Genomic DNA, 567274 nt, shown 5'->3' on the forward strand with positions numbered 1-567274 from the left:
AATCTGCCATGCCCCTAAGTCAGGCCAAATTGGTTTGCCTACCTGAGCAAGCAAACGGGTCTCAGATTATACATAGGTACGTATGACAGGAGACTCAGGTAGCACTTAAGCCTGTGCGTTGGAGCTATGCTCGACTAATAGCACATATACTTAGTCTGTTTTTACGAGGGTTTAATAACACTCATTTGTGGTCTAACTTCAAGTTCTGCGCAGCTCCACTGTGGCTAGGAGGCAAGGTCAAGGTCACTCCATTTCAGCCCTAGAAACCCAGATTTACAGTCAAAGGCAGACCACCCTCAACAAGCAGTCATCCAGTTTCTGCTTGGAAACCTCTGATGACACAGAGTTCGCCACCTGCCCAGGAGGTCTCTCCCTTCTTTTGGCTGCAAGCAAGCTCTTGGATCAGGGTCAGGTCAGGAGAGGAACAAAAGAGACCAGAAGAGAGTAGTTTTCAGAAACTACTCTCTCAATCAGGGCAAGCAATAGGAGGAGACAGGGAAAGGACCTATGGGCAGGAAGGGCCTGGAGAAGTGGTTCCTGGGTTCCTACCTCTCCCTCCACACAGCTAAGGCAGGTGTTACTAACCCAAACATCCATAGAAAGTACAGGGAAGGGGGCCTCCCTGGTGGTGCAAGGGGTTGGGTCTCAGCATTGTGGGGCTGTGGGCAGCCCTGCAGCACGGGTTCGATCCCTGGCTGCGGAGCTAGATCTTTCCTGTCTCGCTGGCTGCTCCCCTTAGCAGTGTATTTCAGTAGATCTTCCTGCTCTGCTCCCCACTGTCTCTGGTGAATCCTCTCACCCTCCACACCTCTGGCCTGTACCCCAGTTCTTGTATGCATAAATAAATAAAAATAAATCTTAAAAAAAGAAAGTACAGGGAAGCGCAGGTAGGTTCTGAACAAGCCCCACGAGGACTATTGTCCATGTTGAGGCACACACTTCAGCCCCCTCATCTTGGACTCTGGTAGAAGAAACGGTGCTGGGCTTGGGTCATTTAGTCCAGAGGTGAGTAGATTTAAGGGAACAGGTGATCACCCAGGTTGGGGGCAAAGGGGGGGGGGCTCAGCTATTGTATGTGTGCCCAGAGCAGGTACAGCAGATTCCGCCTCTGTTGGAGTGAGTGAGTCCCATCAGTGGGCTGTGCAATGGGGCAGCAAGCCTGCCCAGAAGGGAGTCTTACAGAGGGGCTGTGCCAGAGTGCCAGAGGTCTTTACCCAGAGAGCCTGGAATTGCAGCCTCACAGACAACTGAGGGGTTGTCCCAGCGCAACCCCACACAAACACAGCTCTTTTGGCACTGTCACCACTCTGGGGTCCAACAAGGAAGAGAAGGAGCCCTAGGACCTGGCTGGAGGGGAAGGGGACGGGGACATCCTACACCACTCCCTAAATCCAGGTGCATACATGGGTCTAGTGCAGGCAAGTCTGCAGCAGCGGGCCCTATCACCTCCAACCCAGGGCTCCCCAAGTCCCAGACCGGCTGGCGGGCAGACTCTGACGGCCCCACCCTGCATGCCCAGGCTGGCTCCACGGGGACCTGGGGGCGTCCCCACCTGCCGTTTCAGCACAGGGAGGCTGAGGCCAGCAGGTCACCCAGCCAGGTGGATTAGACGCCTGACAAGGGTCCCACTGGGCACCAGGCCACAAGAGGGGGCCTGTCAGGATCGATTCACCGCGCCCAGGGCGGGCGGCCCTCACCAGGCCGGTGGGGTGGGCGGTGCAGTCAGTGCCCATCCGGGCCCCCCGTCGTCGGAAGCCTGAACCTTGGGGCGGTCCCCCCCAACAGACTGAGCCCGCTATCCCGACGGAAAACTGAGGCCTGGAGAGGAGCAGTGCTTTGTGCAAGGTCACGCGAAGGGGCTGGAAGAGAGGTCCCCCGCGCCCCGCCGGGTCCCCCGCGGCACGCCAAGCCCCAGCATCCCTCCCGGGGCGCTGCAGCCCGGAGGCGCGGCGCGCACACCTCGCGCAGACCGGGGAGGCACGGCCGGCGGCGCGGGGCCGCCCTACCTTGAGGAGGCCGCGCAGGTGGCAGTGGCGGTGGCGGCGGCGTCCGGCTCCGGCTCAGCTTTCCTCGCCGCCCGCGGAGTCCCCGCGCCCAGCACCGCCGCCTGCTCCCTCCCCGCAGCCTGGCGGGTGGGGCCGGCGGGCGGGGCGGGGCTCTGCGCAAGCCCCGCCCCCGCGCCCCGCGGGTCCCCGCCGGCCGCCCCTTCCCACCCCGCGGCCGCGCTCCTGCCCCCCGGGGCGGGCCTCCCGGCGCGCACGCAGCCTGGGCGCGCACCCCGGAGCGCACACGCCGCGGTGGCTGGCGAGGGCCGCGCGGCGACCATGCTGAAGGCGGGGACGGTCAGCCCCTCCTGGCTTCGCGCCGCGCCGCTCCCCCTCCGCGTGGCTCGGGGCGAGGGCTCGACCTGCCGGACCCTCCGTGTCTCTCTTGGCGAGCTGGAAGCGGGAGCCGTGGCTGTCGCAGAGGAGCTGTTGGAGAAATAGACGGTGGTGAAGTGCGCGCGCAGAGCCCGCCACTGGAGACGCGCTCGGTAAACCTGGGCTGGTGGAGTAATTGCTAAGGGAAGGCTTCCCAGTCCGCCGGGAGCAGCAGAGCTGGGAGCGCCGCCTGAGCACCCCAGGAGTCCCCTCCTTGTCGCGGAAGCCAGAAGGGGGCGCTGCTGCAAGTGTCTCCTGCTTTGGGGTCCGGAGCATGCTAGGCCAGGGCGCCCAGGGTTTTAGTAACACCACCATTTGGCACTGAGCCAGACACTGTTCTAGGCTCCTTAAATGCATTACCTCACTTTACTGTCACACAAACCTAGGTTACACTGTTACCCACCTGTTTCATACATGAGACAGCACAGAGAGCGGTTAAGTGACTTGCTTAAGATCTGCAGCAGTAATTCCATCCCAGGCAGTGTGGCTCCCCAGTCTGAGCCCATAGACACTGCTCCTCACCTCTTTTGAGAAGAGCATCTGTGCAGTGAGCTACCTTGAGTGCCTGGAACAGTGCCTCCCACTCAGTATATGTTGAATAACAGAGCATACTATGTCCTTCACATCTATTTCATTTCACCCTAATAATCCTAGTAGCCATTATTAAAAATCCCATTTTACAGAAAAGAAACTGAGGCTTCGAGTGGCTAAGTACTCTAAGTACTTAGGGGCTCTTGATTATCTTCCTAGAACAGCCAGGGCCAGAGCCTGCCCATGGTGGTCACTGTTCAGAGGACCTGGCTCCAGCCCAGAGCTGGGTGAGCTCACTGCCCAGCCCCTCAGGATGGCTCGCAGAGCCTGCGGCCCTGACCTCATTGTCCTCGGGGTGGACTGCTCTGTCAGCCTGCTGAGTGCATGTGTGGGTATCACTATGGAAGAGTTGGATATCTAATGTCTCAAAAAAAAAAAAAAAAAAAAGGAAAAACCAGATGGTGGTGGGAGTTCCTTGTAATTATGGTTCACTGTTGCCCGTGGTTCACCTGGACATGGGCAGCATAACCTTTCTAAGGCGAAGGCATCCCAGTGCCTTAATTTACCCGGGGCTTGGGTCAATGTCTCCCGTGTGCCCCTTGTACTCATGCCTCTGTGCCTTTGCTCATACTGTCCTCTCCACCAGGAATTCTTTTCCTACATCATCAGCTCCCCCTGTCTAAATGGACTCATCCATCCTCCTGGGCCAGCACCAACACCCCTCCCCAGGGAGCCTTTCCAGACGTCCTGTGGGTGTGCCCTCCTGGCTTCAGATCTGCATCTTGCCACCCTGTGCCACCCTGGTAGGTGGCTGAGGCTGTGTTTGGGGAAAAGCAGTTGGACAGAGACCTCCTTGGCGACTGTGGGGATATGGACCGACAGGCCAGTGGAGGCACTGCCCATCCGGGCAGTTGGGACCCTTCCCAGGATGCTATGTGTCTCCTCCCTCTCTTGCCCCTCCCCCCCCTTTCGAGGCAGGCCACCCCTGACATCCTTGACCTTGTGCACATGGGGAAAGAGTGGGATGACCTGCCTGGGGATCCTTAGCTACAAAACCACAGAATATGTCTGGTCCCAGAGGGCCCATCTACAGCTTCTTCTATGGGTTGTATTGCTGATGGGGGTGGGCCAGGAAACGACCAGGTTAATTATGGCCGTATCCTGGCCCACCCCCTTTCGTTAGTCCTGGTGTGTCCACATGGCCAGCTTTGTTTAACAAATGCCTGGTATGGGACCAGAAGGTGTGAGAGGGTGGCAGGTCCTCCACCCTGTCCAACAGGGCACTTTCCCTGTGATATGGCCCTGGGCACATGGGAGCTTGAGCTGACAATGAAGGGACAGCAGTGAGTGGGAGGGGAGGTTCTGAGTAGGGGGGAGAGTAGCCCCTACACAGGGCTTCTGTAGAAGTGTGTGTGCACCTCCCTCTCTAGGGTGGGTGGGGTCCCTTTATTCTGGGAGATATTGCTGTGGAGAGGTTCCCTGGGTAACTCCTTCCCCCTCCTCTGTGGAATGGAGTGTGGACCAGCTTGCTGGGGGCTGAGGGTCTGAGAGAGGGATGCTTTGAGCAGGAGGTCCCATCCCCTGCGGCTATGAGAGATCAGATCTTCCAGCCCTGCAAGGCAGCAGCCCCTGGGGATGGGGTGACAGCTGTGGTGCAGGGCCAGAAACCTGATACCAGGGGTAGGCCCCAAAGGCCCTTTAGGGAGAGCAGGGGGAGGGTAGGTGGGCTCCCCAGGAGTAGCAGCAGAGACTGCAGGCCCTCTAGGGTGTGACCCCCCATCCCCACCCCCACACACTAGTTCTAGCTACTGCCTCTCATTTTCCAGGAATTATCTCATTAGCCAGGAGACCACTCAGGAGACCATAGACCAGGCCTGCCCTTTCCCCTGGGCCCTTGGGGGAGATGTTCTAGGCGCTAGGGAAGGCGAGGTGTGCTGGGAGGAGCCCTCCTGGTTTGGTAGGGCCTTTAGGTTTGAGCTGATTTAAACTCTCAGCGGCTGTGTGACTTTGGACAAGTTTGTTAAACTCTCTGTAAACTTGGCTTGGGGTGAGTGGGTGCTGTAGGTCAGGTATTTTCCATTTCTGGCTCTGGCTCCCCACTTCAGGAATAGAAGGGCCCCCAATAAGCATTCCTTGCTGGCCTACGGTCCCTGGCCCGCTCAGAGTATAATACCCACTCCCACAACAGGCTTGGAGCCTGGGGACCAGCACCAAAATTTTTCAAAAGCTACTCAGCAACTCTGTGGTGCAAGCAGGTAGGAACCACAAATTTCACAGCGCTGGGGAGGGGGTAAGTGGTGGCAGAAGTTTGAGGAGCGGGGACAAGCAAAAGGGTGAGAAGGGGAGAGGGAGGGAATTGGGCAGGAGGAGGGAATGGGCGAGGGAAGGAAGGAGGGTAGAGTAGAGTAAGGGTAGAGTAAGGGGGAAGGAAGAAGGGAGAGGAGGGAGAGGAGGTGCATTTACCTGGCAGCCCCCATCCATGCCCATGGTCTGATCTGAGATTTTTTATTTCTTGCTGAGGAGGGAATTTGAACTTCCAGGCTGGAACCTGAAGGACCAGTTGCACAGTCTCTCCTGGAGTCTTGGGCCTTTTTTAGGCCTCAGGGCCCTGCTGGTAATGTATTCTTTGCTAAAAAAAAAAAAGTCACTCACTGCTGTGGCTGCGCCTCCTTCTGTGCCATTAGCATCTCCCGAAACCCTGCTGGGAGCTCTCAGAGGCCACACCACTTGTCTCCCTGTCAGCCCTTAGGGTTACAGCAAGTAGCCCGTTGGGGTGCAGCCAGGACACCAGGCCTGAGTAGGGGGGAGAGTAGGCCCTGCACAGGCCACCTCTCCCCCAGGCCACCCTCATAACAATCCCTTTCATGGATACTGAGCAAGTGAAAAAAGGTTAGCAAGCCAGAGAAAGGCTGTCAGCCCTGGTGTGGGGCCTTCAGGGAACCCAGAATCCTTGGTCCAGCTAGTAGCTCATGTGAATGTGGGAGGGAGGCAACCCCGAATGCCCCTCCCTGGGGCCACACGGGGAGCAGTGCTGGGGGCTAGGGCCCACCAACATCTCAAGTTAGCACCTGTGAGTGACAGAGTATGTGTTCCTGGTCCTGAGTCCTGGCCAGAAGCCTCAGATCAGAGTTGGGGGTTTCCATGCAAGATCCCCCCACTCCCAGTCCTTTATACCAAAGAGCCTGCCTCTGGGTTATTATACCTGCTCAGTCACAGGTTTTGCTGACACTATGAGCTGTGTTGCTTTGACCTCCTACTTTGAGGTGGAATAGGGGAAGCCTGTTGCTGAGGAAGGTCTTGGAAGGGCCCAGAACTGAAGCTGAGTTCTTGCAGACTTAGCAACAGGCTGCAGGTGGGTTCCTGTCACTGCCCTTTCCCCGCCCTCCCAAAGACCCACTTGCCAGAGAAGAGATGGCTCTCTTGCCCCAGCCTGTGACGTGGTGGGAGGTGAGAGATCACAGTGCTTGACCCAGGGCTCTATGCAAACCCCACACTAAGATCCGCTTGGTGGTGGGGTGGGGTTTCCCCCGGGAACCTCCCAAAAAGGGCTGTGAGAAGCGGACAGCAAGGAGCGGGGACAATGAACAAGGCCTGGGATGGGCGCTGGGCCTGAACTCAGACCCAAGCAGCACTGGAGGCACTGATGCCCACAGACAGGCCCTGAGTGCAGAGCCTAGGACCTGCAGAGACACACACAGAAACCGCAGAGATGTCCGAGGCTGGACGCTGCCAGAGGAGCAATCACTGAGAATCACTTACATTCCCAAGCCTGCGACGTACTTCCAAATATTTTAATATTTACAGTTTATACAGATAAAACTTAGAAAATGTTCAAGTTGCCCTAAAAACAGCACTCTTGTCTGTGTGCTAAAGTGCTCTGTGGAGGAAGTGAAGGGGGCACCCCTAGTTATGTGTTCTGGAGGAGATAACCCAACTGGCTTCACAGCAGACAGTACTCCAATGGGGAGACTGAGGCCCAGAGAGGAAAAGGTACTGGCCAGGGTCACACGGGCACCTGTCTGCTAAGGGTGAGAAGAGGTTGTGGGGAAAGCAGGGGACCGAGTCAGACCTCCCCCTCATCCTCGCTGGTGTAGCCCTCAAGCACAGCTTGGTCCCGGGATGCCTGAGTCTCCAAGTACTCTGCCTTGAACTGCTCCAGCTCCCGCAGCTCAGCCTCCAGCCGCTCCCGGTGGGTCGTCCGCAGCTGCTGCAGCTGTTTCATAGGAAAAGGGTTCATGTCGTTGAAGGCGATGTTCATCAGCTTCCTAGGGGAAAGAGCACAATCAGTACCCCCTTTTAGCTTGCGCTCATTACACCGATGTGGCTGAGGAGCCTGCTCTCAGGGAACTCACTTTCCAGGTGAACAAGATAATTTCTACCCCAGGTGATATGAGGCAGGCAGAACCTCAGAGCTATGGGAGCTCTAATTCAGTAAGGAAAGGTTGATCAGGGAAGGCTTCCTGGAGGAGGCCACACATAAGCTGAGTTTTGAACAGTGAGAAGTTGGACAAAGATGGTGGTGGTGGAGAAGGCAGCAAGGAGGCATTCTAAACAGAATAAACTGCCAGCCCAAAAGCCCAGAGGTGTCTTAGGAATTCAAATTATTGTTTGGCAAGATTATAGGGCATAGGTACTGGGTGCAAGAAAAGGTAGGCAAGAAATGAAACTGCATAGAGGCCTTGAATGCGGTGGTAGGGAGACACACAGATTGCTGAGGTGCGGGAGGAGGTACATTCCTCAAGATTTTTAAACTATACTGGAGGCTCAGTATCACTGATCTCCACTTGGCAATGAGTCTCTGTGAGTCCCAGGGTATATAGATTTGGTGGTCAAGGGAGCCGAGTCCAGGATGGGGGTGGATGCTCACCTGCTGTTGCAAATGGTCTTGGTGAATAAGCGCATGTACTGGTAGATCTCCAGGCTGTCCTGCAGCCTCAATATCTCCTCCTCATTGTACTTGAAAATGGCCAAGGCATAGCGGAACAACACCTGGGGGCAAAGTGGGGGTTCAGCGGGAGCCTGGGTCAGGGCAGGTAATGCCCGAAGGGGGAACCCACACAGCCAGGATGCAGGAGTCCCTGGACAGGCGGCAGAGGTTGAAGGCTTGGAGGAAATGTGTGGAGGGAGGCCAAGAGGGTGACTGGAAACTCCCAGGGGAGCACAGCCTGAATCCTGGCTCTGCTCTGACTTGTCCCAGGACCCTGGGTGAGGTGCTGCCCCTATTGCACCTAATGGGGATAAGACTGTCTTTATATGAGGTGTCAGCAATCAGAGGTGATGACAGATCTGAGGTGCTTTGTAAACTGTGAGGTGCAGCAGATCATCAACTATCATGTGGAAACTAGGGTGGAGGTGGAGAAGGAGCCCTTCCCACAGCCTCCTAGCAAGGTCAGGAGCAGAGGTGGGACCTGACCCAAGTGCCAACCTCCTGAGTTCAAACAGGAACAAGAGGAGGAGCCCAAGTGACTGGGGGGCCTCCTAACCCATGCTTATGCTTCCCCTCCAGGGAAAGGACATCCCTCCAACTTTAGGATGCATCTTCAGAGGCAGAGGCAAAGCCCTTTAGTTCACAAAGCCCTGTTCTTGGATGTCCTCGACAGTCCTGATAGGTGACCATGGTCTCCCCATTCTCTAGGGACAGAATGGAGACCCAGGGCCCTGCTGTTCAGCCCCAAATGCCCTACCTTGGTGCCCTCATATAGGAAGGCATCCCAGACCCGGAGGAGGATGTTGCTGATAAGACTATCTGCAAAGACCACGAGGAACCAGTTGAAGGTGATGAAGGAGAGGTCCACACGGTGCTGGGCCAGGTGGGCCATCAGCCTGGGTAGCTTCTCCGAGAGTAGATCCTGGAGCACCCGCTGGTCCACCTGCAAGTCGGTCAGAGGGCCCATCAGATGCCACTTCAATGTCAGGGCTGGCTCCCTCCTTGCCAAACCCTTCCTGCCCAGCCGGCCCACACAGTCCTACAGCAGCCCAAGTAGGTCCCACCCTGCCTGGGGGCATAGGGCACCTAGAGTTGCCAGAGCCCTGCCTGGCTGGGAGACAGGTTCAGTGGCCCAGCACTTGCTGATTCCAGAGTGGGCAAGCAGTCCCTGGTGCTAGAACATCAGGCTTCAACTCAGAGCCTGTGGGCTGTTCAGTTCTTGCCAGTGGAGGCCAGTGGAGTTTTGACCCCTTGGCCCACTGAACCTCAAGCCAAGCAGGAACTTAGGCTTGCATCGGCCAGGTTCAGGTATGACTGTTGTACAGAGGGAGGAGTGGGTGCCCGAGAGGTCCTTGGCTTCTGATATTAGTGGGCATGTATAACAATTCGAGAATGCTGACCTGCATGGAGACTAAGTCCTCTCCCTGCCCTACTCACCTGGGACGCTGTCAGCATCTTGCTGTAGTAATCAGCAGGCATGATGGTCTCCACAATGGCCACCAGGCACCAGAAGGCACTTTCCTCCTCATCCAGGACCAGGAGAGCGATGGCCGCCAGCCTGGAGTGGAAGAGGAAGAGGCTTGGAGTGACTCACAAGAGTTGTGGTCAGGCAGCCCGTGGTGGAGTGGCTCCTGGTCCTGGAGGGGTGGGGGGACTCCTGCCCAGCCTGACTCCCTAACCAGGCTGGTATTCTGGCACTTGGGGTGAAATGAACATGCTTCCAGGGAGGATTACATAGGGAGATTTGTAGAGCAATGAGGATCATCTTAGAGTAGGGGCTCTGTAGTCCCACTGCCTGCGAGTGAATCCTTTCCTGTAGCTTCTTAGCTGTGTGACCTTGGGCAAGTTAGTTTACCTCTCTGAGCCTCTGCTGCCTCAGAATAATCACAGAACTGTTGCAAGAATGAGCCAAGCTAACATATCAAATGCCCTGCACAGTGCCTGACACATAGTTATCCTCATCTTTGTATCTATCCCCAGCCTTTGAGACCTGAGCAAGTGCACTAACCTCTCTGAGTGTTAACATTCAACATCAACCAAGTAGGATCAGCTACCTCCTGGGGCGGGGGTGGGGGCAGTTTGAGAGAGAGGACTGTCATATAGAGCTTTGCCCACTGTTTGGTGTACACCAGTTGCTCTATATATGGAATTCTTTTTCTACCTGACATCTCCTCTTCCCCAAAGTTGTCATGAGGCTCTAGTGAGACCATGGATGAAAAAGAATCCCCCACCCCCAACACACACAGTGTTGAGCAGGGATGTCTGCCTGGGGATATAATTTTCTTTAGTTCTCTCATCTTTCCTGGACAGGCTCATCCGGGGCCTGTTGGTAATGTATCTCCCACAATGTGTTGGTGCTAGCATTCCCCCCATATTCAAACATACTTTGGGGAATGCTGTATGTGCTGTCCCCTTTCAGAGGCTTTGATACAGATGATCTTAACAAAGCCTCTGAGGAATCCTGTAGTGAAAAAACCCTGTGTGCCTTTGTAACCCGGGGCTGTCCCAGGGGATGTGGGAGGCTTTAGCACAGTGCACCCACTGAACCCCTCAGGAAATGCTGTGTTACAGCACAGTGAAGCCTCAGACTCTCAATGAGCATTTAAAGTACATTTCATTGTCCCAAAATTTAGGCTTCTCTGGGCTCTTATTAGATTGAATTCATCACCTCTGTCTTCTTCTGAGATTCACACTGTTTTAAAGAAACAGTGTTGATTCTCAAAAGAAAAAAAGACTCCCCTTCTCTCTCCCCAGTAGATTTGGAAGGTATTTCTTTCCACTCTGGGCAAAATATTTGTACAAATCTTCCTGACCCAGAGTTGAGTGGATGGAGAGGAGAATAGTCATAGATTTGGGAAACAGAAAGTTCTCTTCTATCAGTGCTGGGTTGGAGGGGGCAGATTTTAGAGGTTATTTAGTTCAGGAGTAGCAAATGTATGATACATTGGCTACTTCTCTGTCTATGTCCAGAGCAGACATAACTAATCGATTATGACTATTATGACTATTCCCTTCATCTATGTCCGGGGAAGACATAACTAATCGATCATAGTACTCTTTCTCCTTGTGTCTGGAGCTGTTTCAGAAACTCTCACAAGGTTCTTGGCAACTCCTTTCTAGACCAGTAGAAAGATGGTAGAGATGGGAAGACTGAGACCCAGAAAACTTGCTCAATGTCACTTGATGAAAGAGTGGAACTAGGAATAAGGATGTGCTGGACTCCCAAATCTAGCCTCCCATTCCATTGGAGACTAAGCATGTGATCAGGCCAGAAGCTGGCTTCTAACATCAGCTTAAGATTTCTACACACTAAAAGGTCAGTGATGAGAGTTTGCTGCTGACAACTTCTCAGGGCTGCGGCTAGACGGCACTCAGGGCCCAAGTAGGTCTGCAAATGAGGGAGTGTGGTGAAAGGGGAAAGAAAAAAGTACTTTAAAAGCACTCCAATTTTACTTTAAAGGGAAATGACTTTCAATTATTTTCTGTTCTAATAAGCACTATGATGTCTGTTACCCTCCAGTTTGTTGCCTAGAAGCAGGGTCTGTCCTCTTCAGACACCACAATGCAGTTCTAGAGCCTGCCCCTAGATGGCTGCACTCAGACAAGTGAAAGGGGCTTGCAGGGTTTAAGGGCCTTGAAAGAGTGCATGTACATTGCTCTCCATATTTGAACAGGCTCTTTCTAGTACAAACACTTCCTATTTAAAAATATGAACATTTTCTAAATGCCAATAATCGGTAAAAACAGCATCCAGAAAAAGAGGTAAAGAAATGCCTCTGGGTGTCTTCCTCCTTTCTGGTCTCAGTAGTTTCCCCATGGGCCTCTGTGGCCTCTGCTGTCTCTTTCCACGCGGGGAGCTTTTTTCCTTCTAAGAGGCTTATCTCAGGATCCTGCCTGCTAGAGGATTTAGCCCTGCCCTTTCGGCATAGGTCAGACCTCCAAACCCAGACATGGCTACCACATTCCTTAATCTGATCAGGAAAATGCACTGTCTGCCACGGCTCCTGTTATGAGTGAGGGCACATGGTAGGAGGCCCAACATGGTAGGAGGCCCACTCTGGCAGCAGTGCTTGGCCTGCCATCATGCACGGCGAGGCACTGGGCAGGTTCCTTAGCCTCTCACACCCCATCTTGTCTCACATGGGTAAGGGAGGGCATGATGCCTTCTTCACAGGGTTTTCATGAAGATTAGATGATGTCAGGTATGTAAAGCACCTGGCATGCGGGAGAGTGAGAGACCAGGGAACACACAGCCCCACAGAGGTCTGCAGAGCAGCACCTAATGCTATACAATCTCAGGGTGCAGCATTCCAAAGGAATGTGGGGATAATGGTGCCTCCTGGAGGTGTGTGGTGCCCCAGCCTCCAATGACCATCTGGCCCCCAGCCCTGTGTCCTTTTCCTGGCTTTTGTGAGCTTGTAACATTTACATATTCCTTCCATGGGCTCATCTGAGTAGGTTTCAATTAAGCAAATGATCCCTGACCCAGACAGGGGCTGTGTGCAACACAACCCCAGGACTCTCCAGGAGGCTTTCTTCTCTATGCAAGTAGCAATTCTCCTCCCCACACAAATGCCAGGCAAGTGCATGGGATGGGGAACCCTGGGCTCTGACCTACCTCTGTCTTGAACATGTCCTTTCACCAGCTTCTCCCCATCTGAACAGTGGGGATCACCCCTGAGAAGGTAATCTTCCTGGGCACCCCTCTCAGGTACTTAAGTGGGTACTGTCCACATCCACTCTGCCCTCAGGCTACAGTGGCTCACCTGTTCAGGCCTTGGCAGTAGCCAATGGTGGGATTCTGCCAGGAGAAGGCCAGTAGCACTCGGCGGAGCTTGTCAGGGAACGTGGAGGAGGGACAGGTGAAGTGCTTGTTGTTGGGGAAGGTTCGGTTCAGGTCCAGCTCGATCTGGCGGGCAGCGGGGTGCTTGTGGGCCTGGCCCCGACTCAAGAGCTCCTTGTATCGACCAGGAGAATGCAGGTGGTAGACTCGGAGGTGGACCAGCCACCTCCAGACACGTGGCCTGTGCTCTCGGGGCACCCCGGCCCGCAGCAGCTGCTTGACCTCTGTTGAGCGTGTCAGCTCACTCAGGGCAGCCCAGCGCTCCCGCAGCGGCCGCTCCACAGCCTCATGGGCCAGCAGGTGGTGGGAGTGCACCTCCAGGGCCTGGATCTTGGCCAGCAGCTTCAGGTCTTCCACCTCGTAGTTGGGCACCGTCCGGAAGCCATACTCGTCATACTCGCTGCTGGCAGAAGTCCATGTTAGCAATGCCTCCCAGGAGCCCTTCCCCTATAAGCAGCAGCGGGGAGGGGTACACCCATGGGCAAGTTTGCTGCATCCACTGCAAGTTAGAAAAGCAGCCCTGAGCAGGCCACTTCAGTTTTCCCAATCTCAGTTTGCTCATCTGTGCAATGGGCATAGGAACTCTGCGCAGGGAGAGCCTCTGCTGCAGACTGCTGGGGGCCTCAGTGGTACCTGCTACATGGTGAATACTGGAGAGAGACTGACTCATTCTATGCAAATACAGGTGGCCTCTTATTACTCATACAGCCTTAGGTCCTTCCTCTACTGCCAATATGGAACCCGATTTCCACAGCCAGGAAGCCCAAGGATGGATGGGGAATGGACAGCATTAATGACAAGCAGAGATGTGAGAGCTGGGAACCCATTCCAGAGGGACTTTCAGTTTTTCGACATGTATCTGTTCTTACCATGTGCCCTGTGTGTGCTACTTCATTTAACCCTAATGAATCTGAAGAGAAGGAGGTCTTAGCCTGCATCTCTTAGAGGCTGAATACGAGGTTCAAAAGGTAAAGTGACTAGTCCAAGGTGCACAGAACGAGAGCTAAGTCTGGTTCTACAGCCTGAGCTCCTGACACTGGACCACCCGGCCTCAAGAGGCCTTTGACCCTTGTCACAGACCCTCCTGTGACTGTCCATGTCCACTGTGCTTAGTGAGGGCTTGGCTCAGAGGAGGCTGCTGGCTTGTGCCCGCTACACTCCTCTCTGGTTAACACCTGTGGAGGGTGTCCTGGGGAAGTAGAAAAAACAGAGCTCTGGAGGAGTTTTGTGCTAGCCGCACTAATGTGCTATGTGGCTTAGGCAGGGGCTGCCTCCCAAGGTGGGGGTCATCTGAACCACATGCCATTCATCTGAAGCCAAGGGGAGGGAGGGATGTGCAGACTTGGCACATGTCTGCAGTAACCAGCAGCAGGCCAGTTGGGGACCCCAGGTCCTGCAGACCCACCCGCCCCAGCCCCCACTGTCCTCACCTAATGGGGCTCAGCCCCACACTGTCTGCCGAGGCATCGCTGGCTTCCCATTGCAGCGCCTCCTGGATCAGATGCCTCAGCAGCTCCGAGCACTCACTTGCCTCGTCCCCCATGGCCTCCTGCAGCCTCCGTAGTCCCTCCAGGTACTTGCTTTCCACCTGGCAGTTCTTGGCTTGGAGGTAGGCACACTGTGGGAGGGAGAGGTGGCATGTCAGCCCCGGTTGTGCTTGGGCACACCTGAAACTGGAACCAGGTGAGACAGCACTGCCCCTCTCCCATCTCAACCTTTCCAGACCTTCACGTAAGGAAAGGAGATGGGCGTAAAACCCAAGGGTTTGCAGTACGGCAGAAAGGATTCCAGGGAAGGGAGGACTGGGCCCACACTAGACCTGGGTTCAGGGGAAAGTGGGAAGGGGTGGGCCAGGGCAGCACAGAATTTTTGTGACCTGCAGTTCCATCATGCTGCAGCCACTGCTGCGTAGGTGACCTGTGGCTAGTTACTTAAGCTCTCTGCCATAGCTTCTTCATCTGAACAATGAGGAGGACACAGAGTTGGTCTCAGGATTCTGGTGAGGGTCAGATGGGCTGATGTGTGTAAAGCCATTCCCAGGGCATCTGGCTCATAGCAAGCTCTCTGCTGGTGCTATTAAGGCCAGGAAGGTCATGCATCTCTGAACACTGACCTTGTGCCCTCTGCTGCCACCATGTGGGTTCTTGTTGTTCCTCCAATACACTACCTCCCCCACAGCACAGCTTTAGTGCACACTCCCAGTCTGCTTACTCCCGCCCCTTGCCTAGAACTTTTGTGTTTCTACTTATACAAGCTGGGCCGTGCTGGGCAAATCTGGTAACTTCTCTGGAGCTTGTTTTCCTTCTGTGTAAGATGGGGACAGGAAATATCTGCCTTGTAGCATTGCCATAACCTGAGGGCTCCTCATCCTGGGGTGGCAGAGTGGGAGCCTCCTGGCCAAGACGGTCATTCCACAGCACCCCTGTCCAGGTCACTACCAACAAATGTTTGCTGAACAGCAACTCCAAGGAATTCTGCGAGCCTATTTTCCTATCTGTTCCACCAGGGTCCCACCTACACTGCCCTTTACCAGCAAGGCTGCTTCCTGAGTCTGTCACCAATACCCTATGAGCTATATATAAGTTGCTCCCGAACACTTGCACAGCTGCTTCCCATGGGGAAGTGTGTGGGTGATGGGTAGCTGCCATTGTGCTAAGAACTAAAATTAACTCCATTTTACCTTCCAAATTTCCTCTGGAAGTAGCAATAGACTCTAGAGTTCCTAAACAGTCATATCAGAGAGATTCTACCAGTGCATTTGTTGTCTAGGAGGGGAAATATACTCCTGGTCTACCATCTTCCCAGAATCCTCTTGCACCCTCCTTGAGGATAGGAGCTGAACTTAATGGTCTAACACCCCTACCCCATTATTGCCCAGTGAATGCTGCTGAACAGATGCCTGACTGAGTCAGACCAAAGGAATCTGGAGAAGAATCTCATGCAGGTCTTACTCATGAAGGGTCAATCCAGAGGAACCTCAGGAACCTCCTCAGCTAATGTGGAGAGAGATGGGGGGACTGAGAAGGGGAGCCAAGAATGGTGATGGCCAGAAAAGGGCTCCTGCGTCTCACCTTCATCAGGAGGGCTTTCTCCTTCTCAGCCACCTTTCTCCAGATCTTTGTGACTTGGTGAATCTCTGAGTTGAGAAAGCGGTTCTGGATCCGGTATGCTTCCATGTCATCCTGGAAAAGAGAGCAAAGCATTTCATGAGAGGCACCCTAAACATGGCCTTAGTCCTCACCTGCAAATGAGCTTCTAACACTTCCTTTCTTTAGAAATTTCCAATAATGGTAACAAAAAAGAAAGTCTGAATGAATGCTATTACCAATAACACCCTCCTCTAATTTTGATCACAGCTTGATGTGGTAGAGAGAGCTCTAGGCCTGGAAATCAAGTAGTAGCTCTAACTTCCAGGTTGGGAGGCCTCACTAAACCTCTCTGACCCTCTGTTTCCTCATCTATAAAAGAGGCAAATGCCAACTGCCCCACTGGGCTACTGGGAGACTAAGGGCAGCAACATGTTCTGTAATGCTAAATACAAGGACTAAAATACAGCAAACATTTAACTAATGTTGTTTTCAAAATGAACATATTTTGTCATATATTTGCCATGACACTGAGCAGTTTTGGAGCAGAAATATTTTTTACTTAGTGCCACTTTGTAAATATTTCTTCAGGATGTTATGTAAGCTTCCCAACAATCATTTTTAATGTCTAATGGCAATTCTATGGGGTGAATTTACTGTAACTCAAGTTGTTGTCATCTATGCATTTGATTATGAATAATGCTGTGATGTACATCTCTGAGCTTAGAATTTTTCCACTGAAGCTGTTCAGTGGGGGGAGTGAGATGTTCCTGGAGCATGTAAGGAGAGGCTGGCCCAGAGCTAGGAGTTCCAGCAAGAGCCTGAGCTTCAGAAGGAGCAGCCACAGCCGTGACTCTGTCTTCATTCTGCAGGATGGACCCTGCAGAAGCCACCCAGACACACACATGCACACATAGCTGTATCTAGCAATTCCAGGGCATTCATTGGCTGAAACTAAACCCCTTTTCCTCCCACTCAAGAAAATGTACTGGCCTTAGGTGAGTGTGAAAGATGCTATTACAGGGGTGATTTGGGAAGGGCCCTGATATCTGGAAGTGAAGAACATCACACCTAGACTGTCTGGGACTGCTGGCTGCCTTCCCCTTGGAGCCCCATTTTCTTGCCCTTGTGTGTAGGGGACAGGGAGACTGACATAAACCTCATGTCTGCAGTATAAGGACCAACCTCCTGGGAGCTCAGGATTTCTCAGGCCTTGGGAAATCCCCACTCCCATGACAGCCTTACATTTTAATCTCTGGAGATTTTTAGAAAACTCTTGAACACAGGCTGTGTGGGGTCCCTGCACCATCACTCTTGCCTCCCCTCTCCACGCAAACTCTCTCTCTTATGTCCTTCTCCCAGCAGCCCCAGAGGGACACAGATGAGGTCTCAGAGGACCCAGTGTAGAATGTGCAATGCAAGTGTCCCCTCCCTGTCCAAGTTCTTACATCTGAGAGCTGCTCTTCTGATTCCCAAGCTCCCCCTCTGCTTGCTGAGAGAAGACCTCCCACTGCTGCTCTTATAGTCTTCCCAAATGCCTGGGAAAATGCAACAAGTCTCCAGGTAAGGCAGGAAAAGATCTATGGTTACAAAGTTCCTACTGTGTTCCAGGCCCATGTCCCCTCACATACAATATTTGGTGCAGATTAACCTTTACCACAAAGCTGTTGCGTAATGCACTGTCATTCCCATTTACAGATAAGGAAACAAGACAGAGAAGGTGAGCTCTCCTCAGTCACGCAGCTGGTAGGAAAGACAGCCAGATCCCAGCCCAGCTCAGCTGTGTTCACTCACAGTAGGAATCGAAAACTATTGGTGAGTGAAAGCACAGTCAAGTTCGCCCTACACTGCACTTGGTTCTGCCTCCTGGTTGTTGCCCCTCCTTCTTCATTCCAGGAGATGCTCACTGGTGTCAAGGCTTTGGACATGTTGCATGGTACCCCACTTGCACCCACCCCAGACAGAGAGGGCAGGTGTGGGTGCCCCTGGAGCAGCAGTGGCCGTGGGTATCTGGGTAGCACCCTCCCCTTCAATTAGTTGCCCTACCTTGAGTGTTGTTCTTGGCTCAGAACTGTAGGGAGGAAAAAGAGAGACTCAGAGAAGAGAAAAGTCACAGACAGTCAAGGCCAAGTGAAGGAGGAAAATGCCACTGGAGAGAGGGGGCAGGAAGAAGAGCTGTCCACCCGCCTGCCTGCCTTCTCCAGGATCAGGACCCAGTTGCTGTCTTGGGGAAATGCCATGTGGACTGAGGAAGGAATGCCATGTGGTCCTGGGGAAGGCCATGGATTGGTTGTGGGGAGGCAGGGTCTAGTGCAAGCCTGCCATGTGTGCTGTGTGGCTCTTGGCCACCAGCCCACTCCCCCTCTAGGGCCCGCTACCCCAGCCCAAAAAACTAGACCCGACTCCAGCTCTGTCACTCAAGGGGCCAAGGATTCTATTCTCCAACTGACAGTTTCGACAGCAAGGGGGCATTTCCTTCCCGTTGGGTGTCCCAATGATCGGGCAAGCAGGAAATGTGAACATGTTCTGTGACAAAACCTAAAGACAATGGATTTTTGTTGGGTCATCTATTCCCCCCCCCCACCCCCCAGATCAGACATCAAAAGGTTTTTTTTTTTTAACAAATAAGGAGCTCTGGTACATGAATTCCTTTAGCACAGAACACTGGGTCTCTGAGGATTGGCAGCAAATGTATACTTGTTTGAATCACACCCACAGTCTCCTCTTATCTGGGCTCACTGACAAATTAATGTCCTGAGAATGTACATTCAGTGGGCACACTCAGCTCCTAGGGGAGCCCATGCTTCCAGTTAACTGTTCGGGTCACCTGAGTCTACAGCTCTGACCCCCAGGATGTCTATGGGTTTGCCAGGACCCAGCAGGAGGGGCCAGAGAGAAAAGGGAGGCACTTGGCAGGGCGGCAGCAATGGATGGAAGCAATTCTCACTGCTGTGTGAAGGTGGAGAGCTTTCTAGCAACCTAGTGGCATCTGCATTTGAAAGGTTTTGTTTTCACTTTGACTAAATAAAGGAGCAGATTCAGAGGATGGTTCTGTGGTTTTTCTTGCTGAAGAAAGGGGAGGGACTCTGAGTTTCAGGTTCTCTTCTTCTAGCCTTCTAAATACTCTGTGAATAGGAACCGTAAAGTGTTTCCCTGAGAGAGGAGATGACCTGCCCGAGGCAGAGCCAAGATCTAAACCCAGGCTAGCCTGACCTCACAGCCTGGGCAGTGGCCATGCGCCACACTGCCCACAGGTCTCTCAAAAGCTTCTGGATTTCTCTTTATTCCTCCTCCCCTTCACTTTCCCTAACAGCAGTCTTTGGACACAGCAGCAGAGAGTTCTACTGTTAAACGTATGTACGTGTGTGCGGCAATGAGTGGAAGGTTGGGGGCAGGACTGGCCCTGGTTACACGGCTGCCATTAGGGCCAGTGAGCCCGGCTGGGGTCTCTACATGGTCTGACAGCTGCTATCACCAGCCTCCAAGAGGAAGCTGCAGCTCATAGCAGGCATCACTCCTAAAATAAATTTCCTGCCCTCTTTGCTCAAGGGTTCTCTATGAAGAGGCTCCCAGACAGAGCTGCTGCCTGAGCAAGGTGAGGTCAGGGTGGTGGTGAAGAAGCTGAAGACAGCAGAGCAGACAGGCTAGTCAGAGATCTGAGCTTCCAGTTCCCCTGCTTCCTCAATGCACAGCCCTGGGCAAGTTACTGCACCTTTCTCAGCCTCAGCATCTTCATTTGTAAAGTGGGGAGTACACCAGCATGTAAGCGTTGCAGCGACTTCTGTTATCCTGAGTCACAGCCAGCCATGGGTCACCTGTCCAGTTTGTGGAACCGCCAAGGAGAGCTGCCCTGGCACCCCGGGGCTCCCAAGGGCATCAGCATGGCACTGAAGGAGGCTGAGCAGGCCGGCCCCAGACTTAGCTAGTCCAGCACTTTGAGTTCTGACTCTGTCTTCAGCTTGTTCATCTCTAATTTGATAATCAAGAAAACTCTTCACTTTTCAGCATAAGATTGCATTGAAAAGCCAGAGTGCCCTGGGTTTTCTGGTTAAGAAAGTGAAAACTTGTGGAGCCATAATTCCATGAGCATCTATTGCAAATAAGAATATTCCAGAATTAATGGTATTCCCGTTCCATCTAGAAATCTCTTAGGGTCGACAGCAGGGCCCTCCACGGGGGCCCGGGAGCTAGAGAGAGGGGCCCTACCTTCAGATTCTCTATCTTCTCCTGTTGGCTCACGAAGTCCCTGTTGGCAGCATCTGGGGGCGCTGGGGGCTGGTTTTGGGGATGCATGAAGTCCTGAGTGACCTTCTCAGAGAGCTTGCAGATGACCTGCTGTTTGGCCTCGTTCTTGTCCATCAGCAGCTGCACATGCTGCTGCAGCTCCTGCACCTCCTGCTCCCGCAGGCTCGCTGTCTGCATCAGACTCTCCCGCTCCTGCTCCAGGGCCTCCACCTGCCGGCCCAGCTCCGCGATCTGCCGCACTTTGTGCCGCACCAGTTCTAGCCGGTCCTTGTCCTCGGCCGCGGCCAGATAGGCGCTGGATGCCCTCTTCTCCTGCTGGGCATCCTCCAGTGCCTTGTGCAGGATCTTCACCAGCTCCTGGACAGGGAAGAGGAAGTGCTGGTTAGGGGGCAGCGGTAAGGCACATGCTGTACCCAGTTCTAATGGCCCCGAGAGGCGGCTGGTAACCCCCCTAGGATATCTCATCAGTGTCCATTTTCTCTTTTTCTGTTCAAAAGATCCCCCCAGCTAAAGACTATGTTTCCCAGCTAGATGTGTTCTGCCTACTGTTCTGGGAATTGATATGGCTGCTTCCCGGGCAGGCCTATAAAACCACTACAAACATGTTCCCTGGGTCCAGTTCCCTTCCTCTGGCTGGGAAACAGCAAGAACCAGAGCAGCCCCCTGGGAATCACAGCAGGAGCTGCATGTTGAGCATGGCAACGTTGCCCCATCAGAACTGCTCCCTTACCTCTGGATTCTTCTATGTGAGTGAAAAATAAACTTCCAGTTTGCTTCAGTAATTTTTTTTTTTAAGATGTATTTATTTATTTATTTATACAAGCACTGGGTATAGTCAGAAGCGCGGGAGGGTGAGAGAATTCACCAGAGCCAGAGCGGGGAGCAGAGCAGGCAGAAGGACCGAAGTACACTGCTGAGGGGAGCAGCGGGCGGCAGGAGAGGTCTGCGCGCCATGTGGGACCTTCCTCTGGTGGCTTGGGAGCAGCTGGGGATCGAACCGGCGCTGCAGAGGTTGCGGGCAGCTTCGCAACCCAGCGCTCAACCGCTGCGCCACCGGGGAAGCCCTGCTTCAGTATTTTGAGGCTTCTGTGTTATAGCAGCCAAGCCTGAGCCCCGACAAATACATGTCCATTGCAGAGATGAACACACCGAGGCACAGCAGAGTTGAGTGGAATTTAATACCAATTCATCCAAAGCCTAAGCAGGTCAGTAATGAAACTGGGGATAACAGGGAGGGGGGCAGCTGTGTGGCTCAGGGCATGGTTTTCCCTCTTGTTCTTGTGGTAGACCTCATTAATTCATCTCAGTATTCCTTCTGCTAAGCCTAGGCCTCAGTATTCCTTCTGCTAAGCCTGCCTAAGCCTTCTGCTAGGCCTCAGAATCCTTCTAAATAGAGCATCCAAGCAGTCACCACCAATCAAGTTGAGACAGCTTCTGAGAAGAAGCGCATTGGCAAGCCCATGCTAAGTCACACACAAAGAACTTCCTTCACACTATGTGAGCCCAGCCCTCTCTAGAGCCCACGAGGCCTACAAGGCTGGCACATTTGATTCCCAGGGAAACTCAAGGTCTGCTTGGCTCCCTGTGCTTCAAGCCTCCGAACTCCCCAGAAGGTGTCCTGTCCCAGATCAGGAATGTGAATTCAATCAGAGCCAGGATCAGAGCATCAGAAACCAGGTGGCCCAGCAGCCAGCTCCACACGCACTTCCAGCCTGGCAGGTAGGGCTCTTAGGTCACAGTGCTGCGTTCCATGCAGTCTCCTTTGGAAAAACATGGTTTCCTGGAGACATGTTAACTGCATCCATGCCAAAGTATTTAAATAAATGGATTGGCTGGGCAGAGTTTGCTAAGAACAATTACATTTTGGAGGAGAACTATCCTAAATCATGACTTTATTTGAGAAGCTAAAGACCACCAAATTAGCATGCATATATTGAAACATCAGTAGTAGTGACTGTTCTGTCTCTGGTTGTTTCTTTCACCCACGTATGTACCCATCCATCCATCCATCCATCCATTCATCCATCCATCCATCTACCCACCCACCCACCCTTTACTAAGCACCCACTCAGAGCAGGTGCAGGATCCAGAGAAGAGCCAATCACAGATTGTACTTCAAGCACCTCAAAGGCTGGTGGAGTAAAGGTAAACTACTCTGATAGCATATTCACAGTAAGAGAGGGAAACAAAGGTGTCTGTGGGGGCTCAGAGCAGAGAGCAATGATTTCGGCCTGGAATGGATGTAGGGGAGACCATCATATTCCATAGAAAGGAGAGCAGTTTCAACTGATCCTTGAGGAATGGAGGGGGCCAGAGATGTCAAGCAGCAGATGGGAGATGAGGGTGGGGAGGGCTTTCCAGACACAAATAAGCCAACAGTTCCAGTAAAGGCCCAGGTTGTAGAGCTGTGGGGGTCCTAGGGTGTGGCGAGAAGGGGGGGTGAGAGGGGTGGTTGTAAACCAAGCAAGAATGTTTGGAATGAAGTCACTGCCCAGGGCTAGCCTGAGCGAGATTAACATTCCTGTGGCTCAGGATCACTGAGAACTTAGACCATTTTCTGTTTAGCAGAGGTTTGGAGACTACTTTCACCAGGTAACAGCCTGGTGAAATAATTAACAGATGCCATTGTCCAGACTTGCCCAAGACTCAGAACCAGGTGGGTGTCTTCCCCCAAGTTTGGGAGTTTTGAATCTAAAGCACATTTCTTTACATCCAGCTGTATTTTCACATGTAACCCTAAACATCTATGATCAATACATCAACCCAGAAGGCTCTCATCCCACCTCAGAATGAGAGGGAGAAAGGAACTGGGGCTAGGGGAGAGGAATGGAGAAAAGTAGTGGGAGTGGGAATGGACCACAAATTCAGAAAATCTGGAGGCTCCAGCTGCCTTCCTATCACATGGGAAGAATGAAGCCCAAGAAAGGAGAAGAGAGAGGCCAAAGGGATCTGGTGGAGCCCCACAAGTGAGAAAATTATGGTTAGAACAGAGGGTTCCCAATGCCTACTCCAGAATCCTTTACTTTTCCATGATGTACAGTGGATTTTGCACTTGAATGCTGCTTTCAATGTCTTTTTTTTTTTTAAAGATTTATTTTTTATTCAAACAATAGCTGGGGTAAAGGCCAGAGGCGTGGGAAGGTGAGAGGATTCACCAGAGACAGAGCGGGGAGAACAGGCAGACGGACCAAAAGCACTGCTGAGGGGAGCAGCGAGCGCAACAGGAGAGATCTGCCACGCCATGTGGGAATATCCCTGGTCAGCTGGGAATCAAACACACGCTGCAGAGGCTGCGGACAGCTTCACAGCACTGCGCTCAACCCGCTGCACCACCAGGGAGGCCCTCAATTTCTTTAAAAAATCGAAAGAACCTATATTTGTAGCAGTATTATTCACAATACTCAAGAGGCTGAAACAACACAATGACCCAACTGTGTATTAATGAATGGACAAACACTATATGTGTGTAAATATCTATCTAGATATATATATATATTTATATATATCTACCTACATATATACGCCACATTTGTTTATCTATGCATCTATGCATGCATACAATGGAATATTATTCAGCCTTATATATGAAATCCTGTCACATGCTACAAATAGAGGAACCTTGAAGAGATTATGCTAAGTGAAACAAATCAATCATAAAAATACACCTTACATTCACCATACAGAGATATTAGAAACAAAAAGGGAAACTTGCGATTCCTTGCATTTTAAGGCTGCTTTTGTCCTTATGCAATGCCACGGCCCCTCTCTGGTCAGTCTTGAGGAACACCCTCATTTGCATTAGCTCAAGAGTATTCCAGGTATATGGAAACAACCCAAACATCCAAAAATAGATGACTAGATCAAGAAGATATGGTATATATACACAATGGAATGTTATTCAGCAATCAAAAAAGATAAACTCATGCCATTCTCAGCAACGTGGATGGAGCCAGAAGGAATTCTGCTCCATGAAATAAGCCAGAAGGAAAAAAAAAATATCGTATGATTTCACTTATAGCAGGAATATAGGGGAGCCAAATGAGACATCAGTGTAAACAAATGATAACAGTACAAAACACAACAAAGCAAAATCAGACAATTATAAATCAGAGACATACTTCAGGGGAGGAGGAGGGGAGAGGGATCAGAGGGAGGGAGGGAGGAGTACAGAGGACTGTGGTGATGGTGCACAGGTGCCTTGGTGAAGGAAACTCTATGGGGACTACACCTGTGGGGGTGGGAGGAAGCAAATATTGTTTAAAAATGAACAACGATGTAAAAAAACAAAGTTTTTTTTTTTTTTTTTAAAAGAGTATTCCAGGGCCTCCCCGGTGGCGCAGCGGTTGAGCGCTGGGTTGCAAAGCTGCCCACAGCCTCTGCAGCGCTGGTTCGATCCCTGGCTGCTCCCCGGCCACCGGAGGAGGGTCCCACATGTCGTGCAGACCTCTCCTGCCGCCCGCTGCTCCCCTCAGCAGTGTGCTTCGGTCCTTCTGCCTGCTCTGCTCCCTGCTCTGGCTCTGGTGAATTCTCTTACCCTCCCGCGCTTCAGACTGTACCCAGTGCTTGTATAAATAAATAAATAAATAAATAAATAAATCTTAAAAAAAAAATAGAGTATTCCAGGTACAGATGTATGAAGATTCCCTTAACCCCAGCCCCCAAGGATGGACATCTAGGTTGTTTCCAATACCCACAATTAAAAGTAATGCCTTAGGGCCTCCCCGGTGGCGCAGCGGTTGAGTGCTGGGTTGCGAAGCTGCCCGCAACCTCTGCGGCGCCGGTTCGATCCCCGGCTGCTCCCCGGCCACCGGAGGAGGGTCCCACATGGCGCGCAGACCTCTCCTGCAGCCCGCTGCTCCCCTCAGCAGTGTACTTCGGTCCTTCTGCCTGCTCTGCTCCCTGCTCTGGCTCTGGTGAATTCTCTCACCCTCCCGCGCTTCTGACTGTACCCAGTGCATGTATAAACAAAACGAAAACAAACAAATAAATAAATAAATAAAACATGCCTCTATAAAAAAAAAAATAAAAAAAAAAAAAAAGTAATGCCTTAGGCCAATTCTTTAGAAGTAGAAGAGCTGATCAGGTGATACTGTTACTATTTTTTTTTTTTTTAAAGATTTATCTATGTATGCATACAAGAACCGGGGTACAGGCCAGATGCGTGGGAGGTGAAAGGATTAACAAGAGACAGAGTGGGGAACAGAACAGGCAGACTGACGAAATACACTGCTGAGGGGAGCAGCTGGCTAGACAGGAGAGGTCCACCGCGCCATGTGCGACCCTTGCTGGCTGGCTGGGATAGAACCAGTACTGCAAAAGTTGTGGACAGCTTCACAGCGTTGCGCTCAACTGCCTGTGCTGCCAGGGAAGGCCCTGTTACTATTTCTTAATTGAATTGATATTTAACTCATCTCAGACTGTGATAGGTGGTTATACGTTGTCATCTTACTTAAAATTTTAAAAGTCAATAAATAAGCTTTTTAAAAATAGTCCTTTTTCTTAGCATAGAAATGACACTTTCATCACTCACTAAGACCAAGTCGGGTGTGCCCAGCAGGGGCCATGGGAATGAACAGTGGACTGGGAATCCAGGACTTCAGTCACTGGGCTGTAGGGGCTTGGGATCAGCTGGATACAGATGAAGGAGCACTGGCTTTGGAGTTACACAGGCTTCGGCTCCCATATGGTCTATCAGAAAGCTGAAGCTCAACTTTCTTAAATGTAAAATGGAGATAATGATCTTACTCCACCAAGAACTGTTGAAAGGACGAGAAAGTATGGCAAGTGTCACTCTGCAACCAAAACAGCCATGGCCCCTCCCAAGCCTCCCCCCATGACCTTGAGACCTGGGCCTGTACTCTGTAGTCCCGGTACTCTGAAGTCTAGCTCAAGGGAAGTAAAAGAGTCACTTTGTCCCCCTCAAGTTCCCTAAACAAATAATATGCCTTCCAAGTAATCCTGAATGAGGTAAGTTGGCTCCAGAGGCTCCAGGCAGGGCCTGGGCAGGGTTCATCATTCCCTGCAGCCAACAGATGGCCAACATCAGCACAAACAACAGCCTTCCATATGTTAGCACAGACGGCAGCCAGGTGGGGCGCAATTCTGCCAAGTGTGAGAGCCCAAGTCATTGGGCCCAGCAGCCATCTGGTGCAATGTCCTGGAGTCCAAATCTCTTGTGAGGCCAGTTCTGCAGGGGCCTGGGATAGACAATGGCTTAATGGGTATCGGAGTCATCCTAGGGTTTAACATGACTCCAGAGGTGCAGGGAGTACATTTACTTTTTCTGAAAGGTGGTTATGGTGCTTGTGTCTGATACTAGGCCATGGAGGAAGCAGCCAGGCTGTGGTGAGAGTCCTGGACCTGGAGGAGACCAGGGCCCTGGTGCCAGGAATCTGTATACACCTCTCTAGTAAACGCCATTCTAACTCCATTTATAGAGCAGGAAACTGAGGCTTAGTGAGGCTAAGAAACTTGCTTAGGGTCAGAATTTGGGTCTGCACCTTCTTTAAGGGCCTGTACTCTGAAGCACCCACTAGGCTGAAGTGCATTGGTGAGACAGGGGAGAGCACACAAATCTACTCAAACAGCAAGTCAAAGCTAAACCATAAGACTTGTTCTTCTCCCAACTCTCTGTCCCAGGGCAGGGTCAAGGTTTGTTGGAAATCAAATTTCTAAGAAAGTCCATATACTTTAATGTTTACACAACTTCCTCTTGACATTTTCACTCTGACTGCAGGGCAGTTTTCAACAGCCTGGGCAGCCCTTACTCATCTCTAAGAGCTTGCCTTTGTTTCTGGAAGGATGGTGAACTGTCCAGGATTGTGCAGCTATCAGGCCCAAACCTAAATGAAGTCTAGGTCTCCTAGGGCCTCTCAAGTTCATCTCACCATTTATAATGCCTTAGAAAGAAAGGCTGAGTAAAGAGAGGCTGCCCAGATTTCCTAGAAAGAAGAGGAAAAGGTGGGGAAAGGAGAGGTGGTATATACATTCCAGATTTCTTTTCTTTTCCAGGATCTGGTCTGGGACTTAGCTCTTTTGTCCAGGGATCAGGCAGACACTAGAGCTCTGCTTAATACCATCTCCGCTCTCAGAGACATTGTGCAGCCTCACAAAGCAACACAGACAAAATGGGAGGAAATGAGAGTAACTGGCTGCTAAGTGACACCGAGACTTCGCATGCAGCAACAATACATCTGGGTGTGGATTTGCTTCATGTCTGTCTCTGCCCTGAGATCGAGACCTAGCACTTAGAACCCCATGACTCATCTGAATTCCTAGGAATTCAACTTTTTATGGTATTCCCCATAACAGATCCTCAAAAAACCTTTCTGAAAGGCCCACCAGGGGTCTCCCTGGTGGCACAGGCGGTTGAGAGCAGCGCTGTGAAGCTGTTTGCAACCTCTGCAGTGCTGGTTCGATCCCTGCCGGCCTCAAAGCAACCCACATGGCGAGCAGACCTCTCCTGTCTCGCCCGCTGCTCCCCTCAGCAATGTGTTTCGCCAGTCTACCTGTTCTGTTCCCGGCTCTGTCTCTGGTGAATCCTCTCACCCTCCTGCGCATCTGGCCTGTACCCTGGTTCTTGTATCAATAAAATAAATCTTTAAAATAAATAAATAAAATAAATAGAAACAACAGGCATTTATTAAAAAAAAAAAAAGCCTGATGAGTAAACAAATAAGTTGAGAACCTAAGAGTGAATGAGCTGCCTCCTTTGAGAACTCTCATCACCTGTGCCCCACCGAGGACACAACTTCTGCCCTGCCAGGAACAAAGCCTCCACTGGGTCCCCTTATATCTACATAGGGTGAGAAAGGCAGAGGAGGGGCAAAACTAGGTAGGGAGAGCATTTTTCTGAACTGTCTTCTCCAAAAACACAACACAAAGGAAAAAAAAGCAATGTACAAGGGCGATAATATTCCAAAATACAGTATTCCCTTCCCCTCCCCAGGAATTAAGAGTCTGGAAACTCTAGAGCCAGGTATGGAATCAGATGCAGCATTATCCTCTGGGAGGGATGAGAGCATTATTGTTATTGTTATTAATATTATTGTAACTAAAGTGGTCTTCAGGCACCTTGCCCTTGGTGGCATTTGGTCACCTAGTCTGAGTGACAGCATATCCTTGAGTAATCAACAGTGTGCCAATTTGAAGGACCTGCAGTTTGGGCATTAAGGATGACAGACTGGCCTAGCCCAGAGGGCTAGTGCCTCACGACTAGCTCATCCAAAGGCTCTAGGCCCAGAGTGGTATGCTGGAGTCTGGGGCCTCTCTGGGGTCAAAGCTCACCTTCTGAGACTGTAACTCCTGGGTAAGCATCAGAACCTGCTGCTCCAGGGCCAGCGCTTTCTCCTGGGCAGTTCGATTCCGCGTGAGTCCATCAGAGAAGAATGGGAAGGTGTTGTTCTGACGCTTGGCTTTCTGAATGAAATTGGCAGTCAGAGAGGACTTGAGTATAGGCTTTGGAGAACCTGCTGGCTCTTTTCCTGCTCAAAAGGAGAAACGCAGAGGTTATGATGAAGGACATGAGGCGTTCTCAAACTTGAGCTTGCTATGGAAGTACTGGCAGGGCTTGTTAAAATGCAGGCTTTTGAACCCTACTCCAGAGCTTTTCGCAGGGAGGTCTTGAGTATCTGCATTTCTAAAAAGTCCCTGAGGCTGATGCACCTTGTCCAGGGATAATACTTTGAGAGCCACTGGGATATATAAATATTATCTAGACTATGCTAGCCAGGTCATTCAGCCCGTTCTGTAAACTACACTTGGACTCCCACTTGCACGGGCCTTTCATACTACCCACCCCTAGAGTTTGCCAGTAGGTTGCCGCCTCTTATTTGTTGTTTCAGGATCCCACCTCTGCCCTCTGGGTGATTTGCAAAACACTCAGAGCTGTCCATTCAAAGGAGCCCCATAGAGTAACAAACTCTTCTTTTATTCTTATTATAAGCTAAGTTGGGATATATTTTCCACAATGTTCATAATCCTTTCATTTCCTCTAAGGTAGGGTCAGAAACTGCGACAGACCACAAACCAAAGCCAGTCTACACCTGCTTTTGCAAATAAAGTTTTACTGGAACACAGCCACACCCACTTAGGCATGCACTATATGTGCTGCTTTCACTCACAAGGGCAGAGTTGAGTACTTGTGAAAGAGGCCAGATGGTCCGCATGGCTCATATATTCACTATCTGGCTCTTTACAGAAAACATTTGCGACTAGTACTATATTATATTCTTAAATCTAACATCACTGAGTCAATCACCCAGGTGGCCTTATCTGCCCTGCTTTAGTGCTCTGTGCTTTAGTGCTCTGCCACCATCCCATGTGGGGGCATTTCAATGACCCGATTATGTGATAAAAGACCTTGAGAATCTTTTAACGTGGCCCATACACATGATGCTCATGATGGAGCTCCAGTGGGATAAGTTCCCAGTGCCAGAGAAAACTTTGCTTCTTCTGAAGAAACATGTGTTGGCCATATGGACACGGGACATAACCTAACCAGCATTTCCCTTTTTGCCATGGCTGTTCAGAAGCTCAGAGCCACACTGGTTGCCCACCTTTAGTGCTCTGTACGATCTTATCTTGATCTCATCTCAGTCTCCTAACCCCAATTACTCATTTGCTTTCTCCTGATATGTTCTTTAGCAAGCCATTGCAGTCCTCTTGGGATTAAGGTATTAAAAATCAGAACGTGGTATGTAATTCTGGGGGAGGAGAAAGATAGGGCTTGGAGGAGGAGCTGAATGACTTCGCATGTTTCTTCTAGAGATCAGATTGGCCAGTCTTACCAGATAAAAAATTACTCTGGTAATTCTTGACAAGAACCAGAAACTCTGTGGCCTTGTTGACTACAACAACAGAATGGTCTTGTTCCAGATGTAAAAGAAATCTGGCTGCACCAGGCACAGAGCAAAATAAAAATATGTACTTAGGGCACCAAAGGAGCCAAGCCCCTAATGGTGTGGCTCGACCACATTTTGTGGCAGACGTAAGGAGCTATGTCATAGCTCAGTGGCCATGTAGTCACTCGTTCTGCTCATTGGGGAAATCGGATTTCAGTCACTCCAGAAAGGCAATTTTATACCCTCTCCTTAGAAATTAAGCAAGTAAGAGTTTTCCTTATTATCCCAAACAATTGTTAAGCATTTCCAGTTTCAGTTTGGAAAGATGAAGAGTTCTGGAGAGATGGTGAGGATGGCTGTATAACAACGTGCATGTGTTAAAAAAAAAAAAAAAGGTATCATTATTAGACTCACAAAACCCAGAGGGAGAGTCCATTTCGTCTTTTGACACACTACACAAATGCTGGCCCTTGGGAGAGGAGAGAGGGTCTTCACTAGGTCTCTGAAGGGCGCTCAGACTTGGGCAAAGGCTCACCTGGGGCGCTGGGGTCAGGGGGCGAGGGCTGCTCCTTCTGAGGGTCCCCAATTGGGGAAGCATCTTCCTCTGGAGGTCTGTGGCCTGTTCCTTGGGGCTGCCTGTTGCCCCGGAAATTGTACATTGTGTTTCTGAAAGGGAAACAGAGGAGCACAATCAGTTAAATTAAGAGCAGAGAATAAATTAGAACTCAGCACTCCCACCACCTGACCTTGAAATCTGTCCAGTGACTACTCTTGCTCTGGTATTTCTCAGATCCTATTACAAGGAATCCTGACTCCTTGGGTGAGTCACTTCCCCTTTCTAATCCTTACTTTCCCCAACTGAAAACAAAGGTAAAGGTCATATTAAAAAAATAATGATGGCCATGCAGGGCACTATTTACTGAGTGTCACTGTACTGGATCTTATGCTGCGCCCCATTACATAGATCTCACAAACCAGGAGCCACAAGAGGTGGGGAGGTCTCAGGACACATCCCTATAGCTAGAGGCACTGGCTGGGTGGGGTGCCCGTCACTGCTGCCCGCACTTCCCTTTCCCAGCAGCTTCAGCCTTCCCAGAGAGTCTAGGACTCATAAGCATTCATGTCTGGGGTGTGGGAGGGCACAGAACCCAAACTTCAGAGCATCTAAGGGCCTTCCAGGCTTAGCACACACGTCTACTGGGGATGGCTCTACTAACACAGTACCACTGACACAGCCCAGGGTGCCATGACCGAGCTAAACTACTGCTCTTAGAATAGGCATCTCCATTTCACAAATGTATTGACTTTGCTTGGAGTAGTTCAAAGATTATTTTCTGTACAGGTTTAGCTCCAGGTCTGAAAGGCCCACACAACTTAGAGGGTAACTTTGGGCAAGCCATTTACCCTCTCTGAGCCAAGAAGTTTTTTCTCTAGGCTTAGAAGTTTCTTCATGTGCAATGTAGATGGTGAACAGATCCAAGCCAGGGCAGGACTAAGTCAAACACCACATGCATTTGGCTCATTTAATCTCACAACTGCCAGAGGAAAGTAAGTACTATTGATATAATCACCCATTGTAGAGAGAGAACTGAGATTCAGAGAAGAAAGATAATCCAAGCCACAGGGGAAGTAAGTGGTAGGTAAGGTTGAACACCAGACCTGTACATCTAACTCCACGGTCTAAGAAATTAACTGTTTGGATATTGGAGCTGGATCTGTTGTAGAGCAACCCCAATACAAAACGGGGTGCCTGACTGTGGGTCCTCACCAGCGTGCTTAAAAGGACTTATCAATACTCTACTGCAGGCACACGCGAAAGGTTAATAAAGGTTTATTTACAAGGGAAGGGGAAATGAGGAAATGTACAGCTCAGGGAGAAAAGTGGGAGACAAAGTTTTAAATGAGTCCTACCCGATCCGCCAATCAGGAATCCCAAAATGGCACTCTGAGAGCTGACTGCCAGCCAGGAGCCGTGAAGCCAGGAGGCGAGCAATAGCGAGCGACCCCAAGGCCCACGTGTTTGGTTTTTATCTCCAACCTGGCTGCCCAACTCCACCCTCGGGTCCCAGCCACCTTTCCTTTGGTGGTGATGGATTTGTCTTTCCCAATGTCTTGATGGCTTTAGTCTGGAGTGGGGGTGGGGTCCACAAAGTCTGTATGGGATTAGCTCAGGACATCCTTTCCCCCTAACAGATCCCCTACATTTTGCAGCGGATTCTCTTGATGGCCATTGCAAATAAAACTCCTTTATGTAATGACAAGTCTCCTGATTCAGAGCTTGGCTTTCTCTAAGTGTGCAAAACACCTGGTTTGTTGTTTACATACCATCTCACAGATTTGTCCAGACAACCTCAATGACAGCATAAAGCCTAAGCACGGTGCTCTAGAAGCTCCCCTATTCCCATCCCTTGCATGTGACCTGGACGCATGGCAGACCCCAGCAAACCCCAAGGTACTTTTCTTGTGCTGTTGCCTCGAATTTTCTGTGGGTTATTACAAGTGTCAGAGGGAAGTAACTGACTGGTTATCTGAAACTTCCTTCCTTTCTTGGTCTCTGCATGTTCTGTTCCACTTCTGCTGCCGGTGGCCATCACCAGGCATAAACCTGGCTTAATCTTCACAGGGGTGCCCTGGGAACACATTGGTCAATGGCTGCACTCTTTAGGTCCCCTCTCCCCAACAGCAGACTCTCAAAGCACACAGTTTCCCTGATGCCTCTAGAGGAAAGATCCCCTGCAGGGCAATCTCATGGTCTGCTCCTCATGCTGGGAGGTTCAGCCATGCCACATACCCCCTCTCACCTCCTTGCCCCCGGCCCCGTCTCTTTCTCTGTAGCTCAGATCTCTCCTGGGCACCAGGTCCCTCTATCTGAATATAGTGGAGATAGTTCTACCTCCAACCAGCAGCCCCTGAAGGACACTTGTATTTTCTCTAAAACTTGCTTTGATATGCTCGAGTCATAGATCCATGGGCTCTAATCCAATTCCAGTGAGCAATCTATTCTGTTTCTAACAGGTCCCAGTTTGAAGTCTCCACAGAAAATAAGCACCCAAACAGGATCAGCACTGGGTATATTGTTAATTCTCCAAAGCGTCCAGAGCAATGATAACCACAGCACATACTATTTATCAAGTACTTAACAACTGTCAAACACAGATCTAAACCCACTTAACCCCCACCCTGAGCTTATAGGCAAGCACTGATTTATTTACATTTCCTATCAGTTTAAGAGAAGGACAGAGACATTAAATAACTTGCCAAGGGCAGCACAGCTAGTGACTGGTGGAGCCAGGATACAAGTCCAGGCAGGCAGGCTCCAAAGCCCAGACCTCATTGCTATCTGCTTATAAACTTCTCAGAACAAAGACTACCATTGGGAGACTGTATATACAACACATTATTAAATGAAAAAAGTAGCTGAGAGGGACATAGACTAAATTATACATGTAAAAGATGAACCATTTGATGCATTTGACATACATACTAATCATCTGTGAAGCCACATCACATTCAGCTAAATTTTGCATGTATGAATATAGAAAACATGGAGGAAAGAGAACTATCAAATGCCAAGAAGGTTTGTCTGGGTGATGAGGTGATGAGTGACTTAAAAATCTTTACCTTTCTAGATATTTCTTACTTCCTACAAAGAATCATATATTACTTTTAAAATCAGAACAACAAATGAAATATTTTAAAGTAACAACTTCAAAGATTTTCAAGATGACTTGAAAATAAACCTCTAACCACCTCTCCAGACCCACCTCCTCTAGGGAAATCACACCAGACCCTGTATGCTCCCAAGAAGGCAACGCTTTGCTGCTTGGGCTTGGCTGCCCTTCTCCCCACTGGCACTTACTGTATTTCAGTTCCCAGGTGCTTGAGAGAAATATTCTGAAGGGCCAAAGGCAGGGCGGGGGCTGGCTGAAGGGCAGCTGCCTGGCCCACAAGCCCAGTAGGTGTTTTGACGGGGCACAGGAACTCCTCCAGCTCCGCCTCCTCTTGCTCTGGGGGAAAAAGGAAAGGGAAGTCACTCTGTTTGGGAAGACTAGCCAGTGGGGGTGAGGGCCTCGGAGGAGCACGCCCTCCGTGTGGGCTACCAGCAGAAGAGGCAGGTTTTCACTAGTTTGCAGCCAGTGGGATGATGCACTCTGCTTGGACAGCCTTCCTGGAAAGCCCTCACAAATATGCAGAAGTACAGATTATTCCCACAACTGAGAATCCATCCTCAAGAAGTTGTCTAAAATACAAACTAAGCTTAATGAGCCAAGTGGTGGATGCCAGCACTGTTTAGCCTCAACATAGAAATAAAAATAAAATTCTGGGGAAAGTAACATCATGCAGCCTCCAGACAGTGGAATATTAGGCAACCATTTGAAACAAGGCTAATGGGGAATGCTTAACACTATGGGGATCATGGGATGGATATACTATTAGATGAAAAAGTCATAAAAATTGGAGTTTTAGTATGAGCTCAATCGTATAGGTAAAGTCTCAAAGAAATATATTCTGCAGTCCCAACAATGGTTAGAGCTACATGATGGGGTTAGAAGAAGCGAGCAGGCTACTGCCACCACAGTTTACTGTTTTTCCTTAGATTTTCTTCAGTCGGTTGAGAATACTTGTATAAACACAAATACAATATTTATTCACCAAAAGTAGAGGTTTATTAAGAGATTTTACAGAATAGGAAAATTTTAAGGTCAGGGTACTGAGTAGCAAATAGCACAGTATATGTTTTGTATTATTATGTAATCTGAACTATCAATATATTCAAGTAAAAGGTGGGGGAGAGGTCATGACGTAATATTCACACTGGCTGTCTGAAAGCGAGGGGAATACGGGAACTCTTACCCTACTTTTTTGTTTTCCACGTATTCATCTTAATTCTGATAATTAGTGCTTCTGAACCTTTAATGTTAAGGAGGTTTCAAGGTTAAGGACACATTATTTGAGGTCTAAGACAGGGGAGATGAGCTATTTAGAAGTCAGTTTTGGGAGCTGTAAAAAGTGGAAGAGAACGAAGGCCATTTATGGGATGGGATGATGTTGTTTTTTTTTTTTTTTAAAGTTTTATTTATTTATTTATACAAGCACTGGGTACAGTCAGAAGCGCAGGAGGGTGAGAGAGAATTCACCAGAGCCAGAGCAGGGAGCAGAACAGACAGACTGATGAAATACACTGCTGAGCGGAGCAGCAGGCGCAGCAGGAGAGGTCTGCGCACCATGTGGAACCCTTGCCGATGGCCGGAGATCGAACTGGTGCTGCAGAGGCTGCGGGCAGCTTCGCAGCCCAGGGCTCAACCACTGCGCCACTGGGGAGGCCCTGGGATGATCTTGTTTTGGGATCTAAAGGGCAATAGACAAGACACCTTTGACACCTGCAACAGGTGGGAAAAGTAGGCATTGAGGGAATTCATTGTTGCACTAACATGCAAAACGGTATGGGTGCAAAAAATAAATAAATGGTAGGGAGAGGAGTTGTTCAATCTACAAAAAAATAAATTTGTTAATTTCTAATAGGCTCTTTCATTTCTTGCAAGCTGACTAATACTTGGCAATATCAAGTTATTTCTCTAGTTCCTCCAATTCACTCTCTCACCAAACACATTTGGGTGTCTACCCTAAGGTTTCCAGGTGGGGCTGGAGAAATGAGATAATCAAAGGCACAGGAAGCTCCACTTAAAGGAACAGGAAGACCAAGTGGGTGGCAGGTGGAAGGCAGGCCAAAGTGCAGGGGGGGTTCTGGTGTGTGGAGGCAGATTACGGCCAACTCAAGTCAGGGAGGCTTCCTGGAACAAGGGCACTGAAGCTGGGCCCTGGAGACCAGATGATGTAGGGGTGAGGAGGGGCCTTGTATGCAAGTGCAGGCAGCATCTGGGTGTTTTGGACCCAGAGCTGACGCAGGAAGGGAACCAGAGGAAATGGGGCTGGAAAGGGCAGGGCTCCTCTCCAGCTTGGACAAATGTCCTCAGTGAGGTGACCACACAAAGAATTTTCAGCAGCAATGATTTGTAATTCTCCTTCTGCCTGAGCCCTTGAGACTGCTCCATCACAAGCAGGAAGAAGTCATTGCCCAACAGAGGGTCTGGGCCAGTAGGCCACTGCTTCCCCAGAGGGCTCTGGGCACAAGGCTAATTGCCCCTCTGGTGGAGAGGTTAGGGGTATGAGTCTGCACACTAGGGTTCAAATTTTCTTGCCCTGTGACGTTGGACACATCCCCTGGCCTCTTAGAGCCTTAGTCTCCTGTTGTGTAAAGTGGGAGGGAATCACACTAATTCCCTCATAAGAATGTTGTGAGACCATATAACTTGATCATGTACAGTATTTGGACAGTGTCAGTAAACAGCTGGCATATTTCATGATGATGCACATTTATAAAAGTGCTGGTAACCTGTGTCCTGCTTTGGAAACAACAGTAACATCGGTTATTAATATGTCTGTTGGCTTCCCCTTGATCTTTATGAGCTCTTGTGAAGATGGATGTTTAGGTAAAGTATAAAGGTGCAAAGGCTTCTAAGCTATAGAGAGCATGCCTCGCTGATCACTCAAGGGCAATAATAAGACATTTTTTATAAGATGAAGTGTCTGTGATTCAAAGTCAGATGTGAGTCACGAGGTTTTTGCTGTCCTGAAACAGGCGCCTGCTTCCTTCCAGGAAGGGTGGAGACTAGAGAAGTGGAGTTTACTCCAGATGGCAAATCTAGGGTCTGCCAGCTTGCCCAAGACTCCAGAAATGCCCTCTGGCTGGGCTGGAGGAAGGTTTTACAGGGGCCCCGGGTTTGGGAGGGTAAAGGCTTGCAGTGGGAAGAGAAAGCTTCAGGGGAGTAGCCAACATCCCTGCTTCCTGAGTTTCTACCAGCATCATCCTGGGGAGACCAGCATCAAGCCTCTCCCCCCAACCCTCCTGACCAGAGCTGGGACAGACCACGAAGAGGCCTGGTCAAGTATGTAAAACCAAAACCACCGGATTCCAGAACTGGGAAAGGGCCCCACAGATAGAAGGCTATGTGGGATCCCAAAGCCACTCTTTTGTTAACGTGGACATGCAGGAATTCTATTATCAGAGGGTGTCTTGTTGCTGCTAGTCTCAGGCTGGTCTCTGGTAACCATGTCAACTCATGCTGCAGTTTTCTGCGCAGCTGGGGTGCCTGGCTCTCCTGCAGGTGGGAGGTGAGGGTAGAAGTCCAGAAGTAAAGACAAACCAACTCTTTCCCGGAGTCAGCCCTTACAGACATAAGCCACCCAGAAAGTTTCAAATTACTAATTATTAACAATAAAAAGGAGCAGTTAGGCAGCTATTATAATAATAATAATAGCGTACACACACATAAACAAATAATAACATTATCAGGACAGCCACGTTATACTGAGCACGTATATGTGTCTGGCATTACGCTAAGGGCTTCACATTCCCTTCTTCATTTAAGTATAAAGTTCAATGCTTTCACTCACACAGTCACTCAACAAATACCCAATGTGACGAGCAGAGAACCAGGTACTCGGGACTTGGGCGACAAAGACACAGGCCCCACTCTTGAGGGCTAGAACACAAAGACTGACAAGGACACTAGAATACAATGCGACCCAAAGCACTTGGTAGAAGCATCTGAAAATAGTGCTGAGGGCTCATATAGAGTCCACTTGGTCAAGCCCTGGAAGGCTTCTATGAGGAAGTGACAATGGAGCTTGCCACAGAAAACAATTGGGACTGTGCCTGGCAGAGGAAAGAGAGCAGGCTCTTCTGGTGGTGCTGCAGCACAAGATGGCTGCCGGCAAAGCAGGCAGAGGCGAGGTGAGGAAGGAGGAGCCCTGAAGACTGTGCTGAAAAGCTGGGGCTGGGCCTGGTGGGTGGCTATGAGGGACAGGCTCAGGCTTTCAATTTAGAGAGCGCACTCTGGCGTGGTGAGAAGGATGGTCTAAGGCGGCAGCCCAGGACATGGAGAGTGTGAGGAGGCTGCTGTGGCTTTCCAGTTAAGAGCTGAGGCCTGACAGAGGCATCAGCAGTGAGGGGGGCCTGGGTCTGCCATGTCGGCCAGAGCAGACGTGCCAGCAATGGTTGGTGACTGACTAGACTTGTTACCCGAGACAAGGCAAGGGAGGAGGGCAGCTCTCGACTGCAGGAACGACTTTGAGGGAAGGGGACCTGGGAGAGGAGAAGGGTCAAGGGCAGATGAGCTCAGTGAGGGACACATAAACATCTGAGTACAGAAGTTAGACCCGCTAAAGCTTTGTGCTGGGACCTCATTCCTTGTGCTTCTGCAGGGCAACTGTGGGTGGTCTGCCCTGACTCTCAAGCCTGCCAATCATATTCCTTGCTTGGCAAGGACACAAGAGGCAGGACCTCCAGGACTCCTCATCTGGGACATTATAGGATTTTGGATTAAGGAACTTCATTCATGGGCCGCATGGCCAGGATGAAGATTCTGCTTTAGGAAAACACCAGGGATAAAAACCACCGATCTACCCAACTCACAGCACAAAATGTATACAAGTAAGAAATAACAAGACCTCCATTTTCTCATTCACCTTCCTCATGGCAACTCTGTGAAAGTTTGATTTGTTCACACTTTCCTGTAATAGCTGTCATAATATTAGCTGCCATTTGTTGAGCTCTGACAAGGTATGGGCATTGTTCCAACCACATAAGGCATGTGGGTTCATTTAGTCCTCATAATAAGCCTAATATGATGTATTAACCCCATTTTAAAGGGAAGGAAACTAAAGTTCAGAAAGTTTAAGTCACTTGCCTAAGGCCACACAGGATCAGACTTTGAATCCAGGCTGCCTGGCCTCACAGTCATTCCTCCTGGATGCTAGACTGTTGTCCTAACTAATCCTGAGTCCCATCCCAGGCTCTCTGCTGCTACAGTAGAGTTCCTCCCACTCACCCATCAGGAGGGTAAAGGCTAGGTCAGTGGAAGCCCTGAGTGTGTGGGCAGGAGGTGAGCCTGCAGGTACCTAGGTCGAGGCGCAGGGCAGGCCCGTTCTCAGACAGGTTGGCGTCAGGGACGGCAGGAGGCACGGGTGGGCTGTTGTGGAACTCCCAGCGCTTCATCTGCAGCTGCTGCAGCCAGTACAGCATCACTTGCTTGGAGGCGGCCTGAGAAGCACAAGGGTTAGTTGGCAAAGCCCTGTGTCTGCAGGATGGCACTGGGTGCAGGATGTGACAAGGATAGTCCTTCCCAGAAAAAAAAAAATTATCATTGTGGATGGATGCCCCCCTCTGAAATGTCATATGCATCTTGGCCACATACTAGGTAGTCAAAATATGCTGGCTGGATTGGGAGCACTAAGGGAGAGGGAAGAGCTTTGGAATTCTGAGCTGTGTGGGACCTGGTGCCATCACCCTCGTTAAAGTCTTAGTTGCCCTTCTGTGGAATGTGGGGAATCCCTCTGTTTGGGTTTCATTGAAACCATGGGTACCATAGGAGACTGGAAAGTCCTCCATCACACTATGCCAATAAGATGATACCTTCCAGGCACCCCAGAAAGGTAATGGTTAATGCTCTCATTAGTCTCCCAGTACTCCCTGCCCAATTTCCATCTCATACCATTACCTCACTGCACCCTCTAAGAGGGAGCTCAGGCAGGAGTGATCAGACCTGTCTACAGATGGACCTACTCTGAATTGGCCTGGGCTGCTGATGGAGAGCTGATTCCAGAACAGGAGACTCCCAGTTGTAGGTTAGAGTTTTGTCGTGATTTACGGCCAGGAGTCTATGACTTATACAGAGAAGGCACGGGATCAAATGGGCTGTAGAAGTGGGTGGGTGAGCCTTATAGCTGCCTCAAGGCCACGTGGGAAGAGCTGCAGGCTATGAGCAAGCTCCCCATCTCTGGACTTGATGCATGCGTAAGGCCAGGGGGCTACTTGAGAGAGCCCCAGCCTGCCATGGAGGTATCAAATAAGATTAACTGAGGCATGTCAGCCTTCCCTTTCTATGTAATGTCCCTGAGTGGCCGAAGTCCCTTCCAAGGCTTTATCATGGCCGTGTGCCAACAAGTTCCAAACCTCATGCCCCATCTTATTATTTCAATGGACAGGTGTACACTGAGCACCTGCTATCCATTTTGGGGACTGTGGCAGGCACCGGACATACTGTGTGAGTCGATACACAAGGCCCCGGCCCCTGGGAGCTTAAGCATTTACTGAGGGGGCCATAAACCTGGATGCCCATGCATTCCTCATCCTGGGTGCCCTTCTGTCAGTGACTGACCCATCAGACAATCAGCCTGTTACTCAAGGCACATTCTCTGCCTAATATCCCTAGCAACTCCCAGTCTCTGCCCCCCAGCCCAACCCAGCTCTACTCCAAATCACCTCCTGACAGACTCTCTGACCATCAGCCTTGCCTTCTCATTTACTCTCTACCCAATAGCCACACTGAGCTTTCTCAACTAATTTCACAGTGCTTCCTTGAAACTCTCGCCAGCCACTTCCCCACCCTCCACAAGTCAAAGCCTGATCTCTGGCCTAACTCACAAGTGCCTGTCCTTGGGCTTCTGCTGTTCCACTCCATCTTTTGCCCTCTGGGATTTGCCTGGACGTTCTGGGCTGTATCATGTTTTCTTATTTTTACTCACGGGACTCTTTCTCCCCCTTGTCTGCTTACAGAAAACCATTTTCCTCTTTCAAGTCTTAGGGGTGTCCCCTCCTCTATGATGTGCCTTCTGGATGGTCCCTCCTGTCACTCCTTTTCTAGTATAGACTTATCACGGTGTCTCTCTACAAGATTTTATTGTGCACACAGTCTCCTTGTCAGTCTTAGTCAGTCTCTCACTAGCGCTTAAGCTATATGAGCACCAGGGAGCAGGTCTGATTTGGCTCCACACCCCACTGCCTAACACAGAGCCAGGCACACACAGTCAATGGCATAGTTAGAGATGTGAGCTGGGGATTGTGTAGATACCATTAAACCTGCTGAGGAGACACATGACTAGTAAGCCACAAAGTCACATGACCTCTGAAATGCCTGTCTTTCCTGATCTGGAATTCCTAGTTTCCATTATTTTAGCCTTTGGTCATCCATCAGGCCAGGCCAATAGAGGGAGACCAACTGTGGGCCATATTCAGGGATTTTGATAGAGGCCCAGTTAGTTGCCTGGAGGTGGGACAGAAGGGGTGGAAGATAGGGCCAGGTTGGGGACACTGTCGTATAGCACACTGTTCTCTAAGGAGCATGGATGTCAGAACTCTTAGACCAGATCTGTCTCTCTGTGGCATCTCCTTTTGGTGTGAACATTCTGTCCTTGGCCAGTGTGTTCAGTCAGCCAATATTTATTGAGCACCTACTGGAAGCCAGGCTGTATTCTAGGAGCTGGGATTAATTCAACAATTTGTAGATGCTTTTTATGTGCCAGATGCTTACGTACCTAGCTTTAACTCTCACAGACTACCTAGATGCCCATGGTCATATAGCTAGTAAAGCTGACGAATTACTCAAATAAATCCAAGTCTGTCTGATTTCAATGCGCGTGTCCTTTCCACCGTTGCAGGTTTTCTTAATTAAAAAATTGTAATACAAAACCTATCCTTCCTGCTGAAGGGTGCACAGGTACATACATGCCTCAAAAAGCAACATCGGCTGATCATCGAAACCTAAGTGTTTGTCTTTCCAATTCTGTGAACGTTTTCTCTGCAGCCCCTTGAAAGTCACTTCCTCTTTCTGACTCAGTTTTGCCGTCTGTAAAATGGGTCAAACAACCATGCTGCAAGAACCCAGTGAGGAAATGCGTGTGAAGTCACTTCGGAAAGCACAAAACTATGTAAATTTACTGTGGCCACACACCCGCACCCTGTCGTGCCCTGGGAACCCATCCTGTCTGAAAAGGCGAAAAGCGATCCATGTACCTTCAGTGTAATAACTCGGCTGGGTGTCTTGATTTCGAAAGTCCCCTCCTCGGCGTCTGCCTTGCAGTCAAAGACCGCACTGGAGAGGTCGATGCTGTCCAAGGGATTGGCGGCCTGTGCAGTCCGTGAATAATACAGGTGACATTTCCCCTCGTCGTAGTAGAACCAGCGGGATTTCCAGCCACGGATGGGCCCTTTGCCGCCAAACTTACTTAAATATCCACAGAGTTTTTTGGGAGCCACTTCTAGGGACCCGGCGCAGTCCTCCGGCTCCTCGGGGGAGAGCAGCTCCGGATCCCCGGTGGAGCCGGCAGGTTCTTCGAACCCCGGGGCCAAGGAGCTGGACTCTGGGGGCTTCTCCGGGGCGCCCTCCATGCTACCGCAGAGGGAGTGGAGATCCCTATCTTAGCGACCCTGGGGTAACCTCGAAAAGGGAGCTATCTGGGCCGGGCAGAGCCACTGGAGCCCCGACTCCAGGAGACTGCAGAAGGTTGCGCCGGCTAAGGCGTGAACGTCTCAAAGACCGAAAACCCAAGTTAGGGCGTCTGTCCACGCCCCCGCCGCCCTCTGGACCGCCTGTCAGTCAGGCCGCGCCCCCTCCGGCTCCTCCCACTCGCGGCTTCCGGCCCGGCCGCTGCCGCTCCGCCATCTTTACTGAGGGCGGCTGCGGGGCGGGGCGTGGCCTCAGGTAGAAGGCGGGAGTCACCGGTTAGGTGACGTAAAAGACGGTCCTTTCTCACGCCGTACGGGCCGCTCCTCATTTCCTCGCTGGTCAGCTCGGGTCACCATCCGACGGCGCATCGCGAGGCCATTGGTCGAGAGGGACGCTGGCCTTGCGCGTCACTTCCGGCGGCGTGGGACGCGCGGCTCATGGGCTCTACCTTGGCGCAGCTGCGTTATTTCGGCGCCGTGGTGACTGTAGAGCAGGGTACGCGCTCCAGCTCAGGGACGGGTCCACCTCGTCTCCTTTCGACCCCTGTTACATTGCGCGGGACACCCGAGCTTGGCTGCTCCTCCGCGGCAACCTGGTGCCACTCTTGGATTCAACTTCCTGTCTCATTGTAACCTTTGCGCTGTCCCTCTGGGGTGCGTCCCTCGTGGGCTGCGCATCCCATTTCCGCCTGCATGTTCAGGGCTTCACAGTTCAGGCCCCTCTCTCCACCTACCCTCTTGTTTCCTTTTTTTTTTTTTTTTTAAAGATTCACCCATTTATTTATACAAGCACTGGGTGCAGTCAGAAGCACGGGAGGGCGAGAGGACCCACCAGAGCCAGAGCGGGGAACAGAACAGGCAGACCGACGAAGTACACTGCTGAGGGGAGCAGCGGGCGTGGCAGGAGAGGTCTGCGCGCCATGTGGGACCCTCGCCGGCAGCCGGGGATGGAACCGACGCTGCAGAGGCTGCGGGCAGCTTTGCAGCCCAGCGCCCAACCGCTGCGCCACCAGGGGAGGACCCCCCCACCTTTTCTTTTAATTCATTAAATTTATTTGAGGTAGTAAGTACAGAAAAGCATGTGTTGTAAATGTGCAGTTCCATAAATTTTCACCATCTTTCAGTTGGTATAAAGTGTTTGCGAATACTTATTTTTAATCCTTAGAAAACCCATCATAGCTAAAAGACATCTAAAAATGTTTGCTGAATGAACGGTACCAATGAGGCTGAGCTGTCATGAGTCTAGAACTTGTTTGAAGTTCTCTTGCCTTGTCAGAAGGCTGCTATAGGCTCAGATGAAATACATACACCTCGAATACCTGGTAGTTCAGAATCCCATTAACTGCTCCTCATACCTTAACTGAGAAGGAGCTAAGTTTAAAATTAAAGCGGAAACATGAAAACTCTCTTTTTTTTTGGGATGTATTTCCTCTTCTCTCCCTTTTTAGTTAGTTTCCCACCCTCTGCCGCACCCTCGTGCGTGGCCAAAGACTGTAAGGCGAGAAAGGTGAGGTTCTCTGCAGCTCTTTTGCATAATTTTCAGGTTATGACTCAGCAATCTATGGCGATTTATTTAACCCAAGTCTCAGTCTTCTCACCTATAAACTAAGGATAACACTTAGCTGTTGAGGCGGATATATAGTGAAACCACTAAAGCTTACGCTCAGACCGCCAGGATTTGCAGTCTTCCAAATGGGGAGGTTGCTTGGGAATAATTCTTCCAAAAGCCAGAAGCGGTATCTCAATTTGTTATGATTTATTTTCTTGTTCTAAATAAACGTCCATCTTCATATCTACTTCTATGTTTTTAATTGTGTGAAGGGATTTTTTTTGTTTGTTTGTTTGTTTTTGGTATTCCAGGCCCTACGAAGTCTGGATACACACCTATGGGTGCCTCGAGTTGTTTTGGAAATTACAGAAACACAAACAGAATTCGAGGCTCCGGAAATGCTCAACAAATGTTCCTGGTGGCTGAAGCTCAATAAAGTAGACCTCCAGGTAAAAAGGCTGTATACCACAAAGAAGATGGTAGATTATACTGAATTCACATAATTGAAAAGTTAGAAGTTACAATCACAGTGGGAGATTTTAATGCTGCTTTCAGCTTTTGTTAGGTTTGCCAGGAAACAATGACAAAAAAAGATAGGGGAATCAGAATGCTATGGTATAATAAGATTATTAATTAAGTAGAGATCACTTTTAGATAATATTCCATCTTTAAAAAATGGGTTTTGGTTTGCAAAGAGATTTTGTGCCACCAAGTGCTCTGGCCACAGGGCATGAAAATTTGAAAATAGTACCATAAAGTTTGAAATGTATTTTTAAAATAAAAACAAATGTACTAGCTATTGGACAAAAGGGGAAATAGAAACTGCCATTATAAATGATTCCATGTGAGAGGCTCGAAGAGAATAAAAACTTGTACTAATCAGGGCCTTCCTGGTGGCTTAAGGGGTTAAGAGGCAACCTATGAAGCTATCCGCAGCCACTGCAGCATTAACTTGATCCCCAGTCATGAAGCTGCCCACGTGGGGCAGCAGACCTTTCCTGTCTCGCCCACTGCTCCCCTCAGCAGTGTATTTCAGGGGATCTGCCTGTTCTGTTTCCCACACTGTCTCTGGTGAATCCTCTCACTCCCCCCACCTCTGGCCTGTACCCTGGTTCTTGTATGCATAAATAAATCAATCTTTTAAAAAAAGAACAAAAAAACCCAGTACTAATCAAAATTTAGCATTGAGTGCTTAGTCCCTGGGGCCACATGGACATCAATATTAGAATTATAGCACCAATGATTATGTGTCACGGTGGATGCATTATTTAAACTTTTCTGAACTTCAATTTTTCTCATCTATAAAATGGTGGTAATAATACCTACCTCAGAGGCATTGAGGGAGGTCTAAATAAAGCACTTAATCAGTATCTGCCACTTAGAAATCTCTTAGTAAATATTAGCTATGCTATTTTCAGAGGAAAATTAATCAGTGCTGGTATTATATAATAAGAAAACAAAAACAAGTCTTCTACTCAAATATTAGTGGGAGTGGGAAGAAGGAGACTAGAGAAGTAGAAAGGAATTGATGAAGATAAAAGAGAACAAAATCCACACAATTTATAAACAAATTCAAGAGCAGATATGATGGAGAGACTCAGGATGTGTTTCTCTGGCAAATCTAGGCAGGAAATGAAAATGCAGAAAACATACCTGAATACAATATGAGAATAAGAATAAGGACACTATGAAGGTCACTATTACAGCTCTTTGCCGATGAGTTTGAAAAATATTGGGGACATTGCTCTGAAAATATAAACTGTCTTTCAGCATTGTCTTTGAAGTCAAACCTGTAGGTATAATAAAACCATAAAATGGTAACCATATAATAAATTGTCAAAGAACAACCTCAAAATAGGTTCTAAGCCCAAATATTTTGACAGGTAAGTATATCTTTTAGTGACAGGTAATTCCTATACCATTACATGATGATTACATAAATAAAATATTTGCAAATCAGTTCCAGCATTATGGAGAATTATATAGCACATTTAGAAGGAATTCTTTAGGGATGCAGGGATATTTCAATAGGAAAAAAAATTACATCTATAGTGCAAAAAAGTATCTTAGTATTTTCTTAAAAGGTTTTTGATCAAGTTCAACATCTATTTCTACATTAAAAACCCTTAAAATAAATAGTATACCTTGTTGTTCTAGGTTTTATAGCTAAGAAATGATAGATATTTGAAAGAAAAATTATAACAATTTAAAATATATGGTTTATGCTTAAAAATATCAAGGTTTTTCCACTGATGTTCCAGGATCCAATCCAGAAGTCCACATTTAGCCATCAAGTTTCCTTACTCTTTTCTGAACTTAGGCTCAGTTCAATGTTGTCTTATTTTTCATTACCTTGAGAGTTTTGAAGAGTACTGGCCAACAATTTTGTAGAACATTCTCAATTTGCGTTTGTCTGATATTTTCTCATGATAAGGTGGTGGGGGGTCATGGGTTTTGGGGTAACCCAAAACGCAGAGGTAAAGTGACTCTCCAGTCACATGATATCCAGGTCCACAATGTGCACATGGTGGTGATCACCTCCATCGCTTGGTGAAGGTGATATCTACCAGGTTTGTCAGCTATAATATGACCAGCTTTCCTTCACCACTGAACTTGCAGTCTTGACTGCAAGAAACTCCAGCTCCTGCTAGGGTTGATAGAATTTTGTGTAGCTTATTTAAATGACTCTGAAGTTATTTTCAAATAAACAAACAGATGAAACTAGCCAAATTTTTAGAGAAGAGTAATTAACAAGGATTTGGCTTATGAGACCCTTAAATTTGTTGTTTCAACCAGCAAGTATTTAGTGAGCACCTTCAGCCAGGCACCATGCCAACACTGGGGCACAGTGGTCAACAGAGCCAGGCCCCATCTCCCACCAAGCTCTCATTTCAGTCCCATGAGGCAGACCATAGACAGGGAAACAAGTAAACCAACATGGTACTTCAGATTCTCATATCTACTAGGAAGAAAGGGAGCGGAATTATAGGAATAGATTTCAGTGTTTCTGGTATAGGGGCAGGCACATCAGTGGAGCCAAGTTGAAGTTCAGAAAAATGTAAATATTTGTAAGAGTGTAGTACAGGGCAGGGTGTTTCAAACTTTGCTTTCCTTATCACCCTCCAAAGGAGGCTTTTGGTATCTTCATTTATAAAATGAGGATCTTAATTCCTACCCGGCCCATCTCTGAACATTTGTGAAGACCAAGACGTAGTGATGGAAAATTTTCAGGCTGGTGTAACCCTCATCTGTAGTAATATCAATCATACCATCATGTCCAGGAGTGCTGCAGGGAAACAGAAAATGAAGAGGAAAAACAAGATTTAAGTGTTAAGTTTAGGGACACCGAAGGAAACACTGGTGATCAAGATGCATCAATTGCTGTAAGTCTTAATGGATGCAGTGCTAGTTATTACATCAAAATAAGGCCAACACCCCTCCCCACACCTAGGATGGTTAGGTGCAAAGTAAGACATTGTGAGAAAGCGACACCTTGTGGTCTTTGTGGTGTACTTCCCCTGGGTATATTTGGTTTCCTCACACTCTTGTGTTTAAGGGTTTAAGAGGCACCTAACAATACCCTCCCTGACCCTCTTCCCCCATCTATCCCAAATAGGTTTATAATGTGACATAATTTAAAACATATATATTTTAAGTATTCCTCCATCCCAATTATTTGGTGAAGGCAAGAAACAGATTTTCTATCAAGAGAAGTATTTCTCTTTGCTTAATATAAGGGTGTATTATGTACACTGAAGAATATTATTCTTTAAGTTATTTGGAGTTGCCTTCCATGACAAATGTTACATTCTCATACTAAAGGATCATTTTAGTTCTCTTATTAAGGAAGGAATGACTTCCACAGATATGGTTATACAAGTTTATTGAAAAATGTCTTAAAAATTTTAGGTTTGGGGACTCCCTGGTGGCACAACGGGTCAAGATGCAACCTATGAAGCTGTTCGCAATCTCTGCAGCACATGTTCGATCCTCGCCCGGCCAGGAAGCTACCCACGTGGCAGAGCAGGCCTCTCCTGACTCGCCCGCTGCTCCCCTCAGCAGTGTATTTCAGTCAGTCTGCCTGTTCTATTCCCCACTTTTGTCTCTGGTGAATCCTCTCACCCTCCCCAACACCTCTGGCCTGAACCCCAGCTCTTGTATGCATAAATAAATAAATCTTTAAAAAAAATTTAGGCTTAAATTTCTCTGGTCAGTGAAAATTCACCATATGCTTTATAACATATCTACTTTGAGTAATGTTTTCAACTGATAATAAGTCCAAAGAGTTCATGTTTATTTGACACACGATTTTCAAAGACATAATTTTTGAGGGAATTAGTTTCATTTAAATCACAAGTCATTTTTTTTTTAAATGATTTTTTAAAAAGGTTTATTTATTTATTTATACAGCACTGGGTACAGTCAGAAGCATGGGAGGGTGAGAGAATTCACCAGAGCCAGAGCAGGGAACAGAACAGGCAGAGGGATGCAGCAGGAGAGGTCTGTGTGCCATGTGGAACCCTCGCTGGTGGCCGGGGATCAAACCGGCGCTGCAGAGGCTACGGGAATCTTTGCAGCCCAGCGCTCAACTGCTGTGCCACCAGGGGAGGCCCCAAATTACAAGTTATTTGAAAGTAGGATACTCTTCAGCATTTTCTCTATAAAATATTGAATTAATCAGTGTTTCTTAGAAACTGGAGGGGAGAGAAATAATGTTTACTTTTGCATGTATACCTCACAATATGATATTACCTCAGAGACCATATGAGGCTCTCCAGCCACCTGGAAAGATGGTTGTGAGGAACATCCTCTCCCTCAGCCAAATTTTGCATGACTGAACATAATGGAAATTCAGCTTCACACATTATAACACTTCTTACAGTATTTAGTTACAGAATCTTGAAAGAAATGACCAGACACTGCAGGCATTGAAAGCTGGACTAGTTTGCATTCCATTTCAACTTCTGAATGTGAACTGGATTCTCTGAAAAGAACTTTAGTTCAGGGAAATTTGTTTTTTGAGAATTATTTCGTATTTTAAAGTATCAGGTAACATGGTGGGATATTTTCAGTTTAATTTTCACAAATATACAAACCAGAGAAAAATGAAGAAAAAAAAAAACTAGACTACTATGTTTTATACCTCTGGTATGCTTGGCAGGAAATGTAACAACATCATATAAGGGGTGAGGGAGGAAATTCCAAGAGAAGTTAACTATTGAAGCTTAGTGTTGCCTTTATCTCTCTGGATTTGAATTTTGGGCCTGTTATCACTAGAAGTGTGATCTTGGACAAGTTTCTTAACCTCTCTGAGCCTAAGTTTCTTTCTCTGTACACACGAGGATATTGAGTATATAGAGTGTTGTGACTGGACAGTGAGATGAACTACAGAAAGTTCTTAGCACAGTGTCTGGCCCTTAGGAAACATTTAATAATTGCTAGCTACTAATATTAGCATGAATTCTAGGTTCTTTGAGTTAGTAAGTATCTCCCATACATTCATTTGATCCAGGTTATTTTCCCAACTCTCTCCTTTCAATATGAGGCCAGCTGACCAGATATTGCTGGGTTTATTGAGCAAAGCCCATTAAAAATGTACATGGCTGTTGTCCTGAGTAGGTGGTAGAGCTTCTTTATCCACTGGTCATGCATGTAAGGGAGCTACCTTTCTCCTTGGTTCCTGGGAGCCCAGTTCCACGCCGGGCACAGATCATCCTTTGGTGGTTTCCTGAGCTAGTCACTTGCACTGCAAATCTTCATGGAGAGAGGGCCATTGAGAAGAACACCACCTTAGGCCACTGTTTCACATGAAGGTTGAGAGGCATAGAACACAGCCTAAGTGCCCCCTTGAAGTGCCTACAGAGAGAAGGTGGGTCACAGCATGCATGAGTTAAGTGGGCTGGGTGTAAGGAAACCCCCACTGTGCAGGCAGAACCATGAATGTCAGCTGACACTTTGGCGGCCATGTTGGGCTTGTCACTATCCAGTTTACCCGCTTCCATACCTGCCCCTTCAGAAGTGGCATCTGATGGCAGAGCAGCACAGGCAGACACCTTGTGACATGCACCCAAGATGCTAAGCAAAGGGAACATCTGTCCTGCCAAGACATGTCTTCACCCTTTGCCATTTATTTTGGGGAGGTCAGAGTTGGGGGCAAGGATAGATCTCACTTCTGCAGAGTCATGTGAAAGTGGAAGGATTTTATCCAGGAAGGTGTTTCCTTGAAGATGAGGAATGAGGTTCTTAAAGCTAAGGCATCAGTGTTTAACCTGGGACCTTAAGATGCCTTGAGAGCAGCAAGAAGATCTAGAAGCCTGCTCTGGAAGCTCAGCCCTTCCTTCCTCCTCAACCTGCCCCACAGGTGGCCCAACCCTCAGTCTCCCATGAGATGGTCAAACCCTACAACCTTCCTCAGTGTCTATCCAACTCACTGGACACCGCTGTGTCCTGTCAGGCCAGGTTGTGGGAATGCTACTGGCCAGCCTAACCCCTCTCTCTTCAATGGAGCCATCTTTTTCCAGACTTTTCTCCACACCCTAGCAGGATCAGCCCTGTGCTTTGGGCAGCCCAGCACTTCTGAAGTTCTCAGATAAAATGCAGTGCCAGCCCTTTACTCAGTGAAGCAGAGAAGGTTTGGAGGAGTACTTTGGTACCCCTAATCTTACAGAGGGAGGGGAACTAATCCCTGCTCCTCAGGGGATGAGAAAGAGCTGGTCCTGCTCCGTGAAATTGATGTACTCTCCTGCCTCCTCCAGTTTTGCCCAGCACCCTTCTGTCTCTCTAGGTTGTGTGTCCAGAGTTGGTGACTACTGAGTGAAGGTGAATATTGTGGGGGCTCCCTGTGGGCCCTGCATTGAGATCTTAGCCCCACACCTGGAGATTCTTTGATCTCAGAAAGGAGGACCTAAAACCAGATCCAGGAATCCTGATAACAACTTAGTGGGCTCCCTCTACTGAGTGAGGGTTTTCCCCAAGTGGCCTTCTCTACACAGAGGTAAGGTGTGACTTGTTGTTGCTCCCCCTCACCCTGAACTGTTCTCACCCACACAGAGGGCCAGAGCTTTGGGGAGTGTGCATGCGATGCTCCCTGGCTTCCAGATAGAATTGTCGTATGGATTTCCTCTATGGGGTGGTCCACTGCAGCAAGAAATCAGGTGAGAGGAGTGAAACGTGTGGGCTTCTGATATCACCTGCTCCCAGGATTCCCCTCCCTCCCTTCTCCTGCCTTCTTCCCTGTCCCTTCCTTCCTATTTCTTTTTTTTCCCCCAGGCAACTGTCTCATCAATTTATCTCGAGTCTCTTATCACATAAAAATCAGGTTTTTGCTAGTTTTTCTTGAGTCTATAGAGCAGATGAGATTTGACATTTACTTGTTTTCTAGAGGAAATCTTTCCCCAAAGATATTCAGTCCTAGCTTGTATGTTGTTTGTCTTTCTGCTACAGAATCTTTATAGACTCTAAATTGATTTCTCTTCCCTGCCCAGAAAAGGCATATCTTTTTGCGGTCCATACTTCTGATGTGTATGTAGATGTACATGGACATTCTTATACACATGGGTTTTATGAGTATATGCATATATGAGTATGCCTTTATGTATATTTTATATATGTATATATACAAATATATATTTATATAAATATATATACACACAAATATATATATATATATATATATATATATATATCTCCCAAGTGGATAGCTCTATAAATGCTTAGGAAGCAGGCATAGCCCTGTAACCAGTCTCAGCTCCAGAACTCCAGAACATTACCAGCATCCTGAAGCCCCTGCTCATGCCATCCTCCTCACTCCACATGCCATCCTGGCATCTACTAACCATAGGCAGTTTTGCCTGTTTCTAAATGTTCTATCAGTGGGATCCTATAGTACATCTTCTGTGTGTGACGTTTCACTCTACCTTTTCTTGGATTCAACCCTGTTACGTAATTTGTTACATTCTTACACCATCTCCTATCTTCTCCTGTTTTCCTGGTGAGAGAATTTGGGTATTTTCCAGTTTTTGCCAGCCTGGGCATTTCTAAGCAGTGACTATTACCCCCATGGCTGGTATTTCACCCCAGAGGGGTAAGAACTTTCTATCTTGCCCCCTCCACCCTGTGGTGCTGAATCCCTGGATCTTGGAAACCTGAGTGTTCCAAGGTGAGCGGCTGGAGGAGGGGGCCCTGGGCACCTTGGGCAGGATTTTGTCTTTGCAGAGCTTCTGCCAGGTTTCAGGCTGGCCTGGGCTTCCGTGCAGTGTGGGTCCTCCCTGCTCTTTTGGCCCAGGCCAGAGATGCTCAGGCGGGCGGAGAGCCTCAGGCCATGCCGTGGATGATTCTCAGAGGTCTGCAAATCTATAAAGTTGGAGAAGACTTTGTTTTCATTTCAAGATAATAAAGCAAGTTCAATAGGTATGTTCTGGGTCATGTGAATCTAGCGACTTTGGATGAGGCCGTTTATGGAAATGGTCAAGAAGGGTGTGTGGTGGTGTAGGGTTTTCCAGGATTAATTCCTGTTTCCCATTCTGGCCTTGTGAGCCTGAAGGCAGTCATCCCGGTGCCTGAGTGCCTCAGCTGCACAAGGGCAGCAATTACTGCTCCTACCCAGGACCCCCTGTGAGATCTAAGTGAGATCAGGCCTGCCAAGCACTTAGCCCGGCGCTTAATGAACCTCTCAGTGAACCACCACTCCGTTTGTGTGCATTGTCTAGATGGTCCCAAGGCAGGCCATGCTCATAAGGAAAAAAAAAACAACAAAGGGACTTAACAGGGAGGCGAACCAACTTAGAGCTGAGTGAGGACCAAATGACATTATAGTGTGCTGAATAAATGACATTTTCACAGCAGTTTAAATAAAGAAAAGCGGTGTGATCATGGAATACCCCCAGCAGGAGGGCGGAACTCAGAGGTGGCCCCCTGCTGAGCCCCCACAAATTATTCAGCAAAATGTCCACAAGCCCATTGAAATCAATGTTATTAATATGATTTTTATTGGTTTTATCATTTTGTGCACATGTCATTTATAAATATGTTTGGCTTTTATGTGATGGAATTATTTCAAATTTCCCATTCCTCACCTACCTGGCTCTGGAAAAGGCCTGCATGCCTATGACTTTCTGGGGAGCATGTGTGCTCATAGTCCCTTCTGATGCCCTGTTCCTGCAGCGAGCACATCTTCCCCTCTGCATTTGGTGGTTGCTTCTTTTATTCCCAGTTAGGCCTCTGGCCAAGCATAGAATTTGCTTCTTCATTTCCACCAGGACTCACCAAACTTTTGCTTGCATAGTAAGCATTATCGAAGGTTTAAGGATATTTTGGGGAGCGGGGGTAAAGTGCAGGGAGGGTGGTTTACTTTCCAGCAAACAATGATTAAATCAGATGTCTGACATCTCTGTTCTTACATCTTTCGCCTCACCAATGTGCTACTTGAATATTGTTCCCTCCTCTCTCACCTTTTATTTCCAAATTCCAAGTACTTTCTAAAACAATTGTTCTCCGTCTCTTTTGTAGCCTACTCTTCAGAATCTCTCGTTGCCCCCCAACCCAACCTGCTGAGCAGGCCACCCCAGAAAGGTCCTGAGTTTCCCAGAAGAGGAACGTCGTGACCTTATCTGATCCACCTTTTGGGAAGAGTAGGCATTAAAGATGACAGTCTTTTTCATTTATTCATAAAAACAAATTTGCAACAATTTATTAAAAATCGATACCATGCAATAGGGGTACGAGAAAGTCCTCATTTACATTGGATTCTGGCAGTTCCAGTCTAATTTAAAGCATTTGTGCACTAACATCATTGGAAAACGCCTTCAGGCTTATTTCTCTTCGGAAATGTATGGTGTGTTTGCTGCATATAAAAGAACAGAACCGTTAAATAGCTAGAGTCACTTCTGTGGGTCTTGTTATTTTCCAGGAAATTAAATAAAAAATGGGTGAACCTACAGTATCATAAAGACAGAGGATGTACTTTGTGTGTTAACCTAGGAGACGGCACACTCGGGAGTCACGTAAGTCACGATGCACACACTCGCCTCCGACGGTCCAATACTTAAGCTTTTTTTTTTTTCTGCAATGCTGGAATAATATTTCTATGGGTATTTTTCTTGCATGTGTGTGTGCGTGCACGTGTGTGTGCGCGCGTGTGTATACATTATGTACAATGAATTGCCTCTTTCCTTTTGAAAAATTAATGGACTCCTTTAAATTATGTCTGGTTTCGGAGAAATCAAGAGGGCAGATAAATACTGGTGACACACAGGGAGTGACAACACCGGTTTTTAGTGCCTAAACAGAGAATGACTTCAACTTGACCTGTGATGTGTTAACATTTTTTCCCCCCTAAAAGCTACAGTACCTCCATAACCTCTCTTTGGGGGAGGGGAGGGAAGGGAAAGCTATGCTACGTGAAATAGGGTGTTCTGAAATGTTGGCGTTGGTGAGAATCCCGTGGGCCCTTTTGTTGAAGCCTGGTTGGTGACAGCAGTGTGTTCCTGACATCAGTGGTCTGGGAAGAGATTATTGCCTGCCTGTTGAAGCTGCCGTTAGGGTTCTTTAGGGAGGGAGCGACTGCTGGGCTGTGCCGATGTCCTGGACCTTGTCATTCAGGCCTTTCTTCAGCAAAGAATGAACCTGTCTAGGAATGTCACAAAGTCATCGGGAGCCTCTCTGCAGCCTGGAGGCTCTGGTGGCGGGCTGTGCTGGGAGCTCTCTGGCCACCCCTCGGGCTGTCTTGCGGGCTGAAGGTCGTGGTGACACTGATACCTCACAGGTCAGGCCGCTTCACTGTTTGGTACGAAGCTTTCCTGGATAAGATCAAGTTTTGATCCTCAGAGTGACCCTGTGAGGTAGGCAGGACGGGTGTTATTTCAACCCCAGTTTTTTAGGGAGGGGAAACTGAGGCTCAGAGATACACCAGTGACTTGCCCAAGATCACAAAGGGAGTCAGCAGTGGAGGGAGGACTGAGCCCAGGTTCAGTGACTCTTGGGGGTTCAATGAAAAGGGAAAAGTGATCTTATGAGTGAGAATCAGTGTGCTGTCTGCTCACCCCCGTGGTCCTCAAGGGCAGTTCACTGGCTCTGGGGATGGAAGGCTGCCTTCTGGAAGCCAGGGGAAGCCCTTAGCCAGTAACTCTCTTCCTTCTGACGACAGGGATGTCTTTTAGTGGAATGCCCCCAATTCACTTTGGTCAGAAACAAAGTCAGTTGAAAAAAAAACAAAACTAAAACAGAACAAAACCACCCCAGCCAGCCCTTGGGCCCTTATGAGAGAGGTTAAAGTGCACAATCTTTCCATATGGTGTTTGCTGGGAACAGACATTCCGTGATTGGCTCGGGTGGTCCCCCTTGTTACCAGGAACACCTGATACAAACACGAGGACATGGCCAGTGTAGTGGGTGTGTGACCGACTGTCGGTGAACGCTGCAGAGCGAGTCTGCAGTGACATGCCCTAATTCCCCACGGTCCCGGAACGGGTGTTATTGTGTTAATGTGTGGCATTTATCAGAGAATAAGGTTCCACCGGGAGGCATGCGGGGCAGCCTGCTCCGGTGCCCAGCCCTAGTCCGTGGCTGCAGAGCTGTGCCTGGCTGCCCCTCCTGCAGACTCCCTGCTCCAGGAAGGCTGGGCTTGGCTGGACTGGCAGCGGGGGACCTGGCTGCCCTGCTCACCTCCGTCCCCAGAGGGGAGAAGGGCTGGCCTGGGGGGCCACAGCCAGTGATGTGTGTGCAGAGCGGCTGAGGCAGTTTCTCCAGAAGCCCCTCGCCCCTCCCGGGCTGCTTGGTGCCACTCAGTGACTGCTAGCTGGAGTTGTAGTGACTCTTGATTTCCTCTGGATTTTTTTTTTTTTTTGCAAAGTTTGAAATATCCCAGTTCCTCCTGTTTGCAGATATTAAGGAAGAAATCATTTCCATCCCTCTTCTCTGTGAAAGGATAAAAACTTCACAAATAAGGCGCGAGGTCATGTGCCAAGTGCCCCTGTCCTGTCCCCGTGAGTGCCATCTAGCAGTCCCGTCAGGCCAGCGTGGCGCCCAGCTTCTCCGCAGCCAGAGCCGACAGTGTTCCCGTAGCAGATGCCTCTGCTCCGTGTGGTTCTGTCATGGGGGAGGCCCCAGCCCCAGGCCTCCCACCCTTACAGGCCCGAGACCATGACTCGGAAGGAGGGTGGCACGTGTCTGTGGCGGGGGCTGGCGGTGGGGCTGACACAGGGGCTGACACAGCTGGCGTCCACGCCTCCGATGGACGGGAGGTAGGCGTGGTGGAGGATGGGGAGCTGGAGGGACAGCCGGCGCTGGATGCTGCGGCAGGGAGAGAACGAGAGAAGGAGGAGGGTTAGTGAAGGTTCTTGGCCGCTCACCAGAGAGTCCCTTGGACTCGCTTTGGCCGAGAAGCTGATGGAAGGAGCACGCTTTTCTGTGAATCCAAGATGGGTCCATCCTGTTATCCATCATGCAGCCGCCCAGCAGGTACTTCATGCAGCCTACACTCGCCAGCTACTGCCCTGACGTAACACGCTACACAAAGAGGATGTAGATTGGGTGTTCAGCCAGAATTTGGGGGCTGTTACTATAACTGTGCCAGCAGGATTCCTAAAAACAAGGCTCTGAACCTTTCTTGCAGGGCTCTGCTGCAGACGGATCTCATTCTCTACATCTGCAAGCCTTCAAATAGCCTTGGCTTTCAGTTCCATCCCTGAGAGGCTCCGGGGAAGGCCAGACTCTGGCTTCTGTTTAACCACAGTGTTTTGTGGGGGAGGCCAATCAATCCACCCCACTACCTCAAACCAGCAGGATGTGTGCCCAAAGTGTATGTAGGCCATTGATGGAGTCCTGAATGGATGGTGTAGGGGTTCAGAACATGTCACCACCAAATATGCATTTGGGCATATCGAGTATATTGAATTAAGGTACTTGAGAAGCAATCAGCACAAAAGGGATACTCTGAGCTCCTTTGTGCCCTGAAATCTCCCAGGTGAAAGGTGCCTCCTCTGAACCAGGAGAGGAGAAGGCACCTATATGAACAGAGACTGGCAATTTAGGGCCAAGAAGACTCTATAAACCAACCTGATTACTTCATCACTATTTTTCACTATCACCCCAAGCCCAATCCCCTTTGCCGCATCCTTTCTTCAGACTTATTATTTCTTTGTCCAAAAGGCATTGAAGCGTCCTGCTTTCAGGGCTTCTTTGAATCCTGTATCTTTGTGGGGTTCTCATATGTACATATGTGACTACAGAATTAATTTGTTTTCTCTTATTTATCTTAATTATTAGGCCAGTCACAGAACCTGGAAGGGTAGAAGGGAATATTTTTCTTTCCCTACAATGGGGGCAAATGCTTTGCTGCCCCCAATTCCCTATGAGAGTAGAATGTTGGATGTGGGATTTTGAATGAAAATTAAATTTGTGGGCCTCCCCCATGGCGCAGTGGTTGAGCACTGGGCTGCAAAGCTGCCCACAGCCTCTGCAGCCGGTTCCATCCCTGGCTGCTGGCGAGGGTCCCACGTGGCGCTCAGACCTCTCCTGCCACGCCCGCTGCTCCGCTCAGCAGTGTATTTCATCAGTCTGCCTGTTCTGTTCCCCGCTCTGGCTCTGGTGAATCCTCTCACCCTCCCGCGCTTCTGACTGTACCCAGTGCTTGTATAAATAAATAAATCAATCTTAAAAAAAAAAAGAAAATTAAACTTGTGCAATGTCAGCTATGACCTATTCCTTAAGGTAGGGTGGTGCTGACAAAGAGTTCAGGAAAAAGGGGAGCTGACCTGGGAAAATGGTGCGCCGGGAAAGAACCCCAGCCAGGACATTTGTCCTGTGGTTGTCAGAGCCACGACATTCACTGTCTGGTAGGATCCTGTTCACCTTTTCATACATTCAGCAGACACTTGACACAAAGTTACTCAGTGCTGGGACCTGCAGGCCTACTCAGTGCTGGGGACTGTATTCCATCCAGGGGACAAAGGACTCATACCTTACCCTCCAGGTGCTTCCATGCCAGTGGAGGGAACCAACAGACAGACCACTGACGAATGCCACATAACCATCAGCAGTTCTGGATTGTGAGCCAGTGAGGCCTTGGAGCTAATTTGGTTGCTAGGCTATTAATTCTAAATGATCCCAAATGATACTGTAATTGGTGGTTTGATTGTCTTTGCTGATTCCTCACCTGTTTTTGTTACTTCCCAAGGGCCAAGTTTCAGAGTTGAGTTTTCTAATCTCTGCTTCCAATTTGCTATAAACTGGGAAGAACTAAAAATTGCCAGTGGGAACAAAGCTGACTGAGGAGTCCAGGTCCTTATTGAGATGTCACCTTCTCACTGAGTCTTCCCTGACCACCCTATTTAAAGCTATACTCTCTAACTCCTTCCCTGCTTTATTTTTCTCCAAAGTACCTGTCATTTAACATACTATATTTTACTTTTTCAAAGTGAATTATTATCTTCCCAGGTAAAATGTAAGCTCTGTGAAGGGAGAGACTTTTGTCTGTTTTCTTCACTGTGGAATCTGATACACAGTAGTAAGTCTCAGCAAGTTGTTGTTGAATACATGCACTTAGCAAGGTCAGAGTTTACACATAACAAAGACTGTGTGCTACAGTGGAGAACAGGGGATTTGATGTTGGACAGACCCAAGTTCAAATTCTATTTCCAGCACTTAGCAACTGAGTGAGTCTTGTCACTCCCGCCTTGAATGGCAGTTTTTCCCCTCTGTGAAATGAGCACTGTCATGCCACCTGAATCAGGGATTGCCATGGCGTTCCAATGAAACAACACATGTTGGAAATATGCTGCGCATTGGAAACTGTTGTGCAGGAATAATTACTCTTCCGCAATAATCCTCCAGGAGAAGGTACTTACTGTTCTGGGGAGTTTATATCTTCTATAGGATCTTTGCATGTTCGAGAGGGCTCTGTTGTATTCCACTGTAGCTGGGGATTCTGATCGAGGTGATTTTTTAAAATGGCCTTTCCCCCATCTGAATGCAAAACAACAGTACCATTACATTCGGTCACCTTAATTTTTAAAACTCAACAATGCACTATTTTTGGATGCTGCCCAAGGAGAAAGAATGCAAAAGAACCCCTCATCCCTCTGTGTTCTCCAAGCTGTGGCCTCTGTGGGGTCTCCAGGACCAAGGCTGTGAGAAGCCTCCGCCAGGGATAGAAGTGACATGCCTCAGAGGGTATGTATGGCATGCCCTAGGCCTCCTTTTCTCCAAGAAAAAAAGGGGGAAAATTAAGTTGATAAATTTGGAAACGTAACTTAGAAATGAGAGATTCTAATTTTTAAGGCCATTTTCACTGGGGCTGAGGAATGCAATGACAAAGACAAGAAAAAATTCCCTCCAAGTATAGTTTCCTTAAGATTGCCAAGGATTGGACTCCCTCGTGGCCTAAGGGTTAAGTCTCAGTCTATCACCCCTATGGCCTGAGTTCAAATCCCTGGCCAGGTAGATAACTCACATGGTGCCGCAGACCTCTCCTATTTTGCCTGCTGCTCCCCTTAGCAGTGTATTCAGTAAATTCGCCTGTTCTGTTCCACACTCTGTAGCTGGTGAATCCTCTCACTTTTTATACCTCTGGCCTATACCCCAGTTCTTCCATATAAGAAAAAAAAGATTGCCAAGGATTGAAAAAAAAAAAAGTAAATTGTTGGTGGGAGTTATAAATTAGTACAATCTTTTTGAGGGTCCTGCCAATAAGTACCCAACACTAGAGTACATATATTTTACCCAGAAGTTCCACTTCCAGGAACTATCCTAAGGAAATAATTTAAGGATGTGTGTGAACATATATAGAAGATGTTCAAATCAGCATTGTTTATAATATCAAAAAGTTGGAACTAAGTTGAATGTAATGATGAATTAGTTACATACTAAATATATATGTACTAATATATATTCAAAGAAAATATTGGGCTGTTGGAAAATTCATGATGTATTTTTGCGTAGAAAACAGAAAAAACACCTCATGACTTTTCTGACAACCTAATACACACACACACACACACACACACACACTCAAAGAAATACTGTGTAAACACAAAATGATTATATAGGTAAGTAGATGCCTCAGTCTCCTCTGTGCTTCAGAACTACCAGGGGAGATTTAATGAAATATAAAACATGAAAATCTGGCCCCTACCTGAGAGATCTGGGTTCATTTGGTGTGGAAAAGAGCACTGCTTTTATTTCCCCCCGCAGGAGGCAAACCTCACACGTCTGTCATTTTGCACTCATGTGAGTACAGACCTTAGCCATAGATTCTGTATTTATGAACTCGTCTACTCACTAAAATTTATTTGTAACCCCCAAATCAATATTCAGATGCTTTCACTGTCCTTTGCTGACAAAGAGTGTTGAGAAATATGAGTTGCCCAGCATGCACGTTCCCAGATGAGGTCACACAAGGCTTCTTGTGTGAGTTCTCATTCTGTAATTAATTTCTTCTTTTTTGTGATCTATGAAGTGTCACATTTCCCACATTTTTGCATTTTGTACTGATGATTTTGTTGTTCAAGATGCCCCCAAGTGTAGAGCTGTCCAGTGCTCCTAAACTGCGATGTGCCTGATGGAGAAAATAGGAGTGTTCGATAAGGTTAGTTCAGGCGTGAGTTACAGCGCTATTGGCACTGAGTTCAATGTTAATGAATCAATATCTATTAAATAAGGTGTCTTCAACAGAAACACAATAAAACAAAGTTATGTATTGATTGGTTGACAAAAAAGTCAACCCGCAGGAAGGAAAGTTGCAGGAACCTAGCCTTATATTTCCCCTAGGATCAATGGTTCAGTATTCACGAATCCATGGCTCATAGCTAGTTTGCAAAACATAATTACCGTGAATAATGAGTTGACGAAATATCCTTCGGGTAGATTCCAAAAGCCTATTGCTGGGTGAGAACAATTTCGACTCTGAGCAGCATTGTTTGAGAATGTCTATTTCCCTGAACTCTCAGCAACTTTTTGATCTTTGATCTCTGCCAGTCTTACAGGTGAAATGGTATCTTGTTGCAGATTTGATTTATAAGGAATAAGCTTCACTGTCTTCTTATAAGCATAACCAGTTGTATTTACTTTTATGAGAATTCTGTTCATTTTTCTTGTGGATTGTTTTCTTATTAATTTATATATAATTATATATATAATTCACATGTAATTACTTATGATTTGTCCTTACATATGAGGGATAAACATGTTATATCTGAATTATAATACTTTTTGGCTTACTTTGTGGTTTGATTTTTTGACTTCTGATGGCTTTTGCATGGTTCAAAGTTTTCTTTTGTTGTTCAATTTATCAGTCTTTTCTATTGTGGTCTCTGTGTTTTGCATTAAACTGAGAAAGTCTTTCACCTCTCAGAGATTATAAATCAATTCTCTTCTTATGGTTTATTCTAGAACTTTTCTGGTTTCATTTTTTATATTTAAATCTTTTATCCATCTGGAATTTATTTTTGTGTAAGCTGTGAGGTAAGGCTCTAACTTCATTTTTTTCTCAGATGGCTACTCCTTTATCCCATTGAAATGTATTGAATAATTCATTCCCTGCCCCCATTAATTTGAAATGCCCACCAGATACTAATATTACTAGGAATAATTTTTATTTGTTAAATTTCCTTGCTGCTTAACTCAATGTAAGCATTTTTACAATCAATATCCTATATCATAAGAATTTTTACTAGTGCTTTTTAAAGAAAATAATTATTACTCATGTAATAAGAATAAAAAACTAATAATTTTTCATTCACTAAAAATAATTTTACAATCAATTAATGAATATATTCTAGTGACAAAATGCAAATGATAAAGACATATACAAATATGAAAGAATCCCTTCCTACCCAGCCTCCACATATACTGGTCACTTTTACACAGTTGGATACTGTTAATAACTGGGTGTTTGTCCTTCCAAGCCTTTAAAAAATCTATTCGCACATGTACATGTGTATGTGTATTTATGCATATGACAATGCTGGCCTTCACTGTGCTTTTTGATCTTGGAGTTCTTGCCGCATCTGCACAGACAGACCCACCTTGCTTTTTCAGTAGCTGTGCTGTGTGCCTTGTTTGGTGTATCATAATGAATGAAGCCACCCCAAATACGAACATGCAAGTAAATCCAAGTTTTCTTGCCTACAAATAATGAGCTGGGCATCCACAGGTCTACATCTTTGTTGCATGACAGTATTTCCAGGGGGCAGAGCCCTCCTGCTCATGGAATCACTAGGTCAAGAGACTTAACATCAGACATTTGGAAAGGGCCAGACCCACTCCCAAAATGCTGCAGGAGATGCCCATTTCTACACTTTTCACTGACACTGGCATTCTTTTAAAATTCTGCTAAAATAGAGGCAAAATATGGCTTGGTGGTTTCAGCTTGCATTTCTCCAGTGGCTGGCAAAAGTGAGTGTTGTGCTATAGCTCACTAACCATTCCTTTCCTGGACAGTGTGGGTGGGTGAGCATGTGCAGCTGTGAATTGCTGCAGGGAGAAGTGCAGATACACTACTTGCTAAGGACAATGTGCCCCAGCCAGGCCCAGGAATGCCAGCCACATTGCGTGCATGTGCAACTGGAACCCAGGGGTCTGGAAACAGAGGCCCCGGGTGAAGCATGCTCTGTGGCACAGTGGTTAGTGGGTGGTACTTGTGCAGCAGAAACCCCAGGTCTAGGCAGGGTGGGGCTCCAAATGGACTATCAATTGGGGTCAGAGGATGAGGGTCCCAGATGCTCCAACTGTGCCATGTGACTTCTGGCCGGCCCTATCCCCTCTCTGAGCCTCAGTATCTTCATCTGTAAAATGGAAGACAGATGGTGGGCGTCTGATACCCAGGTACCAATACTCTGGGGCCCCCATCTCCTACCTGTGCTCTCGGTGAAGTTCCCCAGGTTGAGGATGTCATTGAGCTCCTGGTAGTGGTTCTGTTTAATGTAAGTGGTCTTTTCTGGAGTGTCCTGAAGCTGCATGGTGACCTCTTCCAAGTCTTTATCCAGCTAGAAGACAAAGGTTGTAGCTGAGCCTAAGTCCTGGCCCAGCCCTAGCCCCACGCCTGGCAGCCAGACCTTGAGGGCCGCTGCCTTCTGGAGGGCATGGAGAGCCAGAGGGTTGTGACATGTTGGGGAAGAGACACAGCTCCCGTTCTGGGACAGGCTCTGGGGACAAGGGAGTGGGCTTGGTAGTGGTGTGTTCAGTGCAGACTTGCCCCTTCATGGAGGAGCCAAGCAAGCCCAGGGAGCAGGCAAGGCCTGGGGGCATCAGAATATAGGCTCTGAAGTTGGACAGACTGAGGAGCAAACCAGGGCTCCCCTCAATGTGTGCTAGTTGGCGAGAATGGTCTTAATTCTTCCATCTGTAGAATGGGATAATAGTCTATCTACTTTGTGGACTTGTGAAGATTTGATGAGTTAATGCATTGAAAGTTTAGCTCAGTGCCTAACACATATAAAGGTAACCTTCTAATATAATAAAATCGCCTTCAGTATTATGATTGGGACCTAGTAAGACCCTTGAGCAGAGGACAGATCTGATCTGCAGGGCTGGTTGGCTGAGTCTCTGTCAGACACTCAGGGCAGAGGGGCCCCCCCCAGAGGAGTTAATCTGGATGGATCCCAGGTGAGCCAGGCTTTAGAAATATCAGATACAGTTACTAGAGAATGTGTGGGTGTTGGGAGGGGTGGTCATTGGGGAGGTTAGTGGGCATCCTATTATAGCGTAAGGGAGATGACTTATAAACTGTAAAGTGCTACTCTGATGTCAGGAGCACAGCCGTTGCACTGGGTAATAGGTTTTCATGAGCAGAAGGGAAGGCAAACTACAAGGCAAGATTGGGACCAAAGGGTGGCGGCAACAGGAGGCCAGATTGTAATTCATTTCCAGGAAGAACAGCCCAGTGTTGGGGGGTTCCTGACAGTGGTTTGTGTTTTGGGTTCCTAAGTAAGTGATGTTTTCATCAGAGAAGTGAGCAAGTGGAAGGTCAATATCCAGGGAATAAAGATGTGGTGTGACCAGTCACAGAGAGGACTGAGACAGAATCAGCAGTGGGTTGGGAGAGACAGAAACCATCCCTAGTTAGCTCCAGCTAAATGGAGGGCCGCCCCAGCCCAAGGCTGTCAGCTTAGACGCACAGACACGCGTAGTGGATCTTGTGGCAGATGGCTGTGAGCCCAGAAGACTTCAGGTCCAGCAAGTAAAAGTACAGAAGGCCCAGTCCCATTTGAATTTCAGAGTTGTTTTGCACTATATATCAAATATTGTATGGGACATATCATACTGAAAATGTACCTGATTGTTTGTCTGATATGCAGATTTCACTGGGTGTCCTGTATTAACCTGACAACTTACGTCTGGCTGCTTCCCTGCGACTGTCTAGCTAGAGACTACTTTTCTCAGTTGCCTCGGTGGCTAAGTGTGGTCATGGAAGTTCCTGCCAGTGTAACTGGAGCAGAAACAAAATGTGTGTAATTTTTGTCTCACTTGCTTGAAAGGCAAGCCCTGTGTGGACTTCCTTTCTCTCGCCTTCCTGAAACAGACACGCCTTCCGGCCAGCTCTAACCTGTGGGCAGTGCAGGCCAGTGTGGAGGAACCTCACCAGCAATGTCCTTGGGGACCACAAGATTCCTTCACTGCCTGCCAACCTGTACCTCTCTCTGCAGGACCATTAGGTGAGAGAAATAAATATATCTTCTTTGGGCCACAATGTTTGGGCCTCTTTGTTACAGCAACTTGGCCAGTATCAGGACTTAACCTAGTTTCTTTTGTTCTTGTCCATTCACTGTTCAGGTTTCCTCCACTAAACATGCAGCCCAAGGACCAGGGGTCTGGCCACATCTCCTGACCCAAAGGGATGGGGTGGTGAAGGGGAAGCTAATTTGGTCTCCTCTTCCTGGTATCAAGAGTTCAGAACTTGAGGTATGGCTTGGGCATAAAGGGGTCTGAGATGCGCTCCTAGGAACACTACCGACCAGTAAGGCCCTTCATTCAGCACGATGTGAGTGGTGGCCGCAGCCTTTCCCATCTGAAAAGTTTCTGTACTTTCTCCTCTCTTGCTGTGTAGATGTGGGTGGTTACTGGGTTGTTTGGGAGAGGGAAAGACTGAATGGTGGTGTGTGTGAGGGGGATGCACACTCAGGAAGTCACGTTAGTCTGAGAGTGCTGAGAACACCTTTTTTTTTTCTGAGGGAGTTTCGAATCTGGGGCATTACTGGACTCCAAGAACCTGGGCCAGATGGGCAACAATCTCCAGTGGAATCTGACAGTGCCTCTGTGTACTGTACATTACCCCCGGTTCTTGCAGCTAGTGCTGCAGCAGATGGGAGCGCATGGCATGATACAGGAACATTCTAGACACTGGGTGGGGGAAGGGGCAGCTCCAAGGCCCCTGTACTCGGTAGAGGGACTCCAGCGGAAGGACAGCCATGGCTGCCGGTGCTGGGAGGTACCTCTGTGATCTTCATTCGCAGGCGGTGGTTTTCTGACTGTAGGCCCTCCAGGCGGGATGTGCTTGCTTGGTTCACGCTGGTGACCGAGGTGGACGTTTTAGAATCTTCTTTTTTCTGATTCTGAGTGAATTGGAATCGCCGGTTCTGAGTTGCTGCATCTGGGTTTGTTCTGAGAGTGATGAGCTGAAAGGAAAAGGGTGGAATTGAAAAGATAGCTTGGGGGTCGCTTCCTTTCCACCATCCACTCTCTCTCAGCAGGTCCTGCATTGAGGCAACATGGGGTTCCAGGAAGGACACAGCCTGGGAGCCAGGAGCTCTGGGCACAGGCTGAGGCAGGCCCCTTCCCCTGAGTCTTGGTTTTCTTCTTTGTCAGTAGAAGTCAGATCCTGACCCTGATTTACCAGCATCTCAACCATCCTGTGCAGCCCACCAGGGCCCCTTAGGCCTGGCACCAGCTGAGGCTCACTCTGTCTCAGGCTTTGCTCCATGTGGAATCAAATAAAACAGTGGTAAGAATAATGGATGGAGAAAAGTGAAAACCTCTGCTTGTTAGCACCATCGATGTAGGGACAGATGGCTGACTAGCTGCCTCAAAGACATTTTTATGTAAGAGAAGAGTTACCATTCAATCTTGATCTTACTCATTTATTTAAATACATCTCTGGTTGGAGGCAGGCTCTGGGCTCACAACTGCAGAGCACGGGCTGAGTGGGCCAGGCCTCCACCCGCTGGAACCTCATTCCGAGGTGAGGAGCTAGGCTCTGTGGTGGGTCTGGAAGATGGTCAGGGTGACAGAATTTCAGGGGGACAAAGTGGCCTGTGCAAATGTGGTGGCCTGGGGCTCAGGGCACTTATGGGGAAGCCAGTTTGGATGCCAGACAGCCTTCTGGGGGAGACTGGAGGAGACCCCAGAGTTCTGAAAGCAAGTGCAGTGTCAGGGGCTTGATCCTGGAGCCAGGAGGGTTGTGGGGAACTATGGAGGTGGAGGAGGCGGGTACCATGATCAGGGCTAAGTTCAAAGAATCAGCTGGTGACTTTGCCAGGCTGGGGAGGAGGCCAGTGTGCAGCGGGAAGTCATGGTGTTGTTTTGGAAACTGTGCAGGTGTTGACAGAGAAGGAGGGAGTGTACACCACAGGTGCACCAGGGAACAATGACATGTTGGTGGACCGACTCGGCCCCAGGTAGATGAGGTGCATGGACAGCCTGTAGGGGACAAAGAACCCCCCCCCCCCTTGAGTGATCTCTTCTGTTCTCCACTTGGGTTGATAACTGCTTCCCAACTCTCAGCTTCCTGCTCTTTCCTTCACTCTGGAGACACAGCCCGCTCAGCCTTTCCTCTACACAGACCAGCCTGCTGCAGGGGGCTGCTAAGTGGTCAGGGTCTCTTGTTTACCTGTCTGCTGCTGGGTAGGATAATGTTTGAAAAATACCTCCTCAGGGGGACCTGAAGTTCTGCTCTTCAGACAAAAGGAAAATATAAATGGCTGCTAAAATGGTTAATATTTTGACTTACTAATATTCCTTCTTGCTACTCTATTTTAAGGGAATAACTAGAAAGAAGAAAAGGGTGTTATATGGGGAAAAAAAACTTCATTTACAGTATAAAAATTCTAGAAAGAGCTGTAATGCTCAACAGCAAGTGGGCAAGCAAATATGGAATGTCCCCTCAATGATGGTTATGAAAGAGGGAAAAAACAAAGGACAGAAAGTTAAGTGGGGAAGAGAACCCCAGATGCTATCACAGCTATGTCCAAAAGCATGTCACTGCTGATGCATCAGACAACAGACTGGGAGAAAAGACATTAGAAATGTTTAGCTTGGGACTCCCTGGTGGCGCAAGGGGTTAAGCACAGCACTATGAAGCTTTCCTCAGCCTTTGCAGCACGAGTTCTAGCCCCGGCAAGGGAGTTACCCACATGGCACGGCAGACCTCTCCTGTCTCGCCCACTGCTCCCCTCTGCGGTGTATTTCAGTCAGTCTGCCTGTTCTGCTCCCGGCTCTGTCTCTGGTGAATCCTCTCATACCTCTGGCCTGTAGCCCAGCTCTTATATGCAAAAATAAATAAATCTTTAAAAAAGAGAAATATTTAGCTTGCATTGAGTTAAATAAGAAAAGAAAACATTCACTGTGATTACTTTTGGGTGATGTGACTATGAGATTTCTAAAAAAACCTGGCTTTAACTTTTCTGCATTTTCCAAGCTTTTTGTGATATGAATTGATTTCATCATCATCACAGAAAAAAAATGTAAGACTTTTGGAAAGCGGAGGAAACCCAGAGATCTCCAGGGCAGTCAGCTGCCAGAGGCCAGGTGCTGAGGGTGAGGCCACTGACTCCTGGCACGTACCTTTGGCACAAATACCAGGCAGAGGGTGATGGTGCTGCAGAAGATGATGACCAGCGCCACGATGCAGAACTGCACATTGGGCTGGTCCCGGGTCAGGAAGGAGACGGCGGCCCCGATGATGCACATGATCCCTACGTTGTAGACGCTCATCCCGATGTACTTGCTGTCGTTGAGCGCGGGGATGCTGACATTGCGCGTTTCCCAAGCTAAGAAACAACCGAACAACTGAAACAGTGAACAGAAAGGGGAGATGATGATTACCAATTGGCGGCACATGCTGCTCCATGTTCTGAAAAACTGCCCGGTGGAGGGTTTCTCAGGAAGCGGGGCGGGGGGTGGGTGGGGGTGAGGGGTGGGGGGAAAGGAGGCTGGGGGCTTTGCTATCTGCCAGATCTTCGGATGTCACCATCTGTCTCCACTCTTGGCATTGGACTGAGTCTGTGGGTACAGACTAGGGATGTTATAGTTGTCTGGTTCGTCTGTGCTCCCACCCGTGGTTCACACACAGACGTGATTTCAACCACCTACCCTCATTCTATAGAGAATGCTGGAAAGGAAAGGAGTAAGAGGAGAGGAGAGAGGAGGAAGGAAGTGGCCTAAGGCCACATAGCAATATGGTGGTAAAAGTGGACTCTAGAAGTCAGTCCAGTCTTTTTTCTTTAAGCCAGAGAGAGCCCCAGTGCCCAGGACTTCCTTACTCCCAATGCACAGAGCCCCTCTGAATGGAGTCTGTGTTTCCTAGCCACCTGGAAACTAGATGTGGTACATGACTAAGTTCTGGAGAACGTCATCTAGGTGGAAGCGGTGTGGCCAAGTTCTGGGAAGTGTCTTCAAAAGGAAAGGGTATTTTCCTCCTTTCTAACTGATGGAGTGGCAGGTGATGGGTGGAGCTCAGGCAACCAGAACAAGGAATGACTGGAACATGAGGCTGGAAGAGGCAAGGACGTGTTCACCCTCAGAACCTTTGGAGGGAGCACGGCCTGCTTTGATTTCATGCTTCTGGTATCTAGAACTATGATAGAATAAATTTCTATTGTTTAAAACCACTAGCTTGTGGCAATGTGTCACTGCAGTCACAGGAAACTGGTATGCTACCCCTGGATGGCCCAGGCCACTTAAAGGGGTACTAAGGGGCCTCCCTGGTGGTGCAGCAGGTTGAACGCCAGGCTGTGAAGCTGTCCGCAGCCTCCACAGCTCCGGTTCTATTCCCGGCCGGCCAGGGAGAATCCCACATGGCGTGGCAGACCTCTCCTTCCTTGCTCGATGCTCCCCTCAGCAGTGCTTTCGGTCTGTCTGCCTGTTCTGCTCCTTGCTCTGTCTGTGGTGAATCCTCTCACCCTCCCGCAACTCTGGCTTGTACCCCAGCTCTTGTATAAATTAAAAAAAGGGGTGCTTAGGCTCCCTGTCATGGAGGTGTGGAACAAGGGAGTTAATGAATATTGGCTGGGGATGCTCGGGGGAGGGGGGTGGAAACGTCTGGCAACAGAGTGGCTCTAGAGGGCCATGCATACTCAGTTCAGTCAGATTCTGTGGTTCTAGAGCAGAAAGGGCCAGGGGGTGGGATTTCAGTCATAACCCCCGGGCTCGGAGTGAATTTGCAGGTTCTTGTGTACACTGGAAATAGTAAAACACTCATGCTGGCAAATACAGCTTTTATTGACGTGATGCAAGTATTTGTTTCACTAGAAGACTATCGTCATCTCCAACCACTTTTGGAAGCAGGTGGGGAAGATAACAGATGGCCAAAGCATTACAGATCAATCCAGTTTAAAGAGTCAATATGATTCACCATAATCTGATTGCACAGTCTTAGGATCAAGGAACTGAGGCTGGAGGAGGGATGCTGGAGAGTTGAGCTTCAGTCTCCACTCACCCAGGGCCGGGGGAGCTCCAGGCATCTCAGTACGCTTCCTAGTCAGGCAGCTCGCGCCTTCCCAGGGTGTCCATGGCCCTGAGGCCTGCCTCCTGCTGACTCTGTCCATTGCTGATGGTTCTGCCCTCAGTCTGTGCCACCAGTCTAAGGCAGTTCTAGTGATATGTCCCCTGTCTCCAAGCCCAGGACCTCTGACCAGTTCTCAAGGTCCCATTTCTACTCTGGGAGCCTCCTGTGGGAACCTCTAGGGTCATTCCCTCATGGGCCCCTGAGGGCCTCCCGCTGGTCCTCAGTTAACCTTGATGGAAACTGCAAAAGAGTCTCAACTATGATGAAGTGGGGGACAATCTTTGTGAAAGAGTCCCTCACACCTGCCCTTCTGCTGTGACCCCTTGAAGGACAAGGCACACTCACTAACAGTTCTCTGAAGCTGCAAGTAAGGCTGCATTTGCGCAGCGCAAGAAACCCTGTTTATTGACCTGGGAGGGGGCTTCAGATCAGTCTTCTGAGGGGAGCCTGGATTTTTCTGTGGAAAAGCCTGAGGAGGGCATAGCAGCCAGCTTCCTCATTGAGGAGTGTAAGTGGAGGCTGGTTTGCACAGGATGTGGACTGAAGATTCAAGGGGGTACCCTAATATAGGGTGGGAAGGGCTGCCCTTTCACAGATCCTTCCTAACTGAAGTTCCACAGTGGCGTGAGGTGGGTTTGACATGAAATCTTAGATCTGAACAAAGGGGTGGAATGGAAAGAGTATTGAGTTTGTAGGGTGGAGGTTCCCAGGTGGTCTTTGGTAAGTCTTTTAAATCTCTAAATCTTCCTCATATGTAAAATGGAGATGATTCCAGTCACCTCCACAGATTTAGAGAGGACCCAATGAAATGTGGGATGTGAATGAATATGCTCTGGATATCCACAGACTGCTGTTGTGGAAACAAGCGGTACAGAGGCCGCTGTGGGGCACACCCATGAGCCCGGGGGTCACTCTCTGGTTAAGAATTTCATGCCACCACTTATTAGCTGGGTGATCTCAGGCATGGAGCCTCAGTGTCCTACATGAGGATGTTATTTATGCCTATCTCGTAGGGTGGTTGTGAGAAATGAGGTAACGCCTGGCAATACCAAGCACAGTGTGGAGTAATGCTTAGTCACAGGGGCTCTGTTTATTTTTATGTTGACGGCGGCCTCTGGGAGTGAAAGCCCTGACAGAACAGCAACCCCCTCACTTACCTCCTGCTCTGCACCTACCATGAGAAGCCCCTTGTAGGCATAAACGATGCCGAGCCAGATTGTCATGTGGGTGTTCTCACAGTGCTCCAGGAGAGGGCGGATGGAGATGTCCCGTCCTGCTGGGTCCGGCTGTGAAAAAGAAAATGGAAACTTAGGGCTAGCACTGGGCACCTTCCTGGTGTAGCAGCCAGGGCTCTGTCTGAGGGCTCTTCTTGCCCCGCTGGGCTATAGCCAGTGCCACTGCCCGGGAGGCCTTTTGGACTCCAGCCTGGGGTTCAGATCTCAATCAGCATTGACTGCCTTCTGTTTGTTGGTAGTGAGTCAGCGCTGCATTCCAGTTGTCTGTGCTCATCATGCCTTTCCAGGGTGAATCAGCACTCCCGAGAGAAGGGAGAGGGTCACTTCTGTGCCCCGAGTACCTAGGATAAGACCTGGCCCACAGCAGGCATCTGTAATGTTTGTTGAAAGGGTGAGTGAGAAGGAGGCACAAAATAGGTCAGGAGGCCTTCAAACATTTCTGGGATGATTCTGGGAAGCTAGAAATAGAGTATCTACTGGCTGGGCCAAACATGGCATCTGCTAAACCCTTTTAAAGAGACCCTCTTATTCACTACCCACGTGGAGGGAGCAATGGTGGCAGCCATGTTACGTACCACACAATCCATCCTAGGCCAGAGCTGACTGGACAAGGGTGGGCAGTTGATCCTAGACAGGTCAGAGATGTATGTGGTTTCCTAGTGCAAAGAGAGGTGGTGGAGAGGACCCTACCCAAGTATGCTCTCTTTCAGCAATTTGAAGTGGGTTTTCTCTTTGGGAGAGAGTCTGCCAGAGGGTAGTAAGAGAAGAAAAAGACTCCCAGGAAATTAAAAAAAAATTTTCTGAACCATGAGAATAAGTTGCAGACATTCTTACCCTTTACTCCTAAATATCTAGCATATATTTCCTAAGAATAAGGAAATTCTCTTACATGACCCCATTACATAACCTCACCAGGAAATTTAACACCGACATAGTATATTATCTGAATATCACCTATGTTCAAATGTCACCAATGGGCCCGATAATGTCCTTTAAGGTAATTGTTTTTCTTTCCTAAGCAAAATTTTATCTACAGCCATGCATTGGTCATACTTGTCATGTCTTTAGTCCCAAATAAGTCCTCAGCCTACTTTGGTCTATCATGTCATTGATAATTCTTAAGAATCCGTTCAGTTATTTTTTATAGAATGTCCCTCAAATAGGTTTATCTAAATGTGTTTTCAGACTAGATGCAGGCTATGCATTTTTGGCAGGAATTCTATGGAGATGATGGTTTTGCCTCCTGGGTGTTTCGCACCAAGGACGCTTGACAGCACTGGGTCCCATTATTGATGATGTTAACTGTGATTATTTGATTTAGGTGATGCCTGCCACATCCCTCCACTTCAGTACCATTTATCTCTAGGAATTAATAAATAATCTGTGAGAGACACTTTGGATATGTGAGTATCCTGTTTCCCCACAAATAGAAGTCCAGTGGTTTTGACATCCTTCAGTGATCCCTAACCAAATCACATTACTTTGGTGGCTGCAAAATGTTGACCTTCAAACTCTGTCATCCTGTTTAAATATTGGCATTCTACTAGAAACAAGATCTTTTCTTTCCTCCCACTTATTTATGTATATTACTTGGATTCATGGGTTCCTTTTGAATTTAGTGTCTTATAATCTATCACCAACATTTTCATGTTGGTGCTCAAACTTTTCCAGATTTGGCCAGTGGAAAGCTCCTTCATGCTGCCTTTCCAAGGGGCCCCTATACTTTTTTGGAGCACATTTTTTTTTTTTTTTTTTACTTCTTGGCACAAAATGTTCCAGGCTTTCCTTTCATTTTTGTTGCCCCAAATCTGGAATTAGCCAGTTCTCTGAGGAATGCTGGATAATGGGATTTAGAAATCAAGATCTGGGTACTAGATGCACTCACTGTTTCTGGGGTATGGTTACTTTTAGGCCTACCTACCTACCTACCTACCTACCTACCTACCTTCATCACCATCCATCCGCCATCCATCCATCCATCCATCCATCCATCCATCCATCCATCATCTATCACCATTCTATCTCCCCATCATCTATCTAGATATAGAGACAATCCAATATCATAGGTTGGATCCTCCTATCTTTTCCCCATTCCACATTTACACCTTCTTTTTCCACAGTGAGATTCATGGTTTCTAAAAACATCAAAATAGTCACTCATTTTCTCAGTTCTATAATAGACACAAAAGAGTTTCAGAATTGCTACATCCATGCACTACCAACAACAAATGTACCAAGTAAACTTGTGAATTTGCTTGCCTTTACAACAGATCCCATGGAGGGAATCTTATCACAGAACTGTATTTAGGATGTTGTGTTCTTCTGGAGCTGCCCTGTGGAGTCCCAGAGTTAAGTAACACCGAGAGTAAAGGATAAGAATCCCTGGGGGCAATCAATAGGAAGAAGGGGTGTGGAAGGCAGTCCTTAGGCAGGTGGGGCACAGTCCAGACCCAGGGGTATGCAAGGCAGTCCTTAGGCAGGTGAGGCACAGAAACCTTGATTCTCTTGGCTCTGCTCACTAGGCCTGGCATTTGAGGCATGCGATGACCTGGGCTCCTGTGAGCTGAGGTCCTTGGGGAATGAAGCTGTTTCTACGTGGAAGCAAGACAAACCAGGAGTGGTGGGTCTGTGTTCTTAGGCTATTTTGTACCCAGATCATCCAGTTGCATGCTCTCTCAAGACTGATTTATATTTCGTTACCCAAACCCTTTGGTTCCATGGTCATCAAGTCCAACATCGGCTGTGTGTTGGAGGGCAGCACGGGGTTCCCGGAGGCCCCTACAGTGGTGGCAGTGGAAAGAAGGAGACACTCCAGGAGAGGTGAACTCAGGAACCACACTCAGAGCTGCCAGGGCTAGAGATTTCCCCTATGCTGATACATAACCAGGAGCTGCTCTGGAGTCTAAGGGTCATGGGGCTTTCAGATATCCTTCCTGTTTAACTTAGGAGACTGAGACAGGACTTGGCCCCAAGGTCAGCAGTGACTCAGTGGGAGAACATGGGTTTCTCTGGTGCAATATGAGGATACGGTGGCCCAGGCCCACTACCAGGTCAAGCATGAGATTGTGTCTATTGTCCTACCATGAAAGGCAACCATTTATAACAGCAGCTCAGCAGCTCAGCAGAGAGGACGGATTCCACCATATGCCATGTTCTGTGAGATGAGGACCCTGTTCATGGGAAGCTGACAATGGTCGGTTGGTTTACATACACCCAGTGACATGGAGCCCCTTATTCCCACACTTGGTCAGACAGTGGCAAAGTTCTTTTATTGCACCAGCACCTTCTCCTGTAGCTCCACTCATTGGTCCCTATCTTTCGCTTGGAGGTCCTAGGAGTAATTCCAAGTTCTCTCCTTGAGTCTGCACACCTTCCTCAGGAGGGCAGGTCTGCAGGGACGGTGCACATCTCCTCCCCCTCAAGTTGACTCTGCTCCTTTCACCTGTCATGTTTTCCACTCACCTGCAGGCCCAGGCTGGTGCTCAATACCCCAGGGGGTGCCCTCTAGCCCCTGTTCTCTTGCCGCAGCTCTCCGTGGCTTTCTAAATTACAGTTCCGCTGGTGATTCACACGTTCCTTTGATCGACTAAGACTCCATCAGGTAGTTTTCATTGAACTGTTAGCTCTGCCTTCCTCCCTGTGCAGCTGACATTTCAGTCTAGTTACCTTTTACTTTGTTAATAGTCTCTTCCCATCCCCTCCATCCTTCCCTCATCCTGGTCTGCTGTGACCTCTTTGTGTTCCAAAGTCTTAATTCTTACATCTGGTCTTTCAGCCCCCACCCATCTCAGTAAATTTAAGCTCGGCCTTGGCTGCAGAGCAGAAAGGCAGCAAAAGCCCAAGGGCCCATCCAGAGCTCTGAGAAGTCAGTGTTCCTGGGGGTGAGTGAGCTGCCTCAACTCCATCGCCTCAGCAAACGCGCACTGATGCAGAAATAAGCCAAACACCTTCTGATCACTGTCCTCAGCCTCACACAGCCCCAGGTCCATGTGCACTGGACACAGACCAGACTGTCAGGGGTTGTGGGTGGACTGAGGTTCATGTACTCATGAGGTAGGGGGAATCTCAAAACCAATTTTAAGAGTCATATCTCTTCTTGTCTGATCTATTCTGATTGTGCTGGGGACTGGAGTTTGGAATGATCTGAGTGGTCACACGCATGGGGAAAGCGGTGTCTGACCTGAAGTGGGGTGGTGGGGTGGGGTGGCTGCCCCACCACCTGAGCATTTACTTCACAGCATCATGCACCAAAGTGCCACTAGAGGGCGCCAAAGACCCACGTGGAAGGTCCGGCCCAGAGGCCATGGATCACCCACTGCTGGGGACACAGTGGTCAAGCGTCACCAACATCCTGTGCTACCCACTGACCTTAAAGGAAGCCAGATTTCTAGACACCATGGAGCACGGGTCCCACTCCTATTCCAGGGCACAAAGGGGCTGCTGGAGAAGGAAATGCCGGAGGGTCCAGAGGGAACTCGGCCACTGCAATCACCTTGCTCCCAGTCTGGGCCAGAGATCACAGGCACTGACCCCTGCACTGCCTGGCATCTCGCATAGGGCCTGAGCTGGGATTTCAGGCTCGCTTCTCCAAATAGCTGTGCATTACAGCATCTCCCCCTGACCTAGGAATGGTTCTCTTGTTCCAAGAGAAATGCTTTTCTCTCTTTATTGTTCTTCCTAACTTGTTTGTTTTCCTGGGCAATTATTTAAGTAATCATCAATCATACATTCATTCAATACATGACTGTCAAGGTTGGTACTGCTGCCTACTGTTCGGGCATGTGGGATACCGGCATAACCAGGACTGACAAGCACCTTGTCCTCGTGGGTCTTCCATTCTAGCAAGATCAGGATGGTTCTGTGAGAGATGGCCACAGAGGGAGAGTGGGATCACCTCACCTGAAAAAAACACCTTAAAGACACCAGGAGCTTCCTTGTCTAAGTGACAATGAGCCAGTTGCTAAGCTGCCAGCCCTATACGTCCTCTTGTTCAAGCTTCATAAGAATCCAACAAGGCATCATAGTCATTTTATAGATGAGGAAACTGAGGCACAGAGAGGTCAAATAACTTGTCCCAGATCTGCAGCTAGTAAATGTCAGAGCTGAGATTCAAACCCAGGGCTGCTGACTGCAAACCAATGTTCCCTCCCGCCTCACCATATGCGCTCCCTCACCTGCCTGCCTCTCACGAGCATGGTGTCAAACTCCAAGGAGACAGTAGGTATAAACCTGCTCTATAAACTCTGAGGTGCTGCTCTCGTGTGGGAGGAATGACTTAATTGCTAAACGTTCAACAGAAGCCCCCCCCCCCACCCCCACCCAGGCCTGGGAGCTCTGTGAAGGCTGTGCTTTGGTGCTGGCAGGCTGGATTCAGATTCAAGCTGATAAGATGCTCTTCCTGCCTTCCAGGCAGGTACTCAGTGGAGACCACACCTCTCTGTGACAGCGCGGGTGGGAGGACTCATGCCTGACTTCTGGCCCTGCCGTGGCTCAGCGGGAGGCACACAGAAGCTGCCCAGGAAAGTCTCTCCCATCTGTGCAGTGAGAAGAGAGCAGCTGGCCTGAGCGTCCCTCTGCATAATGCAATTATTCACTATGTAGGTCAGTGGCCCCTGCAAACATCTGCTTTGCCAGGCCGCACAAACCAACAGGCAGGGGGTCCAGGTGTGGGTAGAAGCGGTGAGGCCCCTAAGTCTTGCCATGTGACTTTGGGCAAGTCCCTGCTCCTTTCTAGACCTCACTTTCCCAATTGCAGATGAGCCCAGCAGTTAATTTACAGCACAGTTACAGCCTGAAAGGTGGCGGGATGAGTGGGTTTGTCCTCCGTGCCCCTCTGAACAATGGACTCAACTGTATTTCCGGGTACTCGGCGCTGGGATCCTGCAGGCCCACAGGCCGCTTGCCTTCTTGGAGAGTGCACCCCATGGAGGGTGCAGAGGGTGTGAGCCTGCCCCTCACAGCTCTGAATGGAGCAGTGGCCAGGGGTCCTACAGGGAACTGCGGGGCACTTGGCTGGGCATGAGCACAGGCCCTATTTGAGGTGAGGTAGTCCAGGAAGGCTTTTCTGAAGTGGTGACATTTAGTCTGAGTCCTGACCGATGGGAAAGACCAACTAAATGGACACCTGGGGACAGAGCATTCCTGGGAAGGAGGACAGCAAGCAGGAAAAACCTGACATCGCCAAGACTTTGGCACATTTTAAGAGTCAGAGGGAGGCCAGTGTGGCTGCAGAGTGGTGAGCTCTGCCCCTTGCATGGTACTGTGCACACAGACCTCCCAGGGAGCACATGAAGGTGCAGAGCTGGCCAGGAGGTGCAGGTGGGGCCAGGGAGGCTGCATCCTAAAGTGGCTCCTGGCTGGTGCAGCTGTTGCAGGGGCAGCCTCTGGGCAGCAAGGCCTTAGAGATCTGCAATGACAGGTCACTCTGGGTCATCTGCTGAGCAGTCCTTTGGCTGAGAATGCAAGTTTCCACTGCCACCCACGTAACCCTGGCATGGAGTGAGAGTTTAGCAGGAGGCAGGACATGACACGACTTCTTGGTGTCTGCAGACCCTAGACGGGGCCCGATGGTGCGGTGCTGGCATGTGAGTCCTGTGTGTGGCTGTCCAGGGCATTGTGGCTGTGTGGGGATTTGAGTTCTGCAGGGCTGGTGGGGAGCCCAGGTGGGCATGTGCCATGTGCCTCACCTCTGACCGTGGGCTCTGGGACCTTTCATGCTGTGCTGTCCTGGGCACACAGTCTCCCGAGCCCCACCTGGCCAGTGCTGCTTTCCAGGAGGGCGTCCTTTCCACCTTCTGATCAGCCCCCAGAAGCTGGCACTTGGAGCTTTCTCCCTGGGCCATCCTCTTTTTATTTTATTTTATAAAAGATTTATTTTATTTATGCATACAAAAATAGGGGTGTAGGCCAGAGGTGCAGGGTGGGGATGTGAGAGGATTCACCAAAGACAGAGTGGGGAGCAGAACTGTCAGATCTATTGAAATACACTGCTGAGGGGAATAGCAGGCGAGACAGGAGAGGACTGCTGTGCCATGTGGGTCAGCTCCCTGGCCAGGAGCTGCAGTGGCTGGTGATTGCTTGATAGTGCTGAGACTAAACCTCTTGAGCCATGAGGCAGGTCCCTCTTTTTTTTTTTTTAATTGAAAAAATTTTTTTCAAAGTTGATTTTTGGAATAAATGGTCAAATTGATAGGTTTTTAAAAGTAAAGGTGAGTAGATATGTGTATATAAATGTGAATTTGAGTGTGTGAGGCGAGAGGGGTCTGACCTCCTGGGATGCATTTAGAGTCTTGATCTGCTTCTTTTCCTTAGGAAGCAGGTGGGCTGAGGTGTCTTTTGGAGAAGATATGTTTGTGTGTGTGTGTGGAGGGGGTCCCATCAGGGAAGTCTGGGCAGGGAGGGGAGAGAAGACTAGGTCCAGCTCCCAAGCCCATCACCGTCTGCTGCGTGACTTAGAACGTGTCTCTAAACCTTTTGGAGCCATGATTTCCTCACCCGTGTCCTCCCAGGCTTGGCCAGACGATGAAGGGAGGTCCGCAGGGCATGGAGCAGGCTGCAGAGACTGGGAATCTGGCTCTTTCTGTATAACCAACATTATCTCCAAGTGCAGAGTCTCAGATCGCCCAGGCTGGGTGGGGGTGGGGGAAACTTCCAGATCCTCAGGGGCTGGACTGCTTATCTCTGCAGCAACAGTCCCAGGTCTCTGAGGCAGCAGAGTCAGATGCTGTCATTTCAAGGTAAGAATTTCTTTTTAGAATGTTTGATTATGAGTTTGGGTGAAGTTTTTTCCTGTCACAGATCTAGAAGCAATCTGAGCGCTCCTCTGCAAAGCATCTCAATGGCGGCATTTTGGGGATTATTTTCTTCAGAAGGGGTTTGATTCTGTGTTGTGAGGAATTGTCCCCTGGATGTCCCGCTCTGGCTCCCCATTTCTAAACACTAAGAGGATTATTTACTAGCCCAATCTCCCTTTTTATAGAAGGAGAAACCAAGGCCCAGGAGAGGACTCAATAAGCGGGTGACTGAGTGAAGACCTGGTCCCACGTCCTGTGCACTGGACTTCCTGCCTGTTAGCATAGAAGCCAGCCTTGCGGCCTACCCACCAGCCAACATGGTTAGCATCTGCCACTCATGGGCATTGCCACATCAGCCCCCACCCCAGAGCTGGCCTGAGGTCCATCTCTGGCCACTGGATGTCTCCAACCTTCTGGATTGTGCACCCCTATTCAGGTGCACCTCAGGTGGCTCCCAGAGTAGCAGGCACAGGCCTGGGACTGCACACTCAATGCCCACTGGCCACCCCCTCATGGAGACCTGCTTTATGGAAGGGAGGTGATGGGGAGTGCCTGGGGCCTAGCTGAGGAGGCAAGAAGCACAAGCTCAACTTCAGGAGCCCAGAGAGCCATCGGGACTCCTGCCAGATCCTGTGCAGAGAGGCATCTGCGTTCAACCTTGGCTTCTAGCAGGGAACTCTGTCCTTGCGGAGGAGTCATAGCAGGGAAAGGACTTGTCTGGGGAAGTGAACAGCTGACAAGTGTGACAATAGGTCCCAGTGTTTCTAGCCCTTTGCCCACAACTCTGTTCATGCTGGGATCCCTCTTTGAATTTGACTTCAGGGCAGCCTGGTGAGGGAGCTGGGAATTGGATACCTATGTTCCAGGGGAGAAAACAGAGGCTCAGAGAGGACAAGAGGCTTGCTCAGGTGACCTGCAAGTCAGAGGCACAGCCAGCGCAGCCTTTTTCCTACTTCTTTTGTCCTCCCCTATAGCCTGGTTCTGTTCCCCTTCCTGGGAAGCTAGGCTTTCAAGGGTACCCCCACTCTCCTGGGGCTGGAGCAGGGTAGGCCTGCAGCAGGAAGAGTTCACAGGGATTACCACTAAGCCCAAATCCAGCAGGTGCATGATAGTGGGGGTCTTTCACGAGGCACACTGTGAATGGGCAGTGGCCCTACTATCCCCGGGAGTGGGCTTTGTGGCCCCCACTCAGCAAGAGGGTGGTAGTGACATCAAACGTTTTTCAGTGAGCCTGACCATGTTGGGTAGTGACTGACACACCTCCCAGGTGAAACCACGACGCAGAGATGACAGGGACAGGCAGCCAACTCTGCACATCCTCAGGACAGGGGCTCGGCTGGGGAATGGCTGGGCACCAGCCTGGAGGTCTGCTCCTTGGCTGAAGAGTGGAGAGAAACTCATGGGGCTTGGGCAGGATGTGGACAAGAAACTCACTGTACTTGACCTAGAGGGTGTTTAAATTTTTTAGGCTTCGCAGTCAGTATTTAAAACTCAGTGATTTCATATGGACACCCAGCTTTCTGGCTTTTTGGAAGGTGCCCCTCACAGCACTCACAAGCGTACCCTTTAGTTCTCGTTCCAGAGTGAAGTGACTGCTTTCAAGAGCTTCTAATTCTTTTTTTTTTTTAAGATTTTTTTTTTTATACAAGAGCTGGGGTACAGGCCAGAGGCACGGGAGGGTGAGAGGATTCACCAGAGACAGAGCGGGAGCAGAACAGGCAGACAGAGCAGTGGGCGAGATAGGAGAGGTCTGCCACACCATGTGGGAATCTCCCTGGCCAGCCGGGAATCGAACCCGTGCTACAGAGGCTGCGGACAGCTTCACAGCACTGCGCTCAACCCGCTGCACCACCAGGGAGGCCCAAGAGCTTCTAATTCTAAGGACGCTTTTGAAGGGAGAGTGGCAATTGATCTTTCCTAAGTTGGTAAAAGAACGGGGAGAGAGAAGCTGGGAGTGAAAACAGTGATGTGAGAGAGGGAAGCACCCAGTTGTTCTCAGTCTTGGGGAACATTCTGCTATCTTAGCAGCTGGATGAGCATCCCCGTCAGAGAGCCAGAGCTCTGGTGAAGGTGCTAGTGCTGGGAAGGTGAGTGCCGAGGGGCAGGGGGTTCAGAGGGGGCACACCCACTGCAGGAGCCAGGAGAGGTGTCTGCTTACTCCCTAGAGGTGGAGGGACAGAAGGGTCAGGAAGGGAGAGGCAGAGAGGAGCTTGTGGGACCACATCCTTCTTCTCTCACAGACATCTGCTCCTTCTGGAAGTTCTACTATCACTCAGGAAATACTTGATGGATGAGCAGGGAAGCTGGTGAACCTGGCAAAGGGGCCTGGGGCCTGCCTGAGGGTAATGGGTGTGTGGAGAGAGAGGTATCTGAGAACCAAGAACTGGACCAAGAGCCTACAAGAAAGGCCAGGAAGGGGCTGAAATCTCTCACAGATTCAGGACTTCCCCAGGGCTTCACCTTGGGGCATATTCTTCCCAGATATCAAGGTCAATGAGCCCCCAGTGACATCGGGATATATAGAAATGTGAGGGAACTACTCACATGGTCCCCTGCATTTTGTAGAAGCTGCATTATTGAGTGGAAAGCTCTGCTGGCCAGCCTTTCTGCAAGCAAACCTCTTCCCCTCTGAGGTCCCTAAGTGCCCACACTTGGTGACCTCCCAGACTTGGCTGCCTGGAGGCTGGCTTGCATCTGCCCTCAGCAGGATCTGGATGCCTGGCATCCTCATGCCCCAGCTTTGCAGTGCCAACACCTGTGTTTCCCAGGGTGTGCATGGGAGTGACTTGGGGCTGAACCTTGCTTTCTCTCTCCCTGCAGGGTGGACACACAGGATCACCCAGCTGGGCATCTGGGCCGTAGGCAGATGGGGAGCGATGGCCCCAAGCTCAGGCCAGACTTTGGGGAGAAGAATGACAGGAGAGCAGAGAGAAAAACAAGGGGGTTGAAGAGAAGGGAAATTTGTGCCCCTCCGATGCTGACATGGTACAGTAAGATTCTGAGATGTTGTAAATTAAACCCTGAGAATAAATACAAACAGGAGCTTAATGAGGGAACAGCCATTTGGTCTGTACCAGAGCACTAACTGGAAAATGAGTGAGGGAAGCAAACAGCCCTAGCTCAGTGGTGCTCTATCCATCACCCCCTCTCTGCTTGCTACTCCCTCTCCTACCCAAACCTCAGCCTAAGACTGCTGCTTGGGCCCAGTTTCTCAAGCTGTTTCCTCCCTTCTCTCAGCCTTCCATGGAGCTTCCTCTCCTCCCCCTGGCCTGGGGGGTGCCTGCTGCAGTGCTCACCCAATCACATCCTGCCCTAGGCCAGCACCCCTTAGGGTAAGTGCCCCTACCTGGGTCAAGATCTGTGGCCCCAGAAGTGAGTGGAGATCCGAGAGAGCTCTGCCCTTGGCTGGGCCGGTATCTTTCCTGGCTAGTCTTTCAGACACCCACCCTGGCCACCAGGCTGGAACGGGGCTTGTGCACCACACCATGCAGATGCGGTATCCCTTGTCCCTTCTCTCGGGGTTCTGCTGTTCACTCAGCATGCACCCTGGCTGGCGGTTCACGGCGAATCCCTGCTGTCAAATCCAAGCCCCACATGGTGTAAACGGGGAGGTGACAGAACTAGGGTGTGAAGATGCTCTAAATCAGGAAGCGGCAGCACGCAGGAGCCTGGACAGAGCTACTGTACCCCTCCACTGCTGTCACGAGCTTACTGTGTTACGTTTTTGAATGTCATAGATCTGCCCAGCACCCCAGGAGTTTATCGGGGCCATCAGCCTCAGTCCCATTTTGCACAGAGAGCACTGAGCCCAGGAATAAGCTGTAAGTCACCCAAGGTCACAAAGCTGGAAATCCCAAGGACATGGCCCTTGAGTCCAGTAGGGCTGACTTCTAGTCCAGGGTCCTTTCTGTTGTCCATGCTCTTCCCTGAAATTCTGGCTAATTCTGGGAGTCCCAGCTTACCAAGGAAAAGGGAAGGGGGCTACCTGGATACACCTTGAGTGTCACCTCCCCTATTTCTACTGCTCCTCTTATTTTACCTTCTGCCCTTGGCTAAAAGGCAGCAAGGGACACCACAGTGTCCTGGTGTCATGGACAACTGCTGGCCTTGCCTCTGGATGAGGGTTCTGGCCCCAGGTCTGTCCTGTGATCACTCTGAGCCTCAGGTCGCCAATGAGAAATGGTGGCTTACCTTTCTGAGGCTTGTCCTGAACACAGAGCAAGAGGATGGTCAAGACAGAGACTACAGGGCCTCGACAATCCCCACCCTCCTGCAACCAGATTAGGTAAGAACAATGGATCCACTGCCCACTGCCATTTAGGAAGCAAGCGTATTGGGAGCCCCCAAAGTGCAATGTTGCAAAGATTGTTCCCAAATAGGATGTTGTAATTGGTGCTGCTGCCACTGCTGATTGTGTGCGGGAATACCAGGGCAGCGAGGGGCCCGGGAGAGTGTACACATCCCTCTGCTCTGCAGGGCTCATTTTCTGTAAACACACACACACACACACACACTCACAATCACATGCACATACACACATACACACACGCACTGAGTTCCTCTGCAATGACACCATCCTAGTTTGTGGAATTATGAAAGTTTTGCATAGAATTACACAAATCTTTTGAGCTTAAAGAGAGTCAGGTGTTTTCTTTTATTTCCTTTCTTTAGTGTGCAATTCCTGCCACTTTTCTTTGCTCACCTCTGGTGGTGAGACACTCACTATCTCTTAAGGAGGCCCAGTTCATTTTCAGATAGGGCAGACTAAAAAACTTCAACATTCTTCATCATCCGAAACTGAAATCTATACCCCCAGAATGTTCCCCACTAGCTCTGCCCCTCCCTACCCCCACCCCAGGGCCCTGCAGGTTGTGGCTCCTCCCTTGGCCCCAGCGCAGCCCCTTCAAAGCTGAGACAGCAATGGTGCCTTTTGAGCCTGCTCTTTGCTGGGTTGACAACAACTCTTCCTCCTGGCTCAGTTTCTTGCTCTTTCCCCATTCTGGCCTCCCTTCATCTCGCCACTATCTCCATAGGGCCTGGGGCCCAGATCAGAAAACAGTTCTGCAGGGAGATCTGAGGAGGGCTGGACCCTTGTTCCCTCCGCAGGCCTAGAGTCGATTCTCCCGGCTCAGCATGGTGCCCAGAGCCAAACCACTCCTTAGAGCTTGGCAGTGCACGTGGGTGCTGTCCACACTGGGGAATTCTGGAGCTTGAAACAGGAGTGTGCACTCACGCACGCACGCACACGCACCTGGTGGAATCGTAAGCCCTGTGATGCAGAACCCTGAGGGTTTCCTCTAGGAGAAATGTGGCCTCCTTGTCACTTTCACCACAATTCAGGTGCTCCTTTTCCATACAGGAGGTGCCTCTGGTGTGCAGCCCCCAAAATAGACCACCCAAAGCCTTTATGAGCTCACTGAAAAATCATTTAGAAGACCCAAATGAGAGAAGGAAGCAAGCAATCCAGAGATGAGATGGGGTTGGGGGAATGAGAATAAGAAGCATATTTAAGGTGGCCAAAGCTGCACATTTGTCCCATGAGCTACAGAATGTTCCATGGCTTTGGCGCAGCAGCAACACAAGCACAGATGCACCTTTAGCTTTAACTTAGCACTGTCTACTTCTATGTCACACGTGCCCCTGTAACAATCCCACAGCAGGCAGGACTGGAAGTAGTAGCCCTAATTTACAGAGGAGGACACTGAGGCTTGGACTGAACAAAAGGACTACAGAAGGGGCAGATCCTGGCACTCTCTGACACCTGCCTGCCTGCCCACAGTTCTCTTCTGCTTTATAATTAGGTGTGGAGGGAGGTTGTCACATGACTAATTCTAGCCAGTGGGTGGAAGTGGCTTTCAACCCTGGTGGGTTGAGCACAGAAATGCTGCTTAGGATGTATGTGCTTGCCTCACTTGGGGCCCTGATCACTGAGCTGTCTCATGGAAGACAGTCACCCTGGAGACCATTTGGATTCATAGGGGGGCTCTCTGTGAATGAGAAAGACCTTTGTAGCATTTAGCTGCTGAGATTTAGTAGTTCTTTATCACTGCAGCCTGGCCCAGGTTATCTTGACTAATATAGAAAAGGAGTTACATTTGCTCTCATGTTGTCACATGTCTGGTGCCGAGCTAAGGATGTTGCACATGCCAAGTCATGCGGTGGATCCTTCTTCCTCTTTAGTATGGGGGGAAGGAAGACCCAGAGCCTCCTGCCTGCCCATGTCACAGGGCCATGGAGGAGCTGGGATGCAAAGCTGGGTCTCTGACTGGGAAGCCTGGACGCGCTCGGATGTGCAGAGACAGATGGCCATTGTGTTCCAACACCCTGTTGGGCTAAATGCTTCTTTTGAAGATGGAAGATTGTACAGATTGCTTTTCTCATTCAGATTTTATGCCTGAGTAAAATCCTTGTGCTATGATTTATTATAGCAACAGTGATTTTCCAATTTTAAGACAACAATGCAGCTTGAAATGAAAAGGAAAGAAAACACTGAAACATTTGAAACCTTTGGTTTAGAGCCTTCTTACGTCTTGCTTCAATGGTTCAGGGCCCGCCTCATTTTCCCATCCTGCCTCCAGTCTCCCTGGTTTCCATCAACTGCCAGAGCCCCCTCACTAAGCCCTCATGCTCAAGGCCCACATGGGCTCCTAAATTGTATCTCTCAGAATATAAACGTAAATGTACTTCATGAGAAAAGGTCCCCTGGCCAAAGAAGTTTTAGAAATGCTAATTAAAATTTTGTATTATAAAAAAATTAGTTAAAAATTATTTTAAAACTGCAGGATTGGGCCTCCCTGGTGGTGCAAGGGGTTAAGCGTCAGCACTATGAAGCTATCCGCAGACACTGCAGCACGAGTTCGGTCCCCAGCCAGGGAGGTGACATACATGGCGCAGCAGACCATGTCTCGCCTGCTGCTCCCCTCAGCAGTGTGTTTCAGTCAATCTGCCTGTTCTGCTCCTCACTCTGTTTCTGGTGAATCTTCTCCCCCTCCACCCCCCCCCCCCGCACCTTTGGCATATACCCCAGTTTTTTTATGCATAAATAAATCAATCTTTAAAAAAATAAATAAAACTGCAGGGCTTTTCAGAGCTATAAAAATGAAGCCTACTGTCCAGTTTTAAGAGGCAGATCTATGGCTTCCAGGGTTTCCAGGAATCCCCCATGCCCTTTTATTTTGGGACACCCAGTGGGGTTAGGATTCTACGCCATCTACGTAGAGAGGATATTGGCTTTTCTTATCAAGTCTCAACTTCTCAGCTTAATAGTCAAGGCCTCCCAGGATCTGGCCCCAGGCCACCCTCCAGTCTCATCATACCGTCCCCTGTCTGGGTCCATTTCAGGGTTATGCTCCTCTCCCTTCTCCTCCCCAGACAGCTTACTGTGTATCATATCACTCAGTGCTAGGTTGTGGGGTTCTCTGAGTTGTCACCTGGAGAGAAAACAAGGGTTGTGGAGCAGTGTCAGGAACTTAGCACGACACAGCCTCCATTGGGGAGAATGTTCAAAACACCCTGGGAAGGACGTGGCTGAGATGAAAATGGAAGTGAGGATTGCACGACTAATTGACAGCCATGTGTTTACCAAGGTTCAAAGAATCCCTTTTAGAAATGGGAACTGTGCATGCCATGGGCCTGTAGGTGCCCATGAACAAGGCAGAATGGGTGCACATCGGAAACAAAAAACACCAAGATGTGCTGGGCAGAACCAAAGATATCAACGTAATTAATAAAGTAATTAACATGCACAGGAAATGCAAAAGCTGCCAGGAGGCTGATAAGAAAGGGTTATTAAAAAAGAATGAGCAATGTAGCAGAGAAGTGAAATTAAGTTTTGTATTTCTTTTTTATCATGGACCCCCCAAATACTTAATGAGTAATAAATAGGCCCTGTCTTACTGCAAAAATACCAATGAGACTGGGGCCAGAATTTGCTGATGATCCTCTCCTTGGCAAAATAAACAGATCAATCCATCAGAAGCCAGCCACTGGGAACGTGGGGAGGTACATTAGGTGGAGGATAGGACCCCACACCCTGCGCTAGACCAGACCCCCTGAGCTTCAGTCCCAGCTCTGCCACTCACAAACCATGGAACCTTCGAACACCAAGTTAGTCTCATTGTCACCATCTGCAAAATGGGCCTAGTACCTGCCTCACAGGGTTGAGGGTTCTGTAGAAAGACTTACGTAGAGCCCCTAGACTGGCACCTGATCAGAGGAAAGGGCTTATTTAGGCTCAACTGTTACTGTTATTACTGCCCACCCCCCAAGAAATCTACCCATGAACAAGCTCCTCAAGAACACATTCATTCAGAAAATATTTGAAAGGATTCAGTGGGAAAGGCAGAGCAAACTCATGTCCCTCGTGACTTTTGTCCTGTGTCCAGTCCCGGGATGCTCAGAGGAAGAAGTGGGAATGGTACCGAGGACTGGTCTAAGCTGGAAGATAATCTTCACTCACCTAGCAGGCTCTGGAGTTTTCCCATCAGGGAATTGAGGGGTCAGTTTAGCTGATTTCTCAGGCCACAACTAGTTCTGAAATTTGGAGTCACAGGCAAGCATGGAGTGTAATGAGAGCAAACACCCTTCGGGGAGGCTCCCCTTCCCCCTCCTTCTCCTTGGCCACCTTCCAGCTCAATTCCTGGCACCAGGATCCTTCTGGGCCCTCGGCTGGAAGCTGCCGAGTCACTGGTCCACTGTGTCTCCTTCCCTTGCATCCTCCTGGAGCCCCAAGGCTGGGGCCTCTGTCCAGCTCACCAAGAGCACCCCCCTTTCACATGCTTGCCCTCACTGCATTCCCCCCGCCACCCCGTCAGCCTGTTTCTCCCTCAGAGAGGTTTCCTTCCCTACTTTTCACAAATTTTTATGAAAACATTTTCCAAACATATAGAAAAGCTGAATAGTATAATGAACAGTTGTGCACCCTTCACCAGGAACCAACACTTGCTAATAGCCTGTCATATCTGCTCTCTCTCTCTGCCCACACGCAGGCAGACACACATGCACACACACGCGTGCACACACACACACACTTTCCCCGATAAACCATTTGAAAGTAAATAGCACAAATGAGTTCATTGTCCTCCTTCACTGCCATATTATTGAATTATTATAGCTAGGAAAAGTAAGAATAATATCTGATAAATCAGAGTGAACTTTGATAGTTTCCTTTTTTTTTAAAGATTTATTTTTATTTTTATACAAGAGTTGGGGTACAGGCCAGAGGTGTGGGATGGTGAGAGGATTCACCAGAGACAGAGCGGGGAACAGAACAGGTAGACTGACAAAATATACTGCTGAGGGGAGAAGTGGGCAAGACAGGAGAGGTCTGCCATGCCATGTGGGATTCTCCCTGGCCGGCTGGTAATCGAACCGGCGCTATGGAGGCTGTGGACAGCTTCACAGCACTGTGTTCAACCCACTGCACCACCGGGGAGGCCCCCCATGAACTTTGATAGTTTCTACCACTGCTAAAAGTCCTTTGATGGCTCTCCGTTGCCCAGGTTAACGTCCAAGCTCCATCTGGTTCTTTACTTATTTTCTATCCACAAGCATCCAGATCTAACTTGAACTCTCCTGCAGACCTACCCTCTACCCTACTCAAGGATTTTCATGTTCCAATATTTACTCCTAGAGGTTTTGTCCATCATTCCAGCTCACCATCATTCCAAACTCAGCTTAAGTTCCATATTGTCTAGGAAATCTTCTAAGGACTTTCTAGATGCATTTCACTGCATTTTCTTTTCACATCTCCATAACATGTGGGAAGTTAGTATGATGACCCATTTCATACATGGAAGAAGGCATGGACAAAAGAATGCAGAGAAATGGAACTAATCCCTGATCAAACTATACCTGAAGACATTCTCTCTGGACCTTTCTGGGATGTCAATAACTCCTTCTACCTTGTACTTCAATATCACTTACTTGCTACCGAAAACTTCCTAATGGCTACTGTAGGGATTAGGGCTGACGACCACTTCGCCTTCTGAAGCTATGAAGTGACAATATTAACATACAGTTAACATACAGTGCATTGTGCCAGGACCACCTCCTGTTCATCCTTGCCTTTCCCCTGCAGTGCCCTTGAATACCTTTCCACCTTAAAACTTTGAGATAAATCTCACAAAACAAAATCCACCTTGAAGTGTAAAAACCAGTGGCTTTTGGTATATTTACAACATCAGTCAAACAGCACTGCTACTTAATGCCATGTGATTTTCACCACTCCTCATCTCTCTCCTGCAGCTCCTAATCTACTTAATGTCTCTATGAACTTGCCTGTTCGGGACAGTTCATATAGATGAAATCGTACAATATGTGGACTTTTTTTGGTCTGACTTCTTTCACTGAATTGGATGTTTTCAAGGCTCATATCCATGTTGTAACCTGTACTAGAACTTCTTTCCTCTTTATGGCTGAATAAGATTCCATTTTCTGGATAGTCTGCATTTTGTTCATCCACTCACTTACTGGTGATTGTTTGCAATGTTTCCACATTTGTGGCTATTATGAATAATGCTGCAGTGAGCATTCATGTACAGGTTTTCATTTCTCCTGAGTGTTTACTTAGTAATGGAATTGCTGGGTCAGATGGTAAATAATCTTTTGAGGAACTTCCAGACGGCTTTGCATAGCACCTGTTTTCCTTAACTATCCAAATCCTTTTTGTTCTCCCAGGACATAGGGTTGGGGAGTTCCCACTTCCCCTTATTGGTGAAATATTTCTCAAGGTAGAATGATTGGCTACTTCCTCCATGATCCCATAGGATAGGGGGCTGAGCTATTCTAGCACTTACCATCTGCACTGACATTGTCAATTAATATATCTGCCCCTCCTGGATGGGGAGAGTCCTGAGAGCAGGGGTGGTGTCTCATACGTTACTGAGGCCCCAATATCTGGCACATAGGGGTGCCCAGCAAATATGGGTTTGGCAAATGAATTCATGGCACATGTCTCTCTAGTGGTTTCATGGAGGCAGGTAAGCTTCTTGGGGACTTCTTTAGGACATAGTGCAGGCAGTGCTGGGAGCCTCTGGATGTGGGAGTGAGAGCGTATGGGTGGGGCAGAAGGCATGGGTGCACAAGAAGACAGGTGAGTGGGGGCAGTGGGAGTGCACAGGTGGGGATGTGGTTAGCCTGTGTCCTCAAGTTCTGACACTGCCTTAGAATGAGCCACAAGGGTGTGATTCAAGGGCCTGATACCTGGGAGGGGGATGTGTGGGCAATAAAAGTGGACAGAAAGGCATCTAGGAAGTCTGATCACAGACATGGCAAAATAACAGGAGTCTCACAGGATAGAGCTTTGCTTCTTTGAAAGCAAATCTCATATCCATTATTTCATTTGAGAGTCTGTATGGAGCATTGAAGGAGCAGGACTTTTGGGAGCAGCAGGCCTGGCTTTGCGTCTCTGAGCCCCACTAGCTATGGTGTGATCCAGAGCCCATCATGACTCTGTGCAGCTCTGAGTCCTCATCTGCAAAATGGGGGAGACAAGATGCTCAGGGTGATGGTGAGGATAAATGGACTTTGGTGGAAGGACAATGGGAGCTGTAAATCTACCTCCACCCCCAAGCAGCATTGTTCCTTAGGGCCTCCCTAGAAGGGGGTTAGTAATGGCAATTTCCTGGTAGAGTCAGGAAATTCTGAGTCAGGGCTGGGGACAGAAGCCACAGTGATTGAAAGCTTGTGTGTCAGGCTTAGTGCTAGGCACTTGAACATGTTATCACCCCTGGGAAGGAGACTGGATTTTTCCTTATGGGTACTGGGACTCAGAGAGGGTGAGTCACTCGTCCAAGGTCACACAGCTAGACAGTGGCAGAATATGGAGGAAAACCTTGGATTATAGTGTTTATGGATACTCCAACATTCCTCCAAAGCCCACAGTGCCCCAGCTTGGGCTGGTGAATGCATTCCTACTCCCTGGTATGTGAATGCATTTCCAGAAGACTGCCATGTATTTTTAATAATTGGTAAGAACATGCAATCTCTCGTCAGCCGGCTTCCTGTCTGCTGTAAGATGCAGATAAGAAAGAAAGAGCTGAGCAGACAAGGAAAATCCTCATACCCATTGGCAGAAATCATTCCCGTCCAGAGCTACCTTTTTTGATTTATTTCTCTGAAGCTTCTGTGTCTGGCTCATGTAAGAAAATGACTTCTTGGGTGAAATATTAAAATGCCATGCGTGGATGTTCATAGTCTTGCTCTGGCAGCTCTGGCGATAACGGCGGGAGGGTGGCTCTGCAGGCTGGGTCTGGGTGTTGGATTTGATTCCTCTGAGATTCCTGAGCCAGGAGCAGGGCTGGGCTCAGGTGTCCCAGTGACAAGAAGTCACACACAGGAAAGTGGAAAATGAGGGACTAGTTCTCAGAGGGCTTAGGGCCAGAAAACAAATAATGCTCCTCCTAAGAGGTAGCCCTTACCAAATTCTTGAGACACGCTAGGTAAGGCTAAGTCCTTTATAGGCACTGTCCCTCTTAATCCTCCCCCAGAGTAGGAGCCGGGTATTAGTAATACCTGGGCCCATATTGTGGACCAAGAAACAATGGTTCTCAGAAGTTAAGTCACACACTGTAAGTTTTTTGGGGTTTCCATAATGAATGCCCACTAACTAGGTACCTTAAAATAATAGAAATTTATCCTTGCACAATTCTAGAAGCCAGAAGTCTGACAATTAGGGTGCCAGCAGGGCTGTATTCTCTCTAAAGGTTTTAATCTCTTAGATTCTGGCAGCTATAGGCATTCCTTGGCTTGTGGTCACACCACTCCAATTTCTGCTTCCGTTTTCACCCTGCCTACTCCTCTGTGTCTCCTCTTCTGTTTCTTATAAGATAGTTGTCATTGGATTTCCTGCTGATCCAGGATGATTTCATCTTAAGATCTTTAACTTAAGGATATCTGCAAAAGTCCTTTTACTAAACAAGTTCACATTCACAGGTTCAGGGCTAAGGATGCCACAATTCATCCCACCATCCTTACCTAACTTCACAGGTAAGTGGATGAGCTAGGATATGAAGTCAAGCCTAACTCCAGAGTACATTTGCTTAACCACTGTGGGCCATATGCTGCCTCCTTGCCAGTGGTGTAACGGTGGGCACGCTCTTCAACCCCTCTGTTTTCCTCCTCTGTGGACTGAGGGCAATGGTAACTACTGCATGAGGCTGTGGTGAGGATGAAATGAATTGATAACATAAAGCATGTGGAGCACTCCTAGCACATGGTGGATGCTCTGGCTAGTATTTTTGCTCTTGCTGTTACCATTGTGCCTTTGCTGGAATCCTGGGTGGAGGCTGAGTAGACCTGCTGTGAGGATGAGGTTAGGCTGGGAGATGATGCTGAGATCTACACAGTCTGGCTTTGAGCATCTACTTACAAGTGCTCTACGCATGTGAAGCCCCAACCAGGTGATCACAGAAAAGAGGAGGCGGAGACATTAATAAGAGTAAATGATGCACCATGGATGTCAGCAATATTGAAAAGCCAGTGAAGGGAGACACTATTTTTTTTTAAAAAATGAAACCAAGTAAAACACAGGATTGATGGAAGAGAAGCAGGAAGTGTGAACTGAGCTAGCAGAAGGGACCCTCAGTCTAGTACCACCAATATGTCCAAAGGAAGGTTGTCCCAGGCCACTTAGCTCACATCTCCCCTCAGCTTCCTCATCTCTAAAATGGGGGTGTCCAGGTGCCCAGTAATCTGTGCCACATGGTACAAATTAGAGGCATGGCTGCTCTGATAGCTTGCACTTGCCAGTGGTAGAGTGGCTGTACCTGAGAGTGATAGACCTGGGGGGAGGGTCCCTGACCAGTGAAGGCAGGGGTGTGAGTGGGCTGGACACTGAGAATTGGGTGGGCCAGAGAGGCTGCTGTTCTCTGAGCTCTCAGGAGGGGCGCAGAGGGGTGTCAGTATCCCCTCAACTCAACTGAGCATCCCTGGGTCACATTAACTATTCCAAGTCAAGGTCAAATGATTTCATACTTGAAAGTGTAACCTACTGTCACTTTAGGGAGAAACTCCAAGCTGAACGATGGCAGACAGTATTGAACATTCTACCAAGCGTCGAGGGCGCCACTGCAGTGTCATGGCGAATAGCTATGGGTTTCTGTGGTGGGTGCTTCCGGCCACTGCAGGGTTGGTGTTTTTTTTTGTAACATTCCTAAAGTTTTGCTCTAGAACTTGCTCACCCTCTACCTCTCAACTGCAATGAGAATTGCTGCAGAAATAGAAATCTGGGAACTTTTCCTTTTCTCCTGTTACCCTTTCTCTTCCACTGGGGAAACGATTGTTCAAATGATGGTTCAAAGATTTTCAGAAAATGAGGCCTCCCTGGTGGTGCAAGGGGTTAAGCACCACACTATGAAGCAATTTGCAGCCTCTGCAGCACAAAGTTCGATCCCCGGCCAGCCAGGGAGCAAGCCACAAGGCGCAGCAGACCTCTCCTGTCTCGCCCGCTGCTCCCCTCAGCAGTGTATTTTGTCAGTCTGCCTGTTCTGTTCCCCACTCTGTCTCTGGTGAATCCTCTCACTCCCCACATCTCTGGCCTGTACCCCAGCTCTTGCATGCATAAATAAATCATAAAAGGGCCTCCCCGGTGGCGCAGCGGTCGAGCGCTGGGTTGCGAAGCTGCCCGTGGTCTCTGCTGGTTCGATCCCCGGCTGCTCCCCGGCCACCGGAGGAGGGTCCCACATGGTGCGCAGACCTCTCCTGCCGCCCGCTGCTCCCCTCAGCAGTGTACTTCGGTCCTTCTGCCTGCTCTGCTCCCCGCTCTGGCTCTGGTGAATTCTCTCACCCTCCCGCACTTCTGACTGTACCCAGTGCATGTATAAACAAAACAAACAAACAAACAAACAAATAAATAAAAACATGCCTCTATAAAAAAATAAATAAATCATAAAAAAAAGATTTTCAGAAAATCATGAGACCCGAGGGCCTCATTCAGCCCTGTGGGGTCTGCACACATGACTCTTCCCTGTGGCTCTCTCAGCATCTGCATTTCCTTTGTCACCATCAAGTTCTCTGTCTGGGGCTTGGGTTTGGTGGGGGATGGATCTGTTAGGGGATGGATTAGAGTTCAGATTTCCTGGATTCAGGCTTTTCTTCTCTTACCTTAAATTTATTATCCTGAGTCTATTTCTAGTGTATCCAAAGTGAAGCCGTGGGTGCTTCCTAGCGATTGATGAAGGTCTGTCTGCTCCAGAATGTTTCAACCCTGGCTGCACACTAGAACCTAAGGCCAATTAAAAAAATCCAATTCCCAGGACCCTTTTCAAACCAACTGCATCAGTGCTTCTGTGGAGTGAGACCTGAGCACCAGTGTTTTTAAAAAGGTCTGTTCTGGGTGAGGCAGCAAGACTAAGAGTCATAAATCTAGCTATTAAAATAATTTTAAAAAATCATCCTCTTCACCTTTAAAACAGAACTGATTTTTCTTTTCAGTATCAATTTATTCATCTCATAATTTAGGCCAGCTGCTGAGCAACTGTGTCACTTGGTCAGTGTTTGCCAATACTGAAAAGAGTCATTCCAGGGAAGCTTGTCCTCCATCCACCCATCCACCCATCCATCCACCTGCTCACCCATCTACCCACCCACCCATGCACACACTCCTTCACATCACTTGTCCATTCAACCCATTAAAAATAGCCCTTATGATGTGCCTGCTAGACACTTGGCTGGTTATGGGGATAGAGCACTGAACAAGACCAGCAAGGGTCCTATTTCACAGATCTCACATTTTAGTGGAGGAAGACAGAAAATAGATGAGAGACTGAGGGATAAATGACATGGTGGAGAAATAGGGTCAGGTGAGGCAGAGTACCGGAGGCCATTCAAGACTTGTTAAATTGTTAACATGGTGGTACTTCCCAAATTGATTACAAATTCATTGCAACATCAATGAGACTTCCAATGACCATTTTTGCAAACTTGGAAAAACTGATCTTATAATTCATATGGAACCTCAAAGAATCTTGAATAGCCAAAACAATCTTGATAGAGAAAAACAAACTTGGAGGGCTTACACTTCCCAGTTCCAAAACCTATCATTAGCTACTGTAATCCATGCAGTGTGGTGTTGGCATAAAGATAGACATACAGATTGACAGACTAAAATTGAGAGGCCAGAAATAAACTCACACCAGTGGTCAATCAATTTTCAATAGGGGTCAGAAGACTACTCAATGGGGAAATAATATTTTTTCCAACAAATGGTATTTAGACACTAGATATCCACATGCAAAAGAATTATATTTGTACCAATACGTCACATCATATACAAAATTAGCTCAAAAAATAGATCAAAACAACTAAATATAAGAGCTAATACTATAAAACTCTTAGAAGAAAACAGAAGTGTAATAAACTTTCATGACCTTGGATCAGGCAATGATTTCTTCCCTTCCTTCCCCTCACCAGACAGTTTATTTGTAAACAAAACAACCAAAAAGAGGGCAGACAGAGTATATTCATGGCAAGAAATTAAACAAAGGGCCAAAGACAAACATTAAGACCAACCCTTGAAAGGTGACCTCAGATCTGAAGCATCCAGGGAAGGAGATGGGGGGGTAAGAGCAGGGCTGGGAGGGGGCAACAGAGAACACAACTGACTCTGGGAGCTTTGGTGGTGGGAGAGCGCACTGGAGGTGAGAAATTTTATGCTGTCAAAATATTAACAAGGATATAAAATAATTACATTTCATAAATATATAAAGATTGCAGTATAAACTAGTAACAAGATATAAAAGTATTGAAAAGAAAAAGAAAGCTCTAAGACTGAATCCATTTAGTTATTCAACTCCTATTACTTATTGGGGGTGAACTGTGTGCCAGGCACTTTTTCAGTTGCTGGGGAGACAGCTGTGGGTGAAATATGCTCTCCCTCTGGCCCTTTCCTTACAGGGTGCACATGGCAGTGGGTGGGGCATATCCGACAGGGAGGGGAAGGTGGACGGACGGAGGACTACAGCATCCATGGCTGAGCAGCAATACCTAGTTCCCTCTCCTCCTGGGCACAAGGTAGGATTGTCCTCCCTGCCTGTCCCACTGAACTCAGGCACTGACAGTTAACATGTGGCCAATGAAGTGTGAATAGAAGTGATGTATGGGCGCTCTGGAATGGAAGCTTCACAAGCGAGTGTGCACTTTGCCTTGCACGCTTTCCTCTGCCATGAGGACTACCCCAGGAGGTGTCACACCCACCGTGTCCTTGAGTGAGGGCATTATGGTGGGGGGCGGGGGTGAGGTGGGTGGGGGGGAAGGGGGGTTGGGTGAGGAACCATGGAGAAGAGCTATGGTCAATCAAGAAACTTTATTGATGGCCTCCCCGGTGGCGCAGCGGTTGAGCGCTGGGTTGTGGGGCTGCCCGCAGCCTCTGCAGCACCGGTTCGATCCCCGGCTGCTCCCCGGCAACCGGAGGAAGGTCCCACATGGTGTGCAGACCTCTCCTGCCGCCCGCTGCTCCCCTCAGCAGTGTACTTCATCAGTCTGCCTGCTCTGCTCTCCCCTCTGTCTCTGGTGAGTTCTCTCATCCTCCCACGCTTCTGACTGTACCCAGTGCTTGTATAAATAAATAAATAAATCTTTAAAAAATAAATTTTATTGCTTTAATTCACTAGGGTGTTCAATTTTGTTGTTTTTACCACAGCAAAACCTAGCACACCCTGACTAACACAAGTTCTCTCTCATTTTTGCAGCCTGAGGGCCATTAAATCTAAACTCAATCCTGGCTCATGCTTTAGAAAAGCAAGCCCAGGACCTCAGCACAGCAACAAAATCTAAAAACCACAGCCAGGAGGCACTTACCGTGGAGAAGAGGCTTTGGTGATGGCTGGCTGTGTGTGTGTGTGACCTCACCCAAAAGTCTCCACAGCTGAGTAGAGCTCGAGTCGCCCCCTCCCACCCCTGTCCCCTGAAGCAGGAGCTCCCCGTGATGATGTGTTGTTTACAAAGAGGAAGGTTGGTTGGAATTCCCCCACAATGAAAGAGGGAAGGTTTCTGTGGGTGCCACTGTTGTATTTCTGCCAGTGTGCATGTATGGGTTGGGGGAAAAACTAGCAAACTTTAAAGGCTCTCTTTAAAGAGGCTCTCTCTTCAAGAACTAGAATGGTTTTACCAAGACACACAAGGGGCAGATGATGCAGATATCACAGGACATTTTTCCAACTGTTCTGCTCAATGGCACTTGAGAATTTCTAGTAAACAGCCCATGCCCCTGGGGGTGCCTGGGCAGGTAGAGAGAATTTTTAGCCTCAGGATAGTCCCCTGGCGCTGGAGGGCTGTGTCTTTTTCTTTGTGTCACGAGGGGCCTCTAGGGCCTGGGTGTCTTCCCAAGGCACAAGGGAGGCAGCAAGGAAGATGAAATAAACTGCAATCTCCCACTAGCTAAAAGGTTCCAGAAACGCAGCTACAGTTAGCAGAGTCCTTCAGTCCACACCCTGGGCCCAGATGCTGACGGCCGCCAGGGCTGAGCCGGGACCCGTGCCAGAAAACCAGTGTCGCTGGACATCCTCAAAATGTCTCTCCGGCATATCATTCCAATTAAATCTCGCTTAGCCTTCTCATTTTAATAACTTAATCTGGAATTTACACCTTGCCTCCTTTCCCAAAGGGCCCGAGGCAGCACACCATCAAAGACCAAAAACAACAGGACAATTAAAAATAAAGACAAGCGATCAGAGGGCGAGATAATCCTCCAGGAGCTACGATGAGAGGGTTATTATGGCCGAGTGTTGAATTTGGCTCCAACTTTCTGGCAGCTAAGGTTAGAAAGAAAACAGTGGCTTATTCAGTTATGGTTGTTCAATGGAAGGAAGAAGTAGATACAAGTTCTCGTGTGAGCAGAGCCTATTTCCTGATGCTAATCTCTGCGAGGATCTACCCGGTGGATCTTTATCTCAGGGGCACCAAGTCACAAAGCGAGCACCACTCCTTTGTAGAAGAAGCTGCATTATTCTTCAATGGGCAGTGTTAGCTTTGCTAGTGGACCCTTGATAAAAGGTGAGGGTGTGATATTAAATTAAATTGCAACTCGGCAAAGACATTTCTTGGAGAAGCCGGCTTAATGGGCCCAGACAGATGGGATGAATTTGGACATATGGTGGCATGGGGAGAGAGTTCCAGGTGGTGGGGACAATTTATTCAATAAATATTTACTGAGCATACACTCTGAGCCAGGCCCTGCCAGTGGGTGCTGGGGACACACAGATGGCCTAGCCTCCGAGGAGGTCATGGACTAAGTATCCAGAGTGAGGGGCAAACAGGATGGGAGGGGGGGTCTCGGCAGGCAGCTTTGTGGACCAAACGGTCTGGGAGAAGATGTTTCTAAGCTGCCTCTTGAAGGTCAAGTTGGAATATTTTGCATGGTGTAGATGGTGTATTGGGGCAAAGGGAGGGTTTTCTGGGGAAAGGAGGCTGCACATACAAAAGGTAGATGAAAGAGCACGAGCTTTGGAGAAGCCAGTGGTTCAGGGCATTTGAGCACATGGAGTGAGGGAGGGGGCTAAGAGATGAGCCTGGAGCAAATGGGTCAGACCATCGAGGGCCTCCTGAACCATGCTAAGGAGCATGTACTTCACCCTGTAGCCAATGGGGAAGGGTTTTAAACAGGAGAACACATGGTTAGAACTTCAGCCTGTGCAGCCCTCTCCTGGGGGAGTTAGCAGGCTAACTGGGGTGGCCCTCAGCTAATGGTCCTGCCGAGTCCCACTGCCCCGCATGGGGCCCTAGTATCTGACTGTGGGCCTAGCCTGGCAAAGCCCTACCCCACTCTCCGGGACAGTGGCTTCGGTAGTGAAGACCCATCCCTGGGACTATGACTCTGAGCATCAACTCCTTGGGGCACCAGGTCACCTGTGTGCAGCTTACAGAGCAGAATAAACCCTGATCCTTAGCACTTCCCTCCCCCTGGTCATCTAGTATCTCTTTATTTCAAAGTGAAGAGTGTGAGATGGGGCTTGGACAATCTTTAAGAACATACCAATTGTTTCTGGAAAGTATCTGCTTTAACGATTAAATTTATATTTTTCAGAGCAACTGTAGAGGGAGATAGAAGATCAGAGTTAAAATTATTTAAAATTATGTATTTGCTTCTCCCAATAGCTGTTTCCATAGCAACATAACTGGAATAAGCCACCAGTTTCAAAGCCAACTCTAGTCCATGACTTCCAAATCTCTGGTTTGCTTCCATAAAAAGGGATGGTAAAAGTATCAAATGTGGAGGGAAGTTTGAAATGCCCCTCTGTCCCAAGCCGCCCTTGACTTCATTCCATTACCTGAAGGACCAGGAAGTCCCAGAACCCAGACTGCAGGGCATTACGGTTGTAGGTGGCTGAACAGCCATGGAGACAGACCGCCACCATTTTTGTAAGTGAACGTCACACATATGGGGCCCACTGGTAACTGGGAGACACATGACCCAGTGTGCCCATAGTCTTGTTGCAACCTGTCTGGGAAGCAGATGGGGGAAGGCTCCAGGGAGTTCTGGGGGCCTGAGGATGCTGCCTCGGTGGCTGCTCTGAGGCTCTCCCGGGTGTTCAGTGTTCAACGACTGTTAGTGCTGTTGCCATTTTCTCCCTGTTTCAAAACCATTTCAGAATGGCCACTGCAGGTGAAGATGGTGGCTTGGGATAGAAAGAAGGCTTGGAAAAAACAAAAACAGTGCTTCCACTTCATTCACGGTCTTCATACTATCTGTGGGAGCTACTTTTACTTTGGGGCACATTACCTGAGTATTTTCCTTAAAAGAAAAAGAAACCCAGTGTGTGTGTGTGTGTGTGTGTGTGTGTGTAAGAGAAAGAATGAGAGCTCAAACACAGACATTGTCAATTCTTGGTCTTCATCTCACTTGATCTAAAAGTAGCATTTGACATGCTTCATCAAAACTTCCTCCTTGCGACCCCAGACACAAAACTCATCTGATTTTCTTCTTATCTCTGTGGTTCCTCCTAGGTCTCCTTTGCTGTTTTCCCTCTGCTGCCCTCATCTCCAAAACATGGGGGTGATCTAGAGCCTGGCTTGGTCCCCTTCTCACCCCAGGCTTTCACTGTGATAAGTAAGCTGGCTGCGCCCAAGTTCCCATCTCCAGCCCACATGTCTCCTTGAATTTCAAGACCCGTGTGTGCAATTCCCACTCACCAGCTCCTCTAGTAGAACAGGGATTCAAAAATTGAGAGTTTTTCCATTTCCCCCCAAGGATACACATATTTAAAAAACCTTTTTAACATTCTTGGCAGATTTATTCACACCTGCTATATCTGAAATGTGGAAACACCAATCTTTCCCTCAGATTTCGTAAAGCAGAGGAAGGCAGGGCTGAGCTGCAGTGCAGGAGCACGGAGCCTGGGCCAAGTCGTGGGGGCACCTGTTGGTCCACCTGGGGCTGGGGCAGTGTCTCAGGAGATCTCCTCTTCCTTCTTCAGGTCCCCTTGGGTGTGGACAGCTCTCCTAACTATCCTCTCCCTTTCTGACCATTTCAAAATCCTCTTCCCTGGCTTCTCCATCTGTTCCCTTCACCACATGGTGGTGCCTTGGGCTGCAGTCAAGACATCGTCACTTCTTACTGGCCTACTCTCTGGGCAGCTACACTCACTCCTAGACTCCCATCCTCAATGTGCTAAGTGCCTTCCCTCCAAATCTTTATCTACACAAACTACTCCCTTATGCTTTTGGACCCTGTATCTGATATTCTGAGCCCTTCTGCCAAGAAATGAACCCCTCATGTTCTCTTCCAAGCCTGTTCTTCATTCAGTGTTCCAACTCAATGCAGCAGTCTACCACCCACCACCCAGTCAGAACTCTGGCATTGACCTTGTCGCCTCCTTCTTCCCATACCTGAGAGCTACTCAAGCACCAACTCTTACCATGTCTCCTTTCTTAACAGCTCTCAGATCCACCCACTTTCCTGTTCCTTTTGCAACTACCCCATTTTAGGTGACCATCAGCTCCTGCCTGGATTACTGAAAGAACAATCCTGAGCCAAATCTGGGTTTCTGGCTTTGCCCCTCCATCTATTCTCACCCCCCAGTCAGGGCAAATCAGATCACATTACTCTTCAGATTTAATAGCTTCAATTTTCAAGTTTCAACTCCTTTGCTTAGCACACAAGGTCCCTAGTGACCTGGGCCCTGCCTGCGTCATTTGTCCTTCCTGTCACCTCCCCAAAGACATCCTTGACTTTGTCTAGCAGAGCTATTTCATATGTATATATTTAATTCTTTAAGTAAAAAGAAAAAATATGCTAACATCATGCTTCATGGTGAGAAACTAGATGCTTTGCTCTAAGTTTGAGAAAAAGTCAAAGATGCCCCCTTTCACCAATCTCCTTCAATCATGCTGGATTCCTCACAAAAATAAGACAAGAAAGGAAATAAAAGATACACAGATTGGAAGGAAGAAACTAAAATTGTCTGTTTGCAGATGACATGATTATCTATGTAGAAAAATCTCAAACAATTAACAACACCCCCCTCCCCCGCACTGGGGGTTGCTATAAACAATTATAGCAACATTGTGGAATACTAGGCTAATATACAGAAATCACTTGCTTTCTTATATACCAGAAATAGCACTTGAATTTGAAATTAAAAACGCAACACGTTATACATTTAGAACAGTACCTGGTTTGTGACCAGCATTTATACTACCACCAAAACCAAAATAAAACACTTAGGTATAAGTCTAATAAAATATGTGTAAGACCTAAATTAGGAAATCTCCAAAACACTGATGAAAGAACTGAAAGATTTAAATAAATGGGGAGATAATCCATGGTCATGTATAGGAAGACTCAGTATTGTTAAGACGTCAGTTCCTTTTAACTTGGCTTATAGACACAATGCAATCTTAGTCAAATCCCAAGAGGTTACTCTGTGGATATTAACACAACAATCCTAAGGTTTACATGGAGGCAGAAGGCCCAGAATAGACAACACAACACTGAAGAAGAACAAAGTTAAAGAATGGACACTATTTACTGCAAGACTCACTATAAAACTATAGTAATCAAGACAATATGATACTGGAAATAGAACAGACAAAATAGACCAGTATAGAGTCTAGAAATAGATTTACATAAATATGTTCCACTGATCTATGACAAAGACAAAAGCAACCTGATGGAGAAAAGAATCTTTTTGACAGTTGTTGCTGGAACAACTAGACATTCACATACATAAAAAGGACTTTTGATATTGCCCTTGTACCTTTCACAAAAATTAACTCAAAATGAATGATAGACCTAAATGTAAAATGCAAAGCTATAAAGCTTCTAGATGACAACAGGAGAAACTCTAGGTGACCTTGAATATGGCAATGAGTTTTTCGATATAACACTAAAAGCATGGTCCTTGAAAGAAACAATTGAGAAGTAGAATTTCATTCAAATAAAAAAATCTGTTCTGCAAAAGACCAAGATTTAAAAAAAGACAAGATACAGACTGAGAAAAAATAATTGCACCTATCTCAAAAGGACTTGTGTCCAAAATACAGAAAGAATTCTTAAAACTGAACAATAAGAAGGCAAACAATCCAATTAAAAAGTGGGCAAAAGGTCTGAATAGGTGTCTCCCCAAAGAAGACACACAGAAGACAAAGCAGCATAGGAAAAGGGGCTCCACATCATGTCATTAGGGGATTGTAAATTAAAACAAGAATGTGGTACACTATACACCTGTAAGAATGGCGAAGACCCTAAACCCTGACAACCCCAAATGCTGACAAGGATGCAGAGCGATAGGAATTCTCATTCATTGCGGATGGGATTGCAAAATGATAATCTCTTTGCAAGACAATTTGGCAGTTTCTTACAAAGCTGAACTATAGTTTTAACATACGATCCAAGGGCCACCCTGGTGATCTATGGGTTAAATCTTAGCACTACCACCACTACAGTCTGAGTTCGATCCCCTCCAGGGAGATAACCCACATGGTGCAGCAGACCTCTCCTGTCTCGCCCACTGCTCCCCTTAGCAGTGTATTTCAGTAGATCTGCCTGTTCTGCTCCCCGCTCTTCTTATTCCCCATACCGCTGGTCTACACCCCCGTTCTTCTACACAAAAACAAATAAAAATAAAAAAAAAACAACCAAAAAATATGATCCAGCAATTCTTTTAGATATTTACCCAAATGAGTTGAAAATTTATGTCCACATAAAAATCTACCAAAAACTCCCCAAAACCCATACACATAAAAATGTAGAAACAGCTTTTTTCATAACTATCAAAACTTAGAAGTTATAAGAGGCTGTTCAATGGGTACTGTGGTACATTCATACAATGGAATGTCATTCATAATAAGAAATGTGCTATCAAGCCATGAAAGACACGAGAACCTTAAATGCATATTGCTGGTGAAAGAAACCAGTCTGAAAAGGCAACTACACTGTGGGATTAATTCTGACTCTATGACATTTTGGAAAAAGCAAAACTGTGTAGACAGTAAGATCAGTGGTTGCCAGGGGTTAGTGAAGCAGAGAGGACAGTTAGGACAGTGACAATGTTCTATATGGCGTCATGAGTTTGGCAAAACCTACAGAAGGCACAAAGAGTGAACCCTAATGTAAGCGATGGACTTTAGTGGCATAATAATGTTTCCATATTGATTCATCAGTTATCAAATTCTCACAGTGGAAGATCTTAATAATATGGGAAACTGTTGGTTGAGGGTGGGGTGTACATGGGAACCCAACACACACAAAATGTAGAAACAGCTTTTTTCGTAACTAAATTTTTTTCATAACTAATTTTTTTTTCATAACCAAATTTTCTGTAAACTGAAAACTCTCAAATAAAGTCTATTCATTAAATACAAAAATTTTAAATGATACACATTATACATTTAGAACAGTATCTGGTGTATGACCAGCGTTATATTAATTAATTGCATAACAATGAACAAGAATGTGGCATATGGATGCCTCCAGCAGGACTCTGGAATTGGGGTTTCATTCCTTGACACCTGCACGCAGTTTTATTGGGACCATCTTCTTCGTGGATTCCTCCTGCAATTCTCTAGCCCCTCCATTCCTCTTTATTTACCTTTAACTGCAGAATCTATGAGATCTAAATTAATCATGTAGATTTGCATATGTACTGTCTTGCCCCTCCCCCCATAGGATAAAGGGGGAAGGAGGCTGTGCTCACCTCTGTCTCCCCAGTGGAAGAAGCTTTCAAGGGTCAAGCTGGGCTGGGCTACGTAGGAGATGGCTTAGATGTGGCCCTGCCTGGGGAGAAGCTAGCTGTCCCGTGGATGGCAGGGACACACACAGCAGGGATATGAACACTAAGTATTCCCACAGAGGGGCAATCAGGACATTGGGGTGGGAAGGGGGAGAGAAGGGTTTAGATCTGGTGGAGCCAGGGAACTCAGGGACATGTTCCCAGAAAGGTAAACAGGGGTCTGGTACGAAAGGTCAAGTGATTTACTTGGCAGGGAAGGTTCTGGAAAGGAATGCGGGGTAGGGAAACAGCATGGGTAAAGGCTTGAAATAGTAACACACGGCAAGGCCTGTGGCTGGAATATGGAGAGGTTCAGTCCAGAGCAATCACAGGCATGGAGGTAGGGGAGGGAGGAGTGTGAGGCCACACAGATCTCTCATCTTCCTCTGTCGCTGAGGGTCCTGGGAAATACAGCCCCTGGAAGGAGAATTTAGGATGCCTCATCCCCAGATACACTGTTCAACTATCAGGCCAAGTCTGACAGAGCAGCGTCTGGGGGAAATCAACTGATAGTTTGGTGCTGTTTGGTGGAAAACCAACAATAAACTGACAATTCAAAGGGTTCTGCTACCATGGCAACCGCTACAGGGCAACCCTGTGGGTCTGCTAGACTTAAGCGGCTGCTAGACTTAAGCGGCCTGCTCAGCCACCATTATGGTTACCTGCAGTTCTGCATTCCTATACAAAGGTCAGAACTGTCCAGTCACAGTCAAATGAGACAAACCTTGCAAGGTGCCTTTCATATCAATCAGGAGCAGAAAGCTTGATCACTCTGGGAAGGGTATGTATCAAGAGCTATGACTGGGAACGCCCGGGGGGTGGTTTGAGGACGGATGCATAAACTTACTCCCGACTCACACATCATGAGGTATGACTGGGAACGCCCGGGGGGCCGAGGACCGATGCTGGACAAGGGACCCCAAAGGCCGATCAGTGGAATGCCTTGTTGATAAGATTAGGACTGTGGTCTGGGTCTAGTTTCGATGACCACACTTGGTCATCAATCTGATAACATGGTCAGCAGACTCGTGTCCCCAAGCCCTAGATGACATTCCTGAGTTTCTCCCATCCTTTTCTCCTTGTCCTCCTAACACACATAGCTGATGCTCTATGATTATTTCTATCAATAAAAACGGCCAGGATCTTGCTCTCAGCAGCATCCTGCCTTGTGCAGCCTGCTCCACGACTCCTGTGTCTTTATCAGTGTGGTGTTGCTCGACCAACACAACCCTAAAATAAGAGTAGAAAAAGAGGAGCAGGCCAGAAAAGGTTCAGAGAGAAATCTCAGCAGATATCTGGAGGGAAACAGAGGCAGAGTATTTGGGCCTTGAGCCAGGGAGCTGGCTCTCCCCAAGCTTCCCCTTGGAAAGACTGCATATGCTCTCCCGGGGAGCGTACCCCCAGAGAGCAACCCCCTCCCCAGGGAGCACCCTCCCTATTCCCTGATCAGTTTCCTCATCAACACAGAGAGCACTTACAGGGAACCCACCCCTCCTCAGCTGGAGACTCATTGTCCCGGGAAGTCTGGAACGGGCTAGGGTTGCATGCACAGCACCATCATGAGCAGCGATATTTTTTTATAGGAAGCAAGGAAGAAAGGTAACAACGGCTAGAGCAAATTGTCACTTTGACTAATTGGATTTCAGAAGGTTGATTTCCTTAAAATGGTCCAGGGGGACATGCTTCCTGGCTCTACTTCCTGGATCTATATCTGGAGTCAAACTCCAGCCCTGCAGCCTCTCCCCACCACAGTGGAGCCTTGGGGACTTCTTGTGCATGCCAAGATGTGCCCTCGGCTTAGCCTTGAACAGGCAGTGGCCCCTTGGGCTCAGCTTGGAGCCAGCTGGACCTGGTCTATGTTCACTTGCTGCCGCTCCAGATCTTTCCACAGGCTCTGCCTGACTCACCTCTCATCTCCCTGGTATCCTGGGCCCTCTCTTCTGCCACGACTCCAAGTTTAGTCACCCGTAGAATGTGAAAATGCTTTCCTATGCTCTATACGTCACAGATCTGTGGCCAGTGATCAAAGGTCTATGAAAGCCCCTAAAAATGGCAAAGTGCTGTCCATTGTTGAAAGGCAGGGGAGGGATGTGGTGAGCACTACCTGCTGTTAGCATTACCACTGACCTGCTAGGTAACTATGGGTGAGGTATAGAACGCGTCCAGGTTTCTGCTTCCTCATCCTTAACATAGAAAAAGGATAACACCTGTTCCACAGTGTAATTAGTGACTGAGGGTTAAATGAGTTAATGCACAGAGCTATCATCATCATCATCATCATCATCATCATCACTATTATTAGCAATATTGCTTGTGATTATCAGCACCCCAGGCTCTCTCTAGAGGGGGACCCAATTAGTCAGTAACAGTTCTTCTTAGCATTGACACTGTGGATTTCTAAATCCTGGTGGTTGGGGGGGTATTCCCCAGGACAGAGTTAGGGGCAGGACTGTTTCATTGCCAATGGTGCACCCTGAATAGTGACCACTTTGCTCTGGAAAGAGGCTGTCTGCCCCCTTGGCCCATGGGCACTGCCAGTGTTGGGTCCATTCTCTGTGCCAGGTTCAGTTGTGCCCCAATGAAGCCCTGCTTGCTCCCAGCATGGATGCATGAGGCAGTGAGGTGGAGACTACAGCCTTAATCTCTCTCCTAAATTCACACCCTAGAAAATGTCATTTTCTGCTACTTTTCCAATTGCATAACTTGTTACTAGGCTGAGTAAACCCTTTGTCTCCAGACAAATGAGGCTGGGCATGTTATTTGCTAGAACACCTTGTCCAGAAGGATAAAAAATCTGTTCCGAATGCATATAATGACAATTTACACTTTAGTTTCTGAATTCACAGTAAATCCCTCAAAAACATTTCCTGATGATAACAAGAAGACTGGGGAAAACCCCAGTTTCTCAAGAGAATTTGCTACCCCATGTAGAATTTACACCGGACCGCACAACTTGGCTGTTCACCCGGTGGCCTCTGACAAGGGTGTATTTCACTGTTCTAAGAGAAAGTTCACAAAACTGCAACTTCTGAAGGGTCTTGAACTTTCCTAATCTGGAGCATACTAGGGAGGCCAGTGTGAATCAAGGGCAAGGTCGAAGGTAAGACATTTACAAGCTATATTTGACAGCACTCTGATGTAAGGTTATTTTAATGACAAATTTCCGATAACAAGTGTAGGAAAAGAAATCTATTGCTTATCATTTTGAAAATCATATAGTTACTAGAAGGAGCCATCAGAATATTTATTCTCTAGTAGCATTCCTTTGGAAACTTACTATAAAGGAGAGATTAAAAATGCAAAATAGGGTCTCCCTGGTGGTGCAAGGGGTTGAGACGCAACCTATGAAGCTATCTGCAGCCTCTGCCATGTGAGTTCGATCCCCGGCCAAGGAGGTACCCACATGGCGTGCAGACCTCTCCTGTCTTGCCCGCTGCTCCCCTCAGCAGTGTATTTCAGTTGGTCTGCCTGTTCTGTTCCCCACTCTGTCTCTGGTGAATCCTCTCAGTTCTTGCACCTCTGGCCTGTGCCCCAGTTCTTGTATGTATAAACAAATAAATCTTAAAAAAAATGCAACATAATTTCTGAACTGATGAATCATATAGGTGGGGGCTTCTGCAATGCATAGAGAATATATTCTTAAATAGCCAACATTCCCCTCAATTTTGCATATTTTAATGTGCCGAGACAATTTTTTCACCATTTTTCCTCCAGGAGTGAAGATCTTATATTCGGCTCTTCTGAAATATGTGTCAAATGGAAGGAAAGGCAATTGCTGGGGCGTTCCTGAGAGGGAAGGTGGACCCATGTGGAGCTGTGCTGATTTTCCTGTAACCACATGGTGTCTTTTCAAGAAGTGCACCTGGGGCAGCCAGGGTGACATGCCACCTCCCAGCCTGTGCCCCCGTTGGTGCCTCTTACCTCCATGCTGTACTGCTCCACCGTCCTTCTCAGGGGGTCCACAGCCTGCCAGCAAATCAGGATGCATAGGTCGATCAGCAGCATTCCCCCCACGATCACAAGCAGCTTCTGGTCCTTGATGATCTGCAGGAGGGGCAAAGCAAAAGGGAGTGGACATGAGGGAGAGATTCCCAGGCAGCAGCTGAGGGGTCGGGTGACTGAGTTGTGTCACCTCCAGTTTGAGAATCTTGAGAGACTCCCCATGACCCATTGGATAAACCCAGTTAAGTTCCTTTACTTGGCATTCAGGCTTTCATGACCTTGGCCCCAACATACATGCATACATAGTTAACTTAGTTGTTGGGTGCCTCCCAGCCTCTGGCCCTGCTGTGATTTTTACTCTCAATCTCCTTTCCCCCAGGACTTCGTAAATACTGGTTCTTTTGTCTGAAACTTCCTTTTTTTTGGGTCTGGCAAACTCCTAATAATACTTAAGGAGACAGTTCCATTGTCACCTCCTCCGTGAAGTCCCCTTGGACTCCCATAATGGAACTGATTCATCCATCCACAGACTTTTTTCATGTAGTCATCAGGAGTAGTAAAAGCACTAACCACAAGGAGAAGAGCTAACATTTAATGAACACGTACTTTGTGTCTGCCTCTAGGTTGACTGTTTGACAAACATCACCTCATATTATTTTCATTCCCACTTTATAGCTGAGGAAATGAGGCATGTGTGGGCTATGTAACTTGTTCATCATAATATCATTCCTAAGAGGTGAAGCCCAGCTTTTACCCAAGCTCCTCCTTTCTCTAGTATCCACATCTTCAAACATTTACGGCACAACTTGACACTATATAGAGTTGTATACACACCTGCCCTATTCAATAAACTGGGGAGCCCCAGACAGAAGGGGAGCTCTTTTAACTTACTTGTGTTCCCCCATTACTTAGTGGAACCTGGCATGCAGTAGGCACTTACGTTTGATGGGTTGAATTGAGATGAAGAAATATAAAAAGAAGAAACACAACATCCATCCTTTTTTGCAGCCAGGATAACTTTATTACACTGTAAAATTCCCACCCCACTCTAGTCCTCTGGATAGGGATTGGCCTGAGGACAAGTGCTGTCAGCGCCACAGCTAACCTGTATTTCACTTACTGCACATTTATGGGCCTCCCTATTTGCACTAAATAAAAGCTAATGTGATGAAGTCATTCTGGAAAAAGACTATAGAAAAAAGAAACAAAATTGAGGCAGAAGCTTTAGAAATATCACCAAATCTGGCTTTTAACGATGGAAGCTGTTTTTTAAAGAAGAAATAGAAACTCAAGCAGCCTCTCTGTGGCCAAATAACGAAAAGAACAAGAACATATTTCTGAGTGACTGCCAAAGAGATCAAATCCACTGAAACTGCTTTATGGCATGGGGGAGGCGGGGTGGACAGGGCACTGGCAAAGTCCTCTCTGAGATTTTCCAGAAGCATCCAGTGAACCAGTGAAGTTATGCTTTGCAGAAACCTGGCTTAATTCTCACTCTCTGGGGAATCAGCAGCTCTGCCAGCCTGGAGAAGCTGGGAAAAAGGAAGAAGTACCTGAGGAGCTTCAGAATCAGGGGACAGGCTGGAAGGAGCCCCTCTATTTGATGCTCACCTAGGACTGTCTGAGCTCCCAAGCATTTGCCCACTCTTGGCCTGAGCACTGGAGGGTCTTCCCCACCTTTCTGCTGTTACCTCCTACCTGAATTCAAGGTTGAGCCTGGGCAGCTTCTCTGTGAACCTGGGTGAGCCCCCCACATGGGGGGCTGCCGTGACTGCTCCAGTCAGCACAGATGCAAGAACCAAGTCTGGTGTGCAGGTTCTTGTGCACAGACCGCTCTCAGACCTTCTTGGGGATGTGTGGGTATGAATGATGAGCTCTTGGGAAGAGGCCAGGAGAACGTGGTGCTGTTGAACAAGTTCAAGGTCACTGTGTCTGGCTTGGGGCTCAGTTTATACTGCCCACGGGGGTTCCACCTGTCCAGTCGGGGCTCCTACCCCTTCCTCACCTGACAGTGCCCAAACCCATCAGGGAAACACATCTTCTCTCCATCTCTGCTGCAAGGCAGGAGAACATTTCGCTGGAATTTATGGCCACATCCATCTCCTTTGAAGCCCCTTATGACAGACAGTGGCAACTTCACATTTATATGTATGATAATTTGATTCCTGTCTGTCCTACTGAACTGTGAGCTCCTTGTGACTTGGATTTTGCTCACTGCTGTATTCTTCTTACCCATCTGAGGCCTGGCAGAGAAGGGTGCTTGATAAATACTGAGTGATGGATGACGACTCGGAAAATCTGCCCAAGTACTCATGCGGTGCCAAGCCCTGTGCTGGGCACTAGAGTCCAGAGCTGGGCAAACCCTGGTGTCACCCATCAGAAGCCTGGAGGACAGGGAGGAGAGACACGTGTCACATGGGCACCGGGAGGATTGCTGGAGGCCATGGGGGCTGCAGAGGCAGAATGTCAGCAACCTAAGGACCCAAGTGACCACTCATGTCACCACAGGTTCAAGTGTCTCCCAAAGATCCCCATCACCTATAGGAAAAAATCAGCCAAGCTCTGTTTGACATTCAAGATCTTTTGTGAGGTGGGCTGACCACTTCCCAAACGCACATGACTACCATGAGGATGCTTTAGCCACTCCCTAGTCTGTGGCTGCATCATGATTTTCACTTTCCAGATCTTCATAGGGGCTGTTTTTTTCTTGTATGAAACACCCTTTTCTTTCTTTGAGTAGTTTTGTGTGGCTGGATATGTTGGGGCAGGTTGGAAGTAGATGAAGATGGACTAGCTGGAGGGGCAGCACCTGCTCCCATGTAATGAAGCCTCAGGTGGGCCTGCTGGAGGTTTAAGCATCTTTAAGCATTGGAGTGATAGGCTGATCTCTACAGCATTGACAGTGGACCCAAGGCATGAGCCTAAAGTAGGAGGCCATTTAGGAGCTGGGACACTTGTCCTGGTGAGCAGGGAGGATGCCCAATCCAGAGCAGTGACCAAGCAGTGAATACTTGGGCAGAAGTGAGGCTGAAGATGCCACAAACACCGGGCAAGCAGAGCTGCTGGCCTCAGCCTCTTCCCCACCAGTAAGTGCCAGCATTTCCAGTCCCTGCCTCTGCCTCAGATTTCTCCTAATTCAAAAGGACTTCCATTCTTCCTGTAGTCTAATTTCAAGGGGCCAGTGGCCTTAATTTGTTCAGCCATGCCCTTTCTCCTGGACTCTTCCTCAGAGCTCATAAGGAACAGGAGTATGGAATAGCTATGCACCAGGGTCTGTTGGGATTGCACAGTCTACACTGGATAAGAAGTGACACACTGAATGGAATGGGCTGAAAAACATGGTGGGCCACACTCAGTGAGTCACCTGCCACTAGAGCAGAACTTCCTTCTGAGTGGATGCAGTGTCTTTCCTTCTGCTGCCTGAAGGGGGAGGACACCTAGGTGGTATGGCTGGCCATAAAAGATGAGCACCAGAAATTTCCTCTGGCAAATGTAATAAGGTCCTTCCAATTTTAAGGCTCAAGTAGGAAGTCTGAGGTAACATGGAAAGCAGGATTTGGAGTTATGTGGATCTGGATTTGAGTCCTGGTACCATCCCTTACTATCCATGTGATCCTGGGCAAATCACTTCTCTCATTCTGCATTTTTCCTTTTTTTTTTTTAATTTTAAAAAAATTAATTAATTTATTTATACAAGCACTGGGTACAGTCAGAAGCGCGGGAGGGTGAGAGAATTCACCAGAGCCAGAGCGGGGAGCAGAACAGGCAGAAGGACCGAAGTACACTGCTGAGGGGAGCAGCAGGTGGCAGGAGAGGTCTGTCGCACCATGTGGGACCCTCACTGGCGATGGAACAGGCGCTGCAGAGGCTGAGGGCAGCTTTGCAGCCCAGCGCTCAACCACTGTGCCATCAGGGGAGGCCCAGCATTTCTCCTTTGTAAAATGGCAAGAAGTGCTGGGAGTAGGGAGGCAGGGAGGAGGAGACTAATATATTATCTTTAAGTATGGTGCAAGAGAAACATCTGTTTGGATTCGGAAGCCCTTATTCTGATCCCAGCTCTTGTCAAATGTGATCTTGTGAGCCCTGAGCTGCAGAATTAGTTAAGAGTAAAATGAGATAACTTTTAAAAGCACCTGGTAGTGTCTGTCCTTATTGTGCATGGATGATAGTGGGGCAAACTAATAGTTGATAATTATTTTTTTTTTATTCTTTATTTTCTTTTTTTTTTTTTTAAATATTAAATTTTATTTTTATATTCCCCCATACAATTGCAAATGCCCCATTCTGACCCCAATCCTTCCCCTCCCGCCCCCCACCCCCCAAAAAGTGTCTCTGGTTCATAGTTTTTTGTTGATTTTGATTTTCACTTTCTTATATTCATTTTCCTGGTCCCTTATTTAAGTTTTCTAGATTCCTGCTATGAGTGAGACCATCCGGTATTTTTCTTTTTCTTTTTGGCTTATTTCGCTGAGCATGATCCCTTCCAGTGCCATCCATGTTGCTGCAAATAGTTGATAATTAAATACCACATGCATATACATAATCAAGGTCAAGGAGAGATGATTCAAATAACCTTTTAAAAAGGATCTAAAAATTCAACTTTATAAAATAGCACTGACCTGACCATGCAAATATGAGCACCAGAGAATCCTTACATTAGGCAAGACCATCTCTTTAGTTTCACCTCAGCAATTCTATTTCCTTTCTTATTTTTTAATTTTCTCTTCAAAAGTTGCATAAATTTCTTTCTGTTATATTAGCGCACATTGATGCCATGATACTCAGTTTTCTCTCCGAGACTAGGGGGCTATTAGTGCTTCATTTATACTGAGTGATAAATGGAAGTGAAGGCACCCAGGAATGCTTAAGCACCAGGAATCAGATCAGAGTTTGAATCTTACAACTAGCTGCGACCTGGGTTAAGTTTCCTAACTCCTCTGAGATGATTTCCTCATCTACAAAATAAGGATGATAACCACACAAAACAGTAGATTACCAGAATCTGGCTTAGAATAACTGTTCAACAGATGTCAATTGTTACTATTAATTATCACTTCCACTGTTTAGAGCAGGGATCAGCAAACTACATGTCTGGCCCACCACTTGTTTTTATAAATAAAACTTTATTGGAACACAGCCATACCCATTAATTTATGTATACTATATGGCTTCTTTTGTTGTACAACAGCAGAGTTGAGTGGTTGCCAACAGAGGCTGTGTATCCCGAAAAACCTAACATATATTTACTACCCAGCTTTTTACAAAAAATAATAGGTCAATTCCTGGGTTAGAGAAGAGTATTTCTTCTATTAAAAATTTCATATATTTTGATTGATTCAGACTGGCCTTCTCCTAGGACTGACTCATCCCCTAGTTCTAAGGGGAACTCATTCCCTAGTTCTAGGGGGAATACAGTATGGGGGGTGACTCCTAAAGTTGTGTGATGCAGTGGCCCTGAGTTCCATCACCTTGTTTCCATCACCCTCAGAGGGTGAACATCTCCCTCAGAGGGTGTCCCTGAGAGGGTTTCCTGAAAGGGTGTCCCCACCTTATTTTCTGCAGCAGTATCAAGTTATACTTGTTGTGAACTTTCTCAATTCCCCCAAACCACATCTCTCCCCAGAACAGATGATCTCATCTCTGGGTGATAGCTCAACTCAAGGTTTCAATTTGGTCCCAGTAAGAAGCAGAATAAAGACTCTCATAAGATTTCTCACTCAAGATTTCATGATTGATCTTTAGAAAAACATGAAAACATAATATAAAAATTCAGAATTTGGATTCATTGTCACCATGTGTCAAAACTTCCTTTAATGTTTATTTATTTATTTTTTACTGGTAAAGCAAATGCTTAGACCTTCAATGTGTTCAAAAGCCTGGCTGTCTCGGATGAAGTTTGCATATGTGTATTTGGGGAGGGTGGGAGAGGATTATATAAAAGATTATAAAAAAATGTAAATGATTGCATTTACAAATGAATATAAATCTAGCATATGTGTACGTATAAAACATTAAGGGGTCCACTGAAAAGAAAAAGAAAACCAAACTTAAAATAAATCCAACTAATCAACAACAATAGTAAAAACCAAGCTTGGTTATACAAAAGGTTGGAATCCCGGAAAATTCAATCCCAGTTTTGACTTGCAGTTACCACAATTCTTTCAACAAAACAATCTGGGTCCTGGATTTGTGTTTTTGATCTGTGGAAGAAAAACATTTTCCCTCCACACCTTTAACCTGCTCCAATTTGTTGATAAATGACACTCAGCTGTAGCATCACAGACCTGCTCTTGGAATAACTAGAAATACCAGATCAAGATGTTTTTCACCCCAGAATAGAGTGAGAAATCATTTCTGGCCTTAATCATTTTTCCTACAGACAGAACTGGTGACTGAATCTTCTATTGAGAGGCTCTGTCAGTGTCCCAGAGGAGCCCTTCCCTAGATGCCTGGGCCTACAACCAGCCAGACCCCCTGAACTGGAGGGATGCCCCTGCCCCATCTCGGCTCATGCAGTGCAGGGCACAGCCCTGCCTCCAGCAGCTTTCAGACAACTGAGGCCCTGGCTCCCCGGACATGTGTCCAGCATTGCCAGACAACAGGAGTGTTCCTGCACACATGAGTGATGGGGAGGAAAGGCTCTTCTTATTACAGGTAACGATTTGGATGCATCGCATATTGACACAAATGAATCAACACAGTGAGTCTTCAGAGCCACTACAGAGTTGTCATAAGGGGCAGAACATCTCATTAGCAGAGTCTCAGAGCGGTAGGGCCCCAGAAGTCATCAGCGCCTGACAAACTTTGGCTTGCCTCGGCACCCCCTTCTTGGACTCCACTGCAGGGCCTGAGTCACACTAGGGCTGGGGTGGGGCCTGAGAATAAACATTTCCAGCAAGCTCCCACGGGGCACCCAGGCAGCTGCTGGCCCACTGCATGCTGTGTAGCCCTGACCTGGGCTAGAGGTTCCTTCTAATCTGGAGACCCAGGGACGTCACCCAGCAAGGCCTACCAACTCCTGACATAGCTCCAGCCGGAGAAGTGATTCCAGCCGGAGAAGTGATTCCAACCGGAGAAGCGATTCCAACCGGAGAAGCGATTCCAACCGGCCTGGGCAGGGTGGCTTCTTGTGGATTTCTGAAGCTTCTGTTTGACTGTAATGGGCAGCGGGGCTGAGAGAGATGGCCCAGGCTCACCATCTCACAGGCAGGCAGGAGCTGTCACACACTGCTGCTGAGCCCGGCCAGGGAGGAGCCCTCCAGGCGTGCACAGGTAGGGCAGCAGAAGGGGCCATTTCCTTCCTCCAAATGCAGCATCTAGTTATCTCCAAGTGGTCTGGGTGAGGGGCGGGGGTGTGGGCAGACAAGGTCATCTGAGGTAGTTCCTAGAGCAGCCCTGGTGGGGAAGGAGCAGCTGGCAAAGGCTGACAAATGAGTGGGGCCCCTGGACACCAGACGGGAGAGAATCACAGCCCAGGAGGTAATGCTACTTCAGGATGACCCCACCTTACAGGTGGGGGAACAGAGACCCTGGAAGATAAGAGGTTTGCTGAACGTGCAAGGCAGGTCATAGATGAGGCTGGGAGTAGAAGTCGGCTCCTCTGCTTTTCCTGCTGGCCTCAGTGCCCTGAGCATGATTGTTACCTGCCACAGGTGCCAGGCTGATCACCCAGGTAACTGGAGGGCAAACACAAGTTAGGGCGAGAATCGGGACAACAGACAATTTCCACAGCGGGGTGAGACCACCATGAGGGATCTGCCGAGGTGTCTGTGAACAGGTCATCTCCAGGTGAGGGGTTTAGAGACTGTGTACTGGGTGGGAGATGGGGCTAAGTGGGTGGGGGGTTTGAATCAAGAAGAGGAGTTTTGGGTGATGCTACAAGACCCCTCCCCCAGGTTAGAGGATGGGAGCGGGATGGGTCCCCCTTGGTATCAAGCAGACCACCAAATGACCTGATGGACAGGGCTCCCTGAAGCCTGGGGGTGCCAGTGTACTGATGCCTGACTCCTGCTTGGGAAACTGACAGGGGATGACAGGCTGGAGGCTCTGGGGGGAGGAATGGGAGCGGGAAGGCTGCACAGGGAGCAACACACAACCCTTGAGTCCGAAGGCTGCACAAGCTTCCTGTGCACTGCAGGCAAGGGAGGGCTGCTGTGGCCCGCTCACAAGAAGCGGGGGGCAGGTGAGTCCAGGAGTGGGGGCACTGCCAGATGTGCAGGGGTAGAGGAAGAAGCCACAAGTGGCCAGCCAGTGGAGTGTCTCACCTATGACAAGGGCACAGCAGGAGAGAAAGTCCCAGCAATGGGGGCTTTGAAAATCTCACACAAGCACCCCATGAGAGTCTAAAGAGCCTGCTTAACCTCTGACAGGCCCAGCAAGTCCAATGCCAACTCCTGGCAAGTAAGGGCTCTCCTGCTCCTTCCACCACTCCATGCTCCAACTCTGCAGGGTTGCGAATGGAGTGATGGGGAAGAAGTTCCAGCCGGCAATAGAGAGAAGGAGCCAGGCTGCACCCCCTCTCCTGGGGCAGGTGGGGGCCTGTTGCTGGCCCGAGTTGGGGAGGGAGAAGCTATGACTTTGAATGCAGTTTGAGGTTTTCAATATTATTAAGGACTCCAGCTATTGACCAAAGGATCTCTGAAGAGATCATGAGATCCGCCTGAAATGTCATTCAGGAGGAAAGAACAGCCTCACCAAAGAGTTAAAAAGAATAGAGGTGGAGAAAGTTTCTCTCTGACTATATCCCAAGAGTCAAGCTTGGTCAGTACGATGGTTGCCTGGCCACACTGATGGCAAATGCTCTCCCACATACACAGGCAGAGCGTGTCTGCTAAGGGTCACTTTGAAAACGGAAACAGGCGCCTGCCTATGCCACTCCCCTCTTCCAAGGGAACCTCACTGCCCATAAGTTCAGGTTCAGATTCCTTAATATGGCTTCTGTCTTCCTCTGAGCCTCCTCCTGAACTCTGGCCCCACAAACCCCATGCCTCAATCATACCGAGCCTCCCTCAGCTCCGTGAACACATTCCTCCCTTCCCCAGACCCCCATCATGGGTCCCCCTACAGAGCTCAAGCAATTCCCAGCCTCTGCCTGGCTAACTCCTACTCACCCTCCAGGTCTCAGCTTAGGTGACACTTCCTGAGGCCTATCCTGAGTGCCTGAATCCCAGTATCCACCCACACCACCAACCAGCCCTTACCCCCATGTACTGTGATTATTAGGTTTACAGTCTCCCCAGGAGCCTGTGTTTAGCTTGAGCCCCTGCAAACAGCCCAGTACCTGGCACAGAGCAGGTGCCCAACAAATATCTGCTACACGAACTTTGTAAACACCCTGAAACAGAAGGAATGATTACCTTCTTCTTCATTTTCACATTTTTGAAGATGGCATGGACCCTCCATGTCTTTGCAAACATGGCCCCAAAGGCTGTAGTGTAGCCCACGGTGAGAATCCAGGTCCTGACCTAGAGGCCATGAAAAAAACAGAGGCATTAACATTTCCTTCTGGACAGACCTTGTCACTCACTAGAGCCCCAGCTGTGGGGGCTGTGAGTGGTGGAGAGAGGTGCCTCTGAGTCCCCCTTACATGGTAGAGCTTTCTTAGCACTGATAGCCCTTCAATTGTATTTCAATTTGATAGACGTTTAGTTTTATGAGCCACCGTGTTGGAACCTGGGTCCTACGCGGAGGTATATGAGATTTAAACCCTGCCTTCAATGGACCCACAACTCCGAGGGCCCCAGTGCCTTTCACATGGGGGTGGGCAGGGCAGACCTGCAGAGGGGACCATGATTGCCAAATTCTCTGTCTCCTCAGCTAAGCCTACAAGAGACCAGCGGTCCCCCAGGGATCTCTTCTATAGGACCCTCAGCTTTTGGGATGTGGGCAGGGGTAGGAGAGGACTCTGAGTCACAGGAGTTGAGAAGAGGTAGGTGAATGAGCCTGCATGGCCCTTCTCCAGTGCTCAGCAAACCAGCCATCTTATAGAGCAGGGAAGGACTCAGCCAGAGCTGGCCCAAGGTGGGGCACCCAACTGGCAGCTGCACCCAGGCCAACTCTAGGCCCTCGAGGGACTGCCTAGTTAGGAAGAAAGGCCAGAAGAGAGAAGGGCTATGACCAATCCACTCTCGCAAGGGGCCTGCCTCCTCTGACTTTTGCAGAAAGGGGTGGAAACTCCTGGACCCTATTGTCAGGCCCTTCTAGCCAGGTTCAGGCCACTTGGTTCCCATTGTGTCCGGTGGCCTTGGGAGTCCAGTCAGCCTGGCTGCTGGGGCCACACTTGGACCTAGGGTCCCTGCTCAGAACTAAGGGCCTTTCTGACACTAGCCTGTTCCCTTATACTTGGCTCTGCCCTGCTCCCTTCCTCTGGGTGGGGGACTGAAGGATACTACCAGCCCTGATTGGAGGCGACAGCCTGGATCCTGGCCACTGGCTTGTTAGATCATGGGGACCTCCTAGAACCAACTCCCTAACACACCTGCACTGCCCCCATGACCAGACCCCAGCCCTTCCAGAATACCTCACTGACTGGTCAGGACACTCCTAAGCTCCATGCTGTGCCCCAAAACACTGAGTTCTGGGACAAAGAGGATGGGTGCTCTGTGAGCTCCTTTTGCAGGTCTGGTCTTTTCTCTGCTTCCCTCAGCTCTGTTGAGCTAAGCTCCCTGGAAAGGCCCTCACCTATCTCAGTTAAGCACAGCAAGAAGGTGGCTTAGGCAGGAGACAGAGACAGCCAGGCTGGAGCCAACAGGTCAGGCCTCCATGTCTAGAGTAACTGGACACAGCAATCTGGTGGGCAGGCCCTTCCACCCAGATTTGCTGCAGGCACATGCAGAAAGTTCAGAAATGTTTCTACCCCTCCATAGAGTGTCTTCACACTGCCTTTTTAGCAAGTCAGCTCCTTAGTTTTTCCAATATAGAACATTTACCCTTTCCATATATTTGTAAAATTGGAACTGGCTTGGTAGATTGCAAGGCTGACTCCCTAAGTCAGGGAAGGGTGATGGCATTACATCAATTATTCAGAAACACAGATATGTGAGGTGTGATTGCTTACAATGGTACCATTCGGGACTAATCTTTCTTCTTTTTCTTCACTTCAAAAATAAGGAGAAATCAGACAGGCAGGAATGAATCACAGCTCTTTAGAGACGGTGTAGGCTGGCGGCATTATTACCCATATTACAGTACAAGGGTGTTGGGAAAATAAATACAACAGAGAAAGCAAGCAAATCAGTAACTGGGAGTTTAAACCTGAGCTGATTCAATGACCAGATTACATGTTTCTAGTCTGTCAGAATTGCACAAGACCTTACAGACCATCTCGTTGGTTCATTTGTTCCTTTGATAATTCATTTATCTGTTCATTCAGTGTTAATAGGCCAGAGGCTATGTATATAACTGTAAAAACAAATAAAACAACAACAACAACAACAACAACAACAAAATCCAGTGTGACTAGTTTTGAGTCATGACTTGAGCAAGAAAACCGCTTTGCAGATGAAGAAACTGACTCATAGCATTTAAGATATTTCCCTCAACCAGCGCTTGGTCTAGCACTCAACGCTGTATTCCTGTCCTACAGATACCAAGCTTCCTCCTCAAACATTCTCCATAATTCAAATTAGAGTCACCCCAGCCCAGGAGTTGTGTCAAATGGAAAGGATACACCGGGGGAGTAGGTGGCCAACCTAGACCATTCTCCCCGGCGATGGCCACACACACGTCAAGCCGGGGCTAACCAGAAAAGGAATTTTAAATATGGAACATGAAATTTTCAAAAGGCTGGTTAAGATATTAAAAAATAATAATATTTTTACCTCATCATGTGGCTCACAAAGATTTCTCTTCTGGGTAGAAGTGCCACTTCAGTGAGCTTTATTAGCATATTATCATATTTGCTTTGACTTATGTTTTCTTTGAAGCAATCATTTCCAGGCCATTTGTCGGTTTTATAGGGTTCAATTCATTAAGACTGGATGATATAAATGAGTTATGTTAGTTAAAACTCAATAATATAAATATATGCTGCCATCTGGAAAATCCAGTGTGTTGCCATAAACTGAATGCAGAGAATGCCTGGGCAGGAAAAGGTTAACAGAGCAGGCCTGAGACTGTCCTGAGAAGACCTGTGGGCAAGGCTGAAGCCTGAGCTGGACTCTGGAACTTGATAAGAGTGACTCTGTCTTAATTGTGTCAACAACTTGGCTTAGCTGCACGCTGGCTTTCCTGCCAGTCTGCGATCTCAGTATGTACCTGAGGTGACAGCCCCCAGTGACAACCCTGGGCTCATCCCTGGTGGATGCCACTTTGCCTGTGTGCTCACTGCCTGCTGAGAATCAAGCTCTTCCCTGTGGCTCCCCTGGGAGAGGCTCTGGGAAGCTTGCACCTGGCATCCCCCTCCACCCGCTCCCCACCTTCCCCTGGTCTTTTCTCTATGAGCTTTTCCCCTTTGTTGATTTGCTGCATATTCTTTGGCTGTGACAAATCATTGCTGTGAGTACAACTACATATGGAGTCCTCCTAGTGGATCCTTAAACAGGAGGTTGTCTTAGACCCTCCACACAAGACCCCGTCATGCCTTGGTGTAAAGGGTTGACTACCTACTCCCTTCTTGGATAAATTCCTCTGTAAGACCACCAGACACACTCGCTGAGCCAGGGCCCCAGGATCTGGCCAAGCATCAAATGTTAGTAAAGTTAATTTCTTCCTTAAAAAAAAAAACCCACAAAATATGGGTGGAAACTAGACTTTTGGTGATGCACATACTGTATCATATGCTGACAGATATCTATATAACTGAAACCTATATAATGTTATAAGCCAAAGACACTCCAAAATAAATTAAAGATCTGTCTATCAATCATCCATCCATCCATCCATCCATCCATCCACCCATCTCTCTCCACTATTACACAAAATGACCCCCGTGGGGACCTTGTACACAGCAATATTCACAATGTATATGGAGATGGCTCTTTAGACAGTGATACAACAACTTTTGTGGGAAAAACTCTGAAAGGATAACAGTGGGACCTCCACCAGCAGAGGCACCCACCCCAAGCTGTCTCTGCTCAGGGCCATCCCTGGCCTAGGTCTCTGCAAATGTGCTGTGTTAGTTCTCTACTTCCACCATCTCTTTAAGATGGAAAAGGACTCAGAGTTCAGTTCTGCAACCCCTTGGCTTGTTCAAGGTTCTCTTTGGGTTACTACCCAGCTTTCAGACTTCAGCCACTCCCCTTGGACCCACAATTATTCTGATTCATCAATAAACAGGTTCTTCACTTTCTCTCCCCAAATTTTAAACATCTTTACTCTCCTGATGTTATGACTTTTTTCTCTCTCTGCCATAAAGTGCTCAGCATGTGAACATGTACATCTGTCGGGGGAGAGGAGCTTTACTGGAGCAATGCCCATCTCAGTCTCAACTATGAAAAAGGGGGAAAAAATAAAAGCGAGTCTCCAAATGGAAAGAAAAATCTATGCCTGGAACAATTCTACTCAGCTGCTTGTTCGATTGATTTTGGGAAGGTCTGTCTGGCAGAATGAAGGGCTTTCATTGCTCTTTTGGGGACCAGCAGAAAAATGTACACACAGGCACCACTTGCTGGTTTGTTCTGATGGATGAAGAGGGCCGCCTGCCCTGGGCCTCCTCTTGTCACCGCAGAGGCATGTGGGCCCGGGGCTGGGAAGTTAGATGACAGAGGAAGCCCTGGTGGTTGCTGGATGCTGGAGGGCCAGGCACTTTCCCGCTGTCCAAAGCTTCTAAAACGGCTCTTCTGTTTCATTCTGACCGCCCACCCCAGGCAACCAATAGCGGGAAGGCAGAGAAGGAAGCCCACACTGGTCAAAGACAACCTCCATATGGAAGGGAAGGGGGAACGGGAGCAGGTGTTGTAATCAGGAGCTGAAAGGCTAGACTTCCCTGGGGTCTCTGCAGCCTGCCTTGTCTTCCTGGGGTGGAGAGATCTCAAGGCAATGAGCCCCTGAAGCGTGCTCTACAAACAGCCCCAGAGACCCCTGTCTTGCCCAGGGTGCTTAAAGTAGTGTCAGCACAGAAAATCCCATCTGGAGTTTAGAGTACAGGAAAGCCTTTCTGGGGGTAACAATTTCGGGGGCCATGGGAGATTCTGGCAGCGAACAGGGGTACTGTGGGATCCAAGAACCAATGGTGCATTTTAGAAACCTTGGAGCAAATCAGAGAAAGGCCTCCCATCTGGGAGGAGAAATTCCAAAAGACCTCCCCTCTGGACTCTTTTTGTTTTAAGATTTATTTATTTTTACAAGAACCAGGGTACAGGTCAGAGGTACGGGAGGGTGAGAGAATTCGCCAGAGACAGGGCAGGAAGCAGAACAGGAAGACTGACCAAAGACACTGCTGAGGGGAGCAGTGGGCTAGGCAGGAGAGGTCTGCCACACCATGTGGGTTGCTCCCTGGCTGGCCGGGAATCAAACCCACGCTGCAGAGGCTGTGGGCAGCTTCACAGCATGGCATTCAACGTGCTGCGCCACCGGGGAGGCCCTGTACTCTTTTTGAAAGACCCCCCCACCCCCCAACTCAGTGGAAGAACTAGACTCAGAGAGAACATCACGGGCTGAAATTCAGCTCCACTGCCGCTGATGCCAGCACTCTTATGCAGTGCACAGAATGCACAATGGCACTTGGTGCTTTGGCTCAGGAGAAAGATAATGAAGAGCACAGAAAGGCCTGCCTTTTCCCTTCTCCTTCATGATCCTCAAGGTGTAATATCCTTGGGATGGGTGGTGACTTTGGAGGGGGTGGCATGTGTTGGTGAGGGGGCTACCTGTGCCTCCCAGCAGCTCTGTGGAGAACAGCTGTGGACAGTGGGTGCTGGGACAAGAGGGAAAGAGAAGATAGATGTATCATCATGACCACGGCAGCTGGGGGATGTGTAGGCAAGTAAAAGTCACCTTTTAGGACTTCCAGAAAGAGCTTCAGCTCATTATGAGGGGTCCCTTCACTTGCTTGGGGTGGCTACTCTCAATGTGATCTCAATGTGATATGTGGCCACAGCCTCAGCACCACATGGCAGCTTGTTAGAATCGAAGCATCTCAGGCCAAATCTACTGGCCATAATGCGCATTCGCAGACACCCCTGGGTGATCTATATGGTGAGTAGCGCTGTCTCTGCAGGTAGAAGTTAGGAGAGTGGCTACCCTTGGGGGATGGGTTAGACAGTAACTGGAAGAGGATAGGAAGGGCTCCTGGGATGCTAACAATGGTCTGTTGCTTAATCTGGATGTTGGATTCATGTTGAGTTCAGTCTGAGAAAATTCACTGAGTATTACACTTATCACACACACATATATCACAGCTCTCATGGACATGAAACTATTTTACTTCAATAAAAAGTCAAAAGCAAAATGAAAACACCAAAGGAGTTAGGATTGTCAGCAAGTGAAGGCAGCAGGGGACTCTGAAGCGGAACCACGCTCCTCTGGGCTCCCATCAGAGTGGCCCTGGGCTGAACTGGCTTCTGATGTCAGGTTCCCAGGACCGGGAACATCCTGAGCATCCTTCCTCAGAGGTCCCCCCTGCGTCATTCCTGTCTCCCTCCCTTGCAGCCTGCCCGCAGGCCCTTTCTCCACTCAAGGCGGCAGGTTACATCAGCTTGGCTTTGACTCAGGCAGCTGCCTGGCCGAGTGCTAGCTGTGCAAGTCCAAGCAAAACCAGAATACACCCCATGAGTAGACCGGTACCCTGCCGACCAGCACGAACAGGTTTTGCAGCCTCTTCTTCTGCCTGTTTATTCTGCTTTATCAGTGTCTCTCTTGGCAGTGCTCAGCGGTGACTACAACCATCCAGACATAATCTCACCATTCACTTCCTCAGTCACTCACAATGATTATGACTAACATTTATCGAATCCTATTATGAGGCAGGTAGTAAGTGTGTTAGACGTACTATTTTACTTGATCCTCACCAGCCGATCATTATCCCCATTTTGCAGAGGCATAAACTAAGATTTGCTGACATAAATCACCTACCTGGTAAGTAGCAGCTGGGACCGGAACGCGAGCAGTGACTCACTCAGGTGACAGTGCTTAGTTTGGGAATGCGTTGAATACATAGACCCCAAGCCCTGAGCTGCATGCCTTAAAAGGACTAACTTTATGGCATATGAACTATATCAATAAAAAAAATGAATGGACAGAAATTTTCATTGGGATGTTTACTAGTTTCCTAAGAATTTAGTTAACCAGTTTCTCCAGGTGTAAATCAGCTCACAAAAATTAAAAGGCCTCTTAAAAAGAAAGGAAGAGTGAAGGGTCTCAGACATATTTGTAGTCGAATAGCACTAGGCCCAACCTCAATCCTATCCCTGCCATGGATGACAGTTTCAGGCTTCTCTCCCAGCTCGTGGGGATTGAGTACTTGGGGTTCTAAGGAAAGGCCACTGGACCTGGGGCAAGCTGACCTTGATAGGTCACAGTGGATAATATGTACAGAATTCCATGGGGGTTGGGGTGGGGTCAGCAGGCACTGATCCTGAGAGCCCACATGGGGTTTCCTCCTTCTTACCCCTCCAGGCTCTTGCTGGGGTTTCTACTTCCACAGGGAAAGGAGGACCTATCCTCTTCCCCACCTGCCTCGGTGGGGCTGGGATTCCCGAACCAGGTCAGCCCCTAAGCCATGACTGGGCCCTCCCCTCCCCCTGGCACTGGGTTCTGGCCCACGCCCAGCGCTGTCCTTATAGGCAGCTCTGTGCCCACAGGGGCCACGTTGCTATGGTGATTCCACTACCCACACAGTGTCCAGGGAGACAGCACGGTGTAGCTGGTGCTGTTTGCAAGACTTGCGGAAACCGGACTGGGAAGATTCCGGAAAGGGTCAGAGGGAGTGGGGGATGGGAGCCAAGTGTAACTGCTTTCCTAGCAGTAGCTCTCTGTGTGCGTGCATGTGTGCGTGCGTGTGCACACTCTCCTGTCCAAGTTATAACAACTCTTCTGAGAGATGCATGATGTCGTGATTGTCACAGTTTTCTTCCTGAACTGGCATTCACAGTTTATCACTGTGTTGCATCTGGATATTGAAAAATGAAAAGGAACAAAAAGTGGCATTCATGTGATAGTAGAACAGACTGAATTGTGACTTCTATTGCTCCACGTGGAAGCTGGCTTATATGGTCTACCTTGTCCCTTGTCCTATTATATTTCCTACAGAACAGAGAAACTGGTTAACTAAATTCTTAGGAAACTAGTAAACATCCCAATGGAGAGAAAGGTGACAAACTATGAGGCCCACCCTGCCACCCGGCTTCTCCGACCCCTACACGTGCACCCCCTGTGCTCCAGGTGTCTCTGTCTGATCAGCTGTCTGACTCGTCTTGCTCAACCCATAGCAGGATTTGCTATGCTTATTTTACAGATGACAAGAGTGAGGCTGGGGGAGGTTAAGTCACTGCCATCCTCAGGGGCCGGTCAGTGGGAGATGTGGGAGTGGAGCTTGGTTGTTAAGATCTGGACTTAGGGCACAGATGGCCCTGCTACGTCCTTCTCCCTCTTCCTCTCAGTGGGAGCTTATGGGGGCAGCCTTGTAGGCCTGAGGAGAACAGGAAAAGAAAGGAGCCACCCCCTACCTCCAGTCTAGCAGGTTCAAGCCAAACATACCCACTGGGGACTGACTGGTGTTTGGACCCCAAGTTCAATGCTTTTGGTTCCCCTTCCTGGGTGACACTGGGAATTGCTAAATAAATGACCCCAGTCCTAACCCATGCCCACATCTGTGCTGACCCAGTTCAATCTGGAGTAGTTAATCTATGCCTTCTCCCCACAGCCATGGATGTGGGCTTTCATTTGCAAAGTCTCTGAAACAGCCTGACTGCAAATAAGTGAATCTTCAGGGGTGGTGAGAACCGGGTCCTAACATCTTTCCGAGTCCTCGTGTTCGGCACTAATGCTGATTTGTAAAGCGCTTTATGATTTATTCATAGTGCCTTGCCAGGCTTCCCAGGACAACCTTCCCCTCACACAAATGAGTGCAACTCCAAGAATAAAATGTCAGACTTCATTAAAAGAAAAAATACTCTGGTGTGGGGATGTCCCTTCTACTGCTCCCTAGTCTGCGTCACCCAGGGTTTGGAGGATTCAGGTCAAACTCCTGTGCTTTAACCGCCTGTGGCTAGGGAGCACAGAGAGATGTCAGGCGCTTCTTTCTGCAGGGGCAAAGATTCTCCCAGGATAGGTCTCCACTCTGTCGCACCTGAGACCTGAACTTGGGCCAGTGCATGTGTCCCCAGGAGGCAGGCAGTGATGAGGGACCAGAGGAGGGACCCCTGGGGTCTGAGCTCACTCCCCTGTTTCTCTGCTGGGAGACCGGGGCAGGTCCTTCAGCTCTCAGGGATGCCTTTGAGGGATCAGAGTGTGAATCAGCAGTTGCGAGCTAGCCCGGTAACACTTTCATTATTCTCCTCATCATGGTCTCCTCAAATGTGGGAAGGGTACCCTCCAACAGAGAGGGAAGAAGGAAATCCTCCTCTCCTCGCTTAGCCTTACTTAGGCCTCCCCCAGGAGAGCTGACCACAGACAAACATGGTGCTCGTGAAATTACCACAGGGCACAGAAGTCAGGTGATGCAGAAACGAGGGACTTCATGGCCTTCATGCTCTAGACCCAGCAAGACTCTGCGAGCTGCGTCCTCTCCCTCCAGCCAGAGCATCGTGCTCTAGAGGGGGAAATGGTGAAGCCACACCCACAGGACTTTGGAGCCTCTCAACTTCTTTGGAAGCTGACTCCAGGCATCCTGATGCCAGATTCTTGAATTTACCCTCTTGAGCCCCACAAGGGCAGAATAAAACAGGGGTGGGGATAGTGATGGATCGGGAATAAAAAGCTGAGTAGAAGCTTGAACCAAGTGAGCCCTGAGCACTGGGGTTTGACTGTCCTCCAGGTTCACCCCAGAGAGGAGGGGTGCCTGGGCACCCTGTGACCTCACTACTCCTCTGGGGTTTCAGGGACGTGGCCACACACTGCTCAAATGGAAACTTTTGTTGGACAAAATAAGTGTTCTGTGGACATCTCACTAGCTGGACAGCTCACACTAAAGTCACTGGTAACAGGAACAATCTCTTGAGACTGGGTACCAGTCCAACCTAGGGGAGTTAGGGGAGCATTATCATGGAGCGCAGATGATTCTGGGGGCTTCCGCCTTTTCCCAGGGGCTTGCCTCCTTGCCACATGCCACATTCAGGATCTGACACCATCCTGAATTCCATAGTGTGGGTGGTGACCAGCAGCAGGTTCTATTTTATTTTTGTTTTTTAAAATTAATTAATTAATTATATTTCACATCATCGTTCCTTTTTAAACAACATTTGCTTTTTTTAGAGGTCCTCATTACCCTTCACCGCCAACATTCAACCAATCGTTGTCCAGTAGTGGGCAACACTGAGCCTTGGGAGCAGCAAATGCAATCTATAAGAGACTTCTTTGCAAAAAAGGGCTACATGGCTCTGAACATCTTTACAAGAAAATAGCAACAACAAAAGAGTTTAGCTTTTAGATTAATCTGGTTAATGTCTGTCCCTTCATCATCCTATGTATCTCTGCTCCTCCAGGTGAAGAATTGGATGAATGATTGCATTTGGGACAACAGAGCAGGTCAAATGGTTAATCCAATTTTGAGAGAGCACAATAGTCAAGGTCCAGAACTAAATCCCAACTGATGATCCTCAACTTAAAAATTAAGCTGATGATACTTTCAACTGAGAGTTAATTCTACACAATTGCTAATAGTTACGTATAAACTCGTTAAAAGAAATCACCACTACTACCACCGCCACACCACCAAGTAGGCAACAAAATCATAAAACATATTATGTATTTTCCAAGACACAATTTCTAAAATATAGCAAAATAAGTCAGACAGTCTTGGGCTTCCTTCAATACATGCATTCTCAGCAGAGGTGACATGGTTCCCAAAGGGGTAAACATTGGTTCTTGAATGTGAAAAAATATTATGCTTTTTATGTATAAACTATAGAAATGCATATAGCATGAGAAATACAGTATAGCTTTGGTACTAAAATTTCATGAGAGGATAATTAGAAAAAAGCCTAAAAAACTCCTTAAGCAGGACAATAAGGAATAGGAATCAAGGTTAAGAAACAATGTTTAAATAGGAAATAACAGTTATGATCTTTACTAGCTGATTGGAAGTCATCCACACAGACACCTCTCATTGTGTTCTGTTGTAGTTACTGAGGATGATGGGAGGATTTGCTCCTTCTTACACAGCTCTGACCCTGACCCCAGAGCTAATCCTTTTGTGGTTGGTAATTTCTCTATCTCCCACTTTCTAGGTTATGCAATCAGTTCTCAGGAGGCTATCTTCTAGCAGTGGCCTGTTAAATCCACGATCTGAGTTTTACAGGCAACATTTCAATCCATTCTGATCTCAAAGCAACACCCCATTACTCCGCTGAAATGCCTGGATGCCTGAATGGCTTGTCATCTGTCTGTCCAGGTGTTTCATGCATTCCTGGGTTTGTATCTCCGTTAGTGATGATGGAGATCACCGAGAAACCCCGTCTCACAGACCACTATGAGATGCAGCATAACTTACAGTGCATAGTGTTTCAAAAGTCTTTTCAGAGACGAAGGATCCATCAAGGCCAAAGAGAAATATGGATGCATAGGAGAGCATTCCTCCAAGGATAATAAGGTTGTTCATATACGGGCTCGACATCTTTATCAGCCTGACAAGAGAAGGAGGCGGTATAGTCAACAGGACTGTAAATATACTTATTCCTTCTACACGTATTCCTGAGTGCCTATGTTGGTGCCAGACTAGCAGGGGAGAGAAAAATGTAAACCTGGACTTCCACTGCCCCTCCCCAAGACTGTGCTGCCCCCTAGGGGTATTCCATCTTCTCTAGAGAATCCTTGGCAGTTATGTTTCTCATTGATGATTTTTCTGCTCCTCAGTCAAGTTCACCTATCACTTCTCTAGAAATAGCTTATAGCATTAGCTTCCACAACCACTAATTTTCAGTTTAAAGACATTAAGTCAAAAGTTGTTTTTTTTTTTTTGACTGGGGTTGAAATACATGCCAAATCTAGAGAATTCTACATTTAAGTTCAGTGAGGGGGGTAGATGGCCACACCACATCTCCCCTGCTAAGTATACCAGGCTAGGAAGTTTACAGATGAGAATTCATCTCGGGAATTGTGGTCACCAGGGATGAGTGAGCCTCCACTTTGGCTGCCAGAAGTTCATTTTGTCCATGCATGGAGGACCACACCGCAGGTAGGAACATATCCCCCAGTCACCAGGTGATAGAGGTGGACAATGGTGCCCCATCCCATCCCTTGCCCTCCTGTCTTCACCAGGCTGCTGATGGGAGCATTTCTTATATTCCCAAACCCTTGATGTTTCTCTCTTACTTTCTTTAGGAATCCTGCTGTGGCTCCCAGCTTCCCAGCAAGCCAGGACTGGGTTAAACCGTCAGCCAGCTGGAGTTTGCCTTCAGCGGTGCCTGGCTTCCCTAGCACAAACCACTCAATTGTCCCCTAAGCATTTTCTGTTGTATATTTCAGCTCTTTTAATCCTCCCATATTTAAAAAATATAATATATCTAAGTGGTGGACAGATATGTCTGTTGCAAGCTGTGGACACGCATGGGCTTTCAAGTTGGGAGCACTAGGTCCAGTGTTGGGTCTCTGCCACCTGCAGAGGTGCCCCCTCGGCAGGTCACTTATACTGGCTGCTTCCTCACATGTGGGCCAGGAGCACAGATCACACCACCCAGGGCACATGGAAAGCTGCAGTGAGACTGGGACCCTGATCAACCATCAACTGCTAAACAACCTTCATTCTGATTACCACTGGAAGCTGCCCCATATCAGAGATATCAGAGATATCAGAGCCGGGCAGGCTTCCTGGAAGAAGTAGACCTTAATGGATGGGGACTATTTAGAAACACAGCAGTAAAGGGGCATTTGGAACCACAGTGGCATTGACTTCCTATCTCCTGGCAGATTTTTAAATCTGTAAAGCTAGTCAAAAATGATGGATGCCAGACTACTGGAAAGACTAACAGTCATTTCCCCCAGGAGGCCAAAAGGGATTAGTTAAGGAATTAAGGAAGTTTAGTCTTATGAGAGGGACAACTGGCCATTATGGAGATTCTTGATGCTTGCAGGAGGGGATCTACCCTTAATCACAAGCTGACTCTGTGTCTAGGCCTTGCGCTAAGTGCTCTCAGGTCTGCTCACCACTTTGAGTTTGAGGCAGTATATGTGTTATTGGAGATAAATACAGTAAAATTCTTTTTTGATTTCCAGGAAACAGATTTACCAAAGCAATTGTTACCCCCCACCCCCAAACAAATAAACAAACATACTGAAAATGACAAGAAATCCTCTGCTGCAAGCAAGGAGAGGAAAAATAACATTGTTCTTAGAATAAGGCCAGTTCTTGGCTCCCAGGGAGGTTACCCAGTGTGGCTTCTGGGCACAATGGCAGGGCCTGGATGTGTGTGAGTGGGCACAAGGCTGTATCCCCGATCATGCCCCTCCACCCTGCTCTGAGCCCTCTGCTCAGCTGCTCCCACAAGGCAGGGAGCTGGATCTGGGGATTTGCTATGGAAACCAAAGTAGCTGGCTGTGTTTGGCAAATACCATGGCATGGGGTGGGGGCTGTTTTACCCAAAACTAACCACACTAACTCAGAGAGGGAGCTGCTGTCCGCCAGCAGCAGACTGAAGGGCCCCTGTGGGTGAGGAGGAATCAAGGTCAGAAACAAAGGGGAAGGTCCTGCCTCAGGCAGCACCGTGGCCTTGCAAAGCAGCCAGGGAGCTGGGCTCTGGTGCTCTCCAGTGAGATCTGGGGAGGTAGCCTGAGGGTGAACTGAGATGATGCAAGGCAGGGGCTCCTTGGACTGTAACAAGCTGCACTGAGGCCTGGTGCTCAGTATCAGCTCATCGACCCCTTCCATAGTGCTTCCCGAAGGTGTTGGGAAAGACAACTGGCAGAATTCTGTCTTCTCTCTGTCTCCCCGTGGACCACTATGAACATATTTTATTTAACCTAGATTTCCTGGGCACTCAGCAGTCCTGCCTGTGTATGTGTGTGAATGTGCACCAAACATCCAGAAACATCCCAGTGACTGAGTGGCACACTTCAGAAAACTTGTGTGCCCCTGGAATCAGTCAAGCTCTGTTCCTACGCTTTGTCCATGAGGCTTGTCAGTCCTGAAAGGGTTATCCAAGAGGAGGACATGAGCAGCTGGCTTACTTCTGATTTCGATTCTTGATGTTGAAGAAGAGAAAAGCACTGGCCATGATCATTCCCAGGATGGTGAGGGCAGAGAGGATGCTATAGAGAGGTAGGGAGATCTTACGGAGCTGCTCCAAGATGATGGTTTTGTCTTTTGGTGGTTCAGATCCTGGAAGGCCAAGGAAAAGACATCAGCAGAGCCCAGCGCAGTCAGTCCCTGAGAACATCTCTGTCCAATGCCCTTGACCCTGGGCATGAACTCTGTCCAGCACACATCTACTGGGGGAGTGGGCTCCGGCAGTTGGCTGGCCGGCCCAGCAAGGAGCCTTAGCCAGATCTTATTTCTTTCTCTAAATAGAATCAATAAGGGATTTGTGATGCATTTAATAGTCATTAGAAGACTAGGATTTGATTTGGTCTAATTGTGCTGTTGAAAAACCATCACCATTTATCCCCAAAGGTAACAGTGACTTGGAAGACATGGGCTAGATGCTGTGAGTAGGTTGAGCTGGGTGCCACTGGGGCGATAAACTTGGCTGTGGTCTCAAGGACTGTGCAACATACATGATAATGACCACCTCTCAAAAGGGCAGCCACCTTGCTTGTCAATTCCACGGAGGTGTGTATGTGATCTGGGTGTGGATTGTCTGCCTCAAGGTCATTATGTTATAAATGCTCTTTCTGGCTTTCCATTTTTGGAAGGTTGGCTAGCTGTGGGAAGTACAAGTTCCCAGCATGCCTTCCCCTCCCTGCTGCCAGGACTGGACTAAAACTGTGGGGCTTCAGTTCTCCGTGTGACTGTAGACATGTCCCCACTCATTCTGCAAGGGCACTAGGAATCTTGGGGTGCCCCAAGGGCCTCAGAACAAACTCATTTCTGAGTTTGCAAAACTGAGTGACAAAATTATCCTGTTTCAATGTTACCTGGCACCGAAGGGGTACAGGGACTAACTTCCCTTTTTTTCCTCCCTCCACGCTCTCACTAACCCCTTCTTTCTTATCTATTTCAGGTCAGGTTCCTGTGGTGGAATTTTGAACTTATGGGATTTTTCCTTCAGGTGGAGACATATGGGATCAACCAGCTGCCGGGGAGTGGCCAAACCCGGAGCCCAGGAGACCCACCAGCTGATGACCCTGCCCCTGCTGTGGCACAGGTGCCAGCCTCAAGGATGCCTCTGTTCCCGGGAGGCAAGCAGAGGACGGGCAGATGCCAGAGCAGGGTTTGAGAACTCCTCTGAACATCTGTGCTTAAAAAAAAAGTCTGCTAGCAAGTTCAAATGTGTTTGGAAACAGTCAGTGGATAAAAAGAGTTTGAGCCATCTACGCAGTCAAGGGAAGCTGCCAGGTTTGAGAACAGCTAGGAAGCTGCTGGCATGGTTAATGGAAAGCTTCAAGTAATTCTATGTAAAATCGCATTTATAAGGTTTCAAGGGCCAAAAGTCAGGGCAAAAGCAGATACTGGGTGACAGAGGGAGCACTGCTTCTTACTTTCAGAAGTGAAATCTTAACATCTAGAAACTTCTTTCTCCATTCTCCTTTATCTCCCCATCTCCTGCAAGCATAGCCTGGGCTGCTTTAGGTAGACTTAGGTGTCTTCTGACTCCCAAACACAAGAGCAGTCCTGGGGGTACCCAGGAATTCTTAGTTGGAAATAAGCCCTTCTCTGGGTTCCAAGAAAGGGGCCTGGGGTTTGAATCAAACCTCAAATGACAAGTTTATATGACAACTATGACCACCAGCTGTGTAGAAACAACTTTAGAATACTGACAACATCTTTTCCTTATTCCATCTCCCCTGCTCTCACTATGGCGTCTCCGCATTGTACATCTTTTTTTTTTTTTTTTAAAGATTTATTTATTTATACAAGAACCAGGGTACAGGCCAGATGCGCGGGAGGGTGAGAGGATTCACCAGAGAGAGTGGGGAGCAAAACAGGCAGACTGACAAAACACACTGCCGAGGGGAGCAGCGGGCGAGACAAGAGAGGTCTGCCACACCATGTGGGATTCTTGCAGGCTAGTCAGGATGGAACTCACGCTGTAGAGGCTGTGGACAGCTTCACAGTGCAGCGTTCAACCGCCTGTGTGCCTGTGCCACCAGGGAGGCCTTGCATTGTACATCTTAACTAAGATATTATGGGAGCTAAAGAGTGAAGGCCATCAGAAGTATTGGTAATGGCAGCAGCCCTGGGTTTTCCTTCTTGCTTCTCAGCCAATCCGTTCATTCACTGTTGATCTATTCATCACCACTCCTTTATCCACTACCATTCCTTCACCAGCTTTAATGGTGATCAATCATCGTCATCACCTCCCACTTGCTAGGCCTGCTGCTGGGTAACTAGTGATTCGAAAATAAGCAAGACACAATCCCTGTCCTCAAGGAACTTCCATGCTAGTCATGAAAAATCACATTGATTGACTGCTTGCCATGGACTAAGCACTCTGTAGAGATTTTCGCACTTGATCCACCAACAGCCTCATGTCTAGATAAGATCATTCCCATTTTATAGCTTGTGTGGGAGTAGGGGTAGGAATTTTACAGGCATCAAGTAGTTTTTGTAGTTAGTGAGTGACAATGCTGGCAGAATTTGAACCCAGATCTGCCTAACTCTGAAGCCTGTGTTCTAACCACTGTGTGAACTGCCTCCTGTCACCTAGCTCAGGTGGTTGATAACATCAAGCACAGGGAGACACAAGGCAGGAAGCAGAGTGTAGTTTTGCCCAAAGGAGTCAGAAAAGGCTACAGAAAGGGAAGCTGAGCCTCTGAAGATGAGTAGGAACACCCAGGAAGACCTGGAGGAAGGGCATTCTGGGCCCCCGCAGAGGCAAAGGCATGGTGGTGTCTCTGCACATTTAAGAAATTTCAAGCAGTTTGGCTGGGAGATAAAGATGAGACAGAGAGGGAGGAGGGGTTCCTTTATAGAGGCTTTGGGGTCACATCATGGTATGGGCTAATGTTCTGAGCAGAGGTGGGGCATCTTCAGCATGGCTTTGGCTATTGAGAACAGACTGGACTTGAGGGTGTTAATACTGGCTAAGTCCATCTACCACCCATCCAACCAAACACCCACTCATGTATGCATGCATGCATATATCCATCCATCCATCCACCCATCCATCCATCCATCCACTCATTACCCACCCACCCATTCATCTACCCACTACTTCATTGACTCATATGTTCACTTGTTCATTCATTTATTCACCCATCTACTCAGCTACTCATTTTATCAGTCTTGTGTTCATTTTTTTTTTAAATCAAATATCACTGAACTTCTAACACATGCTTGACCCTGGCTGATGCCAGGAATTTGAAGTCAAACAGAATCTCGTCAGGGAGTTCACTGTCCAAAAATACAGACATTTCAATGCAATGTGACAGTGATCATGGGGCCATAGGAAAGGAAGACAGAAAAGACTGTATAAGCAAAGACAAGGGAGTCATTAGCTTAGTTGGGATTAATCAGGGAAGACTGCACAGAAGAAGTGTCATTTGATCTGGCCCTAGAAGATACAGAGAAGTTCTTTAGCAGAAGAAGAGGAGAATGGTCTTCCAGGAAAAGAAATGGGAGGGGAGGTCAAGTCCTTCCCCAGAGGAGAAGACAGGGCTAAATTTAGCTGGGACACAATTAAAAGAATTACTCTGGGTCATCCAATGGTTTAAGCGCAGATGTCTTGGTGATGGCATCCCATGCATACTCCAGTGACCCATTCCAGGGGCTAGAACCCAGCTCCAAGTGACAGAGGTTCTGGGCACAGTGAGAGTGTATTTGCTAAGAGGGAGGGATTTTTTTTCCCCCCCAAGAAGCCAAGGAATCTGAGCTTATCCCTAAGTCTCAGACAATATACAGACTTGAAGCAACTGAGTAGGTCCCTTGCTCCAAGAAGTTCATCTGTCTTACCTTGGAATCTGATGGTGTCATTGATGATCTCCAGGGTGTCAGCCACAGCGTTGTATTCTCCCACCTTCACCTCTCTGCTGTCTGTAGGGAGCACGAGAGAGTGTCAGGTTAGAGCCAAGTCCTGTGCTTCTGCCTGGCTGCTCCTATCCCAGCTCTTGCTCTGCTCACCAGCCCTGGCCTTTCCTTTCCCCAGTGCCTCCTCCAGGTAGAATCACAAAAGCTGAACACCTCTCATGCCATCTCATCCACTGCTTATGTGTCTTTTGCTGTACACTGTATGGATGGGGTGCCACTCCCCTGATAGCTGGACTCTGCCTGTAACCAAGGGAACCAGGTCAGGTCACTGAGCTGTACAGTCTCTGTAACTTTTCCTGTCACCTGGCTCTGCCCTCTAGGATCACACAGACTCTGTCTGCTTACTCGGCCCAGAACAGATGATAACCATCCCCCTCTCCCAGCCTGTGACCCTACCTTACAGAACACCTTTTCTACTTCCCACCCCATCCAGGCCCCTCCTTGAGCCTCACCCATAATAGAGTTTAAGCATAGTTAACACAGGTAAACAGAGCATGGGCCAAGGACTGAACAGGGTACTTCAGGCATGATCTGGTCAGTCTGGTCAGCGAGTAAAGGAGACCATTTTCTACTTCATTCTGGGTGTTATATTCCTACCAATGTATCCTGAGATGATTGTTTCTGCTAGTGCATCTATCATCTTCAGAGCTCACATTGCTCCACCGTGTCACATCAGGCACAGTCTCCTTCATATGCACTTGCTCAGGTATATTCTCAGACTTAAGAGGTACATCTGACTAAACTTCATCCTCATTACTATTCTGTGGGTATGTTCAGGTTACTGTTTTGGTCATTGCCAGGGATTAAGATGATGAGAACTGGCCCGGGGTGGTGGCAGGAGGAATGAAGATGGGGAGATGAGATTTGACAAAGTTTTTTTTTTCCAGGTAAAATATGGACAACTGAGTGATCAGAGGGGTAGGGAAGAGAGAAAACAGGGGAGTGAAGCAAGTGACTGGGGGGCCCAGGTGCCAGAAACCAAGGAAGGGGTCAAGAAGGAGGGCAGATGACAAGTTCCTATTTGGACATCCTGTGCCTGAGAAGCCTGTGGGTCATCGAGGTGGAGATGTCCTTGATCTGGGATGGGGAGAGATCTGGGATGGGGAGAGATCTAGGATGGGGAGAGAGTTGGGGGTCATCAGCATGGAGGCTGGGAGTTGGAGCAGGGGACAAGGTGGAGATTCCCAGGGAAAGAGTCAAGTGAGGAGGGAAGAGGATCCAGGGCAAAATCCTGGGGAGAGCCAGCCTTTGGAGGGGGCCAGAGCCTGGAGGCTGCAAGAAAACTGGGAAGGAGTGGTCAGGAGGCTGGCACCAGGATGCCAGGGAAAGGACCAGCTGCAGCAAACTACTAAGAGACTAAGATGACAAGGCCCTGGAGCAGGGGGTGGAGGGTAGGGGGAAAGTCTATTTGGCATGTGGCAGGATATTGCTGACTACAGATGAAGCAGATCTGGGGTAAGATTTGGGGGATAGAGGTAGAGAGCCACTGGCAAGGTGTTTGGGTGGAAAATGGAATCCCCAGGGTACAACACACTTTGACAGGTTGTGGAGTGGGAGGGAAGGGGCCAGGGGATTATCTGAGCCCCTACAGTGTGCCTGGATCTGTGCTAGGAATTGCATGTCCCTTTTCTTGTTTGGTGTGTGGTGTGGTGGTTTCAGTCCCTACTGGTGTCAGCACAGATGAAGAAACAGGCTCGATAGGTGGTCAGGATGACCACCTATACAGACTCAACCCAGGACGTGCCCTGACACATGGCTGCCTCCGTGGGACCTTGAGAGCTGACAGTTCAGTGCAGAACTACCCTCTACATCCACGTTTCAGCCCCCAGTGCTTCCTGCGTGTAATAACTGCAGAGACCACCTGTCCCCAGATGAAGGCCTGACCCTCAGGGGGCTCCAGAGCTGCAGAGCATGGTCTCGATGTGCCCAGAATTTATAAAGTGACACAAGCCGGAATTCCAGGTATGCATCCCAAGGAACTGCCTGCTGGGGCTCTGGTTCTAAGTGCAATTCTTTGCTGAAATGCAGTGTGCTGCTGGCCCCTTATAAACATTCAGGAAGCAGAAAGCAGAATCCCAGAGGCCGCATGTCTGCCTGTGTGCCTGAGACTCTGTGGAGCAAAATCGGGCTGTAAAAGTCACTTCCTTCTCCCTCAAAGGTCTCCCTGCCTCACACTGAGCAGAAGGCTGTCACTCGCCTGGGTCACCTAGCTCCTAAATGTCACATTAGCAGACTCTGCTGGGAGTTCCTGCATCCCTCTTCTGGCCTTTTGAAGCCTTTGGCACTAGTCAGCTCCGACCGCTCAGAGGAGGAGGCCCTGATTTATTTATTTGGTGTGAGGAGGCAGCACATGAAATATGTAGGCTGGCTGGGATAAATCATCAGGAGCTGGGAAGTGGTGTGGCCGCCACCCCAGGCTGCCCCTCTGACCCACATGCCTCACTGTACATCCATCCTGTGGCACTAAGTACTCTGCCTCCCACAATGGCCATAATCACCATAATGACTCCTTGGGGCTGTGCCTGGAGGCTCACAGCACTTCACATGCTCCTGCATTGAAGGCACACTGAAGGCAAACTGTGAGTCAGGCCTCATTCTCCCCGGTCCAGAGATGAGGGAGGAGCTGTGGGTTAGGAGAAGCCTCAGAGCCACATGCTGTGCTACTGGACAGAGCACAAGAGGGCACCGGAACTTGGGTCCCCGGGTTCTGCATTCAAAGCCTGCGCATACTGCTGGTCATTCAGCCCACATTTATTGAGTGCCCATTGCATATCTCCTCATCTTTATCTGCAGTGGCCTCGGACAATCTCTGCACTGAGGGATGCTTACGCTAAATCCTTTAGTTTGATCACTTCCCTCCCTCCCTTCCTCCCTTTCTTTCTTCTTTCCTCCCTTCCTTCCAGAAACATTGATTGGACATCCATTAAGAACCAGGCTCTATGCTGGAGCCTGTAAGTACACAGATTAAAAATAAAATTCGGAATCTCTGACCCTATAATTTAGTGACTGCAGCCTCACCAGCCCTGGAATTATTCAATTTGCAGATTCTATTTCCCTTCCAGCCTGCACCTTGTGACAGGTAGTCATAACAGTAAAATGGCAACTTTAAGAGTAGTCCTAAGGCTAAAGAGGAGAACAGAGGCAGTTTCTGGCTGAGAGATAACTTGTAGTCATTGTTCAACAAATTGTAGTTATTTGAGTCATGGTAAAAGTTACTGGGAATGATTTGCTGGGTCCCCATTCACCCCCTTCTCTTATACCATCATAACCTGTAATGGTCCCTCTACTTGGAAGGTGGTCTCCCCTTCCTCTTTCAAACCAACATGCCCAAACCCTTCCCATCTCTTCCAGAAAGCCTTCCCTGAGTACTGCTCTTCCCTTCCAGCACCCCAGTTGCTGTGGGTTCAGGGTACCTGGTGACAGTTCCTATTGTTGGAGCTTTGCTCAGGTCTTATGATTCCTGGGTAGAATGTGAAGCCTTGCTTCTGAAGTCCCAGAGCATAGGGTCTCACTCCCCATGTTCTATCCAGGGACCCTCCTGGTCTGTGGGTGGACAGTACCTCTGTGTTCTTCCATTCACCCATGGCCCAGAGTGGGGAAGAGGGTGACTACTACAGACACCCAGCAGGTCCAACTTTTAACTCTTGGGCTTCTAATAAACATCTTTGTGCAAACAACATTAACTGCTCATAAGAATACTGATTGGATCTTGCAGAGTGTGGATCTTCTGGAAAGATCCATAGGATGGGTAGGGTGGTTGGGGGGAATCGAGCAGAGGGGGAGAGGCTGTGAGGTCACCGGCTGACCTGCCCATGAGCCCTGCTGCAGTGCCATGGACTATCTGTATGACCTGGACAACCCAGTCCCTTGTTCCGGGCCTCAATTTCTCTATCTGCAAACTGCACTGCAGGGATTCCAGTGGCTCTCATCCCTGGGTGGGCATTAGAGTCACCTGGGAAACTTCTGGAAAATACAGATGCCTGGTGCCAACATAAACCTGCATATTAGAGACCCTGAGGGACTGAGGGATGGATCCTGGGTATCAGTACTTTAAAAGTTCCCTAAAGTGACCCTCATGAGTTTCCAGAGGAGAAAAACCACAAGAGTAGACTGAGGGCCTGCCAATATTGGCACTTTCTGTTCCAGAGGCTAAAATTACTGTGAGACTAAGAGCCCCTTTTCCTGCAGTATGGTTCCTAGTTGTGGGGCAAAAAGGGTGTGTTCCCTTTAAAAAGTGCCTTCTTTATTTACAACTATAGACTTAGAGGCTATGTAAAGAAAATAGGTCTTACAGGTGAGAATTAAGTGGCCTAAAAGTCCAGTCTGAGAATATCCACTAAGGTGGCTGAGCCATCCACGAGGCAGCTGGAAATGGGCTTTCACCAGAGTGACCTGCCTCCCTCCTGCCCTGCAGCCCCCCATCCTGGGCAGGGGAACCAGCTTGAAGGGTGCTGACCTCCTGCTATAGGGGTGTCCCCACATCCTACTATAGGGGCCCGACTCCCTTCACCTCTTAGTGCCCATTCTTCCTTCATTGGCTCTAGTTCTCAATTGTGGGAGACTGTGTCTGTCTATCTATCTCCTTCAAAGTTTAATTGTTTCAAACACACACATACTCTAAGGTGTGAAACAAAAGGTGGCTCAAAAAAAATCAAAGATTCTATAAAATGTCTCCACCCCAGCCCCCGCACCCCGTAGAGGTCCTCTCCCCTCCATCCCCCTGCCCCCAATAAAGCTCCAGGACTCAGGGGCAGGCAAGAACCCCAGCTGGGTGACAGGACCTTGATCCTGCTCTCCTCTAGCACGACCAGCTACTCCTCTGGATGGAATCCTGCACCCCACCTCTTTCCATGTTTGGTCACGTCCTGTGGACGGCTCCAGAGGGACACTCTCCTCTCATGGGGTAGACGGGGTGGAAGAAAATAGCGCTGTCAGCGGCACCAAGCAGAGATGGTCTGGCACGTCCTTGGTCTAGGGCCTCACTCACACTTTTCTCTCTCTTCACAGACAACACGCCGCTGCCACATTTTTAATAAGTTAACTTCACTGATTTTTGTTTTGAGATATCTAACAGGCCAGGTGGACATGAGCTGAACGCCCTGGGAATATAACAACCCTGCCAGAGGTAGGTTTGTCCATTGACTTAAGTCAACTGGCCCAGGGGCAAAAGCTAAGTACCTCAGGGGACACAGGTCACATAAATACCACCGATTATCCGCACCAGGCACCTTTTCTCTCCTCTTCTCGGTGAACTCCCATTGGTCCTTTAAAATTTATCTCAGATGTCACCTCTCACGTACTCTAGAGTCTGTCAGGTGGAGCTGAGTGTCCTCTGAATGCCTGGATCACCTGTCTTGCCCACTTGGGATCCTGGGTCTCCTCTCACTGGACCCAGAGTGCCCTGGGGGCATCTTACCCATCTCACACCCCCAGTGCTAGCCAGCACCAGCCAGGCAGGTACCAGGATGTGACTACTGAGAAACAAGAAACTAACAGCCCAAACCACAGGGGTAAAATAGAATGTATTCACATCAAAATCAAAAACTTCTAAGCAATGAGGACTTTAAGTTTATAGACATATAGACAACTGGCTAAGTAGAAGATACTTGCAAAGTTTAAAGTCAGCAAAGACCTGAGAGCTAGATTATATAAGGAACTCTTGGAAATCAACAACAAAAGACACAGTATCCTCAAAATAAAAGTGGATACAGGATCAGAAAGACAACAGATGGCTAATAAGCACAGGAAGAAAGGTCCAAACTCATTAGTAATCAGAGAAGTAATATTCCAAACCCAATATGATATTAATTTATACCTTCAGATTGCCAAAAAGTGAGAGGGCTGGGGAACACCAAGTATTGGGGGGAGGGAGGCACACAGGAGGGGGACAGGCTTGGCCACAGAAGGAGCCACCATGCAGATTTAGGGTGCCCTTGGCCTTAGCACACCTATGATCATTTGCCCTAAAGAATTGCCCAGTTAGGTCTGGAAGGACAAGGACACTTGTTATTTGTAGAGGCAGGGACTTGAAGGTGACTTCGGAGTCTGTCACTGGGAGAGTGGGTGGGTGGAGTATGGGCAGGTTCCAGGGAGGGGGCAGTGAGAAGCCACAGCCTAAGACATGCATGGAGGTACCGCCAATAAACAAAGTGCTGAGTGGGGCAAAACAAAGAAAGAAAAAGAAATATAGTCCAGTTGCAATAATGTATACATGCAACAAAACATACATCAAAACATATACATGCAAAACAGCAAAACACATTTTGCAAGGATACCTACAAGTGCAATATCTGCATTGAACACTTGGAGTGGCTGCCTTTCATGGGGAGAGCTGGAGGTAGGGTGTGAGAATAAACGATGGAAATAAAGGTACAAAGCAACAAATAAGAGACTAATAATAAGCACGTCCGATGAGATGAGGAGTGTGAAGTTTGTCCTGAGGAAGCAAGACTGCATTTTTCTCAAGAAATTCTGGAAAGGGCTATATCTGGGATCATTGTGAAACGTGCCCTAGAGAGAAAGAAGACCACAGTTGCTGTGACCCTTCTCTGTGACAGCCTCAGGCAGGGACATTCACAGCCTCATGTTGTTGAATTCTCACCATCATTCTCAAGGCAATAAAAATGATCCCCTCCTACTATACTCTTTGAAAGCAAATGCTAAAATGATGGGCCAGAGCCATTAAGCCACAGTGCCTGGTTAGCAAAAATCAGGCACACGTACCTCAAAGCTCATATTCTTTCCATATGATAGGGGATGAGTTCCCTGTCACTGGAGGCATTCAAGCAGAGGCAATGCCATAAAGAGTCTGGATTCCCTTCAATGAGGAGAGCCTATGGTTCAATGGAACTCAAGATCTGCTAAATAATTCTGTATTTCATGCCACCATCCTTGGGATCCCTGGAAGGCAAAGCCTGGATGGGGAGGGCCAGAAGGTGTCAAGGTCAGGCCCCCACATTCACATATGTCCTCCCATTCCCGCTGAACTACAAGCCCCCTGGGGCATCCTGCCCTTTAATGGACTATGTCTCCACTCAATTATATGAAGTCGAGTGGCAGCTCGACAAACGGGCCTTTGCAGCCCCATGGCTTGGTGAAGAGAATATAATTCCTGCCTTGACAGAAGGCAAAGGATATTAAAAATCAGGGGCAAGAGTCTCAAACTGGGGTCAAAGCAACTCTGAAAGTTTTCTAGTAGGTTCTGGGAAATTATCTTCCTGCTTTTATAGGTGCTGGCACTTGTCCAGAGAGATTACGAAGCCCCTGGGGTGGGGAGCACAAACTGTATCTTATTCAACTTAGCTTCCCCCAGAGGACTTGGTAAAGCGCCTGGCAGATGCTCAGGAAATGCTGGCTGAATGGAACTGGATCTGTTACCCCAGACCAAAAGGTAATTAATGTCTGCAAACGAGAAGGACAAGCCTACATTTCAATGGGTAAGTTCTGAATGACAATTATATTGTTGGAGTGTTAGGAGACCCCGTCCCTTTAAATCAGGAGCCGGAATATCAGACGCCAAAGCCTGAGTCCTTTATGTTGCACAGAAGCAGTGTGACATTCAAGCACATTATCATTCACCGAGATTCTTACAAACAGGGCTAATGAAGGCAGGGACGGTGAGCGCGAACGGCAGATGCTGAGATTTCACCAAGAACAGCATAAACAAGGCTCTAATCATGGCTTCGCTCAACTTCCTTCCCTGCTGTAAATTCTGAGCCATGTTTAGATTTCACCAGTAACATGGATTCTTTTTTTCCTCCTAGGGAAAAAAAAAAGCCAATTCCCTCATATTCATCCTCATCTACGTGTGGCTTCGTGGAAGTTGGAGATGGCATGGGGGAGGGGCGCCGAGCTTGGAGTTGCAAGGGGTTCTGACCTAGCTCTACTCCATCCAACGTGTGTGGTCAGCAGGCAGCTAACGCCTTTCTCGCCTACGCCATGGGGGCTGCCTCAGAATAGTGCCTGAGACCAGGACAAGGATACACATCATTTATCTGGGAGGTGCCCCGAAGTGCTGGGATACAGGCGTGGGGACCTGAGACTGGGAAGGGAAGGAGCACAAGGTGTATCTGGGAGAGCAACTGAGGCTCAGTCCCACTGGGGACCTCTGGGAGATTGAGAAGAACATACCTTGGAGAGAGAGGGGAAAGGATGCCAGGTTACTGACTCCCTGCTTCCCATGCACCCCTGGCTCTGGGCTGCCCTGCTAGTGTGAGCTCCCGGATACCTGGCCTGTTTCTCACATAGGTCAGGAGTTGTGGGGCTACCTGGCCTGTTTCTCACATAGATCAGGAGTTGTGGCTCTTCTTACTAAGAGTTTGTTCTGGGAGGTGGATGCTCAGGGGGTACGGGTGGGCCACTGACAAAATCTGCACCACATTTACCCAAGTGAGGGATCTAAGAAACCTTGAAAACAGACTAGAGGAGAGAAGCCAGGCATAAGGAAGATCATTCTTAGAACCCTCCTTGGATTTAAAATGACTTGACCTCTGGAGGGCATGTGGGCATTATTTTAGAACAGTTTTTTTTTTTTTTTTTTTTTTTTAAGATTTATTTATTTATTTATACAAGCACTGGGTACAGTCAGAAGCGCGGGAGGGTGAGAGAATTAACCAGAGCCTGAGCAGGGAGCAGAGCAGGTAGAGGGACGGAAGTACACTGCTGAGGGGAGCAGCAGGTGGCAGGAGAGGTCTAAGCACCATGTGGGACCCTCCTCTGGAGGCCGGGGAGCAGCCGGGGATCAAACAGGCACCGCAGAGGCTGCGGGCAGCTTCGCAACCCAGTGCTCAACTGCTGCGCCACCGGGGAGGCACTAGAACAGCTTTTTTTAACCAGCACTCCTAGGTGTGCAAAAAGGACAGTTTCTACAGTCTGGAACAGCATTAGCTTTGGTTCACATTTCTGTTGTCAAGGCTTAACTACTGTTTGCCAGACATGCTACCTTGAAGCAGGTTACCAAAAGTCACGAGTCAATGAAAATGTTCTTAAATTTCCACCAGCCATGTCATTAACCAATTCAGTAAGCGTCCCCAGCGGTGCCAGGACCCAGGCAGCATGCTAGCAATGTGATGAGCTTCCCTGCGCTTGCAAGTTTATAGAGCCACATTTCACTTGCCCACACTCCTGCCCCAGCAGTGTCCCATTTTCCAGAGTGGGAGACTGGGGTTTAGGAGGATGAGGGACTTGCCCAAGGTCACACTGTTGTGAAACTTCAGAGCAAACACTGGAATCCAGGTATTTTGCCATCAAATTAATTCAATCAACTTGGACTGGGGCCTACCGACTGCTAGGCGCTTGCGGTGCCAACCCTGCAGCCTCAGAATCCTGGAGTGCAGAAGGACGTGGCTTCCTGTCTTCTCTTTTAGTCTTCTTCCCAAAGCCGCCTCCTGTTTCAACTCATTTGTGTTGTAGCTTTGCAAAGGAGTCTATAGAGCCTCCTACAAAAGCGTTTAGAAGATTCTAGCAGCTTTGTGCAAATGAGAAGCTCAAGTGTCTCAGGAGGTCTTCAGAGGAAGGGTGGGATGGGCCCACTTCCAAGATCCCAGGCTGTCTGGGGGTGAGTCCAGGACCAGACCCTGAAAAGGGAGCCCCTCCTGCTGCTGGGCTGTGAGTCAGCTCTGTCATGAGCACTGCTGTGCCACTGTCCCCTCTAAATAGAGGGCAGGAGGTTAGGGTGAGACAAATAGACACCAAGAGAGAGGGAGTGAAGGGCGCAGCAGAAAGCAACACAGTGACCCCATTTAGAAGCTTCATGAGGCAATTTATGAACCATTAACCCCAAGGTGGGGGAGAGGCCTACCCTCTGGGTCAATTCCTGGAAGGTCCCAGAAAACAAAATCTGGACCAGCCCACAGTGAGTCAGGTCTTACTCCAGACAAATTATTTCCCCTGCCTGGGCCTCAGTTTCCCTCTGTGAAATGAGATGGTAACCAGAAGCCCTTCCAACTTGGGCAGCTTATTCAATAATTCAGGGCCCCTCCATCTGGGCAGACAAAGCAACTCTGAGAGCCTTTGAACTTGGCTCTGTTGTGCTGGTTTGAACATGGCCCTAGCACTCCAGTGGCTCAGTTCAGTCCTCAAATAACACAGCATCCCTCTGTCAACAAGATCAATCTCTTCTGAAAACATATAAAGATGAGTATCTGCAAGTCCAGCTGTGACGTTCAATAAAAGTTGGACACAGATGGGGCAAAGGGAAGACTCTCGAGTATGGGTGTGTGGAAACTGCTGGCACTCTGGAGGTGGCGAGAGGTGGACAGGGAAGCAACTTTGTGCAAATGAGAAGCTGTCTCAGCTTTGCCACTGCCCAGCCGTGTGTCCCTGAGGGGAACACCTCTTCCCTGGGGCTTCAGTTTCCCCATTTATACCACCAAGTTATGGGACATTCATTAAAGATGATCATCATTAAAGATGATCTCATCATCTTTAATGCCCTCCCCATCTGATATCCTGCATATCATTAAATGTGGAGGGAGCTCTCAGGGGTAGGCAGACAAAAAGGCAACAGAGGGTCACAATATACCAAGAAAAACTGGATTTGTTTCAAAAAAAGTCTCATGATTTTTGAAAAAGTATGACTCATAATTGCTACTACTTGTTGAACAAAAATATATATGCACTTATTTTTTTTTTAAATGAGGTTTCTTTTTTTTAGATTTATTTTTATTTATACAAGAACTGGGGTGTAGGCCAGAGGCATGGGAGGGTGAGAAGATTCACTAGAGACAGAGTAGGGAGCAGAAAAGGCAGACGTACTGAAAACACTGCTGAGGGGAGCAGTGGGCAAGACAGGAGACGTCTGCTGTGCCATGTGGGAATCTCTCTGGCCGGCCGGGAATTGAACTTGCACTGCAGAGGCTGCGGACAGCTTCATGGCACTGCACTCAACCTGCTGCGCCACCGGGGAGGCCCTGCCCTTATGATATGTGTTACATCATCTAGTTCTTCCCACATCTCAGGTGGGTAGGTGGGATTATATTCTTATTTTACAGATGAAGACAACTGAGGCTCAGAGAGGCTGAGTCACTTGCCCTAAGGTCTATAAACTTGAGCTCAGACACACCTCTCAGCTACTGTTTGCTACGCTGCTATCCTTATAAAGCCAGATATGGCTAAAAACTGATCACTGGAGTTGGTATCTAGTCCTCACATACAAAGAGAGAAAAAGGCAATAAATATGGCATGCATCTGTAGCTGTGATCGGCCAATCAATATTTTACAAAATATTCCCCTAGAATGATATAATTTGAGAACTGGAAATGTGACAAGAGAATTTAGTTGCAATCATTCAAATAATAATAAAAAAAAGAATAAGTATCTTTGCCAAGGCTTACTTTGTTCAACCAATGAAGAAGTAAGACTTAACAAATGGGGAAATAATTACGTTTGCCCAAAATTACATCTTTTGTGCACGCCAGAGAGCTGACATGCGTTTCAATTACCTGCCATGGAAAGACAAATGGGGAAATCTACGAGATTGCATTTCGGAGCTATGGTCCCGAAGAACACCTCTCCTGATTGATCTGAATTTGGTTGGGATTTGTCTGAATGAATCTGAATAACTCCATTTCATCTCCTGCTTCCCCCTGCATGGCTTTAGGCTCTGCTCAAAGTGAGGAGTCACAGAAGCACTGCTCTTCTTGCTGAATTTTCCAGAAACAACAAGATGCTGAAAACCACTGCACTGATGAATGTTCTCTCTAGTGGTTTCTGTTAATAGCCTTGCTCCTGACACGACTGGCTGACTTGGGGTGTCCACCTGGAGGAAAGCCCGGCCCTGCTCTTCACCGGGACCCGGGGGCTCTGACGAGTCACTCTCCTCCCTGGGACTCTGTTTTATCTTCATCTTACAAATTACTTGGTCTGGGGGATTGCTGAGACCCCCTTCCAACTCTGACAGCATAAAAGTCCAACACAAGACTTGGTTTTCTAAAGAAATAAATGGCCTATAAAAAGTGTGTGTGTGTGATAATTGTCGATTCAAAGAGACTGAAGAGACACATCAGCCAGATGCAATGAGCAGACCTCGTGTGGATTCTCCACCAACCTGGCAGCAGAGACATTTTTGAGCTAATCAGAGGATCAATACAGACAGGGGATGAAAGGATATTAAGAACTGTTGTCCAATGTTTCAGGCGTGATAACACAGTGGTTATGTTTTTAAAAGTCCTTATCAGGTAGAAATGCATACGATAGTATTTATAGATTGAAATGAGATAATGTCTGGAAGTGGCTTTGAAACATTACCCGAACAGGGTGAGGAAAGATAAAGCAAAATCGGCACTACGTTGATAAGGGTTGGAGCCAGGTGATGAGTACGTGGGCTTCATTATGAGAGTCACTCAGCTTCAGAGTTTGACAATTTCTACAGTCAAAACCAAAACAATGCAATTTCTACAACCCAAACCAAGAACAATGCAAGTTTCTCAGACTGTTGGAACTGACTTAACTGCCACCCCCTACACTTTCAGGAACCTCTCAGAATCATGTGGGCAGGCTGAACAGGCCTGGGAAGCAATGTAGTTGAGAAAAATACACTAAATTAGTTGAAACTAATGTTTTCAGCGAGAAGTGTTTTCTATTGAATCTGTCTTCTCTTATCTGGAACATCATACTTTCATTTCTTTTGATGCATGTTATTGCATAAACACAACATCTCTGAATACAGAATTCATCAACCAGAAAGAATAAGCATCAAAAAGCCTACCTTGAAATTGAGTAAATTTAATGGTTCCCATTCTCTCCCCATTCCGGAATACAACTTGACCCTAAAAACAAAACAAAACAAGAACAAAGGGAGAAATGCCATATTAGCCCAGACAGTACCGACTTCAATGGAAATTCATTAATTGTAAGATGTGATTATTAATATTGGAGAAAAAAATAGACTCCGGCTGGACCACACATGCAAAATTAAAGTAATTGTTTCTAAGCTGCTTATGACATTATCTGGTTAATTTGAAAAAGCACAAAATCAGTAATGGAGCTAATACACATGAATTAAAGCCAAGATATGCAAATCATTATCATTATGACTATTTATTAAACACCCACGTGTCCCGCTTTGTCTGGGGAGAGTCTTCCAGGGTGCTGGATGAAGGTGAAGGCAGAGATGTAGTGTCTGGGGCCTGGCCTGACTCTCTTCCCAGGCTCCCACCCATAAAGATGTGAGGCTCTGCTGAGGCTGTATGACTTGAGATCAGAACGGGATAGAAGGTCAGTTAGTATTTCTTATTAAGGACAGAGAATGCTGTAAAAAGTTCTTTCTGAGTGGTGACGTCAGCCCCAATTATAATTGGGCCGTGGAGCAGCACAAAATTAAGCTTCTTGAACCAGTGAGACCTGACCAGTGTCACAGGCAGCTGAGCACCCCTCATTAGGGACCCCGGGGTCAAAAGATAGCGTCATCTGTCACATCTGCTTTGCTGGCTGATACCAGGCTCCCATATGCTGGGCTAAATAAACTGGGGTATAAAGAGAGGGTGTGTGGTCTCTTCTTGTCATTTTATGGCCCAACTAGAACTTCTACAACAATGAAAGGAAAATGACATATCGTGAATCTTTATGACAAGGTTGAGTAGAAAGGGAGGATGATCCTGATTTTATAGCTCAAGAAACTAAGACTGAGGTTATGCACTATATATAAGGTCATTGGGAGTGAGGCTGCTGGATTCAAGTCCAAGTTTGATTTTAATGCATTGTCACTACAGCATGCTGTTTCCCACCCAGAAACAGAACCCTTTCTACCTTTCCATTAACATGAAATTAGAGATAAAAATTGTTGTAAAGGCACCCTGCTTTCCTCTCCACAGTTATGCTCATGTATCCTTAGATAATAGGATTGAGACAAGGGGGCTACTTTGGATCCCGTTCAGTTCTCTGGAGAAAGCACCATAATCTCTTTCCCCCTGGTGGAAACCCGTCGTCTGAAGCCTTGCAGCTTTCGTAATGAAGAGAACCACTCACCCAGTTCTCAAAATGAGAAACACCCTCTAAGGCCACTTTGACACCTTTTTGAAATCCTGAAAACAGCTGCAAGTAGTATCAGTTTGAAACCTCACGCCCACCAAATTCTATATTCAGGTGATGGTAAGCAATACCCTGGAGTGTGAAAACACTTCAGTGTAAGGTGAGACAGGAGCTGTGATTTTACTTCGAGGGATGATTGAAAAACACAGAACATCTTCCACAAGGATCACTTTTATGCAAATGGCTCACTTTGCATGGGTGGGAAAGAGGCAGACACTGTCCCCAAAGAAGGCATTTTGTGGTGTGACAAAGGTGAGGATCTAACTAATTCACCCCTCTCCTGCTAAGCTTTGAAGAATTCCAAGGACTTCCGCAACATCGTTATTAAATTAAAAAGTCTATGAAAAGGTATTCAAAGCTTGGCTGGATTGACACTGGAGATTATGGGGTGGGGGTGAGGACACCCCTTTTGCTTTTTAAACAAAAGTAGTTCACCTTTGATGTAAGAGCTGTCAGATTTTATTTTACTCACTATTTTCCCGAACAGTAGCTATTCCCAGCGCCTTAATTTCTCAGATAACACAGTGAAAGGAGACCAGTGTCCGAGCATCACAAACCTGGAAAAGCGCCCTCTCAGGCAAGTTCCTGAGTTATACATCGAGCAAGGTCCTGGTTTACAAGGGGAGAGTCTCAGTAGTCCTTTTAATTAAACCACATCTGATAATAGAGGGCTGAAATAAAAGAGATTTTAAGCACCAGAAAGCTTTTTATCCCTTGGCATGTTTCCATGTTACGTGATTTCAGCTGGCAAAGGGGTAAACTGTTGGGTCAAGGTGTCTCCACCTCTCAGAGATAGCAGCTCCCAGGTAACTGAGCCCCCCACCTCACCAGCCAAGGGGAGAAGGCTGAGCATTCTGTGACCGTGGTAACCGAGTCATGACAGACACACTCTAGTGGCAACCAGGTGCAGGGGGGGCAGGTAGAGGGGCTGGGAGGCTTGGGAGGCAACTGAGCCTCCCAGCCCCCCACAAATCTTTATTCTTTCACTAGGTTCTTTCTGGCATTCTCTCATGGTCTCGTTTCTTCTGTAGTCATGCCTCTCGTCCTCTCCTAGCTGTCCCCCATAGTCCTCATATCCCTGACCTCTAGGCTCAGGCGTGCACGCTTACACGTGCACACACCCATGCTCCAGGTGTCCACAATCTGGCACACGTGCCCTGCGCCCACTTCCAAGTGCCTTCTGCGTTAACACGATCAAAGCCACAGGTGACAACTATGGAAGCTAGTGGCACAAAGAGCCTGATTAATCCACTTACCCTACACACACGCAAGGGCAGTGCTATCCCGAGCGACGAGCTGGGAGACCACCACTTTGGGGGACACAGAGGTGCCATGTGAGTCCACCTGATGGACATACCACGGTGTCCCTGGGTTGATGATGAAGCCTGTTTTGCTCCTCTGACCATATGAGGTTGGGGCCACCGTCCCAGTTAAGCCCACCGTGGTAAGAAGGCCCAAGCTGAGCAGGTGCTTTTCATGAAATTCTGCCCCGAGGCTGTGCCCTCAATTCACATGAACTTCCACAAATGTCGACCTACACTGTGCCAGTACTGTCCCAGGAGTTGACTCCTGATCTTGGAGAGCTCGTATTTTATTAGGAGGGACAGACACATTTTCCAGTAGACGTACCAGAACATTTCAGTTAGTAATGAGTGCTGTGAGGAACATGAGAAGGGAGTATCTGGGCGAGCAGAGGGCATCTATTTGGTCAGGGAAGACCTCACAGGCAGGAGATAGTCCAGGCGAGAGGAAGAGCCAGGGTGAAGGCCCTCAGGTGGGCAGGAACAGAGGGGATCAGAGTATGGCATGCAGCGAGGGTGCTGGTAGGTAGGGGGCTGGGTCACATTGTCCTGGAGGCCAGGATGAGAGCTCTGGAGGTGATTCTAAGAGCACCAAGAGCCAGGGATGGGAGGTCAAGCATTGCAGAACAGTGATCTGATCTAAGACAGGAGAAGATGGCTCTGAGAGGGGATGGTGGTGCAGGGGAGTGGAAGCAGAGACTGGAGGCTCCCGCTGGTAATCCAGGTGTAAGGTGACAGTGGCTTAGCTGGGCTGGTGGCCAGTTTCACTGTCCTGCCGGCTCAGTGCACCACCAATGTGGATGAGCACTGGTGGAGCAGCAGTGGGCTTCCGCTCTACTCCTGGGGGTGGAGGGAACTGGGGGTGTTGCCCTAATGCTCCTTCATTTCCCCAATGGCTGGCATCTCAGTCCAGTTGCCCTGCACCATGGCTAGTTGTGTCACTTACGGCCCTGCCCCTTGCTGGGGGCAGCTTTCATGCAGGGATCAGGGATACATAGTGCTGGCCTGCTTGTCTTAACGCAGGACAATAGCTACAAGCCTGGCTTCCAGACGTCCCCAGGGGAAGGGCTGAGGCCAGATTGCAGCAGCACCGCATTCCACTTGTTCCTCCGCCCTAATGTCTTTACTTCCTCCGGGTTTAGTTCTGAGCACACTCCCTGATTACCTCCTGGATGCAAATCTTTGTGTCAGGTGTGTTTCCTAAGAAATCAGACCTAAGACATCTGCAATCAAAGATCACCAGGATTGAGTCTTTCTTGCAATATGAAGGAGCCTGAGTGACAGAGGACACTGAGTGAAGCCCATGTGGCAATCAGATCCCCCAGCTTCCTTGTGTCCTGGCATTTCAGCCAGGGAGGCTGGGCCAGCTTTGACTTCTAAAACCCCAGCTCGAGGGGCGGTTTTCCTTTGCTCTTCTCTCCACACGTATTCTTTACATATAAATGCTAACCCTCTGCTGTATTCAATCCCAGGCTGTAATAGCATCAGCACGTCCACTGGAGATCAACCCACGTGATGAACTAAATTTTCAGCCAGTGGACTTTGGTGGTTCTGGCTGGGTGGTGACTGACAGCTGTCACTGGTTCATGCTCTATGCTCAACTTCCCTATCCTGCTCTGGGGTGTAGGGGCCTGAAGCCTGGAAACCACATTTCCCAGAATCCCCTGCCAGCTGCTTTCCATTTAGGTTTTGCTAATGAGAAGCATTCATGGGACACATAAGGGAAGCATAAGTGTGCATAAGGGAAAAGTGATTTTTTTCCTGCTTTGGTTGCAACGGCAGGAGCTCTGAGTGACTGCAGGTGTCTGTGGGGCCCAGGGGCCCTGCACAGCTGGTGTGTGTGGATCGGGGGGGTGGAGGGAGGAGGCTCCTGCTGCCTTCTCAGTGGCCAGTGGTGGGGTCCCAGCTACAGCAGGAACAGCAGTGGCTGCAGCCCCAGAGGCCACCATGCTAGCTAGCAGTTTTACTTTCATGATTTTATTTGTATTCCAAATCTGCTCTGTGGCCATTCTTATAAACTCAGAAGCTAGAATCCATTATCAAACAGCATCCAGTCAAGAAAATGGAAACGACTTCAGGCATTTCAGAGGCAAGGGTAACACCATATCCCTCTCCATTCCTCCAGCCCCAGGGGCTTGGCAGCTTTCTGTAAATACTTATCTCTGGTGACAGCACCTACCTGCTTTGCTCCTCCATCCCTTCCAACAAACTCGTAACCAGTTTCCTGTATTAAATCTCCCTCTGAAATGCCTGAAGTGGTTCTGTTTTGACTGCATGCTGACTGATAATGAATTTCAACTTCCGAGGAGTTTATAAGAATGACCACAGAGCTGATTTGGAATGCAAATAAAGTAAGGGAGCAAAGCCTTCAAGTGGATACTTTATAAGGATTCAAGTTTTGTATTTTTTTCTTTTTCCTAAAACAGATCCTACTAATGTCAAAGAAAGCAGTCTGTTTCATAAAAATTAATCCAAACTAACAGTTCAGTTTGAACTGGGAACAAGACCATCTTTTTTTCAGAGAAATCTCAAGAATGCATATGATAACATATAGGAAGAAAGTTAAGTTTCTGCATCTGCCAGATAAGACTGTACCACAGTGTGACCTGGGACAGTCACTGAGTGTATCTGAGCATCAATTTCCCTGTTTGAAAAGTAGTTTGAAAATGATACTTACTTCTCAGTGTTGCTTGTGACAATTAAGGAAAACATTTATAAAAAGGGCATACCCCAGGCTGGTATACATAAAGGGTAACACTTAATCATCCCTCCAGCTAATCTGATTAGCAAAATTCCCCCTGATGTCAGCTCAAAACCCCCAGAAAACTCAGTGGAGGGTAAAATATACCCGAGGGATTCAGCAGCCAGTAGGATTCCCCAGTAGCCTCTTAGAAAAATTAATTCTGTTTCCACTGTCCATTCTTATTTCACTACTAAGCAGGAACAAAATCCATTCCAACAGGAGCTTATGAAGTGTACAAGTCAAGCCTTCTTGAGAACATGTTTTGTTTTTTTAGGCTCCTTCAACCTCACAGCAGAGAATAGGGATGCTCTGCCCTGGAACACAATTTGTCTTGGGTGGGAGCTGGAGGCAGCCCAGCTTCCAGGAGCCCCTGCAGATGGACAGAGTCTGCAGAGGATAGTGCACTCAGGAGGACTTGCGCACCCCCGTCTGGGGCTGTCTGGTTTGTCTCGGGGAGGTGTGAGCATGCGGGCTTATCTGAGTCACAGACCTGTCCTGACATATCACACCGGCAGTGACATCGCCAAGGAGATGGGAGCTGAAGGGCCAGGAGAGACCCAGGTTGGCTGCTGGATGGGGAGGCACCTGGCTACCTGCGCGGATGAGTTCAGCCCACCCCGGACACCCTGGCTGCCAGCCCCTGACCTTCACACAGACCAATGAATAATGAGGACTTAGACAAAGCACTGGGGGCCAGATAGCTGGTTAGATTTTCCATAAAGGGTAGAGATCTGCATCGTGTCGGCTCGAGGAAGAGGTGTCCTCTGTTTCCCAAGGGAATGCAGGACTTAAAAGACAAACAGCAAACAATCCAGGTAGACACCCCCACGTGCTTTGCAAAGGTGAAAAACATTCAATTCCCCCTCCCCCTGAGGATGTTCTTTGGGTTAAAGGACAAGTCCTGTTTTGTATACTATTTGAAGTATTTTCTTATCCTGATAATTCTTTGGATTTTTCATGGGTTCAAATTATGAGGCAAGTTTGATGTATCCAGTGGGTCTTTGCAGTGGGTTTAGAGGGGCAGAATGGATGTGTGCCTGCCCATTGTCGCCTGCCACTGCTGGGCAGTGAATGAAAGGACTGTGGGCATATGGCTAAGGGGTTCAGTGGGGACAAGTTACAAAGCACTGGGCGGATGGAGAGGAGTGGGGAGCAAGAGGAGATGGCTGGGTGGATGGCTCAAGAGAGGAGGAACCAACTCCCTCTCCCCTCCGAATTAGAATACAAGTGTCAGGCTTGTTTAGAATAGCAACATATCAGAAATGAACAAACTGTCCGAGAATAGGGGAAAGTGGAGTGAACTACAATACAGATACATGATGAAATATTATGATTCATGCATTCAATCAACCAGCACTGTTCAGCACCTGACACTTGTGGGGCACGTGCCAGGCAGGCAGCAGATAGAGTGAGTCAAGTCAGCACGGTCCTACCAATAGCAAGGACCTGTCGCCTAGTGGGAGATATGAATATTAAATACAAACACAGATAAACACATACTGAAAATTACAATAAGTGATGTGAAGGAAAGGAACAGGGCATTACAAGGAAGAGCCACAACAAGACCCCAATTTAGACTAGGGGTCAGGGAGGGCCTCTGCGAAGGTGGCATTGGCACTGAGACCTGATGGAGTTAGCTAAGAGTGACAGGGAGAGCATCTGGGGAGAGGGACTTGCAAACACAAAGGTCCCGAGGTGGGAAAGAGCTCAGGGATTGGGGTCCCTGAGACAATGTCAGTGGAACTGAAAATGGTAGCTGAAAAGGAGACAAGTACAGAATGTGGATGGCAAGGTGAGCACGTGTGTGGTCATGCAGAACTTGCAGACTATCATGATGCTGGGCTTCCTTCTGAATGCAAGGGGAGCCATGGCAGATGACTTGATCTAAGTGACACGAACTTGAATTTTATATTATTAAAGTTACAAAAGATTGGAAAAAGGGATATTTTGATTGTGTCAGACAGTGGTTATCTGTTCACCAAATCCATTTCCTTCTCCTGGGCACCTGGTTAGCAGCATTTTCCAACCTCTCTTAGAATTAGGTGTGGCCATGTGACATATCTAGCCAGTGGCATGTGGGTGGAAGCGACCTATAGTATTCCAGACCTGGTCCATGAAAACTCCCACAATGCCCTTTGAGCTCCCTCCATCTGCCAGCCAGATCCACGGGATGTATCAGAGAGCACTGAGAACTAAAGAACAGTGGGAACACAAATGGAGGAGCCTGGGTCTGCAAATGAATGTCCCTGTGCAAATGATGCCCGCCACCAGAAATATCTCTGCATGAGAGAGTGGTACATTTTTACTGTGTTAATTGACTAATAGTCTGAGACACCCGTGGTATAGCAATTAGTGTTATTTATGTGAGCTCACTCAATAATTAAGTGAAAAAGACAGGATAAAAATTATGTACATGGTATGTTCACAATTACATAAGAAATTCTCCTACCAAGTAAAATATGATTCCCAATCAATACTGGGTGGTCCTGGGTTGTGTGATTAAGGCTTCTTCTTTTTACTTTTAATATTTTCCAATATGCTTGAACTGGTATGTATTATTTTAATAACATAAAAACTTTATTAAAAACTTTTTGAAAGGATGTTTTAAGGAGGCACATTTTTTATAGGCAAAAATAGCAACATCATCACCAACAAAATAATACTCCCTCTTGGAATAGATTAATATTTACTGACAGCTTTGAGTTTTCCTGAATAAGAGCCAGAGATCTGTGCAAGCATAAGCACATTTCCTCTTCAACTTAGAATAATGGGAAGAGCAATGAACAAGGGGTCTGAAGCTGTGGATCGAGGCTGAGCGCTGCCATTTTCTAGGAAGGGAACCTGGGCCCAGTCCCTTCATCTCTGCTCTCAGGTTTCTCTGGAGAACAAGCAGAGGTAACATTCCTTAAGTTAGTTTAGCTGTGCTAAAACATTTGTGTATTTATTTCATCTAAGATTTTTTTTTTAACTGGGGTCCACCTATCTGATATTATTAACTCCATTTTCCAGATGAGGAAACTGAGGAGCAGAGGGGGTGAAATCTGCCTAGGGTCCCCTAACTAGTAGGCAGTGTAATGGGACTCACACAGACATGTCTGCTTCAAGCTCATGCTTCTACCCACACGCTGTCTGCCTTCCTTTCCAAGACCCTGTCCCTGATATGAAAATAAGTGCTATGTAAGGGATCAGACTGAGTCCCAACCACCTTGGGCTAGGGTAGGAAGCAGGGGTGGAGTAGGAAGAAGAGGGACCTGCTCAGGGGTGTGCTGGTAAATGGGCAACAACTTTTGGGGGTGGGGGCAGAGGGTACAATGTTTGTATAGTTTGATGTATAGTGTTTGCTAATTTCCATGGTGCAAATATGCCAAGCAAGCCAGATTTCAAGCTATCAACCATTTAACAACTGGCTCACCAATTCCTGACAATTTAGCAACTGGCTCTCAGCTCTCTAGGGAGCTGCAGGGCCTGCCTCCAGCCGGCCAGTGGCCAAGCCAGTCCTCCGAGGAATGTGAAATGTGAAGAGGAATGAAGGAGACCTAGCGTTCACCTGTGTGAGGGGTGGGTGAGAATCTCTCCTCAGAAATGGGGGAGAGGGGCTTAAATCCGAGTGGGGACAGCTGGAGAGAAGGGGCTTGTGTGGTTGTCCCCAGCTCCCAAACTGCCCTTCTCTCGGCTCTGGGATGTGGGGCTGGGCTCTGCAGGCTCAGCCCACATCTCTCAGACTCTGCCCATTAACTGCTGCCAGTAGAAGATTCCAAGGGAGAGAGGAAGACAGGAGAAAGGAAGGGCTTCACATTCCTGTCTTCTCCCTGTCAGCGCCCTGCCTCTACCCCCAGTCCCCCACACCCCTCAGAGGTGCCAGGAGCAGGTGGGCAGTGGCCCTCTTCAGATGCTGGCTGCCAGCTGGGTGGGCCTTGTCCCTAAGCTCCTCACCCCTTCCTTTCACTCTTCTAGCCCTGGGGGTGGCAACCGTTCCTTCCCGCAACTCGGATCTCTGGGCTGTCTCAGTGTTCCTTTTATTCCCCTCTCATCTTCTCATGCTTTTTAAGCAATTCCCTGTACTAAATCCCCTCTGTTTGAAAGACCTAGTTGGGTTTCTGCTTTCTGACTGGGTCCCCACGGTCTCCGTCTACCATATGGTCTGCATGAGGGCTTGGTCCTCCAAGCACAAGCCCAGATGTGCCAATTAAAATGCCCTTCCCCATTCAAGTCTTCCCTGGTGAGGGCATCCTAACAATGCTACCCACCCTGTCTTGGCCAAGGGGGCAGTGCCCATGGCTTCTTCCTCCAAACCCTCAACTGCACTTGTCACTGCCTCCTGTGGGATGGAGCCTGCGCTGCAGACACCGGGCAGGGAAGGAGCAGGAGCGCAGGGGTGTCAGTTAATGACACTGAGCTGAGCTGGATGAACCAAGTTCCATAGTATAGGGGGCAGGATTCCTTAGAAAGAGCTAAGAAGTGCAAAGACAGGGAGCCCGGAAGGGCACTGGCTTGGTGCAGTGCGCAGGTAGCTCTACTGTGTGAGAGGGATGGGGAGAGGCCCCAGGCCAGGGGGCTGCTTATCCAGGATGCCCCATGGGCTGTCAGGATAGGGCATTTGTGTCCCCTGCACTGAATGATATTTGCTGAGACTCTTTCTTTATAATTAAACCAGAAAGACTCGTGGGCTTCAAGTGGGAAGTTCAGAGTTCTAGTTCCAGTTTTGTCACTGACCTCACTGTGCCCCATAATTATGCTCCTTTCTCTCTCTGGTTCCTTTCCTCATGGTTAAGATGAGGGTCAGTGCTGACTCTGAGACATGGCATGGTGTGTTTTCATCAGATGTTGGGGAGTTGCAATGACTGAGCCCAATTCTTGTCTTTTAGAAGCACTAGTCTACTGGAGGTGACGTTTAAAAAGAAAAGTTACAAGGCAGGGGAGTTCTGCTTGGAGAGGGTGGGTCCAGAGGGCAGCGGTACCCCAGAGGACAGACACCTCTCTCATGAGGGGGTGGCTAGGAGGGGACAGGGAAAAATGAATGTGGGTTAACCAGGCAATGAAGTTGGGGGAGGGGATGCTTGGGCAGAAGGAACAGCCTATGAAAAGGGCTGGAAACAGGACAGCTGACTTTCTGGATAACTGAAGGAAGGGCAAGGTGACGGGCGGCAAAGGGGATGGGAGTGGAAGGAAGTTGGGAGCCTCCCTGGGCAGGGCTTTGGAGCTCATGTTCCAAATTGGGGGGAGGGGCAGTACAGAAGGACTGTAAATCAAGAGGTAAGAAGTATAACATGCTCTTACCTCAAAAAAAAAAAAAAAAAAAAGAAAAGAAAAAGTATAACATGCTCTTAAAAAAAAAGGGAATCCTGCCATTTGTGACAACGTGGATGGACCTGGAGGACATTACATTAAATAAAATAAACCAGACACCAAAAGGCAAATACTGTGTTGTACCAATTATGTGTGGAATCTACAACAGTCAGACTCACACATGCAGACACGAGGATGGAGACTGCCAGGGGCGCGGGGGAGGGAGCAGTGGGGCCATGTTTGTCACAGGGTATAACCTTCTGGTTACGCAGGATGAATGAATTCTGGGCATCTATGAGCAGCATGGTGATTATAGGCAACAACACCGTGTAGTATGTTTGCAATGTGCTTGAGACTTGCCAAGAGGGAAGATCTAAAGAGTTCTTAACACAAAAAGAAAGGAGGGAAGGCAGGCAGGCAGGCAGGCAGGCTAGAATGGAGGAAGGCAGGGCAGACAGACGAGGAGGAGGAGAGAAATGGTAACTGTGTGAGGTGGTGGATATATGTTCGTTTGCTTAGGGTGATCATTTCACTACGTGTTCACAGGTAAAATCAGCAAGTAGGAGCCCTTAAATAATACATCTATATACAAATAATTCTTATTTGTCAATTACACCTAAAAAAAAACTTTTTAAAAAATGACTTTTCTATGAAAATGGATGACCCTAAGGGCAAGACAGGAGGCACGGGGGCAGTTAGAAGGTGTTGTGGAACACAAGTGAGAGATGAAGGTGACCTGGATGGAGAAGAGTCCATGACTCACAGGATGGGAGGGCTTAGAGATGGTCTGGATGTGTGGGGTGAGGAAGGTGGAGAAACGAAGAATGGCTTTCCTGTTTGGGCAAAACTTTGACTATGCACAGTCATCAGAGGGGAGCTAGCCAGAGCGATGAGTGGGGCTGCCTGGGTTACTGGGGGTGGGGGGTGGCTGAGCCAAGGGAGCTTTGCAGGTCTACAGCATGTGTCACTTGGCCTCCTCTGGGCTTTTGGCCCTCCCTGCTCCCTCCTTACTTGGTCATCTGCAGATGCAGCATCCCCATGATTAGAAATATTTAATTTTGCTTTACTGTATATTCTATTTTTATTAAGTAGATTAGTCTCCACCAGGAAAACCAAATTGCTGACCAATGGACCCGAAAGTCTGAGACATGCAATTTGCAATCTGTTGGAATCTTCATTTTAAACTGGGTGGGTTGCAGATCAGTCTGGAAGGGTGGGGGCATAGAGCTTGGATTCAGCAGCTGGGGCAGCAGCAGTCCTGGTGTGAGCCAGGGGGCTTGGGCTGCACGGCAGTCAGGCAGAAGAAAAGAAAGAAAGAAAGGCGAAGATTAGAGAAATGTTAAAGGAAAAATTGGCAGGACTTGGTGACTCATGGGCAGGTGATTCAGAAAGGGCGCTGTGCCAGGGGGTGGGCTGCCAGTGTTCTAGCCTGGGATTCTTCCCCATGTTGGTGGTAGTCTTTCCTAGTGTGTAAAGGAGATGGAGTTTATATTCACTGCAAGTCAGGCCCAGAATTCCTCTTAAAGAGGGAAGGGCCTGGATATAGAAGAAACATGTTGAGCTTCGGTGGTGGAAGGTAAGAGCCTCACCAGGTACCAGACAAGGCAGGATCAATGGCAGCCAGGAAGGCCAGCTTCTCTGCAGGACAAAGGAGGGCAGAGTTATTTTCCCTGCAGGGAAAGAGAAGGTCTAAAGGAGTGGGAAACGAGAGAAACAACTGGAGTAGAGCTGGCCCCTAAACAAGGTGGGGGCGTCTGCGGATGACCTGGATCAGGAGTAAGAAATGTCCAACTCAAGTCACTCAACTGACATCCTCTGGTTCAAATTCCCTCTGGCCATGCCCTAAATCTTCACCGGAACTCCTCACAAGCCCCCATGAATGGGAAAGGTCTTTTGGAAGGTATTTGTTGTAATCGAGGAAGGGTAACCCTGCATTTGGACCAATGTGGCCCAGAGCTATGTTGGGAGTCATCGAGGAGGGTAAGTCCTGAGTGATTCAGCAGAAGCGGGGTTCAGAGGGCCCAGTATGTGAAGAAATCATCAGGCTAGCTGTGGGCATCTCAGGATTGAGGGATGGAGCTTCCTGACTTTTCCAAGCTCCCAGGGGCTGACATCAGGTGACGCATATGGTGCTAGGGTTGGGCAGGAGGCTTTCTGAATCTTGCTGGTATGTTGATCCATGTGTAAAATGGATTGTTTGCGTGTGAGCTGGCATCTGCTAGTGTGCGTGTGCACATATCTACGTCGCAAGGAGGACAGAAGTGTCAGTCTCCCAGGCTCCTCCCAGTCCTACTGTCTCTTAGCACTGAGTCCCAGAGTTGCAATCGCTCCTCCCATCTTGGAAACAGCAGGTTGGGCTGGCGGGCAGGTGTCCCTGGCATGCCTGATTGAGAACCCATTCTCCCTTTTGGCTTGGCTCCCCCACTAGAAATCCAGATGGCTCCACATGAGGGTGGGAGACTATTCACTTGGCTTCAAGGGCTAAGCCTAACAATCTTCCATCAACCAAAAATATCTTCCATTAATTCTCCCGGGAAGGAAAGAGACAGGAGTTAGCAGAAGGGAAAACAGATAGGGAGAGAGGGGCTGCTGAATTGATAGTCCAGACAGGGGGTCTCCAGCTTAGTGGGTCAAGAGGTTACTTCTATTGTAGCAGCGAACATCACAATGAAGGCTGTGAAATGCTGGGAGTAGGCTTGGAACAGAGTGGGTACTGAAGCTGTTTTCAGGGCTGGAGTGGGACCAGCTGAATCCAGGGGAGATAATCCAGGAATCCCTTTGGGTAAAGTTGTTCCCTTTTCCCACTCACCTCTGACTTGGATTTTTTGGGGGACAGTCCTCCCATACATAGTGGCTCTTCTAAGACCCCTACTCAGCTTAGGGGGGCTACTGGTGAATTCAAGAATCATAATTCCTTATATTTATAGGATCTGCCCCTGGTTTATAGCTGCCCACTTTGCACTCAGCAATCGCCCCACTTTAGATGATAATAGCATCCTAAATTTAATTCAGAGATTATGTTAGTTAATGTCTGTGACAGGCACACTCTAAGTGGCCCCAATGAGTCTCACCTCCTGGTGATCACATCCTTGAATAGTTCCTTCCCACACTGTAGAGGGTTGGCCTGGGTAACCAGTAGGCTATTACAGAAATAGTCGAGCATGATATCCAAGATGAGATCACACAAAGACACTGCAGCTTCAGCCTTACTTTCTTCTGGATCCTCCCCTATGTGGAAGTCCATGTGGTGAGGAAGTGGGTCCTTCTAGCAATAGCCAGCATTAATTTGCCAGTTATGTAAGTGAGCCATCTTGCATGCAAACTTCCAGTCCCAGCAAGCCTTAGGGTATCCCAAGCCAGAATCATGTAGCTAAGTCACTCCTCAATTCCCAATGCACAGAATGTTTATGGTTATGGTTCCTTTATGATATATACTTTAGGATACTTCATTTTAAAGCAATAGATAACTAATAAAGTGTCACAGGAAGAAATAGATAGCTCCCTGGATGACTCCAAAGAAGAGACTTTATTTAGAAGTACTAAATAAAGTGGAGGGCAGATTAAGGGAGCAGCAAAGGTGATATGCCCACAGACGAGCATGGCAGGAGTGTTACATGGGGCCAAGGGAAGAAACAGGGTCCCCACAGCTTCACAAGAGTGGGAAACATGAGGAAAAGTCCCAGCCACAGAGGAAGGACATGGCTATTTCAGCAGATGCAGCAGATAAAGGCTGCACCCTGACCTATCACTCCCCGATTAGCCTCCAGTCTCCTGCCTGTAATCCCCACTGGCCAAACCCAACCAGAAGCCCAAGCACAAGGGATTGCAGGTGACATCATCCCTGGTATTCACCTCCCAGGGCACAGAAATTGGCAGAGAATGGGTCTGTGTCAGGAGAGAAGGAGAATAGAGAAAGTCAACACAGTGATCTGCATGGCCCCATGCTCAGAGCTGAGGTTCTGTGAAGTTGACTCTATGCAGGGCTGGATCACATGACTTAGATTGAGGCAATCAATGGCTTTAGCGCCAGTGATTGTTTCATGGATGGCACCTGACCCAACTCAGCCAATCAAGGCTAAGGGGACTCACTTCCAGGGATTTTATTAATGCTATTTAGGAATGAGCTCCTGTTTGGCTGGACTCAGCACTGTGATAATGGGTATCAGAAGCACTTGTGCAGAGGCTGAGACAGGAGCTGGCATAGGAGCAAGCAGACCCAGAGATGGGGAGATGGAGAACCTCATCCTGGATTTCACCATCATGTTTGGTTAATTAGTTTTCTATTACTTGCACCAAAATGATACATTCTCATTCACAGCCTTGAGGATTCTGATGGCAGCTCTCTGGGGGTAGGCTGGGTAGAGATCATTAATTCTATTTTACTGATGAAGAAAATGAGAATCAGTGCTCTTTATCACTTGGCAACCAATTCATTTAAATTCATAATTAGGTTAGGTTTTTGTGTATCTTTCGTCCTTCATTATGTGGGTTTAGATTTTTGACATCTATTCCATTGACCTTGACATATAGATGCCCTCCACTGAAGGTTGCTTCACAATCTCTTTAGAAGTAGTTGGCACTCCCTGATTGATTTTAATCAAACAAGCAAACAAGTCTTGGACATTAGTAAAATTTCCAGCATTGCAAATTTCACAGGGGGTGGATCTGAGGCTGGAAGGCAGGGCTGACGTGTGTCCTCTCTCTCTCCGAAGAGGAAAGGCCCTCCTCTCAGAACTTCTGCTTCTCTCATACCTGCCCCTTCTTCCTGCTTCCTCACTGTGCTGACACTCTTTGGAGGGCTGGGTGAGGGCCAACAGTGGGTGGGTGTGTGCCCACCGCTAATCTGTAAAGGAAGGCCATTTACTTGCTCAGTGCTCCCCAAGGATTCAGGAAAAAGGTGAAGGTACTTTTCTCTGGTAGGAGAGGCAAGAAGGCATGTTTTCCCTACTCCTCAGTTGGCCAAAGACTTTTCAATGGCTCACTGGGACAAACACAGTGTGGCCCCTGTTTTCTCTGACTTCCTTCCTCCGCACAGACACTGCTCCAGCCTGTGGGCCTCCATGAGGTTCCCACACACCCCAGCTTCTTTGCCTGCCTTATAATTTTTGACTGAATGTCAGACTCCTCATTGGTGCTAGATTTTTAAAAATATTGCTTTAAACTTAAGCTTTGTCTGGAACATAATTAAATATCTTGGCACAAAAATGACCCTTTTGACCCTTTTGAGGCTTGTTTTTAAACTTTGGTGGGACCAGAGCCACCTCTAGTCTAGGGTTAATTTCACCTCACTACTGAGACAATACCCTTCACAGTGTTGCCCCTGTATTATCAAGTTTCCCCACATTGGCCGGTGGGGAACATGAATGATTTCTGGTTCTACATGAGCCTCAAGGGGCCCTCTGCCTGCTCCTTTCTGCTGCTCCTCTCCCCCTTCTCAGGGGGTTTCCTCCCTTGCCAGCAGGTGCTGGTGAGGACAGAGCTCTGGACTTGGGGGAATTCTCTTCACATCACCGCTCTTCTCCCCTCTGTGCTGCTCTGCCTGCAGACTCAAGCCTCCCTGGTCTCTCTATAAATTCAAAATCTTAACTCTCTGTCAACCACTGGGCTCTGTTTAGGCCGCCCCTGCCTGTGTTTCTGCCTGGAGACTCCAGGCAGTAAGCGGGGTGATCCTAAGGCTCATGTCCTTGTGTTTCCTCTCAGGGATCACACTCTTGGGGGGCTGCAGTCCAAGGCTGCTTTTTCAGTTGTGTAGGGTGGGAGGGGTAATCCGGTCCATATTACTCCTCCATCATGGCCGGAAGTGGAAGCCCCTCCACCAAGCAGAAGGACAAACACTCCAGAACGCACCCTTGCCTCGGCATTGGTGGCTGCCCGACGCCTGGATTACTGCCATCCTGTCATCGTGTGACTCACTCTCTCCCCTCCTTCAAGTCCTGTCTCAAACATTATCTGCCCTTTGAGGCCTCCTCTGGCCATCCTGTTTAAAACTTCTCTCAGATCTCCCCTCTACTGGTGGCATTTCCAGTTGGCCTTACCCCCTACACCTTTTTTTCTTTGAGTAGCAACCAATGCCTCTGACACACTAAGTGAATGACCTGTTTAATATGTTGAGTATTGGCTGTTTGCCTCCTTGCACTAGATTGTATACTCTGAAGGGAGGGATTTCTGTTTGGTTTACTACTGTATCCCTAGTTCCCAGCATAACATGTGCCTCATGGTGAATTCTCAAAAATTATTCATTGGGTGAATGAATGATGATAGGTGAAAAAATCCATGAGCTCAACCATGGAGGTTGGAAATAACCACGCGGTTAAGGAAGTAGCTAAAATCCCTTCTGTGTGAAAAGCAACCTGGGGAGGCAGAGCTGGAAACACAGGTTATGGTCGGGACTTGGGCCCTACATGCCATGCGGTGGAGAGCCTTAGAGAGCTTTTAATAAGAAGTAACGTGATCAGAGATTACCGAGGAAGAATAATCTGGTAAGTGTGAAAACATAGAGGGGAGAGAGAAGAGAGGTACTATTTAGGATTTCACAGAACCAGCGGGGCTTGGTAAATGAGAGGAGAAGAGATGGCACCCATGTGGATTTCTCTGTAGGAAATGCAGCTGGTGTGATAGTGCAAACTTAGGTTCCAGAGGATTCTACTGAGGAGGGTGGGGAAGTGGGCATGTGTCTGAAGGATCATGGGCTTTTGAGGCAGTTGTCATCAAGCCTGAAATCTGGGCCCTGGACCCCCACCTTGCGAACTTGGGCAGGCTCCACAGCTTCTTGATCTTTAGTTTCATCTCCTATAAAATGTACTAATTGAATTTCCCTCCCAGGCAGGGCTTGCTTCTGGAAATTCAGAACCTTGGGAGTTTAGTAGAGGCTGCTTTCCATCTTGAAAACCTTTTCTCTTTCACTGCTTCAAAGTCACAGAGAAAGTCCCTTCTCTCAGGCAATACCCCCAACTTGCCAAGAGCCTGAGATCCACTTCTGCCCGGAAGGGAAGACGTCTGATAAACCCTACTGTCCACTAGGGTGGTTACTACTCATAGAGGTGGGGGTGGGAGGCGTGAGCCTGAAAAGCAGCAGCCAAGCTGGACATCTGCTCCAATCCTACTGCCGCAGGGGTGGGTGGGGAAAGTAGACAGATTTCCATTATACTAGAGTTTAGAGACTCAGGATACTGGATTCACAAGAGACTTTAAGTCTCAAGACAGCTGTCCAGTGGGTAAGGTCAGTGAACATGGGTTATTATGGCAGCTCTTCATAAGCTAGTCAATGGAATTACCAGGCTTGAGGATGAAGAAGAAAATTTTTAACCACCGTAGAAAGCAGTGAAGAGCCCACACATAGTGCAGGGACCCTGCCAAATTACTGAAAGGGAACTGACAGTGGTTATGTGGATTAACTATGGCTACATATGGCTCCCGAAGGCTCCTGCGTGCTTGAAAGAAAATCTAGGTCACTGTTTTATCACATACTGTGGGCCTGTAGAGCTATATCTATAATATATATAATTTATTTATAATATATACTGTATATAAAATATTATATAAAATATATACATATGTGCATACATGCATATATACATGTATATCCACGCATATGTATGTATGAAAAACAACCTACCCATACACACATACAAAATTCCTACATTCACCATAAATTTACAGAATCTACTGGGGTCATAGTTTAGAGCTGATCAGTCACACTAGTAATTAGCAGTACATACCCTAAGACCTGAAGCATCAGGTTTTCAAGCTGGCCCGTACCCTATGTTAAATAACATCCTACGTATTCATGACTTAACTACATAATATGCCCAATATTAACAGGACTCTAATGGGTAGGAAATCTAGCTCAGGAGGGGTTTGGCATTAAGGAGCAAGTAGACTAGATATCAGGTTCAGAAAACTGAGGCCTGGGGAAGGCAGGCCACCCTCAGGTCTCTCTGCAGACACTTCCTTCTTGTCTCCCTTCCCTGCCCCACTCATGAGAACCTGGGTGCAGCCAAGAGATAATGGGACAAAAATAGGAAAAACACTAATACTGGCTGAGCCCACATGTGCCAGGAACTGTGCCAGATAGGGCAACTTCAGTTAATCCTCATGACAATAATTTGGAGCAAGTATTAGCAGATCCTATTCTACAGAAGGGAAATCTGAGGCTGTAGGCTTACCAGATAAAGATCCTTGGCTAGTAAGGGCCAAGGCTGGATTAAATCCAGGTCTTTTGAAGTTAATATTTTTAAAAAGTCTTCCTGGCCTTTTTTTCCCAAATGGAGACCTAAAGTAATGTATATTCACCATAGGACATTTGGAAAGGAGAGACAAGCAAAGAGAAAATTCCATCCAGAGACAACCGCAGTTAACATGCTGGCGTACATTCGTCTTATCTATGTATTATAAATTTTTTATGAAAAGTGGGATTTGCCATACATACTTCTTTATAATCTTCCCTTTTTTGGTTAAACTATAAATTATAAATAATCTCTTAGGCCATTATTTAGTATTCTATCCCAACTATTTTTAATGGCTGCCAACAATTCCATTGTAGAGTTTCAGCAAAAATTTATTTAGCTAAGCCCAAGTACTGGACAATTTGGTTACTTCCAGGTTTCCCTCTGTCTCCCTCATCCCCATGACAAACTATGTTTGTCACCTACACTCTGGTTGGCCATGTCTTTGCTATATCACAATTGCTTCCTGAGGAAAGCATCCTGGAAGTTTTTATAGGTCCAAGGGATTGTAATATTCCTCTCTCAAGGGCATGGAAAAATCTGAGTGTTTATTGCCAGAAAACACTCTCCTCTCTGCTTGCACCACCTCTGAGGTCCAGCCCAATTGTCTAGACTGGAAGTCTATGTCACTGGCCCGAGAACACCTTCAAGGTTGAAACCACTGTGACCAACAGAAATACAACGTGAGCCACATACAGTATGTCATTTATAATTCAGTTACCATGTTAAAAAAGTCAAAAGTAATAGGTGAAATGACTGTTAATGATAAATTCTATTTAACCCAACATATCCCAAAAATTATTGTTTCAATTGTAATCAATATAAAATTTTTTGAGATAGTTTACATTTTGGGGTGCTGAGTCTTTGAAATCTATGTGTATTTTATAGGGATCAGTCACACTTTAAGTGCTCTTTGGTACAGCTAGGGGAGGCCATGCTGACAGTGCAGGTGTAAAAAGCAACTTCCTCCCTCCTATTTTCTTGTGAACACAGGGTCTGGGGGGGTAGTGAGTGAATCACTGAAAAAATGAGAGTGCCTCTTTCCTGTCTCCAGTAGGAAGTGATTCTCTGTTGTGACACTCTAGAACCTTCTTGATGTCTCTCTAAAATATGTCCACAGCTCTGTAACAACAGGGGTCTTAGCTACCCTTAAACCAGGGCTTTGCACCCCTGTGTCTGATAATTGTTGGGGCCACAGTCTGCAGAAAATGAGATATGTGCTGGTACCTGGGTGTGCATTATGTGGGGGTGGAGACAGAGAAAACAGATGGTGACTGTCCCCATGTCTGACCTGGGCACTAGGCCTGAACCTTGTGGAGAGATGCAGCTTTACAGGAGGCAGCTAATGGAGGGACTACGCTCACAGGACCCTTGTGGGGCTCAGAACAAGGGCAGGGGAGCTGGTACCAACCATGGCCTTGAGAGGTGGCAGAGAGAAGCAGATTCAAGGCATGTTTCAGGAGAAAAAAAATCAATAAGGTGTGGTTTTTGACCAATTATGACAGAAAAGAGTGGATCAAGGATTGCCTTCTAATGAAATTACTTCCCATTTTGCACTAAATGGTTCTGGAGTTATATACACTGAACATTCCTACATTAAGTTAAATAAATGCATCTATAGACTGCCGCATCCTGCAGTTCAGCATCAGGATAATCTGAAAATGTGCATGTTGACCCAGGGAAAACTGAAGGGTACAAGTTCCTGTGCTGGTAAAAGCCTAACAACAAACTCTCTGAGGAAGACGAGAAAGCCCTGATGTGTGACGCGTGCTGGTTGCTGTGGTGTAAATACTCCCATCATGGCCAGTTTCAAACTACTGCCATGACATCACAGAACAGGGAGCTGGGGGGAGGGGGGCAGTCACCATCGGCCTTAATGGGCTGATACAAGCTGGTTGGAGCCCAGCTTTCACACAGCAGAGCAGGTGTGACTCAGCAAGGGCAGAGCCGCCTTCTCTCCCTGGGGGAGAGGCGCAGGTCTGGGTAGGCCCCTGTGCACTCTGGGCTGCAGGGTACATGGTTCTGGAAAGGGTAGTCAGAGGCCTCCACAAGTGGCTTGAGGGCACTGGATGTCACCCAGGAGACCATGACACTGGGACCATTTGCGAGGATGCTCAGATGCCTCTGGGACACAGCGGGAAGACAGGGCCTACTATGGGAGGGGGTGGGAGCGGGAGATTTGAGGTCACACCATCCTGAAGGTAGGGGCAAGACACTGGGGAGGTTTTTGTAACACTCGGGTAACCTCATTTGTGGACAGGCTGGAGGGGTGGTCATTGGTAGCCTATCTGCCTCCCCACAGGCTGTGCAGGCCTAAACACGCAGATAGAATTTGTCCTGTGCAGTTGTCTTTGTTTTTAACAAGCACTTGCAAAACGTCTTTCTGGACCCAACCTTTTCCTCTGCATGGAGGGAGGGTTTTTCTGCAGGATTAGGAAGGGTGACTATACCCTTCAGTTTTCCCTGGGTCAACATGCACATTTTCAGATTATCCTGATGCTGAACTGCAGGATGCGGCAGTCTATAGATGCATTTATTTAACTTAATGTAGGAATGTTCAGTGTATATAACTCCAGAACCATTTAGTGCAAAATGGGAAGTAATTTCATTAGAAGGCAATCCTTGATCCACTCTTTTCTGTCATAATTGGTCAAAAACCACACCCTATTGATTTTTTTTCTCCTGAAACATGCCTTGAATCTGCTTCTCTCTGCCACCGCTCAAGGCCATGGTTGGTACCAGCTCCCCTGCCCTTGTTCTTGCTTCCTTCTGATCTCTTCTCTCCACTGCGACCAGGGGAACCTTCATAACAACAGCAGTCAATTTGCTCCCTAGGTCCCTGAAGACCTGCTTTCTTCATAGAACCCTACCAGTCTTTGGGTACCAGGTGCAACATGATTCTGCCTCCAAAGAACTACCCTCCTCAGGTCCATCCCACCCCACTCTCTGCTCCAGCTTCTTTTGCTTTCTCAATGTGCCATGCTTCCTCTTAGGCCAGGGCTTTTGCTTTAGCTCCCCCCTTTTCCAGGAATGCAGTTCCACCTTTTTTTTTGCCTACTTAGCTTTCATCCATTCTTCAGTCTCAACTGAGTCACCTCAGCCTCATCTCAGCTCCCATGTTACACACGCTCAGTGACCTTCATGGCTTTCTTTCCATGTGCCCCCCACAACTTACACTTAAATTGTGTCCAGCTGATATCCCTGTGCCTCTTGTTCTAGAGGAAACGAATGAGTAAAGGGGATCAGCTATTTCTCTGCAGTTTTGCCAGGTTTTTTGTTTGTTTGTTTTTTTTTTTTACTCTGTGGTCCCATCACTGAGAATAAGAAGTCCATGGCTCAGAAAGGGTGTTTTATTGGTTTTGATTTCTTCTATTGTTTAAGCAAAAAAAAAAAAAAAAGATATATATGAAATGTGAATTTCTTTCTTTCTTCTTTTACCTTTTCATTCCATCTCCTCAACCATACTTTAGCATCTGTAATGCACCTTTCTTATTCTGTCTCATTAGCAACTTAGTGGAGGGTCCCCGGCCACTGGAGAAGAGATGCAAAGATTAGAGGTCACCCCTGCTCTGATGCAGAGGACAGCAATCAAACCTTGATCTCTGGACTCCGTGTCCAGTGCTCTTTCTGCCACATTGAGCTGCCTCTCCCTGCCCGCTAAATGAATCACCCAAATGAAATAGCGTCACTTCAGTTTTGCCCACATTTTACTCAGATGCTTTCAGAATCATTTTTGCAAGTGGAATATCTCACAAAGGAAGAAAACTAGTTCATCACAGTAATCAAGTCTGTCATAGGGGATGTGTGATGATGTTTGAAAATATAATCCTATGAACATCAGAACTGACAACTCTAAAGCATCTCTAGGCTAAATCTGCTAATAACAGTCTTTAGCATTCAGGTTGGTGCTCACATGGGTTGGTGTGATACATTTCACAGCAGAAATGCCCTAACAAGGAACTTCCTCAAAGAGGAACTGGGTAGAGGACAGATTTTAATGAGGCCTGATCCCTGAAAGGGTGAAGTGTGAGTGAAGAATAAAGGCACAAGATGAAACATGCACTTCCATGAATCAGATAACAAGATGGGGCCTCACTTCAGAAAATGCAGCAAACACTTTCTAGAGGTCAGGATTGTATAGAAAAGGAGTCAAGACACCAGGGCCATCACCTCTCATGATCTCAGGAAAATGTGCTTTGATTAGAATGAAGCAGACACATATGAATTGCAATTACCTCTTCTAGGCCTGCTGTTCACTCACTCACTCCACATCCACCTTCCACCCACCAATCCATCCACTCATTCATCTTTGTCATGTCACCCACTTGCCATCTACCATCTACCTATCTCTCAATTCATCAATCCACCTACCTACACACATCTCCACCCACCTATCCATATTCTCTTCCATTCATCCCTCTATCATCCATCTCCAGTCACTTACCTATACAACCACACACCCATGCCCCCATCCACTCAGTCATCCAACAATCTACTCAATCCCTACTCTTTCCCCCATCCACCCACCCACCATCCAGCCCATCAGTCAGTCTCCCCTATGTCTCTATCTACCTATCTGTAAAGCCCTGAGGAGATGTTGAAGAGATTGTGGATAGGGGTGATTATAAAAATGCCTTTGATATATTTGCTCATTTACCATCGGTTGAGACTCACATACAGACCAGACTATGTACTAGCAACTGAGAACAGAAAGGTGTGTCTCAGGTAGACCCCACTCTCAAGGAGTGGGTAGTATGAGGCACTGTAGCCAATCTAGGCAACCTCATGGCAGTCAAAATGATGCACACCAGGGACTAATGCTAGCATTTCCCCATCATGCTGCTTGGGTTCCAGGCAGAGTTTTGAAGGCCTCCCCAAAGTGGTTTGATGTCTTGTCTGACACCCACCTCCTGGCTAAACACCATTTTTTACTACTAGAAATTCAACAGGATGCAGCAAAAGGGCATTAAACAAAGACTATTAGCCCCCCAATAGCGCCCCTGTACATACTGCAATACTGTTTGCTGCTTTGGCAACTATGTGAGCTGCGCAAGAAACCAGCATTCTGCTGTTGGCCAATCTCTCTCACTCACTTTCCCACTCTTGTGATTCATTTCGTAACCTTTTAAGAGGATAGGCACAGTGCCTTTCAAGATAGAGAAAAGACAAAGCAATAAGAGGGTCACTGTTTCTGAAACTGCCATCAGACAGGCCACCTGCATGATTTCTGCAGCTTCCACGTACCATCTGTGCTTTTCTTTATGAAATATCTGCCTTTCAAAAAAAAAAAAAAAAAAAGAAAGGAAAAAGAAACCTATCTTGCCACCTTAAATGTTAGTTATATTTTTATAGTATACATTAAAAAGAAACACAACTGTTCAAGTTAGGAGTAGAGGTCTGGCTACTGCTCTCGCCTCTGAGAGACCATCAGGGCAGCCCTTGCACCCTCCAGGGCTGTCCTTTGCCCCCCCCCACAGGCCTGCCTGACTAGAGTAGATGACCCCAAGGCATGGGCCAGGCTCCCATTAAGGCTTTTCTTCCTCTGTGCTACTGCAGAAACTTGCTTGCTAATTTTTATTTATTGTTTTTAAAGATTTATTTATTTATTTATACAAGAACTGGGGTATAGGCCAGATGTGCGGGAGGGTGAGAGGATTCACCAGAGAAGACAAAGCAGGGAACAGAACAGGCAGACTGAGGAAATACACTGCTGAGGGGAGCAGCGGGCACGACAGGAGAGGTCTGCAACGCCATGTGGGACCCTCGCGGGCCTGCCGGGATCGAACCAGCCCTGCAGAGGCTGTGGACAGCTTCACAGTGTGGTGCTCAACCCGCTGTGCCACCAGGGAGGCCCTGCTTGCTAATTTTTAAATAAAAAGAGAGGGTTGAAAAAAGTCTTCCAAGGAGCAAATTTTTACAAAGTCATGTTAAATGTAATGTTAATGTTAATATAAATGTAAATGAGGCACAGTGATATTGTCCTTCTATGTAAAATGTCTTTGGGAAAACAAGTTTAAAAATCAGTGGACTAGACTGATAAATAGCTATCTATACAATGAATGTGCACACCCAAAACTCATGTAGTCAGGGTTGTGTGTGTGTCCCACACCTGTGCATGTGGCTGCTTGTGTGCCGATGAACATGAGCATGTGAATTACCAACAATGACTGGAGCTGCAAGATGGCAACTGAAGCGGTAACCTTGGGATCCACTACCCCAGTCACTCCTGGGCAGCTCATTACAGGTATCAGGGGCAGGAGGACTGGGTGCAGCTCGTATCCTAAGTCCCCTTCCTCACCATGCTCGCACTGACTCAGCACTAATATTCCAGGCTCTCTATGTGGGTGAACGTTGTTAATCCCCACAACTCATTAAGGTGAGCCTTGTTACCTGTAGAGGGGACTGCCCAAGTCTTCTTTATGGCTCAAGTACCCTGTGCCCTGGGAATTTTGGATGCTAAGGGTTCTAGTCAGCCCATCAAGGGTAACTGCCTTACCCAGCACACACCTTCTCAAGGCTTAGCCATATCTGGCAACCAGCTGGTGAGAAGACACAGAGTCAGGATGTTGCATTTGGGGTATCTCTGAGGGTCCTCTGGGCTGCAGAACTCTCCTAGGATGAGCTGGGCTGTCAATGAGCCATCTCCCTTTTGCCCAGAACTTCTGCTGTCACTTCCTTATGGTGCATTTCCCAAGTGCACTCCCCTACCACCTTCCATATGCAGAAGCCCCTCTTCCACAATGTACAATGCCCTGACCAGCTTCCTGGACTTGACTTGCTAATTACTGGTTTAAGCAAAATTCTAGGAAGCTTGTATTCTTCTAAGAATGTTGCTGCATCCTATGAGGAAATGCACCTTCCTGGATTCCCTCCTCCTTGCACCCTCAGCAGGCAGGTGCAGAGGGTCGCAGTGCAGTGAGTACGGAACCCTTGGCATGAACACACAGGTGGCATTGATGCACCTCGGTGCTCAGTGCTTGGAGCCCTGTGTCTTATCAGGTGAAATGTATGTCAGCTGTCCTCCCTGATCTTAAAGGACGTCCTTCCTATTTGGTGAGCTCATAGGCTAACACACCTTGACACACACCAAGGGGTATCTGACCTCGGCAGGGGGTATCTGACACACACCAAGGGGTATCTGACCTCTTCAGGCCTGTTTTCCATATGGGAACTAGGTCTACTAAGTATTTTCCTGCATGGTGGGAATAACAATATGATTGACCTAAAAAGGTCTGTTCACTATTTATAACCTCCCCACTTGAAAAATGTACCTGGCTAGGTTTCTGTATGAAAAGTCAAGCAAACTGTTGCGGGGCCAATCACTGCTTGGCTAGAGGTATTTGCAAATACTATCAATTCCCTCTGAAATTAATTAGCAAAACATGGCATCAAATCTTTAAAAGATATTTTCAAAATACAAAATTTATACAAAAAAATAAATGACTGCAATCAGCTCTCCCATAATAAATAATAGCTTGAAAAGGGTGGCTCCAAATGGGCAGTTAAGGCCTTCCTGGTGGCCTTCATGTTAAGTCTCAAGCTATCACTGCTGTGGCTTGAGTTTGATCCCCGGCCAGGGAGCTAACCCACATATGGCACAGCAGACCTCTGCTCTTTCATTCACTGCTCCCACAAGGGGATGGGTAATTTTTGGAGTTTTACTGGGAAAATATTATTTGAAATTCTTTCTTCTCTCTATGCACACCAAGTCTATTGAAAAATTTTCACATGAAGAGTCTTCTTCCTTTGCCTTTGTATGTGCTGGTGATCAGATCCTTTTAGAGCATGTACCCCTTAACAATTTGGGGTCCTTGGATACTCCTTGGTTGTGTGCTAACACAACAAGGACCACCACTTCCCCACATAGAAAGTGGGGTGCTGGGCATAAGTGGTTTCCTTGGTTTCTTTCAGCTCTGTCCTTTGGGTGGGGTTCTTTTGCCTAATGGAGGCGCGCTTGAAGGGTAATGGTTGAACATGAGGCTCAAGTTAGACTGCTGGGTCCAAACCCAATTCCTCCCTTTGACCTTTGTGACCTTGGGAGAGTTATTTAACCTTGCAGTTTTCTTTCCTGCAGAATGTGATAATAGCAATCTCCATCTGTTAGCTTGCTAGGGCTGCCACAACAAAACAGCACCAACCGGGTGGCTTAAACAATTAACTGTCTCACAGTTCTGGAGGCTACAAGTCTAAGATCAAGATGTTGGCAGGGTTGGTTTCTCCGAGGGCTGTGAGGCACAGTCAGTTCTAAGTCTCTCAACTTTTGGTAGTTTGTTGGTAGTTGTGGGCATTCATCGGCTTGCAGGAGCATCTCCCGCTCTCTGCCCTCACCTTCCCAGGGCCGCCTCCCTGTGTGCCTGTCTGTCTCCATGAGTTAAGAATAATCTAGTTTTTCTAGATTACTCTTCTCCAGTATGCCCTCATCTCAAACAATCACATCTGTAACCACCCTATTTCCAAATGAGGTCACGTGAGGTACTTTGGATGAGGAGTTCAAATGTGGATGTTGGGGGGAACACAATTCAACCCGTAACGGGTTATTATGAGGATTAAATGAGAAAATACATTTAATAGCTTAGCACAGTGCCAGTGAGCACTCAAAAATGTTAGCCATTCCTGTTATCGTGACATTCATAATTACAGTAATTGTCACCACAGCCACCACACCTCTGGCTCATTCCTTGCCCGTTTTTCTCAGGGAGCTGGACAGAGTCTGTACACGGGTTTCTGTTGAGCTCTTAGAAGATGATACACTCCCCACACTGCCTTTCAGAAGGAAACAGATCTTTTTTTCTGACTTGAGGAAGTCAAACTTGCAGGCTTTGGAAGGCTAGACATCAATTCAGACAAATTGCTAAACCACATTATTTTGATCTTTCAAATTTATCTGACAGCAGAAGGAGTAGGTTTCCTCCCAGTGCTGTACATTATCTGCAATGATTTGTAATTGTGTTTAAGTAAACGGGGGGGGGGAGCGTGAGAAAGGAGGGAAGCAGCCACATAGCACTGAGAACATATGAGTTGGAGACTCTTGCATTTAGCATCAGAAGACCTAGGATACAGTGCTGAACTAGGTTCGCCAGTAACACACAGTGACTTTGCCTTGCTGAGTTACAATTTTCTCATTCATTCATCAACAAACACATTTCATGCACTGAAAATCAGTATTAGACAAGACTACAGTGGTACAGAAAGAATCTGGGGCCCCAGTCAAGGGGCCCACAGGCTCACTGTCCAGTAGGAAGAATTAGATGGACACATGAAAAACCCAGTGAAGGTGGCGGGGGGAGGGGGGGACCAGAACATTCCATGATTAATTTGGGGAGAGTGGTTCCTTCTCTCCCTCCCACATCTCACACGGTCATGTGGACAGCAGTTCTTTGGGGGCAAACCTTCTTACTCCTCCTGCTTGGCTCAGGTCTGGCTTTCAGAGGCTGCTGGGAGTGCTGCCTGAATGAACAGAATACCCGAATGGCTAAGAACATTGCCTTTTGAGGCAGCCAGATTACACAGCCTTGAATAAACTGTCACTCGCTACCTGTATGATGTTGAGTAAATTATTTATCTCTCCTCAATCTGTTTAACTTATGACATGATCATCAATTATTTAAACCATCCATCATTAAGTATTTATCAGGTACCCACTATGTCCCAGGCAGCTGGTTCCAGGTCTTAGTGATTCAGCAGAAAACAAAGTAGGGAATGAGTTCAATGGGAGTAAATAACTGTTGTGAAGAATGAAGGGGGTGTGAGCTGCAGTTTTAAAGAGGATGGTAGAGTCAGCTTAAGCAAGGTGTTAGGTCATCTCAGTGAGGAAGTGACTTATGGGCAGAGACCTGACACAGGTGAGGGGCTAAGCTGCAGGGAGCAGCTTTCCAGGCACTTGAAGTCAGACATCCCCCACCAGGTGGCTGTTCTGAGCATCACATTCAATTCCCTCTTTGAAGTGCCTCAAAGCTGCCTGGGATACAGTAGGAGCTCATTATTTGGTAGCTATTATTAGCACTACGTGAACAAATATAATTGCTTGGAGGAACGAAGGAGGTAGAGACTATAAATGCATTCTGTACACAGGGTGGCTACACATCAAGGATTATTATTATTAGAGTTGTTGTTTATTACCAGCAATTACCGCTAAGAAACGCTCCTGACAGTTTCAAGTCACAGAGGGCCCATCGGCAACTCCACCTCAATTTCAGGCCATGAGATTGGAGCCCCAGAGAGAAGCTGACAGGAGTGAGTAGGGGCCAGTACAAGGTGGGCTTCTCTCCTGTCTCTGTAAGGGAGTAGCAAGTGCCCCCCAGCCCAACTTTCTCTCTCTCTCTCTCTCTCTCTCTCACACACACACACACACACACACACACACACACACACTCTGGGGAGAATTTCACAACCTGGGTGCAATATTGATTGCTTGCTATCACAGCAAGAATTTGAAATCACTATTAGCAGATACAGATCTATAGATCCTGTTATTGCTTGTGTTGTCATTTCTAATTATTTATTGAGTTGAAAGTGTCTTTTTAGTTTCTAGAAGCCTGGGAGGCAGCAGTAGGAGAGTGTGACTGATTTCTCAATCAGGTGTGGATTCAACCAAATTAAATAAACTCAATGTTACCAGTGTTTACAAGCTACCACCAGGTATAAGAGCTAGGTAAAGTACCGAGGGGACCACAGGGATGAAAAGCAGTGGTCCCTGCAAATCTGAAAACTGCTAAGTCACTGCAAGAGACAAATAGGGCTTTCCCAAGGGCTGATGGTAATGGGCAAAGGTGCAGGGAGAATGCAACGAGGGTGAGAGAAAATGCAACCTGGTGTGGGGGAAAGTTGGTGCTAATCTTAATGCATAGATATCTGAATTACGTTAAAAATTCTCTTTTGAAAATGCTTAAGTTTCCATAAAGACACACAGATATCTTATGTGATTAGGTTCCCCAGAAGCAGAGCCTAGGGCAGGGCATCATGTGCAAACGATTTATGAAGAACTTGTTCTCAGGAGAAACTTGTAGGGAAAGAGGAAAAGGGAGGAGGCCATGTTCCAATGTGGTTTCAGGTGAGGCTCCCCCTGCTGAATCCCACAGGGAGGAGCTCTGGAGGGTGAAAGGTGCTAGTGGGCATCATACTTACCAGTCACCACTGCCGACCGCTGGGGTGGGGTGTAAGTCCAGGCCCCTCCAGGCCAGGAAGCCCCACCTGCCCACTGTGTGAGCCATTAACAGCGGCACCTGCACGGCTGAGGGGTGGGCAAACTAACCAACTCCCTAAATGGGAGGTAGGAGAGTGGGCACTATTGGCCTGGGCACCAATAGTATCTGCTGCAGTTAGCTATTATGAATAATGCTGGGTGGCAATTCTTAGGGGTGCTGAAATGTGCAGCACTGAGCTAGACCACTGGGAGGAGTAGCAGGGAGGTCTGCAAGCAGAAGCCTACTTTTAGGGCACTTGTCAACTCCCTGGAGTGAATGGCAGCAGGTAGCAAACTTGAACGTGTTCCTGCTCCAGGACTTATTACTCAGTTCTCTTTTGACATTAAACACTGACTGTCGGGGGCTCCCTGGTGGCACAAGGGGTTAAGCACAGCACTGTGAGGCTATCCACAGCCTCTGCAGCACGAGTTTGACTCCTGGCCGGCCAGGGAGCTACCCACATGGCGCAGCAGACCTCTCCTGTCTTGCCCGCTGCTCCCTTCAGCTTTGTATTTCAGTAGTTCTGCCTGTTCTGCTCCCCACTCTGTCTCTGGTGAATCCAGCCCCTCATCCCCTGTACCTGAGTTCTTGTTTGCATAAATAAATAAATCTTTAATAGAAAATGCTGACCCTTAATACAAGTTAATAGGTTTATTGTTGAGAAAATAAAATAAAATAAAATAATATATGTGAAATAGATTGGCACTTGGGAAGTATGATTATTTGCTGGACTTGAGTTTGAATATTGCTTGGTTAGACCCACCTAAGCTCTGTTCTTTGAAAAGCAGAGTTTTCTCCACCACTGGTCGAGTTCCTAGTGTTCTGTTTCTTGTCTCATTCAAGTTCAATCTAATACAAATCTATAGGGTAAACAACGAGAGCAAATACAATAAGACACAAACAGATGGCAGGTGGGAAGCCGGAAGGTGAGCTTCTGTTGGGAGATTAAGACCTGGGCTCAAAAGATCAGCCATGCAGGAGAGATGGGCCAACACTAATGAGGGGTGTGTGTGTGTGTAACTTGTTTTATTTGGATGAAAAAAATCAACTGCACAACTCCAAGGTCACAGCAGGTCAAGGCAACAGTGGGTGTGAAATAAATGGAGGGTGGCTACCTCTAGCTACCTGGTTCCAACTCCCGGAATACGTGAAATTCCAACCAAATTGAATTTACTCTTTGATGCCCTCTTTTCAGATAAGATGTTGGCAGAGGGAGGAAAAGAGGAGATTGTTATTTTTTTTAATTGCGCATAAAAATTGTAAGCTGAGGGCATACAGGTAAGGGCTGGATTTCCTTTCACCAGTAACAGAAGCAAACAGATCAAGAAATGGCAAATGGCCATCTGCTCTTCTTCCTCACCTTCTTGGTCAGATCAATTAGGAGATAATCACAATCAGAGGTGACCTGCCTGACCCCCAGTCTGCCTGCTGTTCCTGGCAGATGTTAAATTGAGATGTCCAGACCCACAGCTAGTTAAGAGAGAGAGAGAGAGAGAGGCTGGGGGGAGGAGGAAGAACAGGTCCACTACAGGGGGAAACTTGCTCTCTGCTGCTGTGATCACTTCTATCTTAGGTTCCGGGGGGCATGGGGAGGCAGCCACAGGAAAGTCTAGCAAGAATGGGCCCTCTTATCACTATCAAAAATATTCTTCAGAAACTTCTCTCAAATTCTCTATGGCCAGTGCTTTTGGTGCTCATAGCCCTAATCTGGGATACTCAGTAACTTTCAGGGGAAAATATTACATGGATTACATTTTATTAACTTGGCCTCTGTCACAGGTGCCACAAGTGAAATATGGTGTCATTTTATTTTATTTTAAAGATTTATTTATTTATGCATACAAGAACTGGGGAGTAGGCCAGAGGTGCGGGGGACAAGAGGATTCACCAGAGACAGAGTGGGGAACAGAACAGGCGGATTTACTGAAATACACTGCTGAGGGGAGCAGCAGGTGAGATAGGATAGGTATGCTGCGCCATGTGGGGAGCTACCTGGCCCACTGGGGATGGAACTCGTGCTGCAGAGGCTGTGAATAGCTTCATAGCCCTGTGCTTAACCCCTTGCCCCACCAGGGAGGCCCTATGGTGTCATTTTAAAAGACAAATCAGAAAAAAACCTTCACCAAAGGGGGTTGTTTGCTGATGGAGCCATTGTATGTTAATCTGACATACCCACAGGACTTGTCCACTTTGAGAACAGAAACATCATCCTTGTTTTAAGAGACTGAAAATTGGGAAGAAATTTTAAGTGATCACTCACGGAAAATTAAGGCTTTGATTCTCAGCTGGATGCTTAGCGCATGTTCTCAACTGTGTGTAGAAGGATTATGGAGACAAGCCTGTTTCTGTCAATGAATTTAGTGCATCTTTGGTAGGAAAGCCTAATTGGGGGAGACCCTAAGTTGTGATACAGGGCAACGAGTGCCAGTGTTAGGGGGAAAAGAATGTCCTAAAGCTAATTCTGTAACAGGGTGGTCCCCAGGAAAGGGGGAGGTTCCCTGCCCCACCCAAGGGAGGGTGGAGCTGAGCAGGAAGAGGAGAAGCTGCAGAAGAGACTGAGGAAGGAAGGAGCAGGATGGAGCCAGGAGACCTGGAGGAGGCGCATGGAGCCTAGAGACACGTGAAGAAACAGCTTGTCTTTTTGGTCGTGGACTGGGTGACACAGATGTGGGTGAGACCCGTGGGGAGGTGACAATGGCAGCTTTTATCTTGATGTTGATTTTGCTCTTTTCCTTTTGGGCTTGTCTGGTTGATTGTGACCCTTTTCTGTGGGTCCCCACTGGAAGATGCTTTAGACTTGTGGCAGGCTTTGGGGCCTTGCTCTGGGCCAGTCCCATTTGGATGGAGTTTTACCCACGAGGGGACGGGTAACTTTGGGTGCTTGATTTAGAAACTAAATTCTTTGCCTTTCCTGTATTGTTTCCAAATTGTATTAAAGTTCCTTCCCATTAAAGTCTCATATGTTTTGTGTTGATGCGGCGGATGGCAAAACCCATTTACAATAGGCAGGTTTGCGGGGTTTGGGCTGCCCCTCTCCCTGTCCTATAACAGATTTGGCGCCCAACGTGGGGCGCCAAGCTGTTATAGAGCAACCCCGATATTAAACGGGTTCCTGGCTGTGGGTCCTCACCCACGGGCTTTAAAGAGACTTATGAATACTTTACTACAGACACACACAAAAAGGTTAATAAAAAGTTTATTTACAAGAGGAAAGGAAATAAGAAAAATGTACAACTCAGGGAGAGAATAGGGAAATAAAGTCTTTAATGCGTCCTACCCGATCCGACGACCTGGAAAACCCAAAGTCACTCTCAGAGCTGGCTGGACGCTGCAAGCTGGTGGAGAGCCAAAAATGGGTCCCCCAAAGCCCACATGTCTGCCTTTTATATCCACCTGGCTGCTTAACCCCACCCTCAGGTCCCAGCCACCTTCCCTTTGGTGGTGATGGGATTTGGAGTTCCCAGTGTCTTTGGCTTTGACCTGGGGTGGGGGTGGAGTCCACAAAGCCTATATGGAATTTGCTTTGGGACATCCTTTTCCCCCTAACAATTCCATACAGGCTTTGTGGACTCCACCCCCACCCCAGGCCAAAGCCAAAGACACTAGGAACTCCAAATCCCATCACCACCAAAGGAAAGGTGGCTGGGACCTGAGGGTGGGGTTAAGCAGCCAGGTTGATATAAAGGCAGACACGTGGGCTTTGGGGGATCCCCCGTTTTGGCTCCTTGCCAGCTCACAGCATCCGGCCAGCTCTGAGAGTGCCTTTGGGTTTTCCAGGTCGTCGGATCGGGTAGGACGCATTAAAGACTTTATTTCCCTATTCTCTCCCTGAGTTGTACATTTTCCTTATTTCCTTTTCCCTTGTAAATAAACCTTTTATTAACCTTTTGTGTGTGTGTCTGTAGTGGAGTATTAATAAGTCCCTTTTAAGCCCGTGGGTGAGGACCCACAGCCAGGAACCCGTTCAATATCGGCGCTGCCCTATAACAGCAGCAATGGGGACGCCTGGCACTGAATCCTCCTCCAAGTGTCTGGCCCAGGATTAGAACTCACACAGCACCTTGCAATTATCTGCATGTAGGGTTTTGCTAACAGAACTGTGGGATAGAGGATAGCCCTTTGGTTTTCATTCCTAAACAGAAAGAATGCTGTTGCCAAGGGCAGACCTTTTAGAGTGCCCTGCAAATACTCCCCTACTGGCTATCACTCTGCTGGGCTGGAGCTCTGAGGAAGCAGCAAACTTATTCCTCTCTTGCTTCCGGCTCCCGGCCCAGGGGCTAGTAAAGTAGCGAATGAGTTGAGAACAAATACATCTCTGGCAGGTTTAAAATTTTAAAAAGTGTGCGTACATGTGTGCATGCTGCCTCTGTGTGCACACTGCCTAGGTGTGCACACACACATATCTGCAGGAGCCCCAGGGGGTCTCAAGGCTCTTAAGGGAGCCTCACCTAGACAGCTTGTTAGTAATATGAATCCTTTGCCCCTGAAGCAAAGCTAGTAAACTTCTGATTCAGTGATCAGCAGTTCTGCTGGCAGGGCTGGGAAATCTGAATTTTAAAGAAAACTAACTCTTTGGGCAATTGTCATGCATATAGAAGTTTAGGAATCATTGCCTGAAACAATCCAGCTTTTGAGATCTAAATAGCTAATTCCAGCCTGAATTTCTGGTTTGTCTGGCAGTAGAGGGGATTCCAGGTAGGAAAGCACACTGCTATTTGCACACCCTAGAGAGGTAATAACCAGGCTGAGGATCAAGCAGGATCATAGGGAATCAGAGGTGGGCCAGAGCCCCAGGCCATCTGTGTGCGGGCAGGAACACAGAATCCCATTTCTGGGTGTTCCCTGAGAAGGGTAGCTGGGAGAAGAGCTCCTAGGAAGCTCAGCCAGAGCTGGGCCCCAGGCTAAGCTGGGTTCTCAGGCTGGGATGCAAGGAAGAAATCGCTCCTTCTACACGCCTACCCAGAGCCTCAGGCCCAGCTCCCAGCCGAGAGTGTGCACACTGAATCAATTGAAATCGAGTCACGGATATAATTAATTTAATGTGTTTAAACGATTTTCTGTATAGTAAACATGGTGAATGAGGGTGACCTAGAATAAAGTGTCTGCCTGAGACTGGAAAAATGGATGCCGTGTGTGCAGTATAATGAAAACCTCCAGCAAATAGAAAAGGCTTCCATTTATTTCCACCTCCCTTGTTCCTTTCCTTTCTGGCTTTTTATTTACGGCTGAACTTGGCCTTCTGTGGTCTCCTTCGACCACAAGGACACTTTTTATTTTGTCAGAAGGTGTCCTTTTTTCTGTGATCAGAAGACAATTTTAACAAAACCTGTCTGCAATCCAGTGACAAGCACAAATTAATGTGTGACAAATGAGATAGAGGTGGGGGGGGTGAGTAAAGAACTGTTTCACTGTTGCAATCTCTTTCTCCACTAAAGGGGAACTTGCACAAAGAAGAGGTAGACAGCACAGAGGGCTGGGGGTGGTGTACAACCAATCCTAGCCTGGCCCTGGCCAATGGTCTTTCCTTCTGATTTTGAAAGCACCCTTCCTGGACCTCAGATTCTCACCTATAATACAAGGGGGGTTGAATTTGAGGATGTTTAAAACTGTTTTCAGTTCTGACATTTGCCAAATTATGAGTCACAAACCAGAGCAGAAGCGTGTGTCAAGGAATTTTTCATTAAAAAGAAACTCATCATCAAGTCCTGTAATGCGTTTCAGGCAGTCTTGTCTAATTGCTCATCAAGTGGGAATTATACATTATTCGGCTTAGATGAAAGGGAGCACTGGAAGTGGTTATAAATTCTCTCCAACTAAGACGTATCACATATCCAGGCAAAATGCTGAGTTCTAGGGCGAGGAGAGAGAGGGCAGAATGCTTCCTAGATTCTGTAGCTCTCTAGCCAGTCTTTTCAACTCAGATTAAATAAGAAATAAAGGGGGAAAAGATGATCCTGATAAATGCACCCATGCACCCATGTACCCATGTTTTGAAGCCACTTTGTGCCAATGCTACCCTTGGGACCGGGAAAATCTTCTCTGTCTCTCAAAGAGAAAGGACTTCTCAGTGCCTGGGGTGCTGGGGAGCCTTGCAGGAGAGGTCTCTGGGCTGCATCAGGTAGGCTGAATGGGGGGGGGGGTCTGGGAAGGGGTTCCTGGGCTGGCAAGGTCTGGGTTCCTCTTGCATTCAAGCACAAAGCTCCTCTTTACTCTGTGTTATGCACTGGGCACCATGTGAGATTTGGTAACAAGAGGATCTGAGGATAAAACAGCAATTTTTTAAAACCACTGGTCTGAGCTGTTCAAGTTTCAGGTCTGATAATAGGCTGTGCTGTCAACACAGAGTCTGCCCAGAACCAGAGAACTGTTACATCTCCACTGTGGGAACAGACGCCCAGACCTGCAGGCCGAGGCTGGCTCTCCTCAGGGACCTTGGAAATCCAAGGTCCACTTTGTTGTTAGCAAACCCCCATGGTTCAAAACTCTAGCGTTCTTCGGAGTCACCTGGAGGGGCTGTTCAACCTCAGGTGGCTGGACCCCAGTTCAGAGGTTGGAATCCAGGGCGTCTAGGTGGGGTGAAAGGAGTGTGCATGCCTAACCAGCTCACAGAGGGCTGGTGCTACCTCACCAGGCGCACTTGGAGAATCCTGGGCACGTAAGAAAAAGGCCATCTCCATCAAGTGTCCTTTTAGAATTGGGACCTGACGTACCTTTCCAGCCTCATCACCCTCCTTTCCAATATTCCTGACAAAGTAATTGTCCCCCCACCCTCCACATCCAAGCACACGCTTCTTCCTTATCTCCTCTGCCTGTCTACAGCATAGCACAAAGGCTGCCTCTTTCAAAACACCTTCCCTGACGCTTTCACAAAAGATCACAGTCTCTTGTGGTATGAGCACCTTTTTCTTTTTTTTAAACCTTTTGTCATGTCCATCTCTCATTTTGGTCCAGGCCTTGCCTCTGTATCTGGACCCTGGGCTCCAGAATAGGAGTCCACCTTCTCCACCAATGAAATCCAGACTGTATGTCTGCACTTGCAGTACCTGCACGGGCCCTGACCTCCCAGACCCACCATGCCACCCAGAGCACACACATGATGGAATATAAGCATTTAAGAAATGTACCAGTCAACATCTGATCTCTTCACACCCCAACACAGACCGATTCTACAAGTGAGTTCACAGGAGAGTACTTATTCAGCTTAGTCTTCAGACACGTTTTCCACATTTTTTGGGAACAGAGTCAAGTGACAAATAGATCATTATGAGACATAAATAACTACCACTTATGTCCATTACCAAATGTGGTATAATGCAGCAATGAAGAGTCAGATCCAGGTTCAAATCCTGGCTCTACCACTGAATGGCTGGAGACCCTAAAAGCTCCAAGCTCCAGACTCCTCACCTTTCATAGGGATAATAACAGCACCTACTTTCTGTGGAGGGCATATGGATAAGACCAGTATTAACAACAACAATTACAGCATCTATTGAGCACCTACTATGTGCCCAGCATTGGACATGCATTACTGGGACTTACACAAAGGGCTTATTTTAGCACAGAATCTAGAACAATATAACCACTCAGGAAATTTTAGCTATTATTATCATTGCCAATTTTCCCAGCTTCTATGAAAGGCAAATATTATCACCCCTTTTCCAGATGAGAATTTTGAGACTCAGACAGAGCAAGGAGCTTGTTGAACAACTTCATAGATAGCATTTTTTTTTTTGCTTATCGTGGCTAATTTTTTAAATTGCCTCACAAGGTAGGCATTATTTCCATCTTGGGAATGAAAACTTTGTATTTTGGAGAAGGCAATTTGAAAGTGGAGACTTAGTATTTGAACTTGACTTTGGGGCCAGAGCACCTCTGGTCCACCCCACCCCACCACGGGGTGAATTTCCCTACTCTGTGTGCCATCAGCCCAAGGCCCGTTCTCATCCCTGAGCTATTAAGAGGCATTTTCCCAAAGTGCCAGAGAGCATCCTGCTCCCGCCCCTTATCTCAGCAGCCCTGCAGTTCTACAGTCACAAGAATTTATTCAACAATCCCAGAAATAGAGAGACAGTCCCTCTTGCCTTGTATGCTGCTAAAGGGCATTGAGCAAAATGGAGCTGGGGGATGTAAGACTGACCGTGACCCCAAAGAAGTTGGTCTCGTTCATGGCGTTGAGGATGATCCTGCCCAGCGTGTGGTCTGTGTAGTTGAAGTCCTGGATCCGCTGGTGCCGGCTGCTGGCATGCAGTGTCTCCATGGCCCTCTGTAGGGTCTTGGCGATGACCCAGATGCCATCATAGGCGTAGCCGTGGAACTTGCTGGGTCCCACGCCTGATCGCTTGTTGTTGTATTCTCTCTCATACTGCTGTGGAGTCTGGAAAACATGGGGTTAAAGGGCACAAAGTTATAGCAAGCAGGGCATTGTCACAGCGCCAAGAGCTGACATTCTCCAGTGCCTACAATGTGCCAGGCATGGTGCTAGGCTCTAGGTATGTTATCCTCACAACAACCTCACATGGTGGGGGGAATACTATTATTGTTTCCATTTTACAGATGAGGAAACTGAGTTAGGGAATTTGACTTGCTGGGGCCACATAGCTAATGAGTGGCAGGACTGAGATTTGAATCTGGCTATTTGACAAGGCTAGGGTGAAGGAATAATGTACCCTAAGCAGACTCCCACCGGATATTTGCAGTGCCTGGGGTTAGTGGGAGCCCCCATATCCTCTGTCTAAATAATTAACTTACAGATAAGCAAACAAACTATTCAATAAGTGCTTTCTATTTCCCCATCATAATAAACACTGCTTCCCAGTGATCTGGAAGGTTGAGTGAATACAGAATTCTGGGGCTCTTCAGAGTATCTGGCTGGACACAACAGCACAGGGGGCGCTGGCCATGCTGTGACCCACACTCTCCCTTTCCCAGCTCCGTTCTGCAGCCTATAGCCCAGCTCAGTCCACAGGTCCTCCCTCTCCCAGTTTCAGTAGCCCCTTGGCCACCCCAGAGGTGTGACCCCCTGCCCAAGAAAGCTGACCCAGGAATGAGGTCCCCCACCCTCTTGGAAGTGGCTCCAGCCATTTGGGCAAGGAATTCAGGTCACCATCTAGAAGGGGAGCGGGTATAGGCTCCAAGTGGGCATGTGCCTGTGGCCCTGTGGATTTTGAGCTCTGAGGGGTCTGAGTGAGGACTTCTTGGTATGTGGGGCTTAGAGCAGGTCCCATCTGCCCAGGTATTGGGGCTGTTCTGCTGCTACTTTGTGTCACTTCCTCTGTCATCCTCCATACTATAGCAGGTTCTGTGAATAACTTGGCATTAAAAAAGTAATTTTTTCTTCCATTGAGCTGAATTTCATAAAAGAATTTCATTGGTGAGATTAACATTCTGATTATGGCCACAAAGTAATGAAACCGCCCTTTTTACTCCAGTCCCTGGGGCTTGGCCATCCAAATGACTGCCACCCCAGGGGAATCCACTACTCTCAGCCCCTCCATGGGCCTTTCCTCCAGTCACTGCTGAACTCCTCTGCCAGCAATGCCAGCGGAACCCATGGTTTAGCTTTGAAAACTCTCCTTGGGGACAAATCACACATACCAACCAACAACTCCTTGTCAGTTTATACCAGGAAGGCTCTTTGAGACTGTCATTCATACATGCCAGCCAGAGGCACAGAGAGGTCCTGAGACTTGCCTAAGGTTACAAAGCTTGTGTGTGTGTGTGTGTGTGTGTGTGTGTGTGTAGCTAGACTGATCCCATTCCCCCTTTGCTACTTTTCTTATCTACAACTTTGGAAGACACAATTTCATCTTGAAAATCATCCCATTGCTTGGAGCAAGATCTAGCACCCAAGGGAGGGTGGTGGGGCTGAGCCATGGAAGGCTAGGTACACCAGTGGCTGCACTTCCAGTTGGGTCTCTTGTACTTGGTTCAGGGCCTTAGTAGAGTGGGGCTCACGCTCATGCCAGGGGACAACCAGTTCTTTAAACTGGGGACCCCGCAGGCCATGAATTCTGCCTAAACAAATATGAAGGGTGTCCCAGCAACAGATCTACCTGCTTTTTAAAAATTTTGGTCCTTACACGATGGCTCAGGTTTTATCCCTGTTTACAGTTTTCTTTAGAAAAGCATTTTGTTCAGCCATCACATTTTCCTCATCGCTCACAATGTGCGGCAGAAACACTTCAAATCAAGGTTCTTCAAGGCAACCGGCGCCGTCTGTAGCCCCGTTCTTACAGTTATCTCACCCTCCACCTGTGCACGCTGTGGTCCAGGCTGGCTTTCTGCACTCACCCCCCTCCATGTCACTTCTCCTGCGGGAGCAAGAATCGGTCCATTCTGGGCCTCCCTGGTGGCACAGGCAGTTGAGTGCAGCACTGTGAAGCTGTCCGCAGCCTCTTGCAGTGCCGGTTCGATCTCAGCCAGATAGTGAGGGTCCCACATGGTGCGGCAGACCTCTCCTGTCTCACCCGTTGCTCCCCTCAGCAGTGTATTTCATCAGTCTGCCTGTTCTGTTCCCCGCTCTGTCTCTGGTGGATCCTCTCACCCTCCCGCACATCTGGCCTGTACCCCGATTCTTGTATAAATAAAGAGATCTTTAAAAAAAAGGTTAAAAAAAAAAAGAAAAGGTCCATTCTGAGGCTCTTTCTCATCATGTCTCATCCTTTTGTGTCCTTCAATTGCACCAAATTTCTTTGTACCTCAGGGCATTTGCACTAGTTGTTTCCCTGGCCAGAAAACTCCCCCCCACCCCAGGCTCCTTGCAATGTATTGTTGACATTCAAATGTCAACACTTATCACTTCTCAGGGATGTCTTCCCTGACCCACCCTTTCTAACCCCGTTTCACCCAGGCACTATTTACCAGTCTTATATTTTCTATGATATTGTTTACATCCTGTATTTTCCTTTTTCCCTGTTTACTAGCTGATTTTCTCTTTTTCCAACCCTGTCTCTTGGGAATTATGCTCCCTGGGTATCAGGGATGCTATCTGTCTTGATCACTTAGTTAGCACCAGAACCCAAAGCAAGACTGGGTGAGACCCTTTCTAAGTCTCATGTTTTCCAGATGAAAAATGAAGTGATCTAGAAGGTACCTCTTAGCAACAGAGGAAGGAGCACAGAGGTAAAGCCACAGCATTTGGGAGATCTGCCCTCTAGCCCCAGCTCTGTGGTTTGCTGTGACCTGGGGCAGGGTCCTATCTGCCTGGTCTTGGAGTCTGTGCTAGGTGGTGCAGTGAGGTTCAATAAGATGATGCATGCAAAGCACACAGCCCAGTGTCCAGGACATGCTAGGTACCCGACAAGTGCCAGCTGGTGCTATTAATAGCAGAGGGTTGTTCAACTTGGCCATAGCTACAAGCCGTGGATGCCCTGAAGACTCAAGACTGAACCCAGCTGGCTGAGAGCACACAGCCACCCTATAGTGTGCCGATGTCCTGCCTTTAGCATCAATGTCCTGCCTTTACTTCATTTCCAATTATTGGACATTTAGGTTATTTTTAATATTTTCTTGTTATAGGACTGCAGAAAGTACCCCCGTAACTACAATTTCTGAACACACACTGATGATTACTTTTTCAGGATAAATTCCCAGAGGTATAATTGCTGAGGCAAAGGGTGTAAAAAACTTAAATACTACTCATACATATAAGGGGCCATGTTATTCTCCCCAAATATGAAAAGTTAAAATTCCCCTGTGTATTGAATGTACTTATGTCCCTGGAACCTTGACAATAGATATTTTACTTTTTAAAATTATTAATTTACTTTTGTTAAGAAAAGTAAATTAATTTTAATTTGTTATTTTTCTGATTAATGAGTAGAGTGAGCTTCTTTCAAATACCGATGGTCAATTTTTATTCCATAGGTGCATTTCTTCTTTAAACCCTATTGCTGCGCTGATAGTCATACCTTTAATTGTTTTGTTTGAAGGCATCCTGGTTATCTTTCCATCTTTTGCTATTTGGCTGTGTTTTCTTTGATTTCTAAATGTGATTTGGATCTATTTCTGGTTGCTGCTGCAGCAACTGTCTACTTTAAAAGCACTAAAAAATTACTTAAATGTGTATTTCTCTAATTAATTGTGTTACGCATAAAAGGAAAGGCCGCTTTGACTTCTCTCCTGGATTTTGCTCCTGTGAGCTTTCTCTGACGCACACAGGCATCCGAGGGCTGTGGTGTCTGTCTTTTGAGTGCTGTTCCTTCAACCCAATGATAAGATTCAAATGACCTATCGAGACCTCTTCCCCATCCAGAGCATGCCACAGACACATGCTTCGAAGTTTCTACAACCCTCTTAAAGGCAGGGGTCCAGTCCTGAGGTGAACATTCTCCATGGAGTCTCACCAGGAGGTAATCAGTGTAGATTTTAAGCTTCTTTGATATAATTTATTTTATTTCTTTGTTTCTTTCTTGTGAGGACATGAAGGGGACCAAGCTCATATTGATTATTTAGTTTGCTTTTGGGCCAACATAAGTCCCTCCCCGCCCCCCGCCACCACAATATATTTTACATGTACCACCTGCAAACCCCTACCTTCTCTGTCTCACAAAATGTTCTCCTTCCAGAGGTTTAGGGGCAGGAGATAGGTGGAGAATACTGAAAATATGACTGTTTACCTCATTTCTGTGACTAGAGTCCTTGGAACAGGACACAGGTGCAGTTAAGCTCTGAAAGGTGACCTCATTCTCACTGTCTTTGCAAACACTGAGCTGAAGACGTTATCACTACCACATTATATCCCAGGCTATTCATCATCATCCCAAGTGAAGCCAGCACCAATCTCCCTTGGGCAAAACAATGACAGCAGGAAGAAACACTCTCCCAATTGTCTGAGAAAAAGTTATAGTTGTTTTTAAAGCAGGCCTCCAACACTTCAGGGCAGAATTTCTTCCACTGTAAAGCTGACACTGAAAGTTGAGTAATTACTCATTCTCTGAGATCAAGTTTATCATGAGATGTTAAAAGTTTCTGAGAGAATAACTTTATATAGATCGTCCCAATTACTGACAGGTTGTGCTCTAGCATATTTTTGAAAGGCAGTTGTTGGAACTGGGAACATATTTTTTCCCATAGAAACTATGTTATAAATAGAGGTTAGGTTCCCGGCGAGCCCACACAAGCGTGCAAACCCACAATGTGACTAGACTTCATGGGTCTGTCATTCCAACAGGACCAAGCTAGCTGAGTCCTGCTTTGTGGGAGAAGGGAGCCTCATGGGAAAAGGGAGAAAAAGGACGTGTCCCCCTCTATGTCTCCAGTGACAACCCCACAGCTGGGAAACAGGTAGTTTCTCTCCAGCTTCCCTTGTGGATGTTGGAATCAAAGTCTCATTTAGAAGGTACAGCAGGAGATATTTGTTTAGTGTGACTCCTGTACTCCAATTGTAGGTAACCTGGGGAGCTTGTTAAAAATGCAGATGCAGGATTCTATATTTTGCTTCATTATATCTTTGAGATAACTCAGACATCCATATTTTTAAAAATCTAAGAATGTAAGAATGCACAGATTGATTACCACTGATTAAGTTCCTTCTACAATCTGATGATTGGATCTTTTCAAAAGCAACATCTAGGTGTTGTTAGCCCCCTCTGAGCCTCTCCAGTATCAGTAAGTTTACTGTCTCTTCAGGCAGAGTCTTCCAGAGGAGATGCCTGATATCCATGAGACTAGTCTGCACAGCTGACATCTATCTCCCTATAACTTGCATTCAGCATGTTGCATCTTCTTGTGAAGCTGCAAGAAACATATCTGCTTCCTCTTACCCAAAACAGCATCTCAAAGAGCAGAAGACAGTAACATGTTGACCTGGTTCCCAATGTGGTGGTTTCCTTCTTTTAAGCTATGTAATCTCAGTTCCAACTTCCACTCTGACTACGATGACCTAGTTTATATCAGACTAAAGGTTCCATGAAGAATATTCACAGAGCAGAATAAAATATAGAAGGAGTAATTCAAAGACATCAGAGAGCAACCAGGACATCCAGGACTTGAGCAGCCAAGACCCTAAGAGAAGAGAAAGGCTTTGACAGGAGTCCAGCAGACTCTACTGTTTCCCTTGGGGTATTTGTTGATTTGTAGGTAGGAAGGCTAGTTGCAGACACAGAAGGCATTGGATCAGAGATTATAGCAGTCTGGCAGGGAGAGAAAGACAAAAAAATCAACAGACAAAAAACCAAAAATAACTGTAGCACTCGGCTATCAGGGTAGCAAGACTTTTAGGACCAAGACCTCAGAGGAAAGGAACCACAGAGAGGTGTGTCCCGTACTCAGACTGGCATTTGCACTTGGAATATTTGCTGATAATTAAGCAGGAGGCTAAAACTACAAGCAAATATTGGTGCTTAAGGGCTAAGAAGGTACACATAGTATCTGGAGGTTCATAGTATCAGGAGGTGAAAATTGGAATTCAGGGTCAATAATACTGCAGGATTTCAGTTGGTAATACAGAAGGACAGAGGCCAGGAATAAGTGCAAACTAAAGTAGACCAGGTCTAAAGATAAGATTTTTTTTTAAAAAAAGGATCAGGGCTTAAAGAAACTAAAACCAAGCCTGGAATCGGCTCAGTTCTTGATTGGATTAAGGTAATCTATCCTGCCTGTCTTCTTGAGGAGAAAAATCTTTCCTTGAGAAAGATAATACTATCTGTAGTCTCCATAATTTTTTATATTCAGGTCAATTAGTCAAATTTATTAGGTATATCAGGATTAGTCCAGATGATATTAAAAGGGAAGGAGAAGTAAAAGAGAAAAGGAGGGAAGGAATGAAAGAAAAGAGGCAATAGGAATAGACCCATAGGTAATCCAAAGATTGAAGTTAATGGACATCATCTTTAAAATAACAGTTTTATGTTAAAAAAGATGAAAAGATACAGAATATCACAAGGGAATTGAAATGATGAAAGAAAAAGCATAAGAATAAAGTGGAAATTCTAAGACCAAAAAATTTAATAACTGACATTAAGAATTCAATAGGTGGATATAGCAGCATATCAGACACAGCAGAAAGTGGGTCAGTGAACTGGAGGAAAAGTAGTAGTAAATATTCACACTGAAGCATGGAGAGGAAAAAATGGATAGAAAATAATAAACGGACATAAAATAGATACACAATGTATTGAAAATTTATGGCATATGTGTAATTGTTGTCTGGAATGCAAGGAAAGAAAAGGCAGAAGCAACACTTAAAGGAATATTATGCTAGAATTTCCCTAAACACACATCAATCTACAAATTCATGAAGTTCTATGAACTCTATGAACTCCAAGTAAGATACACTACAGAAAACCTCACTTCTGCACCACATAGTAAAACTGTTGAAGACCAAAGCAAAGACAAAATCTTAAAAATAGGAAAGGGAGAGAGAGAAAAAGATACATTATCTTTAAAAAAGCAGCGATAAGAATGCAATTGAATTAATTCCAAAGGGCACCTGCACCCCTATGTTTACAGCAGCACTATTTACAATAGCTAAGCCATGGAAACAACCCAAATGCCCAAAAACAGATGACTGGATCAAGAAGATGTGGTACATATACACCATGGAATATTACTCAGCATTCAAAAAAGATAAACACATGCAGTTTGCAGCAACATGGATGGAGCTAGAAGGGATCATACGCAGAGAAATAAGTCAGAAAGAAAAAGAAAAATACCGGATGGTCTCACACATAGCAGGAATTTAGAAAACCTAAATAAGGGACCAGGAAAAAGACTAATACAAAGTAAAAATCAAAATCAACAAGTAACTATAAACCAAAGACACACTACGGGCTGGGGGCGGAGGGGTAGGGAGAGAAAGGATTAGGGTCAAAATAAGGGGGGGGGTGAAATTGTATGGGGAATATAACCAAAATGAAAATGCATACATTGTGCAAAAATGAAGAATGATGTAAGAATTATATAAAATAAAATATTAAAAAATGCAATTGATTTAGCAGAAACCAGAAGATAATGAAATGACATCTTAAAGTGCTGAAATAAAATAAAAGATCATTTAGAATTTCACACCCAGTCAATATATTCCTCAAATTAGAGGTAGAAAAAACAAAATTTCAGACAACCAGAAAATACATTTATTTCCAGCAGGCCCACAATCAAAGAAAAACTAAGAGGAGTTCTTCAGACAGAAAGAAAACAATTTTAAGCAGAAATGCAAGAAGTAATTAAAAGTAACAGAAAGCAAAGATGTGAGTACATTTAAATGAAAAATAACATCATGGCCAACAACATCCTAAAAAAATCTTAAGAAGAACAAAATGATGGATTTATACTACCATTTATCAGGTCTTATTATAAAGCTTCAATTATTAAGACTGTGTAGTGGCAGTTAAAGGACAGGTGAATAGAACAATGGAATAGAAGATCCCAAAACAGATCCACCATACATACATTAATTTAATTTGTAACAATGATGACACTATGACATGAGAGTAGGATGGGGAAGATGATGAAATTTTCAATAAATGATTCTAAGTCAATAGTTATCCATTTGGAAACAGATAATCTTGATCTTACCTCAGATCACACATAAGATTAATTTCCTTTGAAATTATTTTGTGAATTCCATATATAAATATGAAAGGTCAAACAAAATTTCTAAAAAACAGAGGTGGAAAATATTTTCATGTACTTGAGTGGACAAAGACGCTTAAATAGGACACAAATATACCAATCATAAATAAGAGTAATAATCTGGACTATATTAAAATTAAGAATTTCTGTTCATTAAAATACATCATTAAAAGAGTGAAAGATAAGTTAGAGTGGAAGAAAATAAAGTACATCTCACAACCCAAGAATTCCTATCCAGAAAATTAAAATAAACTACAAATTGATAAGAAAGAGGCAGAAAATCCAATCAGAAAAAATGGGTGAAAGACTTAACTAGGCATTTACAAAAGAAGATATCAAAGTGGTCATCAAAAATATGAAAAGAGGTCCAACTTCATTAGTCATCAGGGAAATGCAAATTAAAACTAAAATGAGATATCACTATACACCCACTAGATTGGCTAAAATTAAAAGCTGACAATACCAAATGTTGATGAGCATGTGAACCAACTGGAAGCCTCAATCACTGCTGGTGGGTATGTAAATTGGTACAACCACTTTAGAAATCTGTTTGGCAGTACCTACTAAAGTTGAACATATGCATACCTTATGACTCAGAAATTCCACTCCTAAGTATGTACCCATAGTAATTTGCACATATATTCACTAAAATACATCAAATACCTAGAAATAAATCAAACAAAATATGTGCAAGAATTCTACACAGAAAATTACAAAACATTTTTTGAGAGAAATGAAAGACCTAGCTAAATGCAGGTTATACAAAAATTAATGGATTGGAAGAATCTGTATTAAGATGTCAGTTTTCCCCAAAGCAAACTACATATTCATGGGGAAATGGGGAAAATCCCATGTTTTTGTGTGTATGTGTGTATAAATTGACAACCAAATTTAAAAATGTATACAAAAATGCAAAGCAATAAGAATAGGCAAAACAATCTTGATAGACAACTAACAAAAAAGAGGGAGGATCTATACCAGTAGTTATACTTATTAAAAAGCTTTAGTATTAACACGAAGGTGTTTTGCTGGAAAAAAAAAAACCAAAACAGACCAACTAATACAAGAGAAAAGGTTTAGAAATAGAAACAAATATGTGTAGTCATTTGATTCTGACAAAGGTGAAATGGCAGCATAGTCTAAGAAAAGATGGGCTTTTCAATGCTGTTCAATTGTATATCAATATGAAAAAGAAGAAAGGAATCTTGATCCTTACCTCACACCATACACAAAATCAACTAGGGTGATTGTAGATCTAAATGAGAAAGGTAAACACTTCTAAAAAAATGAGAGGAAAACATCTTCAAGACTTTGGGGTAGAATTCATTAAAATAAAGAATTTCTGTTTCTTCAAAACTAACATTTAGAGGACTTCTGGGCAGCTGAAGACAGCAGAAGAAGTGTATTAGCAACCACAAACTATACACAAGATTTTTAGTCATAGACATTCTATATAAAATCATGCTATCACCAATAGTTACAGATAAAGACTACTAAAATTGCAAAATTACTGTGAGTAAAAAGAAAAAAATAAATTCCAGCATGACAACCACCTAGGCTTTTGCTCCACTCATTCTTTGGCAAAAGGACTATGGCAAACAAAGGCAGACTAACAAACTGCGAGAAAGTCAGAAGATAGGAGCTACTTAAGGGTGACTTGTAATGACTACCAGAAAGACTAATCCACACTAAATCTAAAGATCCTATAAATATAAAAGTAACTGGACCATTCAAAATACTTTCTGCAGAGAAGGGATTTTAAAGGATTCCCCAAGAGCTAGACAATAATGTTCAAAGTCACACTGTTCATAATGGCCCCAAACTTAACAATCTTAATGTCCAATTAAATAAATAGTATAGCCACCAGGGGAATATTATTCAGCAATGAAAATGGACAAATGTCTACATGGAACAACATAAATGAATCTCACCAACATAATGCTTTATGAGAGTATATACTATGTGCTTTCCTTTATTTAAAGTTCAAAATCAGGCAAATACATGGTGATAGAAGTCAGAAGAGTGGTTACTTTTGGCAGTAGATATTGAATGGGATGGGTCATAAGGCTGAATTCTGGATTTCTAGTAATACTCTTTTTCTTTGAATGTTGCCAGCAAATACAAAAGAGAAGGAAAAAGGACAAAATGGTCCCTCCAAGGAGTCTTTCAGAAGTCCCACATAATACTTCTATCTACATCTCATTTGGAAGATTTAGAATCCTGGCCACATCTAGCTATATGGGAGGTTGAGAATTGTAGATTTTCAGATGTGGCAACATACCTAGTTAAAAACTGGAGTTGGGTTCCTGAGGAGGAATGGGTGCTATGGATGTTGGTATGGACAGCTAGCTGTCTCCCAGAGTCACCCAGTTGGGAAGTGGTGGGGTCCAGGTTCAGATCTAGTCACTGCCCTATTGCTTGTGACTATCCATCAGCCACCACACCTTCCTCCCAGGTCCCTGTCCCTCTGCCATGTTGCCTGTCTCCCAGTGAAGTGAGTGTTGGGTAGTTGCAGAACAGGAGTCCTGTGGGGGAGTTAGGGGGTGAGCAGGTAGCAGCATTGTGAAACTTGGCTGCTGGGGAGCATCCAGTTTCTAAGGAACATTTCCTTGCTTCTCTCCAGAGCCCAGTGCTTCCCTGCCAGTGCCACAATCTTTGTTCTTCATCTTGTAGGAGCTCATGGAAGTGCCAATGAGATGGGTCATTAAGTTGAAGACTTACTCCTTTGTGTTTTCCCACCTCTACCATGTTGCATTAAGAGTCACGGGTGGTCCCAGAAGCTTCTTGACAGAGAACATGACAAAACCCTTCCAAGGACTGAGCTTGTGTTTTTGATAGGGGAGGGGGAAGGTTGGGGCCACCTCTGAGGTTTCCTGTGATTCCAGAGTTCTGTGACATCTCCATCTGGAACACTGGCTCAGCTCAGTGTCTCAGCAGGAGAACCATGACAGGAAGAATGTCCTGATCAGAGAGGCTGAGCCAGCCCTGGAGAAACCCAGCCAGCATTATAAATGCTCAAGAAGGAAACAAACCTAGCAGGGCTTTGAAAAGTGAAAGCTGACACTGGACATCAGCAATGTCAATAGACTCACTGCGGGAGTGGAGTGGTGATGGGGAACTTGGGAGAAAGAGCTACATTCAGAGGCAGAGCAAATGCCCAGAGGTGCTCGTGACGCCTGTGCTCTGAATGTGCTCAGGGAAGCCTGGAGGTCTGCACGTGCCATCTCTGGAAATTTCAATAGGAAAGAACTGCTGAACATGCCCTGGATGCAGACCATGACCTTGTTACTCTTTTACCAGAAATCTCCTGGGCACCAATGAGGGAGATGGCACAGACATGTGGAAAGGGAGCCTTGGCGAATGAATTCCAGGAGGGGTCACTCTTCTGCCTGATTCTGCCACTTTCTCTACCAGGAGTTTCCTTTATCCTGGAGATTCCAGGGTTTGACGTTTTAACCAGGTCACACCACTTGCTGTAATAACCCATGCCATATTTACACAGCCAGAGAAGTTGGCCGTGAAAGAACCACAGGAATTACCTGGTCCAAAACTCTCATTTTGAGATGTGGAAACTGAGGCTCAGAGTGAGAGCGGGACTAACTGAGGTGGCGGAGAGGGGTGGGGATGCCAGGATTCTGCTCCACCTCCTAATTACCGGCCCTGAGCACTCCTGTTGAGCCACTTTTGACAGGGGAGGGGAAGGTTGGGGCCACCTCTGAGGTCTCCTGTGATCCCAGGGTTCTGTGACACACCACAGGAAGGGCACTTTGGATACCTGCCTACATCTTGAGGGAACTCCTGGGAAGGGGGGTGGAGCAAAGAGCGAGGGATAAGCTGTCTTGGCATCACGTCCTGGATCTCTGTTGGGTGACTGTATTAGTTTCTTGGTGATGCCGTATCTAATTCCCATAAACTGGGCGGCTTACAGCACAGTTCAAGTCAGGCGTCTGAAACTCAGGTGGTGGCAAGCTTGATTCCTTCTGGTGGCTCCAAGGAAGATTTGTTCCTTGTCTCAGTCTCCTAACTTCTGGTGGCTGCCAACAACACTAGGGGCTCCTTGTCTTGCAGACACATCACTCCAGTCTGTGTCTCTGTCTTCACAAGATCTCTGTATGGCAAATCTCCCTTGGTCTTTCTCTTATGAGGAAGGGCACTTGTCACTGGAGTTAAGGACTACCCAGGTAACTCAGGATCATCTCATTTCCAGATCCTTACATTTATTACCTCTGCAAAGATCCTTTTCCCAAGACCACATTCATAGATTCCAAGGGTAGGGTGTGAACATATCTTTTTAGGGGTCACCCCTCAATCCACCACCGGGATCTTGGGTGTGTCTTTTCTCCTCCCCACTCCTTAGCCTCTCTATACGTAAACGGTGAGGATAGCCAGAGTCCACTGACTTGGTATGATTCCATTTGTCTGTCTGTCTTTCTGGGTTCTGATGGGCCCCCAAACGCAGGGATGGAGTCAGCAGCATGTGCCATGCTGACCAAGGTTCCCAGCAGTGGTGTATACTGCAAACCCAAATTCAAGAATCCTTTCTCCACTCTCTAGAACTTCTGTCAGACTCCTAAAGTCTGGCTGGGGAGGTTGGCTTGTGGTCAGATCACAATCCGGAGTGTATCAACTCTGGGCCCCACCTGCTGGGGACAGAGTATTGGACTCCAGCAACCTGTGAAGGGCCAGACCCAGGGGAGGTGAACAAGAGGCTCTTTTCAGGGGAAAAATTAAAGAGGGGGTTAAAAACCTCAGTAACCAAGACAAATAATATCATAATGCAACACTTCAAAGACAAATTCATGATGAACAAAATATGAAAATGTCTAATGAAGACAAAGACTTATCCTGCTATGATGTGACTCAAATCTGCTGGTTCACCCTAATCTCAGTCCCATGGTTCCTGACTTTTTTTAAAATGTTCATATTTTGTTCATCATGAACTTTTTATGCATTTGAGTTTTATGAAAATACTGCATCTAGCATATTTTTTAAAAATCTTGATTACCGAGGTGTTTGGCACCTGCTGAAAATGCACCCTTGGGCCTGGCCCTGGATCTGTAAATTGCAATTAAACAGCCCTCACAGGGCTGTTTAGTTTGGACAAGGGATACCTCTGGGGGTGTGGTCATTACCAATAGGACCTGTGTGGGCCTAGAGGGTCCTGGGGGGAAATTAAGACAGAGCAGTGAGCCCTCTGCTACTTTAAGGGTCTGAGACTCTGTGGGAGGCTGGTCTAGATGACCTAGGAACCCTCTGATTCCAAGAGGCAAAGAGGCTCAAATTTTCCCTTAAAACTTCAATCATCTTGCAACCTCTGATAATGTCCCTCAAAGACTTTAGGGACAGGAATTTGTCTCCTGGGATCTCAGAAGCCTTCCCAAGCAGCAAGTCTGGCTTTGCTTCATTCTGGGAGCCCATGAGTGGGATACCCGCATTGTAGGTTAAGGGAATAGCTCCAGAAACAGTCCCAAGGTATTCCATCCATGGACACAGTGATATGGGGTGAGGTCAGGCTCCTCCCTACTCCCAAATTTTAGAAATGAAAAAGGGAAATCAATGACCTTGAAAATGTTGTAAAGTCAAAACATTCCTCTCCCAAAACCAAAACACTGCCAATAACAACCTTCCACTAACACATCCCTTTGTACTGCTGACATGGGGCATGGCCCTGGTTGTAAAAGCTGTGTACGCTCCTTGGAAGGACATGTGATGCCCTTCTCCTGGCATTGCATGGTCCTCAGTCCTACTTAGTTTCACAGATCTCGTACATGTGATTATTAAGCCTTTGGTCTTCCTTAAGTCTCTCAGCTTAATTATTATACCGTCTGTTTGCTTGGAATTTTTTCTTAGTTTTTGTATTTTCTGCAAATTTTCTATTTTTAGATTAAAATCCAGGGTATCCCTGGACTCAAGAATCTTCTAGTATGCTGCCAACTTTGACACCTTTAAAAATAACACTCACTGAAATAAAGTGAGTTGTTTCTACTCATTATTCAGCATTTCCAAAAACCTTTTTTGTACTCATTGATTTTTGTATGAAAATATTTCTTTCACCATTTTCTAGCCAGTGTTTTTCCAGGATTTCCCAGGTGCCAGCATGATCTAAAGAGTTGTTTACAATGTGTCCTAATGGTTTGCCACTTTTTTTGACAAATCAATAAATCATTCTTGTAGAGTTGGCTCCGATTGAGATTAAATAATGGATAAAAATTATATATATATATATTTTTTACATTACCATGAAATATATTCTTTAAATGAAATTGGAGTTGGATGGAGAATTTAATAATCTGAGCTCAGAGGAGACAGAAAAGAAGGATCTGTTCTGTGTTAATGAATGTTGGCTGGTGGTTAGAATTGAAAGATAGATCTTACTGTGTCACCAAGACTGTGAACCTGAATTTCCTGGTTCCTGGTAATATTTATACTGATGGAAAAGAGTGTACTTTTGAAATGCTTTTACATCTGCTATATTCCCTGGTTCTCTCAATAGTAGCCAAGATCAGCAGGGCAGGGTTAGTTAACACGTCTTGGGAACAGGTAAACATACTGAGGACTTATGTGCCCTGTCCAGGGACCTGCCCCCAGTTACAGCAACACTGAGGTCAGCACATGGTAGCCATATAACATAATCAGCCACCAGTTTTCCTTTTAACCCCAGAAGAGTGATTTTTACCACCACTATACAGATGAAAAATATGGCAGCTTAGAGAACTCAAGTTCAAGGTCATCCACTTAGAGTTGGGAAGTAGAAAACCTCAGGTTTGAACCAGTCTGGTTAGTCAACAGCACATGTTTCCCAAAGTCTACTTAAGGTTTTGTCTTTCCTCCAGGCTGACTACAGCATCACTGAGACTGAGAAACCACACTCTGGTCAGAAAGGCAACACCTGTAGTTGGTGACATAAAAATCACCACTCCACACCTCACATGGACACTGTGACATGTGCTTACAAAGCACCTTACCATATTGATTCCCATGTTACCCTAGAGGTACACCAGTGAAAGACTGGCTAGGCCCATAGAACAGATAAGTGAAGTTCAGAGAGATCAAGTGATTTGCTCAAAGTCACACAGCAAAGGCCAAAATAAGATCTGGGTACTTTGAACAAGACAATCACCAGAGATAGGCCTGGGGCTGAGGAGGGCAGGCCAAGATACTGACCTTTCCTGAGATGGTCTTGATCTGCTTGGAGCTCAGGGGCTCAAAATCCACACCAATATAGCCCTCCATGGCAGCAAGTAGATTCTTCCGGAGACAACGGGATGAGTTGGCTTCTGTGTGTACCTGCTCCCACCAGGAAGACTCATACCAGCCAGGGATGATCCATTGGTATTTGCTGCCATACATGTTCTCCTCATATGCCTGCAATAGATGGGATAACCATGAAGGCATCCAGAGTCAAACATTTGCTCAAGGCTTTGTTCCCCGTGAGACAGGTAGAGGAGGCTCAACCTTCCTCTTTCCAAAAGATGTAATGTTTTTTATTACTTCCTTAGACCCTGCCTTAAATCCAAAGTAGTTTATGGGAAACATGTAATAAAACAATAAACACTGAATAATACATAAGGGACTGGGAAATATAAATAAGTTATTAGAGGTAAAGGGAACAAGCTACCCAAAGTTTCCAACACTATACCTAATGAGCTGTATATTCCACCATGAACTTCCGGTAGCCCAAGAAAAAAGAGCATTAAGAATATTTACATAACTCTGATTATCAATAAGAATGTACCCTAGTTCTTCAGGGAAACAAAATGCTTTCTAAGTTTTAATCCTTAGAAAAATGTCACATTATAGAGCACATTACCAAATTAGTCAGCATAATGTCAACAGCATATCTACAACAAATTTCACATTTTGTATAGATTTTTATTCAATTTTTGTATAGATATTTACTAAATGCTGAGGCCATAGCCTTAAAATACAATTCAGTGGGAGCAATTTTGCAAGGGACTGAGACAATCTAATTTAAGTAAGCAGTTTAGCAAAAATCCAACTTGGCAAACTGAGCAATCTCTCTGAGTCTCTACCCAAAGAAAGCATGGGGTGCATAAATCTAGATCCTCTGGAAAGTCCCTTACACTAATCTTATTTATTTGTCATTTACATTCATCCTATGAAGTGGTCAGAGCAGAGTTTATTATCTTCATTTTAGTTTATTATCTTCATTTAGAGAGAGAGAGAGAGAGTCACTTTCCAATGTCACACAGCAAGGAGAAAAATCAGGCCCGGAACCTAAGTCTGCCTACTTGAAGGCCACAAAGTCACACTGCCTGCCTCCAATTTAAAGAAAAAGTCACCACACTGTTCTAATGGGCCTGTATTTGGCTTAAATTTTTATTGTGGTTATTTTATATCAGGAAAAGTATGTCTTTTGATAGCTTAGATGCACCAAAAATTACACTTTGTAATGTCCCATCAAAATTAGGTTCAAAATGAAGTTTCTAAGTAGAGGTCATTCTCCCATAAATAATAGAATGTTCAGAGGTGACGGGAGAGAAACAGTGGGTACAAATGCTCTCTGCGCCCTTTGATGAATGGTGCACATTTGAAAACATGACTTCAAACAATTCTGTAATTCATTTCTGGAGAGCCACCTCTGTTAGAAGGACATGTTGAGAAACAAGTCATGCCACACCCCTTTGTATTCCTTGGCATGGAACACAGACAGAATCCAGGAGGATGTAGAGAGGAGGCTGAGATTGCTCTGGACTCTGGGAAGGTTCTGGCTGCTCTCCACTCAGGTTCTAGGATGCTAAGCCAGGTTCAGTCCTAGTAGTTTCTGTACACTTGGGAATAGTTACTGTCAAGTCTAAGGGTTAGAGGGGAGCTCTACTCATTTCTACATGTGGGGAGGCAACTTCTCTAAAACTCTTAACACCTGAGAAACCCCAGTCTGTAGTGTGGAGACTCTCACTGGAGTAAGTGTGAGTCAGAATGTTCCCCAAATTAATCTAAACTCAGATCTCATCTTCCTGATCTTTGTCCAGTGTTTCAGTGACTCCTCTGGAGATTAAATAAAAATTGTTTAATAAAAGAGCATTTAACATCTCAGGACATTTGTTTGAGCATCCTCTCTAGACTCCTTTGATGACAGAAGACTTTCCCCTCCCTCACTGTAAACATTATATGTCTTGTAATACAACCTTAGATCACAGCCCTTTTTCCAGTGATTACTGTATAATATTGTCCCAATCTGAACTTTTGTAGAAAATGCAGAGTTCTTATATTTCAGTTACATTAAAAAAAATCACAGTTCAACAAGAACAGGCAGTATGCTGAGCTTCTTCTTAATGAATAAGGTTTAGTTCGCAAAAACTTTTTTTTAAAGGAAAAATAAACTCAATTTCCTCTTTCATGAAGTTTCCTTCTGCCTCCTCTCTTCCCCTTGCAGGGACATTTCCTTTTTGAGTTCCAGTTCACAACAATAATAGCAATAAGCCCTCATATCAGTTGAGAAGTTAACAGCTGTCACAATGGTCTCCATTTGGTGGCTTTATTAAAGGCTCTTGACAAGCCCATGAGGCAGATGAGGCAGGGATCATTGCTTCCATTTTAGAGGTGAGGCCGCCAGGGTGCAGAGATGTAAAGTGACCTGCCTGAGGTCACACAGCTGGTGGAGCTAAAACCAGAACCCAGGTTGGAGCGCTGGAGAGTTTAGAATAGACCACCAAGGAGGGAGGGGAAAACAAAGCGACAAGCCATGCTGGTACTGTGCTGGAGCCAAAATGAACATTTTGCCACTGGGCTATAAATAGTCCCTCATTTGCTGGAGTCTGCTCTCCCATTGGGTGGCGGTTCCAATCTCAAGAACACAGAACATGCTGCAAAGTTTGCACTGCGACATTTGGGAGGCAGAGATGCGGTTGCTCCCATCTGGTCTGCACTCTGACCCCAGCACACTGTGGACTCTCTCTGGGTGGGTGTCTGCCCTGAGCACCCCTTATCTCCATCACTCAGAGACTCACTCCAGCGAGATGACATCAAGCAGGCCCTCCTCGGCCCTCCCACACCTGCCCCCAGAACTAACTCCTTCCTAAGCAGGTGAGACTGAAGGTCCCGGAGGGTGTGACACAGTGGATGAACACCCAACCAAAACCTCCTGAGAGGCCCTGCAAAGCAGCCTGCAAAGATGCTACGAGGAAGCCCGTTTCAAAATATCAACAGCCGAACGAGAGGAAGGAGAATACGGACGAGGAGGCGGGTATCCTCCTGTGTGCCCGAGGCAGGCAGCCTGGGCTGTGGGGCACGAGGAAGATGTCCATACCGTGCGTTCTGAAGCAGAGAGCGGGAAGGACCACTTGGAAAATAGCCCCAGGGCACAGCACAGAGTGGACTCAGCCACGCCTCGGCTGGGGTGTGGCACAAATGGGCACACGAGGTCTGCTGGCAATTCTTGCACATGGGAGATGGTCAGTGCCCAGAGTGGCATCTTCAGGAAGTTTTTTGTTACTTCTTTTTTCCTGGAGTTATTACCTACCATGTGCCAGCTGCTTGCAAGGCCTGGGGGATATGGGGGTGCAAAACCCAGTTTCTCTCCTAAGATAGATTATGCCTCTCAACTTGAGGTATTATTTTCCTTTTTAAAATGGGCCATTTCTGGACCTTAGATGGTAATGTGCAAGGTTTCATGAATTTTGAAAGAAAATATATTAAATCAAATAAATTTGCTCTATTTCCTTCCCTCCCTCCCTCCCTTCCTTCCTTCCTGAGCCAGGGTACAGGCCAGATGTGGGGAGGGTGAGAGGATTCACCAGAGACAGAGTGGGGAACAGAACAGGCAGACTGACGAAATACACTGCTTAGGGGAGCAGCGGGCGAGACGGGTGAGGTCTGCTCGCCATGTGGGTTGCTCCAAGGCCGGCGGGGATGGAACCAGCGCTGCAGAGGCTGTAGACAGCTTCACTGTGCTGTGCTCAACTGCCTGCGCCACCAAGGAGGCCCTGCTCTATTTTCTTAATTTTTCTCTCTCTGTTTTTAGATTTTCCTATGGAAACATCCCATATGACCCTTAATGCATACAAAGACTGCTTAATGCAATCATATAATTTCTACCAGCTAGTAAACTCGCCAGCCCAGGGGTCCATTCCAGCCTCAGACACCTCACACCAAAAGAAGGCTGCCATTTCCTGGGTCCTACTACACACCAGGCTCTGTGCAAAGTGGCTTGCTCATTTTATCTTCACAATCATTCCACGACATCGGTGGAGCTACTGTCCCCAGGGAGGACAGAAAACTGAGGCTCAAAAAGTGTCGACCACAAGCCAAATTCAGTTACTGTGCAGCAGACCAGGGCTTCTCACCCCAGAAGACTGACTCATGGTGCTAAACTGCATCTGGGGTGTCCAGAAGTGGCTGTGTAGCTTCTCCCCCGGTACCTGCAGAGGTGATCAGGCAGTGCTCACTGTGTTCCGAGACTTCAGGATTAATATTACCACGGGACCACAGCTGCAGGTCACTGCTCTTTCCTCACTCCTGGTCTCTCTTCAATTCCGCATCTCTTCTGAAATAGGGTCCAGGAAAGCAGAGGGCCCCCTGCCCTGGGTAAGGATGTGCAGGCTGAAGTCACCCTAGTCCCCTGCAGCTGCACTCATGCTGGTGACTCATAGAAACCTTGAGGTCAACTGAGGCGCCAACGTCTCTTTTGTTCTAAATACACAGAACATCTCATTTGCCTCCACCACCTTGGACATAGGGAGCTTGATTTGTTCTAATATCATCCTATATTAGCAACATTAAATTTAATCTTTTTGGATTTAATCTAATGGGCTTGTCTGTTCAGGATCTTTGGACACTTGCTCTGTCATCCGACAGATTTCACGAGATCTAAAATTTCTACAAGCATGCCTTTTACAATATTATGGACATTCTTGATTAAAGATCAGAGGGGACAGAGGTCCGAGGTCCATCACTAGGGAACACACCTAGGTGGACCTTCCTTGAGGGGAGGAGTTTACAGTATAGACGGTCACTCACAGGACTGGGCTGTCATTTCTGTGGCCTGTTCTCTTGACCCTGGGGTAAAGGAGAGGGAGTCATGGTATCAAAATGGAAAGACTAGTCCTGAGTTGGAATTCTTTCATATACTTAGGTTAGAACATCAACAGAAAAAACAGGATTAGCCTGGGAAGGGGGTGAATGGGGACCACTGTCTTTGCCGTGAATGTCCTTGGACCAGTCCCTTCACCTCTCTGGGCCTCTAGTTCCTCATCTCTAAAATGGGATAAATAGTTATTCCACATTGTCCCTGAAAAGGTTAAATGAGATATGTATAAAGAAGTACTTTGCCACCCATCACACAGTACACAACTCAAAGGGTTAGGGATGGATGCTGAATGACTGACAGTGGCTCTAAAGCTGACTCTGAACCCTGCTCCCTGGGCAGGGAGTGGGTGGAGGCCTCTGTCCCACCTGGCACCTGGGCTCCCTTCATGCAGTACACACCGCAGAAGGGGCCGAGTCAGGGGACCTAGAGTTAACCAGCAGGGCTCAGGCAATGGGTGTGCTAAACCGAGGCTGCTGCCTGGCCATGGGCCCTGGGTTTACCCTCCCTGAAAAGAGGAAAGAGGCCATTTCTGCTTCCAACAACCCAGACTCCAGTCCTCTGACATCACCCACAGCCCAGGCAGTGCGAATGAGTCCTGGGAGAAGCTCTGTGAGTCTCCCTGACACAAATACCACCACCAAAGCTTTTACTTACACAGCAGAACACTTTAGCTGCCATGTGCTGGTCAAACTGGCCGAGGATGATCCGCACGTCATTGCCCTGTGGACAGAAGGACATGGATGTGAAGGTGTGTGGGTGAGCGGGACCTCCAGATGGTTTGAGGTCACAGGCAGAGAACATTCCTACACAGGCAGAGAACATTTCCCAGCTGAGACATGAGCAGGCAGCAGGGCTGAACCTTACTTCACCCAGGGTTCTCTCTGACCAGCTTGCCCCCACCTCCTGCTGAGGTCCTCCCTGATCTCCTGAAAGCCTTAGTGCTAGTTGGAACAGGTTGCGGGCTAAAGCTTCTGCCCTGTTCTCCCACAAGAGCAGGCAAACCTTGTAGGTGCTGAGACACCATCTAATCTTCCTTACTTTACATACATCCCTTTACACACAGGGAGAAAGAGGCCTTTCTCTTGAAAGGAAGGAGTTTCCAAGGTCTCCAGAAGAGCTGCCAGCAGAAACAAGACCCCAGCTAACCCCCACTCCCAGTGTTCTAGACTGTTCTACCTTCCTGGAGCCCAATTAAGAGGTTTCAGAGTCTCTTTCCTTTGTTCAAATCTCAGCTCCACCACAAGCTTCAGGGGTATCAGGCAGCTGCTGTTCCTATCTCAGCCTCAACTTCCTTATCTGCAAAATGGGAATAAGACTACAACTACTTTATAGGGCTGCTGAGAGGTCTAAATGAGATAGTCCTCCTAAAGTACTTATCACAGTTTCTGGCCTATAGTAAAACCCAGTAAGTGGTAGCCACTATTTGTATTTTATAACCATCTGCTGGCCCATCTTTATTTCAAAGGGCGATGTATATTCCAAAGCTCAATACTGGGGATTGTGCTTATTAACTTATTATGGTTAATAGGTATGTATTTTACAATAAATCTGGTTACTTATTTATTACAAAAACATTTACTAAGCATCTGTCTGCCCAAGTCTCCCTTCTTGGTTAGGGTAAGGAGTCTTTGGTCACTTTTTAGGGGATGAGGAACCAGGCTGACCCCTGTTCCATAGAGAACAGGCTGGAAGGGGATGTGTGGAAGTTTCCAGACCAGTCAGGTCCTGGCCTTCACCCTACCCCAGCCCCCCACCCAGCCACTTCCTGTCCTCCATTCTGATCCTCAGCCTTGCAGGTGGTACTACCTTCCTGCCCTTCATTGTGTCCTCTCCAGCAGGCCTTGGGGCCCTTTGATGCATAAAGAAGAGAAACATGCCTTTAAAGATCAGTTTTTAGCATCTTTCAAAATTGGAAAGTGCTGACTGAGAGGCCATTTTACTCATCATGTACTTTAGCAAAATAAAAAGGCTTGGATTCTAAAATCATCCTTCGTTTGCAAGCAAGAATGGAAAGAAGAAAAAAAATTGCTCTGAAAGGACTTTAAAAGATCATTAACAGAGCTGTTGAAGGAAGGCAAGCCTTTGTCATCACCACGTCTGCAATGCTATAAAAAGTTCTAAGCTGCTTCCGTTCTGTGGACAGGCTCCCAGACACACTCCCATGGTCTTTCAGCTTGTTTATTGAAATCTTTTAGCATTTCTTGCCGTTAACAGATTCCATCTATTTATATTTATCTAGCCAGCCAGCCAACCAGCAAACATTTATGAAACATGTAGTTTGTGCCAAGTCCTGTGTTGCTGAATATGGTATAGATTATCGGACTCTTAGCTTATTTGATTTTGAAAGCAGGAATACCTTAGTTCAAATCCTAGTTCCATATCTGACTAATTGCATACCCTGAAACTTAATGTCTTGGAGTCTCAATTTCCTCATCTCTGAAATAGAGATGATCCTACTTGCTGGAAGGTTGTACAATTCATGATAACAAAACCCATCCACTGGTCTCCATGAGGTGCCCTGTCCCTCCTGGCCACTCCTGCCCACACTAAAATCAGCCCAACTGACTTTAACTTGCTTCTCAAATCACATTTCTTTTCATTTTTCCATAGCTGTTAGATTACCTGAAATTCTCTAAAACAAGTCTGCCCTCCCTCAACCTCTCTGTCCTTCCCTCTCTTTTCTTCCTCACTCTATCCCCTTTCTTTCTGCAAGCTCATCCATCCAAAATGCCTTTTCCTCCTATGCCACTCATATTTCCTGCATAACCGTTACTCATTCTTTATGCATTACTTTAGACACCTCCTACTCTGAGAAATCAACACTGACCCATCAGGCTTGGGGGCCATTTGCTCATCTGGGTCCAGAGCCTTTTGTGCTTCTTTTGATCATGGCACAAATCCACTGACTCCATGTTTTCCCCACTAGACTGAGGGTACCTTGATTGATCTCTAGATCCCCAGCTTCCAGCACAGGGCACAACATATGTATCAATAAGTAAGTGTAAGTGTTGGATGCATGGCTAAATGAATGCTGCTGTGTGAAGCACTAAGCACAATACCTGGCCTCATTGGTCATTCACTAGCTGGTTGCAACTATTATCATTGTACTAATGTCCTGTTAGCCTGGGGTCCACACAATGATTGAATTCACCACGTTCATTTCTTGAATGGACCAGAGACCCACATCTTAATGGATGACCGCCTCATCCCCTGCTGACAGACAAATAACCAGTTCTGCCACTCGCAGACCATATAATATCTGTTTCCATGACAACCAAGTTGCATGGACCACTTGGTTCTGTGCACTCAGACTGTTAAGACTGAATGGGTCTAAAGGATCACTGATCTTGTTAACCCTTCCCAGAAAGACAAGATTCTTTCCCCAAAACTGCATAGCACCCCAGAACCCACACTCTCACCTTGGTGCCCCCATCATCAGAAGGCCCTGGAGAAAGATCCCATCCAGAGCTAGCTGATGCAGGATATATTCACAACCACTCTGATTTAGATGTGAATAAGAGGGGGCAAGAAGCTGCAAAGTGCAGGGAGAAGAGGAGCGAGCCAGCATCCAGTGTTGCTGTCTGGGCTGGAGTGGAGTTTGGAATGCCAGGATAGGGGAGAAGGCAGAGGGGGATGCCACTAGACTGGGGTTCTTAGTGGGGGCTTTGAAAGCAGTGCAAGTAGTTTGAGGTCCATCTTAAAATGGGATGTATGTGAATCTGGGCTTGAGGAGTTGTTAGGGACAGTGCAGAATCACCTGTTTCTTTCTAGAGCAGGAGTTTATTGGAAGAATCAGGGCTGGGGGCAGGGGGAAGTTTATCATTTGAGGAATCTTAAGAGTATTCTTTAAAACGATTTATTTATTTATGCATACAATAGCTGGGGTGCAGGCCAGAGGTGTGTAAGGGGGTGGGTGTTGAGAGGATTCACCAGAGACAGAGAGCAGAACAGGCAGATCTAGTGAGGTACAGTGCTGTGGGGAGCAGTGGGCAAGGCAGGAGAGATCTGCTGTGCCATGTGGGTCACCTCCCTGGTCAGAGATCAAACTTGTGCTGCAGTGCTGTGACTTAACCCTTTGTGTCACCAGGGAGGCCGTAAGAGTACTTTTTTAAACATGTCCATGCTCTCATGAAAGTTCTAGAATTACCATTTTCAATATTCCATAATTTGTATTTTCCCTGAATGTCCACAGACTTGGAAGAGAAATTTTGTGTTGTCAGTGGCCCCTGCTTCTGACTGAGCCCCCACCCACTGGCAGGGGTCTGTGGTTAAAAGGACTTGGGGACAGTTTAAGGAGGACTGGGGTTGAGGGGCAGGAGTCACAAATGTCCCTCAGGATGAGAGAGATAGAAGGGAGATTTGATGTTACAGAGAACACAGGAGGTGGTAGAGGGCAGGGTCCCACATACTCCATAATCTTTCAAAGACTTGTGGCTCACAGGGGCCACCTGGACAGACAGAAGATGCCCTGAGGGCAGGAGAATATATGCTGACTTAGTGAATGGCTAGGTCTAAGGCAGCAGACCACAGTGGAGAGTTCGGCTCCATCCTCAAGGGCCACAGCCGGGAGGGGACAAAGATGGCAGCAAACAGCCATGGGGAGGGGCAGGAGCAAGGAAGGAGAGCTCAGCCGACCAGCTGACCAGCTCTGACCAGCTGACTCCACACAGCACACACAGGATGTGTGAGGCAGGATACCCACTAAACTCTCTGGAGAGGAGCCCTACAACACCCCAACCCTGAGAAGATTTCTTTCCTCTTTCCTGGGCTCCTCTCATCTGCTGTCTGGAGCCCTTTGTCTCTGAGGCCTTTAAAGGGCGCAACTCCCCACCCCTCACCCCCCCACACACACACACTCAACCAACACACACACACACACACACACACACACACACACACACACACACACACGACACTTAAGAAGGATGACCCAATTCTAGGAACTAATGTATGACCCACAATTTGCAGAGGATCCTAAGCAACTCAATAGAAATGATAATTCCCATGTTCTTCCCAGTCCTGGTGCTAAGCGCTGTGGCTAGGCTGTCCCCTCAGCCTACAGTAGCAAAGGACACTTGCAGTGACCCAAGTAGAAAACTCTGGGTTCCTCTGGAAGGTGAAACCAAATCTGGGTTAGTCTGTGCCCCAGAGACCCTGTGTGGGGCCAGGTTAAACTGATCTCCAGCCAAGACACACTCCGGTCTAGCTCCCCTCTTTGTATTACCCTGCTTCCCTTCCTCCCGAGCCCACTCTCAATAAATCGCTTTCACAAGAACGTCAGGCTCTGTTTCTAGGGAGCTCAACCTAAGACCCCAGGTGACAAAGGTGGGAAGTGGTGGCACTGGCCCAGACCCCAGGTTGGTGTGGCTCCCAGAGCCTGAGGCTCGATCATCCACCCCATGTTTCTGCCACCCAAGCTGAAGGAGCCAACCCCACCCGGGCTGAGCCGAGCTGTCCAGCCTGCAGCTATAACCTGCAGTCATGCAGATTTTAAAGTGAAAGAACTTAGGTGGTACATGTAATTCTGAGACATTAAAATAGCAGTTCTGCATTTAAACGAGCAGGGAAGCAGAAAGCTAGGGAGATTAAGGGCCACCCACTCTGCCTTTGTTGTGGCAGGAGTGTGGAGTCCTGCAAGGTCAGCCATGACACCGACCTCTGAGTTATACAGCATCTCCTGCTACCTATGCATCTGTCTCCACCCCCATTCTATTGCTTCCTAGTTTCTCAGGGGCCCAGTTCTACAGCCACACCCTGCCTCCCCCACTGGGCTGGTGAAAAAACAGAGGAAACCTGGTAAGATGCTGTATAAAGACATGTGCTGTGGCGAGCCCCAGAGGCTGGCCGGGATGCAGGCCAGGAGGGCCTGACCCACAGCGGCACTAGCAAAGGGGCTGCAAGCCCAGGCCCGCCCCTGCCCCTCTCTCTGGCTAGGGGACTTTTGGGTAAGGCAGGGAGGGATCACCTACATGTTTCCCAAAATCCCTCCTGGCTCCGACACTGATTCCATACCCAGAAAGAGTGCTCTCTTATTTTGCTAAAATTAGTGTTTCATAGACATTTTTCCCCCTTACCAAAAATGTCCCCACAGGCAAAGAAGCAGGAGACAGGTACACTTGAGCCAGCAGCCAGTGGCAACCCAGGGCAAAGCAGGGCCTATCTTTGAGGTTTATTATTTTATCTCGAAAATTCACATATATTTAGCATTCTAATAATGTACCTGTGTTTATCTTAAGATAAAAATAATGCTTTTCTTCCCATGTCTCCCAGTAAACTGTTTCCCTGGGAACACACACCATGTTTTTTTCTGTAGCTTTGTGTGCCCCTAAGAGACTAGTGTGGACCTCAGTTTCAGGCCGTCTGGAGGGGCTCCTGGTCTGTGAGGTGGGAGGATACTCTCACCAAGACTCACCCGTGGAGCAAAGGGAACAGTCCACCTCAGGGCCTATCTTTGCGGTGCTCCTGGGGGTGATAACAGAATAAGAGCCTGCACCTCCCCAAAGCAGCAGATGCCCACATACTAATCCCTGGGACCTGTGAGTGGCACGTGGAACATGTGACAAGACACGGGACCGATTAACATTGTAGATGGGACTAAGGTCGCTAATTAGCTGATTTATAAAACAGGGAGGTTTTCCTGGATTATCCAGAAGGGACCTATGTCACCACAAGAGTCTGTAAAAGTGGGAGAGGGAGGCATAAGAGTCAGGGTGAGAGATGCCATGAGAAAAAGACAACTGTCCCATGACAACCTTGAGGAAGGAAGGGGCTGGGGGCCAAGGCATGCAGGCAGCCTCTGGAAGCTGGAAAAGGCAAGAAGTTTTCCCCTGTGAAAGACTCTAAAAAGGAATGGGCTGTCCCAGCCCAAGGAAGGCAGATGCAGCAGCTGAAGTGAACAAAAAGGCACATCTGCAGCCTGGCGCTGCCCCATCACAGGGCCTATGCTCAGGGGGGTCTCCCAGCCCAGCCTGGTAAGAGTTCACTTAAAGGTCCCTGTTAGGAAAGAGCCTGGAGCTGAATGAGCTTAAAAGGCCATCACACAGAGATGGCTTTCTTTCCTGATTTTCTTGATACGAACTTGGATACACATCTGATCTGCCAAACCACCTATTAATTTCATTATTCAGTTTTTCTATGTTCTTGTTTATTTTTGGCTGGCTGATCTGTGAAAGAGAGGGAGGAGGGGGAGGGGTTGAGGAGGGGGGGAGAGAGAGAGAGAGAGAGAGAGAGAGAGAGAGAGAGAGAGAGAATGGCTCCCGATACTATTGTGTTTGTCAATTCCCTCTGTGTTTTTACCAGGCTTTTCTTTATATATTTCAGTGAAATATAATTTAGAGCAGTAATGGTCCATGCATGTGTTATTCTCACAGTGAATTGTACCCGTCTCTATAGAAAACAACTCTCCTTAACCCTGTTTAACACTAGCACCTGGAATTCTCTTTGCTCAAATATGAACACTGGAATTTCTGCTTCGGTTGACTTGCTTGTTAGACCTTTGCCCAGCCTTTTACCTTGAAATTTTCTGTGTCACTTTGTTGTAAATATCAATAGTTATAGTTAGTTCTTGAAAACACAATCTGGAAGTCTTTACCTTTTCATAGTTTGACCTATTTGAATTGATGGTCAGAATGAATATATTTGGTTGGCAATTAAACTTTATGCTTTCTAGTTTTCAATATGTGGACTAGATTTTCTTGGCTTTTATCTTCTTTGTTTCAAAAGCTTCAGTTATGTTTGCAATAAGTATATTTACCATTAAGTGATTCATAGATTTCTTTAGCTAATATTCTCTCATTAGGAAATGCATGAGCAAGAAGGTCCCTTTGGAGTCCCTGAATTTGGCACTTCTTTTTTTTTAAAACTCACTCACATCCTCTCTAGTTCTGTTCATGGAATTTGTATTTTCATACCTCAATTATTATTATTACAGTATCTATGTTTGCATTATATGTATATGCATATTTGCTTTCAAAATGAGTGTTTGCATCTGTACACACTTTTATAACAACTATTTAGACTTGGCTCTTCCATGGTTTCTCTGGTCCCTGCTTAGCTGTCTTTATCATGACCTCTGCTACACAGTCAGCATGGTCCTTGGTTGGTTGATCTAGGGCTTCCAGAATGAACTTCAAGAAGTGCAGCTAGTACATCCTGTGAGCCTCACATACTTGAGAATGTCTCCCAGTTGTGCCATTGTCTCTGAGATAGAATGCTGTGGAGAAGTCGGGTGGCCTGGTTTTTGCACCTTTGTGGGAAATTTGATTTTTTTTTCTGACCTAGATACTTGTAGATTTTCCCCTGTATGCTTCTACTTCAAAACTTTTGCCAAAAATGTGTCTAGGGCTGACTCTCTTTTTGCCAGTTCTGCTAGAATGTAGAAAGTCTGGTTTGTCTGCACATAAAGTCTACACTTAGGAAATTATTGATTTTGTAGTTCAAAAATGGTTGAATATCGGCAATTCTGTATGGTTCAATCTAGTAGGTCTCCCTTGGGTCCACTAAAGTTTGTCTCCTATTTTTTTTTAAAATAAACTTTCTTGAAAGTAGCTTTAAATTTACAGAAAATTACAAAGATAGGATATGGAGTTCCCCTATGCCCCTCACCCAGTTTCCCCTTTTATTATTATTTTCCCCTTCTACTTATTATTTTACCTTAAGTAGCACCATTGTTACAATGAATGTGCCAATATTGGTATATTATTATTAGCTAAAGCCCGTACTTAATTCAGATTTCCTTAGTTTTTTCTCCTCTAATATCCTTTTTGTACTCCTGGACCTTGTCTAGGAAACCACATTGTATTTAACTGTGGTGTCTCCTTTTGCCTCAGATATTCCTTATTCTTGAAGATCTAGACAATTTTGAGTAGTATTGGCAGGTATTTTGTAGACCGGACTGTAACAAGAATTTTCCTGAAGTTAGATTGGGGTTAGATTGGTTAGATTAGGGTTTTGGGTTTTGGGGAGGAAGACCACAGAAGTCAAGTGCCCAGCTCATCACAACATATCAGGGATTACATTCCATCAACACAACCCATCACTGGTGATGTTGACCTTGATCATTTGGCCAAGGTAGGGTTTGCTGGACTTCTCTTCTGTCAAGTCACTCTCTTCCCCCATCTTTGTATATAGTCTTTGGAAGGAAGTCACTTAACAAGTGGGCATTTAAGCTCCACCTCCTCGTGCATAAAATACCTAGATAAATAATCTGGAATTCCACAGCCTGGTAGATGGATTCCCGCCCCCCCCCCCATCACGACCACGTATTTATCAAATCATTCATGTAAGAATGGGTGTGAATGGATATTTGCTTTATACGTTGGGTTATAACCCAGCACTATTATTTTATTGCTGAATTGTCCCAGCTTTGGCCACTGGGAGCTCTTTGCGTTGGCAGCTGAGCTCCTTTGACAGAATCCATCAGGGCGTGTGGATGTGTTGAGCACCTCATGACTTCCTGCTGCTACAAGACATTCCAGGGTCATCTTGTGTATTTCCTGTCTCCGCCCCAGAATCAGCCATTTCTCCAAGGAGCTCTGGTTCCCTTTAATGAAGAAAGATATTAGAACCAGCTAGGTATGCTGATTGCCACAAGCTATTTTGCTTGTCTCATTCATCTGCTTTTCTTCTAGGCTTTCTCTTCTTCAATATCCATAACTGCTATTTTCTCTCAGTAGATTGATCTCTTTGACTATTTCCTCTGAATTCTGGGAAAGCCTCTCAAGCTTGTCCTCTTTATTATTGACTTTCCTTTCCTGGGCATTAACTTTGCTCTCTACTCCTTGCAGTGCAGCTTTGATCCTGCTATTTGTTGTATTATTTTCTTTCTTGTCCTCTTTATCTCCTTCTTTTTCTCCTCCACAGGGAAGCAGAGATACGTTTTTTCTCTGAGCTTCCCAAGAGTTACTTTTCTCTGTCCCTGAGTATTTTATCCTCGTGGTCTGTGTTGGATTTGTTTATTCAGACTCAGTGTTTCATTTGTACACTCTCAACAACTTTATTGAGCAATTTAGGTTTGGCTGAGACTGTCAGAAACGGCTGTCTCCTAGGGTTTCCATTCTAGTGGGAGGAGACAGATGATAACACAATTTGGTAAAATTAATAGCAGGTCGGATGCTGTTATGCGCTGAATTGTGTTCCCCAAAGATATGTTGAAATACTAAGCCCCTTGTACCTCAGAATGTGACCTTATTTGAAAGAGTTGCTACAGACAGTAATTAGTTAAGATGAAGTCATGTGGCGCCAGAGATGCTTTTAATCCTACATGACTACTGTCCTAATAAGAAGATAAAGTGAAGAGAAAGGCGGGGGTGGGGGATGCCATTTGAGGCAGAGATTAGAATCAAGTCAGGAGCACCATGGACTGTTGACATCTGAGCTCAGAGGAGCCCCAGAGCCTTCAAGAGAGCATGACTTCGCCAGCACCTTGATCTTGCACTTCTGGCCTCCCAAATACGAGAGAATAAATTTCTGTCATTTTTAGCCACCTAGTTGGTGTCACTTTCTTATGACAACCCCAGGAAATGAATACAGCTGTCTATCAATGAACTGGAGAAAACAGGCAGAAAGGGGGATGTTCGAGGACAGGGATTTAGATTTATTTATTTATTTTTCTCTTTCAAATATTTACACACATTCAAAATGATATTCATGGCATCTTCAAAATTTTGGCCAAGACTCAAAAAAATGCATGTAAAGTTTGGAATGTATCCACATAGACAGAAAGCTGACCCCAACAGTAATTGGGGCAGATACCCAAGAAAGGGCTGGGACTGAGATTTAAATAAAGCTATCAGGGAGGACAGCTGAGCAAAGAGGAGAGGCTGGAAAGGGAGGAGTCTGGGGAAGAGCATGCCACACAAAAGGAATCCTTTGCCCATAGGCTGAGCATGCTGCCCTATTTGCCCTGCTCTCTCCCTGGCACGTTACGTGTTGTCTGAGAATCCCACCTCAGAACCACTGCTGTTCCGTGTAGTGGAGAAGCTGGACCTGTGTGTTGCCTGGAAATCCCTGCCCTGATCCAAGCTGATCAAGGTTGAATTCCAACCCATTGCTTTTTTCTGGGTGACTCGGGTAAGTTCTTTAACCTCTGTGAGCCTCAAGCTCCCCATCTATGAAATAGGGAGACAAAAATGCCCTCTGCCCCAGGCTCTGGGGAGGACTGAGCGAGTAAGTGAAGCTCAAGGGCTCTGCATGGGGCCTGGCCCTTGGTCAGTGACCAGGAAAGGCTGCTGCTATTTTCATCATAATTATCACTCCTGCCTCTGCTGGCCAGTTGGTGGATGAGCAGAGTGCCCAGTTCCATCCCTAATTTCTTGTGTACTTTCAACTTGTGCTTCTGCTCCACGCACAAAGGCTCTTTAAAGTTTAAAGCCTACAGAACTCTGTTGGGCCTCTGAGGCACAGGAAGCTATTTCAAGTGCCCACCCTAGGGAGACGCTGCATGTGGCAGGAGAATGTCAGCGCAGCACTAGGCCTCTCCCTCCAGCCCCTCCCCTCTGCCCAGATGCTCTCTGGAGCGTGGGCACCCCACCCCTCAGAGACTTGTAGGTCCCACAAGCCTGCAAGGAGGGAGCTCGGGCAGATCCAGTCTCGTCACCTGGGTTGCTGGCAGGCTCTCCCGACTACAGTTTCCCCATCCCACGGGCTCCCAGAGATGAAGCAGATTTATTGTCTGCTCCTAAGCAAGTCACAAACAATGGGTGCTCTGCTTCCTTTGCTCCCCATCTCTAACCTTCAGTCTCCCCATCTGTGAACTGAGGGTTTTGGAAGACAAGAGCGCCAAACTGCCATCTGGTCCCACTGGTGAAACCTGGGACCCACCCAAGATAGCAGGGACATGTCAGCAGTTAGCATCTGGAGTCTCCCTGCCAATGACTTTCAATGTGGCAGGGAAATGCAAGAGCACAAAAGCGGGAGTTGACAGTGATAACTATGTCTGTGTCTGCTTACAAAGCCTGAGCAGCCTTCTTGAGTTCAGCATTGACGGCTTATGGAAACTGATACCAAACTCTATTTCCAACCCCAGTATCTTGCCCTTATCCCGACACTACAGCCTCAGTGGAATTCCTGCAGCTCTCAGGCACCAGGCAAGCACAGCTGTCCTGCCCTCTGACCTTTGCCCTCCACCCCTGTAGGGCTGAAGCCCCCATCCCTCTCCTCCTCTATAGCCAGGGGCAAAAGCTGCCCTCTTTGGAGGCTTGTCTGAGCCCTCTCCCTGGGGGGGGATAGGTCACTCCCTCCCTTTGTTCCCTATTCCCTTTGTTTTTGTTTCTCCTGGGAGGTATTTGCCTCCCTTACCAGCAGTGAGCCACCTGAGGACAGAGGACAGGCTGATGGCACCCTTGATCCAGGGCAGGGTCTGGCACAAACAAGATGTTTGACTGTTGGCAGCGGGAACTACCAGTGGCAGTTAGAGATGGTTCACTCCCCGACAAATTTGGCCCATTCTGTTTCTGGAATGCGTGTCAGTGGAGGGGTCAGGAGCTGGGCTTTAGGTCCCCAAACAGAGCTTCTTTGCTGTGGTTTTTGGCAAGATAGTTCCTCTCCTTGAGCCGCTCCACAATTGAGAAGGTAATAATTCATGCCTGGCCTGCTGCTCAGGCTGGGTTGACAGATACAAAACTGAGTAAGCTCTCCCTGGCTGTGCACCAGACAATGGGACCTTAGGCCAGTGCTAGACCACAGGCAAGAGGAAAGCCAAGAAAATCCAGCCCCTTAGACCTTTCCTGCCATGCCCCTGATGCCAAGGAGGAAATGAAACAGCCTGTTCTCAAGATTCTTTCATAGTCTGAGGATTAGGGAACCACATGTGCATGGTGACCTGCCTGTCCTCCAGGCCGTGGCCAGCTGCACCTACCTTAAGTTTTTTGACACTGGTGCAGGGATCATTGGAGAAGCTCTCGGTATCTGAAATCTCGATGTCTTCACCATACAGGACCCCAGTCAGGTCATTCCTCACCTGAGAGCAAAGAGAAAGCAGAGGGTAGGTGTGCAGGCAGCGATAGGAAGGGCCAGTTGAGCAAGGGCATTCTGGGTGAGCAGCTCAAATGGGAAGGGATTTTTCTCCACCAACATGCATAAGAGTTTTCTTGCAGGCATGGAGTTTTCTTCATTATGAATGAGAGTGCCCAGGAGAATTTGTGGAGGCTCTGGTCCCACCCTAAGATGATGCATGAGCACAAGGAGGCCAGGCATGGAAAGGGCTTGTTAAAGTTGTTCAGGAATTTCCTGGAAGCATCCGGACAAGCATCTAAATCTCTAGACTTTTGAGCTGGTGTCTCTCTGCCATATCATATTGTCTCCAAATCAGACTATTCAAATACATCTTTGTTTATATTTTGTGTTATTTATTTGCAATATTACTTTAGGTCTAGGGCAAGGAAATAGTCAAACATTCAGATAGACAATGCAGAACAGAGGAAAGAATAAGTGGGACATGGAAGCGGCCTACAGTGTTAAACATAACTACATGTCTACTGATGCGTGGAATGATTAATATCTTTGTGCTTGGAAAGCATAAGACTACAAACTCCAGTGTTTACTGGGACCAGCCACCGGTGAAGCAGTCTCGTGGTTGCTATTAGGGAGTGGTAGGGACTGTGGCAAACTGGGAACCACATGTGCCATTCCAGATGGCAGCTGCTACTCAGCTCTCATCATGCCATGCCCACACATTCATTCAGAATCACCAGAACTGATCTTGGAGAGGGAAATCAGAAACCTATGTGTTTAAAATATAAGATTCTCTACATTTTAAAATGTTGGTACTACAGCCTTGGTATTTGCCTCATAATGACATTTTGGTCAATGACAGACTAAATATATGGTGGTAGTCCCTAGATACTCTAGACATGTAGTAGGCGCTACCATCTAGGTTTGTATAAATACGCACTATGACATTCACACAAGGACAAAATCCCCTACTGACACATATCTCAGACTGCATTCCCATCATTAAATGATACATGACTGTGTTTTTATTTATTTATTTGTTTTAGCAAAGTAAGGACCAAATAAATCTGAAGTTGGATCTGGCCCATGTCATGGCTGTGCACTCCTGACATGAATGAATGGAAACTGGATGGTTTTAGTAGAAAGAAGAAGGAGGGGGTTGGGGTTTGCATATTTCAGGTCCTGCTGTCACTAAATTCCAGTGACATTGGCCTCTATGTGTGACCCTCCCCTTCTCAGGATTTCAGTTTCTTCTTCTTTTAGAGAAGATGATCTAAAAAGCATTTCTTGTTCATATACACTAGGAAGACTATTAATAAAAAAAAAAAAAGAAAAAAAGCCAGAATACAATAAGTGTCAGCAAGGATGTCAAGAAATTGGAACGCTTTTTTACTGAACACAGAATTACCACATGACCCAGCAATATTTCTGGGTACATATCCCAAAAAACTTAAAGCAGGGTCTCAAAGACATATTTGTACATCCATGTTCATAGAAGCCTTATTCACATTAGCCAAAAGATATAAGTAACCCAAAATGTTTCCACCTATGGATGAATAAACAAACTGTGATATATTCATATCATGGAATATTACTCAGCCTTTATAATTGAAATTATAACACATCTTACAATATGGGCGAACTCTGAATTCATATCATCTGAAATAAGCCAAATACCAAAGGACAAATATCATATGTTTCCACTTATATGGGGTTCCTAGAATAATCAAATTCATAGAGACAGCAAGTAGAATGGGAGCTAGCAGGTGCTGGGGGAGATAGACTGGGAAATTATGTCTAACAGGTGGAAAGTTTCAGTTTGGGGTGATGAAAAAGTGGTGCTAGTTGCAAAACAATATGAGTGTTTGTAATGCTACTTTAAAATGGTTGAAATGGTCAATTTTATGTTTTGTATATTTTGCCACTTATCTCAACAAGTGGTGGGCTTCCAATGAATATATCAATATTTCATTTAGGGCCAAATTTAAATAATTTAAATTAAATTTAAATTTAAATAACTTGGCCTTAAATGTCACAGGATGGGAAGCCTGGGAAGCCACCACTACTGGAGAAAAGGGGATTTCAATGGGAACGGCTGCATTTTCATTCTTTAGAAGAAATATGAGGGGCCTCCCTGGTGGTGCAGGGGGTTGAGCGCAGCACTGTGAGGCTGTCTGCAGCCTCTGCAGTGGGGGTGCCATCCCTGGCCGTCCAGGGAGCTACCCACATGGCATGGCAAACCTTTCCTGGCTCACCCTCTACTCCCCTCAGCAGTGCTTTTGGTCCGTCTGCCTGTTCTGCTCCCCGCTCTGCCTCTGGTGAGTCCTCTCACCCTCCCGCACATCTGGCCTGTACCCTGGTTCTTGTGTAAACAAAATAAATCTTAAAAAAAATTAAAAAAGAAAAAAAAGAAAAGAAATATGAGGCAAATAGAGCAAAATGTGAACTTTATTAATTCTAGGCAGTAAGTCATGAGCATTTGTTGTTCTGTGCACTTCTGAAGGCTTGAAACACTGAGATAAATATTTTATAAGAAGAATGAAATGCCGCCATCAGGTGACCCTAGCCCACTTTAATTTTTATGTCTATTTTGATGGAAGATTGGGAAAGAGTTGACTTTGCCATTACAATTTACTTCTGCTGCCTCAAATCCTTTTTGGGTGCAAGCAGGCCCCCATCAGGGTGTGCGGAGCAACAACTGTAAAACACACGCACACTCCCACCTCCTGAATCAACGCAGCCGGTGCACGTGCTTCTGGGCACAGTCAGGTCTCGACTCCCCACTTGCCCGCCACCCAATCTGAGGGAAATGATTCGAGCTCTGTCGAGTCTCAGTCTTTCCACTGTCGATGGGGGCGATACTGCCGGTCACCCACATGGGTGTTTCAGGGTCCAGCAAGAACACTAAAAATGGGGAGCGGCTCTTTACATGCTGTAGTTCTGCATTAAAAACTGCTTAAAAGTGGGAGTGAGTATTTCTAGGCCTAAGGCAAGGCATCAACGCATCAAGGAGGTCAGTGGCTTGAGGTACCCTTCTATGTCTAAGAGTGTTCATGAAAGCTGTACGTAATCACAGCAGATAAAATGCCTCAGATTCAAAACAAATGAAGCCAAACACCCTAGAGGTCCCCTCATTCCACCCCTAATTTCACAAATGAGAAACTGGCATCTGACTCCCAGAACCGCGCTCCACATGGTCCCAGGCTGCCTCTTCTGGACCCTGTCAGATGTTCCGTCCCTAGGAGCAAGAATAGGTCAGAACAGATGGTTGGTGTGATCAGCCACTCACGTCCCATAATTTTAGCACCAAGAAGTCTGCGCTCAGCTCGAGTATTTATTCTAATGGACTTTTTTTAGGAAAAGCAAATTGATAATAAATGGTATTTTAAAATAACCAAAACATGGAAAAGCAACAATGTAATTGATCAATGTACTAAAGGTAGCAGGATAAGTTTCAAGCAAACCATTGATAATGGTGTGAAAAATGTTTTTAATGGTGATATTTTCCTCCTCTATTAGTTGACCACCACACGTTAACTAAGACAATTGCCAAAAGGATGAGTAGGACTAGGAACCACATTTTAAAAGGCATCACATCTAAAATGAAGGAGGCGGCAGTTGCCCTCTGGTCTGTCCATCTCAGACCACACCTGGAGCAAGGGGCTCAATTCCCGTTGCCTTTATGGGGACAGTGACAAAAGTGCTCAGGTTCAGGGGAAAGAGGTGAGGCCAGGACAGGGACTAAGGACCCTTCTGGGAGGTTGAGGACGTGGTTTGGGGACTACAAAGGTCACAAGGGTGATACCAATGAGGCCTTGGGAATGAAAGATCTAAATCCAAGGATTTGAACTCTGACTTCAAAGTCCAGGGAAGTCCATTATCTTGAAGAAGTCAAGAGCCAGGAAGCATTGGTGGCTTTTGGGGGAAAAGCCAGAGCTGTGGGGATAGGTCTGCTCAGGCTGAGCAGGGAGAAAATGCTGTGACCTGTGGGTCTTCACACAATCTCCCTCCCAGCTGACTCACGGGGCCATGGTGGATCGGTGACAGGGATTGTCATTCCAATGACACCTTCACAACGGCCTGGTTCCTCCAACTGAGGGCACAGTACAACCAGTCCTTACCTAGCTCTACCCTATAGATGCAGGGGTGAGGCAGACAAGTTGGAGGAGGAAAAGGAGATCAGAGAAAAATGTGGGAAGTAAATGAAACTGGGTAACAAATACGGGTGAACTGAGTTCTTGGAAGGATTTTCTGGCTGACTATAATTACATTCCAGTGACCCATTTTAAGCAATTATGGGTCCACCTGTTTCATCAGGGAGGCTGTCACCAGTCCTGGGATGGCATAGCACCGCTCCAGGTGCAAGGTCCCTTCCTGCTCTGAAACCTGCACCTCTTCCCCAAACACACATCGGCTTCCTGGTGATGCTGGGCCACACCCTCTCTCTGAAAATCTCTGTCATGGATTTATGAAATAATTATATTATTTGCCTTCATCCTGAATCACCACAGGGGTCGGTCTGTCTCTCCACTCACAGGTCCTGCTTTAGGGTCCCAGGACCCTATCTGCATGTCCTGCCAGCTTCCTGCAACTTTCTATTACCCACAGGTAGGGCCAGTTTGCTTCCTGTCCCTAGAGGCCCCCTAGCTCAGCCCTGAACACTCTGTCTGCTAGCAAGGCAGCGGAAGGAGCCCAAGGGCTTCAGCACACGTGAGTTTCATAAGGGGGTCTTCTTACACCCCAAGCTCTCAAGCTGGGCCCCTGCTTCATTCCTAGAGTGGAACTCCATCTCATGCCAGTCACTGCCTGGCCTCAGGCCTTGAACACCTTTTTGAACAGCAACCTAGTGCTTCGTTATTCTCTTTCTCTCATTTATGAGTGTTATTGACATCTCTTCCATTCTGCTCACCGTGTGACCAAATAATAGGTCCGTGATGATGTGCAAAGCCATTTGCTGTCCTGGGTGTCTACCTAGTGGGGCAAGAGACATTAATCAGATGACCATCCTGCCACTTACCAAGGGCACTCAAGTTCAGGGGCAAGCTCCTGGGAGAGACTGTAATGGAGAAGTTAGACCCAGGCCAGGAGGCAGGGCATGGAGAAGGACTCCAGGCTGAGTTCAAGCACATGGTGGGAGGGAGCCGGCCGGGAACCTAGCAGAAGAGCCAGCTGGGCTTAAGCAGAGGCTGGGCCAGGGTGATGGGAAGGTTACTGGGATGAAATGAGAAAGAATCGATGGCAGGACAGACCATGAGGGCCTGATAATTCTCCCCCAAGCACAATTCTCCCCCTGGCTGCTGTGGGCCTCTGGGGGGCTAGGGCATATGAGGACTAGGAAGCCAGTAAGAATGCAGCAATCACCCAGGTAAGAGTGTCTGGAGGCTGGATCAGATGGTGGGGAGGGGGTAACAAGTAACCCAATCCATACTAGTCATCCAACCAATTATTCCAAAAGGTAGTGACTTAAAACAGGAAGCATATATTCTCACAGTTTCCATGGGTTAAGAAATGTGGGAACGACTTAACTGGGTGGTCCTGGTGGTGCCGGCTCAGGGTTTTCATGAGGCTGGAGTTAAGATGTTGCCTGGGGCTGCAGTCACCCGCAGTCCTCTGGGCTGCACATCAGAATCACAGGGCAGTGTTGCAAACTACTGCTGCCCTGGCTGCTACCTGCACCAACTGGAATCTCTGGGCATCAGACCTGCACAGCAGATTCCAATGTGCAGCTAAGGTTGTAAACCCATTAAAAGCAACAGAATTGCCAGGATCAGTGCTGGGCTGTCAGCCTGCCTGAAACTCCCCAAGCAACCTATCCCCCCCACCCACTTTGTGCAGCTCCATTGCGCCATCAATTTCACATCTGGGACTCCTTCACTGCCTAGTCCTGCCACAGCCAGTAGTTACGTCTCATTTTGAATCTCCAGATCTTTCTGATCCTGGCCTCCAGCAGTATGACAAGATCCTGACCAAGCCAGAAGGGAAAAGGAAGCAAAGGAGGAGGAAGAGAGAGACAGAGAGAGAAAGAGAGATAGAGACAGAGACAGAGACAGAGAGAGAAGAGAAAAGTATTACAGCTAGAAAGTGACCACACAGCAAGCATAAGTCCCAGGTGGGGAAGCCTCTGGGAGAGCAGTAAACTTCACAGTGGAGCCCACAGAGACTGTCAGAGACCTTAAGACCCCAGGGATTTCTGTGGCTAGTAGTTCGCCAGTAGATTTCCCTAATGAGTTCTCTGCGCCAGCTTAGGAATCATCCAGGAAGGCAGAGACCCAGGTAAAGATGGAGGAACTTATCTGCACCACATGCACTTTACAACTCTTTGAAAACCTAATTCCAATTAGGTTACAAAATGAATTTGAGAGCAAAGTGAATTCCTGACTCTCCTATGGAAGTAGAGGTAACCTACTTTGTCATTCAAATGCACCAGCTATATATAGCGCTGGATCTTGCCGAAATGTCACTCCTCTTACCTGACTAAAGTGTATAATTATAGATTTACTTCTATTCATTCATGAAATGTGTCTTCACTTGATTAAACAGTTCATTCAAGTAAAATCCATTAAAATATGGAACGTGAAAATGTGGCTTGTTAGAGGCAGAGGGCACTGCTGTAGTTAAGATGCTAATTAGGATAAACAGGCATGTGAAACACTCAAATCTTTAAATAATTCAGGTCACTTTTACTGGGGCTGGAGCTCCCCAGGAACCATCATTAATTTAGGATAATTAAAATATTAGCTTGTAGAAGAGTAGACCAAGGCAGGAAGTGATGGTCCACACCAAGCCCTGAAGGATTGTCATGTGGAAGAGAGGGCACCTGGTTGTGGACACCTCTGCTTTGGAGAGGGGAACAACAGGCAGATGATTCAGGAAAGTGACTTGGGCCCAAGACCAAAAGGAACTTTCTAAATAAGAGAAACTTATCTTGGTAGGTAGTGAGCTACCTATCACCAGAGGTATGCAAATAGAAGGGGGTTGGGATGTGCTAGAGAGGGAATTCTTTTTCACCACCAATTCTTATCATTCCAGGAGAACAAGTGTTTCAAAATCCCAACTACTCCCACTTTTTTCATATTTATAGTTGCTGAAGCAGCCAGCTGCAATGCTGAAGTTTTCCAAAGATCATGTACCTAACCTCATGAAGTAGCATCCATGTGGCTGTGCTTTCCCCTTTCCAAACCTGATGAGCACTTATTGAATGGCGCCAAAGGATTTTTCCTTTTGAAAAATCCAAAGACAAGTGCCTATCTTTCAGATGTCCACAAATCTTAAGTTAGCTCTTAAGAGTCATAATCGACATTGAATATAAGTGGAAAGTTTTAAAGTGCAAGTACGTAAGTGAAAATGGATTCGATCTATTGCACAGGTGTGGTACCTGCACATGAGCATACCTGTGGGTACAGATGTAGCTATGTAGCTGCCTCCTCCATGCGAAGCCTGCATGTGTGTGTGACACCTGCATGTTCACAATGCAGAGCCAGTGAAGTGAATGGTAAGGCCCCTGCCCTCCAAGATAAGGTGAAGTCCTAACCATTCAAATTTGTGAATGTGACCTTATATGGAAAAAGAGTCTTCATGAGACATCTTTACAGACACATTACCCAAAGCAGTGATAGTGAAGGCAAAGATAAACAGCTGGGACTACATCAAATTAAAGAGCTACTGCACAGCAAAAGAGACAATAACAAAAACAAAGAGAAACCCCACCGACTGGGAGAACATTTTTGCACACAACACTAACAATAAAGGACTGATCACAAAAATCTACAAAGAGCTGATCTGATGAGACTCAACAAAAATAAAGAAAATAATCCAGTCAAAAAATGGGCAGAAGAGCTAAAAAGAAACTTCTCTGAAGAAGAAATGCAAATGGCCAACAGGCATATGAAAAAATGTTCAGCATCACTTGTAATCAGGGAAATGCAAATCAAAACTACCATGAGATACCATCTTACACCAGTGAGAATGGCACATATTAAAAAACTAGCAACAACAAATGTTGGCGAGGTTGTGGAGAAAAAGGAACTCTCCAGCATTGCTGGTGGGAGTGCAAACTGGTCCAACCACTATGGAAAGCTGTGTGGAGATTTCTTGACCTACTAAACATAGAGCTTCCATATGATCCAGCAATTCCACTCCTAGGGATTTACCCAAAGGACACAGAAACATCAATTCCAAAGAGCACCTGCACCCCTATGTTTATAGCAGCACTGTTTACAATAGCTAAGCTTTGGAAACAACCCAAATGCCCAAAAACAGATGACTGGATCAAGAAGATGTAGTACATATACACCATGGAATATTACTCAGCATTCAAAAAAGATAAACACATGCAATTTGCAGCAACATGGATGGCACTGGAAGGGATCATGCTCAGCGAAATAAGTCAGAAAGAAAAAGAAAAATACTTGATGGCCTCACTCATAGCAGGAATTTAGAAAACCTAAATAAGAGACCAGGAAAAAGACTAATCAATACAAAGTAAAAATCAAAATCAACAAGCAACTATGGACCAGAGACACACTGCAGAGGTGGGGGCGGGGAGAAGAAGGACTAGGGTCAAAACAAGGGAGGGGACAATTGTATGGGGAATATAACCAAAATGAAAATGCATACATTGTGCAAAGATGAAAAAAGATGTAAGAATTATATAAAATAAAATATTTAAATTAAAAAAAAAGAGTCTTTGTGCATGTAATTAACTTAAGGGTCTGGAGACAAGGTTATTGTGGATTACCTGGGTAGTTCCTAAATTCAATGGCAAGTATCCTTATAAGGTAAAGGCAGAGGGAGATCTGGGTCACAGAGACATGAAGGAGAGGGCCCTGGGAAGACAGAGGCAGAAGTTGGTTGGAGAGATGCGGCTATAAGCCAAGAACACCTGTAGCCACACGATGGAGGAAGAGGCCAGAAAGTATTCTCCCCCAGTGCCTTCAGAGGGGTGTAGCTCTACTGACACCTTGATGTCAGGTCCATGGCTGTGGACCTGATATCCATTCATAGAGAATGGATTTCTGTTGCTTCCAAAGTCACTGAGTTTGTGGTGATTTGTCCCAGCAGTCACAGGTAGTGGACATATGAGAGGCCTCCCCAGATCTGGCTCCCTCATTCTGAGGCTTCCAATCCTGTCCACGGGCTCACCTCATAGTCTAAGGTCTCCTGAGTGGAACCCCAGTTTCCCTCCACTTGTCAGCCACTTATTTATGACTTTTCTCCCTTCCCTGGAGTTGCTGGTAACAAGCAGAGGACCAGGAGTGTCAGTGTCACCAGGTATGGGGATCCACGGGGACTCAGGAGTCCAGCTCACTGGTTTTGAACTGACTGGTAAATCCACAGCTGTGACAGCTACTCTCACTCACACAGCAGCCCCTCAAGCAATGGGCATGGTTGGATTTCCTGGATTCAGCATCATGTCTGGAAACAGTAGGTGTCACAACTCTGAGATGAGTGAGAGAATGCACACACACTCTAAGGATGCATGGTATCCTCCGGGCTTAGGTACAGAAGGGGGAAAGTCTGAGCCTAAAAAAGCTTAAGCTGAGTCTTGAGATGATCTTGCAGGGATGAGGCAAGTGGCCAGTGGCTGGGCAGCACGCCACGACCTGGACACAGCCACTGACACAGCGTCTGCCCCCAGGGGACAGCACCATGGTGCTCTACTGGCACCTCTGGGGGACACAGAGGCCTGAGGGTAGGGTTTCTTGGAGACAGTTCCTGGCCTCCCCCTCATCTTGTGCAGGGTCATGGGGACCGCTGGCCTGAGCTTGCTCAATCACTCACCTCCATCACTTGTGACAGCTCCTACCTGTCCCACACACATGATGGCAGAGAATGGGGCCTGTCTGGTAGAACTAGCCCCCACACTCAGGACCCACTGAGACATCTTCCTCCTCCCTGGCAGCCCTCACCCTTGTCATCCCATCTCCCCAGTCCTTTGAAGGAAGATGGGAGAACCTGCGGGCCGCAGTCTTCTCTCCTTAGCTCCCACTCCCTCCTCGGGGTCCCATAACCCAGAACCACACATGCCAGGGTAGAAACACCTAGGCAAGAGCACCCCAACTCCATGAAGGTGATATGCAGGTTCTCAAATCCCCCCTCCCGCCATGTAGCTTGTCACAGGGAATTTTAAGTGTGACAGACAGACTAGCGTCCCCACCCCCAAAGAGGCCCACATCTGCATTCCAGAATAGGTTTCCTCACATGGCAAAGGGGGCTTTGCAAATGGGATTGCATGAAGGGTCGTGAGGTGGGAAGGCATCTTGGGTCACCTGGGAGGCCCCATGCAATCACAGGGGTCTTGATTAGGGAAAGAGGGAGGGAGGCGAGTGCAAATCTGGCCGAGGCAGAAATAAGAAAGATTTGTTTGAAGGTGCTGCCCTGCTGGATGTTTTGAAGATGGATGATGAGGCTATAAGCCAAGGAACACAGGTGACCTCTAGGTGCTGGAAAGGCAAGGAAACTCATTCTCCTCCGGAGCCTGAGAAAGACCCAGTACTGCCAACACCCCGATCTTAGCCTGCTGACCGATTTGAAATTTCTGACCTCTGGTAGCAAAAGATAATGAATTTGTGCTATTTTAAGCCATTAGGTTTGTGATTTGTTATAGCAGAATAGAAAACTTACACAATAAGCTTTGACCTTGAGATCCCGCATATCTGTAAAACACCTGGCTGCACATGGAGCCGTCCCGCATTCCTGTGCCAGCACTGACCCTCCTCTGAACTCCAGTCCTGTGCTCATGGTCACTCTCCCTGGCTGGCCAGAGACTGTCCTGAGGGGCCACACACTCATGATCTGGGACCTCCTGGAGCCCAGCATGGGACTGCCTTTGGCAAGGTACAAGCCCCCATTAAGTTCCTCACCCAGTCTTCCCATTGCCTCTGTTTCCCAAGGAGCCCACCACTGTGTTGGTGGTCAGGGAAGACAGGATATGCCCAGCGTATGGGGGAGTGAAATTAGTCACGAGACTCTCATGGCTTCCCTGACAAAGTGCCTGTTGCTTTCATTGCAGCAGACTCACGGGACCTAACTGATGTTTACTGAAATATCTGGGTACTACATAAAACAGGGGCATGATGAACACACAGCCCTCTAGGAAATCAGCTATAGGCAAAGAGCACCTCTGACACCAACAGAGAGGAGGGCTATTGGTGAAATCACACCTAAGCGCTAAAGGAGGTAGAATGTAGTCATTCTTGGGCTTTCTAAGCCAGATCCTTGCTACTGGACAGGAAGGGATGGAGCCATGTGGTCCACAAATCTAGGCCTGTGAAATACCCTGCCTGTGCTTCTCAAAGAGCTGTCACCTGGAAGGCCAGGGGCAGAGGAGGAAGCCACCAGGAAGGAGATTCAGAGGCAGAACCTTCTAAGAAGAGTGAGCTAAGGATGGGAGGGCTTCTCCAGGTGGGAGTGAGCTGCCTGTCACTGCAGGTGGGCAAGATGAGGGGGGGTTGCCATGGAAAGGACTCAGACATCAGATGGAGGATAGAGGTGACCTTGGGAACCCTGAGGAAGGACTCAAATTCTAGAAACAGTTGAGGGGACAGACGCTGAGAGCAGGGAGGTGGTCCATATTCTTATGCCTGTAGCCATATTCTTATGCCTACAGGACAGCTTTAGGCAGATGTGTGGCTGGATACACAGTTGGAGCCAAGCACGTGACCTCTCAGTTCATGGGTGGCAATAAATAGTCCTTGGAGAGCCTGGGGAACCTATACCCTCTTTACCTGCACCTTTATTTTGCAATTCTGTATTCCAAAGTGGGTTTGTTCCTCCTCTGCTGTACTGCCTGGATGCCTGGCAGCCTGAGCCTCTGCAGCTCTTTCTTTGCTTGCATGGACTCCTTTCTTCCTCCAGGACTGCAAATTTGGGTGTGAGCGAGAATAGGAAGCGGTCTTGGGTGCAAAGCAGTCTGGGAGCCTATGTCTCTTCCTTCCCATTCTCCACACTTTCTTGACCACCTCCTGCCACCCATGGCTCCATACCCTCGCAGAGCAAGCAGGCTGTGGCAGACAAGGCAGGATTCACTCGGAGTCATTGTCATCCTCTCAACAATCTCATTAGGCAGATGCCATTGGCTTATCTGAAGCAGATGAGGAATCTGAAGGTGCAGTGACTTGATCATTGCCTCACAGCTGGTGAGCCAGAGGACCAAGACTCAAACTCATGTTTCTCTGCTCTGGAATCTAAGAGGGAAGGGTGGAGGAAGACAGCAGGAAGTTGGGGGGCAGTACTGGTCTGACCCTCACAGTGGGTTCCCATAGAAGAAAAGTAGGGCACGTTTATTTGAGTTCTCTCCAGACTGCATGGTATGGCAGGTTGCAGCTGTGATAGGGTCTCTCGATGGGTCACAAAGGAAGCAATCAGGATGGTGGGAGATAGAGAGGGCCGAGGAGGGCACCCTCGGAGGATGGGGCTTCAGGATCAGAAAGTGACAAGTACAAGGAGGTGGCAGATGTCCAAGACGCACTTCAGCTCCTCAGGTCACTGCAAAGGGAGGCCCCTGTCTGGCCAGCAGAATTGGCGCTTCTACCCTTAGGCCCAGTCCCCAAAACTCTGAGAGAGGGTCTGAGCTCCAAACACCAAACATCTGCACTGCCACACCCCAACCCAGCAGCCCTCACTGGACAGTGGGGAAAGCTGATGTCCTGAGGGGTGGAGGGGACTTGCCCAAATCATGGAGCTGTTTAGGGGCAGAGCTGGATTCAATCCAGTTTCTGCCTCTGGATGTACCATGGGGCCCTTTAACAGCTGCCACAGAACAGTAATCATGCCCCCAAAGAGCTGCCAGATGCCATCCTTCCAAGACCCCTTACCTAGTCCCTACACAACAGGAGTGGCTGGAGGGCACTGACCCTGTGGTTCTGGGGCCAGCACTGGGCCCGGTCCAAGCAGCCACTTGGCCATCACTGCACAGGCTGGAAATCTCCCTGACATTGGCCACCCTGGGGCTCAGCGCTGTCTAAGAGCAGTGGCTCCCCCTGTGAAATGTATCCCCCGGGAATTCTGTGAAATACAGATTCCTGGGTTCCAACCAAGAGATTCTGACTCTGGCATGGGGGTGAGTGAGGTCATGGATTTGTTTGTATAAAGCCCCCTGGGGTCTTGGCTACATAGCCAGATTTGGGGACCACTGGCCAAGTGGCACCCTTTTCGCATGCTCCCATCTAATAGACCCTTTTGCCTAAACTCCTTCATTCCCAAGGACCCTGCAATGGATATTATGGGGCAGTGCCAGAACCTTCCAGTGGACAGAGGCACTTATTCTCCTAGCTGTTGGCAGTGTTGGCTACCAACAGCTCACAGCTGTGTGTCTCCTGGGATTGACCCTTGCCTACGCAGGACAGTCTCATCCAAGGTGACACCCCCTCCCCAGGGCAGCCCTCACCCAATGATTGATCAGCTTTCTTGCCTTCGTTTAGGACCTCTCTGAAGGGCTATCCCAGCATCAGAGCTCCCTATGAGCCCAGCTCTGGCCTCTATTGCAAATTCATGTGTCAACTTCTCCCTCTGCCCAGTCCTGTACCCTCACTTCCTCCTGGGGATGTTCCCCAATCAGCCTCCCTGGAGACTGGGAGATCCTCCAGAGACCTAGTCCAGCTCACGCCCCACCCAGCTGCATGAGCTAAGCCCAAACTAGCACTTTTCTCCTCTGTCCTCAGATGACAAGTTTCCCTGTGCTGAGAGCTCATGGAGAACCCTAGCTGCTTGCTTTGGTGTTCTTCTGTGCTAGGATCCTCATAGTCTCAGACTAGTTTTATACCTTTATACTCATAGACTTTAAACTTATCAGAGTGCTTTCTAAATGGCATTGAAAGTCTGAGAAAACTGGTGATAAAACTGCCCCAATCCCAATAACTAACATGACTGGCATAATTTCTTGTGTCGGTTATTCTGAGTGCATCCTCATCTGCACCCTGAAATCTGCCTCCTGTATACCTTTTATAAGTTGACTTATATGGAGCTCCCTGATCCTCCACATTTCTGGAGCTCCCTTATCCTCTGACTTCTAGGTAACTTAGGCCAAAGGAAGGACTCGGCAGGAGTCAGAAGCCAGTGGGGTGCTCAGAAAGAGTCAGAAGCCATTTGGAGGGCCCAGCAGGAGTCAGAGGCCAGTGGGAAGCCCAGCAGGAGTCAGAGGCCAATGGGAGGCCCAGCAGGAGTCAGAGGATGGATGGAGAAAGAACTCATGACATTTCTCCACTTGGTTATACCCTCTGTCAAGCAGCCACTATTTCCAGCTCTAGAAATTCTGCTTCCTCCCTTTGTTCTCCAGGGCACATGGGTGGTCCGCTCTCCCACTGTTGCTAGTCCCTGGTGCTGCATTAACCTTAGTTTCCCTAGCCCTGCCCAAAGTATATCCTCTAAAGTAAACTTCCTTTATTTCAATTCTGAGTATACCATCTGTTTTTTGCCAGGACATTGACTGATACAACAGTTATTAATCTTTTAGGCAGAAGTCATCAAAATTTAAGCAATTTTATAGCTTTACTTTTCTCCTCCCACTTTATCTTGTACCTTTATAATTCATTTTTACCACCAACCACAAATGAACAGATCGCTTTACATTCTTGACCCCCTGCTCTCCTCTGTCCAAATCCTGCTCACTGTTTCAGTCCTGTCACAAACAGCCCTTCCTCCATGAAGTCCTCCTGGATTTCCCAATGAACTGCACTTGCCCCTTTGAACACCTGCACTCTCTGCAGCTTCCTCCCAGGCCCGTGATTTCTTGGCCCCGTTCTGGAGGAACAGGGAAGTTCCTCGGGTTACCCACACCCTGAGAATCCCTTGTAGAGGTACCCAGAATAAAGTCTCCTTTGCCCTAGTGCACGAGGCTGGGGGAAAGTAGGGGTTGCCCAGGGAGCTAAGCTGTCCAGTTCCTCCAAGGTCAGGAAAGACAATCTGCCCTTGCTCTGGCTGTGGAGGCAGCCCTGCCTGTAGAGGTGCTGAGTGTGTATTATGGGAGGGAGCTGGGGGGCCAGGTGAGTCAATTGTGTTCTGGGGTGAACACTGCTTCAAAGTGCTGAGCAGGCGGGCTGCTTGGGAGTCGGGCTTGAAGCCGTGCTAGCTAAGCAGTTTTATAGTGTATCTTCCGAAGAGCAGTAGCCAGAAGCTCCAGGGAACAGGTACTCATGCTGCAGCGTGCAAAGGGAATTTTCCAAATGGGACCAGGACCAGGGGTACCATGGTTAGGGTTATTGTCATGGCATGTGGACCTATCCATCTGCCCCTGGCTATGAGCTCCTCGAGGGTCTGGAGGCCCTGTTTGAGTCCCCATCACAATCATTCAGCACTGGCCAAATGAAAGAATGAGAGCAGGAGACCAAAAGGACACCCTATTCACAGCCCGAGGTAGCAGACTATGTCTGCTGCCCAGATTTCTGAGGAGGCTCAAGAAGCATCTATGCATCAGAGATGAAGGATTCATAGGCAGAAATGTCAGAACACACCAGAAAGGAAGCCACAGAGCAAAAATGGAGAAGGCTGCTCATCTGTGATAGGCGAGGAAGGAAGCAATGATATGTCATGTTTACTGAGTGCCCTTCTGACATAGTTCCTCCCTCGCGCTCTCTCACTCCTTTTGACCTTTGTTATCAGCCCAAAAGGCATCATTCTGGTCAGTTTACAGGGAAGTAAAATGAGATTCAGAGATGTGGAATAAGCTGCCTGTGGTCACACAGCCAGGAAGCAGGGAGCATGGAACTGAGCCTCAGGTCTGTTTTTCTCCACAGTCCATGGTATAAACTGGGCATCAGCGCACTTTTTCTGAGAAGGGCCAGGTACAAAATATTTTAGGCTTTGTAGACCATGTAGTCTCTGTCACAACTAGTCAGTCTGCCTTTACATTTTGAAAGCCACCCCAGACAATGTGTAAATGAATGACCGTGGTTGTTTCCAAGTAAAACTTGATCCACTAAAACATAGACAGATTTGACCCAAGGCCCCTCAGTTACAGACCCTTACTTTAAACTCACAACAGAGAGCATGTAGTTCTACTTCCCTCTCTAAGAAGGTGGCAGTAGAGAGGCAGGAATATACAAACTGGAGTCAGGGGGCTCCAGGCTGGAATGTGGGCTGCATCCCCACGGTTTGGGCCACCTCGGTGAAGTGAGGGCACTCTGAGCACTTTCCTCATCCATCAAAGGAACACAACCATGCTTTCTCTTCACCTTACTAGAAAGGTAAAAATGAGCTAGGACAGGCTTAGTGTTTTCCATGGCTGAGGTTCAACAAATGGCATCAGAGGTGACATCAGAGGTGACACAACCAAAAAGAAGAAGTGGAGCAAACATGGCTTGAGGCTGGAAGAAGGGAGAAAAGTGCTGGTGGGGCCATTGGAACTAAACCTGATGGGTGTATCTGCTCAGGGTGTTTCTGCAGAAGAATGTTATTCTACATCCCATGAAACCCCAAAGGGAATTCACAGGCTCTCGAGGTGGGAGGAATCTTCTCACCATTGCCGGAAGGAACAGATGTGTGGTGCTTGGTAACTCCCCACGGAGGCTAAGGAGGCAGCTGTTCACAGACTTGATATGGCAAATTGTGTGATGTGCTGTCTTCCTGGGGCAGCCAGCCAGGCAGTAATGGCGGGGGGGTAAGGGGACCTCTGCAGCCCCCTCCCCCGGCGCCTGCAGCCCACGGCTGCTGATTCACGCATGAGGGCCCAGGTGGGCCAGAAGGAATCTGAAATGTGAAACGTAAGACTTTGGAAGGAGACTGGGGACTTGGGGGTCAGGAGGACGGTTTCTTCTCTGTTTCCACTTGAAGGTCACAACTTTGGCAGAGAAAAGAGGATGTGGGGAAACTCCATCAATATTGCTGAAGCCCAGGATGTGGCTTATGATGCCAGATGATGAGCCTCCTGGCAAGGGATGGTGTTCATTGCCCCAAGACTGGCGACAACATATTTGGCAGGAAATGTAGCCATCTGATTAAAAATAATGCTAAACTAAAATTTGAGAGGGTGAGGAAAAATGGCCAGGAAAAAGTGTAAAAGCAGAAAAAATATGGTCCAATACATATAAGGGATTTTAGAAGGGAGCCACAGACAAGGAGATGTTCAGGCATGCCGTGTATCTTTATACAGAAGTACAGACTATGGGTAACAGTGTTAACTATGAAACTTTGGGGAAAGCACAGCTGTCCAACTCCCACCTAAGCTACTCCTTCTGAAAGTGACAGAAAGGACCAGGAGAGTATAAAAATAGGGGGACTCTGCTTCAGCACTGGGAGATAAGAAAGCATGCCATCAATATGCCACCAACTTTGAGGAATTTCTGTTCAGTAGAGTGCCAGCAGACCAGATTGAAGGCTGACTCACAGCTTTCCTTCCTGAGAAAGTTGCCTAGTACAGCAGGGTGGGCAGACGTGCTGACAGGACCAACCTCACAGCCTCTGACGATGGATGATGGAATGTTGGAGTGGAGGCTAGGCCACAGAGGAGTGTAGAGGCCACCTCTCATGCTGCAGCCAACAACCCCCAGAAGTGGCTGGGCCATTTCATTAAAGAACAAGCAAAGTCTATCCAGGCCCAATTTTTCCATCACAGACTTAGGCATCTCCTAGACACAGCAGGCAGGAGAGCAAGGAGGCCAGCGGGAATAGCCCATGTTTAGAGCAACTGTGCCAATAAAAAAAAAAGAACACCCACAACACAAGAAGTCTTCTCAACCCCTTGGGATGCTGATAGTATGAAATTTCATCATCTAGTCTTCCAGGTTAATATCCGAGGTGAAGGATCTAATCACATCCAGAAAGAACAATGAGGGGCTCCCAAGAGAACTAACTCCTATTATAAACAAATACCAAGTTCGGAAATCTCTAAAAATGCACATGGAAACTATGAAAACCTTCTGAAACATAAAGGAAACAAGGAATGCAGGCAGAGGGAGAATATCACCTCTAAAAATGTTGGCTACAGGAATTAGAAGTAAATTGCTATTTTGTACTTTAAGGAGGTTAAAGAAAACCTGTCTCTAAGATATAAGAAGTAGAATATACAATAAAAGAGACAAACTAAAAGAAAGGGGCGGACTTAAGATAATAATGATATACAATGAATGATGTTATGAAAATTTAAGAAGCGTTAGAAGCTGTAAAGAACAGAATTTGATTGTAGAAAGCTGGTAGATATTATGGGAGACAACACTGGGCTGGTCTCTCAGAATGTAGAGAACAAGATTACAAAAAATGATCAGAGAGAAAAAAATAATATGGAGAATAAATGACAGAGACTCATTTTTAAATTATGGGTATTTCTTTAAAAAGCTAGTGGCACAAAAAGCAACAGCTAAAGATAAAAGAAAATGTCTGCTATATGAAAACTTGGTTCTTTAAATAAAAATAGTAATATTTTAGACAAAACAAACGTTTGACACATGACACATTTTCTTTTTTTAATTTCAAGGATAATAAAGCAATGCTACTACAAAAAAATAAATTAACAAGAAGATTTATCTACAAAGACTGCCTCAGACTTAGATGGAAAAAGTCACAAAGATAATTTGTAAAAAAGTGGAGCAGAGGATGCAAAATCCTGCATGGTTTCATAGATTCATCTTTTGATTTTCAAAGAGCTAACTTGCATATTCTATAAAATATTACAGGGCACCTAAAAAGGTGGAAAGCTTTCTAATTCATGTAGAACTAAAATAACTCTGATGACTAAACCTAAGTGAAGACGGCACAGAGTAAAATATAAACTATTATCACATGTACTTACAGGGAAAAAAATCAGATAATTGAATTGATTAAAAGAATAATGCTACATCACAAGGAAAGGTTTATTTTAGGAATGTGAATATTGTTTGATGTAGCATTCCTATCCATTTATCCAACTACCTAGTCAACCTCTTCATCTGAATATTCAAAAGGCATCTCTAAACTGTTTATTCCTTCTTTAAAACTAGCTCCTCAGCATTCTTCCTCAGGTTAATAAATCAGTATTTATTCCTTCCATTTGTTCAGATGAAAACTTTAGTGCCATTCTTGATGTTTCATTCTTTTATTATATCACACATGCATTCCCTCAAGAAATCAACTTTGTGAGCTCGCTCACTGTCAAGAAATACCCAGAATCTGATCCATCTTCATTATCTAGGCCAAGTCACAACCTTCCACTCAGCAACCAGGGTGATGATCTTAAAATGTAAGAGATCAAATTCTTTTTCTTTTAAAAAACTCTTCAGTAGCCCAGAAATAAATCCATACTACTATAATCAATTGATACTACTATAATCAATTGGCTTCACTAAAACTAAAGACTTTTATGCAAATGACACCACAAAGAAAATGCAGACAACCCACAAAATAATTTTTTTTGCAAATCTTATCTCTGGTTGGGATCTAGTAACAAGTATACAAACTCACAACTGAAAGCAAAAAAAAAAATCATCAGTTAAAGACTGGACAAAAGATTGGAACACCTCCAAAGAAGATATATAAACAAGCTATATGCAAAGTGCCATATTTTATATTCTTTTTTCCAATTTTACTGAGATATGACTGACATGTAACATTATATAGTTTAAGATGTACAACATAATGATTTGAGAAAGCGGTCACTGTGAAATGATTACTCCAATAAATTTAGTTAACATCAAGCACCTCACACAGCTAAACCTTTTTTTCTTGTGATGCGAACTTTGAGCAACTTTCAAATATACAAGACAGTACTGTTAACTGTCGTCATTTACATCCCCAGAACTTGTTTATGTCATAAATGGAAAAGTATACATTTTGGCTATCTTCACCCATTTCCCCTGCCCCCTCCCACACAATCCATTTATATGATATATCTATTATAATCAAATTCATAGATACAATAAGTAGATAAGTAGTTGTCAGGTGCTGAGGGGAGGAGGAAAGGGGGACTGCAAATAGATATTAGATTTCTTTTCAAGGTGATGAAGATGTTCAGGAATTAGGTAGTCAAGCTTGCAGATCATCGTATACATAGCAAAAACCACTTAATAGTACACATTAAAATAGTGGATTTTGTCTTTTGTGACTTTTTTCTCAAAAAAGGAAAAACATGCTCCAGAGTGTCTCACATGACTTAAAGTGTAAGATAAAGTCCTCATAAATGTCTTATAAGGGCCAGAAATCTCTCCTCCCCACCCCCACCCCCTCCCAATGGATTCATTTCCCCTTTACCCACTGATTCCAGCCATAATGGCCTCCGTGATGTTGTTCCAGAACTACCAGAATCACTCCCACCTGCTGTCTCTCATCTGGAATGCTATTTTCTCAGATATTCTCTGATTTGCTCCTCATTGCTCCTCAGATACTTTCAGGTATCTGCTCAAATGTCACCTTATCTTTGAAGCTCTCCTTACCCTCACCCCATCCTGCATGGCAAATCTTACTCCCCTTGCATTGTCATCATCTGACATATTTTAAGTTTATTTACTTATTATGTTTATCATCTCTCCTTTCTCTAGAATGTAAGATCCTTGAAGTCAAGAACTTTTTTTCATTCACTGATGTATCTACATACTAGGCATTCAATGATGGGTGTTAAATAAAAACATTGTAGAATGCACATGAGGAAGCTAATGTCTAGAATTTGTCACACTGATATAGCAAAGGAAAATATGCATAGCTGTTGATAAAAAATTCTCAAAAGGCATATGATTTTCCAGCATGCATATCTGGTACAAACACTGAATAAATAAGAATTGAACATGTCTTACATTATAAGGAACATCTGTTCTTCCAATAGACATCATACCTGATAAACAAACAGCACTGTAGTTCAGAACAAGACAAGAATATTCACTATTATCACTATGTTTAACTATAACTCTAGGATGTGTAGTGACAAGGCAATGATAATAAGTTATATATATAATGTAAGATTATATATTTTATATATATAATAAGTTATATATTGCTTCTTTGGGCACTGTTCTAAGTTCTAGGTACTTTGTATGTGTTAACTATTTTAATATTCACAACACCAGAGGTAATGTGTTTATGCCTTAATTATTAGGAACCCAATAAAGTTAAAACACTTGCTGGAGGTCTCCCTGTTGGTCAGTGAATGAACTAGAATTAAAATCCAGAACTTTTAAACACTATGCAGTAAGCCTAGAAAACAGAATATATGTTTATTTTAACTCCAGATGGTATTACTGACTACCTTGATAATCCAAGAGAATTAAGAGAGAAAAAGTCACCAGAAGTGGTAAGAATTCAGTATGGTCAGTCAGAAGAAGTATATACATTGATCAATAGCTTTCCTATATTGCATCAATAATCACTTTACAAATACCAAGTAAAATCAAACCCACTCCCCGAAACAATAATTATGGAAAGACTCAGTATTATAAGATAGCAAATGTCCTCCCAGATTATTCTGGAAGTTACTGAAATTAAAATAGAAACATCAATGACATTCTGGGGAATCTTATAAGAATTAAATTGGTAAAAATAAAGACAATTGTGAAAGAAGATAGGACTGCACATTAAATTGTATTAAAATGAATAATACTTAGAACACTGGGGTGCCAATTCAGAATAGACAGATCAATGGAAGAAAAAGTCTAAAGATATACTGTCTAGTATGGTGGTCACCAGGCACTTGAAATGGCTAGTGCCACATGTTGAAATGACAATATTTTGAATACATTGCATTAAATAAATATCTCACTACATTTAATTTTATCTATTTCTTTTTACTTTTTAAATGTGGCTACTAGAAACTTTCAAATCATATATGTGACTTACATTATATTTCTATTATACAGAATTAGTCTAGATTATATATAAAATATAAATAATATAATTTACTAAAGATAAAATTTAACATAGGCTTTTTAAATGAGTCAGGAAAAGGTATATTAATTAAATTCTCAAAGAATTATCTAATGACTATTGGAGTAGAAGAAACGTTTGCTATTTCAAGCCATGTGCTGAAATTCCAGATAAATTGAAAAAGGAAGTAATAAAAGTACCAGAAGAAAACATAGGTGAATATTTATAAGACTCTTTGGGATAGGATGAGCTTGCCAAGCATAAAACTGAAAATAGAAAAAATGATCTTGATAAATGTGGCTATAAAAATATCAAAATTTTCACTGTTATTGAATAATAATTATATCAAATAAACAATATCGAAGGTCACATGAAACACTGGGAGATAATGCAGCAATGTGACAAAGGACACAATGTGACAAAGAGCGCCTATAAATCAGTAAGAAAAAGAACACTCCTATAAGAAAATATGCCAATAACATACACGGCCAATTTACGAAAGAAGAAACAGAAATGAGGAAGATTCTTAGTAAAAAAAGAAATTCAATCTTAGTGGTAATCAAAGAAATGCAAATTAAAATAGCAATTGCCAAGGATCAAAAAAGAATAATATACAAAGTTGGCAATGAGTGCTGTCATATACTGCCATGAAACTCTAAATTGGTATGATCTTTCCGGAGGACAATTTGGCAACATGTACAAAAGGTTCAAAAATGTGCATGCACTATTTCTAGGAATTTATACCCAGAAACTAATCAGAGATGTTCACTCAAAAATACAAGTGTGAGTTTACTGCATTGTTTTTTGCAATCAGGAAAAATTGGCAACTCTCTTCATATTCAATGATGGCAGCTTCCTTGAGTAATTATGGCATAGCCATAGGGTAGAATTTTTCCAACAGCTATTGGGGGAAAAAAAAAAAACAGCAACAGAGAATATCTATCTACCTCTTTCCCATCCCAAATTCCTTGAAATGATGAAGATTGTTTTTTAAAGAAAAAACAATCTAACAATTTTGAAAAACCATTCAGAGGTAAGATAATGAAGGGGCCTAATATTTGCAGAACTACTGGAATATAGAAAGGAAGGAAACAGATGGTAGGATGAATAAAACTGGGAGAAAACATGGCTTAAAACACATCAGAGAGGACCTCCCTGGTGGCGCAGCGGTTGAGGGCTGGGCTGCGAAGCTGCCCGCAGCCTCTGCAGCGCTGGTTCGATCCCCGGCTGCTCCCTGGCCACTGGAGGGGGTCCCGCATGGCGCGCAGACCTCTCCTGCTGCCCGCTGCTCCCCTCAGCAGTGTACTTCATCAGTCTGCCTGTCCTACTCTCCGCTCTGGCCCTGTTGAATTCTCTCATCCTCCCGCGCCTCTGACTGTACCCAGTGCTTGTATAAATAAATAAATAAATCTTTAAAAAAAAAAAAAAAAAACAAAAAACACATCAGAGAGAGTGGAGGCAGAGATGGAGACAGCTCATGAGGTCACCAGCATCAAAAGGCCCTGAGAAGTCAAGTGGTAGGGATCATGTGTGGGCTTGGGAAAACAGGCCCACTGGACTGCTAGGTTAAAGAAGCCATTGCTATAATAAGAGCAAATATTTGTTTATACATGTGCACTTACATGCATTGAAAAAAATCTGTTGAAACATGCCTATAGAGTTAACAATGACCCTTCAGTGGGTAGGGGATGGCCGGTTTTTAATTTTCCTTAATGCTCTTCTGTATTGTTCAAGTTCTCTGCATTGAGCACATATCCATTTTAAGGTTAGAAAACAATAATTTATATTTTAAAATAAGGATGAAAAATTTTAAAAAGGGACTTGAAATTTCTTTTGTGTGAAAGTAATGACAATCTTATTATTTTTCTTTGGCTTGCTGCAAGTAACCTCCTGGCTGGTTTCCCAGACTCTAGTCTGTTCATCCCAATCTGTCCTCAAGATTGTTTCCATCTTTCATGCTAACTTAAAACCTGTGACTCGCTACTGCTGACAGGTAAAGTACAAATAGCAAGGCATGAGGGCCTTTACCCTCCCTCCTTCCTGCTGGTCCATTCTCCCACATCTCACCTTCACACTGAGCCATGCAGCCCCAACAGACTGTTCACTGTTTCCTGAAGGCTCCACACACCTCCCCAACTAATCCTTTGCTCATGTGGCCCTGGCACTTCCCAAACTCGGCAGATGGGCCTTGGGGGGATAACTGTGGCCGCGATGTACCAGAATAGCTCTGGGCACCTACACACTACAAGATGCAGTGCCCTGTTAGCCAAGGGGTCTGGCTGCCATAAAGCATCCTGGGAAACTCTGGTAGGAGCAGGAGTGGAGGTGAGCTGGGATCAGGGATGGCGGATCTGGGAAAATAAGAAAAATTAAATGCAGAGTCCCATGGTGAAAATGGCAGGGGACTGGTTGGAGGCCCTTAGAGGCATGGATTGGTTGGTCTATATATCTGTTTCTGTGGTGGGGGTACAATGGGGTGGGTGGGGGACATTGGCCCAGGCCTCAGCCTCCTTCTCTCCACAAGCACAGACCTGGGACAGACCCCCACCCCCTCTGGCTGCAAGACCTTTGCAACGTGACTTAATGCTGAGTGAGTCCACTCTACAAAATGGAGATTATGCTGTGCTGAGTGGCTGATTGCCATCACCTGCACATCGAAGGCACCCCATAAATGACAGTAGATGATGTCATAACTACATTCTACTATCCCAAAGGTCCTGGTGTGGTAGCTGCCTCACAGGGCTGGAGTCGCACTCGGGCCAGGTGAAGGGGCTATGCCAGAGACCCCAGGAAGTGGCCCTGGTGAGGGCTTTAAGGTCACCTGGGATGGCCTGCTCTGCCAACCCCGCTCCCCATACCCCTGTGCTCCTGGATCCAGGATCCAGAAGGGCTGATGGAGGATGCACTTACCTACTATCACAGCCCAATCACCTATGCTCTCTATAAGAGCTGAGAATGACGCTTGCCAAGGCCTCCATGAGTCCTGTCCTAGCACAACAGACCCATCGCCAAGGCCCTGGCACCCCTGAGCACCCTCAGAGCAGCTCTGTTTATTGTTAGGGTGGAGGTGTCCACTGGGGTCTTCCTCCTCCCTGTGCAGAGTGCGGGGAGGAGGAGGAGAGCATTGGCCTAGGCATCCAGCCTGGACAGCTCCCTCTTTTTCAGAAGGTTTAGCAGTCACACTGCACAAGAGATTCTGGATGTGCTTCCTGATAAACATGCTGCTCCCAGGATGGCAGGAGCCCTAGAAACTTCAGACCCCAATGGAGGCAGTTCATATGGGGCGTGGGGACACCCCCACTTTGCAGGGCTGGGTAGAGCAGAGTACCTACTGATGTGTCCTGATATGTCAGGACACTTCCCACTTTGCTGGGCTGGGTAGGACAGAGCACTTTCCCTGGGGACACTCACATAAAGGAACAAGTATAGCCTGAACCCCAGAGTCTGCCCCAAGGAACTTCCACCTTAGAAGACGGAAGACCTTCAGGGTCAAAACTTGACTTGACTAAAAAGTCTCCCCCTTGAATATCTGCTTTGGACCAGGGCTGCAAGGGAGCGTTGTTGCCACTACTACCCTCTACTCCTCCCTCACCTCCACCTGTTAAAGAGGTGGCCGAGAGGGCTTCATTCATCACAGTGGTCCCCAAACTTCAGTCTCTCCTGTACCCCCATAGAGGCAATATCACCCCATTGGTGCACTACTTATATGCTTGCAAGTTACTAGCTTAGTATTTTCTAATAAACCATCTTACTTTTTAAATGAGGTTTCCACCCTTAACAGTAACATCTGGGAGCACAATTTTGATGGGCTAGAAATCTTTTCCTGCTATAAAATAACATAAATGCACAACTAATTAAATTGTATAAAAATCATGTCACATACACATATCACTTTCTAGGAAATGATGGAATCCCCCTCCCCAATGCTCACGAAGCTGACACAATAGTGCCATGTGTGGGCCTTTGGATACAGAGCGATCCCGGCTGGCTGGGCCCTGGCCCAGAATCTCCCAGAGCTGGAGGTCAGAGCACAGAGCAGCAGAAGCTGTTTGCTTGCCTGGGGACAGAGAGCCAATCATCTATAAGCTTTGGCAAGTTCTTCAGATCAAAGATGGCACATGGGTGGGGCACTAGGGTTAGATCAGATCTCTCAGGAGTCCCCTCTACCTCCTGAGTCTGGAAGACCTGCAGCTAAAGGAGGGACGCCTATGACAGTGCCTAGGGGTAGCTTAGCGCCTGTAGGGCCTGGCCCTTTTCTCAGATAAAGTGGGGTCAGGAGCACAATGGCCTCAGCTGACAGCCGCCCTTCCCTCCAGTATAGAGCTCTCAGACATCAGCAAGCTGGGCCCTGTCCAAGTGTCTGATTCAGGGGTACTCAGGTGGTACCCTGGATGATGCTTTTCTCACAAGTTCCCAGGTAATGCTGATGCTGCTGGTCCAGGGACCACACTTGAGAGCCAAACATGGCTTTAAAAGGTGGGAATACCCGATCCTATGGAAGGAAGATTTTTAAGTGTTGACAACTCAGAATGACCCTTCTAGGACAAGGGAGACAAGAAAAATAACTCAGGCACTAGCTCCATGTATGCACTCACACTGACACCTCCTAAAACAACCATGTGGTAGATCCATGGTCACTGCTGGTTCCTGTGGCTAGTCCAGAACTTTCCATTGAGAAGAACTTCCACCAATATACAATGTCACATCAGAAAAAGACCCCATTGGGAAATGACGGTATGGTCTGGGAGGAGTTCTTTGGGGGTGAGATCTGCAGACCCTGTCAATGCCACCCATCCTTCCCAAGTCCCTGTGACTCAGGAGAGGGGCTGGCATTTCTCTGTGCCCTCCCATCCATCTCATCATCCCAGGAGCAGGCAGATGAAGAGCGGAAGAGAGGAAAGCATTGCATTTGCGCCTAGGAATCTGGCCTAATGGAGAGATCCATTTACTGAAATCCCTACTGAACACACGGGCCAGGCAGCAGGCGGGAGGGGAGCACAGAGTCTGCTGTGGCCTTGTCCTCAGGGGCTCTCCGGTCCAGTGGAGACAGATGAGATGGTATATTACACCGCTCTGTGCAAGCAGCTGGTACAGGAGAACCCGGGGGGCAGGGGTAGGGGGAATGAGGGACACAGAGGCAGCACACCTGAGCCCCCTTAGGGAGGAAAGTTAAGCCAGGTGTAGAGCAGGACATCCCACTGAGAGAGAAACCAACATGGAGGTGTGGTTGGACCAAAGGAGAAAGTGACAGTAACTGGGGGTGAAACAGGGAAGGAGGCCTCAGGGGACTGTAAAGGGTCTCTCCAGTGCAGCGAAGCCCACTCCTGCTTGGTGGCAAGGGAGGGCTGATGCCTCTAATGAGGCTGGCTCTTGGGTTAGACTCAAGCATGAGATCTCCCCCACTCTCCTGCAGGAGTGCCCCCCCCAGCTTCCTCTCTAAATAATCAGGACTTTAGAAGAGGTGGCCAGAGACCCCTTTGGTGGGACAGATGGCAGCCTGGCAAGCAGGAAAGGCTTCAAAGGGCCATGGAGAAGCTGCGGAGGGCTGAAAGGGCAAGGGCTTTGAAGAGGAGCCTCTGCAGATGGCGACCTTTGGTCGTGGACAGATCAAGGGCCTCAGTGGGTCCTACCACTTGTGGGAGGCCTCTGGTACGGAAAGGTCAGCCCCCAAAGCCCCGGGATCACTGAGGACCAGCTACTGGGCAGGCAGCCTGCTAGGAGGGTGGGGAGGGCGGGGAGTGGTGTTTGTGGCAAGAAACCCAGGTGCCCGACCAGGCTCCTGAATGGGGGCTAAGGAACCAGATTCTAGATGACGGTGAAATCACAGCGACCCCTGCATGGTGTTTATTATGAATCACCTGCTTCTCTTAGCACTTCAAGTCTCTGAACACATTTAATTCTCACAACAACCCTAAGAGTTAGCTACCACCATCATGCCCATTTTCAAGATGTAAAAATGGAAGTACAAACATGGCCACACTCCTGGGAGTGGCAGGGTCAGGGGCAATGAGCAGCTGTCCAAAGCCCTCCTCATAAATTCTTTGAGCTAGGAGAAATCTCAGAGGTCAATGGGTCCAACACTCTTATCTTACAGGAGGGAAAACTGAGGCTTAGAGAGACTGGAGTAGTTTGTCCAAGGGTATTCAGCTGGTTAGTTGCATCATAGAATTGGGAATCAAAAGAATAACATGGGGGCCTCCCTGGTGGCACAAGGGATTAAACACCGCACTATGAAGCAATCCGCAGCCTCTGTAGCACGAGTTCGATCCCCAGCCGGCTAGGGAGCAACACATATGGTGCAGCAGACCTCTCCTGTCTCACCCACTGCTCCCCTCAGCAGTGTACTTCAGTCAATCTGCCTGTTCGGTTCCCTACTCTGTCTCTGGTGAATCCTCTTACCACCACCCCACATCTCTGGCCTGTACCCCAGCTCTTGTATGCGTAAATAAATAAATCTTTAAAAAAAGAAAAAGAATAACATGAAGATGGTTTAGTCGGCCACAGTGTTACAGAGGCAGCTCTGTAAAAGGGGGAGGTGCCACGTTCCCCAGCTCACTTACATACAGCCACCTTGGACTAGCTACTGGGGCCTAGCGGGCGGAGCTTAGTGGCCAGCTTCATCTAGGTGAAGCTCTAGATGCCACAGAAGGGAGGTAGGCTCTGGGGAGGAAGAACTCTGCTTCCTGCAGCCTGACTTGTACCCTGGTAATGCTGGGAAGGAGACCTGGAAGAAATACATGGTGAAAGACACATGGGGAGGCTGAAAATGGCAGCTGTTATCTTGATCTATTGTAGTATCTACTTTCATTTCAGCTTCCTAGGATCTGCCTCTGAACCCCTTTCCTCTGGTTCCCCGCCAGAAAGTGCCTTAGACTTCTAGCAAACTTTCAGGCCTCAGCAGTCCGACTTCAGATCAACCCTGTTTGTCTGGGCATTTGCCCTTGAGAATTCGGGTAATTTTGGATGTTTTATTGTGAAAGTATTATTAGTAAAAAAATCCTCGCTTCTCTTCTTTATGCATGCTAACTCTATTAAAGTTCTTACATACTCAGAGTTTGCTTTGCTTTTGTATGCACAGATGGCCAGACCCCTTCAGAGTTTGGGGGTCCCAGGGTACCCCTCGGCCATTCACTGATAGTGGGATCTGGAACTGGGTGTAGAGGTCCAGACACCCCCGCTGATGTCTGTTAGTCCTCTCCAGCAACTCTCCTGGCTGCCTTCATCTGACCTGAGTCCTGCTTCCATCCTGAGCCCACAGTACCCCCAATGCATGATACCCAGAACCCTGGTCTCTCCTTTCCTTGCCCCTAATTCCAGCGACCCCTGCCTCTGCTCTGCACTAGCTGTTCACATAGAGTCAGGGTGTGTGGACACCCACTGACCCTGAAGACATGCCCATTCCTCGCTGGCTTTCCAGAACACATCTGCGCCCATCACAGACCTTGGCACACAGTAGGTCCCATTATTCTTTCTTGAATGAGCGGCTATGCATTCCTAGAGTTTGTCCCAGGAATTAGTGGAGTAGAGAATGTTCATCTAATGAGCACTCACTATGCAGAGATCTTTCATTTATGTTTTTTCATCTAACTCTCTCATCTCTCAGTGCCTGTGAGGTAGGAATAAATATTCATATTCTCCACAAGGGAAACCAGGATCTCATTAGAGGAAGGGAATTGCCTGGCTTACATAGCCACTGCTTAGCAAAGGCGAGCATGGTCATCAGTGCCTCTGACTGAGCTCCTAGCAGCCCCTGGGTCAATGCACTAGTTCTTGAATCTCAGGAACTGGAGGTTCAAAGGAGTCCCTTTCAATCCCAGGACTTAAGGTCTGGCCCCCTCTCCCAGCCCTCCCACCCCCCTCACCTTCCCCCGACCCCTTCCAACTTGAGGATTGCCTTCATTTGACATTCCTTGCAGTGCACCAGCCCGGAACAGAAATGCTTGACGCTGTTGATCGACTAGTTTCATAAAAGGAATCCAGTTTCCTTTGCACTCACGAAAAGCTGTTAGCCCCTGGCGAGTTTCCAGGGCCTGCACTCCAGTGACACAGCCCAGACATCAGAGAGGGATGCAAAGCCCCTGGGCACAGAGAGGAGTCAGCTGGGTGGAGAGATTTAAATCGAGAGGGGTCCCTGCCAGCAATACCACCAAGCAGCATCCTGTCAGAAAGGAGGTTTCCCTCTGAGATGCCCTCAAACTCACCGAAGGCCTTAACATAGCTGTGCAGACTCAGAGATATGATGCCAAATCATCAATATCTGATTCCCATGAGGAAAGAGGAGTGGAGAGAATGTGACCGACAGAGCCAATCGGGAGGTCAGGCTCCCAGCCTCCCTGGACCCTTTACCAGACTCTGCCCTGGGGCAAGACCACCCACCCACCCTCTGCAGCCTCAGTGTTCTCCATGTCTGGTGGGAATCAGGACCCCTCCTAAAGTGAGAGCTACAAAGCACTCAGGCAAGCTGGGAGCTGATCATGTGTCCCCTCAGACCAAGGATTGAGGGTGTGTGTATTTCAAACTTGCCGTGTGATGACAGGAAAACGTGGGTGGGAAGCAGCAATGCACCCAGGATTCAGTCCTGACTTCACTGCTCAGGGCTTCAGAAGTGCTTTGAAATCCTGAAATTTGTCCTTTGCCCTCAGTGGGCCTCAGTTCCCCTTCTGGACAGTGATAAGGCTGGGGCAGCTGTCTCCAAGGGCCCTTCAGGCTTGACAGTCCAAGACGCGATCAGACAAGAGCAGGTCGCCCCAAACCACCACAGAGTCCTGAGTTAGCGGGGCCATGGCACGGTCTCTCTCTACCTACACCATCATCCAGTTTCTCTTCATTTCAGAAAAGTTTGTCCCTCTGTCAAGAATCTCTTCAGTGTTTGGCAACAAGTCCCTAATGAGTCACTCCCACTGGAGATCAAGTTCCCTCTGTGCCTCTCCCTAGGGACCGAGAGACAGAGCTAGAAGGTGAGGACCAGGCTTGCCAGGAAAGCGGGCCCTGTCTGAGTAACCACAGACAGTGGGGCCACACACTTCTGCTTTCCAAGCACCTCCTTTGCTGCTACAAAGCTCTTTCAAATCCATTATCATTTGCTTTTGGCAAGAACCCTAGAGGGAGGGCACAGGGAGTCTGACTCCCATCATAGAGGAGGAAACCAAGATTCAGGGAGTGAGGTGACTTCTCCAAGGTTGCAAAGCCAAAGTATAGGGCGGCCTTTCCTTCTCTGGAAGAGACAGGACTGAGCCTCAAATAGCTGAGTGCAGAGCTAGAGCAGAAACCAGGCCTGGAGATTCCCTGTCCCTCTGGAGCCCACGTTCCTCACCCACCCGAATGGCTGGCAGAGAGGTGCATGCCCTCCCAACACCTGCCCACCCCTGCGTCCTGTGTCTCCTTTGCTCAGTTTCTTTCTCATGTGTTGCTAACCACACCTGGAATGTCTGGCCTAGTCGGGAGGCTCCCTGTATCACGAACACACGAGGGAGGAGAGAGGAAAGGAGTTATAAAACATATGCGAAAAAGACAAGGGTGGGGACCACCCTTTAAATCTTACTCTAGGGCCTCCCTGATGGCACAGGCAATTGAGCGCCGCACTGTGAAGCTGTGTGCAGCCTCTGCGGCGTGGGTTTGATCATGGCCAGCTGGCAAGAATCCCACATGGCGCAGCAGACCTCTCCTGTCTCACCTGCTGCTCCCCTAAGCAGTGTATTTCGTCAGTCTGTCTGTTCTGTTCCCCTCTCTGTCTCTGGTGAATCCTCTCACACTCTTGCACATCTGGCCTGTACCCCGGTTCTTGTATAAAAATAAATAAATCTTTAAAATAAGTAAATAGATAAACAAATAAATAATTTTTATGTTAATATTCACTGGTAAGGTAGGGCATGTGGAAGTGGGAATTTTGAAAAGCAGTTGATGGAGTAGAAACTGGAGCAGCCATTTTGGACACAGGTGAGTATAGTGTCTCAATGTTTTAAATGACCAAGTAATTTCACATCTAGAAATCTACCACAAAGATGCACACCTAAGCAAGAAGGTGTTGGCTGTGATATCAAAAGCTGAAAATACCCATAGGGGTTTGTTTCCATTAACTGCCATTTATCAGTCTGACAGAACACCAAGACCCATTAATAAAAATGAGGTCCACCAAGAGCTCTAAGATGTGCTGTAAAGCGGGACAAAGCCAAGAATATACTTTGAAGGGCCTCCTCAGTGGCACAGCAGTTTGAGTGCAGCACTGTGAAGCTGTCCACAGCCTCTGCAGCATGGGTTTGATTCCCAGCTCGCCAGGGAGAAACCCACATGGCACAGCAGACCACTCCGGTGGTGCCTGCTGCTCCCCTCAGCAGTGTATTTTGGTCCGTCTGCCTGTTCTGCTCCCCGCTCTGTCTCTGGTGAATCCTCTCACCCTCCCGTACCTCTGGTCTATACCCCAGTACTTGTATAAAAATAAATAATTCTTTTTTATTAAAGAAAGGATATACTTTGAAGTCTTGTGGGTTTAAACAAATACTTTGGAAAAGCTTGGGCAGGTAAACACTAAGCTGAAAGCACTTAGGGTGGTAGAGCACAGTTTTGCTGCAATATTTTGTGTTTTTCCTCCCCAAACCAAAACTATTACATGGTGATATTTGTGTGTCAGTCATTAAAGCAAATACACCAACTGCTTCCCCCAAACTTCCAATTCATGATGACACTGGAGTCTTCATTCTGAGTCGGCCCTCCCCCAGGAAAACACCTCTCCTCACGGGAGAAATGCTCTTGGTGGCCCATCAAGTCCTTAATAACAAGGACTAAACTGGACTCAGGCTGAAGGCACAAGGCAAGGGAAGTGCTCCCTCCTGACCTGTCTGGGGTAGAGGTTTTCACCTGTCCCACGCACACATTCCTCAGCAACCCCCGCCCCCACCACCACCATCTCTATGGTTGATGGCTGCACAGCTTGATCCTGCTGGTCCTGATGGAGGACAAGAATAGAAAGACTGGAAAGGAGGTGCCCCAAGACCAGAACCTGACTCACCAGGAGGTGAGGGTCAAGGGGAATAACATGACCATTAACCTAGCTGTATAGATCAGGACCCTCAGGCACCAGTGCTTTATCAGAAGGCATAAAACCCAAGCAGGATCAGATGCTATAGGGCGTGGAGCACAGACCTGATGGTAAAGATATGGAGATTGGGCCCACCCTGGAATCTCTGGTCCCTTTCTGGTTTTGCCTGTTACCCAACATCAGCAACAAGCAGGCCACTCCATGGAGGAGTGAGCCCTCCCAAAGAGAAGACTATATCAGTGCAGTCTCTGCACAGGATCGGGGCAGCACTGCCACTGCCCACCTGTGTTATGCAGGTGCTTCTTTTCACCAACTCTCTCCCTCTGCAAGGCAGCAGCTTCCTGCCTGCCTGTGACCTGTCAAGGCTGCCCACCTGCGACCATGCAGGCCTCTCTTAGCAAACCAATCTCTTCCCCTTTCCCTAATAAACCTGTTCTTTAAATATAACTAATGTCTCTGTCTCGTGGAGAAACTCGCCTGGGGAACTTGCGCCAGGAACTCCCTGCAGGCCGCTGAAACCAGAGCTCTGGTGACACCTTTCCCAGAGTGAGCCCAAGGACCCCGCACTCTACAAAACTCCATCAGTCCCAGAGAGCTTTCAAGCCCCGTGACACCACCCGTCCCCAGTCAGGCCACGTGGCCACCATCAGCAAGGGCCTCAGCTGGCTGGACTCGCAGCCTCCTACCTCGGAGAACCGCTGCACGTCCTGCGTCAGCGTGCCCACCCGCTTCCACTGGTAGTGCTTCAGCAGCTTCAGGATGGCCGGATTCACCGCGTTATCTGATGGGACAGTCCGAAAGAAATAAGGGTATTTTTTCTTATCGGCTAGAACAGGCGTGGTGGCAGCAAAGGAAAGCTGAAAAACACAAGAGAGAAAGCACTTTGACTGGGGGGGCTCCCAGCTGTGAACCCAGGATCTTCTCCAGAGCAAAGAGCGCTTTAATTATGCCTTGGGGCACACAAAGGCACAGGTGAAGATAATTCTTAAGCCTTGTTATTGTGAAAGTAACACATTGTCATTGAAGAGAAGGTTGAAATCAATGTAAACTAAGGAGAAAGGGGGAAAAAAGGAACCAATAAGGTATACTTCTCCCAGCAGAGAAACACTATTAATGTTGCATTGTATTTCCTTCTAGTCCTTTTTCTGTGCCTTCTTAAAAGATTTTTTTTATATCTATGTGATTAAAAAAAAGATTCTTGAGATCTTCTGCACACACAATTGAACTGTTCCCCCTCCCTTAGCATTATCCTACAAGTATTTAACGACCCTGTTAAAGTATGCTTGTAAATATTTTAATAGTTACACAATATTCCAGCCGATGAACATACCATAATTTACTGAATCATCTCTAGTTTGGGGACATTTGGATAGTTTCTAATTTATCATTATTGTCCAATTATTCTGCAAGAATCTTTATGAACAGCACCCCTTCCTACCCCCCTTTTCAGGCTATTTCTGTAGGATAAAGGCTCTGATATAAAATTTCTCAGATAAAGGAGACGAGCTTTTAAAGACTTGATACTTATTTCCAAAAAGGATTGTATCAATTTACACACCCACTACCCTGGTATAATTAGAAGGCCAGCTTCACCACATCCTTATCAACAGAGGGAAATAAAACATTTTTCTATCTAAGCTTATAATGAGTTATCTCTGAAAAACTGAATCATATTGCTTTCATTGGTTCTGCAGAATGCTGAACCTTCTTCCATGTGGTCATTAACTAGTCGTAAGCCCTATTTTAGTAGTTGTTTTTTTCACCTCCTGTTTATTTTTTGAGTTTAATGATTTTCTTATTGAGTTTGATGAAGACTTCTCATACGTATGACATTCCAACTCAGGCTATTACAGGGGTTACAAATCCTCAATTTGTTCGTTTTTACATTTTCTGAGAGTGTAGTTTAATTTACACTCAGTGGTGGCATCTGTCTCTCTTTCCCTTTATTATGTCTTCTTTTTCTTTTAAGTGCCAGTAAGATGCTAAATTGGATTTTAATTACCTGTCCTTCAAGGTCCTGTTTAAATGCCACTCCTTCCCTAACATTTCCTCTGAAGTCTGCTGGCCCTTCCCCCCCTTGCTTCATCCACAGACGGTGGTTAAGAAACTTTTGATCTTGAAAAAGGTATCTTGTAGTTCTAATTTGCAATCATCTAGCGATGAGTGAGGCTGAATGTGTCTTCCTATGTTTAAAAGCTATTTGCAATTTCTTTCTGGAAACAATTCACATCCTTTGCCTGTTTTCCAATTTGATATTCAGTCTTTTTCTTTTTCTTATCAGTTGTAGAAGGATCTTTTTATATAGTGGAAATTAACCCTCAGCGTGTAACTTGCTGATTTCCCCCAATTTATGCTTTTTCTATCTTATGGTCTCTTGCCATATAGAAGGTCTTTTTTTTTTTTTTCTTTAATGTGGTTGAGTATATTCCTTCCCCCACCCCTTCTTTGTCCTCAGGTTTTGCGTCATATTTAGAAGCGCTTTCCCATGCTGAGATTATAAAAGAATTCCTCCTTGGTTTCTTCTAGTCAGTCTCCCTCCTTCCCTCAGTTCCTCTTTCCCTCCAGGCCTTCCTCCCAACTCCCCTCCTGCCTGCCTTCTTTCTTTCCTTCCTTCATTTGTTTTATTTAAATCTTTGATCCAAACAGGACATGGCTGAAGCAAACTCAAACTTTGCTGTCACTGGCTTTCTCCCCAAACCCTGACTTGTCCCATACAGCAGCTCTAGGCCTAATACACCCCAGACTAATTTTAGCATCCAGAGGTATAACATCCTGGCACCTTCAGGCCCCAGTTGAAGATGCTTCACTCCCCCTCCTACCAACTGAGGATGTGTTCCTCTGCTCCCCACAAGATTTTAGGAGAACAGGGAAGTGAAGATCTTCCCCTGTTCTGACTCAGAAGGTGGGCAGCCTCCACACAGCAGCCCGGTGCTGAGCACACAACAGCCCCTCAATTGTCAGTGGAGTTAGAGAACACCTATAGGCACCAATTTCTAAGATCCCCACAGAGATGGGGAAATCCCAAGACTGGCAAAGATCAAGAGTAGAATGGTTGTTTAAAAACTCTGGATAGGGCCTCCCTGGTGACTCAAGGGGTTAAGACGCAACCTATGAAACTCACTGCAGCCACTGCAGCACGAGTTCGATCCCCAGCCAGGGAGCAACCCACACGGCGCAGCAGACCTCTCCTGTCTCGCCCACCGCTCCCCTCAGCAGTGTATTTCAGTCATTCCTCCTGTTTTGTTCCCCACTCTGTCTCTGGTGAATCCTCTCACCCCCCACAACTCTGGCCTGTACCCCAGTTCTTGTATGCATAAATAAATAAATCTTTAAAAAAATAAATAAAAACCTTGGATAGAAGAAGGACCAATGGGAAGAATCTGCTGAGAGGAAAATCCCAACTGGACAAACACTTGTACTTGGAGTTGTCTAGCAAAGGACAAACTGTTGGGAACAGTGAGATCCTGTGTTTGGAGGTTTGCAAGTGTGGGCTGGACCACAACCTAGTGAGAACACAGATGGATGCAAGACACCTGTGAACTCTCTGAAAACTATATATGAGAAAGTTTGTGTGGGTGTGTACTTGTATATAGACACCAGCATTTTTTTGAAAAGAGGATCCATGGCTTCCAGCAGACTCACAGAGGGGATCCTACAACCCAAACAAGTTGGGGTCCTCAATGAGTGAGAAAGGGGAGCTCTCTTCAGTCTCCTCAAATTTAGCATCTGTAACTCTTCTCTTAAAATTAAAACAGGGCCTCCCTAGTGGCACAGCGGTTGAGCGCTGCGTTGCAAAGCTGCCCTCAGCCTCTGCTGCGCCGGTTCGATCCCCGGCCGCCGGACGAGGGTCCCACATGGCGCGCAGACCTCTCCTGCCGCCCACTGCTCCCCTCAGCAGTGTATTTCATCAGTCTTTCTGTTCTGTTCTCCACGCTGGCTCTGGTGAATTCTCTCACCCTCCCGCGCTTCTGACTGTACCCAGTGCTTGTATAAATAAATAAATCTTAAAAAATTAAAAAAATAAAATTAAAACAACACTTCAAACGTTTATCATCACCAGTGTAAGAGGGAGTTACTAGAAAAATCAGGGAGCAACTATTTCAGGACCTGGGATGGTATATGTGCTATCACATCCCAAAAAATGCTTATCTAATACAATTTGGAAAATATTGGTTTTCTGATGTGATTTCTGAATCACACTCCGGTTGATACTTTGCCATTATTGTCCCATTAGTTCCAGGTCCACAATTAATTGTTGCTTGAACAACTTCGTATGTTTGCCCTGTAGGTAATTACAGTGGTTACTGTTCAGTGAATAAATGGTCCATTGTGTCTACAATAGGCTTGGAGTACAATATATGCCCCGGGTTTAAATCATGTTGGGTGCAAAATATTAACTGGCACTGACATTTTCTGCACCATTTGAGATAATACACACTTTGATTAGATTGCTCTGCATCACTGTTCTGTTCTAGCTTCCTAACCTTCCTTCCATTTGCAAGGCTGCAGGTGCCTGGTTGCACTGCTGATCTTCAGAGCTGGAGGGACCTGAGAAAGCATCGAACTCTGGGGTTCCCTACCATGGCTGCACATTACAATCACTTGGGGAGATTTTCAAAAATATTGATGACTTGGTCCCCCTCCAAACCAACAGAATCAGAGTCTTTGAGCACGGAGTACATGTATCAATGTTATTTTAAAACTTGCCAGGCAATTATAATGCCCAGTGAGGATTGAGAGCCACTGATACAGTTCAGCATTGATAGTTTTGAATAAGCAGATTGAGGCCCCAAAACAGTGAGATATGGAGATATCCACCAGAGCCTATGAAAGGTAAAAGCAGGTCTCAATCAAGGTCCCAAGGACTCTGACACCAGAGCTCTCCCTCTGTTCCTGCTGGCTACCCACCTGGCTCTCTGACTTGCCAGGCTTCATTCCCCAGCATAGTTCCCAGGCACCTGCATCTGTTTGGAAGTACTAGGGCCCCAACTCAAAGACCCAGCTCTTCTGGGATTCCTGAGGTGGAGTTCATTTCTAAACAGACTGTGGTTGAGGCATGGAGTTAATCCCTAACCAAGGAATCATTTCAGGGAATTGTTCTAAATTTATTTTATAGGATTGTTATCATGTTTAGTTTTATTGCATTGTTTTTGTGAATTTGGCATGTACAGTGTCTGGTCTGGAAGTTAATTTAGACTTTTTTTGAGGCCTATTATGTAATCAAGTTTTGTGAAAGTTCCGTTCTTATGCATAGGAGAGATAATCAAACTACCCATTTATACTACCCATGTATATTACCACATGCTTTGTACTTTTGTTTACTTGATCGATCAAGGATGGAGCAGTTTGTTAAAATTTTTCTCTATCACCTCTGACAATTTTCTTGTGTATTTCAACAGTTTTTGCTTTATATACAGATTTTACATTGTTTTGAGTAGAAATGCTCATGGCAATTATATCTTTATCTTTCAGCAATATATACATACATACCTTTGCCTAATTCAAATAGCAGACGCTTAATAGATAATACTTGAGTGAACTGAGCATTAAAATATTTACTGAGGTAAAATAAACTCCCTTGTCATTTTGCTGCTTATTGTTTTATATCTCTTGCTTGATAATAATGTTGAAACCCATTATTTCTGTATGCATTTACCTGCCATCCCTCTGATCCTCCTGTTATTTGTATTTTTTAATGCTTCCTCATTAAACAGTCAAATATGTGTGCTAAAATTAATCAGTTCTGCTATTTGTAGTGCTTTTTTTTTTAAATCAAGGGCACATCACAATTTATAAAACCCACATGAGTCAGCTTTCCCTTCTTATTTCAAGGACTATTTTGGTGAACATCATGGAACATTTAAATAAATAGTTAATGTGTTCTAAACAACACCGGTCACTTAAGATCATCCATCAAATTAAATGTTTTCAACCAGAAGAGAGCATATGAAACTGTGTCAAGTTCACAAATCTCAAAAATAAACTTTTGAAAAAAAAAAATAAATAAACTTTTGTGAAAATCTTTTATATTTATATTTTTATTAGTTTTTTTTAATTCCACACCCCCCCCCCACAGCATTACTTACACCGCCCCCGTCCCTTTCCCTACCTTCTCCCTCTTAACTTCAGAGCTCTCAGAATGTTTATTGATGTCCACTGGTTTTTAAACCTGTTTTACATTATCGAACTGTCTGCTATGTAAATGTCCAGTGTTTGCTTTTATCATACTGATTTACTTTGCTACACATAATTCCCTCAAATCCCTTCCACTTTGCTGAAAGTGGCTGCATCTCACCCTTTCTTATGATTATATGTAATACTCATGGTGTGGATATATGACATCTTCTTGATCCAATCTTCCATCCGAGGACATTTAGGCTGCTTCCATGTCTTAGGTAATGTAAATAGCTCTACATAAGTATGTTAGCCAGGTTCTTTCTTCTATGAATTTTTTGACTTTCTTCTCAATAGCTAGGTTGTTTTTTTTTCAATTTAATATTAACTTTTTTTAATATTTTATTTTATATAATTCTTACATCATTTTTCATTTTTGCACAATGTATGCATTTTCATTTTGGTTATATTCCCCATACAATTGCCCCCTCCCTTGTTTTGACCCTAGTCCTTCTTCTTCCCGCCCCCACCCCTGCAGTGTGTCCCTGGTCCATAGTTGCTTGTTGATTTTGATTTTTACTTTGTATTAATTAGTCTTTTTCCTGGCCCCTTATTTAGGTTTTCTAAATTCCTGCTATGAGTGAGACCATCCGGTATTTTTCTTTTTCTTTCTGACTTATTTCGCTGAGCATGATCCCTTCTAGTTCCATCCATGTTGTTGCAAATTGCATGTGTTTATCTTTTTTTGAATGCTGAGTAATATTCCATGGTATATATGTACCACATCTTCTTAATCCAGTCGTCTATTTTTTGGGCATTTGGGTTGTTTCCAAAGCTTAGCTATTGTAAACAGTGCTGCTATAAACATAGGCGTGCAGGTGCTCTTTGGAATTAATGTTTCTGTGCCATTTGGGTAAATACCTAGGAGTGGAATTGCTGGATCATATGGAAGCTGTATGTTTAGTAGGTCAAGGAATCTCCACACAGCTCTCCCTAGTGGTTGGACCAGTTTGCACTCCCACCAGCAGTGCAGGAGAGTTCCTTTTTCTCCACATCCTTGCCAACATTTGTTGTTGCTAGTTTTTTTAATATGTGCCATTCTCGCTGGTGTAAGATGGTATCTCATTGTAGTTTTGATTTGCATTTCCCTGATTACAAGTGATGTTGAACATTTTTTCATATGCCTGTTGGCCTCAATAGCTAGGTTTTAAGTTTTACTGTCTCCAACATATTTTTGTTGTGCTATTGACATTTTTGGTTTCCTAGGAAATTTTTATGATCATATCCTTTGTACTCATCCTCTATTTCAGGTTATTTTATGGAGACCATGGGTTTTTTTTTTTTTTCCTTATGATTGAGGATGCCAAGCATCTTTCTAAAGTTTTCTTCTTTATACTATAGTAGTTCATTTTCAGAAATAGACTCTTCCTCTGCTTCTGGGTATTGTGCTACTTTGATTATTCTTGTAGCATTTTTACCAAGGCTGAATGTTAGATATTTTGAATATACTCATCTTCAAAATCAAAGCAGGTCTTTTCAGACATGGTTTATCAAAAGATAAAATATGTGAACTGCCCTTGGCTCTGCTTTCTATCTGTTCAAATTAAAATTGAGTATTTTTCTCATAAAATTGGGGAACAAGTATTTGAGCACAGTTTTTGGTGTTTAGAAGTATCTAACTTTATGCAGGTGTACATTAATAAGGTAACATCTTTCCCCTCGGTGCCTGATTTTCTGATATTCTGGATCGTCACAGTACATTAAATTTCCATCATACACTGCTGCCAGGATTTTCCTTTCTTGCCCAAAAAACTTTACTTGGGAGACTTCTGCTTCCCAGAATGCAATACACTCCTAGTGTCCTGCTGCTCATTTCCCAGACAACATTTCCAAAGAATTTATAGCCCTGTTTGAATTTAGAAAGACAGACGAGAATGAAGAACAGACAAAATCTTGGTTTCTTAAAAGCTCAGCAACTGTTGAGTAGAGGCATAGTTGTCTAATTTTCTGATTGGTAGAAGTCTCTAACTCAAATTGTGGGGTCTCTAACTCAAATTGTGGAGAAAAGAAAATGCCTGCCTATTATTTTCCAGGGTAATTGTTACCTTATGAGACAAGGTTCTGAGTGCCAAGAGGCAAAGTATAGGAGGTTTGCCTCAGTCCAGCCTCACCTACTTACAGAACCCACTTACAGTTTCCAAATATTTGGAATGTCAGGAGTCTTGGAGACCCTAGGTTCTTTGAGGCAGGGATTGCCGTCTATTTATAGCTGAAGAAACTGTGGCCCAGAAAGCTGGCAAGATCAGTATGGAACTGTTCTTTGGACTTAATATCCAGGTCTCTCTCTGTAGCCTGCCCCAGGCGGTGAGCGCAAAGGAGAAGGGTCAATGATTGAGGGTATGTTCCTTCTTCTGAGACCCACAAATCAACAGGCAGGAGATGGCTTATTGCAAGGTTTCTGCAGTCTCTCCAACATAGCAAGTTTCTGAGGTGGGCATGGTTGGTCTTGGGTGATTCTGGGGGAGACACCCTAAACCAGCAGAGTGGGGTGGAAGGAGAGTCATCAGCATCTCTCTCCAGGTGGGAGGCTCCAGCCCACCACAAGATGTGGTATGAGAGTTTAAGGCTGCACATTGAATCATGAATCACTTTTAACATGAAGCCCCCACAGGCAGAGAGAAGCGGGGAGCTAAGGCAACTACAAGGCCTCTTTAGGAAGCTAGTTCAACCCTATCTCTCTGACTGTGAGAACAAGGGCAAATCATTTCCTCTTTGTAGGTGTCTTTCTCATCTCAGAAAATGATCGATTGACTCAAGATTTCAAAGGTTCCTTGTAACCAGAAAATCCTGTGCTTCTCTCTTCAACAATTGAGGAGAAAATGATTTAGGAGTTTGTTAGTTTTGTGTGGGTGTGTGTTTCATTTGATCTGATTTATTCAGATAATTGCCATTGTGTCTCACTCCTCTTTGCAGACATAAGCCTGCATGAAAAATGTAAATATACCTCCCAACTTCAGGATCTTTATTAAATTCCCAGCCACTGATGAATTCTCGCCTATATGCAATTCATTCTACCTGGTTTGGGGCACCTGAGTTTAACATTTTTGCAGAAATAAGCCATTTTTCAGGTGTCAAGTATAACCAAAAGTGGTCTTAGCTGCTAAATCCTAGGTGAGAAACGGGCCAGATGCAGAGGGAGGAGAAAATGATTGAGGCTTGCTCTTTTCTCTGTTCGGTTTAATCTTTTTCCATGGGTTTGCTGACTGTTTCTGTAATTAAATGAGGGAGGTATTTGTCATCTAGGGTTCCTTTCAGCCAAGATGAATAGAACACAACTTTCTCAGGAAGCTGCTGACAAAACCCTGTTTGTGGCCAGTGCCAGGATGTATACAAAGGCACCGGGCCGTTTGCGTTGGGAACCCGGGTCCACTTCAGGTCTGTGCCAGGTCACTGTTGTGCCCGAGCCCTGGCGAAAAACTGTTTGGACACAAAGTGTTTCAACATAGATGCCCGTGAGATTAATGTGATGAGGAATGGCTGCAAAGCCATTTCCCTGAGTTAACCAGGGAAAATGAATGCCTGGCACTTGGGGAGCCCCACTCCCACAAAAGGTCCACAGGGGCCTCCTGTATGGACTTTCTCTAAGACTTGAAATTGTTTGGTCAGAGAGAGGCCACCCATTGGGCAACAATCATCTCTCCTTCCTGTTGATGAGTTTTTACTCACTCCACAAAGTGCACAGTAGTTCAGCTTTTACCACCCACTTCCACGGTCATAATCTTACATGGGAACTCACAGTAATTTGTGAGGGAGGCAGGAAAGGCATATTGCTTTTGCTTTGTTTTCTCATAAGGAAACTGAGGTTCAGAGAGAGACAAGTCTGAGATCCCATCTAGGATGATGCCGGGTTGGGATTTGAGCTCAGATATTTTGACTCCTTAAAATTACTGCAAAATGAGCATCACTGGGGGCCAAGCATTCCGCAGGGGCTTGGCATTTGAATTCTCATTTAGCCTACAAAACAACACTATGAGGTAGACACTATTATGATCAGCATTTTTCAGATGAGGAGATTGAGGTTCAGAGAGGTTAAGTCACTTACAAGTGGTCACATAGCAAACAACTGGCAGAGCAGGGAGGCTAACTTTACTTCATTTTGCTTATTCCAAAGACTGTTAATGCTTTTTCTCTGTGATTAACAACTTCTAGAATTTACAATTAATCTATTTAGTCTAGTCACATTTAGCTATTTAATCTAACTTTGATCTTCATTAATACCCATGATATAGGTAGAATTTATTATCCTCATTTTGTAAATGAGGAAACTAAAGCTCGGAGAGGTTAAGTAACTTGTTCAAAGTCACACGTTAGCTAGCTAGAGGCAAGGCTAGGGCCTGAATTTGGGACTTTTGTTCTTGGAATGCAGTTCTTCCTTCAATGTGTAAGGTTGTTTCTTAGGGAGGCACCTGGGTATAAGATGAGAAAGCAACTGGAGCAATTTTTGAACATGGAGAAGAAAAAATAAGGTTTGCTTGATAGAAAGAAAACAATAATACAGCATTTGTGGCTTATTATGCTTTTGATTCCATAAGATGATGCAGTTTAATTAGATGAAACAAAACTCATATATACATTTGATGTTTTAAGTGGCGCTGACCACTTCACATTTTTCTCTTCAAACTTTTATCATAAAACATAAACTACATTTATAAGTGCATGAAATATGAATGTTCAGTTTGAGTAATAACAAAGCTAATATCCAACTGCCTATCACCCAGTTTATGAAATTGCTTTTATTTGCAAATAGTAAATTGTAAAGAAATTTATTTTTGTGCTCTTTAAGATACAAATTTCGGGGGGTGCTGTGTGGCATTCTGTGATTTTTGTTTCCTTTTCAACATTTCAACTCCCCTCCTCAACATTTCTATCATTGTTTTATGTGAAGAAGGTGGGAACAACAAATATTACTTCTTCAAATTCTTTTTCTCATTTTTTAAGTTAAAAAAATGGGAGTAAAATAGAGAAACAGCAAAACAACCCAGTGCTGAGAAAGTAGTATGGTTCTCAGTAGGAATTTCAGGTTTAATCTTGGACAGGCTGGGTTTACATGCACTACTTTACCTTAGAAAGCGGTCGCTTCTGTAAATCAGCATGACACCCCTTCTCAGGTTTATTGTGGGGATAGGAATGACACAGACACCCGATGGATGATGGCTAACGTCAGATACAACTGCTAGACTAGACATTATGGGAACTGGATGTTCTTCACAATTATGAAAGGTCTTTTAACTTAGAGCCCTTCCCCTCAACACATCAACCCAGAGGCCAGTGTGAAGAAAAGTACACCCATTTTACAGATGAGAAGCCTCAGTGAGTGAAAGGGTTTGCTCATTCTAATGTGGCTGCCACCATACTGAGACATAATTCTAAATCAGATCTTCTAAATCCTACTCTAGTGATTTTAAACTGGCTTGTAAATTAAAAAAAAATGATTATATTGCTTGTCTAATTGTATGTAATCAGAATGTATGTCTTTAATTTTCTCTTAAACTTTTGGTAAAATGTTCCTTTTTCCCCTCACAGCTGTGCAGGTGACAAATGCAGGAAATTAACAAATTATATTAGAAACCTCTTTGGTTTCCTCAGCTCCTTTGCACTTTGCTTTCAGCTGATGTCTTGAGGGGTAAGAATCATTCTCGTGTGATCACAGCTGTGAAGCCAACTGCCTTTTAATTACCACACTGCAAAAATCATGTCTCCTCATGTCAATTTAGCACTTCTAATTAGTCGATAGGTTGAAATCACATCTATGGGGGGAAAGGTGTGCTGGGGCCCAGCATGAAGCTTGCAGTGGGAGAGGATGCAGCATTTCCATGTGTTGGCTCCCCCAAGATGCCTCAGGGTTAGCTCCTATTCATCCTTCCATACCTGTTCACAGTCACCTCCTCCAGAGAGCCCTCCCTGCTGTTCTTCAGTTGTCCCAGCCTGTTTCTTCCCCTTGCCTGGGAAGGCTAGATCACAAGGGCTCCAAAAGAAGGGATGCTTTTGGGTTCAGTTTACCGTTGAGTCAGGGAGCAGCAGAAGGCTGGACTCCAGACCCCTGGGATTTGTTTCATGGTTGGTCCTGGGAAAATTAAGTAAGTTTGAAGGAGAATAAAAGATTCAAAGGTGCTTCCCAAGAAGGTAAAGTTTTCCCCAGTGGGGCAGAAGAAGTTATCTTGGACCAGAGGGGCTGTTGCTGGGGGAAAAGGAAATGAGCATGGCCATGAGACTGTGGGACATAAAGACCCAACTCCTCCTATATCAGCTGCAAGTCTACCAACAATCTATTAACCTACTGGTGAAATGGAAACAACCACCCTGAGTTAAATCCTGACTAACTCTCCAGGTCTCCTCAAAAAAAGTGAGAACTTGCCTAGGTATTTACCCAAAGGACACAGAAACATCAATTCCAAAGAGCACCTGCACCCCTATGTTTATAGCAGCACTATTTACAATAGCTAAGCTTTGGAAACAACCCAAATGACCAAAAATAGATGACTGGATCAAGAAGATGTGGTACATATACACCATGGAATATTACTCAGCATTCAAAAAAGATAAACACATGCAATTTGCAGCAACATGGATGGAGCTGGAAGGGATCATGGTCAGCGAAATAAGCCACACAGAAAAAGAAAAATACCGGATGGTCTCACTCATAGCAGGAATCTAGAAAACCTAAATAAGGGACCAGGAAAAAAGAATAACTATATGAAAGAAAATATCAAAATCAACAAACAACTATGAACCAGAGACTCTCTATGGGGGGTGGGGGGCCGGGAAAGGAGGGCTTGGGGTCATAATAAGAGGGTTGTAATTGTAAGGGGAATATAAAAATAAAATTTAAATAATAAAAAAATAAATAAATAAAGTGAGAACTTGAATGAGAAACTGTTTTGTATGAAGTAAGTCTTGCATGGCAAGGGCTATGAGACCCCCTCCTTTTCTACCTCTCACCCCACTCTTCTATTTCCCAAACCATATAAGGTTCACTCTCATTTTCTCTAAAGAAATCTTCCTTAACACCCTCATCCTCACTCTCTTCAGACCTTATCACATGCTATCAATACGGCATCCTTCCTTCCATCACAAGATTGAAAGATAAAAGCATAAGTTGTCATATAAGAAGCATACAAACATTTGTTGAATAAATGAATGAATAAATGAAATGCAAAGGGAGCAAACTTACTGTGTGGGGTCTCAGAGGTAAAGCAAGGATCCATGAATGACTGATGGAGGGATGCTAACATGGGTCATATGAAAAAAAAAATATTTAAAAATGAGGCTTCCAAGAATGAATCAAAATCTTGCAAAGTACTGAGTTTCCCATCACTGGAAATATTCAAGGAGCTGCTTAGAGATTATATACCAGGGTCATGGAGGGGATTCCCAAACCTACAGGGAGTTTGCATTAGTCAGAGTAGTATGGCCTGCTGGTGGGACACCCAATGACTTTTGGGGGGGCTCCAGACAAATATTTTATATCTTAATAGGTACATTTTCTCTTTATTTACTATCTTAGTAAATAATACTGATTTTTTTCATGGATGGCATTTAAGTGAAAGGATGAGTCAATTTAAAGGAAAATACTGAAGAAGTTAATAACACAAGTGGAAGACTTGGAGAAGTTGGGAAAGCAATATACAAAGAAAAAGGGCTGAGAAACAGATTTGTTAGGAAGTCTTACAAAATATACGGCCCTCAGAAATAAGAGTCTCTTATTCAAGTCTCTATCACTTGCCATTAAAATCAAGGCATGATGTGAATTTAAACAACACAATGAGTTACACACTTACCTGCACACTGGAGAAGCCCTATCAGAAGTACTAAAAAGAGAGTGGATCTCTCACATGAAATAAATTCCACAGAAAAAGGGAGAAATAAGTGTGGGAAAGGCCTATGAGGTTTTCAATATTTAGCAGTACTGGGGACATACTTGTCTGAAAGGGCTCTTCTTTATTTATCTGAAATTCAAATTTAAGTGAACATCTGGTGTTCTATCCAGTGAGCCTAAGCAACCATCCAAGCTGGAGACAGTAAATAGATTTGAGTCTACGCGACATCATCCAGGGGCTGACAGTGGCGGCCGAGAGAAGTGGATTAAGTCAGTGAGGAGCTTGTGGTGACCAATTAGTTATATCTGCAATTAGCACAGGAGGGAGAGTAATGACACCAATGCCACTCATCTATCTGCCATTTCAGGCTCTTCCCACTCCTCATTTCACACACCGAGGCCCAGGGAAGACCAGGGGCTTGCCAGGCTCCCAGCCCAAGTCCACAGCTGGCCTGGGCTAAATTCATTTGCTGGTCCACGCTGCCGGCTCGGAATCAAAACAGAACACTACCAGGCCATGGTTATGTAATTTCAGATCACCTTCAGCAAACATGACCACATCCTCCCCAGAAGGCACGCAGCCAGTGAAACCCTCCACCTGATCCAGTTTATCACCATACCTGGATTTTAATACCCTGGAATAACCCAAAAGATGTGAAACAAAATCCATGTACGTGAAGAGCACTCAGCGGGAGATGTCACATTATGGGGGTCTTGAGGGCTCTTGGTTCACAAATTTACATCAGATTCTCAGTAAGAACTAAAAATAAGCATATTTTATCACAAAGTGATAAAACTGCTTACTGAACTGGATGGATTTGAATTGAATTTGGGTTTTCCTCATCTTTCTACAGACCCTCTTCTTTGTCTGGATCTCAGGATCCAATTGTTAAAATATGCAGACGGCACTAGGAGACTTTTTATTTCAGCTCCAAAATTTCATGATTTTGTAATTCTACTTTTAATTTACAAACCCAGGAAAAATTCTTCCCTTTGAGGGAGAAAATGAAAATCTCTGAACTGAGACAACAATGCCAGAAGGGATTTAAACCCGCCTCTTTCACAAAGAGATTTAGTCTAGTTGTTTTATGTCTCCATTTAGATATTAGTCTTTTACTTTCCGCTCTTCTTAATCAAGTTCATTCATTAGTTTTCTCATTCATTCAACAAAGATTTCTAGAAAAATTATAGATGCATTTTCCCTTTGACCCAGAAATCCCGCTTCTGGAAGTTCATACCCAACTTACACTGGCAATAATATGACACGTGGTCAAGGTTATTCCAAAAGGCTGGAAATAACCCAAATGTCCACCGGTAGGGGGCTGGCTGCCTGTGCCATCCAGAATATGTCACATAAAGAAGCTTATGCAGCTGTGAAGAGTAAGGACTGTCTTGTAGAACAACCAACAATAGCTCCAGGAAACTAAGTGAAAAAAAGCAAAGCGCTGAGTAGCATATGTAGTATGCTCCCTTTTATGTAACAAGGAGGAAGAGGAATAAATACATGCACATTCATAATAAGAAAACACTGAAAGGATAAAGTGAAAAACTAATAAAAAAAAAAAGGGTTATCTATAGGAGCAGTATGGAACAGAACAGAAGGGAGCTTGATCAGATCCAAGAGTTCTCTGTTTGTTATATAATTTTTACTATAGAATCATGGAAAAGTTGCATATATTTTAAAATAAAATTAAGCAAGAAAAGGCCAAAAAATGAGATAAAGACTTAAGAGTATATTAAGTTGCTAATATAATGAGAAAAAACTGTAAAGGGACTTCTGGATACATCTTTATTTTGGTCCAACTAAAGGGTCCTCCTGCCCCAACACAGCTGCAGCTTTTTATTGTGAAAATATTCAAGCTAACAAAAGAATTGAAGCACCACTACCTTAAAACACTATATGCCTTTCACCATTTACCATTTCCACATCCATTTTCCTCTATCTTCATAAATACATTCATATACACATAAGTAAAAGGCGAAAGATTTATGAGATCTGAACAGAAACACATAAGTATACACAGAAACACACACACATACATGCAGTTTTTTGATTTTGAAACATCTGAAATTAACTTAGAGACATTTTGACACTCTGCTCCTAAATGGCTGGCAACTCATCTCCTAAGAATGTCATTCTCCTATGTCATTATGTGTCATTATCACACTTGTGAAAATGAATAGTAATTCAGTATCATCGAATGTACAGTCCACATTCAGATTTCTTCAATTTCCAAAAATGCCCTTTACAATTTCAGAATTCAGGATGTAATCCACATGCCTTGCATTTAGTTGTGATGTTTTTTCAGTCTCTTTCATTGAGAAGAGTCCCTGCCTTTCTATTGTTCTGGTTTCCCTCTGCATTAACTTTTTGAGGAATCCAAGACACATGACTTATAGACTGTCCTTGTTTGTTTAGTTATCTCCTCAGTCCAGGGAGAAAAATATCTAAAAACGGTGAACCCCAGTAGCAGTGTGCACTACTATCATCCAGATCTTGGGATCCAAGTATGATTCCTCACCCAAAAGAGGTGGAAAAATGCCTGATTTCAGGTTTCGGACACATAAGATATTAAGTGTGCAAACCAATGGAAGAGAGGGCGTGGGGGAGGGAAGGAAGAGACAAAAAAGGCAACAGTTCCACAGAGAAGAAAGCCAACTTAAAAATAGAAGGAAGAACAGAATTCAAAATGGTCACTTTGCAGCCACAATGTAATTGAGACTCACGCAAGGACAGATGGACACTAAAACCAGTGGGTACGAGATTGTGGAGAACCAGGATGGTCACATGGTCTCAAAGCCACACCCCACAGGTTAGTTAATAATTACTGAGGAGAAAAGGTAACTTTAGAATGAGCCCAGCAGGTTCCAGCATAACCCACTGATCACATTCAGCATCATCAGTACGTGGGCTCCTGCCTCAATGCATTGGGAAGAACACAGTATAGAAATGCAGCAAAACCAGATTTGAGACTTGTGGGCATCATATAAAACAACTGGCTTGGCCTTTCACAAAAGGCCAATGTCCTGAAAGCCAAAGAAGAAAAGTAGGGAGAATGCACCAGATGAAACGTGGCATAGCAAATGCATTGCGTGCTGGCCGGCCGGCTCTTTAATGGCCTCCTTGCACCCTCCAATAAAGGAGAAAAAGAATATTTGGTGGACAACTGGGGAGATTTGAATATGGACTGTATATTAGTAATAATATCACATCACTGTGAATATTTTAGAGGTGATAACTATATGGTAGTGATGTAAGAGACTACAATAGATTTCAGAGGGTTCACACCAATGTATTTTGAGTAAAGTGTCTTCAAGTCTACAAACTATTGTGAAGTGTCTCAACAAATAAATGAGTGTGTATGTGCAGGGCAGTCGGGAGGGGAGAGTGGGAGGAGCTGGGGTGGTAGGCAGGGGGATAGAGGAGAAGAAAGCAGACATGGCAAAATGTAACCAATCTAGATGAAGGGTATGGGATGTGCGTGGTATTTTCTTCTAGGGTTTTTTTTTTTTTTTTTTGCTGGCTTTAGAATTTTCAAAATAAAAAATTGAAAGGAAATGTGGAGGGAGGATGGGACCACCAGGAAGGCAGCTAGTACACTGTCTGCAGGAAAAACTCATGTCTGCAAATGACTGGAATATGGTTCTAACGAACCTGCAATCCCATTTCTCAGACCTCATCACTTGCCTATTTCTTGATTTTGCCAAATCCATATACCACTCGTATCATTAATTCTTCAGCATTTTCCTTTAAATTGATTCCTCCTTTCCTTTAAATGCCATGAATGGAAATTCAGTATCACTTGCTAAGAAGACAGTGTAAAGGTAAATAAAGAGACATAAAATATTCATCTGGGGCTCCCCTACAGTCACTGGGTGTGCCACCAGCAGTGCACAGGAGATACCACACTGACTAATGCAAACTCCCTGTGGGTCTGGGAATCCCATCATGATTCTGGTAAATGATGGATCCAATATACTCAAATACCATAATGCTGCTTACACAAGAGGAGACACTGCGAAAACCCAAAACAAAACAAAACCAAAGATCCCTGGAGGTTCTCCTGGGCTCCAGGTCATATGTTAGACTGTGGGGTTCCAACTGCCACAAAGGAGGTGCCATCCCATTAGCTGACAGTCGTCAGGCAAGCAGCTTGACCTTGAACACAGGATGACGCTGCAGGGCAGGGAGAGGATGCCTTGGCTGCGTCTATTGAAGGCAGTGAGCTGGCTGGGAAAGCTTCCCAAAGAAGTGGTGTTTAAACTGAGAATCGAGTGAAAATGCCTCTTTGCAAGCGTCGGCTGGTGGGTTGAGCCAGAGCTGCTTTGCTGAGCTGAGGCTCTACATGCCCCCTATTCTAGGCTCTACGTGCCCCCTACTCCATGGCCCCTGGAGTTTCAGAAGACACCAGGACAAAGAAGGGAGTTGCTCTCAATTACCCACAAAGCCAACACCCATCCTCAACACCAGGCCTGTGCTAGGTCATAGCTGGATGGGGAACTTGGGAAACTTGAGAAAATTAAACTTATATTGGCATTTGGCCTTAACATCTAAATACTACTCATCTAATCTAGGATTGTTTTTCACAAGCCTGGCACTTCCCACTGTATAAGGCACCACCTCTGTATCACAGAAATAGTGAATTATTTAATCTTAGTAAATGGAGTCAAAGCAAAAGCCTTCTGTATAATTCAAAACCAAAGAAGCCTATGCTCTATTAAAAAAAAATCAACCCATTTGTTATCAAACCCCTGAACAGAACTATAGTACTAGATGCTTGAAATACTTAGCATAGTCATTGATTTTCACCAACAGCCAGTTCATCTATTTTCTGAGTTCAAGGGAACCATTTTTATATATATATATATATACAAGTTACAGGTTGAGTAACCACTTTAAAATTGTATGTGTGTGTGCACGTGCCCATGCATGTGCCTGCATGAGTGTGAGGCGGGAAGATCTCAGTCAGCGGTCTGCTCAAAGCAGGAAGCAGGGCAAGTCTTTGCTCCCTTTGCATCTTATATTCATTCTGAAAATGGACTTAGCTAAGATGATGCCTGCTCTCCTCCCCTGGGCACTGCCATGAAGAGTCAGTGGGTAGTGTGAGTGGCCGTGCACTTGACGCTGCTAGGGTGGACACTGGAGCCCCTTAGTCCTGGCAATCCACAAGACACTCAAGCCCTCCATGCCTCAGTTGTTTCATCTTTGAAGTGAGAATAAGTGTCTAGCTCATGGGGCTGGTGTGTGGAATAAATGAATTCATTGATTATGTGCAGTGTTTAGCGCCAACCAGCCAAGACCACAGAAATGTAGGCCAGTTGTACTGTGAGCTGTTTTTTATTCCAGGCCATCCAGATGTGTCCATTCATGACATGTGAGGACCTACTCAGTGCCAGAATCTGTGGGAGGATCCTGGGGATTCAGAAAAGACTCAGGCAGGAAAGGACTGTCCGGAACGAGTTTCCAGGGTGATGGGTAATCTCATCAGAGACTGTCATATATTGCAGAGGGCAGAGGTGAACTGAGTGAAGAACTTGTAATGGGGTGGGGGGAGTGTATCTCCTCCTGCTGGGGAGCAGGCTGGGGAAAGACCGGAGAAGCTTCCTGGAGAAGATAACATGTTAACTGAACATCAGAAAATACAGGGCACTTGGCCAGGTGAGGAGGGAACAGCAGGCACCTACGGTGGAACAGCTTGGGCACAGGCACCCGAGTTGCAGCGAGCAGGCCCTAGCGCTGAGTATGAGGGAGCGAACAAAGTGGGGACTAACAGAGATGCTGGTGCCACATCTCTGCCCCTCTCCTACTTTTACCTTTCATAGGCAGCTGACTGCTAGCAGGTAGAGGAATTATGATGAGGATGCACAGACTACCAAGGGGGTGGTGTAAAGCCACTCAGCTGGGAGACGGCGGGGCCAGGATGGGAAATGAGGTGTCCTCACCTTGATCCAAGACCTTTGTTCCTTATTTGGAGCCACAGATCCCTTCTATGTGCTCCGGGCCACACAGTCATCGAGATCCCTGAGGTTGACTGCAGGGATGTCCAGAGTTAGCAAAAACACCAACCACATCTGCACATTCACTCTGACATCTGGGAAGTAGATCCCAGGCCTGATTTAGTAGATGTTTCCTATGCTGACTCCAGAGTCTGAATAGCCTCAAAGTCAGCAGCCATTCCTGCTTCTGGAACCTGGCAGGGGCAAATGAAAGCCTGCAAACTTGAGAGGCCAAATCCCGGGGGACATTTTCATATGATATAATTACAAACTGGGTAGTTACTAATGACTGAATGAGATTCTAGTAATGCGCCTGTAGCTTTCGGGTTTTCAAGGGATTTATGAACTGTTGACTGCGGCACTGTTTACCATAGCCAAGTTATGGAAACAACCTAAGTGTCAAGGACAGGTGAGATCAAGAAGCTGTGGTCTACACACACAACAGAATACTATTTAACTATTACAAAAAAAGATGAAGTCTTGAGACAACATGGATAGAACTGGAGGGGATTATGCTAAGTGAGATAAGGCAGAAGGAGAAAGACAAATACCAGATGATTCCCTTCATAGGTAGAATATAAAGAAACAAAACAAAGAAACAGAAAAAACTAAACTAAAACAAAACCTAGAAATCTGACTTAGCTAGTATGATGCCTGCTCTCCTCCCCTCGGCACTGCCATGAAGAGTCAGTGGGTAGTGTGAGTGGCCGTGCACTTGACGCTGCTAGGGTGGACACTGGAGCCCCTTAGTCCTGGCAATCCACAAGACACTCAAGCTCTCCATGCCTCAATTGTTTCATCTTTGAAGTGAGAATAAGTGTCCAGCTCATGGGGTTGGTGTGTGGAGAGCAAAGGCAGAGGGGACCCAACAATGGTGGAGGACCAGGGGTGTTTTGGTGATGGGCCTGGTGTGACGACACATCTGTATGGCGTGTGTTGTAAACCAAGGTCACCTCAATAAAACATAAGCTTTCTCAATGAAAAAAGATGAAGTGTCCCAGTCAATGGTTTTCAGTATGTTTGCAGAATAGCGCAACCACCACCTCAATCTAGCTGCAGATTCATGTGGTTGTGTTTTTTTAAACAAAGGAGCAATGTAAAGGCTTTTTCAGGGCTCTGGCTGGTGTGGGAGCACGTATCTTACTGACCAGAATCACATAGGCTGGTCATGAGTTTAGTACTTGATTCAAGCTCTTGGCCACATTCTATTGTCTGGCATTGTAGTGCCCCTTTCTGCATTACCCAGGCCACATCTGGACGCAGCCCATACATGGCAATAACATGAAAGACAATCCATTTTAGATTGCCCTTTGTACTATGGCAGTACTAAGACAATAAACAAACATAAAATCTTTCCTTTGAACAAAACAAACAAGTCAGCTTCCCAGGTTTTCCTGCAGATGCTGTCCAGTGGCTCTGGGAGTCTGATCGTTAAGTGCTAAGCCAGCACCATCCTCACTCTTTCCCACCTGATGGCCCTTCCACTGGGTCTGTTTGGAAAACACTGCCCAGTCCAGCCCTTCTCTGGTGTCTGGATCCCCAGTTAGCATCAGGAGTCACCCAGTCTTCTCCTGGGGTGGCTCAGCCTCTGAACGCCCAGCAGGTTCTCGCCCACTGAAGCACATTAGTCACCTGGCAGCACATAGAGGCCAGGCTCCTCCGGGGGTACTGGGCTGGGTCAGGGGGACCAGCTCGTCCCCATTTGCCTGGGACTGTTCTGTCCACATTTCCTGCTCCGTGTTTTTTATTTCCACCCACACAACAACCATATTAGGTTGGTATCTTACCCCTCGAGCACCTATCCCCCCGGAGAGAGTTACTTTTTCAACTCCTCCAGACTCAAAATTCCAGACTCAATTCAGTGTAGCCTGCAGTTCTGCCCCTGATTAGCAGCATCAGCTGTACCGTAAGTAGTGCGAGTGATTTATTTATTTAGAATGAATTATTAACACCCCGCATATTTCCAGAAAGGGGTTGAGGTGGCCGGTGGTGAAAGGCGCATAAACAATGAGGCCATTGGAGTTACACGCTGGGAACTGATATCACTTCAGATACCATGGTCTTGAATTAAAAATGGAGGTCAGAACCTTGAATTGAATCTTCCACCAGATGGACAGGAGAGATATGGGTTGGGTCCTCGGCAGGAATAGATTGGGAACTGCCAGGCATTCGATTGCGTCATGCCGTTCTTCGCCTCTGCTTCTGTGAAAACTCAACCAGAAAGAGCACCTTATTATTTTGTCTCTTCGGCAGGTTCTCTGTTTTAATTTTACTGTTCCGAATCACCTTCATGGTCTGTGATAGTTCATTTCCTCCACACAACTTTGAATATGGAGACAAATGGAGACATAAATTTTCAAGGAGTTCCCTGCTGGTGACCTGGCCGGTGTGTCTCATCGCAAAAGCATCAGTCATGGTAGTATCAACCTTAATCTGTAGTGGGTTTACAGTCTGCAAAGTGCTTCCACCTGCTCCATCTTCCCTGTCCTATCTGATGCTTCCAATGATCCCCGAAGGGTAGATTTGGTTAGCCCATATCACAGATTAGTTCAGCGAGACTCCAGGAGGTTGTCTATTGGCCCAAGCCGTTGCCAACAATGAGAGAAAGAGGATGGACAATAACCCAGCGCTTCCGGAGTCCAGGCCTCTGCTCTGGCTACTGCATCAAACTGCCTCTCTGCTATGCCCACCTGCCCAGGGGGCCAGCACGGAGCGGTGGGATTTGCACTGGTCTGGGAGAGCCTAAGAGCATATATGGCAGACGCTGCCCTTGTTGAATGAGGGAATGAATAAATAAATATGAGCGTGAGTTAATGGATGAATGAAGGAATGAGTGAATGAGTAACAACAGAGAAGTGTCTCCCCTTCTCCTGGAAGATAGGTGGGTGCTTTCAGGATCCCTCTGAGGGACCTTACTTCCACCCACCCATTTGTGTTCAAACCAAAAGCTACCAGCCTTCCCCTCACCTCAGGCATGAGGCTCACCCACTCTCAGAACTGGGCCTCCCTGTATCATGGCACAGTCAGGAGGTGCATCCATGGACCCCCATCCTTGTGCTCTCACTCACCCACTCCCCTTGCCCATAGTGTATGCCCTTAATATCACTCCCTTTCTTCTCCTCCACCCATTTTCTTACAAATCCATAAGGTGGAAGCATCTCATCGATTATTAATGTGCTAAATGGTCCCTCTGGAGACCAGCACCATGAAAAGCTTCAATTGCCCTGGATTATTGGCCTCCATTCTCTTTCTTCGAGAGCAGCAGCAGCAGCAGCAGCAGCAGAGAAGTTTCCAGCTGTGCCTAATCATATGGCCACTCCTAAATGGTTCCAATCAAGTCCATAGTCTCATCACCCATTACGCAAGGGCTTGGCAGCCATGTAGGCTCGCCAGGGCGCAATTCTGGTCGGGTGGCTGATGTGGGGGCTGAGTGGCAGACTCTGTATTTTGAGGGCTTACTGAAGAGGCCCCATCCTGCCCCTGAGGCCTCAGTTTCAGGGTCTGCAGGGCCAGAGCAGATGATTTTGGTTGCCTCTGCAAAGCAGGGGGTGATTTTTTAACTCCCGCAGCTGTATTTCAGAGATCTGCTCCTAGTGGAAGACTCTTTATCATAGAAACAGCAGCTGCTATCTTAGAAAAGTGCTTTCACTATCTTAGACAAGTGCTTTCACTTAAAAAAAGGAAGAGCCTTTATTGATTCTCACGACTGCAAAAACAGAAGGCTGGCTTGCTATTCCCATTTTATATAAGAGGAAAGTGAGGCTGACAGAGATACAGGAGACCAGGGTATGTGTCACAGAGCCCTGGCCAGTGAGCCCTGGCAGCCAGCTTGGCTGTGACTGAGAATTTGGACAAGGATACTCCCATTGGGCTCTGCTTCCCAGTTTATGGAATGGGGAGACCGGACCCCATAATGCCAAGACCTTCCCCGCTCCACCTGTCTGTGAATCTACCTCCAATTCCATGGCCCACAGCTAAGTAAGAAAGAATCTGTTGACTTCTCAGGTGACCCACAGCTTCAGTAGGATAACCACTTGGAAGACAGCAGCACCGGGCACAACTTTGGTTCCTACGAAGCAAGCACATTGACCACAACGTAGCGCTGGGCTGGGATGCACTAAATGGCCAGAGGCCCGATTCAGAGGTTTTCACTCGTTTGTTTTTTAAATGTCAAAACCAGGCATGATTTAGATTTTTCAGAATTCAAGTTTGAGATGTGCTGGGACGTGGTTGCCAGTACTTACACAGGCGCAGAGTCGGCACTCTTCTGTTGATGTGCCCTCCTCACCCCCACGCCCTTGCAGGAGCTTCTCCAAGGAGACACCCGTCACACAACTGAAAGTCCCCGAGGCGGTGCCACAGCAGGCCGGGAGATCGGGTGGGCTGCGGAGGGAGGCTTGGGAGGGTGCCAGGAAAATACAGCTACAGTTTAATAATCGGCTGCGGCTGCTTTTTAAAGGACAGGCTCTGCGGGATATGGTTCTTGACGAAATAGTGTTTGCGTTTTCCTGCGAGCGGCCCTTTATCCCTTCAGGAATCTGACTTTATTTTCATCAGCTAGACTATTTCTGTCCGCAAGCTGAGGCAGCTATCATCTCACTCCAGGAAGGAAGGAGCTGGGTCCTGGTCTCTGAGGATGTCAAATCCCTTCTCACTGTGCCTCCAGGACCCTCCACTGGGCTCTGCCTGGGCCTCTTATTCACCCTCCCCATTCAGCTCCCAATCCTGCTTCCCCCTAGGCCTCAGGCTTTCAGAAAGACAGGCTAGGCTGGTGGGAGGTCTGACTCAAAGAAAGTGCAGGGCCAGGTCAGAAGCAAGTCACCTTCAGATCTCTGAAAAAAATTTCTAAGTTAATATATTAATTTAAAAAGTAATATATTTAGTGCAGAGAAGGGAGACGTGGGCTGAGGCTGAGACCATTTCAGGTGTCCTTAGTGTCCCTTTACTAACTGCAATTGGAGAGCCTGGTTCCTTCCAGGTTGGGCAGGCTCTGATGAAGTGTCCTCATCAGTAGGGATGAGCCTCAGGCCCAAAAAGCCAGCATCCAGCTCCCCAGGTACTGCTCTGCACCTGAGCTAGGCCTGCACCAGACCTAGCACAGGTCACCTTGGCTTCAGGCAGCTCCAAGCCAGGGCGGGCATGGGCCGAGGGTAGCAAATCCCATGGGAGGGGCTTGTGGGTAAGGGGGCACAGTGGGAGGGGCAGGGAGCACAGCAGGAGGAGCAGGGGACTTCACAGAGTAAGGGACAGCCACGCTGTATTGGGGGGGATAAGCACAGACCTGCCAGGACAGACCACAGAGCAGGGGAGCAAATAGCCTGTGTGGCAGGAGGAGCAGGAGATGGGTGGGGAGAAGGGCAAGGCAATGGAGCACCCTTTTGCCACATCACAGATCATGGGCTTCCTCCGGGGGACACTGGGACATTTGCCCTGACAGGATCCCTTGCTATCTCCTCCAGGTCTTCACAAACTGCAGTCCTATGGGCTGTGAGCACGCCTTACATCCTGGCGTCTGGGTGACAAATGGGCCAGTCACTGGGAACCAAAGGCAGTAGTCACCTGACCTACCGGTACTGAAATGACAGTGCAGGTAAGAAGTGGGGCCCACAGTGCTCGAGGGATCTGATGACTCCCTCCACCTGGACCTCACATTAACACGAGCACTTCCGTAGCCCCCGTCTTACGATATAGTTGAAAGCCACCAACTGCTCTATGCCTACTCTATGTGTTACATCTCCCCAACATTGGCATGCCTGGGGAACCCTAGGAACAGGGGACATCTTGCTTGATGCTGGCTGCCTCTAGCAGCAGGGTTTGTTTGTAAGGAGCATAGACTCTGCTCCCCTCTAAATGCACCCCTCCTCCCCACTTACATCATAGGAAACCAGCAAAATCTCTCATGAAAGAGCCATGCAGCTCTGGAGGCCACGACTCCTTCCTTGCCAGCATCCTGCGTGTTCTCCCATCTGAACAAGCCCTCCCTGGTCTCCGAGCGTCAGACTTTGACCTTCTCCAGACTTCTCCCAGGTTATGCCCTGCTGGTCCCTTCCAGTGTGAAGCCCAGACCTGAGGTCTTGCCCCTGGGCTGGTGGGACCGGGCTGGAGAGGGGCAGTGTCTGCCTGGCCAATCCTGGACACTGTAAGGTCCTTGCATGTAGTTGGAGGAGCTGAAGTGCCGGCGACTGACTCACATCACGACTTAAACAATATTAGCCTCTCCACGCAGCAACTATGAATCAAGAAGCCCAGCAAAAGGCAAAAGTTAAATTTAACCAATTTCTGCACCAGGGTGAATTTTCACCCTCTGTTTCTCGAATCCCTATTTTTGTAGCACCAGGAAACAGAAACAACTGATTACACATTCCAGACGGTCTCTGTCCAGCAAGCATTGTTCCCCTAAAGGGCAGTCAGAGCTCCTTTTCAATTATACAAATTACATGCATTTTCCCATTTGCAAACTCTGTCTCGGAGCCCAGTTTTGAATAAGTTAAGGGATTCATCAAATTCCTTGGGTGACTGCAGACCCACTCATCTCCCATCTCTGCGAGCAAGCTCACAAGGAGAAGGGGGAAGTCCCCTGAATGTGACCCGAAACCAACGGGGCTGTGTTCCCTGAGAGTGGGGGGAGGCAGAAATCAGGCACCAAGACTGCTCCCCATTAGGGTCCAAATCTCCGTTTTGGGCCCCCTTGCTTAGTTCCACAGACAGAGGAATCTGCTCCCCTGGGCTCATCCTTGGCGTCGTCCAGTTCCCAGCTCTTCAGCATCCCTCCCCAACCCTTGCACAGCAACAGCCCTTGATCTGGCCTTGCCTGGTAGCACATGCCCCCCGCAGGGGTAGATGTGCTCATGTGTCACCCCCAAGGGGCTGTCAGCAATGCAGAGGGATCCTGCATTTTCTCTCACAATCCTCTGTCTCTCCACATGGTCAAGTCCACATTATGAGAAACTGCCATGGAGGTTTTCAGGTTTCCCCAGTGGATTCCCTGTGCTTCGTTCAGTTCAGCACTCACTGAGGACCTACTGTGTGCCAGACCCCGTGCTAGGCACTGGGAACTAGGAGATGAAGAAAACAGGGGCCCTGCCACCAAGAAGTTGCTCGTCTAGCAGAAAAGACTGAGATATAGAAGAAATGATTTTCCACAAAATGTGATAGTAACAGAATACCATACACAACATAGAAGTGATGTAGAACTATGTTCTCCACCTTCTTTTTACTTTCTATCACTCTCCTAAGAAAATGTAGACATTTTTCCCAAATACCACCCACTCGTGAACTTTTAATACCACAGATGCACTATATACTGCATATATATCTCTGCTTTATATAAGATATACATAGTAATATTTTAACCCCCTTGGGGGGATATAGCCCCCAATGAGAAGGCATGTTCGGAAAGAATACTTGATTTACTTTGGGGACTAAGGATAGGAGGCACAAAAAGTGAAAAGGTGCAGGGAAAGCATTACAGAGGAAGTGTTATTGATGCAGGGTTTTGAAGAATGAATAGGAGTTGTACAAGGCAGAGAAGGGATTTATATCAAGTTTCCCTTGCTGGGCAACTTGAATCCTGTTTTCCTCCTGGATGTTAGACCCTCTAGTAGCCAGCCTCCACGACAGTCATCTTCCGCCACAGTTTGTGTAGTTCTCTTTCTCACACTACGAAGAACTAATTTGTATGCTAACTGAATATACAACAGAAAAGATGGCATGCAATTTCTGAAGCTAGGTCCTAGAAGACTTTGCCACCTGTGTCTTTGTCTCTGATGTGACTCACTTTGAGGGGAGCCAACTGCCATGAAGACATTTGAACAGCCCTATGGAAAGACTCACAGGGAAAGGGGCCAAGTCCCAGATAGGTAAGGGAGACATCTAGAGAGCAGACCTTCCACCACCAGTCAGTCAAGGCCAGCCTCCGGCCTTCGAATCTTCTGACTGACCATAGGCATCATGGAGCAGACACAATCCATCCTGCAGGTTACAAATTCTGACCATAGGAAAAATGAAATAATAAATGATTATTGTCTTAAGTGGCTACATTTTGGGGTGATTTGTTAGGCAGCAATTAATAACTAATACAACCCCCCTCCTAACCCAGTTCCCTATCTTATCAGATCCTCTAGGCTGCAGACTGTCCTGCTCATGACGAGTGCAGGAAGCTCTGGTTGGCAAGTCAGGATGTTCTAGCATTGTGCTGACTTCTGTATCTTTTCAAAGAATTCCAGACAATTCTACTGAAGCTGTAAGAGGGTCAGTAAGCTCCCTGGGTTCCTCTCTGGGTAGGGATTCCCCAGGGAGCATGGCTCATCTCTGATCAGAATGTCCATCTGCAGGCCCTTCCACCCCACCATCCCCTCAACATTCAGCAGACATCTAGTGAAGTCTGTGATGAGTTAGGCACCAGGGAAGCAGGAGAAACTCAGGACCGGGGTCTGTCCCCATGGAGCTCACAGCCAACTAACGAAACCCCCAAATCTGCAGAGGCTTCTCAAAGAAGCAGCATTGAAGCTGCATCTCTTAGAATGGGTAAGACTTGACACACTGGACATGGGGCAAGTGGGGTGTTCTAGGTGGTGGGAACCGTGTTGCAGAGAAGGCCAAGAATGTGAAGTAGCAGGGGTGACAATACCAAAAAGACAAGGAACACTTAGTGCTTAGGATGTAGGGGGCATAGTTCTAATTACTTTTTAATTGTTTGATCCACACAGCAACCTGTGAAATCAGTCCTCTTCCTACCCTGATTTTATAGATGAGGGACTGAGGTTCAGAGTGACAGCGCTGGCCCTGGCGGGGAGGGCGTGGTATGTGCCCCTGGACATTGGGGAAGGGAAGCCCAAGTGCAGAGCAGCTCAGTGACTGGCCCCAGGTCTCATGATGTCAGGGTTTGACATCAGGCTCCCATCCCTGCTCCCTGAGCAGTGCTGGCTCCCAGCTGTGTAGTTCAGTTTGCTCCATAGCACGCAGAGTAGCTTTTCTGGCCTCATCTCCTGTTGCATCCACCCACAGGCAGCGTGGCCTGCTCCGGCCACCTTGAGTGACTCACTGCTCCCTGAGCCCACATACTTTCCCACCTCCTGCTTTACACACCCAGTTCCTCTGCCAGCAGTGCTCTCCTCCGCGTCTCCAGCTGTCCAATGCCTAATCCTCCTTCAAAGCCACCTCTGCATCACCTCCTCTGAGAAGCTCTCCATGATCCCTGATTGGGTGGGTGGCCTTCCCCCAAGACCGCACCCCTCCCTCAGCACACCTCTGCCATAGCTGGTTCCCGCCTCCCCTCCTGGCAGTGAACTTGGGGCTCTGCCCCCACCTCCTCATGCATGCAGGGTTGATGCCAGTGGCATTAGACCAAACCCCTCCCTATCGTCTGCTCTTGCCTACCTCTTCATTCTCACTCTCACCAGCCTGACCCTCTACCCCCCCCTTCAAGTCCCACTGCCCTCTTTTCTATTCTGTGAACATGCCACGTTCTTTCCTACCACAGACTGTCTGCATTTGCTATTCCATCCACCCAACCAGCTCCTTCAGGCGTAGCTCAAATATCACCTCCTCCAAGAGGCCTTTCTTGACTACAAAGCAGTCACTATATCCTACCATCATATTTATTTCTGTTGTAGCCCACAGCTTTATTTCAAGGGCTAGACTGCCTAAGTTTAAATCCTTATTCTAGCACCTAAGAGCTGTGGATCCTTAAGCAAGTTATTTGGCCTCAGCTTCCTTACCTATAAAATGGGGATAACAGCATCTCCAACATGGAGCAGTTATAAGGATTAAATGAGTTAATGCATATAAGTGCTCGAACAGTACCTGGTATACAGTAAGCCTTACATATATCATACAGTGTTCACTCTTAGTATCACTACTTAATTGCATACTTGCTTATTGCCTGCCTCCCTCCTAGAATGTAAGCTCCAAGAGGATAGAGATCATGTCTATCATGTTCAATGCTATTAATACATCCCCAATATTTACCAAAATTCCAGGCATATGATAGTTTGCCGATTATATTTGTTAGATGGATGGAGCATGGAAAATGAATGGATTGGTGGGTGGGTAGATGAATGGATTGATGGATGGATGGGTGGGTGGATGGATGGGCAGGTGGGAGGATGGATGGACGGATAAAAGTAAAACATGTGCATGGACCACCACTTGGCCCCGATGGTTACATCTTTCTACACTCTCCTTTCTCCAATTCCAAGTAACAGTTAACACTGGTGAGTGTCACCTAAAAAAGACTGTATACTCACAGCTGGGACACTCAATGGCATTTAACATTTGCCAGTGTAAAGAGTGAATAGCTGGCCAAGAGCCCCAGGAAAGGGTTAACCAAGAAGAGAGGCAGTGGAGTGGACAAGAGGATTTCAGTGCGAGAGGGAGATTTGGTAGAAGTAGAAAAAGGGCCCTCTGGTGAGGAACAGTAGAGCAGAGCATGGAGACCTGGAGGTCCAAGGTGCATCTAGGGAAAGGCTAAGGCTAAGTGTCTGGAGGAGCTGTGTCATGGAGTGGGGGGCAGGGACAGGAGACGACACTGGACAGACAGTCTGCACACTGATGGTCCTGAAAGCGAGGCTAGGGAGTCACTGCACAGTTTCAAGCACAGGGTGGTGTGTTGGGGCTCTTCTCCATGTGGAGGCTGCGCTAGGACAGGCCAGAAGAGACCAGGCCACAAGGTGGGGACAGACAGAAGCTATGAAACGATCCAGGAGAGAGTGGGGGTGATCTGGATTGGGCAACTCAGGGATCATGATGACAAAGGACCATTCCTGCAAAAACTGGTGGCCCGCAAAGACAGGCCCCCCGAAGGCGGGCCGGACCTTACCTGCACCAGATTCCAGCCTTGGAGGGACTCGGCGATGATGGACGTAACAGATGGACAGACGCCTCCAAACACCATCAAGTGGTTTGGCCCGTATTTTATTGCATCGTAGAAGGCTTTCAATCCTTTCGCATTATCACACTGGGGAACAACACAGAGAAAAAGAAGTCCAAATTAGAAATGATTTCCCAGGGGCAAGAGCCCAATGGTGGATTCACAGAAACAAATCTTCCCCATGGGAAACTTCTGGGTTTGTGGGGCCAGCTCTGTGCCTGTGCTGCAAGTGAAGCAAAGCGTGACCTTGGAGCCTCCCATCCTAGCTCTCCTCTCTCTACAGACTCCCCAAATCTCAGGCCTGTGGCTCCCCAGCTATCTCCTTTCAGATCACAAAAGCATTACAAAATACCTCTGGGTGAGGTATTTTGGTCATTTCTATTTTAAAAAGAAGAAGAATCCATACCATTAGCATGGCGATTATCAAGAAAGCAGAAAATAACAATTGTTGGTGAGGTTGTGGAGATATTGGAGCCCTAGGGTATTGCTTGCGGGGCATGTAAGATGGTGCAGCCACTATGCAAACAGTTCATTGGTTCCCCAAAAGTTAAAGAGACCTACTGCATGATCTAGCTTCCACTTCTGGTAGAGATTCAAAAGAAATGAAACCCAGGACTCAAAGGAATAATTGTACCTGTGCTCATTATTCACAATAGCCAAAAGGTAGAAACACCCCAAATATCCATCAAGAGATGAAGAGATAAACAAATGGTGTTATTGATATTCAATGGGATATTTCTCAGCCTTAAAAGGGGGGAGGAAACTCCTATGTGCATCAATGTGGATGAATCTTGAAGACATTATGCTAAGTGAAATAAATCAGTCAACTAAGGAGACACCATTGTACGTATATGAGGTACCAAGAGCAGTTAGGCTGATGGACAAAGGAATAGAATATTCCTTGGGAAGGACGCTGGCAAGGAGGAACTGGAGTTGCTGTTTAAGGGACATAGGTTCAGTCTGGGAATATAAATATGCTCCAGAAGTTGTCACCGGTAGTGTGTGTTTACTTAATGTCACTGACCTGGACCCTTCCAAATGGTGGAAATGGTACATTTTATGGGACACATATTTTGTCACAATTTAAAAAAGGAAAGGTGGCACCCTCCCCCTTGTCCATCCAGCATTATTCACAATAGCCAAGAGCTGGAGTGCCCACGGGTGGAGAACTGCATAAAGAAGTGGCACAGATACACAAGGAGTCTACTCAGCTCTAAGGAAAAAGAGGAAATCTGCCACTTGCAACAACACGATGACCTACAGTCTGTACAGACTTAGTGAAATAAGTCAGACGGAGCAAGACAAACACCCTAGGATTTCACTCACTGGTACCTAAAGAAATAAAACAAGTGAGTGAACAAAACAGCAACTGACTCTTAGACTACAAGAACAAAGCAGTGGTTGCCAGAAAGGCAGTGGGGAGTGGGCTGGGTGATGGGAAAAAGGGTCAGTTGGATGGTGAGGGGTGGACAGGAGAATTTTGGCGATAAGCATAACACAGCATACACAGACACGGACATGAAAATCTGGGCAACTGAAACTCAGAGAATGTCTAAACTAATGTTCCCTCAAGAAAAGGAAAGGAAGGGGCCTCCCTGGGGCACAGGTGGTTGAGCGCCGCACTGTGAAGCTGTCCCCAGTCTCTGCAGCTCAGGTTCGATCCCAGCTGGCCGGGAGAATCCCACATGGCGCAGCAGACTTCTCCTGTCTCACCCGCTGCTCCCCTCAGCAGTGTATTTCATCAGTCTGCCTGTTCTGCTCCCCGCTCTGTCTCTGGTGAATCCTCTCACCCTCCCACGCATCTGTCCTGTACCCCGGTTCTTGCATAAAAATAAATAAATCTTAAAAAAAAAAAAAAAAGAGGAAAGGAAGAACTGAATTTGAAGAGAATGCATTCAGTACACACTTGAGTGTGTGTTCAGCCCAGGCTGGCTGGGGAGGAAACAAAAGCACTCAAAGCGCCGTCAAGGAGCTCAGGTGCCAGAGAGGAAAACAGCCCGCTGGACAGGTGCTGGCACCCCACGTGGAACGGAAGGAGGACAAACTTCAATGTCAGGAGCCAGGGGGGCTCACTCCCCACCTCCCACCTCCACCTCTCTTGAGAGCCTTGTGGTTGTGTGTCCCCAGCACAGAGCCACTGCTTGCTGCCGGGGCTTCTGCTTCCCTTCCGGCCAGAGGGAAGCCCCTTCACTGCTTAGCAGTATGAGGGGTCTTTGCCAAACATAAATTAGTCCTTTTCACTCTCCTGCTTGGTGTGCACTTAAAACCTAAACTCCTACCAGAATATAATTCTCATCAAGTTAAAAACACCATTTTCATGAAAATTACTAGGGTTACATGTCAAGGTTTTATTTAATCTATTAATAAATGGATCTGTAGGCCTCAAAGGTAAATTTGTGAAATAGAGATTACTATAGTGAATGAAAAAATAAGATTGCAAAATGATATACACAACAAATTAATACCCTTTAGCACAATTAGACTATAATCTTTTGGGATAGAAGAGAAAATCACTGAAAATCAACCCACCTTACCAAGTTTAGAGAATTATAAAATGTTTGGGCTTATATTCCCCCCAGTCAGGTGACCCTCAATAATGACCCTGAGCATGTAAAAAATACTCTGTTAGGCTAAATGGTCACATAGTAACTAATCTGTTTTATTTACAGAGTTGGTATAAAATTCCTAACCTTCTTATTATAATGGATAAAAAAAGCCATGAGAAACAGCTGCCTCCACACTGACCCAGCTAACCCTTCTCTCCCCTCCTTGCTCACAAAGAACTAGTCCCTTTTTTGCTCCTTGAAATTGAAAGCAATTTCCTTCCTGCCTCTGGGCCTTTGCACTTGCTGTTTGCTTTGCAGGAATTCTCGCTTGGTTCCTGGCAGGGCTCACCCCTATCATTTAGGCTTCAGCTTAGCTGTTACCGCCCCAGGAAGTCATCACTGTTCCCCTATCAAAATGGTCCCCACCTGCAGTCACTCTATAATATGCCCCCCTATTTATTGCCCTAACATAGTTCTTAAGATGATCTGAAATCATCTTGTCAATTTTCTGTTTGCCTACATATTGATTGACCTCTCAGCTGGAACACAAACCCTTGGGCACAAGATTCTGTCACTGTTTTCATTGCTGTCTCTCCAGAGCTCAGTCCTTCCAGAAGGACTCAGGAGGAGTCCGCGTATCTGCTTTCTCTCTTCCCTTTCTGCTTCTACCTCTCTCATTATCATATCCTCCCTAGTCCTTCTGCTCCCACCTTCTCTTCCCCAAATTGGCCAGAAGGTGGGACCATAGTGGGTTAGGATTTGTTGCTCACTCTCCTTTTCTCTGAAAGACTCTGTGTTTGACCCACTGTGGGTGCTGGCAGGGATAGAAATGTAAACCTAGGACATGCCTGGCCTCAGACAGAGCTCACCATCTGGGAGGGCAGGGACAGAGTGGCTCTGTCAGGTAGTGGGCAGTGCTCAGGTTGTGGGCCCTGGGGAAGGCCAGGAAGGACTCTGGCAAGGGAGCTTGAGATTGAGTGATGACAGCAAGGGGCATGAGGACTCTGAAAGCCAAGCCAGGGAGTTTGCATTGTAGCCAGTGGAGATTCCAGAAAGAATACCATTTGTAAATTTACATTTAATTTTAAAACTGGTCAAGTTAATTTTTTTGCCAAGAGAGCAAGAAGACAAGGAAGAAGGAAAAGGAAGAAAAAGGAGGAGACGGATTAAGTTCTAGCTGTTGCTTGGGACCCTCTAGTAATTGTCTCTGTTCTTGATTGAAAGCCACGCTTTCTACCTTCAGTGGAGCATAAGCATATATAACAGAGCAGTTCATGTTTTAATTGTTCCTACTATGATTTACTGAATCATTTCCCATTTTAATATATTCCTGTTATAATTTTAGCTTGTTTTCTAATCTGTAGCTAATGACAATGATAACACAGTATCACAGGATTTATAATCAAAGTCATATTAAAATAGTATTAGCAACAATGAACATATTAATATTTGTTTGTTTAGCAAACATCTCCCCAGAATTTAATCAGTGTAAGAGTATTAATAATGGTATTCCAGCTTCTCACAAATACACAACTTCTGAATATGTCAATTCAAGAATAGGAGACTCTTTGGCAACTAGTATTTGAACTGGAAGACTCTTCCCAAGTGTACATATGTTTATCTGACTTGGCGTTCACCAGGTTGAGTGCGGAATTTTGGCGATTACACTTGGTATTATATTCCCCCAAGGGAATATTACATTCTGGATATGTTATGCTGCATGGCAAAAGGGACTTAGCAGATGCAATTGAGGTTACTAATCAATTGACTTCAAAGCATTTTCCAAATGGCCCAATGTCATCCCACAAGCCTTGAAAAGCAGAGTTATTTGGTGATGTATTCTTTTTTTTTTTTTTTTTTTTTTAAAGATTTATTTATTTATTATACAAGCACTGGGTACAGTCAGAAGTGCGGGAGGGTGAGAGAATTCACCAGAGCGGAGAGCAGAACAGACAGACTGATGAAGTACACTGCTGAGGGGAGCAGTGGGCGGCAGGAGAGGTCTGCGCGCCATGTGGGACCCTCGCCTTGGCTGGGGAGTGAACCGGCACTGCGGAGGCTGCTGGCAGCTTCGCAGCCCAGCGCTCAACCGCTGCGCCACCAGGGGAGGCCCTGGTGATGTATTCTTTTCTTTCTTTTTTTTTTTAATGACTGGTAGTAGAGTGGAATCGAAGAGTCCATTGACTGAGATTGTAGGCTCTCAGTCCTACAATCGCAAGAAACTGATTCTGTTAACAATCTGAATGAATCAAACCTCCAGAGAAGGACCCCTCCCAGCTGACACCCTGCATGGGCTCTGTGACACCCTGAGAAGAGGACCCTCGGAGCCAGAGCCACCCGGTGCCTGGACTGCTGGCCCATGAATGGTGAGACAAATTGGGGTGTCGATTGACATTTCTGGTATCCTGTTACAGCAGCAACGGCAAACTAAACAGTGAAGTAATGTGAGAAAAATAAGAATGAGACAGTCAGGGTTCCATAAAGTTAAATGTATTCCATTTAAAGAACTAGCCTTTGGAAGGGATTATGCTAAGCAAAATTAGCCAGGAGGAGAAAGATAAATACTGGATGGTGTCACTTACATGTGGAATGGGGAGAAACTAAAAGGGTCACACATTAAAGCCAACCCTTGAAAGCTGACCATAGATCTGAGACATCCAGAGGGGGATGGAGAAAAGGAGGGGGGGCAGGGAGAGCACAGTGGACTGTGGTGGAGAACTCTGAGGGCTTTAGTGGTGGGAGAGCAATGGGGACTACACTTGAGGGGGGAAATCCTTTACTATCAAAGTAGTGACAAGGATGTAAAACAAGGGTACTTCACTAAGTAAAAAATAATAAGAATAATAAAGAACTAACCTTAATTTTTAGATAGGTTCCTTTATGATTTGGATGGTATTGAAATGTTTTTCTGTTATAATACTACAGTGAGTGAATATTATAACCCTCCTGTTATAATATTACAGGAGGGTTTTGTTTTTAATGTCCTAATTCAGCAAAACAAAAAGTTTTCCAATCTAGTCTGTTCCATGCTTCCTGGCCCTCCATTTCTCTCAGGTTTACTGGTGTATGAAATTCAGACGCATGGGCATCACTGATCTGGCCAGTCCTGCATCCTCTTGTTCAGATGCAGACACAGGCTAGAGAGAAGGGGCTTGTCCACTGTCCTGCCAGGATTGGGGGAAAGCTTGGAGGTCCCCAGTTCAAGGCAGTGTCAGCAATCCAGAGAGCTCAGCTCACCCTGTGAAAGGAAGGTGCGTAAAGGGAAGAAATTGCACCTTGCTGGCTGCTAACCCTGGCCTCCTCCTGGTCAACACCTTTGACCTGAGGGGGGAGAAAGACTCAAACATCCTTTCTTGGATCCCCTAAAAAAAGCACTTCTGCAGTGAATAACAAAATCACTTGGACATTTCTGTTTTTAAGCGCTATCCATTTTAAGTGCTAGATAGCATTTATTTTCATTTCTAACATGGTATCTTCCCACCTGATGTGATTAATGTCCCAACAGACAGGCTCGCAAACTAACCAAGCTGAATTAGCTTCTGTGGCTGGACTAGCCTGGAGGTTTTCAAACAGCACAGTTTTGGGGCCAGCAAGACAGTGTCTGGGCACCTCACCTTCACTTAAGCAGCAGTTCTCCATTATCTGTTCTCCATACAACATCAACGTCCCACATCATACTTAATTTGGAAAGAGGACTGCATTGCTAGTAGCAAGCTGTGCTTGAAAAACCAGAACAGAGATAACCCTGGAGGTCCTGACTCTTGAGCACACAGGTTTAGAGACATCTCACTGGAAGTTAACCCACCGCACAGCAATGTACCTGATGACCCAAGGTCCATTCACCCCCTCAATGGGGACACCCTCTGGGTGAGAGCTTCCTGAGCAATTCTCTGCAGACACATCACATGGTCATTTCCCAAGGAACAGTCTTTCCAGCTCAGTGAAAGTCAATTTTCACCAGCATTTCACATTTCAGTCCTTCCTAAATGCTGTACTTAGAGATGTTCCCCTAAAGATTGTTCATTAACATCCCTTTCTTGTGAACTTCAGACCCATGTCAGCATGAGCCAGGGATATGCTGGAAGCTTTTCTAGCCCCCCATTGAAGTCAACTGTCCACCAGCTTTTAGTGAACTGGATACTGCGCAAAATGATCATTTTGAGAAATTATTTATGGCAAGTTGTCTGTGAGCTTTTGATGACTTGCTCTCAGGGTCTCTCTAAGGTGGGCTCTTGCGACCTGGAAGAAAGTTGAGGGCAGCTGGATCACGCTCTCCTCCTATCTCCACCTCCCTCTACTAGCAACTCCTGTCCCTCCCCCACTCACCACCAGGGGATATTCAGAGGGTGGGCCTGGCCACAGACAGGGGAGGTAATTCCATCACAGTGCACATTCCAGGCAGTAGTTCCAGGCCGTCCACAGCCTCTGGTCTGCAGCTCAGCCACATGGACACAGGCGGGGCACCGGAGGCTCTCAGCAACAGCGCCTGCCCTCCCTTCCACTCTCTGTCCAGAGTGTGTCCTCTTGCTTTCACTCCACAACTAGAGTGGCTCATGGCTGCAACCTCCAGCCTCCCTTTCACTGTTTCATTTCCAATGGCTTCTCCTTCCCGCTAAGGACGGACTTGTCACAGAAAAATCATAATTGGCACAGAGAGGCTCTTAAAACTCAGCACCTACAAATGGGAATAGATCCAAAAACCATGAAAATCAATTTTTTTAAATGAAAAAGTGGGGCTCTGGAAAAAATCCATTTTCATTTAAATCTCATTTTTAAAGAATTAAAATACTTTTTTGACTTAAAATTTCAAAGAAAATGTTGCTGAGAGTGAGTTAAAATGTAAAAATGCCAAGAAAATGTCAGAGTTAATAACAACCAATTTGAAACTGAGAATTACTTTGTACAGAATTTCAAAATTGAAGGAGAATTTAAAAGCTAACCTGTCCAACCTCCTCTGAACTAAAGCCCTTATCTGTGCCTCCTGTTCCAGGGACACTCATATCTGCTTGCACACCTCCAGGGGCAGGGGGCTCACTCCTTCACATTCGTGAGAATAGTTCTTCTGTCAGTCTTGAAATCACTCTTCTTTTGCACTTTCTGTTCTAAATTCTCATTCTAGAGGCAAGTTCAGCAAACATTTCCCGTAAAGGGCCAGACAATAAATATTTTAGGCATCGTTGGTCATATGGTCTCTGTTACAACAACGCAACCCTCTATAACACAAGTGCAGCCACAGACAATACATAAATGAATGAACGTGGCTACATTTCAATAAAATTTTATTTACAAAAATGGGAAGCAGCCAGGTTGGGCCATGGGTCCTCATAGATCATTACCCTCCTCTGCTCTTCCTTAAGATATCTGACCTGGGATCTCTACACGTTTTAGAGATTGACTCCAAGACATGCTTTCATCTAAACTACCCTGAGCTCCTCTAATCCCCATATGATGTGGTTTCAACCCCCCCTTCTTGTCAGAGGAGAGGGATTTCTAGGATGCACCCCCAAATACCTCCAACTGCCCCATACAGAGAAGTAACACAAGCCAACACATATGTACCTTCTCTATGTGTTAGGCACGGCACTAAGAACTTCGCATCAGTTATCTTATTTATTCCTCATGATGGTATTATAAGGAAGGGACTACTACTATTTCCATTTTACAGAGAAGGAGACTGAGATTCAGAGAAGTTAAATAACTTGTTTAAGGTCATAAAGGGTGAGGATCCAATACTAGGCAGTATCACTTCAGAGTACTGTTTAATGTTAAATAAGAAGTTGTTATTATGAAATATTTCACTCATATAAGTATGAAGAATAGTAACATGTACATAGAGTATGCCCAGAGCCCAGCTTATGTTGAGGCCCTTGCTGTCCACCCTGCACAAACTCTTCCTCCTTCATCCAGAGAAAACTTCTGTATTTTGATTTATGTTTATACCTCCTTCTCCTTTCTATTCTTTTATTGTTTAATGATATGTATATGTTAAATAATTTAACACATATAATAATTATAATAATTAAATAACATTATGTTCCCTAGTGTTCCTTAAATGTAATGTTATTTAATTGGATTTTTAAAGCATGTATACATTTAAAAGACAAATTCTGTATGTTATGTCTGAAACTTGACTTGATGGTTTCACAATGTTCATGACATTTTAGTTACTGAATATACTTAAAGTCCATTATTTTCATGGCTGCATAGTATTCCATTGTATGATGATGTCATAGTTTATTTGTTAACTCCCATCTCAATGGGGTACACAACTTAGGCTGTTTCCAGTGTTTTGTTTGGTTGCTACTGTAAGCGAGATGGCTGAACATTTCTTTATGTGTCTCCTGGCACACACATGCAGGGCTTCTCTATGTTATAAACTTAGACATGGACTAGCTAAAGGTTTCCCACATTTTCTCAAAGTGGTTTTTAACCATTTACACTCCCACCAGCAGTATTTAAAAATCTCACTACTCCCTATCCCAACTTTGATTTTGCCAAATTTGTGGGTTTCTGATATGTCATTTTAGTTTGGATGTTCCTGATTACTAAAAGGTCAAGTTATCTTTTTCTGTGTATAGGCTGTTTGTGTTTCCTCTTTTGGACTGATGACTTTCCCCATTTTTCTATTTGGTTGTCTGTCTTTTCATTACTGATTTATTCAGAGTACTCTAGTTACAACACTAAACTGAATGAAATGATCATCTCTCTGTATTCCTAACACAGACTTCCGTTAATGTCGTCTCAGACTACAGTCCTTTCATTTGGCACCTACTGCATACAGAACTTTCTGTCAATAAAAACTATTAAATAAGCATGCCCAATCTGGTAAAAACAACAACAACAACAACAAACATCTACGACTCTTTTTGAGGAAGAAAAAAGTCCTTCCATAGAAGGACTTGAATCAATACTATCTAAAATTGAAAACTGGCATTTAAAAGCCAGGACTCTAACCTTGCTGCTTTCCATAATCTGTTATTACCCTTAGACATTTTAGAAACAAACATTTTCTGTAGTGAAGGCAACATTGTTTAATGTTGAACAACTGCTTCTGCTTTACTTTTCCTTATTTCCTTGTTTCATTCAAATAAATAAAACATAGCATCAGTCTTAAGTAGCATGCCATAGCCTCATTTGACACAATTATTTCTATTTATCTTTCTACTTAAATATTTGCATAGAGGATTGTCTAGAATGAGAGGAATCCAAGGTTAAAAATGGTTAAATTTTGAATATTTTTACTTTTTTGTTTCTGTTTTTGTTTCTGTTTTAAGATTTATTTATTTATGCATACAAGAGTTGGGGTACAGGTCAGAGATGCAGGGGGTAAGAAGATTCACCAGAGACAGAGTGGGGAACAAAACAGGCAGACTGGCCAAAATACACTGCTGATGGGAGCAGTGGGTGAGACAGGAAAGGTCTCCCTGGCTGGCCGGGGATCGAACTCATGCTGCAGAGGCTGCGGATTGCTTCACAGTGTGGTGCTTAGCCCCTTGCACCACCAGGGAGGCCCCTCTTTATTTATTTATTTTTTGGTACGTACTTGCTTTGCTTGAGTTTTTTAAAGCACATGCTGCTTTTATAAAGACAGAAAGTCATTTTTAAACTGATAGACCTTTCACACCCAAGATGCTTCTCCAGCCATTTAAGTCTCCCCCTTTCTGCTCTTCTTCTGTGGTTGACTTTCTGAGCCCAAGAACAGAATTTTATATGTATTATTGCTAAATCATGTTTAAAAAAATAGCTCAGCACCATGGCCAACTGAATCAAATATACAATACATTGTTTTTCCACTGAAATTTATTCATTCAAACATTTTCTGAGCACCCAGTAAGAACTCAGGGAAACAAGTAAATCCCTGTGACATATAAAAATTCCTTGAACAGCATAGATACTCAAGAAATGTTTACTGATATAATACATTTGGAAATGAGACTAGCAATAATAATAAAACAGCAAACCCTCACATAGCATTTACTTGCACCAGGTACAATTCTAATTTCTTCACATAGCAATTCACTTAACCCTCACAACAACCCCATGAAGCACGTCCTATTATTACCCACATTTAAACAGATGAAGAAACCCAGGGTCAGAGAGGTGTCATTGGCACAGTTTTACACAGCAATTTAGGGGCAAAATCGGGATTCAAACCCAGAAGTCAGGATCCAGAGTCCATGCTCCATGAAACCTGTGCTGTGTTCTTCTGGACACACAGGAACGCTGTATTCCCCAGCCTCCCTTGAGGGATGACCACTGCATTCTGGGAAAGGAATGTGAGCAAAGGCAAAGTGTGTAATGCCCAAGATCAATCTAGAAAACCATCCAAGGTCTTTTCCTTCCATTTCTAGAAGAGGGATGGTATCTCCTCCACCCCAAATTCCTGTGGCTGTCTTGGATGGGCATTACCAATCAAGACAAGCTGTCCCAGGGCAGGCAGCCGCACAAGCTGCCAGCCTCAGGGAGCAGAGCCTGTAGGATATGGTCCACTCTCCCCAGGGAACCCAGCCCCTGACTGAGTATGGCAGCAGGAGGAATGCTCACCATCTCTGGCTGGCATGAGATGCAGCCTTGGGCCATCTTTGCGCCTCTTAGTCTGGCCAAAACTCTCAGAACTAGATTGATGTCTAGGTCTCCTCCTGCCCACCCCTCCCTGTCTACCTCGTCTTTCACAGGTTTCACATCTGCCCTGCAGTCTGGAGGTTTGCCAGCTCTTCCCTTTTTCTCCTGCAGCATTCCTCCCCATGCATCTCTACCTCCGTGCAGATGCGTCCCAGGGCACCCATCAACTCCCCTCTGACCTGCACTCGACTGTGATGTGAGCAAAAAACACTGTAGCCTGTGAAAGCACACGCCCGTGTCCACTGAGAACATTCTCATTTGCCTGCTGTAAGAATTTTGAAATAGGGCCTCCCCGGTGGCGCAGCAGTTGAGCTCTGGGTTGCGAAGCTGCCCACAGCCTCTGCAGTGCCGGTTCGATCCCCAGCTGCAGGGCGAGGGTCCCACATGGTGCGCAGACCTCTCCTGCCGCCCACTGCTCCCCTCAGCAGTGTACTTCATCAGTCTGTCTGTTCTGTTCCCCGCTCTGGCGAATTTTCTCACCCTCCCGCGCTTCTGACTGTACCTAGTACTTGTATAAATAAATAAATAAATCTTTTTATAAAAAAAAAAGAATTTTTAAATAAATCAGCACACCCAAGAAACTACTAGGGGAAAGGGTTTAAAAAGAGCTGAAAATATTTGAAAAGACAGAAAAAAAATATTATACATAAAATTTTTTTTTTCATATAGGACAGACACCAAACCAGAATTTAAGGGACAGAACCGGTTATCACTCAGATTTGCTGCACTGGGCTCTTTTCCCTTCCATCTCCCTGTGCCCGGCCGAGGGGCTGCCCCTACACGAATGCCTGAGACACACTGGCTGGATGAAATTACTGCTGCATGGCAGATGCCATCTCTGTTGGTGGATACAGCCTGAAATAAAAGTAGTCATATCTGTAGATCTGTCCCAAAGAGCTGATTAACTCCAGCCACCTTGCGTTTTTCACACCCCTATCCTGGGGTGATGGACAGACCATCTGCTTCTAAAAGTCTCCAGAGAGCCAGATCGTCCCTCCTCGATTCTGAGAAAACTGGCATCTCTGTATTTTCCCTGGAGCTGTCCCTGGGAACGCTGGCCGCTGGAGTCTCGTGATTTGTGGGTGATGGAGCTGCAGCACATATCCCTCCTCTGTGCTGGTAAAGCCAATTACCCAATTTACAAAATGTTTTTCAAAGACTGGGAGATACAAACTGCGTTTCCTAATTAGCTGTCAATAAGTCCCCGGCATATGCAGGTGTGACATTTTTAAAAGTCAGGGTCACAAACACCAAGTGTACCCAAGTTGCCTATCGGGGCGGTAGGTGCTCTTTCCTGCAGGTTTGCGCAAATATCACAAGTTGTCAGCCCTGTCCCTGGAGAGCAGGGCCCAGGTTACCCACTGAAGAGGGCTGGCGCTCTGGCTAAGTGCCACCTGCCCCGCCACTCTGCTCCGCACAGGCTTCTGCCACGTGCTCTTCTGAGGGCTGCTAGCTCAGGATTGCTGGGGGTCCGGGTGAGGCAGGGGGTCTGTAAACACTGTCCCTGCCCTCGCGGGATTCAAAATCCAGAGATGAATTACAGAAATAATTTAGCAAATTGTGCTGTGCAGTGGGATGGATCAGGAGTCACAGCGCCCTCGCTCACACCATTCACACTCACGGGGACAGACTAAGCTGATCGTTGGGAGGTGCTGGGGCAAAGGGAAGGCCACGCACAGTCTGGGCCATCAGGGAGCGCTCTCTTCAGTGGGGCAGAGGAGATTCCAACCAACGCCATAACAACAGGCAGATTGCGAGTGGGAACCGCAGTGGAGACACAGCCACGCACAAAGGAAGGACTGTTCACACCACCCTGAGCTATTCTGCAAAGACTTCCCAGAGGAGGTGGCATTCGAGCTGAGACTTGAAAGACGAGGAAGAGACCGAGGAGGTGGGAGGGCACACCAGGCTGGCACGAGCCGGGGGTGAGGAAGTGCAGGGCCCATGGCAGACTTGGGGTGTGGCCTCTGTGGTAGGAGCACTGGGTAGAAAAAGGATGGGTGGAGTCAGACTGGCTTAAGCCAGCACCTGGGGAACCTGGAAGGCCAAGCAAGGTGCTGTTTCTTCCTTTAGACTGCAGGACTCACTGCAGAATCTTAATCAGGAAAGCGCTAGCTGGAAGCTGTGTTTCACATGGAAGCATCAAGCTGCTGGTGGGGAGAAAGGCCGACAAGGAAGAAGGTCGTCAGCCAGAAGGTGGGGGCAACAGCCCAGGGCGAGGCTTGATGAGCATCCTGGCCCCTGCCCCCAGGAAGCAGGTGTGTCCACAGAGGTGCTCACCCCGATGGGCACCTACCAAAACTCTGGGACCTGGTTGTGTCCGGTGCACGGCATCACCAGTCTCCTTCGTGGGGTCTTGGGGGTGGAGATGGCTAATGAGGGAAAAGCAAGGAGAGAGCAGGCCCAGCTGTCCTAGGCACAGGATGCACCTGAGGAGGGTCCAGGTGGCCCCCGCTTTGCCCTGTGGCCTCCTCACCTGGCTTCAAGGGAAGGCAGAGGGTTGAGTTACTGCATACATTAGTCAAGGGAGATTTGGCAATGCTGTGGCAACAAACAACCCCTAAATCTCAATGAGTCACCCCAGATAGGTTGATTTCTCTCTCAGCTAGGGGGATTTGCGTATGACATAGTCCTCACAGGGCCCAGCTGAGGGAACTATTGCCATCCTGAATGCCACCAGCTACCAAGGGAGAAGAAAATGAAACTCTGGCCCAACACAGCAGTTAAATGGAACTCATTGGGCATATGTGTCCCCACCCAAGTATCAGGGGCCCAGGGAACAACGTGGCCAGCAGGAGAAGGGCAGGGGGCGCCAGGGACCTGCAAAACTGACTGCTGTAGTTGGTCTCTCAAATCCCTTCCTGCCCTAACAGTCTGTGTTAGGGCAAGACTTTTGTTCCACTTATACATATCAAGCTAACTTTTTTTTGGTACTGACTTAAGTGCCAGGCACTATGCTCCATTCTTCACATGCATTATCTCATTTGCTCTTCATAATGTATCTCATGTAGTATTTCAACGTCCTGTTAGAGGGATACCATTATTACCCCTCATGTAACGCAGGCAGGGGAAAACAGAGGTTCAGGGAGCTCAACTGGTAAGTTCCAGGTCACATGACTGGTAAGTCACAAAGCCAAGATGCAAACCCAAACCAACACACAGGAAACCTTCGCCACGTCTCCTATAATCCAAGATGTCTAGAGATGGGGTAAAAGCCTTGTAAAGCAGTGGCTTGCCTGCCACTGTGGGTGTTCAGGCAGAAGGATATTGTAGAAAGGATGATCTCACTCACTGAAGAATAGATTCTGATCCTGAAATTCCATGAGGAGACAGGACAAGTGGGGGTGAGTCGGGGAACAGCAAGTGAAATGGTTCTGTGGGTTGAGCACTCAGTGGGTGAATGGGAGAGATAAAAGGCAGGATAGGAGAGGAAGGCTGAGGCAGCCTTTAGGCATCCTGAGCAACAGTTTAAGGGATTGCACCCAATTATTGGGACCCTGGGGTATTTTTGGTTTGCTTTTACCATTTTAAACATTTTTCAGCGCACAATTCAGTGGCATTAAATGCACCCACAATGTTGTATAACCAGCCCCACTATCTATTTCCAGAACTTTTTCATCACTCCAAACAGAAAATCTGTGTACCTATTAAGCCCTGAGGAGTTCTTTAAAGGGCTTAAATCTGATAATGGCATCATCAGAACCAAAATGAGAAGACAGGCCTGGCCGCCACTTGAAGGACATTATTAGAGGAGCGGCCAGGGAAGAGATGGGGAGAGGCCGGCGCAAGGCTCCAGCTGAGATGAAAGGAGCCAGAGACAGGGCAGCAAAAAGAGCAGAAGGGTGTAGTCAGTGGGAATGAGAGGATGGGAAACCTCAGAGGGAGAAGAAAGTCCCAGATTCCTCCAGCGGTCCTACTAGCCTTGGCCACCAGGATCTGAGGCAGGGAAGCCAGAAGGGGTGCAAGGCCCTGGGGACACTACCAAGTCCAGCAACGCTGAACTTGAGGCAGGTGAGCCGCTGGCTGGCTCCCCTCTCCACTGACCTGCCCTGGGGAGCCACACTGACAGTCCTTCCTGGCACATGGACCAGAGCTGTCCCTGTGGCTCCCCCCAGAGGTGGGTGGCCTCACCCAGAGCCTGCCCACACTCACATACTCCTGGGCGCCTTCTCGGGGCGAAGGGTGCTGCAGGAGATGGGCTTACAATGCTGAGTGCAGACACACTCATTACTCAGGTGGGCCGCCCTCAAGCAGCAGGGGCACAACTGGAGTTAATTACCTGGCGCATTTGTCCTCCAGCTGTGGATGAGGTGGCCACTCCCCCATCTGATGGATGAGGGTTGGACTGCTGTCACACATCACCGCAAGCAGGGACTCTGCTCAAGGCACTTTCTAATTCCTCAGTGCTGTCACTAATCCTTCTACCTCTCTGCAGCCTGAATGGCTGCAGGCACCTGTTCTCACAGGTCCTTTCAAGATATGACTTCCTGAGCACTGCAGCGCCCTGGGCCTGCTTCCCCAGCGCCCATGCCCAAGGCTTCCTGGACCCACGAACACAATGTCGACCGCCCTTGGAAGCAGACCGCAGGGGTGCTAGTGCATAGGCAGCTTGGGCCTAGCTGTGCCCCTACCTCAACGCCTGCAAGTCTGATTCCTAACTCACCCTCCCAGATTGCTATTTCTAGGCCCGGATTCTTGCCACTGCCTGCCCTCCATTACTGAGGTGTTGCTGAGTGGGCCTCAAGCCCATCTCAGCTCTGCCCACCCAGACTGCAATACCTGGGCTGCTCCCAGACTCTGAAGGATGTGAAGCTTCCCCCCACCGCGTAGAAAAGGGGGCAGAGGGCTCCAGCTGGAAGCCTAACAGGAGAGACCAGGAACCAGATGCCATGAAGTGCTAAGGGGGGTGCAGAGGCTCCAGGAAAAGAAATCCTTTTGAATGGTAGTACCCAGGGAAGGTTCCTGCAGCTTTTGGGGCAGAGTTGGGGAGCAGTGCACTTAGGAATCTGGTCCACCCTGAGGAACCCAAGGAAACCCCTTTGTAGGACCCCTAAACCAGAGGGACACACAAAGGTCCAAGAGTCTCAGCCTCTGGAAGGCCAGAGGGAGATACAGACACATGAGGTCAACCCCAAGTGGGAGAGGGATCATATTCTTGAACCTCCCTTTTTTTAAAACAGGCAAAAAAAAAAATCTAGGAAGACTAATCCCTTACAGGGCACTTACAGGGCCATGTGGGACAGGTGCCTGAGAGCCTTTGGTTAAGCGTGAATGCAGCTTACTCAGTTTGATGCACCAGGCATTTACCAAGCATGACCTGTGAGCCAAGTTCTATGCCAAGCTTTGGGCAAATAGAAGGACACAAGGCAGAGTCCACCCTCAACAAACTCCAGACTAGGGGAATCCCATGGGAGGGGAAGGCATATCATAGAACAGGCCCAGGATCAGCAATCAGTGTAGGCTTCCTGCAGGAGGAAGCACTTCTATGCTGAATATTGATACATAAGAACTCAGCCAGAGGGAGAAGGAGTGGTGGAGGGTGGCCCACAGTAAGGACATTCGTTCATTAAGTTTTTTATTCATTGCATAAAAATTTATTAAGACCATATCTAAGGCATTATGCTAAGTGCTAGGGAAACAACAGGGAACGAAACCCCACCCTCAGAGAGCTTTCATTTAAATGAGGGAAAGAGAGAATAAATAAGTAGGATAAGCAAAATGTTAGTAAACGGAAGATTGTGAATGGATAAGTAAAATGTGTCCGATGGTGATAAGTGCTAAAGGGAATGATGAAGTCGGGAGACAGGTTATATGGGGTGGGGTGGTGAGAGGGTGAACTAGACACTCCCAATTCTCTTTAGGCAATGATCGACACCCAGAGAGCATGTGGTCTGTAGGGAAGGGCAAGGGGTTTGCAGAGCAGAGCAAGGGAGGATAGTCAGGTGAGGAGGCAGTGGAAGGCAGACCCTGGAGAGCCGCATGGGGAGTCGGGATAGCAGTCATTACCACCGTTACACCACCACCACTGCCAGTGTTCTACTGAAGGCCAAAGCAACTAAGAACCTCAGGATTGGGGGAAGTTCCCCATCCAACCCCTGAAGCACCCATGCCTTGCCAAAGAACACAGCCGCTCCAAATGGAGAACCCTCCCCCCCAGATGGCCTCACCCCCAAGCTATTGTGAGCTGCCAGGTGCAGAACTCTGGAGGTGATGGGAGTTCAGGTGAGAGCTGCTGGGCTGGAGGAAGGGGCTGTGGCCCAGGACCCAGGATATCAAGAGTCTCTCTGCCTGGACCAGGAGTCATGCCCCACCCCCGTCTTCTGCCAACTCCAAACTGGGGACCCCTGGGCAGCTCAGAACCCTCCTTCACTTCATACAGAACAGGTCTCATGCACTTCCCTTGCTCACGTGGCAGACACCAGGCTGGGCAGGAGAGCCTCGCTGCTCTCCGCACTCAGGCTTGAGGGCAGAGCCTGCCCAGGGCTGGGAAGACCTGGGCTCCAGTTTGTTCATTGTTTGCTGGGTGACCTTGAGCTGGACTCTTCTTATCTCTGAGCTCCAAGATCTGGCCCTGATGGCCTCTGGGTTCTCCAAACTCCAAGGCACTGGGAGGTTTCCTAAGATGGTATTTTGAACGCCCTAGAACGGGTCCTGTCAAAACCACTCCTCAAAACTGGGTCCAGATTCTAACAGTGAGGGGACCCCCACCCTGACACAGATGCCTCTGCACTACCTGTGGCCGCCACACCAGCCCTTCCCCAGGATTCTGCTGCATAAACACCTGTCATGGCCTCCTAAGCCTTTCCCAGGTGGAAAGCAAAGAGAAGTCACCCTCATAAACTACAATGGAGGAGTTTTCAGGGTTTACTCATTTCATGCAGAAAAAATTATGATTATTTTATCCCTGAGTAGAAACCATGTTGTGAAATTGTTACTTAGTTTTCTTTTAGGATCCTTCCTGAGCCTTGAAATTTATTGGAATGCAGTTTTTCAAGCAATTTAAAAAAAAAAAAAATTATCAGGAAGTGAAATAAGGTAGACCAAAAAGAATGCATATTGTGTGATTCCAGTAGAGGGGTGCCTAGAAGAGTCAAATTCATAGAAACAGCAAGTAGCAGGGGCTGTCAGGGGTGGGGGTAGGAAATAGGGATTTAGTGTTAATGGTTTAGAGTTTCCATTTGGGAAGATGACAACAGGTGTGCATTTAGTCCCACTGAGCTGGACACTTAAAAATGGCTAGAATGGTAAATTTCATGTTATGTATATTTTACCACAATTTGGGGGGTGGAGAGTAGATGGGTAATCATCAAATATCCAGGACAGGTGTCTGGGTCTCCCTGGATCTCAGATTCCTATTCTGTAAAGTGGGAGAGAAACCCATTCCTCACTTCTCTCTGATGCTGGGTTTGCAGAGAGAACCTAAATCTTTGCTTCCTGCCAGGCCAGAAAAGCATATTTTTAAAGATTTATTTTTTATTTATACTATAGCTAGGGTACAAGCCAGAGGCACGGGAGGGTGAGAGGATTCACCAGAGACAGAGAAGGGAGCAGAACAGGCAAATGGACCGAAAGGACTGCTGAGGGGAGCAGCAGGTGAGGCAGGAGAGGTCTGCCGCACTGTGTGGCCAGCTGGGAATCGAACCCGCACTGCAGAGGCTGTAGACAGCTTCACAGCATTGCACTCAACCTACTGTGCCACGCGGGAGACCCAGCATTTTTTTTTTTTTAAATGATACCATGCAGAGAAACTAAAGAAAAATCAGAATGGAACCAAATAATGAGTACACAGAAGCACAAAATGGCCTCGTGTCTGGAGGGCAGACTCCTGGCTGTCAGGAGATGGAGGCCTCCATGTCCAGCTCGCAGGGCACTCGGCACACTGAGTGAGCTGGGGGACACCCTCCTGCCTCAGACCTAGGCCCCCTCACCCAGCGCCAGGCTCCCCAGCTCCTCAGGGGCCTGCCACAGTGGCCAAGCCACAGTCACCTGAGCATCTTGCTTTCTCTTGGAGGGAGTTCCCCTTTCTATGCTAACCTGGCCCCTCAGGGGTGGGCTGGTTGAGGGCAGCCCCTGGAGTGTGGTTCCGGAGTGTGGACCAGGCTGTGTCCCGTGTCTCTGTAGCATCATGGCCAAGGGTCGTACTCTAATGCCAGGTGCCACGGCTGACCTTGGCCTGATTCTGTAGCCTCCCCATGCATGTTTCCTCCCCTGCACAGGGGTCCTAACAGTGCACAGCACACCGTTGTTGCAAAGGATGAATGAGTTAATTCCAAGATCTAGGAAGGGCACCGAGCACCTAGTGAATGCCCAATAAATGTCAGCTTTTGGTGGGCTAGCCTCAGTACCCACTGGCCCCAACATGCAGTCCCAGCATAACGGTAAACAGTAACAGAGACCCCAGAACAGGGCCAGCCTCAGATCTATTCCCAAGTCCTTCTGCTCTTGTTCCTCTGAAAGCCTGGTCCAGCCCCAGCTCTGTCATGGGAGCTGCGGGTGGTGTGCACGTGACAGGCACCCAAAGGGGACCTGGCCCTGGCTATTTCAGGCCAATCTGCTGACATGACAACCAAGCTTCAGACCCCACTGCCCAGTCTCGGCCCTGCCGGGCACATCCTCCACCACTGCCTCCCGGGTTGGAAGAGCCTTTTCCCGGATCCCTTCTCCTGAATAGCAGCAGATGGAGATGTCACTGCAGGCAGCCCTGCTTGTGACGGGCGCAGGAACTGGCAGATGCACTCCCCAAAGCCTCAAAATGGGGCTTCAGCGAGCACAGAGGCTGAGTGGTCTCTTTGTCCAAGCTTTCCAGTAAAACTCAGTCTCACTCGCCTTCTCCAACCGGGAGCTGATGAAGGCCCACCCCATGTCATGTTCAGCCTCCTCCAACCTAGTCCTCTTGCAGGAAATGTTCGGTCAGGAAGGGCTCACAGGCCAAGTGCTGCATTGTGCTGTTGGGAACCAAGGGATGCAGTTTGTCTGGGATCATGCAGATCCTGCTACAAACTGGCCCAGGAGCCCCAACCCCACCAAGATTCCATCTAAAACAGACGAAAGATTCTCTAAAATAGACAAAAGGATTTGTGGATTCTCCTGCAAGACACCCGAGCACACAACATTTTATTTAACTGGGAACTGCCTGACCAACACTAACACTCCAGACACAACACACTGACGGACCGCCCACAGCAGTAGCTCTCAACTCCTGCCAGCTAGCAGCAAAGCCTAAAACCTTCACAAACATAATCTCAGGTTACTGAATGTTCCTACCATCCCCATTTTACAGACTCAGAATCAGAAGCTCAGAGAGTTGAAATGACCAGCCCCAGGACACACAGCACAAGAGGAGCTGGGCTCGACGCCAGTCCACCTAAGTCCTTGCCCCCCAGCGCAAGAGGCTGGCAGTGGGGGGGAGGGGTCTACCAAAGATGAAGGGGCACCCCCGAGTCACCTGGGGGGATGACACAGACAAGGCAACAAAGAAACATCTGGCAACATGCTCTGAGAAATAAGAAACAAGCACAAGCTCCTCTTGTGCTGTGTGTCCTAGGGCTGGTCATTTAAACTCTCTGAGCTTCTGATTCTGAGTCTGTAAAATGGGGATGGTAGGAACATTCAGTAACCTGAGATTATGTTTGTGAAGGTTTTAGGCTTTGCTGCTAGCTGACAGGAGTTGAGAGCTACTGCTATGGGCGGTCGGTCAGTGTGTTGTGTCTGGAGTGGTAGTGTTGGTCAGGCAGTTCCCAGTTAAATAAAATGTTGTGTGCTCGGGTGTCTTGCAGGAGAATCCACACATCCTTTTGTCTATTTTAGAGAATCTTTCGTCTATTTTAGATGGAATCTTGGTGGGGTTGGGGCTCCTGGGCCAGTTTGTAGCAGGGTCTGCATGATCCCAGACAAACTGAGAAATAAGAACGAAGCCCTGGCGAGGAAGGGCAGGCCACAGAAGGGATGGAGAGAAGGGATGGGAGTTCACTTAGAACAAGCTCTGAGGGTCATGCCCTGCACTAAATGCTTTCAATTACACCACCAGTCCACCTTGCTAAAGGATCTCTTAGTGGGGGACAGGGAGGTCAGTGATCCGGACTGAAGAAACCACAAAGGCTTCTTGGAGGAAGAAGCTTTCAAATGGGAAAGAAGACAGGACTGTTGCAATTTTCCAGCACTCGCTCAGGAAAAACACATCGCCTCCTTGACAAGTACAAAGTACGCAATATTCCAACCTGACACCACACCCACATTCAATCCTCCACGTTCTCTAGAAACAGGATGAACGTAATACTACACAGGGAGATGTGTTGTTAACATAGCGCATAATATAAGACAACAAAGGAATTTCACTTGGAGGCCGGCTGATGCAGTCAGCTGGAATGAATAAATTAAAATGTGGCATCGTTGGCTCTGTGTACGTTCGTTTTAATTACTGTTTACTGGAAGATGAAAGATTTACATGTACAAAAAGAGGGGGAAAAACCCAAACTTGTGCATCATCAGTCTCTCTGTAATAGATCTACCTGGAGAGGATTATCATTTTCAGCTGGCAAGACCAGGCCCCACCAGGGTGTGGACACAGCACAAATTCATCAAGTGCCTTGAATGATTTCCCATGTGACAGGCAGATGCGTGGATCTCAAGGGTCCTCAGGTCACTAAGAATGAGGTTAACTTTGGGGTGAGGGAGGCGTCACACTTCCTCAGCCTCGAAGCCTGCCCACAGGCCAGGTGGGAGGGACAGGCTTTTCTCTAGTTGGTCACAGCACCCACTGTCTCTATGCAAGTTTCACTCTGTCTTTGATTAATCCACCTGCTGTTGCCCTGGCTGACCCCTGCCCCCATATCTGGGCACACCTGATGGCAGGAGCCATGTCTGAGCCATCTCTCCTGGGGCTGGCGCTGGACGAGAGTTCTGGGCCATTTTGCCAAGCTGGGTGTGAGCTGAGACAGGTACCTCCTCCAGTGTTGGGTCAGTGGGGAGAGGTATGGAGGGTCTCACTCTTGAGTGGGGTCACCTGTGGCTGTGAGGGTGAAGACACCCACCTAGGGATTTCAAACTCTGGACTTTGGGAGGCCTCTCAAGGCGGGCACCGGCAAGGCATGCCCCCATGGGCTGGAGGCTCACTTCCTCCTGCTGTTAACTGGGAGAGGGCTATCAATTTCATACACTGGGCTTCTAAAAACTTTTATTCAAGCAGAGGGTTCTGTAGCTCAGTGAGAACAGCAGCCAGGAGACCAGGGCAGATGAGGTGCGAGCCATGGCTAAGGAGCCTCCCTGTGGACCTCCCAGAACAGGAGGCTTTAGGCCTCCAGGGCAGAAAAGGCTCTGCCCTAAAAGAGGTCCAGACACTTTGGCCCAATGAACAATTTAAAAAAGTAAAACACAACAAAAGCTCCCAAGAAACAAGTGTGATCTTAGAGTTTCAACATGGGGGTGGGGGTGATAGGTGGGGGTAGGGAGGGCACAGGGTTTTCTCTTGACCTCACTGGGGTTGGGTTACAAATAGCCTGTGTCATACTCCATTTGGCTGGTCATAACAAATACCACAGGCTGGCTGGCTTAAACATTTATTTCTCATAGTTCTAGAGGCAAATCAAGGCATTGGCATATTTGGCGTCTGCTGAGAGTGTTAAGGAGCGACTCTGGGTTGGTCTGATGGGGCCAAGTGTTGAGACGGGCCATGGCTGCTCCTGGGTCCTGGTGCTGATGGGGGAGATCACACTTGCTCCCTCTCACATGGGCCAACTTGGGGCCTACAATCCTGGTGCCTTCTGGGTCCACTGACTCTGCCGAAAGGAGCACAGGCTCAGGTCTGGATGCTGCAGAGCCCAATCTCAGCACCCCAATCATCCTTCAAATTGTGGGTGCTGCCTTGCAGGCACTGCTAGCCAGGGAGCAGGACACCCTGAGGCCTGGCATGCTGCCGTCGGGGACCAAGTGTCTTGGTTAGAAAAGAAGCAGGACACCGCGGAGAGATGGGCATATTGCACATCTACCAGCCCAATCTGGCTGCAGCAGACAGTAGGGAAATAGACAGAGATGGGACTCCCAAGGGACAATGGCTGGGTCAGAGGTCAGAGGCTAAGAGGTCACTGAGAAAGGGCAATTCATCTTGGAAATTGCGCAAGTTGGGCTGTGGGTTCACAGAGGCTGTTTATTCCATTCTTTCTACTGCTATAAATAATTTGAAATCAGCCTAATAAAAAGCCAAAGGAAAAAAAAAATGGAAATGACCAAGTAGTCCCTGCAATCTTCCCTTTCCTTTTCCCAACCATCCCAGGCTCTCTTACAGGAAATTCCCAACCAAATGCCCAAATCACTGCATGGGGGTCGGGGTGGGGCTGGAAAGGCTGGACAGCTCCTACTTTTCTGCTTGGCAAAACACGTCTTCCCACAAGATTTCACCCCTCCTGCAGCATCAACAACCTCCTGCAGGCAGTGATCCCAAATCCTGACCTAGGTCCTTGCTGCCCACTCTCAGATCCAGATGGCACATTTCCCCCTAGGTAACTCTTCACCTTCCCCTCAAACAGGTTTACTGTCCCAAAGGGAGAATGCAGATGTAACCGCATAAGAGAGAAAAAGGCTCTCTCTATAAGCCTTCTGCATAGGTAACACCCTCAGCAAGTGCTCAGTGCACGTAAGAGCTTCAGTAAATGTCAGCTATCACTATTAATATTGATATTTGCATTAGCATTAGTATTAATGTTCCCCTCTGCAAGGCCCCCAAGCCAGAAAATTGGGAGCTGTCTTAGACTCCAGTTTTGCATGACTGCTTACAGCCAACTAGTCTCAAGTCCCGAAGGTTCTACTTGTTGGGCTTCTGTAGAACCTTATCAGCCTCTCTGTCTCCATACTGTGTGTCCTGCGAGGCCTCATCATCTCTCCCTGGATGGAAGGCAGGTGCCTCTGGTCACAGCCCTGCTCCCTCTTCTCTGCTGCTCACCTTCCTAGTGATCTCTCCAAGTGAAAAGGCTGACCACACCACTCCCTAAGGTTTTAGGGCCCGGCAGGACCAAAGGCACTAGGTCAAGTTCCAGCACCTGCTACACATGGCCTCCCAGATGGAGCACACACCTAGGGCCTCACCTCTCTAGCCCGAACTCCTTCGGGTGACAAGCAGATTGGAAGGAACCTCTCAGCTCTGTCTCCTGAGCTCACCAGCCACCTCCAGGAAAATGGGCTCCCTGCTGAGCACCCTCCCAGCCGATGCCATCCTAAGCTCAGCTCAGACTTCGCTTTCTGCCCCCCATCCTCCCTGACCAGCAAACAGGCCTGACCACTTCCTCCCTGAGCCCCTTCTAGACCATCACGCGTACTTCTAGGCCACCACCAATCACCAAAGTGGCCAGACTTCCTGTTATCATAAAACACACAAGTCCAACAAAAATCAGAATGCTGATGTAGATTGTCAAATTTTATCATCTCAAGTAAGGGCATTAAAGACCCAAATAAACAAATCCTAACATCTGTCATCGTGATTAACTTTTTTAAAGAACACGATAACAAGGAAGGAGGGAGGGAAATAAAGGATGCTCTTTAAAATGGTGACATTCGTTTTAAGAAAATCTTATTTTCCTCATGTGGCCATGGTCTGTGAAAGTTCTGTCAAGGGAAGCATAGGCTGAACTGGTCACTGCGTTGTCCACATCTCCCACATTATGGGAGACTGTCAGCCCCTGGGGGTGAAGCTGAACTGGGAGAGGTTCGCTCAATAGACTCATGGATGGACAAAATGCCCGGGAGGCTTCCCAGGGCTCCCTGCTGCATCAGAATGTGATTTCTGGCAAAAACCCATGGCAAAAAAGGGAAAAATTCCCAATTGTTAATTCAATGAGGAGGGGGTGGGGGGATGGAGGAAAAGGATATGAATCTCTCATTGAGATGCTTGGTTTCTGAGTAAGCAAACCTTGTATCTGCCTTCCTTGAACACTCCAAGGAGCCACTGGATCCCATAAAGTGGGGGCCTAGTTGGTTTGGGGGAGTAAAAGCAGGTAGTATGGATGCAGCCTAGCCCTGGTCCTCAGCATCTTCCCCATAAAGGGCAGTGACTCCTTTTGTGTCTGCTTCCTAGAGTTGTAGGGAGGGACAGATAAGGCAATGGACATCATGGGTTCTGGAAATGCTAGGTCTGAGTTAATGCAAGAGATTGCTGGCAGAATTATCATTATTGTTTCTGTTATAAGACTGCCAATCCGTGTGGGCTAAGAAAGAAATGGGTTGCATGTAAATAAATACCCCCCACTTGTTCTGGTCTTGTACATAATATTTCATTTGCCAAGACATTCCCTGTTTCAGGGAGATAAACAATACTCCCGAAGGCTGTCAATTCTTCCCGTAACTTCCTCCTCACCTTCTGTAATCACAATCCAGATCCCTCTCAAGCAAAGGGTCTGGTCTGAAACAACAATTCCACCCTTTCTTCAATAGCCAACATTCATTCATGTCAGAGAGAGGAGAAATTTAATATTTCTAATTACTTTTTAGGGAGTAGTTTACTCCTGGAAATTTTGTAATTGATTTTTCCTCTGGTTTCCCCTCGGTTGCTATTATTCTCCCCAGACTCCTACTGAGTCTTCCAACCACGTGTCTTTTACTCGTCTTCATATTCCATCTGTGTGTTTGCTTTTTTTTGGTCCATGCTCAAGGGCAAAGATCATGCCTGGGATTTTTGCATCCCACCTTTGCACCTGCACATCGGTGGGATGAAACCAACGCATTGGGAACAAAGACCAGGAGAAGAAATTATTTCCCTTACCTATGCTTTCTCTAACTGCATCTCAGAAATACCAAACGGTTCAAGATAAGAAACTGGCCCAAAGCTAATTAGTTCTGCAGAAACAGTCCTGCCAGGGTAGCGCGCAAGATCTTCGGAAAGAATATTCTGATTTTCACTTCACACTGAGAGCTTCAGGGACCATAATTAGAGCAGCAGAGAGCAACAGACTCACTCCGGTTCACTAACCCCCAAGAACCTTTTCCACCAACATGTGTGAAAATAACGAACGTCCCGTCTCACTTGACAGTACCACCCAGAATTCAGATTTGGATTCTCCCATTATGTTCTATGCATTTTAAGGAGCTCTGTTTGCCTGGATTTTGACAACAAGAGGTGGGGGTATGGAGACCCACTGCAGGCTCAGGGTGATGCTTTTCAAAGAGGCTGGTGAACAAGTGGGTCAGAACCATCTGGAGTCTGTTGAAGTGCTGCCTCCCAAGCTCTATTCCAGACCACCAAATAGGGCTGCTCTCTAGGGCTGGTCCATTTTTAATAAACATCCCTGATGATCCAGAAGAGCACTAAATATAAAAACTAGCAGATATTAATAAATGAAGTGAGGTTTCTGAAGCCAAGAGGGAGTGGGGAGGGGGAAGGGGTCAAGGGAACATATAAGGGATGGTGGTGGGAGAACCAAAGAAGAAGAAAAACACTGACGTTGAAGACACCAAGGGATCTTCCTTAACTCCCATACCCCCCCCACCCCCAACTTCCCCACTCTACCCACTATATGCCATGGGCTGTATGAGCAATGATTTCTGCAGGACAGACATCAGTGGGGTCCTATGGGATCCCTGAGTTCTCAGTCTTGGGCTGCACCCCCATGGTCCCCTTCCTTTGCTGCAATGGCCTCCAGCCACCCTTGAAGTCTCTAGTGTTTCCTTTTGTTCCAGAAGACTGTGTTTTTCCCCAAGTCTTGCTCTTCCCTCTGCAGCAGCTGGCCCAGAGTAGGTCCTCAGAAGTTGCTTGTTGCTTGACCAGCACTTGGCCAGCACCTTCACGGATGGAGACTCTCTAGAAGGTCATTCCTTAACTATGCATTTATTGGATTGCTAACTGGATATACTACTGCCAACAAGAATAATGCTAGCATTGATAAGATCCCTGTTATAGAAAGTTCTTTTCGGTTTACAAAGACTTGTCGCACATTTTCCCTTGGACTCTCACAGTTGCCTGGAACACTGCCAGGAACAAACATGCCCATGCCCACTTTACAAGTGGGAAACTGAGGCTCAGAGGAGTTTCCTGAGGACCGACAGCTAGCTGGTTGCAGCTGGAGCTCATCCAGACCACCTGGCCCAGGGATCAAACATTCTTTCCTGATCCAGTAAACAATTGCTGAGCACCCACTACGTGCCACTCCCCACACTGGTGCTGGGGATGGAAGACCCAAGCGCCCCTGCCCTGCTGGTCTCCTGGTCCTGCTGCCCGGAATGACACAGAAGCAGTGGTCGACAAGGAGATAAGACATGCACATTAGAAGGCAATGAGGAACAACAGGGCAGGCAGGGCATGGCAAAGAAACAAAACCAGGGCAGCAAGGCCTGACCAGGGAGCCTGACCAGGGACGTGCAGTGCAATGGAATGGCCAGACCACCATTTCCGGCATCTAACCACATGGTCAGCCCTGCCAGTCTTGGTGATGTGTGAGCCCCAGGATGAGGGAAGCCACGGAAAGCACAGCTCTCAGCGTGAACAGGGGCTTTTTCCAGAAAAGGTAGGACAAGAGGTGATGTGAGCTGCTTATGTCAGGGCCTTGTGACAGATCTGCGGGGTACTCAGCTCTGGCCTCTCTCCTGGACACACACACACACACACACACACGCACACGCACACGCACAAAATGGGATGGGCCTCAGTCCAAGGGTCAGCCATCACTGTGATTGCTCAGGAGTCAAGTCTCCATTTTTCTTAACTTACTTCCTGGGGGGGGGGTCTAGATTCTGCTGCTGCCACCCAGGGCTCCAGCAAGGAGGCTGCAGAGGATGTCTGCCCACTCTCAAATCTTCCTTTAACTTGCATTTCAAATCACTTGGGAAATGGCTAGCCAAGAGCCTGGGCACATCACTCCACCCCCAGCACCCACTCCTTTACCCACACGCGGAGACCATGGGCCCTGCCCTCGTAGAGCTGGTGTTAGGATTAGATGAATAAATACACACAAACATCTTAGAACACTGCCTGGCACCTTGTCTGCATGATGTGCCCACCACCATTATTTTTCATTACCACTTTGCATTTAAAAAATAATGCACACAATATGTGCAGGCAGAGAATCTCTGCAGTTGAAACAGAATTACTTCTTACAAGATCATTGTTCTGTCCCTTCCAGACTGGCATCCAGACACCGTGGAGTCAGGCCCCTTCTAGCCACACATCAGAGTCATTTGCAACTGTCATTTCCCAAACATAACCTGTCTCTTCCCCCCTCTGCACCTTCATTCCCCACAGTCCCTCAATTTCTTGCACATAGGATGCCCTTCCACGTCAACTGAAACTCACCCAGTAATTCAAGTGAGATGGGGTGGGAACAGGTCTCCTGATTTTTAGCTGGGTGATTTCCCCACATAACCAAGTACATATCCCCTCCCAGCCACAACCCATCAGATGGCCTGAGTCTTAGCCCTAAGCAGGGATGAAGCAAGGCCAGGGCTGAAGAACCGGGCTCCAAGCTGTGCTGGGCAGTGAGCAGTGGTTTGAGGGCAGTGCAGAGGGCAGGTGGGCTACAGCCTCTTGGTTCCACTCCCCTCTAGAGGGCAGGGCTGCTGAGTGGCCTGGGGTGGTGCTAAGCTTCAGGTTCTGTGACGCCAATGGCAGGGCCCTGCAGTTCTCCCACTTGTCTACTAAGTCTCGTGGGCACTGAGGGTCCCAGAGCCAGACATCAGGACCAGGAGTCTGGACAGTAGGGCTGGTGGTGTTGAAAAGGCATGGCCATCCCAGGGCTGGGGCCTTTTTGCAAGAACTGAAAGGGCAGGGGAGCTGTGAGTGGGACCTTAATGCTCAGAACTGTAGACACAGAGACTGGCTGAGCAACCAGCAGAAGACAGAGGGGTTTGGATATCAGGGGCTGGGGTTCCCCATGTCTCAAAGCAAACATCTATCTTCCCCTCCATACCAGCTTCTTCTGAAGGGGCCTTTATCTTAGGTGGTAGCCCCCATCCTCCATCAATCCAACAGAAGGAGCAGTGCAGCCTGGGGTTAGGAGCAGAGACTCTGAAGCCAGACTGCCTGAGTGCCATCCCCAGTTCTGGGGTATTGTAGTGACATGACAGATTGGGTGAGCCTGACTCTCTGAGCCTCAGATTCCTCATCTATACAGGGGTGACAGTGGTACCTAGCTCACAGGGTTGCCATGAGCAATAAGTGAACCAATACATCTGAGGCATTTAGCCCCAATGCCTCGTCACAGCCCACACTGTGGAAGGGCCTGCTGGCTCACAGCCACATCCTTCGGCATGACAGTGGATGTGTGCTGCCCTGAGCCCCATCCAAGTGCCAGAGGTTATCTTCTGCAGTAAGCGAGTGAATCCAGGTAATCTCAGATTCTCCTGAAGGGGGCAGAGACTAGACAGAAGAGGAGACCTAGAAGGCAGAACACACAGGTGGACGCTCAGGGAAAGAAAGGCCCCATCAGGTCCTGGGTGTCCAGGCTGCAGGCCAGGAAGACAGTTCACATGGGACCCAGTCGTGGCTCCACATGCTGATGTGTTCTTGAAAGCAGAGGACACACATGTGGTTTTTTTGGTTCCAGAGTTAAAAAACAGAATGAGCGGGCCAGGGGTCAGTGGGGCAGAGAAGCTCTAAAGAGGCAGCTAGCAGCAGCAGAAGACACCTATTTTAGCAAGCAGGGCTATTCACGGATGGGATGACGAGGGCACAGCAGGCTAGCCCTGGAGGTGACCCCCTGTGGGACAGGAGGTAGAGGGGACACAGCACTGAAGGCTCCTCTCATCTGCGGAGGCTGAGCATCTATTCTCTCGATCACAATCATGTTGATTCTCACGCAGCCACCACACCCTCATCTGTCACCTAGAGAACATGGCTAGCACAGTTTATGAAAATAGTAAACATGGGCATCCCAGCCAAGATGGTGTCACAAATTAAATTCACATGTTGAGGTCCCCTGTACCAAAAACATAACAAAGATAGCTTGAGATACAAAAATAGAATATTTAAAGGTGTAGCTACTCAAAAACAAGCTCAAATTCTCAAGGGAAAACACTCCCCAACACAGGAAGTAGAGACAAGCTGCAAGCTTGGTGGGTTCTGTGCAGTGGACAAAGGTATCCAGCAGTGAGAATTCTCTGGGCGAGCAGAGATTCATGGCATCCCCAGAAAAGCAGGGCCAGAGTCCCACTCAGCACAGCGCCAAGTTCATTATTTGTGGCAAAGCAGACAGAGAGCAGCTTCCTCTACTCCTGGGAAAAACTGGAACAAAGTCTTAACCAACTGCTGCCTGGCGCTGCAGCCCACACAGAGTGACGTGCTCGGGGTGGTGAGACATGGAAGCCAAGACAGCAGCTGCGCTGAATGCAGAAAGACCCTTAGCTGCTTATCCCTCCTGGCACCCGGGTTCCTCATAATATGGCGCTGCAGCACCTCCCATCAGGAGTGGATCTGCTCTCCCACCTCTTGCACCTGGGCTCACCTTGTGACTTGACTTGGCCAGCAGACTGCAAAGGGAGTGACAGTAAGCTGGTTCCAGGCACAGGTCTCAGGAGCTACCAGAAAATATAGTTTCTAATGAATCAGTACATAGACTTCTCATTAGCAACAAGAGATCCACAAGACAAACTTACGAATGCAAATACCTGTTTGCCTAGAATTCTATACCCTGCTAAACTATTACTCAATAGACAGGAAAATGGATATTTAAGATATCAAATGTGGAGGGAATTGCCTACCTTTTTTGATACCCACCATATACACTGAGCACAATTTAATGAATTCAGCAGGAACAAAAGTGAACTCAGAGGAAGGAATGGAAAGCAAAGAAAAAATGGTGAGCAAATAAATTGGTGAGACTTGTTGGCAAATTTAATGATGAACTATAAAACAAAAATAATAACTAAGAAAAAATTTAAACCCTGAAAACAAAAATTCTAGGAAACAAGAAATAATAAAGCAGGCACTTGGTGAGTAGACATTGTTATAATTCTTATCAGTCAGTAGAAAAGAGAGCTACTGAATAGCTGTAGATTTTAGGAGAAAAGGAAATAAAATTTAGAATGTATGCTAAAATGCTAAGGCTGTAACCATGTCAGCAAAGGAAAAAAAGGAGATGGCAGAAGGAACACCTAAAATAAGATGGTAGAAATATGTCAGCAATCACAATAAATATAAACCAATTAAAACCACCTATTAAAAGACAAACTAAAACGAGTTTAACAAAATGGAATGCAGAATGCTATGTACAGTATGATGTTTATATAAAACTTAAAAATGCGATATATTGTTTATGGACATGTACATCTGTAGTAAAATAAAAAAACAGATATGGGATAAATACAAGCCACAGTTGTTATTTCAGTGGAAGGAAGAGGGAGAGAATGGCAGTGGGGTAAAGAGGTGGCGCTGGCTGTATTAGCAATGCTTCAGCTCTTTGAAAATGAGACCAGAGAGAAAACAGCCACATTTTTTCCAAACCTGAGTTGTAGGTGTGTTTTCACGTACTGTATGTTTAGAATATTTTATGATGTTTACAACTGAAGGACGGAGGAAAGAAGGGAGAGAGGGAAGAAAAGGAAATCAAACATGACTTTTATATTCAAAGTATTCCCAAGTTTTGATACCTGGCGGCTGGCTGATCCTGGAGAGGCTGCTCCCACCATCCCCCACCCAGGGGGTTATACAATTCCTGGAGATAATAAACAACCAGCCTGTGAGCCTTTCATATGCAAACCAACCAGCCCTGCCCATATCCTCAGCCACTTCATCCACTGAGCTGTCACAGGCTGGCCACTATCCACGGGCCCTGATCACCAAGGACCAGGTATCAGGCAATCGGATAGCCCCTAAGCCCTGAGCTTATTCAAATTAGACTATCCTAGACTGTTTATCCAGCTTCACCCACTCCTGGCATGGAAAACACAATAAGGCCTCTTGCCCTTGATTTCTCCCTCTTCCCTCTGCCTTCTGACTGGCCTTGGTGCTTGCCGAGAGGCCGGTATGGTGCGCTGTGCCTCCCGCTTCTAAGGGACTTTGAATATAAGTGCTTCCTTCGTGACAGGCATCTCCATGTTGGCATATCTCACTATGCCTGATTAAAACAAATCCATGGTACCCAAAAAAAACAGGCAAAGGGAGGGAGACGAGAAAGGGAGGGAGGGGTACATACATAAATACATGAAGTTCACCCCTATAGACTTGACTGAAAATTAGCAGTAAACTCAAATTCAGCCAGGAGCTGGTTCTTGTTCATGCAGGTCTCCATGATTTTACTGCCCAGAAATAGACTTTCGGGTACACAAACCTCCTCTCTAACCTGCATATGTTGTTCTACATATGCAGAACTGCTCCTGTGCCGGGCCTCCCTGGTGGCGCAGTGGTTGAGCGCTGGGTTGCGAAGCTGCCCACAGCCTCTGCAGCACCGGTTCCATCCCCGGCCACCAGGTGAGGGTCCCACATGGCGCACAGACCTCTCCTGCCGCCCGCTGCTCCCCTCAGCAGTGTACTTCGGTCCTTCTGCCTGCTCTGCTCCCCACTCTGGCTCTGGTGAATTCTCTCACCCTCCCGCGCTTCTGACTGTACCCAGTGCTTGTATAAATAAATAAAAATAAATTTTTTTTTTTAAAAAAAAAAAAAGAACTGCTCCTGTGCCCATCAACCTTTTCTATTCAAACCCTTCTCCCATTTTCAGGCTCACTGTCACACCTCTTCCCTGGCCCCTCCACAGAGAACGCCCCTCCCCTGCCCCCAGGTGCATCTCTTCATTCAGCCCTTGGCTGGATGGCCCTGCCGCCCTGCTCACTGGAGGGGGTGTGGGGGTACTGTCCCCCCACCTCTGTGTCACCAGCCCCTAACAGGCACTGACACACCAAGCGCACCATACACATCCACGCCGTGAACATGGGGGCAGCGACAGTGGGCGAGGCCTAGGGGTCACTCCCCATGGGAGAGTTCCTGAGGAAGCCAGGAAGGCCTGCAGAGCCATCTTGGTGCTGCCTCAGACAGGTACCCGCTAAAACCATGGGATGCCCTCACTGGTTCCATGGGAAAGAATTTCTAGATTATTCAAGTGTTTTCATTAAGTACCCAAACTTCTTATTTTGATAGACTCACTTTTAAAATGCAATGCACACTCAGACATGCCTGCAGGCTTAAGACATGCTCTTATTTACAATTCTTCCTATTTCCCCCAACAATGTTTTTTAAATTGCTAAGGTAACACAGGCTTGTAGAAAATTCCAACACAGAAATCAATCAAGTAAGAAATGTAAGTTCCTCTCACTTCCCTTCCCTCCAACTTCACCCTCCCTCCAGAAAAGTCACAATGGATTCCTTGCTCTCCTAAACAGAGGGTGCTGAACCCCAAAGCCTCACCTTGACCCCCCTCAGTTGTACCTGCAACTGGGCTAGGCACCCTCCTGTATGTTTAATGGAACCCTTTTGACAGCTGTCAGGGAGGGCTACCATCCCACTCATAGCCACAATGGGAGTGTGACCCTAAAGCCCACAGCTGGGCTTAGATCCAGGTCATGCCATTCCTGAACTCTGAGGGCTGGGTGGCCTTACTGCCCCTCTGTGCCTCGGCTTCTTAGTGATTAGGAAGAGTGCAGACGTCATAGTAATTGTGGGACGAAGATCAACTGACATAGATAAAGAGCTTAGAACAGGGCCTGATCCACGGAAACCCAATAAATCACTATTTCTGTTCTACAGGTGAGGAAACTGAGACTGAGAGAAGAAGCACTTACCCAATCCAACAGACAATTACAAACTTCAGAATGCATGAACCCAGGAGACACAGTTGTGGGGTGCTATTCTGCCCAAAGATCTGGTTTCCCCAAAGGCTTTTATATTCCTTAGTCCTCATCTGACATTTTTACCTCTCTCTCCCAGTGAGTCAGAGGAGAGGTGGTAACGCCCTGCCTCCATCAACCTGGCCTCCACTCCCAATGGGTTGCCTTGCTGTAGCCTGGAAACCAAGCTACCGCTGCTGCTGAGAAACTGCAACCAGGCTCAGGGTGGGGCCGGGCAGAGCTCCCACTCGGGAACCCAGTTCCAGCTTGGGCTCTGGAATTACCAGAGGTGGCTAGGTCCCTGCCGTCTCAGTGAGTAAGGTGCTGATGTCTGAAAATGTTTTCCACATTTTTTCAGTTTCTAGTTGAGATATTTTAAAATTTTGCTTCTCTCAAAATGCAACAGCAGGCATTCCAGTGCCTCTGACAGTGTTTCACTTTAAATACCCCCTGGTCAGGCTTCCCCAGGTAGCGCAGGCCAGTCGGAAGCCACTCTCCATTCAATTCTGCAAGCATGAGGGGGACCCGGAATCATCACCAGGTGCTGTGCTGCATTTTAACAACTTCCCAATTCACTGCAATAAATCCTTTTTATGACTGGTGGTGGCCAGCGTCCGCCACCCGCGTGTCTGAATACCAAGTTATACCACAAACCCAAAGGTCAGAGCCACAGCTACGGCTGTGGGTTGGCCCCAGGAGACCAGGGTTAGAGATCCAGGCAGCGCCCTGCAGGAGGTGAGGGCCCTAAGGGTGAGGCACAACAGGGACAGAGAAACTAAGGGCAGAGGGACAAGGTTGGCAAGGACTTCAAGAGTCTCGAGGAGAGGGTATAAGGGTAGTTTGGGGAGAGCTGGGGACCCTGCTTGCTTTGGGGCACCAAGGACCTCTAAATGTTCTGAGTTTTGCTTCATAGCTACATTCTTGTGCTTGTTGGCTTCTTACGAAAGCACGTGTCTCAGACATGGCTGGGGCCCACACAAAGGAACCAAGATCCAGCAGCAGTGACAAGGGAGGTGGGATTTTCTGGCTTATTTGCACAATCAGATAACTCAGCTTCCAAAGGGATTAGCGTGGTCCTGACTGTCTGATTACATCACCTGGAGTCAACATCACTGAAATCCCTACCTCTCCTCTGGTGAATACCTGAGACCCAGGACCGTTTGTTACCCACAGAACAGTTTCAGTAACTGAGCATTAAAGAGCGAGCACACTGGGCAAACCAAAAAGAAAAGGGGGCCTGGGAGCAGGGAGGTAAGTCTGTGGGGTTGACAGGCACTGGGACCATCTCCTAGGAGCCAAGACTTTCAACCACGCGAGCCCTGGACTTACAATCAGAGAGACTGTGCCCATATTTTGCTGTGTATGACCTTGAGCAAGTCCCCTTACAATCTGAGCCATGGAGCCCTCATTAATAAAATCAGGCGATGCTCTTCCATCCCATTGGACTGTCCATGAGGACTAAAAGGAGAAAGGGCCATACAAAGCACAGCCCCAAACCTGGTACACAGAAAGTGCTCCCAACCCCATTTCTCTCCAAGAAATGTCTTTTACCCCTGTCAGGGACCCACATCCCACCACAGTCAGGCCTCAGGGCCCACTGCTCCCACCACCTCTAGACCCCTATTCTCGCCTCTGGCAGGGCATCCACCTTCTCCCACCAGCTTGTGCTAAGCAGTTTAATAACAGGGGCCCTAGAAGGGGAGCCAGACTCAGCTTAATTACTAGTCTCCTGCCCTCTTTGTAATCTTGACTTTGTGGGGATTGTTTGATCACAATAGTTGGGGGATTGTGTGCAGTATTTAATTAGGCAGATGAAAGCATGTCAGGATGAAACAATAGTATCTCTAATTTAATGGTCTGTTCTGCATCTTATCCTAAAACCATGACAAAAGATGCTTCCATCTAAGGGAAAACATCTCCCTCCCTCCCACCCTCTTCTCTCTCTCATTCCCCTCCCCAGGCTCCCTCCTTCTCCCTCCCTTTCCTCTCTCTTTCTCTCCCAGGCCTCTTCTCCACCTCTCTCTGCCCAGTGCCCCCCTCTCTGCCCCTAAACCACCCCTCTTTCTCCCCAGTTGACATCCAGTTAACATGGCTCCCACCTCACCACCATGCTCCGGTGAACAAGCCATGGCGAACCACTGTCTAGCAGTAAAAGGACAGGGCACAGTAGTGAAAACCCAACTTCTGGCCTGAGCCTCATCACCAACTCTGCAGCCTCGGGCCAATCATTATCTCCTTATCCTCCTCTAAAAGATAACAGGTTTAGTTTAAGACTAGTCTGGTTCTTCTTTTTATAATATATTTATTAGAATGTGGGCCCATGGGACCAAGATTTGGGGGTTAGTTGTAAAATTAAGCACAGTTTAAGATGGGATAATTAAACTTAATAAAAACAATGTCCAGCTAAGCAGAGTCCAGAAAGAGATATTAGCAGGTAACAGGAGCATCTCAGCGGTCTTGTCTAACTCTAAAATTCCATTATTTTAATTCTGGGCTGTAAAATGCCAACATTTACCCAAGTCAATAAACATCAAGAGACTGATATTTCATTGGAATCCAAGTCTGATTTTTCAATATTGATTTTTGTGAAGTCAATTTTGGTTTAAAGTGCCTTTTTAAATTGGTGCTCCTGTGGTGTCAAATGTCAACATTTATTTTTCCAGAACTCTCTTCCTGTGGGGACTCTGGTAAGGGAATGAAGTTTTTGACACTTGGAGTTCCTGTTTTTCTTGTTTCTGATTGAGGGCCCTGATTAGCATTGTCAGGTATTTTTTTCATAGCCCCTTTAAGGTTCCTGTTGGTATATGAAAAGTAATTTCTCTGCCCATGTCCATCATGAAAAAGTCAGGAGGGAAAAGTCTAAGGTTGGGAGAGGGAGGGAGGGAGGAGGGTTCATTGTGGTGTTAGTTGAAAGCTTCGAAAGCTTCATGCAGACTTGTAGCTCACTGTGCACCTGCTGTGTGACCTTGTGCAGGTTACTTGCCCTCTCTGAGCTTTGTTGGGTGATTTGAAAACTGGGGATAACAACAGCTACCTTATAGAGAGGCTGTGGGAGACAAATGAGAAAGAAAGCTCAGTTCATTGTCTGGCCCAGAGCCCTACCCACAAAGGCTTTTAGCAAATGGCAGTCCTCCCGTACTCCTTGATTTATTCTCCTTTATTGCTCCTTTTATTTAAAAATTTTCAAATCTACAGAAAAGTTGAAAGGATAGTGTAATATTTTCCTACACTTGTTTCTTTCTCTTTCTCTTTTTTTTTTCTGCCCTTGAATTATTTGTGTAGGTTGCCAACATAAGACCACTTTACCCCTATACTTTGGGATGCTCTCCTAAGAATAAAGACGCTCACCCACCTAACAGTATTCTTACTATATACCTAGAAAAAAATAATTGTTTATAAAATAATATTATTTAGGATAAAATTTGTATTAAAAAATTTCCAATTGTCCCCAAAACATCTTTTATTAAAAAAATTAATTCATGCATTGCAATTGGTTGTCAATTTTTCTTTTCCAGTCTATCCTTGATTTTTAAGTATCAGGGGGGAAAAGGCATTTTCCAGAGCAAGCAGGTACAAAAGAGCAGATGATAAATCCTTGGAATTGAGTTCAAATCCTCTCTGCATTATTGGCTCTGCATGAACTTGGCCAGAAGTTTGCTCCCTATAGGTGTTTTCATCATCTGCAAATCTAGGGCTTAGTTCAAATCTAGGGCTTAGCCTACTCTCGTGGAGGAAGTAGAAGCTCACAAACTTTTGAAGTCAGTTTTAATTCTAATTTACCTGCTGTATGGTTCCCAGCATTACCCTGCAATTATGTCTCTGGGCCTCAGTTTCCTCATCTGCAAAATGGGTGTGCTAACCTCAGTGTCCACCTTGTAGGCCATCTTTAGAATTAAACATAATGCAAGTGAAGTGCTGGGCTCAGCAGCAGGCACACAGTAATGGCTCAGCAACAGCAAAATAACAAAAGCCATTGTGGCTACTAATGTTCCAGAAATTATGGACTCTAACGATCCAAGTGCTTATCTGCACAGCAATTACCTTTGCCTTATGAAGAGCCCTTCACAATTCATGAAGCACTTTCTCTGTTATCTCCTGGGGAATACAGCTGGGGGAGGTAGGTGGCGTGGGGACAATTTTTCCTACTAGAGCAGGGACTCAGGCTCAGAGAAGCTGAGTAGGCTGGCTGGGGTTACCCAGCAGGCACAGGAAACCAGGACTCAGAGGGTCCCCACCCCCACCCAGCTCCCCAGCTCAGAGTTCTGGTTCTGTTCCCATGGCACCCGCAGCCTGTGGCTCCTCACACATATCTGCTTGGAAAACACTCTTCTTGTCTCATTTCAGTTTACTCAATATTCAGTGAAATGAGACACAGCTGGGAGCGTACTGTGTGACCATGTGGAATGGCACGCCTCTCTGAGCCTTGGGCCCCTAGCTATGCCAGGGAATGTGGCTCCCCCAGCACCCTCAAATCGATCTGAAAACCCAAGCCAAGAAGCACACTGTGCACTCCAGAGCACTCTGGGCAATGCCAGCAGACTCTGCGGACCTACTAAGGGCTCCTGTAGCAGAAATGTGTTCCTTTATGTGTGGAGCCAAACAATTAGCACAGAAAATTAGGGTCCCTTCTCCCAGGTCTCATTTTTGAATCCTAAACTATGAAAATCAAAGTCACTTTGAAAAATGGCTTTTCATTTGTCATGATTTTCATTTCCTCAAAGAGAAGGCACATTGTACTAGGCAAAAATCAGTGCTTCCCCATCATAATCATAACGTGCCTACAGATATCCGGTGCTGAAAGCCTCCCAGAGAAGGAATGGAAGCTTATCTATAGGATGTGTCAGCCACATCAAGAACCTGAAAATCAATACCTTATGGGCTTGCATCAAAAATGCACAATTTTTTAAATCAAAACAACTGACTATAAATGAAAAGATGGTGTCTTGCCACCAAATCAAAAAAATAAATAAATAAAAGCTTGCTGACATCCCAAGTAAAAAAAAAAATGTATTCTTTTATCAACCCAAATTATAATGATCAGAGTACCCTCCAACTTTCAAGAATCTAGCCACTCCTCCTCCCAGCTACCACACATTTATTTTGTTTCCACCAAACCAAAACTCCCAGCTGTGAGAGGAAGAAAGGAAAGCAAAGAATGTTTGTCAGATGCCAGCTACGTGCCACGGTCTGAGCAAGCTGCTAGAGAAACAAGGATACCCGTGGTCAGACCACGTCACTTCTTGATCCAAGATCTTTCCCTGGTGCCCCAAGTTCCTTGGCACCAAGTTCCTCACGGCAACCCCCAGGCCCTGGTTAGAACCCCCTCGTCATGCTGGCCTCCTCACTGTTCTCAGCCACCCTGTATTGGTTTCCCAGCACTGCTGCAGCAAATGACCACGACTAAGGAGCTTAAAACAAATGTATTCTCTCACAATTTTGGAAGACAAAGTCCGAAATCAAGATGTCAGCAGGGCCATGTTCTTCCTGCAGGCTTCAGGGAGAATCTCGTGTCGCCAGGTGACAGCTGGTGATCCTGGACGTTCCTTGGCCCCAAACATATCACTTCAACCTCAGACTCAGTGTTACATGGTGCCTCCCCATCATGCCTGCCCACCCTGTGTCTCTGTCTCCCTGTATCTCCTCTTGTTATAAGGACACCTGGCATGTTGGATTAAGGGCACATCCTACCCCAGGATGACCTCATCTTAATTACTGACACCTGCAGTGACCTTATTTCCAAAGAACATCACAAACGCAGATGCAGGGAGTGGAGGTGGGGGGCAGATACAGGGAGCGGGGGTCGGGAGGTTTGGACTACAACATATCATTTGGGGGAACATAATTCAATCCACAACACACACCAAGCCTCAGGGCATTGGCATATGCCATTTTCTCTGTGTTGAAGGCTCTTCTCCCAGTGGTCCACACAGTTTACTTTCTCATCTCTCCAAGTCTTCACTTAAATATTGCCTTCTCGCTGAAACCTTCCTGATCATATTACATGGAATTGCAATATCTCCATCACCCCAACATTATCCATCCTATTCACCTGCTTTTTGTTTTCCATGTTTCTTACTAACTGACTATCATTTCCTGCTTCATTTGTGAGGCAATCTCTCCTCACTAGGGTAGCAAGCTCCAGGAAGGCAAAGATTTTTGTCTGTTTTGTATTCCTTATACCAAGAAGAGTGCCTGGCATGCAATAAGCACTTTACCACGCCCTGTGTGGCTCCATGTGGGGAAAGAGGACAGAAGAACAGAAAAGTACAAGGCAAGGGCTGGAGGCTGGGTGGCTCAGCACAGGCAGCTGTGAGGATGTCAAGGAGACAGTGGTTGGCTAACATATGGGGAGGAGGGCCCAGAGGTGGCTTCCTGGAGGAGGTGATATGAACAGTTTCAGGAAGGACAAAGTGACTAGTCAAGTGGTGGGGGTTAGGTGAGAAGGAGAGAGCAGGGGAGGAGGGTGGTCCGGGCGGGAGACTCAGCATTCTAGAGAGATGTGACGATGACAGCCACCACTGCCAGTGTTTCCTGAGCACCTTTGTGCCAGGTACTCTTCCAAGCACCTGTCTTAACTCATGGTACCTTCACAAGGGGGTAGGTACTTGCATCAGTTCCCTATGGCTGCTGTAATGAATGATCATAAACCTACTGGCTTAAAACACAGTGGTCTGAGGGCCTCCCCGGTGGCGCAGCAGTTGAGCGCTGGGTTGTGAAGCTGTCCGCGGCCTCTGCTGAGCCGGTTCGATCCCCGGCTGCTCCCCGGCCACCGGAGGAGAGTCCCGCATGGTGCGCAGACCTCTCCTGCCGCCCGCTGCTCCCCTCAGCAGTGTACTTGGGTCCTTCTGCCTGCTCTGCTCCCCACTCTGGCTCTGGTGAATTCTCTCACCCTCCCACGCTTCTGACTGTTCCCAGAGCTTGTATAAATAAATAAATAAATCTTAAAAAAAAAAAAAGTCCAAAATGGGTCAAATGGGCCAAAATCAAGGTGTGGGCAGGGCTGCGTTCCTCCCAGAGGCTCCAGGGGACAACCCTCTCCCCTACGTTCTCAATGTCCAGAGGCTGTCTGCTCTCTGGGGCCACTTCCTCCATTTTCAAGCCAGTAAGGCAGCATCGACAAATCTCTCTCTGGTCCCTCTTCTGTTGTCACATCGCCTCTGATTTTGACTCTCCTGTCTCCCTTCTAATCTCCCTGAGATTACACTGGGCCCACCGGGATCACTTCCCCATCTCCAGATCCTTAACTTAATCCCATCTGCAAAGTCCCCTTTGTTGTATAAAGTTCCACATCCGCAGGCTCTGCATCAGGATGTGAAGATCTTAGGGGGTGTGGGGTGCACATGATTTTTCCTACCACAGTCCTCTCCTAATCTATTTTTCAGACCTGGCCACTGAGGCCTGCATAGGTTCCCAGGCCTCAAAGGGAAAATGGTTGAGCCACGATATGAGGGCATGGGCGCGGGCATGGTATGAGAGCAGCAGCCAGCCCGATCTTGCTCTGAGACAGCCGGCAGCTGCTGGGATCTGCAAGCAGCACCCGTAGCTGGAGTGCCCAGGATGCAAGGAAACAGCAAGAGCTGGAGCAGGCACAGCAGGGCAGGTGAGATGGCACAAGCCCTGGGAGCTGTGGAGGAGCTGGGGCCGCCCCCTCCCCTTGCCCCGCCAGGGCTATGGGAGCCTCTCAGCCTGTGCTGGCCTGGGGAGACCTGAACTTGGCCCCCACTGGGACCCTGAGCCCCACTCCAATTCCATGAATGGTTGATATCTTTCGGCCAGATTTGTGGGAGAGAAAAACTTCAATTATCCTAATTGTTCAAATACTGTCTTCTAGTAGAAAAGAAATGAGATGTTAAACAAAAGGTGGGTGGGTGGCTGCAACAAAGAGAGGACAGGAGGCAGGGTGGGGAGAAGAGAGCTTCTGGGGAGGAGGAGGGAGAGGGGGCAGGGAGGAGCCCTGAGCAGCAGAGGAGCACCATGGTGGGAGCACAGGAGGCCCGGGCTGGAGGGGCGGGTGGGCACTGGCAAACACACAGAATGAATGGCAGGCCCTGCAAGGAGCCCAAGCAAGAGCAGACGGGAAGGCAGCCGGCACGGATTCGCAGTGGGGCCTGAGCGCTTCTCGCTTGGGGCTTCAGTTCTCCAAGTGTATATTGGGGAAACAAGAAGGGAGGCAGCCCATGCTCCCCAGGGTATTTCTGCAGCACAGTAACTCTCCCCATCCCCTTCTGGCATGGCCCCAGGAAACCCAGCCCCCAGCCTCTCGAGGCTGCTTGGCTGGCTGCCTCCACCAGGAAGCACTGCCCCTGTGGAACCAGGCCTCTGCCTGAGAACCTGGTACCTGGGCCTACACAGCACTGGGCCACATATAAACATTCCCTGTGGGGCTGTGCAGGGAGACCCTTGGCAAGGAACCATTTTTGCTATTTCTTCTTGGGGAAGGAGGATCTTGGGGCCTCTCCCTGGGGTGGTCCAGAAGCCCCTCCCAACCAGGTTGCTAGGAGAGTCAAATGAAAGAACAGGTGACTATCCCGTGCATACTGGAAGGCATGATGGTTAAAGGCCATTCCTCTGAGCTCGTCGCTCTGTGTGTATGTGTGTGTGTGCGTGCGCGTGCATGAATGTGTGTGTGTGTTGTCAAAGAGAACACACACATGACTATAGGCTTAGAGGTTCCTCTGAGTTTTTAAGACAGGTCAAATCAGATCCGTATTCTACTGATCTCATGGCTGGTCACAGACTGGAGGCAATGCATCTACGAAACCATCTCCTTAATCCCAGAGCAAGCTCAAGAAACAGGGACTGGGGCCTCCCTGGTGGCTCAGGCGTTTGAGTGCCACGCTGTGAAGGTGTCTGCAGCCTCTGCAGTGCTGGTTCGATCCTGGCCGGCCGGCAAGAATCCCACATGGCGCAGCAGACCTCTCCTGTCTCACCCACTGCTCCCCTCAGCAGTGTATTTCGTCAGTCTATTTGCTCTGTTCCCCGCTCTGTCTCTAGTGAATCCTCTCACCCTCCCACGAATCTGGCCTATACCCCGGTTCTTGTACAAATAAATAAATCTTTAAAAAAAAAAAAAGAAAAGAAAAAGAAACAGGGACTGGTTTGTGACCATTCCGCAGGTGGAAGCAACTGAGGCTCAGAGAGGAGTTGTCAAAGCACACACTATACAGTGACCTGAGTCACTCCAAGTGTGCCTTCCTCTAAGGCCTGAGCAAGGGACATGCCAGAAGGACGAAGCCTGAGTTCAGGGAGAGCAGAAGGGAAGCTTTCCTTGAGCCAGAAAAGAGACATCGCTGGGAGTGGGACCAGTCTAGGCAAAACTCTAGAAACAAACCTGGAAACACTATGCTAATAAAAGAGCGATCACCGGGGCCACAGATTGTATAATTACATTCATAGAAAATGTCCAATAAAGCCAAGTCCATACCGATGCAAGGCAGATTAGTGATTGACAGGGGCTCGGGGAATTGGGAGGAAGCCAGAATGACCGCTAATGGGAACAGGGTTTCATTTAGGGTCATCAAAAGGTTCTGAAATTGCCTGGTTGCACAACTGTGAACTTACCCAAAACCTTGAATTACATAACGGATTATCTGTACAGCAGGTGAATTATATCCCAATAAAGCTGCTATCTTAAAACAGGATAGGAAAGAGAGTCTGCCCTCAGGGTTAGCTCAAGGTGAAATCTTAGCAAGTCAAGAGCCTGGGTTAAGATCCTGCTCTGCTACTTGTTCCCTGTGTGATCTTAGACAAGGTACTCAACCTCTCTGTTCTGTTTCACCATCTGTACAGTGGTACCAACAACATTCACCTCTTAGGATTAGGAGGTTTGAATAAGTCATCTAAATACCTATACTTTAAACAGCCTGGCTCAATTTAAGTTTAGATAGTACTGCTGTTATTTTGTTATCTGAAGACTGATCAAGCACGAGAGCTTTTCGCCCAACTTGCACACTGTTTGCGCGAAGCTGCCTCCTCCACTCCACCAGGAAGCGGCCCCAAACACTTTCCCTTTGGAGGACGATTCATTCAGTCAGTGAACGGCACTTGTTTTTGCCTCTAGCTAGAAATTTTCTGGATTCCCCTGGAGAGCTGAACCAGCAGAGAGACTCAGAGCAAGTAAATTCAGATACCACTGAGATCATCCCGCCTTGGGATTAAGGAGGGAGGCTGTGGAACGTGAACATGTCTTGGTTTGAACATACCTGCTTTCCCAGGTAAAGACTGTGCTTGTATCAGAGGCCTCCTTTGCTTTATGGTCTCTGAGATATATGTCTCTAACCTAGATGTGACAGCTGACGGGTGCGGGAATCTGGCTTCAGGCATGTTGCTTTCAGCCCCAGCTAAGCCAGTTTGCAGGGGGACTCCAATTTCAGATCACCTGCTGCTCTGAGCCCACCTTGACTCGGGTGCTTCCTGCTTGAATAACCTCTGAGATTGGAGGTCAAACAGATGACAAGCTGTGCTTTGCCTGCATCCTCTCCCATAGCAGTTTCGCCCCTACTCAGGAAGGATGCCTGGAGCCATAGACACCCAGAGCAGAGGGAGTACACCCAGAAATAGTCTCTATGTCAAGGTTTTAGGTGCTATGAATGAAATAGAGGTGGCACAGGCTATTCCCCAATCTCTTGTTCATTGTTTGGGCTAATCCAAGAATCATCTGGAACGGTCATGTGGAATACCACTGCCTCCCAGAGGGCTTTGGAAGCTGTACCTGCCTGCCTAGCTGCGATTTTCATGATGAATACCCAGACCAACAATTCGAGCAGCTGACTAGCTGTTTCACAAGACAATGACGGTCCTGTCATATGGAAGTATCCGCACAGGACAGGTGACAGATCACCCATCAGGGTGCTTTGAAGGGGGTACTTGTACTGGCTCATGGTTCGTGAAGTCCCATGGCCATTTTCTTTGGTTTCAGAGATGCGCAGCCAACTATGAAAATCACAAACCGAATAAGCTAGAAGAGACCTGAAACCATGTGGTCCAGCCCTTCTATTTTACCAAGGAAAACCTGATTTACGCACCCAAGGTCACAAGGGGCAGAGGCTGGAGCCTTGGATTTGTTTGTTCAACTGGGCCTTAAGTTGGATGATAGAAGCCAAATTTTCTTCTGGGGAAAAAACAAACAAACAAACAACTGTCTCAAGACTTTGTTTCTGTGGATTGTATCCAAGTGACTTTTCAGCAGATAAGGATGCTTCTCAAACATAGAGAGATTTAGAAAAATGTAGTTTTCCTTCAGCACCAGTAGCAAGCACCAATCAGAACAGAATCTTGGAAAAGTGACAAGATGTGAGAATCAAGAATGACTTTCTGGGCTTAAGAAAACACACTTGGGGCCTCCCTGGTGGCACAAGGGGTTAAGACGCAACCTATGAAGCTAACCGCAGCCACTGCAGCATGAGTTTGTTCCCCGGCCAGGAAGCAACGCACATAGTGCAGCAGACCTCTCCTGATTCACCCGCTGCTCCCCTCAGCAGTGTATTTCAGTCAATCCACCTGCTCTGTTCCCCACTTTGTCTCTGGTGAATCCTCTCACCCCCCGCACCTCTGGCCTGTACCCCAGTTCTTGTATGCATAAATAAATAAATCTTAAAAAAAGAAAATACACTTGGCCCAAGGAAAAACTTTTAATTTTATAGACAAGGAGGGTGAAGACCAGGAAAGGTGGAGAGATCAAGATGCTTGGGAAGACTTCAAATCTAGAACTTTCCCTACTAGCCAGGTGTCCTATAGCCACATGCTGTAAAGAGAAACACAGATCAATTTTAAAAGGAAGGAGAGCTAATTATCCAGGCAGCCTGGCTACACATTCCCCATAGATTTCCCTTGCAGAGGCCAGAACCCTCTCTTGGCATTTGCTGGGATTTGACCAGCTCCAGGGCACCGTTTGTCTGCGAAACTCTTGAGCTTGCTGTGCAATTGCCCACTACAGGTGGCAACACCTTTCTTTCTTTCTCCTTTATATAAAAAGTACATGTGTTGCTATTTCAAAGCTTTTCTATTTGCTACGCCACTGTACTTGACTTTTCCTCTGAGCAATCACACCTTGTTCTCTGCTCTGTGTGTGATCCAAATCGCGCCTGAAAATGGAACTCGCCTCCAACAGCCCCTGCCGACTACTGCTCCAGATCTTTTTCCTAAGAGGGAAGGGCAAAGGTTTGCCAGATGACAGAGTGTGTGTTCCCCATCAGCCCAGCTCTCCTACCAGGTTTCCTCCTTGTTACTTGGAAGGATAGACGGACAGATGGATGGACACACACACACACACACAGAGACACACACATACACACACACACACACCCAGAGCTGTCACAGATCCCCAACCACTTTTCTCTTACCCCCAACTGTGTCCCTCTTTTAAGAGCAGAGCAGAGCTGAGCTGAGCTGAGCTGAGTTGAGTCATTCTTGCCTCTGATCACTGTAAAACTTTTGGGCAAATTTGAAACTGATTCAAAGTCAGAACCAAGGTTAAAATCCCCAGGACTTCAGTTCCTAAGAAACCATTCTGGAAAGGGAAAATTCCTTTACATACTTGGCACTTAACACCTGAGTTTATCTGCGCAGAGACCGGTGAGTTCAGGTTTGAGGAGCAGGACAACTCACTTGGACTTGTTATTTACACATTTTCAAATGTCCTCCAGAATGATGTATCATTATAAAGCAAAATAGAGATTATTCAGGTTCATGCCTTTAGTTTAATAAAGAATCATAATTTTCACAGAAAAGACTAGACGTGATCAGATGATGAGCCTAAAATTTCTGCTTGTTCTTATTTATACCTAAGTTGATTCTAATCATTAAGCTGAGTAAGCACATTTACTGTGGGGGAACTCCTGAAATTACAGGCAATTTTCTTTGCTTCTGAGCAAATAATATACAACAAACCTGAGATGTCTATTCTTTTCCTCATACCCCTAATAGCTTCATTTTTTTAAAGCTGATATAGAGGATGCTGGTGATTTACTAAGTAGCCCTGTCTCTGCCTCTGAGAAACCCCGGTTTTCCTTTGGGCTCACCAGTACTCACCACCACTACCAGCAGCATGTAACAGCCATGCTGTGTGGGTCCTGGCTGGTGTTTTAAATCCAAACCAGTCATGGTTCTACCCATTTTCCCAGATCGTGATGGGAGCAAGAGGAAGTCACTCAGAACACACCCTTCCTTGAAGAAGTGTGCTGGGAAATTTTGGGGAAAGTTCTCTGGAGTCTTTGGACAGGACTGCCTTATGACATGGGTGGGTCAAGGTATTTTTACCTCCCTGAGCCCCTTGTTCAATGAACAAATACATGTCTGAGTATATGTTAATAATTACATATCACCAATTGTATCTTATTGCATTGGTATGCAGATGAATTGTTAATATTACATGGCAAAACATTTTCTCCAAGGAGAAAGTTTGTTTCTCCTTATTTCAAAATAAGTTTAAACTGCCCTATGGGCCCCTGGAAATACCATAGCCCTAGGCACTGTGCTTATAGCTAAGCTGGTCTCTTCCAGGGTTAAGCTGACCCTGAAGAACCCCCTGCTTCAGACTTCTCATTGTGAGCTGATGATTTCCTCATGGTTTATGCCACTCTGAGTGGCCTTTTTAGCCCTGGCAGCCAAGAATATCCAGATACCCTGGAAGGACAGACATGGAGGACTGCTGGGTGGAGAGCATCCAGAGAAAGCAGATAAACCCAAATCTGAAATGGGTTGTCATAAATCCCCACAACCCTAATCTTTTGGCATCTCAATTTTTATATCTGTAAAATGGGCTAACACCACCTAACAGACAAGACCATTCGATGAGCGCTGCAGCTGGCACAGAGGAGGTGTTCACCCCACGTGAACTTCCTGTGGGGATCCTGCTTTCATCGTGACCAAGGTGTAGCTATGGATACCTGGACTCAGGTAACATGAGCTGGGGCTACAGGAGCTTGAGCAGACTCCCAAGGACCCACCAAAGCACGACAGACTTAATTTGCAGGACAGATTTAATTTTCACTAACTTTCGTGCTTATTTCCTTGGGTCAGCCACAAGATGATCACAGAAGTGATCAGGACACAGACAGCCAAAAGAAAAAAGAGAGAAGCCAGGGAAATCTGACTGGGAATTAGGAAACTAAATTTTCAAGTCAGCCAGGACCATACAATAAAGGGAAGGAGTCAGTGAGGTAAACAGGATGTTAGGGTCCTGGCCCGTGACTACTAGTACTTCACAGCATGCCCCTTGGAAGGCTCTTTTGCAGGAGGAGAAGTGGGCAGAGGAAGAGAGAATTCCAGCTGTCTTTGAGTCATCTTGTCTGATAGGTGGGGCTATCCATTTTGGAGATATTAAAAATTGAGATGACATGGACCTCCTTGGTGGTGCAGGGGTTAAGTCTCAGTACTATCAACCTATTGCCAGTCAGTAGGGCTTAAGTCTCAGCACTATCAAGCTATCACCAGCCACTACAGCACGAGTTCAATCCCTGGGCAGGGAGCTGACCCACATGGCACAGCAGAACCCTCCGGTCTCGCCCGCTGTTCCCCTCAGCAGTGTACTTCATCAGTCTGCCTGCTCTGCTCTCCCCTCTGGCTCTGGTGAATTCTCTCACCCTCCCGTGCTTCTGACTGTACCCAGTGCTTGTATAAATAAATAAATAAATAAATCTTTAAAAAGAAAAAAAAGAAAAAGAAAAAGGAAACATGGAGAAATGAGCTCCAAAATCCAGAGGCAAGACTTGACTCTCCACTACTCATTGTGCGACCCTGGAAAAGACAATTTACCTTTCTAGGTCTCAGTGAGTGTCCTAATTTGTAAAACGACAGTAATACAGGTTCCCATGTTGTAGGGGTGTTCTTACAATCACATGAGCTAACATATCGTTCAATTAATATTTATGAAGTGTCTATGTGCCAGCAACTATTTATTCTGCACATGGGGCATAGAACAGTTATAAGATGGGCAGATAACCCTGCCCTAGTGGGCAGGGATGCTAAAATGCCTTCAGAGACATTTTAGCAAATGTTACCTGTTAATCCTGACAATAGTCATGGCAATACTATGACTCATACCTGCCTCTCTATTAGTAAGATTCTGACTTCAATTTGAAAAGAATTGGGCTCCCTAACTTAGCACCCTCCTAAATGCAGACCTCAACTAGAATTCTTTAAACTTGTGCATTGCTTTGGGTTACATCATAAAACCAAAGACTTCCCTGTGACATTTGAATCTAATTCAAGAAAAAGATCTGATTTCAGCAGCTTTTAGTCCAGACGTTAGAAAAAATTAATTATGCATGCATTCAACTAGCAATGAGCAAACTTGATAATTTAGGCAGTTTAGCAATTGGATTGAAATTTTACAGCTAATTTAAAGTACTCTACACTAGTGACTTCAGACTTGTGGTTATGAAGCTGAATTAGCTGGGACAAGAGCAATTACTCAGCACTTTCATCACAAATGGCCTTGACTGACTTTTAGGCACAGTAAAGCTACTGCACACACCCCACCACGGTTGGCTAGATGCTAAGATGCCTCAGGGGTGAAAGTCTCTTGTTTTGTGCTCTTTGAATCGAGGCTGGGTCTTATTTATCCTTGTCTCCTGGAGCCTGACTCAAGTCACAGTAAGTTCACAGATGGCAGGAGAAAGTCCTACAGGAAGGGTCACAATGGCTCATGGCTGTGTGACTTTGGGCAAGCTCCTTAACCTCTCTGAGGCTGTTTCCTTATTTGTAAAATGGAAAGGACAACAATACCTTCAAGTCAGTTGTAAAGGAGATAATGCATATAAAGCATCTGGCATACAGTAGGTGCTCAATAAATGTAGCCCCTTTTCTTATTCAATGTGGCACCTTGAAAACACAGGTGCCAAAACTCTTAAAGATACCTCCTTTTGGAGGTGGGGTGGTATCCACCTCCTCGGTCCCCAGTGGACTTGTGATGGCTCTCATCAGTGGGTAAGGTGAGGATGATGCAATGTGATCTCTCAGAATGGGTCAAGGCAATGCAGCTGTTACCTGGATCCTTTCCTGGGATCTCAGGATGCTCCCTCTCCAACCCCAGCCACATGCTGTAAGAAGCCAAATCCACATGGATAGACTGTGTGTGTAGGACCCCCTACTCCCAGTCCATTGCCTCAGCTAAGCTTTGAGTCAACCCCATCCATCAAAGCCTCCCAAATCACATTGCTAAATAAGCCATTCCTGCTGTGGCCTGTCTAATTCCTGATCCACAGGGTCGCTATGCATAATAAATAATGGTTCTGCCACCAAGTTTGGGTTGGCCTGTGACCGGCGTGGGAGTCACCAGCACAGTCAGCAGGTATCATGCATTCCGGCCGCACTGCTGGGGGCTCCGGCCGCACACCATGCTTGGGAGAGCCTTGGGCTCGTGGGGAAGAAAAGCTCCCAATCACCCCTCCAAGAAACAATCAAGACCAAAAAGAACAAATGAAACATGCCCCTTCAATATAACCAGAAGGCAGATCCCCTAAACCTGAAAGTACATGGAAGTAGAGAAAACCAAATCTCAGGGAGAGCCAGCGCCTGAAAGCAAGTGGTTTGGGGAATACTGTGGGAGTGGAGGGGGGCAGCGGCTGGTGTCATCTACCTTGGAGAAAGGAGGCCGCCCTGAGTAAGAAACCTTGAGAGCAAGTACTGGCGGAGCCCATCACTTTGTACAAGGAGTGGATGTGTAAGGAGTGGGGGAGATAGTCTTACAGAGGCAATGCTTAGGGTGGGGTAGAAAAGCGGTTTCATGGAAAAGAGTGGTGCCTTGGGAGGCCACACAGAGAAAGGGAAAAGAAACAAGAGGGGAATCTAGAATCCTATGAGAGAAAATTGAAAAACCGAAGGATTGCAGACCCTCTCCTCCTCCACTCCCCGTCAGAAGAAAAAATGTCAGGTTCTGAGTCTCCCTGTCCTGCCTGTAATACTATCCTGTCTGTAAAGAAGGCTGAGTCCAGACCTCAGCTTGGATGACTCTGTGCGTTAAACACAGGGATCTGCGTCACTGAAGGGAAACCTGCAGCTCCTCCTGCTAGGTAGCGGCTTGAGTGTGGGTTTCCTGCAGAACAGAGCTTGCCTAGGGGCAGAGAGAGGGTTCCAGAGAGCAGTAGGGAGGTTGTGGGAGGTGAGACGGGCAAGAAGAAAACGTGGACACGAATTTCTGGAGTTGTGGCTGCTACATGCAACCGAGGAGCCATTAGGAGGATGCTCTAAACCACTGTCTCAAGGCAAGAAATGAAGGCATCTGTCCAGGCTGGTTGGGTTCCTTTGAGAAGCAGATGTGAGAATAGGGTTAGAGGTGCAAATGTTCCAGAGGGAATACACCTGTGGGTGAAAAGGGGTCAAGAGCCAGAGAGGCTGGGAGAGCACCTGAGGCTGAAGCAGGTCCGAACCCATGTACAGGAGAGGATGAGTGGGAATGCAGGGCAGTGGGAGAGGCTTAGACTGCAGTGCAGTGGTCCTCATCTCCCAGGGCTGGGCTGCCTCAGGGTCCCTGCTCAGCTCAATAGCATCAGGAGCAGTCCACAGGGTGCAAGCCTCGGCACGACAGCCAGGGCGGATTTCAGAAGGCAGCAGCCAAAGCTGCAGTCAGTTACACTCACCTAGAGGTGGCAAGGGCACATTTTTATAAATGCCAGGTGGGCTCATGCGGCCTAGAGAAGGGACCCAGAGAAATGCAGTGGGGCCTTGAGGTGGAACCCCATCAGCAGGGGTGCCTAGGGGAATGTGGGGCAGGGCAAATAATCATCAGCTCACCTCCTAACTGAGTCCCTTGCTCTGGGCCCTGGATAGAAACAGGATGCCCACACTTCAGCCTGCGGGTCCTGACCAGAAAGGACACTGAACTTCGTAGGGCACAGCATCAGAACAGCAGCAAAAAATGGGACCTCCTTGGTGGCTCAGGGGTTAAAGACACAGCGCTATCATGCTATCACCAGCCACTGCAACATGAGTTCGATCCCCGGCCAAGGGGATGGCCCACATGGCGCAGCAGACCTCTCCTGTCTCGCCCGCTGCTCTGCTCAGCAGTGTATTTTAGTCAGTCTGCCTGTTCTGCGCCCCACTCTGTCTTTGCTGAATCCTCTCACCCCCCCCCACCTCTGGTAGACCCCAGCTCCTGTATGCATAAATAAATCTTTTTTTTTAAAGATTTATTTATTTATTTATATAAGCACCGGGTACAGTCAGAAGTGCAGGAGGGTGAGAGAATTCACCAGAGCCAGAGCGGGGAACAGAACAGGCAGACTGACGAAGAAATACACTGCTGAGGGGAGCAGCGGGCTGCAGGAGAGGTCTGCACGCCATGTGGGACCCTCACCTGTGGCCGGGGATCGAACCAGCGCTGCAGAGGCTGCGGGCAGCTTCGCAACCCAGTGCTCAACTACTGTGCCACCAGGGGAGGCCCTATAAATAAATCTTTAAAAAAAAAAAAATGAACAGCAGCAAAACACCCTGCTTGTGTGTTTTATACCTATTTATAGTAGGCTGATGAGAGCCCCTCCAAAATTCATGTCCACCTGGAACCTCCAAGGTAAGCAAATAGAGTCTTTGCCAATATAATGTGTTAAGGATCTAGAGATGAAATCATCCTGGATTTTGAGTGGGCCCTAAATCCAATGGCTCAAGTGTCCTTAGAAGAAGAGAAACAGGGAGACACACACAAGGAAAGGCCACGTAAAGACAGAGGTACAAACTGGATGCCGCCACAAGCCAAGGAATGCCAGAAGCTGGAAGAGGCAAGGAAGAATCCTCCTGTAGAGGACTCAGAGGGAGCATGCCCCACTGACACCTTGTGGCCTCCAGAACTGTGAGACAATATATTGCCATTGTTGGAAGTCACTCAGATAGTGGTCATTTGTTCTGGCAGTCTTGGGAAACTAACAGACTAAGAAACTATAACTTGTAAAAATAAAACAGTAAATTAGTAAGAATAAAACAATAATTCCATGCCCATTAAAAGCACAGACATCACAGATTTGGAGGAAGAAAACCCAAGCAGACTCAGTGACTCTTGGAATTGGAAGGCATGAAAGCCCCACCTTTCATCCTCCACCAGCCCTCTAGGCAAGAACTCACTCAGCTTCTTCTTGGATACCTCCAGTGATGGGGAACTCACTACTTATTCCAGAAGAAGCCTCTTCACTTCTGGCAGTTGAAAGACAGTCACAGCCTTTCCTCATACTGACCTAAAATATCTGCCTCCCCCTGAACCCCCAACTTCCAGTCTAGCTTTGTTTTCTGGGACCCAGTCTGCTCCTGACAGCACATCTCTTGCTAAATCTCCTTCCTGCAGGCTACTCAGACTCAGTTCCTTTAAGGAATAATGTAACTTACTCGAAATACAACAATGAACCAGAATATGCAAATTATCTTATCAGCTGTACTCTATAACGACAATCTTTCCCTGATTAGCATACTGCTCTGTCTCTATTTTCATCTGGGATTCACAGAACTGGCACACCCAGAGCTTCTAGCAACCACAGGGCATTTTGGGACACTCACTGAGCTGGGCAGATACACCATGCCCAAGTTTAGGAGGTGAGAACTTGAAGAGAGTCCCTTGATTCCACATAGTCAAAAGAGGGAACCCTAGGAGGCAATTCTGGAGCTGGGAGGGGATAAGGTGATCCAGATGATGGCAGGGAGGCTGTGGAGGGAGAGAATGAGAATCACTGCCATTAAGTCACTCCTAAAACAACAGTGTGGGAGCCAGAGCCAGAAATAGAATGCTCAACAATACTCAATTAACTGTCAGTCTCTAGCTTAAACCAAAGGCAAGGAGCTCGCAGAGGCAAGCTGTGTGACTGCCTCCCAGGTACAATCAGGGCAGGCTTCCAGAAGGTGGCATCTGTCAGCTGGGTCTTTAAATCAGATGTGACAATCAGGCACAGAAGGCACAGAACTCGCCAAAGGAACTGCCTAAGCAAAGGCAAGATGGTATGAACCTCAGGACTTTTTCCAGAAATAAAGGCTGGTCTAGTATAGCTACAGTGGAGGGGGTATGTGTGTGTTTGCAAGAGGAAGAGATGAGAAAGGAAGATGAAGTAAAAAATGGTCTTCTTAGATGGTGTAAAGATTTTCTCTCTTTAGCCGTTTTTCCCCATCCTGATTGTTTATGGCGGTTCTCAAATTTTAGTGTAAGGTAGAAATCACCTGTGCAGCATGGTCAACATGCAGGCCCCAGCCTTGCCATGCTGTTTCCCTGGCAGCCCAGCTTCCGTGTACACACCACCATGCCCCCCCCCCATTCTGATTCCATGTGTCAGAGTGAAGCCTAGGTCTCTGCATCATAAACATGCGCTGATGGTGATTCTAGGACAGGAGGTGGGGGCCTCACCTGGGCAGCAGCTCTACCCTTCCCACTTTTCTTCATTATGGAAAACGGTGCAGGTGGCAGGACAACATATTAGTTTATGCCGGAAATGCTGGCAATTTAAGTTCATATGAAAAGATGCACTGGGGAAAGGAAACCAATTTCAATTCTCCATCAAGGTACTTGGTGAAAATGAAAGACCAAGAATTTATCAGAAATTACCTTCATGGGCAGAACAATGACTTGTGGGGCTGCCCGGCCCTGTCCCCAACCTTCAGAGTCTCAGGAGCCCATCCCAAGATCTCTCAAGAAATTGGAGAGAAGCCATTCCCTCACAAAGGAGCGACAGGGAGTTAAAGAGTCATTTCATTCTGTTTTTGAAAAGCAAAAAAGGGATTTCAGGAGCAAAAAAGAATTTCAAGAGCAAGAAAGAATTTTAGGAGCAAAGCATCCCAAGGTGGCAGGTTCGCTGGGTCAACCTGAAATCTGATGCTAAAATGTCTCCTTCAAATTCCCTGCCCATAAATAAGAGTCCCAAGGCCCTGTGGCGTGGGGTGTGGCCCTGGGTTTCCTGTGGTGAGGGGTGTCTGGACATGCTGATCCAGCTGGCCTGGCCTCTAAGGCCAGGGACTCCTTTCAAGGTGCCCATCCCAACTTCAAAGAGCGTGAACATTCAAAACCTCCTCTGACGCTGGACTGGAATGTCCACCTGTGCCAAGCTGCTGGCATCTGCACGCTCGGTGAACCCAGTCCTGCTGCAGGCAGCCAGGTGGGGAGGGCCATTCACACTGAGCACCGACTACTGACTGCATGTGCTGGTGAGAAAGTAAAGGCACCTTGGGCTGCTCTGACAGTCCCCCATCCCACCCCATCCCTCACCCCCTCCTACTTTCTCTTGTGTTCCCTCACTCCTGCACCCTAAGGGAAAGGAGAGAGTAATGAGGTTAATAAACATTATTATTTATTGAATGCTGGAAATGATGGCCCCTAAGGATGCCCCCATCCTAATCTCCAGAACCTGTGAATGTGTTAGGTTACCTGGCAAAGTAGAATCAGGTTACAGATAAGATGGAGGTTGTTAATCAGCTGACCTTAAAATAAGGAGCTTATCCTGGGTTATCTGGGTAGAGCCAGTGTAATCACAAAAGTCCTTAACAGGGGAAGAGAAGGTGAATGTGGGAGCGCCCACTACTGCCTTTGAAGATCAAAGGAGACCAGAGGCCAAGGCCGGGAGCGGGCAGTCTCCAGAAGCTGGAAGAAGCAAGAAACAGATTCTCCCCTCGAGCATCCAGAGGGAAGCCAGCGCCACTGACACCTGATTTCATCCCACACTGGACTTTTGACCCCCCAGAATTGTCAGATAATAATCTGTGTTGTCTTGAACCCTAAACTTGCGGTGATTTGTTATGGCCGCAAAAGAAATCAAATAGCCTTACTGTATGCCAGCTGTCATGCGGCAGCGTGTACATGGGGTGTCCCCCGATTTAATAAGTTAAATCATATCTATCCTCTGGTAGATATGATTTTCAATCCCTGTTTGACATGAGTAAACTGAGTCTTAGAAAAGTTAAATAACCTGCCAGGCGTCATACAGATGGAAGTGGTGGCATCTGGATTTGAACCCAGGTCTGTCTCCTAAATTCTTTACAAGGTGGGGTTATGTGGGGAGGAAACAGAGGGGCCGAAAATAAGAGTACAAAATGGGGACAGAGACATGAAAGGGCCTGGAAAGAAACAGCCAGGACAAAATGCATAATAACGTTGCAGTTACCCAGAAGATGTTCTGGATTAATGAGATATGTTTACAGTCAGAGATGTGCATAGACTTGGAGGTAACTGAGTTCATCAAACCCACTAGGTCAGAGCTGGAGAGAAGGAGCACTAGAGAAGGGAGTAGCTTGCCCAGGGACAGAAACCCAGCAGAGGCGGGATTGGAACTCTTGGCCCTGGTCCCCCCAGTGCTGGTCCTCTACACCCCATCCCCAAACCTGTTCTTCCTTTCTTTTCCCCAGAGAGTCCATGGTGCTCTGTGGCACTTAAAACCAGTGGGTGTCTCTGCCCCACGCAGCCAGGGAGACTGGGAGCCCAGTGCCCATGTCTCAAGACAGTGCCCCCCAAAGGGTCTTTCGCTCCTAGACATACAGCAATCTCGATAGAAACAAGCCATGTTTCATGGTACAGTTCATCCAACTGCCGACTATGTGCTGACATCTGTCCCCACCTTGGGTTGACCTGCACCAACACACCCACAAGATGCCAGCTGCCCAGAGATGGGCATTGTGCTGGAATGGACTTTGGGGACACAGCAATTCTGGCCCCCTGGAGAGGAGACACAGCACACCTCGCCATGACACACTTTTCCTCCAGATACAACTCAATTAACCTGGCATACATTTTAGCCTCAGATGGCATCATCAGCCAACCCTCTCAATCATATGCAGAGAAAAAAACCTCAAATACAAGTCCCATTCCTGATGGTTAGAGAAAATCTTGGCATCCCACACTGCTCTGCAGAGAGCCTCACACTTGCCCTTCCTCACCCAGAGCCACACCAGCATCTCCTTGCCAGCTGACACCAGTGGCCCATTATAAACAACTTCGCCTCCATCTGGGGGGGCACTAGGATTCTGGGGGCAACCTTGCCCAGGCTGGAGAAAACCAGGAGCTTTCTGCAATGCCGCGCTCCCAGTCAGAAAAAGAGACTCCAGGGAAGCTGCCAGCACAGTTCCCTCCTTCCCCTGGAACTGGCTTTCAGTCTAACAGATCTTACCTCTTCCTCCCCATCACCTCATTTGTATTTAAAAGGGGTGCTTGACTATATTCCACTAATTTCAACATTTAAGATTTCCATCTTAACTAATGTAAAGTTTTGAACCTTTGAAAATGCAATCAGCATTTAAACAATTTGGTAATAATTTCCTCAAAAGAGCTAGAAGTGTCCTTGCTAAGAGCAGAGCCAGGTCCTTCCTCACCTTTGGATCTGTTGCGCGTGCAGCACCCAGTGGGTGCTCAGGTAATGCAAGTGGGTCTGATTTTAATGCACTAACCTCACCCTTAACCTAGGGATCAAGTCACAAGCTCTCTTAGTCAGGGACACTACGTGCAGCCTACACTCACCCGCCATCAAAAACTAAGGAAATCTCCTTTAGGCAGAAAGGAACAGGTTGCCCTCATTTGCTCCTCACCCTGCAATGCTCAGCTGAGATGCCCCTCCATTGTGCCACCCTGTCAGGCCCCCTTCCTGCCAGCCATAATCTATCACTTCTTGAGTGATGCTAAAGGACCACAGGTAGGACAGTTCTACCATGTTTGCAGAATTGGCCATAGAGGGAGTGAGAGGTGCTCTGAGGGGGAGCAAGTGATGCGAACAGACAAGGATAATCCTAGGCTTTGGGCAAGCTGTGCATTGGGAGCCCAGAGCAGGGAGAAATTTAATCCCCTAAGAGGGCAGAAAAGCACCCTGGAAAACTTCCTGGAGGAGGTACCACCTAAATAGTGTGGGTGATATGCTGGCTCTGCAAGGTGGGAGGAACCCTTAGGGAACCACTAGCGGATAAGTAGTTTTGTCATACGGAATTTGGAGTAAGGTATCAATAAACTGAGCCTGACTTGAGTTTCTAAAATGTTTGGCGTCTCAGTTTCCTCATCTGTAAAATGGGAATAAGAGAGTTGATCTTCCCACTACCCCAACCCTGCTGATTCTCAGACTTGAGCACAAATAAGTACTGCCTGGAGACATTATTAAAATACTAGATCCAGGGGCCTCCCTGGTGGCGCAAGGGGTTAAGCACTCCACTATGAAGCAATCGCAGCCTCTGCAGCATGAGTTTGATCCCCGGCCAGCCAGGGAGCAACCCACATGGTGCAGCAGACCTCTCCTGTCTCACCCGTTGCTCCCCTCAGCAGTGTGTTTCAGTCAATCTGCCTGTTCTGTTCCCCACTCTGTCTCTGGTGAGTCCTCTCACCCCCCGCATCTCTGGCCTGTGCCCCAGCTCTTGTATGCATAAATAAATCTTTAAAAAAATATAAGATAAAATACTAGATCCAGGGCTTGCCTCCTTTCCCCTCCACCCACACACAGACACAACAGAATCTACTTCAGTAGATCTAGGATGGGACCCAAGGGTCTGTGCTCTCTCTCTGTCTCTCTCTGTCTGTTTCTCTCTCACACGCACACACACACACACACCCCACCCCCATGCAACATATATACCACACGCACCTACATAGATCACACATGCCCCATACCACACACACAATCACACACACACGAAGGTAATTTGGATGTGGGCAGGGGTGTGGGGGACAGAGGGTCCATGGGACCATAAGACAGAACGGACTTACTGCAAGATTAAATCACCTAATGTAAATAAGGCAACTAGCCAGCACCTGACACATCTCCGTCCGTCAGTTCCCTTTTTTCCTCTTTGTTCCTGAAATTCATCAACTGCACCTATTTTAATGGCTCAGGCACCCCATTTGACTCCATTTTATTTGTGTCTCAGTGTGAACACCTCAAAGAGAGGGACCAAATCAGCCTCTTCAAGCAGCCAGTGGGCCCCTGGCCAGGTAACTGCTCTGTGAATGAAGGCGAGCCCTGAGCAGCTCTGCAGGCCCTCTTGCCTGGCTTGAAGTTAATCTTGTGGTAAGTAGGTCGATGGACTGGGGGCACCCCAATGGCCTTGCCCGGGGGAGAGGAGGGACGCTGTGAGGAGTGGTGAGCATGAACTCCATCAAGAAGAAGCCTTCTCCAGCACGGCCACTGCCCACTTACAGCGGCCCTGGGAACAGTTCCGCTTCCTGGGTGCATTAAGCACAAGCTGCTTGACCACTCAACAAGTTCTTTATGACAGTTCCAGACTCTCAGACCAGAATAATATTAATGAAAGTTTCATGCCCTGATAAATAGTTCATCAAGAACCAAGGAAAATGTCCCCACCCTTCTCCCAGTGAGCTGGCCTGGAACCCCCAATGTCTCTTTCTCTCTTTCCTCGGCCTTCATGTCCAAATAGCCAGAAGGCCCACTGCCTCCCATCTGTTCCCGCCTCTCCGTCCCCCCGTCCAGCCCTCCCGCAGACCCCACAGCTCCCCGCTGGACCACAGCAGAAGGCTCCTCACGGCTTCCTATCGGGACAACGCTCCAGAAGCTCACTAGGAGTTTACACGCCTCTACCCAAAAGGCTGCGCTGGCTTTCTGCGCCCCAGAATCAAGTGCAAATATTTCACCTCGACATTCAAGTTCCTCTGATGTCTAGTCTAACCTAACTTTCTTCCGCATCCCCTACTACTCTGATTTCTACACTCTTCCCTCTTGCCCAGTGGTTTTGCTTTTGTTTTCCCTTTCTTAATTTTTATTAAGGTAACACTGGTCTAAGACAGTACGTAGGAGTCAGGTGGAGAGTATTATAATTCGACATCTGTAAATACTTACACTACATTAAGATCACCACCAAAAGTCGAGTTTCTCTCTACCACCCTCCTGTCAATCCCCTAACCCAGGGGTTTTTGAAGTGCAGAGCCCCCTGATTAGTGGGGATTGATTAATCAAATTAATTTAGTGGGTCCGGAAGAGGTCAGGAGAGCTGTCAGAGGCAACCCGCATTTGAGTATTCTCATGTGTTCTGTGCTCCTGTTCCATCTCCATACTTTTCCTCACATGATTCCTTCCTCCTGCACCATGTCCTCCTCCCCACACCCCGGCACCTCCGTGCATCCAAGTATTACTAATCCTTCCGGGGTGTCTTAGCTGGCTCCTCCCTGAGACCAAAACAGAGATGAAGATGTTGATTTGGGAAGTGACCCCAAAAAGCATCAGTAAGGAAATGAGATGTGAAAAGGAAGAGAAAACCTTTCATGCTCCACTGAGCAGCTTCCTGCTATGGGCAACTCGACTCAATGGGCTGCGAACTGGGGGTGGGAGGTAAGAGGGAGTGGGGGACTCATCCACTGACTCCTGCCAATCACGTTGCAAGATCCTGGCAGATGGAGGTTGTCAGGGCATCACAGAGGGGCCTTAGTAAGTACCCAAAGGATATTTGTGGGGCAGTGACAATGACAAAGTGACAAAGGTCATTTCTTACATGAAATCTGCCCTTATGCTCTGTCCATTCTGTCTCTCACACTCACACACACACACACACACACACACACACACATCATGTTCTACTTGTGCAGTCGATGGTCCTTCCTCTATCTTTGTTCCCGAAATTCATAGATATAAAGATTTTAATAGCACAGACTCCATTCTGCCTTCATTTCAGTTGATGCCCCTTTATATTTCTCTATCCCCCAATAAGACCATGAGTTCCTCAATGCAAGAGACCAAATTAGCTCAATCCCCAGGCCCCATCTTCTTCCCTGTAACAAAATCCATGTTTTCCTTGGGGAACACCATTCCTCTACACTCAGTCCACGTGAGTCAGTCACCAGCAAATCCCTGCGGTCACCGTGATAGGTCAGAGATGGGCACTGGCCCCAGCAGGTTCACTGAGGCTCAATCTGGGGCTTCTGTTTGTCCTGTTAGCAAAAAGAATCTATTTTTTTATGGTGTGGCTGCTAGCTGCCCACTGCCATCTTGCTGCCATCGAGAGGAGTAAAGGTACAAGAGACTGTCACCAACACAGAAGCAGGAAGGAAGAGGAGAGGGGAGCCAGCCCTGCTGATGCTGCCTGAGCCTCTGGAGCCACCTTCTTCACAGCCTTGGCATGGCCTCCTTCCAAGCCAGTCGGTCCCTCCTTTCCCTCGAAGTCAGCTGGAAGGGAGTTTCTGTCATCGTAGCCCAGAATCCCATCCACTGCAGCCTGCCTGTGTCTCTCACTGCACGGCCACACAGAGAACAGAGCACATGACCATGGCACCGCCACACCGCAGACACGCAGGAGGGACGGGGAGGGATCTAGAGACAGTGGGAGTATGAGGCTACCGAAACACAATTCCTAGGCACTTCCAGGCTACTGGCAGACACTGAAACCTATGTCTTTGGCCCAGACGTAACTGACCTCCAAAACAGATATAGTGGGCAGTTACAGACATAGGGTATGGGCAGCAAAGAGCAGAACAGGAAGACTGGAACAGGAAGTCAGCAGCTGAAGCATGTATGTTGCCTGGGTCAATCTGAAAGGAACCCTGGGTTCTTCAAACTTGCTGGCATATTAACCCAGCTTCAGTTACAGTGAGGCCCCTGCAAGCACAGTCTGCCAGAGCCGGGGGCCTTTGGAATCTTGTGTCACCCCAAGGAATGGTGGGGAGGGCCAAGGTCACTCAGTAAGCTGGTGGCATTGTTCTCAGAAGAACATCTCCTACAGGGACCTCCCATAACCATACTGGTCTCTTGGGGTGTCAGAGATAGGCCATCAGTCATTAGCCATATCAGCAATGTTATTTTGCTTACAGGGAAACTGAGGCTCAGAATGGTTGTTTGACACCCTTGAGGATTAGAACCCAGGTTTTCTAACTTCCCATCCATGATCTGCTCCAGGCATAATGAGCAGAAAAGGCAGAGCGATCGTTTTGTAAGGTAAGGGAGAATATCCCTCCTGTAACAGCAGATACTCTCCAATGCATTCAACTAACAGGTAATGTGCTAGAGAGGCAAGGAGCACCAGATGCAGTCCTTGTCCTGGGGAACTCACATCTAGGAGATGGCTTTGTAAGGGACTGAGCTCCCCATCACTCAGAATGCTCAAGTAGAAGCTGGATGTCGGCTCATTAGGCATCCCTGGAATTCAGTAATTTTATATTTGTCTGATAATGTCAGCTAAACAAAGCTTAGCCTGCCAGATTCTTTCTCCAACTCTTCCTCTCTAGTCAATTGTTCTCCAGAGAAAGCCCAGCCCAGGAAATGTACAGGCAGCCAGCAGAGACGACGTGGTGGACTCTGTTAACAGATGACCCCAAGTTTGATCTCAGTTGTACCCCGCTCTAGCGCTGGGATTCTGGCAAGTGCCTAAGCCCTCTAACCCTCAGCTTCCTCATCTGTGAATAACTGGGCCTGGGAGATCGCACAGAATCTGCACCTGGCCCCGAGCCTGTTACCCGGCAAGAGCATAATAAAAGTTGTGCCCAGGCCCCCTCCATGCCCAGGGTGCTAGATGTGCCAGTTTTATGAATAGGCCACCTACTTTCCCTCCTTCACTCCACCAACAGGAGAGAGAATTAGGTTAATTACATTGAGAAGAAACACAAGAGGGTAATAAGGTTCCCAATCCCATCTTTTGTTCACAAGTTAAATAAATGTAAAAGTTCTTACCCAAATGATGTTAAAATATTTGACCTCATTACCCTGGGGCTGGCCAGGGTATGGGGGCAAGTTGCTGAGGAGAGCCCAGTTATTCAAGTAGACTTCTCTTATGTAAGAATGAGTGTCATTCTTACGTTGTCAATTGAAATGGTAATTATTCTTTAGATGTTTGTTCTTTTCCCCAAGCAAGTCCACAAAACAGGAAAGAAAATAGCCAACAGTCATGTTGGCCAAATACAGGATTCTTCCCCTAGGCCCCTTCTCCACTCTGTGCTCATTTACATGTGTATAACCATGCAGGCTATCCTTCCACCAGGTAAGAGCATTTTACAAACTCATTTCCATGTTTTGACATCACCTTCCCATTGGCCAGTTGAAGGACGGATACCATGGTAGGTTTTGGGGAGCACTGTTCCAGGTTCAGTAGTCCCCTTCCACTAGGTAACATCCAGGATTACCAAAAACAGCTGGTAAGCAGCATAAGCGATGGAGGAGCTTTACATTCCAGATTCCCAGGAGCCACCCAGATGCACAGAATGAACCCCTTAAGAGGAAGGCCTGGAGATCTGAATTTTTAGCATCCAGCTGCAGTTAACCCAGCACCCAACCTCAGATCATATAGACTAGACTATCCTTACACATCTTGCAGGGTGGTTATTCCACTTTTTGTGTGACCCCACAAATACCTGGTAATGATCTTAATCATTCCCCAAGTTCTAGGCATCTGAGTGATTTTCCATCTTCCTAAATATGACACTTTTTAAATGGGTCGTGCTGGCTATCATTTTTCCTTATTCGCAGGCATCAACAGAAAACACAGAGCCCACAGGAAAGTCCACACCCTAAAGGTCCATTAATAAGTGATGGATGTCTCTGAATTCAGGTCAGTTTCAAAGGTAGATTTCTCCTGATTCATCTCTCAGTGATGACAGGGCAAGACTGGGTGGATTTGATTTAAATCTAACTGATTTAACTCTCCAGTCAGAAGGACTCAATTTGACCAATTTTTCTCCTACAAAAGATGTGTTCTTTTTTCAGATATATAACCTTAAATCCTCCTTCACAGCTCAGAGACAAATGCAGCTTTCTTCTTTGTTAAAAAATAGTGATTTTATTGGCACTCAAGCATCCTGGAATATCACAGCCGGAAAGGTCTAGCAATTGCCCAGCTTGGCCCCAAAGAGTCACCCAGACTGACTCATCAGACCCCAATGTAGTAGTGAGCTTCTGGGATCCCGTTAGGATTTGCAGGAGGACAGGAGGAAGAGGGTTTTCGGCCCTGGGCAGTGCCTTCTATATACCACACCCTGCTAACTCCGATTTGACTCACCGGCCTTCCCCCAAGCTCCCTGGCTATAAAGAACTCTCAGCAATGCCTTGGTTTTCCTTCTACCCCAAACTAAATGGAACAGGGGGGATAAAAACAGCAGCAGCAGAAGGAAAAGGCTTCCCTGTCAACTCACAAGCCCAGAGACTAAGTTGGCAGCCTTTAGAAGTACAGCTTTCAGTTTTAAAGTCTTGCCACAACTAAAATATATGTGTATATTCATGCCTGCAAGAAAAAATAGGCTGAGAAAAAGAAACATGGTAGAGTGATGGGATTCATGATTTTCTCCTCTATTTTCCAAAATGTCTTGTGTTGTTGTTTCAGAAATAAGCATAAACTTTACAACCACAGAAACATATGAAGCTCACAGAAAGGGGCACCTGGGGGCTATCAGGAAGACAGAGGTAGCCATTTACCTTGCTTTATTCCTGCTAAACACCACAGCCATCTATTTTGGGTATTTCTTCCAACATATACAGCGATGTTAACAAAATGCACAGAGGTGATTCATATGTCTGGATTTACACTGACTTTCGTGAGCACCACAAGGAAGTCTCTCTCCCCATTACTCCGCCCTGACATTTCACAGCACACCTTGCGTATTTGGAAAATAAGCAAGTGTAATCTTGTAACATCGCCTCTGGTGACCTGAATTTCTACCTGTACTTTTATTATGGGTTTTTTCCCTCGTGTTTAGCTCCTGTCTCCCCAAGAATCAAAATCATTACCTTTTTTAAATTGACTAACTCCTAGCTTGATTAGCAGTGCAGCATAATGCAACCAGATTACATGGGACACTACCCTATCCTGCCATTTACTAAGTGGGTGACTGAGTGTGTCATTTAACAGCTACTTAACCTGTTTCCCTATCTTCAAAGTGGAGGATGAAAAAAATACCATTTACCTCACAGGGTTAATTCTGTTAACTTAGTTGCACTTGGCACAGAATAAGTGCAATATAATTAACAAATTTTAAAATACCTTTGCTAGTCCAAAAGTTAATGAGGTCATCAGCAAAATCCCAGGTAGTGGGGGATACTACAGGACAAATGACCCAGTTTCACCAACAAACAAATTACAAGGGGAAAAAAGGAGAGAAAGGAAGGATGGACATGGGGGAAACCTATAGATCAACAGAGGCTAAGAGATGCTTATACACCCGTGTTCACAGCAGTGTTATTCACAGTGGCCAAAAACTGTAAGCAAGATGATTGTCTGCCCATGGATAAATGGATAAACAAGGTGTGGCATACAGGTACAAGGGACTATTATTCAGCCTTGAAAAGAAATGAAATTCTGCTACCTGTTAAAACATGGATAAACCTCAAGGATATTATGCCAATTAAATAAACCCATTTTACACACACACAGAGCAAATACCATGTGATTTCATTTACAGGAGGTACCTAGAATAGTTAAAGTAATAGATGCAGAAAGTAGAATGGTGGGTGCTAGTGACCGGTGGGAGAGGGAAATGAGTTTCCATTTGGGATGATGAGAGAGACCCAGAGATAATAGTACTGGTAGCACAACAATGTGAACTGCTTACTGCCTCTAAATGCTGCACTTAAAAAATTACTATAATGATACATTTAATGCTACGTGTACTTTACCACAATTTTTTTCAAAAGATGCTTAACAGATTTATCAGCCATTGAAAAAGTATGGACCTGATTCAAAATAAACTAAAAATGTGATGACATTTATAATTCAAATGGAAATATGACCCTGACTGGATAATTTATGATGTTAAAGAATTAATGTAATTTTTTATAGGTATGATTGTGGTTTTTAGAGTCTTGTCCTTCAGTGATATAAATGAAAATATTTGTAATGGTTTAATAGGTAAGACAAGCTTCAAAATAATAGGGGTGGAGAAGTAGATGGGGATAATTATAAGACAAGATTGCCTATAGGGTGATGATCACTGGAGCTGGCTGATAATTTTCTGGATCTGGGGGTTCCCTGTATTCTTCTGTCCACTGTATGTCTGCAAGTTTCTATTATAAAGTAAAATCGTTTTGTTATCATTAGAGAAAGAACTATATTGGTTGTATTGTCTTTGTTCTCAAAGATCTGGAAAGGGCCCTGGCACACCAATGCTGTTTGATAACTACTTTTTAGTTTATTCTGGTCAGTTCCAGTTAATTTCTGCCCAAGATCTAAGGAATGTGGAAAACCATGGATCCTTCCCATCTCACCTCCTCACTCTCAGCTCCAATATGAACTCCCCTCCTATTGCTCATCCATTTAAGGTGTTAAAGGAATAAGAAATCTCAAGGTTGTGGAGCATTTTCAATAGAAACGAATTTCATCACACAGAGGAGGCCTCAAGTCCGTGAGAGTTTAGTGGCTCGCTGATGTCATCAAGCAGCACAATCTGGACTTCGGCCTGGGTCTGTGGCTACAGAGCTGTCCTCTTTTCACCTCTCCACACAGCCTCTTCCTCATGTTGCAAAGGAAAGCTTTGCCTTTTCATACACCCACCTCTTCCCTGCTTTCATTCAAAGTGAGCCTAGAACCCGCTTCCTATAAATATTCCTCAATTAGGCTAAAGCCCTTCCCCCAACCCCTCACCCCATTCCCCAGGTAGGAGTAATTTTCATTCTCATTTTCCAGGTCTACCTTTTGAGGGCCATGGCCCTCTCCCCTGGCACACTGCAGGTTAGCAGAGCTGTTACCAGGTGGCCAGCAGGTGGCTCTGAGGCGGGATCAGCCTGGCTTTCCAGTCTTGGTTCCTAAGGGCCATGGTTCTCAGCCCTGGCTGCACATTTAAATCATCAGGGAAGATTTTTCAAATGTCAGTGCCAGGGCCCAGCGTCCAGAGATACTGACCTTACTGGTCTGGGATGACCTGGGGCTTTTGTGGTTTAAAGAACAGGCAGGTTTCCAACTGCTGCGGCAGAGACGAGGGCCCTTCTCTGAAATCAGTGAGCCCTCTTTACTTCCAAAATGGAAGTGTTGTTTTAAAAAGTAAATGGTTGGAAGAAAAATGACATTGGCATAAACCTGACACATAAGTAGAGGGCTCAGTAAAAATTAGTTAAAAAGATCTATTAAATTAGAGCAAGATTTAAGGAAATGCAACCTCTGAGGTCCCTAGGTAGAGTCAAACTCTCTCCTTCTTTTCCTATTCCAGTTCTAAAAGAAGAAGTTTCTAGACTTTCTGGTTGTGTCCCTGGTGACTATTAGCACAGCCTCTACCCCACCCCATCCCCATGCCTACAGGACTCCCAAGAGGCTCTCAGTCATACACACACACACACACACACACACACACACACACACAAATCTCTACTTTCCTCAGCAGCTGCAGATGCCATCAAAAATACCAGCCTTCATCATCATTACAACTAAGATTGGTCCTTTTTTCCTAATCAGAGGGGAGGTCATTCGCACACGGCCTTGCCTTTAGCACCAGGGAAACTGCGTCCCGCCACTTACTGAAGGTATGAGATGAGCCAGGTACTGTCCAAGCCTTTTCCTGGTTCTGTGTTCCCACTTCACCCACGAGCAAACTGAGGTTCACAGAGATGAGGAGACTTGCCTGAGGTCACCAAAGCTCATTGGTGACTCTCCTGGGATTTACCTCCTGTTTTTCAAATTCTTCACTTACAGTCAGAGCCATCCCTCTCACATGCCCACATAAAACATGCCCAGACGCAGAGCTGTGGCCTCCGAGGAAAGCAGGCTCTGGAGCACTGGCCGGGGCTGATTGCTCAGGTAGGGGCCGGGGTCCTTGCGAGTATCACAAGCAGTGTGTCTACTCTTCCCAGCACCATGGAAACAGAGAGGACCACTGTCAGGTGCCCTCCTTCTGGGCCGTGGTACCCCTTTCACCCCAGTACAGTCGTCTGTTAAAACATCTGTCTTATACATGAGCTCCACTGAAAGTCTTATCTGTGACCTGGACAGAGAATAAATATTCTCTTCACCAGCACTCATTTACTCCACATTTTTAAAAAGATTTATTCATTTATGCGTACAAGAACTGGGGTACAGGCCAGAGGTGTGGAGGGTGAGTGGATCCACCAGAGACAGAGTGGGGAGCAGAACAGGCAGACTTATGAAATACACTGCTGAGGCGAGCAGCAGGCGAGTCAGGAGAGGTCTCCTGTGCCATGTGGGTAGCTCCCTGGCCGGTTGGGGATTGAACTTGTGCTGCAGAGGCTGTGCTTAACCCCTTGCGCCCCCAGGGAGGCTCTCAACAAACATTTCTTGAGTGCTTTCTATGGACCAGGTGGTGGCAACTCAAGAGTGTGCTATATTACGGAGCCCGCACACCAGGGGTGAGAACAGGTGTTAGTCAAAGAGTTGCACAAAGACATGGACAATTACAGGCTGGCAAGTGCTATGGAAAAGGACAGGACTTAGAGAACATGAAACAGAAAGAGGAGAACCCGAACTGAAGGGTCAAGGGGGACTGGTTGAGGAAGTGGGGTCAGAGCCGAGCTCTGAAGGGCGGACCGGGTTCTCCAGGCCAGCAGCAGTGAAGGGGCACCATCCGTGATGACGGTATGTGACAGCATGTGTGAAGACATGAAGCGAGGGTAGAGGCTGGAGCCCAGAGAGCCGGGGACCAGAGCAAGAGAGGAGAGTGGTGATGGATGGGAGGTCAGTCCATGCAGGACCTTAAAAGAGATGTAAAGAAATTTGGTCTTTATCTAACGGGCAATGTGAGCCACTGGGAGTCTGAAGCAAGAGGAGGTATGTAAGATTCCAGTTCTGAAAATCTCACCTGGATGCAGTGTAGAGAATGAACTGATCAACAGGAGGTGGGAGGAGGTCAAAGTGCACACAGAGAGACAGTTAAAAGACCAATGCAGGGCCTCCCTGGTGGCGCAAGGGGTTAAGATGCAACCTATGAAGCTGTCTGCAGCCACTGCAGCATGAGTTCAGTCCCCGCCAGGGAGCTACCCACATGGTGCAGCAGACTTCTCCTGACTCGCCCGCTGCTCCCCTCAGCAGTGTATTTCAGTCGATCCACCTGTTCTGTTCCCCACTGTCTCTGGTGAATCCTCTCACCCCACCCGATCCCCCGCCACACACACACCTCTGGCCTGTACCCTAGTTCTTGTATGCATAAATAAATAAATCTTTAACCAAAAAAAAGACCAATGCAATCACCAAAGAGCCAATGATGGTGGCCTGGAGCAGGGGAGGGACAGAGGGAGAAAAGATAATCTAGGAGATTCGGGATGGATCTGATGGAAAGGAAGAAGGGGTGGGGGGATGCTCCCTAGCCTCTCGCTTGCAGAAACAGGTGGATGGTGAGGCCATACACCAGGATGAAATTGCAGGATGAGGAAGCAGAAGCCAAGGTGTGCTGTGATGACATATGACGGGCTCCATCACTGGCTAAGCCCAGCCCCATGTGGCTGTCTTATTAAGATGGGTAGGAAAAAAACACTCAAGCTGATATTTTGAGTAATAAGTGGGCAAGTCCTTCAACATTTAATTTATATGTCACTAGCTTCAAAATTCATTTAAAAACCTTCCTATAATCTTACCAGGTTTACGTACACTGACATTATAATACCCAAATTATTTCTGATCTAAAAATAATTACCCCGTATGTTGCTTTGCCTGAAAAAATGTTGAGAGAAATTATTGGCAAGGACTACATTTCCATTGCCAAAGAACAGCGAGCCAATTACCAGTTGTGCCTTAACTCATTTCATCCATTCTTAAGAAAACCTATCAGAGGAGAGACACATTTCCTGAATGCACTTAGGAATGAGGGTGTCCTGGCAGGAGGGCAGAGCTTGTGAAATGATTATGGAAACATGAAATAGAGGGCGAGCTGGACAAGACTTGGTCAAGAGTACCGAGATCTGTTAACAGGTAGGTGGGTAAGGGGTATTGGCAAGAGGAAAGCAGTTCCTTTATTCTGGATCAGAGGTTGCTAACTAGTGGCTCTTGGGCCATATTCAACCTTAAAATATGTTTTATTTGGCCCACACACAGTACTATTTTTAAAAACTGAGCCAACATTAAAAAAAAATCTAAATTTCTGGTTCCTCTTGAATAATCAGTAGATCTCACCAAACTGGGTCACATTCCCATGGGGTAACAATCACACAGCTGAGGAGCCATGACCCCTCAGATGGGCAGCGCTCCATCCGCCACGATCCCATGGCTCCCATCTCTACCCAACAGTAAATGTCAGCTGGCATTTATCATCACACTTGCAATGTGGTTTTTCTATGGTGAAGAAATATTTCTCTGTACCATGTCTCTATTAAAAGTGGGAAAACAAAACATAAACCAAGAAGACTGTATGTTTCCCCCCAAAATGGAGAGAACATATTTCTTAATGGAATTAAAAACTATTCTAACAGGTGAAATATGCTCAGTATGCCTGCATCAGTTTCCCTTACTCTCGCTCTCTTTGTTGACATTATCTGTCCAGCCCCTGTGGATTACTGTATGCTCTTGAGTCTGTAGCCTCTCAAAGCACAGAAGCCCCAGGCCATGTATTCATATATAAAGAAAGGATCTAGTTTTAGGAGAATGGGATACAAAAAAGACATGGCCACAAAAAATAAATCAAAACAACATTCAGTTATTAGACCCAGGATCCAGGGTGAGGGCCAAGTCAGCCAATTCAATGATCAATGAGTATTCTGAACTTGATAATCACAATAGCTGTTACTAGCACTGACTGTGCACTAAGCATGCTAGATGCTTTATGTATATTCCTTATCCCATTTTGTGAATGAGAAATCTGAAATTTAGAGGTCATATCATGTATCTCATCAGCAGGGAAGTCAGGATTCAAACTCTAAACCAAACATCCATGACCAGTGGCTTTTCCACTGGAGATGTACTTAGAATCACCAAGGGAGATATTTAGAAACACAAAAACCTGGGGCCCCAACTCCAGAAGATTCTGGCTAAGTAAGTCTAGGTGGAGTCTGGGCATCACTATTTATTTACAAAGCTCCCAGCTTCTCCCTACATACAGACTCAGTGGTGAACCACTGTGTTATCGCATCATTGTTGATGAGTGGATACTGGAACTTTTCCCATTAGATGGTGTCACCAGCACCTGAACAATAGCAGCCCCTCCTATGCAGACAATGGCCTGTCCAATGTATTTGTCAACCCTCCAAATGAGGGATGATGAACATCTGAGGCCAAATGAATATCTGTTGCATAAAGGACCATCTTTTTCAATGTGGCATCCTATAAAATGGTTCTCCAAGGAACCAGGATAATATCCTTCAGGTCTTAAGATGAAGAGAGCACTTTATTCAAATAATGCAGAAGGGGGAAAGATCTGTCAAGGGAACAACATGTTACCTTACAAATACAACATGGTAACAGTTGTGACTCATAGTGATCACAAGCCACAAAAGTCCAAGTTGTGAAAACACTAATTCACTCACCCAGAAGACCCTTAGTTGAAATCAGGAAGGAGACAAAGGCTTTGGGCAGCATAAGGGTTGTCATGCTCTGAATATTAAGGATTTCCATCATGAAAATTGTTGTTTAGTGTATCTGAAGCCTCATTCTCCCTCCGGGCAAAATACTCCAGATCCGATCACAGAAAAAATTCATTTTATAAAGAAGTGTTTAAAAAACACTTCTTTTGAGCTGCTGGGGTGTTTAGATACTGTGGGTGATATAGCTGTTCTTGCTTTGGCCTCTAGGAAGCGCAGGGTCACATTTCTGATTGACTTTTAACAACCGTCAAGACCTTCTGCATATATCACTCTGTACTCACATTCCTCTCTTCATTTTATGATCTCCCCTTTGGTGTCTTTTTAAATACTCTAACTGATTTACTACCTTTAAACCACTATACTATGGAAATGTTCACAAGTCTTCTTTGTTTGCTTTATATTTTTAGCATTGTTTTATTCACTGAGAAAATTGGAAGACTGAATAAGGGGTCAGCAAATTTTTTCTGTAAAGGCCCAACTAATTAACATTTTAGCCTTTGCAGAACATGTGGTCTCTGTCATGTAACAACCCTTTGAAGAATATAAAAAGCATTCTTAACTGGCAGGCTTGAAATTAAAAAAAAAGGTGATGTATTTTGCTGACTTCTGTTATTGATTAAAAATTGTATTAAACTACAACCTACCAGAAATAACCTCATTAAAATTAGGGTACATATTCCTTAAGACATTTTAATATACATACTTTAATAAAGTCAGGATTATATGCTAAATACAAATTTGTGGCCTGCCTTTTACATTGAACAATATGTCACCAATATTTTTACCAATATTTTTTACTCAAAACTGAGTACAGATAGTATGGAAAGATATTGCATGGATAAAGCAACATTTATTCAACCAATCCTCTCTCCTTGAACATGGGGAATGTTTTCCATTTTTCACTATCATAGATTATCCTTCAAACATTAGCTTAAGATGAAATCCTGGAAATGAAATTTCTAGCTCAAAGATGATATATCCTTTAAAGTCATTGGATAAATATTCTCAGATAACCCTCCAGAAAATGTACCAATTTACACAACACCCACACCAGCATTATGACAATACTTATTTCTTTAATCCTCACCAATACCTTTATATATTTAAAAATATGAGAGGTAAAAATGCTATTACTTTAATTTGAATGTTGACAGCTTACGTATATATATATAAATATACTATGTGCTACATGTTATATGCAAATGTAAAATATATTATTAAGTTAGCTCTTTTAAACTGCATCTATGGTCAGTTGTTATTTATTCCTTGGTGAAGTTCTTTCTTGGGTCTGAATTAGTTGCTGCTCTAACAAATCACCACAAATTCAGTAGTTTGAAATAACAAATGTATGTGCTTATAGTTTTGGAGACAGAAGTTAAAATGTCACGGGGACTAAAATCAAGATGCTAGTGGGACTGGTTCTTTCTAAAGCTCTAAGGGGAAAATCTATTTCCATGTTTTTTCCAGATTCTAGAGATAGCCTGCTGTCCTTGGCTTGTGGCCCCCTCCTCATATACTCAAACTTCTTCCATCATCACATCTCCTTTATTTACCTTGTATCTTTACATTATATGCATATCTCAAAGTCTTTTTTTAACCAAGGAGTGCAACCTAGGAAGCCAGCTTAGTAGCTAGTAGCCCTAGGAAGCAGAAGCTGGTATGAGATTTTGGAGCTGTCACTGGGAAGGATTCATAGTCCGTGACATGCTGAAGCAGAGAATCTGTTAGGTTTTATCATGGAGAACTGCAATGGACACTGGTAAGGGCAGTGCTGCACCATTGGAGAGGTTCAAAAAAGTAATCATAAAGAACTCAGAATCAGATGACTGTTGCTGGTATAATCCATGGGCTGGAGGAAGAAGAAGAGAGGCTGAGTGTCATTAATCACTAATTTAAGTGAAGTGTGAAAATCAGAGACCTTTCTGGGAAGCATACAGACTCACATCTCCCATAGGGGAAGGGCAAAAAAAATATGAGGCTTAGACCCAGGGCTTTCATAAAAGGACAGCAAAGCCCCAGGGAAGGCTGAGCAGCTAACCCTGACAACTCTGTATTGCCTGAGTCAGGGCTCTCACTGGGGAAAGTGCCCATCGGACTTGAAATGGAGATATCAAATTGATGCATGTGAAGATGAATCCTCAGATTCTCCTGAACCCTTGTGCCTACAGGGCACCCATCTCTTTTCCTGACCACCAGAGTTAAATTAGAGTTAAATCACCATATAGCCAGACAGGGAGATCCTGCTGAAGCATGAAAGATAACAGCAAAGGAGCCTCAGGAAGTAGCCAGCAAGTACCCCAAGGATGAGGTGGTTCTCCAATAGGACTGGATTCAAAGGGTGATGGTACTGGATTATGAGGATGATGGTTCAAGGGGGATGGCACATAAAGTCAGTTAAGGATGAGCTTGTCATATGGGAGGACCCTGCCTTGAAACAGCCTGTACTACCCAGGCAAGTATCCTAAGAAAAGGGATCAATTCTTAGAAGCCTAGCCCACGCTAAGTGAAGTAGAAATGCCAGGACTGCCATGCAGAAGGTGGAGGAAGGGATCAAAGAGAAGTGAGCACATGAAAGTGGATATACAGTAAGTCCTCATTTAACATCCTTTATGGATTCTTAAAGCTGCATCTTTCAGAGAAATAACATACAATAAAAGTAGGCCCTGAAATAATACCATTTTGTTTAACTTCAGCTGGAATTACTGTTTCTAAACAACATTATATATATTTTTTAAAAAGGCAATGTTATTTGAGGAACTGCTGTACTCAAGGCCAGGAAACCAAGCAGTGGACCAGCTTCTGCTGAGTGGGGAGTGAGAGGTTTGAAGGAGGGGGAACCAGTATCATTGAGATGTTCTGCTTAGTGGTGTCTCTCCTCCATGGGCCAAAGCTGTAATAGAAAATGCTCTTACAGACCAGACTCCCCAAAAGCAATGGGGATGACAGGATCCAAATAAGAAGAGGTCAGACAGCAGCACTTAACTGTTAGAAGCAAGGTGGGTGCAATTATCATAATGTGCACAGGGGCAGGGTGGCGGTCAGAGGGCCTGCTCCACAAAGCTCTAGGTAGATGCTTAACAGAACATTGTGTTTTTAGGGGATGACAGATAGGCAGTCTGATTCATTTATACAACCAAAAATCAAAAACCAAGAATGGATGATCAGGAGGCTGAAGGCAGCTGCCTCACTGAACAAATCCTAATCCCAGTTGCTCAGTTTATGGAGACATTCTGAAGACTTGAAACTCTTCTGAAGGAGGTACTAGACGAAAGGCTAACGGAAGAGCCCTTTAGCACCATGGCAAGTATGTGTAATGAGACTCCTCAGTCTGCCTCCAGAAGGACCTACAGAATTTATTCAAGTAATCATGAACTTGGGAAAGAGAAAGAGCCCAGACATTGTGAAGATGATTCAATACAGAGTCTGAGTTGACAGTGACATGCAGGGAGACAAGGGTCATCATGGCCCCAAGTAAGAACAGAATCACTTGGGGGACAGTCACTAAAAAAAGTGTGGGTCCTATGTGCCTACTAAGTTCACAGACCACCCAGTGGTGGGGCTTTGTCCCCGGTCAGCCACCAAGATATCTCATTGTGATTTTTTTCCCCAATTTTGACAGTAAATGGACACTAATAGCCTGAGAAAAACAAGGTAGCCAGGGGCCCATATGCCTCAGGGAGAAGGGGCTCAATCCCCCACCTAGTAAGTCACCTAGCTCAGCCAAAATGCCGGGGAATCCAGATAGCAAAGGAGAGCAATGAGGGGTAGCAGGTGTCTCCCCAGACCAGTTGTAGTGGTGGGGGATTTAGTTTGTCCCACCAACTTCCCCTTGGGAATTTCCGAGGAAAGAGCCCACAAAGTTTTAGTGAAGACACTCCAGGAGGTGACTTAGTAGTCACCTGGCGAATAGAAGAGGCAGGAACACTGGATGGGGTTGTTGCTATATTTGCCACCTGCTCCCCTGGCTTCAGGTAGTGTTGACCACTGAGCTCACAAGTTAGCCCTCTCCAGGAACTGCCTTTGCCCAAAGTGAGCTGCCTTACCGAAGTTTACATGCCCTCCCTGGGGACAGCCTACAACCAGTATCTGTTCCACTGGGGACTATGAAGAGTTGGCACCCTTGCCTTAATTTGGACACATCTGGGGATTATTCCAGCTTCAGAGCTCTCTGGGAAGTAGCTGAGGCCTCTGCAGCAGCTGCCTGACAGTTACCTGCTCTGCCCATCCCATCCTGCTCCCCTCAGGCTGTTGAGAGGATACCAGCAATGTAAACCCTGTGCATGCAGATCTCTGCTCAAAGCCATTTCCCCAGGAAATCTGACCCTAAATATCCAGGCTATAAACATTTTCCCTGAGTGTGGTTTATGACTGTCAGGGCATATTGTGTGGCTCCTGTGGAGCCAAGCCAGGTCCCCTTGGTTGGGCTTATTGGCCAGTCCTCCAGCTGCTGGAAAAAACTGTTGATAAAGCTTCACAACTGATTCCCTTACTGGAACTTGCCCTCATCCCAAGGGGGAGCCCTGGGCCAGTAACTGGTTGCTGTAGAGATACAAAGGTCCAGGTCCTTGCCTTATTTTGGGACTATCCAGAAGGGCCATCCCAGGGGATCAGGTGAGGCACCAGTTGAAAGCTCTATGTTGTCCAGCTTCTCTCCATGCCCCCTCCTTCCATCCTCTCTGGAGAGACCTAACTCTCCCAGGCCCTTCCCAATAAACCTTTTATGGGTATCACTTCATCTCAGAGCCTTCATCCTAGAAGCCCAATGTAGTGGTGGTTTTGAAGTTCTGACATTTAAAAATACTGTATTCAAATTTATCAGACTATTCCTTTGCAGTTGCCCATTTTGTAATTGTTTTGTTTTAATAATTTAACATTTTAAATGTGATTAACCAGTCACTCCCAATGCCCTTTTTTTTTTAATAACTCAGATTTTTTCAATTGTTTTTACATACTACATTTATTATATTTGAAATTATAATATTTATTTGGGCATGAAATTTACTGTATTCATTTTGGAGTATCTATTCCATTTGGTCATAACCACTCCCCCAGCTTCAGATAGTGTTGTCTCCTTTTGGTTGTGGGACACACTGTTTTAACTAATGTCATTTTGTAAGGCATTTTATTAATTGTAGTTTTTGGTTTTAAGCCTCAGTGGAGCATCTCAGGTACAAGGCAGAACTTTAATACTATAAACTTTAATACCTACAATGTTACTGATTTGTGATTCCACAAATTCTTGCAGCACATCAACACCTGAGGATACCAAACACAGAGAACAGACTGGGGGCAGGGCGGGCAGACACAGCCAAGTAAACAGGTGCAGAAAACAGTAAATGTATATCATGGGGAACCTGGTACAAGAAGGCAGGAAAAGCCTCCCTGAGGGGGCGATAGTGGAGCTGGAATCTCAATGCAGTAGAAATAGCAGAGCTCATCTAGGAGAACTGAGCAAGAGCCTGAGTGGCCGGGAGGGGGTGTGCTCCAAAGGGCCACATGCCAGGGAGCAGTTTTCAGCTGACATGGAACAAGGGATGAAGGATCAGTCAGGCAGGCAAGACCCCAAATGCCAGCCCAAGGGTTTTGGAATTGTTTCTAAGAGCAGTAGAAGGTCTTGGAAAGGTTTTTTTAAGACACAGTTTTATTAAGATATCATTCACATGCCATACAATTCACCCATTCAAAGTATATAATTCAATGGTGTTTAGTAGAGTCACATACAAGTCAACCACCTCCCACTTCTCCAGCTCTAAGCAACCACCAGTATCCTTTGTGTCTATACATTTGCCTCTTCTGGACATTCCATATGAATAGAGTCATATACTATGTGGTCTTTTATCACTAGCTCCTTTGACATGTACCATTTTCAAGTTTCATCCACATTGTGTCAATACATCACTTCTTTGAATAGTCAATAATATATGGTTTTATGAACAAACCACATTTTCTGTATCCGTTTGTCAGTTGATGGACATTTGGGTCTCTCCACCTTATTGGAGATAGATGACCGATGCTGGTATAAACATTCACGTACCATTTTTATTTAGACATTTTCATTTCTCTTGGGTATCAATAGCTAGGAGTGAAATTGCTGGGTCCTGTGGTAATTCTATGTTTAATAATTTAAGGAAGGATCAAATTGTTTTTCAAAGTGGCTACACGATTTTACATCCCCACCAGTGGCGTTGGAGAGTTCCAATTTCTCCACATCCTCACTAGCACTTATTATCTGTCTTTTTGATTCTAGCCATCCTAGTGGCTATGAAGTGGCATCTCTCTGTGGTTTTGATATGCATTTCCCCATCACTGAAGGTTTTTAACTGAGGCCCTGATACAATCAGACTGTGAACATTTCACTCTGGGAAAAGGATTGGAGGCCAGAAAGAAGGCCAAGAAGCAGTTAGGAGGACATTGCAGGGGACTGGAGAAGCTGATAGTAGCGTGGGCTGTGATGGGAGAGATGGTAAGAATGGGACAGCTGAAGAAACAGCAGGAATAATCCGCAAGTCCTGGAGATCACTGGATGGGGGGCACCAGAGGTGCACAAGGTTTTTGGTTTATGGACCTGGGTGGCTAGTAGGGCCCTCAGCAAGAAAGCACAAGAATGTTATTTTTTAATTGTGATAAACATATATATCATAAAATCTACCATTTAACACTTTTTAATTGCAAAGTTCAGTGTTAAATTGATCACACTGTTGTGTGGTCAACCTGCAGTCATTTCTCATCTTGCAAAACTGAAACCGTCCCCATTGAACACTAACTCCTGTTTCTCCTTCCCACCCCCAGCCACAGGCAATCACCATTCTATTTTTGTTTCCATGAAATTTACTATTCTGGCCATACCTCATGGAAGTGGACTCAGAGAACATTTGTCTTTTTTGTATCTGGCTTATTTCACTAAACATAATGTCTCCTCAAGGAGCACCCATGTAATAGCACGTGGCAGTTTTCCTTCCTTTTTCAATTAAAACACAGAGATTTTTTTCTGACCAACAAAAAGCACGATTTATGCAACCTACTTTCTTCTTCAATACCATACTCTTAACTTTTCATCTAAGCGAAGGCTTCTTAGAGCCTTGAGGTCTTCTAAGTCAGCTTTCACCCTGGTTGTACTTGCACAGCCTTCTGGTAACACCCTGCTGAATATGACCTCAACTTCTTGACTTTGACCCCTTCAGCACTTTCCAAATTGACAGAATAATTCTCAGGCCATCGAAAGATAAGAGGCTTTCATCTGCATCTCCTATTTGATGACTGCAGTTTCATTGTCTTTAATTAAATTATCTACAAGTGGAAACTAAACAGTTTCTCTTGAAAGTCCGTCCTAGGCATCTAATAATTTGGGGCACTTGCTATTTCTTTGTGATACAAAAGTTGGTCCCATCTACCTATTTTAACTGAAAATTCTATGATCTAGTCTGAGAGATTTGACAATTTCTTCTGCCTTTAATCATCTGGCCTGACAGGACAGGCAATCTTCTGCATTCACAATCATTTTATTACTTCATTATAGTGTAATCTTTTAGCACAAACAACAAGCAATCATTTAGGAAGCCAAATGCAAGTTAAATTCAAGTGAGTGTAAGGCTTCCAACAAAACAAGTGACCATAGCAACCTGGTGGGAAATAGATGAGACTCCATCTACACCAGGAGGTGATAAACTTCATTAGATTATTTTGTATTTCATCATTATGCCTTTGTCTGCTGGAAAGACACAGCCTGGTCCCAGAAACATTAAAATGGCCAGGGAAGATGTGCATCTTAGAATCAAGAAGATATGGAGCATGGAGAGAGGTGAAAGGAATGCAAGGATCCAGCAGCAGAAAATGTCAGCAGGCAGCAAGGGAGTGAAAACACACAAACTAGATGACAGTCATGCGGCACATGTATACTCAAGAATCCCAGTGCAGGGCCAAGAAACCCTACATGTTCCAGAGTAAAGTAGGTGACAGCTAGTAAGGATTGTGATGAAGACCTTAAATCATCAATAAAAGATGAAATGAAAAGTACCACCTCGTAGAAGGTGGGGTGTTAATAGTGTTTATCTCTAACAAGAACAGATTAAAGGAGAAAGTTAATACTGTTTAAAAGCATTTTCTTGGTTTTTGCTACAATGAATGTACATATGAAAAAATAATAGGTAAAAAAAAGGACAAAAATATTTTAGAAAGAAATACAAATGGTTATTATTCAAAGAGAAAACTACAGGGACCTCCCTCTTGGTGCAGGGGTTAAAGACGGCACTATCAAGCTACCGCCAGCTACTGTAGCATGGGTTCGATCCCCTGCCAGGGAGCAACCCACATGGCACAGCAGATCTCTCTCCTGACTTGCCCACTGCATCCCTCAGCAGTGTATTTCAGTCGATCTGTCTGTTCTGCTCCCCACTTTCTCTGGTGAATCCTCTCAACCTCCCACACCTCTGGCTTACACCTCAGTTCTTGTATGCATAAATAAATAAATCTTTTTTTAAAAAAAGAAAACTGTAGTGTTTAAATGTGGAAACTCTAAGTTCCCTGAAAATAAGCCCCTTGGTGCAACTTCTGCCCTGGAGGGGCTGAAAAAAACGAGGCATCACTGCACATGGAGACCTTAGATACTGGCCACTATCACGCTGCTTTGCTATAAAGCATTGCTCAGCAAACAGGCCCCTGTCTGACCTATGCTGGGTGCTAATTCTTCAGCCATTATCTCTGAAGGTCACTGGGAGCCAGCTGAGGAGGAGATAGATGGTAATGGCCTTTGTGAGGAACAAAGCCTTGTTTGGGGCGCATGAGTCCCAGCAAATGCCATCCACACATCCCACATCAATCCCCCCCGGGGAAGAAGCAAGGTTTACAAACTTTGCCCAACAGACACTCCATTCCTGGCTCTGTGGGCCCTGCCTTTTGAGCCCTGGGGGGCTCTACCATCCTCTAGGGAGGAAAGGAGGCTTTGAAGACTCTGCTCAGAGTTCCCTCCTGTGAAACCCACTCTGTACCTAGCATACTAATAGGGTCTAGTAATTAGCTTCTGGATAGAAGGTAGAACCACTACTCCCTAGGACTCCCATGTCCACATTCAGCCATGTCACCTGTTTTACAAACTGCTTAAACCCAAAGACTCAGCCCAGAAATCACTGGGATTTCCTGAACATTCTTTTTAGAGGAAAGAGCACACTCAACCATGAAAGCCACATTAACCAGGACCCTTCCCGGCCTGCATCTGCAATGCCGCTATTAAGTGGTCTTCTGGCAGCAAAAAGCCCAACTGAGCAAGACCCTGTGCCAGGAGGCCAGTCCAGCAGAGGAAACAACCCCTGGCATGTCGCTCGCCTCAGTACAGGCTCCTGGCTCATGACGATGGAAGAGAGGCGGTATCCTCGGGGGAGATGTGTGACAGACAAGACAAAAAGAGAAGTGACCAGGCAGTGGCACAGCAAAGGGACAAACCCTCATGCTGGTGGAGCCCTGAGGCTGCCAGGCTCTTAGCTGGGTGCAGCAACCAAGAGTCCACAGGCGGGGAGAACCATCACTGGGCATCCTTGGGGTATAGTGCGGGGGGAAGCAGTGAAGCTGGCTGAGTTTCCTCCAGAATCTCTGCTCTTTCCCCACCAGGCTTCAGCTGGCAGGAGTCCTGGGAGTCAGATCAGAAAGGAATCACCATGTCCTAGAGCAAGAGCTCAGCTGTCCAGCCTCCCCCACCTCACAGAGAAGGAAACAGAGCTTCAGAGGAAAGACATGTCTTTCCACTGATGGTCCAGTGTTGTGTGGTGAGGCTGAGACCCTAACCAAGGTCCCTGTTCCTACCCTGGTCAGACACATGGAGACTGAGAGCACATGAGTTTTTAGCCAATAGGAATTGAGGACATAGTGGAAAGTTCTGAGAAGGCACAAGGTGAAGGGCGGGGGTGGGGGGGGGAGGGAGTTTATCTAGTCAGTGAGACCAAATCAGCGGGAGAGGTGCGGAGAAGGAGGGACTGAGGACAGGGACCAGCGAGGGGTATGTGAGCATGCCAAGTATAGGGACCAAAGTCCATGCCAGTTGAACAAACAGCAAGGCCGCGAAGGAATGCCAGGAGATTTGAAGATGGGCGCGGGGTCCCGGAGCAGAGACAACCTCTCCCGTACAAAGGAAAGGATTCCAGGCCGGAACCCAGGGTCTCGAATGGTCATTCACTCAAGAGATGTTCCCAGTGCCAACCTCTCCTGCCATATAGGCCTATAAAACAATAGTGCTAGCACTAAAGATGAAACAGTCATTTCACTCAGCCAAGCGTACCCCTGCACTATTTGAAGTCCATCTGTATGCTATTCCCCAAGTCCTGCCATCTGGGGAGGTTGTTTTCAGCTCCAGACAGTGGGTCTGAGCCACGAGTCTATCTCTGACTGGGCTCCTGCCAAACTCCACCCGCCTTGCCAGGCCCATGACAGGTAAAGGCTTGATCTGATGGCAGTTGGATCGGGAATGAAGAATTCTGCTTGTTGGCTTTTCCCTGTTCATAACTCAATGACACCTGAGAACAGTTTAGACTATCATAGAGGTGTTCCAGCATTATTGCCAATTGTAAAATTTTTTCCCACTTCTTTGTGGTGGTTGTTGGCCACTTATTCTCTCTTTCTATTGCTCTTTCACTTTCAGCCAATGTGGCTGTTCCGCCAAAATAAAAATTTGAGAAATAAATCCCAAATGCCTAAAGACAGAGTTTGGAAAATGGCCCTAAAGCACAAGTCAAGTCACATCATCTCTCTGCTCAAAATCCTCGAACAGGCCCTGGTCATGCAGCACTATGGGGGAACTACTCTTCCCTGTGGCCAGCCTGACCCGGTGCCACCCATCACTCAGCCCCAGAGGCCTCCCTGCAGGCCTTGAGTGCCCCCAGCATAAGTCTTTCTCAGAGGAGCCTCCTGGGGACTCCAACTTCAAATGAACTCACCCAGCCCCTAAATCACCATCGCTCATCCCTTACTCTGCCTTCTTTTTCTTTTCTAGCACTTGTGTCACTGGGCCTGGTTTCCGGACATCTTGCTAAGAGGTAGTGCCTGTCTCCTTCACTGGCCTGCAAGCTCTCGGAGGACAGGACCTAGTTCTGCTCACTGACATATGCCATCACCTTCAACAGTCCCTGGCACATAGTTGATGGCTAATATTCATTGAATAAATGAATCGTGCATTAAAATTACCAATAAGTGACAATCCAGTAATAGGGACAATTCATTTTTTCCAAATCATAGTACGAAACCTAATCTTCACCAAGTTCAAACTGTTTTCAATGAAATTGCATTAGAACAACTCACTTTCTGCTCAATCAATTGGTGCTGTCCTGGGGGTGACTCCAGCCGCTGTCCAGCTCATTACTGGCTCCCCAGTCACTTGTTGACTTAGAAAGCAGGACTAGTTTCCCAGACACAATTTGCCCCATCACAGAAGCACCTTTCTGCGAGGTGCTTTGCTTGAAAGCCTGCCTGCCATCCTGGCAGCTGGCTTAATCACGAGGTTGGTAATACCAGAGCTCTGGAAGGCTGCAATTAGTACTTGACAAGCACTTTATGGCCCACAATTTAAATGTCTATGGCATTGTAATTCAGTTCCTCGATGAGGCAAACATGATACTAACCTCTTCTGGAAAAATGGATGAAATGTCTCCTCACATTGATGGCCTCTTAATTAGCGTCTATGGGGAGGTGAGGCTCCCCAGACATCCCACCTCCAAAGTTGGAGAGTGCTTTCTCCTAAAATTCATGCCAATGGCTGAATATGCTACCACTGACTCCCCACTGGACCCGAGCACCTGCTGGGGGTTGGGAGAGCACTAGCATAGTTTTAGTTTGTTTCTCTACAGGGTCTCAATAGGGCTGCAAAGATGACTACAGATATCTCCAGAAAGTCCTCAAACTGCGGTCCGGGGGCAGCTACGAAGACACTCACCTACCTGCTGAAACAGCTCTTAGAAATGCAAACAGTTCATATGGGGCAATGCACTTAATAAAATTCAGCCCTCATTCCTTGATTTAAAGCGACAAAACCAAGCCCTCTTACTAAAGAGAAAGAAAGAACCTCAAGGACATAGTACAATCTGTACAAATGTCAGTCAATGGGCCCAGAAACAGTGAAACAGCAGTCAGACCATCAAACAAGAAGGGCCATACTCACATCTACTTACTCCTCAAAGTGGGGAGCATGTAATCCATAAACAAAGAAACAAAGTGAAAAAATAGAGAAAGAAGTATTGGTATTTGCAAATAATATAACTGTCTACCTGAAAACCCAAGGCAATTCAGGGAAATGCTGAGGACCAAGAAGAGTGCTCAGGTGAGTGACTGGTTACAAAACATTCACTAATCAAAGTTTTCTACACTGTGATGAAGGGGAGCATTATCAAGTAAAAGGCTGTCACTCACTGTAATAACAAAGATATAAAACACTGAGTGATTAACTCAGTGAAACGAGTAAGGTTTATATAAAAGAGCTACAATATCTGGCATTGCTCAAGAAATATTTGTTGAATGGATGGATAACTACCAATTTTTCCAGAGGGAGATAAAGGGGGAAAGAATGTAATAAAATGTAACTCTGTTTCTGAAGATGAAGATGTAATGCTGTTAAAACTTTGATTCTTCCCAAAACAATCTCTAAGCTTACCAAGTTCAAACCAAAATATCAACTTTATTATTATTATTATTAGAACTTGAAAAAGTGGCTCTAAGTTTCTAGCATAAGGATAAATAGACAAGGATAAGTTTTCTGGATAAGAAAATCCAGAAGACTTGCATTTCCAGATATAGTATAATATAAATCAAAGAAATTTTACATAGTGGGACGTTGATCCAGAAAGTGTCAGGTATCTCTACAGAACAGAAAATTCAGAAACAGACCAATTATACATATGGTGTCATTTCAAGTAAGTGGAGAAACGAGTTATTCATTGGATGGTATTGGGATATTGGCATAAGTATTTGGAAAAAATATATATATCATAGGAGGCTGTCTTTATGAAAAATAAATTCTAAATGTATTAAAGAGTTAGACAGCTAAAAATTAAGCCATTAGAGTAACCAAAAGAAAATCTAAGTGGGTTATGTATAAAGTCACAGATCACTACAGGATGTCCTAAGTACCAAAAACAGAAGCCAAAAAGATTTAACTCTAGCTGTATGAAATTTCAAAGCCTCTCCCCACTATTGAAAAACAGTATAATATTAAAAAGAAAGAAAAAAAACTGGAAAAAGTATGTACCATACACCTAGGGTGAAGATAGAGAATTTGAATATATAAAAAAGCAGTTTCGCAAATCAATAGGTAAAACTACCCAGATGAATAAAACTAGACAACAAATATGACAAGTCAATTCCTGGACACAGAGGGCTCATCAAACCCTCAATATACTCAATTCCCAATACACTCAACTTTCTGATAAACAAAGAAGTGCAAAATAAAGGCCTATCAATTGCCCAATTGATAGGACTTCTGTCCCAGGAGAGGTCCTTGCCATCCACACTGGCTGCAGGTTCCAGCGTGGGCCCCACAGCTGGCTGGCTGGACTTGATCCCCTCTGTGTCCCAGCTGTGAGGTTTTGGGTAAGTTGCTACAACTAAGTCTGGATGTTTTATCTTGAAAGAGGAATAATAACAGCTCCCACCTATGTTATGAAAATTAAACAAGATGATGCATACCTAAGCAAGCCCAGAGTAAGCTCTCCAGAAAGGCTGCGACAGCTGAATATTAAAATACTTCAATGTTGCATGCCCTTTGGCTCAGTCACTGCTAGAGTCTAAGGCAGTAATCGCGGAGAAGCACACAGATTTTGTTTCAAGGTTGTATGTTGCAGCACTGTTTGGAATCACAAACACACACACACACACACACACATACACACACACACACACACAAGCAAGACTGGAAACCACATGTTCAACCAGAGAAGATCAACTGAAGAAACTGCAGCCTAGTGGAATATCAGGCAGCCGCTTCAACATATGGTAGAGAGGTTCTGAAATAGCCCAAAGCGCTTAAGAATTTAGAAAAATTTGTGAAATTGAGTTAAAAGGAAAAAAGAGCAGGTAACAAGCAGCAGACAATCTGAACTTTAGTTTTTAAAAAGTGTGACAATACACACCATGATGTTAACAGTGATTATGTTAGGTGATGGGTTATGAGTGATTTTAACTTTCTTCTTATTTGCATGTACCAAATTTTCTACAATAAACATAAATTGTTTCTACAATAAGATAAAAATACTACAATTATCTCTTTAAAAAAAAAATGCAAACTCTCCAAGGCTTTTCAAAAGATGCAGGTGATCTTGTGAGGATTCATTTCCCTTTCCAGCTGGGAAGGGTCCAGTGGTGGAGAGAGAGAGACGACTGGAGTGATATTGACCCAAGTCCCCCAACAAAAATTGCTCATGATATTCAATGGTATCTATTGATTCCTCCATACATTTGTCTTCATTCTGGGAAAGCGATTTGTGATTCTAAGATAATGTACCTACCCTAAAAGATCAGAACCAGATGTATTGTGCAATATTCTATAATTCTATAACAGGGTGAAAATGACGGCTGTGGTTGAGGATGAAACTCCTTCCTCCAGACCCCCTACCCAGACAGCACCCCCAAGGCAGAATGAGCTCAATCAGCAGAACAGTCTTTCACTCCTGGCTTCTCTGTTCTCACCTGTGCTTGTTCTGTGTTGGCCCCTAAGCCGCCTACCTCGGGATGACGTATTTCTCCCCACCAACGTGACAGCATCATCCTACAGACCCCTGGCACCAGGGATATGTTGCAGAAAGACACTGGGTGGTCAGCTCCATGAGGATAGGACCTCATGGTTCTCCCCACCAACACCCCAGCAGTTCATGGGGACGGACTTAATAAGCACGTGGACAGGAAGAGGGGGGAGGGGGAACAGCACCTGAGACCAAGTCCAGGTCGCCAATAGGAGCTTTGCCTCAATCTGTGGCCATCTTTGGTGGTCTCACTGGCATCACCTTTCCCCACATGCCCTGAAAGAGGCCTCCTTCTCAGCTGACCCAGGGACCCCCCGAACAGACTGAATTTCCATCAGCACACGCACTGAGCAGCACCCGCCACTGCTCCCTCACTCCGGAGACCACAGTGAGTCACGGTCACCTCACGCCTCAGTCTCTTCACACCTACTCCTACGTCTCACCAACTCTGTCCTGTCCTTTAGCAGTTGATTTTCTGAATCTGAATGGCAGATCACGCAGTGAACCTGAAAAAGAAACTTTGGATTCCTGGAGCAATGGGGTGAATGTAACAAGAGGAAGTTTGTTTTCTGGTTCTACCATCTAAAATATTCTCTAATCCTCCTACCTTGACAGCATCAGCAACATTTGACCAGTTGACTTCTAGTACCTTATTCAAGCCACTGATTATAAAGAGAATATGGAGCTTCTTTTGAAAATATATACATATACAAATTATATATATATTATATATATATACATATATAAATTTATATACATACATAAATCACACACACAATGTAAAGGACCAGTCCAAGAACAGAGTCCTGTGGGCAGTCACCACAGACTACTTACAGATTAGTGGCTTTGGGGTTTGAGATTCAATTAGTTCATGTACCCAAATGGGCCATCTTTTCTACCTGGTCAAAATTATACAAGATTTTGTCAAATACCTTCATGGGGCTCACACCTGCTGGGTTCCCCTGACCTAGCCAGTCTTGTAACTTTCTCAACAGAGTTAGCAAGGTCAGTGCAGCAGGACACATTCTTGGGGAATCCAGAGACCCCAGAGATCAGTTACCACTTCCTTCTCTAATTGTTCAAAAAAACATCCTCTGGGCACCTGCATTGGAGTCAGAGCCAGAGGAAGCTTCCTGCCAACCCACCTGTCACCTTCCTGCAACTGTCTGTGGACAATTGGGAAAGGCAGTAGGGCAGGGCCAGCAACAAGTGAAGAACCTGCAGGTTGGAGATGGGGAGCATGAGAAGTGTGGTAGGGATGAGAAGGAAGAGCCTGCCACAAGCCGGATGTGGGTGCTGTGCTCGCTCTCTCAGAATTAGGAAACACAGATAAAGGGCAAGCCAGAAACTTCTGGAAGAAGATGTTATTGTCATGAAGACCCAGGTTCCAGTCCCGCTCTCCTGCAGCCCCACTATGTGCCTTCAGCAAGTCAAGGCTCCCTTTTTCTCAGGGTTTTAGAGCATTCTGGCTGCTCTAGAAATTACCATAGACTGGGTAACTTATAAGCAACAGAAATTTATTTCTCATAGTTCTAGAAGTGGATCAGGTCAAGACCCTGTCAGATTCCATATCTGATGAGAACCCGTCTCCTGGTTCACAGATGGCCCACTTCCTCTGTAACCACTGTGGCAGGAGGGACAAGTGAAAGCTCTGGAGATTTTTCATAAGGGCACTAACCCCTCATGAAAGACCTAATTGCCTGCCAAAGGTCCCACCTCCTAACACCATCACATTCGTGGTCAAGATTTAACATGCAAATTGGGAGACAGGGGACACAAACATTCTCTATCACACTGAGTCTCAGTTCCCACATCTGTAAAATGGGGATAATAAAATTATCGATGGGAAGGCAGGTGACCAGATCCCTTGATTTTTTGAGGGCCCCTTGAAAGCCAGACACACAAAGACAGTGGCGCATAGTGATTCGGGATGTGGACCCTGGAACCACATTGCTGAGTTCAGATTGGTCAATTGTTAGCCATGTAGCTTTAGGAAGCCTATTGAACCTCTCTGTGCCTCAGTTTTCTCACCTGAAAAATGGAGATAAGAAAGCTACCTCTTAAGACCTTGGTGAGAAGTACAGTTATCCCCCCTTATCCACAGGGGATACTTTCCAAGACCCCCAGTGGATTCCTAGAACCACAGATGGTACTGAATACAAAATATGCTGTTTTTCCTATACACATATACCTACATTAAAATTTAGTTCATAAGGTAGTCATAGTAAGAGATAACAATAATGAAACAGGGTAATTATAACATATTATAAATAAAAGTTACACGAATGTGGTCTCTCTCTCAAAATAGCATTCCCAGTATGTTCAGACCTTGGCTGAAAGTGAAACAGGATAAGGGGGTGCTGGTGGGAGCCTCCCTCCCAGGGAGTGCCAGAACAGAGCGGCTACTGGCAGAATGTTTCACTGACAAAGTTGGTGGTGCCAACGGTGGACACTCCAGGGTTTCACCTAGGTGGGTTCATGCCTGCCCCCAGGACTCCCAGACAGTGCACCAGGCCCCCACGCCCCAGGTTCCTAGAGGAGCTTATGCAACCCTAGAGTGGAGCTGAACTGGAGAAAGCAAACAGAGGCAGCCTGTCGAGGCAGCCTATCGAGGCAGCAGGGGTGAGCGTGCTTCCTAACACTCTCATGTCAATTATGATTATTTCCACCGTCCAAGGACTTGAAAGCTTTTAAACTGGCTTCTTACAGCCAAACCACATAAGAAAATCTTTTTCAGGATATATTTGTTTGTTCCGGCAGGTCTTAAACCTCCACTGACATTCTGACTCCTGACTTATCCAGGATGAAAGAATCCAACCAATCACCCATTTTCTGCCCTGAATTCTAACTTAAAATTTAACTGAAAAACAGGAATAGCTCAATCTTTACATCCACTACCCTATTTCTTCCCCACGCCTAAATGAGACCTACTTTAGTCCCCAACATTGCTCTTTCTATAGCTTTCATGATTTCCTCCTTCAGGCGTTGTCTGAACAGTAGGGCTTTACTACAGAACCCAGATAGTCCTTTCTTCATTTTTCTCTAGCACCTTCCAGCAGCATTATCTGATTTAAGCTAAAATCCCCCTGAGAGGAAGACAAAGCAGGTGTCCTCCCCATTTCACAGATAAAGAAACCAAGGCTCTGAGAGTCCAGTTTCTACAGAAACACATTGGGGTTCAGCCCTCCAAGGCCCAGGCCTGTATTCTGAACATATGCTTTCCCTCTCCCGCAGGCGCGCCTAAGCTATTACAATGCTCTTTCTCTAAACACCCGGAGTGGTGTCCTTCTTGGTGAAAATCCAATTTAGTCTTTATACATCAGCTTCTTTATCAGTGGATGTGAGAAAACCACTGTATTGCTCTGTTAAAAATCTCTTCCATCCAAATGGGTTTTAGGAATGGCCCATCAGTGCTCAGGGAAGTAGCGATCGGTGGTGACTATAAAAGGGCTGGAACCTGGCAGGTGTCGAAAGGAAATCCATTCTGCATTCCAGGTGGGCACCAAGAACGCTTTCCTCTCCTGATGGTCTGTTCAATCACCAGACCCCAAATGACAGTGGCTGCCAGGAGCTTTTCTGTCTCAACCCCAGAGCCTGTCCTCTTAGGGGAGCGTGGGATGGCCCAGTCCTTAGCAGATATCCTGTCCCCTAGAACCAACACAGTTGGGCTCACCCTGTGACAAGAAGGGGAATCTTTGCAGTCAGACTGGCTGCCCATCAGCCTGGCACTGGGGCCTGGGCGTCAGTGCCAGCCTTCTGTCCTCAGACTGCATGGCCTGGCCTGCCAACCTGGCTTCTGGCTGCTGAGCGCCTATGACAGTTATTCCAGCACGGATCACTGCTATTCTCTGCTTCTTCATCAAGAAAATCATTAAGAGAAACGTGAAGCCGATTGCATCTATTATGTCCACCTACAGACCCAACTTGGAGTAAGCTCTGAAATCGCTCCCTGGCCTCTTCAGACCTTGAGTCATTTTTCAATTTTTAAAATTAGATTGGCCTCATGGCACACTCGCTCCCGAATCTAAGTGGCATCAAAAAAGGCTGGGCCTACTCCCATTTGAGGTTCTCAGGCGCTCATCATGTGCACAGCCTCAGCTGGGATTTTCTGAGGCATTTAACTCTCATTTGACCACTTTGCCAAACAGGTACTCACATGCCCGCTGTGCAGATGGAAAAACAAGCTGAGTGGGGTAGGAACTGGCCCAAGGCCACACCAAAGCAGCAAAGCCAAAATTTACCTCCAAATCTACCTATTCCACCTGCTTTCCCCTGTGTCCTGTCATTGTGATGTACCTGAAGATAACTTTGTCCAGCTCCCAAGTAATGTGGGGCTGCATCCTCCAGCTTCAGCCAGCAGGCGTTGAGCTGATGTCAGGTACCAGAAGCCAGAACTTGACAGGGACTTCGGTGACCATCAATTGATTAAAAAATATCCTTCAGACACTACAGACCTGAGGGCTGTTTTACCAGATCGCTCAACTCCTCCACAATGTTTCCTATGGTCAGTCACCTATGTGCCTGCCACAGCTGAATAGCTCAGCATTATCTCCTCAAAGTCCTACTTTCCAACCTGCACTGCAGAGTTCCCTCCTCCCACAGAGGGCTCCTCATACCTCCCACCATCTATACTTCAAGGCAAGCTCAAAGATCAGCGTCTCCATGAAGCCCTCCCAGATTTCACTCAGTGAGAAGTCATCACCTCCTCTTTGTGCTGCTGTAACATTCCTTGTACCTCCTCTAAGAGCACTATTCAAACTCACATCATGTTTTTTTATTTTATTTTATTTAACAAACACTTTTCAGAGCACTTATTATGTATCAGGCAGTGGTTGAAGTTTACAACAAATTTTAACTGATCTATTTGTATAACTACCCCATAAGTTAGGTACTATGATAATGGCCCATGGAATAGATGAGAACACTGAGGCACAGGAGATGAAGTGGCTTGTCCGAAAGGAACACAGCTGGTAATTGGTGGTCAGGCAGCCCTGCGCCACATAGTCAGTGTCCACTCTCAAGTGATCCACCAGGCCACCTGCGTGCAGGTGAGCTGCCCACACTGTTCTGTCACACCCAAGTCATATTCAGATGCCCAGGACCTAGCATACTTGACCCTGAATGGAGCTTGATGTCCAGCACAAGGTCACCTCCCCTGTGTGGCCAGCTGACAGCGGACCCCAGCACACACCTGGTCCATACTTCCAGGATGCTGAGCACCTGCCTCTCTCCTGCAAGTGGCCACCTCTGGCAGTCCTTTCTGAGTGCTTACGAGGATGAATTTGGAAGCACTTTATCATCTGTGCAGCATCTAGTGCCGATACACACACGGCACCATCTATAACGGTTCCCCATCTCCGGGGCTCGAGAGAAGGGCCTTCACAAACAGTCGTGATGGATGACTTCCCGACTTCCAGCAGGGTCCCCAGACAAGAGTGCAGGACCACAGACCCCAGCTGGCTGACTGGAGCTGACCAGCAGCTCTGCAAAGGGCCAAAGTTGGCCTCTGCTAACGGTCCCCTGGCCTCGTCGCTCTGTGCCCGTTTCTCCGTCTATAAAGAGGACTAACGGGAGAATTCCTCTCTTGTTAGGCTGTTACCTGATGATGCATTTGGAGAGAACAGTAAACTCCAGATTGTGTAAAACTTACAATTCTTGTTGTTAATTGCCAGACTAATATCTACTAAACACGAATATTATAAGAATTAAGTGAAAAACCAACTACACCTCGCACTTTACCAGACGGAGGTACAGATGTCCTATTTCCTTGAATGTTCCAACATGAAAGGAATTGGGTTGTTCAAGCATTTTCCCTGCATCACCTGGCGCAGGCCCTGGGGTGGTCTCTCAGTGCCCCTGAGCTGACCCTCTGAGCCATGCCCAGCTGCCAGCCTCCATTTCCTTCAGTTTCATCCTACTACTGCCAGAGCCTCAAAGTCCTGGAACCGCCACTGAAATCAAAGCAAGGCCCTGCCCCCTGAGGGATCAACCCTGGAACAAGGGCAGGAAACCCTCTTGCAAGGTCACTCCCCTGGGATTGTGCAGGGGCCAATATGGAGGCTGAGGGTCACAGTTCTCAACTGAGCAACTTCAGTTTACATTCATACACTGCAATCTGCATTCATACACTGAGTTTATATTCATACTGCAGACCCGCGCTCCAGACTAACCTTGCCCTTGACACCCCATGCCCTGATCCTCCACTCTAAGGTCCCCCAGGACCTCTCTTTGTTGCAGCAGGCCCCACTCAGGGTTCTGTCAGCCCTCAGCTATGTTCTAGTAATTGCAAACCCTCAGGGGGTGAGCTAGAGTTTCAATCCTTTCACTTCCAGAAGATCCTGTGTTTTGCAAACAATAGAGCCACTGGTTCTCAGCACATGCAGTTCCTGACAGTAAGGGGCTTCTGAATTCAGACTCAGACCAGAGCATGGTCTTCTTCCAGATATCTTCACCTGTCCTCACTATAGCTACCTGGCTTCACTTATGCACAATGGAAGCGCCGTCCAGGTGACTCAAACTAAAACACAATAGAGGTCCTCCTCCTTACAAACCAGAGCCCACAGCGATTCTCTGAGGCTAGGTGGGCAATGCTGCCCCACCACACACCAGACAGGTGCCCTGATCTGTGGCATCTGCTGAACATCCACTACAAACCAGATCCGTACACTTTTTATCATAGTTAGTCCTAAAAACAAAGCTGGTTGTCTGCTATCAAACCTCCCTATGACACTCAGGATGCAAGGCCCCCAAAACTGCCCCCTCTGAGGTCAGCCAGCAGAGCCACAGCACACAGAGGCTCCTAGGCTATAGCAGACTGACCCTGACTAGGCATTTCATATTTGAAGCCAGTGTGCCAAGCTCTGCCCCACCCCCAAACCTACCTATACCCCATGATTTGAGGGTTGAGCCCCCATTGCTAGCCTGGATCCCAATCACTGCTGATAAGAGACAGCCTTCATTATCTCCACACCCCCAAGTTTCTGCCCTGAGACCCAATAATTTGGCTGTGCGTAGACTTGGGTCTGACCCAAAGGTGGAGGGAGGGCTGACTTTCTAAGACATCTGCCTGTTGAAAGGAAGTCCTATTAACTATTTCTTTTTCTTACTCTTTTTAAAAAAGAGATTTATTTATTTATACAAGTACCAGGGTACAGGCAAGATGTGCGGGAGGGTGAGAGGATTCACCAGAGACAGAGCCAGGAACAGAACAGGCAGACTGACTGAAATACACTGCTGAGGGGAGCAGCAGGCTAGACAGAAGAGGTCTGCTCGCCATGTGGTATCTCGCCGGCCGGCCAGAATGGAACCCGCACTGCAGAGGCTGTGTACAGCTTCACAGTGCTGCGCTCAACTGCCTGCGCCACCAGAGAGGCCCCTATTAACTATTTCTTGTTCTAGATGCTTCTACTAGGTCACAAAACCTCAGTCCTCCACCAAACTGCTTTCACGATGTTATTAATATTCCATACGTGCTCCTTTTTTATTAGGAAGGTGACTGAATCACCCACATGAACACCATCTCTGTGTCTTTAATAAAGATGTTATTGGAAACACCCAATGAAAGAACAACCCAGAATTAATTATTCTTTGTGTTTAGTTTCAGGCGTAACTTCCATCTGTACCTCTTTACAACTTTTTTAAAGCCCTTTCACTTTTAAAGGCCGTCATTCACTTACAGACATGACCAGGGGTCCAGGCTCCGTGCTGGGCACTGGGACACCACAGGTATGATGCAGATGCCAGGCCTGTCCTAGTGGACAGGCCCAGCCCACAGCCAGATGAGTTGGTGGACAACAGCCATCAGTGACCACCAGAGCTACAAGACCTCACTGGAGACAACAGCACAGGGGAAGGTCACTACTGGACTCTCAGTGCCCTTCAGACCTCCTGAATGGACATGCAGACTCTGGCCACACACTTCTTCACTGGCTCCCTCACACAAGAAACAAGAACCAATTTTTATGTGACTGCATAGCATTTTACATTTTCATATGTACTAGACTCAAATAACTAAGATTTAGTGGGTGCCCAATCAATGTGCCCCCCCACCATGCTCACTGCTTTACATGAATAGGGGAAACGCCATGGTTCCTAAAGAAGCAATGATGGGAACTCCCCAGTTGGGAAGACAGAAAAAGCACACTGGAGGTGGTATATGAAGGATAAAGGCAAAAGCATTCCAGGCAGTAAGAATAGCTTGTGCAAAGGCCCTGTGCAGGGGGAGCACACTCACCTGAGAAGCCGAAAGGACCGTGCATCTGGGCCCAGGGGGGAGAGGGGAAGTGGTCAGCAGCAAAGCAGGGGAGTGGGCTGGGCAGACTGCAGGGCTTCTGAGGCCACCGGAAGAAGTTTTGTTCCCACTGCCAGCACAACAGTGAGTCCCCGTGGGGTGTCAAGCAGGACGGCCACCTGACCAGAGAGCTGAGTGAGTGGCCCTCATGACCCCCTGTACCTGGGGGGCACCCCCTGCCGCCCGCCCTGGAACCCCATTGTTCAGCAGAGTAATGTCAATGGTGATGGCAATAACCCTGGACAGCCTTGAGAGTGGAGCAGTTTTGGGTTCATCTCCACGTGCCCCTTATATAACCACCCTCCAGCCTGGCACCGAGAGGGTCATTAGCAAGTACAAGCAACGTGTATACAGGAAGTACCACCGCTGCCCTGGAGATGACAGAGTCTAACATGAGAGACACACACCCCATGAGTAAACACACCAGAAGAGGGTAAGTTCGGCAGGTGCAAGGGTAGCAGACTGCGGGCCTGTGTGAGCCAGGTGTGGAGACAGACATGCTGAAGTCAGCAGAGAGCAAGCACCGGCTGTGTGTGACTGAGTGGGTAGACGGGGAGATTTGGGAGGGTGGGGCTGAGTTAAAGGGAAAGGCAAACAGGTGGGTAAAATTCACCAAAAAATTAGCAGCAGCTACTGGCAATACTTGCCACTTGCTTTTATGGGAGGCGGCCACTCACTGAGTGAAGATGCTGGCTCATTTAATGTGGAAGCTGCGGAGATCAAAGATAGTCTATCCAGATTGAAATCCCAGCTCATCATTTGGTTGGGTGTGATGTTAAGTGGTCACTTAACCTCCCTAAGCCTCATCTGTAGAGAGCAGACAGCAACAGTAACCATTGCATCAGACTGTTATAAGGATTAAATGAGTGAATGATTCAGGCAAAGCACTTGACCTGGGGACCGATTTGCCAGGCACAGGTAAAGGTGAGTAGTTGCTGTTGTCATCCACATATTCTCTTTACCATCACCTAAATGCTCACAATGAAATGTTACCACTCCCTTTCCTTTGGAGATCTGAAGCTCTCTAAGGGCTTCCTGATGTTTCTAGAACTCAGAGTCCAGCCAGGAGCTCAGAAGGGTTGGTCAGGAGCCCAGAGGGTACTTCGGTGGGGAGGGGTGGCAGGAGAGTCAGTTCTCCTTCTATCAAAGTCCACACACTCTGAGCTGGGCTGGGTGGGAGCATTAAAACAGGCTCAGATTACATGCCCTGGAGCGGGCTTCTGGGCCCCGGTCTGCCAGTTAAATCCCTGAAACAATTCTGGGTATTCTCAGAAAAGCTTCAGTGAAAGGGTAGTTCTAGAAACAAAGTGATTTGGATAATATAGTGATTATTATAAGGATGGCTGTTGCTTTCAAAATCGGTTCCCTCTGAACAAAGTCAAGTGGATCATGAGCAGAGTGTGAAAATATCATTTTCTCTCTGCCACTTCCTGACCCCGCGCCACAAGAGCAGCAATAATGCATCACTTCGCAAAGTCCTTTCTTGGTTAGATTTTATCTGAATGGTGACTGATGATGTCCTTGCCAAATGGCAGGCAGCGGGGTCTGCCTCGGCCAGCAGCTGTGGAACGTGGGCACTGATGAAGACAGATGAACCCATTTACTCAGTACTTTGGATCTACCACTAATTTTCTAGATGACAATGACACTTCATCCTTCCAGCAATCTAGACTGTTCAAAGAAGATTGGAAAAGTAGAAAGTTGACAAAAGAATCCCTCCAGTCAGCCCCGAAAAGCATCACAATATGTGTGCCCTTTACTCAAGCAAAAATTCTCAGCCCCTCAAACTCCAGTTTGTAACCAAGTTAGTTTTACTTTTGTACATGAGTCTAATAAACTTGGTTATCTGACTTGGGGGCCTATGCCAATACCAGATCAGGGATACAGTCAACTCCAGTTGAGTTTACCCAGTTCCTAGTCAGCCCTGATCATTGGCTAAAGCACAGAAGTGTCTCAGCGCAAAGCAGGGAAATTGGAAAAAGTCCTGCTGTTTGGGGGAGTCCAGGGCCGCTCTTTGTTCACTGCGCCCATATCTGCCACTAGACCACCTGGCTCACCAAGCTGATGACTTGGTTTCATTCCTATAATTTCAACTAGGATCAGAGCACAGTCCTGCCTCTATGAGGCTGTCACACTGCCTCCCTGGGGGTGGGAGAGGGATATCAGAACCTGATTCCTACACCTACCAACTTCTAGTTGAAGTATTGCTGCAATAAACTCATCCGCTAAAACCATAAACTTCTCAGATGCTGGAAAGTATTTTTTTCCCTAGGTGTTGATATACACTGGAGGATGCTGTTCATGTTTGTCGGAGGAGGGGAGACTGATATTAACTTTGCACATAATCTCCCATTGGAACATCCAACAAATACCCTTTCCCCTTTGTACTCCACAACTACAGGATCCCACAAAGCACGGATGAATGAATAAAGAGCAAGCAGGAAGCTGACCCCCATGGTTTGGCACACCAAGCAAGCACTTCCTCTAATGTGTTAAAACTGCACCCATTAATCCTTTCAGAATGAGGAAGCTGGGTTCTGGCCTTTTCTCTATTTCATCAATAAATATTTATTGAGCCCCTGCTCTGTGCCTGGCCCCGAGATAGTACCTGGAGGAACCACGAGGGAGTCAGACACAGCCAGTGCCTGCCCTCAAAGTCCTTACAGCGGAGCAGAGCTCCTCAATCCGTGCTGCAGTTCCCAGAGAGAAGCAAAGACTTCCCCGTGGGCTCAGCAAGTAGCCTCACAGCAGAATCCAGAGTTTCAGTGGGGACCCTATGGGGGCCTCACTCTCCCACAGATTCAGCCTGGCACACCTGTTCCTTCCTGAAAAGGTACACAGAGGAAGGCATGCCACCAGGCTCGCTGCACAGTGTTACATAAGCACAGAGAGTAAGAATAAAATAAAGAAGCAGGTGAATGCTGATGTTCACTGGTAAAATCTGCCATTTAACTTTCTCAGCTTCCTGGAATGAAAATAAATAACCAGAAAAGCAAGTGTAAGATCATTTTCGTTTCATTCCCAAACAATATGCCTCAAGAAGGGGATGCCTGCCCCAGCCTCCCCCCAGCCCCTGCTGCTCCCTGCAGTGTTGGGTCACTACACATGATGGTTTCTGTCTGTCTTGACCACCAGTTTAGACAGTGAGCCCCTCAAGCATGGGGTCTCTGTCACATCCGTCCCTGTATCCCAGAGCCTAGAATAGGACCTGGCCAATAGCTCTCTCAGTCTGAGCCGGAAGCAGTAGAGCCCTGGAACAGAAACAGGGAGTGTCTGGGGCCACCTGGGTGGACCTCTCAGTTCTGCACTGAAAAATGGACCTACAAGGAGGGGAGCTGTCAGCTAAAGCCTCCAGCTGTAGCTCGCCAGATCCCCTGTATCATTTAAGCAAAGGACACAATCTCCCCCAGGTAGTCTGCAGTCAATGACTAAACTGAGGGGGAGGGGGCAGACATCCTCAGGTCTGGTTCTTTGGCTCCCAAATGGGACCCCTGTAATGGGCAATCTTTGCAATGGAGTTCCCCATCAGGCTGCTGAGACTTTCTTAGAGTTGCACCTCAAACTTATTTTTTAAGATTTATTTATTTATTTATACAAGAACTGGGGTACAGGCCAGATGTGCAGGAGAGTGAGAGGATTCACCAGAGCCAGAGCGGGGAACAGAACAGGCAGACTGACAAAATACACTGCTGAGGGGAGCAGCGGGAGAGACAGGAGAGGTCTGCGCGCCATGTGAGACCCTTGCCGGCCAGCTGGGATTGAACTGGTGCAGCAGAGGCTGCGTACAGCTTCACAGTGTGGCGCTCAACCGCCTGCGCCACCAGGGGAGGCCCTGTACCTCAGTCTTAGACTCCTCCAGCCAACTCTCCTTCCTCCCTCCTCTCCTTTCTCGGGTGTCAGAACAGCATCATGGCCTAGGGTTCCCTACCTCCCCTCTATCTTTCACAGGCATTATCCCCAAGATCTCTTGCACTTGTAAATCTGTCTTGACATCTACTTCCTAATGACAAGTGCCCATGACATTATGTGCTCCTTCACACATCCCAGCCACCTTTGAACTGACCAGTGACAATTCTGGGCAATGAAATACAAGTAGAAAGAATATGGGTCACTTCCAAGTAAAGTTGTCCTAAAATCTAGTGTGCCTTCCCCCAGGGATTCCTCCCTGCACAAGAAGGAAGAGTCACAAGACAAAAGCAGCCTGGATTGCTTAAAGAGCCACCTACGAGGACCCTGACACATGCTGGACTTTGGGGGAGCAGTATTATCAGTTGAACTGTGTTCAGCAATAGTGATCTCAGGACTTGTTTGTTAATGCAGCATAACCTAGTCCACCCTGACTAATAAATGACATAAATCTATAAGTGTATTTGTTTACTTATACCACTTACACTTCCAACTTGTTCCCTTCCCTGCTGGATCTCAGATCACTGTATGAAGCTGATGTTACTCTGTGCCCACAAAGAGGGGAAGCCAAAGATGTGAAGAAGATTCTTTGTAAAGATAAAGTCAGCAAGTTACAAATCTTAGTCCAAATATTAAACAGTTCCTGGCATGTTAGTTCTACCCACCAAACTCATGGGTGTCTGGCCAGGCCTAAGGAATTGGTGGTGGCTGGTATGGCCATTGGCACTGCACTCATTTGAGGGAAGCATAGGGGTTGGTGCTGATGGAATAGGCAACTTAGCAGCCAACTTGATTCTGCTATATAGGGCCATGTAAGTCCAGTGGTGATTGTGGGGATGGGGGTTCAAAGACCTTGGGGAAGTGATCCAGACAAGCCACTGTATGCTCAAAAACAGATTCTACTTTATTCTCCGAGAGTTTGGCTCAGCAAGCATTCACTGGTGCCCACTGCAGGTCAGGCCTTGGAAGACACCGGGGAAGCAGACTGGCCCAGTGCTCACACAGCTACGCTCCAGTGGGGGATAAAGCGGCAAATATGGCTTACACCACACGCAGCAGAGTGGAAGAGGAGTTGGGAGGTACATGTTAATGCAGACCTCAGTGTTTGCATCCTCTCTCCAATACTCCTCTCAGCAACGTAGCATCAGAAAACAAAATGACAGATAACACTGCTTTAGAATTACATCCCATCTGAGGTCCCACCTTCATTGTATTTATTCCTCATGACAGCCCTGTGAGGTCAGCATGATAGCCGACACACGGTATGGGAAGAGCGGCAGCAGTAACCATGTGACAGTCAATACTTACTGAGAACTCACAGAGGAAAAGGCAGTTTCTGATTGCTTTACCTGGAGGGGCTCATCAGGCCCCCACACACCCTAGAAAGCAGTTAGTGTGCTAGCTTATTTTCTAGATGAAGAAATGGAGACAAAGGGGCTTGGTGCCCAAGGCATTAAGCAGGGAAGTGGTACCCAGTGGGATACAAGCCAGCTCTCCCGCATGTATCCGTGGAGCTCAGCGGGCAGTGCACAAGGGCAGGAACTAAGGAAAGGGGCCGTGCCACCCAGCCTGCTCGCTGACCCTGCAGGGGTGCTCTCTCCTCGTCCCCCACAGTGACTGTATGACCTTCCAGGTCCCCCTTTTGCCCCACGATTCTCTCTCCATTGCCTTCCTGCCAAGGTGCTGTCAGGCCTCGTGCTGCCCACCTCCTTCACATGACCCCACACTGCCTCCGCCTCTGGCCCTGAGGCTCCCCCTTTGATGACGACAGCTTCCCAGCCTCTCTGTCTCAGGCTCACGTGTCTTAACTCCAGTCCCACAGTCCTCCCGGCCCCCATCGTGTCATGCCCATGTTCAAAAATCTCCCCTGCCTCCTCAAAGCTCCAGAATAAAGTCCAGACTTCTTGAAGTGACATTTGAGACCTTCCACACCCACCACCATCCTCCTTTCTCTCCAGAAACGCTGCTCTCAGGTAAGAACATGCAGGTCAGTGTCCCTAGACATACCTCACACTTTGCTGCCTCTACCCTGCGATCTGGGGACCCTTCCTGAGATCCAGCCTACATTTCCCAGAGACCCAGTCTCTTTCTGTCAGCATTATACCCATGTACCCACCTTGGCCCCCCTCCTTCAGGAGGCCACTGGACCTAGACCTGTTCTTCCCTATCGCTTCATGCCCTGGCGTCGATTGTTTCTTCCTCGAATTTAGCATTTTCCCAGTACCCGCCTTTGTGGATATCTGTGATCAGAACCGTCTACTATGGCGCCCCCTTAATAGCCTGTGATGTCCTTTGAGGATACACTTCTCCACTCCATGTGGCTGGTGGGGTTGACCTGACCTCCTCCTGCTCCCGCCGTGAGAGACTGGCAGATGCCCCAGGCATAGCAGTGTCATGTGATTGGTTCCAGGATGGAATCTGACTCAGTGAGAGCTGACATTGGGATTTTTGCTGAAACACTCTTTGCACTGGTTTTTAAATTGGGAGTGTGTAAACCTGCAGCTGCTGGGGGTGATCTGTGCCACCAACGAGGGGAAGCCTGCCAGAGAGCAAAGCCAAGCATGCAGGGAATTAGGGATGAGAGACACGGAAGGAGATGCTCTCAAAGATATCATGAGTCCCTGGATTCAGCCATGCCTGAATACAGCATACACCAGCTTTTCTTAAGTTGTAAAAAACCCATAAAGTGGGGTTTTTCTCACTCACAATAAGAGTCCTAAGCAGTACAGCTACTAAGGGCCAGGCGTCATGCTGGACAGTAGCGCTACAACCACAAAGAAGTGAGGCTGGTCCTAAAAAAGTTTATTTGCTCTCTTTTAATTTCTAATAAGAGCTGTATTGACATATAATTCACCTACCATTATATTCTCTTTTTTTTTTTTAAGGGAATATATTCACAGACTCATGCAGCCATGGCCACCATTAGTTTTTACCTTGCACTGGATATGATGACCATGTGCCTGCCTTGTTCTCCCCTCTGCACCAGCTGCCTCTCTGGAGCCCAGGACTGGATTTTGCTCCCTCCTGCAGCACTAACAACTGCAGTAAGTACTCTATTAACACCTGCTGGCTGAACTCAGATCTCCTTGGAAAATTTGGTGAAAAGTCCAGTGAATGAAAGAACAGATATTTGGAAAGCCCCTCAATGTAGGGGCAATCACACCAATCACTAGGTTTCCTTTGGGCTTTCTAAGCTGGATTCCTGCATCTGGGTAGACCTCGTGAGAGGAGCCACCTGTAATGGACTCCTTTGGCTCCCCGAACCGTTCCTAAATTTATTACGGAATGATTTAAAATAATAAAAAGTGGGGAAAACATAGTTAACAACAGGGGAAAGATTAAATACTTATGGTATGGCACTAAAACTCATACATCTGCTAAAAATCATCTTTACCAAGAGGGTTTGAAGACATAGGGTTTGAAGACATATCTACAACATAACACTAACTGAACGAAACAAAACATAAAAGAGCACAAAGAGAGTAAGATCGCAAGTATGCAAAATAGTAAACATTGGCAACTGTAAAGGAATAATGCTATTAAATGTAATTATCTTTGTGTAGGTGGCTTATGTGAAATTATTTTTCTTAATGTTTCCATATAATTTGCAATTTTTTCTAAAATGAACATTACTTTAATCAAATCAGAAAACCAACATTATTTTTTTAATGTTTTTGGGGGATGATTTAATTTTATTAATGTGACTACCAAGGAGTGAGAAGCAATTACATGAAAAACATTTCTAAATCTCCTACAAAACTTTTTTAAAAAGACTTTGTCCCTCAGAGTCAGTCATACATGTAATATAACCCGCCATGTTTACCTTTTTACCTTGGCTGCCAGGAAGCTCAGAGCTAAAATTTAATAGTCAAGAATACAATAACCATCTTATCCCAGGTTCTTCGTACAGGAACGTCCATGTGTCTAGATAGTCTCTGATATTTCTTTTATCTGTATTTTCAGTTGTCTTGCATGCATTTTTATTTACTCCAATTCTCCTTGGAATATATAAAGAAGTATTTGCTGAAGTGCAGTACACCAGAGAACAACCAGAAGTTCTGACTAGCAGATACTTTGACAGGGTGTTTCATTTTTACAAACACATGCCACTGAATGGGGCTTTGTTGCTCTTCTAATTATACTAGGGGTCAATCTGGATAAATGCAGGAGGCTCCTCCATTAAGAGAGGCTGTCCCCATAATCAGATCTCCCCAATCCTTGCTACATCTCCAACTACTAAAGACTGTGGACAAAGGTCCTGGCTGCCCACAGTCTCTGGCCATTGACTGACAACAAATATCAACAATGCCAACCCAAATCCTTTCACCACATTCATCATGTGTTTGTGTCTGCAGACAATAAATGACACAGCCAGCAAGCGGCAAGGGAATATACACAATCCACAAAGACAGCACATTCTAACATAGCCCCAAACACCCTTCAGATTCCTGTGGATTTTGCTGCAATTACACACACTGATCCTTCTTTTACTTTAGCTCAGAGAGAAAGTACCTCGACTTTAAAGGCAGGCCTGAAAAAATTTAGCGTTATGTCACCTGGGGATTGTCCGAAACATGACACCTCATGGTAGAATATAACATTTATTTGCTTTAAGTCAGAATTCTTTTTTTTTTCTGGTGATAACTTCTCTGACTCTTCAGGAGATTGTGAAAACAAACAAGCAGTCTTAATATTTTAGTTGTGACCGTTCTATCACATCTAAAGTCTCAATGTCTTACTTCTGAATCCATGCCAGATGAAAATAAGGAAGGGAGGCAAGAAACATTTATTTAGTGCTTAAGGCATGCCAGACAGAGGGCTGGCCCCTGAGCCTGCGGCTCAAGGCATTTTCCGCTGCAGCCTGTTACCTCCCTCAAGCAGGCATCACCACCCTGCAGAGTATATATGATAGTTCCACTTTTTCAGACGGTAATCTAGGCTTAGAAAGCTTAAATACTGAGTTCAAGGTCACCCAGAGGGGAGATAACCAGTTTCTGGTTAGAATGCAGGTCCAACCCACCCCCAAAGCTCCTGTCCTGCACCCCCTTCAAATGGCTAGAGGTGTCTCCCTGTTCTCAGAGGGCTGAGTTATCCCTCTGCCCGCCTCCCCACTGCTTATGCCCATGAACTGAAGAGCCTGTGACTGCCTCATCCTCTTGACTTTGGGCCTCTTACTCAGAAAGTCATCAAAACACACTTGAAAAATAAACTGTAAAAGCTTCAACCCACACCCTGAAACCAACCACCCATCCCTTTGCTGCCACAAGCTCATAGGACGCTAATATGAAATCTCTGTCAGGGAAGCCTTCTAAAGGGGATAAACAGATGAGGAAATCATCGTGCAGCTGACTATATTGGTGAAGATGCAAGCAGGGCCACCCCGTCTACAAATGATTTTGTCTGCAAAGAACTGGCTCTCCGGTGTGCCTTCCAGAAGGATATGTACTGAAGCAATAGAAAAACCGTGCTGAGAGACCTGCCTCGGGATAATTGCCTTGCCCTCTCCATTTATGGGTGCCTGACGAGTATTCCAGAGAACTCAAAAGGTTCAGGCAAAGATGAGGGCGATAGGAATTTCATTCAGAAGTGATTCCACACCCAGGTTAGCTGTCACCCAGTTTGCATCCTCCTGGAGCAGAGGAAGCCTCTCTGCTTGCAGCAGCCTGCGCTCACTGCCACCAACTGCCACCCGTTCTTCACCTTTTATTTACAGCGCAGAGCAGGCTGGTTCATCAGTGACGGGGGAGGCGGGGAGTAAGATGCAATGGAGATTTCTGCTTTCTCCGGGGACCAAAAATGGGAGGGGGAGGGGAGTGGGGTCAGAGAGAGAAGGAAGCAGAAGGCGAGTTGCACCGTCTAGGCGACAGCGCGGCCCTCCCCCTCGGAAGGAGTCTGCACCTGGGCTTCAGCAGAAGCGCCCGGGAGCCCCGGGAAGCCAGAGTCAAGCCCAGCGCCTCGGCCGAGTTTGGCGCGGTGGAAGAGGCTCCCACCGAGCTTACTGCAAAGGAAATCACTGCCCCCTTCAGGCCGCTTCTCAGTCGCTGCGGCCGGTGCGTAAGGGGCTCCCTCGGTCCGGGAAAACTCGCAAACCCGACCTCGCGCGGCCAGCGATGGTTCTCCAAAACCCTCCGCGCACCCAGCTCCCGGGCTGGCGGTGAAGGTGCGCGCTGGGGCTGCACCGAAACCCAAGCCGAGGGCAATGAGCAGGAACTTGGGATGGGAAGCGCTGGGCTCTTTGGTTCGGTGGAGGCCAGGCGGGCAAGCCAGCTAAGGCGGCAAGTCCGAGCTGCAAGTCCGCACCCGGAGAAACCGCCCCTGCAGCCGCCGAGCCAAGGCAGCAGCGCGGTCGGACGCCCCAGAGCAGCCAGAGAGACACCTGCTCCGGGCACACTCTGAGTAACTAAACCGGGGTCTAGGGAAGGGGGTCTCCTAATGAAACCGCCCAGGCTGCTGGCAGCGCCGGACACATCAAGGCAAAGCGCTGCAGAGCTAGCGGCCCCACACCTGCCCGCGCGGTGCGAGCTCCGAGCTGCTGGCGCGCACCACGCGCCCAGCCTTGCTGCGCGCTCCGGCCCCTCGGGTCCTGCAGCTCTCCTGACCTCAAAGCGGCTTGGCCTTCCTGGGGGCCCTCTAACAGGCCCGTGGCCTCTTTGGCCCCGGGTGGCCCAGTTTTCTGCCAATACATACGCCTGTTCCTCCCACGAGGCACTTCGGAGCCCACCAGCGGACACTGGGCAGGGGCAACCACTGCAGGCCTTTGGGGGTCCAGTCCCCACCTTCTCTACTCCTTCCCTGGTCAAAAGAGACCCTAGTCTTCTATCTCACATACCCCCACACATACGTACACACAATCCCAGAGGAGGGAGATGCCCAGCCGATCTTGGTACAGAGGTGCCAGCCAAGCCCGGCGGGACCCCGGGGATGAGCCATCAGCGCCGGTCCGCGGTGCCCTCGGCGGGCATGGGCGGGTCACGGGGCTCTGTCCAAAGACCAAAGCTTCCCTCCGTCCAACACTCCCACCCCGTCGCCCCCACAGCCCCGACGGCGAGGGCGGCCGGACACTCACCTCGGTGTCGTAGAGCCGCAGGTCAAGGAAGTAGGGGCGCAGGAGCGACTCGTTGCGGATCTGCTCGATGGCCAGCTCCACGGCGGGAAGCACACCGCGCCCGATGCTGCCCTTGGCCACCTCCTTGGTGAGCGGCATGAGGCCCATGATGGAGAGCGGCGGGCTGCTGGGCGGCGGCCGGGGGGCGCCCCGCGCCCAGCCCCAGGCCCCGGGCGCCAGCAGCAGCAGCAGGAGCGGCAGCAGCAGGAGCAGCAGCAGGCGCGCGGGCGGCGGTGGTGGCGACGGCGGCGGCGGCCCGAGCTGCCCGGAGCTCCGCGGGGAAGCCATGCCGCGCCGCGGGCTGCGGGCGCCGGCTCACTCGGCCCGCATGGCCTGCCCTGGCCCGCCGCCCCGCGCCAAGCTCTCCCTGCGGCGCCCGCGCAATGGCGCCGGCCCCGGCCCCGGCCCCGGCCCCGGCCCCGGCCCCGGCCCGGCTCCTGCTCGGCTCAGAACGGCCGCGGCGGCGCCCGTGACGGATCAATCACGCCGGGAAGGGGTGGGAGCGAGCGGAGTGCGGGAGGCGGGGAGCGAGTGAGCGAACGCCGAGAGGGGGGCCGGCGTCTCCGCGCGCGCCTCTCTCCGGCGCTGGCGCCCCGAACCGGGCCGCCTCCGCCCGCCCCCGTGCGCGCTCCGAGCCGCGCTCCCTCCCGGAGCTGCTCCGCGGCAGCCCCTGGAGCCCGACCGGGGGAGGGCGAGCAGCGGGAAGCGCGGGGGGCGCAGGCGAGGCTGCTCAGAGGTGGCTGGGGCCGCCTCCGGGGACGGGGACGGGCCGTGCGCGCCGGGGAGGGGGAGGCGCTGGCGCTGGCGCTGCGGCGGCCGCGGGGAGGGCAGCCTCCCCAGCGCGCGCAGACATGCGCCCCCGGCCCTCCGCCGCGCCGGCCGCCGCTGCCCGCGGACCTCCAGGGATCCGAGCGCCCGAGGACGGCCGCGGGGAATCCAGGGCTCGCGCAGGCACCTGCAGCGGCGCCGCCACTGCTTCCCCGAGCGCCTCCTGGAGCACCTGCACACAATTTGGGACTGATTCTCTCGCAGGTCTGGCTGGGAAGGTCTGGGTTGCGAGCGCCCGCTCGGGCGTCCTGGAGGCAGCTGCTGTGTCTGCCCTCCTGGTCTGCGCGGGCTTCAGGGTCCCTGATTGGAATCGAAGGGAAGACTGAAGACCCCGCGGGCGCTCGAATACCCCTTGGTGTTAGGGTGTCCTCCCCTTAGGGCCTTGGCTGTGAGCCCCTCTTTCCACCAGATGGAGCAACTGCCTTTTCCCAAACCCTAATGAGAATGGGGTCTCACCTTGAGAGTGCTACCGCCCCCTCCAGGCATTTGACCTCCCGGTGTCCCCACTTCTGAAGGACTCCGCCCTAAAATTCTCTCCTAGACTGAAGCACTGTCCTTAGGCCAGAGCCAGTTCGCGCTCCTCTTACCTTGGCCCTCAACTGGGTGGCGCTGGCTGCACCGGCTAACCTTAAGGAGAGCAGCCCGGTGATCTGACCCAAGGTCTTGCACCCCGTGTGCCTCTCCATACTTGAAGACTGGGGATCGTGGTCATTAAAGTATAAAATCCCAAGAAGTGACTAATGGGGGAAGAGGGAGCATAGTAGGATATCAAATTACAAATCATCTTGAAACTGAACCAACCTTTGTGGGAGATATGGCGGACCTTGTAACAAGGTTAGGACTTTAGCCTTCACTGAAATGAACATGCTTTATAATGTAATCCTCACAACAGCCCTGTGAACCGAGTGCTGTGTTTACTGTCCTCACTTGGCAGGTGAATCACGGAGGGTTTGAGCCTGATGAACTCCTCAGAGCTACCAAGGGGACCCGAACCCAGAGCCAAAAGGAGCAGTGCGCATAGGGCAGAGGGAGCCAGCATCCAGAACAGCCTCCACTTCAGGAGGGCCAGTGCCCTGACTCTGGGTTATTCTGGAACTCAGTTCTTTCACGCATGTGCTGAAGAATTTGGCCCTGATGATGTCCACAGAGGAGCTCTGCCGGGGAGAGCCAGGGCAGCCCTGCATCACAAGCGAGGTTCTCCAGCCCAACTCCTAGAGAGCACCTTGGACAGTGCTGAGGAAAGCAGGCCAAGTTATCCCTGCCCTGCTGCCTCTTTCTAGGCTTCTGCAGAAACTACCTCTCCAGCTCCACTTAGCACTTCCTTCTCCACAAGCAGGAGGGTTTGCATGGGCAGAGGTCCCCACCAAAAAAGAGCCCAGGGGATATCTGTGATCCCCAGACACTCACTCAGTTGGTGTCTCACTCAGCATGGTGAATGTCCTTTAGTCATGAGCCCTGGCATCTGCCATTCCTCAATTCCTCAGCTCAGGTTTCTGAATGAGCATTTCATTCCAACCCCCGCCCCCCACTTTTCTCTTAGTCATCTGTGCTTTCCTTGTGAGCTGTGCCAATATGGAGTATCCACTGACATGTACATCTGGGAATAAGTTGAAAGCTGGGATAACTTTGCTTGATAAATACTAAGTGGTTGAAGTCCTCTCTGGCAACCTGCCTTTCAGCCCCTCTGTCTCTACTCATGGGTGACCTAGCCTCAAGACACATGGCCTGGGACCAGCCCTGACCCAAGGAACACCAGGCTCACTCAGCATCAGCCTGGCTCCGGGCCAGCTGCTGAGCTCACGCCCCACTTCTGATGCCGGGGCATCCCTCTGGCTCTCTGTCTGGCTCTCTGAACTCTCTGGCCTTGTGTTCCAGTTTGGGTAACTGGGTTCCTGGCATGCGTCCTGGATCTGAGTTCCTGTGTCATTCACCAGCCTCAAGTTCATGTCCAGCTTCTTTATCATAATCATTCCTCCAACCAATGTTTTATAGGGCCTACTACATGCTGGGCAGTGTCCTAGGAGCTGAGGATGAAAAAAATATGAAAATCACTGCTCTCTTAAAACTCACATCTGAGTGGGAGAAAAAGACAATAAGTAGAAATAAAAAGTTAGTTTATGGAAAGTGCAATGGAGAACAATACAACATGAAAGACTAATAATGCCAGGATAGGTCTGAAATTTGAAATAGGGAGGTCCTGGAAGGACACACTGAAATGACTTTTCAGCAAAGACCTAAAGGAGGTAAGTAAGCAAGACAGACAAATTGTGTTCCAGGTGGAGGAGCAGCAAGGGCAGAAGCGCCAAGACCTAGTGTGTTCAAGGAACAGTCTGGAAGTCAGAGTGCCTGGAGCAGAGTGAGAAAAGGGAAAGGCAATAGTAACCAAGGTCACTGGCAGGTGGGATCATATAGGACCTAGGCATTGTGAGGATTCTGGCTTGCACATGATGAAATGGGAAACCATTGGAGGGTATGGGATAGAGCAGTGACATGATCTGATATGTTTCAATGGGTCACATTAGCTGCCAAGTAAAGAATCATTTGTAGGGGGAAATCGTGAAAGCAGGTGTCAGAAACTGGACCCAGATCCTGGGAGGAAGCAGGTAGAGACCATTACATAAGCTATGTATGGTGGCAAGAGGGTGGCAAGAGCCAGGGTGCAAGCAGAAGAGCTGGTGAGAAGCGACTAGATTAACCATTGTCATCAGTAGTCATGAGACTCAAGCACCCTGGTAGATGTCTAGGTCCAGGGCTGTGACTCATGGGCTCATCTCCTTTATAAGAGACACAGGAGAGACTTTAGAAAGCAACATGCTCAGAGGTGTACCCCTAGAAAGTAACTACTGTCAGTCCAGGTCTAGATGGCTTAAATTCTCATCTTCTTCCTCAAACCCTGCCTCCTTAGCAACTCTTTCTTCTGTGCCTGCTCCCTGCACACACACCCAGAAACCAGTCTCCAAACCTCAGTTCAGAGATTGGGGTGTTGAAAGATGTTGCCCATTCCCTTTCTGGGGATTTTGGACCCTGTGGTCTATCTAGCTACCTATCAGCAGGGCATCTCGTCTCCTTGAGCTGGACCCCAACATGGGGAGGTTAACACAACCCCCACTCTCTTTACATTTTGGGCTGACCACCCCTCACCAGTTGGTGCTGGCTACTCAGCTCTGCCCTCCCACCTTGCCTTCTTCCAGGAACTGGGTCCAGTTTCTAATACCCAGATCCCAGTCTGACCTATCAATCACATCTCTACTCTTAACTCCCCAAAACAGGAGGCCTTCTGAGACTTTTTTCTTAAACAGAATGATAAGCTACGGTTGCAAACATCTCCCATGTATTTCTTATTCACCTTTACATGATAATGTTTTTCCCAACCAAAAAACTCTGTTTTTTTTTTTTAAGTAAATTGTTTTCAGTTCTTTTCTTTTAATGGATAATTTATGAATGATGTCTTCAAAAAAGATTAGCTGAATGAATCTAAGTTGCTTTTCTGTCTTCACAAGGCATGTTTTTTTAAAATGTAAAATTGGGTTCAGGCATCAAATGTGGTCTGGTGACACACAGTCCGGGTAATAATAATAGCTTCCATTTATTAAACACCTACCTACTCTGTGCCAGACACCTTGGTATGCATCATCTTAATCTTCATGACTGCCTGAAAAATAGGTGTCAGGATCTTGGTTTTGCAAATTATGAGACTGAGGTCCAGATGGATTGAGTTAGTGCCTATTGTTACTCAGCAGAGGTAGCAACAGGGTCAATCCCAACCTGTCTGACACCAAATCCCTGCCCTTGCCTCTATTCCACTTGCCTCTCCTTGAAGATGCCCTACATGACTGAGGAGGGAATGGTCTTCAAGAGGTAAAGATTGCTGCTGAGGGTCCACAGCAGAAAGAGGTAAAATGACTTGGCCAAAATGACTTGACCCATTGAATCAGACACGAAGCTGATGCCCCTTCTGGGTGATTGGGGGAGTGTGCCCTGGAGAGTATGACTTAACCCTTGAGGAGTCAATGCAAGCCTGGGGTGGACCAGCAGACCCTGGAACCACTTCCTTCCTTCCATTGTGCACAGTTTGAAAAGATAGAAGGAGGAGGAGTCGCTTTCCTCCTGGTTGGCTGGACAGGTCCTGAGTGGACAGAGGTGGGACATTTAGTTCATTCTGAATGGGCTCCAGGAGGACAGAGATTGGCAAAGGGGCCAAAAGTCCCTGTCATTTAGAGATTTCAAAATCAAGAAGATCCTTTACAGACGGATCACAGATGAACAAGAGGCACAGTTTAGAGCTGCATCGTAGGTGGGGAGGTCTCTGGTCCAGTCACTCCTCAAATCTTCAGGGTGAGTTTTGGGGTCAGGTTCCAATACTAGGCTTACCAATTATTAGGGGTATGAATTTGGGTAGGTCACTTAACCTGTGAACTTCTGTATATTCTTTCACAAGTTTATTGTGATAACTAAATAACAACAACAGCTAACGTGTTCAGCACTCACACGTTCACGGCACTGTTCTGAGCACCCTACGTGTGATTAACTTCCATATTCAGTGAGAACATGCAGATAACATGCTGCAAACAGTAGTAAGCACTTATTAGGCATGCTGCTACCACCACCACCACCAGGCAGTGAGAGGGCAAGACCAGTGCCCCCTGAGGCTCCTGCTCCATTATTTGATTGATAGGGGTTTTAGTTATTGCTTATTTTTTTTAAATATTTATTTATTTATGCATACAAGAGCTGGGGTACAGGCCAGAGGTGTGGGGGGTGAGAGGATTCACCAGAGAGAGTGGGGAACAGAACAGGCAGACTAACCTAAATACACTGCTGAGGGGAGCAGCAGGCAAGACAGGAGAGGTCTGCTGCGCCATGTGGGTTTCTCTCTGGCCAGCCAGGTATTGAACTCATGCTGCAGAGTCTGCGAATTGCTTCATAGTGTGGTGCTTAACCCCTTGCACCACCAGGGAGGCCCTTTAGTTATTTCTTAAGCTCTATCAAAGTCAACATCCCTAAAGCATTCACTCTGGATCCCAATCCACTGCCAGAGTCCCTGGTGCACCCTGTCTCCCATTGCGGGGGGGGGGGGCCTTCACCAAAGATAGCTCAGAGGTACCTCCTCACTTCTACCCCCAACCAAGTCCTCTCTTCCTCAGAAGAAATCTTCCCCAGATTCCTCAGCCTTCTTGGCCACCAATCTAGAGTCGCTACAGTGTTCTTCAGAGGGGAGGCCCCTAACTGAGCTCAGACTTTCCATGTGGACCAGAAGCTCATAGCATCACGAGGCCATCTCTCCGTGCGCAGGCCACCCATCCACCCATCTTTACTCCAAGTGCTCCCTACCGGGCTCCCTGGGTGACCCAAGACATTCTTCCTAACCTTGGTTCATTTTGGGATTTGGTGCCTGTATGTTCCAGCAAATTCCTCCATTCTAGACCCTACTTTCAGTGTCTCTCCATGGTTCTAATTTTGGGGGGAAGAGACATTAACTATATTGAACTATCACATACATACAGCACACATCTTAAGCGCACAGCTCACTGAACTTCCATTAAGTGGACACATCCATGTAAACAGCCAACTACCAGAATATTACCAGAAGCCAGAGCCCCACTGGGTCCCTTGCCAATCAATACTCTCCTCAAGGCACTCACCATTTTGGCTATCAACACTGAAGACTGATTCTTGGCTTCTCTAGGTCTGCATATAAATGGAATCACTGTGCTCTTTTGTGTAGGGTTTCTGTCGGTCAGCGTGTGTTTGTGAGGCTCACCCAGTGGGTGCGGGTTGTTGTATACCTATTCTCACAGCCACGTGGTGCCTTAGCCGTTTTCATCCAATGGAGGTGTGCACAAGCCCTTGGTTTTCCCTCCACCCATTCCCAACCTGGCTGGTTGCAATAGTCTAATTTACACCTCTACCTCTAGTCTTCATCAGCTGCCCGCCAGACCAAACTTTCCACAATGGAGTTCTAATCATATCTCTCCCAGCTCAAAACTTTCTATGCCACCCTGTTATCCATGGGGTACAAATTCCCAAGACTGGGATTATGGGTGATTTACCCTCTGACTTTAGTTACCAGTTCTCCCACCCCATATGTTCTATGTTAGAATTACTTAGAATGTATTAATTGATCCGCAACACACCTACCCATTTCTGCCTCCATGCTTCTGTTCATGCTATCCCTTCAACCTGGAATGTTTTTCTTGCTCTTTCTCTCACTAGCAAAATCCTTTAAGACCCAGATCAAATGTCCCCTCCCCTGTGATGCCTCCTGCAGTCACTCCAGCAGAAATAATTGCTACCTTCTCTCAGCTCCCATGGTAAGGCTGGATCATGCTGAGAGATATCACTTATCACTTCTTTAAAAGTTAATTACCACATTTCATCCATTCTAAGGCACAGATTTCTATTCATCTCTGGAATCAGGATGCACCTTGCCATAGGTGGCATCTTATAATTGGCAGTGGTTTCTTTTCTTTCTTGGTGATACATGAAATAATGGTGTTTTAGAGTCAGTGAAATACAGTATTGCATTTTTTATCTCAGCATATTCTGGAAAGATTTTTGGGATCACAGTGTATGGGACAGTTGTCTATAGTTCAATTACCTCTCTATGTGTGAGACCATGGACAAACACAAGGCCTGCAGAGTGTTTGCTGAATGAATAGGTGTGCATTATTTATTGTTACCTGGACACTTTCTGCACCAATTTCTACCATGGGACAGGAGGTGGCACCGGGAGCTCTCTCAGTGTGTCTGTTTTCAAAAGGATCCTCACAAGGGGCAGAGAATTACATTTTGTGGGGTGGGGGTGGTGCAGAGGGCCAGTGACAAGGGGCAGGAGGGTCGGAGTCAGCCACAGAGGTCTGGCTTCCCTGTAGCTCACATTGCTTGCGGGGAATCTTTACACAGGCTTAATTGAATGCCCAGTCCTTTATCAGTTAAGTGAGCTTGGATGATAGCGTCCTTTCTATGAAGTAAATATGATTTGCCTTTCAAAGTTCTGATTTATGGCCTGGTTTTCAGGCTCACACTGTGACAGGAAGCGGCACTTCGTTCCTGCCAATCTCTCTTTGAATAACCGATTGAGCTTTTTCATTTGCTTTTTGCTAATGAAATCAGTTATTCCTTCTGCCTGCCTCTACCCCCCAACCTAGCTCTATATTATATTAAATAACAAAGAACACAGATAGGCTGGCATCTGATGTTACTCTTTGCCCATTTCTTAATATTCCAGCATTCGAATTTCATAGGTGATTTAGAAAAATCCAGCATGTTTTATTGCCTTCACATACTTCTAAATTTGGAAATACAACAAAATGTATTTGCCCTGTATGGTCCTTTTTGTGTGGTTAGTGATACTCTGTTCCCCTAAGATGGTGCCACCCCACCACACACATGGGCATAAGCCCCTGCCTTTGGAGGACTGCGTCTATGTCACGTCTAAAAGATTGGCTTAGGGCCTCCCTGGTGGCACAGCTGGTTGAGCGCTGCACTGTGAAGCTGTCTGCAGCCTTTGCAGAGCAGGTTCCATCCCAGCTGGCCAGCGAGAATCCCACATGGCGCGGCAGACCTCTCCTGTCTAGCCTGCTGCTCCCCTCAGCAGTGTATTTCATCAGTCTGCCTGTTCTGTTCCCCGCTCTGTCTCTGGTGAATCCTCTCACCCTCCCGCACATCTGGCCTGTACCCTGGTTCTTGTATAAAAATAAATAAATCTTTGAAAAAAAAACCAAAAAAATAAAAGATTGGCTCAGAGGAAAGTTTGTGCTGTGTCCATCAGGGATCTGGAAGAAGGTGGCCATTTTACAGAATTTCTCCAGAGTCACAGGTAGGCTTGAAAAAGAATCCACAATGTGTGTCAGGTATTGCTTTCCACTGGATGTTTTTCCTGGACACTTCAAGGGCATGGCGCTTGCCAGGCCGATGAGCATGGTAAAGTTCAATTGCACGGCCATCTGGACTTCCTTTAGGGAGTTTCTTTGATTGATATCTTTATTTTGTCAGGATCTAGGAAAGCACTTAATTCTTTTATACAATGTTCATTATCTTTTAGCAAATTAGATGCCTCTGGAAATTTTCTAAATTCCATCTTCTCTTTCAAAAGATGAATGCATTCACTTGCAATGTGAAAATAACAAATAAAAAGTTCCTTGCTGTTGAGACTGGCAACCCCTGGTTGATAGAACCAGGGGTGAGAGGCAGTTGGATGGGTGAAAACAGATTGCCTTTCCATCTTATAGCCTCCTGTATGCTTTGTGTTTTGTTTTGTTTTGTTTTTACTATAGTATGTCTTCTTTTTATTAAAGAAAAAAAGACTCTTGTATCACTTTGCTTTCTATTTCGTTATTGCTTTTATTCTAGTTTTCTCCCTTTTATATTTTCATTTTATGAAGTTTAGCCAGAGGATGACTCAGTTCATTAATAAAAACTCCAACAAAACAGAAAGATGAAAAAAAAAAAAAAACTACGTTGGTTTCTATTGTTTACTGTTGCTTTTCTTGTTTCAATTTTCTTTTAATCTATGGTCTGACTTTTTCCATATTAGATTTAATCTTATAATAGAAACAAAATAAAACACTTATGTCACTAAAAAAAAATTGTTTGACAGGAGATTATTTGACAATTATTTGACAGGACCCTCTACAGAATTTGGGGGAACTAGAGATCGCTCTGAGAGGAAGGCATAGACACTCAGTTTTAGGGGTGTGGCCCCGAATGACTATCCAATATAATCTTATTGCATAGATATATCTATATATCTTATATATATTTATTTCATTTAATTAGTCATAAATAACACTGTAAGGCGTATGCATGTCCATTTTACAAGTGAAGAACTGGGATCTTGCAGAGGCTGGAAACTTGCCAGTGACAGCACAGGAGAAGTGACAAGCTCTGCACTGTAATTCTGGACTTAGGGACCAACCGGTCTTTCCACCACAACACAGCTTCAAGGTCAAGCAAAGTGCTGATTTTCTAGTCTCTCGTCTTGTTTTAGTTTCCATTCCTGAGGCTGCACGTTGCCTTCGTTGCCATGTCTTTTGGCTCCCCTGAGACTCCCATGTTCTTCCTGGGACCTCTTGTGCTGGATATGCGTCTCCAAGAGGGCCATTTGACTTAGTGTCACTTTGGAGGTCCTCAAGGAACAACCCAGGGGAAGTCGCAGGACCAAGAGCTCATCTTCCTCTTTTCAGTACCCCAGGCAGGTGACAACAAACCTCCAGGGGCAGGGAATGGAGGTAGGGTACAGGGAGGAGAAATGAAGGGAAGCCAAAGGAGATGTGGAAACTGCATTGTTCCCAACAAGCTGGCATTGGGAAGTCCCTTGGCCTCATCTTCCTTTTTATAAAATGGAGCCACTGGTGATCGTGAGTGATTTTTTTAAAAAAAGATTTATTTATTTATGCATACAAGAGCTGGGGTACAGGCCAGAGGAGTGGAGGAGTGAGAGGATTCACTAGAGACAGACAGACTGACTGAAAAACACTGCTGAGGGGAGCAGCGGGCGAGAGAGGACAGGTCTGCTGCACCATGTGGGTAGCTCCTTGGCTGGCCGGGGATCAAACTCATGCTGCAGAGGCTGTGTATAGCTTCATAGTGCTGTGCTTAACCCCTTGCGCCACCAGAGAGGCCCATCGAGTGATTTTTATCATAAAACGTACCTAGCGTTTGCCATGTGTCCAGTGCTGTGCTTAGCTCGTCATAACTAGGAAATGGCAGGAAAGGGAATCAACCAGTCCTGAAAGCCTGTTCCCTTTAGACCTCACTATCATTGTGACCCTCACAGGTCACTCGCCCTAAGAGATTGGTGGAAGATGGAAGGGATGTGAGAGGGGAAGCCATAAGCCCCCAAATGCCTGTATTCTCTATTCGTGAAAATTCTCGACAACATTCTACATGTGTAATGTTTGTGAAATTACGATCAATGAAAAATTCATGTTCTACATCTATTCTTAGGCATTAATTTGCCTCCAGATCCATGATGATAACATGAACTACTCGGGGAGAAATCTCACTCGTTTGGGTTCATTTTCTCTCCAACTCACATAACCAGAGTGTTAGTAGGACTTGCTTGAAATGTAAAATATCTCTAGTCATGTGTTTGGGGTTTTATCCAAGACAGAGGCAGGACTACCATCTGTCATTATGATAGCCTGATCCTCTGTTCACTGTCACACTGGCCACCTCTGGCTCTAGACCAGTCACCATCAGCATCACCACCACCACAGCCATCAGCATTACCATCATTCTCAGCCTTAGGACACTGCGCTTTTTGTCCCCATTCCGCAGCTCTCTGACCTGGAACAGGTATGTGCCTTGGTTTCCCCGGTACAGTGCTGTAAGCCTAACACTGGAGAGAGAAAGGGAGAAGGTTGGTCTTTTCTCTCGGTCCTTCGTAGCCCAATTTCAAGCTGTTTGTTGCAGCAAGATGCTCTCTGCTCTGTTCCCAGGGCTGAGCACTCACCACTAAAGAAGGCTTTGTTTTCTGGGGTGTTAACTTCCCAGAGAACGTACTAGACACTATCTTCACAAACAACAACACCACAGTTGGAAATAGAAAGGCAGAGCATGCAGGAAAGTAGCATGTAATAAAGTTGGTTTCCAAACCAGCGCAAGTTGGCATTTCGCAGTTCTCACTGTCCTCAGGTGTTGTGTTCCAGGAAATACAAGCGTGTCACGTTCATTTCCATCCCCAGTTTCTCTACAGGGTTCAGAAAGTGATATGTTCATGACTGTGGAGAGACAGAAAGCACTTTGGATTTGATATCCCATGAACCCCAGTCTGATTTGTGACTTTTCACAAGTCACCTCACTTCTTTGACCTGAAGCCTCACCTGACCTGAAAAATGAGATTTACCATGTACATCTTTCCTAGGATGCTTCAATCAGAGTGGAAATAGAAGTGCATTGCAGCTTTTACAGATTTTTAAAAGCATCTACAGTGTGCTAGGCATTGGGGTCCTTTTTCCCACTTAGTTCTCATAACCACAGCAAGAAGAGACTATCATAATCCCCATTTTACAGACAGAAGACAGGCAGAGATTCTCACAGTGAGGATTGCTATGTTGCTGCCCTTGGTTAGATTCAAAAAGATATTTGCAGTGGAGAATTTTAGCTCTTTTTTTTTTTTTGAAGATTTATTTATTTATACAAGAACTGGGGTATAGGCCAGATGCATGGGAGGGTGAGAGGATTCACCAGAGACAGAGTGGGGAGCAGAACAGGCAGATTGACAGAAACACACTGCTGAGGGGAGCCTCGGGTGAGTCAGGAGAGGTCTGCTGCGCCATGTGGGTTGCTCCCTGGCTGGTCAGGGATCGAACTTGTGCTGCAATGGCTGGCAATAGCTTGATAGTGTGTCTTTTAACCCCTGTGTCACCAGGGAGGCCCTCATCTTGCTTTTTTATCTACCACCTATAAGTGGAGTCACTCGGATGGTGCTTGTCCTTTCCCGGCTTATTGCACTGAGCACAACACCGCCCAGGGATGTCCACATTGTTGCATGTGTTAAGATTTAGTTATTTTTTTTTCTTTTGCTGAGCAGTGTGCTCCATTGTGGATATACACATCTTCCCCATCCAATCCTCCACTGACGGGCACTTGCGCTGTCTCCAATCTTGGCTCTCGTGAATATTGTGATTTTAGTTCTTCTATTAGGTATTTCTCAAGTCCAACTGAATGGTGAATTGCTGGGCCATGTGAAACAGTCATGGTCTCAATTTTCCTGCCATGCAGGAAGTGGATTCAGATGGTGCTGCCCAGGTCTTCCCTCCCCCAAAGTTTGGGCAATCGTGCAGCCCTGGAAGCCCCAGAGATCCCCAAAGCCTGCTGCTGAGGCATGGGGTTCCCTTGAGATAGCTATGAAGTGGTTCCTATGGCTCCGAGCAAGTAGAAAAGGGATGCGAGGACCTTGCCTACGCTGGGGACAGAAGGCAAGTGAGCACTCCCACGAGATGCAACTTCCCATTAACACAACAGAAACAGCCAGGGCACCCCCAAAAGTGAGGCTTCCCCTCAGAGCTGTGGGGTCAAGGGATTTATGGCTCTTGGCCACTCCACTCCCAGAAACACGGCAGCCTTAACCCAATGAATGGGCACAGGAAAGAGGAGCCCTGGGGGTAGAGTCTAAGTGTCTGAGGGTGTGGGGGGTGCTGGGGGTAAATGCAGCCTGGGGCATGTGCTCTGTGTCACTACCCTTGCTTATGACCTGCCAGTTTAGACTAAAGGTCCTGAGGTCATGGCTGGGGCAGTGGTGTCAGATGCCCCCACCCTGACACTGGATAGATTATTTCCCTTAAATCACAATCATAGGAAATTGCCAGGACCCAGCCAGCAAGGAGCCAAAGGGTCAATATTGATGCTTCCAGCTCAGGTATACCTCATCTGATGAACAGGGCATCTGGTGACCTGGGAGCAGTGGAGCTCCTTTCCTTTCTTAGAAAACGGTTACCAAGTCACAGAATGTCAGAGCTAGAAGGGACCTCAGAGATGGTCACACCAACCCTGCACCTGGTGCACGTGGAGAAGCGGCTCAGAGAGGGCAAGCAGGCTGCACAGCGCGCAGCGGCCCCCTAGGCGCACATTCCCAGCAGTGCTCTCTGCTCAGAGCAGTCCTAGCAGCCCCCATGAGAAAGGTCCCTTGGAGACCTCTGAGGGATTTGGGGCTTCAATAAAAATTGCTCTAGATTTTCACACCTCAAAGGTGTAACCCTCTTGCTTTTAAAATTTTACCCGTATTCATTTGGGTTTGTGTAGTTTACAGAGATCTTATTCCTTCCAAGAAAACAACAAAGAGATGATGGCTTCCTGTGTCGAATCCCTGGGAGATGCAGAATCCTTTCATTTCACGGAACCCCTAGGGAACCAGAGAAATCTCAGTCCTGATGTTTCCCTGGCAGAAATGCTATGATGCTGGAGCAGATATCAAAAAGGAAGAAGCCATTGATGACGTGGAAAAGCTGTGAATTTAAGTTTCAGTTTTGTCATGATGTGCCACATGGCCCTGGGCAGGCCCCACATCATCTTGGGCTTGGGGTAGCACCCAAAAGCTATAGGAGGATGAGGTGCTCTCTAAGCACCTCCCCACTTCAGCTCTGACCGGGTCCCTGCTATCCATGGACACCACCTTCAGCCTTCCCTACATGCTTGCAGGCCAGGAGGGAGTGCGAGGGCATTTTTGAGCCAGGTTTTCTTTCCAGTCCAGCTCAGATTTACCCAGTGACTTGTCCATAGTTCTCTGGAGGTGACAACGGATGGATAAGGAGCTCCTGAGATGCTCCATCCAGATCTGACCAGGGAACTCAGGAGAAAGACCATCTCTAGATTGTTCTGGGCTGACATTGCTGCTACAGAACGATGTTAATTTTGCTGTTTACAGAAATAAGTCCAGTGTGAGTGGAGGCTTTGGGTGTTTAAAAGCAGATGGTATTTCCTGCCTTGATCAGCCTCGGAGCTTTGGTTCCCATGACAACCCCGAAGTTCCACCTACTGCAACTTTCCTTTCTCTGAGCTTCTTTCTCCTTTACCAGCGAGCCGTGGTCCCTGGAGAATACCAACACTAACTAGTGTGTGCTCCATAGCACTTTACGGCACTTTACAGTTTACAACACACGCCAGCATTTATTATCTCATTTATTCCTCACCACAGCCTTCCCAGATAGCAATTGCTATTCCTTCCATTTCACAGATGGGAAAACCAAGCCCTGTGAGATGAGGGGATCTTCCCTCACGGCTCTCAGTGGCATAGAAGGACTCAAAATCAGGTTTTATGACCTCAGGCCTCTTCCCCTGTGCCCTCCCCGAAGACAGTACACGTGCTTATGATTCCTAGGTGGTCCAGTCCACACGTACATGGGGTCTAGGTCAAGCTGTGACATCTTTAGGCAAGTCATTTAACTCCTCTGTGCCTCACTTGCTCCTTCGTAAAATGGGAAGAGCTGAGTAAAATGGGATGGCTGTGAGGAATAAATGAGGATGTGTGTAAAACCCCTTTCATGCTTACTGGATTTGAAGGGAGACCTGAGAAGCCAAGTCTCCATGTCACGCTAACATCCTGTGACCTTGGGTGGGTCACTGGGCTGGTTGGCACCTGTGCCCCCTGTGTAAGAGGCGATAGCATCACGGTTCTCACGCGGGTGATATGTGAGAGAGCTGAGCGCACGGGAAGCCTTGGGGAGCAGAGCCTCTTGCGCTGCTGACGGCACATGCACCCCTCATGTGAGGGCGACCTTATGGAGATGCAGTTTCTGGCTCAGTGATGTGGGGCTGCCTATTTTTCTTTCCAGTATCTCGGGGCCCCACAGCCACTGGTCTGAGGAGTGCACTTTGAGTAGGAGGACGTAGCTAAAAAACACCACACAATTTCATCACCAACAAATCCCGCCGAGCTTTGCCCACAAGCCTCCAGCTACAAGTTCAGTTTCCAAAAACTCAAGCAGCCGAGAGCCCTCTGGGGGTGTCCGCAGAAGCCCCTTTGGAGGTTTTTTCCAGGCAGGAGATTTCTGTCAGGAAATCTAAGGCCCCAGTCCTGGACCCTATCCCGGAAGCCCCCCAGGGTGCTGGTGAAAGCTGTACCTGCTCTTGAGGTTCCCAACAAAGGACATAAAAATGCCAGCTGTTACACCTTGTACAACACAATATAATCATTGATAATGGCTTGTGCAATTCTTTGAAAATAGTTTTTAAAATAAAAGTCATTGTGACCCGGGACTGCTAAGTGAGCCACGTTCAGGCACTTGATAGAAAGTGGGTCAAAGCAGAGCTCGTTCATGGGGCTAAAGGAGCCAGCTGCACCTTGGGCTTTTTTTTTTTTTTTTAATCTAATTCTTCCTTTGCTCTGTAATCTTCCTTATATGATTGTGGACTATAAACTTAATTATCTGCCGCAAGTTCATTGGTATGCAATAAACAAAGATTTTCTGTTCATTCTTGCACTTCATTTGGGGGGTACATTCCTGGCCCCTGCGGCGGGTCCATCACGCCACTCCTCGGACTGCCACCGGCTCCTTGTTTATTAATTTGTCCCCTGCATTGCAGCTGGTGAGGAAGGGCTGGTGCGGCCCAGGCAAAGGGCACAAAATGAGCCATTAAAAGTTGCTGATGCTCCAAGAGCACTGGCCCTTGATTCGAATTGTTAATTCTCATTCTCACCGAGAAACCAGGACTGTGGTCACCTGTGGACCAGAAGCTCTGGGAAGGCAGGGGCTTGGCTTTGCTCCCTGGTGCATTGGCAGCGGCTGCTGACAAGCATGTCGACTTACAATGGCCAGGAAACAGTGATTACCTGAAGGCCAGCACCACACACAGGGTCTCTAGGTGAGCCTATGGCTCCCGGGGGCCCCTTGGGCAAGCCCTTGGAGGGTCCTAGCTGATTCAGCCCCTTGACCACTGCCCCTCGCAAGGATTTAGTGAAACCAGCTAGCCTGAAGGCACCGCGGAAGCCAGCCTACAAAAGCTGCAGTGGCAGTGGCGTTCAGCCCCCAGTGCAGCCTTCTTCGTGGTCGAGGTTCCTCTCCACACACGTACACGCTTGCTGTTTAGAAATCCCTGTTCAAGGGCTGGATTCCCGGGGAGCAGACGAGTGGAGATGAGCCTGTTGTTCATGGCTTAGAGTCTGGGGACAAGGGCAGGGAAAAAGGGTTGGGCAGGGGGAGGCTGGGGACACCCCCTCCCCGACCAGGTGCAGGGGCTGGTGGTGGAGTCAGGGTCAGTGGGAGTCCCCGGGGCTGGAGGACCTCTCGGAGCATCACCCGCTGAAGAAGTCCAAGGAGCGGGTGTCCATGCCAACAGGAAGCGCGTCTGCAAACACTTGTAGGGACTGCTCTTGATTGTGATGAAAGTGGAGACAATTATTCCGCTAAAAGAGCTGTGAGCAAGTGAAGCGAGAAGCCCTGCAGCCCTTCGAGACAGGAATCCCAAGCCAGAGAAGAGGCAGAGGGCAGGGCACGTGAGCGTGGGAAGGCGGGAAGTCGCTGCCTCCAGGAAGGGGTGGCCCCACCTTACTCAGGGGCAGCTTCTGTGCCAGGCTCTTGAGACACAGGCTTGAGCCCCCCGGTCCCTCCACACCCCTCTGAGGAAGGGGACAGTAAGGTGTGTGCAACATGCAGAGGGGAGAGGAAGGATGAGGAAGACACTGGGAGGGTTACACCGGGTTTTACACCCAGAAAGAGGTTCAAGATGAAGAGACAGACAGGAGGGTCAAAGACCAGCCAGGTGGTCAGCTCTCCCGTTCCCTCTTTTAAAAAAAATGCAGTATGTAATACACATACACACACACAATGTATATATATTATTGTATCACGATAATATAGGTATTACCATATTATTGATAATATATGTATCAATAATAGGTATCATATTACTGTACTATGATGCAGTTCTATATCACGATACAATAATATGTAATACAAAACTTACATTTTAATCATTTTAAAGTACATTTTCGAGGCATGAAAGTTATCACAATATACAACCAGCACTATTTAGTTCCAGAACTTTTTCATCATCCCAAAGCTAAACCCCTTCTCATTGAGCTGCACGCTCCTGTCTCCAAGCCCCACCACCCATGAAACAGCTTTTGTCTCTACATTTCATGCAAGTAGAGTCATAGAACATGCAGCCTGCTGTGTCTGGCTCCTTTCACTTAGTATATTTGCATGATTCCTGCATGTTGTAAAGATCAGAATCTCACTCTTTTTTATGGCTAAATAACATTCCACCATGTGCACAGGCCAGTTTACTTATCTATCCACCCCCTGAAGGTATCTGGATTGCTGCCACTTTGTGTTACCATGAACAGCACTACAAATAGCCATCCACGTACATGCTGTTGCAGGAAAACCTGGTTTTCAATTCTTTGGGAATACCCAGGAAAGGAATTACTAGGTTACCAGGCAATTTCGTTTTTTTAACTTAATGAGGACTTAGTCCCCTTCTTTTATAGATTTGTATAGAATTACAGGGCTGGAACAGGCCTCAAAAGTGACCTAACACAGTGTTTCTCATGTTTGGATTTTACTTATCAATAAAACTAAAACCATCATTTCTACCACCCCTCTCCCAAAGTTGGGGGCGGGAGCTTGCATCAGAATTAAGTAAATGAACGTATTTCATGTCAAGAAAACTCATTACCTCATATTCTTTTTTCTCACGTCACTTGCATAATTGGTCATTTGGGAAGCCCCTTTTGTGGTTTGATCCTCATCCAAGGTCCAGATCCCCCTCAGCTGCCCTGGCACAGGCTCACCCACCTTCAGGGTCCCCATCTTGGCGATGCTTGCCCTCCCAGGGGGCTCTGGTTCCTGGAATGTTCTTCCTTATGGACAGTGGGTCTCCTCCCAGTGTCTTCAGTATCCTCATTCCACCCTTGAGGGCCCCACAGACCTTGGCCTTGCTCTACCTTCTGCTCCCCGGATGCTGCCCAGGGCTGAGCACACCACTGAGATACTGATTCCAGGAGAGGTGCAGATGAAGCAGGCCTGACTTGTAAGAATTCTCTGAAGAAATCTCCAAGCTATTTATAGTATTTCATAAGCATCTCCCATCACTCCAAAATTGTGAACAAGCCCACGGACTAAATATTTGTTTTGTTGTCGGCTGGGTTTATACCATTTGAACATTATTCTCTGCTGAGAGCCAGCAAAACAGCATGGTGACTGCGTGGATTCCTGAGTGAGAAGTGAGACCTGCATTCACGCTACTGTTACCTGTGTGGCCCTGGTGAGGTCAGTGCAGATGCCCGTGCCACAGCCACTGAGTTGGAGGGAGGGGAGCTGGAAGGCTGCCTCATGGGGTAATGAAGCAGAGGTGCTGGCATTTGGGCGCTCACTCTGGGAGATGGCTCAGTGATGTTTTATGCCTCTGATGAGCAAAAAACCAAGTGAGAAGACAAATTCACCATTATTTAATAAATGTTTGGCAAACACAGATCTTTCAAAGAATCAAGTCCTCATATGGGAATAATAATAAAATACAAAGAAGTGTTTGATGGCTAGGAACATGGAAACCTACTCTGCAGGGCTGAAACAAAAAGGCATCCTGGTCTCTGATGAGGACAGAGTAGCCCTGCTGAGGATGTAGGGTCAGCCCATGTCCTACTCTAAACTAGCCATCTGCAGGGCAGGGACAGGGTCTCACTGAAGAGGATGGCCATGCCCTGCATCCACAATTAACCTGACAGGAAGTGAGGGCCCGATGGGGATGGTTCACCCCACTAGGCAGTGCTTTGAGACAGGAGTGTGAGGGGGTGTCCACCTGATGAAGGAAGCTGGAGATAAATGAACTGGGCTTTCTGCTCTATCTCACTGCTGGTAAGGCCGTGTCTATGTCACTTCTGTCATCCCTGAGCTTTGGTGAAGTCATTATCTGAGGTTGGTGTCTCAGCTTTAGGTGGCTCCCAGGCAAGGTTTCACTTTAGTTGGCATGGACATACATCTTTATAAGGGAGACATGGGCATTGAACACCTACTGTGTGCAGCAGCTTGACCTCAGTGGTATTCATCCTCACTGTCACCTTCAGCCTGCAACAGTTTAATCTCAACCTGCATGTCAGGAAACAGACTCTCCAGTCATGTGCAAAGTTGGCTGCTATGGTTAGGAAGATGAGAGGATGTAGAAATGGGCCCCAATGTGTCACCAGGGGAAGGGAAACACAATGAGACTCCCAGCAATGGCGTGACAACTGCCTCTGAGCCAGAAGGGGAATGGGAATTTACCACCAGGAGACGGGGAGTGGGCATTCATGGGCAGAGGAGAGGGCCCGGGCATTTGTGGCCAGGAGAGGAACAGATGAGTGACTACCCCTCCCACACTTCAAGGAGACAAGCATATGGTGGCAGAGCTCAAGGTCAAGATAAGGCTTCTATGAATCAGGCTGATGTCTACTGCTGTGTCCCACGGGCCAAGGAAGGACCCTGACTCTAAGCTCCGATTAAGAGGCTAAGTAACCTGTCCCTGGCCACACAGCTGGTCACACAGCTGCCCAGCCCTGGGGCTGGACCTGAACACTGAGCCTGAATCCAGAACACAACGTGTGCTTCCCACTCCACTATGATGCCTCCTGAGGTTGGACTGTCCACTCCCATCTTCTCTTGCCGTCGAGTTCCTCAAAGTGGAGCTAGTTCAACTCTGCAGCACCCCAATTCCATAGGACAAGACAGAAATGCATCAAGTGCTAGATGAACGAAATTAATTTGCTTGAAAATGTTTCAGAAAACTGGATTTTAAAGGACTGGGTGGAAAACTACATGGGTTGATTTCCTTCTGAGGAACACAGCATTAATAGACTTTAGATAAAATCCTCAATTCTCTGCTTCTTTGCCTAGAAAATTGAAGCACTGAAGTCCTTCCACAAACATACTAATAAGGTAATATATTAGGTTCCTCTGCTCCCATGTCCGGACCTACAGGGGTATGTGGGGAGCAACACAGAGTATCAGAGCATTATCTTGCTTGATCCCCAATCATTCAGATGAGGAAATTAAACCAGAAAGGAGGAGTGCCCCCTGCAAGAACACACAGTGGGCTTTTCTCTCTCTTCCTATGTGAAAGGCTGCCTTTGAAATATAGGAAAACATATTCCCATACACACCCTGCCTGTTGAATGCCGTGGGTGCAGCCAGGTGCTAGAGCAGACATACAAGGAGTAAGAGTGGCTGGAATGGGGTTAGCTCTGTGTAAGGGACTCAAGACGAGCTTCATGTGCTAGGTGACAAGTTAGATGTTTCAAGGGAAGATGTGGCAGGGAGGGGGCTAACTTTCCTTCCATAGGTACACATTACCCTCTAAGTTTAGCATTGGGGCTACAAAGCCACTTCCTGAACAGAGACTACATTTCCCAGCCTTCTTTGCTTCCAGGTAGGGCCACGTGACTACCAGTAGCCAAAGGAATTTGAGTATTTAGGAGCAAGGCAGTTAAGAGGTGACTTGCCTTGAACACCATTCCTTTTCCCCTCTGCCAGTCAGAAATAAACTCTTAAGGCCTCCCGTAATGGCAGAGCCACAAGATGGAAGAAGCTGTGTTCCTGAACCACTGCTGAAACCACCTGTGGAGCAGAAGCAGCCATACTAGATCGATGTGAAAATAAGTCTACATGGCTGGGAAGGGAAGACATGTGTTTCAGGCAGAGGGAACAACATGACTAAGGACAAAAGCCTAGGGAACATGAAGAGCTAATGGTGGCTGGAGCACTGGTTATGTGAAGAAGGTACTGGGATCCAGAAAGCTCATACTGGAGACCACAGGAAGGAGGATCACGTACAGGGATTGTTTCCAGGAGCCCTGGTGTTGCTGGCACTGCTCTCAAAGGAAGAGTGGAAGTTGTGAATGGTTTCCTGTAAAATTTGTCTCTCTCGTCCCTGTGGAAGAAGTAGAAAACAGACATAAAATGTCTTATTAAATCTTTTAACCATTAATTCAATTGACACAGTGTTGTTAGTGCTGAACTCATACTTGAAAAACCCATGGGCGTCGTGGGGAAAATAAATTACCTAACTGAAAGAATACTGAGCTTAATAAAAACATACTGAGTCAGAATCTCCCCCAGCTTCCACAGTCGCACACGTCAGGGCTGGAAAGGTCCCGCGATGCAGGATCCGATCCCTGGGAGGAGGTGGACACAGAGCCCGGGAAGCAGGACTGACTTGCCCTGCGTCACACAGCCTTGAAGGGTGGTCTCCTCCCCTGCCGCACACTGCGAGTCTTTCCAGTCCTCGAATTTCCAGGGAATTCAGTGGGAACTCAGTTTCTTTCTGCTCCAGAGTGGAATTTGAACTGCCTTTACCTGCCCTTGCCTAAGATCTGTCAGATTCCTTTTCACAGCTATTTACTTCTCATCTGATCCCCAACCTCCACACACGTTTTGAGATGGGAAAAGGAGGAGGATGTGGGTGTTTAAGTCCACAGAACATCTGCTCCGAATACCCGGCCAAGCGACAATGTTAACACCGAGGCTAAGAACAGAGACTGGAATCAAACAGTCTTGGTTCACATCCCATGTCTCCCATGTATTAGCTGAGAGACCTTCAGAAAAATATGTCACCTCTCTGGGCCTCGCTTTCCTCATGCATAAAATAGGAATAATAATGGTATATCTCAAATGTTTGTGCTGACATTGGACCCTATGTGGATAGCAGGAGCTGACAGGGCAGCAGTGTAGATTAAACATGTACTTCTATTTATTTATTTTTTTAAAGATTTAAACATGCATTTTTCGAGCAAAAAATAAATGTGCTCCACATGAAACGTAAATTAGAAATCTCTGGTAGATTGCTCTGTGCTAGGAATGAAATTTGGGGGCGGGGGATATAGGGGAAGTCTCCTGAATGAGCCTAGATTTCAAACTTTTTCTTCTTTCATTTCATGGACTCCCCACATCCCTGGGACAGAGGAGGAAGGGGTCCTCTCCAGACCCCAAGCAGAGCCCTCTAGTGGTGACAAGGCCTCCTACACACCAGCAGCGGAAAGAATTCTTCACACCAGTCCATCCCAGTCATTTGAAATAAGCTGGGAAAATGCAGTCAGGGTTCCATCAGCACAAACCTAAAGGCTGCAGAGCAGAGGGCAGAGCACCGGATGTGGGGGTCAGAGGACCCAAGCCCCTACTCTACTGCTCACTAGCAGTGGCCTCCAGGTCTAACTCCATTGTGCTGTGTTTCCCTATGTGTAAAATGGGGAGATTTACACGTGTGGGGGCTGCATGAGGCTCAACTTGAGAATGAACAGACTGACACTCTGCAAACTGTGGAGGGCTAAAAAACCAATACAAGAGAAGACAGCGGCGTTATTAAACACCACCTCAGCCTTAACTGCCTGAGAAATGAGGTCAGGAGGAGCCAGGGCTCTCTGACTCCTAACCTTAGGGGGAGCCATAGATGATGGAAACATAATCATTCTCTGCATCCTCAAGTAATTGAAAATGATTAATTGCCCTTTAAAAGCCCTGTGTTTCAAAAAACAAATGGTCAAAAAATATAGAAAAAAGTCTACTTATCTAGTAGTTAAGAAATGCAAATTAAAACAAGGTATTTTTTTATACCTATCAAATTAATAAAAATAAAAAACCAAACTGATATTACTCAATGCTGGCGAGGGTACAGGGCCCCTGGCACTCACATACCCACAGCTGGTGGGATGTCACTGGCTCTTTCTGGAAAATGATTAAGGATGACACATCATATATGCTGATTTAGACTTTTTGACCTGGTAATTCCACCTTTAGACACCTATTTCAAAGAGGTAATTAGAAAGCCTTATATACAAAGTTGTCCACTGCCATACTATTTATAGAAAGTTTGCACATCTACATATGCAATAAGCAGGGATTCCCCTCAAAAAATAATTTGAGTACATCTAAGCAAATTTATTGAGTTCTTATTGACACAGGTTATAGCATGTTTAATGTTAAGCAAAGAAAGGAGGATGTAAATTATAGATGCAAATTTGACTCAGCCACAGAAAGAAAATCATTTGGCACAAAATATTGCAGCATGATCTCTGCATTATTATGAACAGCATTAGCCTTTGGAATCACCTGGTTGACAAGGTGGGAACTTGTCATCTGGGACCCTCAAGGAAGATCTTTGGTATGGATTAAAATTTTGTGTTTCCCCTCCTGCCTGCCCAATTCACGAGCTGAAACCTCACCCTGAGGTGAAATGGTGTTAGGAGACGGGACCTTGTGCAGGTGATCAAGATCAGATGCGGTCACAAGGGCAGGGTTGCCAAGGTAAGATCATGGCCTTATAAGAAGAGATTGCTGACAGCTTGCTTCTCTCTTCTCTGTCATGTGAGGATACAATGAGAAATTGGCAGTCTGCAGCTCAACACATTTCCACCACACTAGCACCCTGATCTTGGACGTCCAGCCTCCAGACTGTGAGGAATACATCTCTGTTGTTTACAAGCCTCCCAACCCATGGTCTTCATGTGGCGTGAGCTAAAACAACACTAATGGCTGGCTGCTGCTTCTGCTTTTCTAGAGGGATCTTATTTAGCAGAGGACATATAAAATGGAGTGAGGGGGCATGAATTGGAGAGACAATGAAGAGCAGGTTCCAGTAAGTGCAAAGTTGAAGAAAAAATGTCTTCATTTGGAGTGAGCTCAAGACGTCACATATCGTTTACCCTGACGAAAACAGCTAAGTTGCCTAAGATTTTCAAAGCAGCTCAGTCTGCCTTCTTGTTGTGTTCTTGGTCCAGGGAAGAGGGAGGCCATGGCCATCCAAGCCAGAGGGGACTTTCTGGAGGCATTAGCAGCTACCATCTACCAAGCCCTGAGCCAGACTCAGTAGCCCTCAGCTCCTGGCCTGCCTTCCCTGACCCTTACTGTCCCTGTATCCAGAACTTTTTCTGTCCTTCTACCGAACCCTGCTTCCCTCCTTCCCCTCCCAGAGGCAAAATCCTTAGCCTTGCAAATACTGAAGCAGCTCTAACTGAATTACCCCAAGGAACCAGCTCATGGCCTATACACAGATAAATAATAATGATGGCAACAAGAAGCCCACTGCCAATCCCGGCAGGGGTGGGAGGGAAGCCTCCACACAGCGTGGAGCACCTGGACCATGTGAGGAAGGGCCTGGGGCAGAGGCCTCCTTTCCCTGCCCACTGGGTGACCTGAGAACACTCTCCCTCTGAGACTCTGCTCCCTCACAGCTGGACTAAGTGAGGCCTTCCTCCCAGGATTAAACTGAGGAAGTGCATGCAAAGTGGCTTATGAATGACAAAGTGCCACTTGAATATTTATTTGCCACTGGGGATACAAGTCTGTTCACAGGTCTATGTACCACCGAGCAGTATAGAGAAAGAATCATGAAACCACTCATGCTCTCTAACATAACCTCATACACATGGAACACAGTCTGAGGAACAAAACAAAAGAAGGAAAAGGGAAAAAGCAGAGATGTCCATGACAGTTCTATTTACGATCCCAGGCATGGTGCTATCATCCAACAGGGCAGCGGACAGGCAGAGTGTGAAAAGCAACAGGTCAGCAGGTATTACACGCTGCTGCTGCAGTGAGACAGCAAAACCAGTCTGCATTAGGGAAAGGAGCAGAGGAGGCCAGACCAGTGGTAAGAGTGCACCATGTCTGCCAGCACAACCATGTCTGAAGGTGAGTGGAGACTTGGCGTTTATTTGGTTTTTGCGCAGGTGTGCCTGCTGGGAGGGGGCACTGCTAATCTTTACCTTTAAAGATGAAACAGAAATTTGACATTAGACAAGAATGCAGAGAGCCAGCAGCAACGGTGACTGACAGCTCTGTGTGTGAACACTTCAGTCCTGGCAACGACCTCATCACCCTGCCCTACAGATGAAGAAAGTGAGGCTCAGAGAGGGCCGTGACTTCCCCAGGGTGATGCAGTGAGCAAATCAAGGAGGGGGGATTCAACCCCAGGCCGGTATCACTCCAGGGCCCGTCTTAACTGAGGACTGTGCTCCAAGAGGCCATTTCAGTTGACTCTAAGGAGAGAGATTCAAGTATGGGAGAGAGATCTGAAAAAAGAACAGGTCACCCAGGGAGGTAGCGAGCGCTCAGTTACAAGACGTGTGCAAGGGGAACTGACCTCTGAGATATGCTGGGAGAAATGGAATTAGAACACGGGGTCATCAGGAACACCGAGGGCTGAGAAGCCTGGCAAAGCTCTCAGCTGTCTGAAACGGGGGGGCTCTGTGTGTGAACGGTAAAAAGGGAAGATTGAGAACAATACCTTGCCTGCGTTCAGTTCAGAAATTGCTGCCAAAATCTGCTGCCTGGATCCATCTGTCTTAATACCCAGCTCCTTCAAGTCGCCGTCAGTGAGCGTGAGGAATGCTTCCATATCCACCTGGGAAGAGAGAAGCGGGATTTGCTACCATCTGCTTGACGCCTCACCTCTCTTCGCCCGACCACAATAGAAATATCATGATTATGAGCTATTAGTGCTTTTTAGTAGTGAATTAATTATGATTTACTACTTCCAATTCCTGACTCTCCGCTGGAAGTTTAGTTGAATGGCATTAAGGATCAACTCCCTCAGCTCCAGCCCAGGGTTTTCAGCATAGGTATGTTTTGGAAAGACCCTGAAAATGAAACAAGTCAGTCAGTCACATCTCTGAGATAGTAACTGAGGAGGCTAAGTGGTAAAAAACCCAAGTCCTGTTGTTAGGAAGTGACCTCCACTGTGGCTGCATCTGAGCAGCGCTGCCTGGAGCACAGGGGATTGGGGGCACTTACCTTGCCCTCCCTGGCACCCGCCCTGCCTGACAAGAGAGACACAGACTGGGGTAGCACAGTGAGAATGTAAAAGAGCAGAGGCCGTAGAAGAAAGAGGGCCATGGGGAACTCAGGTGGAGAAGGGCTTGGAATGAGGGCACCTCACTGTCCTACATTCTGGCTTCCAGGAGAGAAGCCCTACAGCTCTGTCAGCACTGCCTGTGCCTCAGCGGGGCCCCCTGCTGCACAGTTTAAATCCTGCAGCGTGTGTCCCTCTAAGGCAGGTGGCTGGAGGTCAGAAGGCTCTGAGGAGGCCAGCATGCCACAGCCCTGCAGGGGGGACAACAGCAGCCACAGGCCCGCCTCAGGCAGGTTCCTACAAGCCCAGGTGTCACCGCCAAGTGGGAAAGGGGAGTAACAACACTAACATGATGCAAAAATCACAGCTGTTTCAGGCTCACAGCATAAGCAGGTGTATTACTACCCTCAATTTGGAGTTAGGGAAGCTGGAACAGAGATGATCTCTATCTAGTTGGTCAGTGGCCGAGCTGGGATTTGAGCATGGGCAGGGCCTCCACATGCCACCTCACCTTTCAGATGCTGCAGCTGCAGATTCAATGGTTTCTCTCCTGGGGCTCCCTAGGGATAGCCTTGCTAACATGGCTCAATTCTCCCTAAGAATCAAGGGATCTGTTACCTGCTGGGCCCTCCCAAAGCAAAGCCCAGCTATAGTGCTCATCTGAAAGAGCTCCACTTAACTCCAGGGCCCCTCTGGCCCTCACTGCAGACCCCTCTTCTGGGCTCTGAGAGCGTCTAGGGGATTCCTGCGATCCCTAGGGCCAGACTTTGGCAGAGGGATGAAAAGGGGCAGAGACTTGACTAGTGTTTGCTGATTCAGTGAATAACACATCGATCTTCTGCTTCCCCATCTGCATTGACCTTCTCAACCGCTGACCTCTGTCAACCCTGGGGACTGCCAGACGCTCATGGTGTATTTCAGAAGGAGAGCACAGAGCCTGAATTCGCCTCCTGCGAGCACTTATGAAGTAGGGTTAGCAGAGATGAGAGAGAAACATCCAGTGTCCTTTCAGTTTTCATGCCCCACTTCTCTGGGTAACAGAATACCAATTTTCAGCTGGGCCACTGTATTTCTGGACTTGCCACGCATATTAGTACGAGAGGTAACAAACTTCTGACCAATGAGCTACAAAAGGTTCTATGGTCCTTCAGGGAAATCTCCTGAAAAAAAGGAGAGCACATGCCCTTTTCCTTCTTCCACCTGCAGCCTGTGAGTTGGCTGTGACATCCGGGGCTTTAGTAAACACACTGGACGTTGAGAATGAACGTTACATATCTAGGGGAGGTAGAGAAAAGAGCTAGAAGGCACCCCAGTGACTCATTCCAAGCTTTCTGTGTGAAAAATAACCTCCCATTTTATTTTTTTAAAGATTTATTTATTTATTTATACAAGCACTGGGTACAGTCAGAAGCGCGGGAGGGTGAGAGAATTCACCAGAGCTAGAGCAGGGAACAGAACAGGCAGATGGACCAAAATACATTGCTGAGGGGAGCAGTGGGCACGGCAGGAAAGGTCTGCGCGCCATGTGGGACCCTCGCCCGTGGCCGGGGATCGAACCTGCGCTGCAGAGGCTGCGGGCAGCTTCGCAGCCTAGTGCTCAACCGCTGCGCCACCAGGGGAGGCCCTCTCCTATTTTAAGACACTAAAGTTTTGGTACTTTTCAATACATGTAGCTAAATCCATCCTAATACAGGTAGAAAGATGAATATTATTAGTTTATGTTCAGTTTCAATGTAGTAAGATTCCAGAACTTGGATTAACATTGTTCCTCTTCCAAATTCTCGCAGGTTAAAATTATATAAAAATAGGGAGAAAATCTTTACCCTTTCTGGAAATGAGAAGAAAGTCCCCTGCACATGGCTGATGCTTCCAGGAGTTTTGGAAGGGACTAATGCTCCTCCCCTCCCCCCAGAGGTGTGGAGACTGGGTCTAAAGGCAAGGGTGGGGACAAATCAGGCTGAAGCCTACTAAAGTCTTCAGGGGACACTGGGTTGTGGGGACACATAAAGAGCAAACTGCACACCAGAGAGGAGTCAAGTCCAAGGGGGTAGCAGAGCTGGTTCCAACAGGGCAGGTGTGGTGTCAGCAGGGAAAGGGCACTGCCTCAGCTTAGTTCACCTACCCCAGCACATTGCCACCTCCAGCCAGTGGCCCCAGCATCCACCGTGGTGCTGCCTCCTTGACCCCAGACACTGAGACTTTCAGATGGGTGAGTTAAGACAATGGCAGGTCTACCTGGCCAGTACTCTCCCTCTGTTTCCAAACTCTGAAAGCTTCAGGGGTCAGCTGGAGCACACCTCAGTGCCTACACTGGACTACTGCAGCAACATCTGAGAGGGGGACATCAGCTAACAAAAAAAAAAAGGGAGAAATCGGAGCACACATCACCTTGTGAGAAAGATCTAGCTAAAGAAACAGAAGTGCACCTGGAGACAGGTTCTCCACACGCTCCAAGAGGGCTTGGTACACATGACGCAAAAGCAGGCAGCCATCTGCACGCAGGACAGGTATCGTGGCTATGAGAAAATCACCGCTAAAGTTTGAGATGTTGAGGAGCCGGGAGGACAGACAGGGTAAGGCAGAAAAACAAGCCCAGGAAGAAAGCCACACACCCCTATCTGTTTTTTGAATTAGAATACAAACACCTCGGTTGTATCTCAAGCTTGCTGGGGACCATGAGAATGTCTCTTGATGGCTGCTGTAATTCTGAACATTGTCATGCACTAAACTGGGGACCAGAATGTTCTGAGCCAGTGATCATCCCCTGGTTGCTAACAGGCATGCAGAGGAGTTTTATTTGACCAAAACGGTAAATTTTTTAACAGTTTGTTGAGATATGATGCATCTATCATACCATTCTCCCACTTAAAGTGTATAATTCAACGATTTTTAGAACATTCAGAGTTATGCAACCCTCACTATACTCAATTTCAGTACATTTTCATCACCCCAAAAGAAACCCCATTCCCATTAGCAGTCACTCCTCATTCTCTCCTCCCTCCTTTCCCTGGCAACCACTAATTCTACTTTCTGTCTCTACAGATCTGACCACTCTGGACAGTTCATATAAATGGAATCGTACCTTATGTGGCCTTTGTGACTGGATTATTCTGCTTAGCATCATATTTTCACCCATGCTACAGCAGTATTAGTATTTTATTGTTTCTATCTTTTAATACATGCCACATGCTATTTATCCAATGATCAATTGATGGACATTTCAGGTGTTTCCTCCTTTTAGCAATCATAAATAACGCTGCTGTGAACATTCACGTGCAAGTTTTTGTGTGGACACAGTTTCAAATCTCTTGGGTATATACTCAGGAGTGGGAATGCTGGGTCACAAGTAACTCTGTTTAACTTTGGAGGAACTGTCAAACTTCAGTAGAACAGCAATTTTTTAAAGAATGTAACTGTGAGTGCTTTTAAGCAAATAGGAACTCTTTCAGGTTCATACAGATTCTACATCCTGACACCAAGATTCATTAGTATCTGCAATTGACTTGCTCATACTTAAAAGCTCCTCAGCAAATCCCCTTCAACAAAAGTGTTTTCAGGACAGACAGAAACTTAACAGGATAGAACAGTCCTCAAAATTATAACATCCTATCATAACAAAACAAGCCAGAAGGTCTTCAAGATCTCACTGTAGTGAATGGAACTCAATGTGCTGAACACAAACTCTATTTCCTCAGCTGCTTCGTGAAGAAGATTGGTCTAGGCGTGCAGAATGGAAACCTACGTATTGAGGCAATTTTTTTTACAGTACGTTTTAAAAGTGACATTTAAAAAGAGCATCCTTACCTCTTGCTCCTCAAAAATGGGCTGATATTTCTCGAGCGATAATTTCTTAAGGATACCAGTCAGTTCATCTTCAAGAGGGAAAGATGTAAAAAAAAAATTTAGAATTTGATAAAATGTATTAAACGAGTGGTCTTGAAATTTTCATAAAGCAATGAGAACCCGATTTCAAGTGAAATTCTGTAAGAAACTCCACCACAGAATGCAAGTCTGGGCCGCACTCCTAGGGATAAAGGTGGAGGGGTCCAGAGCCACCTGCCAGCCATGCTCTTGTCCAAGTCCTGATTGATGACCTATCACCAGCGTCTCCCCAAATCCCAAGTCAGGTGGCAAAGACCAACTGAGGTGGTTTGTGACCAGGCAGACTCTCAGATGGTTTCGCCTAAGTTCTCGGAGTTCTAGTTGCTGAGACTAAAACTGTGCTTTCTGTGCAAGAACAATTTTAAATGATGGGTTCTTGACTGATAGTAACTGCACCTGCAGTAAATCTAATGCCATCAAGTCCTCAGCTAGTCACGGAAAGAACTTGGGAGAGCAGGTAGGCAGGCTGCAGCACAGAGCTGCGGTCTGGCTCAAGTGTACGGAGGTTGGAGCCATCCCAAAGGAGGAAAGGGTGCATTGGGGTGGAACAGCAGAGCCAAAGGAACACAGACCAGGGGAAAATGAGATTTGGGGTACCAACATATCAGATCAGAGAGGATAAAGAATGAAGACCATCCTATGAGGGGCTTCAAGAAACAGTCATTCACACATTCAACAGGGATTCACCAGACTGCTAGGACTGAGGAAGCAATAGGGACTAAAATGTACAGCACACAGAAAGACAGGCCAGAGCCAGCAAGAAGAAAAAAGCAGGCTGGGGAGGGGGTGGGATGGTGGAAGATGCTATTTTGTAGAGGCTGCTCAGGGAAGGCCTCTGTTATAAAGTGACATCTGAGGAGCAAGTGTATAGATATCAAGGGAAAGAGCTCCAGTCCAGCCAGAGAAGACAGCAAGTGCAAAGGTGCTGGGGCAGTGGGTGCCGTTCCCAGAAGAATTAACAGGGGTTAGGAGGCCTGACCCCCTTCTCTTATTCATTCATGCATCATCATTCAACAGTGGCTACCAACATGCCCTCCACACACTGGGAATGCAAGGAAGGCTTGGCATCTGCTGTGAAGGAGCCCACATGGTTGGAAGATTCATGATGGGCGACAGTGTGCACAGTGCGCACCCATCAGCCCAGGGCACGGACAGCCCATCGGTGTTGGTGATAACAACCTTGCCAGTCCTGCTCCTGTCCCCATTTACAGCTGAGGAAGTGAGGCACAGAAAGGCAGGCATCACATCTCAGGCGAGGTCATACAGCTGACCCACAGCAATGAAAGGCTCAAGCCCAGTGGTCTTGCAACCAGGCCTGGGCGACACACCTGCCCTGAACTTCTCATTGGTGGTGAAAGGCACTGACAGGCTATCTGGGACAGAGAAAGCGGCTGACCCAGCCCAAGGTTGGAGAAGGCAGCACAGAAGAACTACTCCTACTCCTGAGCTCGGACATATGAGATTAACTGAGTCTTGAGCCACTGTAGTTTCACGATGTGAACTGCTGCTCCCGCTGCCCCTCCTGTGCAGTCTTCCCACAGTGGTGTGCTGGGAAATGTTTAACAACTGGCTCCCTGGGCGGGGGGAACATAGGCATGTAGGTAGGTACACAGACTGTAAAGATTTTATGGATCTAAAGGGCGTGTGTGCACAAGTTCTATAGAATAATAAATTACACAATACTCCTGATTGCAAATCCCCTGTGGCCAATGCTTTTGTTGCATTTCAGGCACCTCACTGAATGTTCATGTCACTTTTGCCCTCCTCCTGTACCCACAGCCAATGAGTGTACTTCCACACAGAGGCTGGGGGCAGCGCCATTGACAAGAACATGGGAGATGAAACAGTGACTGTGGAGGCTGGAACTCCATGTGAGCAACTTTGCTGAGTCAGATAATGGCTTTCAAATCCTAAATTAATTAAGGTAGGGATGCAAATCCCTAATTCAACCTTTAGGGGTCTCAATTCCTGAACGTCTCTGAGGTGAGAGAAATGGTGAGTGGGGGCTTAACACTCCACAAAGAAAACACAGTTAGGCAGGACTGGGGTTGCTAGTGAATCTCAGAGGCGTTAAGGAATGATAGCACTAGACAGCTCAAAACAGGAAGGAAGCCCCAAATAGAGGATGCCCAGGACAGCACACATTTCCCACCCAGCACACACTTGAGCCCATGCAGCTGATTCCAACTTTCCCCAGCCGCGCTGGGCAGAACCTGCAGCTCATTCGCGGGCAGTGGCCAGGCCTCCACGCCTCTGTGAGGACCCAGCACACGCGGGACTGCCCTCCTCTCTGGCTGGGATCTATACAACTGGGCCCATCTCTCACCAAGGCTCCTCTTCCTCCTCCCCACCCCCAGATCCAGCAGCCTCCCAAAGGCAGTCTTAAAGGATGGGTTCTTCTCTTCCTCTCCCTTTATCTTTTCTATCTTCAAATCTTTATCTGGGGCTTCACAGAAGAACCCCCACCCCTGCCCAGATGTCCATCCCATCTTTGTTTCCTCCGTATCCCCAGGGGCAGGCAGGGCTTGCAACTCAGGCAGGCAGGTTCCAAGGTTCTCCTGGACCCGGATGTCTACTGCTTTTTTTGTCCAGCCTCCGAGCTCTTTTCCTTTTGGAAACAGCACTTCAACTTTCCTTTAAGGAGGGGCCACTTCCCTCCTGCTCCCAGTGCACACAGCATTGGCAGGGTGGACTCTAACCCTGACCCTGCCTCCAAAGGCACACATTTCACCCCTCGTGGATGCAGAGACAGTCAAAGATGGTCAAGCATGGCCAGTGACTCAAGTCAGGCCAATGACCTTTGGTAGTACCCCTGGCATTTTGGTGGATCTACTTTTTGCTGGCATTGATATGTTAATAGGAAGAGGAAGAAACCCTGAAACTGCTGGGGGCACATGCCTTTGGATCCAGACATGCCTGAAGAACACCCTAGACACTTCCGTTAGATGAGCTGACAAATGAACAGTGCTGTGTCGTTTCGTTTCAAAGTTCAGGAAAAGGTACGTAGCTGGCATATCTACAGGTGTATGTTTGTGTGTATAAACAAAATCACCTACATTCACAAGTTATTTGAAAAACCTTACCATACTGTAGGGTAAGGTAAAAGTATCAGGCTTTTCTGCCCTCCCGCCATCAGGATAGATGATGGATCCTTGCGGTACTGAATGCATGCCTGATGGCGGGCACCTGGAATAGGGTGTGGGCATAGGTAGATGGGATTCACCTGGGCTGAAACTGGGCTTTTAAGGGTGGCGTTGCAGGGACGCCAGCAGAAGCTGAGAAGAGAAGTAGCAGAAGCAGAGAAGCCAAGCAGCAGAGAAGCAGAGAGAAGGCCAGAGAGCCCAGAAAGAGTGAAGACTTGCTGGGGGTTGGGAGGGCTGCCAGCCTCCCGGCCCCACAGCGCCCCTGCCTGCAGTGTACCTGGTAATTCCAATAAAAGCCTGCAAAAGCCACTGAGGGTTCCAGGACTTTCTCCTCCTTTACCTGGTCTGCTGGATCAGAAAACCTGCCCTGTGTCATTCCTGCCCCTTACACATACCTTAAGCACAGTAAAGATAAAAATACCAAGCAGAATCAGGGAAGGAGAGGGATGAGAGTATTTGTAACCAAGAAAACTTGAGCTAGAAAGGCTCTAGCAATTAATTAAGGGCAGCTGCCGGGTCACCAGGGCGAGGAGGAAAGGATGGGGTTTCAGGGCCTGGGGGACTCACCTTCATCCGTGATGGTGCCACTGCTGGAGCCCCCGCTGCTCTTGGACTGTCGGTGGGATGAGGAGGAGGACACAGAGGACTCAGCCGCGTGCCCTTTGGGTGAAGGGGAGGGTGTGAGGGTGGGGGAGGTGCTTTTGGAGGTAGTAGACGTTCCAGAGGGAGGTCTCTTGCTTGTCTCTATTTTCTGCTGAAAAGATAAATAAATAAGCCATCATCTGGAGGGCAGAAATGATTCAAACAGAAGCCTGTAACAGGGAACATGGGGGATATTTGGTTCAACAAGCTATCTAACCAGGACTTTACAAAGCAGCAACAGCATCAGCAGAACAAAAAAACTCCTTTCCAGAGCAGAGAGACGGGGGGTGGGTGGAAAAAGTGGCACAGGAGGAGCCAGGAAACCAGGGTACTAGTCCTGCCCTACAGCTGTTGCCACTGTGCCCGGAGCCAGGTCTCCTACCTCTCAGTTCACCCAGCTCTAAAATGGGAATATGGCTTCTATGTACACTAGGTCCCCTTCTGCTCCTGATGCTCCTGCATCTGAACCAGTTGCTTCTAATCCCTCCACTAAAGGACACATTATCATTCCCTCTGTGAATGTCATCAGGCTTTAAAAAAAAAAAAAAAGCCTTTTAATTTTTAATAATTGTAGACTTAAAGGTTGCAAAGATAGTCCCTGTGTATCCCTTACCCAGCTTCCCCTACTGTGATCACCTTGCATATAACTATAGCACAATTACTGACACCAGTAACTAATAGTGGGACAAAACCATCAGCAAACCAGACTTCACTTAGATGTCACTGGCTGTTCACCATTGTCCTTCTTCTGCCAGATCCCACGGGCACAGACTTGTCCTGTCTCCTTAGTCTCCTTCCATCTGGGACAGCTCCTTATCTGGGTCTTGCCTTCTCTTTCACGATGCTGACACTTTTAAAGCGTCCTGGACAGGTGTTTGTAAACTGTTCCTCAATTTCGGTTTGTCTTACGTTTTCTCATAATCAGGTTTGCTTATGATTTTGGGGTCCACAGCCACAGGGAAGATGTGCGACTGTCAGTGCAGCATAATAGGAGGTACACAGTGTCGGTATCTCATTACTGATGATGTTAACCTTGATCACTTAGCTCAGGTGGTGTCCACCAGGTTCCTCCAGTGAAGTTACTATTTTCCGTTAAATATGTGGAGGGAGATATTTTGAGCCTAAAGTTTTGCCCACTAATTTCAGCATTCTTTGGTGGATTGTGCCTGGAATTACCATTTGGCTGTTCTAATGGTGATTTTCTATTTCCTTAGTCCTTCCACATTTGTTATTTGAATTCGTCTGTAAGACTTGATCCTTTTTCCCTGTTTACTCATTTGTATTAGTATGGTTCCTGTTTGATTTTCTTTAAATTTGTAAAACTTACTCTTCTGTTTTCAATTCATTGGGTTTTGACAAATGCAGAGTTGTGTGTCTACCCTGAGTATAGGCTCATGGATATCTATTGTATTTTTTGGATTATAATTCAATATTGTTTTTATAGTTATAGTTTTATATATAGTTAGTTTTATAGTTATTTTATAGTTCAAATTGTTCCAGCTTTCACCATTGAGATCTCTCAGGTCAGTTCCTGTGATTTTTCATTTGCCCCATTTTTTTCTTCTTTCTTTCTTTCTTTCTTTTTAAAAGCATTTCCTTACTTTCTGACAACACAAAATTAATTCAGGTTGGGCCTCCCCTGGTGGCGCAGAGGTTGAGTGCTGGGTTGCGAGGCTGCCCGCAACCTCTGCAGCGCCGGTTCGATCCCCGGCTGCCAGGCGAGGGTCCCACATGGCGCGCAGACCTCTCCTGCCGCCTGCTGCTCCCCTCAGCTGTGTACTTCGGTCCTTCGGCCTGCTCTGCTCCCCGCTCTGGCTCTGGTGAGTTCTCTCACCCTCCCGCGCTTCTGACTGTACCCAGTGCTTGTATAAATAAATAAATAAATCTTTTCTTAAAAAGTCATTAAAAAAATTAATTCAGGTTGATGTTGTATATTTACTGATCCAATACTAGAACAAATGACTTTTCCAAAGTCCTGTTTCCTTTGGAGAATAGTACTTAAAAACCAAAATCTGGGTACTACATTGTTCATTGCTACTGGGATGTCACTTGTAGTACACACAGCAAGGAAAAATATGAAGTGTGTACTAACCCATGTATGCAGTCACATTTTATATTATCCATCTGTGTGTATACACATGTATGCATATATATTTACAAGTATGCATTCATACTATTACCTCTGACTCCAGTCCAACATCACAGGGCTCATTCTAGCATTTCCCTTTCCGGTCAACCTCTGTCAGGTTAGAATTGGGCTTATTATCTATGTTTATTTATTTGGTCTATATGCAAAGTGTATATGTATGCAAAAAATAAATTCATGTAAAGTGGCTTCAGAATTGCTCAACCAGAGTACATTGTTTTTGTATGCTTTTTTGTATTTATTTTTGCCCTGCCGTATCCACTTGACATACTAGTTCTTCCCCCTCTCCTAAAGTGTGGTTGTGTTACTCATTTGTAATACAATCAGATCTGTTGTCAAAGTTTGCATTCTATCTCTGCCCCCTGTTTGATTTTTGTTTTATTTTAATTTGCATACAGTAAAAATAACCCTGTGGCGTACAATTTTATAGGTTTTGACAAGTGCAGAGTTGTGTTCCCATCAACAGATCTCATGGAGAATAGTTCCATTGTCCCCCAAATTCCCTTGTATTTGACACCACAAAATATTTCAAGTTGTTCCAACCCATAGAAATAACTGATCTATTTCCATCTCTATAGTTTTGCCTTGTCCAGAATGTCATACAAACAGAATTATATGATACATAGACTTTTGGGTCTAGTTGTACATTATGCCATTAAGACCCATCCAAGTCACTGCATGTATCAGCAGCATATTCCTTTTCCTTGCTGAGTAGTATTCCATTGCATGGATATACCAAAACTACTTTATATTCATCTGCTGATGAGATGTTTCCAGTTTGGGGTATTTTGGGGTAAAAAAACTGATATAAACATAAACAGATTTTTATATGAACAAAGTTTGAAAAAATTAACTGGGGTAAATATCTAGCAAGTAAATAGCCAGGTCTTACAGTATGTGTATGCTTAGTTTTATAAGAAGCCAACAGACTTTCAAGGTGGTTTTATAATTTTGCATTTCCCCAGCAACAGATCAGAGTCTTAGCAACTCCACATTCTCACCAGCACTTGTACCTTTAAAAATTTTTTTTCACATTTTAGCCAGTCTAATAATAGGCACAGAGTGCTGCCTCATTGTGGTTTTAATTTGCATTTCCCTAATAACTAATGATGTTGAACATCTTTTCATATGTTTATTTGCCATCTGTACATCTTCTTTGATGAAGTACCTATTTAGATATTTTGCCCATTTTTTAATTTGTTAGTTGTTTTTTATTGTGGGCACAAGATCTTTATCAGAAGTATGGTTTGCAAACAGTTTCTCCTATTCAGTAGCTTGTGTTTTGAATTTTGATAAAGTACAATTTTCCAATTATTTCTTTCATGGATCACACTTTGATACGTTATCTAAAACCTCATAGTCACATCCAAAGTCACTCAGATTTCCTCCTAGAAGTTTTATAGAGTTTTTATTATATTTTTCTATGTCCCATTTTGAGTTAAATTTTTAATTTGTTGTGAGACATTTTCCTACATATGAACATCCAATTATTCCAGTACTATTTATTAAAAATGGTACCCTTTCAATTTGTGGAATTGCCTTTGCACCTTTACAAAAAAAAATAATGCGTTGACTATTCTTGTATGGTCTATTGTTGGCCTCTCTATTCTTTTCCATTGATCTATGTGTCTGTTCTTTCACTAATATCTTAGATAGCTTGAAACTAGTAGCATGAATCTTCCAATTTAGTCTTTTTCATGATTCTTTGGCTATTACCACTTCTTTGCATCTTAATATAAATTTCAGAATCAGTTGAGATTGCTACAAAAAGTTACATTTTGTTGCAATTACACTAAATCTATAGATCAAACTGCAGAAAACTGTTACCTTAACAATATTGAGACTTCAAGCTCTCCATTTATTTAAAATGATAAAGCTTCTTTACCAATGTTTGGTAGTTTACAACCTAAAGATTCTGCATGTATTTTTAGATTTATACCCAAGTATTTCATTTTCATATAATACATTTCAAAAGTACTATAAGTGACCACTTAAAAATTTCAAATTTAAAGATTCTAATTGTTTTAATTGCTCATTACTAGCATATAGAAACTTAGAACACTTTTGTATACTGACTTCATGTATTAGGACCTGATGTGCTCACTTATTAATCCTAAGAGTTTGTGTAGATTCCATGGAGTTTTCTAAGTAGATGACTGTATCATCTGAGAATAGACGTAATTTTATATCTTCCTTTCCAATCTATGTAACTTTTATTTCTTTTGTTACCTTATTGCACTAGCAATAGCTTCTGGTGCAAAGTTGAAAGACTTGGGTGTGAAGGACAATACCCCTGTTCTTGTTCTTAGTGAGGAAGCATCAGTCTTTTATCATCAAGTAAGATGGTATGTACGGGTATTTTATTTCAGGCGCAGGAAGTTCTCTTCAATTCTTAGAAACCTGAGAGTTCAGATAATGAATGGAGTTTGAATTTTTTTCAAGAGCTTTTTTTGTACCTTATTCTTTACTTTGTTAACATAGTAAAAAGGACATTGATTCTCTAATACTGAACCAGATTGGCATTCCTGGGGTGAACCCCAGTTAGAATGTTTTATTCTTTTATCATGAAGTATATTTGCTAATATTTTTGTGAAGGATTTTTACATTTATGTACACGAGGACTATTGACCTGTCATTTTCTGTTCTTACAATGTCATGAAAACGCATCCTTGTCTTGGGGGGGTAAGGGGACATTCCATAATGATACAGAGTTAATTTCTCAAGATATAGCAATCCCCATGTGTGCAGAGCTTCAAAATACATGAGGCAAAAGCAAAGAATGAAAGAAATAGATCAAACCATAGCTACAGTTGGAAATAAATTCTTGTCTCTAATTGAGAGAGCAAGTAGACAGACGAGAGAGTACAGAGGATTAAGAGTACAGAAGACTTTAATAACCAAACAGATATAAACCAAGCAGATCTAATTGACATTTATAGAACTTGCACCTTCCACCACCACGACAAAATACACTTTCTTTTCAAGTGAGCATGAGAGATTCCCCCAAGGTTGATTATATTCTAATGCATAAGACAGACCTCAACACATTTAAAGGAATAGAAATAGAACTATAGCAGCACTAAACTAGAAGTCAACAGAAAGATTTCTGAAAGGCCCCCAAATGATGGAAAAATAAAAGATAAACTTCTAAATAATGCATGAGCCAAAGAGGTAGTCTCAAGAGAAGTGAAAAAATATTTAAAATTGAATTTAAATTAAAAATTATACCAAAAATTGAGGAATGCATGTAAAGCGGAACATTGAAGTAAAATTGTAACATTAAAATTGCTGTATTAGAAAAGAAAGACCTGCTGTTTAGAAAAAAGGATCTATAAACAGTAATTTAAGCTTCCACATAAGATACTAAGAAAAGAAGACAAAACCTAAGCAAGTAAGTAGCAGGAATTTATAGATAAGGAAATTATAGAGAAGAGCAGAAATGAATTAAATTGAAAATAGAAAAAATGGCGGTAAAAATCAATGAAACCAAAGTTGGTTCTTTGAAAACTAAAGTTTATAAACTTCTATCCATACTGGCCAAGTCAGAAAACAAGGAGAAAGAGAAGTCACAAATTAATAATGTCAGTAATGAAAAAAGAAGACACTCCCACGGATTTGACATTAAAATAATTAAGAAATACTATGTTCATAAAGTCAATGATTTAGGTGAAAAAGTAATTCCTTAAGAAAATACAAAATTCAAGTCACTTGAGAAGATATATAACCCCAAAAAAATCCTAGACATATTTAAAAAGTTATGTAGCAACTGAAATCCTTCAAAAAAGGAGAAAATAATCAGATCTACATGGCTTCACTGACAGATTTTATCAAACACTTAAGAAAAAAGTAATATCAATTCTACAATATCTTTCAGAAAAATGAAAGATACTTCCCAACTAATTTCATGAGACAACATGTCTGTTTTTTCTTTTCAGCACTTTGAAGGTCACCTCACTGTTTCTTGATTTGTATGGTTTATTTCCTGAAGTCTGCTATAATTCATATTTCTGTTCCTCTGTAATTCCTCTTTTCTCTGGCTTGCTTCAAGAGTTTATCTTTGTCTTGTTTCCAGCAGTTTAAATATAGGTAGGTGTGTTCTTTTTGTTATTTGTCCTATTTAGTTTTCCCTGAATTTCCTAGATCTTTGGTTTCACATTTGTTATTAATTTAAGGAAATTCCTAGCCATTTTATTCCACCCCACCATCCTCTCTTTTTTTTTGTTTCTTTCAAGGATTCCTATTACCTGTATGTGAGAGCATTTGATATTATTCAACAACTTCTGAGTACCCTTTGTTTTGTTTTGGCCTTAATGTCTTTGTGTTTCAGTTTGGGTAATTTCTATTTGCCCTACCTTTCAATTCACTGATTCTTTCCTTGGCTGTGTCAAGTCTACTGAGGGGCTCATCAAAGCTACTCCTCACCTGTTACTCTGTTTTTATTTCTATCGCTTTCATTTGATTCTAAAAGTTTCTGTCTGTCTGCTGAAATAGTCATTCATCATTATCCATGTTATTCACATTTTCCATTAAAGCTTTTTTTAAAGATTTTTTTTCCCCATACAATTGCATCCCCCTTATTCCAATAGAGCTTTTAACATGCTAATTGCAGTTCTCTTAAATTTGCTCTCAACTAATGACAACACCTGTGTCATATCTAAGTTCAGATTTTGATTTCTACTTTGTTTCTTGAAATTGTGATGTTTCCTGACTTTTTATATACCTTATCATTTTTTGCTGAAAATATAACATCTCAGGTAGGATACTAAACTAAGATAAATAGCTTATATGGTGGAAATGGGTCCACCTTGCCTTGTCATTAATGTTTCTCCTCGCTAGCTACATCCAAGAGTGGAAAAAGAAATACCTCTCTATGTTTTTGAAAGAAATTTTCAATGAGCTACCTACATCACTAATAAATTCTTCTCTCTGCTTTTTCTAGAAAGACATTCTGTAATAAAGCTCTGATAAGCAAGAGATAATTAGTAGTTCCCTACCAAACAGATATACCCCAGGCAAAAGCAAAGAAATACTCTGGACCTTGTAGGCAGCATTACTGGGGGAGGGGCAGGTATATACAAGATTATTTGAGATGCTCTGAAAATGTGAACTATTCCTTATGCCCCCGTGTGGCAGACTTACTCCATCAGTGGCATCTCTCCACCCACCCTGCTCCACGCTCTTTGCTATTAACTCTGTATGTTCTGCAGTGGGTATGCTGACTTGCTTATACAACTTGATTGGTTTTCAAATCATGCCTTGAGCCGTTGCCATGAGAACATGTCCAAGCTTGCCATGGACACTCATGGGCCCAGTTATTCTGGTCCCTCTTGCTGACAGTCAGACATGTAAATGATTCCCCTAGATGGAAAGAATTGCCTATCCAAGTCCAGACTAAACTGCCAACCCACAGATCCACAAGCTAAAGAAATGTTTTTCATTTTAAACCACTGAGTTTTAGAGTAAGAATAGAAAGCTGATATACCCAGTGGGCCTCTGAGCATCCAGAGATCTGAGAAGCATTGATGCATAGTCTGAGTCGCCACATTTCACGTCTCCTAAGACTCACTTCAAGCTGATTCACAAACATGCTAGTAGCCAGCCTTGTGAATATCCCACTATTACAGTGGTGCTTATTTTAAACAAAGTACATAAAACCAGATTCAGGAGGCTTGTATGTTGAATACTAATTTCTACTTCTTCCTAAGGAAGCATTGGAAACTATTTCAAGTCTCCATTTTTGCTGCTGGAGCCTTTGACAGAAAGCCCACTCCTAGGTCCTTTGGTTTAGAGCAGCAGTTTCTTAGTCCTGGACTGGGCTGACTGCAATACTTCAGCCCAGGGAGGGAGGAAGACGCTAGACCTTATCAGAGAGTCCCATTCAGAAAAGCCTGATGGAGCTCAGAAACCTGAGTGTTTAAACAGTTCCCCCAAGGTTACAGCACATTGTTATGTTAAGTTGATCAGATGATCACTGAACTGGATACCTTCCCCAAATTATTGTTTCCTGAGTGCCATCTACTGACACAATTTCCTTTCATCAGACTATACCTCATACAGATTATATATGACAGATGTGTCCAAGTAAGATCATAGTGTAATTTATAATTTAGATGCCCATCTACTTTCCAATACCAATTAAAGGAAATAGTACCTAACACATCTAATGGACTCAAAATTGAAATAAAACTTCAGGCAACAGAGAAGAGGAAAAACAAATGAACAGTCAGACTAGCATGCTTACTAAATGGGTAGTTCTGCGTGTCTTAGCAGCAAAGGCAAAAAGAGAGTAAAATGAACATGTAATTCTTATTAGCCAATGAAAAAAATGTATCAAAGTTTCAGTAGAGACTTTTCTAGAATTGACTTCTAAAAGGAACTTAATTATATAGATACTATTACAAAGTAATTTTGAACATAATGGAGAATATGTTAATAGGGAGAGAGAACACTTTCTGGAGCTGCTTTGTGAAAGAAACTTATGTAGGTCCAATTGCATAGGGAAGTTTGAATAACAAGAAAAATTGCATAACCAAGAGACATTGGACAGAAAATAGCTTCTCAAACATCCATTAAAACATCAGTCTCTAGATGCACTTCTGGGTAATGGCTCAGGGGTGAGGCTTTCACGTGATCTAGCTTTTCTTAGGGAGACAGTTGAAGTCATCTAGAAGATGTGATGAAGAGTGGGGTGTTGTACGGACCTGGGGTTCTTGCAGAGGAGGGAAATGGGCCACACCCACTGGAGAACACCTGGAGGACTACCTGGTGGAGGAATCAGTTCACCTTCATGACTAAGAATCCACACCCTGGGTGTTGACTCCATTACACCCAGGCAAAGGGACTCAAGGGTGGGTGGGAGTAGATTCTGAAGACAATATAAAACTTTACATTCCAGAGAGGCATTTCTTCTCTTTTGCAAACTCCATAAAAGCTAACAATGTATCAACTGCTCTGAACTGTACTAAGGGAGGAAAGGTGCCAGAGGAGGGAGGTGAGGCAGAGCAAGGCTCTGTCTTGACCACCAGGACCTTCTGTCAGCTCCTTCCCTATGCCACACTTTCACTCCTGCAGCACAGCACATGCTGCCCCTCATCCTGAAATAGTCCACACCTACCTGCCTCATCTGGCTCATCCTTAGGATCCCCATTTAGATAGGGATCCCACAAGCCTGGCTAGTGCCCCCTATTATGCCCCCACAGTGTCCTCCCTCATCTATGGCAGCCCCTACCTGAGGGTTGAGATGAGGCTGCTTGTGTCCATAATGATACCCTGAGGGTGATCACCAAGCCCCTAGTTCACTGCTGGATCCTACTGCTAGCAGTGCCAGAGAGAGCAGACACTGCAAAGATGGATATAGTGAATGAATGAGATAGGAGTAAGAATACTTCTCTAATACATGTAATAGCAACAGCTGACACCTACACAGGCCTACCAGGTGCCAGGCCCTAATCTACAGACTGAATCGCAGGTCTGAGACTTGAACCCAGGCAGTCTGCTCCCTAAACTTTCTGCTCTAATCAGTAAACATGGTGAGGCCGGATAACCACTGGCCTGCCCCCTGCAGCATGCCCTCAGCACCACTCCCGCTGGAGATGCCCTATATCAGGTGGAAGGTGGCACACACATGTAGGGGGCCTAGGGGCCAGGGGGTAGTCTGGTCACTGTGCACATAATCCAGACCTCTCAGAAAGCCCAGCAGCCAGCTGCAAGGACTGCCCTGTCCGACCACAGTGGTGGTAACAGAGCTCCCCAGCATGTGGGTCAGGTTACAACAGAACCCATACGCGTAACAAGAGACAGGAACAGAACAAGCACCTTGCTGCTGGGACCTCCGCTGCCCGCAGGGGAGACCGGGAGCTCAGATGGGCTGGACCCTGGTGCTGGTCCAACAGGACTTGACTGATGGCTGGGCTTCTGCTCAGATAATCCAGCTGCCTTTTTTCTCTGGGCGGCGATTTGGGACAGGACACTGTCTATGCTGCCACCTGAGGAGAGAGGGCAGGCGTGAGAGCCGTGGGCCAAGCACAGAAGCTGCCACCATGTGCTGACCCAGCTGAGCAGAAACTGCATTTCCCACACGTGCCCCCCCGAGTGGCTTGAGTCAGAGCTGACCACAAAGGGCTCTGCCTGAGAACTGAAAGGTGACCAGGAGGCAGGGCGATCACAACCCAAGGAGTCAAGATTGGGGGTTGTAGGGGAGAGATGCAGTTTGTCCTTGCTTTCCCTGTAGCACGGTGAGCTGGAGTCAGCTGGAGCTGGAGCTGGCTGGAGCTGGATTCGCAGGGCAAGCCCTCTGCAGCACCTCCCAGCAGCTGCACATACCCATCTAAGCCTCAATCCTCACCCCCTTTCAGGCCTTTACATCTCCAGCTATTCTCTTAATTGTATCAGTAACTTTTTCATTCCACAGAACCAACTAAATCCCGTTTGCCAAGCTCCCTGTTTTGCCAAATCTACCAGCCAACTTGAAATATGACGAAAGAAGGGGAAAAGATACCCAGGGAGAGGGAGGGAGCTAGAGGGAGAACATGGGGGGAAAAAATCACATCTGTAGAACATCTGTCAGGTGCCAGGTATGGCTGTAAATGTTTTACCTGTGTAACAGAGCTATTCTGAAGGGATATTTTTAAAAACAGGCAAACCCATTGCCCCAACCCACCTGATTCAAGGGAACTCATGTTAAGGAAATGACTTAGCAAAGGTCCGAGTACAGAGGTGTGAAGGCGTGACTCAGCTGGGATAACCATGAAAGCAAACACGCGCCAACAGCACAGCCTCAGGTTTAACAAGAGGAAACTGGGATACCTCAGGTGAATGGAATACTGTTTGGCTACTAAAAAGATGCCGCATTGGTCTTTAGTCAAGGCCAAGAGTTTACAGAAGCTTTTGGTTTTAAGCAGGAGTCTAAAGAAATGTCTTTATATGGTCTGTTGGCCATTTCAGAACTGCAGAGATATAATGGTCATTCGTTAGAAACATCTGAGGCATACCATAAAAAAATTAAATTAAATGAAAGATGTTGTAGAGGTATGTGTGTTGATATAAAAGGTGTTCACAAGGTAATGTGTGCAAAGGGTTATGGAGCAGCTGATACCCGGAAGTCAGCCTGCCTGGCTCCAGGTCCTGGTTCTGCTGCGTCAAGGCTGTGTGGCCCTGGGAGGTTATATGGATGTGACACCCATCTGGGTTGTTGGGGGATGATACAGAGAATCCACTTATAGGGCTCTGCTCTATGCCTGACACACACTAAGTGCTCAAGAAATTACTACTCAGCTTTCATAAATGTGATAAACATAAAAATACTCTGCACAAAGATATACACCAAAATGTCAATGATGATCTCTAATGGGTAAGACTGTATCTTTTCTTTCTTTCCTTTTTTTTTTTTTTTTTTTTTGGGTAGTCTTTTGCCTTTTTTGGTCTTAGAGCTTTTCCACAAGAAGCATGCATTCCTTCTGGAATGGCATGAAGTGGGGGCTCTTCCTGCAAAGTTGACTTTCATAAATTCTGAGTGCTCTCAGGGAGGATTAGTAAGTGTGCTGTGAGCCCTATATAACTTGGGGCACTCCTGCTAGAGTCCTGATTGTCACCCCCTTGCAGTGTGTCGGTTTATCTGTTCAGTGAAGGTGAGGGATGAGAAGCTCCTCTAAGGCTCACTTTCAAATACTTTAAATACCATGAAAATATCAAGTTAATTTCTTACATAATTTTCCATGACAAAGCACTAGAGAATTTATTTCCTCCTTCATTCCCCAAGAAAATGCATAAAATAAACCCTGAATTGTGAGCACACTGAAAAATCACATCCAGGACAAAGCCCTTGTGCACAGCATGCATTTCTGGGCTGTCCCCAGAAAAAGTACAGGGGGCAGTTCAGACACTCAGTTCCAAGGGATCACCCCACCTCCCTTGCAGGCCCGGGCCCTGCATAGTGACCCACCTGAGCGGTTATGCAGCTCCCCGACATGCCTGCCCCCTACCCCACTGGAGCCTCCCGAGGAATGAGGGGAGTGGTTGAAGTTTCCAGAGTTGGCTGGAGAGGCTGGGCTTCTGGAGAGAGATGGAAATTTTACCGGCCTGACAGGAGTCTGTAAGAATAAGGTGAGTATCGAGGTTAGGGTCTGTTATTTTCTCTGGACACAGTCGCAATGGGCAGCGGCCAGGAATTCAGCTGGCCCACTCCCGGCTGGTGCTTGCATCAGATCAGCAAGAATGTGCCAGGCATCCCTCCAGGTCCCCAGAGGGATGGGAACTCACCTCTCTCTGCAAGGAAGCAGCCCTGTTAGCTTAGGGTGAGCCCATGCATGGCTTCCCCTAGGTCACCCAAATCCCCTAGGTCACCCTGCCTGTTGGCCATCTCCAGGGGCAGCTTCTTGGTCTTCCCTAAGGTTTGCAATACTGCGGCAGGGGCGAACACTGGGGTAGCCCGCTTACAGAGACAGAGGCCCTGAGTTTTTCCAGTCACTCAGCACATGGTGGCAGGGTCAGAAAGCAAATTCCCATCTTCAATTTGCCTGTTTAGAGACAGTCTCTGCACATGGAGATAATCTCCTACAAGGTCGAGGGGTGGGAGGAACAGTGTCCGTACATTATAGACATAGACCAAGTCCACAAAGTCAGAAAACACTCTGGTCAAAAAGATAGAAGTTTCACTCCTTTTGGGTGCAAGAACACACCAGGAGAACACAACCCTGAGCAATATTGTAATAAGGAACTTGATTAGAAGCCAAGAATGATGTATGGTCCCCTATCTACCTCACCCAGAGAGTGATGTTCAGCAAATTATTTCTCTTCTCTGGGTGCCAGTGTCTTTAATCTAAAGGGAAGGTTAGATTAGATCAGGTCTTCACATGTGTTCCTTGGAGCTTCGGGGTTCCAGAGAAGAACCGAGAACAGCGGCTCTTGCTTTCATTCCCTTTGCGGGAATATCTGTTTACGTATTAAGTTCCTTTGTAGGATTTCACTAGACAAAAGGATATCATTCATTTAAAAGAAAACAAAAGTTTCAAGCCTCCTGGATTAGCAGGTCTGAGGCTGCCTTCACCTGTAACACTTCATGATTTCAGCGAGTGATGCATCAAAGCGAATCGGTGGGGCCCACTTACTGTGTCCGTGCCCCCGCAGCCCGCGGGGTGGCCCCTGCTGGCTCTCTGGGGCAGCATAGTCTTCATGGGGTCTGCCTTCCCACTGTGACAAGTCCGGGACCCATCAGAGCTCCACAGCTCAAAACTGGAAGGGGGTAAGAAAGGGGGGATCACTGCCTTCAGCTTGTCACTCGGGAGTCTGGTGAAGGGGGCTCCATTTCGAAGCTGGAAAAGACAAGCAGTGGGTTAGACAAGACCCAGGAGGGCTCCTAGCTCTAGGAGAAACTTCAGGATTGTCTTGCCTTGCAGAGAATGGCACTACCATTGACCCCTCCACCTAAGCCGGAAACCCTCATGCTGTCCTCAGCTGGCCTCCCTACAAGGAGCGACGCCTGGCCTCCGTAGGACTGAACCCCAGCAGCAAGGTTAGAATAGGGACAGAGTGGATGGAGAGCTGAGGTGAAGTCAAGAGGTGCGGGGTATGCTCTGAGGCGGTACACTGGAGTGGGGCGGGCACTTCAGCTGAGCCCAAAAGCCAAGGCAAGTGGGTGCAGTGAGGATGGAGAAGGGGCACTGCAGCCTGAAGAAAAGAATGTAGAAAGGCCTGGAAATGAGAGGAGCGGGACAAGTTTGCAGAACTGCAAGGAGAATGGTGTGACCAGAGCAGAGGGGGGGCTCCAGGAGGAGAGGGAGTGGCTGGGAGGTGGGAGGCTGGAAGACACAGGCTGGCTTTGAGGCTGATGAGCCCAGCAAACTGCCTTTTAATCCAACCATATCCTCCTTACTCCAGCCACACCTCCCACTGATGACATTTTAAACGGTAATTTAAACTCAAATTTTGAAAATGTGATTTGGGGCCAGTATCAAATCCACACCATGATGACTGGTAGATCGTCAAGGAACAGCCCTCACACAGTCCAGACTAACTTTAATTAAGGAAAGACAGTGAACTTGATACCAGATGGTGCTTTGCAGGGAAGGGCGTCCTACAGCTAAACCTGCCTCAGGAGCCGAGCAGGCGGCAGCTCCACAAGGATGGCTGCAAACGCCCACTCAGCAGGGCACCCTGGCCAGCCTCCATCTGCCGGGCAGGCGGGCACACCGGCGCCCTCTGCAGGGCACATGGAGGTGAGACAGGGTGAGCGCCAAGGAAGAGGGGGCCTCCTGGGATCCCACCCTGGCTCTTCTGGGCTTTACTGAGAGTGTGATCAAGGACTGACCTCGAGGACCTCAGTAACCGCATCTGGCAAGAGGGGGAGGGGGTGCTGACTGGAAATGACATTCACAGTTGCAAACCCCCCACAAATGCGCATTTTCACTCTTTGGGGTGAGAATCAACTGTTGCAAACTTTCTAGAAGGCAATAACATTCACATTCTTTGGCTCAGGAATTCTGTTTCTGAGGAATGGAAGTATCCCCAAGGAAGTAATCAGGCAAGTGTGGGGAACTGAGGCATAAGGAGATTCCTCAGGACTGTTAGCACAATGCAAAGTGAGGCTCCCTCAAGGACAACGGGCCAGTCTTGGAGGACGGCACCCACATGTGGAATGCTGGGTCGAGTTTAGGGACATGGAAAAGGTGGTCCTGGCAAATTGTTAGCGAGTCAGGTTCAGCACAGCACAGGGAAGCTGGCAGTGCTTTACCTGACTTGCTCATCGGCGAGATTCAGTGAGGGAATATGTGTGAAGGGCTGTGTAGCAGCTGGTACTTGGTAAAGGCCATGTTTAGTAATTATTGTCTATAATGTGGTCATCATACTCAGATGCTAAAAAATGGTTAGGCAAATACCACTGCCTGGTGTGGTCAGGTAACCACACCAATGGTTAGGTGAACTTTGTGTAGACCACAAAGCATCAGTCATGGCTTTATCTGGGCATGTGATCAAGGGTGATTTTATTTTTCTTTGTATTTTACTGCATCCTCCAAAAATTTCAGTGATAGCATTTCTGTCTTCATACTGAATTTTGCTATTTAATACTATTATCAAATGTTGGGCAGTACAAGTTCCCACAGTCAATGTGAGAGACACTAATTTACATCTATTGCACAGTGGGTGGTGGGGAGGGAGGCACATCACTTGTCAGGACACTCTGGGGCGGGGCCAGCCCTGAGGCAACTCAGACCTTCTGTGGGCACCTTGGCTCCCTTCTCTTCACCAATACTGCCCTCTCCTGGCCAGCCTTAGATTAGGGTCTCAGAGCTATGGGACTTAGTCCAACACTGAGCAGGAGGCTTTGGTTTCACAGATCATGAAGCTCAGCGAGGTGAGGAAACATGTCCAAGGTCACACAGCAGACAAATGAGGGCTCATTCTGGGCTTATGCTAAGAATTTCCTGGGAATTATCTAATTTAAAAAGCATAAGAATGGGGCCTCCTCGGTGGCACAGAGGGTTGAGCACAGTGCTGTGAAGCTGTCCGCAGCCTCTGCAGTGCCATTTTGATTCCCAGCTGGCCAGGGAGATTCCCACATTGCGCAGCAAATCTTTCCTGCCTCACCCGCTGCTCCCCTCAGCAGTGTATTTTGGTCCTTCTGCCTGTTCTGCTCCCTGCTCTGGCTCTGGTGAATTCTCTCACCCTCCTGTGCCTCTAGCTTATACCACAGTGCTTGTACAAATAAACCTTTAAAAAAATTAATAAAAAGCCTAAGAATGATGGATAGCACCCCCTAAATCAGAGACTACTGTCCTCCAGTATCCCTTTTTCTTAGTAGATACTTCCTTAGTAGATACTCCTGTCATTCAGATGGACACATAACCCACCTGAATATCCTTCCCCAGGCTTCTGTGCAGTGTGGCCATGTGCTGAAAGTTTGGCTGATGTAAATATGTAAATATGTATTTGATGTACATATGATATGTGGCAATTTCTCGAGACCTTCTTTAAAGACACCTGATATGTACCTACAGCCACCAATTCTCCCCTCATGTTTCCTGCTAGCTGGAATGAGGTAGTAATGGCCAGAGCTCTGGCAGCCTTCTTGGACCAAAAGGTGATCTTGGGAATAGAATATCTAGAACAGCTGTTTATTGGTTAGGTAACCATACCAATGGTTCTAGAACAGCTAGAATGAATGTAAACTCCTAACTCCATGGAACAATGTGCCAGTTCCAAACTTTACTTGAACAAAAATAACCTGTTGTCTTATTTACATCACTGTTACTTGGGGATTCGCTGAACCTAATCCTCTAGTTTATAGATGAGGAAACTGAGGTCTCGCCATGACCCCTTTTTCCTCTGTTCTCCATAGTGGATGGTGAGTACAAAGTGTCCCGTCAATCCCTGCTCCTTCAAGGCCCATCTGCAATGCCACCTCCCTGAGACGGGATCAGGGCTTACACTGGGCCACTATGCATCAGCATAGCCTCAACCATGGTTTAGAGGGCTGACATCAGTTCTGATTCCTTGATGTCAGAGCTTTACCTACTGATACATACATTTTGATATCAAGCCCATGTGTGATATCCCCAAAGGAAGATAAAAAGTCCACATCCCTCCTTGTGACAACAAACGATTGGTAGAAACCTGAAGTGCTTTTAGAAGCCCCACACTCACCATGGTTGTCAGTAACACATCTTCCTTTTCTCCTCTGGTGCTCCCAGGACCTGAGAGACAAATGGAAGTTTCCTGAAATGACCCCACTCCCCCACCCCCGCCCCTGACAGGCTGAGATCATGAGGATGAGTGACCAGGTTGGCCTTCATCCTGGAAAACCAACTCTCCTGGGTGATTAAATATTTAATAATAATCGGTATTCAATATTTGAAAGAAGGAAAGCATTTAGAAAGTATCTCAAGGCGTGTTTTCAGCTTTTCCATAAACCACTGCCGTGGAGGGTCAGACAGTGGTACACCCAGTCAATAGTCTGTCTCAAACAGTGGTGCCAAAGAAGCTGGTTGGGGTGTGGGGAGTCTGATTTTTAGAATGGATCAGATCCAGAGACCCAGTCAATGTGGCAATCTTCATGCCCTGGCAAAGTCACCCAATCCGTTTAATATTTCCAGTGCTGAGGAGCTCATTACCCATCTACCCTCCCCACCCTGCCCTCGATTTATTCTATTTCAAAGTTCTTTCAGGGCCAGAGACATACCATACCTCATAGCTAGGAAGACTACCTATGAAAGGTGAGAAGCTGTGACTGGTCTGTGGTCCTTCAGCAGGGTGTGTAGGGACAGGGACCGGCACTCTCACCACCAGCTTCCCACTCCACTCCACTGAAGAAGTGGTGTCCCTGCAGACCAGTATCTCATCTCTGACATCAGCCCAGGAGGTAGGACAAAGCGCAGAGGATGCAGGTTTGTCCATTCTGGAAATTCTATCACATGTGCAGTTTTTTCTTACCATTGTCTTTGGTTGTGGGAGGCACATCAGGGAGCCCAGAGCGACCAGTCTTGTCCAGGGGGGGTGCCCTCATGGTGGAGTCCAGCGCTGGCTCGGGCTCGTTACAGAAAGGCATTGGCTGGTTGCCGGACAGCCCACGGGGCAGTGTCTGCATCAGCTTGAGCTTCCGGAACCGATTGGACATTCGGTTCCACCAAGACTGCCAAGGGAGCACAGGGCAGAGGTCATGCCCTGGAACAGCCAGCCCAGGGAAAGGGGACCCACTTCACATGTGCCTCCCACCCCCTCTCAATCCCCACAGCACCCCAGCATCCCTTCCCAACAAGCCATGCGTCCCTCTGGGTCCTTGGCCCTTAGGAGGATATTTCCAATAGACTGGAGGTGGCCAGAAGCCTAGTCTGCCACCCTTCCTATTAACAACCTCCTAGCTCACAGATTGAGAAATGGAAGCTCAGACAGGCCCACCAACCCGCTCTAGATCTTACCATGAGTCTGGGATAGACAGATGGACACAGAGGCAATGCCAAATACCTCAACATCTATCACTGTATCAGCTCCTTCCAGTGATAACATGAGGAGCCCTAGGCCTGGGCAATCTGTGCCATAGCTGATGCCTCCCCATCTCAGCAGAGGACAGGCACCACCCTCTGGGTGTCCTTATAACCCCTGACAGCTTAGGTTCCTGACGCAGCCCACAGGGAGGAGGGGCCTGGCCTACAGAGAAGGCAGTGAGAACAGGCATGAAGAGATCCATGCGAACAGCACAATGAGGAAGAACCCGGGGCTGGAGAGAGCAACAAACACAAAGGAATACCAAGTCTGCTGAGCTGAGAAGGTGCTGGAACCCCCGCAGAACAAGGACTAAATAAATAAGTTTGATGTCAAACAAGTAGAACAGGATGGGAAGGATGAGAAATCCAGAGGCACAGTCAGCTTGTAGTTAGAAATAAGCAGCTGGAGTTTGCTTGAAGTGTTTCCAGGAAGGAGCTGAGGGGGGCAGAAGACACAGGGAGACCCCAGAATGGCAGTTAGCAGATACCCCACACACTGAAGCAGAAGCTGCAGACAGATGCCCGGCAAGGAGGGGACCTTGGTTTGGCCCACTCAGTTCCACATCATGCACAAGATTTTTAAAAATTTCCTACATTGGGCCTCCCTGGTGGCGCAAAGGGTTAAGATGCAACCTATGAAGCTAACTGCAGCTTCTGCAGCACAAGTTCAATCCCCGGCCAGGGAGCTACCCACATGGTGCAGCAGACCTCTCCTGACTCGCCCGCTGCTCCCCTCAGCAGTGTACTTTGGTCAATCTGCCCGTTCTGTTCCCCACTCTGTCTCTGGTGAATCCTCTCACCCCCCATACCTCTGGCCTATACCCCAGTTCTTGTATGCATAAATAAATAAATCTTCAAAAAAAATTGCTACATTTATAAATTGTGGGAAGATTTGGCAACTGGGCCGCATATTCTTAGAGAGTAGCCCGCTGCCACTAAGTGGTCACAATCACCCCAGTTTTCTCCACCACTCCCTACTGCTCAGCCACAGCTGACTTCCCTCCTCTGCTAGACCCTCTCAGTCCAGCCCACCCCAGTGTGAGTATAAGAAGGCGGCAGGCAGCTTCTCCCCAACAACTTGGCACTTGAAAGCCCCTTAACACAGGAGAAGGCAAACCTTAAGCCCGCCTTTGTCGCTGGGCAGAACTGGGACACTCCAGGGCTGTCGGACCTTCGAATGGGGTGGGGGCGGTGGGTGGCTGGGCCGGCCTTTGTCCTTATTCACCTGCATGCAGACAGATGCCAGCAGTCGAACAAGTTCCGTGTCTATGGACACAAAAAGCAGCATTTTACCTGCAAATATGTCTGCTGAACAATGGGGAGGGCACTCAAGGTGACCCCGCCAGCCTTAGAACTCAGTCCTGAAAGCTTCACGGTCTGCTTCTCAGGATCTACAGGTCAGCCTCTCCGTCTGACCTCCAAAAGATGGCAAACAGAAGCCAGCAGGGTTTAACTCACTTAGCCAGAAAAAAAAACCAGAAGCCTCTCACCAGAAAGGGCTGAAAGCCTTGTGCGTCAGGGGTCTCCCAGTTTCTCCCTCTTTTAGCTGAAACTCCAGAGTAATAAGAGATGGCAGAAGAGGGAGACCCTGCCCCTTGAGCTGGCTAATGGGCAGCCTCTGGTCCTAGAGAGGGGCTGTCACAGTGGAGGAGGGTCAGAGGGGAACAGCAGATGCCAATCAAAGACCAAGAGGGAGGGACTGATGTTGGTGACTCCCCCTGCACCACACCACGACCCAGCAGGCTCCAATAACTGAGTGGAAGGGATCACTGTTCCTTCCCTGCTTCTGCTTATCCAAGTTTCCTCCCTAGTCACTCGGTTTCTGGCTATGAAGCAGATGCCACTGCAGGATCTGTGTGGACTGCCAAGGTGCACACAGGGCTGGCTGGCCTCAGCTCCTTGGAAGCTGCTGCTGGGAGAAGCCTCAGGTACTGCCAGGTCCTGTCCTAAGGCCATGTTGTAAGCTGGGGGTGGTGGGGAGCTTGAGAGTGGCTTCCCCAGGAACAAGCAAGTGCTTAAAACACAGGTGACCTCACTTCTCAGCCAGGGAAAGACCAGGCAGGACCACAACCCTTCTCCTGAAACAACCCACCGGGATCACTCAGCAGCATCACTAGGTCAAAGGCCGTGTACCCGTTTTTTGCACGAAGAGTGACATCAGCCCCTTGGTTTAGCAGATATGTGACAATTTCTTTATTCCTGAGGAGGAAAGAAAAAGCCAGCATTAGACTCGCCAACCCCAAAATTCAGGACCCTGCATCAAAGAAGTGCACACAGGCCATATAAAAAACTGCTTTGAGGGCCTCCCTGGTGGCGCAGCAGTTGAGTGCTGGGTTGTGAAGCTGCCCACAGCCTCTGCAGCACCAGTTCGATCCCCGGCTGCTCCCCGGCCACTGGAGGGGGTCCCGCATGGCGCGCAGACCTCTCCTGCCACCCGCTGCTCCCCTCAGCAGTGTACGTTAGTCCTTCTGCCTGCTCTGCTCCCTGCTCTGGCTCTGGCAAATTCTCACCCTCCCGCGCTTCTGATTGTACCCAGTGCTTAAATAAATAAATAAATAAATCTAAAAAAAAAAAAAAAAAAAACAAAAACACAAAAAAAACTGCTTTGAGATCAGGCAGGAAATGCTATGATCACTTGCAACAGGGCAAGGGAAGCGGCCCTAATTTGGAATCAGACCATGCAGCAGCTGTGACAGCACGCAGCCTGAGACTCAGGAGGCCCCTGGAGGTGGCCTCCAGGGGGCACAGGTAACAACACCGAGCCTAGTCAAAAGGAGAGGGTGAGGTGAAACCTCACCATGGGATGTCCCCAAGAAGCCATAGCATTAATGACTGATGTTTGTTTTCAGTCGGGGCAACGAAAGGATGCCATGCACATCACTGCAAAAACTCCAAATGAACCAATCACTCTGTTCAGTGCAAATCAACCTATAGAAACTTATCTTTCTGCATAAAATGTTCCTGCTCCATGGTTTTTCAGCCACTGGCAAATTCTGTGCCAAGGTAACAGGAAATCTGGACACAGGGGTGGCAATGCAGGAGAGAATGAGCCTGCATGGTCTCCTCCCATCCCTCCACCTCCTCACAGCTCAGGGGGTTATCTGTAGCATCTCAGGACTAGAAAGTCCCATCAGAACCCTTATCTCAGTCCTTAGCCCGCGGCTGAGAGGGTGGAGCACTGACCCATGGTAGGTGGCCTGCATGAGGGCCGTCCAGCCGTGCACGCTGTCCTGCTTGTCAATATCAGCATGCCTCTCCACTAGTAGCTGCACAAGGGGCAGCTGCCCCATGACTGCTGCTAGCATCAGTGGAGTGGCTCCATCCCCGTTGACCAGGTTCACATGGTTGGGATCTTCATCAGCAATTTCTTTGACTAGCTGGAAGTTTCCTGCAAACAGAAGTAGGAGTCCTGGTGGTTTTGGGGGCTAGCATCACAGGAGCAATGCTTCATCCATAAGGTTCATGTAACAGACACTGTGAGCCTGCCTCTGCACTGGGCTGCTGGGGTGACAGAGATGAGATGAGATATCCCTCATTCTCACCTCCCTCTGTCTATGAGAGATAAGAGTGGAGCACACAGATAGCCTTACTACAAGAGAGAAAGGCTGTTGATGTCTTAAGAAAACAGATGGAGAGAGATGAAGGGCAATGCAGATGCAGTAGAGCACAGGTCTCTATGGGTTGAGCACCTTCCTGGAGGGCTTCCTGGAGGCAGCATCTCTATCAGGAGAGGAAGTGTTAGGCTCAATAGTTCTCCATCACAGAGCCTGAAGTGGGTAGTGGAACAATCAGGCATTTCAAAGGGCAGGGAAGAGCCAGGACACAGCCACAGGGGTAGCTGGAAAGGTAGAGGAACCTGGGTGAGCAGACAGTTTGTGTAAAACACCATAATGACCACCAGCCTCCAGGTTCTGAACCCTCCGGGTGAAACTACAGATTCAGGAAACAACTAAATGTTTGTTTCTTTCTTAAATACTCTGGGTGATCTTGAAAAGGACTGCAAATATTAGGTTGGGAGAATGTGGCATTGTATTCTTACATATCCAAATAGATTTTCTAAAGTAGTTGCTTACCCATTTTCAATGCATGGAAAATATCAGGTCGCCTTTTCTCCTCATCTGGGTAAACAAAGATTTTAAAAGTTAACCACACAAAAGCTTAATACAGCAGGGAAGTTACAAGGGTGTAACTACACAATCTAGCTTTTAAAATGATGTATTTTCAAAAGCAATCTGACCAGAGACATATGTAACAGGTGAACCCAGCAGTACTTCTAAAAGGGTTATTCTTAAAGAATGTTAGAAAACATTTCAGAGACAGATCTGGGGTGGTGACTTGGCCAATAGAACAGGAAAGAACAGCGAGCAGACCATTTCCTATTCCACGCTCACAAAGCAATCATTTTAACACAATCCAAACTTTGGGGTGTCCTTTCTTAGATATAGAAAGTACAGTCTTGGAAAAATCTGAATTTCTATGACAATTTTAAAAGGAAGCTTTTTCCTCCTAAAAACTAACTATACGACCAGGCTACACAATTCCAAAGCAGAGGACTGGGAGTCATGACTACCCAGAAGCCACTGTTCACTCTGCTTTCCTTCCCAATAAGAAACCATTGGAATATGATTCTGAGAGTCACCCCAGCTCAGGACCTGCAGACACGGCTGCCTGGAGGTGACTGCCCACCTGGTCTTGATGCTGGTCCCTACAGCCAAGCTGGAGCAGGACCCCCACACTTACCCACAAACCTGGGCCCTGCTGCACCCTTTCAGTGTGAGGCACCTCCCCACCGCCACCTGCATGTCTGTCACCCTCCTCCAACCTTGGGGTAGGGGACCTGCTTTACATCTTCATGACCTGAGCTGGTGGCCCAGTGCAGGTGTTCCTGCAGCCTCTGACTAACCCTTGGGAATGGAGTAGCTATAAGAGGAATTCTATGACCTGGACTAAATCTCTGGCCCAGATCAGTCCCCTGGGGCAGCTGGGACAAAGCTGCAGGTACAAGAGCACTGGGTATGGGGTCAGCATATCTGTGTCCTATGGTCTGTGTCAACAGAGTGGTTGTAGGGATCAGTGATATAGATGGGGAATGATTCAAAAAGGGTTGGGCCCTATTCCAAGAGTAACTCTAATTATCTTTACTCCTGAAGAGCACCCACACCAGCAAAGATAACTACTAACCAAATGATTGCTAGAAGGATGTACAGATAGGTCCATGGAACCCAAAGTCTAATTTTGCCTATGAATATTACTAAGAAATGATTCTTCATCTTGAGTTTTAAAAATATGTCTCATGTACCTTTAAGAGTCTGATTTGCTGTGGGGAGGGTCTTCCCAAGCCAAGACCCTTTAAAAAAAAAAAAAAAAGACTGTCACCAGCCTTAGTGTTGGTTGCTAAGTGACTTGTCTGGTACCGATGAATCCCTGATAGTCTAGCCTGACCTCAGGAGGCTGGGGCAGCTGTGCCATGGTGCCAGGTGACCCTGGGCTGGTCCCTTCCTGGCTCTGGGCTCACTTTTGCATCTCTAACAGAGAAGCTCCAGGGACCCTGATCCTGCCCAAGGAGCAACCACAGTGGGGGTGGGGAGGGTGTCACAATGACAGTCACAAGGACCTTGGAGTTCGGGTCCTTCAGCTATTGTAAGGGAGAGCCCTGGGTCGCCAAGGTCTTGGTCGGGGACTGATTTACTGGCATCTAATCAAAAGAGTTGGGGGCTCTTATTGTTATTTAATAACCTGTCACTATTAACAACACAGCCTTGTTCTTGCTGCTGTCTGACCTGAAGGTTCTCCCAGGAGTTCGCGTGGTATACTCCCTCAACTCCTGCAAGTTGGCTGAAATCTCATCTCCTCTAGGAAGTCACCCAACCACCCACCTCTGCCACTCTCCAACCCCCTGCCTCACCCTGTTTGTTCTCTTTCACCCATGGCACTTACCACCTACTGGGCTATTTAACTTATTTTATTTAACACACTATTTCATTTGTCAGGTCAGTCTCCTCAATAGAAGCTAAGGTCCTTGAGGACAAGGACTGGGTATGATTTATTCACTAAGGTACCCCAGGTGCCGATACAGTGCCTGGCACATAGCAGCCCCTCTGTAAGTATTTGCAGAATAACTGAAAAAATGAATGGTGAATAAAAATACAAATGATAGTCTCCATGTACTGTGTGCTATGTACCAGGCACTGGGATGCACATTTTATAGGCAGTATCTCACTACTGCTCACAGAACTGTACAAAGTCATTGCATTTATTATAACCTTTATGAAAGAGGATACTGCAGTGAAGGGACAATGAGCATGCCCAAGGTCACTTGGGCACTAAGTCAGAGAATGAGCCTCAAACCTGGGTTTGTCTGATGGGAAAGGTCTGTGCTCATAACTTGACCCGATCTTGTTGAACACGACCACAGAAAGGCGGGTACAGTAGCTGCCAACATCTCTCACTGCTCCCTCTGGGCTGGGGTGGTGACCTGTCAGTCCTGCCCCCCATTTATGGACAGCAAAATGGAAGCTTGTCAACCTCAATTAACAGGACCAGGCTCCCTTGGCCAATGTGGGTAGATGCAGGGTCCATCAAAGTAGAGAGTGACCTGGGACATATGGGTCCATCAAAGTAGAGAGTGACATGGGACATATCCACTGCCTGAGCCTCTGCCTTGGGGAAACAGGAAATCACCTGTCAGGGAGTTGGGATAATCCCCAAAATGAGCATGTGGTGGGCTAAGACTCAGGAATCCAGGCTGAGGGAAACCTGGGCCCAAGCAGAGGGGCCCAGTGTGGCGGTCATGGGCTGAACTGGACCACCCACTTCTAGCAGGGAGACCTTGACCAAGTCACTCCACCCCCACTGAGCCAGCCCACCGGCGCCTGCAAAGCAAGCACCCGTGAAAGCATGAGATCCCACGTCTTGGGTATGCTACAAAAACAAGCATTCCAGCCAGACTTCTGTGGAGAAAAACACCTTGTAGGAGAAGACTGGAGCCCTGATTTCGCACTGCGTGGGTCTGGCACTAGGCCACCAGTACATTCTGCTCACAACCACCAGGCAGTCCTTATCGTCACCCCAAGTTACAGAAGGGACAAAAGACAGTTCAGAGGCACTATGTGCTTGCCCAGCTCCCAGAGCGCTGCAAGGGCTGGGACTGGGCAGTCACCTCCTGGTGCTCTTTGCAGGGAATCCCTCACTTTCTGGGTGTCACTCCCTTTGCTTCAAATGGACATGTGACCTTTGGACAAGCCCCTGTGCCTCTCTGGACCTCAGTTTCCCAACCTGCACAAGTAAGCGGCCTCTCAGCTTCATATAGGTTTTCCTGAACTTCACTTCCTTTTCTTTTGTCTCGATGTCTTCTTCATTTTTGCCATCTCTCTGTCACTACAGGATTTTAAAACACATTTATCTCAGAGTTGATCCGATCAGGTGATGTGCTCCTAATAAGCTTTCCCCAAATTTGCAGCATCTTTTGATTGACAAGGCTATGTGTACATTCTCTGGACGGTACTGAACTGCTTAACACTTTCAGGTCATTTTAGCCGATTGGTCTGAAGACCTTTTCTTCAGATTGTTACCTTTCAGTCATAGATAGGGGCCATCATTACAGCCTGGGCTGCCTCGGTCCTGTCACTGAAGTCAGACCCATGAGAACAAGAGGGGCCTGAGGCTGTGTGAGAGGCTGCATTTCAGGGTCCCACTATGAACGACAACGAACTAGAGGTTTTGAAATGTACTATGACCTTAGATTTGCTAAGAAGTGTTGAAACAGCCCACAAATGCCAGAAAGATAACAAAAAGAACAAAGAAATAGGGCACACTAATAGATAACAAAAAACCCTCCAAAGTGGACTGAACTTAATGTGGACTTGTCTTTGGGGACGGATACTGGCAGGAGAAGTCAGGCACATTGTTCTAGAGCAGGGGCTGGCCAACTACAGTTGGTGACCCAAATCTGCCTGGCCACCTATTTTTGTAATTATAGTTTTATTGGACCATAACCACAGCCACTCATTTACATATCACCTGTGATTGCTTTTCCTCCAGCAGGACTGTATGGCCTCCACAGTCTGAGATTATTATTATTTGGTCTTTTGTAGAGAAGGTTTGCTGACCCCTACTCTAGCAGGATCCCAGAACCACCTGCACTGGAATAACCTGGCTAGGGAGGAGGGACTTTGCTGTGCAGGTTTTCAGGCTCTTCCCAGCGCTGCCAAACCCCCTCTGAGGGTGATCTGGAAACCTGCACAGGACAGGCACTCCCAACAGGTCTCGATGTACAGCACATCAAGCCCCACTGCTCTGGAAACTGAACTCTGCTTTCCACATGCCCTTCTGGTTGGGAAATGTGGTGTCCTCTGTGAGGCATGGTAGGAGCAGGGGGGCAGTCTGACCTGTCTTGGGCCTGACGGTGGTCAGTGGGTCCAGGTAGTGTGCAAGGTCCCTGTGCTTGCGGTCAAGTGCGACCTCAAAGGCAGTCTTCTCCAGCACGCTGAGGTGGTCAGGGTTGGCCCCCTTCTCGACCAGCTGCTGAGCCACCCCAAGTCTTCCTATGAGCGCTGCCAGCATTAGTGGGCTCCAGCCCACAGTCCGGGCTGTGTGGTTGGGGTCGGCGCCCCACTCCATCAGAAGACGCACCACAGCCTCATGCCCATGCTGGATGGCGGCCATCAGGGCTGAGATGTCCAGCAGCTCATCCCTGCTGTCCCCTGGCTCCAGCTGCTCGCCAGAGGGGTTTTGAGGGTCCACAAAGGCACCGGCTTCCAAGAGCAACTTCACCACGCCCAGGTGGCCACCTCGGGAGGCTACGGTGAGCACACTGGCCCCTAGCCGGTTCTGGGCATTGACATCAGCCCCGTGGTCCAAAAGGAGGTGTGCCACGCTCACGTGCCCAAATCTGCCAGAAAGGTAGAAAATTAGGGACAGTAAACATGGAGCTGGTAAGGAAGCAGCACAGGAAATCCTCACTGGTATTAATTGCTCAAGGCATGAGAGCTGTCTTCTCTGGACCAGGCACTGGGCTGGCCTCACATATGAACCCTCAAAGGTGAGGGCTGCCCTGTAAGGTTCAAATCCAGACCTTGAAAAAGCACTTTAGCTTCTTCATGCCTTCATGTGCTCATCTGTAAAGTGGGGTTGTAATTGTTTCAACAAGGACTACTAAGGATTAAATGATTGAAGGTATAATCCATTTAGAGTATATAAAAAACACCTAGAACAGTCTGGCAAAGGAAGCACCACATAAATGTTAGCTATAATGTTTGTGACTGTTTTACACTGGGCAACATTCCAAGGTCAGTCGGCTGCTAAGGGACGGCATCAGGGTCAGAAGCCAGGTCTGCTGAATCCTCCCTCTTTCCCTACACTACCCTGTCTCCCATATCTCAGACCATTCTTTTCTCTGCTTTATAGCGTGGCAATCAGTCTCTGTCTGTGCTGGATTTCCTCACCAGCAGGGCCAGTGTCTGATTCGTGTTCACCCTCCCCAATCCCAAACTCACATACATAGGAGGCCTTCTAGATGAGACCATGGACCCCATGCCAAGAGGTGTGACGTGGCAGTGGTCAGCAGAAAGGGGCTCCAGCATGTCTCCAGGGGCTTGCTGCCATCTGCTGGCAGGAATGTACACTGCCAGAGGCTGAGAATAGGGCCTGGGCCAGACCCTCCTTTTCTTTTTTTATTAATTTTTTTTTAATTTTTTTACATCGTTGTTCATTTTTAACAATATTTGCTTCCCCCCACCCCTCAGGTGTAGTCCCCATAGAGTTTCCTTCACCAATGAACCCGTGCACCAGACCCTTGGTGAAGCTTGAGCTCAGCTCTGCTGAGAAGCCACGCTGCAACACTGGGGAGAAAGACATGCCCCTTCCCCCCAATTCTCTAGTGGCAGGAAGGTTAAAACAGGGTTTCCCAGAAAAAGATCTTCTTTCTGCTGCTGCCAGAGGGTAGAAAAGTTCTTTTTTGCAGGGCTTTTGGCTGGCACCCTCTTTCTGGGCTCAGCAGTGTGTATCAGAGCTGGAGGGGACTGGAATTAAGGAAATAACGACAAGAAGAGAAGGGCTGGCTGTGCCAGCTTTTACGTGGCCATACCGCCTGCATAATGTCCGTATTGGCAAGGCAGCTTTCTGAGTTTCTTGACATGCACCCCTCTTTCCTAGAAGGGACTTTTGTGCCTCATCTAAACATAGGGCCTCCCTGCTGCCTGTGGAGGCCAAGCCAAGGCTGAACTCTGGTCTGAACTTACAAATACCTTCTGGGACATGACCCTTAACAGCACCGGGTCAGCCTGCAGACCTGCAGAGAGCTTGTAAACTGGCTTCCCAGTGTAGTGGGCTAGACCTGTCCAGTTTCTTCCCAAGAGAAGAGACAGGTAAGCCATGCTGAAATTAAGCTCAAATGCAGACAGCAATGGGCTTCTGACCCAGGGTGGAGCTCAGGAAATTGTGTCAGATGACTGAGTGAATAAATGAATGACCACTATGACCAAAATCTAGCATAATTCCTAGTAGCAAATCATAAGGTACTATTACATTTTTAAAATCTCATTTGATCTTTAAAAAAACCCACTTCACAGACCAGGAAGCTGAGATCAGAATGGAAAACAACAATCCAAAGTCTCTCAATTTGCATGTGACAGAGTCAAAACTTGAAACAAGAACCAGGGCCCTAGCTCTTCCAGTATAACACATTGTCATCAAAGAAAAACATTGAATTTAAGCAGAAATTTGGAATGTTTTCTGAACTTGTGGGAAGCCCAAGAGGTCATTCAATTCAGCTGAAAAATAAAAGGATCCAATGAAGGTTGAGATAATGTGTGTAGCTAATTTCAAACCAGTAATTACTGGATATAGGGGGTATTCAGGGGGTTCTAAACAGCTGCTATGATTACCCATTAATTCCAGCAAGTAACACCTGAATTTAAAGACCTGGTGCTCACTCCAGAGCACTAGACTGAGAATCCAGCTGTCACAAAGGCAAGCGGATGAATGAAAGGGAAAAGGAGGGAGTTAAACAGGCCAAGGATGAAGTTAGATCCAAAGTAAACACCTACCTGTCTCGTTAGCATTTGACAAATTTGGTGAGCAGCTTCCTTGTGGCCTACACCAAGAGGAAAGCAGTCATGGGGTTCATGGCTGAGAGGCAATTACCTGCTGAGGCTGGGGCTTCTGGGGCTCTGGTGTCTAGGCTGACTCTGCCTCTGCCTCTTGGTAGCTGTGTGGCCTTGGACAAGTTACTTAATGTCTCTGAGTCTCATTCCTCAGCTGTAAAATGGAAATGACAAAAATACCAACCTCCTAAAGTTTTGGGCAAATCGACTGAGTTAATTTGAAATACTTAGCACAGTGTTTGACACAAAGTAAGTGCTCAGTAAAGGTGATCTATTATTTTAAGTAGAGGGGAAAAATATGAATATATCCGTTTCTGGTACTAAACAATCTGAACAGACGAAACTGACTGCAGTCCAGGCACACTGCCTGTCGGATTGGCCTCATCCAAAGCTTAGTGATGAGCTCAGAAACTCAGAGCAGGGATGATAAACAGTGGTCATGTTAATCAAAAGTGGAAGTTGCCGGGAACATCTCTGAAGACACGCTGAAGCATATTTGATTCAGGGAAAAGAGCACTAGTGTGGGACGTGCATCTGCCTGTCCTGATCGGAGAGTTGGACACACCGTACATCCTTCAGAAGTCTCCAGAACTTATTCCTCAACACAGAGCTTTTGATGTGAATTAGGCAGAACCCTTGAACACGACCCAACATCCACAAATGAAGAACAATGAATTTTAAAGTACCCGGGTCCTGTCTAGGTCCAAATAAAGGACAAAAGTCAATTCCAATCTCTTACAGACTTGTCATATTTAGCCATATTCTCATAAAAATAAATAAGAGAGTATGTCATTGCTAATACTCCTAAATTAGTACCTGTAAGACAGAGGGAAACAGAGGAACAAAATTAACCCAGAGCCTCTCCATCTGAAAGATGGGGACACCTGGACCACAAATTCCAGTCTTTACAATACCAAAATGTAGAGAAGAAAAGTCCTCTAAAAACGTTTATAGTTAACTATTAGAACAGGTTTTTAAATTCTTCTACATCTCCTGGCCCATCAAGAGGAACAGAAATTAATCAGATGAAATTAATTAGATGACTCCGGCCATCCTGCAGAAATAACAGCATAAAGTGGTGATCAGGGGCCTCTGGGACACCAGGAATCATACCTGGTGCTATAGACACAAAGCTCACCCTGCATGGCCCCCAGAACCCCCTCCACTAGGTGGGAGCTCAGAAATTAACCACACATCAGCAGTCCTTAACCCTCTGACTATATCAGAGAATCTCTAGGGAGGCTTTTTTAAGAGTCCCTCACCATCAGGTCTCCTGAATCATAATTCCAGAAAGGGAACACGGGCATCTGATCTGGAAAAGCATCTGGTGAGCCTGATGTGCGGCCAGGTTTGGGTACCAGGAAGGCAGCCAGCTGTAATGAGGGGTCACAAGCACTAGGTGGGAAGAGGGAAGAGGGGTGCTTCACTGGGAACAGTAGTCAGACCCCCTATGGGTCTGGTTTCTGTAGTCAGACCCCCCCCCATATCTGCTCTAACTAGCAGTATGCTCATGAGCAAATTTTGTAACCTCAAATTCTCACTTGCAAAGTGGAGATGATATTCCTGGCACATAATAAATGCTCAAAAAAATGTTGATGGGGAGGGGGAGGGGATCCTATGGAGAGGCATAGAGAAGGTCTGTATGAAAATCATCTTGGCCTGAGTTTAGAAGCCAGGGGTAAAGCAGAAGAGAGAATGCAGGAAGGTGTCACATGAGAGAGCCTCAAATACTTGGTTAAGGGTTCCAATGAGAGCCATTACGGGAGAGGCAGTCAAATGTTCATTTCAGAAAGATCTGGAAGTTCTGTGGAGCATGGATTAGAGAATGCACGACTAGAGGAAGGAAGAGCTGTTAAGGCTTCTACACACCAGTGGCCTGGATCACAGGCTTTGGCAGGCAGATGGGCAGACCTGGCCATAGTGCAGGTGAGCACTAGGGTTGAGGTTTTACCTGGAGTGTATAGGGCCACTAATAGAAACAGAACCTTAGAAGAAAGGTCCACAACCCCAAAGACTTTCTGGTAACCTCCAACTGTTCTGGGCAAGAAGTCAGGTCTCTTAAGACAGAGTCCCAACAAGCTAATAGGTGCATAAAACATTGCATTGCTTAAGCATAGAGGCAGTCTGTGCATTAAAGCTACGGTATATTCTTTACATATAGTATAGGCCAATTGACATAAATGTTCAAAGGCTGAGGAGGGTTAAGTAAACCACCAATTGTCCCAAGGATGGACTATCACACAGCAGTTGAAAACAGTGTATTTGAAAATACTGCAGGATAAAATTTTGCTAGCAACAAATTAAACTTCATTAGAACAACTGTGTATGGCTTAGAAAAAACTCAGAGAAATAAAATATTACCTGGACACAATGAGCAACTTATGAGTAAGAATGTCCTTGAGTTTTCAATGCTTTTAGGAAAACAAATGGCTCTTACATCTGGAAAGACACTTTGCTTCATTCACAATTTTAAAAAATGCAAATCACAGCCACACTGACATTCAATTTTTCAACACTCAGACACAAAAATCTGAAAGTTTGATAACATACTGTGTTGGCAAAGCCATATAAAACAGCACCCACATACAGTGCTGCTGGAGGGAAACTAGGCAAGGACTATGTTCGGAAGGATAGGGGGCCCACAGACATCCACATACTAAACGCAAAACCTGTAATCACAGTTCTTGAGCAACACTGTTTCCGTCAGTGTCTTTTCATTATAACATTGATGAAGATAAAAGAATTCCAGCAATGTTGAATAAAAGACATTATTGGAGGATCTGCTTTCCCTGTACAGTACATCTTCACTTAATTTCATTTAATGGTTCTTAGGAAATGCGACTTTAAGTGAAAGGTCATGTAATGAAACCAGGTTCCATAGCAAAGTGGAAATTAAGGTCACAGAAGTAAGGTTGCTAATCAGAGGACACTAAAATGAGGAGTATAGCCTAGCCTATTTGGGTGGGCCCAATGTCATCACAAGGGTCCTTTAAATGTGGAAGGGGGGGAGCAGAAGAATCAGAATCAGAAGCTACGATAACAGAAGCAGGGGATGGAGGGAGGTGATTGCTGCTGACTTTGTGCTAAGTTATTACAGCATCCATGAGAAACTAATACACCTGTATGAAGAGCAATATGGCAACAAGCCATCCAAATCACAAATAACCTACATTCTCTCCTTGCAAGAAAGGGCTGGGGGCCTAAGTAGATGTCTGACATACGAGACTTCACTGTAATTCTTTATACCATGGTTTCAAGTCCTGTTCATCCTATTTCCTGAGTACATCTCAAACTCAATTCCTGAGTACATCTCAAACTCAATCTTTTTGCTCCCCTCACTGTCTCTGCTCTGTCCAGGCTCTTACTGAACTACTACAATCCCCTCTGAACCAGCCTCTCTGACTATAGCCCACCCCTTCATCCATTCTCACACTGCGGTGAAAGTAAGCTTTCCAAAACTCGAATTTGATTCTGCTAACTACCTAGAGCTTTCAGGAGAGTTCACCTTTCTCAGCCCTGCCACTTGGCACCTGCTTCCTCCTCTCCAGAAGGGTTCATCGCCAAGTCTCCCACCCCCATCCCCAAGCCCCAGACACAACATCCTTCTAACAGTTCTGAGGTTTGCTTTTGTTTCCAAACCTTCGCATGGGCCTTCTATTATTCTGTTCCCACCTCCCACCTCTGTCCTGGTTAATTTTTTCCAGTCCTCAGATCTCGATTTGAATATATCCATCATTTTTACAGAAACTTTATCTACCTCCCCAAACTGGGTCGGATACCTCTGGAGTTCCCAGAACTTTCCCTATAAAGCTTGTGTCCTTGTCTGGCCTGCCCACCAGCGCGTGAATTGCTCCCGATGGGGACTTAACTTGTATCCCCTAGTATTCCCAGTGCCAAACTAGGGTGTGCAGCCAGGAGGTTCTCAGGAACTCCTTGTTGCAAGAAAGGGACACTTCTGAGATTCTACGTCTTTAAGATTGTATTCGCAGGCTCTAGATTCTGTTTTGAAAGGCCAACATTTCCAAGATGCTAGTTTTACCTTATTAAAAGCACTTCACTTCTCGTGTCCAAGCTGCTCAAAGTCTACCGAGCCAACTCTCCAACGAGTCCTTGACTCTTCATCTCCCTGCGAATCTGCGGGGGCCGACGAGCAGCCCCGGCGGCCGCCAGAGAGGGACCCGCCCGCGCTCCACGGGCCCCAGGACGCCCCACCGGGACCCCGGCGCCCCGGCCCCTCACCTGGCCGCCTGCATGAGCGCGCTCCAGCCGTAGTGGTTGCGGCTGTTGACCGAGGCGCCGCGGCGCAGCAGGAAACGCACCAGGGGCTCGTGGCCCCCGGCCGCGGCGAACTGCAGCGCCGTGTTGCCGGCCTCGTCCGAGCAGTCTACGGGCACCGGCGCTCCGGCCGCAGCCGCCGCCCCGGGCCCGGCCGCCTCGGCCCCCGCCGACTCCGCGCCCGCCTCCGGCTCCGCGCCGCGCTCTGCGGGCTCCGCCGCCGCCGGCTCCAGCAGCCGCCGCGCCGTGTCCGTGTCGCCCTGGTCGCAGGCGAGCAGCAGCAGCTGGAAGGCCGGGGGCAGCCCGCCCTCGCCCATCGCGGCCCGCGGCCCGCGCCCGTCTGCCCCGCCGGCCGCGCCGGCTCCGCCCCCGGATACCGCGCACGGGCGCCCCCTTCTGCCCGCCCGCGCGCCCACTGTGTGCCGGCCCCTCTCCGGGTCCCGCCCGCGCGCCCACTGTGTGCCGGCCTCTCTCCCGGACCCGCCCGCGCGCCCACTGTGTGCCGGCCTCTCTCCGGGTCCCGCCCGCGCGCCCACTGTGTGCCGGCCTCTCTCCGGGTCCCGCCCGCGCGCCCACTGTGTGCCGGCCTCTCTCCCGGACCCGCCCGCTCGCCCACTGTGTGCCGGCCTGTCTCCCGGACCCGCCCGCGCGCCCACTGTGTGCCGGCCTCTCTCCCGGACCCGCCCGCGCGCCCACTGTGTGCCGGCCTCTCTCCCGGACCCGCCCGCGCGCCCACTGTGTGCCGGCCTCTCTCCGGGTCCCGCCCGCGCGCCCACTGTGTGCCGGCCTGTCTCCCGGACCCGCCCGCGCGCCCACTGTGTGCCGGCCTCTCTCCCGGACCCGCCCGCGCGCCCACTGTGTGCCGGCCTGTCTCCCGGACCCGCCCGCGCGCCCACTGTGTGCCGGCCTCTCTCCCGGACCCGCCCGCGCGCCCACTGTGTGCCGGCCTCTCTCCCGGACCCGCCCGCGCGCCCACTGTGTGCCGGCCTCTCTCCGGGTCCCGCCCGCGCGCCCACTGTGTGCCGGCCTCTCTCCGGGTCCCGCCCGCGCGCCCACTGTGTGCCGGCCTCTCTCCCGGACCCGCCCGCGAGCCTACTGTGTGCCGGCCTCTCTCCCGGACCGGCCCGCGCGCCCACTGTGTGCCGGCCTCTCTCCGGGTCCCGCCCGCTCGCCCACTGTGTGCCGGCCTCTCTCCGGGTCCCGCCCGCGCGCCCACTGTGTGCCGTCCCCTCTCCGAGTCCCCCCCGCGCCCACTGTGTGCCGGCCGCGCCCGGGCTGAAGCCGAGTCTCCACAGCCGCGGCCGGCAGGGACAGCGGGTACCGGGAAACTCCGAGCTGCGTCCCTCACCCGGGCTGGCGGGTCCGCCCCCTTGTGGCGCCCGCTTGCGGCCCTCCCGGGCGGCGCGGGAGACATCCTGCCCGGGGTGAGGGTGGAGCGGCTGCCCAGCCCTCCTCACGCTGCAAGCCGCGGAACGCTGGGCTGGAGTAGAGGCCGCCGCGGTCACCACCACCTCACGAGCCTGGCAGTGGCCTGGGCTGCTGACCCCCCCAACCCTGGCACTGGGGCCACACTTATTAAATTGTAGTTGACTGAATAAAAAACCAACAATAATCGGTTCACTCCCCTACTATATCCAACCGGACCCTAATGCTGGCCCTTATCTGGGGCAGACATTAGAGCTAGAGCCTGGATCATGTCTCTCTTCATCAGTGATTCGACCATCAGCACCATCTGAGACATTGGTACCAGAAAAATGTTCTGACTCCAGCCCAAACCTACTCAGAAACTCTTGAGTTTAAAGCCCAGACATCTGTATTTTTTTTTAAGATTTATTTATTTATACATACAAGAACTGGTGTACAGGCCAGAGCGTGGGGGTGAGAGGACTCACCAGAGACAGAGCAGGGAACAGAACAGGCAGACTGACTGAAATACACTGCTGAGGGGAGCAGCTGGCGAGGCAGGAGAGGTCTGCTGCACCATGTGGGTAGCTTCCCGGCGGGGGATGGAACCCATGATGCAGTGACTGCCGCAAGCTTCATAGGTTGTGTCTTAACGCCTTGCACCACCAGGGAGGCCCCAAGACATCTGTATTTTAACAATCCAGGTGATTCGAACAGATGCAGGTTAAAGCTTGATACCCACTATTTGATCCTCATAGCAGACCTGTCAGTCGCCAGGAAGGGCCCAGATGATCACCTCCAAATTACAGAAGAAGCAACTGAGACTTAAAGAGAACGTGTCTTTTTTTTAAAAAAAAAAAAAGGTTTATTTATTTATGCATACAAGAGCTGGGGTACAGGCCAGAGATGCAGGGGAGTGAGAGGACTCACCAGAGACAGAGTGGGGAACAGAACACAGGCAGACTGACTGAAATACACTGCTGAGGGGAGCAGCAGGCGAGACAGGAGAGGTCTGCTTCGCTATATGGGTTTCCTCCCTGGCGGGCAGGGGATCAAACTCATGCTGCAGAGGCTGCAGAGGCTGTGGATTGCTCCATAATTTGGTGCTTAACCCCTTGCGCCACCAGGGAGGCCCAAGAGAACATGTCTTAATAAGACCACAAACAGCTGTCCTCCAGAAGAGCAGTGACTAGGACCCAGGCATTCTGACATCTAGTCCAAGTCTCCAGCTGTCCTCACACATCTTTACTGAGTGCCTATTGTGTGTCAAGCCCTGTGCCAGATGCTGGAGAAGCTGCAGGAACCAATGAAAATCCTTGCTTTTCTGGAGCTGTCAGTGGAAAGAGACAACTGTACATATAAGTAAGTAACTTGCATGTAAGATGCAGATAAATAGGAGAGCAAGTGGGATGTTCTTTTATAACAGTGTGGGTAGGGAAGGTGTCACTAAGAATGTGGTATTTTCACAGAGACTTGAAGAAATTGAGAAATCAAGTTATACTGACTTTTGGGGAAATGCAATCAGCAGAGGGAAATAGGTTTCAAGAAGAGCAGCCCTGTCTGCAAATTGCTTACACCGCTTTCCCTTTGTGATAATATTAACATTCTGAGCTGGGGTAATTAGTGTCCATAGTCTGTGAGCTGTGGTCCAACATCTAGCAAATGGGCAGACATACAGTAGGTACTCAGACATAATGATTCAGTAACTAGCTAAATAGATGTAGAATTATAATGCATAGAAAGAAATAAGGGTCATGGCATTGGCAGATCAAAGAAGATGGAAATGCCCTTGGGTTCTGGGCCAGTCGGGCTGTGAAAAAAATGTCTTTTGGGCAAAGTGTAAATATAAGAAAAGTCTTGAAAAGATATAGGTCTTAGATTGCAAATGGCTTCAGTGCCAGGATGAAGACACACAATATTTATCAATTAAGCTGGCCATCTTATATGGTGGAATCTCAAAGCAATACAATGGTAACAGCAAAGGTCACCATATAGGTCACCATTATTATATAATAATGATAATAAAGGAAAGTTTGAAATCTTGCAAGAATTACCAAATCATAACACAGACACACAGTGAGCACGTGCTTCTGGGGGGAAAAAAGGTGTGCTTTTAAACTTGCTGGAGGCAGGGTGGTCACAAACATTCATCTGTAAAAGCACAGTGTCTGTGAAGCACAATAAATCAAAACACAGTAAAGTGAGTTAGCCTGTGATGCTAAAGGGCAGACAGAAAAGGAAATAGTCCCTGTTCCTCTTCCCACATTCTTCCAGTCCCTTCCCCCATGGGTAACTGATAATCACATTTATTTTGTTTCCAAAAACATTGCATGAGTTATACAAACATGCGCACATACAAATAGGTATTAATCAAACATCTTGAAGAAGCAAAAGTTCAGCTTTTGGATAACTTAAACAGGAGATTTAATATCAATTTCCTCTATAGCTCACAGATCACATCAGGGCCAAAGAATTGACCTAAGAGACCCCACAACCCCACAACCAGGCACAATGTTCCAAGTCCTGCCAGGACTATACCTTCTTCCAGAATGAAGTTTGCGCAGGCTTTTTTTGGTGTCACCAGCTTCAGGGCCAGAGGCTGAGATGAGGGCATTTAAAAGGCCCAGTTTGGGTTATGTGGTCTACCTAGCAGAAAAGGCGGCAGGAAAAGTGCGTTTCTGGCATTTTCAGCATCTACAGCAGGAGGTAGACTGCAGTACAGATGCCCCAGAAAGTTGGAGACTATCCAGTATAGGAAGAAGCTTCCTATTCTGGGAAGCCAAAAATGATAACAAATATCCATTACCAATATTCCTCTAGATGGACTGTTGTTGCTTATACATTCCCTGCTTCTCCTGCTCTAAGAAAACACCTCCTTTTGGGGGGTAGAGAGAGGAAGTCTCCCTCCCTCACTCTTAGTCTGTGTGGTGCAAGGTAGTTTCAGTCCAGGATTTTTTATTTAAGAAATCAGGAACAAGGCCCTCTCTGGAGAGGTTGTCAGCTGTCAGGTGTCAGGACGTTGTAAGCCAAACGGGCGCTAGCTCTGCCACCTCTTAAGATAGCCTGCCTGAGAATGAAGACACCCCTCAGGAAATAGAGACAAATGACAGGAAGAGGCTCAGTCAGAAAACCTACCCTCCCCCATTCTTTTTGGTTAAGTTTGAACAGGATGGTCATCACTTGCAATCCAACATTTAACAAATGCACACTTTACTTTTTAAATGAAAGGGGTCACACTATGCATGCTATTTTGAACTTTGCTTCATTATTTTTGTTTCATTTAAGGCATAGTTTGGTCATCTTTCCACGCAGATGAGTACAGGTTTGCTGCATCCTTTTAAATGGTTGGGTGTAGCATCAGTAAGCAAACGTATCATGATTTATTAAATCATTTTAGATGATACACAATGAGCTTAATATAAAAAATCCTACATTCAGGAGTGCTTGTAGAAAATGGCACACTTACTTGGCAGAGGGGCTGAGGAACATCCAGTGCAGGACTAGTTACCGGAGTGTGGGTAGGGATCATTAAGAGTCGCAGGGGGTAGAACAATATTCTAAGGTTGAAAATAGTAGGGAACCATAACCACCCCAGGCCCGAAGGAGAGAGCAGTGACAGGAATTCTGCAAGAGAGAAAACTGGAAAACACTAACCTATAGGAGCCTTTAGTAGAGAGACACAGTCAACTCCCAGCAACCCATTAGGGAGAATCCTCAGAGATCTGGCCTCACCCTCATCCTGCTCCTCATTGCGCCCTCTGAGTAGTGCTCATGGTCAGCCTCCCAGGGCTCAGAGCAGGGTGGAAAGGGTCTTGTAGAGCAAGATTCCAGCACCTTGCTACTCCAAGTGTGGTCCTGGGCCAGCAGCAGCATTGGTACTCCTGGAAGCTTCTTAGAAATACAGCATCTGGGGCTACCCTAGACCTGCTGGATTTGAATCACTATTTCAACACAATCCCCAGGTAACTCATGTGCCCTAAAACATCACCAGCTTGTGCAGGTGTCTCTATAATCTTATTACTTGTGAACCATCTTCCAAATTTTTTTTTTCCATTGATGCCTGAGTGGGTTTGGGCCCTCTGAAAATTAGAGGCAAGGTGTTTTTGTTTTTATCTTTCTGGGAGAAACATCTGTGTATAATGGGGGGAGAAGGGAGATGGAACGTGAAGGAGAGCCTTCGGATGCTGAGGCAGGTCTGACAACTGAGAAAGTAGAGTGGGAATGAGGACACTTGGGTGTAGGAAGAGCACTTGGGTGCTCTGCTGTTCCAGAACGTCTCGTCATGGGGCATCCCCAAGCCAAGGTGGCTTGCTGAGGTATCCTGCATCAGACAGAAACGGTTGGGTTAAGGCACTGCCACCATGCTTGGTCACTGATTGGGAGAAGCCAGGGAGAGTGCAGCCTCAGCGTGAATGCCAGAGAGGATATGTAGGCACAGCGCCAGAGGCTCTGAGTCAACTGTGCTCTCCCAGTGGCTCCCTTGAAGGGATCTGAACAGCACATGTCAATCACTAGCACAATCTTGTCCAACCAACATTTGATTGCATATGTGTAGACAGAGTTCTAATGAGTGTCTTCTGTGTGCCAGGCATGGTATGTGTTGGATGACAGGGACACAGTTCCTGGCTTCCTGGAAATCTCACATGACTGCAAACAGGGTGGCCTGTGAGTTTTTGTTATTAATTCAGAGGAAGGTATTATAGTTTGGGAATATAACTGATAACTTCATGGAAGCAGTTGGCCACAAATTGGGCAAGGGAGACCGGGTGAATCTGCGCAGTTGTAGGAGAAGGGAGGAAACAGATTGGAGAGAGAGAGCAGGGAGACAAAGTGGTACAGTGGATTCAAAAGAAGGTAAAGAGTGCGTGGAAGGAAAACAACGTCTGACGAGTATTTACTTACTTTTATATGTATAACTTTATTTTCTAATAAGACAATGTTTATTGCACAGATTCCAGAGTTGTAAAAAATAGAAAGTGAGTTCATTGAGATCAATGAATTTGATTACTTACCACCATATCTCCAGAATCTAGCCTACTGCCTGGCAAGTGGTGGGTGATCAATAAATATATATATGATAAATATTTGTGTAAAAAATGAATAAGTTGAATGTAAATGAAAAGACCACAGAATGTCACTCATCAGAAGTAATATAGTACAGTATATAGTAATGATGTGGTGAACATTCTTTTAGTTTTTCCCTTGGCATATATCAATATATTTTGCCAATAGTAGGATCACACTATCGATAGAGCTTTAGATTTACCTTTTTAAAGTTAACAATGCATCTTAAGCATATTTTTATTTTAAACACCTAGAAGCAGTGTCATTCTTGTTAATGATATTGTATTATATTGGTGTATGGATATGTAATGTTTTACTTTATAATCTCCTATTAATGAATGTTTCCAACTTTATGCTTTTGTATACAATAATACTGTATGTTTATTCCTTGAGCACTTGGAAATCTATTTCTGCAGGATCAATTCCTAGATGTGAAATTGCAGAATCAAAAGGATACGAATATTAACATTTCTAATAAATGCTGCCTGATTGTTTTCTAAAATATTTCACTAGTTTGCATTCCTATAGGTATGAGTGCCTGTTTTTTCACATTTTTGCCAGCATTTGAATTAATAACCTTTTTAATCTTTGCCATTCTGTATGTGAAAAAAATATTTCAGAGTAACTTTAATTAATATGCATTTAAAATAGAAAAGTTGAACATATCTTGAAATATTTTTAGAACATTAAATCTCTTTTGAGAATGTATTTCAATTCTTTGGTCATTTTGATTTCTTTTTTTTAAGATTTATTTATGCGTACAAGTGCTGGGGTACAGACCAGAGATGCAGGGGGTGAGAGGATTCACCAGAGACAGAGTGGAGAGCAGAACAGGCAGATCCACTGAAAGACACTGCTGAGGGGACAGCGGGCAAGACAGGAGAGGTCTGCTGTGCCATGTGGGTCACCTCCGTGGAGGGGGATCAAACTCATGCAGCAGTGGCTGTGGATAGCTTCATAGTGCTGCGTCTTAACCCCTGTGCCACCAGAGAGGCCCCTGGTCATTTTATTTCTATTTGTTCTTTTAATTTCTCTTTGGAGTCACATGGTAAGTGCCATTTGCAAATTATCTCTTTCTGATTTTTCTTTTGAGTTTGTATTATTTTATACTTTACAAAATTTGTAAATTTTTATGTAGTCAAATTTATAGATCCTTTCCATAATGGTCTCTGGGTTTTATAATCCAACACTTTCATCATTGGATTTTTTTTTAATTTGATCTCTAGTTACTCTGGAATTTATTTTGTGTGTGAGGTTGACATTTAACATAATTTTTTTCCAAATGTTTACTAAATTACCGCAATCATTGATAGAAATGGCCATCTTTCCCCCCTAATGTTTGATATACTATATCCATCATATATCATATTAAACTCCAAAAGGGAGGTAATGACCTGTATGAAAGGAGCTAATAACATATCAAAAGTGCTTTCTAAAGACACTTTTTGTTGTTTGAGCAGCTAGTGAGATGAAATGAGTGGTCAATGAGCTAATAATGCCCCAAACTAACTACAAAAGCAAGGTAAGGGCAAGGCTGGGTAAGTAATGAAAAGATTAAGGTCCCAGATGGATTTGCCCTTTATAGATGCCAACTTGTCGTTACTAATATAGTAAATGTTATAGTAACTGTATAGTAAATGTTATTACATTTGTTCCTCTAGGCAGGGACTATTCTTTGTGCTTTACCTTTATTCATGAGCTGATTTATGTGTAATAACTCCCACGTGGCATCACTGCTACTGGCCTAAGGACCAGGTTTCCAAAGCAAGTGGCTGAACAATTTCCATTTTACCTTTCCAACACCCTTTTCATCCTGTGTGTGCTTGGAGAGGTTAGGGGGCTGTTTGTGCAGACCACATCCTCCCAAAAACCCTATTCAGGAAGCACTATTATTATCATCATCATTTTATAAATGAGCAAATTGAGTCCAGAGAGGTTAAGTCACTTGATAAGGCCACACAGCAATCTGGATGGGACTGGGATTTGAGTTTAGGCAAGTGAACACCAAAGTTACACTCCTTACCATAAAGCTAAGCTGCCTGGTAGTATTGTCATTGCAGCCTGACAATGGTGGGAAACCCTGAACTAAGAGCCAGGAGATCTGGACTCAAACCCTTGCTCTGTCATTTTTATGTTGTGTGACTTTGGATAAAGCCATGTGACCTCTGAGTCTGTTTCCCCTCTGTCTACTTTTGAGGTTTTCACAAGGGCAAAATGAGATGGTATGTGAAAACTAAAGTCAACAATTTAAAGTACATAAAGGTGCTCACTAAATGACAGCTTTTATCCATTACCTGGGACTTTTTAAAGCCCTGTCTTATAAGGCCTAATTCCATGACTATTTTCTCTGCAACTGAACCCCTATCGGGAAGCATTCCAATGTGGCAAGCCGATCCAAAACATTATGAGCTGTAATCCTTGTCTGTTTTCTAATCTGACTGAAGATCTTAAAAGTGTTGGGTGTCTGGACAGAGGCCAAAAAACACAACTCCAGGCCTTTCCTGTATACCTGTCTCCTGGCAGCGGTCTGCAGACTCTGATCTGTGGGTGGAGTCACCTCTCACTTGTCTAGTAGCAGTTGCAGCAGGTTATCCTGGGTGGAAGCTGCTTTGCAAGGCTCACCCCAAACCTTACCTTCTGCTGGAGCCTGGGAAAGATGCTCATGGAAGGCCCTTTTCACTAGGGAGCCAGAATAAGCCTTGACTAAGTGGTCCCAGAGGCTGTGAGTTGAAGAGGATGGCACCTTAGATGCTAACTCTGCCCAAGATAACACCTTGTTCTGTATCCTCTCCCTGCTGGGTGACTCAGGTTTCCTGTCAGTATGATGGGAGAATTGGGGTGGATTTGTGCTTCTTAACTATTTTGGCTGTGGTCTACTTGAGAATAGAAAATATTTGATAAAATGCTTTGGACTAGCTTCCCAGCTTATTAACAGAAAGAAAGAAAAAAACAAACAAACAGACAACCACAACTTACCTGTCCTAGCCTTCTAAAAGCAAAGATACAAACCCATTCTTTTCCTGGAGCTGGGCACACCAGCAGAGGGAGTTCCAGACTAACCTAAAATATGAGACCAATGCCCTAATACACCTTATCTGCATGAGCCTTACTTCCTCAGAGAAACCTTTCTAAACGCCTAAACTCCTTAAGTTTCTATTATTGTAAGTCATTTTAGTACCTTGCAATTCTTCAAACTATTAAGTTACCTTTTTAATATCTATCTATTCTATTATACTCTAACCACTATGATATCAAACATATCTGTCTTGTGATAAAGTTTCTCTCCTTGACCCAAAACTCTTGACCTGTCAGCCTCTTCTCAACTAGGCCTCAACCTTGTTGGCCTTTTACAATTTTTAGTTAAATGCAACCTAATTTTTTAAATTAAATTCAACCTAACTTAACCTATCAATAGCAGAGGTAATAAATAAATACCGGGTAAAATATCAATAGATACATATTTTGAATACAAAAATCACTCACATTATTCATTGTCTTCTCCCTTTTAAAAAAAAAAAGTGCTATGACTCATAAGTAATCTTTCCATTTCCTTGTGTCATCTTTTATTTCTTTTAACAATGTGTTTTCTAGTTTTAGCTGTATAGGTCTTTCAACTCCTTTGTTAATTCCTAAGTATTTTTTCTTTTTATGTGATTACAAACAGGATTGTTTTCTTGATTTCTTTCTCTTCTAGTCTGTTGTTTGCATGTAGGATTGCAAACCAATTTTCTGGAATGATTCCATTCAGTCACTTCCACTCACATTAAAAGACTTAAACGCTGCACAGTTTAGCAACTCAAGGATGTTTCCCAGGATGACCCCAGCACCGCCAAAGAGGTGGTGAAGAGCCAACGTTACCAGGGGAATTTACTCTGTTCTAGCCAACACCTAACCGTAAGCACCTGACCAACCTTTCCTGGAGCAGTTACTGAAAAGGACATACAACTGTGCATCCTTTCTCTGTCCCCATGAGTTGTATAAGTAGCACCTACAACTCAGATGTGTCTAAAGGCCTCTTCCATGTGTCTAACTTCCACAATTACCAGCTCAGAACTCACTCTCCTCATAGACATTTAGATATTAAAATTAACAAATTCTTTGTAATTTTTCACTTCACTACTTAAAATGCCAGTAACCTCTGTGCAAATCAAAGTTAAGTCAATTCCCCTGGACATCTTCCCTCTTTAAATAATATATTACTGGCGTCCCTGGTGGTGCAGGGAGTTGAGCGCAGCACTGTGAAGCTGTCCGCAGCCTCTGCAGCACGGGTTTGATTCCCGGCTAGCCAGGGAGATATCCACATGGGGCGGCAGACCTCTCCTGTCTTGCCCGCTACTCCCCTCAGCTGTGTTTTTGGTCCTTCTGCCTGTTTGCTCCCAGTTCTGTCTCTGGTGAATCTTCTCACCCTCCTGCACCTCTGCCCTGTACCCCAGTTCTTGTATAAATAAATAAATCTTTAAAAAATAAATAAATATCACTGATGAAATCCACCCTCACCTCTTTAACTTGGGTCTCACTTTGTTTTCCTTTGACCCATGCTTGTTACAGTGTGCCCACCCCTGCCATGTACCTGACCATGGCTGACAGTTGGCAGTTTCTGCCTCACCTTCTAATTCAGGTCTATTTCCTGTTCTGCTCCTAGCAGCTGTGGTGCCATACAACACACTTCCTTTAGCCTTGGTAACATTCCCCTGCTAATTAGGGAGGAGGGTGCTGCAAGCTAATAAGGAAGCTCAAAGTATTAAACAGATAATTTGCCAATACACTGGTTTCAGGGAGCAGAACTGGAATCTTACCCAAGTCAGTTGCCTTTTAACTTTCCTGGGTGATGCCCTGGGGTTTCCAGAAACAAATTTTGAAAACTCTCACATTGGATGATCACTTCTTTGAGCATTCCAGCAAGGAGAGCTGAAGAATTCCTGTTGCTATTTTGGTAATGACTTCTCCTGCACTTCACCAAGACATGCCCTTCATCAGATCCCTCCTGGGTGAATTCAGACAGACACAGTGAGTGTAAGAACCAGAGCCAGCCCTCAGGTGAAACTTGCTATGTGTCTGACACTGTACCAGGCTCTGGGATTGTACACTGACCACAGCTCATGTGCTCACTCCCTTCATTCTTTCTGTGACAAGGCCAGAGGGTGGAATAAATGTAATCCATGGATGAAGCACTGTAACAAAGTAGGGTTGTGTTATGGCTTACACGGTGGCTCCCACCCCAGGAGACCTGAAGAAGATATATTGAATTTCTAATTTTTGATACCTAGAAATAAGGCTGGATGAATAAGTCTGGATTTAGAAATAAGGACTTCATAAAGATGGAATCAAATTAGTGTAAAGTCATCAGAGTGAGTCCAAAGCTAATATGATTGGTGAAGAAGTGTAGAAGGGATTCAGAGACAGACACATAGGGGAAGAAGGCCATCTGACGGAGGCAGAGATTGGAGTGAGACAAGTCAAGGAATGTCAAGGGTTTGCCAGCAATCCCAGAAACAGAGAAAGTGTGGGACAGGGTGTCTCCCAGAGACTTCAGAGAGAGAGCAGGACCCTGCCAATGGAACTGAGTCTGGACTTCTAGCCTCCAGAATGTGAGGAAATAAATTTCTATTAGTCTCTAGCCACCCAGTTGGTGTCCTTTGTTATGGTGGTCCTAGGACTGATAGAGAGGGGGGTTTGATGTGTCAACTTGACTAGGTTTGAATCCCCAGCTATTCAGTCAAACACTAATTCCTTGCTGCCAAGGAATTTTGTAGTTATTATTAGCATCTACAGTCAGTTGACTTTAAGGAAAGGAGATTATCTAGGTGGCCCTGGTTCAATCAGTGGGTAGGCCTGAAGACCAGAACTAAGATTGCCCTAAAATGTAAAAAATTCTGGACATCAACTTCAGTCCATAAGAGAGTTTTGTTTTGTTTTGTTTTTAATATTTATTTATTTATTTATACAAGCACTGGGTACAGTCAGAAGCGCGGGAGGGTAAGAGAATTCACCAGAGCCAGAACAGGCAGACTGACGAAGTACACTGCTGAGGGGAGTAGCAGGTGCGGCAGGAGAGGTCTGCACGCCATGTGAGAACCTCCCTGGTGGCCAGGGATTGAAATGGCGCTGCAGAGGCTTTGGGCAGCTTTGCAGCCCAGCACTCAACCGCTGCACCACCAGGGAGGTCCTGTCCATAAGAGAGTTTGATCTACTCTTCCCAGTGGCTTACCCTGTAGGTTTTAGACTTGTTTAACCAGCACCCATCATCATGTAAACTAGTTTCTCAATATATCTCCTACTGTTTCAGTTTCTCTAATAGAACCCTGACTAATACATAAAAAGAATGGCAATCTTGAAATATCCCCGTCTAAAAGGTTGTGGGGTGGGTGAAGTCTTCACAGAGGAGGAGGTTTTGGCAGGGCCTTGAAGGATGGGTAAGGGGTTGCCAGGTGGGAAAGAGCATTTCAAGCAAAGGGAAGAGCATGTGCAAAGGCCCTGCCTCCCTCCTCCCCCAGTGGCTAGAGATAGGCCTTGCAGAGTTTGGGGTCACTTCTCAGGGTTTCTCCCATCAAGCTGAGGTTTTTGGTACTTGTCCCAGAGGCCAAGACTTCTCCTTTCTCAATTATTCTGTTTGTTTGTTTTTAATTGAGATATAACTTTTATAACTCACATATATTAAACAAGAACTTGATGAATTTTGCACATGTATATAATAGCCATGTAATCATCATCAAATCAGACATGGAATCAGGGCTGGGATTAGTGAAGACAAAGTGAGGACAAAGAGGTGAACTGTGGTTCTCCCTGGTGGCGCAAGGGATTAAGATGAAGCCTATGAAGCTTTCCTCAGTCACTGCAGCACAAGTTTGATTCCCCAGCCAGCCAGGGAGCAGCCCACATGGCGCAGCAGACCTCTCCTGGCTCACTCAATGCCCTCCTCAGCAGTGTACTTCGGTCCATCTGCCTGTTATGTTCCCCACTCTGTCTCTGGTGAGTCCTCTCACCCCCCACAGCTCTGGCCTGTACTCCAGCTCTTGTATGCATAAATAAATCTTTAAAAAAAAAAAGAAAAGAAAAGAGGTGAAATGTGTAAGCAGTGTCAGATCATATCGGCATTTAAAACTGATATAGGCCTCCCTGGTGTCACAAGGGTTTGAGCCCAGCCCTGTGAAGCTGTCCGCAGCCTCTGCAGCACAAGTACAATCCCCAGCCAGGGAGCTACCCACATGGCGCAGCAGACCTCTCCTGACTCACCTGCTGCTCCCCTCAGCAGTGTACTTTGATCTATCTGCCTGTTCTGTTCCCTGCTGTCTCTGGTGAATCCTCGCACCTCCTGCACCTCTGACCTGTACCCCAGTTCTTGTAATCATAAATGAATAAATCTTTTTTCAAAAAAAAAAACTGTGATATATTGCTCATGATGAACTTTTTGCATTCATTTCTATTTTTTTTAAATATTGTTTACTTTAATTACTGAGTTTGTAGCTAACCTTGGAGAGTATCTCATGCCTCACTCTAGTCTTGATCCTGTTAAATATTTCCAGCAGCCCAGTGGTTTCCTCATTCTCTCGATCCCCTCAAAGGAAACCATGAGCCAAGGAGGACTTATCTTCTGGAATGCATGGCCTACAATTTATCCTCTATCACGTTTTGGGTGTAAATGCGTGTGTTTTGAGGGAAGAGTTCATTCCTTTCATGAATTTCTTGGAGATGTCTGTGAAGTGAGGAATAAGGAACTCATATGAATTAATAGGGAACCAGGAGACTTTTTTTTTTTTTTAAGATTTATTTATTTATACAAGCACTGGGTACAGTGAGAAGCGCAGGAGGAAGAGAGAATTCACCAGAGCCAGAGCAGGGAGCAGAACAGGCAGACTGACGAAGTACACTGCTGAGGGGAGCAGTTGGCACAGCAGAAGAGGTCTGCGCGCCATGTGGGTCCCTCGCTGGTGGCCGGGGATCGAACGGGGGCTGCAGAGGCCCTGCAGAGGCTGTGAGCAGCTTCCCAGCCCAGCACTCAACCTCTGCACCACCCGGGAGGCCCCAGGAGACTTTTATCTAAGGGATTCAGACTGAATGTCTTAGGTGGGGTCAGTAGGTTTCAACCAGACAGCCTGGTGTGGACTAAACTCTCTGAACCCCAGTTTTTGCATCTTATACAATGGAGTTGACAGTCCTAAAGCCTCTCTTAGTGAACTGAGTAAAGGTCAAATGAGACAAAGGCAGTAAAATTCCTTGCTCCTTGCAGGGTGCATGAGCGCTTACGATGCGCCAGGCGCTAAACTAAGGGTTTTACAACACGTCATTTTGTAAACATTGCATGCAGCCCAAAGAAAAACGTGCAAGCCTCAGCAAGTCCTCATGGCGACCTACTGCAGATCATCTACCCTCCGCGTTGGGGGTACGCGCTGCAGCAAGCCGGCCGACGGGGCGGGCAGAGGGCGGGACGCAGGTGGGGCGGGCCGGGCCGGGGGCGGGGCGGCGCTGCTTGTGGTTCCGGGATCCGGGTCTCCGTCGGCTCTGCAAGCCACGGGGTGCGCTGCCCGCTGGCTTCAGCTGGCTGGCGCATGTGGGGGTGCGCGGCGCAGCGGCTCTGCCCGCGGGGGCTGCGGCGGCGCGGCCGGGGGGCGCTGCTGATGCTTTTGGTGCTGCTGGCCTTGGCGGGACTGGGCTCGGTGCGGCGGGAGCGGCGCGGGGCCACGCTTGCCGAGCCGGGAATCCAGAGCACCCCAAGACCCGGGGGCGCCCTGCGCCGCGGGCTGCGCGACCCGGTCTTGCAGCGGCCGCCGGGGCAGGAGAACACTCTGGGCTCGCAGGGCGAGGCGGTGCATTTGCGGTTGGAGGGCGAGGAGCTGCGGCTGCAAGAGGAGAGCGTGAAGCTGCACCAGATCAACATCTACCTTAGCGACCGCATCTCGCTGCACCGTCGCCTGCCGGAGCGTTGGAACCCGCTGTGAGTCCGCAGGTGTGGGGAGGAGCACCTTAGAGCCTCAGTTTCCTCATCATCCACGCTGTGGCTTGGTGGAACTGGGGTCTTCAAATACCTGGGGATCGCGCGTCTTAGGGAGTCTTTCTGGAAAGTGAGCCCTGGAAAGGTTCTTGAGGGTGTGGAAGGACACGCCGCAGGTGGTGAGGGGTGGAGGGAACCGGAGCAGCAAAGTTTAAAAGCTTGACGGTCTCTTGACTCTCTCTGCCTTGATAAGATCTGTCACTCAGCCCTGAAAAGTAGATCAGGGCTAAGCAGAGAGGTTTAGGAAGAGATCCTTTTTGGGGGCTTCCACTGCACCCCTCACATTGCTGCCTTAGAGCTCTTCCTCTGCGAGCTCGGACTCCTGGGGTGTGAAGCTGCTCCATTCATTCATCTCTGTGCGCCAGAGCCCCTGAATGAACCAGAAGGGAAGGGCGCTCTGTGCAGATGAGGTGAAAGGTGGCAGGAAGGCCAAGTCCCAGGCAGCCAGCTTCCTTCTCTCGCACTGGGAGAGGATTCCAGAGCCTTAGGCAGGAGGAAGGCTGGAGGGAGTGGAGGCAGGAGGGAGCAGCAGTGGGAAGGACTCCTGGCCAGAGTCCATGGCAGCGCTCTCCCGTGGGTGGTGCAGGACCCAGCCTTTGTGGTCAGAGGCCTAGTTCCTGTTCCAGCTGCTGCCTGTGCAGGCTGTACCCTCTGCCTAGGTGAGAAGGGAACATGCTGGCAAGAGGAGCAAGGCCCTCCTGCCTATTTCCTCCAGGGCTGGGCATTTTCCAGGTCCTTGCTGGAGTACGCTTCTTACAGACTTTGAGGAGAAGGCAGCCCAGGGAGGGTCACTGGGGCAGCCTGCTGTGTATACCACATACCTGCCACTCTTCCACCTGTGTCATAGTCCTGTGCAAATAGGCTCAGAGAGTTCCAGTGACTCACTCAAGGCCCTTCAGCTGGAGAGTGGTGGAACTTGCCTTGGAGCACTGGTCCCTCCTGATCCCCTTGGCTCTGTGCTGATTTTAGGCCTGAGAGAACAGGAGTGCCAGTGCAGGGAAGCCCCCAGGTCTGCCCCAGTGAGCAAACTTTGGTTGGACTTGAACTTCACTGACCTCTCAAGTTTTCTTCAGTATCTGCAGGCCTAACCTCATGCTTTTGCCTAAGGCACAGTCCCTGTTAATCTTTTTTTGTGTAGAACTTTTTTCGGTGGGGTTGAGAGCAGATCCCTCACGTCAGCCAAAAGGCTGAATGCATGTTTATCTGTTTGAAACCACAAGGGTGCTCATTCAGGCAAGGCCTAGGTCAGACCCAGGGGTCCACCCCAGCACTTGTGAGATAAAATCTTGGCTCTTTTGTTTATGGACTCTCTCATCTTCAGCAAGCTCTTTAACTTCTGAGTCTCAGTTTCCCCAAATGCAAATTAGGGAAGGAGTAGAAGTAACACATCCTAGGAGTTAATATAACATCTAACCCCTGCGACCCCTCTGTGTCCGCAGTTCTTTTGAGTTTCTACTCCCTTCCCTTTTGCCAATAATATACCCTGGCTGCCTTTGAGAATTATCCAGAATTAGTCATAAAGTTTTTCTTTTTCCAGGTTCCAACTTCCTTTATTGTTCCAGGATGTGAATATCTTTGAAACACAGTGGATAACCTGTGGGGCTTATGGGATCCTGTCTCCATGGTGACACCATTGCCCTGTGTCCTATCAGGATTTGCTTATAGATCCTGCTGTTGTATTGACCCTGGGAAGTTAATCCAAACCCAGCATGATAAGGAATGTGAACTCCGCCTGCTTTTAATTCTTACACAAGGCCTATTGGGTTATTCTTGGAGGGAAAGGTGAGGTTGATCTGTGTCAGGCTTTGCAGGGCCAGGCCTTAAGGCATAACATTCATGTGGCCAGTAGGGTCAGGGTCTTTATGGAGATTCACTTTTTTTTTTTTTAGTATTTTTTTTTAAGATTTATTTATTTATGCATACAAGAGCTGGGGTACAGGCCAGAGATCTGGTGGGGAGGGGAGGTGAGAGGATTCACCAGAGACAGAGCGGGGAACAGAACAGGCAGACTGACCGAAATACACTGCTGAGGGGAGCAGCGGGTGTGACAGGCGAGGTCTGCCACGCCATGTGGGCTGCTTCCCGGCCGGCTGGGGACAGAACTTGGGCTGCAGAGGCTGTGGACTGCCTCAGAGTGTGGTGCTCAACCTCTTGCGCCACCAGGGAGGCCTGAGATACACTTTTTTATAGTTCATAGGGTAAGGGTCAGTCGGGGTCTTGAAATTTAGGCTGAGAAACCAGAATGGCAAATTATGTGTTCACAGTCAGGGGTGGGGGTAGAGTGAGAGGAGCATTCCTTGGGAGTCTGATCAATAAGCAGAGGGTGATTAGAGTCCTTGAACGGGAGAGAAGACCCTGACTGGGCAAGCAGTCCAGCCAAAGAGGAAAAGCCATGTCCTCAGGTTGACATGCACATCTGGGGCAGAGCTGAGTGAGAACCCAGATCTTTATTCTCTCCTCTCCTTTGGGGTGGAGGCAGTTATCTACTCATTTTAATTATAAAAGCAATACATACTCATGCCAGACATTTTAGTACAGACAGAGAACCAAAATTAAAAAAAATTAAACTCACCCATAAACCTACCACCCTAGGTTGCGTTAACCACTGCTGACATTTTGCTGTGGATCTTTAGAGTTTTTCAAGTATAGAAAAAGATCTTGCAAAATGTACATGGGATGAGAATATACTTACATAGGGATATGTATACAAACCTGTACATGTTTTTAACTGAGTTAAAAAGTTAACTGAGTTTAAAAGGCTTTGCACAACAGTAGATAATTGTTTGACTTGTTTCCTGGCTTCTACAAGCCTTGATCTGTGTCTGCTGTTCTAGAGTAGGCCACAGCAAGAGTGTAGACCCCAGCTCCTCTGTGCGTCTGGCAATTCCCATGCCTGTGGTTTAGGACGCAGCTGTATTTGTATTCTTGACAGCACTGAATCCAGGCGGAGAGATGTGATGAGCAGGAACCCGGGCATGGCAGTATAGTAAATGCAAGTTTTGCAGAATGTGCTCACATACCCTCTCATTTGAACTTAGCAAGGAAGGGAGAACTTCTGCTTTGAAATGTTAGCAGCCAGCATGTCAGCAGGGAGCCAGACAGGGAACTTCTAAAAGCATTGTTGCCAGGGACTTGCCCCAGAACAATGAAATAGAATTTCTGGGGGTAAGGCCCAGGCTGAGGCTGATAGGCAACTGGCTTAGAGCCTGTGTCTTTCTTACTCAGAAGGTTAGGGGTGGGTACTTTTGAGGGTGTGAGAGAATACCAGAATTAGACAGAGTGGGGATTGGCAACAGATTAAGTGCTTTTGAAACTAGTGATGATATCACAGCCAGCTATAAGGTGTGTCACAGTAAATGGTTGCTAATGTTGACCCAACATTTGCAGGAAGTTTCAGTTTTCATAGATTAGAGAAGCTTGCTGATGATCAATGTCAGGTCATTCGCATTTGCTTCCTGTTGAGCAGGAGGGAAAGGTGGAGTGACAGTGCCCTGGAGGCTGTGCATTTCCCCAGGTACTTAGGAGTTGTCACACAGGTGAACGTCAGCCTTCTCTGCCGTGGCAGAGGGGTGGTGGACCCTGGATAGGAAATTGTATACATAAAACCCAAGTGTGGGCCTCCCTGGTGGTGTAGGCGTTTGAGCACCGCACTGTGAAGCTGTCCGCAGCCTCTGCAGCGCAGGTTCGATCCCTGCTGATGGGGGGGGGGGGGGGGGGGAGAAACCCACATGGCGCAGCAGACCTCTCCTGTTGAGCCTGCTGCTCCCCTCAGCAGTGTATTTCATCAGTCTGCCTGTTCTGTTCCCCTCTCTGTCTCTGTTGAATCCTCTCACCCTCCCACACATCTGGCCTGTACCCTGGTTCTTGTATAAATAAATAAATCTTTAAAAAAACCCAACAAAACCCAGGTGCTGGTCTTCCTTGAATGCTTGCTACAGTTTAGCCTTATCCACGCCATAATGCAGGTATGTATTTGAGTTCAGGGGTCAGTGTTGATTGCTGGGAGGGCAAAGAGTCTCCAAACAGCTAGCACTAAAAAGGTAATTCAGCCAAAGAAAGTGTTTGTGCATTGCTGGGATTGGCAGGATTTCTCTTTTTGTGGAGAGGCAGCCTTCTTGTATGTTCTTAGAACAACATTATCTTTGGAAACATATCACTCCTGGTGTGGACATTTGACATGTTACTTTTGCTCCCTCACAAGGTTGTTAACTGCAGACTATTTTATTAGTTCTTATCAGACCCATCTTTTGGTGGCTGGAGTGGCAGCCTTTCTTTGAATTAGCATTTTAACATTCAATTTGGGTATTTTCATATCTTTTCCCATTCTTTGACTTTCGTTCATTCTTCTTTTTTTTTTAATGTGTCTCTAAATAGTATGTTGCTTAGTTTGGTGTTGTCTTAAAAAAAAAAAAATCCAGACTGACAATCTAGATAGTTAAGTCCATTTATATTCACTGTGTTTACAGACACTTTAGGATGTGGTAATGCTATCTTATTTTAGGCTTTTTGTTATTCTTTTTCAATGTTTTCCCCTCTTTTTTCATGCTGCTTTTTGAATTGCTAGCGATTATACCCCCCTTCTCTTCTCATTCCATTGTTTCTACTAATATGGAAGTTACATGATTCATTTCATGGTTAGCGATCCTTCTGAAATTGCTTGTTAACTCTGTAAGGCCTAAAGTGAGTCCACAGCTATGGGCCTTAGAATGCTTAATGTTGATCACCTTCCTTTTCCATTTGTATGCTGTTTTGCTCCAGTATTTAATTACCTTGCTTTTTAATCTAACAACTTAGATATTTAAAATATGCAGTATTATCAATAGTTTATTCACATATACATATGCACAAGTTTCCTTTTTTTCCTTTTCCTATCAGTTTCAGAATGGTTGTCTCTGAGTCTCTGATTCTCTTCCTTTTTCCTAAAATATATCATGTATTGATTGCTGTATAACCTAAATATAAAAGAAAGTCAGGAGACATTTTATTCACATATAATTCACAGACATGTATTGTGTTTTGGAGATATTGTGTTTTGGAGATACTGCAACCACTCATTAGGAAGTTTAAATGGAATAATGCCTGTAAAATGCTTAGCACACTGCCCAGCTGATAGTAAGCCCTCAGTGTGTGTTACCATTGTTACCAGGTACAGTACAAAGTGTGCTAAAAATACAGACACATAGTCCAGCCCCTGCCCTCACAAAGCACTGAATTATACCAGAAAGTAAAGATGACTTATTAAGATTGAACTGTGAACTTGTCCCTGAGTCTCTTTTTGTACCCAAGATAAAACTGGAACCCTGAAGTGATGTATCCTTTTTTGATTGAAGGATGCACAGCTTTCTGTCTGTCAGGAAAAGGGGAGAGTATTTTTCCTGGACTCTTAGAGATTTCCTGGCAGGATATATTGAACTTCATGAAGGAGAAGGCCTTTAAGGAATGTTTTAAAGAAAGAAAGAAACTACCAAGCCAAGAAAAAAGCCGAGGGGAGAATATTGAATTATTGCTCAATGAAGTCATTTGCTATGGAAGCTAAAGAAATATGATCCAGCTTTTAAAAAGTAATCTTTCTTTCTGATTCCCAGAATGGTACGTGCTCATTGTAGAACAATTTCAGAATGTAGAAAAAATATAAGGAAATAAGAATCTGTGATAACTCCGCTGTTCAGAGATGGACATTGTTAACATTTTTTGGCTTATTTCTCTCGATATTGTTTATTGTTTATATGTGAGCATGTATACACACGCGTGCGCACACACACACACACACACATTGTTTATAGAGTTGGCCCTAATGCTGTTTATAGATTTGTGCCCTGCTTTGTTGATCTAACATTTTGATGTGACTACTCTCCTTTATCATTGAATATGCTATTGACAGCGTATTGTATTTTGGGTGGCCGTGTAGTATTTCTTCATGTTGGCGTGCCCTGCAGTTTTGAACTGCTTCTTTCCTGTTGGATATGGCAGTCGTTTACAGCTTTTTGCTACCAAAAATAATGCTGTGCAGGAAAATTTTTGTCCCATGCCCCCTTTAGGGTTTCTCTGATTATCCTCTTTAGGGAGAAAATCGTAACTACATTTCTGTAAGATCAAAGAGAAGAGGAACGTCTTAAAACTGGATATGTATTGTCAAATTGGTACCCAGCATCCTCTGATTGAAGTAGACACAAATAAAGATCCCCCTAAATATTCTAGCACAGTGGCTTGAAGCTTTTAGTTTTCGTGGAGCAGTGAAAACACATAAACAAGAACACTGAGACGGGACTGCCATATGGTCTCAGCTCTGTTTGGTCAAATAGGGCTTTGTCCACCCTCCCACTTGTTCTCGTTATGAGAAGAAATAGATTTTCATCCCAAACAGTGAGGATATGATTTCAGATGAAAGGACAGTTCCTTACATTGAATAAACTTTATTTTTGAAAACCTTACTTCACTGTCTTATGTCCATTTATTTTTCTTTGTCCCAATGCATCTTTGATACTACATTTTAGCTTAACTGTTTTTAAAGAGAAAATCTTTATTTTTCAGTCTCATAAAAGCCATTTTCATGCAATGTAAACAATTCTTTCTGGCCCTTCTAGGGGCAGACTCAGCTTTTCTCTACTCTGTCTAGTTCTAATGGGTTTATTGAATCCAGACACAGTTGTTAATATTTTTGTTCACATACATATATATGTTTTCCATTTGCTATAACACATATTTAGAGGATGACAGCTGCTTAGGAGGAAGTGGGAAAGGATGAGGTAGGAGAGCACCTTTGTTAGGGCTTCTGGAAAGACATACCTATAGATCAGAATCAGCTCGGTGTTTGGGCAAGCTTAAAACTTTTCCCTTCCTTTTCTATTAAAGTTTTAAATTTAAAAAATTCAAACCTAGAGAAAATTTTTAAAGAAATAGCACAATGAACGTCTGCATATCTTTCACCTAGATCTGCCCATTATTATTTTGTCCATTTACTGAATTTTTCTCTTTTTATATACTGTAATATAGACATTTGAGAATGAATCACAGGGATAATAATCCTTTATTCCATTATTATGTCAGCATGTATTTTCTTTAAAAAAAGGTCATTCTCTTGTGATACCATGTTGTAGTTATCAAATCAAAGACATTGATACGACATTGAATTTCTCTAACACTCCCAGCTTTTAGAGCAACTTTTTTATTCCTCACTCTCAGTCTCTCATCCTAAATGTCACCCCCTGTGAGAAGCCCTCCCTGGTGACGTGTTCTGGGGTTGCTCCCTTTGCCCCATTCCACTCTCCTTGCTAGTTGCTTTCTCTTTCATTGTCTTCATAGCACAAGCACTTTCTGAAATTCTTGATATGTTTGTTTGCCTGGTTATTTTTCCCCTGAATGTAAGCTGGGTGGACATGGGCTTTGCCTATATGGCCTGCAGTGGGAAATCAGGAAATACTGGAGACTGACTGGTCTGGTGCCCTGACATCAGCAGGTGTTCGTGTCATGCCACATCCTGTTTGTCGCTCCTTCTCTGTCACCCACCACTCGCTTGTCAGTAAGCTGTCCCTTTCTGCCGGGAACCTGGCTGGTCTTCAGCATTTCTCCCCTTGTCTATATGCAGTCCCTCCCTTGGGTGAACTTTTGGCCAGAACAGCACTCAAACCCTGGTCTTCTGGTGTCTTCTGGGGCTTCTCCTCCTACTCACTTGCTGTCAGTCCCTTCCTGCCGATGATTTCCATTGCACTGTCCTGTTCCGGGATGATATGGAAAATTTGTCATCAGTCACTCTATGGAGAGAATTCTCTATCAACCAGGGAACCTTTGTGCAAAGTAAAAGAAAACCTTCCAGGGCTTCCCTGGTGGTGCAGAGGTTGAGCACTGGGCTGCGAAGCTGCCCGCAGCCTCTGCAGCACCAATTCAATCCCCAGCCGCCAGCGAGGGTCCCACATGGCGCGCAGACCTCTCCTGCTGTGCCTGCTGCTCCCTCAGCAGTGTACTTTGTCAGTCTGCCTGTTCTGCTCTCCACTCTGGCTCTGGTGAATTCTCTCACTCTCCCGCACTTCTGACTGTACCCAGTGCTTGTATAAATAAATAAATAAATAAACAAACAAACAAATAAATAAACAAATAAACAAAAATAAATAAATAAATAAATAAATAAATAAATCTTTAAAAAAAAAAAAAAGAAAGAAAACCTTCCAAAACAAAGACGAAACTTATTGGTTCTTGTCATTGCCAGTTGGGACTCACTCCCAGAGACAGTGGACTCAGTGCCATTCTGGAGTGTTCTTAAGTGCCAGTGCTGACTCTAGCCTACGTATTCCACACATCTCCGTTGTTCAGCATGTCTCTGCTAGGATGAAGTGCAGGGATGGTGCTGGGAGAGACAGTACCGTGAGAGAGGTCTGCTGACATGGAGGCCTCAAGGGGCCTGGAGGAGCATCTTGGAGTGAGCATCTACACAGACAGGTGGCCCCAGGGCTTTCCCACAGGAGAGTAGTTTGAGTTATTCTCAAAAGAGGACAGAGTTCGCCAAGCAGAGAAAGGAGGAGAGGGCACTGCAGGCAGAGGGCACAGTCTAGGCAAAGGTCTGGCAGTGGGATTGGGAGGGAGTGGACAGTTAGAAGAGCTGTTGAGGAGGGAGAAGTGACAGTTTTTGGATGCCGCTTAGTTTGTATGTTACTCAAATCTGAAAATTACTTTAAAGCTGGAAAACAATATCCCATAGTATAAGCTTATTGGGCATCTTTTTAAAACCCTGCCTTGAATCTGCTGGGGCTCCTAGTGGAATCAAGAGGTGGGGGCTTCTGGAGGATTATTATTTCTCTTTCCCTATGAGAGCCTGTGGCCTTGTCCTCTCTTCTCTACCCCAGCCACAAGCTGGGCCTGGTCCATGCAGTCAGCAGCAGGGTCTTGATTTCTAAAGTTGCATTGTATTTGCAGGTGCAAAGAAAAGAAATACGATTATGATGATTTGCCCACTACATCTGTTATTATTGCATTTTATAATGAAGCCTGGTCAACTCTCCTCCGGACAGTTTACAGTGTCCTCGAGACATCCCCAGACATCTTGCTAGAAGAAGTTATCCTCGTGGATGACTACAGCGATAGAGGTAAGCCCCAGCACTAGCTCTTGGAGGACCTGTCCTTGTGACATCACCTGCGGGCTGAGGACATGACATGGGAGGTGCAGGATAGGCCTGGTAAGGAGGGGCTTCCTTCCTGCTCTCCTGTGCCCAGTCCTCGCCCTCTGGGTCTCAGAGGCAGGGGGACACAGATGTGATAAAAGAGGACTCCTCACATGGTGCTAGGGTAAAACGAGGAGAGGGACTCGCTCCCTGGGTGCTCAGGAAGGAGTGTTTGCTGCCCTTAATTTTGAAAGTTGAGTAGTTTGTGGGCAGCAAATATGGAGGGAGGGTGTGCCGTGTGGAGTGGACAGAGTGTGAAAAGGTGTGAGGTTTGATGCTATGTGGATTGTGTAGAATCTGCAGGCGTCCAGGGGGTCTGGAGAGCCAGCTGCTTCAGGGAGTCCTGGTAGCAGAGAGGTGGCTTGGTGGGAAAGGGCAAGGTTTTGGATGGGCTGAGGTGTGACTCTTGTCCTCAGGGCAGGGGGAGCCAGGCAGTGCTTCAAGCAGGAGAGCAGTTTTAGCCTTTGAGGGGTGGGGGTCCCTTTGGACCAGAGTATGGAGACTACAGGGGGTTGCTGAGGTGGCCCAGCAAGAGATGGAGGCTTAGAGTCGGGTAGCAGAGGGGAGGGGAAGGGAATGCTGGAAAAACCACCCAAGCCAGGAGGGACAGGGCTGGGCTCTCAAACCCAACACGTGGCATGAGAGGCCGAGGAGCGAGAGAAGAGCTTTCTCTTGGACATGTGGAGTTTGAGATGAGATGAAAGGGGTCACCCCATCAGAGAACTGGAGCCAGGGAGAGGTGTTCCACTGAGAGGGACCTGACCAGTGACCTGAGATCCAGCAACTCACATGCAGCCGAGGGCCAGCCCTTTGTTTATTCACTGGACATTTTTTGAGTTTTGACTGTGTGCCGGGCTCTGTTCCAGGCACTGGGTGTTCTATGGGACGCATAACAAGGTCCTGCTTTCATAAAACACATATTCTGCTAATGTGGGTGGAGTGGGCCAATACACACGGAAAGAACACAGCATAACATATCACATAAAGAAACACAGCTTAATTAATATAACATTGTGCAGCAAAAATAGAACTCTGCTATGAAACATGAAAGCGGGAGAGCAAGTGGAGCCTGGGGATAGGGTCCCCTCTGGCTGGAGGTCAGGAAGGCCTCTTTGAGGAGGTGGTCTTTAAACTGAAGCTAGAATGCAGAGGAGGCAGCTCAGTGAAAATCATGGAGATGATCTTGGGATCATCTTGGCAGTGGCATGTTTGGAAGGAGCTGCCATTCTCTGGGGCAGGCCACCCACTGGGGGGGTGATGTGGGAGCAGACAGGGTGGGCAGGCCAGATCAGCTAGGGCCTGGGAGGCAGGTGAGGCTTATACATGAGCCGGAGGGGAGGAGAGCCTACGCAGGGCTGTGAGGGTAGGAGCAGGAGGGCAGGGGCTGCCTGGTGGATGGAATAGGAGTTGGCCAGCAGATCTTTGGCAACTTGCTGAAGCGAGGGCAGCTAAGGGAGGAAGATGTCAAGGCGTAGCAGCAGGGAGAGCTGTGGGCTTAGTTGCTAGAGCCTGTTTCACACCAAATCACCATCTCTGCGCCACTTCTTCAGGACTCAGGCATCTGCTGTTTCAGGCTCTGCCTTGTCTGTCTGACTTCAAAGCCTGGTGTGTACATCCTAATTGGCGGGTGTGTTTGGCTGTTCTCACAGAGACTCAAAATAACAGTGATTTACTGGAGATAAAAATTGATTTCTCTCTCACATCACAAAGCTGATGTAATACCCTCGGGCAGGTGTAGGGGCTCCACAGTGTTTTGATGAGGGGCCTATGGTGATTCTGGAATTTCTCCACCCTAGCTTTCCTGGGCTTTTGGGCCACTTTCAGGCTAGGTTCTGGGTGAGGTGAGGAGACCCCAGTGATAGAACAATGGCAGTCCTGTCAGAGTCTCACAGGGACCAGGGGAGCCCTGTGGGGACAGGGTCTGGGATGCTTGGCCTTGACGTTGCTGTCCCTCTTGTCTCCCCAGAGCACCTGAAGGAGCGCCTGGCTGCTGAGCTGGCCGAGCTGCCCAAGGTGCGCCTGATTCGGGCCACCAAGCGGGAGGGCCTGGTGCGTGCCCGGCTGCTGGGGGCTTCCGCAGCGAAGGGCAAGGTGCTGACCTTCCTGGACTGCCACTGTGAGTGCCATGAGGGCTGGCTGGAGCCACTGCTGCAGAGGTGCGTGGAGGGGCTCCACTGCATGGACTCAGAAACAAACCCATCACGTGGCATGAGAGGCCAAGGGGAGATGAGGTGCCCCCTACCTCTGGGAGGCCCCCAGCCCCCACCCCTGGGCACCTTTCTTCCACCAGTGAGAGTGTAATAGCCCCAACCTCATCAGGCTGGAGGCCGTTAAATGAATTAATACCTGACAGTGCTTAGAATTTGCCAGAATGTGGGAGTATTTGATCTTACTACTGTGTATTATACATGTTTATTGTAAAAAACACTAAAAAAAAATTGCCACTATCAAATCACACTCCTAGAGAATACACTTTTTGGTGTATTTCCTTCGGCAGGGCTGACTTAATCCATTACATCCAAAACCTATGATGCCTCATCCCCATGAAACTTTAAGGGACTCCCAAAAAAGTTTTTTCATGTTTATTTCTTTTAAAATGAGAAGGATTAAGATATATATTTATATATCTTAATATACATATATTATTCATATATATGCATATATAAATATATATATTTTCTTATATATTCATAGATATATATATTCATATATATAAAATATTTTATTTTATATAAAATATTAAAAAAACAACAAAAATATACATTTTAGGAACAAAAATAATGTCTCTGCATGCATGTACATATATTATGCTCATGTGTGTAAGTATGTGCATACAGCAATGAGAGACTAGCAAAATGATGTTCTAAGGATTATTTTAGGTGGTGCCATTTTGTAGGGTTTCTAGTCTCTTCTTTGTAATTTATTTCTATAATTTCCAAATTTTATCAAATCAATAAAAGAACATTTTAAGCAAAAAAATAAATAAATAAAATGAGAAGGAAAAAAAGAATATAATATATAATTATCTAGACTAGGTTATGTTTGTTTTGATACCTATCTAGTTGTAAAATATACTTTCCAATTTACTTTTTTATGGAGTCGTGAAACATAATGTGACCCTGTTTCAAGGCTATTCCCCATGATGTCTGGTAGCTTATTCTGACAGTCCCAAACTGCCCGTCCCCAAACCACACTCACCAGACTTTGTTCTGGTCTCTTGCTTCTTTCACCACCACCCCTCCCCCCCGCCATGATCCTTATTCTGCATCACAGAAGTCAGGAGCTAGGCTGGCAAACCCAAGCTCCTCCAGGTGGGAGAGGAAGGACTGGGGAGGGGGGGGAATCTCTGGTCTCCCCACGTGGACGGAGTGAAAGGCTGGAGGATCAGGGTCTCTGCAGTTGACAAACTGCTTTCCATAGCCCCCAGTGCTTGGCTGCTTGATTATATGGAAGAGCTGACATCTACTTGCTTCCCTACCTGGATGAAACCAAGCTTCCCCCTGCTGTCCTAGGCCCTTGTCCCCTGTGACTGCCACTGCACCCTCTTTCTCCCCCTCAGCTCTGATGGGCTTTACCGGCAGCAAGGACTCAGGGTTCCTCAGGCTGCTGGCAGAGTCTGAGATTATCTAGAACATAGGGACAGAGTTCTTCCTCTGGACCTGGGCTGGTAGATTTGCCCTGCTCTCACCCCTGCTGGGCATGTGGCAGCCACTTTACCCCTCTCTGATATGCTAATGCTGCCTAGAATTCCACTCTAGCCTCGCTTTGGAAAGTGAGGCAGCCCTTCCAGTGACAAGCCTTTGCTCCATACCTGGAAGTGAGGGGATTCTCCATCCTTGATTGCCTATTAGAAACACTTGGGGAACTTTTAGACCTACTAATTCTATGGGCAGATTATTTGGATCTGTATCTCTGGGGATGAGGCCTGGACTTCTGGGTGTTTCTAAAGCATCCTAGGGACTTAGGTATGCTCCAGAGTTAAGATACATTAGACTGTAGACTGACCCTCAGATGGTCTCAACCAGGACCAGTAAATCCTTCCCTGTGGGGACTTCTGGGGATGTAAAATGTTTTTGGTTGTCATGTCAACCAGGTAGTGCTTCTGGCATTGTGTGCTCTGGGACCAGAGCTGCCAGATGCCCTACAGCAAAGAACGGCTGTGTCCCAGAGGCGGGTAGCGCCCCCATGGGCCATGCTGCCACCGGGCCTGCACATTCTCTAACAAGGATTAAGAGTCCTTTCTGCCAATGCTGGCTCCCGCAGTTTTCCTTTTCTTAGAAAATTAGGCTTCCCATGGTTTTAAACAGCTCAATTGCAAGTCACAAGTCCTTGGACATCTCTGCTATGGCTTGCAGCATCTTTGAACCTGCCTCCTGGATCTGACCTCTCAACCTTTTTTTTTTTTTTTAGATTTATTTATTTATGCATATAAGAACTAGGGTACAGGCCAGAGGTGTGGATGGTGAGAGGATTCACCAGAGACAGTGGGGAACAGAACAGGCAGATTGACTGAAACACACTACTGAGGGGAGCAGCAGGTGAGTCAGGAGAGGTCTGCAGCACCATGTGAGTTGCTCTCTGGCCAGCCGGGGGATCGAACTCATGCTGCAATGGCTGTGGATTGCTTCATAGGTTGCATCTTAACCCCTTGTGCCCCAGGGAGGCCCCCCTCTCAACCTTTTAATAATGCCCTCAGTTGACTTAAAGATTGGGATGTTGGTGGATACTCAGTCTCCAGCTTCCTCATTTTCGTGAACTCACAGGTTTGAGTCTCCAGCGCAAACCATGTGTTCTGAATCATGCAATTCCCCCTGAAGTTAATTCTTACCCCAGCGTGGTGTTTGTCATGCTTCTATCATTCTGGTGCTATTCTAAGGACATTTATGACTCACATGTGGTTGATCTCTATTTCCTCACACCATTCTTTTGTAGGACTGTTATGACTTATAGATCTTAGATTTTAGATAACTGTCCCTCAAACAACCCAGAGAAAGTCTCAGTTCATCTTTCTGCTGTGCTGTCAAATACAAAGAAACACAGTCTAGAGCATGCTGAAGGGGGACAGGACTGGCAGTAGGGACTCCGGGGAGAATAGATGCATCACATAGGCATCTTCCAGTTTATGTAATGTTTCACAGTAATAGGCATGAGTAGCAGTAGCCATCTTACAGGTTCCTCAGGGAGGCCTTGTGCTCACTTATGAACAGTTATTATTTCCAGTGTTACCCATGAGGCTACAGGCTGTGAGAGTTTAGATGACTTGGCTGATGTCCTACAGCAAATAAGGGGCAGTATTAGAATTTATATTTTGGGCCTCCTTGGTGGTACAAGGGGTTAAGTCTCAGCACTGTGAAGCTGTCAGCAGCCACTGCTGCACGAGTTCGATCCCCAACCAGGCCAGGGGTCTTCCCACATGGTACAGCAGACCTCTCCTGACTTGCCCACTGCTCCCCTCAGCAGTGTATTTCCGTGGATCCTCCCGTTCTGCTCCCCATTCTGTCTCTGGAATCTGCTCACCCCCGCACCTACGGCCTGTACCCCAGTTTTGTATGCGTAAATAAATAAAAATAAAATCTTAAAAATAATTATATTTTAACTCCAAAGCTGACCTTTTGGTCTGGGTGTTTCTCTGTTTATAAGGAGATCATTATTTCTAGACTTTAATATGTTTCATTGTGATTAAATGACAAAGCCTCTTGCAATCTTGAGAGATGAAAATCTGCTTTCTGTTTTAAAATTTACTTTTGACTTTTACATATCTTGATTTTCATAGAGGGTTTCATGTTTAGCCAGAATAATCCATAGATAGAATGAGAGACTATTAAAACTGTGGGACTTTTTTTTTTTTAAAGATTAATTTCTTTATGCATACAAGAGCTGGGGTACAGGCCAAAGATGCGTGGGGTGAGAGGATTCACGAGAGACAGAGTGGGGAGCAGAACAGACAGATTGACTGAAACACAGTGCTGAGGGGAGCAGTGGGCGAGATAGGAGAGGTCTGCTTGGCCATGTGGATTGCTCACTGGCTGGCCGGAGATTGAACTCGTGCTGCAGAAGCTGTGGATTGCTTCATAGTGGGGTGCTTAGCCCCTTGCGCCACCAGGGTGGCCCTAAAGCTGTGGGACTTTGCAGGCTCCTTGCTCCCTGCCTCCCATATACCCCTCCCAGGATTGGCGCCCCATGATTTGACATGGCTGTAGACACCTGTAATGAGAGAAGTAGTAGGCCTTTCTCACACTGGAGTTCCTATTTCCTAGTAATAGTGTGAGGAAGGTTCACCCCCAAATTTCTTAAATGTCCTCTACCTCCAGGCAACATGGAGAGATTGGGTGTCTGGGTATTTGCAGGATCCATGAAGAGGAGAAGGCAGTGGTGTGCCCTGTGATCGATGTGATTGACTGGAACACCTTTGAGTACCTGGGAAACTCCGGGGAACCCCAGATCGGCGGTTTCGACTGGAGGCTGGTGTTCACATGGCACGCGGTTCCCGAGAGGGAGAGGAAGCAGATGCGGTCCCCCATCGATGTCATTAGGTCAGCTTGCCTTTGCATCTGGGTAAACCTGCCAGCCCTCTGGAGGGATGGTTAGCTATAGCCCATTCCCCTTCCTTGTTTTTACTAAAAATCTTTGCTTTGCACATGGATTTTATAGTAGTATAATTAATTAATTAAAAAGATTGTGATAACATGTGCAACATAAAATTGACTAATTTAACCTTTTTACAGTATGCAATTCAGTGGCATCAAGCACATTCATGATGTTGTGCAACCCACACCTCTATTTATTTCCAAAAGTTTTTCATGATCCCTTATGGATACTCTTTCTATACCCTTTTTTCCCACCACAGCCTCTGGTGATTTCTATTGTTTCTGTTTCTATGAGTTTCTCTATTCTAGATACCTCATATAAGTGGAATCATACAGTATTTATCTTTTTTTGTTTGAATTCTTTCCCTCAACATAATATTTTCATTATGAACTCCAGAACTCTTCCCTTTTTGTGGATATATAATATTCCATTGCATGCTCATTCATCTGTTGATGGGCTGTTTCCTTGTGGTTATTCTGAATATTGCTGCTGTTTTGAAATTGGTGTACTGCTCTGTGTTTGACTCCATATTTTTAGTTCTTTAGGACTACCTAGAGTGGATTTGCTGGGTCATATGTCAATTTTATGTTCATCATTTTGAGGACACTCAGTCAGCCCCCTTTTGATGTGGGGGAAGTGAGTGGACTTTGGAGTCGTAGAGCCAGCTTAGCCAGTTGTTGAGCCTGGGTTCAAGTAGAATAAGCTTAAGGGGAACTTTCATACTTGCTGACCTTCTTGAGGTGTTGAATAGTCTGGCTTCTCTTCCTCTTCCAAGTTCATGACCGAATGGAAGACAGATGTGAAAGAAAAACAGAAGTCAGACTTCAGTTGTACTTACTACTGGAGTACTGAGCCAGAAAGGGTGTCTGTGATCTGTACCCATATTTGGTAGATAGAATTTTTAATTCTTCCTCCCTTGAGATGACCCACTGATGGCTAGAATGGACCAAGTATGGAGACAGTGTCAAGAGATGGGGCTGGAGAGATGGATTGGGTCAAGTCGTGTCCAGCCTTGAAACCAAGAAAGGAGTTTGAACTTTCCCATGAGAGGGTGGAAGCCATGGAAGTTATTTGAGCTGGAAATAACCTTTGTCTGTTGTATTCTTTAAAGAATGTGCTGGATGCACATGGTGAGGGGCCTGGAAGGGCCAGGATGGCAGGAAGGACTCTATTAGGAGCTTTTGCAGTCTTCCAGGTCAGGAATGATAGTGCAGAAGAAGATGGATGGAGATGGTACATTCTAGAGATGTTGAAAAAATTGAGTAGGAATTGGGGCAAAGAGGAATTGAGGGTGGTGCCTAGGCTTCTGTCAGAGCCCTTAGGGAGCATTCTCTTCAACTCCTCACTGAACTGAACAGGTTTGGAAACTGAGGCACTGAGAAGAGAGGGTCTTATCCAGGGCCACATATCCACTGTGATACTGACAGGTACTCCCATGACCTCCCCAACCCCATGCTGAGTGATGTGGCCAGCTGACACTCCCCCCTCCTTCCACTCTGTCTCCTTACCTGAGAAATAGATCAGGCATATCCACCTTGCCTGTTTTCTAGACTTTTAAGGTGGACACAGGTGAAAGTGCTTTGTATTTTAGAACCTTCCCTCCTACAAGGAATCTTGCTGTCCTTTTCTCAGATTCTTCAGAGGTTGGAGTGGCAAAACTAATACTTTGTGAAGGCCCAGAACTGCTACTGGAGGATCTTAAAGTTTTAAGTTGTTGGACTGTTAATGTTATGTATTTCCAAATTTATTCTTTTGTATCTCTGTGTTGACCTTACGGCTTTCTGCTGTGATTGGATAGAAGCCTTGGGCTATTTCTGAAAGCAGTGCTGCCTTTTGGATGAGACTGGTAGGGAGAAAACAAGGCTGGCTGAAGAAGCAGGCCAGTGCTGCAGGGCACACCACTCAGGCAGGAGAGAAATGGGCCCTGGGGGAGCTGCCAGAGCTGCCTTTTATGGTCCACTGCTCACTGGCCTCTGAGTGCATCAGTGAGTACCTCTACTCTTACTGTGTGACTGTGCCATCTCAGCCCAGAATCTGCCATCCTCAAGAAGAACACACTCTCTTTCATCTATCCTTGTCCATGCATCTAAAAGTACAAGGGTTTCTCTCATCCTTAGCTGGTGTCTTCTCGGAGTACTACTCTACTCCTTATCTTGGCTAACCTCCCTTGGTCCTGCCGATTTGCTCTCAGGAAACTTAGCCTGACCCCTCACCTCTGCCCCATGTCCTCTTTGGTATTGACAAAGGGCCCTGGGTTGACCTTAGTTAACACAGTTATCACACAGGCTCCTGTGCTTGCCTGGTGAGATGCCTGAGGGCTTTCCAGGGCAGGCCAGCCTGGCACCAGGCCCAGTGCCTGAACTCCATAGGCTATGAGATGGTGAGTGGACCACCCGCTTGTATGCAAGGAAGTTCAACCAACCGTGATGGTGTCCGGCTACTGGCATTGAAACACGGTATCATACTTTTCTAGGTCTCCAACAATGGCTGGTGGACTGTTTGCTGTGAGTAAGAAATACTTTGAATATCTGGGGTCTTATGATACAGGAATGGAAGTTTGGGGTGGAGAAAACCTCGAATTCTCCTTTAGGGTAAGTACTATAGTTGTTAGTTCATTTTTAATCTTGTTCTCCTTCTCTCTGATGGGATTTTATGAAGGTCTGGTGAACTTTGCCTCCTTATTGGCACTTGATCCATTGGTCCTGAAAGAATATAATGGCCCTTGCATCCTATAAACATGCTTGTGTTATATAAACTTCTAAACATACGTGTGTGTGTGTGTGTGTGTGTGTGTATTTAATAGATTTGGGGCAGGAAAGGGCCTTGCACGGCACCTAGTTCTTTTCTCTCTCTACAGAGGAGGGGAACTAAGGCTTGGTCTAGGACAACACTTGCTCAAGGTCACTCAAAGGACAAATTGCAGGAGACTAATGGAAATACAGGTCCCTGCCATCTTCTCCCATCTTTAGGAGCTGGGATTTGCTTAGCTGCTCGTGAAGTAACCTCATTATTTAGCATAGTGACTCTCAGACTTGGATACCTATAAGAATGGTCAGGAAACTTGTGAAAGGGGCAGATTTCTAGACAAGTTCTCCAGAAAGTCAGATTCAGTAGGTGCACTGTCGGGACCAGGAGTCTGCTTTTTGTAATGAGTCCTCCTACTGGTTCTGCTCTTTCTGCCCCTTTGAGCAACCAAAGGTAGATTGTCCCATTAACTATGTCTTGCATTTTAAGTATCAGAACCTTCCATGAATATTCCTGCCTTTCCATTGAAAGTTGAAAATTTCAATAACATTTTATTGAGGAGAAAAGAGCATTATATGGCTTCCTTCCTTGGTAAAAATAAGTTACTAGACAACATGTGGCCTTCTGCTGATGGTTCAAGCCCTTGCCGTCCTTGGTCATCCATGCTAGGGATGATGAGTGTCCATAGCGATATGCCTCGGCATGAAATGGCCCCAGATGGCTCAGCCCATGGTGTTTTGGGGAGTGCTTTTAATGGTCTTTCTGCCTCTTCCCTAGGTGTCAGGCTGCTCTGCCTGCCTCTAGAAGTTCTTCTTTTCTCCCTTCCAAACCTCTCTTCTTACTCGCTGCTTTCCTATCTTCTGTGGCTAGGAGATCAGGTAATCAGCCTGTTTTACATGATTAAATGTGTTCTCAGCAAGGTCAACTATGGGCGCCCCTGTGAGTCAAGTGCATGAGTTTCAGTGCATGGACTGGGGGTCTGGGTTCTGAGGGTTGTTTTGGGCTGCTTTCTTGCTCTTTGACTGTGTTCTCTGTCCCGGATGTGTGGGGGATGTGCCTCCTGCCCCCTGGAGGGTGAGGTCTTGGCAGTGTTCATCATGACAGCCATGTGCCCGGCCTCCTTGCTGCAGGCATGTGGACTTACAGCCCACACTGACCACTCACGAACTGGCCTTCTGCTCTGTGCGCAGATCTGGCAATGCGGTGGGATCCTGGAGACACACCCATGTTCTCACGTCGGCCACGTTTTCCCCAAGCAAGCTCCCTACTCCCGCAAAAAGGCTTTGGCCAACAGTGTCCGTGCAGCCGAAGTGTGGATGGATGAATTTAAAGAGCTCTACTACCATCGCAATCCTCACGCCCGCTTGGTGAGTTCCCCACCCTCCTGCACCCCATCTAGCTTCATCCAAACAGAAACAGCTAATTCTGATCTCTGTACCAAAGAGAAGTGGTTCTGAAAATAAAACAGGAATTGGAAGTCATGACACAAGTATGAGGAAACTTATTCCTTCACTTATAAATGATATACAATTGATTCTTTTCGCTCACAGTAATAGTTTTTCTATTCACTGCAAACTTGGAATTAGGGGATACTGAGCTATTGCTTCTAGAGCAAGGCAGGGTTAGATACCTGTGAGCCTCAGGTCACATATTTCTCAACTAGCCAATCAAATAACTTGGTTTTTTGTCTGTCTGTTAAAAGCTACCTTATTTAGTATGGTTGATCCATTAATATTGAACTCACAGCCAGGCTCCCTCTGTAACTCATACCTGAGTGAAGCTTGTCTGACTGACCTGGTCCCTCCGAAAGGCATATCAGAGCTTTCCCGCACTGAAGAACTATAGGCAGCACCTCAACACTATGCCTGGGGACCATTTTCAACTCAAACCCCCAGCACAAAGCCCAGAAATCTGAAAAACGTGGTCAACTGTCCACAGGACACTTGTTCACTGTGTGAGAGCTGAAACAAGACCTCAGCTGGGAACAGACTCGCTGGTGACTCAAACATTTCAACATTCTGAACATGTCTGCAAATGACTGAAAACGAGAAGACAACACAAGTATTGATTTTGAGGTTACGAATACATTTTAGCAAATAGGCAAACATGCAAATGCAGTCTCAGCCAACAATGCGCGTGGGCTGTGGGCTGTCGACAGCGCCTGTCTCACATGCTAGTTATGCATCCCTCCTCCGATGTTGGAACAGCAGGCTTATCCCTTTGTCATGTGGGACTGAGTCCTCACACAGCATGCAAATTAAGGTGCAGTTGTTTATCCTGAAGTTGTTGTTCAGGGGCATGACTGCCTTGTTAGCTGGTGGTCTGGGGTCTCCATCCTGAGCTGCTTATTGGCCCTTTGACTTGTCCACGAGCCCCAGAGGCCACTTCTTCCCAAATGAGAGTCTGTTTTGCTTCCATTTCCAGACAGAGAAGAGGCCAGTGGGCCAGTCAACCCTGCCTTCTGCTCCCCTTACCAGGTGTGGCAGGTGTTGAAGGTGGGGCCCACGGCCTAACAGGTGCAGGTCCACCTTGCCCTGGGGGAGGCCTGGCCAAGCAGTTCATGAGAGGAGAGTGATGGAGTGTTGAGGTTTCAGCCACATGGTTTGCCCCCCATAGATGCTGACCACCCACTGTGCTGAGACAATTCCTCCCCCTACCTCACTCCCATTGACTTGTGGGAGACTGGCCCATGCTCCAGGCCATCTTGAGGCATGGGCCTCAAGATGAAATATCTCAGCAAACTTGTTCTCCCCCGCCTCCAGCCTTGTTCTGCTTCTGCCCTCGGGCTCCTGAGCATGCAGGATCTGCCTCTTCTTTCCTGAAACATCCCAGGATTCAGACCCCTTACCCTTCCCACCCAACCCCCATGCTGCCCCTGTGCAGTCCAGCACACCTTGGGACAGGGTGTCCATTTCCTGTGCATTCACATAACTAGTAGGGCCACTTGGCTTGCAAGAAGGCCTGCTTTAAGACTCTCTTCTAGCTGCTTGATGAAAGTCTCCTCCCTGTACCCTTTCAGCATCCTGCCAGGCTAGCTCTGAAAGCCTCATTTTTGTATAGGAGAAAACTGAAATTTGGAGAGAGGGAGATTAAGGAACGTGCCCATGGCCTGGTAGCTGATGTGGGTAGAGCTGGGCCTTGCGCCTGTGCACTGCAATGGACCTCACTTCCCTTGCTCTCTGTTCTGCTGGACACCTGGCCCTGCTCCCTGGCCTCCCCCTTGATTCTTTCTGTCCCTGAGCTCCAGGGTCATTGCTTCCTCTGTCCTGCCTGAGGCTGCAGGGTAGAAGCATCTGCTCTTTCCTGTCATCCAGTCTGGAACCCCAGTTCCCCCTTGCTGAAGGTTCCTGAAGAATATGTCACAGGGGCTCTGCCTCTACCATCTCTCTGGATGCTCAATGGTCCAGTATTAAAATGAGAGCATGGTGATTCATCAAAGAATGACCTTCTGGGAAATTAGAAGTCTGAATGTTTTTTTCTGACACTTTGACTCACTATTACTATTTTGCCAAATATTTAACTTGTTGAATTTGAATGGTTTAATATCATGAACCACGCCAGGAGAGTAACGCCATCCCTCAGCATTGCTCCTGGGGCCGCACATTTGCCAGGTTAAGTAGATGCTCGCTTAGTATCTGAAAGCTCTTAATTATTAGTTTTGTACATAAAACTAACTTTCACAACTGCTGATTATTGCAGAATTTTGCTCTTACTGTCAGAAGTGTGTATTTAAACTCAATATGTCGAGCACCTGAGTTTCCATTCATGATTGCATCTGGAGCACGTGCCTGTGTTTGAGAGCACGTGTTCAGATGTCAGTGGTTGAGCAGTGACACCTGGGGCCACTAGCTCAGGGATGTGCTGGTCCTGTGGGCTGGGGTAGGCCCAGGATTTGGCTCTCTGGTTCCGTAGGCAGGTGCTTGGTGTCCTTGCCTCGGGCACCTGGTGGCTCCTCCCTCTAGTGAGAGCACCTGGGAAATGATGGTGCCACAGTCCTGCCGGAGAGCTGCAGCTCTCTCTCGGGCTGGTTTTTATCCCCTGCACAGGGCATGGCACGCAATCCACCCTCAGCGAACGGGCATTGGGTGAGGGGCTGTGACAGGAATGCTGTGACCTGCAGGGGCTCACCGTTGTGTTATTTTCTCAGGAACCCTTTGGGGACGTGACAGAGAGGCGGCAGCTCCGTGAGAAGCTCCAGTGTAAGGACTTCAGGTGGTTTTTGGAGAATGTGTATCCAGAACTGCATGTGCCTGAAGACAGGCCTGGCTTCTTCGGGATGGTGAGCAAGGCGCACGTGTGGTGGGCAGGCCATGCTGGCCTCCAGGTCGATGGACAAGTCCTGGGCAAGAAAAGGCTCTTGTGGGGACCTTTTCCTCTAACCCCTCCCTCCTTTTCATTCACTCTTCTACCTTCTCCCCTTGTGTCTGGGTGGGGCTCTGGTCTGGAAGGTGAGCACTAGATGCCATCTTGATTAGCAAAGTATAAGCCTCCCGTTTTATAGATGAGGAAACTCTGACTCATTTGTGTTTCTGTTTCCTATTTTTCACTTAAACACTCTCACATTAATTCAAGCCTCAGTGAACAGACTAGTTAATAATTCCCACTTGGGCATCCACAAAAGCAGTAGTGGGGCAGGAGAGTCATTTCTGTTATTTAGAAAGCCTCAATGTTTCTAAGATGAAGCCAACTCAGATGTCCTGTGCCTTGGCTTTGTGAAGAACCATGCCAAGGGAACTAGGTCTCTGCTGCTGTGTCCTGTGGGTAGGAAGTGTGGTTGTCTCATCTGGAAGCTTCGATACATACAAAGCAGGCTATGAATGCACTCAACTCAGTCTTCACTATCAAGTGTTGAAACACAAAGAAACATAGAAGAATGGCATAATGAAGCCTGTGGTCAAGATACTGAAATTATCAAGATTTTTGCCTCTCTGGCTCTCCTCCTCCTCTATCCCACCCTCCCTTGTTTTCCTTTTTCTCAAGCAAAGTCCAGGCACCGTGTTATTTCACTGCTACATACTTCGGTGCATGTTTCCACCACCAGCACCCCAATCATGCAGTAATGTCATGGTATCATTGACTATCTAGCCCATATTCAGATTCCTCCTAGTTTTCAAAGTTTTCCTTTGCTAGCTGGCCAAGGAGGGAGAGTGAACCTCCCATGGTTTTTGCTCTTACAGTGATTTAAGGGTTTTAGAGCCACAAGGTAACTTAGAGGTGACATTAGAGAAGACAGTGTTGACTGACGGAGGAGAGGGTATTTGGTTGGAGTCAGAGGTCCTGGATCCAAGACCTGGGTATGTCCACTTGTGGCAGGACCTGTATTACACTGTTCCTGTAATCTAGAACTGTGGGCCTCTGTTCTAGGGAATGCTGGGTCTCTCAATTTGGTGTTCTGTGCAGTTGCATAATAGCAGGAGCTCTTTGGTACATGTGACAGCTCAGCTATGTTGGGACTAGTGTAGTAATAAGGCTGTACTAATGATAAATGAAGAGGTATGAGTTCTCCAGACTAAAGGGTCAGTCTCCCTGCTTATCATGTTTTTCATCTTAAAATAGGGGTCATGATTCTGTACATGTATTTTTAAAACTAGAAATGTAAGGGGCTCTTACCCTTGAGTCTGATTCATGAGGTGGGCACTCTTCTCAATCCGTTTACTACCCTCAGAGCATTGGGTAGAATATATTGTCATATATATGTGGACCAAAATACCATCTTTATGTTTTATTTAGTTCCAGAGCAAGGGACTACGTGGCTATTGCTTTGACTACAATCCTCCCAATGAAAACCAGATCGTGGGACACCAGGTCATTCTGTACCCCTGTCATGGGATGGGCCAGAACCAGGTACCTGCTGCTTCTCTGAGGTCTGACATTCTCAGGCTGGGGGAGGATGTCAGGAGGCTCTGTGTTCAAGGATCGAGGTGTGGGTTCTAAAGAGGGAAATGAGAGGAAATGTGTGTGTGTTTTAAAAATTAAATGTTTGGTTTTTTTATTAAAAAGGTTACATATGCTCATTATTGAATATTTGGGAAATATAAAAAGAAGCAAGTAATGAGCTAAAGGGACCAGAACATCCACCATTAAAATAAGGACATATTTTCTATCTCTTTTATGCACAGGCTTTGTCTGATGCGTTCTGAATAGTTTTTATATGTTTTATATTTTGTTATTTCTGCTGACGTAGCCGTGCTTATTATTAGACAGCCTTTGAGATTATCATTTCTGTTGGCCTCTGTATCCTGTCATGTAGTTATATTAACAGATTCCCTACCTTCCTGTTTTGCAATTTTAAACCTATGCCACTAATCCTGGGGGGGGGGGGGGAGAAGGGAAAAAACAACAGATCTGCATTTCAGGTGATTTCCTTAGAATTAGTCCTTACAGGGAATTAGAGGCTTTGCTGCATACTCCCACATCAAAGCAGTGTTTAGGGTAATTGCCTTCGCTGGGGGCCTGGGCAGATCTGTCTGGGTTAAGTGCTATGCTTCATACTGAGCAACTCCTGGAGGGTCTGAGGACAGAATAGAACTCCCAGCCCAGGAAAGCAAATGGGCCCCTCACGGCCAGGCCAGTCAAGGATCCAGATGAGCCAGGAGATGAGGTTCTGGACCTTCAAAGCCTGACTGTCTTGAGAGGATCAAATGCCTGAAGATGAAGGGAACTCAAGTTTTCTTCCAACCTGGAGTCATTCCAATTCCATTTGAATATTAAGACACCTTATGGTCAACAGTAAACTTTCACAATTTAGGTCCCTCCAACTTCATATTCATACTCTGGTTCTTCAATCTTTTTTAGGTATTCTTCCAGCTGAGAGCTTCAAAATGCATGTTCTCAGATCCATCCCATCCCTACTGAACCCCAACCCAGGGCTAGGCACAGTGGGTGTGGATGATCCAGACACCACCCTCACTCTAGCAAAGGGGGTGGGCATAAGAATAGCCCCCAGTTTGCATCTGCTGCTCATGGCCAAGAGGTCTGCCACATGAGGGGGGACATTCTGGAGGAGACTGATGGGCTCTTGTGACCCCAGGTTCATTCTCATCCAGTGAATGCCCCACTTTCTGTGTTAGAGGGTAACTGACGCATGTCCGCTGCTCCATTTTTAGTTTTTTGAGTACACATCCAAGAATGAACTGCGCTACAACACCAACCAGCCAGAGGCCTGCTTAGCTGTGGAAGCGGGAGCCGACACTCTCACCATGCATCTCTGCCAGGAAACTGCCCCAGAGAATCAGAAGTTCTTCCTGCGGGAGGTGAGCAAGTACTCCATTCCTGCTGTTATAGGGCAGCCCCGATATTGAACGGGTTGCCTGGCTGTGGGTCCTCATCCGCGCGCTTACAAGGGACTTATGAATACTCCACTACAGGCACACACAAAAGGTTAATAAAAGGTTTATTTACAAGCGAAAGGGAAATAAGGAAAATGTACAACTCAGGGAGAAAATAGGGAAATGAAGTCTTTAATGTGTCCTACCTGATCTGGCGACCTGGAAACCCAAAAAGCACTCTCAGAGCTGGCCAGACTCTGTGAGCTGGTGGAGAGCCAAAAATGGGGGGATCCCCTCTAAAGCCCATGTGTCTGGCTTTATACCAACCTGGCTGCTTAACCCCACCCTCAGGTCCCAGCCACCTTCCCTTTGGTGGTGATGGGATTTGGAGTTCCCAGTGTCTTTGGCTTTGGCCTGGGGTGGGGGTGGAGTCCACAAAGCCTGTATGGAATTAGCTTTAGGATATCCTTTTCCCCCTAACACTTCCTTGCTGTCTTCTCGGTCCGAGCATAGAAGTAAAGCTTCCCTCTGGCTTGTCCTATAGGGGCCCAGGGATGTGACCCCCCTGGGGGTGCTCTGGGGAATGGGTGGGTGCCCTGGAGCCCTGCAGCCTCCGGCCTCTGTAACTAGCACTTTCCCTCTCTTCTCCCTGTTGACTCCCTTTCGGTCTTTCTTTCTTTTTTTTTTAAGATTTATTTATTTATTTATACATGCACTGGGTACAGTCAGAAGCGTGGGAGGGTGAGAGAATTCACTAGAGTCAGAGCGGGAGCAGAGCAGGCAGAAGGACCGAAGTACACTGCTGAGGGGAGCAGCAGGTGGCAGGAGAGGTCTGCGCACCATGCGGGACCCTCCTCCGGTGGCGGCCGGGGAGCAGCCGGGGATCGAACCGGCACTGCAGAGGCTGCGGGCAGCTTCACAACCCAGCGCTCAACTGCTGCGCCACCGGGGAGGCCCCCTTTCGGTCTTTCCATCTCCCTTACACCGGCCCCTGTACTGGGGTGGGAATAGGAATGGTCCTGAATGCACTGCAGGATGAAATAGGGTTTAAATCAGTGAAACAAATAGCCACAGTGCGAGGCTGTCAGGTGAGATCTAGGCATAAGACACTCCACTTCTCGAATGCTTGGTTTTCCCAGCTCTAAAATGGCGACAGTAACAGCAGCCTTGCCTAACTCTAGTAAGGATACGATGCATGGCCAGAAATTGTCCTTATTGCTTGCAGCATAATATCCTAGAAGGCACCTCTCTGGTGGTTTCCATTCTCCGTCAGAATATCACTGTTGATTTGGAGCGGGGCCTTACTTGAGGCTTGCAGGCTCTAGCCCCACCACATTTGCAGGCAGCTCATGAGGGCACTCATAAATCAGCCATAACCTTTGGCGCACTGAAGTACATAGGGGCATTTAAAATCCAAAGAAAAGAATTCGAAAGAAAAATTAGTTCTTTTGTCTCCTTGGTCAGCTTTCATTCCCAGCCCGGCTCCAGGTCATCTGCTGCTTATAAATGGGTTCGTTTTAAGTCTAAGAAGATGGAAGATGCTTTTCTGTAGAATATGTTATAATTAGCAGTGAAGTTTCTGGAGACTACCTGGAAAAGCCAAGCACCCTAGTGCTGTCTATCTCATATTAAAAAATAAAAAGAGGGAAGAATACTTCTGTAACCCCCAAGGTGACCCTCTGTGATGCCCTCACCTTCTCTGCTTTCTTCCAACGGGAAGCCGTTGTAAGCCCACGAGTGTTATTAAAATTTTATCATTGATTTCAGGTGCCATTTAAGGAAAAGTAAGATTGTTTAAAGGGTAAAAGGGATACTTTTAATTATTTTTCTTAATACTCTAAAGGCAGCTTGTCAGCCCTTTTGAGGATTTGCAAGATTAATATTATAGAGATTCTTTTGCATCAAATTTTATTTCCAAGGTTTCTTTCCCTGAAACAGGCTGTTGCCTGTTTGCTGTTCAGCCATGTAGGTTCCTTGGGTGTGCACAGCTTACAACAGAGAGGTGGAGGGAAAAGATAAACTCCAGGACTCGGAGAGAGACTTGCTGAATTAACTCCACAGCAGTTGGGAAAGAGGAGAGAGGCAATAAAGAGGGTCATCGTCTCTTGGGGTTTGGGAATTGGCATGGTGGGTAGAACCCACTTCCCCCTAGCTGGCCTGCCGCCTCACCCAGCTGATCTGAACCAAGCTGGAACTAAATCCATCTCTCCTGACTTTCCTGTAAGAGAGGCAGATTGTTGGGGATGAAATTCGTTGACCTAAGAGAAGTGAGAGACATTAATAAAGGATCTTTGGTCACGATTTCTTGGAAGAAAAGCAGTAGGGAAATGCTGGGTCTGACTGATGCCCAGAGCAGCCAGCAGGTGGCACCATTGGTGTTGACAAAGTGGCTTTGGATGCTGTAAAGGGCTCCTAGGAGAGGCCAGCACCCCTCTCATTGCCCTGACAGCCCTGAGGTGCCTTCCAACAATGCACTTACCCTTCAGTAAATTTTCCTGACGTGATAACACTCACCCTGAGCTCCTAGGAACATGTTTTAAGGAAAAAGATCCATCTGAGGGGTTGTTTGTCATTCTCTTGAATACCCAATGTCTATATAATCTTTTGTAGGATGGTTCTTTTTTTCATGGACAGTCTAAGAAATGTGTCCAGGCTGAGAAGAAGATGTTCACTGACAGTTTCATACCCGTCTTGCGAGACTGCACCTACTCAGATCATCAGCAGTGGTTCTTCAAGGAGCGCATGTCGTAGAGTGTGACCACACAGCCCAGAGGGGCAGCAGGGCCCCGACTCTGTGCCCGGCAGAGACTCAGCTCCACCCACCAAGCGTGGCTGCCTTTCACTTGTGAACGTGACATTGGATCTAATAACAATGTGAATACACTTTGTACTGATTTTGCAGACTTTAATATTGTTCCCCAATACCCTGTTTTCTAAGGGTAATTATAAAACGTTAACTCAGCTTTCAGAGAATTAAAACCTTTAAATATTTTTCTATCAAGTATATTATGCTACCGTGCCTTTTTATTCCCCCTGGCAAAAAAGGTGAATGTCTTATGTTGGCATTTGCAAGGAGTGCCAGGTAGGAAGACATTTGCAGGTGTGGAGATTAGATTCACGTCATGTACTTTGCACAAACTGATAATACCTCAAAAGTCGAGTTGGGTTTCTCCCAGTGTAATATGTGGACTCTAGGAACGTTGTATTCATTCCTTCAGGTCATTGAAATCTTCTAGATTATTTAATAACAAATGCTGTTTGGTCTTGTGTGCTGCCATAGTCAAAACTCAGAAAGGTGGTTAATGTTTGTTAGCCAAAGAGGACTAACCAAAGCTGAAGCCTCGAAGGAACAATTCAGCATCTAAACTTCCTGCACACACAGTGGACTTCCAACGTGCCTAGCTGTGGAGTGAATCTTTGCTTTGCATAGTTACCTTTATAACTTAAAAACATGCTTATGTCATTTTTATCATACAAGAGTGTCAGGAAGAAATTTTCATGTTTTCTGTGAATTCGATTTCGAATTTGTTCATAAATGATATTTGGTCATTTAAATCAATGTTTGATTTTGTGCTGTAGCAGTAGCTGCTAAAGTTTCTCCCAGTGATTCTGATTTGTAAACAACCCCTGTGCACTACTGAGATCTTGTCAACTTGATGGAATCAATATGAATGAGTTATTATAAATGTGAGAACGTTGCAGATCTGTGTTTTTGCAGCTAATCAAATGTGAGAGGTGAAGATATATGTACAACTGATTAAAAAGTATCTCTTTGTGTCTCAGGCTCTTTTTTGTACACCTCTGCTCTGAGGAATCCTCCTCCCTGAGGGATCCTTCTCACTGACGGATCAGTCATCCAGTTGATGGGGCTTAGATCAGTCTGCTGTGTCTTAACTGCTCTTGTTACAGAGCAGGATGAGGGGGCACCCCAGAACCCCCAAACCTGCCTGATCTAAATAGGCTCTGCTGTCTGCTGCATCAAGGCAAAACACACTCTAGTGTGCAGGACCTTTAGTGGGAAGGAACTTTAATACAATCAGTGTGCAATACAAAGAAAAGACAAAGAATATAGTTTCCAAATCAAGCACCCAGTTACCCATCCCTTCATGGGTAAATGCCCAGCCAAACAGGGTTGGCCCAAAGCAGGGCCACTGAGGCCTGAAAGCCTGCCACAGTCCAAGGCACTTCCCTGTGGGAACCCATAGTAAAGGGCAGAAGGGGCTCAGCATGTCTGGAAGGAAAAGAGCAAAATCAAGATAAAAGCTGCCATTGTTTACCTCCCCTCCCCACAGGTTTCTCACCCACATCTGTTTCAACCATTCTAGGACTAAAAAGCAAGTGCAGCTTCTTCACATGTCTCTCTGCTCCATGTGCCTCCTCCAGGCCTCCATCTTGCTCCCCATCTTTCTCCCTCCCTTCTCCAGTCTCCCCCTCCAGCTTCTCCTTCTTCCCTGCCCGGCTTGGCTGGAGCAGAGAACCTGGAACTTTCCCTTTCCCTGGGGACAACTCTGTTACACTCTGAATTCCAGTTTCTTCATCTGTAAAATGAGGGTAATGAAGCCAAGCTTGTGTGGTGGTGGTGAGGATTAAATAACACGGAGCAGGTGAGATCTTTGTTAATGGTGAACAGAATGGGCTTGTTGTCGTTTTTTGGAGTCAGTGGGTTTGGAGTGCAGGGCCCTTGGGCTCACTGGGAAAGATTTCACCAGAGCTCCCTTTTCAGCAACACGCGGCAAGTGCCCCAGGCGAGTTTCTCATTGAGACAGAGTCATTAGTTATATTTAAAGAGCAGGTTTATTAGGGAAGGGATAAAACAGTAAAAGACACTCGCAGAGACGTAAGCGGGCAGAAAGAGCTGCCCAGAAGAGACAGGTTTGCTGAGAGAGGCCTGCAGGTGGGTAGCCTTGAGGAGAGCTGCCTCTGCTGAGGGGGGGCAGTGGACAGAAGTCCCGGGCATGGTACAGGTCACAGGCAGGCAGGAAGCTGCTGCCCTGCGGAGGGAGAGAGTGATGAAAGAGGCACCTGCATAGTCAGAGGTGGGCAGTGGGATTGCAGCCCCAGCCTGTGCAGAGACTGCACTGATATAGTCCTCTTCTGTTTAGGAGGGGTCACTCCTTGTGAGCCTTTGGTTAGTTGCTGATTTTGGATAACTATGCAGAATTTGAGAGGGACAGGAGATTCCACAATGGGCTCAATCTCCATATCTTTACCTTTGGGTGGGCACTCTGATACCTGCTTGGATGTTATGCTTTGTGATCTAGGCGTTGGCACCTAAGGAGTGTGGTTTCCATAGCTGGGTCATTGGCTATGCTAATTTCTTCTACCTCCACCTCCTTGTGTGAGCCAAGTTTCTGGTCTTGTGGCCTCCTTTTCAGGTTTTTTTTTTTATTCCTGTCCTCCATCAGGCTCATTATATTTCTAGATTCATAAATGCTCTGTCAAGTGGGAAGCACCACAAATGCCCACGGGTGTTTATTCAAAACATAAATATTAACTAATTTTGTTCCTTTAACCTGTGCAGGATTCAGCAGGTCCTCAGCAATCAGGAACATGGTGTGTGCCTTCCTCGTAGCTCATTCCTCATAAACACTCTGTGGGGCTGGAGCTTCCCTCCTGTGATGGTTATTTACAGAGCAGCCAAGATGCTGGCACTGAGTTTGGGGTTGAGAAGTCCTGTCCTGTCTGTCCTCCCTGCCCTTTCTGCAGTGTTAGTCTGAGCTGGATGAAGGGCATCAACTCCTCCAGGGCCTGGGAAGACCATTCAGGCAGACAGAGAATGCTGACAAAATCTGTAATGAGTGCAGGGAGGACACAGCCTAAATCTCCTTTGGTGAAGGATGTCGAGGGAAATATTTTCAGACTGCGGGACAGTGTAGAGCAGTGGGAGAGCCTTTCCTTTCCTGGTGTGCGCACTCAGCCAGTGGGTGCATCCTGACTCCTGGAAGGCCTGCGTCACCTCCAGTCCTGGTTCACGGAGGCGGGAGACCAGGTTGTGGCAGGTGGTTCATCTTCCAGGACTCGAGTCCTCACCTGCATAATGGAGGTAAGAGTGGTCTCTGTTACTTTTGTTGGGGAGGAAGCTACTCTTCCTCTGCCCTTCTAGGTTCTTAAGACTGGAAAATTAAAATGACATGAGAGAGCAAGAAGAGAAAAGGCACGGGGCCCATGGAATATGAATCTGCCTTCTGGTCGTTCCTGTGATGATAAATTGTCTCTAGCCTTCGCAGCGGCTGGTCGCTCCCGCGGCCTGCGGCGCTGGTTCGATGTAGCAATTGGCACGCAGACCTCTCCTGCCGCCCGCTGCTCCCCTCAGCAGTGTACTTCGGTCCTTCTGCCTGCTCTGCTCCCCGCTCTGGCTCTGGTGAGCTTCTGACTGTACCCAGTGCTTGTATAAGTTTAAGAGGCAAAAACAGAACAAAGAACTCAATGATTTAAAGAAAAGGGAATTTTGCAGGTTTTATCAACATACGCATAGAAAAGAGACCTGGCAGGCCCCAGCCTGGGCGGATAAAGATAAGGCTGTAAGGCAGTCTCCCACCTCCCACACCACCAGTGATTTCCTGTTTTCAGGGAGTAGTTAGGCAAAACATCACTTTTGAATCTTCTCTTATTCAGACCACTTACACATAATCTGGGGCAGCCTGTCTTTGGCCCCCAAAATTTCTTGGCTGTAGAAAGAAAAAGAAAAATACCGGATGGTCTCACTCTTAGCAGGAATCTAGAAAACTTAAATAAGGGACCAGGAAAATGAATAACTATAAGAAAGTGAAAATCAAAATCAACAAAAAACTATGGGGGGCGACGAAAGGAGGGATTGGGGTCAAAATAAGGGGGTTGCAATTGTATGGGGAATATAAAAATAAAATTTATTTAAAAAAAAAAGAAAAAAATTCTTGGCTGTGTATTTTAAAGATTCCCCTAGTATGCTCCTGACTATTTACTATTGCAATAAATTCCAGTAAAATTCAGCATATTTGTGTCAGTATAGTTCCGACCCCTTCCTCTGTGCTTTTATGGCCATGTATATTACATCCATATATGTTATAAACTCAACAATAGAATGGTATAATTATTTAAACAGTAGGAAAAAAGGAAATATACATACAAATACATGTGTCTGATACATTTGCCCAAATGTGTACCATTTCCCATGCTTTTCCTTCGTCTGATTCCAGGTAACCCTCTGTAATGGTCTGTCTTAAGTTCACTGATTGCTTCTGTCTTCTCAAACCTGCCAGCTCAAATCTGAGCTTTTATAGTCATTTTATTTCAATTGTAGTGCTTTTCAATCCTGAATATGCATTTGGCTCTTTGTGTAGTGTGTTTATCTGTTGAGATTTCCTATATACTGACTCATTGTGAGCACATTTCCTTTTAGGTCTTTGAATATAGTTGAATTCCTGGGATATATTTAAAACAGTTGCTTTGAAGCCTTTGTAACTTAGCTGCTTTTAGTTTCTGTAAGTCACGTTTGGGCATGGCTGGGCTGGACTCTCTGCCCAAGACTGCAAGGCAGGTGTCCAGCATCACTGTGATTTCATCTGATACACAGATCCTCTTCCCAGCTCCCTGCCTGTTGGCTAAATTCAATTCCCTGGGACCCCAGGGCTAAGGACCCTTAGGACCTCATCTCTAAGAGGCCACTAGGCCATCCCAACCAGGCAACCCCTTTCACCAACTTTACAGCTTACTTCTTCAAACCAGTAGAAGAGTGTCTTGTTGATTCTTGTCTCTTTTAAGAGCTCACTCCATTAGGATAACCTGTTGCATAAATTGAAAAGTCAATGCATTAGGGATCTTAGTTACATCTGCAACGTTTCTTCTCTGGAGTGCTATCCATCCTATTCCCAGTTCCTGCCCATGTAAGGGTTGGGAATTACACAGGGCATGCATTCCAGGTGACAGGAATCCCACAGGTCATCCTAGGATTCAGCCTGCCACATACCGGTGTGATTATTAAACGAATAACAATACAGAAAATGTACTGCATTTGATATGGACGGGGGGGGGGGGGGCGGGGAGGGGTATCATCCTGTCATCCTGTCATCAGATGCCTACTGCTGTTCGAACAGGTTCCTTTCTGAAGACTTGCAAAAATTCCCAAGAAACTGCACCTTCATCACACAACAGACTCCATGTCAGTTGGAAAGTATTTATTTATATGGGTTAATTCTGAAATTCTTTATGGGTTGAGTATGTTAAACTTACTTTCCTGTGCTAACTGGCTTCCATTTTCTCCTTTATTAAAGTGGTCCTTTTCATTTCTTGATTGTACACAAATCACCTGGCAGATTCAGGTTTTGGATATCTGGGCTGGGCCTTGAGATTCTGCATTTATCGTATGCTCCAGATGATTGATACCAATGCTGCTGGCCATGGACCATGCTTTGAGTAGCGGGATATTTGAGTGAGACAAAGAGAGAGAAATAAGCACCTGGGGAGTGGGTCACTGTGTCCTACTTTCTTGCACACACTAGATGGTGTTGTCAGCTCAGGAAACATAATAATGCTTTAGGTGCTGTCAAATGGATTGCTCTAAAAAATCCTCCAAATCATAGGTCAACGGTGCGCAAACCTGGAAGGCACCCAGGGATCATCCTATGCCCATTTTAGCGTTGGGGTACTGAGACCAGTGAGGTCAGGGTTTGCCCTAGATCACACAGGAAATTAGAGAGAGCATTTTTCTTGTCAGTATCTATCATGCTATTTAGTAATGAGCTTTCTAAATTTGGCCAGCATGTGTTGTTTTAAAGTATTAAATTGGTACTCTTTAAAAAAAATAGATCTTGGGCCTCCTTGGTGGCGCAGGGGTTAAGGCACAACCTATGAAGCAATCTGCAGCCACTGCAGCACGAGTTCGATTCCCGGCTTGCCAGGGAGAAACCCACATGGCGGGACAGACCTCTCCTGTCTCATTCGCTGCTCCCCTCAGCAGTGTACTTCGGTCCATCTGCCTGTTACGTTCCCGGCTCTGTCTCTGGTGAATGCTCTCACCCCCACCCCTGTATCTCTGGCCTGTACCCCAATTCTTAAAAAATAAAATAAATAAATGTTTTAAAAAAGAATAAAAAAAAACAGATCTTCAAAAATTGACTTTGCTGTATTAAATTATAAAATAAAATGAGTTACCTATTTATTAAAAAGTTCAAAAGCCTTTGCCACATGACTTCTTGTTAGCCGCAATGTTTATTTGACAAGTGGGGCTGGAAATCCTGGCCTCTTAGAGTCTCCTAGTGCTTGTGACATGTAATGTGCTATACAACAGCTTTCCCACACTTATGCACCGCTTTGGAGTTTTGTTTTCAAGGTTATTGCTTTGTTTGACCTTATAAGGTTGAAGATTTCTGTCTCCTGCTTGCAGCAGCTGATGACAACAATAATGTTAATAATAACCCCATGAGCAGGCACGGCTTTAAGCATTTGTAGAAATAAGTGAATTTAATTCTCAGATTATCCATTCTCAGATGCTCATTCTCCTCTCTCATCATCTCCTCCTCACTCTGGTTTTGTTTTTTAAAGATTTATTTATTTATTTATACAAACACTGGGTACAGTCAGAAGTGCAGGAGGGTGAGAGAGTTCACCAGAGCCAGAGCGGGGAACAGAACAGGCAGACTGAAGAAATACACTGCTGAGGGGAGCAGCGGATGCGGCAGGAGAGGTCTGCACACCATGTGGGACCCTCACCGGTGGCCGGGGATCGAACCGATTGGCTGCAGAGGCTGAGAGCAGCTTTACAGCCCAGGGCTCAACCACTGTGCCACCAGGGGAGGCCCTCCTCACTCTGTTTTAAAGGTGAAGACACTGAGGCTCAGAGGGGTAAGGAACTTGTGTAAGGTCACATAGCTAATCAATGGGATTTGGACCCATTCTGTCTTAGTCCAGAGCTCAGATGTAACTGCCCTGTCCTGCCTTCGGAGAGGAGGGGAGGTGACTCACTGGAGTCACGCAGCTCTTGTTCTGTGACCACAGCCCCTCCCTTCACTCTTAGTCCAGTTACACCAAGCTGCCAGTGACGGCATGAGAATTAACAGGAGACTTTCCCACTTGGAGAGCACCGGAGGTCACAGCTGATTCACATGTCTGGGCAAGAACATTTTTTTCAAAAGTGCCACGTCAGGAAGCAGGACAGGATGGAGCTCCAGCACGGACCTGCTGGGCTTCCAGCCTTTTCCATTGCATGTGTCCAGTGCAAGTCCATTCTGCCCACACCCACACTCTTTAAAAAGAAGCAAGAATGGGAAGGCGGTGGGGGGCGGGGGGGGGTGCATTTCTTTGTTGTTTTTTTTTCCCTTAAGAATCTTGCTGCAAAGTCAGGGAGGCCCCGGTCTGTGGCCAGATCATCTGCAGTTGCTCCATCCGGCACTTATCTGTCTTCAGAGCACTTAAACCCTTGGGATTAAGAATTCTGTCCCATCTGCAAGCCATGATTCCTCTGTGAATCATCCCAAGCCTTCTTTTACAAGTCAAGGGTCAGTGAAACTGATTGCTCATCAAAATTTTAAGGCAGTTATTTCAGCATCCTAAAAAGAAATGGCCAGAGGGTGTGTCTGTCAGGCAGCTCAAGTTATTAACTGAAGAGTGATTGCAAAGCTCTGTGGATTCCAATTGCCAACTGTTATAAAAGGAAGCAAATTATTGGGTTATAGAATTTGAAGGGCCTTGAGAAGTCATGTGTTCAACTCCCTCTTCCTGTGGGAATCCCATCTTACCCCTACCAAGGGGTGAGGGGCCTCCCCTTGTAATGCTCCCCCCTCCACAGGCCACTCCTTTTCTTTCTTTCTTATGAAGCTAAAATCCTTTCCTGCAGCTTCCACTATTGCTCTGGATCCCCTCTGAGGCCACCCAGTGTGTGTGCTCTCTCTGCCCCTGTGAGATTCAAAAGGAGACCCATACATTTGTGAATCTTTCTTGCCCCTTCTTCCCCCACTGCTAGCCAGTCTAGTTGCTTCAAATCATTGTTTTGGGATGTGGTTTTTGCTGAAGTTCTTGGAGGGGATGATGATCCAGGATGCGCTGCATTTAATCAAAGTTCAGCACTCCATCCTGCATCCCTGCAGGGAGCTCTCAGCTAGCTTAGGCTGGCCCATGCTCTGAGGACATAAAATGACATTGGTAGGTTGTGGGTCAGTGAAGAGGGGCTGTGTGTGTGTGTGTGTGTATAAGAGCAAGAGAAATGATGTAAAAGAAACTTTATTTTCCATAACAGGAAGTCAATAAGAATGGTCTGAAAGTGAAAAAAGTGAAAAATCACAAGAAAGCGGACCTAATGTGTTATTTGAAATACAGAGGCAAACACTGGAAAAAGTAGCTGGAAATACTGATGGTACAGTCTCCTTTTGGGGGCTGGGTCTGAGCATGGGTGGAGAGGGAAGGGCTGGGACAGGGGACTGGTGATTTTATTATAAACCTTGAACATTAATAGGCTTTTTAAGCTAAGGATATGCATTTAAGCTAAGTGCATTTGGTTAAAATTATCCCTAACAATTCTCCCAAATGGAATCTGAGTCCAAACTCTTGTTAATAGGGAATCAATTAAGGACTTGGGTTTGGCTTTATTCCGCAGGATACGTGTAAAAGAAGTCAGAATTTGCAGAAGGATAGACCTGGATATAAATTCTGATCAATCACTTGCCAGCTGTGTGAATCTGGACAAGATATTTAACCCCCCTGAGCCACAATTCCTCATCTGTAAAATAGAGGTAGTGCTGGTTCCTAACTCTTGGTGTTCGTGAAGGTTAAATGAGATGAGATGGGTAAACTGGGAGCACAGAGAACCCAACAGAATAGAGGCTCAGGGGCCATTTAGTGACCAAAGATTCTGAGCTGCTCTATCCCAGAGAGATCCTGCAGACCACAGCAGCCGTCAGAAACAATAGGGAGACTCCTGGAACCCTGCCTGTGGAATGGCTGCTCTTCATCAAAATCCTGGATTCTGTGCCGTTGGCTGCCTTTTGGCAGAGCAAATGAGCAAACAAAGTCCTTGGAGGGTCCCCAGTCCTCTGTTCCCCTCCATCTGCTGAGAAATTAACTTTTCAACTCTACGCTCGTAATTAGTTCACTCTGGAAGACGTTGAAGCCAAGAGCAGTAGGGGACTTGGGGGGTCATTTTAGTCCATTTTCTCCCTGTTGAGTGGGGCTACTGCTCCCTGGAAGGGGCTGGGAGGGGGACCACAGACTCCTGTGCCCTCAGGTTGGAGACAGTAGTAAGAACCGGGCTGCTCTACAACCCTAGTCAGCCATGAGGCTTGCAAAACTCAGGCACCCCATCCCGAAGTGGAGTGGGCTCAGCTCACTCCTTCTGGAACCAGAAACTGCAGGGAAATAAAATTGCCTTTTCTGGGTATGCTTCTGGACATTTCTGGGAATTTGTCTGCAGAACAAATTGATTTACAGGGATCCAGCTGTGAGGAACTGCACAAAACAGGGATCAGAGGAGATACACTCCAGATGTGGCTTCATTAAAGGCAGGGGCGGAACAATGGGGCTGAAGGACTTCTGAGGTCCATTGGGCCATGGAGACTTCAAGAAAGTATCGCCAAGGGCTTGTGGCTCACAGATGCTGATTCTGAACTGGAAAATAGCATAGAACTCCTTTTCAAATTCTTGAATCTGTAAATGGGGACCCCAAGGCCCAGGGAAGGAAGGGGCTTGCCCAGTATTGCAGGGCAAGGGGAGACGGGCCTGGGACCAGAATCCACATCTGTGCTGCCAGTTAGTTCCAAGGTCCATCCCATCACCTGCCCCTGCCTCCCCGTCCTGCTTCTTAGAACACAAGTAAGGTTGTTTTCTGAATTAAAAGTTCAGGGAAGGGCTTCCCTGCTGGTGCAAAGAATTAAATCTCAGCACTAGGAAGCTATCAGTAGCCACTGCAGCATGAGTTCGATCCCCGGCCAGGGAGCAACCCACATATGCCACTGCAGACCTCTCCTGTCTCGCCCGCTGCTCCCCTCAGCAGTGGATTTCAGTAAATCTGCCTGTTCTGCCCCCCACTCTGTCTCTGGTGATTCCTCTCACCCCCCACACACTTCTGGCCTACACCCCCAGCTCTTGTATGCACAAATAAATTAAAAAATGAATCTTTAAAAAAAAGTTCCAGGAAGGCTGAACTTTGCTATTTCTGCTGGTGAGTTACCCAGAGAGGGAGACCTGACTGGCCTCCGTGCTGGGGAAATGGCTTCCCCACCTCACCTCATGGGGTCATCAAAACCTTGGGTGTCACTTTCTGGGGAAGCAATTGGGACCTGCACTCCTGCACTGGACTCAGTGGTACTTTGTCAGAGTACTTGTTCTGTCCTCTGATGTCAAGGGCAAGGATATTCTTGCTGTTTTGCCTCTGCTGGGGATGGACTTCAGTTTTTTGAAGTTTGGAAATGACATTCACATTGGTTAAACCTCAAATCAGATCTCCTGTCCCTACCGCAGTACTCCTGATACATGGCTTTTTTTTTCTCTTTATCATTTAATTTTTTCCCAGATTATTATATGTTCAGTTGAAAATTTGGAAACCACACAAGAATAAAAAGAAAGGAAAAAATAAAGTGTTCAATGACCAGCCAGCACCATCTTTTTTCTTTATTGTAATTTCTTTTATTTGGCTGAAATTGGCTCAGTATTAGCTATTGCCAAGTGATTATGGTTCTGAGATGAAAAATTAGTCTTCTTCTGCCCACATCAGGGGTTCAGATACATGAAGACAATATGTAACCCAAGATTCTTCCCACTTCTTGGGTGAAACCTCAACTGCATTTTAAGTGCCAACATTTAAACAACTATGACCGTTACTCTCTGTATGGGTGCACTACACGCAACAGGTTGCACTGAGAGATCTTAACCTTGTCCACAGCCTTAAAAAGGAGGTGTTTTCCAGCTCCAATCTAGAGGAGAATAATCAGGATCAGAGAGAATGTGTCCCATTTGGGCAGGTGGGAACTGAGTTCAGTGAGATTATCACCTCCCTCAATGAGGCCTCTTTATCTTTACTAATACAACCAGCTTTCCTGACAGTTTTCCTAAAACTGCCTCTTAAATGCCATATTTGCAAAGCAAAACTTTACATTTCTTTCTAACAGATTCATCTCCTTGATGCTGCCCCACAGAGACCTTTCCTTTTGTTGATGACAATCTCTCTGAGGCAACATGACTCATGTAGAATTCCTGGCAAGAATATTTTGAAAAACCCTTCTAATATTGCCTGGCACATAGCCCCCCTCCTCTAGTACCTGGTTGCTATTGTTTTTGTGTAAGGTGGACGACGCTGTTTGTTTGGTTCCCTGGGTCTCTCTGTTCCTCACAAAACACAGCAGAACAATGTGCTAAAAGTAGCTTCATGTTAAGTAAGGAGAGGCCCATACACTGTGGTTGGTCTTGGAGGTGGCTTCCAGAAGCATCCTTCCTCTCCAGCTCTTGGCAGAAACAAGACATCAAGAAGATGCTTTCTGGAATTTGGACCCCTCTGCCCTATGCTTGGCCCCACCCTTCCCCTGGGGTCTCGTCATCCCAACCAGTTATTGCTATGGAGGGGTTGCCTGTCTTTTGAGGGAGTCCCTTCCCCCCACCAGTCTCTAAACCCACGTCTGTCCATGACTGTCTGCCTTGCTGCTGCTCCCTCACCCACATGGCTCAGGAGAGACATTTCTTTTGGTGGGTGGAGCTGTCAGAATGGATTGTAAAATATGGGTTGTATTTTATTTTAATTTTTGGTTGTTTTCTAAACTTGGTCACAATTGTGTCTTCTTGTTCTAAAAATGAGAGAAAGGAAGCAGCTGCTCTCTGGGAAGGCTCCAGAGGGGAGAGGGGAAGAAAGCCCTCGAATTCTCTGCTGATTGTTCAGCTTCCTTCCAGAGTTCTCGAAAGTAGGCTGTGTGCGGGTGGACGGGGCTGGACATGGAGCCGAAGATACCCACAGGACGCCCTGACCTGGGAACTCGTGTCTGCGACCAGTGATCAAGGCTACATGTGCCAGGCAACGCAGACACTGTCCCCACCCTGGGAGCGGGAACCAGGGGACCCAGGTCATTGTGATTCCGGGCAATTCGGGGCGATGGGAGGAGCCGGAGGAAGTCTCATCTCGTCGTTAGCATGGAGGGGAGGGGTGCCATCTGTGCCATCTTGGAAAGCTGAGCAATATTTCTGGAAAGTGGAGTGGGGGAGGAGGATGGGGACGGGAGGCCAGGTCCAGGCTGGGTGCACCTCTTGGAGCCATTGGCCGCCAAGCTGAAGAGTTCAGACTTGCCCCAGAGGCAAGGAGCAGAAATGGTGTTCGCAACCAGACAAGACCGCAGCTGGCCCCGCAGGGCAGTGGTTTCCTCCCATTGCATCATCTTCCTCGGGTGTCCATCCCCCACCAGCGAGCCACAGAGGGCTGGGATTCTCTCACACTGTGTGGGTTGGCTTCTTCCCCAATCCTGCACTGAACCTCCCCTGCCAAGGTCAAGGCCCTCTTGTTTGCTTGAAATCCCTTGAAAATCCCTTCAAAAGTGTTCTTCCTCGTGTCCCTACATCTCACTGCTGCAGCTGGACTGGACTGTCCCTGACTGTCCCTGCCTCCCATGGGCATTCTCTCCACTCATGGCCTCTGGCTTCCGCATTTCACCCCGGACTCCTCAGCGTCTCTGGTCTTCCACAGCAACATGCTTGAGAACCGCATTCCCTGGGGACTCAATGGGACACTCTTGAGCTCCCCAAGCCACCTCAAACACAGGTGTGGCTTCCACGGGACAGTTACCTGCATCTATCAGTCAGGAACTCTATTCGGCTGCAAGTATCAGAAACCTGAAAACAATGGTCTGGTTCAATTGGAGGTTTTCTCTTTCTTCCAAAAGAGGACATCTCGAGTTGGGTACTCAGGCCTGATATGGGGGCTTCGTGGTGCTATTAGGGATGGAAATTCTTGCGGTCTTTCCATGTAGCCATGTTCAGTGGTTCCTTGTCACCCTGTGATTGTAAGGTGGCTTACAAGCATTCAGTTTGTCTTCACTAAACGAGAAGGAAAAGGTAAATGGCAAAAGACCTACTAACTTTTAATAAGCATCAGTCCCTATTAAGAGCTTTCCCAGAATCTCTTTCCCATCTCTGTATTGGTCAGTTATGCTCTGTAACAACCACCCCATGCTCAGTGGAACAAGTTGACCTGGGCTGGTCAGGCTTGCATCATCTGGCCTTGGTTCTAGGTCAGCTGGGGGGTACTAGTTCTGGGACCCAGGCTGAGCAAGCAGTGGCCACTCAGGGAAGGCTCTTGTCAAGGGGAATCATCAAAGCAAAAAGCAGGCCAAATTTTGCAAGCACATTGAAGATCTCTGCTTTTCCTTTTACTGTTAGCATTCCAACAGAAGTCACATAGCTGAGCCCAGCAACACCAGTGGGTAAGTCCTTACACCCCATCCAAGGTGCAGAGGAGGAGACTGATTTGTTGAGTAATAATCCACATGAACACAATCTCATGGTCCAGTCCTGTGTCATGACATTTCTTAGATGCAAAGGAGGTAAGAAGTGAACTTTTTCTTGCTGGCACATGACCATCCTAAACAAACTCAAGGTTTTGAGAGGAAGGAAGGAGGAGCAAGTAGATGTCAGGTGGGCACTTTGTTAGAGCTTTTTATAATAGCTGTGGCCCAGGAGCCACTAGGTGAAAAATAATGAAGTTAGAGACCATGCTTGCTTATAGGGACACCGAGACATTTACTATCCTTGTGAAACCACCAGGACACAGATACAGGTCATGCCACAAGGCTTAGGTGGCTACCGAGCAACTTTTCACAATCCAATCTGGGTGCCCTCCTAGAGCTGTCATAGGTGCCACTGCATAAATGAATGGGAGAACATTTGGAGCTGTTTGTCCATCTGTCTCCTAGTAAATTGTTGACCTGTGATTCTCAGCACATGCTGGTCAGCCCCACAGGACCCTGGCTTAGTCATTGAGACCTGTCACCAAGGTTAAGTCTCAGATCATATCAATGGTTCAGATCATATCAATATTTAATTCCTGATACCAACTAAGGGAGCAGAAGGTACAAACAGACAAAAGAGAGAGGTAGTACTGTAACACAGAGGCTGGGTGCTGCTCACTTCAGGATTAAGGGGCTGCTCCACTGCCTGTCATAGATCAGACTAGCTGTTCTGAGGCAGGGAGACCAGAATGGTTCCAAGTTCACAGTGTTATTGCTGTCTTAAGCCTCTCTCACCACCTACACACTGTCAACTCCCAGATCTTTCTCCAGCCTTACCCCTGCTAAGGAAAGAACATTTCCCTCCCATCATCCCATCAACACTGTAAACAGAAAACATTTTAATCTGATGCCTCTTTTCCTCCCTAATCTGCTGTTTGCCCTCCCAGGCTATTCACAAAGCTGGAAAAATGTGACATCTATTTCTGTTTACTCTGACAAGAATCCCAGTGTTTCTTTGGGATATACCACTTCACCTCTTAGTCTCCGTGCCCTATATGGCTCCATCAAAACTGATGGATCAGGTCTAAGTCAACTAGTACAACGATAAGCATCTGTTTCATGGATGAGCATGTGACCTAAGCTGGTCCAATCAGAGAGCACCTCAGAACTTTCATGGGAATGCCTGCAGACCAGGCCTGGTTTCTTTCTATTGGCTTTAAACCTGGAAGGATATAGCTCAGCAAGGTGCTGGCAGCCATTTTGTGACCATAAGGTTGGGGGCCGTCTGGTAACAATGCAGGAAGAGCTATCAAGAGTAGAGCCAGTGCAGAATATCTCAGCCAAGAGATGGAGAGAGACTACAATAGTGATGTGGTTTGAGCCTCTGCTTTCAAATGTACCTAAAGTCAGTGAGTTCCACCCACTCTGTTCAGTGTTACTAACCAATACACTCCCCTTTTTAAAGATCATTTTGAGTGGGTTTTCAAACTGTTGTGACCAAAACCTGGCAGAAACTTTGGCAGAAACCTGGGTTCACCTTTAGACCCAATCCCCACATTCAACAAGTGTTGAGAGGCTTTCAGACCTGGGCTGTCTGTTTAAGCAGTACCCCTCATCCCATCCCACTACTACTGCCTCAGTTCCAGCCTGACCTCTCTTTTTTTTTTTTAAGATTTATTTATTTATGCATACAAGAACTGGGGTATAGGCCAGAGATGTGGGGGGGGGGGAGAGGATTCACCAGAGACAGAGTGGGGAGCAGAACAGGCAGATCTACTGAAATACACTGCTGAGGGGAGCAGTGGGAGAGTCAGAAGAGGTCTGCTGCGCCATATGGGTCAGCTGCCTGGTCGGGGATCAAACTCATGTGGTGGTGGCTGGTAATAGTTTGATAATGCTGAGACTTAACCCCTTGAGCCACCAGGGAAGCCCCTATGTCTTCTCTTGCCTGACATGGAACAACCCACAAAGAGGTGTCCTCTTCAGGGGTGTGGTCTCAGTTTCTCTTTTGCCCCACTTGGTGGCATGGTCTATGTAAATGTGAATCTAGATTTCCCCTTCTCTGCAAAGTACAGCTGGTTCTTCCTGCACAGGATGGGGCATCTAGACCCTTCTCAGCCCTTCTCAGCTCCAGACAGTCTTCTGCTTTTTAGTGTTCCTAAACCCAAGAACATGGCATCCCAGGGCAGCCTGGCCAGGCAGGGAAAGCAGACCACTCACCGGGTTTGTTCCAGATGTTAGCCTTGGTTACATGGCACCAGGGACAGGGACAGACATATATCACCACAGCTACGCTGGGTCAGAGCTCAGCCTTGATCTCCAGATCTGTTCCCTTTAAACAACCATCTAGCCATAGCTTCTGTTTTCCTTCTTTTAGTACTTGGGAGAGTTTTAACTAAAATCCCAGGTTCACCCTGTGTTCAGGTTTCTGTCCTGTGTTCAGGTTTCATGCCCTTGCTGAAAGGCTTTTCCATCCTTGAGTCTCATTTTCCACACAGATTTGTTGAGAAGTTCAACTCTACAATGAAAATGAGAGGATGCTAAGGCTTCAAAATATAAAAAACTTTTTCTGTTAGTTATTAGTTTGGAAATGATTTTTGGCTGCTTCCAAAATCTATTATTTTCCCCTTTTCATAAAAATAGAACTTATACCTTGGCACATTGGTACTCAGCACAAGGTCATAAATTCTGCCTGCTTTGCATTAGGTATAGCCCTGAAGGTTGAGGGGTGATGTACTTGAAATCCAGGGAGGAATGTGCTTCCCCTTGCCCTTTGGCTCCCCTGTGCCTGTGAATATGGTGGTAGGCATTCTGGACCTCACGGGTGAACACAGTACCCTGGGATGGCAGAGCAACAAGATGGAAAAGGTCTGGGCCCCTGATGTCTTTCAAGGGTAGCCTCCCCATATTTAGTATGGCTTTCACATGAATGAGAAATGAACTTCCATCTCTTTCAAGCTGATATTATTTATGTTGTTCAGCTCGGCCTTAGTCCAGCCTAATGGTAGAGGGTTTAGTTTTGTTTTTTTTTTTTAAGATTTATCTATTTATGCATACAACAGCTGGGGTACAGGTGAGAGGATTCACCAGAGACAGAGTGGGGAACAGAACAAGCAGACTGACCGAAGCACACTGCCAAGGAAAGCAGCGGGCGAGCCAGGAGAGGTCTGCTGTGCCATGTGGGTTGCTCCCTGGCCAGCCGGGGATCAAACTCATGCTGCCGAGGCTGCGGATTGCTTCATAGTGCAGTACTGAACACCTTACACCACCAGGGAGGCCCTAATGAAAGAGTTTTGTTGAGACAGTTAATTCTATGAGGCAGGTGTTAACTGAAATCAATTGGAAAGAGTAAAGAATTTGCATTTACAAGAAACTTTTCTTTCTACTTCTTTCCTTCCTTTCTTCCATGTCTTCCTTCCCTCATCCAATCCTCCAACACGTTTTGGGTTCGTCCTCTGTACCAGGTTTTCTTCTTGGCACTGTGAGTACAGAGAAGATTAAGGCACAGCATTTGCTGAAGATTAGCAGAGAAGACAGATATAATAGCCAACTCTCCTCCAAATCTGTCTAACCAGGTCACTGTAGAGGGGTTTGTAAGGTGCTGGGTGGTAACAGAGGAGTAACCACCACTTCTGTTTGGGAAGGTGAGAAGGAGGTATCTGATCCACGAGGATTGAGTAGACGTTCCTCAGATAGAGAAGGTAAGGAAGGGAAAACCCTGTGCAAAAGTTCAGAAGTGTGCAAGAGCCCCCAAGGTGGGAATTCCAGGCTCAGTATGCTGGGTACTGAGGATGGGGGCCAGGGTGGGGGTGAGGGGTGGAAGAAGGGCCTGGCCAAGGACATGCTTTGCTGTTAAGTGCCCTGCTAGAGGTTAACTTCCTTCTGAGGAGCCCTGCGCAAGGAAGAAACAACTGCTTTGCAAACAAACACCTCATGTATTTATTTCTTCCGTTTTCCTCACATATCTCATCTCCTCTGAATGAGATTGTCTCCTGGTTTCACTTAATTTCCACAGGAAACTGGAGAGAGCAACATCTGTCTAAATTCCCCCTAACTCACTCCAGATTTCCAGGGTCAGAATGGGGACCCAGAGAAACATGGTTTCTGTGGGGTCAGAGTTGACAGCCCCTGAATGGGTGGACGCTGGCCCAGCCCCTTGTGGCAGCTGGCCCCGGGACCAGTTCCCTGCACAATACAGATGTTCTACAAGAATTTTGCTGGGAGCATAACCAGTGACTGAGGCGGCCCCTGGAGAGGGGAGCACAGGACTGTTCCCACGAGCTCCTGCCTAGCGCGTTCCTGAATTTTATGTTCCTGGGAGGGGGCAAATGCTTCAGCTCCCACAGCAGCTGCTCCAGGGCAGGCAGCTTTCCTCACATGGCCTTGGGCTGCTCCCAGTGACAGGGATATGGTTATGTTCACAGTGGTAATGGTCTTTATTTCGGGGGCACTTTCTTTTCTACTACCAACCAAGGGGTAGCTTGGGGAGGGTGAAGGGGCAGAGAAGGGCCTCCAGGGCCCAGGGCCTCAGTTTTCTCATCTGTAAAACAAAGTGGGTTGGCCTGTGGTGAGAGGGTGCGGGGACAGCTAAGGGCACTTCTTGAACAAAGTGAGGAGGACTCCGGAGACAGACAGGCGAGGTTAGAGTCCTACTGTGCCAATTGCTGGCTGTGTGGCCCTGCAGGGGCAGGTCCATCACCTCCCAGCCTCCGTTCCCTCATGTGTGCACTGAGAAGGGTCCCTCTGAGGGTCCTGTGTGGACTTCATGATTTAGGAGCTCCCAATCTCCACAGAGCATCTGGGACAGAGGGTTTTTGTCCTTCTTCTGTGGCGAGGTAGTTCCAAATCTATGCCTGTTGAAAATAAACAGGGTCAGCACAAAAGAACTGGCCTCCATGAGCTACCCTTTGGCCCTGTCCTGCCCACCAGTCTCTACAGCTCAGTAGCATGTTTTTTTCTAAAGCATGAATTATATGCCTCCTTGGGGTAGCATCTGTAGGAGTCAGTTCTACCTGATGTGCCACCCAACACCCTGCTCTCCTCACCCTTTCAGGCCCTTCAGTGGCCCAGCCGTGACCTCCTTGAACTTGGCCTCAGTGGTGGTGCTGAGGGATAGCTAGGGGTTTGGGTGGGAGGGTTAGCTGCTTTCACAAATTCACTCCAAAACATTGTAGGGTGAAAGCAAGGTGCTGTTGGCACATGGCAATGCCAAATTCCCAGATTCCCCTTTCAAAACACTGCCTCCCCCAAGCCCCTATCCCCAGCCCCATGCCAACCCCCACAGGGGCTGGTTCCTCTGTCTGGGGCATACTCACACTTTCCACCCACTTCTGTTGACTCTTTCCCCTCCTTCAGATCTTACCATTAATGTCGTTCTTCCTAAGTGGCATTTGCTGGCATTCTGTCACTCCCTGCTACCCCATTCCTGTTCTCATGCCTCATAGCACCTGGTGCTTTTCCTCAAAGACTGCACCATGTTAGTAACTATAGAAGTTACTAGTAAGTGTATAAATACTTACCTGTTTAATGCCTGACCTTCCACAGAATTATAAATGCAGGAGGGCAGGTCTTGCTATATCCCCACTGCCTGCTACTGTGCCTGGCTCTTGACAAGTAATTGTTGAATGAGAGAAGGAATTACCCAGAGAATTTAGACTTTGGCAGTAAAATGTCCACAATGAGAAGGTGATTCACTACAAATGATGTGGTGCCTTCAGCACTGAGGTTCCAGGCTTTCACACCAACTTTGTGGGTACAAATCCTGGTGTTGACACTCGGGAGCTCTGGGAGGGCAAAGTTATTTTCCCTTTTGGTCCCAGGGAGGAGAGTGTCTTAAGAAAGAGAAGAGGGTCAGTCTTCCCTGGTGGCACAGGGGTTAAAGTCTCAGCGCTATCAAGCTCTCACCAGCCACTGCAACATGAGTTCGATCCCTGGCCAGGGAGCTGCCCCACATGGAATGGCAGACCTCTCCTGTCTTGCCCGCTGCTCCCCTCAGCATTATATTTCAGTAGATCCACCTGTTCTGCTCCTCACTCTGTCTCTGGTGAATCTTCTCACCCCCTGTGCCTCTGGCCTCTTCCCCAGTTCTTGTATGTACAAATAAATAGAAATCTTAAAAATAAAAAGAAAGAAATGTTTCTGAGAAGTTGAGGGAGGAAGATCAAGATGATAAATGTCTGCTGATTCAGCCACAGAGGTTATGGTGATCTTGAAAAGAACAGTTTTAAAGGAGTGGGGAGTCAGCAACCAGACTGCAGGGGAGTCAGAGGGAATGAGGAAGTGGAGATTGTGAATGCACTTGACTGTTTCTGGACACTAGACCAGGAATAGGAGGAGGGATAACTTCGGTGATTTCTTACCACACCGATCATATCACAATTAATTTGGAGAAATTTTGGAATAATAAAAATGATTCCTCTACTAGATAACTGGTGAAAGAAGATTCCTCAACACCTGTCTTGCTTCTCAGAAAAGTAAGGAGTCAGAGTTGAAGAGATCTCAGAGGTCAGAAATTCCAGTGTAGTCCTCTTATTTGGTCGATGAGGTGCCGAGGCCCAGGGACTGACAAGGACTTGCCCAAGGTCACACAGCCGCTGAGGGAACGAGTCAAGTTTTGAAGGTCAGTTCCTTTGTCAAAGGAACGTCAATTCCTTTTTTTATATTCCATGTCTTTCTTTCCTTTGTCCTTTCCAAATAGTCTTTATGGGCTCCAGGAAATTGAGAGGATCGTTATTTTTAGTTCGTTCAAAATGAGGAAAATTGGTAATTTGTTCCCCTGTATATCAGATCCAAAGTATCTTATGTAAGAGCTAAATGGGATGAGAAACGGCTTCACAGCAAGAAGAAATATTCATTTGAACATTAAAAGTTCCAGAGTGAAACCCAAATGGGCTAAATGACTGGGACCAGCTCTCCTGGCTGATGTGGCTGGAGAAGATTGAGCAGGGCTATGTGTTCATGCGTGTGTGTGTGTGTGTGTGTGTGTATGTGTTTGTGGTGGGGGGGCGGAGACAGTAAGTTCCCTCTGTGGGGTGATTGCCAGGGAACTCAGACAAGTACCATAAACGTCCTCAACACCTCTTTATTATTCTTCTTGTTATTATAAAATTGGATTTGAGTTTTTAGAACAAGTTTTGGGTTCACAACAAAATTGAGCAGGAAGTACAGAGAATTCCCAGATAGCCTCTCCCTCGACATAGAACAGTTCCCACTGTCCACCTCCTGCACCTTGGAGGGACATCTGTGACAGTCATGGAACTCGCATCACTATTCCCCACAGTCCACAGCTCACAGTAATCTTCACTCTAGTTGTGGTACAGTCTGTGGTTAGACAAAGTTATAACTACATTACCCTGAACTGCCTCAATACCTCTTTATTATCAGTAGGATGATGATGATGGTAAAACGCACATTTTTAAAGTGTATGTGTCAATGGTGTTAAGCACATTCATCTCCAAGTCTTTTCATCTTGCAGAACTGAAACTCTCTGCCCTCTGGCAACCATCATTGTACTTTCTGCCTATGAATGTAGTGACTCTGGCTGTGTCATAGAGGTGGCATCACCCAGTATGTGCCTCTGTGACTGGCTTGTTTCACTCTCATACCTCTTTGGAGGTGCTCCATTGGGCCCACATCTCACAGTCAGGAATCCCGGACTTTGGCAGAGGATTTGATTCTCTGCTGCAGGGAGGGTGATCTGGGTGGGAGTGGGGAGCAGCTACCCTTGAGAAGTAAACATTTCAAGCTCGAGAGCAGGTTTTGGGGGCTTGGACTTAATCTGAGAGCCCTGATGAAGCAACAGTGAGGAGAGAGTGACATTTACGACAGAGAGAAACATTTTTTCCTGCATAAAATATGCTGGGATATGTCTAAGTGAATCTGCATAATTAGTGAATCTGCACCTCCTAAATTTATGGGTCCATTGACCTCTAGTCTTGGTGCTCAGTTGATTCCGTATGGGGTTACTGCGGATGTGCCCTCTATGACCACTAGTGATAATCTTGTACTCTTGTGTCTGAGTTGCATTCTACAATTTAGGAAACACTTTTATTTCTATTATTTTATTTGATCAACGTGACATTGGTGTGAAGTATAAGAGGACTTATATCCGTATCTCAGGTAGGGAAACTGAGGCTCAGGAGGGTGGAGGCACCTACTCAGGGTCAAAGAATCACTTACTCCTTTATCTCTTATTCGCTGCTGGACCCCCACCGCCCAGGACTCTGCTTGTTATTTGGGTACCCTGTTAACATGTGTGGAATAAATAGAAGGCAATTTGGCAATACCTATCTATCAAGTAACTTAAATTTTTCATGTCCCATGGCTTAGTAATTCCACAGAAACCCACAGAGATTAGGACAAAGGTATTTGTATAAGGATGTTCTGCATATTCATTTATAAAATAAAAAAACTGAAATAACCTGGCTGTCCACAAGCTGGTGGCTAGTTAAATTAATCATGGCACACTCTCCCTGAACAATCTGATGTAACTGATAAAAAAATGACATATGTGAAGGCAAATAGAATGATGCTGCTGATAAGTGCTAAATGAAAAGCAAACAAGATTCTATAGACAGTGTAGCCTCACTCTGTCACTCCGTATAAGTGTGTGACTTGTTAACGGAGGGTTGTGTTGATTTTTATCTCTTTGTTTTTCTCTTTATTTTACAAAATTTCAGCAGTAAATGGGTATTGCTTTTAGAGTTGGGTGGAAAAGCTTTGAAAAAGAACGCATGGTTAATAACAAAATTGTGGGCAGCCAGGAAAAGTAGAAATAACTCATAATAGTGTTTTTTCCATTAATACTTCATAACAGATCATTTTATGGTGGGTTAAGGAACACAGCCCCCTGATTGAATTGGCCTGGTTTTATTTAGACAATGAGAATTAAATTTTGTAATTGGAGACACTCCATGTTGTTTTCATGTCCTAGTGTATATTTTCCATGACCTGAAGAATCTTAAAATGTTGGCTCCACTTTTTAAAAAAATTTCACAACTCCTTTGACTGGAATTGATTTCTCTGATGGCTCCTGGAGTCTGTAAAAGGCATCAGGATGCGACATGGTGTTGACCTTTATTCTTTGCCTTGATCAGAGAATTTCCCTATGGCTGGCTCACGGTTTCCAAGAGGAAGGCCATTAAATGATCTAGCACAATTACTTGGAATCTTGACCCAGGACTTATCTTGATTAGGAGGAAGTGGATATCTAATTCCAAATTTAGGGCATAGAAGTGAGCCAGATGCTTGAGACTATTCCATGGAGAAAACTTTAACCCATTAGGGCTTTTGCCTTACTTACCACTTGTCTGATATGTGGCTTTGCACCCTTGACATAGAGCAAAAGAGTTTTCTGTTCTATTTTTCTCTCCTCAGAAAATCCATCCTGCCTTCTAAATCCATGGGAGGCTCATTTCCCTGGGCAGTATTGGAAGCACCTAGGACACGGGCTTCCTGAATCATTTGGTGACTGATGTTAAATCTGTCATCATCTCTAAGATTGAATCCAGCCTCGCAGTCAAGACCCTCTGTGACCGACCCCCACTTTCATCCCCACTGCAGTGAGAGAGAAGCATTTATGCGAGAAAAGTCCAGACACAGCTACTGTTACAGAGAGGAGAATATGGCATCAGATACACAGGACCACTGGGATAGGCCAAAGTAAAACTATGGGTGAAAAAGGAGTGAACTCCGGGGATTAGACACATGCTCCTAGAGTTGCAACAGAGTTCAAGGGTCCTTCACAAATAGGAGAGAACGTTTGTCTGGCAGATATTTGGCCTTGAAGCCAGGCCTCTTACTAGTTGTGTGATGTTGGACAAATGATTTCGTGCTTCTGTGCCTTGGTTATCTGCTCTGTTAAAGGGCAATAATAATAATAACAACGAACGTGGGTCTTCCTGGTGGCACAAGGGGTTAAGACGCAGCACTATGAAGCAATCCACAGCCAGGTGACCCACATAGTGGAGCAGACCTCTCCTGACTCACCTGCTGCTCCCCTCAGCAGTGTATTTCAGTCAGTCTGCCCATTCTGTTCCCCACTCTGTCTCTGGTGAATCCTCTCACCCCCAAACCTCTAGTCTGTACCCCAGTTCTTGTATGCATAAATAAATACATCTTTAAAAAAAATAATAATAATACCACACACATAAGGGTGATGTGAGTTTGACATCATCTGATGGATGTAAAGCGCTCAGTACATTGTCTGCCAGAGAGTTAGCACATAAAGCTCCTTTGCTCTTCCTTTCACTTATTCATTTACTTGGAAAAAATGTGCCGAGCTCTGGTTAGGTGCTGAGCACTGTGCCAGAGGCTGGAAATTCAGAAGGGGGTGATGGGATAATGCACAGTCCCTGGTTTTACCCCAAGAGACCCCATTTTATTGATGGAGACTCAGTGGGCACAGACCAACATAATACAGCTCCAGATGCCATGTTCCAGAGACCCTTATCCTCTCCCCTTCCCAAACACTTCAGGGACCATCATGTTTTGGCATTTGCTCACCTCTTCCTAGGTGAGAAGTTTTCCCTCTCCTCTGCCATCTGAAAAATTCACAGATGCAGCTTAATTGTCATAAACATTGTGAAGGCTTCCCTAACCCCTGAACCAGAATCCTGACCTCCTCTGTGTCTCCATAGTGGTGTGATTCTTCCCTTCCCCTTCAGTTAGGGCTATCTCCCAATGGACCAGGAGTTCCTTGAAGGCAGGTTTATACTTGACCCATTTCTATGTCTGAATGCCTGGCACAGGGTCATGTACATAATAGATATATGGAAATATTGGTTGAATGAATGAATGAATGAATGAAATGAACCACAGAGTGTCTGACATCATAGGAGTAACTGCTGCATGAAAAGGGAGACTAGGAGAAAGATGCTTCCTTTCTGCCACAGTAATTTATGAGGCTATAAAAATGGCTCTGCAGACAGTTGGGTCCCTCCTACTAATTCCATCTGCAGCCTTGAACACGGCTGAGTTCACTTAATCATAGGAAACTTGGGGAAGGTGCACGTTTTCCGCAGTGTCTGCCTGAAGGGCCTGAGTGTGGCTTTCAAGTTGCTGGCATTGTCAGGAACATCCCGAAGGAGTTAAGTCCCTTGTTCTGCTGTGGTCTTGTGCCATTGCATTTGCTTTTCACTGTGTGGGAGACTACTTAATTGCAAGTGGTGTTACTAAGGCCAATATTGCAACAGAAATAATTGGATATGCAGCCACATGTGCTTTGAGAACTGGGACCCAGAAATTTAATTTCATTCTAGTTTCTTCACTTATTGTTGGATGATTTAGGAATGGTTCCTTTTTCTTTCTGGACTTCATCCATTTAAATAATGACTGTAGGAGGTGGGAGTTGGGGTGGTTAGAATAATTAATCTCAAAGGTTCCTTTTGGCTCTAAGAAGCCATGTCTGTAACTTACATGATAACAGATTGACACAAGGCCCACTGACCCAGGTTGCTGGAAAATGATGTGGATAGAGTTCTGGGAGAGGATCCCGGTGCTTGTGAGTTCAAGGCCATAGTTTTGAAACCAAATTCAGAAATGCTCTGAAACCACAGATGGCTAAATTCACCCACTGGAGGTTCAGCATATATTTGGTCAAATTTGTAAACTAAAAGCAGAGGGGTTTTTTTGAGTTGTTGGAGGGTGTACACTAACTCTAACCTGATGGTGGGTGGCAGGTTGGCTCATCCAAATGGGAGAGGCCCTTGTTTGGGTCCTGCATCCGGCAGTGTGGAGGCACGTCCCTGGTTAACCCAACCTGCCATCAGGATGTGAAGACCCCTTGAGTGAGTTTTGTTCAGGCATCATGTCTCAAAGATGCCTGAAGGGAGTTCTTTTAATTCATCAGTCTTTAGAGACAACTTCAGGATTAGTTGAGAACTGAACACACTCATCATAGTGAGCTGCAGCTTATACTTAAAAAAAATTGAAGTATTAATCACCTATCATAAATCTTGCCTTTGTAAAAATTGTAAAGTGGCAATTCAATGGTTTTTGGTATATTCACAAAGTTATACAACCATGACCACTCTCTAATTTCAGAACATTTTTATCATCCTCAAAAGAAATCCTCTGTACATTTGCAGTTCCTCCCCATTTTCTCTTCCCCAGTCCCTGGCAACCACTAATCTGCTTTTTGTCTCTATGGATTTGCTTGTTCTGAACGTTTCATAAAAAAGGAATCACATGACATGTGGCCTATAGGCCTGACTTCATTTAGCACAGTGCTTCCAAGTTTCATCCACGTTGACCCTAACTGATGTTAGCCTACAGAAAAAATGATGGGGTGAATTTGTTGTCATCTACCAAGTCCTCTTAGTCATCCTGATGAAGATCTAAGTTAGTCTAGCCGAGTCTGCTCCTGATCCTACTCACTTCATGATTCCAGTTCAATTTTGGCCTTTTTAAAAGAATTATGCATACCCTTAAAATTAAGAACCATATCAATTTGTGGGGCCTCCCTGATGGCACAGGGAGGGTTAAAGTCTCAGTGCTATCAAGCTATCCAGCCACTGTAGCCTAAGTTAGAGCCCCGGCCAGGGAGCTGACCCACATGGCGCAGCAGACCTCTCCTGTCTTGCCACTGCTCCCCTCAGCAGTATATTTCAGTTAATCTGCCTGTTCTGTTCCCCACTCTGTCTCTGGTAAATGCTCTCACCCCCTGCACCACTGGCCTACACCCCAGTTCTTATATACATAAATAAATAAAATAAATCTTTAAAAAAATCAAATCAATTTATATGTTTGGTTTTGGTTCCATCTTTGTTAGCAGGTTTAAAAGTCCTTGCAAACTCAAGGTCATGTAAACACATACACATATTTGTTATATTTTTATGGTTTTATTTTTACACTTATAGCATTAATTCATCTGGTATTTGTGAAGGGTATGTCGGCACCTAAATAGATAGGTATCTAATTTTATTTTTTTCATAGTGTTAGCAAGTTGTACCCCATATATCATTTTCTCATTGATGCGGAAAGAGTAGTGTTAGCATCTATCTATCTATCTGCCTGTCCGTCTATCATCTACCTATGCAGCCATTAGGACCATTTTTGAACTTTTCTGTGCTGATTTGTCAAAATAATTATGTGATCTTTCTGTTTTGCTATACTGATATGATGAATTATATGAATGCGCTTATCTAAAATTGAAACATGCATATAATTTTTTCCCTCTCCTCTGTTCTCTTGTTATAGAACCTCCATGAGAGCTCTGGGCTCTCTCAATTTTTTTTTCACCATTCTTAAGTCTTTATCAATTTGCTTTGCATTCTAAAAAATTCACTCAATTGTCTCCTGATTTCTTGTTCTTCAAACTGTGGTTGTCAGGAAATAGCGGTGTCAATATCAGCTTCCAAAGTTCATTAGAAATGCAAATTATTGGGCCTGAAGGATAGCCCTCCCCAAGATGTTTAGAACAGGCCTTACCAAAGCATGTCACTTTGGCATGTGGATTATTTTGACATGAGGTCAATCAAGGCCTTGCAGTCTCAAAAGAAACTTATACCGCTCCTTTAACTACCTAGAAGAATGAAAATTGGGGGTCTTACCCAGAATGAGGGTAATTACCAGAAATAGCTTTATCTTATTAGAGAAACCTGTTTATATGGCAAACATCTGACAGCAGAGCAACTGCTACTGTTATCATATGAGTCACCCTCTCCTCATGTCAGTCCCTCTTCTTTCTCCTTAAAGCTGCAGGTCCCTATACCAGTCCTCAGGATATACACCCCCATTTTGCCATTTGGAATCCATATCTATGAAGATTCCCTATATACAGTTAAAATTTTTTCTCTCCTACTGATATTTCACCTACGGAGTTTGTTATAGGGCAACCCCGATATAAAATAAAACGGGTTGCTGGCTGTGGGTCCTCACCCGCGCGCTTACAAGGGACTTATTAATACTCCATTACAGGCACACACAAAAGGTTAATAAAAGGTTTATTTACAAGGGAAAGGGAATTGAGGAAATGTACAAATCAGGGAGAAAATAGGGAAATAAAGTCTTTAATGTGTCCTACCCGATCTGACCTGGAAACCCAAAGGCACTCTCCGAGCTGGCCGGAGACTGCGAGCTGGCGGGGAGCCAAAATGGGGAACCCCTCCAAAGCCCATGTGTCTGGCTTTATACCACACCTGGCTGCTTAACCCCACCCTCGGATCCCAGCTACATTCCCTTTGGTGGTGATGGGATTTGGAGTTCCCAGTGTCTTTTGGCTTTGGCCTGGGGTGGGGGTGGAGTCCACAGAGCCTGTATGGAATTAGCTTTACGACATCCTTTTCCCCTTAACAAGTTGATATTAATTTAATTACTCCACAAGTACAAAAGAACCCAGAGAGGTCTGGGGGCATTTCCTTTCTACTCTGACAGTTCTCATTCCAGACATATTGAATTAGAATCTACATTTTAATAAGATACCCAGGTGATTCATGGACACATTAAAATTTGAGAAAACTTTGTAAAATCTCGGCCAAATAGTGAACTCTTTCTAAGTTTCTGGTAGCAATGCAGACCTTCCCTACTACAAGAGTAGTTTGATCATTTTAGTGAAAATGTGGAAAGAGAATCAGTTTAATGCAAGCTTTTGGCTTACCAACTGGGACCAGAACCCACAGGCTCTGTGGCAGGGTATGGCCAGGGCAGTGGGCTACTGTGTAGGATGGTAGGAAATGAACACGACAGCCCACGGTCATCACAGGCACCACCAGGCACCATGCGTCCAACTAGAATCTATTGCATTTTTGACAGAAAGTGTGTCTACCCTTGAGGCCTTTGCCCACACTCACTTCTTTAATAAATTTACAAGTAAATGCCAACTGGTATCCACATGTGACCTTCTTACCCTGAACCAATAAAAGGGGAACAAAGGGGCCCCAGCAGAATGGTTTGTCAGGCTCTCATTTCGCTTTTTTTTTGCTAAGTAGAAGAAACTTCTAAGGTCATTAAGGAAATAAATGTTCCTGGGGGCCCCAGCATGGTGCCTGAGGGGTGCCTTAGAGAAGAGTGTTCTAGACCTGAATTCCCAGCATGTGGAAAGATACTAGCTGGAGAGGGAAAATTCAACTTGAATACTCCCTACTTCTCATCAGATATGGCAGGATTGTAGGAAAATCTTAGGAAGACACAAAATGTTATTGAACAGATTTTAAAGAGCAAAAATCTTTAGGACAAATTGGCTCTGTCTGTATTGCTACGAAACCCTTGATTCCCTGGAGACCGTTGAAACAATACCAGCACATAACTCTCATTGTGGAGATGTGGACAAACATCCTACCTTTTTTAATGGTTTCGTGAAGTTGTTGTCTCAACAGGAAATTCTGGTCATTGTCACACATTCTTCTTGTTTATTATTAGTAATAATAACTCTTTGCATCACAATGGAGCTGTAAACCTTATAGGGCTTTTCCACACAAAGTAGGTCATTTGGTCTTTCCTGAGACTCTCAGGGGACACCAGGGCAAGCAGGCTTTGGCTGTGCCCATTTCAGAGAGGAGGGAACTGAGAGTAAGAGAAATGAAAGGACTATTCGCAAAAGGATGATGTATAGTGAATGGCAACCTCAGACTTGTGGTTTCTGGCCGTGGGGAGATCTCTAAATCACAGCTGGCCAAGTGTCTCTGATCCATAAGCTTCCCAGTGAGGCAGTGATTCTGCCTTTCTGTAGTGTCTCCATATACAAAGCAATGGGGAGGACCACCATGTGTATAAAGGTGTCTCCCTAAGTTTCATGCTAAAAAGTCATGTGTAACAAGTGAAATCATATTCTTCAATTTAGATTCACAAGTCAGACATCTCCAGTTCCCCGTACACTGTCCATTTAGATTCCCCCACTATGATACACATTTGTTACACTTCTGCTAAGGATTGCCTCCAGCCCCAATTAAGATTAGAGCCATTACAAATCAGCAGGAAGTGTTTATACATAATTGTCTTATTTTCAAAATTTAATTCATCTCACCTGATGGGGGGGAGGGGGAAGGTAATGGGGGACAGGAATAGAAAAAGACTGAAGGGGAGGTGGGCACAGGACCTGAAACCTAGTTCAAAAAATGCCAAGAGCTGGGGCCTCCCCGGTGGCGCGCGGTTGAGCGCTGGGTTACAAAGCTGCCCACGGCCTCTGCGGCACCGGTTCGATCCCCGGCTGCTCCCTGGCCACCAGAGGAGGGTCCCACACGGCGCCAGACCTCTCCTGCCGCCCGCTGCTCCCCTCAGCAGTGTACTTCGGTCCTTCTGCCTGCTCTGCTCCCCGCTCTGGCTCTGGTGAATTCTCTCACCCTCCCGTGCTTCTGACTGTACCCAGTGCATGTATAAACAAACAAACAAACAAACAAACAAACAAATAAATAAATAAACATGCCTCTATAAAAAAAAAAAAAAGATCACATATTAAAACAAAATGCCAAGAGCTGGAGGTGGGGGTAGAAGGGATTAGCATAGCCATTGACCCAGCTATAGAAACCAATTTCCTTAGGAGTCAATGCCCAGATTACAAAGCATGGGATCCAAGCAGGTATCAGACTGCTGTAGGGAGTGTCTAGAGCACAGGCCCAAGGGTAAAGATATGGAGATTGAGCCCCTTGTGGAATCTCTGGTTCCTTTCAGATTCTGCATAGTTACCCAAAATCAGCAACTAACTGAATCCTCATAAGGAGTGGCCCCTCCCAAACAGAAGAGGACTATATCAGTGCAGTCCCTGCACAGGCTGCTTCTTTTCACCAACTCTCTCTGCAGGGCAGCAGCTTCCTGCCTGCCCGTGACCTTTACTTGCTGCGTCTTCTCTCCACTGACCTCCCTCAGCGGAGGCCGCCCTGAGGGTCTCTCTCAGCAAACCTGTCCCTTTCAGGGCAGCTCTTCCTGCCTACTTGTGTCTATTCCAGTGTCCTTCATTCTTCTGTCCCTTTCCTTAATAAACCTACTCTTTAAATATAACTAATGTCTCTGGCTCGTGGAGAAACTCACCTGGGGCACTTGCCGCGTGTCACTGAAACGGGAGCTCTGGTGAAACCTTTCCCAGAGGGAGCCCAAGGACCCCGCTCTCCAAACCCACAGATTCCAAAAATGACAAAAAGGCATTTTATCTGCCGTTCTATAAACTACGCTTTTACCTCATTCCACACTCAACTTCCCAAATTTCCTCGTGTTTTATTTATTCTTCCTTGCTTATGTTCTCTTTACCTAGAATACTCTGCCCTTTCTCTCTTTGCCTCCTTCTTCACCATTGTTATTGTTAACCGGGAATAAAGTTTCAAGGTAGCTAGACAAATAATTTAGTGTATTAGTAAAGTGAAGATTTGAACCCAAGAAGCAGTTAGACAGATTTTACTCTGTGTGAGCTGTTCCAATAAGCACAAGTTTGAATTTAGTTTATAAAGGTAGGAAAAGCGAGTCATTGGCATTAAGAATGTAATTATTCTTGATAGGAGGAGCTTCTGTTTCTAAGCTGTCTGGACCTAAAGTTATGCTGGTGCTAGAGGAAGGCAATGCAGGTTTAATCTCTTCCTTTCTAGAGAAAGCACCGCAGTGACGCAAGACTGGGTACTCATTGTTACATTCTTTACCTGGTCATCATTGGGTGTTAAAAGGCTGCCTTTAGGACCACCCCAGTGGTGGTGGTGGCTCAGCAGTTGAGCGCTGGGTTGCGAAGCTGCCCACAGCCCCTGCAGCGCCAGTTCGATTCCCGCCCCCTGGGCAAGGGTCCCACATGGTGCGCAGACCTCTCCTGCTGTTCCCCTCAGCAGTGTATTTCGTCAGTCTGTCCTGCTCCCTGCTCTGGCTCTGGTGAGTTCTCTCACCCAACCGCGCTTCTGACTATACCCGGTGCTTGTATAAATAAATATTTTTTTAAATTAAAAAAATTAATAAAAAATAAAAGGCTGCATTTAACTTCATGCAGAAGGATTCCTGAAAAAGTGATAGGATGGAGTCTGTTCATACAATATTGTTTTTTTCTTTTGCCTGCTACACTGGGATTCCCCAGAAATTTTTTCAATATATTCAAAATATTATATTATTAAAAAAAAAAGATTTATTTATTTATACATACAAGAACTTGGGTGTAGACCAGAGGCACAGGAGGTAAGAGGATTCACCAGAGACAGAGTGGGGAGCAGAAGAGGCAGAGCCACTGAAATACACTGCTGAGGGGAGCAATGGGTGAGTCAGGAGAGGTCTGCTGTGCCATGTGGATTAGCTCCCTGGCCGGCCAGGGATCGAACTCTTGCTGCAGTGGCTGGTAACAGCTTGACAGCGCTATCTCCAACCCCTGCGCCACCTGGGAGGCCCAAAATACTATATTCTTAAATATATTCTTAAAAGAAACCAGTTCAAAAGTTATTCCTCTTTAAAGCTTTTCAGAACCAAAGTTAGAAATATCTGTTCCTAAAGTCACTTTGAATATATCCTTGTCATTCCATGGACCTATCACAGAATGAAATGTATTTTATTTAGCTAAAGATACACTGAAATTTCAACTGGGCAAGGAACTGCTTTGAGGACAGGAATGCAAACTTATTTCTCTTTAAAGGCTGAGTTTGGAATCTGACTAATTTAATTTTCTCTACCTGATGGCTTCAGTGCACCAGGAATTCTTCTTGAACAGATACCACTTTAGTTATTTAGTTTAGGTTATAGGAATGTTTTCAAACAGTAAGAGCAAACATTTTAAGGGAGAGGAAATACACTAGTCTCCGATTTATCTTAGATTCTGTTCACATCTCCCAGATTAAATCCAACATCTTTCATGACTTTATCTTGGGGCAGACCTCCTTGCAGAAAGCTTCTGCAAATTCTCCTTTGGTACCAGGGTGTTTTTTTGTTTGTTTTTTGCTTCAACAGGATTAGATGTTGCTCAATAGTTCTTAACTTTAAATATACATTGGAATCATTTAGGGGGTTTTAAAAATACTGATGTGAAATATTCATGGAGTTCCCTTAAGTCTTTTGTTGGGCATTGAGCTGTCCACATACAGAGTAAGACTCTGAGAGACCTGGCAGGACACAGATACTGGAGGATCATGAGATCAACGGAGATTTTCACAGTCTTATAGCATTGACATACTGGATTTCTGAAAAACCATATTAAAGAGACATGCTAGAGACCCCAGAAAGCTGTGCTTAAGGGAGCTGATAATGAGATGTGATGTGGTGTTGTGAGTGAACTCCTGGAAAAGAAAAAGGTAAAAACTAAAGAGAACAAAATAAAGAATGAACTTTTGTACCAATAATGGTTCATTAACCTTAACAAATGTACCATTCTAATGTAAGATGTTAATAATATGAGAAAGTGGATTGCGTGATATATGAGGATTCACTTTATCATAAATTTTGCATCTTTTCTTGAAATCTGAAACTGTTTTAAAATAAAAAGTTCAGTAAAAATACAAACTGAAAATACCAATGGAGACAAGGATGTGGAGCAATGGGAACTCTCATCCCTTGCTGGTAGAAATGTAAAATGGGATAGTTGGAATTTGGAAAATAGTTTGCAAGGCCCTTACTAAGTTAAACACAGAGTCAGGCATTGCTAATAATGTTTGGTCAAAGACAAATCACATATATGACGGTTTTACCATGTAGCCAAGGTGTGTAGTAGGCTGTACCACCTAGGTTTGTGTAATTCACTCTATACGCTGACACAATGATGAAATTGCCTGAGGACACATTTCTTGGTCAAATGACACATGAGTGTATTTTTGATGGAAGCAATCCCACTCCTGGATATTTAACCAAGAGAAATAAAAGCATATGTCCTGACAAAGACTTACATGTGAATGTTTATAGAGGCTTTATTCAGGATCACAACAAGCTGGAAACAACCAAAGTCAGCTGCTGAATGGGGAAATAAATGGTATACAGCCAAACAGTGGAGGAGATGTAGGCAACAGAAAAGAAATGGGGTGGGGGGAGAGGAAGGATTAGGGTCAAAATAAGGGGGGTGCAATTGTATGGGGAATATAACCAAAATGAAAACGCATACATTCTGTAAAAGTGAAAAATGACATAAGAATTATATAAAATAAAATATTTTTTTAAAAAAAGAAATGGCTCACTGATGTGTTCAAAATGTTATAGGACAGGGAGAGGGGCAGCCCAAACCCCGCAAAACTGCCTATTCTAAATGGGTTCTGCCATCCGCCGCATCAACACAAAACATATAACACTTTAATGGGAAGGAACTTTAATAAAACTAGGAAACAATACAGGTAATGTTATAGGACAGGGAGAGGGTCAGCCCAAACCCTGCAAACCTGCCTATTCTACATGGGTTCTGCCATCCGCCGCATCAACACAAAACATAGGAGACTTTAATGGGAAGGAACTTTAATTAAACTAGGAAACAATACAGGTAAGGCAAAGAGTCTAGTTTCTAAATGAAGCACCCAAAGTTACCCATCCCCTCGTGGGTAAAAGTCCATCCATATGGGATCGGCCCAGAACAAGGCCCCAAAGCCTGCCACAAGTCTAAAACATCTTCCAGTGGGGACCCACAGAAAAGGGTCACAAACAACCAGACAAGCCCGGAAGGAAAAGAGCAAAATCAACATCCAGATAAAAGCTGCCATTGTCACCTCCCCACGGGTCTCACCCACATCTGTGTCACCTAGTCCACGACCAAAAGACAAGCGCAGTTTCTTCACGTGTCTCTAGGCTCCATGTGCCTCCTCCAGGTCTCCTTGCTCCATCCTGCTTCCTTCCTTAGTCTCTTCTGCAGCTTCTCCTCTTCCTGCTCAGCTCCACCCTTCCTTGGGTGGGGCAGGGAACCTGGAACCTCCCCCTTTCCTGGGGACCACCCTGTTACAAAAGCATCGATGTGTCTCAAAAGCATTATGCTAAGTAAAAGGAGCCAGACACAAAAGTGTTCGTGTTGATTGAAAGGGAACTGCTAAGCAAATAAAATCTTTCCTGTTTCCTACTAAAGTGTCTTAGGCCTGGTGCAGTAAACAATCCAATGCAATTGCAAATAACAAGTTTGCTTCCCTAATAAGCACATCTAAAGGAGGTGACATTTTAACATGGTCAGACCATCTGACCAGGCTGATTGATCTCCAACTGGCCAGGCTGATTGATCTTCCAGGCCATCCTCGGATATCTGCAATTTTCCCCCTTTTATCAAGAACTTTTGTGATCACTCACCGAAGTTATCAATGTAAGAAGGTTATGTATGAAAGAGACCCTTTGTCTCTAGGTGGGTGCTCAGACCTTACAGGGCTACTCAGGTCTGAGACCTCATGCATGAGTAATAAAGCTTCTCCTGACCTCACTATTCCTGAAATACCACTTGTTCTTCCCTTGCCTGGGTAAAAGGTTAGAATTTATTTCTGCAACAGTATCATTCTATCTATATGCAATTCTAGAACAAGTAAAACTAATCAAAGGTAGAAAATTTCAGAACAATGGTTGCATCCTTGTAACAGGGTGGTCCCAGGAAAGGGGGAGGTTCCCTGCCCCACCCAAGGGAGGGTGGAGCTGAGCAGGAGGAGGAGAAGGAGAAGAAGAGACTGAGGAAGGAAGGAAGCAAGATGGAGCCAGGAGACCTGGAGGAGGCGCATGGAGCCTAGAGACATGTGAAGAAACTGCGCTTGTCTTTTGGTCATGGACTGGGTGACACAGATGTGGGTGAGACCCGTGGGGAGGTGACAATGGCAGCTTTTATCTGGATGTTGATTTTGCTCTTTTCCTTCCGGGCTTGTCCGGTTGTTTGTGACCCTTTTCTGTGGGTCCCCACTGGAAGATGTTTTAGACTTGTGGCAGGCTTTGGGGCCTTGCTCTGGGCCGACCCCATATGGATGGAGTTTTACCCACGAGGGGATGGGTAACTTTGGGTGCTTCATTTAGAAACTAGACTCTTTGCCTCACCTGTATTGTTTCCTAGTTTTTATTAAAGATCCTTCCCATTAAAGTGTCATATGTTTTGTGTTGATGCGGCGGATGGCAGAACCCATTTAGAATAGGCAGGTTTGCGGGGTTTGGGCTGCCCCTCTCCCTGTCCTATAACATCCTGACCTCTAAGGGCTGTGGGGAGGGGTTGATTAGGAAGGGGAAAGAGGGAAGTTTCTGGAATTGGAGATGTCCCCTTCTTGATAGGGGTGCAGTCTCCATAAGTGCACGTTTGTCAAAACCACATTAAGTGCTTCCCTGGTGGTGCAAGGTTTAAGACGCAACCTATGGGGCAATTCTCAGGCTCTGCAGCACGAGTTCGATTCCTGGCTGGCCATGGAGCAACCCACGTGGCACAGCAGACCTCTCCTGACTCGTCCACTGCTCCCCTCAGCAGTGTATTTCGTCAGTCTGCCTGTTCTGTTCCCCACTCTGTCTCTGGTGAATCTTCTCATTCCCCCACACCTCTGGCCTGTACCCCAGCTCTTGCATGCATAAATAAATAAATTTTTAAAAAAACACATTAAGATGTGTTAAGATCTACAAATTTCAAAGATATAAAATGTATCTCATTTTTTAAAAACACTGTTGTCTGTGTCCCAGTCTCAAAGATTCTGAGTTTAGTGATCTCAAATCTAGGCTTTGGGTTTATTAAAGCTCCTACAGCCAAGCTTAGAGACCATGGTCATGGGCATTGTCTGTTGACAGACTCCTCTGTGCTGCCCGTTAATCATGGAGCTGCTTCTTGGACATTGCTGTGTGGCTGGGTCTGCCTAGGATGGCTAATTGCTAAATGCCAAGATGCCAAAAGGCCCAAGAAGAAGAAAGGAGCAGGATGGAGTCCCCAGAGAGATGCAGTCCCCCCCGCCCTGACTCATCCAGTTCTTCTCTTTCTGCTTTTTCTGTTAATGGCCCTGCTTATTACCATGGGAGGAATAAATTGGATGGGACCGGTGGATGTATCATTATGGGGTAGAAGGAATTCTTATTCCATGTACAATTTTGGAAAGTCATCTATCCTCCTCAGTCTGTTAGTATCACACTGGCTCGAGATTCCACTGGATTCTACAAGTCAGCTTGGTCTTCATCATGATTTTGTCCTCTTGGTAACTTTGAGCAGGTTCTGAGGAGAGAGAAGGACATGCCCAAGCTCCAGGATCTGATGAGACTTCACCGCCTCTTCTAGTGAGTTCACACTGACTGCACAATTTTCTCATTAGCAATTTTTCTTCTTTTGAAGCTGACAGACAAGCCATTAACATTTTAAGGCAAGAAGGCTTTTCTTAAAACTTTTCCCAACATGATTAAAACTGCATAATAAAAACCGAAATGATAAATCATTGCTATTATTGCATGAATGCTCTTTTTTCTGATAATTTATTTCGAAACATATGGCCAAGATTTCCGAGAGGTCTTAGACCTTTGACGATTTCATCTTTGCATCTTGGTGCCAGCTGCTCCTGTGCCTGAAAGCCTCTTCCCCTCTTCAGAGGGCTGATTCCTACCCACCCAGGCCCTCGGCTTCACGTTGCTGCCTGTGCGGCCTTTGCAGGCATCCGAGGCCGGAGGAGATGCCTTTCCTCATGCTGTCGCAGAGCCTTTGACTTCTGGGATTGCAGGTCTCAGGACACTGTCCCGTAGTTGCCTGTTCTCCCTGTCCCAGGAGACAGCAGATGCTTGCGAACAGGGCCCGTGTACACAAGCTTCCCCCAGGAGTATCTTGTGTGTCCAGCCACCTGGTGAATGACTTTGTTAAATACTCCTCAGGCAGGAGATAAGACTGGATAGAGCAAAAGTGGCAAGAGTGGGGGGAAATCAAACTGGAAGCCTCGTTGGGTGAAAGGCCCTGTCTAGAGTCACACATTGGTAAGTGACAGAGCCGATCTGCTTCCCAGGCTCCTGACTCGTATCTGGGCTCTCTGCTCCACCACAGCTGCAGTCCGCGGGAGGAGGACGCAGAGAGAGGGAGTCGAGGCTGTGCCAGAGAGGGAGACGTGGGGATTGAAAACAAGTGGAGGGCTTGGCCCATCATGTCCACTGGATCCTCTATGCTGGCAAGAAAGAGAGAATATTTGGTCAAGTTTCTAGAACAGATACTAATTCAGGCTACCCTGGGAGACTCGGGTGGGTCCAGTTTCTCTGAGGAGGAACAGACTGATAGGAAAAAACCCATCATCCCCTTCCCCACTCAGCCCACCCAAGGGGCTTCTTCCTGCCGCATCAGGAGAATGATTTCTCAAGACCCCTAAAGCTAGCCTAGAAGATATAAGGCCTAATGCAATAGGAGGGAGCTGGCCCAGGAACCACAGCCCTAGAGGAGAGCACCTAGGTCAAACTCAAGTCTTACCAGCTAGATGAGCCCTTCAGTGGATAAGCTCACGTGAGGTAGGAAAGGGGGTCCAGCAGCATGGGGTCAATAACACCTAGACCTCGGGGCCTCCCTGGTGGCGCAAGGGGTTAAGATGCAACCTGTGAAGCTGTCCGCAGCCACTGCAGCACGAGTTCGATCCCCAGCCAGGGAGCAACCCACATGGCACAGCAGACCTCTCCTGACTCGCCTGCTGCTCCCCTCAGCAGTGTATTTCGTTAGTCTGCCTGTTCTGCTCCCCACTCTGTCTCTGGTGAATCCTCTCACTCCCTCCCCCAAATTTCTGGCCTGTACCCTGGTTCTTGTATGTATAAATAAATAAATCCTGGAAAAAAAACCCCAACAAACCTAGACCTCATGTAATGATGGTGAGGATTAAATAAGATGCAATGTGTAAAATAATGCATGTTAAAATAATGCTTGGCACAGAATACCACTCAATCAACCATAGTTAGATTTTTTCACAGGGCAGTTGGCAGGAGTAAACAGGACGATAAGGTGCACGACCCTGTAAAAACTGTGTAAGTGTTGCTGAGAAATCTTTATTTGTTAAACACTCAATAAATGAGTGTGGATGATGATGGGAAATCCAGTGGGTGGAGAGGAATGGTGTGGCACCAAGTGACCAGTCACCCACCTCCATTCCTTGAGTTTCTTCCCTTGCTGTCAGAGACCACATGAGTCAGTTCTGGAAAGAGCCTCAGAGAAGGCATAATCCAGTCTTCCAATTCACACCAGGGGAAACTGAGGTCCACGGAAAGTAACAATACACTGTGATTTTCATGCCATATTGTCACTTGCTCGTATACCTCTCCTATCCTGTATGTGGAGGGCTCCTCACATAAGGACAGTGAAGGCTGCAGCAAGTGAGCTGGTTCACTTCAGCAGGACAGCAGAGGACCCCAAGTCTGTGGCTGGGCTTGGAGCAGTGGCATATGAGGTCCAGGGAGGGGTCTGAAGTAGCTAGGACGGTGACCAGGAACTGAGGAGTGGGCCCATGGGAGATTTTAGGGCAGTGGATGCTATCTGAGAAAATCTGGAAGTTGTAGACATGAGGTTTGGGGTCAGGATTCAAGTCTTTGGGGTTAGGGTGTAGGGCCTAAAACAATCTTGAGGAAACAGCCTGGTGCCAAGAATGGTACCAAGAATGAGTCAAAAGCCCTCTTCTGGAGGCCTAGTTGCAGGTCTACTTGAGAGGATCCCTCCAGCCACCCTAAGGGAAGTGAGTACAGGGGAACTGGGGCCACCTGAGCTCTGAGGAGACGAGCGCTGTAAGTGGGCAGCCAGGAAAGGCATTTTATGAATCCCCACTTCCCTCATTTCCAAAAGGCAGAAGTGAGAAGTTACAACAAAGAATGAAAAATAATAGTCAGTTCAGAGATTATCATAATCTATTCCCAGGGCAGGGGATGCTTCGTGTGGGTTCCTTCTTCTGCAGAAGAAGAGAGGGTCTCTTTTCTGCAGAACAACCACCATTCCTGCTGCCGCTCAGCTGTCTTGCTGCATCTCTCTGACCCCTCGAAGGAAAGGCTGCCGTGTGAAGGCATGTTGAGTGACTCAGTTCATATCTTATCAAGCCAGTGGGATTTGACTTTTTGTGTAAAATGGTCACAGCAGTCACTTTCAAGACATTGGCTTTTGTCATCACCTTTGAAAGGTAAGCACCAGCCCTGCATCCTGTTTCTTGCAGAGAGGAACACCAGCCCTCTCACCTGGCCTTCAGACCAAGGGTATTAAGGCACCATATGCTAGAAGAAATGAAAGAAGGAAAGTACTACAATTTAGAGAACATACAATGTACAGACTTGGCTTAGACTTTAACATGCATTATTATGTGTGTTTGCATTTGCACACAACAGCCTGGGGGCATAAGCTTTGCCATGCCAGATCCACAGAGGCCACACCACATGAGTAGTGGAGGCTGAGTAAGAACCCCCAGCTCACAGTGGAGATGCCCAGAAAAAGCCTTTCTGCACAGTGGAGATGCCCAGAAAAAGCCGATGCTGCCTTTTCAGAGCTGGGATCACAATTTCAAAGGCCACTTTTGCTGATCAGGCCACCACAGCTTTCTGGTCTCTGTAATGGCCCCCTTCACTCCAGTCTTGACATCAGCTGGGACATCTGATGGGCTGGCTCACCAGAGCCGGAAGCAAAGGCCCTATCTTGACTCAGAGGCCACTGTTGATAAGAGCAGAGTGGTGCTGCAGGTTCCCTTTTGAGGAGGGGCTGTGAACCCAACTGAGGAGACTCACAGGCTCCATAAATTTGCTGGCTAAGGACTCCAGTGCAGTTGGTTGTAGGGAATCTGATGAAAATAATCAGCTGCGAACTCCTAAAAAACAAACAGACCATGATCCAGAGGTTTGAATAACAGTCCCCTCAGCCAGATGGCCACAGGAGCCTTGCCAAGGAGAAAAACTGGTTTCCCACCCTGAATTTCCTCTTTGTTCTGGACCCTACTCTCTCAGACGTCATTGGTCCCCCATCCCTCTTTTGCGCCAACCACTCAGACAGACTTGTGTTCAAGAAGCTTAAGGCAGCTTTTCCCAGATTAAGATTTGGGGACAGAGAATCCAGGCAAAGAAACGGCTTTCTTGTCCCAGCATGAGTCACCCTGGACAGGAGGGAGCACACAGCTGTCTGCATCTGGACTTGGAACACTGCATCCTCCTCAGAGGACACTCCCAAGAAGTCCAAGACCTTTGAGGGTGCAGAGCAGGAAGTCATCAGCAAAGCCATCCTGTTTGGGGAGGCCCTCTGGACACCTCTGTCCTTGTCTACAGACCTTCATGTCCGAGCTGTTGGGAATAGAATGCTAGATTGTTGCCACGTTAAACTGTAAACAGGGCTGGAGCAGATGGCGGCTGGTGCAGCCACCCTAAGGCTCCAATAATGTAAGAGCGAGGCCACCGTGGGTCCAAGTTCTTCTTTGGCCATGGTGTGACCTCAGACAACTTTCTTGACTCCTTGCAGCCTCAGTTGCCATCTCACTGAGTTTTAGTGAGAATGCTAAATAAAGAAATTATGCTTTTCAATGCATGTAGCCAAGGATCTGGCGCACAGTAGGAATTCATAAACATTAGTTGCCTCTCTCTCACCCTCCTGTCCAGAGACTTTTGGTGCTAATTTCTTCTGTTGCCCATTCCTAAATGCTTTCATTGACCCCAGATTCATTATTTCATTCTTGGCTTCCAGGAATGATCCTCTTCCGTTTTTCTCTGAATGAATTCCCATCTCTCTTCTATGGTTATGTTAACTGCCAGTGTATATTTTGACTTGCTAAGTTACCACAGATTCTGTTTGGAAGGAAAGTAGGCAGGATATAATTATATTGAAGTTGAATAAGGCTTATTTAACTTACAAGCTTGCTTGGAATGTTTCTCCATTTGGAAGACGTAGTGCCACTTTTAAAACACCTTCACACCAACAAATAAACCTATCGATATGTATTGATTATGAACTGCAATAATCAGGATAGGCTGGGTTTTGCTATAGTAATATTTCCCCCAAATATGATTAGTTTTAAACAGCGAAGTTTCATTATTCACTCATGCTCCACGTGCACTGCAAGTTGTGGGGTCTCTGCGTGACACTCGACTCTCTTAGATACTCAGGGTTTACCATTGGGAATTTAGTGGGTCCCACCAGGAGCAGGAGAAGATGAAGACTTGTTTAGCAGCACTTCAATGCTTCTGCTGGGTAATAATACACCTCTCTTCACTTTTCTTAGACCAAAGCAAGTCACATGATCTTGCCCAAATTGAAGGAAGCAGGAACATCCTTATTGTGTTCGCAGGTGGAAAGTAACCAGAAATACTGATGCACAACACAAATGTTCACCACACAGAAGAGGAGTATTTTTAGAATAGAGGAAAGCCTGTAGGCATGCAGAAACCCTGGGATCCTCCCTCCCCACCATTCACTACTGAGGAATTGTTAATCATTTAAAAATGAGAAACAAGGGCCTCCCTGCTGGCGCAGGGGTTAAAGACAGCGCTATCAAGCCATCCCTAGCCACGGAGTTCAACCCCCAGCCTTGCCAGGAAGCAACCCCCCCCCCCACACACAAAAGGCACAGTTCTTTCATAAACTTTCTTGCCTCTCCCGCTGTTCCCCTCAGCAGTGTATTTCAGTAGATCCTCCTGTTTTGCTCCCTACTCTGTCTCTGGTGAATCCTCTCACCCCTCACACCTCTGGTGAATACCCTGTTTCTCCTACACACACACACACACACACACACACACACACAAAACCACAAAAAACAAAAAACAACAAAGAAAACAATAGAAAAGATAATGTGGGCCTCCCTGGTGGCGCAGGTGGTTGAGCGCAGCACTGTGAAGCTGTCCACAGCCTCTGCAGCGCCGGTTCGATCCCTGCTGGCCTCGGAGCAACTCACATGGCGAGCAGACCTCTTCTGCCTCACCCGCTGCTCCCCTCAGCAGTGTGTTTCATCAGTCTGCCTGTTCTGTTCCTGGCTCTGTCTCTGGTGAATCCTCTCACCCTCCCCCGCATCTGGCCTATACCCCGGTTCTTGTATAAATAAATAAATCTTAAAAAAAAAAAAAAAAGAAAGAAAGAAAACAGAATGTGCCCAGACATTTGCATAGTGAAATCTCTTTTGTCGCGGTCCTCAACTTCCAGTGTCAAAAATTGTTATTTGACACAGCATAACGTTGTATATGTAATAATACTAAAGGGTTTTCAAAGTGTTTTGAACAGTTTTCCCTACCTGTGTTGAATTTAGCAGCTAGCTTATTTAGGATGTGATGATACAGTATTTAATTGCTACTAATGCCTGACCTTACTACTTTTTAAAACCACTTTATCAGAATATAAACTGTCCATATTTATTGTTCCCATCTCATGAATTTGGAGAGTATGCATCTGTGAAACTCTCAGCACAGTCTTTACCATAAACAGATTCCTCACCTCCAGGAGTTTCCCTGCCCTCTTCAATTGTCTGCCAGCAATTGTTCCAGTGTTTTATCACCTTTTCCTCTTTTGTGCTTCACTTACCACTTAAGGGGACTCTCCATCAAATTGCTATGTACTTGATTTTGGCAATAAGAGTTTGTTCTTGGCAATAAGAGTTTGTGAGCATTAGTTGTTACCCAACTCTAGATCAGTCTTCCACATACATTATGTCATTTAGTAATTTTTGCCAGAATCCTAAGGAGATGATCTGTTAATGCAACTTCTCCTTTATACTGATGAGCTAATGCAAGTTCAGAGAGGCTCAGTGACTTGTCTAAGGACACACAGTACACGTGTGTTAAAGTCAGGGTTTTGAAAAAAATTCTATTTGACTTAAAATTCTGTGTCTTACCCATTATCCCAGGCTGTTTTCCAATCTGGACAAGGACATCTTGTTTGGAAGTTTATGGGCACTGGACTGTGCTCAGGAAATCTATAGAAAGCACAAGAAGGAGTAAGAGGCCAAGGCCCCATAGTCCCTCTCCCCACAGCTCCGTATGGCCTGGTGCTCACTGGAAGGCCAGCTTCCGTAGGGATTACCCTGGGCACGCAACATTCCAGGAGCTGGATGTCCAGGAATTCCTGCCAATTAGGCATTTATTCACGGAATAAACATTTCCCTGAAGGGCCATGCACAGCTGGTGGGTGTTGTGGCCCTGCTGCAGTGTGGCCTCAGGTGGTGAGATGCCATTTGTCTCAGAGGCACGACAGACAGAGGGACATGATCACATGGGACCTGTAAGTCTATAACACATGTGAGTGTGTATTTTGCCTTCTGTGCGAGATGGATGTTTATGCTATTCTTTTTTTAAATTAACTTTTAAAAGAAGTCCCTTTTTCTAAATGTCCTTGTTAATTTTTCATTTGTGTTATGTGTAGGGTCATACATGTAGTGTCACCTCATAAAATAAAAGATGCCCAGTCAATTTGAATGTCAGATAAACAATGAGTTATTTGGTGGTAGAAGCAGGTCCCATGCAATACTTAGGATATCCTTACACTAAAAAGAATTCATTGTCATCTGAAATTCAGAGAGAATTTTTATTTGCTAAATCTGGCAACTCCATGCATAGGCACTAGTGTTCGTGTATAGGGACTCACTGGTTTATGTCTCGGGTGTATCTGAGTGCGTATGTCTGTGGCTGTGTCTCTGAGCGTATGGGGGCCCCGTGTGCATATGTATCTGGCTGATGAGGGTCAGAAGGTGCCTGAGAAAAAAATGGCTTCAGCCCCCATGGCAACTCATCTTCTTCTGGACCAACCCTGCTGGAACAGAGAGGTCAGGCTGAGCCAGGGGTGCCGGGCCAGGGAGCCTGAGATTTCTGCTGAGGGCACTGGGGAGGTGAGGAGAGGCTAGGCTGAGGAGGAGCAGGCTGAGATGGGTGCCAGAGAATCCCTGGCTGCATGGCAGAGCAAGGACTGGAGGAAGCCACAGGGAGGAAGGCTGAGGAAGCTGATGGGTGTCTAGATGAGGGGTTAGGCCGGCAGTGGAGGTGGAAGGAAAGAGGCAAATTGAAGGACTTGCTTCACATCCTTCACATTGCAGGGGTGAGAGAGTACAGCGTTGGAGATGAGACTCCAGTGTCCAGCTTGGGGGTGTGGGCTGACGAGGATCCTGATAGATTTTTGGCTCTTTGAGGATTTATCTCACTCCTTACTCATCTCAGTGTCAAGTACAGTGGTAATTGATGCTCTGTGGACGTTTTTGGCTTGAATGCATGCAAGATGGAGAAGGTGGAGAAGAGGAAATGGAGGTCTGGGAAAGAAGCTGCTCTAAATTATTGGGGAGACCTTGAACTTGAGGTGGCAGTGGGACTCCCAGGGAGATGTCCAAAAGATAGTTGGCCTCAGAGCCAGCTCAGGAGAGAAATCTAGGCTGGGGAGACAAATTTGGGGGGTGTGAGTGGGTAGGGAGGGGACAAAACCACCAGCAGGGATGAGGTTGCTATAGGACACAGGAATGAGAAGGGAGTGGCCAGGAAGGAAGCTTGGGAGGTAGCAGCATTTAAGGAGCTGGAAGGAGGGGTCAGAGAGGGTAGTAACTGCCTGCACAGGGCTGCTGGGCATTAAATGAGGTGCCCACTGGCCGAGACCTCCAAGGAGGCCAGGCAAGGGGTGAAAGGCAGTACTTTTAACAGATATTAGACAACTGGATCGGACGGGGTCACCACTGGCGCCAGACCTTATAGGCTACCAGCTGTGCTGGTGTCCATTCTTGAGTAGCTGGGTCATAGAGGAGTAGGGGCCAGTGGGGGGGGCGGAAGATGGGAAGAGAACCTGGGGTAGCTGGAGGGGGTGGGGTATAACTTCTGTGAACCAGCTAGTACAGAAACATGTAGAACAAGTAGAAGCATTATATGGGGACATACGGGTTGCATGTCAGCCCTGGGGACTGACAGTATCTATTCCATTCCTGGCTGTGGCCTTGCTTAGAATAACACAGCAGTGAGCAAATGAAAGTCCATGGCAAGTCCTGGCACAGTGCCTGGCATAGAGTAGTTGCTCAATAAAAGTGCTTTCCAATCTTCTATTCAGGGAATAAAAGATGTCTCCATAGTTCCAACGAATTTCCTTCCCTGAACACAATTTTTCTCTCACAAAATTAAATGTCCTTCACTTGGGAACACTGTCTTTTCTGCCACAGAATTCCTGGGAATTTCAAAGGCACTGGGCCTGCATGCTTGCTATGAATCATAGGGTAGTCGGAGCCACAGTGAACAAAGGCCCCATCTCGAGGGACGGTAGCAGTCAGGGTTGCCCCGTCTCGTTGCCTCCCCTTCCTTCCGACACAGCCTGTCATCTGTCGGGAACCAGGGGTTTCTCTCGGCGCCTGCTCACCGCCTGTGCTGTGTAAGTGTTTGCTGTGATTATTTTTGTTATTACTGTCCCTGGGCCTGGTGTTTCCTCAAATTGAATCATTTCTGTGACTCTAAAGTTTAGTTTATTTTATTTTACCCACACCTCAATCTAGTCCCGACACGGCTTTGGATCCCTCAGTCAGGGTTGTCTTGCGAAGACTAATTCCAACACAATTTCTTTCCGGTGATTTTAAAACACTCACACCACAGAGGAAGGTAGGCTTCCTTCAGGAGCTCACTTAGTTTAGATAAGGATTGAACCCTGTGGAGAGACAAACAATCCTTCCATGTACCATTTTCCATGTACCATCCTTCCATGTACCATTAGGTGTTGAGTCTCAAGAAGGGTTTTTGGGATTCAGAGCTTATTCATTTCAGTCATTGATTTGGCGACCAAGTACTTCCCACCAGCATGTAAATGAAGGCAGGGACTTTTGCCTATTCTATTCATTGTCATAAACCCAGAGGCCGAAGACACCCACCACATCGTTGCTTCAGGCATATTTGTTCAGTAAATGAAGGAGCATCTTCTCCTGCCAGGATACCTGGCCTTGGAAAGCCAGCATAGGACACAAACCCTGGACTAGTGGTCTCGTAGTATGCACCCCCCGCTCGACACACCATCTGCTTGAAATATAATGCAGATTCACACACTGTCCGTGAGATGTGTAAATACCCCCACATAGCCTTATAAGCAAAGATGCTGCTGGCGGGAGGCCAGAGAAGGTGTCCCTGAAGAGGTGGCCTTTGATTCTAGCGGGAGGTGTTGACACAGAGAAACAGAATAAGCCAAGGTGCAGTGTGGGCAAGGCTGAGTAGTGGGAGTTCCAGGAAGGCCTCCTGGGTTGTGGAGGGGACTGGAGGACAAACTCCGGGCGGGCAGACATGTCTCTGTCTATCCATTGTTAAGTGACACAGTGTCATCATAGGCTCTCAATAAATTGTCACTTAAAAAATTGAATGAATGCCAAGAGAATGGAAAGAAGAAAGGACCTAGACATCTTTTTAAGTATTTCTTGAGCAGCCACAATGGGTTTCTTTGTCTACTTCCAATCCTGGAACTGTAGATGCTCATGTCTGGGAAGAAGCTTACGTACAGCCCTTATTGCCTCCATATCACCCCACCAAAGGACCATGTCATTGTGGCTGGGATGCCCCTCAGGTATGGTGAGCTCGCCCTCCCACGCAGCTGGTCCCTTTTGTGCATAGATCTGTCTGTTAGAACAGCTGTCCTTGTGTTGACCTCACAGAAGCAGAAGGGGAGCCATGGAGGAGCACTGCCCTTGGGGTGAGAAGACCCAGCCTTGGCTTCTGAACCTGCACTGACTCACTCGGCCTTTGGACAAAGCCAATGCAGCCGGTGACTGCAAGTGAGGGCTCTGGTGTCTGCCAGAACTGAATTTACTTGACATCTCTGTGCCTTCATTTCCTCATCTGCAAAGTGGGGGTGGTAACAAAAGTACCTAGCTTGTAGGATACTTGTGAGCACTAAGTGAGTTAATGCATGCAAAGTTCTTAGTACCACACTGGCAAATTAGGAAATATGCTCAGTGTACGTTAGCTGTGATGTTTAATGTTATCATCACCTTTCTGGCTCTCAGCTTCTTCCACTGTAAAATGGGAATAAGAGCCCCTGTCTTGGATGTCTTAGGGGTGGCTGTGAGGAACCAGAGAGAGAATGGTGTGAAGGGGCCCCCACCTATGCCCAGAGCTCCTCCACCACGGGGGTCCTGCCTGTCCCCCTGCTGTTGGTAGCCAGGTTTCTACTTTTTGCTCTCATTGTTGTCTCTTGACCTCTTAGATCTAGATTTTTGAACAGGCTTGCAAGGAGAGGAAGGGGGAAATGAAGGAAAGGAAACAACAGAGTGTTCTCTCTCTCTGGGGAGGTCCTTGGGGGACTCAAGACACAGGCTTTCTGACCCCTGTGCAAAGGGGCTCGCCCAGCCTTTGAAATAGCTGTTTCCTTCTCTCTGGCCTTTTCTGATCAGCGAGGTGGGCGGGGGCGTGAGGCTTCAACTCCCGGATGCTGTGAACAAGAGACTGCAAGCTTCTCTCTGATGTATGGCTCCTCTTTGGGCCACTGGCCCTAGGAGATAGACCTCCGGGCTGTGACCGCTCCTCCTCAGTCCAAGGGGTCTGCCTTGGACTCACCGCAGGCCCAGCTGCCACTGACCACAGGTTTTCTTTCAAGAGGTTTGGCTCACCCTCATCAGAGCTGAGGCATTGTCAGCACTGGGAGAAGTTGGAAGACTTCCTCAGGCAGGAGTTCCCAGGCTGGGAGCCCTTAGACTGCTTCCGATTCTTTGAAAAGCCTGAAAAAATAGTATATAGCTTCTGTGTCATAGCCCCCAGCCTCAGAACAGTGCCAGGTGTCTTTGTGGTCCCCCGAAATCAACCCAGGGTGATCACTTTGTACCCTGGATATCATAATAACCCTCCATCGGAGCCGGTCCCCTCCAGGAGCTAGGTCAGCCCTTTCCACACATCCTCACACTTAGCTTCAGCTGGGAAAGTGACTCCGTTGTGATTTCTATTTTGCAGGTGGAGAAAATAAGTATCCAAGTGACTGGATGAGTTGCAGGAGGCCACACGACCAAGACTGGTGTGACTCTGGGCTCCAGAGCTTGACTACCTGTTTCTGCTTCCTTCATCTCCTGGAAGCTCCACTGGGTGCCTCTGCATGCTGCAAAAGGCCAAGCACCTTCGCCATTACTCAGAGAAGGATATTGGTAGAGAAGAACTTTGGATGAAAGTACTAGATGTGGGAGGAATAATAAAAAGGGTGTGGAATAGTTGAGAAACAGCCACCTGGATTGAAGAACTAAGGCCCCAAGAAGTGAGGGGCTCATCCAAGGTCATCTTGTGAGCTGGCAGCTGGATGAGAACTTGTTCCAGGTCAAGTAGACCTGGCTGCAGAGGCCTTGGCTGGCCAGGAATCAGGGCAGTGGTGGTTCTTTCCCTGGCAAAAGGCTCATGCCTGTGATGGCATCTGCCTGTGGCTCTGCCCTTCAGGGTTTCTGAGCTCCCCCTGCCCCAGCAGGCCACTCCCTGACAAAGGTCAGACCACACATCCGGACTAATGCTCCACCAGTCTCCACCTCCCTCCCACCAGCTGCACAGTGCTCTGGCCTTGCCAGAACACAGGGCCAGCGGTCCTTGTCTACAGCACTCTTCCCTCACAGCTTCTGTGATTTCTAACTCCATGCTTGTGCATATACTTTGCAGTCTCCAAAACGCTTCCACATAAATTTTTCGAGACCCAAAAGGCTGTTCTGGGACTGGACAGGGTAGGGGTGTTACCCTATTTCACAGATGAGGAAAAGTAAGTTCTAAGAGGCAAGTCACATGCTCAGCCAGGTATGTTAGAGCCAGAAGTTGGAGGGTGTCAGCCTGTCCACCTCGCTACTGCCTGTTTGACCTCACCACTGCCTGTTTGACCTCACCACTGCCTGTTTGACCTCACCACTGCCTGTTTGACCTCACCACTGCCTGTTTGACCTCACCACTGCCTGTTCCACTTTAACACTACTGCTTCCACTTCATCCCTGCCTGGTTCGCCTCTTCAGATGGCTTCTCCCTTCTTGGAAATGAGGGATCTCAAGGAGTAGTGATGAGTAAGGTAGTAAGTTGGGTCCTGCCCATAACTACATAATTAGTCACCATGACCATTAACCATATTCTCTCTTCCATCATGGACAAATACAGATACCTAAATTAAAACAGTTAATCCTGAATCAACTAAGATTGTAGGTTTGCACTCTGAGAAGTCATGAAGTGATAAAAGATACATATGTTTCAAGTCAGAAGTCCCAGATCTGTAACTCTCTCCTGCGATTCTGAAAATCCATTTACCATAGAGCCTCTATTTCTCCATGTGGGCAAAGAAGATGATGACAAAACTTAACTCACTTCTTAAAAGAATGAGTAAGGCCACCAGAGACAATTTTCATTGTAGAATTTTAATAAGTCTTATACAACTACTCCCTATGAGAATGATTTTATAATCTGCAAAGGCAAGGGAAATTCACCTTTAAACACAAATGATAATTAACGATTACTTAAGCCTCTTAAGTAATTTAAGATTGTTCCATTAATTTGAACGAGAGCCTTTGGGAGTCTGTTACCATTATCATCTCCACTGAGTAGAAGAGGACACTTTAAGTAACAGCAAATGGCTGAAAGAGGAAGTGAAATCCTGGCAATACAGTGCCAGCAGGTAAGCGTTCCAATTGCCCAGCTATATCAGAGCCACCTGAAGGCCTGGATAAAACACATACTGCTGGACCCCATCCCAAAATTTCTGAATCAACCGGATTGGGGTAGAACCTGAGAATTCGATTTCTGACCAGTTCCCAGGTAAAGCCTACGCTCTGTGAGAACAACCATGCTACACAGAATTCTCCTTGGACCTCCTGCCCCACCAATTGCCAAATCCAGGTTGCACATATTGCTGGACATCTAACCACTTGATTTGTCATGAACACGTAGGTCATGCTATGGAGCAAAGGTGGAAGGGGATGGTGATGCTGAGGAGGCCCCATCGTCTCCTCCAAAAACCAGGTGAAAGTAGTTACCTCATAGCTGTGCATAATGGCCCTGCAGGCACCCATATCCTGTGGCATGTCCTGGCCTCCCCCAGAGCCAGCCAGTGGGAGGGAAAGCCATTTCCTAGGGAAGGTATAGCTAGCAGATTTACAGTCTGCCTCCTCAGCTCCCATCAATATTCCCTTTAAGCTGATCACATGCCCAGATTTCAGAAATAGTCTATGAACAGAGAGATATATAAAGCACAGCCTGAGAAAAGAGGATGCACAGAAAAAAGATCAAAATTTAATTAAACTTAATTCAATTTATGTTTTTGAAAAGATATAAGAAAATGACTTCTAGAAGAACAGAAGTATTTTGAAGATGAGGTTGAGCAAAAAACAGTGGTCACAGGTAGAAGAGAGTTAAAAAATGAGGCCTCCCTTGTGGCACAAGGGGTTAAGTTGCAGCACTGTAAGCTAGCCGCAGCCACTGCAGCACAAGTTCGATCCCCAACCCGGGAGCTACCCATATGGCACAGCAGACCTCTCCTGTCCTGCCCTCTGCTCCCCTCAGCAGTGTATTTCAGTCAATCTGCCTGTTCTGCTCCCCACTCTGTCTCTGGTGAATCCTCTCACCACCACCCCCACACCTCTGCCTGTACCCCAGTTCTTACATGCATAAATCAATCTTTTAAAAAAAAGAAGACAGGGCCTCCCCGGTGGCGCAGCGGTTGTGCGCTGGGTTGCGAAGCTGCCCGCGGCCTCTGCGGCGCAGGTTTGATCCCCGGCTGCTCCCCGGCCACCGGAGGAGGGTCCCACATGGCGCGCAGACCTCTCCTGCCGCCCGCTGCTCCCCTCAGCAGTGTACTTCGGTCCTTCTGCCTGCTCTGCTCCCCGCTCTGGCTCTGGTGAATTCCCTCACCCTCCCGCGCTTCTGACTGTACCCAGTGCATGTATAAACAAAACAAACAAACAAACAAATAAATAAAAATAAATAAAACATGCCTCAAAAAAAAAAAAAAGAAGAAGACAGTGAAAAATGAAGGGCATTTAGATATCTGTTGTTCCGAAATGCAATTGGTTGAAGAGACTATGATTTTTCCACTAAATGACCTTTCTTTCTTTGTCAAAAATCAGTTGCCCAAACCTAGAATAGCCAAAACAATCTTGATAAAGGAAAACAAGGTTAGAGAACTCATGCTTCATGATTTCAATTTTACTACAAATCTATAGTGATCGGGACTGTGTGGTACTGGCATAAAGACGGTTGTCTAGCACCAGAGCAGAACTGGAGAGGCCAGAGAGAAAACCTCCCATTTATGATCAATTGATTTTCTGTGATGGTACCAAAACCATTCAATGGGGAATAAAGAGTCTTCAACCAATGCTATTGGTATAACTGGATATCTACAAGCAAAAGAATGAAGTTAGACCCCTGCCTTACACCTTATATAAATGCTATTCCAAAATGAACCAAAGACCCAGATGTAAGAGCTGAAGAGAAGAAAACATAGGAATAAATCTTTCTGATCTTGAATGAGGCAACTGGAACCTGTCCATTCACTTAGATCTTGTTTAATTTTTCTTGGCAAAGTTCTATAGTTTTTAGTCCAGGTCTTTGACATCATTTGCCAAATTTATACCTAAGCAGTTCATATTTATTTATGCTATTAAAAATGACATTGCTATTTTATTTTAATTTCTAATTTTTTGTTGTTAGTACATAGCAATAAAATTTTTTTTTGTATATTGTTTTCTTGCAATCTTTCTAAACCCATTCCTAAATTCTTTACAGTAGATTTACTGTAGATTCCACCAGGTTGTCTCCAGAGGCAATCATGTCTCACTGCATAAAGGCACTTTGACTTCCTTCTAATCTGGAGGATTTCCATTTCTTTTTCTTGCCATAATGAACTAACTAGAATCTCTGGCACAACACAGAACAGCAGTGGAAATAACCACTTTTTTACCATTAAGTTTGATGTTTGTAATGGCTGTGTAGGTAGGTGCCCTTTGGCAGATAGAGATATTCTTAATTTGCTGAGGCTTTTTTTTTTTTAAGATTTATTTATTTATGTATATAAGAGCTGGAGTACAGGCCAGAGATGAGTGGGGGTGAGAGGATTCACCAGAAACAGAGTGGGGAGTAGAACAGGCAGACCAACTGAAATATGCTGCTGAGGGGAGCAATGGGTTTGACAGGAGAGGTCTGCTGTGCCATGTGAGTAGCTCCCCGGACAGGGATCGAACTCGAGGCTGTGGATAGTTTCATAGTGCTATATCTTAACCCCTTGCGCCACTAGGGAGGTCCCAATTTGCTGAGGCTTTTCACGAAGAATGGACATTGTATTTTGCTAAATGCTTTTTTTTGGGTATCTAATGATATAGAAAATATAGTGGTCAAAGATAAGAGAGTCCAATTCAAAAGCAGCTACTCTTTGCTTCCTCTCAGAATGACGGCAGCCTGCCCAGAGAAGAGTTTGTCTTGGGGAGCTGGGTTTGCTCCTCCCCTGCTCTGCCCCTCTCTCTTTGGCTGGCATTCCTAGAGTTCATATTCTGGTCTGTTGACTCTGGCTCTTAATCTGTGTTTCTCAACTGTATGGCTCAGTATCTCCTGGAAGGGTGGTTAAAATACTGCAGGGCCCTACCCCAGAATTTCTGACTCAGTAGGTCTACTGTGTAGGCTGGAGAGTTTGCATTTCTAACAAGTTCCCAGGAGATGCTGGTACTGCTGGTCCACTTTGAGAAGCACTGCACTGTGTCATACTTTCTTCTGTATCAGATGTCAGGGGATATGAAGATTCTTTTTTTTTTTTTTTAAGGTTTTATTTATATATTTTTTCATAGAAGAATTGGAGGTGTAGAGGAGGGGGAGGATTCACCAGAGACAGAGTGGGGAGCAGAACAGGCGTGTCTACTAAAATACACTGCTGAGGGGAAAGGTGGGTGAGACAGGAGAGGTCTGCTGTGCCTTGTGGGTTATGGAGGGCTCCCTGCTGGAGTCACACTCAGGCGGTCTCAGTGATATGGCTGAGACTTAAACCCTAGGCCACCAGGGATGCCCTAGGGGACATGAAGATTCTAAGAGAAACAAAGAAGTCTGAGATGTTGCCAGATCTCCCTGGCTTGTGAAAAAGAATGAAAGCATCAGTTTTCCAGGAGTTTCTGTGCCACCCCTGCGTGTATTAAAACCCCCACCCCATTCCAGAATGCATCACACAGAATCAAAGTCTAGTTATGAGTCCAATTAGGGGATGAACTGACCAGTGGTGATGGGACTTCTGTGGGGACTTATTCATGTGAGAAGAATGCCTGACATTTATTCTGAAAGGCGTCTTTCTATAGCCCCTCAATCCTTGTAGTACAAAATGGCATTTTTTCTAAATATATTTCAATGTATTTCAAATGTTTTCTAATTTATTCTTAGATATCTATATCAGAGGGACATGGTACATAAAAATTTTCAAGCCTTTGAACAAAGGCTATTGCTAAATAACAGAGAATAAGGGGAAAAAAAAAAAAAACACAGAGCTATTCACCATGCTATAAAAAAAGCAAAAAGCAAACTTAAGCCAGGCTTGGCAAAATCTCCAAGCTTTAAACATGTGACAACATTCCAGTGTTGACCCTAGTGTCTGAGGGGTTAAATTTTTCTTTAATCTCCCAAATCTTCAGACCCTAAGACCCTCCATCCGGTTGCACTTGACTCTAGAGTGCAATAAGGAAAAAGTTGATTTTATTCATTCACTAGATCTTTATCAAGAGTATCATAAGCCTCTGTGGCAGGAATTCTCAGCCCTGGTTGCATATTGGAGACAGTTGGAGAGCTTCTAAAAATTCCTTTGCCCTCTGGCCACACTCTATACCAAGCTCATCAGAATCTCTGGTACAGAATCAGGCATGAGTGCTTTTTAAAAATTTTTAAAATTTTATTTTATTTTACATATTTTTACATCATTTTTCATTTTTGCACAATGTATGCATTTTCATCTTGGTTATAGTCCCCATAAACCGGAAGGAAAAAGAAAAATACTGGATGGTCTCACTCATAGTAGGAATTTAGAAAAAAGACTAATGATAATAAAGTAAAAATCAAAAGCAACAAGCAACTATAAATCAGAATTACAGTCAAAATGATTGTTTTTATTTTATCTTAGGATTTATTTTTTGGGCCTACCTGGTGGCGCAGGCGGTTGAGCACCGCACTGTGAAGCTGTCCACAGCCTCTGCAGTGTGGGTTCGATCCCGGCCAGCTGGCGAGAATCCCACATGGCAAAGCAGACCTCTCCTGTCTCACCTGCTGCTCCCCTCAGCTGTGTTTTTTCATCAATCTGCCTGTTCTGTTCCCCACTCTGTTTCTGTGAAGCCTCTCACCCTCCCACGCATCTAGCCTATACACCGGTTCTTGTATAAATATTTGTTTATGCATTTAAGAACTGGGATGTAGACCAGTAGGTGGGGGGTGGTGAGAGGATTCTCCAGAGACAGAGTGGGGAGCAGAACAGGCGGATCTACTGAAATACACTGCTGAGGGGAGCAACGGGCGAGACAGGAGAGGTCTGCTGTGCCATGTGCATAGCTCCCTGGCTGGAACTAACCCACATTAAACTAGGTGTGAGTGTTTTTAGAATTGCCCCCAGGTGATGCCAGTGATGGTCTGGACTGAGAATTTTCTACTTTAGAGAAAGTAAAGTTTTGGTGAATCCCTACTGCTTTCTACCTGATAGGATGCTTCTGAATCCTGACTATCTAGGCACCCTAAAAACTGTCATCCAACTTTCCCCTCCCCTTCTGTGTCCTGACCAGCAGCCAAGGTCACCATGTACCCTATCCACTCACAGAGTGGGACACACCAGTGCCCTGGGTGACCTGGCCAGTATGGTGAAGACTGTGCTTTATCACTGTCATCCTCTGGATGTGACATGAGCATGACAGCACAGCAGGCTGGGGTCTTGTTCCAGGGCCCTCTGACTCCCCCACTTTGTCCCAGAGAGATGGGAATACAGAGGGCAGCTCCTTGGAGCCATAGGTGCCCTCTGTGCTTTGGGGAGATCCTTGAAGAATTGGCTCTTGTCTCTCTCACCTAGACCCATACCTGACCTTCACTGGCTCTGAGGCCCCTTGCCTCTTTAGCCGAGGTCAGGGGCAGGACAGCACTCTTATCCCCACTCCCCAGGACTTGCCATAGGGTGTGGATGACAGGGACCCTGATGGGCTCCCTCAGGACCCTGGCTTCAGATTTCCCCTCCCCTTTTGTGTCCTGACCAGCGGCCAAGGTCACTATGTATCCTATCCACTCACAGAGCAGGACACACCAAGGTCCTGGGTGACCTGGCCAGTATGGTGGAAACTGTGTTTTATCACTGCTCCTAGTAGATGCTCTGCACCAGCAGCCCAAAATAGGAGTCAGTTTCAAAGGTGCCTCAGGTGAGCCTCCCAGATGTGTGGAAGATAAGATCTTTATTCCCAGTTTATGGCCCAGGAAGCTGCGGCTGAGCAAGCATGGGGGAGCTTGAAGCAGTCATGTGGGGCCAGGGCTCCCTTGTAGACAGGGCCACTGTCCAGGTCCCTAAGCCCCCGTTGCTCACCTTTTAGACATTTGACCCCAGTCTCCTCATGGTATTTTCCCACACCACCTTTATCTTGGTTCCAAGCCACTGCCTGCCGGCTTGTCCCTTCAGTCAATGACTTTAAGGACATTAAAATTATTTTAAGAAACAAACAACACAAAAAATCTTTTTATTATGGAAACTTTCAAAGAAACACACAAGAGAACAATATAATGCCCCAGCCCCACCATCTTCCAGCTTCCACCACAACCAACTTGCCTACTTTCACCTTTACCCACCCAGGGATCCCACACCTCCAGATTTTTGGAAGCAAATTCCAAATAACATATCATTTTATCTGTAAATATTTCCGCATTTATCTCTGAAAGATAAGGAGTTAAAAAACAAACAAACCCACAAGCCATTACCAATTTTAACAAGATAAATAATGATTCTTTGATAAGAACAAGTTCACAATTCTCCTAATGACTCTTAAATGTTGTCATTAAAATTCATTTTTTGGATCAGGATAGAAATAATGTCCATAGATTTTTGTTGGTTAATAAGGCTAAATTTCTTAGAATCTTTAGCTTCCCTTCCTCTTGTTTTTTTCCTTGCAATTTCTTTATTGAAGAAAACTGGTCCTTGGTCTTGGAGAGTTAGTGTCCCACAGTCTGGCTTTTGTTGTCTGTATCCTGGTGATGGTGGGTTATTTGCATCTCTGCTCCTCATATTTTAAAGGAAAAATTCTTAAGGGAAAAATTGCAACCGAATGTCCTTACCCTAATAAAACTTTTTTATCCCTGTGCCCTTCTGACCCCTGTTTGCGAGCACATAATGTTGTGTTTGCTTAACACTACTCTGTACATACTTCCCACGCTTCTATGTAGAACTTTCATAATTAGCACTCTTAATAGCTACTAACTATTCCAGGGTGATGTTCTGCCTTAATCATTCTCCTACTGCTGAACCTTTAGGTTTTGCCTTGTTTTTCACTCTGAGAGAAAACAGTAAATCTTTCATGTTTCTGGTTTAATTATTTCTTTGAAAATAGATGCTCTGGAGTGAGACGGAAAGGCCAGAGTGCCCAAATCACAATTGTCATTGTGAATAGAAATTTTATGATGTTTGTGCATATTCTGTACATATTAACAAGGTGTCTTCTCAAAATGCTGTTACCACTGTACCCTGCCTGCATGAACTCTATCTCCATGCCTGCGTCTGCAAAGCTTCCACTCTTGCAAGTCCACCCCATTTTATTTATTTATTTGTTTGTTTATTTATTTATGCATACAAGAACTGGGGTATAGGCCAGAGGTGCAGGGATTGAGAGGGCTCACCAGAGACAGAGTGGGGAGCAGAACAGGTGGATCTACTGAAATAAACTGCTGAGGGGAGCAATGGGTGAGACAGGAGAGTTTATGAAAGAACTTCTGTCCCCTTCCTTGACAGACAGCTGTGCCATGTGGGTTAGCTCTCTGGCCAGGGATCAAACTTATGCTGCAGTGGCCGGCAATAGCTTGATAGTGCTGAGACTTAACCAACCCCTGCGCCACCAAGGAGGCCCTCCACTCCAATTTAATGTCAGTCACACAATGCTGTGGTGGAGTAGAAATGATCATAAATGCATTGCTACCTCTCCCATGTGAACCTGGCTTGTCCTTGGTGATTGTTTGACCAATTTTATGTGGCACAAGTCGTGTTGTGGGACGTCTGAGCTAGGCTGTAGGAAGCCTCGCAAACTTTTCTGTATAGGTCTTTTGGAATGCTTGCTCTGGGGGCAGCAGGCTACAGGTGTGTGAGTGCCAACCACACTGACGAGAGGGTGGCGCTAGAGAGGACTGAGACTGGAGCTCTGGATCACCGATGCAGCCAAGCCCAGCCTGCGGGCTCCCCAGGCATCAGGCACATGAGAACATTCTTGGATCCTCTGGACTCATTTGCCTACTGGGTAGGACTGAGAGCCCACAGATACCATGAGGTATCTGCTCAGCTGCCTAAATTCATGACTGTAAAGTCATGAAGCACAGTAAAATGGTTCTTGTTTTAAGTTTCAGGAGTTTGTTTTGCAGCAAGAGATTACAGGAACAGGTGTCTTTATAATCCCTTTTATGATTATTATTCTTGTAGTAAATACTATGTCCTCTTGATTTACATTTCCTGTTTGCATTTTCCCAAGTATTTGGATTTGTGACTTTTCTCCCCACTTTTGTAAGTTAGTCTTGTTATGTGTCTGGGTAGGACCCTGGCTCCTCGTTCACAGCCTGTCTGGCACCCTGTGTGTCTAATCCCCACCCCCATCAATGGTGCTGCTCCCAGGGAGGTTGCTAACTGAATGACCTTGAGGTTCTTTCCAATTCTTCCATGATTATAAGCGTTCTAGATGGTGGAGGGAGAAAACAAGGTTTGCTATTTAAATACCATGTCCATATCCAAAAGACCATGGCATAGTGAACGCTACAGATGAAAGTTGAAAATTAGATGGATACTAAGCATTATTTCACAAGGAGTCTCTTGTAAGTAGGTCCATAGCAACCTGAAAACCCAAAAATAAGAGAATCTTAAAACCCCAGATGGTTTGGATTTTTGTACCTTAATCAAAACTGTATTTTCACATTTGCAGGTATTTCATACTTATTTCATGAAACATGAATATATTCCGAAGACACTTAATAATTTGGACAATAAAATGGGCAGTTTTTCATTTTAACTCTACCCTAACCTCTGCTAGTGATATTTCTTCTTACTTAAAATAGTAACGTTACCTACTGCCTTTGGGAGGGGGGACTGAACTTTTTTTAAAAAATAGAGATACAGTAACATTCAAAAAATTTGAAAAATTAAAAATTCATAAGCCTGCCACTTTGACATAGTGACAATCATATCTTTACGTTGCCTTCCTGTTTTTACAAATCATGTGTGTGCAAACAGTTCTCAGATTATTTTTACTTAATACTTTATCATAAGTTTTGTCCATATCCTTCATAAACTTTATACATCATGTTCAATAGCTATAGAACATTTTCTTTAAGGCTTATGCCATAATTTATTTAACCATCCTCCCTTCCCCCTCTGAATATTTGGGCTGTTTCCAGTTTTTCACTAAGAAACTCTTTGATGAATATTTTTTTGCATATGGCTTTTTCCATATTTCAGGGTATTTTCTTAGGCTAGCTTCCCAGAAGGGGATTATTGAGTCAAAGTGTATGAACATTTTTATGGCTTCAAAGTATCTTTTGAAGAAGGTAGGTGTTCCATCTCATGAGGTTCAGAAACATAAAAGAGGAAATTTGGCTTCAAAAAGTCCCTTGTAACACATGTATATAAAAATTTGGGCAAAGGGCTGTTCTCATAATTTTTTTGTCATTAAAGCTTACCCTTTTTAATTAAAAAATAAAGTTACCTTTTATTAAATTTACTTTTGGCATCTTTGCTGAGATGTTTTACTCTTCTGAGCTGCTCTAAGAAGAATTCACAAAGCACAGCTTTACCTTCTTGCTAATGATTCACGTGACCAGTGACCACCATAACTATCAGCCACCCCCCCAGGTTTCACACCCACATGCTGCACACGTTTCTGAGCTGGGTGGGCTCCTTGCTCCCTCCCAAAGCTCCTGGAGGAGGAGCTCCCACGAGGTCTACTTGCTGCTGGTCTCTGGCTCTCTGCATCCACATGTGCGGGCCCTTCTTGGACCCCGCCTGTCTGACTGAAGACGCTTATGCAGCCTTGATCTTTCCTCTTTACCACAGACCACAGGCAGCTTTGGGATCTGAAGGAAAGATCTCAACCCAACAGTGAGCCACCTGCATCAATGACAGCCCCTCAGCCAGAGGTCTTGGCAAATCTATCTGGGAAGAACAAATGTGGTGCATTGCCCTGGATGCACCCTGCTCTTGGAAACTTGCATCTCCCTTCCTTGGAAGTGCCTAGGACTCCTATGACCTTTCACATGAGGGTGAAAAGTCTCAGGTGTCTTTTATGTATCACGTGACTGTCAAGGAAGGGGATAGAAGTTCTTTTATAAAACCTAGGTGCCTTACTGAGGGGGTGGAGTAAAGTGGAATGTGGGTGGAAAATGAATGTGAGACCAGAAGGCCCAAGTTCAAGTTCCTGCTCTGCCCTTTCTCAGCCTACTGACCTTGAAAATTAACCCTGTTTAATCCCCATGAGTCTCAGTTTCCTTATCTCTAAAGCGGGGCTAAAGACATATGCCCTGCCATGTCTGGGATTGTTGTGTTGGTCACACAGGTAAGTGGAAAGTGAGGAAACTATAAAGGTCCCCACCAATCTTGTTTAGATTGTCAGAACAGACCTGATCTGGCCATGGAAGCTAAGGTTTTCATTTGTCACTTTTTAGGTGGAGAAACACAGGAAATGTTGCAATCCTGAAGAACGGGAGTCCTGGCAGGGCTGGACGCCCCCAGACCTGGGCAGTGTAGGGAGGGTTTGCCCACGTTCTTGGTAGCACCAAGGTCTGGCAGAGGAAGGAAAGCATAAAGTGTTGCTTTATTCAAGAGCATACTGAGTTACAAAATCCAGTAAGTGGGAGAAGACAAAACTCAGTTAGGAAGGACTGTCCGTGGAGGGGCAGGGTGAGGGCCACTTTTTCTGAAAGTAATTGGTACCAACTTGTAGAAGTGGATTAAGATGTGGTATAAATACACTATGGAATACTACTCAGCTGTAAAAAAAAAGGTCAACTCTTGCCATTTGTGACAACATGGGTGGAACTGGAAGGGATTATGCTAAGTGAAAAAAATCGGAAGGAGAAAGACAAATACAGGATGATTTTACTCATATGTGGAATATAGTAAAAAACAAACAAAACCCACAAAGGACCTGACTAAATTAAAGCAAAATAAACCCTAGAAATATGAGCACAATGGAGGCTACTAGAGGGGGAGACTGCTAGGGGTGGAAGCAAAGGAGGAGGGGGCCCAGGAGTCTAGGGTAAAGGCTATGGTTGCTTGGATGGTGGGGGTGCTGGGGTAATGCACATCTGAAGTGTGACTCCCCCTAAATTGTACACGGTGTTGTAAATCAATGTTACCTCAATAAGGGGGGGAAATAATAAGTTTATATGATGGTTGTTGGGGTGGTAACAATATTAGAGGAAGCAGTTGGAAAAAGGAGCAGATGATTTCATTGTGGCTGAAACCTTAGCGGTCAGAGGTGGTAAGGAAGGCTGGTTCGTCTGACACTGGGCGTCTTGGGCAGTATCTCCTATTGCGCTTTTCTGCCATGTGAGAACCCAGCCTGCTTGGGCATGGAGGCCGGGAGGTGTGGGACTGATATGGTTTGGAGAACCAGGCTGCTGACCTAAGTGCCAGGCTGTGTGATTCAGTAAGCCAAGAATACTCACTGCAGCTTTTTGGCTTTATTGAGGGTTCCCAGTTTATGCCACTCCACTTCCACTGTGGCTACTTCCATTGTCCACTGTGATCTAAGAGCCTCCAAGTGGGTCAGATGCATCATTCCTGCTGTGAGAAACACATGGGGCCACCTGGCCCGAGCAGGCCCCTGTACAAACCATGGGTCTTAGTGCTGAACAACTATTTGTTTCTCTTTGGGCATCTGGTTTTTGGAGACAAAACTAGTTTAGATCATCAGAAGTCGCTGGAACTTTGCTTCAGCCCTGAGGTTTTTAAAATCAAATAGTGTGGGTTAGAGCAGACAAATAATTCTTACAGTGAGATGCATTCCATATTCCCACCCACTGAGGCTGATTAAGAATTTCGAAAAGATCACATCCTAATATGGATTGTGGCCCATTTTTGGGTCATGAAACCTATTTAATAGGTTTTGATCCATCTGGCTTTTTTTTGTTTGTTTGTTTTAATCAAATGGAACGGAACAGAATAGAATAGAAAAACATCTGAGTTCTGGACACAAATAAATGAGACAAATAGTGCTACATGAAACTTTTGTTTCAGAAGGCTATGTTTATGAGACTGTGAGACCAAGGGTGTTGGTCAAAATTTGAAAGCCGCAATCTGCTAGCATTTCTCCATGGGGCACAACTGGCATTTTTGCTGGGATATTCCTGCGTTGTATGCACTGCCTCTTGCATTGCGGAATTTAGTATCCCTGGCTTCGATCTACCAAATGCCAGTAGCATCCCCATTCATTGTGACACAAGAACCTCCCCCTACTTGCACATTTCCAGATACCACCTAAGGGTGCTCTTGACAAAATACTTGAGACCATAGGTGAAGAAAGAGGGTGTGACAGCTTTTGGTAAAGCCCAGCAGAGCAGTTTTCCGAAGGACAGCTAGCCGCTGGACAGTGTAGTGAGCAGGGGGCAGGGGGAGAGAGGGGCTGTGCTTTTTGTCATCTGCGCCACTGGTCACTCTCTAGGGACATCAGTTCTTAGCAAGACTTTTAATAAGACTCCTATCACTTTGGACAGATTTCGTGTCCTATACTCTGGCTTATCACAAGCACACATTCAACAACTCTACTCCTCCTTGAGACAAAAATAGCAATTTAGAGTAGTTCTTCCATATTTGCCATATCCTTAGTTAGAGATTAGGGAAGTGACAGTTATTACATGGTGTGCTGATGAAGGGAAGCAGGTAGGATGGGAGGCCAGCACCCCATAGGTGTGGGGATCTGTCCACATCCTCTTCCATAGGCTATTTTCTCTAGTCGATAGGGATCCAGGTGATTCCTTTGTTAGCTAGTGAGAGAGTTTCTGGCTTCCATATTGATGGTGCTTATACACTCTTGCTTCTCTGCCCTAACCTGGGATCCAGACAGCAGAGCCTGAGGCAAATACCTTGGAGCTGCTCGCTTGAGAAGCACAACCCGAACAAGAGGGAAGGGGAAGTGAGGCAGGCAAGAAGGAAGAGCAAATCAGGTATCAAAGGTAAATGTGGGATTTTGTTCTTGTGGATTTTCTTTTGAAAAGCTGCTTTTCAGGATGGTTCATCTGGGAGAGGAAGGGAATAATATCTATTCACTGGGTTCCATTTCTTATAATTCAGAAGCTTGCCCATATTGTTCCTTTTGTGTCTGCAAGTTATTCAGGCATGGACACTACATCATTCCTGCAGCACCTCATGCCTCTGGAGACGTCCAAAAGCGGGAGGAAAGATGTACATAGTAGGCACAAGAGTTAAGGCATCAGGTTGTGCCCATGGTTGGCTCGAGTCTGTATTGAGTGGTTGGTGCATGTGACACCCTGAAGGCAGGGAATGGGGAGGATCTAAAGTGGTACATTAGAGATAGCACGTACAGTCCACCTCTTGTAGCACTTAGGTTTGCTCACAACCTCCCAGTAGAGCCAGCTCCTATTCTATGCTACAGGACCTCCAATTCTGTGAGGACAAGATGTTCTCAATTACTTTATAAAAGGCGAGGTACTAGGTCAGCCAATTACAGATGAGAGCCAACTGAAATCTCTCAAAAGACTTAAGGCAAGAGAATTAGCGAAACGCACTGTAGTCTCCAGCTGGAGCCAGCCCAATCTCCCTCTCCCATCACTCACTCCAGATTTCCTTTATTTGTGGCCCACAATTTGTTTAGTGAAGTGGTCTGGACCCTTATTCTTTAAGGATCTGCCTTGATTGCTTCATTTGCTCATGTGCCATCATTATGGGATATAAGTACTGAGAAATGCCCCACCAAATTACTCGAAGACATCTCATGGCCATCAAGTTCCTTATCCCCATGAATATAGGCAGCTTTTCTGTGCCTGCTGGCTCACTGGCATGAGCATTTCAAAGTGGCCAAGTGGTAGTCAAGTTTAGCGGTCACTATCCCCTGGAGATATTCTTCCCCTGGAAACCAGCATCTCTACTCCACAAAATGCGGAGGGTTTCAGAGGTCCACAGGGAGAAAGAGTGAAAGGGATCACATGACCTCTGAATCTGAGACCTCAGTATAGAGTTTGTGGGATGCAGCAGCACAAACCACCGTGGTCCCAACATTCTGGAGGAGAGTCGCAGTGCAGCACCATGTCTCCCTACGCTGGTGTCTCAGCTGAGGCTTTAATAGGCTCTTCCACCATTGTGCTAAGCTAGATGTTTCTGGGTGATGAGGTTTCTTGGTCTTTCACCCATTGTCATACTTATATACTCTTTTGCCCATAAAACGAGTCCATTCATCAGGCAATGCTGGATGGGAGACCGTATGGATAAGTAACTAAAGTGCTCTTGGTGCTCACAAAGGTATCGGGTCAGGAGAGACAAACCCACAACCAGGTAGGCGTCTATGCTGGTGAAGAAGGTTGACCAGGGAAGAGTCTGAAGAAAACAATTTGTCATCAAATGGTTGGCTCTGAGGAACGATGCCACATTGCAGCTTCAGTGAGGGTCTCTGCAGCTGATAGGCTGGGATGGAGAGATGTCATTTGCTAGATCTGCTTTAAAGGAAGGGGGCTATTCTGCTGGGTCCTTCCTCAGCGCTTACCACTGCCATCATGCCAGTCTGCTTACAGCTCTGCCCTGTCCACCCTGGGGCAGCCAGAGAGGCTGGCTGCCATCAACAGATTAGTCACTGTCCATGTGGTTGTTGAATGTGGATGCTCTCTGGTGAGCACTGTGAGATACAAAGACCAACACATTTTGTGCCTGGTCCCAATGTCAGTCACTTAACTCTCCCTTCCATCTCCTTTGTGACCAATCATCCAATGTTTCAAGCCCCTGCCTGATATCCAAGACCTTTGCCCACAACCAGGGCGCTTGCGTAAATCTGTAACTTAGACTGTGTCTCCCTCCCTGAAACTGGTTGACCAAGTGTACTGCATATAATTCCACCCACTGGAAGGAATTCTCTTCACCATCGACCTTTGGGCCATTCCTGAGTGGACTATGCCATAACAGTCCATTTGCAGCACTAACACCCCGAGACACACACACACACACACACACACACACACACACACACACACACTCAGCTATAGGTGGCCCAAGTTCATGTTTTCTTTGTTTATTGGTTATAGGAAGACACCCAGGGCGCCCAGAAGTGTCCGTTGAAGAAAGATGCTGGTACAAAGTGGCTTGGGAATCTGAGCTACCTATTCACATAATTTACTGGCCTTCTAGACCTTCTTAGGCCTCTTAAAAACATATGTTTAGAATATATACTTGGCCTCTGGCAGGACTCTGTTGTTAGCTACTTGACTTGTGGCATTTGGTGGGAAAGGTCAAGTGGAAGTTCTTGTAACCGCCTCCCTTTCCCGTCTCCCAGAGCAAACCAAAAGCAATACCATTTCCCAGGAAGCATTTCAGAGATTAGAGCCATTAAGACTTAAGCAGTGCAGGGGTGGTCAATCCTATTTCCACTAATTCACTGATTCCCTTGCAAAAGTCACTGGATTGAGGTCGATAATAATGGGTTGCCATAAACTTGGTCAGATGGCAACCTCAATTGCAGCTGCCGTGACAGATGGGGCATCTTCACTGGAGCACATCAGCATGGTCTTGGGCAAGTGAGGTCCCAGCCCTTATCAGTGGGGAAACCTGAGAGCAAATTGCAAGGAGAGTAGTACACGTTCACTTTGTTGTCCCAGAGCTATGCTAACGCTCCTGTTCTCTATAATATATTACGTAATATTCTCTATTATAGCATAGTCTTTAGGACCTTATCATCCTGACATGCCACAGATTATAACACTTCTGATATTCTGCTAACTAGACCTGGTTAGCAGGTCCAGAAACAACTCCTTTAGATACCTTGTTAGATACATGTGAGAGTGTGAAAGATAAACTCCGCCATCTACCTTATTCTAGTTTATGCAGACAGCAGTCTTAGGGAGGAAATTCCTGGGGTGCAGAAGTGGAGAAAAGGGCAATGAGGGAGAGAAGGACCAAGAAGCATTACACATGCCTGATTATTCAGTGTCGAGAGACCACCTTCTTGAGAAGCCTTACAAATGACTTTTCAGCATGGTGCATCCAGAAGTAGGGAGATGGATTTCTGGTTTACACTGGCTGGAAATTTGCTTCCTGGGGTGTTATTTCCACTGCCTGTCCAGGCTGCGCATGCTGCGCGAACAGCAGAGGGTTGACCTCAGCATCAATAGGGAAGTCCTGGGACAGGAAGCTAGAGGTGTTCAATGTGCACTTGGGGCAAGAGGGTGTAGGGGCATGGAGACTGTGGGGGTTAGGGGCTCCCACCAACTGAAAAAGGAGAATGAGGCTTTTATCTACCATTCCTTGCAAGCATTGGCTCAGGCTGCAGAAGGGCAGGCTCATTCCTCAGCACTTCAGGTTTGCAGGGCTGAGGACAGAGCAGGCTGCAAGTGCCAGAGAAATCACGTGGGCAGGTAAAGAGAAGCAGGTGCTGGCAGTTCCCCACAGTTAGAAGGCCAGGCCCATAGAGCACATACAGGACAGAGATGGAGCTGGGGTAGGAGGACCCGGCAATGACAGTGGCCCCAGGAGGTGTCGGACACAACCCCCTCCTTTTTTTATGTCCTCTTTCCTCTTAGATGGTCAGATTTTCAAATCAGCTTGCCCCTTGCATATCTAAACACAGGCAGGTGCTCATCAGAACAAAAGGGCCCTCCCTGGATGGCAGCTGTAAGTTTATTCTCATTGTTACCCTCACGACACAGCACTTCCCTGCCAGGGAGGTAAAGAAAACTTTGGCTGTATCATATATTCTTGGACTGGTCAATAGGATCACAATCAAATCCACCAATCAAAATGCAGCTCTGCCTTTGTCCTTCAGGTAAAATACAGAACTGGTGGGGAGCAGGTTTATTTCATAATGGCACCTAAGTTTTCATCTTTCAGTGTAGATGTACTTTATTTGTATATTAAACTTGTAGAAATAGGTTCTCCCATGTTTCTTGAAACACAGAGTGTGTGCTCTCCATCTACATATATCACATTTTTGTCTATTCTACTTTCTCTTCAATATAAGAAAAGGCAGAATGCATGTATGATGCTAAACGGCAAACGATTCTTAGCCTTGGTGTTGGGGAACAATAGGGAGAGGTGGGGACTATAGCAAACTGAAGAACAAAGAGCCTTAACTGATGGCAGTAGCCCTTATGAATGCCAGCCAATCATCGACACAGTGAATACAGTTTTGTTAGATGAAGAAATAAAAAATGAGACAGGGACAGGATTCGCCCACCCTCACTCTGAAGCCAGGGTTAGAACTGAACTGGAACCCCAGCTCCTGATCCCCCAGATCATTAGCCCTCATGCCTCATGGGTCACTGCAGTTTTGTTCTTGGGGGTAGGGCATGGGTCTAATGCTCTTATTCATGGGCATGGATGGGTTTTGGCACCTGTCACATGCTAATCTGGGCATATTTTAAACTTCAGCCTGTCATCTTATGAAGTGAGGATCACTGCAGTACCCCCTTTCCAGGGCTGCTGGGATTACATGAGATAACACAGGCGAAGCATGCCTGCTCACCTCTCCTCTGCTGGGCTGTATGCAAGCACGCCCAGGGCGGGGAGGTTCACCGTCCATTCGGGCAGATGGATAGAGTTTAAAGCCCTCCGTGGATTTTTACAGGCCTCTAATGTTGGAGCAGGAAACCATGTACAGCAGGCACACCAGGCAGGGATGCCAGGCAGGGGTGGGGACTGGGAGGCTCAGGAGGCAATGGAGCCCTGCAGACCCTCACGAATCTTTGGGCTTTCTCTCTTGCCTCTCTCTGGTGTTCTTTCTCCCTCTCAGTGTTGAAGTCTTGTGGTCTCGCCTCAGCGGTCCTCCTTGCCATGATGTCGCCACTGCCCTTTATCCTCGCCTCTAGGCACACATGAGCATTTACACATGTGCACACCCTGTGCTCTCTGAGCCCAGGAGTCCACAATCATAGGCACAAGTGAACCATGTCCATATCTGTCATCCCACATCTGTGCTGCCACCTAGGAGGTGCCGGTCATAATGCTAGTGGTGGGAGGGCATAAAAAAGCTTGATTTAACTTACAAGGGCTAAGTCAAATGGCCTTTTCACTTGGCAGTTGGTAACTTGCCTTCTAGAATGGGAGACCAGATGAAAATCAGGGACTGACCAGAAAGCCACGGCACATGGTGGCTACTCAGTGCATCAGGAAGAGAGGCCCGTGAGGCTTTCCTGGCTCAGAACTATGCAGGTTTCAGCACTGGCACAAACATCTTGAGCCACTGTGCCTGAGGTAATCACCGTAATAGAAGCCACCATTTGAGGGTTTGGCCAATGCCAGGCCTTATGCAGGCTCTGCACAGGTGGGGTAGTCTACCCTGAGCCCTCCCACCAACCACACACCATTGGAGGCTTTGGAGGCTGAGTC

At 46.8% G+C, this 567274-nt stretch overlaps 4 protein-coding genes and 1 non-coding gene across 11 annotated transcripts; 2 read left to right on the top strand and 3 right to left on the bottom strand.

The window, feature by feature from the left end:
* Nucleotides 1-2459: 2459 nt before the first annotated feature.
* On the bottom strand, nucleotides 2460-42315 carry TBC1D2 (TBC1 domain family member 2). 4 transcript variants are annotated; one of them, XM_037493041.2, is made up of 15 exons: nucleotides 41749-42315; nucleotides 38856-38997; nucleotides 33754-33901; nucleotides 30430-30560; nucleotides 28339-28535; nucleotides 20014-20409; nucleotides 15793-15903; nucleotides 14152-14339; nucleotides 12645-13121; nucleotides 9316-9436; nucleotides 8636-8821; nucleotides 7819-7940; nucleotides 7021-7216; nucleotides 5415-5580; nucleotides 2460-2471 (listed from the first exon to the last, which is right to left on the bottom strand). In XM_037493041.2, the coding sequence occupies exons 1-14, from the start codon at nucleotides 42121-42123 to the stop codon at nucleotides 5545-5547; spliced, it is 2826 nt and encodes a 941-aa protein (XP_037348938.1). In that variant the 5' UTR covers nucleotides 42124-42315; the 3' UTR covers nucleotides 2460-2471; nucleotides 5415-5544. The 4 variants fall into 4 exon arrangements, with proteins under 4 accessions (XP_037348938.1, XP_054545034.1, XP_037348936.1 ...); XM_054689059.1 differs by having other exon boundaries at nucleotides 12645-13124; XM_037493039.2 differs by lacking the exon at nucleotides 2460-2471 and having other exon boundaries at nucleotides 5400-5580; nucleotides 12645-13124.
* Nucleotides 42316-55574: 13259 nt separating this feature from the next.
* GABBR2 (gamma-aminobutyric acid type B receptor subunit 2) lies at nucleotides 55575-388482 on the bottom strand. The gene is made up of 19 exons (XM_054689021.1): nucleotides 387989-388482; nucleotides 282768-282905; nucleotides 252648-252818; nucleotides 219076-219177; nucleotides 206874-206939; nucleotides 201335-201535; nucleotides 185736-185972; nucleotides 147539-147599; nucleotides 134758-134838; nucleotides 130875-131025; nucleotides 128203-128335; nucleotides 116975-117082; nucleotides 107598-107720; nucleotides 70619-70729; nucleotides 67502-67726; nucleotides 65155-65337; nucleotides 62580-62709; nucleotides 58573-58690; nucleotides 55575-56017 (listed from the first exon to the last, which is right to left on the bottom strand). The coding sequence occupies exons 1-19, from the start codon at nucleotides 388313-388315 to the stop codon at nucleotides 55852-55854; spliced, it is 2832 nt and encodes a 943-aa protein (XP_054544996.1). The 5' UTR covers nucleotides 388316-388482; the 3' UTR covers nucleotides 55575-55851.
* Nucleotides 388483-405131: 16649 nt separating this feature from the next.
* On the bottom strand, nucleotides 405132-455596 carry ANKS6 (ankyrin repeat and sterile alpha motif domain containing 6). Of its 4 annotated transcripts, none has more exons than XM_037495390.2 (15): nucleotides 455244-455596; nucleotides 448290-448792; nucleotides 443976-444020; nucleotides 443086-443290; nucleotides 441995-442101; nucleotides 441020-441168; nucleotides 439352-439550; nucleotides 438566-438615; nucleotides 435034-435237; nucleotides 433869-434016; nucleotides 431744-431913; nucleotides 421708-421891; nucleotides 417920-417987; nucleotides 413552-413668; nucleotides 405132-409201 (listed from the first exon to the last, which is right to left on the bottom strand). In XM_037495390.2, exons 1-15 carry the CDS (start codon nucleotides 455594-455596, stop codon nucleotides 409097-409099), a joined length of 2607 nt encoding a protein of 868 aa, XP_037351287.1. In that variant the 3' UTR covers nucleotides 405132-409096. The 4 variants fall into 4 exon arrangements, with proteins under 4 accessions (XP_037351287.1, XP_037351288.1, XP_037351290.1 ...); XM_037495391.2 differs by having other exon boundaries at nucleotides 405133-409201; nucleotides 421708-421894; nucleotides 455244-455297; XM_037495393.2 differs by lacking the exon at nucleotides 455244-455596 and adding an exon at nucleotides 455044-455077 and having other exon boundaries at nucleotides 405133-409201; nucleotides 421708-421894.
* LOC119233165 (small nucleolar RNA SNORA2/SNORA34 family) lies at nucleotides 432778-432909 on the top strand. Its single transcript, XR_005122316.1, has one exon. It is a non-coding gene; the product is annotated as a small nucleolar RNA SNORA2/SNORA34 family (small nucleolar RNA).
* A 14697-nt stretch (nucleotides 455597-470293) lies between the features above and the next one.
* Nucleotides 470294-500278, top strand: GALNT12 (polypeptide N-acetylgalactosaminyltransferase 12). Its single transcript, XM_037493910.2, has 10 exons — nucleotides 470294-470679; nucleotides 479644-479813; nucleotides 481855-482044; nucleotides 486236-486421; nucleotides 488950-489067; nucleotides 490412-490588; nucleotides 493369-493500; nucleotides 494952-495065; nucleotides 496328-496474; nucleotides 499100-500278. The coding sequence occupies exons 1-10, from the start codon at nucleotides 470294-470296 to the stop codon at nucleotides 499238-499240; spliced, it is 1761 nt and encodes a 586-aa protein (XP_037349807.1). The 3' UTR covers nucleotides 499241-500278.
* The last annotated feature ends 66996 nt before the right edge of the window (nucleotides 500279-567274 follow it).

This window comes from Talpa occidentalis, unplaced genomic scaffold (genome assembly GCF_014898055.3).
Source record: "Talpa occidentalis isolate TD23 unplaced genomic scaffold, MPIMG_talOcc4v2.1 talOcc4.7, whole genome shotgun sequence".
Taxonomy (NCBI): domain Eukaryota; kingdom Metazoa; phylum Chordata; class Mammalia; order Eulipotyphla; family Talpidae; genus Talpa; species Talpa occidentalis.

What these genes read in the sequence shown, in the direction of transcription:
- ANKS6 (XM_037495390.2), bottom strand. Translation starts at nt 455,596, where the DNA reads ATGGGCGAGGGCGGGCTGCCCCCGGCCTTCCAGCTGCTGCTGCTCGCC. An exon ending in TCCCACAACCAAAGACAATG is followed by an intron (nt 438,616 to 439,351) that starts GTAAGAAAAAAC and finishes TTTGTCTCTCAG; the next exon opens with GTCCTGGGAGCACCAGAGGA. An exon ending in CCATTTTTGAGGAGCAAGAG is followed by an intron (nt 413,669 to 417,919) that starts GTAAGGATGCTC and finishes CTCTCTTCCCAG; the next exon opens with GTGGATATGGAAGCATTCCT.
- GALNT12 (XM_037493910.2), top strand. Translation starts at nt 470,294, where the DNA reads ATGTGGGGGTGCGCGGCGCAGCGGCTCTGCCCGCGGGGGCTGCGGCGG. An exon ending in CCGGAGCGTTGGAACCCGCT is followed by an intron (nt 470,680 to 479,643) that starts GTGAGTCCGCAG and finishes TTGTATTTGCAG; the next exon opens with GTGCAAAGAAAAGAAATACG. An exon ending in CTGGAGCCACTGCTGCAGAG is followed by an intron (nt 482,045 to 486,235) that starts GTGCGTGGAGGG and finishes GGGTATTTGCAG; the next exon opens with GATCCATGAAGAGGAGAAGG.
- GABBR2 (XM_054689021.1), bottom strand. Translation starts at nt 388,315, where the DNA reads ATGGCTTCCCCGCGGAGCTCCGGGCAGCTCGGGCCGCCGCCGCCGTCG. An exon ending in CTTTTGAAACACTATGCACT is followed by an intron (nt 117,083 to 128,202) that starts GTAAGTTATGCT and finishes CATGGCCTCTAG; the next exon opens with GTCAGGACCTGGATTCTCAC. An exon ending in TGCGAATGAAGATCACAGAG is followed by an intron (nt 62,710 to 65,154) that starts GTACCTCCCAGC and finishes TTTGTCTTCTAG; the next exon opens with CTGGATAAAGACTTGGAAGA.
- TBC1D2 (XM_054689059.1), bottom strand. Translation starts at nt 42,123, where the DNA reads ATGGAGGGCGCCCCGGAGAAGCCCCCAGAGTCCAGCTCCTTGGCCCCG. An exon ending in TACTGCCAAGGCCTGAACAG is followed by an intron (nt 9,437 to 12,644) that starts GTGAGCCACTGT and finishes CTTCCACTCCAG; the next exon opens with GCTGGCGGCCATCGCTCTCC. An exon ending in AGATGCTGACAGCGTCCCAG is followed by an intron (nt 8,822 to 9,315) that starts GTGAGTAGGGCA and finishes ACCGACTTGCAG; the next exon opens with GTGGACCAGCGGGTGCTCCA.